The sequence below is a fragment of the Aquarana catesbeiana genome, linkage group LG01 (genome assembly GCF_042186555.1).
Source record: "Aquarana catesbeiana isolate 2022-GZ linkage group LG01, ASM4218655v1, whole genome shotgun sequence".
Taxonomy (NCBI): Eukaryota; Metazoa; Chordata; class Amphibia; order Anura; family Ranidae; genus Aquarana; species Aquarana catesbeiana.
The window spans coordinates 58,901,990-59,360,934 of record NC_133324.1 but is presented as its reverse complement, the minus strand read 5'-3'; the positions used below and the strand labels follow the sequence as shown (position 1 = coordinate 59,360,934).

General features: G+C 43.5%; 2 protein-coding genes, 1 non-coding gene and 1 pseudogene across 4 annotated transcripts; 2 read left to right on the top strand and 2 right to left on the bottom strand.

Annotated features, from left to right (window-relative positions):
• Nucleotides 1-7,659: 7,659 nt before the first annotated feature.
• Nucleotides 7,660-366,870, bottom strand: LOXHD1 (lipoxygenase homology PLAT domains 1). Of its 2 annotated transcripts, none has more exons than XM_073619032.1 (47): nt 366,580-366,870; nt 335,553-335,724; nt 334,636-334,791; nt 331,802-331,953; nt 322,035-322,160; nt 319,265-319,423; nt 315,802-316,000; nt 241,507-241,621; nt 213,624-213,704; nt 210,283-210,467; nt 204,298-204,396; nt 197,526-197,674; nt 192,474-192,597; nt 186,687-186,937; nt 184,811-184,946; nt 177,693-177,853; nt 173,360-173,446; nt 171,398-171,533; nt 161,556-161,710; nt 149,965-150,125; nt 147,929-148,005; nt 147,562-147,758; nt 147,047-147,239; nt 145,228-145,388; nt 142,599-142,911; nt 139,093-139,244; nt 132,322-132,455; nt 125,702-125,850; nt 123,101-123,205; nt 118,440-118,568; nt 116,496-116,660; nt 112,265-112,446; nt 93,030-93,146; nt 90,847-91,009; nt 69,809-69,963; nt 65,199-65,408; nt 61,095-61,233; nt 57,723-57,931; nt 56,808-56,993; nt 53,638-53,765; nt 50,898-51,015; nt 42,705-42,882; nt 42,232-42,417; nt 30,819-30,989; nt 14,003-14,141; nt 11,264-11,425; nt 7,660-8,436 (listed from the first exon to the last, which is right to left on the bottom strand). In XM_073619032.1, the coding sequence occupies exons 2-47, from the start codon at nt 335,695-335,697 to the stop codon at nt 7,956-7,958; spliced, it is 7,476 nt and encodes a 2,491-aa protein (XP_073475133.1). In that variant the 5' UTR covers nt 335,698-335,724; nt 366,580-366,870; the 3' UTR covers nt 7,660-7,955. The 2 variants fall into 2 exon arrangements, with proteins under 2 accessions (XP_073475133.1, XP_073475143.1); XM_073619042.1 differs by lacking the exon at nt 366,580-366,870 and adding an exon at nt 353,010-353,164.
• Nucleotides 136,305-136,407, top strand: LOC141125005 (U6 spliceosomal RNA). Its single transcript, XR_012241314.1, has one exon. It is a non-coding gene; the product is annotated as a U6 spliceosomal RNA (small nuclear RNA).
• Nucleotides 193,407-193,511, top strand: LOC141124335 (U2 spliceosomal RNA; annotated as a pseudogene).
• A 24,793-nt stretch (nt 366,871-391,663) lies between the features above and the next one.
• LOC141131579 (nucleoside diphosphate kinase homolog 5-like) lies at nt 391,664-415,040 on the bottom strand. Its single transcript, XM_073619019.1, has 6 exons — nt 414,918-415,040; nt 412,724-412,879; nt 407,612-407,817; nt 397,563-397,663; nt 395,537-395,655; nt 391,664-391,858 (listed from the first exon to the last, which is right to left on the bottom strand). The coding sequence occupies exons 2-6, from the start codon at nt 412,874-412,876 to the stop codon at nt 391,790-391,792; spliced, it is 648 nt and encodes a 215-aa protein (XP_073475120.1). The 5' UTR covers nt 412,877-412,879; nt 414,918-415,040; the 3' UTR covers nt 391,664-391,789.
• Nucleotides 415,041-458,945: the final 43,905 nt, after the last annotated feature.

The window sequence follows — 458,945 nt, the reverse complement described above, 5'->3', positions numbered from 1 at the left end:
CCCGGTCCTTAAGTGGTTAAGGTTAGGAAAAAAGAGGGGGGAAAATGCATTGGATTGTATCAAAAACACATAAAAAACACACTGGAACGCACCAAAAACGTACATGCAGAAAAGCATCTGGAATGCATCTGGACTGTGTTTCTGTGGTGGGAAATGTCCCTTGAACAAAAAATGTAATAAAAAAAGACAACAATTGAGAGAAATTGAAAAAAATTTGATTAAAATTTTTTTTTTTTTTTACATACTGTCACCAGTCAGTGTCCCTGATCACCACTACGCCAGTTATATGATAACGCTGGTGACAATATGTTAAAAAAAAAAAAAAAAAAAAAACTGAAAAATAATTTTTTTAATAATTTCTTCATTTTCCCAAAAAATTTTGACAAAAAAAATTACAACTTCAAAAAACTTGCCATGCTTGTTACTAAAAGGCCGTTGCAGCTGAAACGCATCTACCTCTGCTGTACTTTTATCTTTGTGGAGATACAATAAATTTGGACTGATTTAAAGAGCATGTATGGAGTTGCGGATTTCCTTTATCTATTCCGCTTATTACTAAATACCTTGGACTGTCTACTTTCCAAAAAGGGGTCCTTTGGGAGATATTTCTACTGTCCTGTCATTTTCGGCCTTAGGAAATAAGATATATCGTCAGTACATCAGGATTGATCAATTTTCAGATATACATCGGGTAAAATAAGTATTGAACACGTCACCATTTTTCTAGGTAAATATGTTTCTAAAGGTGCTGTTGACATGAAATTGTCACCACATGTCGGACACAACCCATGAGGTCCATACATACAAAGAAACCAAAACAAATGAGTTCAGAAATGAAGTTATGTGTAATAAAATGGAATGACGCAGGGAAAAAGTATTGAACACATGAAGAAAGGGAGGTGCAAAAAAAGCAAGGCAAGCCAAGACACCAGCTGAATTCTATCAGTAATTAGAAAGCAATCCTGCCCCTTGTCTGTGCAAATTAATATCAGCTGGTTCAGTCTCAACTGATGGCCTATAGAAAGGTTTCTCATCCCAAGATGTCACACAAGAAAAGCAGAGGGCTCTCTTAAGACCTTTGCAACCTTAGTTTTGCTAAATATACTGATGGTATTGGTTGCAGTAGGATTTCTAAACTTCTGAATGTTCCAGTGAGCACTGTTGGGGCCAAAATCCGGAAGTGGAAAGAACATCATCTAACCATAAACTGGCGACCAGGTGCTCTTTGCAAGATTTTTGACAGATTTAATTTTTCTGGTCCTTCTATTCCCCCTGTGGTCGCGTGTCACATTTGGTCTCTTTGGCGCAGATATTTGTCTGGAGAGGTGCGGTAACATTGGGATCTGCTATGGGAGACACAGAAGGCTTGTACTTCCAACAGGACAGCATCCCCTGAAGAAGCCCGACATATGGGCGAAACATGTTGGGAATCCACCTTACAGTGCTGTCTTGTCATTACTGTTGTTATTGCACTCACCAATTTTTATTGATATTTTTTATTTTGCTATTCAAAATAAAAAATACATTTTTTTTTAAATAATATAGTTGATGTATTCTTTTGCACCTTAAAAACCCCTATTACCTCTCTTGCTTTTCTGACAGAGGAGTGAAAAGAATTATCAAAAGAGTTGTCCAAGAGCCAAGGACCAAATGGTGATGTGTTCAATACTTATTTTACCCGCTGTATATATATATATATATATATATATATATATATATATATATTTATATACGTTGAAAAGACTAAACTAATTGCATGCTTTATGGGTGACGTTAAATGGTATAATTCCCAATTCAGCTGATTCTCTCTTACTCTTGTGTATGGCCTGCCTTCAGCAAGACTGCAGACAATTAGGTGCTCATCTCTTTCCAGCGGGGAATTGGTGGACGTTCCAGGCGTGATCCTGTGCCAATTACATGGCCGATCAATACTTTTAACAAAATGAGAAGCCGGAGGGAAAAGATGATTGTACTGTGTAATAGACACATGCACAACAACTGTATTGAACTCCGAAAATTACTAGTATAATTATTTATAAGGAACCTGGATAATTCCGCAATGCAGCACGAGGGGAGGGGGGGAATGGGACAACAAACACAGCTGAATATCATTAATAAACACTGACTTTTCGGAAAGTGGCTTCTCTTTTTAAAGCACTGGCAGGCCTACAATACAATGCTAATTATTTTTTATGTAATCTACATCTATGGAGAGACAGAATACAATAGACATCAGAATGGTGAGATGCATGGTAACAGGCTGACTTCTTTCTTAGGTTTTATGGACAAATTGTTGCTCCAGACTCTCACCAGTGCTGGCCACATACGCTATATTACCAACAGTATTGGGACGCCTGCCTATACACGCACATGAACTTTTATGGCATCCCAGTCTTCGTCCTTAGGGTTCGATATTGTGTTGGCCCACCCTTTGCAACTCTTCTGGGAAGGCTGTCCACAAGGTTTAGGAGTGTGTCTATGGGAATGTTTGACCATTCTTCCAGAGGCGCATTTGTGAGGTCAGGCACTGATGTGGACAAGAAGGCCTGGCTCATAGTCTCTGCTCTAATTCATCCCAAAGGTGTTCTATCAGGTTGAAGTCAGGACTCTGTGCAGGCCAGTCAAGTTTCTCCACCCCAAACTTGTCCATGTCCTTATGACACTTGCTTTGTGCACTGGTCCAAATCATGCGCTGATGAGGCAGCACTGGTGGGCACTGATAGGCTGTACTGATGGGCACGGATAGGCACAGTTAAGGCGGCACTGATAGGCACAGTTAAGGCAGCACTGATGGGGACAGAGGCTGTCAGCGCGAGGAGAAAAAATAGACGATTACTGGCTCTGTTGACATCACATGATCAGCTGTCATTGGCTGAAAGCTGATCACGTGGTAAGGGGTCGGGATCGACCCCTTACTCCGATCTGTGAACAGGCGAGTCTCATAGACTCGCTGATCACAGAGCGCGCCGCGTGCGCCCTGCAGGGGGCGCACAGGCCGCTCATGCACAGGACGACGTCAATAGACGTCGTCCCGGCAAAGCAGGTCTGCGCTGTAGCCGTCATTCAGCTATAGCGCGGATCCCAAGTGGTTAAACTTCCCTCCTAAAATTGGGGTGCGTGTTATACGCCTGTACGTGTTATACACTGATACACATTTACACTACATATAGTGCCTAATATTATGGAGGCATTTACTCCAAACTACAAATAGCGGTGTCAGGCTTGTCTGACAGACCTGCTGATAGCACACATCATCTCCTATCTTCGCATAACAGTAGCACATAAAAGTATAAAAAGGAACTTAAACAAATTGAGGGCTCTGTGTTTTACACTGTTAGGATGCCAACTGTCCCAGATTTGCCGGAACAGTACCGCATCTACTGTATGTGATCTGTCCCAAAGATGCGGTGTCCTGGGTTGCGTCCTGAGGTCAAATCATTACCCTTATTTGAGTTACTTAAAAAGGGTATCATTGAGGGGACCGCTGCCACAAGTGAGCTGTTCCCACATAATTAGGGGCTTGGCAGGACTGCCAACAAAATGCTCATGATCTTCGTGGGGCCACATAGAAGAGTACCCCTAGCAACCTCTGTAGGAACCACAGAATTTCATGGGATTCTAGTTACATAGGGCTGGCCTAGGTGCTTGGTATCATGGTCAAAGCTGAAGGAAAGGAGGAGCCAGTCTGGAAAAAGATACTGCCCTTTAATAAAGATCACATGACCAAATGTCTAGGCTTCTGGTTAGAGTATTCCAATACTCCAATTAGACTACATTGCCAAGTGCCACAGGTCATTCTTGAAACAGAAAGAATCCTCGTGTCTCCCTTTCATCACAAATTAGCTCTTCATTTTAGGATATTGGGAGAAACCTTTCTAACCATTTTTTTATGCCCCAGGGTCGAACTACTGGTTTACATTACATATAGTGCCTAATATGATAGAGGCATTTACTCCAAACTACATATAGCAGTTTCAGGCTTTTCTGACAGACCTGCTGATAGCACGCATCATCTCCTGAGTGCGTATAATATTATCACATAAAGGTATAAAAGGAATTTAAACAAATAGAGGGCTCTGTTTTCTACACAAGATGCCAACCATCCCAGATTTGCCAGGACAGTCCCGCATCTATGTGCTCTGTCCCAAAGATGCTATGCCCTGGGTTGCATCCCGAGGTCAAAGCATCATCCTTATTTGAGTTACCTAAAAAGGGTATCATTGAGGGGACAGTTGCCACAAGTGGGTTGTTCCTACATAATTAGGAGCTGGGCCACCAAGAAAGAGTGCAAGACTGCCAACAAAGTGGTCATCACCTTGGTAGGACCACGTAGACCACGTAGAAGGAGGGTGTCATATGTGCGGCATGTGGCTGAAGGTGACAGTGTCCCAGGGACTGGCATGAAGATGTTGGCAAGTATGTATTGTAATAGTTACTTCAGAGCTGGAAGGCACAGGTGTTATCAGCATGAGTTCAGCAAGTTAAAAGGACAGCAACATTCAGTCCTGTGAAAGTCTCTCACCTCTGACTCTCAGTTTCAAGATCATCACCATCATTAGTCAAAACTACTAAAAACTAAGGGGAAAATGTTAACAGTTAAAATAATTTACGACTAATTATTTAATTGCATGTTTAAAGAGTAACTCTACTTTTGTTGAGAAAAAAAAAAAACATCCTGGGTGATCTAAGTAGATTACAAGGATTTTAACAAACTTTGTTGCAGAGTCCTACCTTTTGGACTTCTGAAGAAGTCCCTGTGTGTTTGTCAGTGTCCATGTGGTATGTGAATCCAATGGGAGTGGTTTCATAATTATCAATCAGCTGCTGCACCTGCAGGGCTCTAACGATGAAAATTTAAGGATCTGCATCCATTTAGATGTGATATCCTAATGGAAGTAGCTCACCAAAAATGATGGTTTTGTTGCAGGGGATGCCTGATATCTGACTTGTATCTTAGTGCAGACTTCTGGGAAAATTAGTGAGCCAATCACGCAAGCAGGGAATTATGTTTCTGGGAGGCGTTCTGTACACATTCTGTGTACAGAACACCTCCAGGTAGCCATATTGCTTTGCATTTTACAGAAAATTACAGAACTGCAGATTGAAAAGGAAAGGTAATTTTTAACTACTTCAATACCAGGCACTTTTACCCCCTTCCTGCCCAGGACAATTTTCAGCTTTCAGCGCTGTTGCACTTTGAATGACAATTGCATGGTCATGCAACACCATACTCAAACTAATATTTTCCTCAATTTGTTCACACAAATAGAGCTTTCTTTTGGTGGTATTTAATCACCACTGGGTTTTTTATTTTTTGCTAACTAAATGAAAAAAGACTGAAAATTCAGGAAAAGAAAAGCGAGTTTTTCTTTGTTTCTGTTATAACGTTTTGCAAATAACTGTTCTTCATAAATTTAGCCCAAAATGTATTCTGCTACATTTCTTTGGTGAAAATAACCGAAATTAGTGTATATTATTAGGTGTATAGCAAAGTTATATATCTAAAAATTGACCAATCCTGATGTACTGACCACCTATCTCATTCCTTGAGACTCGAAAACGCCAGGACAGTACAAATACCCCCCAAATGACCCCTTTTTTTTAAAGTAGACAGTCCAAGGTATTTAGTAAGAAACATGGTGGGTTTTTTGAAGTTGTAATTTTTATCATAATTTTTTTTTAAATTAATAAATAAATAAAAAAAATTCACATTGGTTTTTTTATAGCATCTCACAAAAGTGAGTACACCCCTCACGTTTTTGTTAATATTTTATTATATCTTTTTATGTGACAACACTGAAGAAATGACACTTTGCTACAATGTAAAGTAGTGAGTGTACAGCTTGTATAACAGTGTAAATTTGCTGTCCCCTCAAAATAACTCAACACACAGCCATTCATGTCTAAACTGCTGGCAACAAAAGTGAGTACACCCCTAAGTGAAAATGTCCAAATTGGGCCCAAAGTGGCAATATTTGTCCAATAATAAGTCCCCTTCCACTCCTCCATGATGACATCACGGAGCTGGTGGATGTTAGAGACCTTGCGCTCCTCCACCTTCCGTTTTAGGATGCCCCACAGGTGCTCAACAGGGTTTAGGTCTGGAGACATGCTTGGCCAGTCCATCACCTTTACCTTCAGCTTCTTTAGCAAGGCAGTGGTCGTCTTGGAGGTGTTTTTGGAGTTATTATCATGTTGAAATACTGCCCTGTGGCCCAGTCTCTGAAGGGAGGGGATCATGCTCTGCTTCAGTATGTCACAGTACATGTTGGCATTCATGGTTCCCTCAATGAACTGTACCTCTCCAGTGCCGGCAGGACTCATGCAGCTCCAGACCATGACACTTCCACCACCATGCTTGACTGTAGGCAAGACACACTTGTCTTTGTACTCCTCACCTGGTTGCCGCCACACACGCTTGTCACCATCTGAACCAAATAAGTTTATCTTGTTCTCATCAGACCACAGGACATGGTTCCAGTAATCCATGTCCTTAGTTTGCTTCAGCAAACTGTTTGCGGGCTTTCTTGTGCATCATCTTTAGAAGAGGCTTCCTTCTGGGACCACAGCCATGCAGACTTTTGTGACATACTGTACATACCCTCAAACTAAACCCGAGAGTATGCACTTTCAGCCCATATCCATTATATAACTATAGCTTGAATATGTTTTGGTAAATACATGAAAAAAACTAAAATTGTATCACATGAAAAGATATAATAAAATATTTACAAAAATGTGAGGGGTATACTCACTTTTGTGAGCTACTGTATATATACTGTCACCAGTGCAGTGCAGCTTCACCATATAGCTGGTGTGGTGGTGATCAGGGACACTGACTGGTAACAGTACGAAAAAAAATAAATGTTATAATTTGTTTTTAATTACTACAGTTTTTTCTTTTTTTACATATTATGTTTGCTTATAGCAGTGAATTACATTGCTATAAGCAAGCAAGCATTTTACTGAATGAAACTGATTCATTCAGTTTGTTTTGTTGTGAGTAGCTGTGATTGGTCAAAGCTAATCACATGGGACAGATGAGCTGTGATTGGCCCTGCCTGTACCATATGATCAAATTGACCAATCACAGCTAGCAACACAATTGTACACAATGGATGTCATGAAAGAAAGCCATTCATTGTACACAACTGTCCTGTGACTTGTTGTGATTGGTCACGATGGTCACATGGTACCGGCAGCGAGCCGGTACTCTGATCAGCCATCAACTGTGTCCCGTGGACACAGCCAGTGACAGATCGCGCAGCTGCGCAGCCCCACGAGCGGTGCTTTCTGACGGGAGGTCATATGATCTTAAAGCCACCGCCCGGCTGTCACTGTGCTATAGGTCGGAACGGAAGGTGGTAATAACATTCAATTACAATATGACTTGAGTTGCAATTGTACATGCTATATTATTTTTTTTATTCACTATTTTTTTACCACGAAAGTGGAGTTACCTTTTAAGTCCAGTGGTGACTTGTCCTTTTTACACTAGGCTTTTACTATATCACGCAATTTTTATTATTTGTTTATAGATTCTTTAGAAATCAATATGGGACCAAAAGCATTTGTAAGGCAGAACCCAAGGAAGATTAAATAAATAAATAAAAAATATCACAATTATATATCAGTTTATTAAACATTATATCATGAATGTTTTACCCAATGGAGAAAAAATATATTTGTTCAGTTTTCCTGAGCTCTATGGTAACGTAAGTGCTGGATTATGGCCTTTATCTGGGGTGACAAAATGGCTGACAGGTCGCTACCAGGAAGTACTGAAATACAGTGAAAGGTTATGATACGACTGTTCTTCAAAAGTCATAAAAGGAGTTCCTGTACAGGTTGTGTTTAACGTCTTAGTATATAAAAAAAAAAGTACGTTGTATAAAATACATGTAAAATTTGTCTATGAAAGGCATGGCAAGATGGCGCAGATAATTTAGGTTGGTCTAGTATCTTGGGTAGAGATCTCTCACTATCTCACCGTCCCCTCTCTTTTTGTCCAGCCACTTGCCACATGGAAAAATGGTAGTCACTCCGGTGGCGGAATTGGTGACCTCGACCCTCTCCAGCAGCCAGCCGGGGCTGAGTCCACTATTATCATGTTCTACACGAACTTTCTTCATCTCGCCCAGGTCTAACGTCTCGATATAAAAACGGTTGGTCTTTCCTCGTTCAAAGAGGTTCCTCATCTTCTGTTTTAGGGCGTGCTTGCCCGAGTCTCCATTGGACCCGAACATAATGATGGAGACATTGGCGTCTGTTCCTGATCCCTTTTCGAAACCAGTGACTATGATGACTTCGTATTTCACCGGAACGAGGCTGCGGGCCTTACTGGCAAAGCTCTCGATGGTCTTGGCACACTCAAAGACTTTGTAGTCATCTCTTTTGTTGCGCAGTGGAACCTTGGCATTGCAGTTAAAGATATATCTAGATATGGAAAGCATTGAGTTAGAGCCAGTACTCCTTATAAAGGACCAAACAACAAGCCATAGAAACACAGAGAAGTGATAACAGGAAAAGACCACGTCCATCGAATCTGCCCTTTTTTGGGTTAACATTTGATTTTTGGGGGGGGTTCTTTGCTTTATTACTGTTTTTTGTTTTAAATCTTTTTGTATATACCTATGTTTATCCCAAGCAAGTTTACATTCACTGCTAGAAGCATCCACTACTCTTTAAGTAAAATTATACTTTCTAAGGTTAGTGTTAAACTTGTCTCTTGCTTGATGTCATTACCCAGTCTTTTTGATCTCAGCTTCATAATTAGAAATACTGCCTTCCAGAACTTTAGTCACATTCTTACATAGTAGGTAAGGCTGAATAAAGACAATAGTTCATCTAGTTCAACCTATGAGTGTATATGTGTGTGTGTCTATAATAATTTCCCATACCCCTGTATATGGTGTTCTTTAAGATGCACATCCAAGAGTCTCTTAAAAATATCAATACTTCCTGCTGACACCAATAATTGTGGAAGAGAGTTCCACATCCTTATCACCCTGACAGTAAAAAAACCCCTGCACAGCTTAAGGTTAAACCGCTTCTCCTCCAATCTCATTGTGTGGCCCCATATCCTCTTATACTCTCTGAGACTGAATCCTTTTTTCCTACGCTGGGATCACCATTGAGGTATTTATCAATCGCTATCATGTCCCCTTTCAAGCGTCTCTTCTCCAATAAATTTAGTGCTTGTAGTTGTTCCTCGTAATTGAGGTCTTCAATTCCTCTTATTAATTTCGTTGCCCTTCTTTGGACTCTTTCCAGCTCCAGCACATCCCTTCTGAGGACTGGAGACCAGAACTGGATGGAATACTCCAGATGTGGCCTGACCAGAGTTTTATAAAGTGGCAGGATTATCGTTTTATCTCTGGAGTATATCCCCTTTTTTATGCATTCTAATATTCTGCCGGCTTTGGTAGCTGCAGCTTGACATTGCAAGCTATTGCTCAGTCTGTTATCTACTAGGACCCCCATATCTTTCTCCATCCTTGATTCCCCTAGAGCAGTGGCTCTCAACCCCTCTAGTGCCATGACCCCTTGATAAAATTTCCTAAGTTGTGGGGACCCCTAACAGTAAGATTATTTTCGTAGTGTGGGTTGTCAGCACCCAAGGCAAGACAAGTAATTTGCGCCCCTAACCCATAGACATTCAGTGAGTCCCTTCCACTCGTAAAGTATTAAAACCCCTTATGGTACATTTTAGGATGTACCACTCTTTCTCTTTGTTCTCATTTCTTTCCCTTTTATCTATCTCTATCCTAATTTCTTGTTTTTTCCCCCATCCCTCTCTCTAGCCGTTTTTCTTGTTCTTTCTCTTATTCTTTCTCTCCCTTTTTATTTGTTCCTCCCCCTCTTTTCCTCTCCCTTTATTTTATTCCCTATTTTTATTCCTTCTCTTGCTCCTTGGTGGGGGGGGGGGGGAATGGGATGAGTGGCAGGGCTGGGGGGAGTTCTGATCAGCCAACTTAGGTGTTCTTAATCAAGATCATCCGCTGATCTGAGAACTGTAGTGGGGACTTTTAATGGCAACTCTAATCACAGGTAGTGTTACTCATTGTCTCGTAGCAGTGACACCTATGCCGAAATCAGGAGATAGGTTTTCCTCCAGCCTCTCCCATTTCACATTCCTCACCAGTCAGCTGACCTCTAGTTTCTGCCCCCCAGCCATGCTGTGAACTGAGTGGGCGGCCGCGGGCTCCAGGAACAGCCCAGCTGGGCGGCCACAAAAAGGCTGGGAGAGAGGTGCAGGCTTCAGGAACAGCCCAGGATTCGGTGACCCCTGGCAAATCATCATTCGACCCCTGAGGGGGTCCCGACCCCCAGGTTGAGAACCACTGCCCTAGAGGTTCTCCCCCTAGTGAGTAGTTTGCGTTTATGTTTTTAGTCCCCAAGTGCATTACCCTACATTTCTCCACATTAAACCTCATTTGCCATGTAGTTGCCCAATCCATTAGTTTGTTCAAGTCTTTCTGTAAACTTTCTATATCCTAAATTAAACAGAATTGGTCCCAAGACAGAGCCTCGGGGTACCCCACCCGTCACTCCCGACCAGTCTGAGTATGCGTAATTTATCACCATCCTTTGGACACGTAACCAGTTTTCTATCCAAGAACAAACCTTATGGTCCATGCCTGCCGACCTCAGCTTGTAGATTTAGCGTTTATGGGGAACTGTATTGAATCCCTATACAAAATCCAGATACACCACATCCACAGCCCCATCCCATCTAGATGGCAGCTCACTTCCTGATAGAATGTTAGCAGATTGGTCTGGCGGGAATGACCCTTCGTAAACCCGTGGTGATTACTACCAATGATACTGACTTCTTCTGCAAGGAATTCGATTTTTCATGTCCTCTAGGAGCTTTTATTATAATGGACAAATATGCAGGCAGATTAGTGGTACTTTTTTTAAGGTCCGCTTTAATGGGGGAAAACATGGGGATATATGCAAATATTGTAGAGATGTATTGCATATGCTTTTTTTTTCTGTAAGCTGTCCTTGACATACAATTGAAGGTAACAGGGTGGTGAAAAGGGCAGGAAGGGTAATATTTTCTTTACAGGTCTAGGTAATGCCTCTGCTTTGTAGGTTTGGCATTCAGGTTTAAAATAATACTGGGTGTTACTATAATCCCAAATACATGCATGTTTTATCATAACGGTTGGTAAGATTAGTCTTCCTTATGCTTGATCGGTGTACTAGTTGATGTGATGAACATATCAAGTCCACATTATGAAGAAAATCCACTTACTGGTTTCCAAGTTCCATTTCTGTGACGGTGATATCCTTCACGTGCCAGTGCAAATCTTGCTTGGGAGAAAACTTCTTCCCATCCTTAGGACAATGGCCAACGCATATTGCTGCAATATCACCCACGTTCTTTGATGGAAACTTAAACACATCCGTTGCGTTCCTGAGGAAAAGCGATATATCCTATATTTTATGCTGGAGTATAACTACTGTACAACATTACAAACCATCTGTTCTTCTAATGGACCCATAGCCCAAATGTTTACTTTAACAGAAGTTGCTTTGGCCTTTATGTAAAATACACATAATTCTGATTATCTGTTATTACTTTGGTGTGGTCACTGCATAGTGCCTCCTCTCTTGAATTCTATAATGGATTTATAGCTTCTAACTTTATTCAGTAGCTAAATGCTTGTACAACTTGCCATATCTGTTCAATAGCTCCCTTTTTAGTGGGAATAAAATCAACAAGCCATGGCCTTAATCAACTTAACCATACTCATTTTTAAGCACACTATGGGGGAGATTTACTAAACTTGGAGCACTCAGAACCTGGTGCAGCTGTGCATGGTATCCAATCAGCTTCTAACTGCAGCTTGTTCAATTAGCCACTTGACCTCCAGATGGTTGTACCCCCCCCCCCCCCTTGCTAGGGCATTTGTTGCTATTCAGCGCTGTGCTACTTTCTGGTACAATCTTTTTTATTGAGAAATGCACAGATGCAGATCAACAGGTCACCCACGCAGGGGGATCAGGTGAAAAACATAGAATTACACAGAACATTAATGAATCAACCAAAAACAGGTCTATTTTGTAGAGCAAGTGATCACAGTATGACCCTGCCACACAGGCCGTGGGTCCGCGAAAATGATCAAAGTCTAAAGGCACTGGCACATATCAGGAAAAGGACGAGGGTGAGAACAGGTAGAAGCCCAGATAGAAAGAGAAAGAAAGTGGGAGAGAAAAGAAAAAAAGAAGGGGGGGGGAGTGGAAGGTACAAAGGGAAGAGAAGTGGGGTGGGTAAGATACCTGCAAGCTAGGATCTAGGCCAGATCATTAATTAAAGTGGTTGTAAAGGCTGAAGGTTTTTCATCGAAATGCATTCTACGTATTAAGATAAAAAGCCTTCTGTGTGCAGCAGCCCCCCTTAGCCCTTCTAATACTTACCTGAGTTCTCTCTAGACGCAGCTATGTTTCAAGAGTGTCTCGGATGCCCGGGACCCCCCTCCTCATTGGCTGTGACAGCAGCGCCATTGGCTCCTGCTGCTGTCAATCAAAGTCAGTCAGCCAATGAGGAGAGAAAGGGGACGGGGCAGGGCCAAGGCTCCACGTCTGAAAGGACACATGGAGTTTTGGCTCGGCTTGGATGCCCCCATAGGAAGCTGCTTGCTGTGGGGGCACTCAACAGGAGGGAGGGGCCAGGAGCACAAGCGAGGGACCCTAGAAGAGGAGGATCTGGGCTGCTCTGTGAAAAACCATTGCACAGAGTAGGTAAATATAACATGTTTGCTATTTTTTAACTAAAAAAACCCGAGACTTTACAATCACTTTAAGAAGCACCCAGACTGGTCGGGTGCAATGTGAGGAGGGCGTAAGACCACAAAGGAGACCAAATTTTAAGAAATTTGGCATGGGAGCCATGAAAAATACTCAACATTTTCTCATTAATAAGGTCGGTAATTATGCTCCTCACCACAGCAAACAAAACAGAGGGATTCTTCCAAGCTCTGGCAATGGCTCTCTTTGCGTCGATAAACAGGTAAGTCTCCAGTTTTTGTTGGTACGAAAACAAGCCCGAAATCGGGCAGCACCGCAAAGCCAACTTGGCGTCCTTACCAACGGATATATGGAATAAGGTTTGGAGGAGCCCGAAGACCCTGGACCAGAACCCGGTCAATCAAGGACAAGACCAACAGATGTGAATAATATCTCTCGATGTCCACAGCCCCTGAAGCATCCATCTCTATAACATGAATTCACACTGGCTATATGGGCCGGAACCCAATACCACCTCAAGAGAACTTTGTAGGCAGCCTCCAATGTATCAGTGTTGAAGGAGCACTTTGTGATGTAGGACCAGGCCTTACTCCACTCCTCGGGATCAATGGGCATCACCATATCATGTTACCATCGAGACTTATAGGAGGCGGCAGAGGGATGACTAGGTGTGTTGAGGTTGAAAGAGATCTGCGAGATGGTGAGCACTGTGCTACTTTAACTGGCAATTGCTTGGTCATGCAACACTGTACCCTAATGAAATTTATATAATTTTTTTCACTCAAATAAAACTTTCTTTTGGTGGTATTTAATCACCAGTGGGTTTTTTACTTTTTGCTATATAAATGAAAAACAAAAAAAACTAAAAATTTTGAGAAAAAACAAGTTTTTCTTTGTTTTTTGTTATAATATTTTGCAAACAAAAATTCTTTCTTCAAAAATTTAAATTTAGGCCAAAATGTACTGCTGGCAGTCGGCAAGTGGTTAAGCTTTGACAATAAAACCTGGAAGCTGATTGTTTTCTAGGCAGAGCTGCACCAGATTTTGCACTCTCCAGTTTTAGTAAATCAACCCAATAGGTGCCACTTCCTTATCACCCAATAAACCATTCTACCAGGCTGACATCTCTACAGGCAGTTGTAAGCCCGGCAAAGAATCTTGTCTCATTCCTTTCCGAGAGGCTTCACCTGAGGTATATTTTTCATCATTTCTCCTGGTAGATGCTGCCCATGTCAGTACATACCGAGCAAATCTCCTCTTCTTGGAGTTGTTCTCCAGCAGAAACTCCTTAGATCTTCCCTTCTTCCCTTCTAATACAATCCAGATGTTCTCTTTTGACTCAGCATCATCGCGGTCACTTGTCACTGTCACTATCTCATATGCTGAAAAAGACAATAAGAAAACAATCAGTAATATCCAAGTGTTTGTACAGCGATATGGTCTACAATGACCTATATGTTGCTACTGAAATGCATTCACTAAAATTGACTTGAAAATTTTAAGTGAAATTTCCCAATAGCTGAAAAAAGCTATTGAATTTTCGAAAGCTGCCAACATTGAGGTTGATTAACTAAAACTGGAGAGTGCAAAATCTGGTGCAGATGTGCACGGTAGCCAATCAGCTTCTAACTTCAGCTTGTTCAACTGAGCTTTGACGAAGAAAACCTGGAAGCTGATTGGTTCCTATGCAGAGCTGCACCAGATTTTGCACTCACCAGTTTTGATAAATCAACCCCATTGTTTTCTTCCAGGTGGAACTTCTGTTAAGACATCTTTGCTTTAGGCTACTTTCACACTGAGGCGCTTTAGAGGCGCTATAGCACTAAAAATAGCACCTGCATAGCGCCTGTAAAGAGCCTATCCTCTCTCTCCAGTGTGAAAGCCCGAGTGCACTTTTAACCTTTTTTTGGCCATTAGCGAGGGTTAAAAGAGCCCCACTAGCAGGTGAAAATGGTCGCAAAAATGGCAGTAAAGCTCTGCTAAAAACAGCGGCGCTTTACCGCCGACGTCCCCAATGCCCCAGTGTGAAAGTAGCCTTATAGTTTTGGATAGGATGGGGAATGAGTAGGAACTCTGTCAGGTTCTTATTGTTAGAAAATAGAATATAGCTAAAAAGGCTTACACAGCTACCACCACATGCTTCTATTAATTTGCAATATTGTCCAAAAGGTACCTATCAAACATTAGAACACAATCACCATATATAGTGCAATGAGAGTGTTTGGCTATAATGTGCCACATCCCTAATTACAAATATAAAGGTAAAAAGAACATACTAATATTGTTTGTTTTTTTTAGGCACAACATACAAACTTTCCATAGAATCCTTTAAAAGCATGAATACAAAAATACAGATAAGCGCAACACTTTTTTCCATAAGAGCTCCCACATCACATGTTATTCCACCCCATTTACTTTTCCACTATAAACATGGCGAACCACATCCATTCAGCAAAACTGCATATTGGTGGTACAGGGCTAAACGCATTTCCTGGACATAGTCTACTTCCTCAGGAGCCAAAGCAGGGGTGACAAGAAGTTTCAGGAGCACAACAAGGAGAGAGATGGAACCCTCACACCTAGAAAGACATGTAAAGGGGTCCTTCCGTTAGGGGGTAAGGCCACCCCAGACAGCGCACCACCCAGAGACTTCCACCAACTTAGATATTGTAGTTGACCTTGTATGGTCTATCTATGCCAATATCCTGTGTGGTTAAATCACTTCCGAAAATTCCAAATGGAATTTAAATAGCACTAGGGTCATCAGTTCGAATTCCAACCATGACACTATTTGCCTGGAATTTGTATGTTCTCCCTGTGCCTGTTTGGGTTTCCTCCGGGTGCTCTGGTTTCCTCCCACACTCCAAAGGCATGCTGGTAGGTTGATTGGCTCCTGTCTAAATTGGCCCTAGTATATGTATGGATGTGAGTTCCTTGAGGGCAGGGACTGATGGGAGTGTACAATATATATATATGTAAAGCGCTGTGTAAATTGATGGAACTATATAAGTACCTGTAATAAAATAAAAATAAATACCGCTGTTAAAAGTGTGTAAGTTGTGCCTCAAAAATCTACAAAAATATACAGTGGGTAAAAGAAGTAATAAACATGTCACTATTTTTCTAGGTAAATATATTTCTAAAGGTGCTATTGAGATGAAATGTTCACCACATGTCAATAACAACCCATGTAATCCATACATACAAAGACACCAAAACACATAAGTTCAGAAATGAAGTTATGTGTAAAAAAAATAGAATGACACAGGGAAAAACTATTGAACATGCTAACTGAAATGTATTTAATACTTCGTACAAAATCCTTTGTTGGTAATGACAGCTTCAGCTTCTCCTTTATGGAGAAACTAGTCGTATGCATTGCTCAAGTGTGATTTTGGCCCATTCTTCCACACAAATCTTGAAGGTTCTTGAAGGTTCCGTGGACCTCTTCTATGAACTCTGATCTTTAGTTCTTTCTGTAGATTTTCTATTGGATTCAAGTCAGGAGATTGGCTGGGCCATTTTAGCAGTTTTATTTTCTTTCTTTGAAACCAAACCAGAGTTTCCTTGGCTTTGTGTTTGGAATCGTTGTCTTGCTGAAATGTCCACCCTCGTTTCATCTCATCATTCTGGTAGATGGCAGCAGATTTTTATCAAGAATGTCTTGGTACATTTTTCCATTCATCCTTCCTTCAACGATATGAAGTTTGCCAGTACCATTTGCTGAAAAACAGCCCCACACCATGATGTTCCCACCTCCAAACTTCACTGTTGGTATAGGGGTGTTTTTGGGCTGATGTGCTATTTGACCTCCAAACATGGTTTGTATTATGGCATCCAAAGAGTTAAATTTTGGTCTCATTTGACCAGACTATATTCTCCCCGTATTTCACAGGCTTGACTAAATGTTGTGCAGCAAACCTTAAACAAGCTTCAACATGCTCTTCAGCAATGGAGTCTTGTGTGGTGAGCGTGCATACAGCTCATGGCTGGTGAGTGCATTACTTATTGTTTTCTTTGAAACAATTGCACCTGCTAATTCCAGGTCTTTCTAAAGCTCTCCACAAGTGGTCCTTGGATAACTCTTCTGATAATTCTTTTCACTCCTCGTTCAGAAATCTTGTGAGGAGCACCTGGTCGTGGCCTGTTTATGGTGAAATGATGTTCTTTCCACTTTCGGATTATGGCCCCAACAGTGCTCACTGGAACATTTAGAAGTTTAGAAATCCTTCTATAACCAATGCCATCAGTATGTTTTGCAACAATAAGGTTGCAAAGGGCTCTTTGCTTTTCCCCTTAATGAGATGTTTCTTGCATGACACCTTGGTAATGAGACACCTTTTTATAGGCCATCAGTTGAGACTGAACCAGCTGATATTAATTTGCACTGACAAGGGGCAGGATTGCTTTCTAATTACTCATAGATTTCAGCTGGTGTCTTGGCTTTCCATGCCTTTTTGCACCTCCCTTTCTTCGTGTGTTCAATACTTTTCCTCTGTGTCATAGTTACATAGTTACATAGTAGGTGAGGTTGAAAAAAGACACAAGTCCAACCTATGTGTGTTATTATATGTCAGTATTACATTGTATATCCCTGTATGTTGTGGTCGTTCAGGTGCTTAGCTAATAGTTTTTTGAAATTATCGATGCCCCCGCTGAGACCACCGCCTGTGGAAGGGAATTCCACATCTTTGCTTCTCTTACAGTAAAGAACTTTCTACGTAGTTTAAGGTTAAACCTCTTGTGGGGTCACCAGTACGGTATTTATAAATTGAAATTATATCACCTCTCAAGCGTCTCTTCTCCAGAGAGAACAAGCCCAGCGCTTGCAACCTTTCCTCATAACTAATATCCTCCAGACCTTTTATTAGCTTTGTTGCCCTTCTTTGTACTCGCTCCATTTCCAGTACATCCTTCCTGAGGACTGGTGACTAGAACTGGACAGCATACTCCAGGTGCGACAGGACCAGAGTCTTGTAGAGCCAGAGAATTATCTTTTTATCAATGGAGTTAATCCCCTTTTAAAGCATGCCAATATTCTGTTTGCTTTGTTAGAAGCAGCTTGGCATTGCATGCCATTGCTGAGCCTATCATCTACTAGGACCCCCAGGTCCTTTTCCATCCTAGATTCCCCCAGAGGTTCTCCCCCCAGTGTATAGATTACATTCAAATTTTTGCCACCCAAATACACAATTTTTTTACAAATTTTACATTTTTCTGCATTGAACCTCATTTGCCATGTAGTTGCCCACCCCATTAATTTGTTCAGATCTTTTTGCAAGGTTTCCACATCCTGCGGAGAAGTTATTGCCCTGCTTAGCTTAGTACCGTCCGCAAATACAGAGATTGAACTGTTTATCCCATCCTCCAGATCGTTTATGAACAAAATAAATAGGATTGGTCCCAGCACAGAACCCTGTGGGACCCCACTACCCACCCCTGACCATTCCGAGTACTCCCCATTTATCACCACCCTCTAAACACGCCCTTGTAGCTAGTTTTCAATCCATGTACTCACCCTATGGTCTCTTTGTATGTATGGATTGCATGCGTTGTTACCGGCATGTGGTGAAAATTTTACTTATTTTACCCGCTGTCTATAAAATATAAAAACATCTGCACAGACTTGTTCATAAGATATATGTATAGAGCCCACCCTTTTGGTATCATACAAACAAAAAAGACAAAAGAGTCAACACTTTACCATGTGCGATAATAATTATTCCTTGACTGAACAAATAATCTTTGCTTAGGAGTCATACTTAACCACCTCAATACCGGGTACTTTTACCCCCTTCCTGCCAGGGCCAATTTTCAGCTTTCAGCGCTGTCACACTTTGAATGACAATTGTGCAGTCATGCTACACTGTACTCAAAAACATTTTTTATAATATTCTTTACACAGATAGAGCTTTCTTTTGTTAGTATTTAATTACTGCTAGGTTTTTTATTTTTTGCTAAAAAAACTAAAAAAGACCCAAAAGTTTTTCTTAAGCAGGCCATACACGGTCAAATTTCGAACAAATTTTCTTTTCAAAATCAGAAAGTTCGTTTGTTTTTTTTGTGATCTGATGGTGCCACCATTGATTTTCGAAATTCGGCCGACCAAGCCTTTAATTTCCCCAGATGTTGCTACAGAAAAGAATTTTCGTGGGCGGGAATCTTCTTTTCTCTCCGTAAATTTTCTTTTCTTATTACATTTCTCGCACGATTCTCCCATCATTGATTAGAAAATCGTTCGTTTTTTCTAAAAATTTCCAACATGTCCGATTCCTCAAATTTGATTGCCGCACGAAAATCGACCGTTGTTGCAGCCCACTAACGGTGCGACATTCGTACGAAAATTCTTTCATACGGTTTTCGAAAGAAAATTCTTACGAAATTCGAACTGTAAGGCCAGCATTAGTTTTGGTTAAACAATTTTGTAAATAAGTAATTTTTCTCCTTCATTGATGTGCGCTGAGGAGGCTGCACTGATGGGCACTGATGAGGCGGCACTGATGAGGAGGCACTAATATGAAGCACTGATGAGCACTGATATGCCCCGTACACACGGTCGGACATTGATCGGACATTCCGACAACAAAATCCATGGATTTTTTCCGACGGATGTTGGCTCAAACTTGTCTTGCATACACACGGTCACACAAAGTTGTCGGAAAATCCGATCATTCTGAACGCGGCGACGTAAAACACGTACGTCGGGACTATAAACGGGGCAGTAGCCAATAGCTTTCATCTCTTTATTTATTCTGAGCATGCGTGGCACTTTGTGCGTCGGATTTGTGTACACACGATTGGAAATTCCGACAACGGATTTTGTTGTCGGAAAATTTTATAGCCTGCTCTCAAACTTTGTGTGTCGGAAAATCCGATGGAAAAAGTCCGATGGAGCCCACACACGGTCGGAATTTCCGACAACACGCTCCGATCGCACATTTTCCGTCGGAAAATCCGACCGTGTGTACGGGGCAATAGGCAGCACATATGGGCAATGATAGGTGGCACGGAAGGGCGGCACTGATATGTGGCACTGATATGCAGGCACTGATGGGCATTGAAAGGCAGCACTGATTGGCATCACTGATGGGCACAGATTGGCCTCACTGATGGGCACAGACTGGTGTCACCGATGGGCACAGTCTGGTGTCATTGATGGGCACTGTTGGGCCTGAATTGTAATCAGGGCACTGATGATCAGTGCCCCGATTACCTATATACGTCTCCCCTGTGAGGAGATGCCTCTGATCGGCTCTACTCTCCTCACACTCTGTCAGTGTGAAGCGAGGAGAGCCGATGAACAGCATCTGCTTGTTTACATGTGATCGGCTCTGATTGGACACAGCGATCACATGGCTAAAGAGCCGCGGCTTTTTGTCAAGATGGGGTCGCTCCGTGTTCCAGGGACACAACGTGCCCTCGATCGGCGTGCAGCGCGCCCCCGCGGGCACACGATTGCGGCTAAACTGGGCGCCGTCATATGATGTCATCCCAGAACAAGAGCCGCCCCGCTCTGCCATCATTTGTCTATACGGCGGGCGGGAGGCGGTTAAGAATATATATCCTTATGGATTTGCAACTCTCACAAATTTAGCTCTTCACCATTCTCTGTTTACACAATTGGTATGGTGGAGAGCTTTGTCTTTGAGGATCGCAATATATTCATTTCATATTGCGGACAGCCTTTATGTACATTCATTGTCTGGTGGAAAGCACTTAAGAGGACATGTTGGATTTTCTGTGCTATCATAATGATACAAAATATTTATCCACAGAAGCGTGCTTTGGATGCTTTTGGCATATGATTGCATCTATGTGATACTGTTGAAAAGGTAAATTGAACATCCAGAGTGCCTCTCAGAAGTTTAATATCCACAGAGCAATTTTAACACCTAATAGAAGCCAAAATCAGTTAAGGGAATAAATCCATATTGACAAGCAAATATTCACAGTATAATGTATCTTCAAGTGGCAACAAGATGAGTTATTTAAAGTGTTTGTAAAGGATTTTTTTTATTTTTTTTTAATAACAAACATGTTATACTTACCTGCTCTGTGCAGTAAAATTGCACAGAGCGTCCCCAAACCCCCTCTTCTTGGGTCCCCCGCCGACGCTCTTGGCTCCTCCTCCCTTGCATTAAGAAGCTGATTCAGACAGAGGAACTCAACCCAGCCCCCCCTTTCCTCATCACTGAAGTTGAATGACAGAAGCGGGAGCCATCTGCCCAGGGAGGAGGGACAAGGCCAGGAGAGCCGCAGATCTCATGCACAGCGCTGGATCGCGATGTGGCTCAGGTAAGTGTAAGTATGGGGGGTGGTGTCTGTGACACAGAAGGTTTTTTCTATCTTAAAGTGTTTGTTGACCCCAAAAAAAAAAAAATTGAGATCCTGGTCCCTTAAAGCAGATTACACAGCACGGTGCTGTAAACTGTAAAAAACCTCCCTGAACCTGCCACTTCCTGTATCCCCCCTCTGTGCGCTGACCATGAAAATCAGGGCTGCTGAGCCCTGACCACCGTGGTCAGCGTACGTCCCTCCGTCATCCGCAGCCCTGCTCTGCTCTCATCTCTCCCCCTCACCGCCACCTGTCAGCTCTGTATCTGTGTCTCTGTCTCCGCCCCCCCCCCTCCCCCCCGGCGCTATTAGTATAAATAAAAATGTATAAATGGTCACTGCCAGCCCTGTATTATAGGCAGGCATAGCACACTGTATAAATCTTTTATAAAAACAAGGCTTGTAAATACTGATTTAGTGCGATCTTCAGGCCAGTTACGTGACTCTCGGACGGTTTCCAGGGCTACCGCAGGAGGGGTTGAGCGCCATGTGATCTCCCCGACTGACGTCAGATGGAGATCTCGGCCCCTCCTGCAGTATCCATGTATTGGCGATGTAAAGCGGCCGTGAGTCATGTGAGCAGCCTGAAGATCGTTCTAAAACGGTACAATGCTCGTTTTTATAAAAGACAGATACAGTGAGCTATGCCTGCCTACAATAGAGGGGCTGGCAGTGCTTTACATATACAGGTTACATAGAATGCATTAAAGTATAACTAAAGGCAAAACTTTTTTTTTAGTTAGAGTGGAGAGGGATTAGAACCCCTGTCAGTTTCTATTGCTGTCTGTGCCCCCGTTAAGGAGATTTACCCTCTCTATATGTCCTGTTTACTATTATCACTGAAAGTGAAAGAAAAATCCCACATTTTGGGTTGTCCCCAGAAAAGTAACAGATCTTTTAGTGGAAACTAGTTCTGGGGGTCCTGGCCTGGGGGTCCCCAAGGATTTCCCTTAATTTTCAGGAATTTCCTCTAACTTCCTGTTTGGCTATGGGACAAACTCTCTCTTGCTCTACCCAAAATGATAAAAAAAAGTTTTGCCTATAGTTCTATTTTAAGGTAAAAAAAAACTTGAGGCTTTATAACTACTTTAAAGCATTAGACTTGAGTGGTTGAAACCACTCTCAAAGTGAGAGAAAACAATCCCTCTTGGGTGATCGATGTACCTGAAATAATTTTAACACATTTTCTAGCAGAGTCCTACCTTTTTTATCTATTCTAAAGAAATTGCTGTTATCTTTTCCAGATTGATTCTGAATGGCAAAGTATTAGCTTATTATAACCACCTGATGCACTTTCAGTGTTCTAATGAGAAAAGCTGCAGTGTGTGATTCCCTTTAGAAATAGTGAAGCCTTAAAGTGTTACTAAACCCACAACAGTAAGGCCCGGGTTCACATCTAAGATGCATGCAGCTTGCAGCAGGGGTCCGGTGCGTCCCTGTTCTCCATTTGAGAGACGAATCAGGGCCGAATTTTGTCTGAATTTGGCACTGAAACTGAGCCAAAGATGCACAGGACCCCTGTGCAATCCGCTCCGCAGCCACCCGGAGATATGTGAACCGGCTCCATAGTCATGCGAACTGGATGCGGAGAAACCCGCATCCAGTTCGCACTAGTGTGTACCCACCCTAAAATCAATCTGTATATTCAGTAAAGCATGCTTGTTATACTCACTGTGGAACCTAAGGGGTTAATCCTCTGCATTGTGTAAAAAGGCTGCTTGATCTTATATGCAAAGATCCTCCTCTTCTTCCACTGTCTCCAAAACTGGTCCGGATAAAACAGAGCCTTTGGAGTCAGGCTGCACATGCTCAGTTCGGTGTGTATTGCTAGTGAGTTTTTTTTTTTTCTTGGGAGAGTGCATGTGATCAGCACAGGGCCAATCAGCACTCTCCAGACAGAGGGTCAGGAGCCCTGCAGCCTCATAGGACAGCTCAGTGCAGAAGGAAAACTCCTCCTCCAAGCTTCACCAGTAACTGATAGAAATCACAAGACCGCTATATACTGCTGATGAGAAAAGGTATTTATCAGTTTAGATTTATTAAAATAATTACATTTCCATGTTCTGTGTACTGTGGGAGACCAGATATATGAATGCAGGCTCCTAAGTTTAGTAACACTTTAAGGAGTATCTTACCAAACATGAAATTTCTATTGCAGGGGATGCCTAAACTTATACTTGTATCATATTATAGACCTCTGAGAAATTCGGCCAGCCAATTACACAAGCAGGAAATGACATTTTTGGGGGGTGTTTCATACACCAACGGTGATAAATACCTTTTCTCATCAGCAGTATATAGCGGTCTTGTGATTTCTATCAGTTACTGGTGAAGCTTGGAGGAGGAGTTTTCATTCTGCACTGAGCTGTCCTATGAGGCTGCAGGGCTCCTGACCCTCTGTCTGGAGAGTGCTGATTGGCCCTGTGCTGACTACATGCACTCTCCCAGGAAAGAAAAAACTCTCTAGCAAAACACACCAAACTGAGCATGTGCAGCCTGACTACAAAGGCTCTGTCTTATCCAGACATGTTTTGGTGTCAGTGGAAGAAGAGGAGGATCTGTGCATACAAGATCGAGCAGCCTTTTTATACAATGCAGAGAATAAATCCCTTAGGTTCCACAGTGAGTATAACAAGCATGCTTTACTGCATATACAGACTGATTTTAGGCTGGGTTCACACTAGTGCAAATTGGATGCGGGTTTCTCCAATTTGCATGACAGGAGATTGTGACCGGCTCTCTATGGAGCCAGTTCACAGAATGCCTCCAGGTTGCCATATTGTATTGATTTTTTGAAACATTTTTAGAAAAATGCATCCACTTCAGATTAAAATGCGAATGGGCATTTTATTAACATTAAATAGCAAATTTATTTAAATTTTTTATTGTTATTAAATAGCAAAAAACAATATTTTTAAATGAAAGTAAAGTTCTCCTTTAAGAGTTTATTTCATATGAGCTCAGATTTCGCGGAACATTTATAAAATATAATACATTTGAAAGTACCCTCCAAAAATCCATACGGATATACAGCATATTCTTGGGTTGGACTCATCAAAGATGATTTGCTCTGTCAAGGAAGAATTGTTTTTACACATGGTGAAATGGGATCTGTGGACTCTTCTGTCCCAATATTGAAGATATTTATTGATACAGCGAAAGGGTAGTCACCAGGGGCGTTGCTAGGTCTACAAAAGATCTGGGGCTAGAGCCCATAGCAGCGTAGTGAAGAAAGTCATACGTTTGGGCAGGCATACACATGTATATAATATACGTGTGTGTGTGTATGTATATCCCCAGAGAGCCCTCCTTACCTCCTTACATCAGGGTCCCCAGAGAGCCTCCCCCTTGCATCAGGGTCCCCAGAGAGTCCCCCTTACATTAGGGTCCCGAGAGAGCCTCCCCCTTAAATCAGGGTCCCAAGAGAGCCTCCCCCTTTAATCGGGGTCCCAAGAGAGCCTCCCCCTTAAATTGGGGTCCCAAGAGAGCCTCCCCCTTAAATCAGGGTCCCCAGAGAGCCCCCAACTTACATCAGGGTCCCCAGAGAGCCTTCCCTCCCCTTGGGGACCCCTGCAGAGACTGGAGGCTATGAGCCCCAGATTCGGGGCTACAGCCCCAAAAGCCACCCCCTAGCGACGCCACTGGTAGTCACTATAACTATGCCCACTATTCACTTTACTATGTCCGGTCTGGGCAGATGTGTTTATGCATATGGTGGTTGTAATCTGGTTTTGATATGTGACTTTTAGGCAATATTAATCTTGAAAATCAATAAAAGGTTTTACATATCATAAATGTAAAATGTTACACATTTGTATGTGGTGGTGGCTGTGTAAAGCCTTTTTGATCATATTGTATTTTCCAGCTCATATATGAAGGCGTCCGTTTTCACGGATTTCTACACGGTATCAATATTACAGTTTAGGTTTTTATTGCTATTCATTTTTGAAAACTTCGTTTTCAAATTCAAAAACTATTCGAATTCGATTCGTTTTCCAATTTCCAAAGAGAATAATAAAGGAATAGAATAGAGAAAAAAAATAATTCTATTCTATTCCTTTATTTTCTATTCTATTTTTTTTTTTTGGAAATAGGAAAACTATTCGGATTCGAAAACTTTTAAGGTTCAACATTTTTTTATAATTGGAAAACTATTCGAAATTGATTTGAAAACTTTTTGAATCGGTCCGAATTCGAAAAATTTGAATCGATACGAAAACGAATAAACAAAACGAATTCCGAAAACGAGTTAAATGAATGAAACAAATTTGACTAAACGAATTTATGTAAATAACGAATCGAAACAAAACTAATGTTTTCGTTCTGCACATGTTTACTCAGTTCCTTTTGTGTCACCAGGACAGAAAATAAAAAAGAGCCACAACCTGTGTAGAAAAGCCTGTCTCCTGCCAGCACACTGCAGCAAAGGACTCTTGCTCTCTGTGTTGAAGCAGTGGTTAATTTTCAGAGGTCCAACACACCTCTGTTGATTTAGGGGTCTCCAATTTTTATTATAAAGGATTTATTTAAAGACAACAGTATGTGCAGCGCTTTACAACAACTAGAGGTCTCCAAACAGAGAGAGCATGAGCTTTGCTGATTAGAGAGCTATAGGCTTACCTCAGCAGTGGCAGTGCTGCACCTCTGCAGAGAAACCACTGCTTCCACACAGAGAAAAAGGGGCCCTTCTCCCTAGCATTCTGACAGGCGGCAGGCTTTTCTACTCGAAAGAAACAAACTGTAAGGGCCGTTCATACTAGAATGTAGTGCGGGAAAGTGGCTTCCTGTACCGCATTCCAATCGCAAAGTTAACGACACCCCCAAATGCAGTGCGCTTGCCCCCACCCGATCACATGGTACAAAAGTACCACGTAATCCGGTTGCCGTGCATTTAAAAAAGTAGTGCATGACGTACTTTTGGTGCGGTGCGATTCCAGAATTTCAAAATGAATGAGCTGAAATCGCACTGCTCAGGACGGCATGTGAATCGCACAGGAATTTCACAACGTTCCTGTGCGATTCACATGCAGTTCCTATTGTGAATGGGCCCTAGGAGTTTTGTTTAACCACTTCAAAACGGGGCAATGTTACCCCATTCCTGCAAAGGCCAATTTTCAGATTTCAGCGCTGTCACACTGTGAATGACAATTGCGTGATCATGCAACACTGTACCCAATTGAAATTTTTATCTTTTTTTTTTTTTGAGACAGATAGAGCTTTCTTTTGGTGTCATTTAATCACCACTTGGTTTTTTATTTGTTGCTAAACAAATAAAAAAGAAAATTAAAAAGAAAAAATTTTTTTCTTAATTTCTGTTATAAAATTTTGCAAATGAGTAATTTTTTTTCTTTACCAATGTGCACTGATGAGGCTGCACTCATGGGCACTAATGAGGCTGCACTGATGGGCACTGATGAGGTTGCACTGATGAGGCACTAATGAGGCTGCACTGATGGGCACTGATGAAGCTGCACTGATGGGAACTGATGAGACTGCACTGAAGGGCACTGATGAGGTTGCACTGATGTGCACTGATGAGACTGCACTGATGGGCACTGATGAGGCTGCACTGATGAGGTTGCACTGATGTACGCTAATGAGGCTGTACTGATGGGCACTGATAAGGCTGCACTGATAGGCACTGATGAGGCTACACTGATGGACACTGATGAGGCTGCACTAATGGGCACTGATGAGGTTGCACTGATGTGCGCTAATGAGGCTGTACTGATGGGCACTGATGAGGCTGCACTGATAGGCACTGATGAGGCTACACTGATGGGCACTGATGAGGCTGTACCAGTGTTGCCAACCTACCAGATTGAAATTTACTGGCACAACACCTAAAATTTACTGGCACCGCCACGTTTTTACTGGCACTTCCAAAAGTGTAAAAAATTACAGTTTTAAGTGGGAATTTCAGTGTTTAGGCAACAAACAAGTTACATGTGCAATTAGCAATGTGATTTAAGGTAGATATTAGGTCGAAAAACATATTTCTTATTTTGAGTATCGTAAAGGCGGATTATTGTAACCCATCAGTATTTTGTCAGCTATGTCAAACTGGAGAGATTTCCCCTTAATTTTTGTCCCCAAAGAGAACGAGAGAGAGAGAGAATGCTCCCACATTCAGTTACTGTACATTACTCTCCAGCATTCGGTTACTGTACATTACTGTCCACCATTCGGTTACTGTACATTACTCTCCAGCATTTGGTTACTGTACAATACTGCCCACCATTCAGTTACTGTACAATACTGCCCACCATTCGGTTACTGTACAATACTGCCCACCATTCGGTTACTGTACATTACTGTCCACCATTCGGTTACTATACATTACTCTCCAGCATTCGGTTACTGTACATTACTCTCCACCATTCGGTTACTGTACATTACTGTCCACCATTCGGTTACTGTACAATACTGCCCACCATTCGGTTACTGTACAATACTGCCCACCATTCGGTTACTGTACATTACTGTCCACCATTCGGTTACTATACATTACTCTCCAGCATTCGGTTACTGTACATTACTGTCCACCATTCGGTTACTATACATTACTCTCCACCATTCGGTTACTGTACATTACTGTCCACCATTCGGTTACTATACATTACTCTCCACCATTCGGTTACTGTACATTACTGTCCACCATTCGGTTACTGTACAATACTGCCCACCATTCGGTTACTGTACAATACTGCCCACCATTCGGTTACTGTACATTACTGTCCACCATTCGGTTACTATACATTACTCTCCAGCATTCGGTTACTGTACATTACTGTCCACCATTCGGTTACTGTACATTACTGTCCACCATTCGGTTACTATACATTACTCTCCAGCATTCGGTTACTGTACAATACTGCCCACCATTCGGTTACTGTACATTACTGTCCACCATTCGGTTACTATACATTACTCTCCAGCATTCGGTTACTGTACATTACTGTCCACCATTCGGTTACTATACATTACTCTCCACCATTCGGTTACTGTACATTACTGTCCACCATTCGGTTACTGTACATTACTGCCCACCATTCGGTTACTGTACATTACTGTCCACCATTCGGTTACTATACATTACTCTCCAGCATTCGGTTACTGTACATTACTGTCCACCATTCGGTTACTATACATTACTCTCCACCATTCGGTTACTGTACATTACTGTCCACCATTCGGTTACTATACATTACTCTCCACCATTCGGTTACTGTACATTACTGTCCACCATTCGGTTACTGTACAATACTGCCCACCATTCGGTTACTGTACAATACTGCCCACCATTCGGTTACTATACATTACTCTCCAGCATTCGGTTACTATACATTACTGTCCACCATTCGGTTACTATACATTACTCTCCACCATTCGGTTACTATACATTACTCTCCAGCATTCGGTTACTGTACATTACTGTCCACCATTCGGTTACTATACATTACTCTCCACCATTCGGTTACTATACATTACTCTCCAGCATTCGGTTACTGTACATTACTGTCCACCATTCGGTTACTATACATTACTCTCCAGCATTCGGTTACTGTACATTACTGTCCACCATTCGGTTACTATACATTACTCTCCACCATTCGGTTACTGTACATTACTGTCCACCATTCGGTTACTATACATTACTCTCCACCATTCGGTTACTGTACATTACTGTCCACCATTCGGTTACTATACATTACTCTCCACCATTCGGTTACTGTACATTACTGTCCACCATTCGGTTACTGTACAATACTGCCCACCATTCGGTTACTATACATTACTCTCCAGCATTCGGTTACTGTACATTACTCTCCACCATTCGGTTACTGTACATTACTGCCCATTTGGTTACTGTACATTACTGCCCATTTGGTTACTGTACATTACTGCCCAGCACTATTTGGTTACCATACATTACTGCTCATCATTTGGTTGCTAGGGGTTACTGCACAATGATTACCTGCAACTCCGTGTCCCCCTCTGAAAACTGCTAAATCCTGCTGCTGCTTTATAAATCACCACCCCCACTGCTGGTAGAAGGGTGAGGAAGAATGCACACAGCCCTGTCTGTGTGTCCTTGATCTCCGTGCTCGTTCTGCTGACCGGAGAAGGGGGAGGAGGGGCGGGGGGAGGACATCACAGAGAGCCTGCTCTGGCTCACTGCTTGTCACAGACACAGACTCACAGCTGCTCCGGTCCTGACAGAGGAGAAGCAGGCTCTCTAGAACATGCAGCCCACAGCCGTGCCTCTCCTCTGTCACAGTGTGGCCAGGAGAACAAGCGAGGGTGATGCCATTGCCTGGGCTGGTAATATGAAGTGCAGGGAGCAGAGCAGACTCCCACCCGCCTCAATACAGCACAGCCACACTTTCGGCTGGCCGCATCTTCTTGTCAAATGTGGCGGGCTGCAGGAGGAGGGCTGGTTACAGTGATGCTGATTGGCTGAGAGGCGGTAGTGGGCGGAGCAATTCTCCGAGGTGCAGATCGGATTGTCTCGGCAGCTGGCTCTCGGGCATCTCCGGGAATTGCGCATGCGCAGTTCCAAGCTGAGCTGGTCACAGCCATTTTTACTGGCACTTTTCCCGTGCTACGGACAATTACGGGCGGTAAAAAAATGCCCTGTTTTTACGGGCTGCCCGTAAAAATACGGGCGGTTGGCAACACTGGGCTGTACTGATGAGGCTGCACTGATGTGCACTGATGAGGTTGCACTGATGGGCACTGATGAGGCTGCACTGATGGGCACTGATGAGGCTGCACTGATGGGCACTGATGAGGCTGTACTGATGAGGCTGCACTGATGGGCACTGATGAGGTTGCACTGATGGGCACTGATAAGCTGCACTGATAGGTGGCACTGATAACCTGCACTGATGAGCACTGATAGGCTGCACTGATAAGCTGAACTGATGGGCTACTGAAGATCAGTGCCCCGATTATCCGTGTAAACAATGTACTCACTGCGCCTTGTCAGACTTGCTGGTTATCGGCTCTCCTTTTCTCACACAGAGACAGCGTGTGAGGAAAGGAATGCCAATAACTGGCAAGTCCTTTACCATGTGACCAGGTGTGATTGGACACGGCTGATCATATGGTAAAAGGCTGCTGTGATTGGCCCTTTTACTGTGATCTGTGACACAGCGGTCACAGGAGGTCCATGGACGTCCTCCCAGAACTTTGAGAGCCGCGTTGTAGCCTTCTTTTGGCTATAGTGCGGTCGGGACGCAGTTAAATGGACCTGAAATGTATTTAGCTGATTTAAACCAAATATTCAGTTAACTTTAATGACTTGGATCATTTATGTTGATCCCCCTGTTGTCGTATTTTAAACCCCCATATTGAGGTACTTGGGGGTTGATTTACTAAAGGCAAATCGACTGTGCACTTTGGAAGTGCAATTACGCTCATGTTTCCCAGAGCTTAGCGAATGTGGTGAAGCTTCACTTTGTACAGAATATCCAATCGGGTGCAAGGAAAATTGTAAAAAATTGCATTTTGCGTGTACATGATTGGATAGTGAAAATTTAGCAGAGCTTCACCGCATTTATTAAGCTCTGGAGAAAATGAGTGTAACCGTACCTCCAAAGTGCACAGTCTATTTGTCTTTAGTAAACCAACCCCACTGTGTCTCGTGCATCAAACAACATGCATAAGGAAAAAAAAAAAACTTTACAGAATGCCATGATAAAAACAATCGCTCAACTTACACGTGCGCTCCTTGAGGTCCAGGATGTCGTTGTTGGCACAGGCGAGCTCTCTGATGATCTGCTTGTCATCGCGGTTCTTAGCCAGCCAGCGATCGCACTGGAAGCGGAACGTCTTGTTCATCAACTCGTCTCTTACATCTATGTACTCCAAATGCCACCCGGGACCGACCCCTGGAACACAACCAAAGCCAATGTCATCCAATCATCACTCCCATCGACTGTTACATATCTTAGGAGGCTTATCCAATAAAGCTGTGCAAAGAAAAAGGAGTAAGCACATATCAACCCAAAAAAGACGACAACTTACCAAAGTCGGCTCCGTTGTGACATTGAGATCTGGGGCCTACTGAACTCTGCCCTATAGAACTGTCTGTGGGAGACTGACAAATTGGATCTCCTGAACATGCTGTCACCTCGAAGAAAATGAAATCATGCAAAAGGATAATTTTCCCTTTTTTTATTGGGAGTTAAGTTGGCCTTGCCCAGGGCCATCTTTAATATTGATTGGACCCTGGGCAAACATTTTCTAGGGCCCTACCGAATCCACTTATCAGCTATTTGTGGGCAGTGCAGGCTCAAGGGGCAGCTGCTTTGGGTCCCACAACAATGACTGGGCCCGGGGCAGCTGCCCCTTTTGCCCTGTGTTAACCAATTCATACCCTGCCCATAGTAATATGACGTCTTCAGGAGGGATTTCCCATCCTGGGCGGGCGTCATATGACGTCCTGGGCTTCCCGGCCATCTAGGGGGTGCTCGCGCACCGGCGCGTCACTCGGGAGCCGGTGCGTGTGCTCGGCGGCCGCGATGTCCGCCGGGCACCTGCGATTGCCGGTAACAGAGCCAGGACGTGGATCTGTGTGTGCAAACACACAGATCCACGTCCTGTCAGGGGAGAGGAGACCGATTGTGTGTTCCCAGTACAGAGGAACACTGATCGGTCTCTTCCCCTTGTGAGTGCCTTCCCCCCACAGTTAGAATCACTCCCTAGATAACGCATTTAACCCCTTGATCACCCCCTAGTGTTAATCTCTTACCTGCCAGTGACATTTCTTCAGTAATCAGTGCATTTTTATAGCACTGATTGCTGTATAAATGTGAATGGTCCCAAAATAGTGTCAAAGTGTCCGATGTGTCCGCCGCAATGTCACAGTCACGATAAAAATCGCAGATCGCCGCCATTACTAGTAAAAAAAATTTAAAAACAAAAATGCCATAAATCTATCCCCTATTTTGTAGACGCTATAACTTTTACACAAACCAATCAATACACGCTTATTGCGATTTTTTTTACCAAAGATAAGTAGAACATTATATATCGGCCTAAACTGAGGACATTTTTTTTTTTAAATTTAGGATATTTATTATAGCAAAAAGTAAAAAATATTGTGTTTTTTTCAAACTTGTCACTCTTCTTTTGTTTATAGCACAAAAAATAAAAACCACAAAGGTGATGAAATACCACCAAAAGAAAGCTCTATTTTTGGGGGGAAAAAAAAGATACAAATTTCGTTTGGGTGCAGTGTTGCATGACTGTGCAATTGTCATTCAAAATGCGACAGCACTGAAAATTGGCCTGGGCAGGAAGGGGGTGAAAATGTCCGGTATTGAAGTGGTTAAAGACGGCCCTGGCCATGGCCATTATATTTCTTTTTTGGTAAGATTTGACATAAATGCGTTTGCTTCGCTTTGTTGGGGTGGTCATAAGCGAACTAGTGCACAGGCTGGCATACCTCCAACTTTCTGAGATGGGAAGGAGGGACACCTATTAGCAAACCTATGTAGGCATTGGACACACCCCCTGCCATGCCCCCCTTAAAGGAGTAGTGTACAAAACAAATGATTGGTTAAACCCAGGAGTGTGCTTTTGAACTACTTCTTTTCCTTTATACTGGCTTTTGCATTTTACAAATACAGCAATTTAGAAATTGGATGAAAAGTTTAGCACTGGGAAACCCTTTTTTGATAAATAAGTAGTGCATTTTCTATACAACTATATAGATCAGCTGCAAAGAAGCTGCTTGCAGGACTTTTTTTGATGCCCTGCCAGTGCAGCGCCCCAGTGTGAAAGCACTCGGGGCTTTCACATTGGGATTGCAGATGAGGCTTCTTTCAGGCGATTTACAGGCGCTTTTTTTAACGCTAAAGCGCCTGAAAAACGCCCCAGTGTGAAAGGGGTCTTAACCTCCCTGGCGGTATGATTATTTCAGATTTTAGAATTATTTTGCACAGAAATTTGGCGTTTTATACTATAGGCCTGTAATTCTTAGGAATAATTCACTTAAATCTGTCCAAACAAGAGTCTAGTAGACATCCCGGGTATGATAAAGTTTGAAAAACGAAATCAAGAATTATATTATAAAAAATAACTATAAATAAATATAACAAATAATAATATAATAATAATAATAAAAATTATTCAATAATGTAATCAAATCAAAAACACTGAAATTTGCTCAGTTGCAGAATTGTCGCTATCTATACTTTTAGTGTTTGATGATGAATTTCCCCACAAATCACTATCACTCAATTCTACAAGTGATTCTAACTTATTATCGCTGTTTTCTAGCTGGTCTAAAGCCACTTTTGATGTAAAGGGACACTTTTTGGTTGCTATGGACAATCTCAAGTTTCCAGGCAGAAAGAATAGTATTTATAATATAAAACTGCATGCAGGACACTGGACAGACCACTAGGGACAAAGGGGATGTGTAATTATTTCATACAGTACTGTAATCTGTAATATTACAGTATACTGTATCTGTACTGTGTGTTTTACTTTTTGAATCTGGCGCGGAACTCCGTCCCCGTGCGTCGCAACGCTGGCAGGGAACGGAGCTCGGCACTGTGATTCGAGCGAGACACGGCGGCTTGCAGATCACAGCGGGGAGACACTACAAGGATCCTGCGATGCAATCCCGATTCTGGCTCTGGGACACCCCGAGCCACACCCGGGAATACCGCCAGGGGTCTTAAGGCAGTGTAGCCCACTATCCAATTCTGGCTGCCCTTATGATACTCTAGATCAGGGATCGATCTCCAAACTACGGCCCTCCTCACAGGGACGCGTAGTTCCCGTCGTGGAACTACGCGTCCCATGAGGCATTGTAAGACTCTGACATTCACAGACATGACTAGGCATGATGGGAATTGTGGTTCCTGAACAACTGGAGGGCCGTAGTTTGGAGACCCCTGCGCTAGTTACAGTTTAAGCTGTTTGGTAAAACCTGGGCCCTGTTACTCGCAATTGTCCTGTATTTTAGGTGTATTAATACCATTATTGTTCATTTCACCCCTTACCTCTGTCTGCTGTTACATATTTTATTTTATGACAATATATTTAGTTTGTTTTACCAATTGGTTCCGGTGTTTGCATTCTATGAAATAACATAATAGCTGGGTACCAATGTCACGGTCGCTGATTTCTCTGTTTTTGTATACTCAGCCTGGTGTGTCAGAGGGGCTGAGGTCTTTGAGAAGGTTGAGGCTGGCAAGCAACAGAGGACCCACCTTAACCAGAGCTACATGCGGTAGAGCGGAGAGGCTTGGGTCTGATGGGAGAGTGTTGGCTAGAAGACGTTGCAACTCTCTCCAAACGCTCTGCTACCCGGCCAAGTTCTTCCTTTGTTAGCTCCTGCATGCTGCAAACCCCCGGAGCCATGCACCTGTTCTTCACTCTAGGTTGGGATCGGCAGAATCCCAACCCTTTCTTTCCTTCCAGTCACAGTGCTTTTCAGAGGGCATTTGACAGGCAGTGAGGAGGTGTTTTATCGCCTCCTCACTGCCTATTTTTTAACCCTATAATGCTGCACTATACAAATGCGTGCTTTGCATGCGGTTGTGGCACGGCTCCACTGATTTCAACAGGCAAGCTTGAGAGCCCGGTCTGGCTGTTATTTTACAGTTCGGGGGGGGGGGCGCTGCTTAGCCACCTGTTTATATCACCTCTAGGCCACCCATCTGAAAGAGACCTATTATTTGAGCACCCGTACCTATTATTCCTAGTGCCAGATGTTCGTTTTCTGCATGTTTAGGAAGTTATAGACCTTCCCAGGTCCAAAATAATATTGAGCAGAATTAAGTTCAGTCCTCCACAACAGTCCCAATGTCTCATGTGACCTCTTAGGAAAATGAATTGCCCATCCCTGGCACAGAGCAATGGCCCTAGGGACCCAAAGCAAGTTTGGCTCCACTTAAAAACCTTCCTTTTCCACTCATAAGCTTACAAGGCAGCTACCTCCACTGTAAATCCTCGTACACAAAACCGTGTACCGTGTACCTTGGCCAACAAAACCGTGGAATTTTGTCCGAAGGGTGTTGGCCCAAACTTGTCTTGCATACACACGGCCACACAATTGTCAGCCAACAATTACGAACGTAGTACTAGACGTACTACGTGTTTTTTAGCTCTTTAGCGCCACCCTTTGGGCTCCTTCTGCTAATTACGTGTTAGAAGTTTGGTGAGTGTTGATTCGCGCTTTTCTTTTCGGGCTTTTCATTTCGCACTTTTCATTTCGTGCTTTTCATTTCATACTTTTCATTTCATGCTTTTCAGTTCATTTCTGAACGGCCGTTCGTCAACCAGCCATGTTGCGGAATCGGAGGAGATAACGTGTTATTTATTATTGGCCTTGGAGCTATTGCTTTGACGTTATTTTTTTTGATTGAATAATAATAATTTGATTTGGTATATTTTCTATATTTTTGGATGCATAGAATGCACTTTTTGGTTAAGTTCTGTTGGCAGATAACATGTCTAATTTTATTTGTTTTCTTTTTTTAATGCACAATAAAAAAAATTGTGTAGAATAATACTTGGCTATGTGTTTTACTTCAAATGACATTTTGGGAGTAGGCAGTTACATTTTAAAAAATACAATGTAAAATTAACAAGGGACACCAACATAGTTGTATCTTTGATCTTAAAAACTACGGGATAATAGTGAATGAATGAGTGACTTGTATAGCGCTACCTATGCGAACTGAATCGCCTCAGGGCGCTTTTTGTTGCCGGTGTCCATCTGCAGTATAGCGCGGTCCTTTGCCCCATGGGGTCCTGACACGCTTACAAACACATACACATACAACATACACATATTTGGCCAATTTATTGACAGGATCTAATTAACCTACCAGCATGTCTTTGGAGTGTGGGAGGAAACCGGAGTACCCGGAGGAAACCCGCACAGGCACAGGGAGAACATGCAAACTCCAGGCAGATGGTGTTGTGATCGGGATTTGAACCAGCGACCCTATTGCTGCTAGGTGAAAGTGCTAACCACTACACCACTGCGCTGACATGGTGTTGTGGTAACGTGCCCAAATAAAAAAAAATAAATAAAATTCTTGATATCACTAGAAAAAAAAAGCCTTTGAAAAATTTGTTTGCAATAACTCCATCGGTATCACCAGCAAAGCAGCTTCATTATTATCCCATTAAAGAAGAAGAGAATTGTGCGCTGCATTTGGACATTTCATAATTTGCCACGTCAGGAATGTTAATCTTCCATTATGAACGCTAGTTTACAAGACCGACCGCTTCTGGCTCGTACTTGCTTCCGAGCATGCGCGTTTGTACTTTGGACTTTTGTCCGATGGACTTGTGTACACACAATCGGAAAATCTACAACAGACATTTGTCCGCGGAAAATTTGAAAACCTGCCATCCAACATTTGTTGGCGGAAAGTCCGACAACAATTGTGCGATGGAGCGTACACACGGTCGGATTTACTGCCAACAGCCTGTCATCGAACATTTCACGTCCGAAAGTCTGATCGTGTGTACGCTGGTTAAATCTGATTTTAACCTTCATCTGGTAGATGAAAGCTCAATAAAAGAGTTTACAGAATTACACTATCATAATAAAAGGGTCTGTTAAAGGAATATATGAGTTATGGTACTTATGAGCCAAGCCTTATAAGACAAGTAATCATCCTTAATCTTTCATAGCTTTTACAAATCCCCTACTCCGTTCCCCGCGGTATAAATATGGTTCCTATGAAAGTAATCTAGAATGTCAGATTTTTGCACAACAGTTCTAGTATATTTAACTCACCCCAGCTTGTTAACTTCTATTTCCTATTTGTTTTTTAGTAGCCCAGTAACATAATGCAGACAGAAGTGTATTAAACCATATGGGGATCTACTAGGAAATAAACTAAGATAATGTGAAAAGAAAATTATAATAATTGATGCATCCCAGCTGACATACATTTCTGAGATGCAAACCCCGTACATGACAAGTCTCCTCTCTTATGAAATGTCCATTGGCTATTAATTTCAAGCATCTACTGTATGTCTTAGTGGATGGCTTCGGGGAAATGTAATGAAATTAGTGGTAGGATTTTTATAGATATTAAGCAATCTTTAATACTAAGCATTTTCCCGGGAATGGTCTACAAGTTTTGTCTTCCTTATTAAGATGCAGCTGAAATGATCTGAATACGGAACAGTGCTTTTTGGTTCACTTTATTTAATAAATGGATCTTTATTTGTTTATGTAAAATCATAATTTTAGAACTAAATATTTGGAACATGGCGCTTTTCTAACTGTGGTCAGAGAGAATTTTTTTATTTTTTAAATAGACCTCTTAGCAGTAGCTGCCCACTTGTAGACTGTCTCTCTCTAACTGAAACTCCATACAGAGCATATGGAACTGTAGGCAGAAAGGGGGGATTTTGTACTCTGACTTGTGCAGCTGTGTGTGTATTATGAATAAAGATGAACAGCAGGGAACCAAATGACACACTCTGTGTACAGAAAATAACTGCACAAACCATTAAATCAACAGATCTCTAGATGAATATGATATTTAAGAGAAGCCCGGAGCAAAAAAAAAATAAATTAAAAAAAAATAGCGGGGGGCTGGCATGACTGGGGAAACAGGGTACATTAAAAATAAGAGGGCTCACTCGATTGGGAGAGCCTGGGGGGAGGAGGGGACAGAGTCAATAAAAGGAGCTGGCCCCTTCCTAGTGTCACCACAGCGGTGGTTTAGCTGGAAGTTGGTTAAAGGGTGCACTGCGGTCAGTGGGGTTGTCTCCAAGCCAGCATTTCGGCTAGAGGCCTATTATCATATTTGAAAGGTACCGCAGTGCAGTATTAAACATATGGTATTTTGGGGTTCCTGCAAAGACCAACGCTAGTATTGACTGATGGGTTTTTTGGTAATAGATGTTTTACGGTTATGTTAATTTAAATTTAATTTGTTAAAAAAAGAGGCTGCTATAGTAAATATCTAATCCAACTTGGTGTGGTCTCGTTTAATGGGTAATGGTAAGGGGTTTGGAGTATGGGGCTGGTTCGGCAGTGATGGAAGGATGGTACATCTGTTAAACAATGGTCATGAAATAATTCATATCTACCAGAATAAAAAATAAATATTAAAATAAAAATAAAATGTTGATTATTTTTAATAGTGAATATAATAAATCAATAGAAAAAAAAATACAAAACATTTGTTCTATTTAAAAGAAACCTGCAGTCACTAGTAAACCTGGTGGGTCTTTCAGGATTTCCAGGATTCCTAGAACCTCTGTTATTCACAGTTTCCCTGCTGTGTTTTCCAGGATTACCTGGATTCCCAGTACCTCCAGTACGCACAGGATCAATGCCAGGTCTTCCAGGATTCCTAGGACTTCCACAGTTCCCAGAAATTATGTTGGGCCTGTCCTCTGACTAGATGATTAGTTTAGCACCAGACTTTGAAGTGGCCGATACTGTGTCTTATCGCCAGCTACCTGAGAGCTAAAGCTTACTTACTTGCCAGCTGCCTGTTTGTTGCTGACCCAGAATGACCTGACTACTCTCTTGCTTACAGTCCACCAAGACCCCTGCTTGGACCTCACTACCTTCTTACTTGCTGCCCACCAAGACCTCTGACTGACCTGACTACTATCTCACTTGCTGCTTAACTAGACCCCTGCCCAGATCTGGCATCTTTTGTGTCCTGACACCCTGTGAACTGTCTCTGCATTGTAGCCTCCCCATTACAGCCTTCCCTTGGTGGAGCAATCCTGAGGACCACAACCTGGTGCTAGTTTACAGCAAAGGAAACCAATGCTCATAAGGGCCTCCAGCTCATCATGACACCATTGCTGCCAAATGCTGATGCCAAAGCAGAACAGGAAGGACCCAGGGATGTTAAATAACTGACTAGAAGACAGCTGGATTTAATATTCATAAAATAAGGGGGTTAATGCCTGATTTAAAGAAAGTGGGTAGAGCCATACAGACCATTCCTTTATGCGTCTACATCCAAGTTGGCCTCAGTTTGTTTCCTTCACCCACTTCACCATAATCTGGTTAAACTTTCTCATTGCCCCAACCCCCAAGCCTCCACAGAATTCTGGTTTCCATACTGATGATGCACTGATGGTGGCTAACTAACAAGAAACAGCAATATGCAGTTTGGAATACTTGGGTCTATAGCAGGGCTCTTCAAACATTTTAAACAAAGGGCCAGGTTACTGTCCTTCAGTTTTTAGGGGGGCCGGACTGTGGCCATTGGGAGTACAAAATGTCCCAGCATTAGTGGGAGGAAACAATCCCCCATCATTGGTGTTATTGGGAGGTGTTGTGTCCCATCATTGTTGACATTGGAAGGAACTGTGCCCCGTCATTGGAGGGAATTGTGCCTCATAATTGGTGTCATTGGGCCCCATTGTTGGTGTCATTGGAAGGAACTGTGCCCATTGTTGATGTAATTGGTAGGAATTGTGCCCTTCATTGGTGTCAGTGAGTGAAAAATTGCCCCAAGGGCTACATAAAAGCAAGCAAGGGGCCACATCTGACCCTAGGCTGCAGTTTTGAGACCACTGGTCTATAATATTAGGTTCTCTCTGTGGTGTGAACCAGCAGTTCTGGATGCACAGTTAGCTCCTGGGTCACAAAGGAAAAATGTTCAAGGCACATCCCATTACCTTTTAAAACTAACAGGCTAGTTATTTTTTATTTGGATTCATGATGGGAGTAATGATAATGTCTACTTTAAGAAGACTTGGTTCTGCTTTTCAAGAATGCTGCAGCTCGTCAACAAAAACCTTTCCTCTTCACATTTAACCGGGATCTCTCTACTGATGTCCACTGGGGGTTGGGAAGAACAAAGTTTAATAACAGTCAATCTTAGCTCAGGCTATTGGAATACTTTATGTCTCTAATGACAGATGTCAGCTTCTATTCTTGTAGAGAATTCCTTAGATATACATAGGATCTTCCAAGGGAAAAGCTATGTGTTCTCCAGACTGGTCCCCTGTGGTGAGACTGCCGGAGGATAAAGACTCTGTCCGCTTCACACAATGGTAATTGTTTTTCTGACAAATCGGCCGTCAGCTGGATTGAGTCAGTGGTGCAGAAGATGTTGAGGATGGGCAATGGACAGCCCTAAGGTTCCAGAGAAAAGGTAGCTGCCCACTAATAGGCCCTTACACAACTCAGACTCTACCAGATGAAACAGAGGCAATTACTTACATAAAGAGGCTTCATTCAGAGAAGTGGTTGAAATATAGATTAGGTCTTCATAAAGCAGATTTGACAAGCCTCACTAATTAGGAAGAGGAAGGTTATAAAAGAAAAGGAAAGTATTTGTTCCCAAAAAGACTCCCTATCGCACAGTGTGAGTTCTTCTGTCGGCTACATCTGAAGGTCCATGGACAATGCTCCTAGCAAGATGTGTCTTCCGTGTAATCCATCTATTTAATAGGGACACTAGATATTGTACCCTTTTTTATTTCAACAAGATCAACCTACTATTAAGAATATTATCAATGTGTACAGCTTTCTTGTTCCCAAAGTATTGTTTCTACATGAATATATACAATTTCTATACATATTTTTACCAGGGTCAGATTAAGAACATCATGGGCCTGGTGCTGAGGATCTTGGTGGGACTTTTTTTATAATAAATAAATAAATAAATAAATAAATAAATAAAAATGTAAACAATTTTTTGTTACAACAAATTAAATTAAATAGAGAGAGGGAGAATGAGAGAAATAGAGATAGAGAGAGATAGAGAGAGAGAGAGAGAGAGAGAGAGAGAGAGAGAGAGAGAGAGAGAGAGAAAGGGAATGAGAGAGGGGTGATGGGTAAGGGAGGGAGGGCGGATGAGAGAGAGAGAGGATGTGCATGAGCATGCGTGGGAGTGCGTGGGAGTGACATCAACTAGCCCGGCCAAGGCAAGTGACCGAAGGCACAGGACTCAGAAGGTAGACCGGGTGGAGATGGAAGCGCCCGGGACCCGCCGGATTGATCACAGCAAATTGCTGGAGGGCTCAGTCTGACAGGTAAGTATACCCCAATGTGCTAATATGCTGTGCATACTTGTACATTATAGCATAACCTACCTCAGGGCCTCTAAAAAATGGTAATGTTAGTGAAGTTTACTACCACTTTAAAATCACAGGATGCCAGGAGCCTCTCATGGGGCCCCCTACTGACCTGGTGGCCCTTGGGCAGTGACCAAATGCATAGTTGCCAACATTTCAAAAATATTTTAAGGTACACTCTTTTTACCAGTGGTATATATAGAGTAGCTGACATCCCCTATGTTACTCTATACATCACAATAATAATCACAAAATTAAATGAGTACTAATAATGGACAGAACAAAATGAAGATTGAGAAGATTTACTTTAGTTAAACTAACAAAAGTTTGCCCATTCTAGAGCTGGTAACATAATGGACATATTCATGGATTCTTCAATTCTTCAGTTCCTACCCCTCCCTCATATCCTGGACTCTTCCAAGTCCTTGTCCCGCTATATGCAGGGAGTGTCCTTTTTTTTTTTAAGCAGATAAAATAAAAAAATGGAGTTCTTCTAAATGTTTGAATTTTTTTTGATGGAAACCATCATCAGTAATCGTGATGCATCGTGATGCATCGCGGAATCGAATAATTGACCAGATAATCGTAATCAAATCGAATCGTGAGACCAGTGAGGATGCACACCTCTACTCTCGGCCCCCTATTACGTTCAGGTGCTCCAGTTTCGGTTCCTGATGATACTAACCTTCCAGTTCCCCATCACACCAGCGGATTTGCATAGCCACCACCCCAACCCCTGGTCAGGTTAGTGGCACAGCACTTCCACTTGATCTGAGCCAAAAGGCCGAGACGCGCACTGACCATACTGCTGTAATGCGTGTACTGACATCCGGGAGGAAACTAACCATCCGCATTGTGACTGGTCCAGCTCACCTTTGTGTGAGAAGCTCAGAGTGTGCAGTAAAATCAGAATAAGCATTTCAGCACAGGAGAGGAGCCTGTACAATTGTGCAAGGATGGAATTCAGCTTTCAGAATCTTGAATTCACCTTGGTGTTTTGCAACCTTAATAAATGCTCTCTACCTGCAACCTTATGTATTCCAATGGCTGACATTCATGCCCCTCAGTAATAATCCCCACACTACTCACCAGAGTTGTCATGCCACACGCGCACTTTGCAGAGGTCGCCCAGGCTTAGCATATCTGGAAAGCGGAAAGAGTCCATCTGATTTTTCTCAAACTTGTTGTTGTTATTCGACTGCTTCATCGCAAGTGTCCCGCTGTCACCGTTCTCTCCAAAGATGGTCATGAAAACGTTGGCATCAGTACCACCACCTGTTATAAAAAATAAAAAAGAACAAAAAAAAACAAAAAAACAAGTCTTCATCTTCCTTTTAAATAATAAACCAAAAACATTTACTGGAATGAAAGCAGGATTGCTAGTTACAAAAGGCTGACACTGTATATTTTGCCCTTTATTCAGTACAGGGACTATCCATTTCAACAGTTTGGCAAATTTAGAAATTTGGCCAATTTTCATACATAAGGTCTGTGAGGTTCCAGCTAACGCTGAGCACATATCTTGCCTCTTTTACACCAGAAGCAGACAATCATAAACATACCTGTGACGTCGCTAGTCTTCACTTGTATGATGTATGTGGTGGTATCAACCATCTCTTCCTCATCTACTACAGCCGCCAACTCGCAGGACAGTTGCCTCTTCTCACCTTTGGTCTTTGAGAGCCAGTCGCCATAGGTGAACGTTGTCTCTTCTTCATTACTCATGTTTTTCAGTATAATCTGCCCAGACCACATGACATATGTCAGAGGGTTATTGTCACATTGGGAGAAGATCCACCAGGTAATGAGTATCTTTTAAAAAGCACCTGTAATTTATCAGGATGCCTAGCAATGCAAAGGGGAGGTAGACATTGTACTTGGTTCTTCCAATGAGCAGAACTCTAAAACTTTTTTTAGGTGTATCTGAACCCAAAACAAAATATCTATTGCGATAAATATGAAGTACTTGTGTGTTGCTATGGAACTCACAACCAACCAAAATGAATACAGTAAAACCTTGGATTGTGAGCATAATTCGTTCCAGAAACATGCTTGTAATCCCAAGCACTTGTATATCAAAGCAAATTTCCCCATAAGAAATAATGGAAACTCTGATTCATTCCACGACTATTTATTCATAGGTCCTTCAGTTTATAGTACATATAAAAAGATTATAGCAATGTGATGGGTTGTGTAACCATAAAATGTCCATCCACAAATGGAAGCCTCCACAAGGGGATTAGAAGCAAAATCCAGCAGGAGCTCCAGAATATAAAAGAGAAGAGAGGCCCCTTCTAAGTGTAGCAAAATGGTTACATTTAATGAAGGTATAACATTTAGCAACTCACATGGTTGATGATTAAAAAAGGCACATCTAAGTATGCAGGGATCTGGGGTAAAGCGGTCCACATAGACCATCCTCCTCACCTCTGGCTCTCAGCGCTGTCAGTTTGCAATTGTGACTGGGAAGACTACCCTTCAGTAGAGCGATCTGAAAGCGAGGCTTGAAGTAACAACAGATAAAGATAATGATAACTTCAAGCGCATATACAGTATACAATATTCAGGATTAATCGGATTGGCCAGGCATATAGTCCATGGCTAAAGAGTTAGCAGCCCAGGGGTTAATGAGGGTCTGGCAGTTAGAAGCATATGGATATGGGATTACATGTTTAAAAAGGGTTTGGCAGTCCAGGGGTTAAAAAGGTGTAGCAGTTCACAATGTGTGAAGTAGGTTGATGAAGCAATGGATCTAGAAGGCGGCTGCTATCCCCAGAGATGCTGGCTCTGTGATATGTAAAAGAGGGTAAAGAAGGGAAGCGCCACCTGAGTGCAGTATTAGTGAATACTTTTAATGACACAAAGTTTAAAAACACTTACAAAAGACATAAATAAAAAGGGCTCATCTGTAGATGGATGATCCTGGTAGGTTCCTGGTGGGGATGATCCTGGTGAGTTCAGGCCTATTGAAGGAGCAGCTGCTCCGAGCGCGTAGCCTATCCACAGACTCCCTCACAGCTAGTATCCTCCCTCCATGCGAGCCCTCCCCTTGGAATGTACCCGGAAGCCGGAAGCTGCTGAACAGCCCGTGATGTCACGCACACCTTCTGTGCGCTCCATGCCGGCCCCAGCCTCCCCCTGATGGCCACAGGACGAACCATCTGCTGAAAAGCTTCTCTAACAGCCTTACATCGCTGATACAACACCCAGACTGGAGCTCGAGGAACTCACCAGGATCATCCCCACCAGGAACCTACCACCTTACCCTCTGAAAGCGAGGCTTGAACCGCTCATTGAGCGCAGCATGGAAGGGACAACGTCAATGGCGGTGCAGAGGACGGTCTATGTGGACAGCTTTACCCCAGAAGCCTGCATACATTGATGTGCCTATTTTAATCATCAACCATGCGAGTTTCAAAATGTTGGACCTTCATTAAATGCAGGGGCGTAACTAGAAATCACAGAGCCCCATAGCAAAATGTTATATGGCCCCCCCCCCCACAAAAAAATGGCGGGGCCTAAATTAAATAGTGGGCATGGCTTAAAGGGCGTGGCTCAAAGGGGGTGTGGTTCTAGTCTGAGCTGAATGAGGGATGGAGGAAGGAAGGAAGGAAGGAAGGAAGGAAGGAAGGAAGGAAAGAAAGAAAGAAAGAAAGAAAGAAAGAAAGAAAGAAAGAAAGAAAGAAAGAAAGAAAGAAAGAAAGAAAGAAAGAAAGAAAGGAAAGAAAGAAAGGAGAGAGAAGGGATGGAGGGACAACAGGCTCAGATCCTACACCACAATAGCAATATATGTACTCCAGAAAGTTTAACAATCAACAGATAAAAATACTCCAAACACCTGGTGTTAGCGCTTCAATCATCCTCACCTGGCCCAATGCAGAGTAACCAGTGCCCAATGTGGCCTATCTATTCCCAATGCAGCGTGGCCTGCCCGTGCCCAATACAGCCTCACCTGTGCCCAATACTGCCTCACCTGTGCCCACTTGTGCCCAATGCAGTGTGGCCTGTGCCCAATGCAGCATTGTCCAGTGCCCAATACAGCCTCACCTGTGCCCAATGCAGTCTCACCTGTGCCCAATGCAGTGTGGCCTGTGCCAATTCAGCGTGTCCAGTGCCCAATGCAGCATGTCCAGTGCCCAATGCAGCATAACCTGTGCCCAATGCAGCGTGTCCAGTGCCCAATGCAGCGTGACCTGCCCGTGCCCAGTGCAGCGTGTCCAGTGCCCAATGCAGCCTCACCTGTGCCCAATGTGGCCTGCCTGTTCCCAATGCTGCGCGGCCTGCCCATGCCCAATACAGCCTCACCTGTGCCCAATGCAGCGTGACCCGTGCCCAGTACAGCCTCACCTGTGCCCACCTGTGTCCAATGCAGCCTCACCTGTGCCCAATACTGCCTCACCTGTGCCCAATGCAGCGTGACCTGTGCCCAATACAGCCTCACCTGTGCCCACCTGTGCCCAATGCAGCCTCACCTATGCCCAATAATGCCTCACCTGTGCCCACCTGTGTCCAATGCAGCCTTGCCTGTGCCCACCTGTGCCCAATGCAGCATGACCCGTGCACAATGCAGCCTCACCTGTGCAGAGGAAGAGGCGAGCCAGTGGCGGAACTACCGGGGAGGATGAGGAATGCATACTGCAGCCCTCAAATGGCTGTTGGCGAGCGTGAGGCTTCCTCAGAGTGGAGGGGGGGAGGCGAGCACCGCCCGCACGGTCCCCCAGCCAGGGGAAGTGAGGAGAGGAAGAGGCAAGCTGTCCGTACGAGCAGAGAGCTGTAATAGCTTTCATTTGAATTTCCTGTGTTCCCGGGGCTCACCGTCACATAGTCCCACCTCTTGGCCCGGCGCCTTTGATGACGTCACATGTCCCGCATTGGACCGGTGTTCTGTCTATCAAAGGCGCTGGGCCAAGAGGTGGGACTATGTGACGGTGAGCCCCGGGAACACAGGAAATTCTAATGAAAGCTATTACAGCGGACTGTCTCGCTCTCTGCTCGTAGACAGCTTGCCTCTTCCTCTCCTCACTTCCCCTGGCTGGGGAACCGTGCGGGTGGTGCTCGCCCCCCACAGTATGCATTCCTCATCCTCCCCATGGGCCCCCCTGGCTGCGGGCCCCATACCGCCTGCATGGGTCGCTATGGTGGTAGTTCCGCCACTGATTAAATGTACCCATATTGCTACACTTAGAGGCACCTCTCTTCTCTTTTATACTCAGTTGTGACATGATGCTACTTGTATATCAAGACATCGCTTGTATATCAAGTCAAAATTTATTTGAAAATTTTGCTTATCTTGCACAACGCTCTCAAACCAAGTTACTTTCAAACCAAGGTTTTACTGTATACAAAATAAATACCAAAAAATAATATTTCACCCTAAAAATACACATGAAAAAGCTGCAACCATTAGCAAGTGACCTCAACACTTTAAAACAAATAATGATAATAAAAGAATGGTCCCCTAATTCAAGGAGATATGCAGCAAAAAAAATAAAATGCAGTAATATGCGATAATGTTGTGAAACAATAATAAAGTGTGCTAATTCAAAAAGGTATGCAGCAAAAAAAAAAAATAGACAAATATCCAAAAATGACTATCCCTAATTTAAAAAAAAAAAGCAGTTACAAAGTTAGATAGTAGGTGAGGTTGAAAAAAGACACAAGTCCATCCTATGTGTGTGATTATGTGTCAGTATTACATTATATATCCCTGTATGTTGCGGTCGTTCAGGTGATTATCTAATAGTTTCTTGAAACTATCGATGCTCCCCGCTGAGACCACCGCCTGTGGAAGGGAATTCCACATGCTTACAGTAAAGAACCCTCTATGTAGTTTAAGGTTAAACCTCTTTTCTTCTAATTTTAATGAGTCGTCACGAGTCTTGTTAAACTCCCTTCTGCGAAAAAGTTTTCTCCCTATTGTGGGGTCACCAGTACGGTATTTATAAATTGAAATCATATCCCCTCTCAAGCATCTCTTCTCCAGAGAGAATAAGTTCAGTGCTCGCAACCTTTCCTCATAACTAAGATCCTCCAGACCCTTTATTAGCTTTGCTGCCCTTCTTTGTACTCGCTCCATTTCCAGTACATCCTTCCTGAGGACTGGTGCCCAGAACTGGACAGCATACTCCAGGTGCGGCCGGACCAGAGTCTTGTAGAGCTGGAGAATTATTTTATCTCTGGAGTTAATCCCCTTTTTAATGCATGCCAATATTCTGTTTGCTTTGTTAGCAGCAGATTGGCATTGCATGCTATTGCTGAGCCTATCATCTACTAGGACCCCCAGGTCCTTTTCCATCCTATATAGCAGTAATATGCGATAATATGTGAAACAGTGATAAAGTGAGCTAATTCAAGAAGCTATGCAGCAAAAATAGACAAATATGCATAAATCCTTGATTAAAAAAAAAAAAAAAAAAGATAATATATGGAACAGTGTTTCACATATTATAATATTAATATCGCATATTATCGCATATTACTGCTTTTTTCAAATGTATTGTTTCACAACATTATCGCACATTATCACATATTACTGCATTTTTGTCTTTTTTTGCTGCATAGCTCCTTGAATGTGGTGTCTTAGTTCTTTTAATCTTTTTCCACTAATTCTGGCAGTTCTGGGAACACCACACTTTCTTTTCTTAGATGACAATTCTTCTTCACAATGAATGAGAGTTGTATCTATGGAGGAAGACTTGGTGGTCACCCAGGCTGCTCCCTTTATTTGAACTACAAAGAGGTCTTCCTCTCTTCCAGTGGAGTCGCTACAGGCCCCCTCGGTTATTCCTTGACCCCCCCCCCTCGTGTGCCCTCTCGCTAAATTAGGGCAGTGGCAGAACTACCAGGGTCACAGCGAACTCTCCCAAGTCCTGGCCCCTGCCTACTCCACTCCTCCTCTCTGCTAGATGCAGGGCAGAGAGAGCAGGATTGCCTTCCTCGGACTCGTAGACTGGCACAGCACAGATGAAGATCATCACTGTGGAGGGTAGGGCAAGCAAAATCGAGGCTGCTTTTAGCTTTATGATGTCTGATTAATGTACCGGCCCTGCCCTCTAGAGACACATGATCTGTCCGCAGTCTGATTATCTCTTGTGCCATGTTCACAGTCTCTGGTTATCTTGTGTGCCATGTCTACAGTCTCTGATTGTCTCTTGTGCTATGTCTGCCGTCTCTGATTGTCTCTTGTGCCATGTCTGCAGTCTGATTGACTCTTGTGCCACGTTCACAGTCTCCGGGCATCTCGTGTGCCACGCCTGCTGTCTCTGATCGTCTTGTGCCATGTCTGCAGTCTCTGACTGTCTCTTGTGCCACGTCCGCAAAAGCTTGTCTTTTACAGTGAGGGAAAAAAGTATTTGATCCCCTGCTGATTTTATACGTTTGCCCACTGACAAAGAAATGATAAGTCTATAATTTTAATGGTAAGTTTATTTTAACAGTGAGAGACAGAATAACAACAAAAATATCCAGAAAAACGCATTTCAAAAAAGTTATAAATTGATTTGCATTTTAATGAGTGAAATAGGTATCTGACCCCTTCGCAAAACATGACTTGTACTTGGTGGTAATACCCTTGTTGGCTATCACAGAGGTCAGACAGTTCTTGCAGTTGGCCACCAGGTCTGCACACATCGCAAGAGGGATTTTGTCCCACTCCTTTTTGCAGATCCTCTCCAAGTCATTAAGGTTTTGAGGCTGACGTTTAGTAACTCGAACTTTCAGCTCCCTCCACATATTTTCAATGGGATTAAGGTCTGGAGCCTGGCTAGGCTACTCAAGGACCTTAATGTGCTTCTTCTTGAGCCACTCCTTTGTTGCCTTGGCCGTGTGTTTTGGGTCATTGTCATGCTGGACCCATCCACGACCCATTTTTAATGCCCTGGCTGAGGAAAGGAGGTTCTCACCCAAGATTTTATGGTACATGGCCCCGTCTATTGTCCCTTTGATGCAGTGAAGTTGTCCTGTCCACTTAGCATCAAACCAGCCCAAAGCATAATGTTTCCACCTCCATGTTTGATAGTGGGGATGGTGCTCTTGGGGTCATAGGCAGCATTCCTCCTCCTGCAAACAGGGCGGGTTGAGTTGATGCCAAAGAGCTTGATTTTGGTCTCATCTGACCACAACACTTTCACCCAGTTCTCCTCTGAATCATTCAGATGTTCATTAGCAATCTTCAGACGATCCTGTACATGTGCTTTTTTGAGCAGAGGGACCTTACGGCGCTACAGGATTTCAGTCCTTCAAGGCGTAGTGTGTTACCAATTGTTTTCTTGGTGACTATGGTCCCAGCTGCCTTGAGATCATTACCAAGATTCTCCCGTGCAGTTCTGGGCTGATTCCTCACTGTTAATGATCATTGAAACTCCCCGAGGTGAGATTCTGCATGGAGCACCAGACCGAGAGAGATTGGCAGTTATTTTGTGTGCCTGGCTATGGTCTTGTAGCCCATTCCAGCCTTTTGTAGGTCTACAATCTTGTCCCTGACATCCTTGGACAGCTCTTTGGTCTTGGCCATGGTGGAGAGATTGGAATCTGATTGATTGCTTCTGTGTACAGGTGTTTTTTATACAGGTAACAAGCTGAGATTAGGAGCACTTCCTTTAAGAGAGTGCTCCTAATCTCAGCTCTTTACCTGTAAAGAAGACACCTGGGAGCCAGAAATTATGCTGATTGATAAGGGATCAAATACTTATTTCACTCAATAAAATGCAAATCAATTTTTAACTTTTTTGAAATGTGTTTTTCTGGAAATTTTTGTTGTTATTCTGTCTTTCACTGTTAAAATAGACCTACCATTAAAATTATAGACTGATTATTTCTATGTCAGTGAGCAAACGTACAAAATCAGCAGGAGATCAAATACTTTTTTTTCCCTCAATGTAAGTGTTAGGTTAGTATATTAAAAAGGTATCATTGCATACTGCATTAATCTCATATTTTCTAGTCTTATTTATATGTACTTATTTAGTTTTTTTCTGTTTTATGATTAAGCGGTGAAAATTATTAGTGCCCCACCTAGCTTTGACTGTGATATCCTATGTGCGCCCCCCTATGTATTGTTCCTAGAGTCTTTTCATTGTTATTACAGGGCGGGAGGTAAATTAGAGGTTTACAGAAGATAGCATGTAGGGAGATAAGACTGCTTGCATTCCTAATTCAGGCCACAGTAAGTGACAAGGACACAGCACCTCTGGCAAGATCATTTTTTTTTTTTACTGTACTTGATGTTGTAAGCTTGAAAAATGAAAACGTATACAGTCACCATATCTAAGGGATGGTAAGCGGGCAAAACATTACAATTTTTATTCTTGGGTTTAGACATCCTTTAAGTTTTGGACTGGGGAAGGTTTTGAACAAGGGCAACAAGTGAGGGGAAATCTCCCCAATGGGAATTCAGCTGGTAATTACAACCAGAAGCTTACAATCCATCCCCAATGGTACCCCACACCAGCTTATTTTTCACTTCCCTGCTCCCGCCCAACACCTTCAGTCTTCTGTACTTTTGGGTATGAGGAAGCATGTGCTCACCCCCCTGCTCCCACACAACAGTGCCTGTGCTTGTTTAATGGCTGTTCATGCACCAGCGCGGTCACATGGAGTCAGGGAGATTCCCTGTGTAAGCTCTGATTGGGATCAACTTGGATCTTCAACAAGGCATCTTGTTCCCGGAGAAGCGAAGAGAAGGAAAGTATAAACTGTGGCAAGGGTCTGTTCACTTTAACGTAAACGCAGGCAGCATTAAAACGCTTATTTGTTACCTTATCAAGATACCACTCAGGACGGCTCCCTTTCCCATCTATCCAGACCCTCATCTTCTTGAAGGGTGCAATATCAGCAATTTCCATTACAAACGTGTCTTTCTGACCTCTCTCAAACCTGAAAGTGACATGGGCAATGAAGTTTAAAGAAAACCTACCATCTATTTGCATATAAATAAACAATTATATTGTGCAAATGGCAAAAACAGTTAATGCAAATGAGCAAGTTAATGCATAGGATAGTGTCAGGGATCCTGTGCAGCAAATGCTCATTCTTATGCGCATGAGCAGGAACTGAGCATAGAAGCCTAACAAGGCAAGGACTAGAATGCGCACGCGGGTGAGCAATGGCGCATACGTGCGGACATGTAGGCGTGCGCACGCACTCAAAGGGCCACCCCTCAGTGTCCATCAGTGCCACCCCTCAGTGTCCATCAGTGCCACCCATCAGTGTCCATCAGTGCCACCTACCAGTGCCCATTCGTGCCCATCAGTGACCACCTACCAGTGCCCACCCGTGCCACCTATCAATTCCACCCATAAGTACCCATCAGTGCAACCTTACAGTGCCCATCAGTGCCGCCTATGAGTGCCCATCAGTGCCGCCTATCAATAATATTAAGAGGGAGAAGAATGAGGGAAAATGTGGGACTTTATATGAGGTATAGGGGTGCCGCTCAGGTTTTTGCAAATGGCAAAAACAGTTAATGCAAATGAGCAAGTTAATGCATAGGATAGTGTCAGGGATCCTGTGCAGCAAATGCTCATTTTTATGCGCATGAGCAGGAACTGAGCATAGAAGCCTAACAAGGCAAGGACTAGAATGCGCACGCGGGTGAGCAATGGCGCATACGTGCGGACATGTAGGCGTGCGCACGCACTCAAAGGGCCACCCCTCAGTGTCCATCAGTGCCACCCCTCAGTGTCCATCAGTGCCACCCATCAGTGTCCATCAGTGCCACCTACCAGTGCCCATTCATGCCCATCAGTGACCACCTACCAGTGCCCACCCGTGCCACCTATCAATTCCACCCATAAGTACCCATCAGTGCAACCTTACAGTGCCCATCAGTGCCGCCTATGAGTGCCCATCAGTGCCGCCTATCAATGCTGCATACCAGTGCCACCTATCAGTGCCCATCAGTGCTGCCTATCAGTGCCCATCAGTGCCGCCTATGTGTTGTCACATGAAAAGATATAATAAAATATTTACAAAAATGTGAGGGGTGTACTCACTTTTGTGAGATACTGTATATGGACCTAACCGTACAACGATGTGGTGTTTGCAGTGAACATGCAGTGTTACACATATGAGTAAGTATGTTAATTCATTTAATTGTAAGGCACTTATTCATTTTAAAGCGCAGCAGGTTGTTGATACTACAATTATTCACATATAGTCTAGACAGTCAAATTATACACTTGCTCAGTATGCATCTATCATGTTCCTAGGAAATAGTAAATTAGAGAGTTTGTGCTTTGCTCCTTTTTGTAATATGTCTTTTTTAAAGCAGAGTGATGATTTTATCAATGTGCTGCTGCTCATTCATTGTCCAGCCTGGGGTGGGTCCTGGACCAGGCAGTGTCACTTATCTGCAGTACAGTGTGCTTGAAGGCCCAAGACCCATCTCACATGTTTTTTTTTTTGTCTTTCTATAGTCCTGTACTCCCCTGTATGTTATGATTTGTAAATTATTTTTGCATGGGAATGCCTCCAGCTAGAAAATGCCACCTGAAGGGCATTAAATGCTTTCTGCCCCTACACTGCAGTGCTCTGTACTGATATAGCCGACTAACTGCCACACCGTTCAGCACATGCATAGCTCCCCACTGTCCCTGATTTTGAGGGACTGTCCCTGATTTGGAGCAATGTCCCTCTGTCCCTCATTCCTCCTCATTTGTCCCTCATTTTGGTCTGATCTATATAGATGTATATAAAATGCACTTTTTATCTATTAAAAAGTGTTTTCCAGCACTGAAACTTTCATCTGATTTCTAAATTCCTGCATTTGTAAATTCCCAAAGCCAATATAAAGAAATAGTAGTGGGAAAAAAAAAAGAACTTGTGGGCTTAACCAATCTTGTTTTTTGTACAATTCTCCTTTAAGGGGGCGTGGCAAGGGGTATGACCTATGCCTGCATACTTTTGCTGATAGGTGTCCCTCATTCCCATCTCAAAAAGTTGAGAGGTATGCACATGTCTGACCAGTTCTGTTACCGTGTCTTCATCATTAGCACAGTTATTCTTCCTGGCTTAACTTCATCAGCTCTGCATAGCTTCTAGTAGCAATGGTGGCATCCTGTCTGGCACTGCCCATGCACTACAATAGCCTGGGTGTGGTGTTGAGCCAGGAAAAGTCACAAGTATATCCTTCTGATACATCAGCAGACAAATAACAAGGACAAAATCCCCCTTCCCAATAGTCTTCTCGATTTCTTTGTAGCTTTTCAACCTGCAGCTGCTTCAACAGTCACATGCTGAGAGGTATTGCTATATTATACCAATCCAGCAAGGAGATAAACATGCCAGGATAGTGCTAGGAAGCCCAGCTTCCATAAAATAGGCACAATATATGCTGGACCATGGCCTGTTAGAGAAAGTCAATTCAATTATTTTCTGGGTTTTACAACCTACATACAGATGAACCCAGACACATTTTGGTCACCCACCACCTCCAATTATATATTTGTTATCTTCTGGGATTTAGCAGCTTTGTTGAAATTAAGTTAAGTCATATACCTGTCTCCACATTTTGGCAACAGCATGTCATCGGTGCTCCCACTGGCCCCGTAACATATCATGTAAATATTGGCATCGGTACCTCCATTGGGAACATCACCAGTGACCACTGTGACTTCATGGAGAACCTAGAAGATTCAAAAGGCAACACTTCTGTATTAGAATAAATTCACTTACAGTATTCCTTGCATATATATACATTTTTTTGCAAATACGGAAAAATCTAATGTTCTCAGGTAATATGCTCTGCAAGTCGAATGTGTGAATGGGGAGAATACCACATTATGTCCACTAGGTGGCACGGATGGTACAAGACTCCAGAAGGAACGCTCAGAATGCGTTGCTTGGCCTTTAGTAGATACCATTTCGGGGACAAATGCAGTCGACTGTTGGCTCATTCACTCCACCCTCATTCTTCTCAGACTTTTATACCTAGTATTAGAACCCCTTCAGGTGACTGGACCTTGATTCGTTCTCGGCTGCATGAGACCTTTTGAAACTGTTTCTCAGCTTTGTACTATTTTCTCCTTCTAGTTCAAAAGTTCCTTCCTCTTCATTTGCAGACTACTATAACAGCAGACAACTATATCCAGGATACTGCCTTACTGACAATGGACGCCAACATTAGGGACATGTTGGACAGCCCTTGCTCCAAGGAGGAGCTCCTTGCTGCTATTACAGCTACGCCTGCCCCTAAATGTCCTGTCCCAAATGGCTTTTCCCCGAAGTTTTACAAGACCTTCAGGGATGTTTTAGCCCCTTTCTTACTGCAAGTTTTCAACTCTATATCTGTGGACATCTCCTTTCCTGCTCAAACTCTCAAGGCATATATCTCTTTGCTCCCCAAACCGGACAAAGACTTGCATCTTTGCTCCAGATATCATCCTATCTCCTTAATTGGTGTGGACATAAAAATATATGCCAAAATGATTGTCTCACGCCTCAAGCCTCTCCTATCCGACCTGATACATACTGACCAAGTTGGATTTGTGCAAGGACAGGAGGCCCGAAACAATACCCTGAAAAATCTACTGATAATGGGCAATGCTCAGTCTGCTGGTCTCCCTGTTTGCCTGTCTATGCCGTTATACAGGGTGAGTTGGCTGTTTCTGACCCAAACGTTGTCCCAACTTGGTATGGGCCCCGTGATGCAACAGCGGATAATAGCTCCTTATACCAAATCGTAGAATAAATGGCGCTCTATCCTCTGGATTCTCAATCGCTAATGTTACCCAACAAAGGAGTCCTTTATCCCTGCTTCTTTATTTCTTGGTCATGGAGCATTTGGCCGCTGCCTTAGGTAATAATCCCTCTATCACAGGGGTTCCTATTGGCACGCAAGAGGTGAAACTAGCAGATGATTTGCTGTTATATGTCACCAACCTGCATATAACCCTGCCTTCTATTTTGCAGTAATTTTAATGCCACAGTGAATTTAGCAATTTTAAAGTTAATACCACCAAATCTAAAATTCTGAACGTTTATTTGCCCTCCTCTGCGGTGCACTGTAATAGGGACAACATCTTCTTTAAATTTTGTTCTGCCTCTCTGAGAGTGGTAGTAATAGGTTTATTTTTAACTATCTATGTATGCCTATAATAAGGCTTACCTATTGGTACAGTAAAAGTCCCCTAAACGTGCACCGTTTAGGAGATATTTACTTTAGCAGCAGCTTGTGATGTCACCGGTGCATGCACTCTGAAGTAACGGCATACCCATGATGATTCTTCAGAACTCTGTGCTGTGGCTCCTGTGCGCTTGCACAGAAGTAACGTAATCGTGGCTCGGCCATTCATACGGCCGAAGCCCACAAACCCAGAAGGAAGACTGGGTGAAGATGGAAGTGCCATGACCCGTGACAATGCGCCACTGGAGGGGTTTGTTTTCAGGTAAGTTTGTCATAATGTGCTTCAATGCGCTGAATACTAGCACATTATGACTTAAACTGCCTGGGAGTCCATTTTTTTTTTTTTTTGGTGCAGTTTACTACTGCTTTAAATATCTCAGTATCAGAATTCCTTCTGACTCGTCTTTGCTCTATTCTGAGAATTATACACCTCTTCTCCAACGTACCTTGCAGGACCTGAAGAGGTATGACCGTGCCTCTTACTGTTGGTTTGGCAGGATCTGCAGCTGCTCTCGCCCCTGCCTTGCTAATAGGCTGACATCGGCGGCTGGTCGGGAGACATGACAGAATTCACACAGGCTGCTAACTATCCTGCGGTCTGTGACAGGGCTCACCTCCTGCTGAGCCATGAGAGACTACATAGGCCGCAGGGGAGGCAGAGATTAAAATGGGCACTGTGCAGGGAAGACTGTGATTGGAGGGGGGAGGGGGGGTTGGGTGCATGACTGCAGGGAGGACTGTGATGTGGGAGAGCATGACTGCAGGGAGGACTGTGATGTGATGGGGGCATGACTGCCTGGAGGACTGTGATGGGAGTATGACTGCAGGGAGGACTCTGATGGGAGCCTGACTGCAGGGAGGACTGTGATGGGAGCCTAACTACAGGGAGGATTGTGATGGGGAGCCATGAATGCAGGGAAGACTGTGATGTGATGGGGCCATGACTGCAGGGAGGACTGTGATGTGATGGGGGCATGACTGCAGGAAAGACTGTGATGGGGGGTCATGACTGCAGGGAAGACTGTGATGGGGAGCCATGACTGCAGGGAGGACTTTGATGGGGGCAATGACTGCAAGGGGCACTGTGATGTGGAGGTGGGGCAGTAACTGCAAGGGGCACTGCTATATAAAGTGGGACCCTTTATATCACAGTGCTCCTTTACAGTGCAGTGCAGGGGTTATGAGACTCTGTGAACCACCCCTCTTCCCCATACGCCCCCCCCCCCCCCCAGACCCTGAAAAAATTCAGCAGAAGTGGTCCCTGATGCCAAAAAGGTTGGGCACCATTGCCATAGAGCACCTGTGGAGAGATCTCAAAACAGCAGTTAGAAAGATCTGAAAGACCTAAAAACAGTTGGCGAAAGAAGAGTGGTCCAAAATTCCAGTAGAGAGATGTAAGAAACTCATTGATGGTTACAGGAAGCAGTTGATTTCAGTTATTTTTTCCAAGGGATGTACTACCAAATAGGTCTTATAAAACATACAGTATATGGACAAATTGCTAATGAGAAAAGCAAATATAGCTTGTGTGGTTTCTTGGTACCTTTTGGCCAATGGTGATGGCGGTTGCATCCAACATATTAAAGACGCGAGTACTGAGACCGTCTCCTCTGTCTTTGGCAAACCAACATTTACAAGTAAAGGTGTACATGACCCCTTTGGTAGGCACATTGAGTTGTATTTCTTCCACCAGCCAGCAGCTCTCTGGAGTAGCCCCATCATGGCCTAGCTGTAAAGAGAAGTGCAACAAACATGAAACTGCAGCTATGTAAAGAAAATACCCCCCCCCAATCTTTTATTGGAAGAATTTTAGCAAGTTGCACTGCAAATTCTTGCATGCTCTGTTCTGGCGATATAAAAGAGAAACCTTTAAACCTACGGATTATTGTTTTTTTTTTTTTTGGAGGCACATTGAGGTTCCAATGGCCCCAAGGAGCGTTGGAAATAACCACATCGCTGACCAGAAATCTGAAACTTTCTGAAGTGGGTCCAATGATGACGATTCTCTGGGCACTGCAGCTCTTGAAAATTGTTAAGACCCATAGCACAGGTGACTAGACAGGTAACTAAAATATCACTTTGTTATATTTTAATCAAGTGGCATTGTTTCTAAACAAAGACACACTTTAAGTTTCAGGGCCATTAGGAGTATAGTGTAAAAACACTTGAGTGCTCACATTTCTGCCCTTTTTTAGGCTTTTTGGATGGGTCAGGTACAAGGGAATGAGTTCTGGCATCAGCTGGGGTTCCAAGTTCATCAAAAGATGAAAAGATTAGTGTGTTACCGCAATGTATGGCTCAATAAGTGAAGTACAAAGTGGGTAGGTTGTGCACCCTGTGTGCATCTCAAGGGTTAGTTTTAAATTGTGGGCAGAGTATACCTTAGGCCCAAAGACATTGCTCTTTTTTTAGAAACAGTTAAGGGAAGGAAAGATAAATAATAATCAGGATCTCTCACCTCCATCCTCTTAATCTCTCCCACATCTAAACCTACGACTGAGAACTTCTCGACGGACCCTGGAGCAAAGCTTTTCTTTCCCTTGGGGAGGTCCAGCCAGAGCCTGTCTGTCCTTATCTTCTGAGGGCCCATAATGATGATGTAGGCTCGGGCTTCGGTGCCACCATCACGCTCCTGGCCTGTGGTGATGGTGATGTGATAGGGAATCACTGGAACAAGAGTCACAATGTTATTAAAGAATAGCTCCAGATATATATATATATATATATATATATATATATATACTGTATTGCATTTTTTTCTTTTTTTCATACATTTTACCATATTACATGAATTAATAGGACATCCAAGTAGCTCAGGCCTAAACAACTGCATCCTGCCATCCTCTATACTCAGTATTTATCAAGGGCTCCAGTGGAGCAATGGAGCAGTGCAGAAGAGCAGCAAAGGTGAATATCAGCTGAATGGGCAGAAAACCTATTGTTTTGAATCAGAGAGGCTCTGTCTACTAGACATTCAGTGAGTTTTTTTTTAAATAGTAATAACCCAATTATTTACATCAAAGTAAATCTGTCACAAACTTGGGCAATTTAAACTGAGCATATGCGGAAAAAGTGCAAAGACTTTGCGGTCTTCAGTGAAAACCACATGTCAAAATGATTTGCAGACAACTAAATATGAGTTTTCTTGCAAAAGTTAGACTTGGCACCACTCCCCCCCACCCACCCCTCCCCGAGTCTCCCTATTGGTCCATTAATGTGATGGATTAATCACTCAATTGCCCAAATTTGTCTTCATTTTACTTTAAGTCTTAGATTACAAGCGTTTCAGCATCTATGAGAATAGTGCGTACAGTGAGCTATTGCAAAGCATTGGTGACGTTTTTGGCAATCTTTGAGAAGCTTTGTTAAAGCCTTTAAAGACTTCTTCAGGTCCAGTTTGGGAATGTTTATCATAAATCATAAAAGAAGTGCTGATTGTAACTGAGGCCTGCTAGCAACTTATTAACAGAGAAAAAGGCTGTGGGAACCCAACTATTGGTTGGACCCAATGCTCAACCTAAAAAAAGGGTGGGTGTCACCACATACAGCAAATATTCACAACAATACAAAAGAAAATTTGTGGGAAAAGACACCACATTGGAGCTACTAAGCGACTTAAATGGATTATATCATTTGAGTCACTCAGTAGCTCCATGCCCACTAGCAACTTGTTTAAAGCGACAACACTCTCATTAAGATCTGTGTTTTACATTTGCAGACTGAAGTTGAAGGGTACTTTAAGGCCCGGTTCACAATGGGTACTTTAAGGCCCGGTTCACATGCGCTACGACTTTGAGAGCACATGTTGCATGACATTTGAAAATCAATGGTTCCCTCTGTCAGCCTTCTGACTTTTGAAAAGGTTCCTGCACTACTTTGGTCCGACTTGGGTGCGATTTCACCCCGTAGAAAATAATGAAAGTCGCATCCAAGTTGGATCTTCATATTAACTGATGCGACTTGTGACATGCGATGTGTACCCGCTCCTGTAGCCCCTCCTGTTGTGTTTTGTGGTGTGGGCAATGTTAGCAATGCAAAATTTATTAAAAAAAAAAAAAAACGGCGTGGGCCCCCCCCCCCCCCAAATCCATACCAGATCCTTTATCCGAGCTTGCAGCCCGGCAGGTCAGGAAAGGTGGAGGATGAGTGAGTGCCCCCATTCCCCCCCTCTTGAACCATACCAGCCCACATACCCTCAACATGGGGGGGGTGCTTTGGGGCAGGGGGGGCTCTGTGGGCAGGGGGTTTATCAGCATCTGGAAGCCCCTAGATCCCGCCCCCCCTATATATAGTACCCTTACCCATTCACCCCAAAAAAAACAGGAGGTAGTTTTTGACAAGACCTTTATTATAAATTAATAATGTTACCCTTGGTAGCTCCAACATCAATCATGTCGTCTGCCGCCACTGACAACCCGATAATAAAAATAAAACACTCCTCCCCCGACTAAGGCTCCTGCTGTTCTGGCAGCTCCGGTGTCTGACAGTTCTTATATAACTATGGAGCATGGCCATCAGGTGATGTCACCCCCGCCCCCTTGTGGCATCATTGCCCCGAGCAGGATAGGTCCATGACATCACAAGGGGACAGGGTCTCTGGGTGACGTCAACTGATGGCCTTGCCTCATAGTTATATAAGAACTGTCAGACACCAGAGCGGCTAGAACGGTGGGAGCCTTCGTTGGGGAAGGAGCATTTTTTATTTATCGGGTCGGAGGTGAGGGCGGCAGTCATCATGATTGATGTTGGAGCTACCACGGGTGACATTATTAATTTATAATACATTTATAATAAAGGACTTAATAACTGCCTCTAGTTTTTTTTAGATCAAATATTTCTTTATTGAATTTTACATATTAGAAACATGGTGTACAAATGTCACATAAAGTCAGTTGTTCTGACTGGAGTTCAATGAACAGGTAGTAAGACGACACAGGTCTGTCATTACATTGGTTAAACATGAGCAAGCATAACAAAAACAAGCTTTAAGTGCTAACAATGTTGACTCCAGACAGGGGGGAGGGGCCTCCTGTATTTTTTACACTTTTTTTAGGGTGAATGGGTAGGGATACTATGTACCTCATACTCATTCACATGGGGGGCCGTGATCTGGGGGCCGCCTTGTTAAAGGGGGCTTCCAGATGCCGATAAGCCCCTGCCTGCAGACCCCCACAACTAAAGCACAGGGTTGTGGGGATGAGGCCCTTACCCCCATCAACATGGGGACAAGGTGCTTTGGGGTGGGGAGCAGAGCTCCCCCTGCCACAAAGCAGAACCCTCATGTTGAGGGCATGTGGCCTGGTATGGTTCAAGAGGGGGGGGGCTCTCGTTCGTCCCTCCCCCCCTTTCCAGATCTGCCGGGCTACATGCTTGTATAAAGGGTCTGGTATGGATTTTGGGGGGGGGGCCCACGCTGTTTGGATTTTGGTGGGGACCCCACGTTGTTTTTTTTAATTGTTATTTTGGCGTGGGTTTTCCCCTCAAGATCCATACCAGACCCAAAGGTATTGTTTTGATTGGTCAAAGGACAAGTCGCACTCATCTCAAAGTCAGATCAAAAATGGATTCCAGTTCATTAAAGTCGCATGGAAGTCAGATCAGTGTGAACTGGACCTAAAGGCTTTAACAAAGCTTGATTAATTACAGAGGATAATTCCCACACATGCTTTGCAGCTTTCCTGAACAACACAGCTCTGTGTGTGAAAAAAGTGTCCTATACTTTAGATTTACTGTCCTTTACTATATAAACCAATCATATCCATTGCTATATTTATTTTAGTGTATGGGGATGTTCTATTGGGCATTCAATAATATATAGGAATTAACTTACATTGCCCATCTTGTATGGAGCCATCTACACTGCTTTTATTCTTCAAGTTGGCATTGTTGTCCTGACTTTTGAGACTTAAAGCGGAGCCCCAAAAGCTTTTTGATGAGCTGCCCAAGCTTTGTCGCTCTCCGTCATAATCCTGAAAAAAAAAGACAGTTTGAGCTCCAGTGGGCCGAGGATACATATCATCTGTTTCATTATAACAGCAATAATCACCTCAAACCATGAACACTGTTGGTTCTGTTGCGGACAGTGACACATAAACATTTCTGCATTACGGCTCTCCACATTCTGGAACCTTCCTAAAACTTTTATTTAGCTTTCATGCAAATGCAGAGTCTGAACCTTCAACCAACTCACAGGTTTTTTTATTCTTCCTCCAAAATCACAACTTTTTTAATCCTCCAGGACTTTTCTCCGGCGGCTCCCTTTTATCTGACACTGCCTTCTACGTGCCATCAGGCATTCACCAACCCTCCAAGTATTTAAGCGCACCCTCAAAAGCCACCATTTCAGAAACATGTATTTCTCTAACTTTGTAATTCAACCTGATTTTTCCTGACATTTCTCATCAGTCATTGTTATCAGTAACACATCTACCACTGCCAAATCCCCCTTGGCTCTTGTGTCAAAAATTTTATCTTTTAGAGAGTAAGTTCTTCTCATCAAGATTTTATATTCCTAATGTTTTGTGCATTTAATAAGGTTACGGAAATATCTCCTTTATGCCTTACTTTATAAAATTCTGCAGACGTTGTTGCAGCTACAGTTGTGGGAAAAAAGTATTTGACCCCTTTCTGATTTTTTCTTTTTTTGCATATTTCTCACACTTAAATAACTCAGATCATTAAACTCATTTTATTATTACACCAAGATAACCAGAGTAAATACAAAATTCAGTTTTTAAATGATGGTTTCATTTATTAAGGCAAAAAAGCTGTCCAAACCTGTCTGACTTTATGTGAAAAAGTAATTGCCCCCTAAAGCTAATAACTGGTTATGCCACCCTTGGCGGCAACAACTTCAATCAAGCGTTTGTGATAACTGGCAATGAGTCTTTCCCATTGCTGTGGAGCAATTTTGGCCCACTCTGCTTTGCAGAATTGTTTTAATTCAGCCACATTGGAGTGTTTTCCAGTATGAACGGACTGTCTAAGGTCATGATACAGAATCTCAATTGGATTTAAGTCCGGGCTTTGACTAGGCCACTCCAAACCCTACATTTTGCTTTGTTTGAATCATTTGGAGGCCTTGCTGTGTTTCGGATCATTATCCTGCTGCATAACCCAAGTGCACTTGAGGTCACGAACTGATGGCCGGATTTTCTGGTAGAGCTCAGAATTCATGGTTCCATCAATTATGGTAAGTCGTCCAGGTCCTGAAGCTGCAAAGCAGCCCCAGACCATCACGCTACCACCACCATGTCTGACTGTTGGTATGATGTTCTTGTTATAAAATGCAGTATTCTTTTTATGCAAGATGTAACAGAACGCACACCTTTCCAAAAGTTAAATTTTTCATCAGTCCACAGAATATTTGTCTCAAAGTCTTGGGGATAATAAAAAGATATTTTTTGGTAAATGTGAGCTGAGCCTTTGTGTTCTTTTTGATCAGCAGTGGCACTGGCCTTGGAACTCTCCTATGGATGTCATTTTTGCCCAGTCTCTTTCTAATTGTTGAATCATGAACATTGATCTTAACTGAGTCAAGTGAGGCCTGCAGTTCTTTAGATGTTGTTCTGGGTTCTTTTATGACCTCCTGAATGAGTCATCGTGATGCTCTTGGAGTCATTTTTGTAGGCCGGCCACTCCTGAGAAGGTTCACCACTGTTCCTAGTTACCTCCATTTGTGGATAATGGCTCTCCCTGTGGTTCACTGGAGTTCCAAAGCCTTAGAAATGGCTTTGAAACCTTTCCTAGACCGATACATGTACATTACTTTGTTTCAAATCTGTTCTTGATTTATTTTAGATTGTGGCATGATGTGTGGCTTTTTGTGATCTGTTAGCGTGCTTCACTTTGTCAGACAGCTTCTGTTTATGTGATTTCTTGATTCAACAGGTCTGGCAGTAATCAGGCCTGGGTGTGGCAAGTGAAATTTAACTCAGCTTTCCAAAAAATTGTGGTTAATTACAGTTCACTCATGATTCAGCATGGGAGGGGGCAATTACTTTTTCACATAGGGCCAGGCAGGTTTGAACAGTTTTTTTCCCTTAATAAATGAAAAAATAATTTAAAAACTGCATCTTTGATTAACTGGGGTTATCTTTGTGTAATATTAAAATTTGTTTGATGATCTGAATCATTTAAGTGTGAGAAATATGCAAAAAAATAAAAAAATTAGGCAAATACTTTTTCACACAACTGTATTTTGGCTGCGAAGAGAGGATAGGGCCTCCTTACAGGTATATGTGACTGGCTTTTGTACTAGTAGCGATTCCTCTGTGGTCATAGAAATAAATCTCAGCATTTGAATAAGGAACGCTGAGTGGATCTCCTAGCAAGCTCCTTTGACCAATGGTATTGATGAGGCTGTAGAGAGGGTTGAGTGTTCATGTTCTCCTACACAGAATGGGTAGAGTACAGGAGGTGTGATCCCCATGACCTTGAGGCTTAAACTTTATAAACAAAGGGCCAGTTTACTGTCCTTCAGACTTTAGGGCGGCCAGTGAGAGCAAAAAATGCCCCAGCATCAGTGGAAGTAAACAATGCCTCAACCTTGGTGGTCAGAGAGAGTAAAAAATGACAGAGGGTCTGTGGTCAGAAGGAGGAGGCAGGGGCGTTGCTAGGTCTACAAAAGATCTGGGGCTAGAGCCCATAGCAGCGTAGTAAAGAAAGTCATACGCATGGGCAGGCATACACATGTATATACAGTAATATACGTGTGTGTGTGTGTGTGTGTGTGTGTGTGTGTGTGTATATATATATATATATATATATATATATATATATATATATATATATATATATATATATATATATATATATCCCCAGAGAGCCCCCCCACTTACATCAGGGTCCCCAGAGAGCCCACTTACATCAGGGTCCCCAGAGAGCCTCTTCCTTACATCAGAGTCCTCAGAGAGCCTCCCCCTTTTATCAGGGTACCCAGAGGGCCCCCCATTTACATCAGGGTTCCCAGAGAGCCCCCCTTACATTAGGGTCCCCAGAGAGCCTCCCCTCCCCATTGGGGACCCCTGCAGAGACTTGGGGCTATTGGCCCCAGATTCGGGGCTATAGCCCCATAAGCCACCCCCTAGCAACGCCCCTGGGAGGAGGTATGATGCCTCATCACCGGTATTAGAGGAATAGCGCCCCGTCGTTGGTATCAGTAGGAGGAATGGTATCCAAACTTTGGTGTCAGTGGGAGGGATAGTGTTCTATCGTTTATAAAAGTGAAAGGAATTATGATCCATTGTTGGTGTCAGTGGAAGGAATAGTGGCTCATCATTGGTGTCAGTGGGAGGAATAGCACACAAAATGCTATTTGGCCCACGGGCCACAATTTGGAGACCACTGTCTCACAATGAGAATCATTGTATTAGCAATTTGATTAATGCCACTAACCAAGGGATCCTGTTGGCCAGGCCCAGATGGAACACAAACTAATAATTTAATTTAAGTACCCAGCTGATCCCCTCAAAGACTGTTATCTAATGTTGCACATACCCTTATGTTGCAGTGCCTCTAGCCCCCCTGCCAGCTTTAAGTTGGCCATATTTGAAGCAAATGTTGGCTGGTTCCTGATGAGCCATAGATGTCCCAGCCGAAACCCTCTCACCCATCATCCATCAATCTGGTGCAGGTGGTGGCTGCCACAACACAATAGTCAGCAAGGGAAATTTCTCCATCCACACTGTTTAGAATGCTACAGCCTGTGGCCTGAATGAAAAAAATCCATTGAAGAGTTTGTAATATGTACTCCTCCCCGATATGAACTCTCCATTGGGGAAATTTTGACAAGCAGCTGGTGACACTGACAAGCTGCACAGCTGATATCCCGGCATTGGGAACAGGTAAGTATAAAGACTAGAGGAGCGGGGCACTTCAATATAAGTATAAATGCATTACATAAGTACAGTTTAGCAATGTATGATCAAATAACCTTTTCATAAAAATTCCTCTCGATCTTCTTGTCTTCTTTCTTGGTGGAAAGCCATCGCTCACAAAGGAACATATACGTCTCCTCTGTCACCTCATTCAGGATTTCCACTCTCTCCAAGTACCAATCTGGGTTCAGCATGCTGTTATCATGTCGGATCTTAATCTTGTAAATGGTACCCAGATCCACAGCCTCAATGTAAAATTTATCCACCTGTAAAATAGTTTCAGAATCAAAATTAAAGATCATTGGAAGTCTGTAAAACTGTATGCGATAATGGAGTCAAGTGAAGAATGTAGGGTATTTTAGAAGACTAATATTAAGCCTTGCCCTTATACAACTTCAAGTGAATCTGTGCTTTTTTTCACTTGAAATATTACTAAACGCAGGAGCCTGCATTCACTATATCTGGTCTTCTACAGTACACAGAACATGGAAATGCAATTATTTTCATGAATATAAACTGCTAAATACCTTTTCACACCAGCAGTATACAGCAGTCTTGTGACTTCTATCAGTGTCTGGCCGAAGACTGATTAAAGCTTGTTAGGAGGAGTTTTCATTCTCCTCTGACTGTCCTATGAGGCTACATGACCCCTGACCCTCCGTCTGGACAGTGCTGATTGGCCCTGTGCTGATCACATCCACCCTCCTAAAAAAAAACTCTTTAGCAATACACACCAAACTGAGCATGTGCAGACCGATTCCAAAGGCTCTGTACTATCAGCAGATGGATTGGGGAAAGTAAAAGAAGGGGAGGATCAGAGAAGGTAGGCACAAACAGCTTTTTTTACACAATGGGGAGAATTAACCCTTAAGGTTCCACAGTAAGTATAACAAGCATGCTTTACTGGATATAGAGACTAATTTTACTGTTGTGGGTTAAGTAACACTTTAACTGCCCCCCTCCTGTGTTTCACATACCAGGTACTTCCAGGTATGGGGGATCATGTAAGTCAATCCCCATCCTCCCATGTGACAGCACTGAAAATCTGGTAATGTCATATGGGGACAGGAAGAAACTTCTTGGCCTTGTGTAAGCTCACAGTTGGAGCTTACAGATGGCTTCCTCTTTTCACTCGATGTGGCTGAAAAGATCAAAGGTAGAGCGAAGAGAAGTTGCACAGCTGGGGAGAAGAGAAGTTACGTGAACGTTTTACTTTGCCCTACACAAGCAAGATGCAGGTAGCCCCTAATCCCCAACTACCATGTCAACGTAGCTGTTCCTCATTTGTAACTTCAACTACAAGGAAGAGTATGGTGGCATTCACATTGATGTTTTCAGATCCTGAATAAAAGTTCGGCTTATCACTAACTTTTTCACAGTATGACCTGCTAGTGAAGCAGAAAAACAGTATGAAGGAACAAAGGTCCAACAATGGCCTTACAGAAAACAGGTTCCAAAACGCAATAAAACAACTGTCATGCCCCTTACAGGCATATTTATTATACTATTGTATAGATGCCTACTTTTAATTGTGTGGAACAGTGAAGTCTTTTAGGAAGGTTGGTGGATGATGAGTCAGCCAAGCTACTTACCTTCAATCAACAAAGGCTAGCTTTAGAAAACATAATACCAGAATAGTCCTCTTTTTTTCTACATTTTTTATCAAATTTTAGCTCCAGTGGCTACTCCCACCCTCTCTCTAGTGCTGTCCCCTGCATATCACTTTGCCGCCGATCCAGCGCCAGGTCTTTTCCAGGTTGAATAATACCCAGCCTCATTCAACCCACTTACTGTTTGCCCAGGAAGTCATGACTCATGAGATTCTTCCCTGGACTTACTGGAGAATGCTGCAGAGACCAGTGCCACGTACTGGCATGGTGCTGCACTTCGTAGCAATTAGGACCTGCAAACCACTGAAGGAAGAAGAAGGTGAAGAGAACCTGGGACATCACACTTGACCGAAGACACTTAGAAAAAATGTATGAAGAAAGATTTCATTTTTTTTTCCAGACTGCAGGGTCTTCCAATTGGGAGAAATGGCAAATAAGGAAAGCCTGGTGGGCCTGAAGTTGGACTATAATGATAACTGATATCACCCAATGAGTCTGACCATTCATCAATTTAATTCTAAAACAAACCCATGAGCCATTGTAAACATTTAGAACTAAGTGTCCTGCTTTAGGTACCAGGTACCAGGTTTGCAGATGATACCAAGCTAAGCAGGGCAATAACTTCTACGCAGGATGTGGAAACCTTGCAAAAAGATCTGAACAAATTAATGTGGGGTGGGCAACAACATGGCAAATGAGGTTCAATGTAGAAAAATGTAAAATAATGCATTTGGGTGGCAAAAATATGAATGCAATATATACACTAGGGGGGAGAACCTCTGGGGGAATCAAGGATGGAAAAGGGCCTGGGGGTCCTAGTAGATGATAGGCTCAGCAATGGCATGCAATGCCAAGCTGCTGCTAACAAAGCAAACAGAATATTGGCATTAAAAAGGGGATTAATTCCAGAGATAAAACGATAATTTTCCCGCTCTATAAGATTCTGTTCCGGCCGCACCTAGAGTATGCTGTCCAGTTCTGGGCACCAGTCCTCAGGAAGGATGTACTGGAAATGGAGCGAGTACAAAGAAGGGCAACTAAGCTAATAAAGGTTCTGGAGGATCTTAGTTATGAAGAAAGGTTGCGAGCACTGAACTTATTCTCTCTGAAGAAGAGACGCTTGAGAGGGGATATGATTTCAATTTACAAATACCATACTGGTGACCCCACAATAGGGATAAAACTTTTTCACGGAAGGGAGTTTAACAAGACTCGTAGACACTCATTACAATTAGAAGAAAAGAGGTTTAACCTTAAACTACGTAGAGGGTTCTTTACTGTAAGAACGGCAAGGATGTGGAATTCCCTTCCACAGGCGGTGGTCTCAGCGGGGAGCATCAATAGCTTCAAGAAACTATTAGATAAGCACCTGAACGACCGCAACATAAAGGGATATACAATGTAATACTGACATAATCACACACATAGGTTGGACTTGATGGACTTGTGTCTTTTTTTCGACCTCACCTACTATGTGACTATGTACCACAAAGTACCTACTACTTGGATTCCACTATAACAGGGTGTAGTAAAGGAAAAACACTGTTCAGCAAATTCAAAGCTGCATATTTTATGATCAAATAAGGCTGCCCCTCTATATACATATACACTATATTACCAAAAGTATTGGAATGCCTGCCTTTAGACACACATGAACTTTAATGGCATCCCAGCCTTAGTCCGTAGGGTTTAATATTGAGTTGGCCCACCCTTTGCAGCTATAACAGCTTCAACTCTTCTGGGAAGGCCGTCCACAAGGTCAGTGTCTATGAAAATGTTTGACCATTCTTCCAGAAGTGCATTTGTGAGGTCAGGCACTGACGTTGCATGAGAAGGCCTGGCTCGCAGTCTCTGCACTAACTCATCCCAAAGGTGTTCTATTGGGTTGAGGTGAGAACTCTGTGCAAGCCAAGTCAAGTTCCTCCACCCCAAACTCATTTATCCATGTCTTTATGGACCTTGCTTTGTGCACTGGTCCAAATCATTTGGTGGAGGGGGGACTATGGTGTGGGGTTGTTTTTCAGAGGTTGGGCTTGGCCCCTTAGTTCCAGTGAAGGGAACTCTTAAGGCGTCAGCATATCAAGACATTTTGGAGAATTTCATGCTCCCAACTTTGTGGGAACAGTTTTGGGATGGCCCCTTCCTGTTCCAACAAGACTGCACCAGTGCACAAACAAGGTCCATAAAGACATGGATGAGCGAGTTTGGGGTGGAGGAAAATGACCTTAACCCGATAGAACACCTTTGGGATGAATTAGAGCGGAGACTGACAGCCAGTCCTTTTTGCACACATCAGTGCCTGACATTCCCATAGACACACTCCTAAACCTTGTGGACAGCCTTCCCAGAAGAGTTGAAGCTGTTATAGCCACAAAGGTTGGGCCAACTCAATATTGAACCCTACGGACTAAGACCGGGAAGCCATTAAAGTTCATGTGCGTGTAAATTCAGGTGTCCCAATACTTTTGGTAATAGGGTGTATAGTTATGAAATATACAGTGATAGACTGTGCTCTGTCACTTTGTAAAGATGCAGATAGTGACAGGTATAGAGCCTGGTTAAGTATGCAAAGGGTCTATGAAAAGTAGTGAGACCAAAGCTGAGCATACAGTTATGAGTTATGAAATACGAAGTCTGAACATTGGTTCTTTGAGTTGTTCAGCAGAACATTCTTTTTTTATCATTGAGTCAATTTCGTTTGATTGACTTCTGCCGAAAGGACATGTTGGAATATTTTTCCTCGATTAGCTGTCACAACCAATCAACTTCAGCTACTGATCAGTGTATTCTTACAGCAACGAGTGCCGCGCCTAGGATACCTCCATCTATCTCTTTTGTGTGGATGGAGGAATCTGTTAGTTTTTTTTTTTTCATTCAGTCTGCTGACAGAACAAAAAATAAATAAATAACTGTGTATGCCTTCTTTTCTTCGATTGCTGAGGCATGCCCAATTTCCATCTAATCTCTTGGAGTAGCTTTAAAGCCATGAAGGCCACATTGCACAAAATCTCTTAAAAATGCAAGGCACAGATTTTTATAAGTGAAGAGATTCCCACCTGCCCTCTCTCAAACTTGTTCTTGTTGGTCTCTGATTTGCTGAGTTTGCGCTCTCCAGTGTCGCCAAGGTCCCCGTAGATGGTGAGGAACACATTTGCATCCGTTCCAGCGCCATATATATCTCCGGTGTACACAGACACGCTATAGCTGTGCGCTGAAAGACAGAAACACCAATGAGAGATAGAGCTTGTGCAGGATGGTGTGACATGACAATCTGAGTCTAGCCAATGGAATATAATTTTTACTAAAAATAAGACAAATATGGCAGTACAAACCCACAACCTTTCCACTTCCAGAACAGTTTTCTGCATTTTTTTTGCACAAGTATTAAAATGCATATTTTAGGGATTAGTTAAAACTATGGCTGAAACAACTAATCGATTAATCGGCTAGCCGATTAGTTGGCCTGCATACAGAATTAATTTTTTGTTTACATATCAGGAAATACAGTCCAGCACACATACAGCTCAGTACACCATCCATACATGTCAGTAAGTGGCTGAGAACTTGTGAATGTGTGAGAAACAATGCCTCATGGGACATATAGTCCTGGGCAGGACATGAGTGGGTCTAAAGGCAGAAGTTTTTTTTACCTTGCTTTAGGGGCACGCTATACTATAATTTGCAGCTTGCTATTGGGGCACTCTGAAGGCAGGAGGAGCCAGAAGCATCGGTGGGGGACCCCAGAAGAGAAGAATCGGGGCTGCTCTGTGCAAAACCATGACACAGAGCAGGTAAGGATAACATGTTTGTTTAAAAAAAAAAAAATACTTTAAAGACTGTGCAGGGAAGATCAGCATCTGAACCCAGAGAAGGTGGAGGCTGATAGACTGGAGGTAATAGAAGGCATTACAATTACATTTAAAGTAAACTTTTACATGGAGGCAAGCCACATTACGTGGGAGCAGGGCACATTATGTGGGAGCAGGGCACATTACAGGGGGAGCAGAGCACATTACGTAGGAGCAGAGCACATTATGTGGGAGCAGGGCACATTACAGGGGGAGCAGGGCACATTACAGGGGGAACAGGGCACATTACAGGGGGAGTAGGGCACATTACAGGGGGAGTAGGGCACATTACAGGGGGAGCGGGGCACATTATGTGGGAGCAGGGCACATTACAGGGGGAGCAGGACACATTACAGGGGGAGCAGGGCACATTACAGCGGGAGCAGGGCACATTACAGGGGGAGCAGGGTACATTACGTGGGAGCAGGACACATTACGTGGGAGCAGGGAACATTACGTGGGAGCAGGACACATTACAGTGGGAGCAGGGCAAATTACAGGCGGAGCAAGGCACATTACGTGGGAGCAGGACACATTACAGGGGGAGCAGGGAACATTACAGGGGGAGCAGGGCACATTACGTGGGAGCAGGACACATTACAGGGGGAGCAGGGTACATTACAGGGGGAGCAGGGCACATTACGTGGGAGCAGGGCATATTACAGGGAGAGCAGGGCACATTATGTGGGAGCAGGGCACATTAAGTGGGGAGCAGGGCACATTACGTGGGAGCAGGGCACATTACGTGGGAGCAGGGCACATTACAGGGGGAGCAGGGCACATTACAGCGGGAGCAGGGCACATTACAGGGGGAGCAGGGTACATTACAGCAGAAGGGCACATTACAGCGGGAGCAGGGTACATTACAGGAGGAGCAGGGCACATTACGTGGGAGCAGGGCATATTACAGGGGGAGCAGGGCACATTACAGCGGGAGCAGGGCACATTACAGCGGGAGCAGGGCACATTACAGGGGGAGCAGGGTACATTACAGGGGGAGCAAAGCACATTACAACGGGAGCAGGGCACATTACAGCGGGACCAGGGTACATTACAGCAGAAGAGCACATTACAGCGGGAGCAGGGCACATTACAGGAGGAGCAGGGCACATTACGTGGGAGCAGGGCACATTACAGGGGGAGCAGGGCACATTACAGGGGGAGCAGGGCACATTACAGCGGGAGCAGGGCACATTATAGCGGGAGCAGGGCACATTACAGGGGGAGCAGGGTACATTACAGGGGGAGCAGGGTACATTACAGGGGGAGCAGGGCACATTACGGCGGGAGCAGGGTACATTACATGCGCCCCAGTGTGAAAGGGGTCTAAATAAAAAATGTGATCTCTGAGTCTGATGATATTTACCAGATTCAACCTCCAATAGTATATACAGTATATCTCTTCTGTCTGTTATTCTCAGAGTGGATTAGAGATTTTGCTCCCTAAGCATATAGTTGGTTATTTATATTTACCACTGCATATAGATTTTTAAGAATACATTTTTTAAACTTTATATATTAAATTATACACCACACTTTTTTTAAGGTTATTATCCGATTAATCAATGAATCAAAACAATAATCGGCCAATTAATCAATTATGAAAATAATCGTTAGTTGCAGCCCTAGTTAAAACCCCCAAGCATGATATATTTTTATAAAAGCAAGACCCTGAAAAATACATTGGTAGTAGTTGTAATATTATATGCCCCACAATATTAGAGCAACTGTTTATCAAGCCAATATTTTTAGTAAAACATGCATATATAAAATTCATTTTAGTGGGCACAATACCAAAATCACCAAAATCATTTTGGTAAAATATAAACGGCAAAGTTGCGTCGAGTAAATAGATACCAAACATGTCAAGACTTGCACGTGCCCATAAAATGGCAACAAACTATGGTACCTAAATTGTCTACATGTCCTTACTTGACTTACTAGTCATCAATTAATGCCCATTTAACCATAAGTAAGTCCATTTGATATAAGCCTATAGGCAACTAATGCAGTACTGAGAGTATTACCAATGTGTTCCTTGGGAGTGGAGAAATAAGCCTGATCTGTCTGGTATTTACATCTTTGCATACAGGTCTATGCCAGACTCCATGACCGTATAGGCGCAATGGGCTTAGGTCCCAATTAACGTAACACAAAGGGATCAAATTCCTCACCACCCTTGCCCTTTACCCCATTAAATAAGACACTTACAACCATTAGGTTGGAAAGGGCAAGGCCACAGCTTTAATAAATTCCAAAACATAACATGTGAACATATTTAACCAGTGCCAGTCACAGTCGTACTGTGAGCACTTAACCAAAAGAGGGAAGTGGGGCCTGTCTTTACCATAAGTGCTGGGCAGACAGCCTACTTCCAATTTTCCATCAAGGGCATAGCCAGTGGTGTATTTAGGTTTTGTGCTGCCCTAGGCCTGACTAAACTTATGCATTCCCCCCTAATTTAAATACGACCCACACCTTGCTGCCAGGGCCACACCCCTTCCTGTTTAAGACCCACCCTATCATCTGTAAACCACACCCCTTCCTCTTTAGGCTCATTTGGAACCTTTCAGGAGGGAGGGGGGAACAGGTACCTGTTTTTGACAGGTACCCTTTCCCACTCCCTGGAGACTGTGCTGCCCCCTCTGAAGTTCGGCCCCCCTCCTCCTTCCTCCACTGGGGCATTCAGAAAGTGCAACGCGCTTCGCACACGTGCAGTAGTGAACCGTCCGGTTTCTCTTACCATGAATGATGGTGGCAATACCAGAGGGCCAATCCGAAAATCGACTGAGGTGTCGACATTGCAGGATCCCTGGACAGGTAAGTGTCCTAATATTAAAAGTCAGCAGCTACAGTATTTGTAGCTGCTGAGTTTTAATGTTTTCACGGGGTGGGGGCGGGACTTCTCTTTAATGAGTTTGCATTGATTTCAGCATTGATGGAGCACTTTATTGCAATATCATGATCTGCATATTAATGCGCTTTCACTAAATGTGGACTGTTTAAAGGGTTTGCATTGATTTTAGTATGCATGGAGCACTTTACACATGCCAGTGGAGGCTGGTGCTCAAAATTTTTTTGGGGGGGGGGCAAACAAACTAAAAAATTTAGAAAAAAAAGACATCAATTGCAGCCTCACTGTGCCCCAACAAACGCAGCCACTGTTCCATCAAACGCAGCCACTGTGCCCACCAAATGCAGCCACTGTGCCATCAAACTCAGCCACTGTGCCCACCAAACGCAGCCACTGTGCCCATCAAACGCAGACACTGTGCCCCATCAAACGCAGCCACTGTGCCCCCCAAATGCAGCCACTGTGCCCACAAAACGCAGCCACTGTGCCCACCAGACGCAGCCACTGTGCCCACCAGACGCAGCCACTGTGCCCACCAAACGCAGCCACTGTGCCCATCAATTGCAGCCACTGTGCCCATCAAACGCAGCCACTGTGCCATCAAATGCAGCCACTGTGTCCCATCAAACGCAGCCACTGTGCCCACCAAACGCAGCCACTGTGCCCATCAATTGCAGCCACTGTCCCCATCAATTGTAGCCACTGTGCCCTCAAACGCAGCCACTGTGCCCATCAAATGCCAACACTGTTCCCATAACACTGATATAATTTATTAAATGACTTTACCTGCTGTCCTGGGGGGTTCCCTTGTGCTTCTCTCCTCCTGACGTCACTGCCAGACCTCGCCCCAGTGCCGAGTAGAAGCAGTGCGGAGGAGGGTAGGCGGAGCATAAGGCTCCACCTCCGCCAGTCACCGGCCGCTTATAGGGTCGTGAGTCACACGCCGCCCCCCCCCCGCATGAGAGAAAGTCCCCCCACCCGATTCCCGGCTCCCGCCCCCCGCACACATGCAGCCCACGGCGGCCGCCTTGCTGTAGCGGGTGGCGCTGCTGTGTATGGGCGTACTTGGCAGAGGCTTAGGCTTAGCAGACTTGGCTTAGCAGCGCCGCTACAGCAAGGCGGCCGCCGTGGGCTGCATGTGTGTGGGGGGATGCCGCGGGAGCCGGGAATCGGGTGGGGGGACTTTCTCTCATGCGGGGGCGGATTTTTTTGCCGCCCCCCTGCAAAGTGCCGCCCTAGGCCTAGGCCTTGTAGGCCTAGGCCAAAACACAGCCCTGGGCATAGCCCATTACAGCAACTTTAACTGCTGGCAAGGTCAAGAAAACTGCAGCAAGCTGTGACATACCATAACAGAGGAAAAGGGGCGGGCAGCTCTTCCAACAACTCTTCCGAAAGACCCAGAATTCCCTGGGGCACACGACTTCCTGAGCTCAGGCCCATCCCATCCCACATGTCCCAACCAATCGTTCCCCTTGTCATGTACCTAGCCATGCCCCCATCAGTCAAGGCTCTCTTTCCCTAGGGAGGGGCTCAAGAGGTGTTCACCTTCATTGCTTATCATTATTGTATATGAATGGCTTTGCTGCTTTCCCCTTGCCAAATCTTTTCTGCTTTTTTGAATAATCATGCACATTGGACTTTTTCTGCAACAATGTTTATGCCAGATACCAACCTTTACTAAAAACAACTAACCATTTATTGCATTCATTATTGGGAATTGATTTGGCAATGACGGCGTCTAGTTGCTGCGACTATTTTTGATGTGGAATATGCTAACTGACATATCAGTATGGAAGTCACATGGCTTCCTCAAATTTAATCTAAAACCGTGCTCTAAATACAGTATATTGTCAAAAGTTTTGGGATGCCTGCCTTTACACGCACATGAACAGTCCCAGTCTTAGTTTGTAGGGTTCAAATTTTGAGTTGGCCCACCCTTTGCAGCTATAACAGCTTCAACTCTTCTGGGAAGGCTGTCCACAAGGATTAGGAGTGTGTCTATGGGAATGTTTGACCGTTCTTCCAGAAGTGCATTTGTGAAATCAGGCACTGATGTTGGTCAAGAAGGCCTGGCTCGCAGTCTCTGCTCTAATTCATCCCAAAGGTGTTCTATTGGGTTGAGGTCAGGACCCAAACTCGCTCATCAGTCAGTATCTGGTGTGACCACCATTTGCCTTACGCAGTGCAGCACATCTCCTCCACATAGAGTTGATCAGGTTCTCGATTGTGGCCTGTGGCATGTTGGTCCATTCCTCTTTAATGGCTGTGCGAAGTTGCTGGATATTGGCAGGAACTGGAACACGCTGTCGTATACGCTGATCCAGAGCATCCCAAACATGATCAATGGGTGACATGTCCGGTGAGTATGCTGGCCTTGCAAGAACTGGGATGTTTTCAGCTTCCAGGAATTGTGTACAGATCCTTGCCACATGGGGTCGTGCATTATCATGCTGCAACATGAGGTGATGGTGGTGGATGAATGGCACAACAATGGGCCTCAGGATCTTGTCACAGTATCTCTGTGCATTCAAAATGCCATCAATAAAATGCACCTGTGTTCGTTGTCCATAGCATATGCCTGTCCATACCATAACCCCACCGCCACCATGGGCCACTCCATCCACAATGTTGACATCAGCAAATCGCTCACCCACACAATGCCATACACGCTGTCTGCCATCTGCCCGGTACAGTGAAAACCAGGATTCATCCATGAAGAACACCTCTCCAAAGTGCCAGACGCCATTGAATGTGAGCATTTGTCTACTCAAGTCGGTTACAAAGACGAACTGCAGTCAAGTCGGTCAAGACCCCGATGAGGACGACGAGCAGGCAGATGAACTTCCCTGAGATGGTTTCTGACAGTTTGTGCAGGAATTCTTTGGTTTTACAAACCGATTGTTGCAGCAGCTGTCCGGGTGGCTGGTCTCAGACGATCTTGGAGGTGAAGATGCTGGATGTGGAGGTCCTGGGCTGGTGTGGTTACACATGGTCTGCGGTTGTGAGGCCAGTTGGATGTACTGCCAAATTCTCTGAAACGCCTTTGGAGACGGCTTATGGTAGAGAAATGAACATTTCATTCAAGAGCAACAGCTCTGGTGGACATTCCTCCAGGCAGCATGCCAATTGCACGCTCCCTCAAAACTTGCGACATCTGTGGCATTGTCCTGTGTGATAAAACTGCACATTTTAGAGTGGCCTTTTATTGTGACCAGCCTAAGGCACACCTGTGCAATAATCATGCTGTCTAATCGGCATCTTGATATGCCACACCTGTGAGGTGGATGGATTATCTCTGCAAAGGAGAAGTGCTCACTAAGACAGATTTAGACAGATTAGTGAACAATATTTGTGTACATAGAAAAAGTCGTAGATCTTTGCGTTCAGCTCATGATAAATAGGGGCAAACACAAAGGTGTTGGGTTTATAATTTTGCTCAGTTTATTTTTAATAAAACAGTTTTGATTATTTTGTGTTTGAGTGAACTTTGGTATTTTGAATTTGGGGTAGGATTTGATGCTCTTTGTGGTGTCCAGATCCATGACTCTTCCTGTTTGTGTATAATTAACCATGAATGATGACCTAGAATTATTGCTCTTACTCCGGTGTGTGTGTGTGTGGTGATACCCGCTGAAATCCACCAGACCCAGAAGAGGGGAAAAAAAAGCCTAGGGGGGTCAATACATTCTGGTGTTAATGGAAATGATCAAGTGGCTTTACTGGTGCCTGAATCACTTCTGGCAGAAAGTCAACAGTCAGCTGAAGATGTATAAACTCCTCCTACCGTGGCTCTGCCAATGTAAGCCTTATGCCAGAGTCAGTGAAAGAGTTAAAAAAAACTTTGAATTAGATTTCCCCCCTCTTCTTTCTCTTTATGGAGCTAGCTTTGTGCACAGGGGCACAGTCATGCATTCTTCGCCGGAAATACCCAAACCCAAATACCCAAATCTGGAGTGGAGGACACAAACTTTTGGCATTATAGGTAGAGGTAGATGTGATGATATATTGCCTATACACAGGCCCGGATTTACTCCCTTTGCCGACCCCAAGGCCGGGTCCTTCAATGCCGCTCCCCCACCCCCAACACACACACACACACACCACCATTCTCGTCCTTTATCCATGGCTGCTACAATAGATCAATTAAAAACATATCTCCACTATATACTCCCCCCTCTATCATCTCTATATACACCCCTCTATCGTCTCTATATACTCCCCCCTCTATCGTCTCTATATACTCCCCCCTCTATCATCTCTATATACACCCCTCTATCGTCTCTATATACTCCCCCCTCTATCGTCTCTATATACTCCCCCCTCTATCGTCTCTATATACTCCCCCCTCTATCGTCTCTATATACACCCCTCTATCACCTCTATATACACCCCTCTATCGTCTCTATATACACCCCTCTATCGTCTCTATATACACCCCTCTATCGTCTCTATATACACCCCTCTATCGTCTCTATATACACCCCCCTCTATATACAGGTATACAGGCAGGCTAGGACGGTATACAGGCAGGCCAGGACGGTATACAGGCAGGCTAGGACGGTATACAGGCAGGCTAGAACAGTATACAGGCAGGCTAGGATGATATACAGGCAGGCTAGAACAGTATACAGGCAGGCTAGGACGATATACAGGCAGGCTAGGATGATATACAGGCAGGCTAGGACGATATACAGGCAGGCTAGAACAGTATACAGGCAGGCTAGGACGATATACAGGCAGGCTAGGACGATATACAGGCAGGCTAGAACAGTATACAGGCAGGCTAGGACGGTATATAGGCAGGCTAGAACAGTATACAGGCAGGCTAGGATGATATACAGGCAGGCTAGAACAGTATACAGGCAGGCTAGGACGATATACAGGCAGGCTAGGATGATATACAGGCAGGCTAGGACGATATACAGGCAGGCTAGAACAGTATACAGGCAGGCTAGGACGATATACAGGCAGGCTAGGACGATATACAGGCAGGCTAGAACAGTATACAGGCAGGCTAGGACGGTATATAGGCAGGCTAGAACAGTATACAGGCAGGCTAGGACGGTATACAGGCAGGCTAGGACGGTATACAGGCAGGCCAGGACGGTATACAGGCAGGCTAGGACGGTATACAGGCAGGCTAGAACAGTATACAGGCAGGCTAGGATGATATACAGGCAGGCTAGAACAGTATACAGGCAGGCTAGGACGATATACAGGCAGGCTAGGATGATATACAGGCAGGCTAGGACGATATACAGGCAGGCTAGAACAGTATACAGGCAGGCTAGGACGATATACAGGCAGGCTAGGACGATATACAGGCAGGCTAGAACGGTATACAGGCAGGCTAGGACGGTATATAGGCAGGCTAGAACAGTATACAGGCAGGCTAGGACGGTATACAGGCAGGCTAGGACGATATACAGGCAGGCTAGGACGATATACAGGCAGGCTAGAACAGTATACAGGCAGGCTAGAACAGTATACAGGCAGGCTAGGACGGTATACAGGCAGGCTAGGACGGTATACAGGCAGGCTAGGATGATATACAGGCAGGCTAGAACAGTATACAGGCAGGCTAGGACGGTATACAGGCAGGCTAGGACGGTATACAGGCAGGCTAGGACGGTATACAGGCAGGCTAGGACGATATACAGGCAGGCTAGAACAGTATACAGGCAGGCTAGGACTATATAAAGGCAGGCTAGGACGATATACAGGCAGGCTAGAACAGTATACAGGCAGGCTAGGACGGTATATAGGCAGGCTAGAACAGTATACAGGCAGGCTAGGACGGTATGCAGGCAGGCTAGGACGGTATACAGGCAGGCTAGGATGATATACAGGCAGGCTAGAACAGTATACAGGCAGGCTAGGACGATATACAGGCAGGCTAGGATGATATACAGGCAGGCTAGAACAGTATACAGGCAGGCTAGGACGATATACAGGCAGGCTAGGACAATATACAGGCAGGCTAGAACAGTATACAGGCAGGCTAGGACGGTATATAGGCAGGCTAGAACAGTATACAGGCAGGCTAGGACGGTATATAGGCAGGCTAGGACGGTATATAGGCAGGCTAGAACAGTATACAGGCAGGCTAGGACGGTATATAGGCAGGCTAGGACGGTATACAGGCAGGCTAGAACAGTATACAGGCAGGCTAGGACGGTATACAGGCAGGCTAGAACAGTATACAGGCAGGCTAGGACAGTATATAGGCAGGCTAGAACAGTATACAGGCAGGCTAGGACGGTATACAGGCAGGCTAGGACGGTATACAGGCAGGCTAGGACGATATACAGGCAGGCTAGGATGATATACAGGCAGGCTAGAACAGTATACAGGCAGGCTAGGACGATATACAGGCAGGCTAGGACAATATACAGGCAGGCTAGAACAGTATACAGGCAGGCTAGGACGGTATATAGGCAGGCTAGAACAGTATACAGGCAGGCTAGGACGGTATATAGGCAGGCTAGGACGGTATATAGGCAGGCTAGAACAGTATACAGGCAGGCTAGGACGGTATATAGGCAGGCTAGGACGGTATACAGGCAGGCTAGAACAGTATACAGGCAGGCTAGGACGGTATACAGGCAGGCTAGGACGATATACAGGCAGGCTAGGACGATATACAGGCAGGCTAGAACAGTATACAGGCAGGCTAGAACAGTATACAGGCAGGCTAGGACGGTATATAGGCAGGCTAGAACAGTATACAGGCAGGCTAGAACAGTATACAGGCAGGCTAGGACGGTATACAGGCAGGCTAGGCCGATATAAAGGCAGGCTAGGACGATATACAGGCAGGCTAGGACGGTATAGAGGCAGGCTAGGACGGTATAGAGGCAGGCTAGGACGGTATACAGGCAGGCTAGGACGATATACAGGCAGGCTAGGACGGTATACAGGCAGGCTAGGACGGTATACAGGCAGGCTAGGACGATATACAGGCAGGCTAGGACGGTATACAGGCAGGCTAGGACGGTATACAGGCAGGCTAGGACGGTATACAGGTAGGATCGGACGATATACAGGCAGGCTAGGACGGTATACAGGCAGGCCAGGACGGTATACAGGCAGGCTAGGACGGTATACAGGCAGGCTAGGACGGTATACAGGCAGGCTAGGACGATATACATGCAGGCTAGGATGATATACAGGCAGGCTAGAACAGTATACAGGCAAGCTAGGACGATATACAGGCAGGCTAGAACAGTATACAGGCAGGCTAGGATGGTATACAGGCAGGCTAGGATGGTATACAGGCAGGCTAGGACGATATACAGGTAGGCTAGGACGATATACAGGCAGGCTAGAACAGTATACAGGCAGGCTAGGACGATATACAGGCAGGCTAGAACAGTATACAGGCAGGCTAGGACGATATACAGGCAGGCTAGGACGATATACAGGCAGGCTAGGATGGTATACAGGCAGGCTAGGACGATATACAGGCAGGCTAGGACGATATACAGGCAGGCTAGGCTCTAGCCTAGGGGAGAGAGAGAGAGAGAGAGAAGGTGATGATCATGAGGAAGAGAGGGGGAGGAAGAAGGTGCATAGAACAAAGGGGTGGGAACAGAGAGGGGGCTTATTCTGGGGGTCTCACTCATCAATTATGCTCTCCCTCTCAGGCTGGTCTCCCACAGGGCTGTGGCAGCTATTGTTTGAAAACAGAACTCCTCTCACAGCACAGTACAGTGCATTGCATGCATGTGGCTGGAGTGTGGGCGGGCACAAATGGGAGGCGGAGTATTGGATTGGACAAGCAGTGCAGTGAGGGAGGGGTTAGGAGGAGACAGAACACAGCCCGACTCCTGCACAAGCTAGCTGGCTTTCCAAGCTCTCACTGTGTCACTGTGACAGGATGCCAGAGGCTGTGGAGCGCCTGAGCTAAAGGGGAATAGTTATCCTTGATCTCCACTCCATACAAGTCTTGTATGGGGGAGAATACGCTCCTCTCACAGCTGCCCACACAGACTCCGCCTCCTGCTCTCCTTTCTAGTCAGAACAGCTTGTTTATCCTCATACAGAGCTCCGAATAATGTTAGTGCAGGGGGGGCGGCTGCAAAAGCCAAAAAGTCGCCGCAGGAGTGGCGCCGCCCCTGCACCACTGCCGCCCCGAGGCCTGGCCTCGGTGGCCTTGTGGGAAATCTGGCCCTGCCTATACAGTGGAACCTCGGATTGCGAGTACTGTATTTTTAAAACTCGTAACTCGGTTTGCGAGTGTTGTCTCGCAAAACAAGCATGAATCAGGCCAAAGTGGTGTGCAGTACCGCTTTTGGCCTGAGGTGGAGGGGGGCGCCGGAGCCAAGCAGAGCCGAAAGTCGCCGTTCGGAAATGCACGGAGAGCCCTGAGGACACTTCGGCTGACCTTGGCAAATCTCGGGTAGGAAGTCTTTCCGTGGTTTGCCGAGGTCAGCCGAAGTGTCCCTCGGGCCTTTTTGGCCTTTTCCGAGGCTCTCCGGCGCCCCCCCACCTCTGGCCGCATGCGGTATTGCATCCCATTGAAGTCAATGCGGAACAAATTCTTTTCGTTTCCGTTGACTTCAATGGGAAAACTCGTTTTGATATGCAAGTACATTGGATTACGAGCATACTCCTGGAACGGATTATGTTTGTAATCTGAGGTTCCACTGTATTGCATACACTCATTGGACACTTTATTAGGTACACTTGCTAGTACCGGGTTGGACCCCCTTTTTGCCTTCACTGCCTTCATTCTTCATGGTAAAGATTCAACAAGGTGTTCAGAAACATTTTGGTCCATAGTGACATGATAACATCACACAATTGCTGCAGATTTGTCAGCTGCACATCCACGATGCGATTCTCCTGTTCCACCACATCCCAAAGGTGCTCTATTGGATGAGATGTGGTGAGTGTGGAGACCATTGGAGTACAGGGACCTCATTGTCCAGTGGTGAGATGATTTGAGCTTTGTGACATGGTGCATTATCCTGCTGGAAGGAGCCATCAGAAGATGGGGACACTGTAGTCATAAAGGGATGGACATGGTCAGCAACAATACACAGGTAGGTTGTGGTGTTTAAATGATGATCAGATGGTACTAAGGGGCCCAAAGTGTGCCAAGAAAATATCCCCCCACACCATTACACCACCACCAGCCTGAAGCTTTGATACAAGGCAGGATGGATCCATGATTTCATGTTTACACCAAATTCTGACCCGATCAACTGAATGTCGCAGCTGAAATTGAGACTCATCAGACCAGGCAACGTTTTTCCAATCTTCTATTGTCCAATGTTGGTGATCCTGTGCCAATTGTAGCCTCAGTTTTCTGTTATTAGCTGACAGGAGTGGCACCCGGTGTGGTCTTCTGCTGCTGTAGCCCGTCTGCTTCAAGGTTTGATGTGTTGTGCGTTCAGAGATGGTATTCTGCATACCTTGGTTGTAACAAGTGTTTATTTGAGATACTGTTGCATTTCTATCATCTGGAACCAGTCTGCCCATTCTTCTCTGACCTCTGGCATTTTCCTCCACACGAATGCCGCTCACTGGATATTTTCTCTTTTTTTCGGAAAATTCTCTGTAAATTCTAGAGATGGTTGTGTGTGAAAATCCCAGTAGATCAGCAGTTTTTGAAATACTCAGACCAGCCCATCCCGCACCAGCAACCATGCCATGTTCAAAGTCACTTAAATCCCCCTTTCTTCCCCATTCTGATGCTCGGACTGAACTTCAGCAAGTCGTCTTTACCACGTCTAAATGCCTAAATGCATTGAGTTTCTGCCATGTGATTGGCTGATTAGCAATTTGTGTTACCAAGTGGCCGGTGAGTGTATGTACACAAGTACTATACAACCCCTTCAATTTATTTTCTGCGTAGAGATCAAATCAGAAGCGGCACTGTTCAGGACTGTTGTGTGCAGCAATGCCAACTGGCAGCAGACAGGCGCAGACTGAATAGTCACAAAGGTTAACAAGGCTGAATGTGGCCCATTAGCATTGCTTTTGTTGCCTGGGATGTCTGGGAGCCGACAGACACCCCACCATAAATCAGCCCCCCCTGACCCCCCCCCATCTCCCGGCGGGTGACAAGTCTAGAGTAGGGCAGGTGGGGACAAAGCCAAAGTGCGGATCTTGTCAATTCCTGCAGCCCCCCCCCCCCCCCGTGACAGCCGCACCACATTTGAATTATAAAGCCGCAACCAACGCAATAAAAAGCTCCCGTCTTCCAGTGAGAGTATAATTTACAGTCCCGTTCCTCCTGACACGCTGTACGATTGAGATGTATGAGCTCTCAGGCTGCCCTTATTATCGACTCTGATCGCAATTTATTCTCAAACACGGGGGGTTCAAGTCGTATGGCCTCTGTTGCTATTCAGATGCAACGAGGCGTACAACTGTCCAGCGCTATTATAGATAACATTCATGCGTAAAAGTGAAATTAAAAAAATAAAAAAAGTTAAAGAGTTCCAAAATATGTTTTCAAGCGGCTATAATGGTCACTGACTGCTTGTTACATCTCATATCTGGAAGGATGGAGCTTGGTCCTAGCAGTGCTCTGAATTCAATAAGGCTGCTTCTTTCTGGAACATTGCAACATTTTTCTATCCTCTGATTAGTTCTGTGGAGCAGGGGCGGACCGACAACTCATGGGGCCCCCGGGCAATCAGAGATTATGGGGCCACACAGTATACAATCACACAGTATACACAGAGATTTTTCTACCCTGTTTCCCCGAAAATAAGACCTAGCGTGATTGTCGGTGATGGCTGCAATATAAGCCCTACCCCCCAAATAAGCCCTAGTTAAAGTCCTTGTAGGTCTTATTTTCAGGGTAGGGCTTATTTTCGGGGAAACAGCGTAGGGCTTATTTGGGGGGTAGGGCTTATATTGCAGCCATCACCGACAATCACGCTAGGTCTTATTTTCGGGGGAAACAGGGTATCGGCTGAGAAGGTACTGGAGAGGTGGGGCAGCTATAATCTCGGGATTTTTAGACCAAAAGGATGTCGGTAAGGGACATTTCAGAGACAGATGTAAAAAAAAACCCACAGATTTTCACATACTGTCCCTGGTTTTACTGAGACTGGCAATCCTGATGGGGCCCCCTAGTGGCCCGGGGCCCTCGGGCAGTGCCCGAGAGCCCGAATGGTCAGTCCGCCCCTGCTGTGGAGTTGACTTGCTAAAACTGAGTGCAAACTCTGGTGCAGCTGTGCATGGTAGCCAATCAGCTTCTAACTTCTGCTTGTTCAATTAACCGTTTGCCGACCAGCCACCGTCATTATACCATACCTCCCAAAATTTTGAGATGCTAATGAGAGACACCTACTAACAAATGTATGTAGGCATAGGACACGCCCCCTGCCACACCCCCTTAAAGGAGAATTAACCCATTAAAAAAGGTTAAATAAATCCACAAGGGACTTTTTTTTACCACTACTATTCCTTTATATTGGCTTAAAGCGGAGTTCCCACTGTGAATTTTTTTTTTTTTTTTTAGGAGCCATATCTTTTTTAATAAGGATTATTTAGAGCACTCACGTTTCTTTGCTGAATCAGCCCTCGATTGGCGATTTCGTAGAGGAATATAATTTATATTCCTCTTTCCAGGTGCTTGTGGGCGCGTGAAGCCCACAAGCACTATCTTCCGGGCTCTGGTGCAGCTGAGCGACCAGCATGCACTGCCCCCGTTCTCGCGCATGCGCCGTATGTACGGCACAGCGCCGTACACCTCAGATGTTGCCATCAGAATGGGCGGCGGCCAGCGGAAGTGCCCGCCCCTGTTGTGATGGCAAAGAAGCCCTAGGCGCTGCTCAGTGTCTCCTGGGAAATGATGACAGACATCTCCCAGGAGCACTAGCGAGCACGGGCGCCGAGGGAAATTACGTCAGGCGCCTTGGAGAGGAAGAGGCAGATTACAAGGGACCCCCTAGCAACAGACCTGAAAAGGTGAATAAAAAAAAAAAAAAAAATTTCCACAGGTTGTTATTTAGATTTAATGCAGCAGAATAATGTAAAAAAAACAAAACTCCGGAACTCCGCTTTAAATTTACAAATGCAGCAATTTAGAAATTGGATGAAAGGTTTGGCACTGGAAAACACTTTTTGAAAGATAGAAAGTGCATTTTATATACAACTATATAGATCAGACCAAAATGAGGAACAAATGAGGGGGGAAGAGGGACAGAGGGACATTGCTCCAAATCAGGGACAGTTGGGAGCTATGATTATACTGCAGCTGGTTGGGACGGCTGAGTGAATCGCTTTAAGCGCAATAAGGGGCGCGTACGCACCGCAGGAGCCGATGCGCATGACCAGCGGCATGCGATGGCCGCCGGCCACCCGCGATCGCTCCACAGAGGGCCAGAACGGGGATCTGTCAATGTAAACAAACAGATCCCCATTCTGACAGGGGAGGAAAGAGAGATCCGCTGTTCCTACTGATCAGGAACAGCGATCTCTCTGTACTCCCAGTCAGCCCCCCCCCCCTCCAGTTAGAAACACCTCCCTAGGGAACACGTAAAGTGGAGTTCTGCTTAAAAAAAAAAAATTAAAAGTTAGCAGCTACAAATACTGCAGCTGCTGACTTTTAATAATCGGACACTTACCTGTCCCAGGGTCCAGTGATGCGGGGGGACGAAGCCCCGCTCGTCTTCCCCTCCTCTCTGCGGCGCCGGCATTGTAACTGTGGGCGCCCGGCTCTGACTTCACAGCCGGGCACCCACTGTGCATGCACGAGCCGCGCCCCGTGCCGTTACTGGCCGGGCAATCATCTGGGACCTGTGACGTGTTCCAGATGATTGCCGAGAGGGAGGGGGGAGAGGTGATCTCCCTTCCAGTGCCGCTGTGCGCCGGGAGGAAGTGGGAGCTGGGACCCTCTAAAAAGTGGGTATCCCCCCCCCCCAAAAAAAATGACATGCCAAATGTGGCATGTCAGGGGGTCACCTCCCTTAAAGTGGATGTTCCATTTTGGGGTGGAACTGCGCTTTAACCCCTTGATTGCCCCCTAGTGTTAACCCCTTCCCTGCCAGTGACATTTATACAGTAATCAGTGGCTATTTTTTTTAGCTCTGATCGCTGTATAAATGTCACTAGACCCCAAAAAAGTGTCAAAAGTGTCCGATCTGTCCGCTGCAATGTCGCAAGCCCGCTAAAAATCGCAGATCGCCACCATCAATAGTAAAAAATAAATAACTAATAAAAATGCCATAAATATAGCCCCTTTTTTGTAGACGCTATAACTTTTGCGCAAACCAATCAATATATGCTTATTGCGATTTTTTAAACAAAAATATGTAGAAGATTACCTATTGGCCTAAACTGATGAAGTAATTTGTTTTTTCTACATTTTTTTGGGATATTTATTATAGCAAAAAGTAAAAAAATATATATTTTTTTTGTTTATAGCGCAAAAAAGTGAAAACCGCAGAGGTGATCAAATACCACCAAATGGAAGCTCTATTTGTGGGAAAAAAAGGACGTCAATTTTGTTTGGGTACAGCATCATACAACCGCGCAATTGTCAGTTAAAGCAACGCAGTGCTGTATCGCAAAACATGGCCTGGTCATTAAGGGGGCAAATACTTTACGGTCCTTAAGCGGTTAAGCTTTGACATTAAGCCCTCGTTTAGATTGAAAACGGCTTTGAAATTGCGCAACTTCATCTGAAGCTGCACAATTTCAAAGCCGCATGTCCATGCGAATTCGGATGCAACTTGAAAGACACCTGTGTGGCTTCATGCAAAGATGTCTATTGAAGACGCACCCAAAATAGGGTGCGTCTTCAGGTACCAATTTTGCAAATCGCAATAGGCTGCGACTTGTCATGCGATTTCACCTGTCCAATCGCATGACAAATTGCTTCAATGTGAACAAGGGCTAAAACCTGGAAGCTGATAAGCTATCATGCACAGCTGCACCAGATTATGTACTCTCCAGCTTTGGTAAATCCACCCCCTGGTGCAAGGGGTGTAGGGAAATGTTAGCATAGTATAAATACACAAGGTATGTGTTTGTGGGTGGGGCAGTGACACACAGGGGTTGAATTATTAAAGCCGGGTACACATGGGCCGAATGTCAGGAGACATGGCCGATTCTGTACAACCATCCTGCTGGAAAATTTCCTCTAGAAAGCTAAAAACTGAAGTGCTGATCTGTGTGTTCTGATAACAGGAAAGTCTCCCTGCTGACAGAATACAATGACACAGCAGGGAGGATTCCCCAATCTGCATTGATTGTAGAATCTGGTCAGTTTTTTTGTCAACCTGCTGGTTGAATGAAAAAAATTGACCCATCTATGGCTATGCACTAGTAGAATTTTGTTTGTTTGTTTTCAGAACATTTGTTTGGATTTTCTAATAATTAGTGGGTTCAAATCAACATTCGTTTTATTACCCCAAAGATGAGAAAAAGCAGGATTGAATTTTTTACTTGAACAAACAAATTTCTAATAGTGAATGTGGTTTTCATTCAGGAAAGTCCATTCATTCCAAAATCGACCGTTAGAAGCAAGCAAAATGTTAATGTACTTTCAAAAATTTGTCAAGTCATCGAATGTACTAATCAGGATTTTCGTACTAAGGTTCATACAAACGTTCTTGGAAATCTACTGCAGTGGTCACCAACCTTACGGACCTCACAGACAACTACACTTACAATTTTGAATCCAGCTGGGACTCTCTGCCCCCCTCCCCCTGGATCACACTGCTGCCTTATACGCACAATGCTCTGGCTCTCTGCCTCCCTCCCCCCGAGATCACACTGCTGCCTTATACACACAATGCTCCAGCTCTCTGCCCCCCTCTCCCTGGATCACACTGCTGCCTTATACACACAATGCTCCAGCTCTCTGCCCCCCTCTCCCTGGATCACACTGCTGCCTTATACACACAATGCTCCGGCTCTCTGCCCCCCTCTCCCTGGATCATACTGCTGCCTTATACACACAATGCTCCGGCTCTCTGCTTCCCTCCCCCTGAGATCACACTGCTGCCTTATACACACAATGCTCTGGCTCTCTGCCTCCCTCCCCCCCGAGATCACACTGCTGCCTTATACACACAATGCTCCAGCTCTCTGCCCCCCTCTCCCTGGATCACACTGCTGCCTATACACACAATGCTCCGGCTCTCTGCCCCCTCTTTTCCTGGATCACACTGCTGCCTTATACACACAATGCTCCGGCTCTCTGCCCCCAGTCTCCCTGGATCACACTGCTGCCTTATACACACAATGCTCCGGCTCTCTGCCCCCCTCTCCCTGGATCACATTGCTGTTCTATACACACGATGCTCCGGCTCTCTGTAACCCTCTCCCTGGATCACACTGCTGCCTTATACACACAATGCTCCGGACCTCTGGCCACCTCCCCCTGGATCACACTGCTACCTTATGCACACAATTCTCTGGCTCTCTGTCCCTCCCCCTCTCTCTGGATCACACTGCTACCTTATGCACACAATGCTCCGGCTCTCTGCCCCCCTCTCCCTGGATCACACTGCTACCTTATACATACAATGCTCCGGCTCTCTGCCCCCCTCCCCCTGAATCACACTGCTGCCTTATACACACAATGCTCCGGCTCTCTGTCCCCCTCTCTCTGGATCACACTGCTACCTGATACACACAATGCCCTGGCTCTCTGTCCCCTTCTCCCTGGATCACACTGCTGCCTTATACACACAATGCTCTGGCTCTCTGGCCCCCGTCCCCCTGGATCACACTGCTACCTTATACACACAATGCTCTGGCTCTCTGTCCCCCCCAATCACACTGCTGCCTTATACACACAATGCTCTGGTTCTCTGCCTCCCTCTCCCTGGATCACACTGCTGCCTTATACACACAATGCTCCGGCTCTCTGCTTCCCTCCCCAGAGATCACACTGCTGCCTTATACACACAATGCTCTGGCTCTCTGCCCCCTCCCCCTGGATCACACTGCTGCCTTATACACACAATGCTCCGCCTCTCTGTCCGCTCTTTTCCTGGATCACACTGCTGCCTTATACACACAATGCTCCGGCTCTCTGCCCCCAGTCTCCCTGGATCACACTGCTGCATTATACACACAATGCTCCGGCTCTCTGCCCCCCTCTCCCTGGATCACACTGCTGCTCTATACACACGATGCTCCGGCTCTCTGGCCCCCTCCCCCTGGATCACACTGCTGCCTTATACACACAATGCTCCGGCTCTCTGTAACCCTCTCCCTGGATCACACTGCTGCCTTATACACACAATGCTCCGGCTTTCTGGCCACCTCCCCCTGGATCACACTGCTACCTTATGTACACAATTCTCTGGCTCTCTGTCCCCCTCTCTCTGGATCACACTGCTGCCTTATACACACAATGCTCCGGCTCTCTGCCCCCCCTCTCCCTGGATCACACTGCTACCTTATACATACAATGCTCCGGCTCTCTGCCCCCCTCTCCCTGGATCACACTGCTGCCTTATACACACAATGCTCCGGCTCTATGTCCCCCTCTCTCTGGATCACACTGCTACCTTATACACACAATGCTCCGGCTCTCTGTCCCCCTCTCCCTGGATCACACTGCTGCCTTATAGACACAAAGCTCCGGCTCTCTGTCCCCCTCTCTCTGGATCACACTGCTACCTTATACACACAATGCTCCGGCTCTCTGTCCCCCTCTCCCTGGATCACACTGCTGCCTTATACACACAATGCTCCGGCTCTCTGTCCCCCTCTCCCTGGATCACACTGCTACCTTATATACACAATGCTTCGGCTCTTTGCCCCCCTCTCCTTGGATCACACTGTTGCTTTATACACACAAGGCTCCGGTTCTCTGCCCCCCTCCCCCTGGATCACACTGCTGCCTTATACACACAATGCTCCGGCTCTCTGTCCTCCTCTCCCTGGATCACACTGCTAGATCATATACACAATGCTTCGGCTCTCTGCCCCCCCCCCGAATCACACTGCTGCCTTATACACACAATGCTCTGGTTCTCTGCCCCCCTCCCCCTGGATCACACTGCTGCCTTATACACACAATGCTCCGGCTCTCTGTCCTCCTCTCCCTGGATCGCACTGCTAGATCATATACACAATGCTCCGGCTCTCTGCCCCCCCCCCCGGATCACACTGCTGCCTTATACACACAATGCTCTGGTTCTCTGCCTCCCTCTCCCTGGATCACACTGCTGCCTTATACACACAATGCTCCGACTCTCTGCCCCTCTCCCTGGATCACACTGCTGCCTTATACACACAATGCTCCGGCTCTCTGCCCCCCTCCCCTGGATCACACTGCTGTCTTATACACACAATGCTCCAATTCTCGACCCTCCTCCCCCTGGATCACACCCTCTCCTATACTGTATATCTAAAATAAATAGTAGAATGACTAGATTCCCTATTATGATAAATTCCAAAGTCTTACTTTCCAGAGGGTCTTCCACTTCCATTTCAATCTGTTTCAGAGTGCCATCCCTTGTGAGTTTCTCGGTAAAGATGTCTGATGGTGTGAGCTCCCTCATCGTCTCTCCGTCGTCTTCGGACTTTGCCAGCCAGCGCTCGCATGGAAAGGTGACAGTCTGTGAACCCTGCATTACGTTTCCAGAAATAAAGAGTTAGCCAACGTTTACTGCTTATTCTTGTAGAGGCCGAATACAAATAACAAACCATAGAAGTCAATTTTCTAAGTTATATATCTTGTGCTATAGAGTTTTATCATGGCTGAAATACTAAATACACATATTGGATATGTGGTTTAAATGATTTGTTAGTACCTTTAGTAATACCTGGGTAAAAACAAACAAAACAATGGGGTTGATTTACTAAAACTGGAGAGTGCAAAATCTGGTGCAGCTGTGCATGCCGTAGAAACCAATCACCTTCCAGTTTTTTTGTCAAAGCTTAACTGAACAAGTTGAAGCTAAAAGCTGATTGGTTACCATGCACAGCTACACCAGATTTTGCACTCTCCAGTTTTAGTAAATAAACTGCACTGTGGAGAAGTGAAAAACTAGGTAGGATGTGATTTTAGAGGTGCTATTTGAGTCCACAAACCAAGATAATATAAAATTGTGATTTTTTTTTTTTGTACAAAGGTTAAGAGAAACTACATATATATGACAGAAATTTGGACCGTAGATTGCTATATTATAAAAAATATAAAAATTATCGTATGGGTTTATGTGCTGGTATGTACGACCCCCAGGTCGGGTCTGTTACAATAATAAAAAATCTTCTAATTGGAATTTCATATTTACTCATATTCTATATCTGACTGTCATTATGATGTAAAAATATGAACTTATGTAATCACTAAATCATCGGCACTCCTCGGCCATGTAATTAGGATTAAAGTTATATTAGATTCGCCCATTCAGGGGTATATCAATTTTTTTATTAATTTTTAGTAGTTTATATTAATAAGGACATAGGAAACTTTTTAAGCCTGTCATTATCCCATATGGAGGTTTATTCATTGGAATATCACTAGTAAAATGGCCGCGGTGGGGCTTCTAGAAAACGGCCGCCATTGTGTATTGGCATAAACATCTAGTTCTTATGAAGGACGATTCACTAGAATATTACTAGCAAATGGCCATGACGGTATTCTATAAAAATGCCTGCCACTATGTAAAAGCATAGACACTGATTTTTGGCCTCTTGTTGTTTTCCCAGCAAAATCACAAGTAAAATGGCCGCAGGGGACCATGAGAAAATGGCCGCCGCATCTGTCAGTTTTCATGGGGGGGGGGAATTCCCAGAGAGCTGCAAAGCTCCCCCTCCATCCTTGGCCTTTGACTCCATCTGGGTGCAACTTCTGGGAGCCTTGGTTTGTGATGTTGATTTTGACATGTTACATAAATTGATTTGTGTATGTATTTGTACTAATTATGATTATTTTTTTAGTTATGTTATTCGCACCTAAATACTTCCTGAAGAAGTCATTTTGGCGAAACATGTAGAAGATGATAGTGTGTTTGGAATCAAACATAACATAGTAAGCTATGGTGGAAATTTCTATATATATGTAATTTGTCTATATGTATTTGGTTTCTAACCTTTGTACAAATAAAATATCACGGTTTTATATTATCTTGGTTTGTGGACTCAAATAGCACCTCTAAAATCCCATCCTACCTAGTTTTTCACTTCTACTGTCATTCTGGGATGTGGTGCAACTACAACTTATTTTTCGAATCCACTGTGCAGAAATTGACTATATGGGGTAGATTTACTAAAGGCAAATAGACTGTGCACTTTGCAAGTGCAGTTATACTAATTTTCCTTAGTAAATGTACATGCGGTAAAGCTTCACTTGGAAAAGAATAATACCCAATAGCGTGCAAGGAAAAAAAATAAAATACATTTTGCTCGCACATGATTGGATGCTGGAAATCAGAAGAGAATTACCACATTTACTAAGCTCTAGGGGAAAAGAGTGCAACTGCACTTGCAAAGTGCACAGCCTATTTGCCTTTAGTAAACGTACACACGTACACCTACACAGGTTTGTTTTCATAATTATGCTTCAGTAAAATAAGCATCGGTTTCCCTCAATAATTGTGATGGAAAATTTCCCTGCCTGTGTGTAAGTGGTTTTAGAATCACCTTTCCATTGGGTAACAGGCGCCGTATCTCTACTCTGTCAAGATGCCAACCGGAGTTGATGCCTTTTCCATCGTGTCCGATGCGTATCTTTTCAATCACATCCCCGATGTCCTCCAGCTGTAAAAAGGACAGAAAGAGTCAGTGTTTTAGAGGTATGGGCATGTACATATATCAAAAAGAGTTTGGTTTTCTGGTTCAAGAAAAGCAGCCACGGAATGTGACTGATGTAATAGAGGACTTTGTCCTATTGTGGGTAATCAATTACGTGAAGATTGTATTGATCAGGATACGCTAGGTGATTTGTGCGCAGCACATGCTGTGATAACTAACCACTGAAGGTCAGGTTCAGGGCTAAAATGGTTTGAGGTCCACTCCTTTGGTCTCCATGACTGTACTCTTCACTGGTTCTCATCCTACCTATCTTATAGCACCTCCTCTCCTCTTCCTTTCTCCTTCAGGGTCCTCCCAAGGTTCTGTTCTTGGACCCCTCCTATTCTCCATCTACACCTCCTCCCTGGGAGACCTGAAATCCAATGAATGAAAGGGGGCGAGCGAAGGACAATTAGAATGTGGAGGAAAGTGTCAGATGATGCTGTATGTCCTCCAGAAAATGAGGAGGGCTCTACCCTACTTGCTGCAGATGCTAATGCACACTGTAATGCCCCGTACACACAGTCGAATTTTCCGATGGAAAATGTTCGATGGGAGCTTTTTGTCGGAAATTCCGACCGTGTGTAGGCTCCACCAGACATTTTCCATCAGAATTTCCGTCACACAAATTTGAGAGCTGGTTCTCAAATTTTCTGACAAAAAAAATCCGTTGTCGTAAATTCCGATCGTGTGTACACAATTCTGACGCACAAAGTTCCACGCATGCTCGGAATCAAGCAGAAGAGCCGCACTGGCTATTGAACTTCATTTTTCTCGGCTCGTCGTATGTGTTGTACGTCACCGCGTTCTTGACATTCGCAATTTCCGACCAACTTTGTGTGACCGTGTGTATGCAAGACAAGTTTGAGCCAACATCCGTCAGAAAAAAACATGGATTTTGTTGTCGGAATTTGCGATCTTGTGTACGGGGCATAGGAAGCTCAAAGTGTGCAGGGAAATCAGAGTAAGCCATTTCAGTACAGAAGAGTAGGCGGTACAACTGTGTAAGACTGACGCTAATACTGGGAGTTTAGCTTTAACCTGCAAAGAGTCTAGACAAGCTTGTCTTGTGCCGATGTAAAAATCCACTTGCCAACTGCAATACGTATATACAGTATACATTGCGGCTTGCAAGTGGTTTACCAGAGTTAAAGCTGAAGTTATCAGGCATAACCCCGCTAGTTTTTTTTTCAGCTGGTGGCTAGATTTCTCATGAAAGCGATCCAAGCCGTTCATGAGCCGCTGGAATGCTTTCAGAAGCAGCTGGAGGGGTCCCCCCCCCCCTCCCGCCGCTTGCTGGTGTTTCTCAGGCTTACCATTTTCATTGGCGCGCCCGAGAAATGATCCGATGGTGCGGCCAGCTGGTCACAGAAGCAAAGAGAGACAAAATCATCTCTGCCTCTATGGCCTTGGAGGACCAAAGCAACGTCATGGCGTCACTTTTAGTCTAGGCTGGAAGTAAACACTTTTTTTTGTTTTTTTTTTGTTTAAAGCAAAAGATCAAACTTTTTTTATTTTTTGCTTTTAAAGGTAAAGAAGAGATTTGGGGTCTTTTTGACCCCAGATTTCTCCATAAAAGGAACCTGTCATCTGTATTTCTATTACAAGGGATGTTTTATATTCCTTGTAATGGGAATAAAAGTGATAATAAAATAAAATAAAATTAAAAAACTGTGAAAAATAAAAAGTAAAATAAATAAGAAAAAAAATGTAACGCTCTCCCATCCCTCCGTGCTCACGTGCAGAAGCAAATGCATACGTAAGTTGCGCGTGCATATGATACATGTGAAGTATCGCCCTGAATGTTAGAGCGAGAGCAATAATTCTAGCGCTAGATCTCCTCTATAACTCTAAACTGGCAACCTGTAAAAATGTTTAAAGCGTGGCCTTATTCACAGCAGAAGACGACCAGCGGGTGCCGGGAAATGAATGACCGTCGGCACCTTTCGATCGTCGGGAGAGAGGCTGGACGGAGCTTTGCCTATGTAAACAATGCAGAGCTCTGTCCTGACAGGGGGGATGTGATGGAAAATCCATCACATCCCTTAGTGAAAGCAACACACTGTACAGACATAAACACTGGCTAGGCACACATTTAACCCTTTGATCGACTTAGATGTTTAACACCTTCCTAGCCAGTGTCATTAAATACAGTGACGGTGCATATATTTAGCACTGATCATTGTATTCGTGTCAATGGTTCCCGCAAAGTGTCAGTTAGTGTCAGATTGTCCACCGCCATTACTAGTATAAAAAAATAGATAAATAAAAATTCCAGTATATATACCATCGTTTTTAGACGCTATAACTTTTGCGCAAACCAATCAATATAAGCTTATGCAGCAATCTGACACCAACTGACGCTGGGGGGGGAGCTGACTAACTGACTAACTGCAACTGACATCACCAGTGCCATTATTACAGTGATCAGTGCTAAAAAATATACACTGTCACTGTACTAAGGACACTGGCTGGGAAGGGGAAAACATCTAGGGTGATCAAGGGGTTAAACATGTGCTTAACTATGTGTATTGCGTGATGCTTTTTACTAATGGTCTCTCAGTTTCTCATCCCTACAAAGGGATGAGAAACTGAGAGATCGCTCCCTCTTTACAAAGCTCTGTGTTGTTTACCAACACAGAGCTCTGAGCTTTGATTGTATACAGCCGATCAGCAGGTCTTGGTCTTGAGTCATTGGACTGGCTCCTGCTGTGTGCAATCACAGAAGGAGCAGGCCAGGGGGCACACATGCAAGCACCCTAAACCCGGAAGTAGGCAGCGAAGTACCAGTACGTCACCTTGTCTAAAGCGGCAGCCCATCTGCAGGCATTAAGTGGTTATAAGATAATACACTATATGAGTTTCTTTCGGGTTTCACATTTGATAAGTTGGAGATATTTGGGAAGCAAAGGTGAATAAAGGAGAAGGCACACACAGTTGGTGATTTTGACAGTTTACTGGACCCATTTGGCATAAGTGGATTGGAAATCTGGTAAGAGGTTTAAAAAGTCATCTGCAGGATAATACTCAATTTTTATAATTGTTCCGGAAGCTATGGACATTCTCATTCAATATGATGCTGTTCAGTTGCCAACATGGCAGAAATAATTGTGGGTACAGTCCATAAGTCGGGTTGTAGGTCAAACCAAGTTAGGGGTCGGCTATGGGTCTTCACAGACAAACTTTGCCCTGTGTTCTGTCACTCATGGAATCTGAAGCTACATTACATTGCTGGCACAATAATCCCTGACAATCACCTTCAGCACACACTAAATAATTCACACACAGGCCTGTTTTTCTATTATGTTCATTCAGTGCTCAGATACTTAACATCATGTAATGAGAGCAAAAGAACTCTCTACAATACAGCTTCCCCCTAGCTTAGCACACATGTTATATAGGGATTAGTAACGTGATACAATCCAATTCTATATCTTTACAAAGGACATTCCCCAGTGTCCTGAAAGATTTAAAGAGCAACTGCAGCCAAAAAAAAAGTATACAGATAGCAAGGTTGCATCGGTACTGATACCAGTACCGGTGCCAATACTAAGCATTTGCATGAGAATCAAGAGAAGAGGGCAGAAATGAGCCTTGATCGGACTTTAGAGGCACATAAGACGATATAGATAGAGACGTATCGATAGTGCCATCTGGGTTTATACTTAAAGTGACATTCAAAAAGGCAATGCTGGTCTCCATAGTGAACTTGAGATTGTAATCATTGATGCCTAGCATCGACATAAATTGATGCAGAGCATCAGTGGATCCTGCCCATAACATGAATACATTGTCAATGTATCTAAGCCAGCATAATACATCGGTGAGTAGATCAGTATATTCCTCGCATGAAAAGAGGTCACGTTCCCCCCCAGGTACAGGTTGGCATAGGAGGACACACAGCAAGTGCCCATAGCCACACCTTGTACCTGGAGGAAGTGGGAACCATCAAAGGAGAAAACATTCTTAGTTAGAATGTGCGATAGAAGCTGTAAAATGAATATAATAAGCTTATCAGACGCGTGCTCTCTTTCATTCAGGAATCTGGCTATTACTTCTAGACCTCGTTGATGGGGAATGCAAAAATACAGGGCCTCAATATCGATGGTAACCAGTAAGCACCCTTCCGGCACATGTAGACCATCCAAATTTTTAAAAAGAACTGGGGTATCCGTGATATATGATGGTAGGGTAACCACATGCAGATGAAGATATTCGTGTACAAATCTACTAGCTCTTTCAGTTTTGGATCCCACCCCCGAGATTATTGGTAGTTTTTATCTGCATGGATTTTCATGCTGACAAGGTAGTTCTACCCTCTATATGCAGTCAAGATGCTGGCCATGTCTTATGTTTTTATGTGATTATTATTATTAGCAAACTTATGTAGGTGTTTTATTTTAGAAAGCGAGACCTGTTTCTTTAAACAACCCCAGAGTGTGTCCTGACAAAGCAAAACAGTGAAACGTGTTGACGCACAGGGGCTCACCGCGTCCACATGGTGCCATTATTCACCAGCGCCATATTTATCATGTTTTCAACCCTATTCACATGTTTTTAATTTTTACTGTTTTTTGCTCTGTTAGCACAATAAATATATATATATATATATATATATATATATATATATATATATTTTTTTTTTTTTTTGTACTAATAAAGTTTATGTTTTTTTACCTTATACCATCTTAAGTGCCTCTAAAGTCCGACCAAGGGCTAATTTCTGTCCTCTTCTCTTAGTTCTATTGCTAGTTTATGGATGTGGCAATAGCAGTGCTTTTTGCTCTATTTATTAGGCATTTGAATGTGTATAGGTACTTGTGAAAATGCTCCGATACTGAAACCGATAACTTCTGGCTTGGTTCTTTCAGCTGTCAGCAGAATTCTCCCACTAACAGCTGAAATGTAAAGAAAAGAATGCCGGCAATTATTGGCTTTTAAGGAGCGGGGCTGCCACAATTCTGCTGACATTTCAGCTGTCAGCGGGATTCCCCTCCCTGCCTCCTCATTGCCTCCTTCTCCCCTCCCGACAGCTGTCACTTCTGCCTATTACAGTGGCGGCTGGTTCTCAATATTTTAGGGGGCGGCAAACAAAACTTCCCCCCCTCACTCGCCCTGCCGTCAACCCCCCTGCTATTTTTGGCAGCAATTGGCGCCAAGCTATGGCGTTCTTCCCCGCTGCGCATGCACATATAATGATGTCATCATGTCTAGCGTGTTACAATGATGCCTTAGCTCAGCTCCCATAGTGTAACAGGGAAGCAGGAAGATGGCCACCAATAGCCACTGCGCATGGAAGCATCCAGCACATCATAACCAGCAATAAATAAAAAAAACAAGGGGAGAAAGTAATAGTAATGACCAAAAAGGGGAACAATAGTGTCAAACAGAATAAAAAATACAGGATCCAGCTCTCCATTTAGAGTCTCAGCTGCGTGACGTTCACAATATAGATAAACTGACATTATAACAAGGTAGGTATTCCATATACAATATATCACCTCAAATCACCAATATAGAAAACAAATAAAGAAGAAAAACTAAAAAATTAAAATCATTCATGTCCAGCAGAAGAGGAAATTCCTATTAATGCTGTTATGAGAAAGGTTTATAACTCACAGCATCATTAAAGCTGTGTTCGGCTTGGGGAAATTTTTTTTTTAAGTCTGCAGCTACAAATACTATATAGACACTTACCTGTCCAGGCAGCCCACGATATCGGCACCCCAGCAGATTTTCAGATTGACTGTCTGGTGCTGCCCCTGCCATTCTTCATAAGGGAAACTGGCAGGGAAAGAGCGCTGCACTTCCTAATTGGCTGGGCGGCGGAGAAAGGAGGAGGGAGGACGACGATGCAGCTCTGTCTCTCGGAAGTGGGGAAGGGTACCTGTCAAAAACAGATACCCTCCTGTGCCACATTTGGCACCCTTCAGGGGGGAGGAATCAGATAAGCGGAGGTTCCACTTTTGGGTGGAACTCCACTTTAAGGGCAGGGGACTTGGTAGCTAAATCTACCTGGCCTCCCTTTGCAAGATAAGGCGGTCCCATTAACCGCCACGTATGTTTTGTTGCACCCTTTCAAGCACACAAAATTTAACAGAGCGAGAATTCTTATTATGTTTCCAGGTTCCATGTCTCCCAATGGGTGACATTATGTCACCACTTTTTATGGCCAAAATGTGGTCGTATATACGTTGCCAAAAATGGCGTTTCATCTTTCCTACATAGTAGCTGCCACATTCACATAGCATTAAAAAAAAAAGTAATGACAACAGTCTGATAATTGACAAAATGTCTAGCTTGATGGATTCCTCCATAAGGCAACTCATGTCTTTTCCCTGGTAATATAAACTGACAGTAAGAGCAGTTACCACATCTGTAGGTACCAAAATATTTGCATCCAGCATGTCACCCCATTCAATCAAAGTGTCACACACGCCAGAATGAGGGGAATATTTCTTTTTTTTTTTTTGGCTTTCGTATTTATTACTGCATTTTGTGGTTTTCCAGAGTTCTCCATTAAAAGGAAATCACAGTGTAATTTCTTTTTTTTTTTAACAATAGATTTTTATTGAAGGGATTTTCTTAACAATACAGATTGACATTGTCACGATAATAATTGTGACTAACTTCTTTGCAATAGTTCTTAAGAATATTCTTATACAAATACAGTAATTGATAGTCTGTACCAGCCTACCCCTATTGGGTTCAAACTGTAGGCATGGATAGGCCATCAATTGCGTTAATTAGTTGAATACAGAAAATTGTAAGGAAAACAAAAAAACAAAAAACAAAATATACATACACATACATACATACATATATATATACACATACATACATACATATATATATATATATATATATATATATATATATACATACACGTACATTTAAATTAACTGAACATAACTTGTTGCATAGGTTAATAAAGTGGGTCCAGGATGATATACTACATCTGAGGTGTGTTTATATATGACTTCAGTGTACTTCCAACTTGTCATAAGATTATATATTACATTGTTTTAAGTAATTGGATGCTTTGGGATGGGATATCCAAGTACTCCATTTCTTTCTAAATGTAATGGTGGAATAGTTTTTATAAGCCAGCATTAATTCGTATTGGGCCTGTGTGTTGATTCTGGCTATAACTGTCGATAAATTGGGTGCATTACTGGATTTCCAGAGGCTGGATATAGTGAGTCTTGCTGCTATTAGTGTGTGGAATACAATTGTTCTGAATTCTTTAGGATATATATCTAAATTAATACCTAGCAAGGCTGTGGCAGGATTTAGTTTATTTAGGATGCCCGTAAGGTCTGCAATGAAGGAAGTTATTGAATTCCAGAAGCTTTGCAAACTTTTACAGTTCAATAGAATGTGTAAAAGGTTACCCGTCTGATCATTGCATCTCCAGCATAAATTAGATGTAGAGGGATATATTTTCGATAATCTATATGGGGTCAGGTACCACCTATTGAGTATTTTTTGTGCATTGTCCCAGTGCCCGATACAAGCTGACGATTTGCTAGATATACGAATGGCTTTTTTCCATTGTTCCCAGGTAAATTTTTGTTCTAGATCTCTCTCCCATTTAATCATGTGTGTGTTTTTATTGTCAAATGGATGAGTCGATAATAGATCATAAAAAAGAGAAACTCCTTTTATTGATAGTTGATTTTGACGTGTGAAAAATTGCCATATAGTTAAAGGGATTTCTACAGGGTTAGTCGGGTTGAAATCTTTTAGTTTGGTATGTTTCCTCAATTTATTTAGAGTGATCTCTTTATAATGCAAGGGTAAATTTACGTAAAGATGATAACCTTCTTTAACCCATTCGTCAGAATTTAGACGTATTTTACAATAATTGATTGCTCCTGTCGGAATCATTAACTTGATTTTATTTTGGATATTTTTAGTTTTTGAAAGTATATGTTTCCAAGCTATTAATGTGGTTCTGATACTGAGTAGTTTAGGTATAATAATCTTTGGTAGTATAGCGTAAGCTATTGCTAGGGCATACAGGTCGTGTCTTTTTGTGACTTGTTTCTCTATGTTTAGCCATAGTTTGTCTTCCGTGTTGTTAAACCAATATCTCATCTGATCTAATAAGGTTGCATAATAGTAGCTTTTGATGTCAGGTAGGTTAGAATGAGGGGAATATTTCTAGCACCAGACCTCCTTAGTAACACTAAATTGATGACCTATAGGGGGATTTTAATGCGTCGCCTATGGAAAGTATAGGGTATTGAAGTTTGTCACCATTTCGCTGTTTGACATGTAGGGTATCTATTCACTCGGTGCAACCTCAGCTTTTATATTTTACCAAAAATGTTGCTTGGCAACATAGAGAGGGGCTCATTACTCAGGATGAGACGTTCCCACCCCTCCAGGTACAAATTAGTGTAGGATGGGGCACAGCATGTCCAAATTTCTACACCCTAGAGGTAGTGGAAACCGTCAAACACAAAATAATTGTTCCTAAGAATGAAATCAAGAAGTAGGGACAGCACAAATTTGTTGTAGTTCCTCTGGCTGGTGCTCCTCTCCTGGAGAAACATGTTCACCGTGAATATGCTTTTTCTCACAAAGGCGTGCTCAGGGGGTGTGCTAGGTGTGCCTAGGTACACCCTAATCACCACATGCAGTGTCGATTTCCCCTACTGCCTTGGCTTTCCATAATGTTGCCCCCCCCCCCACCCTACAGTGCTGCTGGCTTCCCTTCTCTCCCCCTAGGCTGCTGCGGGGGATGTTTCAGGATGGAGAGCAGGGGAAGGGGCTAGTAAATATTACATTTACAAGCCCCATTATTTTACTGAATTAACATAGTGAACACACTTGCTCATTGTGTCCATTCATAACTGAAGAATAGTAAACTGTGCTTAGAATGCTTCAGTTTGTGAATGAACATGAAGCCACTCAACACAGAGCACTTCCCATTCATTTACTGCCCTGTACAGCTGAGGCTGCAGAGAAGGGCATGTGTGTTTGAGCTTTGGGGTGCACACCTGGCTGCACACACATATGCTTTCTCATGAAGAATAATACTATAGCGCTTCTATGTCCATAGCTACCAGACAGATATAGGAGGGAACATGTATGTTATCAATCATCTGAAGTAGGTGAATTGTGTCTTTTGTAGAAAACTTTAATGATATTACATGTGGTTGAAGTTGTTGTGGTTGATGGTTCTCCCCGGTGGCATGGTGGAATTTTTATGGCTCTTGGGCAATGAATAAAATGTGGGTATCTGTGGCCGATCTACCTTTAGGAGTCTCTAGGCAGTTTTGGTAATGGTACCTAAGTTGTATGCTTCATCAGTAATGTGGCAGTATTCCTGTTTAGCTTGAAGCAATCTACTTTGGAGAACTTTTTTATACCATGCGGAATTATTAAGTTTTCATAGACACATAAAAGTATATTGATCTGTTGACATTATCACTATATTGTCCCGAGGGTTTTACAACATTGTTTTGTCTACATTTAAGATCTTCTAGGACCTTTCTCTGAGTTTGAGTCAGGTTGTATTGTGTTCCATCTTTGTTGGATAGAGCCCGAATGTCCTGTGTAGTTTGTTAGACAAATGCTAGAACATTGTGGTTTAAAGATAAAGATGGAAATGTATTCAATTTGTGTTTGAATTCAATTAATAAAGGGAAGCCTGAGGGATCAGAGGATATATCATCATTGGTCTCCAATTGTTTTTCTAAGACCCATCTATCTATGTTATCTGCAGGTTCAGAGGTGTCACTCTCTTCCAAAAGTTCAATTATTTGTTGAAGGGCTTTAGTCATGTTTTTTATCCTGGGAACAGTCAAAGTCATTGATCGAATCTTGACGTATTTGTTTTTTATTGTGAATTACCTTAAGAATTGATTTCCTGGCAAACAGATGAGTAGGTAGGTTTAAACAACAAAAACAGACTTCATATGTACATGGAATGACCTCAGCTTCTCAATATTCTTTAACCAATCCCACGTGGAGTCAGACAGATGCCAAAACCGGTAATCCTTCTAATTTCACATTATGTCACATAGGTAAGGAACACACATCAAGATGTCCCTAGTAACTGAATGCTTGTATCATTATCACAAGTCCAATCACAGGCTACTATAATTACCGCACAGCCTGGTCCCCTTAATGTACCTCTTGAGGGAGCAACAGCACCAAGATCACATAAATTTTTTTTTTTTTTTTAAATCCGACACCATAAAGCAACAAAACAGTACAAACCAACATGACAGGATTCCTTAAAAATTATTGATCTATCCTCAACATGTCTTTCTCCAGAAGAAGTGGAGGTGTTATCATTAGGCTTAGGATTTTTTCCTGAAAGGGATTGTGACTCTTTCAAAACCATCAAAGATATTCATCTGTTTGCCGGGAAATTAATTCTTAAGGTAATTCACAATAAAAAAGCAAATACGTCAGGATTGGATCAATGACTTTGGCTGGTTCACAGTATAAAAGACAAGACTTTAAGGCCCTTCAACAACAAATTGAACTTTTGGAAGAGAGTGACACCTCTGAATCTGTAGGTGACATAGAAAATGGGACAAAGAAGAACAGTTGGGGACAAATGATGATATATCCTCTGATCCCTCAGGCTTCCCTTTATTAAATGAATTCAAACGCAAATCAAATACATTTTCGTATTTAACTTTAAATGGCAATGTTCTAGCATCTGTCCAACAAACTACACAGGAGATTAGGGCTCTAGCCAACAAAGATGGAACACAGTACAGTCTGACTCAAACTCAGAGAAAGGCACTAGAAGATCTTAAACATGGAAAAACATTGTGTTAAAACCCTCGGACAAAGGGGGCAATATGGTGATAATGTCAACAAATCAATATACTTTTATGTGTCTATGAATATTTATTAATTCAGCATGCTATAAAAAAGTTCCCCAACATTGCTTAAAGCTAAACAGCAAAACTACCAGATTATTGATGAAGCATACAAATTAGGTACCATCCCCAAAACCACCTGGGGATTCCTAAAGGTAGATTGGCCACGGACAACCACATTTTATACTCTATCCATAAAAATTCCACCATGCCACTGGGGAGACCCATCATCTCTGGTCGTGTACTTGTGGACACTCACCCTCGACTACATGTAACATCATTACCATCTTTTACTAAAGACACAATTCATCTACTTCAGATAATTGATAACATACATCTTCTCACTGATATCTGGCTGATAGCTATAGACGTAGAAGCGCTATACAGTACTATTCCACATGAGAAAGGCATATCCACAGTGAACATGTTTCTCCAGGAGAGGACTACCAGCCAGAGAAACTAAAACAAATTTGTACTGTCCCTACTTGATTTAATTCTTAGGAATAATTATTTTGTGTTTGACAGTTTTCACTACCTCCAGGTACAGGGTGTAGCGATGAGGACATGCTGTGCCCCATTCTATGCCAATTTGTACCTGGGGGGTGGGAACGTCTCATCCTGAGTGATGAGTTCCTCTCTATGTACCTGTGCCACATTCTATTGTGGCATAGGTACATAGATGATGTCCTCATGCTCTGGGATGGACCTAAGGAACTGTTGCAAACATTTGTACAACTCCTTAACAGAAATGTTTTCAATTTAACATTTACTATGACATGTGACCAGAAACACATTTCTTTTTTTGAAATTAAAATTTTTGTGAAACCTGATTCAACCTTGGGTACAACCCTGTTTCGCAAACCTACGGCAGGGAACACCATATTTAAAGCCAATAGTGGGCATCCATCTAGTTTGTTCAAATCGATACCCTATGGGCAGTATTTGCGATTCAATTGCTCATCACAAGATGATTTCCAAATGCAGTTGAATTAATTAAGACAAAGATTACTGGCTCCTGAATATTCTAAAAAAAAAAATTAAAAAGCTTATCAACATGCCAATGGTCACAAAAGGAAAAAAAATGATCTTCCCCAATAAAACCCCAATCAGGAACCCAGTCGAACCAATACAACCAAATTGATTCTTTGAATATTAGTAAATACTGGTAGTTACTTCAAGTTGACCCTCAAGTATCTGAATGCATAAAAGATCATGCTGAGATTGTATATCGAAGGAATAATTCCATTCGAGATCATCTTGTACATAGTCACTTTGATTGAATGGGAAGACTTGATGGATGCAAATATTTTGGTACCTACAAATGCGGTAAATGCTATGTCAGTTTATATTACCAGGGAGAAGACATGAGTTGCCAAATGGAGAAATTCATCAAGCTAGACATTTTGCCAATTGTCAGACTGTTGGTATTATATAGTTAATGCTCTGTGAATGTAGCAGTTACTATGCAGGAAAGACAGAACGTAATTTTTGGCAATGTATATACGACCACATTTTGGCCATAAAAAGTGGTGACATATTCTCACCCACTGGGAGACATGGAACCTGGAAACATAATAATAAGTGTTCAATCGGATTGAAGGAAGTTCAATAGAGTCAGCTATCCACTATATTGCAATAAATATAGCTGCAAGAGATATATGAATACATTATATACTATGGGATAAGTAAAGGATAGATCAACAATGTACATATAGATATGATTATCTTAAATAACATATGGTAATATAGATGGAATGGGGGGTTAAAGATTATCTCTCAAAATGTAAGACAATGCAAATCCCCCACCCCCTTAAAGCCCTCATGACCCATAGATAGAGCAGATATTGTAAAAAATCTATGCGATTTGTTAGGATACATTTAAAACCTTCATACCTATGATCATTAACATGGATAGACTTGCATTGTCCCACATTTTGAGACATAATCTTTAACCCCCTTTTCCATCTATATTACCATATGTTATTTAGGACCCTTCCTTAATATAACCATCTGTTTGGGGAGTAGGGGTGGAGTTGGGAATCCATGGATCGGCTAATCATATCTATATGTATATTGATTGATCTATTCTTTACTTAATCCATAGTATATCATGTATTCATATATTTCTTGCAGCTATATTCATTGCAATATAGTGGATAGTTGACTTTATCGAACTTCCATCAATCCTATTGAACACTTTGAATTTTTTGCATCTGTTCTCTCAGTGAGGGTGTCAATTGTTGGTCGTACTACTTATGATCAGTGTTCTGATCTACAAAAGGTAGGATACACTTTTGTAAATGTAACAAATGTAATATGCATATTAACACCTGAACCAGCGGTGTTGACATAGTATTTTATCATTTCAGACATTTTGTTACTCTATATCTTCCTGAAGAAGCGGGCTCTGACCTGTGAAACACCAATTTAGTAACAAACAACTACCAATGTCATGGATTATGATATGAACCAAAATTACTACTTGATGTTTGTACGACGCAGCTTATGATGACCATGATGAGTAATTTCCGACTTATTTTTACTAGGTTTTAATATTTGTACTAATAAAATTTTATATTTTTATATACATGTGGAATTGTGATAGCATTAAAGTCCTAGAATTTTTTGGTTATAGTGGTTTGTTTAGATATTCAGTATTAAGGATGTGGTGTCGGAAAATCTATGTCCTATACTCATAAGGTCTCCAGGGAAGACTGCAGAGAAGAGGATCTCAGCAGGATAACGCTGGATCCTCTGTGTGGGTGAGTATCTGAAGTGTGGACAGCTCAGCATCAGGTAAGCAGGGGAACAAAAAATAAATAAAAATAATGGGGTGAAATTCTTCTTTAAGGATCGGATCTAATCCGCAAAGAAATTTTCATCAGTGTGTACTAGGATTCACAGGGTGGGCAAAGCCCCACTGCAAAAGGCAATTTTTTTTTCTTGCCTCGAGTTGGGCTTTAATTGTCATTATCACCTGAATGAGTAGGCAGTTGACACAGGAAGCTGTAAAGCCAAAACTGGAAGTGCTGGGGTAATCCTGTTGGATGGTAGGATAGGTGAAGGGGTGACACCACCTTGATAATACTTTACAAATGGCTACCGGTAAGGATTTATTGCAATCCATTCACCTTTTGCGAAAGAATTAATATGGATGCAGCGTCATTTTAAAACTGAACTAGCATAACAGAACAGGTAGTGCGGCCAACATAAACAAATGTGGATTGTATTGTACAGGACACCAGGGATGGGTCCCCGGATGGGAAATATGTGTCCCCATTATTTGGGTTGTGCTTCCTTGGTTGGGTGCTCAAGGATTCTCACCCATTCAGGGTGGAAAGTTCTGGAGAGATCTGGGCAGTTTTTCCAGGATTATTAAGTCCTCATTTGGGGCTCAGAATTCAGAGACTCTGAGAGATTTTTTGGGTGTGACCTGAATATGGATACTGTAGGCCTGAAGGGGTTAACCTGCCTGCAGGAAATGGCTGAAAAGAGCAGGCAACAGTCAGCAGGTGTTCAAGGGGTGTGAGGCAGAACAGGACATGCTTGTGAAAGGAGCTGTGTACTGTGAGACCCTGTTGGACTGTGTTGACTTTGGAGGGGACTTCAGACGCTGGTAAGAGACAAGGTTTTGCTGGCAGTGAGCTGAAAGTTTGAGTTATAGCAGAGGTGGATGGACTTTTTGTTTGTTTTCGAAGCTGGAGGAAGCTGTTTCATTTATCTTTTGAAAAAAAATGACCCCTTACTTTTACAAACTCAGCTGGCTGGTGATCCTGGGCTCCCCAAGATTTACAGTATGGAGAGAAAATCCAATGCAATCCAAAACTCACATATTTGTTTTTCTCAGTTAAATGACATATCAGCTTCTTATATCTCTCTGAGACGTCAATAGTGATATATCCCCAACAGATATCACAATTCTGCTTAAAAACCATGATCACTACAAAGCCATACTAAGGCATCATGCTTTCTCAATGGATTTACTTCATTATGTAGACTAATAAATAATGGAACAACTCTCTAGTGACACTATAGATTACACACATTCCCAGGATCTCGTACGCTATACCTCCCTCCCTGGGAAATTATACTTTAAATCTTAGCCATTCATATAGTTAATGTAGCCGGGATGTGTAAACTAGTCCATTGGAAGTCCAAAGACATTCTTTCAATGCAGGAATAGTTTAGAAGATTAGACAGAATGACAGACACGGAGGAACTCATCCATATAACATAGGATAGACTTATCAAACACACCCTTAATTGGTCCTTTTGGATGCACTATAAATCAATGACAGAATGCAAAAGAATGTCCATCTCCACTTAAGGGGCCTGCCACACATTTAACTAGTCCCTCACAAAAGAAATCAAACACTGTTAAAGTTCATATACAGTCAGGTCCATAAATATTGGGACATCGACACAATTCTAATCTTTTTGGCTCTATACACCACCACAATGGATTTGAAATGAACAAGATGTGCTTTAACTGCAGACTATCAGCTTTAATTTGAGGGTATTTACATCCAAATCAGGTGAACGGTGTAGGAATTACAACCGTTTGTATATGTGCCTCCCAGTTTTTAAGGGACCAAAAGTAATGGGACAGATTAACAATCATCCATCAAACTTTCGCTTTTTAATACTTGGTTGCAAATCCTTTGCAGTCAATTACAGCCTGAAGTCTGGAACGCATAGACATCACCAGATGCTTGGTTTCATCCCTGGTGATGCTCTGCCAGGCCTCTACTGCAACTGTCTTCAGTTCCTGCTTGTTCTTGGGGCATTTTGCCTTCAGTTTTGTCTTCAGCAAGTGAAATGCATGCTCAATCTGATTCAGGTCAGGTGATTGACTTGGCCATTGCATAACATTGCACTTCTTTCCCTTAAAAAACTCTTTGGTTGCTTTCGCAGTATGCTTTGGGCCATTGTCCAGCTGCACTGTGAAGCGCCGTCCAATGAGTTCAGAAGCATTTTGCTGAATATGAGCAGATAATATTACCCGAAACACTTCAGAATTCATCCTGCTGTGTTTGTCAGCAGTCACATCATCAATAAATATAAGAGAACCAGTTCCATTGGCAGCCATACATGCCCACGCCATGACACTACCACCACCATGCTTTACTGATGAGGTGGCATGCTTTGGATCATGAGCAGTTCCTTTCCTTCTCCATACTCTTCTCTTCCCATCACTCTGGTATAAGTTGATCTTGGTCTCATCTGTCCATAGGATGTTGTTCCAGAACTGTGAAGACTTTTTTAGATGTTGTTTGGCAAACTCTAATCTGGCCTTCCTGTTTTTGAGGCTCACCAATGGTTTACATCTTGTGGTGAACCCTCTGTATTCACTCGAAGTCTTCTCTTGATTGTTGACTTTGACACACATACACCTACCTCCTGGAGAGTGTTCTTGATCTGGCCAACTGTTATGAAGGGTGTTTTCTTCACCAGGGAAAGAATTCAAAGAATTCTTCGGTCATCCACCACAGTTGTTTTCCGTGGTCTTCCGGGTCGTTTGGTGTTGCTGAGCTCACCGGTGCATTCTTTCTTTTTAAGGATGTTCCAAACAGTTGATTTGGCCACACCTAATGTTTTTGCTATCTCTATGATGGGTTTGTTTTGTTTTTTCAGCCTAATGATGGCTTGCTTCACTGATAGTGACAGCTCTTTGGATCTCATATTGAGAGTTGACAGCAACAGATTCCAAATGCAAATAGCACACTTGAAATGAACTCTGGACCTTTTATCTGCTCCTTGTAAATGGGATAATGAGGGAATAACACACACCTGGCCATGGAACAGCTGAGCAGCCAATTGTCCCATTACTTTTGGTCCCTTAAAAAGTGGGAGGCACATATACAAACTGTTGTAATTCCTACACCGTTCACCTGATTTGGATGTAAAAACCCTCAAATTAAAGCGGAAAGTCTGCAGTTAAAGCACATCTTGTTCGTTTCATTTTAAATCCATTGTGGTGGCTTATAGAGCCAAAAAGATTAGAATTGTGTCGATGTCCCAATATTTATGGACCTGACTGTATATATGGCAACGGAGGCTTTAACGTGGGGGGGTGGGGGGTTGGGGTTCTCGTCTGCCTAGGCTAGCCCCCCCCCCCCCCTCAATACCAGTCTTTCTCCTTTTCCCATTCTACCTCCTCCATAGTCCATACCTCCTCTTTCTTGACCCGCCTACTCAACCCCTTCTTCTACTAACCTTTCCCCACAACCCCTTTGTTTTTTTATGGGAGCTTGATTTTTCTTGTAATGCCTCCTTTCTGGAAGGGTCAGGAAACCAATTATAATCTTCAGGTTACCTCTAGTGATCAGCTAGCTCATGCCCATTGAGTGAAACTTTCACAATGCCAATGAAGAAGTCAGTCTAATGATTGTTTCCTCACCTACATGAAGAGTTTGAGCAGTGTTGTGATGAAATAATAAAGCAGTGTTAGAGCCATGGGCAGGGCGTTGGCTTAGTGGTTAGGATATATGCCATGCAGCACTAGGGTCCTTGGCAGAAATCCCTACCAGGACGCTACCTGCATGGAGCTTGTATGTTCTACATCTGCTTGTGTGGGTTTCTGCCTACATGCCAAAGACATGCTGTATGTAAATTGGCCCTAATATGTGTATGGCAGTGGCATTAGCTCCTTGGGAGCGGGGACTGAAGTGAATGAACAATATCTAAAGCTCTGTGTACATTGTTGGTGCTATATAATTAGCTGTGATAAGAATACTGGACACCTATCATGTCTTGACCACTTCCTGGTCACAACTCTTTTTACCTATGATGTTGATGCTATATCAATACCTGTAATAATAGGAGTCCTGGGTCCTTCCCATGTCTTGATCTCTTCATGGTTACAGGTATTGTAACCTATGGTGTCTATGCAATATCCATAATAAAAATATCACTGGACCCTTTCCATGTCTTGACCTCTTCATGGTCACAAGTATTTTTACCTATGATGTCGGTGCTATATCCATAATAAAAAATAGTACTGGACCCTTTCCATGTCTTGACCTCTTCATGGTCATAAATATTTTTACCTATGATGTCGGTGCTATATCCGTAATAAAAGGAGTACTGGACCCTTCCCATGTCTTGACCTATTCATTGCCACAAGTATTTTTACCTATGATTGCGGTGCGATATCCTAATAAAAAGAGTACTGGATCTTTCCCATGTCTTGACCTCTTCATGGTCACAAGTATTTTTACCTATAATGCCGGTGTTCTATCAGATTACCGCTACCCATCAGATTGTGTAACGGAAGGTACCTTTCCGACCAAAAATTACTTACTGCGCATGCGCTATGCTATCTAACATGCTTTCCACTGCACTATGTGTTCCAAACACTTCATGATCTGACGGGTAGCGGTAATCTGATAGAACACCCATGCGGACATCTTACTACACACAGCTACGTCTTGCATTTCAGAGTAATTTTAGCAATAAAGTGAGCGTATATAAATAAATATTGTATATTGACATCTGGGATGCTGTTTTGATGTTAAATTTTGAAATAAGCTGGACAGTAGCAGTAGGAAGGTGGTGGAGGCCATGTTGGTACACCCCGCACTGCTCAGTGCTAAACCTTTAGGCTTTCAAAATTCAAAGTAATTTTTGGTCGGAACGTCACTTCCGTTACACAATCTGATGGGTAGCGGTAATCTTCATGGTCACAAGTATTTTTACCTATGATGTTGGTGCTATATCCATAAACAAAAAGAGTAGCTGGACCCTTCCCATGTCTTCACCTCTTCATGTTCACACCAATTTTTACCCTATGATGTCAGCGCTATATCTGTAATAAAAAGAGTACTGGACCCTTCCCATGTCTTGACCTCTTCATGGTCACAACACTTGCATATCAAAAGATACATGTAAAGTGTGGCTGTACATACTGTATGTACAAAAAAAATTTAAGAAAACTAATTGTGGAACAAAATACTGAGACATTATCTGCAAGAGTGACATCTTTTTTTACGACAAAGCACATACAAACTGCAAATCTAGCCACTGCAGACACTGAGGGTTATAATAAACAAATTATCCAATACATTTGTGCAAACCTAAATCTGACATACAACTGTTATATGGAATTGGGTTTTATATATGGACAGAAGCCTTTTTTTTTTAAAAAAAGGCGATCCTTTGTGCAAACAGAACCCGCTGTGTACATGCTTGTATGAAAAATGACTGAGCTTCAGCTTCAATATTTAGAAAGCTTACCTCGACTATGAACTGGTCTACAGAGTTCCTCTCGAAGTACATTCTTCGCTCGCGCTTGTTTACACAGAGGGACTTCTGCGACGTACAGACTCCGTCCCTACCGTACAGAACGATGAACACATCGGAATCTGTCCCTGCTCCAAAGATGTCACTGGTGTAAACGGTAATCTCATAGGGCACAACTAGGGAGAGACGGGTCATAACATTGAGTAAATATATGCACATACAGTACAAGATGGATAAAGTAATGTATCTTTTAGTGGCATGTTTCACTTTTTTTTTTAGGTTTTTACTTCTGAAAGTGTACCTGATCCCAAAAAACCCGAAGATTTGCTTCCTTATACCTAAACGGTAATCAGAAATACTTTGTTGCCCCCTCAAAAATAGCAGTGCATTTCCAGGTATGTGAATGTGCCTAGGCACCCCTGTGCCTACAGCCTCATAGCTGTATATCTGCAGTGTGAAATTGTCTAAGGCATTGCTGCCCTCGACTGGCAGTCTCAGGAGATTTGGGGTCAAAACTATGCTGATCACTGTTCTCCTTGCTGGAGGTTCTGACATGAGGAATCAAAGCCCTGCCTCTACCAAGATGGCTGCCTCCACACAGAGACACAGTTCAGAATAAGGCATTGTAAGTTGGTAATAGGGAAAAGATCAGCTGCAAGGAGACCACAGGCACTACTGACTAGTCCTTTGGCCTCTACTTTTTCTGGTACAGCTTTCAGAGTTCAATTCCTCTTTAAAGTATAATTATAGCCAAAAAAGTTTTTTTGCGTTTTTGAAAAAAGTAGGAAAGATTACAACCTACAAGTTTTTACTGCTGTCTGTGTCCTGGATGGGTAGATTTGCTCTCTATTTGTCCTGATGATCAATACCTCATAGACAGAAAGTGATAGGACATTTTACAGTTGTCCCCAGAACAGGAAGTAAGGGAAAATCTTCCAATAGGGACAACTGTTGCAGTGACAACTGTTCTAAGATGGTAGTTTCCCTCACTCTGTACAGATTTCCTCTCACTACCTTTTGTAGCTCAAGGACAGGAAGTGATATTGTCCCAAGAGAATACAGATAGCAAAAAAAATCAAAAAACCTTTCATGACATCTACACTATCCTGCAACTGTGATAGGATATACTTTATGTGCCCAGCTGAATTCTATTTAAGCATCCATACAGCTGAAATCGCTACTAAAGTCTTTTTAATTCTGTGCAGCCAGTCTGGAGATCAAGGTAGACATGTGCAGAATGGAAAAATGTGTTTCATTTTGTTTCGGATAGATTTTTTATGGTACCAATTTTGTTTAGTTGATTCATTTTGGAATTCGTTTAGTTTTTGTTTAATCTTTTCATTTCCTAACGAATTCCAAATTTTCAGGAACGATTCGACTTTCGGATCAGTCGAAAAATGATCGGCTGATTCGAATTCTGTGTGAAGAATAGCTGGTTGTTATGGAGCAGACTGGGAAGCCAGCCGCCGAGTCCTTAACAACAGATGATCACTATTCTCCATGCTGGAGGCTCTGACATGAGGAATCAAGGCCCTGCCTCTACCAAGATGGCTGCCTCCACACAGAGACACAGTCCAGAACAAGGCATGGTATAAGCAACCAATGACGCATCAGAATTTTAACGAAATTCATTACTATTTCATTTGGAGATTCGGATACATCTGAATCTCCAAATAATCAAAAATTTTAAACAAATTGCACATGCCTACATCCAGGCAACCCAGCCAGACATTTCAGGCAGATCAACCTCTACTGCAGCAGTGCAGCTTGGTCAAAACACACTCCCAGCCTTCTGATTGGACAATGAAGGAAGAGCAGAGCACTGACGAGTCAACACTATCCTCCCTTCTCTCTCTCTCTCTCTATGTTAACATGTTCCTTGTCAGCCCATGTGCTTGCAGCAGAGCCTGATTTTAATACAGTGCTGCCCTTACATAGTTACATAGTAGGCGAGGTCGAAAAAAGACACAAGTCCATCAAGTCCAACCTTCTCACTCCTAGTCTGAGTGCTGCTGTACAGGGGATTTCAGGAATCAGATAAGACAGATTTAGGTACATCCGCTATTTGCATTTAACAACAAATGTTACAGTTATTTTTTTTTTATATCTGTCTGGAATTTAGCTTCATTCTGAATAATGCACTGTAGCCACCATGCTTGTGGGTAGGACACATCCTTATGTTACATAATTCCACAGTCATTCCCACTTGGAACTATAGAGGACGAGGACTGGGATATAAGGAAGCCAAGACTTATTTTTTCCCCATCTTTCAGGGCAATTCAGGAAAAGAAAAGGATGCTGGTAATAGTGCATATTTGGTGTATAGGGCCTGCCTTCGGTATTTAAAAAAATAAATAAATAAATAATAAGAAATGTAAAATACTGTTGATTTTGATGATATCCTAGTCACGTTCCTCTATTTTTATGGCAGACCATGTGACCAGTGCCTTAACATTAGGCATTTGGTCTCTACAGTAGGGGAAGAAACTGTATTTTGGCAGAGCTAAACCTCATTCCTCCAAGGCTTGGCATTGGTTATCACTGAAGAGGAAAATATTGCTTACAATATAAAGCTCAACTTTGAGCTAACTTTAAGCCCCTCTGGAGGTGTAAAATAAATCAGCATAGTCTACATTACTCACATTCTATCCAGCACTGTCCCTTGTACTAATAGCTATCCACCACTAGATGTCCTCACTATTCAGAGTTGAATGACAGCCATTCAACCCAGAAGACAGAGGACATCCTGTGAGTGCAGTGTGTCATGGACCCACCCCTGAGGGGCTTCATCACAACACCCTGCATTCATACACAGTGCATGATGCAATGCATCATCAAGGACCACCTGGGATTGGGAGAAGATTCAAAGAAGGGGAATTTATTTATTTTTTAAGGAACTTATATGGAAAATGCAGGTAACTTTGAGACCCCTTTCACACTGGGGCGCTTTTCAGGCATTTCTGCGCAATAAATAGCGCCTGTTAAGCGCCTCTCAAGCCACCCTAGTGTGAAAGCCAGAGTGCTTTCACACTGGGATGGTGCACTTGCAGGATGGAAAAAAAGTCCTGCAAACAGCATCTTTGGGGCGGTGCAGGAGCGGTGTGTACACCACTCCTAAACTGCCCCTGGCATTGAAATTATTGGGCAGAGCTTCGGCCGCTAGCAGGGGTTAAAAGTGCTCCGCAAGCGGCCGAAAAGCTAGCGGCGCTTTAGCGCTATGGCCCCCCCGTCCCAGTGTAGAAAATAGCCTAAGAGCAGTGGTGATCATTTTTTCTTATTATTTTATGCATTAAATGCCTTGTTTTGTACCAGATTTAATCTTTAGCAATCCCTTGGACAGTTATCATACCATTTTACTACCTCCCAGAACTGAGATCATATTCCAGACACTGAGCTCCATTCACAAAGTGGCATCTAGCACTTTAAGAAATGTGGTACAATAACGCTCAACGTTTTTCAAAAAAATTTTTGGCATTCACAAAAAAAACGCTACAAAAATACCTCATGTGCTATTTTATGAAGTGATGCTGTACTTTAGTAGTGAAAGCTTGCAGTATTTTAACAACCGATGAGTCATCAGTGCTGAAAAAGTAAAAAAAAGGCAGGCACTGTTTTTGAAAAGTCCTTTATTTAAAAAAAGAATGTCCCCCGGTGTAGATCCATCATCAATTATGATGACCGCAGCCACCGCTGACCCCACCCCCCCCAAAAAGAAGAGGAGGTCTGCATCCGATGCTGGCTCCCTCTGTCTGACAGCTCCATTGCCTCCTGCCAATAAATAAACTAAGGGGCGGGTCCAACCAGTGACATCACTAGGTGGATCCTCCCCTTTTGATGTCATCGACCCAGCATGGTTGGCCTGGTATGGATTGGGGGGAGGGCTCATGGCATTTTTTTCATGATTTTTTAAAATACTTTTCTTTACATTCAGCTGTCAGCAGGAAACCCCGCTGACAGCTCATGACTTATCAGTTGTTAAGGACATGGCATCCGCCCACTCCCTTACTTCTGTGAACGAAGTTTGATGCCCGTTCATTCGGAATTTACCGAGCCTTTTCAGTGTTTTGCGGTAAATACTGCAAAACGGTATTGTGATTTGACAGTTTTAGGATGGCATGCAATATTTTGGCAAAATGTGTCTGGACACCTAAATACGGCAGGGAGATGTTTTTGTGAATGGAGCCCACTGTTTCCCATGTGATACGTGCATTTCCTATATACATACATGGAGTGTACTGTTCGGTCTGAAGCTCAGAAGGGAAGAGATATCTTTCGATGTCGCCATCATCTTCAGTTTTATCCAGCCAGCGTCCACATGGGAATTTGACCCTGTGTCCAAGAGACGGTGCATCAATTTCCACCCAGTCAAGGAACCACCCGGCAGAGGGCCCTGGAAAATGACACACAAGCACAAATATAAGAACTCTCATTTCTATATTTCGCCATCGGTGAGCTTCTTAAGCTCTGACACGCCCTCTGGGATTCCTGCAGATCTAGACACCATATCCATAAAGCTCTATATCTGGTTGTTCGCGATACCATAGTTGGGTTGTCATCCTGTGTTTGAGTTCTCTACATGTGTTCTCTACATGTGTATATATTATACTTTTATATGTACACTTGAACATTGGCAGTGTTGAAATACAGTATCCAGTTGATCGGTGAGTTATCCTCGCTCCATCTCCAACGATGCTCATTCCTTGTCCATGGTTTTCTATACTCAAACTGTTATTATGCTTTATTATAGATTGTCATTTGTCTTGATTTCTCCTGCAAAAAACTTCCCTGATGAAGGGATTAACACTGAGATCCTGAAACGTGTCAGACGAAACAAAAGGAGACCAACAGTTTTAATTACATCAACTGTATTGTTTATACTTTTTTTTTTAATGCTATATATGGTGATTTATGCACCTACTAGCCTTTTTTAAACCAATTCAATACATTTTGTTATTTCGTTATATATCTTTATACTCTCTAAATCTCTTTATATAGTTGCCCTAAAAGTCCCTACTCTTCCTGGGGGGCACTTTATCTTCTTTCAGTTATCATATATGGGATGTTGGCAACAACCTGGTCTGGTTGGTCTGGTGAATCCCCTTCCAAACTCATTTCTATGTGAAGTCATCCAAGCCAAACAAATAATTCAGATGGCCCCTCACTTCCTGTTCTGTCTGAGACCCATCACATAAGCAGAAGGTGGGCACACAGATAATGGTCACCAACCCAACTATAGAGAGTGGATCTCCCCAGTGGGGATACAGACAGATATTTTAACAAAACTGGAAAAGTCTCTAACCCTTCCCTACTCTGTGTCTTCAGTCTTGCAAAATTGTATAGGCCCCTCTCCTGTACTGAAATTGCTTACTTTGATTTCACTGCATACTATGAGCTTCTCACAAATTTTGTTTGAATTTACATTAGAATGTTGATAACCGAAATATAAGTAAATTAAATTACATTTAAAACTTCACACCTAGTTTTTGTTAAAGCTAAACTTCAGGCACAAACTTTTTTTTTTCAATAATGTATTTTTATTTAGGACAATCATGTGCAAACGAATGTGAAAAAAGGGCAAGTTTACAGGTAATAGACCCCATGGGTTGGGTGTACAATAGAAGTAAGCAACCTGGAGGCATTCTGTACACAGATGGTATACAGCACGCCCCCAGATATGTAGATTGCTTGTTTGATTGGCTTACCGATTTTCCCAGAAGTCTGCACTAACATACAAGTCCTCATTTTGGGTGAGATACTCCATAGATCACCCAGGGGGGATTTTTTTTTCTCAACAAAACAAAAGTTGCTATTTAAATAGTAGTCACCTTATATTCAAAATCAAATGCTCTAGAAACTGAGCAGATGAGAAAATTGATACTAAATAAAAGGTCATAGAATTTATATAATGGGTATGCATTTATTCTTATAAACACCCTCAAAGATGAAATGGACCTTGAAACGACTGTTAACCTCAGCTTCACCTGTACAGAACACTACTGTCAGGAGTATAAAACTATCAGTCATTTTATATGACGCCCAAAGCTGGTTCAGAAGAACTTGTGGTGTTACTTCCTTCTGGAAATGTAATCTCACTGCTCTTCGTTCTCTGCTGTTCTGCATACAATATTACATACATTATAGATAATACAGTACAGGTTCTCTTCCTCACCTTTGTTGTCATGGCCGATTTTGATTTTTTTGAGGGGTCCGATATCCACAGCCTCAACGGTGAAAACGTCAGTCTGCCCCCTCTCAAACTTGTTCTTGTTGGTTTTGGATGCCTTGAGGTTCATTAAACCTGAGGAGAGGGTGAAGGGAGAGGATCACACTGACTAAAGAGAAGAATCAGAGCGACAAATATAGGGTGAGGTTCAGATATTCGTCCAAACGCTACACATTTTACCCAATGACCTCACCCAGGAGACCCCACTTCTTTGTTTTCTTTTAGTGGCAAGGCTCTAGGAATCTGTCATTAGATGGGCACAATCGGTAGGATGGATCCTGTCTGTCAGTTGGGGGGGGGTATTCTTTTGGCGGGTGTTGTTCATCGTGATTGACGAAGATCTCCTTTCGGCATGACGTGATTGACAATTAATGTACATTATGGGACTTTTCTGGGGTTTATTTGGGTTTCACTTTGTAAAAAAGGACTTGTCAAAAACTCTGTAAGTGTCCTTATTTACTGTTTACACTCTTTACCCCTTACTCATTCACATGGGGGGGCAGTATCTGGGGTCCCCGTGTTGTTAAAGGGGGCTTTCGGATTCCAACAAGCCCTTTGCATGCAGACCCTCACAACCAACAGGCCAGGGTTGTGGGGAAGAGGCCCTTGTAATACTCAACATGAAGACAAAGTCCTTTGCAAGATGGCGTCACAGATGCAAAGGTACCCCCTACCAAAAGTTGAGGCTTACGCTCACCCCCCTCATTTTTCAAGCCTGCCAGATTACATTACAATCTGATAAAGGTTTGGTATAGATTTTTTGGGAGAGAGTATGCTCTTTTCTTGTTTTTTTTCCATAGGTCTCCCCCTTAAACGCATACCAGTTTTGAAGGGTATAGTAATGAATTGGGGGGGGGGCACCCCACTGTTTTTTGTTTTGTGTTTTTGAGGTCTGCTATGTATTTTTATGGGGACTCCAGACTCTGTTTTTGTGTGGAGAACCCCCCTTACCAGCTATATCAGGTCCTTATCTAGGATAAGGGTTTGATATAGATAAAGGGAATTCCCAGCCACGTTGTTTACAAACAGATGTAAGCACCCAGGAGCAGGTGTCAATTTGCCGGTAAAAAATGTACACTTTGTAAACTGCGATCACAGAGCGTGCCGCCCGTTCTCCCTGGTGGCAGTGCGATCACAGAAGGATGTCCATGTACGCCCTCCCAGCAAAGTAAGCCCACGCTGTAGCCGAAAGACAACTACAGTGCGGGCAGGAAGTGGTTAACATTCAGCTCTCATTGGACTTCAATAGGGTTCGGATTCGCCACCTGAACTTTACTTACATTCGCCAAACCCGCCTCAAACTAAACCCAGGTATGTTCGGCTCATTCCTAGTAACAAATAAGTTATGGTTCAGGTATGTAAAACATAGCTTACACCAAAAGGAAATAGAGCCCGAAAGGTATTTTATGCGTTGAATAATAATATAAGAATTTTTGCTGGCACCTTTTGTTTACAAGTAACAATCAGTATTTTTTGGCTAAAAAATGTCTTTAAACCTCCAAGCGTTATTAATTTATTTTTTTAAAGTGGAGGCCCTTGAGAATAAATTGGTGGGTTTTCCTATATTTTATGTCACATGGTATTTGCACACGCAATTTTTTGGGAAAAGATATATTTTTTTTAATCTTAATGCAAAAAGACAGAATACATAAAGCAATTTTTTCGTAAAACATAAAAGATGATCCTACACCAAGTAAATAGATACTAAACCTGTCATGCTTTACAAGCGCAAAAGCAGCCCCAAACGGTGTAAATTTTACTATCCATAGACGACGCTTTAAAAGCCTTTACAGATTACCACTTTAGATTCACAGAGGAAGTCTTGTGCTAGAATTACTGCCCATGATCTGACATTCGCGGTGATGGGGATACATTGGGCGGGAATGCTGATTCATTGTGGAGTGGGATGGATGATTCTGGGCGGGGATACATTGTGGAGAGGGATGGATGATTCTGGGCGGGGATACATTGTGGAGAGGGATGGATGATTCTGGGCGGGCATACATTGTGGAGAGGGATGGATGATTCTGGGCGGGGATACATTGTGGAGAGGGATGGATGATTCTGGGCGGGGATACATTGTGGAGAGGGATGGATGATTCTGGGCGGGGATACATTGTGGAGAGGGATGGATGATTCTGGGCGGGCATACATTGTGGAGAGGGATGGATGATTCTGGCGGGGATACATTGTGGAGAGGGATGGATGATTCTGGGCGGGGATACATTGTGGAGAGGGATGGATGATTCTGGGCGGGGATACATTGTGGAGAGGGATGGATGATTCTGGGCGGGGATACATTGTGGAGAAGGATGGATGATTCTGGGTGGGGATACATTGTGGAGAGGGATGGATGATTCTGGGCGGGGATACATTGTGGAGAGGGATGGATGATTCTGGGCGGGGATACATTGTGGAGAGGGATGGATGATTCTGGGCGGGGATACATTGTGGAGAGGGATGGATGATTCTGGGTGGGGATACATTGTGGAGAAGGATGGATGATTCTGGGCGGGGATACATTGTGGAGAAGGATGGATGATTCTGGGCGGGGATACATTGTGGAGAGGGATGGATGATTCTGGGCGAGGATACATTGTGGAGAGGGATTGATGATTCTGGGCGGGGATACATTGTGGAGAGGGATGGATGATTCTGGGCGGGGATACATTGTGGAGAGAGATGGATGATTCTGGGCGGGGATACATTTTGGAGAGGGATGGATGATTCTGGGCGGGGATACATTGTGGAGAGGGATGGATGATTCTGGGCGGGGATACATTGTGGAGAGGGATGGATGATTCTGGGCGGGGATACATTGTGGAGAGGGATGGATGATTCTGGGCGGGGATATATTGTGGAGAGGGATGGATGATTCTGGGCGGGGATACATTGTGGAGAAGGATGGATGATTCTGGGCGGGGATTGTATTGCCTGTAGCCCCCTGATGGCGGCCCTGCTTCTGGGTTACCGTAATGGAGACCCAATCAAAGCCAATCCCAAAGAAGGGTGTCCGACCGGCTGGCGGGCGTGACGGCTGGTAGCTTGGATCTCCCAGTGGGATGGGAGAGCCCAAGCAAGCCTCGGAAGGCAGCAGGAAGGGGTGGGCGGTGTCCCCTCCTGCTGCTTGTAATAGCAATCGAGCGGCTAGTTAGCTGGTTCATTTGCTATTACAAGAGAGCTGACCTGCCGGCTCTAAAATCGGTAAAACCAATTAAAAGGAAAAAAGGTTACAACCTTCCCACATATCAGTGCTGCCCGGTGCTTAGACCTCGAGGCTGCCAACACCTCCAACGTACCAAAATGAGGAACGGGATGGTCGTCACTCAGGATGACATCCAAAAATAGCATTCTATTGTTTTTCTTTTTTTTTATGTCTACTATAAATTATTCGGAGCATGAGCTCTGAAGCATCTGCATATGCTATATTCTTTGTTCTTACTTTCAAAATTGTAATACAAATATCAAGAACAAAAATAGTATTCCTTTAATAAAGTAAACATGTACAATGCTGTAAAAACAGCCTACGTGTTTTGGACGTTAGTCCTTAGTCATGGCCATGACTAAGGACTAAAATCCAAAATGCGTAGGCTGCTTTCACAGCACTGTACATGTTTACTCAATAAAGGAATACTATTTTTTGGATGTCATCCTGTCAGGGCTTGGCTGTCGGCTAATTGCCAGCTCCCATCTCTCTCCACAGTCACCCAGCTGTTGTTGATTCTGCTCGTCAGTCCTGCCTACTTAAAGCCGTCCAGCTCATTTGATCTCTGCCTTCGCCTTGGTCAGATCACAAGAAACCATCTCCTGCGTTCCTGTTTAAAAACTGGCTTTGCTGACATCCCTTCTGGCTCCTTATCCTGCTTGCTGTTCCTCTACTTGGATCTCTGACTTCTGGCCTGGCTGATTACCCGATCTGGTTACTGAACTCTGGCTTGGCTGACTACCCGATCCAGTTACTGGACTCGATGCTTTGACTACGCTTACTCTATTTACCTTTTTATTTTTATTAATAAACAAGTGTGATTTTACTGTACTTCTGTCTCGGCCTGATTCTTGGTGTCTGACACATCCTGAGTGCCGACCATCCCGTTCCTTATTCTACAACCACTTGAAGAACGATGCTGTACCAGGTATGTGGTACTGCAAGTAGTTATGGTTCAGGTATGTAAAACATACATCAGCACATTTATTATATATATTCATGGTAGGGTAGCATAGTTTTCACATTTAGCTTTCTAGGGCCAACTTTAGTTATCAGCTAATAAGATCATCAGTTATGAACTCCGGGAGGAGATCAGAGAGCTCCCGGAGAGCCTTACAGCTTGACACTGCTAACATTTCTGCTCTGGCGGGGAGAGGATACAAGTGAATAACAGCACATGCACCTGTCTCTAATAGGCTGCCCTATAGTACCTGTAAAATTTTAAATTTATTATAAATTATTATTATAAATGATAAATTATTATAAAAATCGGATTATTATAAATGCCCATATCTGACCGCTTAATTTTATCTTCTTCATAAAGACGCATTGTTGGATATTTCTGTAATTTTATCCACCCACTCTTAGTAAATACAACAATATTATAATCCGAGACTCTCACCAGTATCATCTTTCTCTCCATACAATATAATAAACACATTGGCATCGGTCCCAGCGTTCTTCTTGTCCCCCGTCTTCACTCTCACTGTGTATGTTGTAGATTTGGCTGCAAAGTGAAATAAATGAAATCACATCACATTATTTTGCTGCACACGGGTTCATGTTTTTGTGAGTCACAGATTCTAGGAGAACTTTTTTTGCAAGGGCAAACTCAGCAGGTTGTCTGTTTAAAAGCACAACTGAATTTCTGATACATTATACGAACAAAGACTGAGGTTGGTATTTATATCATTGCATGAAACTGGTTAAGACTGTTATTAATAAATTACTTTGTTGGTTCTTTTTATACTTTATGTTGCTTACCCTAACTTGATTAAAGAGAAACTATCACTTTGCCCAGATGGCTCTAAAATTCCTAGTGTGGGCTGGGGTTGGACGCTAAGGGGAATGGTGACGTCACTCCGTTGGTCATGTGACAGTATGTGGGTCAAATGATTGGCTGATAGACAACACTGTCAAAGGGGAGGAGATTAAATGCTCCCCCCCCATACCCAGAAGTGCCAGGTATTGAAGTGCTGGCAAGGTTAGTCTTTGCATGACGCACAGGAGTTGATTTACTAAAACTGGAGAGCATAAAATCTGGTGCAGCTGTGCATGGTAGCCAATCAGCTTCTAACTTTAGCTTGTTCAGTTAGGCAGTTTTGTGCGCTTTGTGATCCGATGGTGCCACCATTGATTTTGAAATTCAACCAACCAAGCCTTCAATTTCACCTCCTGTTGCCACAGAAAAGAATTTTCGTAGCTGGGCATCTTCCTTTCTTTCCCGGGAATTTTCTTTTCTTGCACTCATGTACATTTCTTTACATTTCTCGCATGATTCTCCAATCATTGACTAGAAAATCGTTTGTTTTTAAAAAAAATTTCCAACATTCCCGATAACTCAAATTCGATGGCCGCATGAAAATCGGCTGTTGCTGCAGCCCACTAATGGTGCGAAATTCGAACTAAAATTCTTAGATAAGGTTTTCAAAAGAAAATTCTTTCGAAATTCAACCCATGTATGGCCGGCCTTAAGCTTTGAAAATAAAACCTGGAATTTGATCGGTTACTATGCCCAGCTGCACCAGATTCTGTGTGCACCAATTTTAGCAAATCTCCCCCAGAGCGTCTTTTTAAAGTAAACCTTACAATAATATGCAAGCTCCATTTGAAGAGGTAATAAACGTACCTTCAATTGGATTTCTGCACTGGGGAGGGTTAAATCACCATGCTTCCGTCAAGATCCTTAGGTGTGGTGAGTATCTCAAATCTTGTTGATTTAGGCATATTTTATGGTAGGAGCAATGATATACATTGTCAAAAGTATTGGGACACCTGCCTTTACACGCACATAAACTTTAATGGCGTCTCAGTCTTATGCCCCGTACACACGGTCGGACATTGATCGGACATTCCGACAACAAAATCCTAGGATTTTTTCCGACGGATGTTGGCTCAAACTTGTCTTGCATACACACGGTCACACAAAGTTGTCGGAAAATCCGATCATTCTGAACACGGTGACGTAAAACACGTACGTCGGGACTATAAACAGGGCAGTAGCCAATAGCTTTCATCTCTTTATTTATTCTGAGCATGCGTGGCACTTTGTGCGTCGGATTTGTGTAACACGATCGGAAATTCCGACAACGGATTTTGTTGTCGGAAAATTTTATATCCTGCTCTCCAACTTTGTGTGTCGGAAAATCCGATGGAAAATGTGTGATGGAGCCTACACACGGTTGGAATTCCCGACAACAAGGTCCTATCACACATTTTCCGTCAGAAAATCCGACCGTGTGTACGGGGCATAAGTCCGTAGGGTTCAATATTGAGTTGGCCCACCCTTTGCAGCTATAACAACTGCAACTCTTCAGGGAAGGCTGTCCACAAGATTTAGCAGTGTGTCTATGGGAATGTTTGACCATTCTTCCACAAGCGTATTTGTGAGGTCAGGCACTGATGTTGGATGAGAAGGCCTGGCTTGCAGTCTCCTTTCCAAGTCATCCCAAAGGTGTTCTCTTTTGGGTCGAGGTCAGGATTCTGTGCAGGCCGGTCAAGTACGTCAATACGTGACCTAGCACAACACATCTACACTGGGATGCTAAAGCCAAGTCCTGGAGGAGTGAGCTGTTTACCTTCCATGCATTTTTAAAGATGCTTTTTAAAGTGTAACCACACCTTTGGTGCAGTTACACTGATATTGTACTGTTCCAAGCCCCAAACCCCACTGCAAGTCTCTGATCCAGCAATATTTCATTGGAATACAATGTACAAACTCTCCATATGACTAAATGGACAGTGTACTATACATGTGTGGGCCCGGGTCAGAAGATTGTGACAAGTGTTGGCTTTATAGGTGATATCTCACTGGCATATAGGACTCACAGCTGAGCATAGGACTTCCAAGGAGGCTGGCAGCAGGGGACAATACAATATAGACAGTGAGCAGTTTCACTTTAACTAGGGCTCACTTGCTGAAACATACTGGGGACTCGGCACTACGGCATATGTCTGGCCACTCTCCATTGCACCGTAGGTAAAATGACAAGCATGCACAAACCTTTTTGCTCCAAGCCCAGCGTAGCAAGGGATTGCTCTTCGCCATCTTCATCCTTCTTCATAAAGGCTTCATTTACCGGCACCAACATTCGAGATATCTGCCCATCATCTTCATCCACGGCCAACCACCTCTGACATGGGAAAAAGTATCTGTAGGGAATGCAATATATTGGTGATGACAACCCACTGCTGTACAAAAAGTGCAAACATTCACATCTCAGAAATCTAATTGAAATGCCAAACCATTCCTATGTTTTAGTTCCTTAGCCTATGGCAGACATATTTAGCTATTATATATGCAGACTCTAATTCTAGCTTTTGCAGTGCTACACAATGGCTGCACTTTACTGCTTCTTTTCACATGCAGGTCTATAGGTTACTAAAAACAATGGGCTCCCTGTAGCTGATATCCTATATGGACAAAAGTTTGTTAACATCCGACCATTATACCTATATGAGCTTGTTAGATATAGCATTTCAAACCTATGGGCATTAATATGAAGTTGGCCACCTACAGCTGTAGCGCTAACCCCGCAGCAGCCGCTTGGTAGATCGGGTTCTCTGTTTTTTTGCCTGGACTTTGTAAGCAACCTTGGCCCCTCTGACACACCAAGTTACAGCGGAGTTCCCCCGATTTTTTTTTTTTTTAAAGTCAGCAGCTACAAATATTGCAGCTGCTGACTTTTAAAATATGGACACTTACCTGTCCAGGGTGCCCGCGATGTCTGAATCTGTCCCTTGGCTCTCGGGTGGGGGCGCCGCCATCTTCGGTAAGGGAATCAGGAAGTGAAGCCTTGGGGCTTGACAGCCTGGGTTCCTACTGCGCATGCGCGAGTCGCGCTGCGCGTCCTCACTGGTCCTTGCTGTCTTCTGGGACCTGTGTGTCTCCCAGAAGACAGCAGGGGGGGGCAGAGAAGGGGCTGGACATGGCGGAGATCGCAGCGGAGCCTGCGGTGATCTATGCCCGGAAGTGGGAGCAAATACCTGCATTAGACAGGTATCTGCTCCCCCTCCCCCCTGAAAGTTGCCAAATGTGACACCGGAGGAGGGAGGAATCCAAAAAGCGTAAGTTCCATTTTTTGGTCGAACTCCTTTTTAAGCAAATGGATACTGTAATGCTGTTGGGAGCACTAATATAAATATCCTGCACACCACTTTACAGTAGTTTGGTATCAAAAAGCAAACACAAAACTAGTTTGTGGTAAAAGAACCCAATATATCATCCCAGGTTGAAGTAAATTGCTGTATGTACATAAATGACCATGTAGAGGTCAATTAGGTCAATCACAGTTCACTAGACAATATAATCACTAGGTTATAGCAGTTTGGAATAGAGTTCTCTGCAGCTAGATTAGAATAAACCTGGTAATCCACACAATCGGCAATAAGCAAAGGCATAGGTAACAGTAATAGCAATGGTGATCAATGCTACAATAACCTCTGTTTAACCAGTAGGCTATAACCGTTCTAGAGTGCACCCTGTTTGGATGTATAAGTTGAAACGTAAGGTTCCCTAAAGAGGTACCGATTACTACGAACAATAGGCAAAGATCTTGTGAAGCAGCTATCTGAGTGGGCAGTCCTTAGCATTAGTTCTTCAGCCGGCTAGCATTGGGGCCCAATCTTTATGTTGGTGCACATAAGTACAGTCCCAATAAAGTCTGCAGTAAATAGGGCTGCTAGTTGGATGACCAGTCCCTATGTGCTTAGTCTTTGCTAGCAGCGACAGGTTAATGGCAGAAATGCCACCTCACCAGTCCCAGCAGTACATCAGCTTTGGTCCCTCTGTTCAGATATCAGCTCACTTCTGGATCTGCCTGGAGTGACTCCCATCCTCAGCACACAGGATAATAGCACAGGCTTTTAGCAGGTTGGTATGCACTTAGGAGAAACTATGTGCATACTCCGCTCCCCTCAAAGCAAGAGAAACACATCCAGTCTTCAGCCTAGGAAAATGAAGTCCTTTTTCCTCCTCACAAAGTCTCTTTGTGGAAATGCAGTCCACCAGTCTATTAACTGTCACACTTCCATGGTTCACTGCCAACATTCAAGTCTCTTGAGCTCCTTCTGTTTGTCAGCTCCCCCTATTAGGTGGAGGTGGGTTTTGGTAACCCATTCAGCTTGAAGTCCAGTGGAGACACAGGAAGCACTGCAGCACAGTTTCCTAAACCACTCTCTCTAGCCATGCATCTGGCTACACAACCTACACTCCACTGGGAAGAATTTCTACAAGATTTTGGAGTGTGTCTGTAAGAATTTGTGTCCATTCAGTCATCAGAGAATTTGTGAGGTCAGGTATTGATGTTGGATGAGAAGACCTGCCTCACAATCGGCATTCCAATGAATTCTAAAGGTGTTCCATGCATGCCACTCTAGTTCCTCCACACCAAACCCCTTAATCCATGTCTTTATGGAGCTGGCTGTGTGTATAGCGACACAGTCAGGTTGGAGCAGAATAGCGTCTTCACCAAACTGTTACCCCAAGGTTGCATGTGCGCAAATGTCTTGCTCTGCTCTAGAATTAACAGTAGCTTTCACGGGAAACCCCTTAAAGTGGATGTAAACCCAATTCATGAAATTTGAGCTGGGCACATATATCTGTATTGTTTTCTTCTCTCTCTCTCCAAAACACTAAGTCCTGTGTGTTTCTTCTCTCCCGTATCTCTGTTATCAGCCTGATAACTTCTGACAAGTTCTCTGACACAGGAGATAAAAGCAGCCTGAAGTTTGTGTCGTGGGAGGTTGCTGTAAATAGATTAGCAAAGAGCTGCTCGATTCAGAGCACTGCTCTGCACACTACTTCCTTCCTTTGCCAATATGGAGTTGGGGTGTGTGCCTTTCCTCCAATCAGCTGTCTTGGCTGTATGCCAATAATCCACTCCAAGTGCTGAACAGGAAGAGAAAATCTGTAACACGATGTGAACTTTCTAAAGAATATAAAAAGCTGAAGACAACAGATATACATGTAAAACTTATGTAGGGAGATTTGTTTCATCTCTATGTATCATCTGAGGCTGTTCACTTTACTGGGTATAGGAGAGGGTTTACATCCACTTTAACGTAATCATTTGGAGGGGTCTCCACTTACTTTTGAGTAATAGGTAGTTGTGATGGTCAGGTGTCCACAAATTTTGAGCCATATAGTTTATCTTATCTCAGCAGTTGTTACGCAGTTAGCTAGAGTTATTTAAAGGGGTTGTAAACCCTCAGGGTTTTTCACCTTAATGCATTCTACCCTGTTTCCCCGAAAGTAAGACCTAGCGTGATTGTCGGTGATGGCTGCAATATAAGAACTACCCCCCAAATTTGCCCTAGTTAAAGTCCTTGTAGGTCTTATTTTCGGGGTAGGGCTTATTTTCGGGGAAACAGGGTAGGTCTTATTTGGGGGGTAGGACTTATAATGCAGCCATCACTGACAATCACACTAGATCTTATTTTTGACGAAATAGGGTATGCATTAAGGTGAAAAACCTTTTGTGCTGCTGCAGCCCCCCAGAGCCCCCCTTTTACTTACCCGAGCCCGTTCCTTCAGCGACGGGGACAAGCACACCAGTTCCAGTGTCGGGTCCTCATTGGATAGATTGATAGCACAAGAAGTCATTGGCTCCCGCTGCTGTCAATCAAATCCAGTGACACGGCGGGGGGGGGCTCGAGTCCTACTGTCTGTGTTAATGGATTTTGCACGAGGGCCCCCAGGGAGAGCGGCTCTCTAAGGGGGCACCGGAGAAGAGGAGAAGCCCGGAGTGCCGTGGGGAGACCCCAGAAGATGAGGATCGGGGCCACTCTGTGCAAAATCACTGCACAGAGGAAGTAAGTATAGACATGTTTGTTTTGTTTTGTTTTTTTAATGAACCTTTACAATCACTTTAAGCAGCTAATACACCCTGCCTCTGGTGGCTAATCTTTACATTTAATACAATAGCAGAATATGGGAATTAAACATTTGAATGTCACAACAAAAATTACTTTAAAGAGGAACTGTAGTCTGCTCACATAATTTTTAATAAAAGCATCTTGCCATTCTGAAGTTTCCCTCCAAACACTTTGCATATTATTTTATATATTCTGTGATTCTGTACTTGCCAATATGCTGCAGAAATCTCCATCCGCTGAGTCTGGCTGCATCCATTTTAACTGTGGGCAGCTGAAGCTGCTGCCTGTTCACTTCCTGGATTTACCTCCAGCTCTGCAGCTTTTATTGGCCCTCTTATGACTCACCCCCCCTCCCTTCCTGGAAAGCTCTCACGAGAGTGAGAGAGAGAGCTGTGCATGATGTCATAAGCCTAGGCTAATGACCAGACAAGAGTCAGGAAGTGGGCTGTATAAGGTATTTACTGGCAGAAATTTTTTTTTACTATCCAAAGTTAAAACAACAAGGGCAGGAGATGATTGATGACTGATGGTCCGCTTTAAAGTGGTTCCAAAGCCTCAAGATTTTTTACCTTAATGCATTCCATGCATTAAAGTAAAAAAACATCTGTGGTCCAAGAGCCCCCCAGCCCCCTGTTATACTTACCTGAGCCTGATCCGATCCAGCGATGTGCTCTTGTGGCTGCCTCCCTCCTCATTTGGCAGATTAAAAGCAGCAGCAGCAGCAATTGGCCCCCGCTGCTGTCCATCAAATGCTGTGACAAGGGGGGGGGGGGGGGCGCAGTGTCGCCCGGTCTGTGTCAACAGATTCAGACAGGGTGGCTAGGGAGTGAGCATGCCTGGGTGCCCCAGAGAAAAGTGTCTTTCCCTTGGGGCCCTTGCCGAAGAGGAGGGGCCTGGAGCGCCGGTGGGGGGACTGCAGAAAAAGGAGGGTTAGGCCTGTGCTGTGAAAAACCATTGCACAGAACAGGTAAGTATGACATGTTTATTATTTTAATTTAAAAAAAACAAAGGTTTAATATTTCACTTTTAGCCAGTTACTGCTACAGGGCGGCTCTCCTGTGCAAGATCATGTGTATATATATATATATATATATATATATATATATATATATATATATATATATATATATATATATATACACATGATTCTGCACCTTTGCCTGCAGGAGGCACGTGCTGTTGGCGGGTCAATTCTGTTGTGATTATTTACAGAAGAAGCCAATCTGCAGGTGCCGGGCAATGGATGTCTGGCGATTGTCAGGCAGAGACACAGAATGGGGCTCTGTCTATGTAAAAAAGGCAGAGCTCCGTTTTGACAGGGGGAAAGGAATGGATTTTGTGTCCCTGCAAAGGAATAAAATCCATCTCTTCCCCTAGTAAAAGCACCTAACACAGTACACAAAAACACTGGCTACGCACGCAGTTAACCCTTTGATCGCCCTAGATGTTTAACCCCTTCCCAGTCAGTGTCATTAGTACAGTGACAGTGCATATTTTTAGCACTGATCACAGTGTTAGTGTCCTTGCTTCCGAGCATGCGTGTTTGTACTTTGGACTTTTGTCCGACAGACTTGTGCACACACGCTCGGAAAATCCGACAACAGACATTTGTTTGAGGAAAATGTTTAAACCTGCCATCCGACATTTGTCCGCGGAAAATCCGAAAATTGTCCAATGGAGCATACACATGGTCTGATTTTCCGCCAACAGCCTGTCATCACACATTTCCCGTCAGAAAAACCAATCGTGTGTATGAGGCTTTACAATTCATGAAAGCAGATAAGATGCAGCTGACATCTAACGGTGGTGACACCCTCCGACTCATGCAAGCCATCTCTTACTTGGAAAACAAAGTCCAAGAAGTGGACCAGACCAATGAACAGAGTGCAGAAACAGGCCTCTATCAACCTCTAGCCCTAATTCTAACCCCTAACCTAATCCTAACCTCTAATATTAACCCCTAACCCTATTAAGTCTTAAACCTAACCCCCAACCTAACAAAATAAATAAATAAATAATGAGCAAATAAATAAACAAAGTAAATAAATAATATACCCCTAACCATAACCTTTAACCCCTAGCCCTAACCTTTAACCCCTTACAAAAAAAGTAAAAAATAAATAATAATAAATAAAAGCAAATGAAAAAGCTGAAAAACATAGAAATAAATTATGAAACGGATGATATTATTCTCTATTCTATTGGCTTAACAAAAGATGATAAAGCCCAAAAGTGCTTTAAAAGTGCTGTACAGAAGCACTCAAAAACGCCCATACAACGCCCGAAAAAAGAAAACAGTCAAAAAACCGACGCTCAGGTGTCAATGTGGCCTTTATCTTGGAGTTAATGCTGGCCCAATGACCACAACCTATGCTGTGGCTATTTCGCTAATGGGCACTGTTTCATTTTTTTTAATCAGGCAACTAAGGGGTGGGGATTCTGCCAATTTGGGTCCTCCTTGGTTTACACAATATATGAGTCCTGAGGAAGGGGGAAACCTCTGAACCTTTAAAACGTGTTGGCTGTTATATATTTTCTTGCTGAACATTTAAAGTTTTTGGACTCTCAGGTGATTTGTCTGGCTCTCTTTTTGGCCTGTGCAGACAGAGCTTCCAAACTTGAGGTGTATAGAGGAACCCTGTTTGTGTTTAATGAAGCCATAGTCCCAAATAAATCTGTTGAATTTTCTTCAATCATAATTAATTGATGAGCACCTCAGTTAAACATATTCCAGTGTACATCTCTTACTTGGTTTCATCTTTCATATCCATTATTTCAACGCGGTCCAGGAACCATGCGGCGTTCCCTCCTTTATTATCATGGCGAATCCTAAGCTTTTTGAGCTCTCCCATATCAACAGCATTTATAGAGAAAATATCCTCCTGTGAAGTAGTTGATAAAGATAATGAGATGGACACATCAGAGAATGGTTTGAAACATTTTAATAAGAGAAACAAAAACATTACAGAGCGTTGTAATTAAATTTTTTTAATTTTAAATGTATTTCTTTAAAATTAGAATTGAAATTGCATCCAGTTTAGACACACATAGCTATATGGCTGTTTACATCAGTAACCAATTTAGATGATATCTCATGCTTCAAAATATGTAACATGCACATGAGCAGTTTGATTAGCCCAAGTATCCTTGGGTTCTTCCAGGAAGGATGGTTCTCCTGCAGAAAGACCAAAGACAACCAGGCTTTTTAGAATAACGTTCATGGTGTCCACTTAATTTTATTTGATGAGAAATGTTTTTTTTTTTTTTTTTTTTTACCCACAAAAAGAGAGCCCCAGAACCATCAATAAATATGGTTATCAAGCTGATAAAATAAATTCCAAAAACATTTTGAAGTCAAAGTAATATAATTTAAAGGGGGCCACCTTAGTGAATAAAATAATGCCAATACAAATCTGCCCTCCAAAAATACTATTCTTTCCTCCACACTGCCAAGCAAACCTATTTTACAACTCTTATTAATACCTTCTCATCCAATCCCCGTAAACTCTTCTCTACCTTCAACTCTCTACTTTGTCCTCCACCGCCTCCCCCCACTGATTTACTCACTGCCCAGGAAATCGCTAATCACTTCAAAAACAAGATTGATATAATCCGTGATGAAATCTCCACTCTACAGGTATCTCCCCCAGCTAAGACCCCATGTCAACAGATACAACTGACACTACCTCTATTCAAATCTACTACTCCAGACGAAGTTGCTAAACTCCTTTCTATCGCCCACCTAACTACCTGTCCCCTGGACCCTGTTCCCTCTCAAATGCTACGGTCACCCTCTGACCCCATCCTACACTCTCTAACCCACATCTTCAATCTCTCCCTCACCTCTGGCGTCTTCCCCGATGCTCTAAAACATGCACTGGTCACTCCCATACTCAAAAAACCATCCTTGGACCCTACCAATCTTAACAACCTACGCCCTATCTCCTTGCTCCCCTTTTCCTCTAAACTCCTTGAACGCCTGGTTTACAACCAACTGAGTGACCACCTCATTAAAAACAACCTTCTTGATCCCCTTCAATCTGGATTTCGCCCTCAACACTCCACAGAAACTGCTCTTTTAAAACTCACAAATGACCTACTAACTGCAAAAACCAACAGACACTATTCTGTACTCCTACTTCTGGATCTTTCAGCTGCCTTTGACACGGTTGACCACCCCCTCCTCCTCAAAAAACTTCACTCCATCGGTCTCCGTGACTGTGCTCTTCAGTGGCTCTCATCCTACCTATCCCAACGCACCTTCAGTGTCACTTACAATTCTACTTCCTCCACTCCTCTTCCCTTCTCTGTCGGGGTCCCCCAAGGTTCTGTTCTTGGACCTCTTTTATTTTCAATCTACACCTCTTCCCTGGGTCAGCTGATAGCCTCTCATGGCTTTCAATATCATTTCTATGCTGATGACACACAAATCTATCTCTCCACCCCTCAACTCACTCCATCAGTCTCCTCACGCATCACTACCTTACTAACCGACATATCTGTATGGATGTCACACCACTTCCTCAAACTCAACTTGTCCAAAACCGGGTTTATAATATTTCCTCCCCCACGTGCCTCTTCCCCTGACTTCTCTGTGAAGAGCAATGGCAAAACCATCCACCCGTCCCCACATGTCAGGGTGCTAGGTGTTATCCTAGATTCTGAACTCTCCTTTCAGCCCCACATCCAATCACTTTCCAAAGCTTGCCGCCTCAACCTCCGCAACATCTCTAAACTACGTCCCTTTCTAACCAGTGAAACTACAAAGCTCCTGATTCACTCCCTGGTTATCTCTCGCCTCGACTACTGCAACTCCCTCCTCATTGGCTTACCTTTAAATAGACTATCCCCCCTTCAGTCCATCATGAATGCTGCTGCCAGACTCATCCACCTTACAAACCGATCAGTGTCTGCTACCCCTCTCTGCCAATCCCTCCATTGGCTGCCACTCGCCCAACGAATTAAATTCAAAATACTAACAATAAGTTACAAAGCCATCCACAACTGTGCCCCCAGCTACATCACTAACCTAGTCTCAAAATACCAACCTAAACGCCATCTCCGTTCCTCCCAAGATCTCCTGCTCTCTAGCTCCCTCATCACCTCCTCCCATATCCGCCTCCAGGACTTCTCCCGAGCCTCGCCCATCCTCTGGAATTCCCTACCCCAATCTGTCAGACTGTCTCCAAATTTATCCACTTTTAGGCGATCCCTGAAGACTTTCCTCTTCAAAGAAGCCTATCCTGCCTCCATCTAACAACTGCATTATTTTCTCCATTAGCTCATCCCCCACAGCTATTACCCTTTTGTATAACTTGACCCTCCCTCCTAGATTGTAAGCTCTAACGAGCAGGGCCCTCTGATTCCTCCTGTATTGAATTGTATTGTACTTGTACTGTCTGCCCTAATGTTGTTGTAAAGCGCTGCGTAAACTGTCGGCGCTATATAAATCCTGTATAATAATAATAATAATAATAATAATGCCCTGTACACACAGTCAGACATTGATCGGACATTCCGACAACAAATTCCATGGATTTTTTCTGACAGATGTTGGCTCAAACTTGTCTTGCATACACACGGTCACACAAATCTTGTCGGAAAATCCGATCGTTCTGAACGCGGTGACGTAAAACACGTACGTCGGGACTATAAACGGGGCAGTAGCCAATAGCTTTCGTCTCTTAATTTATTCTGAGCATGCGTGGCACTTTGTGCGTCGGATTTATGTACACACGATCAGAATTTCCAATAACGGATTTTGTTGTCAGAAAATTTTATAGCAAGCTCTCAAACTTTGTGTGTCGGAAATTCCTATGGAAAATGTGTGATGGAGCCCACACACGGTCGGAATTTCCGACAACAAGGTCCTATCACACATTTTCCATCGAAAAATCCTATCATGTGTACAGGGCATAACACTTACTTGTGGTTCCAACTGGTGCTTGTGTTGGTCTTAGGATAGCAGTTTTCTGCCTCAGGACCATGGGTCCTTGGCCCATTTGGCTCTAAATTGAGCCTCCTTCTGGTGATCAGCCCCATCCGCTTTATTTCCACCCTGAAATCCCAAAGCCGCCACTGGGCACTGAGACCACAGAGGTCAAAATGCCAGGAGGGAGCATCACTTGAATTGTAGAGCACTTGAGGCTTGCGTACTACCTGGACTTGGGATTCTCGGTGGCGCAATACGCAGCGTGCACTGCTCTCAAAAACTTTTAGAGGTTAGTGACAGGATGAGAGAGCAAAGAGATGATTTCTACACTGTGGTGATGCTCCTTCACTGTCTGATCACTAGGCTGGTAGTGGGTCTGTTACTGAGCTGATCTATTTAAAGTATAACTAAAGGCAAAACTTTTTTTTTTCATTTTGGATAGAGTACGGGAGGGTTATAACCCCTGTCAAATATTTTTTTGTTTGCCATCTGTGTCCCATTGGGGAGATTTCCCTTCACTTCCTGTCACATGGTCATACCAGGGAGTTAGACGTAATCCCTGCAAATTAAGGAAATCCCTTGGGGTCCGCCAGGTCACAAGAACCAGTGTCCACATTGGAAGTTTTTCCTTCTATTACTTTTTTAGGAAGAACCCAAAAGTTGGGATTTTCTTTTACTTTCACTTTCAGTGATAATGGCAAACAGGGAAAATAGAGAGGATGAATCTCCCTAATGGGGGCACAGACAGCAATAAAAACTGACAAGTGTTCTAATCCATCCCCACCCAGTTTTACTTTACCTGCTTTGGCAGTACATATACTGAAATTAGAACGCTACAGAGAAGATTAGCATGGCCCCTGCACAAGGATGATGCACAAATGTGTGAAGCATTCCATATTTATACTTTACCTGCAGTAGAAATGATATGAGGTCAGCAGTAAGGATGGGCTCAGGGGTTCGAAACCTAGTCCCAACCTACCTGAGCAATCCTGCCAGGAAGCCATCACTGCACACCTCCAATCACAGGCAGTAAGACATTTCCCGGGTCACAGCTGCACATACACACGCTGCTCATGATTGGCGGTGTGCAGTGATGGCTTCCTGATGGGATTGCTCAGGTGGGTTTGGACTAGGATCTGAACACACCTGCGCCCATCCATAGTCAGCAGCTGTGCTGTCTGGATCATAACACTACCTCAACATAATTGCATATCCTATGGCAAGAAAACAATTCCCAAATATGTATTTTATTGTGTATTTAGCTGTTTTCTTGAAATTGAAAGCAGAACTACACTGCATCTGAGCACCAGAAACCAAAAATGCTAATTAATTCATAATATTCAAAAGTAAACCCCACTATTCAAATCTCCATACTTTATTTTGCTGAGAAATCACTTTGAAAAACACCCCCTAGCATTTCTGGCCATGGTAATCTTGAGTAAGGGCAAATGATGCATTTTGCATTTCTGAAATCCATCTGTCCTTATCTCAGGCATGCAGATAGGGGGCTGTGCTTAGCTAAGAAAAACCCTCCTCCCCTCCTGAAATGAATAACATAATTTGCCTAGACCTAGAAAGCAGGAAGTAACTGAAGAAATGTAAGAAAAAGTCTAAAACAAGTAAATATGATGTACTTTCTATCTATTACTACCCTGTTTCCCCGAAAATAAGACCTAGCGTGATTGTTGGTGATGGCTGCAATATAAGCCCTAACCCCCCAAATAAGCCCTAGTTAAAGTCCTTGTAGGTCTTCTTTTCAGGGTAGGGCTTATTTTCGGGGAAACAGGGTAGGGCTTATTTGAGGGGTAGGGCTTATGTTGCAGCCATCACCGACAATCACGCTAGGTCTTATTTTCGGGGAAACAGGGTATCTATTTAATAATGCTAGCAGCATAAGGATTAAAAATAATCAATGTTGATTGAGAACGTGGAGTCCCACTTTAACTTAATTACTCACAATTGTCTCTAAAGATGGCCACACACACATATAGAAACAACTGCTAAATACAGCAATCTTTCCATATTGTATCAGATATCAATAAGGGATTTTTAGATTCTTCAAACACCCATCTGCTTGGAAGAGTTATGTTCGGGAGAATTCCAGAAGTCCTGCCATCTTTTATAGCTAGTTGGTCCGTGTTCGTATACCAATGAATGATCCTTACTAAAAGAAGCTGCAAATTTATATTGCACAGAGGCAAATTTAGAACTGCAGTGAAATCTATTCCTGTTATAGCAGACTGACTAATCGGGATGGGCTGAAAGACCCCCAGTTCGGTTCTCACCAGAACTTTCGAACTTTGCGAAAGTTCGGAACCGAATAACGAACCCCATTGAAGTCTATGGGACCCGAACGTGAAAATTCAAAAGTGCCCATTTTGGATGCTTATATGCAAGTAACTGGGCATACAATGGTTATGGGGGTCCTGGTACTGCCCTTAGGAACATGAATCAATGAAAAAATAAGTTTATAAAAAACGTCATTTATAAATAAGCAGTGATTTATTGATGCTTAAAGTGAAAGTGACTCACTGGGCCTACATTAGGTAGGGGCCTGGAGCTGCAGCTCCAATAGCCCCTATGTTAATCTGGCCCTGCTGCTGAGAGTGGCATCAGGATATGATGCCAACACCATTCTTTGTTCACACAAAGGCCTCTACCTTAATATAGGCCCAGCCCAGTGAGTCACTAATGCTGCCCAGCCCTGCTCTGCGTGCAGTGTACACATGATTTATATGTAAATAGCAGCTGCATTGATATGTAAATTGCATGTGCATTCATAGGCATGTCATACTCCCCTGTGTCAAGGCTGAGCTCAGCCCTTCCTTCTCTGAGCTGGCCGCTCAGCTGTCGGCTAATTGCCAGCTCCTTTCTCTCCACAGTTACTCAGCTGTTGATGATATCCTGCTCGTCAGTCCTGCCTACTTAAGCCGTCCAATCCTGAGGATCTCTGCCTTCGCCTTAGTCAACAATCACAGAGACCCTCTCCTGCATTCCTGTTAAAAGACTTGCTTGGCTGACATCCATTCTCGCTCCAGATCCTGCTTGCTGTTTTACTACGCTCATCTCCGGCTCACTGACGTTTGGCTTGTCTGACTATCCTTTCCGGTTCCTGAACTTTGGCTATGTTTTGATTACGTTTGTTCTATTTACTTTTATTATTAAACAAGTGGGATTTAACTGTACTTCTGTCTCGGCCTCATTTCATGGTTTCTGATACCCTGCTACTCAAAGGCACCCTTTCTCTTACCCCTGTCTCTCTCTCTTTCTCTCTCTTACCCACTCTCTCTCTCGCTTACCCCCCTCTCTCTCTTTTACTCCCCCTCTCTTTCACCACCCCCTTCTTTCTCTCTCTCACCCCTCCCCCAATTTAATTAAATATGTTTTAACAAAAAATTGTTTGTATTTTCCATAAGGCCCACCCAAGTCCTCAGCACCAGGCCCATGATGCTCTTGATCCAGCCCTGCTCAGCAGTATTGAAGACCAGCTACCACCACCATTGCAGGAAAAGGAGGGTTTTCTTTATTTTATGTTAAGTTTACATGAGTTCTGCTTTAAACCGTACCATTTCACACATAAATAATACCTGTGATTTCTCAAACTTGTTGAGGTGGTTGGATTTTCTCAGCTGGCGTTCACCAGTGTCTCCAATTTCTCCATAAATCGTAATGAACACATTGGCATCAGTGCCAGCTCCCCAGACACTGCCGGTGAATACATGAACCTCATAGGTGTTCTCTGGAAAAGATCCAACTTAATATTAGTCCAACGTCAACAGGCAGATGAAGAGCATCAGTAATTTGTGAGACCGGAGAAAAAAAAGCAGATCCTCATCGTGTTAGCAGTAAACATATTGTATATACCTGTCCTAGTAACTTTTAAAAATGCTCAGGGAATTAAGGGGAAGGCAGACCATAATGAATAGGTTTTAGGTCCACAAATTATCTTGTATAACCCCCAGCTTCACTTAGAACCCATCGTATGTATGTGAGTCGCTCAGGCTGCTAGGAAGTGTAGTCCTGTGCCTGCTGCTAAGAGTTCTGGCTGGGAAGGAGCCCACCCATGCTCCAGACAATGAGAATTAAGAGCAGAGAATCCTGGGAGCCGCACATCAGAACAAGACCCGCTGTGTGTAGACAAGTGGCAGTCTCAGCCTGGACCCTCACCAGGCCATGCCCACATTGTGTTTCACTCCACCCACTAGAGCTTACTCATGAGTCCCCCATAAGTAAACTCCAGTGGGCGGAGTGAAACGCGTTGGGTTGTGGCCTGGCGGGGGTCTAGGCTGAGACTGCCACTTGTCTACACACAGCAGATCTTGTTCTGATGTGCGGCTCCCGGGGTCCTCTGCTCTTATCTTCCCACCTTGATTTGCTGAAAAGAAACCTGTACAGAAGAATGCATGTGAATAGTGAATGTGTAGTGAAATGTGAATAGAAAAAAAGTTCATAGGTGAAATCCTTAGAATCCTAAATCATATAAATGTGATTAGCCTGATTCCATTCCACACTAGTGTCCGGTACTGTGAGTTACACCAAAAGTGTGCCAAAACTCCTATACAGTGTATACGATCTCCAGGAGATCAGCAGCGCATAAGGAATAATCAACTCCACAAGCCTCAATCAGCATGGATCTCCTAGCACCATCACAGTTAATCGACAGGTAAACTAACAATATATTATATCAAAATGGCACGCTATCCCTTTAGAGGTGAACAAATAAAAAATATATTAAAACAGCAAACATATACTGCATGTTTGGTCCCCTGACAATGTATATTACGGCGGTACGCGTTGGGCGGAGGTAGTGGTGATGTCATCACAATTGCTGGCTGAGTGCAGCAGTGATATAAGCGGATGTCTCTTCTATTTGAGAGTACCTGTCTGTAAATTTATTAAACTTTTCCTTGCAGTATTACTCAAATGTTGCCTCTGTTTGCCTCCTTATTCTTATGATGTAGGGTTTATTTACTAATGTTGGAGAGTGCAAAATCAGGCAGGCTTCTGTATAGAAACCAATCAGCTTCTAACCTCAGCTTGTTCAATTAAGCTTTGGCAATAAAACCTGGAAGCTAATTGGTTTTGCACTCTCCAGCTTTAGTAAATAAATCCCACTGAATAGATCTAGCCATTTAAAAGCACATCTTATAAAGTGATTTTTGAAATCTCCTGAGAAAGTGTCCTGGTTGTCATGCAATAAGAGTGCTTTGGACTTCCAATGATATAGAGGTCTCTTTGTCCAGTAAGATGTGGGGAAGAGCAGCTGGCAGTTTGATACTGAAATACACCCTAGAACAGCACGTTCATGTTGGACTTTTCAATTATTAATTTATGGACTTATTTTACGCAATTTGTTTCACTTTTTGATATACAATTTGCACATTTATATATCTTGCACTTATTCACTTATATGTTTTTCCACTTTGTGCTGGTCTATCACATAAAATCCCAATAAAATACATTTACGTTTTTGGTTGTAACATGACAAAATGTGGAAAATGTCAAGAGGTATGAATACTTTTTCAAGGCACCGTATGTTGATATGGAAAATTCAAACAATATCTGTACATTTATAATTAAAAATTAAAGAATCACCTAAAATCTTAAATGGTTATTAATACAAATCATTCATTTTAACCTATATCTCTTAGATTTTTATTTTTTCTAATACCGGAGGTAGGGATCAAAAATTAAAGAGTCTGCAAAAGACTTGAGACTGGGGCGGAGGTTCACCTTCCAGCAGGACAACGACCCTAAACATACAGCCAAAGCTACTATGGAATAGTTTAGATCAAAGCATATTCATGTGTTAGAATGGCCCAGTCACAGTCTAGACCTAAATCCAATTGAGAATCTGTGGCAAGACTTGAAAATTTGAAAAAAAAAAAACTATTGTTTGTGTAGCTGTGCTGGCCCTTTAAATCAAACAGTGTGTTATTATGCTAATGGTTTTCCATCAAAAACACATTTATACACATAAAATTGACATATGTAGTATCAAAAATAAAGTCCAAGTGAATTAATCCTCCGAGCTGAACAAATGGTGACTTCCAAAACAATTGTGCTGTGATTGTCATCAGGAAGCTTCCTGATGACGCATTATTTATGCAAAACGCGTTGAGACTGGTTGTGCGATGCTGACGTCATTTCCTGCCGAATGTACCGCACTGAAAAAGAGGCTGGAACAGCACGCTGGCTCCTAGTAGCATACAGCCATTACTGGCTAATACTGGAAAGCTGGAGAGACTCGGTGTCGGTCTAAGGCACACATACATGTGAGTGCAAATCTTTTATATGACCTTTTAATCTATTAAAGCACGGAATTTTGTATTATTTATTTGTATAAATATGTTTTTGATGGAAAACCATTAGTATAATAACACACTGATTTAAAGGGCCAGCACAGCTACACAAACAATAGTTTTTTTTCACATTTTTTCACTGGTCTAATGGTGAATATTAGCTGCAGCATAGCCTGCATTACAAAATACAAAAATTTGGAATTTGTTTTGCGCCGGTGGCACACATTATATTAAGACTTGAAAATTGCTGTTCACAGACACTCTCCATACAATCTGACAGAGCTTGAGCTATTTTGCAAAGAATGGGCAAAAATATCAATCTCTAGATGTGCAAAGCTGATAGAAACATCCCCAAAAAGACTTGCAGCTGTAATTGCAGCAAGTGTGCACGCCACACTTTTCACATATTTATTTGTAAACAATTTTGAAAAACATTAATCATTTTCCTTCCACCTCACAATCATGTGCCACTTTGGGTTGGTCCATCACATAAAATCCCAATAAAATACATTTACCGGTACCTTTTTGGTTGTAACATGACAAGTGGAACATTCCAAGGGGTGTGAATACTTTTTCAAGGCACTGTATATTACCTTATACTTCTGTATACTGTGAATCTTCTCACTCATCATATAAAACCGCAACAGCTATTATTTTTTTTTATGTCAATAATCAATAAAAATGTATGAAAAAAAATGATAATGCAGTCCTAGAAAAAGCATAACACATTCTAAAATATTAGCAATAAAAGCAATTGTATAAATCTGTATGGAGTGATTACTGTAATGTACCTTCCAAGTCAGTTGTGTTTTGAGGAACAAGTTCCACCACCAGCTCTCCATCGCCTTCCCCACGAGCCAGCCACCGGTTACACTCGAACTTGTATGACTGCACTACTTCCTTCGGTTGCAGCTCCACTTCCTCTTTATCAGGCTTCTTCTTCTTGTTTGTCTTCTTCTTCTTATCAGGGGGTTTTTCAACGGGTACCATTTTTACCTCAACCCTCCGGACCTCAACTGATTCTAAAAACCAGCCATCTCCAAACCCTTTACCGTCATGACCAATCCTGAGCTTGAGGATTTTACCAACATCAAGAGCTTCGATCTACAGTATCAGAAAAAAAAAAAGACTAAAGATGATGCAAATGTATGTAGTATTAAATCTGTGAAGGTTCTCATTCATTCAGGTCATGGTATACCTAAAAGTAATTTGTTACATTCAACTGGACTTGTTTTGTAAAGATGAAGACATTTCGTAGCTTCTCCAAGCCACTTCTTCATTACACATGACTGTCAGGAAGATACTCCACACAGGTAGCATAGACATCTTCATCCAATCATCCAATCACCATGAAATGTGTAGATGTTGAATGTCTAAGAAAAGGATGAAGGTATGAAAAAGGCCATCTACATCTAACTGGAACAACCATACCTGAACAGAGGGGGGAACCTTCAACACCTAAATTCCAGATATTAAAATGTCATTTTAACACCACCTCTGTCAATTGATAACAATTCACACTTTTAAACATTTAAATTGAGAAACAGACACCTATGCAGACTTCTGTACACCAAGGATGGTATAATCTAAGAAGAACAATGTGGTTCCACAACTTTCACACCTTCCATCCTGTTCTTGGACAATCAACATTTGCACATTCCATGCTCATTGGATTAAGGTCTGTGCTACCTGTGTGGATACAAATGCTGAGGTATCTTCCTGATACTCAGAACTGAAAAAATAGCTCTGAGAAGCTACGAAACATCTTTAACTTTACAGAACAGTCAATAGATTGACTTGTGTACAACCAGCTAACCCATACACGGATGGAAATTCTACTACTACTAGCTATGTAGTATTAAGTAAAAACAATGGTGAAGTTGAATGGCTGCCATTGTTTAGTTTTGGGTAGAATTCAGAATGCTTAGAACTCCAGTCAAATTTTCTTTCTTGTTTGCGGTCTCTGTCCCCATTGGGAGATTGTCCTTCATTTATCATCTTAGAGACACAACTAGAAGTGATTAGAAGTCTCTCCAAAGTGACTGTAACAGGAGTTCCAATTGGATGATTTCCCCTCATCTCCTGTTTCAGTGGTAACTGTAAAATGTTGAATTTTTGCATTATTTTAAGAGCAAGGTATAGTCTTTCCAATGTGTTTTTTCTTTATGTAGAAGATCGTCCCTATGTAAATAAGCTCTTCAATGTGTGTTAATATACCTAAAAATATGGATTTTGTGTATGGATTGTAATCAATATGTACATTGGGGCATATGCATTTGCTAAGTACTCTACCTACTCAGGCTCTGCTTTCAGCTTTGCAGTGCTACACAATGGTTGTGTTAACTGCTTCCTGTCAAAATTTGAGGCTAGGAGATAGTCGACTTATTCAAAACAAAAGAAAATTTAGCTGATATCTTACCTCAGCAGCTGTAGAGAAACAGTGATTTCAGCTTGAAGGTTTGTTCCTTCTAGGGGCTAATCTACCAATCTCTATATTAGAGCAACTCCAAAGCTACATTAGACATCCCTGAACAAGCTATAGCTTTAAGAGGAGACCATATATACTCACTTTTCTGCCCCAGCTCTAAACACCCCTCCAATCCTAGGAAGTTTTCATATGAAGTCTGCAGAGATTCTGACACTTGAGTGTCAATCTCCTTGAGTCAATTTTCTGGGTTCCCCAAAGCTCTCCCTGGTTCCTCATGCCAACCTCCATGTGGTGACATAATGGTTAATCATGGGTGAACCAGTGAGAGCTGAGGGGGACCATAGTAATTGATACTTGATACTGGAAGTGATGGACTTCAGGAAGTGGCTGCCTGAGTAGCTGGATACTTAAGTATTTTGCTGCTCCTTCTCTAAAGCTGGGAGGTTCTCCATGATGCAGGGAGTGGTCCTGATATGATGACATTAGCTCTGCTCTGCATTAGTGCAGATAGCTGTGGCAACATCCACTCAAGAGCCAGGACCGAGACACCCTGCACTCAAAGAATGTCCCCAATCTTCTGGGTTGAATGATGCTGGGACATCTAGTGGCATAAAGACATTACTGCATGGGACAGTGCTGGAGAGATGGTGAATATTGTAGCCATCTCTGCTTTTTAGGTCACACACCATAGGGCACTATTTAAAAAAATAAAGTTGCCCGAAGTTGTGGTTTAAACACCTTTTCTTGTAATTAGCAAGCAATTATTACATAACTTCTAACTTTTTATACCATATGTAAATATAATTATGCCATTTCTTGGGTTACAATGAGCAAGTTAACAAAAAATTGCTAAATTTTGCAAGCAATATCAATGATAACTGGTAGAATAGTTGTCCTCATTTAGCTGTTGATATTCTGCAGCATCTCAAATAACTTTAAGCTGTTTACATGTACAAATTAAGCTTTCAAAACTTTTTAAAGCATCAACAAACCTTAAATATATCCTCTGCTCCTCTCTCAAAGTCATTCGATCGACTACGTAAGGTGGTTTCCTCCGTCTTCCCGCGGTCCCCATAAAGCTGCATAAAAACGTTGGCATTGGTACCAGCACCGCGCACATTCCCCGTGGTGACTGTGACTTCATAATTAATCACTGTATAGAAATGTAAACAGGATCTCAACTGTACAACTTCACTTGAAACACAGGCTTACCAACCCTTGCACAGAGGTCAATGAATTTACTGTGCCCAGACCAAAATTAGCAGGATCAGTACATGTTCATGAGGTCGATTATAACTCTAAAACTTATTTGTCTATCTAAATTTTTTTTTTTTCAGGGCATACAAGTATTTCATTTAGTTAACTGGTATAAAAAAAAAAAACCTGCTTTGTTTATTATAGGATGACAAAGGGACAAAAATGAAAAAAAAAAAATATAGTATACAAACTGTACACTGATTTGGGTTCCTGAGGATTTGAGATTTTCAGTCCTGGGAATTGTATGTGTAGATTCGGCTGGGATAGTTTTTTTAAACCATAATCCCCTGCATGTCATTGGGAGTACAAAAGGGCCAATAAGGGGGCTTTTCAATGAATCATCCCCCTCGCTATTAAAGGAGGTCACAGAGCAACCATAGGGGTTGATTTACTAAAGGGAAAAAGATTGTGCACTTTGTAAGTGCAGTTGCTCCAGAGCTTAGTAAATGGGCAGAAACTCTCATCCAATCACGTGCAAGCAAAAATGCTAATTTTTTTATCTACCTTGCACGTGATTAGGTTCTCTTTGCAAAGTGAAGCCTTACCTCATTTACTAAACTCTGGAGCAATTGCACTTACAGAGGGCAACTGCACTTTTTGGTGACCCCGCCCCCTTGTGACGTCGTCGATCCCACGTGGCCGGAGGGTTTTTTTGTTGTTGTTTTTTCCTTTTTTTCGGGTCCAGCGGGCATCATGATTGATGATGGATCTACACCGGGGAACATTTTTAATAAAGGACTTGTCAAAAACTCGTGTTGTGTTTTTACTCACTTTTTACACTTTTTTGGTGAACGGATACCATACTCATTCACATGGGGGGGTGGGATCTGGGGGCCCCTGGGATCTGGGGGCCCCCTTGTGAAAGAGGGCTTCCAGATTCCGATAAGCCCCCTGCCTGTAGGCCCCCACAACAACCGCCCAGGGTTGTGGGGAAGAGGCCCTTTTCCCCATCAACATTGAGACAAGGTGCTTTGGGGCTCTGCCCCCCCCTCCCCAAAGCACCCCCTCTATGTTGAGGGCATGTGGCCTGGTATGGTTTGGGGGGGAGCCCTCACTCGGCAAGGTCCATAAAGACCTAAAGCAAGGCCCATAAAGACATGCATTAGTGAGTTTGGGATGGAGGAACTTGACTGGCCTACACAGAGTCCTGACCCCAACCCGAAAGAATACCTTTCTAATGAATTAGAACATGACTGCGAGCCAGGCCTTCTTATCCATTCTCATCCAACATCAGTGTCTGACCTCACAAATGCGCTTCTGTAAGAATGGTCAAACATTCCCATAGGCATACTCCTAAACCTTGTGAACAGCCTTCCCAGAAGAGTTGACGCTGTTATAGCTGCAAAGGGTGGGCCATCTCAACTTTGAACCCTATGGACTAAGACTGGGATGCCATTAAAGTTCATGTGCGTGTAAAGGCAGGCGCCCCAATACTTTTGGCAATATAGTGTACTTTTTGATAATACCAATTACAGTAGGGAGGTCATCCGGCCCTATCAACATTTTGCCACTGTGCCCCGTGATCTGTTGTTACGCCCCTGGGTTTAATCTTACATTTTTCAATATCGATGACTTCACTGGCGTAGACTTCCACCTCCACTTTGCCATCACATTCATCCCTGCAGAGCCAGCGGTTGACTGGGAACATATACTGTTTGCCATGTGCCGGGACCAGCACCACAACGTTGCCCAAAAACCACCCAGCTCGAATTCCCACATTATCATGGCCAATCAGGAGCTTGTTGATCTAATGTGAATAAAAAAATGGAGGGTTATCAGGCTTTTCTGTAGACCATTACAAATTTATTAGGAGGACAAAAAAAGGAAATAGAAACAATTTACACATATGATGATGATTTACCAATCCAGTGTCCATGTCTATTTTAATTATAAATTTAATTTCAAATACCTCTAAACACAATAGCACACCATGCCTGCTTGACTTCTGTACAACCAGCCTGACCATAGATGGATCAAAATTTGGCTAGTCCCTGCCAAACCAGTTGAATTTAGATCCATCTATGGCCGGCCTAACTTGGTTCATTTTTTAACACAATTTGACAATGTACCTTCCCAATATCTATGGTGTTGATGGTGAAGTTGTCCACCCGTCCCCTTTCGAAGTTGTCATCCACGTCATTGTCAGAAACAAGCAGGAACTGTTTGATGGTGTCTCCCTTCTCACCGTACAGCTTGACAAACACTCGGGAGTCAGAGCTGGCGCCGCTAACATCTCCTGTCTTAATCTGGAAGTGATAACTGATACCTATAAGAGACGGGACATGCGGCATTAAAAACAATCAAAAACATGATAGAAAGTGCAAAATGAAATATACTGTATATACACTGACATTTAGGAGCCTCAGTGGACCCCGATCTCAAGGTGACAGCTCCTATATCCTGACAGGTTCAAGTAAACAAAGACAGGAAACTTACTTCTCAGATTCTGCGAGTCCCCGATTGGAACTAACTCTCGAATGATAAAACCATCATCTTCATTCCTATCGAACCACCTGTACAGATGATACAGAGAGCACCCATCATTGCTGGATATTTAGTGCCAACTGAGATCATGGCATTTCTAGTGCCAAGTACTATTTTCAGGTTGGGTTATTTGAGACAACTTACTGTATGTAGGAGACTTCAATACGTTAATGACTTAAAGTAACACTAAATTCTGGTTTAAAAAAAAAAAGAAAATTCTATTTAGGTATGTTTTTTAAACTCAGAAAAGTCCCTTTTATTACTCGCAGCCTCCCCCAAATCTCCAAATTCCCTAATTCTCTCAAAAAATGTTTACTGTTGTGATCTGACTTCCTGTTAGAGAATGGCTGCATTGGCTATCTATGGCCCCACTGTATGTGGGAATGTGGTCACCTTCTTAGGCTCGCTCCCAAGATGGACTGTGGACCATGGGATTTGTAGTATGCATAAAGCAATGTACATGACCAAAATGAATGTGCATTGGGCCGGGGAAAGTCACAGCCAGACCTGGAGATGACATTTTATACCAAATGGACATTTGCTGATCTCCCTTCTCTGTACCCAGCGGCACCCAGCATGCCTGTTGGAAGGCAACATGATTTAATATCATATTTCTGGAGTTTCTTTCTGGTTGATACAACCAAGCCTTTGCTTTTATGGGGGCGGTCTGGAATGTCTTTGTAGCATATCTGAAAGAAGAGATCAGGCCTCCATCAAGGCTCCGAACCATCTGTTGTTTTAACGCAAACTTGAAAGGGACCATAGCTGACAAGATGATTGTTGAATGTCCTGCTACAGAAGATCAAAACATCAAAGGCATTGATGATTGACCAGGATACATAGACATGGACAATGCTGCCCCTAGAGGCCAATACAGCAGGATGGACAGTAATATATTTAATTGAGGAGGACTGCCCCATGAATATGTGATTTATCAAAAGTCTAGATGGGATGACAATGGGGTTGGGTCTGGATGGTGTATGATTGAAGTATAAAAAGAAAGAACAAGTCAGAGAGCCTTTCTCTCTACCCTTATCGCTCTTGGCTTGTGCCTGAGCCACATGGCTCTCTCCACCATTTTGTGCCTCATGGCTATCTTTCTACCATTTTAAGCCCAGCCGAGGAGACCGTGTGATAAGTATCTTTGATGTTCTTGTATTTTATGTTCTGGTGTTATATGCTTTGTAATATCTTTCTTAAGTATTTTCATGTTAGCGTTTTAAGCGTTTTAAAAACCTTGTATTATAGTGATATCAACAGTAACATGTGATCAGAGTTTTAATAGACTAGCTAACTAGGGGAATAGACAAGTTAATATATATATGCAATAAATAGAGGGAATCCGTAACCACTCTCAAATAATATTTATTGTACCAATTACTTCAATGCCCATTCTTGGGTCCGCTGATGAGAGCACAGAATTTCGGAAAACATGGTGGAGATCGAGCGATCAACTTCTGTACAACTGCCCTGTTGGACAAAAGCCACTCGATGAGCACTGCAGGCCATAGACTACAGGGTTGATCTGTGTATTCTAATGGCGGGGGGGTCTCCCTGCTGTCAAAATACAATGACACAGCAGGGAGGATTCCCTCATCCACCTTGAATGTGTGGATGGAGAAATGGGGTTCATTCAACCCACTGATTGAATAAAAAAAAAAAATCTGACTTGTCTATGGCCAGCCTGATTGGACAGAATGCTGTTTTCGGCTTGAAGTCAATATGAGTCAGCTCTGATTCTCTGAGCACAATAGAAGAAATCTCTTGGTGACTTATGCTGTATGTGATTTGATCTCAGCAGTCGCTCAGAAAGGATGCTGACTGCACTGTGTGGCAGACAGACAGCCAGCAGAGGAAGAATCTTGAAGACATGACTTTGCAAGTGCGCAAACAAATATTACTTTTCAAAGTTAGAAGTTTGAAGTATTGAATGTATAGTTATGAAGATATGTGTTTTCTGAAATAATTTTCCTAATCTGGGTTCATACCTGTCACAGGGGAATTCTATGTTTTCAGAATCGGGTTTTCCCTCTTCTTTCACCAGAACCTTGTCAAGGTACCATCCGCAGCCTCCTCCTTTCCCATCATGCCCTATGCGCACCCTCCTCACTTGCTGTAGAGTCACAGCTTCTATGATAAATTCATCAGCCTGAAGGAAGGAAGGAAGAAGTGTGGTGAGGACAAAGAAACCTGCTCAGTGGGAGGATCTGCTTTCCGTATCATCACTTGAGCAACCTCCACGTTGTCATACTAAAAGGAGAACAATCTACATCCTTCTATCTATGTGGAGTCTCAGATGTCTGGATCAACCAAGCATTTAAAAGCGTATCTAAGCCCCCAAGAAATTAATATATTGCAGCTTACTAATAAATAAATGTGATGGCTGTGTTATGCCGCGTACACACGAGCGGAATGTCCCTCAGAAAACGTCCGATGGGAGCTTCTCATCGTATATTTCGACCGTGTGTATGCCCCATCGGACTTTTTCAGTCGAAAATTCAGACGGACTTAGATAGAGAACATGTTCTAAATTTTTCCGACGGAACTAATTACTATCGGGAAACCCGCTCGTCTGTATGCTGTTCCGATGTACCAAAAACGACTTATGCTCTGAAGCAAGTACGAGACGGAAGCTATTGGCTACTGGCTACTGAACTTCCTTTTTTTAGTCCCGTCGTACGTGCTGTACGTCACTGCGTTCTGGACGGTTGGACTTTGGTGTGATCATGTGAAGGCAAGACCCCTTGAGCGGAATTCCGTCGGAAAAACCTTCAGAGTTTATTCCGACGGCAAAACCGGTCGTGTGTACAGGGCATAAGGTTTCTATTTTCAAAGATTTTTTTACTATTTTTTCACCCAGTAATCCTTCACATAAAACACTTCATGGCTACACTTATTTCTTCACTCTATCTATAGAAGGAGCCATGGCTGGGCTTCAAACATGCATTTCTTCATTTCCATTATATACTAGATTAATGGGATTAGTAGTTTACACAATAAAGATAAGGGATTTTTTTTTATGTTATTGTTTCTTTGTTTTTGTTTTTTTTATTAAAGAGGAAGTAAACTTCCATCAGTAAAATGTACCTATAGGTAAGCCTGTAATAAGGCTCACCTATAGGTAATTTAACTCTTTCATGCCTAAGCCTATTTCTGACATTTGTCACATAGTAGGTAAGGTTGAATAAAGACAATAGTTACATAGTTACGTAGTAGGTGAGGTTGAAAAAAGACACAAGTCCATCAAGTCCAACCTATGTGTGTGCTTTATGTGTCAGTATTACATTACATATCCCTGTATGTTGCGGTCATTCAGGTGATTATCTAATAGTTTCTTGAAGCTATCAATGCTCCCCGCTGAGACCACCGCCTGTGGAAGGGAATTCCACATCCTTGCCGCTCTTACAGTAAAGAACCCTCTACGTAGTTTAAGGTTAAACCTCTTTTCTTCTAATTGTAATGAGTGGCCACGAGTCTTATTAAACTCTCTTCTGCGAAAAAGTTTTATCCCTATTGTGGGGTCACCAGTATGGTATATGTAAATTGAAATCATATCCCCTCTCAAGCGTCTCTTCTCCAGAGAGAATAAGTTCAGCGCTCGCAACCTTTCCTCATAACTAAGATCCTCCAGACCCTTTATTAGCTTTGTTGCCCTTCTTTGTACTTGCTCCATTTCCAGTACATCCTTCCTGAGGACTGGTGCCCAGAACTGGACAGCATACTCCAGGTGCAGCCGGACCAGAGTCTTGTAGAGCGGGAGAATTATCGTTTTATCTCTGGAGTTGATCCCCCTTTTAATGCATGCCATTTCAATCTGTGAGTGTACGTATGTCAGTGTCTATAATCATTTCCCATATCCCTGTATACTTTGTTCTTTAAGATGCACGTCCAAGTCTTTTAAAAATATCAGTACTCCCCACTGACACCACCAATTGTGGAAGAGAGTTCCACATTTTTATTGCCCTGACAGTGAAAAATCCCCTGCGCAGCTTAACCACTTAACCGCCCGCCGCAGTTTTACATCGCTACTTTGAAGAGGGATATCGTTGTTATGGCAGCAGCTAGCTGCCATAACCCCGGTATCCACTTCTTTAGCGGGTGGTCCGCTTCAAGACAAAAGTGGTCTCTGCGGCAGATTCACCGTAAGATCACTTTTATCGGTGGCGAGGGGGGCCACCCCTCCCACCACACTTCGATGCCCTCTGCCGCTTACCGGATCTGTCGGTAGCGGCGGAGGCGATCGGGTCCGCTCTCCTGATTGCTATGGAGATGAGTGAGGGGGAAGATGGCCCCCCACCCATCTCCATATCATTGCAGGGTGGAAGCGACGTCAAAACGTCACTTCCGCCCATAGCTCTTAAACTGCCATTTTTTTATTTTTTTTTACATTTTTTTTTATTGCACTTTAGTGTAAATATGAGATCTGAAGTCTTTTTGACCTCATATTTGAGAGGTCCTGTCATGCTTTTTTTCTATTACAAAGGATGTTTACATTCCTTGTAATATGAATAAAAGTGACACAATTTTTTTTTTAAACAATAATGTGTAAAAAGAAAAAAGAAAAGGTAAAATAAATAAGAAAAAAAAAATTTTAAAACGCGCCCCGTCCTGCCGAGCTCGCGTGCAGAAGCGAACGCACACGTGAGTAGCGCCCGCATATGAAAACGGTTTTCAAGCCACACATGTGAGGTATCGTCGCGATCAGGGGAGCGAGAGCAATAATTCTAGCCCTAGACCTCCTCTGTAGCTCAAAACATGCAACCTGTAGAATTTTTTAAATGTCGCCTATGGAGATTTTTAAGGGTAAAAGTTTGTCGCCATTCCACGAGCGGGCACAATTTTGAAGCGTGACATGTTGGGTTTCAATCTACTCGGCGTAACATTATCTTTCACAATATAAAAAAAAAATTGGGCTAACTTTACTGTTGTCTTATTTTTTAATTAAAAAAAGTGTATTTTTTCCAGAAAAAAGTGCGCTAGTAAGACCGCTGTGCAAATACGGTGTGACAGAAAGTATTGCAACGACCGCCATTTTATTCTCTAGGGTGTTAGAAAAAATATATATATAATGTTTGGGGGTTCTAGGTAACTTTCTAAAAAAAAAACTGTTTTTAACTTGTAAACAACAAATCTCAGAAAGAGGCTCGGTCCTTAAGTGGTTAAAGCGGAGTTCCACCCAAAAATGGAACTTCCGCTTTTCCGGTTCCTCCCCCCCTCCAGTGTCACATTTGACACCTTTCAGGGGTGAGGCGGGAGCAGATACCTGTATAATACAGGTATTTACTCCCACTTCCGGGGATAGATGGCCGCAGATTCCGCGGCGATCTACGCCATGTCCGGCCCCTCTTCCATTCCTCCCGCTGTCTTCTGGGAGACACACAGGTCCTAGACGACAGCAGGGACCAGTGAGATCGCGCAGCGTGACTCGCGCATGCGCAGTAGGGAACCAGACTGTGAAGCAGCAAGGCTTCACTTCCTGATTCCCTTACTGAAGATGCTGTCGACTCCAACCGGGAGCAGAGGAATGGATCGGCTTCGGGTGAGGACATCGCTGGCGCCCTGGACAGGTAAGTGTTGAAAGATAAAAAGTGCATTTTATATACAACTATATAGAACAGACCAAAATGAGGGACACATGAGTGGGAACAAGGGACAGAGGGACATTGCTCAAAATCAGGGACAGTCCCTCGAAATCAGGGACAGTTGGGAGCTATGAAGTCCCCCTATTAATTTAGTTGCCCTTCTTTGGACTGTTTCCAGCTCCAGCACATCCCTTCTGAGGATTGGTGACCAGGAATGGACGGAATACTCCAGATATGGCCTGATTAGAGTTTTATTAAGTGGTAGGATTATCGTTTTATCTCTGGAGTATATCCCCTTTTTTATGCATTCTAATATTCTGCCAGATTTGGTAGCTGCAGCTTGACATTGCATGGTATTGCTCAGTCTGTCATCTACTAGGACCTCCAGATCTTTCTCCATCCTTGACTCCCCCAGAGGATCTCCCCCTAATGAGTAGTTTGCGTTTATGTTCTTAGCTCCCAAGTGCATTACCCTACATTTCTCCACAATAAACCTCATTTGCCATGTAGTTGCTCACCCCATTATTTTGTTCAGGTCCTTCTGTAAAATTCCTATATCCTGCTGGGAAGTTATTGCCCCGCTTATTTTTTAGATTGAGCTATGTATCCCTTCCTCTATGTCATTTATGAATAAATTAAACAGAATTGGTCCCAAGACAGAACTTTGTGGTCCCCCACTTACCACTCCAGACCAGTCTGAGTATACGTTATTTATCACGACCCTTTGGACGTGCCCCTGTAACCAGTTTTCTATCCAAGAACAAACCTTATGGTCCATGCCTGCAGACCTCAGCTTGTAGCTATCCAATAAAAAAAATGTAAAAAATCAAATGTCTTCATCAATTTAGGCCAATATGTATTCTGCTACATATTTTTGGTAATAAAAAAAATCCCAATAAACGTATATTGATTGGTCTGCGCAAAAGTTATAGTGTCTACAAACTATGGGATATTTTTATTTATTTATTTCATACTAGTAATGGCGGTGATCAGCGACTTATAGCGGGACTGCGATATTGTAGCGGACAGTCGGGACACCAAGTGAAACTTTTGACACTTTTTGGGAACCAGTGACACTAATACAGTGATCAGTGCTAAAAAATATGTACTGTCACTGTATTAATGACACTGGCAGGGATGGGGTTCACATCAGGGGTGATCAAAGGGTTAACTGTGAGCCTTACCAGTGCTATACTACTGTGGGGGAGGTGCTTGTACTAAGGGAAGGCATGGATCAGTGGACCGGCTTAGCAGAGACACAGTATCCATGTCTCCTAGAGTAACAGAACGGTGATCTGCCTTGTTCACATAGGCAGACCACCATTCTGCCTGTGTACCAAAGCATTGACAGGTGCCGGCGGACATCGGGTCTGCCGTACCCGCCAATCAGCTCCCGCTGTGCCGGCAGCGTGGGCCCCAAACCCGGAAGTGCAGGATCACGTACTGGGTATGTGATCCTGCGCAGGAGAGCCGCCGAATATCTACAGTATACAGTAAGCAAGCGGTTAACCACTTGCCGAGGGTAGGAGGTCCATGGACGTCTTCGGTTTGCAGTGGTTATACCTGGATGATGCCTGCACCTGCAGACATCATCCCGATATGAAAATTTTCAGTCGGCGATTCAATGTACTGCAGAAGTGATTCGAGTGGCTGAACTTTTGCGGGTGGTGAATGGAGCCTTTCTTGGGCTCTGCCGTCCAATTGCGGCGCCTGGCGGCGACGGCTGCACAGCATAAAGAGTGAGGAACTACCGTTGGTCCTCCCTCTCTGTGACCCCAGAAACCGTAAGCGACGAGTATGACGTCACTTCCTGTTCTGCGTCTCTGCTTACGGGGATGTTACTGGCCAGGGAAGCAGCTGATCAGAATGATCTGTGTTTGATCGGCTGCACTGGAGGCCAGAGGAGAGATTTGGGGTCTAATTGGATGCTGTTCATCGCTTGTCATAGCAATAAAGTTAAAACAAAAAAAAAAAACACAAAAAAAAAAATAGAGACATTGTAAAAAAAAGTTTTGACTAAAATAAATACCGGTAATAATAATAAAAATTTTAAGCACCCCGTCCCCCCGTGCTTATGCACAAATGCGCAAACCTAACGCATTTGTTATTCCTGCAAGCATATGCAAACGGAGATCACACCACTCAGGTATTGTCGTGAACGTCAGAGTGAGAGCAATAATTCCAGCACCAGACCTCTTGTGCATCGTTAAACTGGTAACCTGTAAGCCCGGGTTCACACCTATGTGAATTAGATGCGGCTTACACCGCATCTAACTCGCAGGACATTTTAAAATACATTCATATGAATGCATCTGGTTCACATATGTGCGTTGCATTCGCACTGCGCATTGCACAAAAAAGTGTGCCTTTTCTGGGCATTGCGGTGCGAATTACGAGCCCCTTATCTTCTATGGGAACGCATCTGCTTCGCAGATGCATTGCGTTCTGAACATGGATTTTCTACTTCTCCTCACTACACCTCCCCCTCCCCCCCCCCCTCCCTCCCCCTCTCCCTGCTCACTGATCCTGAGCTAAAACGCAGTGATTCCTTTGAACAGGAGATTTTTATCTCCCCAGTGAAACCTGAGCTTCAATTCGCACCGCACATGCGTGAAACCGGGCTTAAGGTGTTTAAAGCATCGCCTATTCATTGAAGTGTATTTTTTCCCAAAAAACTGCGCCTGAAAAACCGCTGCGCAAATACTGTGTAACATAAAAAATTGCAACACCCATCATTTTAATCTATAGGGCCTCTGCTAAAAAAACATATATAATGTTTGGGGTTTCTAAGCAATTTTCTAGCAAAAAAGGTAGCTTTTTACATGTAGGAGCGGAGTGTCAGAATGGGCCCAGTTGGCAAGTGGTTAAAGTGGTTGTAAAGGCAGAAGCAAAACAATAAAAAGACTTCGCGCTTCAAATCTATCACATATAAATGAATACTGACATAAATGTGACGAAATATGTGCAGCTGAAACAGCTGTGAAAAACGTGAATATAAACTGTGAATGTGCTCAAACAATAATAAAGAAAATAATCCAAGTGTGCTAGTGCAAATGTTCTCTTCATAGATAAAAGTTCATAGTATTGTGTGACTGTAGCTGGGATCAAATCTGTGGGAAGGTGATGGTGATGATCTTTCTATGGAGGAATCCGGTAAACCCGGGCGCTCTAGACTCTCACCTTAAGAGAAGCAAATGCGAGCGTCAAATGTTTGCTTTGGTGGATCCTGTATGGTGTGGCTGCTCGGTAATCCAGCTAGGGCTTCTCTGATGGTTGGATTATCCTCCCGGTATAGAAATACCTGTCAGATAGAGGAGGGGTTGCCCAGTTTGCTGGTCAACAGGCCCACCCCAACCTATGTGGTAGTAGGTCTAGGAACCACAAGAAAAACCATATGGACAACGTCATCTGTGAAGAAACGGCGTAGGGAGGAGCGGCGTGCTGACGTCACCAAAACAACGCGAGGTCCCGGAAGCAACGGGCGAATATCGTGAGTCGGCCGGTTTGAGTTACTTTGTGATGCTCTTAAACCCAAGATAATCTTGTGGGCAACCCCTCCTCTATCTGACAGGTATTTCTATACCGGGAGGATAATCCAACCATCAGACCGGTCACCACTGCTCTCTCTCTCTCTCCTTGTGCAGGGTGACTGGTCTGGTCTCCGCCCCTTCTGTAGTTTTCTGCAGGCAGCCTGTAGTGGGTGGGGCCTGCTGGGCCCCTCCCACAGCTCTGCTCTCTGCACAGGCTATGTACAGAACAGTGATGATGTCACCACTACTTTATTATGGCAAAATCTGTGTTTGCAAAGGCATTTGTTGCACACGTAGTGGATTTATATCCTCTCTGGCTATTAAGGAATAGACTTAAATGAAAGTTTTCTACTTAGAATTCAGCTTTAACCCCTTGCCGATTGTACACAATACATATACGGCAGCAAGGCAGCTTCCCTGTGCAAAATCACATATAGGTATGTGATTTTGCACCTCCGGTTTTGAGTGCGCCGCTGGCGAGCCGCTCCTGCTGTGATTGGACACAGCAGGAGCACACGATGTCCGCCAGGACTCGCCGATCATTTCCGAGAGACGCAGAACGGCAGTCTGCCTATGTAAAAAAGACAGATCGCTGTTCTGTGACAAGGGAAGGTAGAGATCCTGTGTTTCTAAGCAGAAACAGATCTCTGTCTTTCCACAGTTAAAGCACCCCCCCTCCACCACACACCCACAATTAGCAAGCACTCCCTAGGAACATCTAATACACTGGGGGGAGAGCCTCTGGGGGAATCTAGGATGGAAAAGGACCTGGGGGTCCTAGTAGATGATGCCAAGCTGCTGCTAACAAAGCAAAAAGAATATTGGCACGCATTAAAAAGGGGATCAACTCCAGAGATAAAACGATAATTCTTCTACTCTACAAGACTCTGGTCCGGCCGCACCTGGAGTATGCTGTCCAGTTCTGGGCACCAGTCCTCAGGAAGGATGTACTGGAAATGGAGCAAGTACAAAGAAGGGCAACAAAGCTAATAAAGGGTCTGTCTGTTATTAGTTATGAGGAAAGGTTGTGAGCACTGAACTTATTCTCTCTGGAAAAGAGACGTTTGAGAGGGGATATGATTTCAATATACAAATACCGTACTGGTGACCCTACAATAGAAATAAAACTTTTTCGCAGAAGAGAGTTTAACAAGACACGTGGCCACTCATTAAAATTAGAAGAAAAGAGGTTTAACCTTAAACTACATAGAGGGTTCTTTACTGTAAGAGCGGCAAGGATGTGGAATTCCCTTCCACAGGCGGTGGTCTCAGTGGGGAGCATCGATAGCTTCAATAAAATATTAGATAAGCACCTGAATGACTGCAACATACAGGGATATATAATGTAATACTGACATATAATCACACACATAGGTTGGACTTGATGGACTTGTGTCTTTTTTCAACCTCACCTACTATCTAACTATATGTAACACATTTAACCCTTTGATCACCGCTGATGTCAACTCCTTCCCTGCCAGTGTCATTAGTACAGTGACTGTGCATATTTTTTTAGCACTGATCACTGTATTGGTTTCACTGGTCCCCAAAAAAGTGTCACTTAGTGTCCGATTTGTCCGCCGCAATGTCGCAGTCCTGCTATAAGTCGCTGATCGCCGCCATTACTAGTAAAAAAAATATTGTTTTTTTTTTTTTTCAAAATTGGCGGGATCAGGGGTGATCAAATACCACCAAAAAAGAAAACTCTATTTGTGGGGAAAAAAGGACATTCATTTTATTTGGGTACAACGTCACACGACCACGCAATTGTCAGTAACGCAGTGCTGTATCGCAAAACAAAAATGGCCTGGTCATAAACCTTTCCGGAGTGGAAGTGGTTAAAGTGTCATTTTTTTTTTTTTTTGCAAAGATATATGGTGCACCTACGCTTTCATACTGGAAATACTTGGTAAATAGTAAGTATAGAGATACTTATATGAATAGGGGCTGTCCTAGTAAATATGATAAAGTGTGTGCAAGGTGGCTGGACAAACCTTATACAGCATCGAATGCCCATGAGGGTCATTGTTTATAATAGATATGCTCCCATATGAGAAATGTCGGGGGTCATTGGGGAAAGTAGGAATTAATAGTTATATGTCTAAATGTTTATTTAAAAAATTGTTTGCTTCCTTTTTTTTTTTTTTCTTTTTTGTGGATTAATAATTGATATACTGGATTTTGAAATTGTATTATTATATTTTTGGTTCAGTGTGTATGATGTCTTGTGTCTTGGTTTGTTTGTTTGTTTGTTACAAAAATTAATAAAAATATTTATATAAAAAAGAAAAAAATATATATATGGTGCACACACACAGTAGATTTATAACCTTTGTGGAAACTGAGTAAAATATTTGAATTAAAATGTTTGTGCTTGTAATTTAGCTTTAAGAAAGTCATCCAAGAAAGCATAAGGAAACTTTAAAACATTACATTTTAAAATATTTTTTTTAAATCAACTATTTTAACAAAAGTGAAGGTTTGCTTTAATACAACATAACTTGTTAGCTTTTAGTTTTATAAGAATTTATTGTCGGTTTTCCCGTGATTCGTTGTGCCCCCCCCCACTCTACAATTATCCCATCTGCCGACATCTTGCTCCTTTTTCTCTGAGTTATTTATTCAGTCCATTGATTAGGGCTTAAGCTTCGCAGCTTTCGATGATGTAATTGCTGGAAGAGCCGACTATTTTTAAACTAATTTATTCAGTAACCTATTTCAGGAAGAACCATTAATGAATCAGTTAAAGAAGCTGCAAATGGAACGAAGAAATGGATCCGTCCTTTCCATTTCAAAATGTGTTATTAGCCAAGACATCATTTTTCTATATTTATTTTCGACTTTTCACGGGGACCTGGAATAGCATTTTTAATTTATTTCGTAATGTAATATCAATACCGTTTTCTAAAACTTTTCCAAATAATCAAATTCCGCTGCCTTGGTAACAGTATTTCACGTCCAGAATTGGCTCACTGCCTTTCCCAGAGGTCTGCTCAGAACTTGCAGTAAAGCTTCAGCAATCCCCTGCAATGTTACTGCAGAGAATCTTTAAGCTGTGATGATATTGTGGATAAAATTCTACAGGTATTTGAGAATGCAGGTTTTCTTTTTTTTTTTTTTTACAAAACTATTTCTCTTTTCCAACACTGCCTGCTATGATCTTGTAATCATATGAGGGAGACCCTCCCAGTGAGGGAAAGTAAGTGCATTGGCCACTCTGGGTATCTATAGAGCAGAAGCAAGTAAGAAGCTGCAGGGAAGTTTGCTGCAATTCTTGCAAGGTATACAAGTGTAATTAAGAGAGAATCAAAGCATCATGGGAGGTATATTTTAGAAGATCCTTGGGGCTATGTTTTTTAATCTCGCCATAACGCACTTCCAAATTATGCAGCTTCTTTATCTACAAGCATGTTGCTTCTTTACCTAAACTTTCATATTTCCTTGAGTAGAGAAGGAGATGTTTTCTTCTAGTTACTTGTATAGGAAGGAATGATAGATAGATAGATAGATAGATAGATAGATAGATAGATAGATAGATAGATAGATAGATAGATAGATAGATAGATAGATAGATAGATAGATAGATGATTTAAGACACGTTAGTGAATTAGGGTCACGTTACAATCTTTGTACAATGCACTTTAGGTTTACCAAAACTTTGGACTATGAGCACCTACCCAATCTTACTGGGGGGAAGGGGGAAGCTAAGCTATGTACTACATATTTTTTTGGGATCTAAAGGAGATTGTACAATCAGATTGTAAAGTGTGTGGTGAGGTTTAGGATGATATATTGCTCATAAAACAGTTTAATAAGTGCCATATATTCTGATTACTGACATATCTGTATTACTGTATCGAGCAGGGTTGCCAACCGTCAGTAAATTTACTGACAGTTTGTAAAAATCAGTGACTTTTACAACTGTCCGTAAATATCAGGGGCTGATAATTTGTCACGCTGTGTTGATTTTTATGAGGGTAAACCAGGCACATTACTTGTTATGTGTATTGTCAGTGTTTCCATATCATGTTTATACTGTTTGAATATCGATTGTCTTAGTTTTTAATAGGAGTTCTGTAATTTTTCAGTAAAAAATGTGCCCCATCAGTAAATTTTACATGTTTTGTCAGAAAAAAATGCCGTAAGAGGTTGGCAATCCTGGTATCGAGCAGTCGTCATGACCTGCTGTTCTCCATTACTGGACTTACCTCTAATTAGTGGTTTAACTAATATTCACCAGTCCATAAAAAGAGACACATTCCAAAAATGTCACTGTAGCATAAAGCAAAACAGTAACAAGAACACCTAACCCACCATAGAATGTAACTGCCCAACCACAAGAGCCCCTATTTTCACCTTCTTTCCCATATGGAATTCCCGAAGGCTGCTCAGATATGATCCCAACTATATCAATGGCAGTCATTTGGGAGGATCCCAGTCCCAAATCTCAGTAAGTGTTGTACTTACATTGCCCTTTTCAAACTTGTTCATGTTGTTCTTGCAGTCAATGAGGAAGCGTTCTCCAGTGTCCCCGAGGTCTCCGAATAGGCAGAGGAAGACGTTGGCATCGGTTCCACTACCGCTCACGTTGCCGGTACAGACAGTCACTCGATACTTCACCACTGTGTGAGTAAGCGGGTAAGACTGATAAGGATCTTCTAACTCAGTCCACTACATGCCCTGGTGGGGAGACCTTACTGCCCCATACAAAACACCACATGAGATACATTATTCAGTAATAACAGCTGGTGAACTCCCCATGCATTATTTATGCCAAGATTTACTTTCACTTCTGATAATCTAGAAGGTTATCGGTTACCTGCACTTGACTGTCGGTGGAGGGAAATAGTGGAGTCACTCCGGGCTGACCCCGTAATGTCATATCCTTCAATTTCTAAGAACTCAATATCACAAAACCTCAGGCAGTCTGCTTACATATTAAAGTAGATCTAGACCGGTCATCCATAACATTAAGATCACTGACAGGTAAAGTGAATAATATTGATTGTCTCGTTACAATGGTATCTGAGAGTCAGTGAAATATATTAGGGAGCAAGTAAATAATATGTCCATGAAGTTGACCGGTCAGGGTGCCCATGCAGAACTGTGCCCACAGCCAATAGAAGCTACAATGGGCAGAATTGGACCACGGAGCAATGGAAGAAGGTGGTCTGGTTTGATGAATCACATTTCTTCTTTACATCATGTGGATGGCCACGTACGCTGCTTACCTGGGGAAGAGATGGCACCAGGAAGCATTTTGGGAAGAAGGCAAGGCGACGGGGGCAGTGTGATGGTTTGGGTAATGTTCTGCTGGGAAGACTTGACTCCTGCCATTTGTGTGGATGTTACTTTGACACGTACCACCTACAGTCAGGTCCATAAATATTGGGACATCGACACAATTCTAATCTTTTTGGCTCTATAAGCCATCACAATAGATTTGAAATGAAACGAACAAGATGTGCTTTAACTGCAGACTTTCAGCTTTAATTTGAGGGTATTTACATCCAAATCAGGGGAACAGTGTAGGAATTACAACAGTTTGTATATGTGCCTCCCACTTTTTAAGGGACCAAAAGTAATGGGACAATTGGCTGCTCAGCTGTTCCATGGCCAGATGTGTGTTATTCCCTCATTATCCCATTTACAAGGAGCAGATAAAAGGTCCAGAGTTCATTTCAAGTGTGCTATTTGCATTTGGAATCTGTTGCTGTCAACTCTCAATATGAGATCCAAAGAGCTGTCACTATCAGTGAAGCAAGCCATCATTAGGCTGAAAAAACAAAACAAACCCATCAGAGAGATAGCAAAAACATTAGGTGTGGCCAAATCAACTGTTTGGAACATCCTTAAAAAGAAAGAACGCACCAGTGAGCTCAGCAACACCAAAAGACCCGGAAGACCACGGAAAACAACTGTGGTGGATGACCGAAGAATTCTTTGAATTCTTTCCCTGGTGAAGAAAACACCCTTCATAACAGTTGGCCAGATCAAGAACACTCTCCAGGAGGTAGGTGTATGTGTGTCAAAGTCAACAATCAAGAGAAGACTTCACCAGAGTGAATACAGAGGGTTCACCACAAGATGTAAACCATTGGTGAGCCTCAAAAACAGGAAGGCCAGATTAGAGTTTGCCAAACAACATCTAAAAAAGTCTTCACAGTTCTGGAACAACATCCTATGGACAGATGAGACCAAGATCAACTTGTACCAAAGTGATGGGAAGAGAAGAGTATGGAGAAGGAAAGGAACTGCTCATGATCCAAAGCATGCCACCTCATCAGTAAAGCATGGTGGTGGTAGTGTCATGGCGTTGGCATGTATGGCTGCCAATGGAACTGGTTCTCTTGTATTTATTGATGATGTGAGTGCTGACAAACGCAGCAGGATGAGTTCTGAAATGTTTCGGGCAATATTATCTGCTCATATTCAGCAAAATGCTTCAGAACTCATTGGACGGCGCTTCAGAGTGCAGATGGACAATGACCCGAAGCATACTGCAAAAGAAACCCAAGAGTTTTTTAAGGGAAAGAAGTGCAATGTTATGTAATGGCCAAGTCAATCACCTGACCTGAATCAGATTGAGCATGCATTTCACTTGCTGAAGACAAAACTGAAGGGAAAATGCCCCAAGAACAAGCAGGAACTGAAGACAGTTGCAGTAGAGGCCTGGCAGAGCATCACCAGGGATGAAACCCAGCGTCTGGTGATGTCTATGCGTTCCAGACTTCAGGCTGTAATTGACTGCAAAGGATTTGCCACCAAGTATTAAAAAGCGAAAGTTTTATGGATGATTGTTAATCTGTCCCATTACTTTTGGTCCCTTAAAAACTGGGAGGCACATATACAAACAGTTGTAATTCCTACACCGTTCACCTGATTTGGATGTAAATACCCTTAAATTAAAGCTGAAAGTCTGCAGTTAAAGCACATCTTGTTCCTTTCATTTCAAATCCATTGTGGTGGTGTATAGAGCCAAAAAGATTAGAATTGTGTCCAAGTCCCAATGTTTATGGACCTGACTGTACATAAAAATTGTTACTGACCAAGTACACCCCATTATGAAAACGGAACTCCCTGATGGCAGGGGCCTCTTTCAGCAGGATAACGCACCCTGTCATACTGCAAAAATGGTCCGAGGATGGTTTGAGGAACACAACTCCAAAATTCTCCTGATCTCAACCTATCGAGCATTTGAAGGATGTGCTGGAAAAACAAGTCCGATCCATGGAGACTCCACCTCTCAACCTATAGGACTTAAATGATCAGCTACTGACAGCTTGGTGTCAGATAGGTCTAGTGGAGACCATGCCTCAGTGGGTTAGGGCTGTTTTGGTGGCAAAGCCAGGACCTACTTAATATTAGGTGGGTCATCATAATGTTATGGCTGATTGATGAAAATCCAATTTCAAATATTATTTTCAATCTTCCAAACCTGCTGCTTTAAGTAAAATAATACTGCACTGAAGATCCTTGGTCAGACACTTCCTAGGACAGGATGACAACTGTTTCCCGAATGTGCTTCAAAGGAGAAGGCTTGGAGGCTTACAGGTAGCCATGTTGCACACATGGCACAGGCATGATCCACCATTGTCACTCTAAGCAAGCCAGCCCTGAGCAATCAAGTGCATGTAGACAAGAAGAAGCTGAACATGCTATAAGAGATCAGTAGCACTGAGATGCAACAAGAATGAAAAAGAACAATTTAAATGAGTGTTTTAAAAGGAAAAAGGGCAATTATTTAATCCCTTTAATCCCTAAAAGTGCTTTAATCCCTTTTCCAATTTATATGTGCGGAGGCAAAAAGGTTGGGCTTTAATGCCCACACACTGCACATATGCGCCACTGGGCGGGCAATGTTTATGTGCTAAGAGTGCACTCACTGCACACCACCACGACAAAGACTGACCTGTCAAAGACAGCTCTCAGTCCAAGGTAAAGATCAGTAGCCAGCGGGACCAACTTCCGATCATGTAAACACTGTGACAATGGTCCTTTCCAAGTTCCAAACTATTTAAATCAGGGGTCTCAAACTGGCGGCCCTCCAGCTGTTGCGAAACTACAAGTCCCATCATGCCTCTGCCTGTGGGAGTCATGCTTGTAACTGTCAGCTTTGCAATGCCTCATGGGATATGTAGTTTTGCAACAGCTAGAGGGCCACTAGTTTGAGACCCCTCATTTAAAGGGATGTCAGGTCAGCCACGAAGGGGTTAAAGCCTAAGTTTTTTTATTTTTTTATTTAAATTAGCACAAAGGACGGTACTTACATTTAAAAACAAGTGTCCCTTAAAATCTTCCTGTAGACGCACATCAGAACGATCCCACCAATCTGTGGTGTGTGGCCACCTCAGCCTGAGCTCCAACCAGGCCACACCTCCAACGCGTTTTGCTCCACCCCTCAGAGCTTAATCATGGGGGTTGGTGATCACAAGCAAAAGGGGGCGCATCATCGGCTGTCACACATAATTAAAAAAAGGGTATCAGGCATATGCCAACCTGATTGTAAAAGCTATGAAGTTCTATGGTTAAATACAGAAAATTAGCTACCACAGAGCTTTTACAGCCGATGATGCATACCCCCCCCCCCGCTTGTGATCTCCATACCCATGATTAAGCTCTAAGAGGCGGAGTGCAACGCGTTGGTGGCATGGACTGGTTGAAGTACAGGCTGAGGTTGCCACACACCACACATTAGAGGGATCATTCTGATGTGCAGCTACAGGGAGATTTTCTTCTATACTAAGCGATGGTAGGAGCCAGGACAAGCTTCCTCCCAAGCCAGAACTCACAGCAGTGGATACCGAGGACTTGCACCCCTTCCTAAGCCCGAGTGGCCCACATACCGAACCTTCTGGATTAATACAATCTCTGGACCTATCATAGGCATCATCAAGAGCACCGACAATGCTGTCCTTTCCACCCCTCCTTCATTCATAGAAGCTGTACTATAGCTTCCAGCAGTAGTCTTCTGGGTTAAAACAGTCTCTGGATCTGTCGTAGGCGTTAGTCAAAAAGTGCAAACTATGCCTGTCCTTTCCACCCATCTCTTCCATTCACAGAAGCTGGACTACAGCTTCCATCAATGAAACGCACTCTATGAATGGAGAACAGCTTCATGAATGAAAGGTCCGCCTCCTCCTTTTGTAGAGCACTTTTCATTGATGGAAGCTATACTGTAGCTTCTATAAATGGTGGAGGATAGCAGAACCAGGGAGCATAGTCAGAATACCGTTGGAGGGGTTTGTGATAGAAAGGGGGGGGAGAGGACAGAAGATTTCAATAAAGTCAGGGAGGATAGCAGAATCTGGGTTCATAGTCAGAATACTGTTGGGGGGTTTGAGATAGAAGTTGGGGGGGGTAGCAGAGGACAGAAGATTTCAGTTAAGTAAGCACCCACCAGCACAAGGGACACCCCTCCTTCATTCATATAAGCTGTACTATAGCTTCCAGCAGTAATCTTTCAGGTTCATACAGTCGCTGGACCTGTTGTAGGCACTCGTCAAAAACTATGCCTGCCCTTTCCATCCCTCTCTTTCATTCACAGAAGCTGGACTACAGCTTCCATCAATGAAAAGCTCTCTATGAATGAAGGACAGGTCAATGAATGAAAGGTCCACCTCCTTCTTTTGTAGAGCGCTTTTCATTGGTGGAAGCTATAATGTAGCTTCTATAAATGGTGGAGGATAGCAGAATCAGAGGGCATAAGCAGATTATGGGGGTATGGGATAGAAGGGGGGGGGAGATTTCAATTAAGTCCGGGATACCCCCTGAATGGTGGAGGATAGCAGAATCAGGGTGCATAGTCAAAATACTGTTGGCAGGGCGGGGGGGTTTGGGATAGAAGTAGTGGGGGGTCAGAGGACAGAAGATTTCAATTAAGCCAGGGACACCTCTATGAGTGGTGGAGGATAGCAGAATCAGGGTGGGAAAAAAGTGGGGGGAGCAGAGGACACAAGATTTCAATTAAGCAAGCAGCCACCAGCACAAGGGACACCCTTCCTTCATTTATAGAAGCTGTACTATAGCCTCCAGCGGTAATCTTCCCGTATTAATACAGTTGCTGGACCTGTCGTAAGCACTCAGCAAAAGTGCCGACTATGCCTGCCCTTTCCACCCCTCTCTTCCATTCACAGAAGCTGGACTACAGCTTCTATCAATGAAAAGCACTCTGAATGGAGGACAGGTTGATTAATGAAAGGTCTGCCTCCTCCATTTGTAGAGTGCTTTTCATTGATGGAAGCTATCACGTACTGTAGCTTCTATAAATGGATAGCAGAATCAGGGGGCAGTCAGATTACTTCTGGGGGGGGGCAGAGGACACAAGATTTTAATTAAGTCATCAGTCACCAGCATAAGGGACACTTCTCATTGAATGTAAGTACTGTCCCTTGCACTGATTTTTTTTTTTAATTTAACGAAACGTAGGTTTTAATAAAGCCATGAATAAAAAGTGATAGAACGCCTTGCTCCTGTAACTGTGCCCGCAGTACTGAAAATCTAGGATTCAAGACCTAACATTTTCGTACCTAATGACCTGTACACACGAGCAGAAAAAGTCAGACAGAAGCTTTTCGACGTCTACTCCAATCGTGTGTAGGCCTTATCGGACTTCTTTTTCCGAAAATCCTGACGGACCTAGAAATAGAACATGCTCTAAATATTTCCGACGGAACCAATTCCTATCGGGAAAACCGATCGTCTGTATGCTGTTCCGACGGACAAAAACGGCGCATGCTCTGAAGCAAGTACGAGACTGAAGCTATTGGCTACTGGCTATTGAACTTCCTTTTTCTAGTCCCGTCGTACGTGCTGTACGTCACCGCGTTCTGGACGGTCAGACTTTGGTGGGACTTTGGATTGACAGTGTGTAGGCAAGACCGCTTGAATGGAATTCCATCGGAGTTCCGTCTGAGAAATCTTCGGAGTTTATTCCGACGGCTAAACCGGTCGTGTGTACGCGGCATAAGGCTATCTATGCTTTGCTTGATAACTATGAATCCACAACAGTCTGCAACAGTCTGGTTTCCAAAAGGTTGAAGGTATGGCTAGTTTCCACTGTGAAACACAGACAGCTCTATTTTTAGATACAAAGACCTTTTATATTGACCTGCATAGTGAGAAGCCAGGAACTACACTTTTAGCCGTCAGTAGTCTGCAATCTAGGGGGGGTACTCATGAAAATGTTAATTATCCTTCATGCTGAGAACTAAGAGTGCACTTTCTAGTTTTCTGATCCACCTGTCTGTGACGACTCCAGATCTTCCCCTAGTGATTGGTAAACTATCAGTGTGGTTCATGACCATGTGATCACCATGACAGCCAATCTTGTTGATCACATGTAGGCTGAGGCTACAGAGCCTACAGATGGCAGTGCACATCTGATTAATATTGTAATTATAAGATACATTTACAATATTAAAAAGAATACATTTAAAAAAAAAATCCACTTTTTTTTCACTGGTCAGCATATGATAAAACACTTGACATAATGTATTAAATCAAAGCCTTGAACGTCCTTAAAATGATTGTAAAGTCTAGTTTTTTTCCTATAAAACAAACAAACATGTTATACTTACCTTCTCTGTTGCCGTGGATTTGCATAGAGCAGTCCAGATCCTCCTCTTCTCAGGTCCCTCTTCTGTGCTCCTGGCCCCTAACCTTCTGTTGAGTGCTCTCACAGCAAGCAGCATGCTGTAGGGGCACCCGAGCTGAGTCACAGCTCCCTGTGTCCATTCAGACTTGGAGCCCCGACTCAATTGGCTAGCTGACTTTGATTGACAGCAGTGGAAGTGAATAACGTCGTTGCTGTGTCTTAGCCAATCAGGAAGGGGAATTTCGGACGGCTGAGACACTCGTGGACATCGCTGGACAGAGAGGGACCTCAGGTAAGTGTTAGGGGAGAATGCATTAAGATAAAAAACCTTCTGCCTTTAGAACCCCTTTAAAAAACATTACTTAGGTAGGCAAATGTCGTAGGTGGACCAATACACACCCCAACGTGATTACAAAAACATTGCCACCACCCTCACTTATAGCTGGCTATCGCAGTAAGAGGCATTGGAAGGCCACAAACAGATAACAACAAAACCTGGGGAATGCCCAGGAAAAAACTCCAAGCCTATTTACCACCAGCTCGCAGACAACCAATGAACCTGTCTAACAGTACGCGTTAAAAACAGGAGTTCAGTCCGCACGCATTTACAAACGCATGCGTAAGCCATAGTGCCTCCACTGTGGGGACACCCAAATTTTTAGTTTTAGGACCACAGGGGTCCTTGTCTGTCAAAGCCTCTAAAGGAGGAAGTGGGGGGGGGGGGGGGTGGCCAAGATGCACTGTGTGTGTCTATGGGCACACACAGCCTGGCTCGGGAGCACCCCTCTTGCTATAGGGGCATCCGCAAGAGGGGTGGACAGCACTCATAGGGGGAATCCAGAAGAGGAGGTAAGGGGCTGCTCTGTGCAATATTGTTGCAAAGAGCAGGTGAGTATAACATCTTTTTTTTATTTTAACATATAAAACAGAGCCTTTTAATATCACTTTAATAATAGCATGCAATGCCAAGCTGCAGTTTCTAAAGCTAGCAAAATACTCTCTTTTTAAGAGAGGTATGGGCTCCAGAGAGAAACATCTTTTTACCCCTGTACCAGTCATTAGTAAAACCTCATCTGGACTATGCAGTTCAGTTCTGGGCACCAGTTCTCAAAAAGGATATCGGGGAACTGGAGAAAGTGCAGAGAAGGGCAACCAAACTGATAAGAGGCAATGAGGAGCTCAACTATGAGGAAAGAATAGAGGAACTGAATGTATTCTCTCTTGAGAAGAGGAGATTATGGGGGGATATGATCACCATGTATAAATACATAAGGGGTCCATATAGTGAACTTGGTGTTGAGTTACTCACTGTACGGTCAACACAGAGGACAAGGGGGCACTCTTTATGTCTGGAGGACATGAGATTTAACCTTCACATACAGAATGTGGAATGGACACCCTCAAGTGCTGGTTCTGGCCAGCTCAGCAGATTGTATTAAAATAGAATTGGATGCATTTCTAAATGGACAAAATGTAACTGGATACTAAAATGTATAGGTAATAGCACCAGGAGTAGTTGATCCATGGAATATCCTTTGCCTCCTGGGGGATGAGGACAGATTTTTTTTCCCCCTGCTGGAGCAAATTGGACCGTGCTTCTTCAGGGTTTCTGCCTTCCTCTTGATCAACTGTGGGTATAGGGCTGTGTATATGGAGGTTTTTTAGAGATGGACTTGTGACTTTTTTCAACCTAACTATGTAACTACCGTATTTATCAGCGTATAACACGCACTTTTCCCCCTGAAAATAGGGGGCAAATCACAGTAGGTACAATAGTGTACCTCGGAGGGGAAGGAGGGGGACGAACGCTGCCGGAATTCACCAAGCCGCCATCTCCTGTATAATCGGCCCTCACTCGGCTCTGACGTCACACACACAGTCCCGCCTCCGCCACCGGCATTGAACCAGCATTCTGTCAATCACAAGAGCTGGTCCAATGCCAATGGCGGAGGCAGGACTGTGTATGTGACTGCCGACTGAACCCGAGTAAACATGAGACGGCTTGGTGATTTCCTGCATGAGAGATGGTGAGGCTGCATATGGGCATCAGGCTGCCTTCATGGGAGATGGGCGCAGATCAGGCTGCATTGAGGCTGCAGATGGGCACAGATCAGGCTGCATTGATGGGCACTAACCATTTAAAAAAAAAAAAAAATTGCCTCTTAAATTGAAGGTGCGTGTTATACACGCATACGATAAATACGGTATATAGTTCTTTAGTTAATAGATGCATACTGATGCCGCTGGGTTTAGCAATCTGTGCTTCATAGACCCCCGAAAGGGATCAGAAAATCCCTTTCTTCGGCACACCTGAAAATGCTAGGCAAAGCCCTCTCTCCTGTTTTAAAACCAGTGGCTAGGGCTCGCTAGGGGGGGTGCGAACCACACCTGGGTGACACCACCCACCAGAGGGGTGACATCATCATGTAACACTGTGGCTGACTAGCGGGGGGGTGGTTGACAGAGCACTGTGGGAGGCTAGCTGGGGGCAGTTGCGGGGTGGACAGAGCACTGTGGCAGGCTGGGGGGAGCATGTTTTACCGCACCTGGTGACACCAACCCTTGTGATGCCACTGCTTAGAACCTAAAAAAACCTCTCCACGTTGGGCCTAGGTGTGAAAGTTTGGTTGCTGTATCTGATGAATAGCCCACCTTACATTCAGCTCATGGTTTTATCACTTTCCATAAAGTGTTTTGGAGGTTGCAGCCTCACCTGGTAAAACCTCAAGCACCAGTGGTCCCTCTGCCGGAAGCTCCCGTACAATCTCCCCATCATCTTCGTTCAGGTCCAACCAACGGCCACATTTAAAGGTGTATTTCTCTTTGGTCAGGGTCTTCAGCAAAGTCAACTGTTTTAAAAGGAACAGGGTCAGGCAGGAGTTGACAAAGACCAGATAATAAGGTAATAAGGATTATCCACATTGATTAACATGATCGGTTATCATCAATATTTATTTTTTTTCGTTATCTGCTTCATTAGTTATAAGCTATAATAGCTTAAAAGTGAGTACACCCCTCACATTTTTGTAAATATTTTATTCTATCTTTTCATGTGACAACACTGAAGAAATTACACTTTGCTACAATGTAAAGTAGTGAGTGTACAGCTTGTATAACAGTGTAAATTTGCTGTCCCCTCAAAATAACTTAACACACAACCATTAATGTCTAAACTGCTGGCAACAAAAGTGAGTACACCTCTAAGTGAAAATGTCCAAATTGGGCTCAAAGTGTCAATATTTTGTGTGGCCACCATTATTTTCCAGCACTGCCTTCACCTTCTTGGGCATGGAGTTCACCAGAGCTTCACAGGTTGTCACTGGAGTCCTCTTCCACTCCTCCATGAGGACATCACAGAGCTGGTGGATGTTAGAGACCTTGTGCTCCTCCACCTTCCCTTTGAGGATGCCCCACAGATGCTCAATAGGGTTTAGGTCTGGAGACATGCTTGGCCAGTCCATCACCTTAACCCTCAGCTTCTTTAGCAAGGCAGTGGTCGTCTTGGAGGTGTGTTTGGGGTTGTTATCATGTTGGAATACTGCCCTGCGGCCCAGTCTCCGAAATGAGGGGATCATGCTCTGCTTCAGTATGTCACAGTACATATTGGCATTCATGGTTCCCTCAATGAACTGTAGCTCCCCAGTGCTGGCAGCACTCATGTCATGCAGCCCCAGACCATGAGACTCCCACCACCATGCTTGACTGTAGGCAAGACACACTTGTCTTTGTACTCCTCACCTGGTTGTCGCCACACACGATTGACACCATCTGAACCAAATAAGTTTATCTTGGTCTCATCAGACCACAGGACATTGTATCAGTAATCCATGTCCTTAGTCTGCTTGTCTTCAGCAAACTGTTTGTGGGCTTTCTTGTGCATCATCTTTAGAAGAGGCTTCCTTCTGGGATGACAGTCATGCAGACCAATTTGATGCAGTGTGCGGCGTATGGTCTGAGCACCGACAGGCTGACCCCCCACCCCTTCAACCTCTGCAGCAATGCTGGCAGCACTCATACATCTATTTCCCAAAGACAACCTCTGGATATGACGCTGAGCACGTGCACTCAACTTCTTTGGTCAACCATGGCGAGGCCTGTTCTGAGTGGAACCTGTCCTGTTAAACCGCTGTAAAGTCTTGCCCACCGTGCTGCAGCTCAGTTTCAGTGTCTTGGCAATCTTCTTATAGCCTAGGCCATCTTTATGTAGAGCAAACAATTCTTCTTTTCAGATCCTCAGAGAGTTCTTTGCCATGAGGTGCCATGTTGAACTTCCAGTGACCAGTATGAGAGCGTGAGAGCGATAACCCCAAATTTAACACACCTGCTCCCCATTCACACCTGAGACCTTGTAACACTAATTGGGCCCAATTTGGACATTTTCACTTAGGGGTGTACTCACTTTTGTTGCCAGAGGTTTAGACATGAATGGCTGTGTGTTGAGTTATTTTGAGGGGACAGCAAATTTACACTGTTATACAAGCTGTACACTCACTACTTTACATTGTAGCAAAGTATCATTTCTTCAGTGTTGTCACATGAAAAGATAGAATAAAATATTTACAAAAATGTGAGGGGTGTACTCACTTTTATGAGATACTGTATATATATAAAGACACACATTGTATTTATACATACACAAAAATAAAAAAATAATCAGATATATAACCACTCTCACCTTATTTAGATGCCAACCACTAAAAGCATTCCTCTTCTCATGCCATATCCTGACCTTATATAGGGGCCCGAGATCTGGAAGTTCAATCTGCAGAAGACAATATAATCTGTGACATCCAATCAACAATATAGACTACAGCACAGAAAACCAGAAGGTGGAAATGCTCTGAATAGTTTTACCCTCGGTGGAAATTAATAATGTATAGATCTCATTCTAGGCTTTTTAAGACTACTGTGGAGGTATTGTTAATAAAGCATTCCAAATGATTGAGTTATTGACACCTAACCTTCTGAGACCATTACAAACTAAGGATTAACTCTCATGTTTCTAAAGGGCCTTCAGAAAAAATAACTGTAGTCCCCAATGTAGATGGTGCTCAACCGCAGCAGCATTGCAGTTGGAGATGAAGTCACGAGGAACATGGTTCCTCTATGGTTTTCTGGGTCACTGGGGAAGCTGCCTGATTGGATGCTGCCACCCCATGTGACTCCAGCAGCCATCTTCAGTCAGGCAGAGTCTATTTAAAGGGGGTGTAAAGTCTCCAGGTAATGCACCTTAATGCATTCTATGATGAAAAACCAGCTATGTTTTGACTACGTTTGATCTTTTTACTTTTATTATTAAACAAGTGTGATTTAACTGTACTTCTGTCTTGGTCTGATTTCATGGTTTCTGACAGTAGGCGAAGGCCATGAATTCAGAAGATACAGTCAATCCACTTGTTGGTTTCTGACAACTGGACGCAGCAGCGGGACTCATGAGCACTCCCGCATGGGTGCCCCCATGGAAAGCGGCTCTCCGTGAGGGCACCCGATGAAGGGGAGGAGCCAGGAGCGCCGCCAGGACACCCCAGAAGAAGAGGATCGGGGCTTCTCTGTGCAAAACCCTTGCACAGAGCAGGTAGGTATAACATGTTTGTTATTTAAAAAAGAAAACAACCTTTACAATCACTTAAAGATCCTGGCTCCCAGACTTGGCGTGCATTTATGAGTGGGTAGAGTAGGGACAGGTACCCGTCTGTTAGGGACAGATATAGTGGCAGGGAAAGGTTCCTGATGAGTAGGGAAAGCGTAGTCTTTGCAACTTCTCTGGACATCTTCTCGCTTGGGCACCTGACAGCCAGGCCACATTCTTCCACTCCTAACAGGCGCTGTCAGTTCAGCTGAAACCTGCTTTCTACACACTGTTGAGACCCATGAGTATTCCCGGTTGAGCTGTCTTCCTACTGGATTTATTGTGAACCGTCTTTTGCATAACTTCAATAAAAGTTCTTTACATCGCACTTGGATTGAGTGTGTTATTGCCGCTGCACCATGATGCAGCTCACTTACATTCATGTCATAAAGTGAAGGGATCTAAACTTTCCTTATTTTATGCAAAACAAATAAAAAAAACTAGAAGGTATCTTCATGTCTCATATTCCCACCACACATCCCAAAAAGAAAGAGTTTATCTCTCATTTTAGGATAGTTGGAGTAGACATGAAAAATCTCTACATGCCCCTTGGCCAACTATATATCCAAAACCAATGGTTTAAAGCACAGATCAGTGGCGGCTGGTGGTAAACAGTGCACCATTTGTTTTGTTTTGTTATTTACATAATTTAGTTTCTGTTCTATTCTATTGTTTTTTTTTTACATTTGTCAGGGCTGGGCTCTCTTCCCTTCCTTCTCAGCTCTCAGGTTGCTCAGCTGTCGGTTAATTGCCAGCACTCATCGTTCCACAGTGGCTCACCTAGTGATCATTTCCTGCTCGTCACTCCAGCCTACAGCCAGCCCCTTCTGGCTATTTAAACTGCCTGGTTCATTTCTCCTGTGCCTTCGCCTTGGTCAAACATATCAAGAGACTCTTTGCTGTGTTCCTGTTGAAGACTTGCCTGGCCGATGTCCCTTCTGGTTCCAGATCCTGTCTCCTGCCTCCGACTACGCTGATCTCTGGCTTCCTGATTTACTGGCTTGTTCTGACTTCCCACTTTGGCTACTGTACCCTGGCTATTTTTTGACTATGTTTTCTATTTGTACTATTTTTTACCATTATATTAAATGGTGTGATTTTAACTGCATTTTGTGTCTCTGTATGATTCATGGTTCCTGACACTATTCTACTCTATTCTTTTCTATTCTAATCCTTTCTTTTCTATTATAATTTAAACTAATTCCATTCTAATCTGAATTAATTCTATTCAAAATTCGAATTTTAGAAGGTGTTTATATTCTATATTAGTCTATTCTATAGTTTTCTCTATTCTGTTCTATTTTCTCTTTTTTTCTGTTCTTTTATTTTCTATTTTATTTTGTTCTGTTTTACTCTATTCTTTTCTTTTATTTTCTACTCTATTCCTTTATTTTCTATAAATTTTTTTCTTTTATATATTAAATTATATTAAATAAATATATTAAATAAATCTAAATTAGAAAATGTTTTGAATTTGATTTAAATTCGAATTTTGTCCAAAATTCAATTTAGTTATTTCGGATTCAATTAAATTTGTTACTACAGGTACTCCTCACTTAACGAACCAGGTTCTGTTCCAATGACCAGGTCATTAAACGAACTGGTCTTAAAAACGTGGAGCCACAAATAATCAATATTTTAAGCATTCTTAAAGTGATACTAGAGGATCGTTTAAAAAAAAAATAACAAATATGTCATACTTACCTCCGCTGTGTTGCTCGTTTTGCACAGAATGGCCCCGAACCTGGTCCTCTGGGGTCCCCCGCCGGCTCTCGCGGCTCCTCTCCACATCTGATAACCCCCTGGGAGAAGCGCTCTCCCGGGGTGTTACCTTGCAGGCACCCTTCCGAGTCCAGCATTCGGCGTCCATAGAGGCCGAATGCAGGACTTGGCCCTGCCCCCCGGAGCCTGCCTCATTGGATCTGATTGACAGCAGCGGGAGCCAATGGCTGCGCTGCTATCAATCTATCCAATCAAGAGCCGAGAACCCTGGGCAGAGAGAGAGAGCGTGTCCCCGTGGGACAAGTTCGAGGGTTCAGGTAAGTAGAACGGGGGGGCTGGGGGGGTTGGTCACTGACAGGTGTTTTTTCACCTTGAAGCATAGGATGCATTAAGGTGAAAAAACACAAACCTTTACAACCCCTTTAACTACCGTACTGTACTGTATTGTGGAAAAAAAAGGTCTAAAACACAAAACCACAGCTCAATAACGTTGTTTTAGTTTGCATAAGTACAGAACACAAACGAAAATTCTGTACTGTACAATACACTGATGTATAGCGCATCGTTCGGGTGGGGAATGCTGGTCGTTAAACAGGTAAGTCATTAAACGAGGAGTACATGCATTGTAATTAGGGGTGCAACGGATCAAAAAACTCACGGTTCGGATCGTTCCTCGGATCAGTAGTCACGGTTCGGATCATTTCCGGATCAAAAAAAAAAATCTCCCCCACTGTAATATCCACAATGACATGACGCCGGTTTGTTACAAGTGATCGCTCCGTCATCTGACGGAGCGATCACGTGCTAAACGGCCGCCGGGTGTACCAAGATGGCCGCCGCTCCGGAGCTAGGCCGAAGCCGCGGCCTTTCCTATGGCCGAGGCCACAGAGCGCTCCGCGGATCGCGGGTGTCCCGTACGGATCAACCTCCGCGGATTGGATCACGGATCGATGACGATCCGTTGCACCCCTAATTGTAATTGTACTATTGTAATAACTAAAAATTTTGACTCGGAATGAGACGAACCGCACGTCTACCATTTAGTAAATCAGACAGTTAGGCAAACACTAGGACAGACAGATGGAGGGCTTTTTGATTCATTTTAGCCAACCTCTACATAACCTTTAGAGCCCATTCACACAGGGGCAACTTTGGATCCGACTTCAAGTCGCCCCAAGTCGCCTCAAGTCACGCTACACGAAAAAAATCAATGTAAGTGAATGGATCTGTCTTAATGCACACTACTGCAGTCGCTCTGACTTCAGAAAAGGTTCCTGTACTACTTCAATCCGACTTGAAGGCAACTTGTACCCATTGATTTCAATGGAAGTTGCCTCCAAGTCTGATCACTGTTCTTACTGAGGCAACTTTACAGGAAGCAGAAAAGAAACAAAGTAATTTCCTCCACTAAACAGCCAGCCCCCTCCTTCTCACACACAGCTGATAAGCTCTGATTGGCCACTTGTAAAGTTCCCTGTCCTGGAGGCGACTTCAAGTTGTGTTGTAAGTTGCCCCAAGTCGTGCTGTGATTCATACTCAAGTCGTGTCCAAGTTGCCTCCCAAAGTCGTGCTGGAAGTCGTGTTGCCCCTGTGTGAATGGGCTCTAAGGTTATACTTTCTTGAAGAAGCTAAAAGAGAGGTGACTGGAGCCTCTTACCATAAACTTGTCTGTCTGTCCCGTTTCAAAATTATCTGAATTGTTGTCCAGCCTCAATTCATCTGACTTTCCCTTCTGTCCGAAGATCTGCAGAAGGATATTGGCATCTGTTCCAGCATTTTTAACGTCACTTGTCCATATCCAAAGGGACCATGGGTGTTCTGAAAAAAAAAAAGGATGGGATAATAATGTTGCATTAATAGTTTAAGAGCAAGAAAAACTGTTCTAAAAAGCCTTGCAAGCCTATCCATGATAACAGAAGGTTGGGTTATTCCACCCTTGCCGCCATAACATCAACATGCATTGCTCAGGAGACTTATGCCGCGTACACACGTGTGGACTTTACGGCGGACTTAGCCTGGCGGACGGGATTTCGTCGGACAATTCGATCATGTGTGGCCTCCAGCGGACTTTGTTTGCTCAAAAGTTGGACGGACTTAGATTTGAAACATGTTTTAAATCTATCCGTCGAACTCGAGTCCGGTCGAAGAGTCCGCTCGTCTGTATGCTAGTTCGACGGACAAAAAGCCACGCTAGGGCAGCTATTGGCTACTGGCTATGAACTTCCTTGTTTTAGTCCGGTCGTACGTCATCACGTACGAATTCGACAGACTTTGGTGGATTGTGTGTAGGCAAGTCCGTTCATTCAGAAAGTACGCCGAAAAGTCCGCCGGGCAAAGTCTGCCGTAAAGTCCAACCGTGTGTACGCGGCATTAAAGGGGGTTGTAAACCTTTGTGGTTTTTCCCCAATACATTCTATGCATTAAGGTGAAAAACCTCTTGTAGTGCACCAGCCCCCCCCCCAGAGCCCCTGTTTTACTTACCTGAACCCGTTTTTTTCCACAACGTGGGCGAGCACACCATCTCCAGGCAGTGTCTCAGCTCCTGATTGAATAGATTGATAGCAGTCATTGGCTCCCGCTGCTGTCAATCAAATCCACAGCGGTCGGGGGGGAGGGGGGCGAATCCTGCTGTCTGTCTCAATAGACGCAGCAGCAGGACGCGGGAGAGCGCTTTTATGACGGAGCACTCGAGAAGAGGAAGAGCCACGAGCACCACTTAGGAACCCCAGAAGAGGAGGGTCTCTGTCTTATTGGGGAGATTTACCTTCACTTCCTGTCCCATAGCCAAACAGGAAGTGAGAGGAAATTGGTGCAAATGAAGGGAATACCTTGGGACCCCCCCCAGGTCACCAAAACTATTGTCCCCATTGGAAGATTTCCCCTCTATTACTTTTCTGGGGGCAATTCAAAATGTGGGTTTTTCTTTTACTTTCACTTTTCAATGCTAATGGTAAACAGGACAAATAGAGAGGGCGAATCTCCTTAACCACTTCAGCCCCGGAAGGTTTTACCCCCTTAATGACCACAGCATTTTTCGCGATTCGGCACTGCGTCGCTTTAACTAATTGCGCGGTCGTGCAACTTTATACCCAAAAAACATTTACATCCTTTTTTCCTCACAAATACAGCTTTCTTTTGGTGGTATTTGATCACCTCTGCGGTTTTTATTTTTTGCGCTATAAACAAAAAAAGAGCAACAATTTTGAAAAAAAAACAATATTTTTTACTTTTTGCTATAATAAATAACCCCCATTTATTTTTTTAAAAACACATTTTTTTCATCAGTTTAGGCCGATATGTATTCTACATATTTTTGGTTAAAAAAAATTGCAATAAGCGTATATTGATTGGTTTGCGCAAAAGTTATTGCGTCTACAAAATAGGGAATAGATTTATGGCATTTTTATTATTATTTTTTTTTTTTACTTGTAATGGTGGCGATCTGCGATTTTTATCAGGACTGCGACATTGCGGAGGACAGATCGGACACTTTTGACACTTTTTTGGAACCATTGACATTTATACAGCGATCAGAGCTAAATATAGCCACTGATTACTGTATAAATGTCACTGGCGGGAAAGGGGTTAACACTGGGGGGTGATCAAGGGGTTAAATGTGTTCCCTATGAGTGTTTCTAAATGTGGGGGGGATGGGCTTACTGCGACCACTGGGAACAGTAGATCTCTGTCATGTCACCTGTCAGAACGAGGAAATGCCTTGTTTACATAGACATTTCCCCGTTCTGCCTGTGTACAAGGCAATCGTGGGCCACCGGAGGACATCGAGTCCTCCCGACCCGCAGGCACGCTCCCACAGCGCGCAGCGGGAGTGAGCGCGCGCCGGCGCTCGTCCACCCGCAACTGAGCCTGCGTGAGCCGCTGTACACCATTGACAGCGGCTGGTCTTAACGTGGTTAACGGGAATGCAGACAGCAAGAAAAACTGACAGGTGTTCTAATCCATCTTCCCTCTATCCAAAACTAAAAAAAAAAAAAATTTGCCTTTACTTTAAGAATTTAAGTTTACATTTTGGAGCTGTTAAAGAGGAACTGCAGTCTGTTCACATCATTTGTAATAAAAACATCTTTGCCATTCTAAGGCTTCCCTCCAACCACTTTGCTTATTATTTTATATATACTGTGATTCTGTACTTGCCAAATATGATGCAGAAATCTCCCTCCACTGAGTCTGGCTGCAGCCATTTTAACTGTGGGCAGCTGAAGCTGCTGCCTGTTCACTTCCTGGACTTACACAGACACACGCCTCCAGCTCTGCAGCTCTCATTGGCCCTCTTATGACTTATCCCTCCCTGGCAAACGCTCACAAGAGTGAGAGAGAGCTGTGCACGATGTCATAATCCTAGGCTTTTTACCAGATAAGAAACAGGAAGTGGGCTGTATAAGGTATTTACTGGGCGGATAAAAAAATGTACTATCCAAAGTTAAAACAACAACAAGGGCAGAAGATTTAATAGATGGAAAGTTGAAAAAATGACTGAAGTTCTGCTTTAAGAATATTACTTCTCCTGGATATAGGACAGACTGTGTATGCTACTCCAATTTTAATGAGCTCTATGTAATTGCATACCTCCCAACATTCTGAGATGGGAATGAGAGACGCCTATTAGCAAACTAATTTAGGTATAGGGCACGCCTCCTGCCACACCCCTTAAAGGAGAATTAACCCCCAAAAAAAGTTTAATTAAATCCACAAGGGCATTTTTTTTTACCACTACTATTCCTTTATATTGGCTTTTAAAATTTATAAATGCAGCAATTTAGAATTTGGATGAAAGGTTTAGCGCTGGGAAACACTTTTTGAAAGATAAAAAGTGCATTTTTTTATACAACTATAGAGATCAGATCAAAATGAGGGACAAATGAGGAGGAAAGAGGGACAGAGGGGCATTGCTCCAAATCAGGGACAGTCCCTCGAAATCAGGGACAGTTGTTAGTTACAGAGTGTATTGCACTATAACTTGGCTTGAGTATAGTTTTATGCCTGTACACTGATGTGTTATTATCAATAACATTTTTAAACAAGAAGAATTTAAGTTTATGTACAAATCCAACCATGAATATCCCTTCCAGCAGGTGTATAGTTGCTATACATCTGACTATTATCTGAGGTCTACCATATGGCTGTATGCTACCCAAGCTGCAGAGAGCCTTGCGATACACTATTTGCTAGACATGTGCACAACAAAAAAATGAGTTTCGTTTCGTTTAGTTTCTTTACGTTTCCGTTGATGCGTAGCGATTCGTAATTTCGTAAGACGCTGGTTTTCATATTCGGACTCGTTCGTATTTTCGTAACATTTTTATTTTCGTTGATACGAAATATTCGTAATTCCGTCTAATTTTCTTTGATTCGAAATTTGTAATTTTGTTCGATAATAATTTTCGTTCATTCGGTACACTACTCATAATTCAGTAATTGTTAAGCCGCGTACACACGGTTGGACTTTTCGGCTACAAAAGTCTGACAGCCTGTCCGACAGACTTTTGACAGACTTTTGGCGGACTTGCGGCAGACTTTCTAACGAACGGACTTGCCTACATACGATCACACAAAAGTCAGACGGATTCGTACGTGATGACGTACACCGGACTAAAATAAGGAAGTTGATAGCCAGTAGCCAATAGCTGCCCTAGCGTGGGTTTTTGTCCGTCGGACTAGCATACAGACGAGCGGATTTCTGGGTCCGGTGGAGTTACGACCTAAAGATTTGAAGCATGTTCCAAATCTAAAGTCCGTCAGATTTGTGGCTGGAAAAGTCAGTTAAAAGTCCGGGGAAGTCCGGGGAAGCCCACACACGATCGGATTGTCAGCCGGCTTTGGTCCGTCGGTGTCCGTCGTAGACGAAAAGTCTGACTGTGTGTACGCGGCATTACTTTTGTGAGATTGCCTTTTTCGTTGATTCGTACTTTCGCAGGAAATAAAGAATAATAATCCTAGGCTTGCTTTTCTAATAAGTCCTGTACTTACTCCATTCCACTCCCTCAGTCATGAGACCTGACTCCGTCTCCTCCTCAACTGAATCTAAAAAGATTCAGGAATGCAGTGCGACTCCGTCACAAAAGGGATAAGCTGATTGGCTAAAGATATTAAGTAAGATACATCACTCACTAATACACCGTCTATTCGAAAGAACGATTCCAGAACGCAAAATTACGAACATACGAATAAAAATACGAACATGCGAAACTACGAACATACATATTAAGATACACTAATGCCCCGTACACACGGTCGGACATTGATCGGACATTCCGACAACAAAGTCCATGGATTTTTTCAGACGGATATTGGCTCAAACTTGTCTTGCATACACACGGTCACACAAAGTTATCGGAAAATCCGATCGCTCTGAACGCGGTGACGTAAAACACGTACGTCGGGACTATAAACGGGGCAGTAGCCAATAGCTTTCGTCTCTTAATTTATTCTGAGCATGCGTGGCACTTTGTGCGTCGGATTTATGTACACACGATCAGAATTTCCAATAACGGATTTTGTTGTCAGAAAATTTTATAGCAAGCTCTCAAACTTTGTGTGTCGGAAATTCCTATGGAAAATGTGTGATGGAGCCCACACACGGTCGGAATTTCCGACAACAAGGTCCTATCACACATTTTCCGTCGGAAAATTCGACCGTGTGTACGGGGCATTACACTGTCCATTCAAAAGAACGATTCGAGAACACAAAGAAACAAAATTACAAACACACGAATGAAAATACGAACATACAAAATTACGAACAAAGGATTGAAAATACGAAATGCAAAACAGTCGTTATAGATGTCATTTTCTTTCTTTTACTGTTTCGGAGTTTCGTATTTTCGTAAGTTTGTCCGTTCGTAAGTTCGTATTTTCTCGTGTTCGTTATTTTGCTTATTCGTAATTTTCGTCATTTTCGTATTTTGGTTCTTTCAGCTATTCGGATGTTCAAATTGATCCGAATATACAAATACTAACAAATTTGTACAAAAATCTATTCGTTACGAACCGAATCGCACATGTCTACTATTTGCCCGCTTCTGGTAAGAAGGCCAGAAAAGGTAAAAATAAAGCACAAAGTTAAATCCCAATTCAAGGCAAAACTATTTTTACGTTTTGGATGGAATGTGGAAAGGTCCCAGTCTTTGCAAAGATTTTATCTATTAGTTTGTTTGTGTGTGGTCACCTGGACAGGAAGTGGAGTACAAACAGGCACCAATAAGGCTGATGCTGGAAAACGGACATTTAGGAGCAGTTGGGTGTTTTTTTTTTAGCTGCTCCTGAACTCTCCTCTCTGTTATCTTATCAGTACATGTACACAGGGTTGTTTATAGTTGTTTCAAGGCAGTTGAGTTTAGAAGCATTTTTTGGAAAGCAAAAAAATGCGTTCAGGACTGACGTTCAGAGGCATTTAAAACGTCAAATGCCTGTAACAGCGTGTAAACGTGGTAACTCACGTTTAGCCGCGTTTCGTTTACAGGCGTTTTTAACCACTTAAGCCTCAGAAGGATTTGCCCCCCTAAATTACCAGGCCATTTGTTTTTTTTTTTTGCGATACGGCACTGCGTCGCTTTAACTGATATTTGCGCGGTCGTGCGACGCTGTACCCAAACAAAATTGACGCCCTTTTTTTTCCCAACAAATAGAGCTTTCTTTTGGTGGTATTTGATCACCTCTGCGGTTTTTAATTTTTTGCGCTATAAACAAAAAAAGAGCGACAATTTTGGGAAAAAAAAAGGAATATTTTTTACTTTTTGCTATACTAAATATCCCCCCCCCCCCAAAAAAAATATAATTAAACAAATTTATTCCTCAGTTTAGGCAGATATGTATTTTTCTACAAATTTTTGCTAAAAAAAATCCCTATAAGCATATATTGATTGGTTTGCGCAAAAGTTATAACGTCTTCAAAATAGGGGTTCGATTTATGGCATTTTTATTATAATTTATTTTTTTTATTACTAGTAATGGCGATGATCTGTAATTTTTAGCGGGACTATGACATTGCAGGGGACAGATCGGACACTTTTTTGGGACCAGTGACATTTATACAGCGAACAGAACTAAAAATAGCCACTGATTACTGTATAAATGTCACTGGCAGGGAAGGGGTTAACACTAGGGGGCGATCAAGGGGTTAAATGTGTGTCCTAGGGAGTGATTCTAACTGTGGGGGAGACGGAACTGCCTGGGGGAGGAGCCCAATCTCTGTTCATACTTAGTATGAACAACAGATCTGTCTCCTCTCTCCTGACAGAACGGAGATCTGTCTGTTTACATTGTATGTACGTTCTGTATTTCTCAGGAGCGATTGCAGGTGCCCGGACATCGCGACCGCCGGGCACGTGCATCGGCTCCGTTGTCGTAGCACCCCCTAGTGGTCTTAAAATGGCCGAAGTACAGCTACGGCGATTCAGGAGAGGTTTTAAAACGTCCCTTGGACATTAAGCCTAAAACGTTTTTTTTTTTTCTAGTAGTATGGGAAAAGCCAGAATCTCTGACACTGAGCAATGTCTGACAATGTCCCCGTAGTTTCTCCCTCATTTCCAATGTGTTCACTAGAACAGGAAACAACAGGAGATCTCCTCATTAGGGACACAGACATACAATCTTTTTCCCACTCTTACAGAAAAATAATGTCCCACTTTAATACAAATTGTAAAGGTTGTGCTGGACTCATTCTTCATCCTGGTGCTCCACTCTTCTATAGTGAGGAGCTCACAGTGTGCAGTCAATTAAGAGGTTTAAAGGCTTTAAAGGCAATTGTTTTCTTACTCTTTTGTCTTTTCTGGCGCAGAGAAACCATTTCATAGAGTTCCCGTTCTATTAAACCATCTCCTTCATCGATGTCCAGCCATCTGCCACACGGGAAGGTCTGTTCGATGCCGGTGAAAGGGCAGTAGACCACCACCTGAGTGAGAAAATAGAATCAGTTATATGGAGGCTGTGTCAAGTCTACAACTGGGCACAATCTAGTCTACAGATTGTACTGCTGCATTGGATGACCCCGAGACCCGGTTCACACTGGTGCGACATACGCTCTCTGACTTTGGGAGCACATGTCACATGACGTGTATAAATCAATGGTTCCCTATGAGAGCCGTCTTAACTGGGCCGACACGAGGCGGTCCGACTTTGAAAAAGGTTCCTGCTCTCCTGCTACCACTACTTTGGTCTGACTTGGGCACAATTTCAGCCCATTGATTTGAATGTAAGTCGCATCCAAGTTGGGTCATCATCTTAACTGATGCGACTTGTGCTGTGAGGATCTTGAGGGCCCATCATGCCCCAGGCGGTGACATCGCAGGTGGATTGGGTCAACGGATGACGTCACCAGATGGCCATGCCCTATTGCTATATAAGAAATGGCAGACAGCGGGAGCCGACACAACAGCAGGAGATAACGTTAAGAGAAGACGTCAGCGGAGGGAGAAGAACCAGAGGGAGAAGCAGAGGAAGAAAACATCAGCGGAGGGAGAAGAATCGGCAGAAGAACCAGAGGAAGAAGACATCAGCGGAGGGAGAAGAACCAGAGGAAGAACCAAAGGAACAAGACATCAGCGGAGGGAGAAGAACTGGCAGAAGAACCAGAGGAGGAAGACATCAACGGAGGGAGAAGAACCAGAGGAAGAAGCAGAGGAAGAAGACATCAGCAGAGGGAGAAGAATCGGCATAAGAACCAGAGGAAGAAGACATCAGCGGAGGGAGAAAAAACAGAGGGAAAAGACATCACCGTATGTACCCCATAATCATTCACATGGGGAGGCAGGATCTGGGGGCCACCTTGTTAAAGGGGACTTCCAGATTCTGATAAGCCCCCTGCCCGCAGACCCCCACAACCACTTCCCAGGGTTGTCGGGAAGAGGCCCTTGGGGACAAGGTGCTTTGGGGTGCCCCAAAGTATTCCCCCCCCATGTTGAGGTCCTGTGAGCTGGTATGTCCAGGAGGGGGGGATGCTCGCTCGCCCCCCCCTTTTCCTGACCAGCCGACCTGTTTGATCAGATAAGGGCATGGTATGGATTTTGGAGGGGACCTCACGCCATTTTTTTTTTTTTTGGCGTGGGGTTCCCCCATCAAGACTCATACCAGACTCAAGGGGCATTGAAGTCGCATGGAAGTTGGAAATGACGTTGTAGAGCAAAGTTGGACCGGAAGTCGTTCAAATTCCTTGTCAGAGAAGTGTGATCCCGGCCTAAAGAAGAAAACTGGTCAAAGGGAGAGCCATATGGAAGACAGCATTAGTTAAATATCCGCTCAACCGTGCATTTTTGCCGCACCCCAAAAGTAAGTCTAAACCAAGCCTTTGGCTGTGATCTGAGCTGCCCAATGACAGCTCAGATCACAACCATTCATGGCGGCACTGGGCGCCCGAGTGTTTTTTTCAAAGCGCCGTTTATAAAAAGCATGCCCACCTCTCTGCCATGGTAGTGAATAAAATACAATTTAAAAAAAAAAAATCTCCACCCGCTTGTCGAAAAGGAGAATACAGCATATTAATATACTATAATTCATATTTACCTAAAATGTGTGCAAAGAAAATAAAAATAAAATATAATTCGATATGTACAAAACCACAACACGGTCCCTTTAAAAACACCACTAATAATATGGAACAAAGAAGTGGTATTTATAAAAAAAAATGTCTGCTGACCTTCTCGCAGTACCATCCAGCGCCAACCCCATTCCCGTCATGCCCGATGGTCACCCGGCTGAGGGGGCTGAGTAAAGCAGCGATCTCTATGTTGAAGACGTCGATCTTCCGTCGTTCAAACTCTCCTCCCTCAAGAAAGATCTTGCCGCTGTTTTTTAACCCTTTCGATCCATGAAGAATGATGTGGACCTTCGAGTCTGTCCCGGCTCCTCTGATGTCTCCGGTCATTACAGAGACATTGTAGACAATGCCTGGGGAGTGCAAAACATTGAATTAGACTTACTACGCCAATTTTTTTAAAACGACAGTATGCAGAATTGCCAATTTTGGTGATCTGAAAATTTTTTAAGTGCGAAGGAGGGTTTTGGGATCCTTTAGACCCCCGATCTCTCCATACAGAGAAATTACTGTCACAAGGGATGTTTACAATCCTTGTGACAGCAATAAAAGTGATGAGATTTTTTTTTTTAAAGGGACAATGTAAAAAAAAAAGGATAAAATAAATAAGAAAAAAAAAAAATATTTTTTTAAGCGCCCCCATCCCCGTGTGCTCGCGCAAATGTAAACGTTGTTCAAATCACACATATGAGGTATCGCCGCAATTGTCAGAGTGAGAGCAATAATTCTAGTACAAGACCTCCTCTGTAACTCTAACCTGGTAACCGTTAAAATTTTGTAAAGCGTCGCCTACGGAGATTTTTAGGTACCGTAGTTTGTCGCCATTCCACGAGTGTGTGCAGTTTCAAAGAATGACATGTTAGGTATCTATTTACGCTGCGTAACCTCATCTTTCACATTATGCAAAAAAAATTTGGCTAACTTTACTGTTTCGTTTTTTTTTTTAATTCATGAAAGTGTCTTTTTTCCCAAAAAAATGCATTTAAAAGACCGCTGCACAAATACCGTGTGACATAAAATATTGCAGCAATCACCACTTTATTCTCTAGGGTCTTAGAGAATATATATATATATATATATATATATATATATATATATATATATATATATATTTTTTTTTTTTGTTTTTTTTTGTTTTTTTTTTTTGTTTGGGGGTTCTAAGTCATTTTCTAGTAAAAAATACTGATTTTAACTTGCAAGTAACAAATGTCAGAAATAAGCTTAGGCAGGAAAGGGTTAAAAGCTTATTTAGCAGTTTTTCTGGAGTTCAGTTTTAATTGGGGGAGCTGTTATATCTCCAGGCACAGATTCTCTTTGGAGCTAAATGCCAAGCAAATAATTAATGTCACAGATGTGTGGCAGTGCAAGGAGCATGGTGATAGAAGGAGAGAGCAGAGTGTACTGTGGGGCAGAGCTGTATAAATCTCAAAACTGGGTGGAAAGGAACACAAATCCTTTGGTAGGTAAAAAAAAGACCCCCATACTTATTTTGTGTGTGTAATTTAGTTGTTTTGCCAGGAGTTAAGCTTTTTACAGGTTAGAAAAAGCTTAAACAGATTCAGCCACTCGAAGAGCATAATGTTGGACACTATAGAATAAAGAGACATGCTGAATACAAAGAGTAAGCATATTATTCATGACAGTATTAAAGAAAGCATTGAGCTACTCAGGCTAAACAAATAAATTACTGTGAATAATAATTAAAAAAAAAAAAACCCATAATAATAATAATAATAATAATATATAAATATATATATATATATATATATATATATATATATATATATATATATATATATATATATATATATATATATATATAAATATATATATGTATATATATACATACATACACACACATACTACACACATACATACACTATAAATAATAAATAAATACATTACTCAGTCTAAATAAATTGGATAAACATATCTAATTTTGCAAAGAACACGGTACTAAAGAATATATTTTTTGGTGTATTTTCTGTTATAGACAACAGCTAATGGATGTGATCCTCTTAAAATCGATTAAAAGACACAGCATCTACAAGAAGTCACTATTTCATATCAGTGAGACACTGAATATATACTATTTACTATCTGTACATCAGCCACTAGATGGAGCTCTTAAGCGTTATTTTTGTTTGGCATTGATCACCATGGATAACATTGTTTTATGTCTTTTAACTAGAGAATCAGGTTATGTTAGAGTGATATATATCTTATGGCACATAGGTTATGCCTTTAATAACCTATTAGAGTTCTCATTTGTTTACCTAGTTTAATATACAAATTTTATATTCAAAATGATACATAATCATTACTTCATCAAAAAAAGACACGTTATTGCAGCTATGTAATCATGAATTCATCTCAAAATGTATTTTATACAGTAAATGCAAGCAACGTAAGTCCCTGGATTTAACCTGGTATCAGACTCTGGTCTAGTGTACAGTGTACAGCAGAGCTCAGACTGGCAGAGGGAGAAGCAGCACAATGAGCCAATCAGGTATGTGGCAGTGCAAGGAATATGCTGATAGGAGGAGAGAGCAGAGTGACAGAGTATACTGTGTGGTCGAGCTGTATAAATCTCAAAACTGGGTGAAAAGAAACACAGATCCTTTGGTAGGTAAAAACGTTTCCCATACTTATTTTGTGTGTGTGTAATTTAGCTGTTTAAGGCTAATTTAACACTGAGGCGCTTGACAGGCGCTACAGCGCTTAAAAAAATAGCGCCTGTAAAGAGCCTCTCCTGTTTCTCCAGTGTGAAAGCCCTAATGTTTTCACACTGGAGCGGTGTGCTTGCAGGACGGTAAAAAAAGTTCTACAAGCAGCATCTTTGCAGCGCTGTATAAGCGCTGTATACACACCTATGCATTTTTTGTGCTTTTTGCATTTTGCAGATTTGCACCACAGAACGTGTTCCATAGGAAACCATGGTAAATGGACTCTAGTGCAAATCTGCAAAATGCAAAAAGCACTAAAACTGCATAGGTGTGAATCCAGCCTTAAAGCGCCTCTGCCCATTGAAATCAATGGGGCAGCGCCGCAAAACCGCTGGCAAAGTGCCGCTGCAGCGCCGCTTCGCGGGTGGTTTTAAACCCATTTTTCAGCCGCTAGCGGGGGTTAAAAGCGCCCCACTAATGGCTGAATAGCACAGGTAAAATGACGGTAAAGCGCCGCTAAAAATAGCGACGCTTTACCGCCGATGCCCGCCCGCCCCAGTGTGAAAGTAGCCTTACGGGTAAACCGTTGCTGGTGGGGCTCTGTAATATAGTTTTTTATAATCAAAAAAATTAATTATCATCAGCTCATCAATTTATAAAAATGTACCCATTATGGGGATCATGTTTTTAAACCCGTAACATCATTTTTTAACTTATCGATTACTCTAAGGAACACAAGAACAAATTCCATATTTTTTGTTTTTATATGTTTATGAAGAAAGTATAGTTATTTTATATTCTTCGGATATGCATTTTTTTTTTTTAATCAACTATGCTTTAAAATAAAACTGAATCAGAATTGCCTCATTGTGGTTTGCAAAATGTTTTGAATCCAATCCTTGCAACTATGTGACTGGTGGTGCCAGACTTACAGTAGATGGCACTTAGGAAAGTATTCTTTTTCTAATGATAGTTAGCTCCATCTGGTGGCCATAATGTACCTGACCTTGGCTTGGTATCAAGAGATCCCCAAATTTTCCACTTCTTATTATTATTAGGTGATTGAACAGTACTGACTGGCATATTCAAGGCTTTGGATATCTTTTTAGATCCTTTTCCATCTTTGTAAAGTTTCATTAACTTGTTACGCAGGTATTTTGACTGTTCTTTTCTACCTCCTCATGGCTCCGTGTCTAGCCTGCTTAGTGCATCCATGTGAGAGCTAACAAACCGATTGACTATTTATACACAGACACTAATTGTGATTTAAAAAGCCATAAATGTGGGAAATTAACCCTTAATTGCCATTTTAACCTGTGTGTGCCACCTTCTGTGTCTGTACTAAGGCCAAACATTCCAGGGTATGTAAACTTTTCATCAGGGTCATGTGGGTGATTTCTGTTATCATTATGATTTAAAAAGGATCCACAAAATTATGTGATAATAAATGGCTTCATGTGATTGCTATCCTCAAATAAAATACAGGTTTTTGGCATGATCAGTCAAACTTTCAATATTAATGCCAAAATTTCACAATTTCTGCCAGGGTATGCAAACTTTTGAGCACAACTGTATACACACAATACAAAAACTTTTGTTTTACTCATGGTTAGTGTTTGGCTGAAGCCATTTATTATCAAACAACTCTGTTTACTCTTTTTAAATCATAATGACAACAGAAACCCAAATGACCCTGATCAAAAGTTTACATACCCTGGTGATGTTGGCCTGATAACATGCACACAAGTTGACACAAAGGGATTTGAATGGCTATTAAAGGTAACCATCCTCACCTGTGATCTGTTTGCTTGTAATTATTGTGTGTGTATAAAAGGTCAATGAGTTTCTGGACTCCTGACAGACCCTTGTATCTTTCATCCAGTGCTGCACTGACGTTTCTGGATTCTGAGTCATGGGGAAAGCAAAAGAATTGCCAAAGGATCTGCAGGAAAAGGTAGTTGAACTGTACAAAACAGGAAAGGGATAGTAAAAGATATCCAAGGAATTGAGAATGCCAATCAGCAGTGTTCAAACTCTAATCAAGAAGTGGAAAATGAGGGGTCCTGTTGAAACCAAACCACGGTCAGGTAGATCAACTAGAATTTCAGCCACAACTGCCAGGAAAATTGTTCGGGATGCAAAGAAAAACCCACAAATATCTTCAGGTGAAATACAGGACTCTCTGAAAACATGTGGTGTGGCTGTTTCAAGATGTACAATAAGGAGGCACTTGAAGAAAGATGGGCTGCATGGTCGAGTCGCCAGAAGAAAGGCATTACTATGTAAATGCCACAAAGTATCCCGCTTACAATACACCAAACATCACAGAGACAAGCCTCAAACCTTCTGGACAAAGTCATTTGGAGAGATGAGACCAAAATGTAGCTTTTCAGCCACAACCATAAACGCTACATTTGGAGAGGAGTCAACCAGGCCTATGATGAAAGGTAAACCATTCCTACTGTGAAACACGGAGGTGGATCCCTGATGTTTTGGGGATGTGTGAGCTACAAAGGCACAGGAAATTTGGTCAAAATTGATGGCAAGATGAATGCAGTTATCAAAAAATACTGGAGGAACATTTGCATTCATCAGCCAGGAAGCAGCGCATGGGACGTACTTGGACATTCCAACATGACAATAATCCAAAACACAAGGCCAACTGTACCTGTCATTGGCTACAGCAGAATAAAGTGAGGGTTCTGGAGTGGCCATCTCAGTCTCCTGACCTCAATATCATTGAGCCACTCTGGGGAGATCTCAAACGTGCAGTTCATGCAAGAAAGCCCAAGAATTTACAGGAACTGGAGGCTTTTTTCTAAGAGGAATGGGCAGCTTTACCACCTGAGAAGATAAAGAGCCTCATCCACAAATACCACAAAAGACTTTAAGCCGTCATTGATGTTAAAGGGGGCAATACACGGTATTAAGAACTGGGGTATCTAAACTTTTGATCAGGGTCATTTGGGTAGTTTCTGTTGTCATTGTGATTTAAAAAGAGTAACCACAGTTGACTGATAATAAATGCCTTCAGCCAAACACTAACCATGAGTGAAAGCAATTTTTTTTTGTGCTGTCATTCATATTCTCCGAAAAATGGCCAAGAAATCATAAATTCTGCCAGGGTATGTAAACTTATGAGCACAACTATATATATATATATATATATATATATATATATATATATATATACACAAAAGACAAACCAAAACATTTTCCTTACCTGTGGCTTCACTTCCTCCAACCAGAAGATCTCTCTGAATTTTTCCATCATCTTCATCAACAGCGAACCAGCGAGAACACGGGAATTCGTAGATCGATTTGTTGCCAATGTCCTCAATAATAACCTGAAATACCAAAAGTTTTCAAATGTAGTTTAAGGCTAAGTTCTGGCTGTTCTGGATAGACAAAGGTGAGCAAATACCTTCCTAAGAATGACGGGTTTGGGAAATATCTGCCTGTCTATAAACAAGTAGTATAGAAGAGTAAGTGAAAGCAGAAAAACAGACAAGTGGTCCATCAAGGTTGCCCTACTTTCTTATATCTATATCTATAGATATAGATATAGATATAGCTATATATATATATATATATATATATTTATTTTTTTATTATTATGTTTTTATTGTGATATTGAGGGATGTTTAGCTTACTGGTGTCGTTTTCAGTGAGTCCATGTCATACTGAACTGTGGTAAAGGGCTTGGCGGCCCACTCTAATACAAAAAAGAAAAGAAAAGCTCAAACTAAGTTGCCCCCGCAGGAGATTTTCATCTAGCAAAATAGATAACAGAAAAATGCAGAGCCACCTGGATCTCTTGTCAGCTGCACCACTGCTCTTGGCACTGGTCCCTCAGACCCTATCTCCAGCTCTCCTGGGTCATTCAACATTGTTGACTGCAGCAACTTGCTGCACCGGCTCATTCCTTGCCTCTCGGTAGGTGTTTTCCTGACACCTGAAGCTCCCTCACTCCCCTGAGACATAAGGATTCCCTGAGCAATCTGGGCTTGTCTGGTTGCCTCAGTTTCCTCAGTCTCCCAGGCTCTCCCTCAGTCATCCAGACTCTCTCAGCTGTCCCGACTTCCTCAGTCCTCTGTGCAATTAACCTCTCCTACATGGAGTGCAGTCGATCAGGTGGAGCACCTCTGTCTCCCACATCGCTTCTCGGCCTTTTGGCTAAGATCAAGTGTAGTATCTGTTCTTATCAGTTTCCAGAGGAGGCGCTGTGTCACTCTCGTTGGGGAGGGCCAGCAAATCCAATGGTGTCATAGTACCTGGAAAGGCGATACTCAGCAGGGACTACGCCGAGTTGCCCGAAAGTATACTGGGGACCGGCCAATGGTTGAGTCTGAGCCGTCTGGAAGGGTGCTCCTGGTGGGGATGGGTGCTGCATTTTGGTCTGGCTGAAGGGTCGGGTCCCTGGCCTTCTGGCCTGGATTGTGGTAGCTCTAGCTGCTGACAGTTATTTGGGTAGGAGAAAGCTTACTCCCCTTTTGGCAGGGGGGGGAGTGGCTAGTATCCATTTACCCAAATGTGAAACTGGAAGGGGTGATGGGAGTGACGGTGGAGCCTTCGGGGCAAGGGCTCTCACCAAGCTTCCTGAACCTCATGCCTTTTCTGTCTGCGGTGGGGGCTGTCGTGGTCTAGGCTGTGGGCCAGGGTAGGTCTTGAAAGCCTATGGAGTAGTGCCCCTGGAGTGGCAGTCCAGGGGTGCCTTAAGATCACTGTGTGTGGCAGACACTTTGATTTTGGGCACCACGGTCACTGCACCATAACACAGCTTTTTTTTGCACCTGCCTCTTGGGCCGGGCCTTTTGGCTAGGACCAGAGGAATTTTTTATTCCTGGCCGGAGGGCCTGGTCATTGTGTTACACAATGGCCACTTCTTTCACTCTCCTCTCCACTATCCCTTCCCCCACTTTTTTCTTTTTTTGATTGAAATCCTGTGTTGTCACGTCTTGTTTTACACGTTTGTCCCACTGTGTGTTGTGATGAGTAAGGATGCGGGTCCTCGGGCCAGCCCTGAAAGTCTTGGGAAGGGGTGGACATGGCCTTTTGGCTTAGTTCGCCCTCTCTCATGGGGTCTCCCTTCGGGGGAGCCCCACCTAGTACTTGGGTGGGTCCTGTCTTGGCAGGCCCTCCAGAGAACGGGGTCTGTCTGGTTTCGGCCAGACGGACCATTGTAAGTACCTTTGTCCCCGCAGGAGCCTAACGCCCCGGGGGATCAGGGAATTGGCACGTCTTGTGTACCCGTGGCACTTTTTTGTGAGCACTCTTTATGTGTGTGCACATTTTTTATGCACCGGGTGAAGTTTTTGGGGTGTGTTTTGCACGCCATAGGCTTTCAAAAAAAAAAAAAAAAAAAAAAAAAAAAAAAAACCTCTGTCTCCCACAAGTTGATTATTGTTAAGACTGTTTCAGGCCTCCCTTCAGCCACTTGCAAAGTGGTCTGAAGGAATGTTTCTTCAAAGGGACTAACCAACAGTCACAAAGATCTGGCATGGATGGTAATCCAGGGGGGGGGTTGCCGCTCTGGACATTCATGCATGCCAGAAACCTGTGCAGATACAGGCACTGCCCATTTTGCATCATCCAGGAGGAAAATGCTTTTCATTGTTTTCTGGGAGTGCCCCTTTGCATAGGGCCTGTTGAGGGCCTTGGAACCTGAACTTAAGGACTTTGTGCCACAGACTGCCATCACACACTTGAGTGTGTTGAATGGACTCTTCTCTGGAACTCATTCTCAGGAGGACATTAACAGTGCCTTGTGGGTGCTGTGTTGCTTTAAGGGTGCTTTATTGTGTGCCAGAAAGCGCCTCATCCACCAGCGGGAGAGAATGTCCATTGAGGACTGTCGCAGACTGGTTCACAGTCTGCTCAGAGACTATAACTTGATGGACTTTTAGGAGGAGGAGTAGGGTTGCCACCTCATCCCTTTAAAACCGAACACATATGAATTACACAGGTTCTGAGGCTGATTAAGGTGGTAATGAAACTCACTTGGTGCCTTATATGCTTTAAATTAGCCTCAGAACCTGTGTAATTCATATGTGTTCAGGTTTAAAGGGATGAGGTGGCAACCCCAAGAAGGAGGTCTGCAGATTTCCCCTTCCCCCAACTCTCCCCTGTGTGACTTTGTCCTTTCAGCTAGCTGCTGCCATAACCCCGGTATTTAGCGTCAAAGTACCGACGTACGGTTACGGGGATTTGTGTGAAGTGGTTAAAAACATTTTAAAAGATGCAAATGGCCAATTATGGTGAAATATGTTTTTGTATAGAACCAAATGGATTTAATAACTTAATTGGTCTTAATGGACTCCTGTAAACATGTGCAATTAGTTTCGTTCCAAATTCGTTTCTTAAAGAATTTAGACAAATTTGTTAATTCAGAAATATCCGAATTAATGAAAACCCGAATAATGAATAAATTAGAATATTCAAAAATCCGTAAATTTTAAAATTTTTGTAAATTAGATAATTCGTAAATTCTGAAAATTTGAAAACTCAAAATTCGGAAATTTGAAATAATAACTAATAATAACCTAACTATTACTAACCAGTAAATTATAGGTATTGGAATTTCCTTTCAAATTTGGCTGTTAGTGAAGGTAACGAATACGAATTTATCGGAAGTTACGAATCCGAAATAAGGAATGCCGTATCTAAATGAATGGAACGGAACAAATTAATAATAATAAATAACAATAATAATAATAAAAACGTTTTATTATTATTTATTATTAGTTTGTTCCATTCCATTTGTTTAGACGCGGCATTCGTTATTTCGGATAATTCGTATCTTCGGATAAATTCGTATTCATTACCTTCACTAACAGCCAAATTTGAAAGGAAATTCCAATACCTATAATTTAAAAGTTAGTTATTATTAGCTTTTCTTTCTTATTTTCCGATTTTCGAATTTTCAAATTTACGAACTTACGAATTTTAGAACTTACAAATTTGAAATGTGAAAATCCGAAAATAAGAAAGATTATATAAGAAAGACATGTCGTATATGCAACTTATTGTATGCACATATTTTATACCAATAAATTTGTATATTTTTTTCTACATATTTGCTGACTAGTTGCCTTTAAAGTTCCTTAGTATCTCTTTGGGGGATACTTTCCTATATAATATTGATTAAATTGGGATGTTGGCAACTTATGGGTCTTGGATCTCTATAAATGAAAATAAGAAAGAAAATCCGAAAATTCGAAAGAATAACGAACTAACTAGCTAATAATAACTAACTTTACAAATATGCAAATTTTAGAATTCTATGAATTTACGAATTGCGATCATAACGAATGACCTGAAAAACAAAAAAAAACTAAAACGAATGAAACGAAAAGGAAAACAAACACATTTTTCAGCAGTGCACAGGTCTAGACTCTTGCAGTGTTAATTTTAGTATTAGGACTAAAATGGAATTTTAGTTTTAGTCCCATTTTAGTCTTCTGCAATTGTTTTAGTTTTAGTCGTAGTTAGTCGACTAAAATCTCCAGTACATTTCATTAATTGCAATTTAGTTTTAGTCATAGTCTTTTGACTAAAGTGGCATTTTAGTTTTAGTCTCATTTTAGTCTTTTGACTAAAATGGCTTTTAGTTTTAGTCGTATTTTAGTCATCTCAATTGTTTTAGTCGTATTTTAGTCGACTAAAATAGTATTCATTTAGTCGACTAAAATGTTTTAGTCATTTTAGTCAACTAAAATGTTTTAGTTGTTTTAGTCGACTAAATTAACACTGGACTCTTGTATTTGCGTCTTTTAGGGCACTTTCGCACTGATCTGCTGCAAAAATATGCATTTTTTTCCCGCGAATTTAAAGCATTTGTAGTGCGGTTTTTAAAGGACACGTGACTTAAAAACCGCACCAAAAAGACATCACAGGCGCTTTTACTGCATCTTCCATTGCTTTCAATGGGAAGGTGCATTTTTTTGGTGGGGGTTTTTCCCCCCCAAACATGCGCCAAAGATGCTGCAAGCATCGCTCCAGTGTGCATACATTCATTCATTTTAAATGGAAGCATTTTCCTTGATTTTTTCAGGCGCCTTTTTTAACGCAAAAAAAAAAACTCTGTGTGAAAGGGCCCTTAAAATGTTTTTTAAGGTTTAATTGTGTTAATGAAAATGTTAATTTTATACATTGGTTTGGATTCATGTATTGGCATCCCGCTTTTTTCCATTTTGGGTATTTGCCTAATATGGGACGGTGGTGCCCTTGGTTTTTCCCATTACCAAACTTTTCTGTAAAATACCCATCAGATTACCTTCTCCAGAAACCACCCAGCTGACCCTCCCTTGTTGTTGTGGCCGATGGTGATTTTCCGAAGTTTTCCCAAGTTTGGTGCATCGATGGTGAACTTGTCTTCCGATCCTTTCTCAAAGTTGTTCTTGTCGTTGTCCAGCCTCCTTTCCCCTGATTGGAGAAAACATACATGAAGATAACTGCTGACCACGTTGCGTTTTGTGAGGCGCATGTCAATTTTTTTTAGAGAGCAAGGGATGAAAATGCACGCAAAACGCATCTAAAATGCATATGTGGTACATTTCATTTTAACACAACACATTAAAAATGTGGTAAAAACATAATATGCATTTCACATTCCGTGTTTTTAGTGCACCACTGTGAATAGGCCACAAAGCACCATTCACACCAATGTGTTTTTTTTTCATGTTTTTTTTTTTTTAACATGGGTTTCACATCAATGCATTTTTGTGCCTCTGCATTATTGGAAAGGGTCAGGGAAATTTTTTAATCGCAAAATGATGCTTTTTTTTTGTGTTTTTGGTTCAATAGACTTCAATGGAGAAGCTGTAGAAAAGCATGTAGTGCATTTTTACCGCGATTTTGCCACGATTTTCAATCTGCCCAACAACACATTTGCCCAAAAAAAAGCATAAAAGTGCAAATCGTGGCATAATCGGGTTAAAATCGCTGTAAAAAAATGCAAAAAGCACAGCAAAACGCAATACAGAAACGCTCCAAAGGAAACTGCATAAGTGTGAATATAGCCTAAGCCTAAGAGCCTAAATGACTGAAAACTTTCTGCACCCAGGGACGCTCATCTGTCCCTTGGGAACGATTCACATCTATGGGGCAAGGGCCTCTTCCTGACAACCCTGGCCGGTGGTTGTTGGGGTCTGTGGGTGGGGGGCTTATCGGAATCTGAAAGCCCCCTTTAACAAGGCGGCCCCCAGATCCCGGCCATATGAATGTGTATCGGGCATATTGTACCCCTACCCATTCACTAAAAAAAGCTGTGAAATGTAAAAAAAAAAACAAGAGACATTTTGACAAGTCCTTTATTTAAAAAAAAAAGCTCTGTCTTCTTTCTCGCTACCGGTTACCCGCTAAAAATGAAAAAGTACGCTCTTGTCCTGATGCTGTCTTCCTCTGTTGTGACGTCCCCCCCCGCTGTCTGACATCTCTTATGTAGCCATGGAGCGTGCCCATTCGATGATATCACCGGGAGAGCCCGCCCCCTTGTGACGTCACAAGGGGCGGGCTCTCCAGGTGACATCAAATCCATACCAGAGTGAAGGGCCTGGTATGGACTGAGGGGGGGGACCCATGCTTTTTTTTTTTTTTTCGTGATTTTTTTTTAGCCGACAAATTTTTTTTTACAGCTGATGACTCAAAAAAAAGACACAAATCACAAAACGTAAATCGCAGGAAAATCGTAGTAAAATCATGGTAAAAACACATTTTTATGTACTTGCATTGAAGACTATTACATGCAAAATGCTGCATTCCGCAGGAAAAAAGTCCCCGACCCTTTCCAAAAACGCAGAGGCACAAAAATGTATTGATGTGAATGTGCTCCATAGGAACCCATGTTTAAAAAATTCCCTGCATTTCTGCAAAATACAAAAAGCATCAAAAAATGCATTAGTGTGAATCAAGCCTTAGACCTGGTTCACACCTATGCAGGTTGCAGTTTGTATATTCCAGGTACATTTTGCGTTTTTCAATACACGTTTTTGATCCCCTTTGTCCTTTCCATAAAATGCACAGATGTGAATGTGACCCATAGGAACCCATGTTAAATGGACTGTAGTGTGTGTCTGCAAAACTGAAAAAGCACTAAAAAATGCATAGGTGTCAACTAGGCCTTAGGCTGGATTCACATCTATGCAGTTTTAGTGCTTTTTGCATTTTGCAGATTTGCACTTCAGAATGTGTTCAATAGGAAACCATGGTAAATGGACTGTAGTGCAAATCTGCAAAATGCAAAAAGCACTAAAACTGCATAGGTGTGAATCCAGCCTAAGATCTGGTGTGAGGCTCGATTCACATCTATGCATGTTGCTCTTGAACGTTTCTGCAGTGTTTTTTGTGGTGCTTGCTGCGTTTTTGAGCAACGTTTTTGCAGCATTTTTTGCGGCATCTTTGCCGCGTTTTGCATTTTTTTTTTACAGTTTTTTTTAGACTTTATACGGTCTAAAAAAAAAAAAAAAACAACGCCATAAAACGCGTCAAAAACGCCGCAAAAACGCTGTACTTGCGGTTTTGATGCTGGTCCATTGAATTCTATTACATGTAAAATGCTGCATTTTGCATGAAAAAAAGTCCCTGATCCTTTCCAAAAATGCAGAGGTACAAAAATGCATTGATGTGAACATGTTCCATAGGAACCCATGTTAAAAAATTCCCATGCATTTCTGCAAAATGCAAAATGCATCAAAAAACGCATTAGTGTGAATGGAGCCTAAGAAGGAAGGGCTTGGGTTTCTAGAGCACTGGGCTGACTTCTCATTGGGGTGCAACCTATATGCTAAAGATGATTTGCACCTGAATGGAAAGGGGTCTGCTGTGCTGGGGGAGAGGTTTATGGGAAGGTTGGAGGAGTATTTAAACTAGGATTGAGGGGGAGAGAGAACTAGAATTCAATCGGGCAGACAGGTCAGTTAAGAGTCAGACATTTATGGAGGGTGGAATGGGGATAGATGGGGGAGGGTTATGGCAGGTGACAAGAAAGTTCCCATGTTGCAAACAACCATTGGAAATTATAGTGCTGTTTGTACTACTAAAAAAGATTTTCAAAACACCAGAGCAAAATGTAGTAATGCATTAAAGTGTTTTTTTCCCAATGCCAGAAGTCTGCCAAGCAAAATAGGTGCATTGGAAGCTCTGCTGCACGAGGAGAGCTATGATCTAATTGGTATTGCTGAAACTTGGCTTCATTCCTCACATGACTGGGCTATTAATATTCCTGGCTATGCTATCTTTCGGAGAGACAGGGTAAAAAGGAAAGGTGGCAGGGTCTGTCTCTATGTGAGAAGTGATCTCAAAGTGAGTGTGAAAGAGGACCTAGTTGATGGAGAGTGTGATGAGTCTGAAGCATTATGGGTGGAACTGCATATAAATGGACGTAGTTCAAAGTTAATCATTGGAGTTTGTTATAGACCACCCGATGTTATTGAGGAGGTGGAGACTGAGCTCTTTGCACAGATGGAAAGGGCTGCAAGGGCTAGGACGGTGATAATAATGGGGAATTTTAACTACTCAGAAAGTGACTGGAGTAATGGCACTGCTGGGACAGTTAAATGACAAAAATGTATAGACCTATTACAAGACAATTTTATGGTCTGGTTTATTGAGGCCCAAACTAGGAATGATGCTCTGCTGGTTCTGGTAATCTCAAACCATGCAGAGCTTATTACTAATGTTCATATAAAGGAACATCTGGGTAGCAGTGACCATAACATGATTTCATTTGATGTTAGCTGTAAGCAAAAAACACATACGGGAAAGATAAAAACACTTAACTTTAAGAGAGCAAATTTTCCAATAATGAGGGCTGCTCCCCAGGATTTAGACTGGGAGGAAATATTGGCATAGATGAACACAGAGCAGAAATGGGAATTCTTCAGAAAGACTGTTTGTGAACTCACTGCAAAGTATATTCCCATGGGCAATAAGTTTAAAAGGCTAAAAAATAAAACCTATATGGCTCACGGCCAAAGTTAAAAAAGCTATAAACGATAAGAAAAGAGCTTTAAAAAAATATAAAAATGAAGGAACACTATTGTCATTTAAATGTTACAAAGAATATAACAGAATATGTAAAAAGGAAATCAAGGACGCAAAAATTCAAAACGAACGACAGATTGCAAAAGATAGTAGGGCAAACCCCAAAAAATTCTTCGAATATATTAATAGTAAAAAGGTCAGGTCTGAGCATGTAGGCCCTTTACAAAATAATCTAGAGTGGGTGACTGGGGACAAAGAGAAGGCAAATTTACTTAATACTTTCTTCAGCTCTGTGTATACAAAGAAGCATGGGGGAGCTCATGGCCATAATGGGGGTGGTAGTGACACAGCCCCAAATGATCCACAATGGCTCAAAAGTGATCTTGTCCAGAAATATTTAGACAGAATAAAGGTGGATAAAGAGCCTAAAATAATTGAGCTCTGTTATTTCAAAGCCATTGTATCTAATTTTTAGGGACTCATTAATGATTGGAATAGTACCGCTGGATTGACGAAGGGCCAATGTGGTGCCCATATTTAAAAAGGGAACAAAGTCTTTACCAAGTAACTATAGACCTGTTAGTTTAACTTCTATAGTCGGGAAGATACTGGAGAGTTTTTAAAAAAAGACCACATAGACGAGTTCTTGCTGGAAAAAAATATTTTAAGCAACAGACAGCATGGATTCATGAAAGACAGAAGTTGTCAAAGAAATGATTTCTTTTTATAAAAAGGTAAGTGAAACCTTGGACAGAGGGGTGGCTGTGGACGTGGATTTTGCAAAAGCGTTTGACACAGTTCCCCACACACGGCTCATGTGTAAGGTAAAGTCTACAGGCTTGGAAATATCAGTTTGTAAATGGATAGAAAACTGCTAAAAGACAGAATTCAGAGAGTAGTGGTTAATGATTCTTACTCTGAATGGTCTAAGGTTATCAGTGGTGTACCCCAAAGTTCAGTGCTGGGACCCTAACTTTTTTATATCTTTATAAATGATATAGGGTCTGGGATTAAAAGTACCTTTTCAGTCTTTGCAGATAACACTAAGCTATGAAATGGAATAACGTCTTTACATGATGTCTCCAATTTACAAGCCAACCTCAATGCACTGTCTAATTGGGCAACTAAGTGGCAAATGAGGTTTAATGTTGATAAATGTAAAGTTATGCACTTGGGGGTTAAGCATATGCATGCATCATATATACTAGTGGGAGTACAACTGGGGGGGTACAAAAGGGGGAATCCATAGTGGAGAAGGATCTGGGGGTTTTGGTAGATCATAAGCTCAATAATAACATGCAATGCCAAGCTGTGGGTTCCAATGTGAGCAAAGTCCTTTCTTGTATAAGAGAGGTATGGACTCCAGAGAGAGAGAGATATCATTTTGCCCCCTGTACAAATCATTAGTAAGACCTCATCTGGAATATGCAGTTCAGTTTTGGGCACCAGTTCTCAAAAAGGATATCGGGGAACTGGAGAAAGTGCAGAGAAGGGCAACCAAACTGATAAGAGGCATGGAGGAGCTCAACTATGAGGAAAGATTAGAGGAACTGAATTTATTCTCTCTTGAGAAGAGGAGATTAAGGGGGAATATGATCACCATGTATAAATATATAAGGGGTCCATATAGTGAAATTGGTGTTGAGTTATTCACTTTACGGTCAACACAGAGCCGCAAGGGGGCACTCTTTATGTCTAGAGGAAAAGAGATTTCATCTCCAGCTCAGTAGATTGCTTTAAGAAAGGCCTGGATTCTTTCCTAAATGTACATAATATAACTGGGTACTGACATTTATAGGTAAAGTTGATCCAGGGAAAATTTAATTGCCTCTCGGGGGGTCAGGAAGGAATTTTTTTCCCTGCTTTAGCAAATTGGATCATGCTTTGCTGGGGTTTTTCGCCTTCCTCTGGATCAACTGTGGGTATAGGATTGTGTATATGGGATTGTTTGATATTATTTTTTATTTATTTTTATGGTTGAACTAGATGGACTTGTGTCTTTTTTCAACCTGACTATCTATGCAACTATGTAACATATAACACCTCAGTTGTTCATTTACCTGGGAGAAGCTGCAGCACTTGTCAGCCTTCCTGGCCGCAGCTGATCCCAAAACTCAGCAATACCCACTGAAAATATGCACTCATTTTTGGCAGCGTGCGGCCTTGCTGTGAATGAGGCCTTGCAATTATTAGACAGAAATGGGCCTTCTGTGCCCCGCCACTGCCACACTGCGCCCCCCCCCTCTCAAATTTCCCCTCGTAGCACAAATCCCCTCCAATCATCCCTACTGGCACAAATCCCCCCCAAAAATGTCCCCTCCTAGCACAAGTCCCCTTTCTCCCCCTCCCAACACAAATCCCCCCAAATCACCTTTCTTAGCACCCCCCAAATTCTCCTCCTAGAACAATTCTTACCCCCTGCTGCCCCCCAAATTCCACTACCCAACACATAATCCCCCCCCAATCTCCTTGTGGTCCCCCCATCTCTCATACTATATCACCTCTTCTAGCACAAACACCCCAAATCCATACTCCTAGCACACATCCTCTTCCCGCACCCCCTCCCAACACAAATCCCCTCAAATCACTTTCCAAGCACACCCCCCCCCTAAATGTCCCCTTGTACCCCCTGCTGCCCCCCAAATTCCTCCTCCCAACACAAATCCCCTACCCGCCCCATTTTCTTGTGGCACCACACCCCCTCTCTCATGATAACACATTGCCCAGGGCAGCCACCCCTCCTGCTTGCCCACCCCTTGTCCTGGCCCTGGAAAGTGCTAGATGTTGCTGGATGTCCCCCTCCAGCTAGGAAATGAGGTGGGCTTTGCCTTGCTGCCGCTTCTGTGAGAAGCTCACAGTGTGCAGTAAGCAGTTTCAGTACAGGAGAGGAGCCGGTACAACTGTGCAAGACTGAAGGGAAGGCCAGAGTTTTGAGTTTCCAGGCAGTCTCCAGCAGAGATAATTCTGCCATGTCCCTCCATACACTGATTGTTCCCAATGAGATGGAAAAAACGTTTATTTGCCCCACCCACTGATCAAAGCATGAAACCCAAATGAATCAGCACCTGTGTCACCATTTTCCCCGAATATGTTCAGGAAGACGTCCGCGTCTGTCCCGCTTCCGTTGGCAGATCCGGTAAACACTCTGGCAATATATTTATTCACTGAAAGAGAAAAAAAAATCTGGGTTATTATGATGCTGTATCTATATTCACCTTAAAGCAGAGCTCCAGCCCCCCACCCCCAAAAAATTTAGGAGGAACTGCAGTCTGCTCATATAATTTGTAACAAAAACATCTTTGCTATTCTGAAGCTTCCCTCCAACCACTTTGCATATTATTATGTGATTCTGCACTTGCCAAATATGCTGCAGAAATCTCCCGACCCTGAGTCTGGCTGCAGCCATTTTAACTGTGGGCAGTTGAAGCCGCTGCCTGTTCACTTCCTGGATTTACACAGACACACAGAGGCACACCTCCAGCTCTGCAGCTCTCATTGACCCTCTTATGACTCATCCCCCCTTCCTTCCTGGCAAACTCGAGAGAGAGCTGTGGATGATATCATAAGCCTAGGCTTTTTACCAGACAAGAAACAGGAAGTGGGCTCTATAAGGTATTTACAGAAAAAAATGTTTAACTATCCAAAGTTAAAATAACAAGGGCAGAAGATTTAATAGATAGAAAGATGAAAAAATGACTGAAGTTCCGCTTTAAGTTCTGTAGCTGCTGCCTTTTACTATTAGGGCACTTACCTGTCCAGGGATCCCGCGGTGTCCTCACCGCAGCCAATTCTTGAATCGGCTCTCAGGGGATAGTGCCGCCATCTTGGGCAAGAAGCCGGTTTCCTACTGCGTATGCATGAATCGTGCTGTGCTTTCTCAATGGGCCGGCTGTGGCAAAGGCCAAACTTCCAGCTGTGTTCGCCACGGCAAACTCAGCAGGAAGTGGCAGCGGGTACCTGTCAAAACCAGGTACCCGCTCCCCCACACAAGGTGCCAAATGTGGCACCTGAGGGGGCGGGGGGGAGGCACACAAGCCGAGCTTCCCCTTTTGGGTGACGTGTCCGCATTAAAGCGGCTCTTCACTGCATCACCACAAACCAAGAATGATATTTAATTCGTTTTTAATATTCAAAGCAAAATCCCTCCATCCGTCCATGTCTCCATGCTTTATTTAGCTGAGAAATCACTCCCCTAGCATTTCTGGCTGTGGCCATCTTGAGTAAGGGCAGATGATTCATGTAGCATTTACTTCCTGGAATCCATCTGCCCTTAGCTCAGGCATGCATGTAGGAGAGTGTGCTTAGCTGAGAAAACCCCTCCTCCTCTCCTAAAGACTCCTGGGTTGTACGACATCATTTGCCTAGGCAAGAAATCAGGACGTTATTGAAGAAATGTAAGAAAAAAGCGGAAAGTACATCACATTTACTTGTCTGTTTACTAATGCTAGCAGCATGATGTTGATTGCAGTGGCGGCTGTTGCTCCATTTTTTTGGGGGGGGGGGGCAAAAAAAACACCAGCCACCCCCCCTCCCCGGGTTGCCACCTGTCCAGAATTCACCCGGACAGTCTAGGTTTTGAATCATTTGTCTGGGTTTCAGCCCACCTGAAACCCGGACACATTATTCAGACAGGGCTGTGGCTCCTCAAGTAGCCAAGATGATCACATTAAAATATGTGGGCGACTGTCCGTGGGCGGGTTCGGCATCACTGAGGGATGGGACGGGATGATGTCAGCAAGAGCAAATTTGCGCCGGTGCACTATGTGCGCTGCATTACTACTATCCTTGGGCCACGCAAAGGTTTTTTATAATACTATAGTGAATACTAAGAGAAAAAAAATTGGCCTGCACCGCTAAAGTGTTCGGGTCTGGCTTGAAGAAAGGGTGGCAACCCTACCCCCCCCGGTCGGTCATTCAAACCCCTGACCCCCCATTCGCATTTGTTTGGTCCGTCCATCAGTCAAAATCACCTCCCCACCCGTGTCTCGGTCGATTGGCAAACCCTGCACTTACCCCATCTAAGGCGCGGGCCTGCGTCTCCTCCTCGGTGTTTCCTGCTCGGCGGCTTCCCCCTGCACCTCCTCCTCGGCGGCCAATACGGTAGTTTCTCCTCTCGGTCAATCGGGTTTCAGGATCCACTTCCTGATTGGCCAGGAGGAGAATCGGGAAGACAATAGCGAATATTAATTTGCTATTGTCACACAACTGGGTGGGCTCAGGGCGCAGAGCCCCGAGCCCACCCTTTTTTTAAGCCAATTAGAGACTCTGGCTCGAATCACGTGCTTCAAAAAAAAAAAAAAACCCCATTAAAATTCATGTGGCCGGTGCCCTGCATGTGGATTAGGGGGCTGGACGCATGGATTAGGGGGGCGGTGCCCCTGTCCCCCCAATGGATGGGCCACCACTGGTTGATCGGGAGAGTGAAGTGTCACTTTAAAGTGGTTGTAACAAAGCATATCCCTCTATAGTGTGTACTGGTCTCTATTCAGTGCACTAAGTGTCATTTCTGTCTGCTGCCTCCTTCCTCTGCTATCTGCATCAGTCACTTCTTGCTTAATAAGTTTTTATTGCAAAGTGAAATCAAGGACAAAGAATCAAACAATGTAGCTCTCCTAGCAGAGAGATACAAAACAGGTCATACGAAAACTGTACGGTGAGAACTATGATATCCAAAAGTGGTACATGACTGGGGTATTGCCCAAGTACCGGCTGCCATGCCACTTACCAATTTTCCCCCCTTTCCTTTTTCTTCCACCTTACATATATTTAAATAATTTAGACCAGACCTACTTTTTGGGATCTAAATGGCCATAGCAGCCATTTATTACAAAAAACAACCATGAAGAACACTTCATTACATAATATAAGAGGTACTTAAACGAAAACATACCATAACATATCAGACTGAGTGTACCTGCCTGCTTTTCTATGTCTTAGGATTTTTGAAGGCACACTTCACTGACCAACTAGCTGTATCCAGTACAGTATTTGTAAATTGAAATCATATCCCCACTCAAGCGTCTCTTCTCCAGAGAGAATAAGTTCAGAGCTCACAACCTTTCCTCATAACTAAGATCCTCCAGACCCTTTATTAGCTTTGTTGCCCTTCTTTGTACTCGCTCCATTTCCAGTACATCCCTCCTGAGGACTGGTGCCCAGAACTGGACAGCAGGTGCAGCCGGACCAGAGTCTTGTAGAGTGGGAGAATTATCGTTTTATCTCTGGAGTTGATCCCCTTTTTAATACATGCCAATATTCTGTTTGCTTTATTAGCAGCAGCTTGGCATTGCATGCCATTGCTGAGCCTATCATCCACTAGGACCCCCAGGTCCTTTTCCATCCTAGATTCCCCCAGAGGTTCTCCCCCCCCAGTCTATAGATTGCATTCATATTTTTGCCACCCAAATGCATTATTTTACATTTTTCTACATTGAACCTCATTTGCCATGTAGTCGCCCACCCCATTAATTTGTTCAGGTCTTTTTGCAAGATTTCCACATCCTGCGGAGAAGTTATTGCCCTGCTTAGCTTAGTATCGTCTGCAAATACAGAGATTGAACTGTTTATCCCATCCTCCAGATCGTTTATGAACAAATTAAATAGGATTGGTCCCAGCACAGAACCCTGGGGAACCCCACTACCCACCCCTGACCATTCTGAGTACTCCCCACTTCAATGTGGTAAGACCTATTCATTTTTCCCCTTTATAAATTTATAAAGAAAAAAGTAGGAAATAAAAAATAGAGAAGAGGTGGTGGAGAAGGTAAAAGAGGGGCGGGATAAGTTAACCACAAGTCACTTCTGACAAGTTTTCGAGAGTTTAGGGCATGCACTACTTTATTAAAACTCACAAAAAACGGATCACATGGTACTACTGTGCCATGCGATCCAGTGCAGGTAAAGGCACTGCATTTGTGAACTGCATTTGGGGTGTCTTTAAGTTAACACTGATACCAGATCAACACTATATCCAGATCACAAGTGAGGTGCATTTTGAATGCAGTGTAGGAAATGCACACATAACATGGGTTTCGCGCACCGCATGTGAACCGGCCCTTAAGAGGACCTTACCCAAAAAATTGAAGTGCAGTTGATCCGCTTCCTTAACCCAGCCCCAAAGGCTGAATTCACACTGACTGATAAAATGCTGAGAAATGGATGTACATTTCCATCCATTTTATGTGCATTTTAAGGCACGTTGACTTGCGCTGATCTGCATTTTATTGTACTTGTAAAATCCAGGTCAACGCATAGACACATAAAAAAAAAAACACTTGCTTTTTAAGTGTCCTGTTCACACTACAATGCTGTATTGATCTGCAGTGCGTTAAAATGCATACATGTTGCATTTTAACACAACCCAACACAGGTTAACGCAGTGTTGTAGTGTGAACAGGACACATAAAAACAATTGTTTTATGTGTTTGTGAGTCACCCTCATTTTAACAAGTGCATTAAAATGCAGATCAACGTGTGTTAAAACATGCTTAAAATGGATAGAAAAGTAGATCCATTTTTCCTGCATTTTATCGCAAATCAGTGTCAATTCAGGCCTGATTCATTTTCAACTTTTTTTTTAGGAAGTAGGTACCTTTATTTGACAGGTACTCGCTCCCGCTTCCTCAATCCTTGGCTAGGCAAGGATGATGTCAGCTGGGCCCTTCCTTCCACTGCCAGCAGCCTCCTGGCCACATTAAAGTCCCAGGAGGCCATAGGATCAGTCTCATGACCTTGTGCATGCTCAGTGGGGAGCAGGCTGTGAGATATCAGTCACATCCATGATGATGGCGCAGGGAATCCAAAGCCCCAGCAAAGAATCAGCTCCGGAGAAGACAACGCTGGACTCCATGGGCTGGTAAGTACCTGTTTTTTTAAAAAGCCAGCACACTATTTCATTTATAACACAAGTGAAGTTCATCCTAAAGCAATGACAAAGTTATCAATGAATAAACATTCATAGTGAACATGTAAAAGTTGTTCTGGTCCGTAAGGGCTTCAGATATAGTTTTCAAGACATTGTAGTTCCTCAATATCTGGATTGTTATTGGTAGTCAAAACACAAAATATCTGGTTCATAAGGGCTTCAGATATGGTTTTCAAGAAATTGTAGTTTCTCAATATCTGGAATGCGGTTGGTAGTCCAAATACAAAAGATCTGGTTCAAAGAGCTACAGATATGTTTTTCAAGAAATTGTAGTTCCCAAGTATCTGGAACTCAGTTGGTAGTCTAAACATAAAAGATCTGGTTCAAAGGGCTACTGACATAGTTTTCAGGATATTATAGTTCCCCAACATTTGGAATGCCATTGGTAGTCTATACACAAAAGATCTGGTCCATAAGGGCTTTAGATATCGTTTTAAAGAAATTGTAGTTCCTATATATCCGGAATGCCGTTGGTAGTCTAAACGCGAAAGATCTGGTTCAAAGGGCTACAGATATAGTTTTCAAGAAACTGTAGTTCCCCAATGTCTGGAATGCCGTTGGTAGTCTAAATATGAAAGATCTGGTTCAAAGAGCCACAGATATATTTTTTAAGAAATTGTAGTTCCCTAATATCTGGAACGCAGTTGATAGTCTAAACACAAAAGATCTTGTTCAAAGGGCTACGGAAATAGTTTTCAGAAAATTATAGTTCCCCAAATATCTGGAACGTAGTTGATAGTCTAAACACAAAAGATCTGGCTCAAAGGGCTACAAATATAGTTTTCAAGAAATTTTAGTTCCCCGATACCTGGAACATCGTTGGTAGTCTAAACACGAAAGATCTCATCCATAAGTGCTTCAGATATAGTTTGAAAGAAATTGTAGTTCCTCAATATTTGGAATGCCATTGGTAGTCTAAATGCGAAACATCTGGTTCAAAGAGCCACAGATATATTTTTCAAGAAATTGTAGTTCCTCAATATCTGCAATGCTGTTGGTAGTCTAAACACGAAAGATCTGGTCCATAAGGGCTTCAGATATAGTTTTCAAGAAATTGTAGTACCCCTATATCTGGAACACCATTGGTAGTCTAGACACAAGAGAGCTGGAGGGTCTCGTGACTTACCCTTAGGCACGTCCATAGGATTGAGGCTCCCCAGAAGGTCTCTGACATACAGGCCATCTCCATCCTCCTTACTCAGCCAGTTATTACAGGGGAAGTAGAATCTCAGATGAGGTCTGTTCATGTCTGTAACTATCGCACGGTCCAGGTACCAGCCAGCATTCAGGCCTGTGTTATCATGCTCAATCCTAGAAAGAAACAAAATAACAAATTCCTCTTTCCTATCTTCCTCACAGCTGTCCGTTTTTTAGGTCTGCAGTGTATATTTCTTTAAAAACTCTCCTACCTAAAGTGAGACTAACATCGCAGTAGTAACTTCACCAAACCCCACTCCAAATCTCCTGAGACTTAATAGTCAGAGGCAGTAGTGCCTCAGATCTCACACTGCAGTATACTGAATTCACACTGACTTGCGATAAAATATACTTCCATATCTACAGCCTCACGCAGATATAGACAGCCTCACGTAGGCATAGGAGTGCCTAGGCGCTCTAACACACCAATAAGTGCACTGCTAATTTTCAGGACGCTGGATAAAGGGTAGCTTTTCCAGGGTACTTAGGCACAATGAACATCTCAAAATGTTCCCAGCAACATAACAAATCTTCGCTTTTTGAGTTCATTTACACTTGGGACTTCCTCGGTTATGCCTTCTTTGCTCATGTGCAAGGGAAAACCCTGCACAGCTGTGCATGTGTGGAATCGAGCGCAATTTAATTTTTACTTAGGCCCTGGCTCTGCCTTCCTCTCATTATAGTCGCCATCCTTGAAGCATATGCAGATGTGCCACAGAACTCGGCCCAGCCTTCAGGATCTGACAGAGGCCTGACACACATCTGTGCATGCACCAAGTTTCCCCATGCACATGTATACAAACAGAGAGCTAGGACATCCTTAGTTGCACCATTTTCACGCATGCACAAGGGAAAACCCCCTTGCATCTGTGCATGCGTGGAATCGAGCGCATTGTCATTCTCGTTTGTGCTGCCCTGCGGCACAAAAAAAGTTTTTTAACCAATTGTGGTTATGGGAGGGTATTGCAGGCAGTTGCAAAGAATTTGTTTTTTGGGGTGAAGATCTACTACTTTAAGGCTTCTTTTACATGGGTGCCCCCAATTCTGTCTCAATTGCAGACCCTAGACTGATCCTCTGCTGAGTCAGATCAGCACTGGAACATATATCACATCAATGTCTGTTCCGTTTTTGAATAAGTAACCCATGTAATCCCTATGGGCAGCGGGATATAAGCAGATGTGTGTCTGCCTACAGTGCCCCTTGAAATTTTCCACATTTTGTCATGTTACAACCAAAAACGTAAACATATTTTATTGGTATTTTATGCGATAGACCAACATAAAGGGGCACATAATTGTGAAGTGAAAGGAAAATGATAAATGCTTTACAATTTTTTCTACAAATAAATATCTGAAAAGTGTGCCGTGCATTTGTATTCAGCCCCCTTTACTCTGATACCCCTAACTAAAATCTAGTGGAGCCAATTGCCTTCAGAAGTCACCTAATTAGTAAATAGAGTCCACCTGTGTGTAATTTAATCACAGTATAAATACAGCTGCTTTGTGAAGCCCTCAGAGGTTTGTTAGAGAACCTTATTGAACAGCATCATGAAGGCCAAGGAACACACCAGACAGGTCAGGGATAAAGTTGTGGAGAAGTTTAAAGCAGTGTTATGTTTTAAAAGAATACCCCAAGCTTTGAACAGTTCACGGAGCACTGTTCAATCCATCATCCAAAAATGGAAAGAGTATGGCACAACTGCAAAGCTACCAAGACATGGCCGTCCACCTAATCTGACAGGCCGGGCAAGGAGAGCATTCATCAGAGAAACAGACAAGAGGCCCATGGTAACTCTGGAGGAGCTACAGAGATCCACAGCTCAGGTGGGAGAATCTGTCTACAGGACAACTATTAGTCGTGGACTCAACAAATCTAGCCATGTGGGGGACACAGCAAACATGTGGAAGAAGGTGCTCTTGTCAGATGAGACCAACTTTGAACTTATTGACCTAAAAGCAAAATGCTATGTATGGCAGAAAACTAACACTGCACATCACCCTGAACACACCATCCCCACCGTGAAACATGGTGGTGGCAGCATCATGTTGTGAGGATAATCTTCTTCAGCAGGGACAGAGAAGCAGGTCAGAGTCTAAGGCCTCATTCACATGAGGCGGACTCCGTTTCTACGGAGCCCGCCTAGGTCTGCCGCTCAGCGGGAGATCAGTCCGTTGATCGCCGCTGAGCCGGCAGATGACAGGTCCCTCTCTGCTCACTGAGCGGGGAGGGGCTTGTCAGGCGCTGCTGCTGCCTATGGAGGGATCGGATGAAAACGGACAGCAGGACAACGACCCTAAACATTCAGCCAGAGCTACAATGGAATGGTTTAGATCAAAGCATATTCATGTGTTAGAATGGCCCAGTCAAAGTCCAGACCTAAATTCAATTGAGAATCTGTGGCAAGACTTGACAAAAGCTGTTCACAGACGTTCTCCATCCAAGTTGACAGAGCTTGCGCTATTTTTCAAAGAAGAATGGGCAAAAATGTCACTATATAGATGTGCAAAGCTGGTGGGGACATCCCCAGAAAAGACTTGCAGCTGTAAATGTAGCGAAAGGTGGTTCTACAAAGTATTGACTCAGGGGGGCTGAATACAAATGCAAGCCACACTTTTCACATATTTATTTGTACAAAATGTTGAAAAACATTTATAATTTTCCTTCCACTTCACAATTATGTGCCACTTTGTGTTGGTCCATCACATAAAATCCCAATAAAATACATTTACAGTTTTGGTTGTAACATGACAAAATGTGGAAAATGTCAAGGGGTATGAATACTTTTTCAAGGCACTGTGTATCCAGTCAGGTCTACAAAAGTGGACATGGATGCAATCTTCTTGCATTCATTCTGACAAACCTGAACGAACCCCTTAGGTAAACAGAACATAGGGATACATTACAGTTTGTTTTTGATCTATCTAATCATGAGTCAAACAGTCCAATGGAAAGCCAGTATAAAGACACCTAACAATGGTCAGCATTGGCCAAAAAATATTTTAACAATACAAAGAACACATTGATGAAAATATAGCTTGTACTAGGCATTAGAACTCACTTAATCTAAGTCAGACCAATATATAATGACAGCCCAATAACACGGATATCATCATCCTGCTTCATTGGGGGCTCCACTAATGATTCCACCACCCATAACCAGGTAGGAGGGTTATTTTGGAGGGGCTGTTAATAGGATGTCCGGTACTTCTCTAAAATATTGGCTAAGTCCACTGCAGTTTGACACAGGTACTGTAAGAGCGGATTCCTACCTTATCTTCTTGAGGGGCCCAACATTATTGGTTTTAACCCGAAACACGTCGGTTTTTGTCCTCTCGAATGCCGTTCTACTCCTAAAACATACATAGGTCAAAAAGTTAGGGCAAAGTGTTGGCAATAAACCTCAACAGCAACACAAACGCTTACAACACAAAAAACTAAAACCAAAAAAAGAAAGCACTTTGGTTAGTGATAAGTCCATAGGTCACTCTCATGCCAGGAAGGTGGAGAAAAAAACTGGACAACCATCTTTGGAAGAAATGCAATGATTAAACAATATGGAGGGCACGGCGAGGAGATAATACATTGCTTCCAAATGTGTTTCTCGTCATCGAAACACCTTAAAAAACAAAAAACAAAAAAAAACGGCTGAGGATTACAGACACTCCAAAATCGTCTCAGACTCCACAACAGGTGGAATCTCTTTAATGACGCGCAAGCTTATTTACCGGCTCAGTCCTCCCAAAACTGATATTTTATAACTGGGCTCACCCACTGTCGTCTTATACCTTATAGTCGGCGAGTTCCCAACTCTGCCTACTTTCTAACCATTACTCAACCAATCTGAGATGGATATTCTATAGAATATAAAAAGCCAGTGGATGACTAAAGAGAACCTGTCACTAGGCAAAACACCTGTCTCAGAAGCTTTTGAGAGCTGCAGGTCAGCGAAGTTGCTGCTCCAGAACTAGTTTGCAGACTCACAGTCAATGGCATCCTTCCATCAATGGCTTCTTTAATAGGTATGTTGCACTGAGACGGATTGAGCTTTGGTACCCAACAATGGATTCAATATCAGTATCAGGTGGAGTGACCCTTTAAAAAGGCGGTGCAAAGAGCAATAGCAATATACAAAATAAGCCACGGCAACCAATCAGGCTTTCGTTTATGGAAGTCAGTATAATGGAGGAAACATTTTGATTGGTTGCAACAGATGACCGCACTTTGCATATCACTCTTTTTTTTCATGAAATAAGCCTGCAGAAGAACATTTTTGAAAACTGGTGAAAAGAAAAAGTTAATAATCTCCCTAGTAACCAATCAGCGACTAGGACAGTGACTGCTAATATTTTCCTAAAGTGATGTCAACCTTCTTCCAATTCACCAGTGTACAGAAATGGCATTATATAGAAGAACTGTGGGTATTTCTTAAAGCGGGTTTGCATTTTGATTATTGGATGCTGATCTATTCTTACAAGTATACCTAGCGAGCTGTGTACTCCGGGCCATCCCTGCACTGGAGGTTGTACCTATCAAATGCCTATAACATTCATGCAGACAAGACATATTTTGGGTTCTAGGGCTGTGAAGTTGAATGTGTTGATTTAGTCTGCCAGTGATGTCATCACCCCAGCGTCAGCAGGAAACAGGCTTTTGCATGGTCAGCAATTTTTTGCATAAATATGGCCCATACATCACTGCCACCTTCCTCACACAAGGGGTCATAGAGACCAATACTGGTTTTCATTTAAAGGAAACCTGTGCACTGATGAAGTATTGGACCTGTCTGCCATTACTAACCTCCCATTCTGAAAATACATGTGTCCTGGCTGTCATGCTAATTCAGTGGCCTCCATATGTCTTACTGTGTATGCAGATTAGGATTTCAGATTTGGCCTTGACTTTCTAATATGAATTCTTGATCTGGGTCAATGACTCAGAAAGTACTGAAGCCAGAGAAAGCCATAAACTAGCATTTCCAGAAGGAGATCAGCAATGGTAGCCCATATTTCTACTTGAAGCGTGTACTGCAAAAAATATGGAAGCTACCATGACATATACTGTATATATATATATATATATTGTTTATATACACACAGGTGCATTTCATAAAATTTGAATATCATCAAAAAGTTAATTTATTTCAGTAATTCAATTTAAAGTGGAGTTCCACCCAAAAATGGAACTTCCACTTTCTGGACTCCTCCCCCCTCCAGTGTCACATTTGGCACCTTTCAGGGGGGAGGAGGGAGCAGATGTCTGTCTAATACAGGTATTTGCTCCCACTTCCTGGCATAGATCACCGCGGCGCTTACGGTGACCTACGCCACTTCCGGCGCCTACACTTTCCTCCACCGCTGTATTCTGTGAGACACAGAACACAGCAGGGACCTAGAGAGGACGCGCATCGCGACTCGCGCATGCGCAGTAGGGAACCAGGAAGTGAAGCCGCACGGCTTCACTTCCTGATTCCCTTACTGAGGATGGCGGCGGCAGCAGCCGAGAACCGAAGGACGGATCAGCTTTGGCTGCCGACATCGCGGGCGCCCTGGACAGGTAAGTGTCCATATATTAAAAGTCAGCAGCTGCAGTATTTGTAGCTGCTGGCTTTTAATATATTTTTTTTCAGCGAACCTCCGCTTTAAAAAGTGAAACTCACATATTTTATATAGATGATTTACACACAGAGTGATATATTCAAGCATTCTTTCTTTTGATTTTACAGCTAGTGAAAACACAAAATTCTGTAGCTCGGAAAATTTGAATATTACAAAACACCAATAAAAAATCACTGTGCTTGATTGGCCAGCAAGTTCACCTGACCTAAACCCCATAGAGAATCTGTGTTGTACTGTCAAGAGAAAGATGAGAGACAATGCAGACCCAACAATGCAGAAGACTGAAGGCCGCTATCAAATCAACCTGGGCTTCCATAACACATCAGCAGTGCCACAGGCTGATCACCTCCATGCCACGCCGTATTGATGCAGTAATTCATGCAAAAGGAGCCCCGACCAAGTATTGAGTGGATACTCAACTGTACATGGACATACTTTTCAGTAAGCCAACATTTCTGTATTAAAAATTATTTTTTTATTAATCTTCTGTAATATTCAAATTTTCTGAGATACTGAATTTTGGGTTTTCACTAGCTGTAAGCCATAATCATCACAATTAAAAGAAAGAAATGCTTGAAATATGTCACTCTGTGTAACGCATCCATATAAAATGTATGAGTTTCACTTTTTGAATTGAATAACTGAAATAAATTAACTTTTTGATGATATTCTAATTTTATGAGCTGCACCTTTATATATACAGTATGTGTGTGTGTGTGTATATATATATATATATATTATTTATATCCGCCTGTATTGATGTTCGTTCAGCAACCAAATGAAGGTCAATAAAGACGGTTTTGCTGCAAGAAGATTAAGATACTCTACCTGGAGATACAGGCACAATGCTAAATGCCTGGCTGTCATGGTATTCCAATGGCTTTAATACATTCTTAGATACTATTGCTCAACAAATAAGCATGTTAGAAAAATCGTAATGACTTTAGCGGCAATTTGCCAATTTTTTTCTGGGTTAATGACTGTAAAAGTACTGAAGCCATTGGATGAGCATGGCAGCAAGACAAGAAGTATTTTCAGCAGGGAAGGTCAAAAATGGCAGCCTCCATGCTAAATTAGTATAGCCCTTTGAAACCAAGAGTCTATTTTGTATTTCTTCCACAAGGTGGCAATGTGATCACATTTCAGTATCACTAGCTCACTAAGAATTCCGTAGATGACATAAGAAGAACTGTGCGTGTATCTGTGTATAGGTTTATATATTATATTATATTATATTATATTATATTATATTATATTATATTATAATATATTATATTATATTTTTTTATATATATATATATATAGATAGATATATATATCTATCTATATCTATATATAGATAGATATATATACAGTATCTCACAAAAGTAAGTACACCCTTACATTTTTGTAAATATTTTATTATATCTTTTCATGTGACAACACTGAAGAAATGACACTTTGTTACAATGTAAAGTAGTGAGAGTACAGCTTGTATAACAGTGTAAATTTGCTGTCCCCTCAAAATAACTCAACACACAGCCATTAATGTCTACACTGCTGGCAACCAAAGTGAGTACACCCCTAAGTGAAAATCTCCAATTTGGGCCCAATTAGCCAATTTCCCTCCCCAGTGTCATGTGACTCATTAGTGTTACAAGGTCTCAGGTGTGAATGGGGAGCAGGTGTGTTAAATTTGGTGTTATCGCTCTCACTCTCTCATACTGGTCACTGGAAGTTCAACTTGGCACCTCATGGCAAAGAACTCTCTGAGGATCTGAAAAAAAGAATTGTTGCTCTACATAAAGATGGCCTAGGCTATAAGAAGATTGCCAAGACCCTGAAACTGAGCTGCAGCACTGTGGCCAAGACCATACAGCGGTTTAACAGGACAGGTTCCACTCAGAACAGGCCTCGCCATGGTCGACCAAAGAAGTTGGGTGCACATGCTCAGCATCATATGCAGAGGTTGTCTTTGGGAAATAGACGTATGAGTGCTGCCAGCATTGCTGCAGAGGTTGAAGGGGTGGGGGGGTCAGCCTGTCAGTGCTCAGACCATACGCCACACACTGCATCAAATTGGTCTGCATGGCTGTCATCCCAGAAGGAAGCCTCTTCTAAAGATGATGCACAAGAAAGCCTGCAAACAGTTTGCTATAGACAAGCAGACTAAGGACATGGATTACTGGAACCATGTCCTGTGGTCTGATGAGACCAAGATAAACTTATTTGGTTCAGATGGTGTCAAGCGTGTGTGGTGGCAACCAGGTGAGGAGTACAAAGACAAGTGTGTCTTGCCTACAGTCAAGCATTGTGGTGGGAGTGTCATGGTCTGGGGCTGCATAAGAGGTGCTGCTGGCACTGGGGAGCTACAGTTTATTAAGGGAACCATGAATGCCAAAATGTACTGTGACATACTGAAGCAGAGCATGATCCCCTCCCTTCAGAGACTGGGCCGCAGGGCAGTATTCCAATATGATAATGACCCCAAACACATCTCCAATATGACCACTGCCTTGCTAAAGAAGCTGAGGGTAAAGGTGATGGACTGGCCAAGCATGTCTCCAGACTTAAAGCCTTAAACATAAGGTGGAGGAGCGCAAGGTCTCCAACATCCACCAGCTCTGTGATGTCCTCATGGAGGAGTGGAAGATGACTCCAGTGGCAACCTGTGAAGTTCTGGTGAACTCCATGCCCAAGAGGGTTAAGGCAGTGCTGGAGAATAATGGTGGCCACATAAAATATTGACACTTTGGGCCCAATTTGGACATTTTCACTTAGGGGTGTACTCACTTTTGTTGCCAGTGGTTTAGACATTAATGGCTGTGTGTTGAGTTATTTTGAGGGGACAGCAAATTTACACTGTTATACAAGCTGTACACTCACTACTTTACATTGTAGCAAAGTGTCATTACGTCACATGAAAATAAATAAAATAAAATATTTACAAAAATGTGAGGGGTTTACTCACTTTTGTGAGATACTGTATATATATCTATATATATATCTATATATAGATATATAGATATAAATATGCATAAATATATATAGAGGTTGGAAACAATGCAAAACTAAAATGTCAGGTTTTGGTGGGGATGGCCTTTAATCGTACAACGGGAGAGCTGTTAAAAAATACCCACATTACCCATATAATATTTTATATTGTTTTACAGTAAATAAATTATCTCAATAGAAAAATAAGATGAAAAAAAACATTTCTTCAGCAATTTTGCTATAAATACATAATCATAACTATCAGTATTTCATTTTCAATTCTGTCTTCTTTTTAATCGTTTGTCCAAAATATCACACCAGGGTGATAATACCAACTGCTTAATCAATTTAAAAAAGGAAAAGAAGAATAATCTGCAGGGTGGAGGGCAGGAGATTGTTGGGGTGATGAAGAGACAGGAGAGACTTCTACCCCAGCTGCTCCCCTACCACCACAGCACCCAAGAGGGGAAGCCTCTCCTGCCTCAGGTGGACCCTATTACACTGCACAGTATTAGCAGTCGTGCATGTTTCAGGCACCGGGAGCTAGAGCCAGTTAGGCAGGAGTTACAGGAAGGACTGAGACAGTGTGTAAATTGCGAGGATGATGTCACCATTCTGGCTGTGCATTGTGGCAGGGCGAGTAAATCAAAAGAGTCATTAAATTATTATATTTCAACATCTAACAATAACTGTGCATTTAGCAATTTGCCTGCAGTTCAGCTTTGAGGGATCCTTCACACCTGTGCATGAAATAACGTGTTTTCATGCATTGAGGCCTGCTGTGTAAAGGATTTATTTTTGGATGGACTAGCAGCAGATCTTAATGCACACACAAAAAAAAAATGCCAGCACCAACCTGGGCTACACACCACTACAAACGGCATGTGCCTTGTGGTGCTCTGTAGTGCTGGTGCATTGTGTTGCAGTGCTTTATATTTAGAATTACACTGCAATATAATTCACATAGCACCATGTAATGCAATAACGTGAAAAAAAAAACACGTCTTACAATGGATCTAGCAGGTTTTAAGTATATATAGAGTCAAAACAATTTTAAAAACGTAAGTTTTTTTTTTTTTTATGTTATCTGAAGTCCATTAAGAAGATTACTTTTATGGTTGGGGGTTAGTGTTAGACTTGGTGTTAGAAGGGTTAGGGCTGGAAGGGTTTGGGGTTAGAAGGGTTAGGATTAGATTTAGAAAGATTAGGGTTAGAGTAAGACCATTAGGGGTTAGAGTTAAAGAGTTAGAAGGGTTGGGGGTTAAAATGTTTGGGTTTGAATAGTTAGTTAGAAGGGCTAGGGTTAGGTGGGTTGGTGATTAGGGGGTTAGGTGGGTTGGTGATTAGGGGGTTAGGGATAGAAGGGTTAGAGTTGGAGGGCTAGGGTTAGTGATGAGAGTTAAAAGGGTTAAAAGGGTTAGTGGGTTAGCGTTAGAAGGGTTAGGGTTAGAGTAAGACCATTAGGGGTTAGAGGGTTAGCGTTAAAGGGTTAGAATTAGAAGTGTTGGTGGTTAGAAGGTTAGGGTTTGAATGGTTAGAGTTAAAAGGGCAAAGGTTGGGTGGGTGGAGGTTAGAGGGTTAGAGTTGGAGAGCTAGGGTTAGAGATAAGAGTGTTGAGGGTTAGAGGGTCAGCATTAGAAGGCTTAGATTTAAAGGGTTAGAGTTAGAAGGGTTAGACTTAGAGGGTTAGGGATATAGTTAGGGTTAGAGTTAGTGAGTTTGGGTTAGAAGGGTTAGGGTTAGATTTAGAAAGGTTAGGGTTAGAGTAAGACCATTAGGGGTTAGAGGGTTAGAGTTAAAGGGTTAGAGTTAAAGAGTTAGAAGGGTTGGTGGTTAGAAGGATAGGGTTTGAATGGTTAGAGTTAGAAGGGCTAGGGTTAGGTGGGTTGGAGGTTAGAGTTAAAGGGTTAGAGTTGGAGAACTAGGGTTAGAGATAAGAGTGTTGAGGGTTAGAGGGTCAGAGATAGAAGGATTAGATTTAAAGGCTTAGAGTTAGAAGGGTTAGACTTAGAGGGTTAGGGGTATAGTTAGGGTTAGAGTTAGTGGGTTAGGGTTAGAGTTAGAAAGGCTAGGGGTTGTGGGATTAGGGTTAAAAATGTAGGGTTCGGGTTAGTACTGGAGAGCCATGGGATTTTTTTAGATAGACTTAACCTTTCTTTAACTTAAATGTTATAGCAAAATTGCTGAGGGGAAAATCATATTTTTTCCATCCTATTTTGTCAAAACCCTTCAAATACATGAAATGTGCACTCTTGTTCATACAGAATCTCTTTTTGATAAATTATAATGAACCATAATTTATGACAGTAAAACTGCTGCTGAACTACAACACCCATCATCCCTTTTGTTATGGGATAACTGGACTATTAAAACACATAAGGCTCAAGTCACAACACTTGATAAGGGATAAGGATCTTTTTTTTCAGCCATCGTCTATCACCTGAGGCCAGTCACTCCACCGGGTGTATGTAAGGGTTTACAACCACTTTAACTTTGTGAACTGAGCCTATGATTGTAATACATAAAGAGATAGCAAAAGGCTTTATATATATAATCTCTTACCTTTACCTTCACCTTCCTTGTGCTTCAACATTGGTCATCACAGAACCAGGGAGCTGAAAATACTGTATTACTTTGTTTACATTAGGCCTGTCTGAATGAGCTCTGTAGCTGCAGACAAGGACTGAGCACAGCAATGAAGACATTTTCTCCACATTCCATTAATATTAAGTGTTGGTACATGATGAAAGGAAACCAGACAGGGGAGAAGCATCATACCCCTAAAATCGAGTAGTACTGCTGAGAGGGGACCTCAGGCCACCTGACCTCGGAAGGAGCAATTTCTTATCCATATTAAGGAAACAGCTGTCAAGACAATTTCAGCTTCAGTTTGCAATATACAGTGGGCCTATAACCTTGACAAAGTACGGTGATTGCAAATAAAATGGCAACTGGAAATTTTACACCCTAGAGCAGGGGTCTCCAAACTACGGCCCTCCAGTTGTTCAGGAACTACAATTCCCATCATGCCTATTCATGTCTGTGAATGTCAGAGTTTTTCAATACCTCATGGGACGTGTAGTTCCGCAACATCTGGAGGGCCATAGTCTGGAGATCCTTGCCCTACAGTAAAGTGCAGTTAAAGCTGAGAACATGCTGGTTATTGTTTCATTTGCTCTCCATACCTGTTTGTTTTAATGTCTATGTGGCAATGCACTCATGTAATCACTAGAGAGCGTTAACAGCTAAAAGCAGTCAGCTCCTGGATGAGTTTAGATGTATACAGTAGAGTAGAGAGCACAAGTCTGCAGACCAGGACTGAAAACAAAGAAGGTATTAGGGATCCCTCTATATCAGGGGTCTCCAAACTTTCTAAAGAAAGGGCCAGTTTATTGTTCTTCAGACTTTAGGGGGGCCGGAGTATGCCCAGCAGGAGTGGACATTTTCCTGGCATCAGTGGGAGTAAACATCACCACATTTGGTATTAGGGGGAGGAATAGTGTTCCATCAATAGTATCATAGGAAGGAACAGTACCCCATTATGGGTGTCAGTGAGAGAAATGATGCCCTATTGTTGGTTTCAGACTGCAGAATAGTGTCTCATATCAGTGAAAAGAATAGTGCCCCATTATTGGTGTCAGTGAGAGAAATGATGCCCCATTGTTAGTGTCAGGTGGCAAAATAGTGTCTCATATCAGTGGGAGGAATAGTGCCCCATTTTTTGTGTCAGTGGGAGAAATGATGCCCTATTGTTGGCATCAGATGGCAAAATAGTGTCATGTATCCGTGAGCGGAATAGTGCCCCATTATTGGTGTCAGTGGGAAAAATGATGCCCCATTGTTGGTGTCAGATGGCAGAATAGTGTCTCGTATCAGTGAGCGGAATAGTGCCCCATTATTAGTGTCAGTGGGAGAAATGATGCCCCATTGTTGATGTCAGATGGCAGAATAGTGTCTCGTATCTGTGGGAGAAATAGTGCCCCATTTCCCAGGGAATCTGAGAGGGACTGGGAATAATTAAAAAATAGGTAACTGAACACCAAACAGATCCATGCAATTTCTTTATTGATGCTTAAAACGGGACATAACATGTACAACAAGAGCCGAGATCTGTTTGGTGTGATGTCACCTATCCTAGTTTTGAACTGGCTCTCAGTGATGAGCTGGATGAGTATTGTTTTGCAAAGGGCAAGTGTGGACCAACCTGGAACAACACTTTTTTCATTGTTTAAGGGGGCTGGACATACCTTTACCTAGGAAGAAATGTCCTACTTTTAGCAGTCTGTGATCTCCAATGATTAGATGAGTGCACTACAGTACGGAGGTTGTCCTTTATGCTTAGACATGAGGTAGTGGTGGACAAGGTCACCAAAGACCCCAACTACTGCTGCCTACGTACTTATTCATTATGGAGATAGATAGATAGATAGATAGATAGATAGATAGATAGATAGATAGATAGATAGATAGATAGATAACTCCGGTATCCTCTTCTTCAGTGAGCAGTCCGGTTTCAGATAAAAGTGGTCTTTGCGGTGGATTTGCCTCAAGATCATTTTTTTGGCGGAGGGAGAGAGGCCCCCACCGCTCTACGGTGCCCTCCACCACTTACCGGAGCAATCGGTAGTGGCGGAGGCGATCGGATGCTCTCACTGGTTTGGTATGGTCCATACCGTTGCAGGGCAGAAGCGACGTCAAAACGTCACTTTTGCCCATAGCTCTTAAAGAGACTTTTTTTTTTTTTTTTTAAATGACGTTTTTATTTTTATTTTTTATTGCATTTCAGTGTAAATATGAGATCTGAGGTCTTTTTGACCCCAGATCTCATATTTAAGAGGTCCTGTCATGCTTTTCTTTCTATTACAAGGAATAGACTTCAAAATAGGATGGGCTCGTGGCACAGAGCATTGCGCTATGAGCCCACCCAAGTGTTACAACAGATTGGTCGATTGGCCGAAAAGAGAAGACTCCAGATTGGCCGTCAAGGAGGAGGGAGGAAACAGAAGCCGCCGTAATGACCCGTGAAGAGCAGGGGAACGGGAGGCCGCCGCCGTGATGATTTGTGAAGAGCAGGGGAACGGGAGGCCGCCTCCGTGATGACCCATGAAGAGCAGGGGAATGGGAGGCCGCCTCTGTGATGACCCGTGAAGAGCAGCGGAATGGGAGGCCGCCTCTGTGATGACCCGTGGAAAGCAGGGGAATGGGAGGCCGCCTCTGTGATGACCCGTGGAGAGCAGGGGAATGGGAGGCCGCCGCAGTGATGACCCGTGGAGAGCAGGGGAATGGGAGGCCGCCGCAGTGATGACCCGTGGAGAGCAGGGGAATGGGAGGCCACTGCCAAGCAGGGGAAGCAACCAGTGAAGCGATGGGGTAAGTGCTATCGACTGACGGGGGGGTGTCGTGTCATACTGTTTGCTGCCCTTCCTGCTTGACCCCTCTTCTAGTGCACATGGGCTCTAGCTACCAGTGGGCCCTTGTGCAGCTATAAATACTGCTCATATTAGTTCATTGCCCATAATATGAACCTATTATATCAGCTTTCAAAACAGCCTCTGATTGGCTACCACAGTGATCAGTCACTGTGATGCCCACCCCTGTGTTTCTCTCTATGTGAATGGAGAGGTAAGATACATTGTATCTTTGTCTCTCCTTGCAGAGAGAGAAAAAAAGTGTGTAAAAAAATTAATAAATAAATAAAAAAATTAAACAATAGAAGAAAAAATACCTTAGATCAAGGTTTGATCAAGGTCAATGCCAGGGTAAGTGTTTAGGTCAAGTAAGGGTCAAAGGTCAAGGTCAGTATATTTTAGGCAGGGTTTTCCTTTTAAATTAGTATCAGTGTCACTGTGTTTTAGGTAGGAAAAAAAATCAAAATAAGTACTCTTGTTTCTGGGCTGTACTACGTGTACAAACAACAACTAACATCCACATATGTGGTATCACTGTGATTGTCAGGAGCCGGAGAATTCATTGTGGGTTGTTCTTTGGTGCTAGGTTATGGTAGTAATAAGAAATATACAGTTACATTTAAAAAAATGTTTTTTTTTTTTTTGTTTTTTTTTTACTATTTTGGGCCAGTTTTCCTTTGATAATAGAAAAAAATCGGAGATATCGATAACCATTTACTACCAAATGAAAGCCCAATTTGTCCTGAAAAAAAGCAAGATATAATCCACCTGGATTTACAAAGTAAATTTGTAATATGTACGGTTTTATTAGAAAAAAAGGGGGGGCCAAGAATGTACGGTTTTACCAACACATGCCAAAGTTGCAAAATTGTGCTTAGGCATTAAGATTTGTTTTACCCTTAGGTGCGAAAGGGGTTAAAAAAGATAAATTGAAAAATACTGCTGATATTAATTTCAACAATAATTTTAAAGTGCCAAAATTGCAATAATGAAAAAATTAATTAAAAAATAAAACGTGATAAACTGACAAAAAAAAAAAAAAAATAAATAAAATATATACATATATATATATATATATATATATATATATATATATATATATATATATATATTGCAAAAAATGTATATAGAGTCCTTTGATTGCTGTGATGATAAAATCTGTGTTAAGTGTCACATTCCACAGACAAAATAAAAATGATAAATAAACTTATAAAAATTATATATATATGGTGCCACAGACGTGAATCATAAAGTGCTATAGTGCATATAACAGGGATGTCCTAATCAAACACAGATTTTATCATCACAGCAATCAAAGGACTCTATATACATTTTTTTTGCAATATATTATATATATATATATATATATATATATATATATATATATTTTTTTTTTTTGTCAGTTTATCACATTTTATTTTTTTATTATTTAAAATAATAAAAAAATAAAACGTGATAAATTGACAAAAAAAAAAAAAATGAATATTAAATAAATGAAATTATTTATTTTTTACATTATTTCAATGTTGGCACTTTGAAATTATTGTTGGAATTAATATCAGGAGATAGCGCAGCATAGTAATTTTCAATTTATATTGTTTTCACACAGCTTTATAAAAGGTGATCAGTGCTAGCAGCTGTCAATCATTACTAGGCATCAAATATTTTTATTCTAATATATTTTTTATATATATTTTTTTATATCTCTTATTTACTTTCACAACAGGTAGCTCGCAAGATCCTCATAGTTTGGGTTAAAAGAGATGCTCTTTTTTTCTGTCTAATTTCTGGTCATTGTGTGCTTTCTCTTCTAATACTGACAGAATGTGGAGCAGACGTGTTGTTTTTTCTAGTCCCTGTCTGCACTTACAGTGTAGACGCAGACAGGCCTAATGTAAACAAAGTGATGTTTACAGTGCTCGAGTGCTGCGATAACAGATGCCAAAGAGCACATATAAGAATGGGTAGAGGTAAAAGTTATGTACTATCCCTGGATATAATAAAAAAAAATAATGTGTTCTAAAAGTACAGGTAAATATGGTAAGTTGGAAATGGTGGCGGCTGTAGATCAGCAGCAGCTCCTGCAAAAAAACAAAACAAGAAAAACAACAAGATTAGAAGTACAAAGATCTGCATTCATTTGTCATGTATTTGACTACCAGTATTACAGAACACTTCTACTGGCAGCTGGAAGCTGAGAGCAGAGGTGGCTGGACGGGGGCCGAAACCATGTGGGCAACGGATGAAAGCAACCAATCAGATGCTTCCTAGCATTTTCTAATATGCACAAAAAAAGAAAAAGCTAGAATCTCATTGGTTGCTGTAGGCATCTCTTGGGGGTTTCAACCCCAACATACGTTAATTCCTGATCGGAGGTGCAGACTGGTAGCCTGTTTTCTGGTGCTGTGTAAAAGAAAGTCAGTGCATGCTTACAGTATACAACATCAACATATAACCTGAAAATACATGAAATTTCAGATGTTTTTCGCCATACAAGAAACAAGACGTGATAGAGCCCAGAAAAAGCAACAAAAAGTCCGGAGAAGTGACTTGTATTACATTTAGAAATATATAGGACTTCTCCCGAGCCTCTCCCATCCTTTGGAATTCCCTACCCCAATCTGTCCGACCAACTCCACTTTTTAGGCGATCCCTGAAAATGTTTCTCTTCAGAGAAACCTATCCTTCCTCCACCTAACAACTGTACTTTTATTTTCTCCATCAGCTCATCCCCCACAATTATTACCTTCTGTATCACTTGACCCTGCCTCTTAGATTGTAAGCTCTAATGAGCAGGGCCCCCTGATTCCTCTTGTATTGAATTGTATTGTAATTGTACTGTCTGCCTCCATGTTTTAAAGCGTTGCGCAAACTGTTGAGGCTTTATTTAATGCTGTATAATAATAATAATAATATAATAAAATACAGGATACAGCACATTCAGGCTGCAATTTTATTCAACTGTTTCAACAAATTTGATGGCTTTGTTCAGTCAAGCATTCCAAGTATGCTAAAGTGGCTTCTCAAGCACTATTATCACATTATAATTAGACATGTGCACTGCCAAAAAATGTGTTTGTTTTCTCTTTTTTCCCTTTTTTTATTTTTTTATTTTGGGGGGGTCATTCGTTATGATCGCAATTCGTAAAATCGAAAATTCGTAGATTCGTAAATTTGAAAATCCGAAAATAAGAAAATCCGAAAATTCGAAAGATTAACTAACTAACTAATAACAACTAACTATTAAATTATAGGTATTGGAATTTCCTTTCAAATTTGTCTGTTAGTGAACGTGACGAATATGAATTTATCCAAAGTTACGAATTATTCGAAATAACGAATGCTGCATGTAAACAAATGGAATGGAACTAATCAATAATAAAAATAATGTTAATAATAATAATAACAATGATAAAAAGGTTTTATTATTATTATTGTTATTTATTATTATTCATTCATTACATTACATAAGTTTAGATACGGCATTCGTTATTTTGAAGAATTCGTAACTTCGGATACATTAGTATTTGCTACGTTCACTAACAGACAAATTTGAAAGGTTATCCCAATACCTAGAATTTAATAGTTAGTGATAGTTAAGTTATTATTAGTTAGTTTATTAGTTAGTTATTTCAGATTATCAAATTTTCTGGTTTTCGGATTTTCGAATTTCCGAATTTGTCGAAATTCTTAAAAAAAACGAATTCGGAATGAAACGAATTGCACATGTCTAATTATAATTTAGCTAGAGAAGCCACTTTAGCATATTGTACGTTTTCTTGAAGCTCGATGGATCGGCCCAGTGAGCCATAAGAAAATACCCACAGTAAAATAAAAGACTGGTGGTCAAAGCGAATATTCCGGTTTTTGGTGGATGCTATATTCCCTCACCGAGGGGGTCTATTTATCAAACATTTGTGCAAGTTGAATAAAATGTTCCTGTATTTTTCTAAGAGATTAATGCCGGTATCGTCAGCGCCATCTAGGGGCCAAAATTGCATATAGTTTCCTCACTGTGGTATTTCAGAAAACTATATTGCATTTTGGCCCCTAGATGGAGCTGATGATACAGGGATTAGCCTCTTAGAAAAAAAATATGGGGACGTTTCTTTCAACTTGCATGAATGCTTCTGACATTTTTTTTATCCTTCGTGGTGCATTATCAGGGCTGTCTTAAAGTATGGGACGCCTGCCTTTACATACACATGAACCTTTAATGGCATCCCAGTCTTAGTCCATAGGGTTCAATATTGAGTTGGTCCACCCTTTGCAGCTATAACAGCTTCAACTCTTCTTATGGACCTTGCTTTGTGCACTGGTGCTCAGTCATGTTGGAGCAGGAAGGGGTCATCCCCAAACAGTTCTCACAAAGTTGGGAGTATGAAATTGCCCAAAATGTCTTGGTATGCTGATGCCTTAAGAGTTCCCTTCACTGGAACTAAGGGGCCAAGCCCAACCCCTGAAAAACAACCCTACACCATAATCCCCCCTCCACCAAATGATTTGGAGGGGTGGCTCAATACTTTTGACAATATAGTGTGGATGAACGAGTTTAGGGTGGAGGAACTTGACTGGCCTGCACAAGTTCCTTCACCCCAAACTCACTCATCCATGTCTTTATGGACTTTGCTTTGTGCACTGGTCCAAATCATTTGGTGGAGGGGGGATTATGGTGTGGGGTTGTTTTTCAGGGGTTGGGCTTGGCCCCTTAGTTCCAGTAAAGGAAACTCTTATTGCGTCAGCATACCAAGACATTTTGGACAATTTCATGCTCACAACTTTGTGGGAACAGTTTGGGGATGGCCCCTTCCTGTTCTAACATGACTGCGCATCAGTGCACAAAGCAAGGTCCATAAAGACATGGATGAGCAAGTTTGGGGTGGAGGAACTTGACTAGCCAGCACAGAGTCCTGACCTCAACCCGATAGAACACCTTTGGGATGAATTAGAATGGAGACTGCAAAGCCAGGCCTTCTCATCCAAAATCAGTGCCTGACCTCACAAATGCACTTCTGGAAGAATGGTCAAACATTCCCATAGACACACTCCTAAACCTTGTGGACAGCCTTCCCAGAAGAGTTGAAGCTGTTATAGTTGTAAAGCAGGGATATGCAAATAGTGGACCTCCAGCTGTTGCAGAACTACAAGTCCCATGAGGCATAGCAAGACTCTGACAGCCACAAGCATAACACCCAGAGGCAGAGGCATGATGGGACTTGTAGTTTTGCAAGAGCTGGAGGTCCGCTAATTGCATATCCCTGCTGTAAAGGGTGGGCCAACTCAATATTGAACCCTACGGACTAAGGCTGGGATGCCATTAAAGTTCATATGCGTGTAAAGGCAGGTGTCCCAATACTTTTGGTAATATAGTGTACAGCAGGGGCATTGCCGCACACTATGGTAATGCACATTAAAATGCGTTGTTGTGCTAAGACAGCCCTGCCAATGCACCACAAAGGATAAAAAAAGGGACATGACCCTTTTTGTAAAGTGCATTGTGGTGCAGTGCGGTGCGTTGGGCTCTACTGTACAATGTGTTGGGGTGACGTTCACAATTATTAGCACTGCGACACACTGCACATAGAGAAGGTGCATTGTGGTTTCAGCGCACATCACCCCAACGCACAGGTGTGATTGGCCCCCACACGCATCCACCAAACACTTTTTTGCTCCTTTTCGCCTTTTATTTCACAATGATGCCTTCAATCGAGCGCAGAGCCTTCTCAAATATTCTCACTCTCATATTTTCACATCTAATGCATGAAGCAGCTCTCGAGTCGCTCTTTCGCCACCAAGTGGATAACGGCGGGTGGGGATGTGGGGGGACCACAAAAATATTAAAATCTCGTAATATAAATAGATTTGGAAGGAGTGGAGCTTATCAGGTCCGCAGAACCTGCCAAGGCCTCTTAATCCCCGGACCGACCAATCGAAGCGGCGGAATTAATGGAGATTTCTCATGCGAGGCGATAAGCGAAAACCGCCCATTGTCCCTGTTTATCCAAGCAAAGCCCTCCAATTGAGGAGACATTTAGGGCGTATGGCAAAAAAAAAAAAGGATAAAAAGACCATTGAAATCTCATGTATTTTCATTACCACATCACTGTGTACACAGGGCAAGTCTCTTCAGTGCTCCTAACACATAGAACTGGGCTGTTACCTCTTGTCTGTGCTGTAATGAGGATAAAACATTATATACAACAACAACAACAACGTACCAAATAAAACAAAATATGTCATCATTTATAAATCTTCTACACATTTAAAAAAGATAACAATGTGAAATACTCTCATTTCAGCTCAAGCACTCTTAATACAATAAAAAAAAATAAAAAACAATTAGAAAACAATGTAATATATACTGTATATATTAGCAGATGAAAGCAGGAGGAACCACAATATATAATGTATAACTAGACCCCATTCACACCTGAGCCATCTGAAGTGCATTTCCATAAAAGTGCTTCAACCTCATCTTCTTTTTTTTTTTTTTTTTTTTTTTTATTCTATATTTTATTTTATTTTTTCCAACAATTTTTATATATATATATATACCGGTATATATATATATATATATATATATATATATATATATATATAAAAACAAACATACTTTAGTTGCATGCGTATCACAGAGTATATCTTAACATACCGTATATACTTGAGTATAAGCCGACCCGAAAATAAGCCGAGGCCCCTAATTTTACCACAAAAAACTGGGAAAACGTATTGACTCGATTATAAGCCTAGGGTGAGAAATGTGCAGCTACTGTAAGTGGAAAAGAGGGTCAACAATGCCCATTTGCAGCCTCACTGTGCCCATTTGCATGCCTCACTGTGCCCATTTGCAGCCATAGGTCCCCCAAACTTCAAACTGGGTAGTTAAGGGTTCCTAGATGCCCCCCTAGCTGCAGCCAAAATTTGGGGTCTCTGGACCCAAAGGGTCCCGAAATGACATTGCTGCAGATGTACAGTTGACTGAATTTGGGGCCCCGTATCTCGGGGCCACTTGGTGCTAGGAACCCCAGCTTTGGATATGTTGTAGTGCTAGTTCAATTGGGTCTGCACAACAAATTTGGGGTTCCTAGCACCAAGTGGCCCCAAGTTATGGGGCCCCAAAATCGGTTTGGAAAATTTCATTTTCTGCTGCAGAAAAGTGCTTGACTCGAGTATAAGCCGAGGGGGCATTTTCAGCACAAAAAAATGTGCTGAAAAACTCGGCTTATACTCGAGTATATACGGTAAATCAATTCTATTTACATCCGATATTAAGGAGAAAAAAAAAGATGTCCTCCCCTCTCTCTAATTTGTCCATTCTACTGTTCATAAAAAAGAAAAAAAAAATGTCCCCCCTTCACGTCTCACTTATGCATGGGTAGAGTTTTCCAGGACAGAAAATAAGGACAAGGGGATGGAAGAAAGAAAAAAAAAAGGGGAGGATTAGATTTTCTCTTCCCCCTCCCCCGAGAGCTCCCCCTCCACAAGCGCACAGCCATATTCCCTGGTACATACAAAAAGGGACCATGCTTTCCACTTTAAATTAACTTTTAAATGCGGCAAAGGCCTGTATCCCAGCCCTATGGAAGCGGGAGGCACCCCCCTCGATCTAGATGTGGTTTAAAAAAAATAGCCAATATATATGCTATGGAAAAAAGGTATTGCAATTACCCAATGTAAAGAGGAGAAATGTAATCAACCTTCAATATATAAAGCCTCGTACACACTACTAGTTTTTTTTTTTGTTACACACAGCAGGGCTGAACGAAAAAGAAATTGACAGCCCAGGAGGAGCCGCTGTACTAATAACTATGCAATGTTAGTACAGAGATCTCCCCCTGCTGTTCTATTGTGTTCTGATAAGGGGTATGGTCCCCCAGCCAGAACCCAGCGGTCGGGAGCCAGTGTCATCAGACCTTTTTCAGTTATGACTCTTCGCAGTAGCGGCTGGTGGTATATTTGGGGGGGCGGCAGCCAAAGCCACCCCCCCTGCCTGTGCCATAGATGGGGTAAATTTGGGGCTTGTAACCATCCATCGACACCACCAGGGGGTGTGTGTGTGTGGTGCAGGTGAAACGACTGGGGGGGGGAGGGTGGCTGTGGGTGCCCCCCCCCAAAAAAAAATATACCACCAGCCGCTTCTGTGAAGGGTCATAACTGATAAAGGTCTGATGACTGGCTCCCGACTGCTGTGTTCTGGTGGGGGGACCATCCCCCTGTCAGAACACAATAGAACAGCAGGGGGAGATCTCTGTACTAACATCGCATGCCTGCCTTCATTTTGCTAAGCGCTACTAATAATAATAATAATAATAATAATAATAGTGAGATTAGGCTCTAATCACGTGCTTCAAAAAAAAAACAATTGGAATCCATGTGTTCGGCGCCCTGCATGTAGATTAGGGGCCAGACGCAAGGATAGGAGGGCGGCTCTGCATTACGGTCGGCCACTGACTTTTCAACAGAAGCCGGCCGGCTTCTGTCGGACCGACTGCAGTCCACACGGACCATTGAACCGGCCGATGCAGCCCGGTTGTGGTTGTAAGTGGTTGCAAAGTCTCAAGGTTTTACACCTTAATGCATTAAGGTGAAAAACCTTCCGTTCTGCAGCTGCCCCCCAAACCCCCTTTTTTCTTACCTAAGCCCAATCCGATCTGGCAATGTGCACGAGCACAGCGGCTCCAGCCGCTGCCGCTTTCCTCATTGGATAGACTGATAGCAGCAGGAGCCATTGGTTGTCAATCAAATCCTGTGACACGGGAGTGTGTCAATGGAGGCAGCAGCAGGACTCGGGAGCGAGCCCACACGGGTGCCCCCATGGAACGCAGCTTTCCGTGGGGCCACTCCATGAAGGGGAGGAGCCAGAAGCGCCGGGGAGGGCGACCCCAGAAAAGGAGGATCGGGGCTGCTCTGTGCAAAACCCTTGCACAGAGCAGGTAAGTATAACATGTTTGTTATTTTCATTTTTAAAATATAAAAATGTACAAACACTTTAAAGTGATTGTAAATGATCACCTTGTAAAACAACCCATTCATTTTAAAATAGAAATGAAAGGCAAAACACTTTTGTATAGATATAAAAAAAACCATTATAAATACCGTATTTTAATAAGTGATCACATTCCCTCCGTTCTCAGCTGCATAAGAGCTGGGGGGAGGAGAAGCAGCAGCACACGGGGCTTCCCAGTGAATGGCTGTGCAGTGGGGGGGGGGGGTGTCAGGACAAGTTTGATCATTGGATGAGAGTACACTGAGTTTCCAGCATAGCTATAGAACTGACCACGGTGTGTTCTCCTGCTTAGAGTGGTCAGTTTTTAATAGGAAAGCAGAAGGATTGACTGGAACACCAGGGATTTCACATAAAGGAAGCAATACAAAGAGAACAGGATACTTTCTCATACAAGTACATGGTACAGCAGGCGCATATCAGGAATATGAAGTGTTGGGGTAACAAACTCTTGAGCTCATGTTATACAATGGTGCCCATTCACATCTGAGCATCGTGTTGCTTGAAGATTGCCACTCAAAGCTCAAATAAGTACAATACTGTGTAAAAGTTTACCCACTTCAATACTGGCCAAATCTCACATATATGTCACAAAAAAATCTACTTTTTTTGCTAGAAAATTATTTAGAACCCCCAAACATTATATATATTTTTTAGCAGAGGCCCTAGAGAATAAAATGATGAGGGTTGCAATTTGTTACGTCATACGGTATTTGCGCAGCGTTTTTTCAAACACATTTTTTTTTTTTTTTTTAAATACACTATAAATAATTTTATTGTACAAAAGCACAATATAATGCCCAATTTATTTGTAAAATATGATATGATGTTACGTTGAGTAAAGTGATAACTAACATGTCACGCTTTAAAATTGTGTCCGCCCGTAGAATGGCACCAAACTACGGTACTTAAAATTCTCCATAGGCGAATCTTTAAACACCATTACAGGTTAGCCGTTTAGAGTTACACAGGAGGTCTGGTGCTATAATTATTGCTCTCACTCTGACGTTCGCGGCGATACCTCACATGTGTGGTGCGATTACCGTCTACATATACGCGCGGGACTTACGTATGTGTTCGTATTTGCACGTAAGAACGGGGGAACGGGGGAGTATTAAATCTTAAAAAAAAAGTTTTATTTATTTTATCCCAAACTTTTTTTTTTACACTGTCTCTTTCATTTATTTTTGTATTACCTTAATTAACTTTATTGCTATCACAAAGGATGAACAACATCCCTTGTGGCAGCATGGGCCATGAGAGGTCTTCTTTATGGATAGATCTGGGGTCTATCTCTCCTCTGGCCTCCAATGCAGCCGATTAGACACAGATCGGTCTGATCGGCTGCTTTCCTGGCCGCCAACAGGCAGGTAAATACAGAGCCGAAACCAGAGGGGTCCTTGTTGCCTCATGTAGTGCTGCCGTTGTCACCGGTCGTATTGCTCCCAGGTTCCTCAATCAGATGACAGAGCCCAGGAGAGGCAGGGGCAGGAGTGGGGGGGGACCCCTTCCACCAGCAGCAGAAGGGATCGAGTGGCTGTTCGTTCAATCAGATCACTACTGCCATACAGGGAAATGCAGGCAGTATCCTGGTATAACCACTTTAACCTAAGGAGGTCCATGGATGTCCTAGGGTAATGAAGTGGTTAAGGCAGGTAAAAATGCTGTAAATCAGGGTTCTCCAAACTTTCTAAACAAAGGGCCACTTTACTGTCTCTAAAGCCTCATACACACGATCGGACTTTGTACAAACTTTATCGTGGATTTTTGTACAAAGGGCGTTGGCCGTAAACTAATTAAGCATACACACGGCAGGACTTTTACGGCAACAAACACGAACGTAGTGACGTTTCAACATACTGACGACACTTCAAAAAGACGACGTTCAATTCTCCGGCGCCACCCTTTGGTCAACTTCTGTATTGTTGTCTGATCTTTTGCATTGGTTCTGAGCATGCGTGTTTGTAGTTTGTACAAAAGTCTGATGGTTTTTTGTACACACGATCGGACTTTGCTCCATCTGACTTTTGTTGCCGGAAAGTTTGTCCATTCGACGCAGCCAACAAAAGTCCGATGAAAACCGGAAAAGTTTGTCCGATGGAGTGTACACACGGTCAGATGTTGCCTTAAAACAGCTAATTTGCATGTTTGTTGTCAAAAAGTCAGATCGTGTGTACGGGCCTTTAGGCTTTAAGGGGAACAGACTAGGACCAATGGGAGTAAAAAATGTCCTGCCATCCAGTTTAAGTAAACAATGCCCTATCGTTGGTTTCGGTGGGAGGACTATTGATCCATCATTGGTATCAAATCAATGAAAGACATTATGCCCCATCATTAGTTTCAGTGGAAGGAATAGGTCCCAGTCGTTGGTATCAATAGAAGGAATTCTGAACCATTGGTGGTGTCAGTGGGAGGAACAGTGACCCATCGTTGATATCAATGGAAGGTATTTTGCCCCATTGTTGGTGTCACTGGGAGGAATAGTGCCCAGTTGTTGGTATCAATGGAAGGAATTATGCCCTATCGTTGGTATCAGTGGGAGGAATAGATCCCAGTCGTTGGTATCAATGGAAGGAATTCTGGACCATCATTGGTGTCAGTGGGAGGAACAGTGACCCATCGTTGATATCAATGGAAGGAATTATGCTCCATTGTTTGTATCAATGGAAGAAAGTATGCCCCATCATTGGTGTCAAGGGAAGGAATTGTTGAAGTCAGTGGAGGAATAGTGCCCCATCATTGGTGTCAATGGAGGGAATTCTGCCCCATCATTCGTGTCAGTGGGAGGAATAGTGGCTCATCGTTGGTGTCAATAGAAGGAATTGTCGGTGCCAGTGGGAGGAATTGTGCCCCACTGTTGGTTTCAGCATGTGACAGAATACAACTTTGGAAATGATGTAATGTATTGTATCTCATTGTAATGTATTCTTTGGTTTCCAAGCATGTGTGGTCCTGGTCACGCAATTTTTTTTCGTATAAATTCCATACTAATTACACGAAAATTGTTCATTCTGTTATCGTACAGGAAAAATGTTAGTGCTTGTCCCTTCGGATAAATTCAAATGAACTGTCTTGATCGGCACTTGAAAGCTGTGTATGAACGATCAGATTATCAGACGATCGCTCCGAAAGCCGTATTGTTCATCCTATTTTCTCACTGTGTATACGAGGTTTTAGCCCCGAAAACAGAATCAGTTCTTCAATTCTTCTAGGTACACTTGCACACAGTTTTTGAAGGAACTCGGCGGATAGGTTGTTCTAAACATCACATAACCACAGATCTTCTGCACCCCTGTTCCTATGTTTTCACGTTTAGGACATGGGAACAAGGCTAAGCGATTCAACTATGCATAAAAAAGGGAACTGGGTTGCAAAAAAATGGCAGCAGGTGCTCTGGACTGATGAGTCAAAATGTAAAATATTTGGCTGTAGCAGGTGGCAGTTTGTTGGCGAAGGGCTGGAGAGCGGTACAATAATGAAGCATGGTGGAGGTTCCTTGCGTGTTTGGGGGTGCATTTCTGCAAATGGAGTTGGAGATTTGGTCAGGATCAATGGTATCCTCACTGCTGAGAAATACAGGCAGATACTTACCCATCATGCCATACCATCAGGGAGGCATGTGATTGGCCCCAAATTTATTCTGCAGTAGGACAATGACCCCAAACATACAGCCAATGTTATTAAGAACTATCTTCAGTGTAAAGAAGAACAAGGAGTCCTGGAAGTGATGGTTTGGCCCCCACAGAGCCCCAATCTCACCATCATGGAGTCTGCCTGGGATGACATGAAGAGACAGAAGGATTTGAGGCAGCCTACATCCACAGAAGATCTGTGGTTAGTTCTCCAAGATGTTTGGAACAACCGACCTGTCGAGTTACTTCAAAAACTGTGTGCAAGTGTACCTAGAGGAATTAATGCTGTTTTGAAGGCAAAGGGTGGTCACACCAAATATTGATTTGGTTTTCTCTTCTGTTCATTTACTTTCCATTTTGTTCACTGATCGAAATAAACTAGTAACACTTCTATTTCTGAAAGGATTCTTCATTTTACAGCATTTTTTTCACACTTGCCTAAAACATTTGCACAGTACTGTACGTGAGCTTCTTTGGAGCAGAGCCACGTGTTTTTTGACTCCTTTAGCACTCGAATCATGTGTAACACATTTTGTTTGCACAGTTTTTTGCCTATCCTCCTCCTAGTAATTATCTTTCCATTGGCTAGAACAAAAGCCCTCAAAAGCCTGATAATGCTCAAAAAAATGTGCATGCAAAGGTGCATAAAAAATCGCTCAAAAAACACTTGAGTAAGATCAAGCTCAAGTGTAAACCTAGCCTATGTGCTTCTTTAGGGCAAATTATCATGTTTTTGGTCTCTACAGAAGTACGTGGAAAATGTCTGAAAACACATTTTTTTGGATAGTTTCTTGCCCCTCTGTCTCCTGAGAACTAGCTTTCCATTGGCTAGAATAACCCCTTAAGCCTGAAGAGCCCAGAAGCTGTTCATACAAAGGTGCATAAAAAATGCTAAAAAAATACTTGAGGAAGATCAGGCTCAAGTTTGAACTTGGCCTATATGCTTTTTTTGGAGCAGAATCACATATTTATAGCCCCTATTAGAGCACCTGCAGTCAAATGTCGTTTCTTGCACAATGTTGTGTCCATCCTTCCTCTAATAACTAGCTTTCCATTGACAAAAACAAACACCCTCAAGCCTGAAAACACTCAAAAGATGTGTGTACAAAAGTGAATAAAAAATGCTCAAAAAACACTTGAGGAAGATCAAGCACAAGTGTCAACCTAGCCTATGTGCTTCTTTGGCATGTTTTTGGTCCATATGGGAGTGCCTAAAAAAATACCTGAAAACACATTTTATGGAACCTGATCACATGACCCTTGATGACGCCTGACATGCTGACGAAACGTGTTGGGTTACGCAATACGTGATATGTCACTTCCGCCATCATGTTGGAAAGCAGGTGGAACTCAGCTTGGCGTGCTGGCTCCATTTTATGTGCTTTTTTACTGGAATTAATTTTTACGAATAAATGGCTACAAGTTACGCTGTGAGGAGTTCTTCTTTTTTCCTTATGAATCCTGTCTGGTTACATCGCTGGTGAAAGGCGTCTGCATTGGTGGATACATTTTGATTCATCTTGATTTACCTTTCTGCTCAACTGACACCTGTCATGGGTATCTGATCAATCTGGTGAGTAGGATGTTTGCCTAAAACTGGTGTTAGACGGCACTTTCTATTTCCTGTCACTGAATTTATTCATCACTGTGCACTTGATTAAAGAATCGTCGGTAGTGGCTTATGGACTTTATTATTGAAAATTTACATTCATATTTGAATACTTTTTGATTGTATTATACTTTTTTGTGTTTGTTTTAATTGTTTATACACAGCGCGGTATGAAATAAATTATTCATTTAATATTAATTTTCATTTTAATAATCTTAAATGTAAACCTAAACCCAATCACTAAAATCTAACATAAACTTACCAGTGTGTCGGCACTTAACATGCCGACACATAGCGCAGAAATGGTCAGGCATTGAATGGATTTTTATTTTAGGGAAGCTGAGCTACGTATGGCTTGGATAATAGTGGGTTAGTAGATCTAAACCCAATCACTAATCAAATTAAAGCTTTAACATGTTAATGTAGTTTAAAAAATTGTTTTCGTTCTTTTTAAAGCTGAACTCTAACCAAAAATTAGATATCTAACCAAAGCCCCCACAAGAGATCCTAAAAAATTGTAAAAAATAAAAAAACTGCTGACACCAGTGGTGGAACTACCAGGGCTCCAAAAGAAGGGCCCTGGGCTCGGGGCTGCTCAGTTTAAAATGCCTGTGCCTATTTTTTGTCCTGCTTACAGACAGCTAAAACGATAACTGGGAGTGCATCAGACCCCCAATTCATAGATTTGAGGCAAAGGTATGTTTAGATTGGACCACTTTTCTACCCATCTGGCTATTCCACCAAACTGAATTCCATGAGACTCTACAATTAAAAACATTACATTCCAAAACTCCATTTGAATCATTATGCATAGACCAAATTCCAACCTTGTCATTCACTATCCCTACTCTACTCTTCCTTAATAACTCAGACCCCTCAACTAGATTTACAATTCGTGCATAAATGAGAGCAAGATCTCAAAACAACATTCACATAGGCTCAAAACGAAGATATCATTCTTTTTGTACGCAAAGCCCCCTTAGCCATTAAATACCATGGATAAAAATTACTGACATGATGGTACAGGACCCCCAAGCAAGAGCACCAGAAATATCCTCGGGTCTCACAATGTGTTGGCATTGCCAAAAAGCAAAGGGCTCACCTCTTCACATCTTTTGGGACTGTTCTTGACTACAGGATTTCTGGAATTCAGTTAAACAACATGAAGCAACTCTGACGGGAGTATCTCACAAAATCAAACCTTCAGTGTATCTACCACACGATACACCCCAAAAAATACAAAAACTCTCTTCTTGAAAACACCACCTGACAGCAGCTAAGACATCTATACCTGCACCATGGGAACAAATTTACCTTTGGGAACAAATTTACCTTTACCTTTAGGGCCATGTTTTGGGTGGAATGGCCCTAAAGGTAAAATCCTCCCCCATTTACCTCACACTCACCCCCTCCCAGACACTGCAGTTCACATTGGGAGGGGGGGGTTTAGCAGCAGAGGCAATAATGTCAACCCAGAAAACAGTGGTAGGATAGGTGTGCCCAGGTGATGGTTGACAAGCATCAGGCTGAATATATGAGGGGAACTTATGGGGTTCTGTTTGATTGAACCTGTTCTAACTCAACATGCCCGGAATAACAGTCCTATTTTTTCAAAACAGACATGAAACTATATCAGAGTGCATGTAAAGATATGGAATGTAAAGAACTAGTGCTTTAGATGAGGGTACCTGCCCCCACCTTCCACACCCCCTGCAGATATAGGGGGGTCTACCGTTGGTTTGAAGATCAACTCTGGGTTGGGCAGCTGCCATGTATTCATCCTTCCTGTGTTCATGACCCCCCCCCGTTTTTTTTGTCCCACCGAAAATTTGCATACATAGCTTTTTCTCCTTCTTCCTCCTCTTCATTCCGCCAGTAGTGAGTTGTCCAGAGTGTTGCAGAGAACAGCACTTACGTTACCACCTTGGGTGCCAAGCTCTGTAACATTGTACTGTAAGCCCAGGCTGGAGTGATGAAGCAGCCCAGGAGGTGTGCCTATGATGTCCTGGGCTCCAAGGAAATGGGCTGAAAGATGATGGATGTCATTCAACCTAGAAGAGGACTGATGGGTCCCGGCAGAGGGGAAGAGTGCAGATTGTGGTGCTGGAGCCTGGAACTTATAAATAAAGCTATAAAAAAATGTTTTCCCTCCTTTGAAGCACCCCAGAGGGTGTGACTATGATGCCACGAGCTTGCAGGGAATAGGTTGAATAACTTTGGGTGTTATTCAACCTGGCAAAGGACTGATGAGCCACGGCAGAGGAGAAGGACATGGAGGGCAGTCCTGGAGCATAGTGGGTAAACCTAAAAAACATTTTTTCTTCCAAATGGAAAGGGGGGAAATGAAAGAACAAAAATGTAGCTGAATGGAGCTAACATAAAGGTTGTAAGAGCAAAGTGGGGATGGATAGTAGATGCTGTGCTGGGTTATTACAATGAGGAAGGCTTAATTATATCTGGCAATATGTCATCTAAAAAAATCATTATTATACCACAGTACACAAGGAGTCCTACGATACCCATACTGGATTGCATTTCTATCATTGATCCCTGTAGGCAAGCAACCTTTGGTGCCAAAAAAAACATCCGTCTCCTAGATTTAGCGTTTCATCTTTTCCTGACTGAACAGAAACTTACAATATTGGGCCAGTCTGTAAAAAAACCTTAAATGAGATGGCTGTATTTCTGCTTATCATGTACACAAGTTTGGTAAACCTGCGCGGCATGTACTGTATATCTAAAAAAACACAGAAATAAGTCACAGAATGAATACAGAAAGATGCCATGTGATGTTATACTGTTGGTTGAATAACATTCTAAATGCCCTCACTGTATTTTTTCACAAATTGGTGGCACTGTACGAATCAACCCCAGATCCCGAAACATACATTGTGTGATCCATTGTACTTACTTGCTGGTGAGATGGATCTTGGGTGTAATTCCAAACTCCCCAAAGAGGGTGACAAAGACATTGGCATCTGTGCCGGCTCCTCGTACATCTCCAGTTATGGTGACCACTTCATAAACTATTGAGAGGAAAAAGAAAATAGCATCCATTGAGTTGTTATGAATAATACCAAACATCCTCTTCATTAAAGTGCACCTAAACTCAGACGGCCCTATGGATGCTAGGAGTCGGCCATATTGGTGAAGGTGCAGGTCAAAGTTGGGTAGTGCTTACTGTTCCTAGACTTCACCCCTGGCTAATGATTGCACAGTGCTCCAAATTTGTTTGATCAATCTCCACTATTTGAATTAAAAAATGGATATATAGTAAAGAGTGGTGAGAGTGCCATCATTCCAGACTTATATAGAAAAAAAGAGGACCCTCCAGAATGTAGGGGACTATTGTAGGCACAGCAGACAGTATGGACACCTGGGCAAAAATAGTATAAAACAGTATTTTAGTACATATCAGAAAAGGTTAAACGAGTACAATCATAAAATAAATAGTGGCTTGTAAATAATGCATCAGCAACACAATGATATTGGTTGCCAAAGACCTTGACCATGTAAAACACAATTTTGAGACATCCATGGTTTTACATGATCAAGGTCCTTGGCAACCAATATCAAAAGCTATTTTATTGCAATAGAGACCTACTGTACCGTGGATTTTCTGCAATAAATGCTTCTGATCTGCCTGCTAGCAAACTTGTTCAGGTTGTATACTGCGCTGTGCTTGCCTTGGTTCCAGGAGGAATCTTTTTCAATATGTATATATGTATACAACATCCCAGCTGTGCTCGCCTTAGTTTCAGGAGGAATCAACTCCAATATGTATATAACATCCCAGCCTGGCCAAGTTAAGATAGACAAAAACAAGAAAACTGGAAGAAGATGTTGGTGTCAACAAAGGAGCTCACAAATGTCATATTGTTGGAACAGAGGTAGGTACTCCTCAGTTTAGTTCCACTATAAGATGTAAATAGATGACGGCAGAGCTTAAAAGGGAAAGAAATTTAGTTTTTTTAAATGGGTCGGTCTACACCATGGGTGCTCAACCTGTGGCCTGGAAGCGCTGCGCAAACTGTTGGCGCTATATAAATCCTGTATAATAATTATAACTACAAGTCCCATGAGGCATTGCAAGTCACTGACCATTACAAGCATGATTTCCAAAGCCAGAGGCATGATGGGACTTGTAGTTCTGCAACAGCTGGAGGGCCACAGGTTGAGCACCCATGGTCTACACAATACACTGTGAGTGAACAAGAGAAAGGCCACCAAATCTCGTCCTACTACCACTGTGCTCTGTATACTACAAACGTCCTAGTGCTAGCTGCCACTTTAAAAATGAAATTATGAAATCTGGGTCATCTCTAAGATCAAAAACACAAAAAGATGAAGAGTGGCGCTACCCCCCTACAGTGGGGCTTGAGGTAGGTGACCACACCCCCTCTAATATAATAAAAAGATCCTAAATCACAGTAGTTGAAAGTGGATTACCAATATTCAATAATAGTAGTCACACAAAAACATCAATTGCTTAATGTGATAGTAATTCCTAATGTGATAAAAATAACCTATAAGTGTTAAACATAATATAGCATTACCTTAACAAAAAGTGACATGTAAATTATTACAAGTGACACCCCGTGAACAGTGAAAAAAAACGGTATTGTGATACCAGAAACATAGACCAATTAGTCATAAAAATAGGAAAAAATACAAGATACACAGATCATGTGCAAAATATACGATGGAAAAATATAGAATAAAACATGTGAAAATAAAAATATATAATAAAAAGTAAGTCCACATCTGTTTAGAATGCTGTTGCACCGTGTACACCACACCTCAATGCCGTGATTCCACTCCCTTGTGAATTGCTCACTCACCAGCTGATAAGGCCTCACACTCTCGTGTTTGGCCGGCAAAACACCTCAACCCACTATCATGGGGGTTATCATGTGGCCACCGATATCCACTGTTACGTGTGCCGAACACTTTTCCTTGAGAAAATGACTCCACATATAAGGGAAGAAATGCTCCAAATAGCGTGATACCGTTTTTTAAAACATTTAATCAAAACTAAAACCCACACATATGCACTCACATGGTAACTAAAATCAACTCGGCACTTCACAGCAAATTGAACTGTATCACAGCAAAGTATAACATAGCACGCAGTAACACTAGCAGGGACGGCCACAGCGGACCCAGGGAGTGTGGACGCCGGCGATCGTCTCACCCGTTCACCGCTCACGTTCTCAGCTGGTCCCCGCTCCGTCTCCCGTCAAATCTCCCTCTATCAGACTTCTACGATTGCCGCGTAGCCACGCCCCGACATGTTTCGTCATACGGACTTAATCATGGGGTTGGCTACTCGGCAAGGCAATCACAGCATTATGCAAATTTCGATGTACACTGGGCGGGCGTCAATCACTTGGCGTCTACACACTTCCTGTGTCCCCATGTGCAGAATACATATGCAAAACTCCTCCAAGATAGAATATACAGGTAAACAATATTCACTAGGATCCAAAGCCGGACACAATTTCAGGTGGCTTTATCAATAGCGATGTAAACAAAGCTCCCATCCACATAATAGTGTTTTTAAACCAATTTTTTAATTTTTTAATGAACAGGTTCAAACCTATAAAATCATGGTCTATGAGTGATATGTCTAGACACAAAATTTTTTTTTTTTTTTTTTATATAATTGAACCAAAAATAAAAATAAATAAATAAGAGAAGAGAAAATAAACATAATAAAAATAAAAATAAAAATGGAAATAAAAATAAAAATACAAAAACTTAAATAAAAAATAAATAATAAAAATAAAAATACAAATAAAAATAAAAAATACAAATAAAAATACAAAATAAAAATAAATATAAAAATAAAAATAAATATAAAAGTAAAAATAAAAATAACTGTGAAAATAGACATGCCACTCATAGACCAACCTATCAAAGTATACTATACTCTTGCTCAATCCTTAGACAATACAACGCCCCCCTAAAGGTGAACTGGAACCTGTATTGCACTCAGGAATTGCTAATAAAGCAATTCGGGTCCAGTTCGATATTCATTCCCCTAGGGAATAAACTTTTGAGCAGATAAATCCATCGGGTTTCTCTCTGAGAGAGATCCCTGTCCCTATTGGAACCTCTCCAAGATTGATGCACCACATCTATGCCGCAAAATTGCAGCAAGCTGGAGTCCTGATTGTGTTTCTCCTTGAAATGGAGAGAATGGTGTCGAAAACCATTTTTTATATTGGCTAAGTGCTCAGCAATTCTTACCCTCAGTAGTCTCTTGGTGCGCCCCACATAGAACAAACCACATGGGCACCACAGGAGATAGACTACAAAGGAGGAATTGCACGTAATGAATTCACTGATGTTAAATGTTTCCTCGTCTACATTGGTGATTTGAGTAGTACCTCTATTCCTCACCCGCACCGTTCTACAACAAATGCACTTTCTACATGCAAAAAACCCTTTAAGGTCAATCTTTAGCGTATGCTGGTTAGGTTGATCGAGAATTTTCTTGACCACCCTATGGGCAAAATTTGGTGCCCGTCTATAGATAAATCTGGGGTGATTGGACAGAATCTCCCCCAAATGTCTATCTCTACACAGGATGTGCCAGTGTTTTTTAAAAATTTTCTCGACATCTCTGTACTGGTGATGAAAATTTGAAATGAATCCCAGTTGATGCTGGTTAGTTGGTACCCCAGTCTCCTTGTCCTTCAAACACTATTCCCTAGGGATATTTGCTACCTCCTGGATTATATTTGCTATAGTGCTATTCTCATATCCTTTTTGGAGGAATCTCTCCTTCAATAGGTTGGCTTGAGAGGTATAAGTGTTCAAGTCCGAGCAATTCCGTCGGACCCTTAACATCTGTCCCTTTGGTATATTTTTTATCCAGGCGGGGTGGTGTCCACTCCTGATGGACAGAGAACTATTCCGATCTGTGATCTTAAAGAAGACTTTGGTGTTCAGAATGTTATTGGTTTTAGTGATAGTTACATCAAGAAAATTTACTGTGGTATCACTGATAACATAATTCAATCGAATGTTGTTGGAGTTGTTGTTCAGTCACGACACGAATTCCACTGCCGATTCCCTCGACCCCTCCCAGATGAATAGTAGGTCGTCTATGAACGGTAAAATAGCAGTTGGGGTGGTCTGCCATTGAATACTCGTCTATCCTCCCATTCTGCTGGAAAAAGATTAGCAAGGCTGGGAGCATACTTAGCTCCCATCGCTACGCCAACCTAATTTACATGTCACTTTTTGTTAAGGTAATGCTATATTATGTTTAACACTTTTAGGTTATTTTTATCACATTAGGAATTACTATCACATTAAGCAATTGATGTTTTTGTGTGACTACTATTATTGAATATTGGTAATCCACTTTCAACTACTGTGATTTAGGATCTTTTTATTATATTAGAGGGGGTGTGGTCACCTACCTCAAGCCCCACTGTAGGGGGGTAGCGCCACTCTTCATCTTTTTGTATTTTTGACCTTAGAGATGACCCAGATTTTATCTACACAATACACTGCTCAGTGTTTGGAAACTTTGGAAATTTAAACCCCAGAAGGTATCTTCTATCTTTCTCCTGGACTGGAATGTTTATTGATTTTACATTATGGATAAGGTAACTGGAAGAGACAAACACACAAAGGTGTGCAGGATCCCCCAAAACTCCCAGGTGATTAGAAACAGAGTATGGAATTATGGTAGGAAGATCCCATTATGGGAACATTCAAAACGTATAAGATGCCAAGGTCTGACTCAGCCCACCAGGCTCCATCTGTAAAGACAATATTGCCTAATAGTGGATTGGCAAGTTAAGTTTCCAACAGCAAGGAAAGGAGCTGAACCTCTGTCAGGTTTTTGAGGCTGTCTGTGGCCCCATGGAGGAATTGTCCTTAGTTCTCATGTGGTGGGAATATTCCCAATGGGGACTCAAAGAGTAATAAAAAGACTTTCACACTCCATTATGAAATCTATTAAAGTAAATGGTGGATGGTACTTGCCTACCACACCAGGTAAAAAAGCGTGGGTGCTCTCAGGAGAGGGTATACATTACAACAAAGCATGTCTGGGTAGCTCAGTGGTATTGCATTTTTGAGTGAGTTGTGCCAGTCTGAACTTGTGATTTAAGGGCGTTCTGGCGTTTTCAGCAAAAATGATGAGGCACTTGGATCTCCCATCAGCAGCCCCACTGCTTTTGGCATTGTTTCCTCAAGCCCAGCTCTCTGGCTCTCCTGGTTCATTCAGCCTGGCCTCTGCTTAGGGGATCTCCTGTCTTTCTTGCCCTTCCAAAGTGTATAAAATCTCTCCCCTGGACTCACAAATTGCCTCAGCTCTCTCAGTCTTCAGACTTGCTTTGCTGTCCCAGCTCTACCAGTCCTACAGGTAAGGAATCTCTCCAACACGGTGTCTTGTCTCCCAAGTTGATCACCTCTCCTGTTTGGAGTACACACCTATCTCCAAACAAGGGCACACACCTATCTCCCAACAGAAGGCCCCCCCGAGCAATGGCCAGCTTCTGGCTTATAACAAGTATGCAGACGTGCACTCACATGGCCTGCAGGTCTCTGGCAAGACATGGACACAGGATTGAAAGTAGAACTATAGGCAAAACTTTTTATTTATTTTTTTATTTTGGATAGAGCAAGGGAGGGTTATAACCCCTGTCAGATTTTTTTTTCACCATCTCTGTCCCATTGCTGAGATTTCCCTTCACTTCTTGTTCCATAGCAAAACAGGAAGTGAGAGGAAATCCCAGTAAATTAAGGGAATTCCTTGGAGACCCCCAAGTCACCGGAACTAGTGTCCTCATTGGAAGATTTCCCCTTATTTTTCTGGGGATCACCCAAAATTTGGGATTTTCTTTTACTTTCACTTTCAATGATAACGGTAAACAGAACAAATAGAGAGGGTTACTCTTCTTAACGGGGACACAGACAGCAATAAAAACTGACCTGCGTTATAATCCCTTTGCACTCTATTCAAAACAAAAAAAACGTTTTTCCTTTAGTTATAAGTTTTCGTCCCACCAAAGACACTTTGAAGCTTTCAAACTCCAGGCCTTGAATTACAATCCCCAGAGAACACTGACAAGCTAGCCTTCTCCACTGTGAAACAATACTCTAGATCTTCACGCTCTACCTTAAAGCGGTTGTAAACCCCACTTTGTTATTTTTATTCATAGGCTTACCTTTAGGTAAATTGAATATCTCCTAAACGTGCACCAATTAGGAGATGTTCACCCTGCATGCAGCCGCTGATGTCAGCGGCACATGCTCTCTGAAGGTCCAGCATACCTTGCCGGACCTTCAGAACTTTTTGCAGGAATCGACGGCTCCCGCCACTGCATGCGTGAGAGTGATGTCATCGCGGCTCCGGGCCACTCACAGCACCGGAGAACGCGATCCTGGAAGAAAGGACAGGGGAAGATGTCAGCCCTCTCAGCAGTGACCGGGCACCACTGGAAGGGCTTCCTTCTAAGGTGAGTATTTCATAATGTGCTAGTATGCATCACATTATGCCATTGTCTTGCAGGGTTTATTTTTGTCTTCAGCTGCCTATCCTCACACTGTGGAAGGCCTAGTGCTCTCACACTATATTTATAGGATTGCTGCACTTGAAGTTTCTTTATTGAACCGAAGGTTCAAACATGAATTACATGAATAACATGATGTGGAAATAGGTTTCCGTTTTGGACTCACAAGTTTTTGCCCTTCTTTAGATCAAACACACATCTAAAGTTCCAACTGCACACATGACTGTTTCGATACCTTTACTTTACACATTTGGAATCAATTATGTCATCAATATGTGCACACACACACATAATGTATATACCAGCCTTTCAACCAGGATTTCACGGATTCTCAAGAGGTTGCAGGAAGTTCCTTGAGCTAAGAGCAACGGTGGATTTTGATCTCCCACCTACACTGACCGTCAATGTAAAGGGGGAAATTTTCTACTGACGTCCAAAGTGAAGGGCCATTATTACCCTTTTTTGTTTTTTTTTTCCATATTTTTTATATAGAGCAAAGGGGGGTCGTAAAATAACCCATTCTGTCAAAATTCTCTTGGTACAGCACATTCTTTATTACTTTGTATATTCCTATAGAGGCAATTTACTACTGTAATTACACTAATATACCATAAACAATATAAAGAAAGACCAGCTAAGGTATATAAAATTGTTGGACATGGCGGGACTTTAAGTGAGGTCATGGACACGGTGAAGGAAACTAGAATGAATATACATGTTTATTGAAAGATGGCCATCTTTCAGAGACGCCACATTGCATTACAGCGCTCTTTTGGACCAAGTGAGGCACCACCAGTTTGGGCTGTCCATCTTGGCGCTCTATTTTCTTTTTACCACTTTTTTACCATCACTTGGGCACCTTTGTCTTGGGGGAGGCTTGTGTGAGCCCGCCTCGCCAGCACTGACTCCAACATACCTCAGCTCCCAGGACGTATGCACATGTTTGGTCCTGGTCCTGCATCAACCACACTCCCCAATGTATGGACTTCATATGTCCCCTGAACACCTGCCCCTGATGAGTGTCCTTCACAAGAAATGCGTCGGTCACATGGGATCCAGACATATGTCTACAACACACTTTCTATCCAGAACATCTTTCATTACTCCATCAACATGTTTACTGTTTTTACCTGTATTCCCTCCACCGGTGCTGCTGTATTTTACATGTATATATATGAAATGTTTGTATGTATTATCCATCAATGAGACCACAATGTGACGCCAAGTTGATATGTTCTTGTCGTTTATTGCACATGCACATACATATGTGTTTGCAATTCACCATGAAATGATGTTTACTACAATGTCTTTCTTTATGTGATTTCTTTTTTGACTGAGTTTTTATGCATCTCATTTTTTCAATAAACATGAATATTCATTCTAGTTTCCTTCACCGTGTCCATGACCTCACTTAAAGTCCTGCCATGTCCAACAATTTTTCCGCAACAGGGATGGAGGCACATTTCAATATGTGCCTCATTTAAAGTCCCAAATCCCCCCTCTTTTAGCTAAGGTATATAGTTCCAGATATAGTAAAATAATTACTGTGTGATAAATTTTCTAACTTGTCATGATGTACACTGCATTACCAGAATAAGTGCAAACAATATCATTGGATTGAGTTTGCATGCTCTCCCTGTACTAGCAAGGGTTTCCTTCTACACTCCAAAGAAATGCTAATAGGTTAGTAGGCTCCTATCTAAATTGTCGCTAGTATCTGCATACAAATTGGCTATGTACATATGTTATCACAATCTGCATGCTAGTGCTAAATCAAGTAATTAGGGAAGGTTGAGGAAAAACCTGGCGACCTACCTTATAAAATATTTGCCAAGAAAGTTCTAGGGAAAATGCTTTTGCGCATATGAGACATGGAGGTTGATTTACTAAGACTGAAGAACACAAAATCTGGTGCAGCTCTGCAATAAAACCAGTCAGCTTCCAGGTTTTTTTTTATATGCTTAACCACTTGCTGACCGCCGCAAGCCGATATATGTTGGCACAATGGCAGCGGTGGGCAAATGAGCATACCTGTACGTCCCCTTTAAGTGGCGGGGCTAGCGAGCGCGCGTGCGCCCGCCGCGTACAGGGTGACCATGCCCGCAGGACCCAATGTCTGCTGGTCTCCCAGCGATCGTGTCACGGAGCCGCAGAATGGGGCAGTGCCTATGTAAACAAGGCATTTCCCCGTTCTGCCTTATGTCATGACAGGGATCTACTGCTGCATGTGAGTTGAAGCCCATCCCCCCCACAGTTAGAATCACTCCCTAGGACACACTTAACCCCTTCATCGCCCCCTAGCGTTTAACCCCTTCACTGCCAGTGTCATTTACACAGTAATCAATGCATTTTTCTAGCACTGATTGCTGTATAAATGACAATGGTTCCAAAATAGTGTCAAAAGTGTCCGATGTGTCCGCCATAATGTCGCAGTCACGATAAAAATGACAGATCACCGCCATTACTAGTAAAAAAAAAGAATAATAAAAATGCCATAAAACTATCCCCTATTTTGTAAACGCTATAACTTTTGCGCAAACCAATCAATATACGCTTATTGCGATTTTTTTTTAACAAAACTATGTAGAAGAATACATATCGGCCTAAACTGAGGAAAAAATGTGTTTTTTTAATATATTTTTGGGGGATATTTATTATAGCAAAAAGTAAAAAATATTGCTTTTTTTTCAAAATTGTCGCTATTTTTTTGTTTATAGCGCAAAGAATAAAAATCGCAGAGGTGATCAAATACCACCAAAAGAAAGCTCTATTTGTGGGAAAAAAGGATGTCAATTTTGTTTGGGTGCAACATCGCACGACCGCGCAATTGTCAGTTAAAGCGACGCAGTGCCGAATCTCAAAAAGTGCTCTGGTCAGGAAGAGGGTAAAATCTTCCGGGGCTGAAGCGGTTAATTGAACAAGCTGAAATTGGAAGCTGATTGGCTACCATGTACAGCTGCACTTGATTTTGCCCTCTCCAGTTTTAGTAAATCAACCCTATGGATCTAGCCCAAAAAAAACGCTGAGATGGCTATATACAATGTATACTTACTTTATGTACACTTAAATATTCTGTAAACTCTTAATTAAATATTACTATTTCCTGTTTATATCTTCTGAGAATATTACAATTTTTTGTGAACTAATTGTATTTTATTGTATGATTCTATTTTCATTATTATTATTATTTTTACTGCTTAAGGGTTTGTTAAAGCAAGCAGTCAATGTACTCATTTTAGGCTGGGTTCACACCTATGCGAATTAGATGTGGATTTCCCCGTATCCAATTCGTATAGCAGGAGAATGTGACCGGCTCTCTATGGAGGGCGGCTGCGAAGAGCACTGCACAGAAACGCTGTGCGTTTTTAGCTCTGTTTCAGAGCCAAATTCAGGCAAAGATTCAGCTCTGATTCGTCCCTGAACCGGAGAATGGGGACGCACAGCGTTCCTGTGTGATCCGCAGCCGGTTCCAGTGTGAACCGAGCCTTAACGTGCTGTTATGATCAGTTTATTTAGCATAGAAAGTAAAAGTAGCTGAACCCCTACCCTTCACCCTTTAACTTCTGACGCAAAGCCTAACCTTGACCCTTTACTTCTTGACACCCGTGGAAACGCATATGTGCAGCAGCAAAGTGGGTGGGACTTTACACCGCACAAATGTGTCCATGGGCAGCAGATATTTCTCATTATGCACTCCCAGCACAGGGACCGAGCTGCCAAAGTCAGCTTTTGGTATCTAGTAATGAACGGGACCCAGCGGGACCATCTCCCGAGCATGTGACCACTGTGACAGCCAATCGGTGGTAAAGACACTGTTAAAGGGACACTAGAGCTGGGCGGGAAGGGGTTTTATAAATTGGACATGCCATGCGATTTTATTCATGGCAATTTTCCAGCATAATCATTTACAATTGTTGTTTCTCTTATAGTATATATTACTTCATGCGGCACTTCCAAAAAACTCCTGAGGAAGCTCTTCTGAGCGAAACATGTAGAGTAAGAAGTGGTTGTATATGTCAACAGAAATGATACAAGATTCTTGTGAATGTTTAGTGCGATTTTAAAAGAATTGTTTAAATAAAATTTATATTTTTTCTAAATTGATTGTTTATTCTACTCTCTGGTACCTTAAAAGTCCCGCCTGCCCCTTCCTCCTCCTTTTTTTTGTAAGTTAACCACTTCAGCCCCGGAAGGTTTTACCCCCTTCACAACCAGGCCATTTTTTGCGATACGGCACTGCATTATTTTAACAGACAATTGCGTGGTCCTGCGATGCTGAACACCAATAGAATTGATGTCCTTTTCCCCCCACAAATAGAGCTTTCTTTAGGTGGTATTTTATCACTTCTGCTGTGTTTTTTTTTGCAATATAAACCGACAATTTTGAAAAAAAAAAAACAATATTTTTTAATTTCTGCTATAATACGGTGCATATCCAATAAAAAAATTGAAAAAAAACTGAATTTCTTCAACAATTTAGGCCAATATGTATTCAGCTATATATTTTTGGTAAAAAAAAAAAAAAAATCCCAATAAGCGTATATTGATTGGTTTGCGCAAAAGTTATAGCATCCACAGACTATGGGATAGATTTAGGGACTTTTAAAATATTTTTTATTAGCAATGGCGGTGTCACGTCACATTCGGCTATCCATCACATTTTGCTACCTGCTGGAGTGCGCATGCGCGACGCTGCCATATGCGTTCCAACATTGTTGTAAGACCACTTTGCCACAGGGCCCCTCGCGGGCTCGCTTCGCTCGCCTCAATTCGGGCACAGCCTCGCTTCGCTCAGCATAATTATAATCTAACTCTATGTTCACTTGGATGGTGGGGCTTGAATCTGGACTCAGGGGTGTGGCCACAAAATTCTGCACAAGCTCAGATCGCCACAGTGTTGGAACGCATATGGGGGCGTTGCGCATGCGCAGTCCAGCGGGTAGCCAAATGTAATGGGGCACCATATGTGACGCTACAGCGGTGATCAGTGCTAAAAGAAAATGCACTGTCACTGTATAAATTACACTGGCAGGGAAGGGGTTAACACCAGGGGTGAGCAAAGGGTTAGGTGTGTCCTTAGGGGGTGCTTGCTAACTGTGTGGGGAATGGTCTGATTGGGGAAACATAGAGATCCGTGACCCTGCTTAGTAGGAACAACAGATCTCTATTTTCTCCCCTGTCAGAACGGCGATCTGCTTTGTTTACATCGTTCTGCCTCTCTGGGGAACGATCGCGGGTGGCCAGTGGACATCGCGTCCGCCGGACCTGCTGATTGTCTCCCCCTCTGTACACAGAGACTACTGCACGGAGAGATGTACAGGTACATCGCTTCCGGAAGGCGGTCCGAAAGCGGTTAAAGTGTAAGTTTACCTTTACAGATATAATTTTCCACCCAACTATTTCAATTGAAGGATGTGGGGTGAGAAGGGCCACCTATAAAGCAAATTTCCACCCGTTCATCCGAAATTTGCACAGAGTGTGGCTAGCTTAAGGTCTCTTTCACGCGGTTGATCTGATCAGGTCCACTTGTCAGTTTTTTCAGGCGGACCTGATTGGATGGTCCATGTATCCCTATGGACCAGCTGGTGTAAACGGACTTGTGTCCGTTTATACTCGCCTACCTCCAATCTGATTTGGTCCGCAAAAAAAAAAAAAACACAAGCTGATCTGCCCCATTCCATCTAGGCGGATCAGACCGAAGGGCAGTCGTGTGTGAACAGACAGCCGGTCTGGCCACAAATAGAGCAGAGTGGGCTGTGTCTGCATCCGTTCTGCATAAACTGAGCAGACATGTGGAATCTGTCATCTGCCCGCTCTGCTCTTCTCAGCAAGGACAGATATGCTGCAGAGCAAAGCAGATTTTGCCCTGTGTGAAAGAGGCCTTAGTGCCCATATTACTTGGGGGAAAAAGTATTTGATCCCCTGCCGATTTTGTACATTTGCCCACTGACAAAGAAATCAGTCTATAATTTTAATGGTAGGTTTATTTTAACAGTGAGAGACAGAATAACAACAAAAATATCCAGAAAAACGCATTTCAAAAAAGTTATAAGTGTATTTGCATTTAAATGAATGAAATAAGTATTTGACCCCTTCACAAAACATGTCTTAATACCTGGGGGCAAATCCCTTGTTGGCAATCACAGAGGTCAGACATTTCTTGTAGTTGGCCACCATGTTTGCACACATCTCAGGAGGGATTTTGCCTCACTCCTCTCTGCAGATCCTCTCCAAATCATTAAGATTTCGAGGCTGACGTTTGGTAACTCGAACCTTCAGCTCCCTCCACATATTTTCTATGGGATTAAGGTCTGGAGACTGGCTAGGCCACTCCAGGTCCTTAATATGCTTCTTCTTGTGCCACTACTTTGTTGGCTTGGCTGTGTGTTTTGGGTCATTGCCATGTTGGAATACCCATCCACCACCAATTTTCAATGCCCTGGCTGAGGGAGAGAGGTTATCACCCAAGATTTGACAGTACATGGCCCCGTCCATCGCCTCTTTGATGCCCCCCTAATGTTTCCACCTCCATGTTTGATAGTGGGGATGGTGCTCTTGGGGTCATAGGCAGCATTCCTCCTCCTCCAAACACGGCGAGTTGAGTTGATGCCAAAAAGCTTGATTTTGGTCTCATCTGACCACAACACTTTCACTCAGTTCTCCTCTGAATCATTCAGATGTTCATTAGAAAACTTCAGACGATCCTGTACATGTGCTTTCTTGAGCAGGGGGACCTTGCATCCGCTGCAGGATTTCAGTCCTTTACAACGTAGTGTGTTACCAATTGTTTTCTTGGTGACTATGGTCCCAGCTACCTTGAGATCATTACTAAGATTCTCCCGTGCAGTTCTGGGCTGATTCCTCAATGTTATCATGATCGCTGAAACTCTATGAGATGAGATCTTGCATGGAGCCCCAGAGTGAGGGAGATTGATAGTTATTTTGTTTCTTCCATTTGCAAATAATCGCACCAACTGTTGTCACCCTCTCACCAAGCTGTTTGGTGATGGTCTTGTAGCTTATTCCAGCCTTGTGTAGGTCTACAATCTTGTCCCAGACATCCTTGGACAGCTCTTTGGTCTTGGCCATGGTGGAGAGATTGGAATCTGATTGATTGATTGCTTCTGTGGACAGATGTCTTTTATACAGGTAACAAGCTGAGATTAGGAGCACTCCCTTTAAGGGAGTGCTCCTAATCTCAGCTCGTTATCTGTATAGCAGACACCTGGGAGCCAGAAATCTTGCTGATTGATAGGGGATCAAATACTTATTTCACTCATTAAAATGCAAATCAATTCCTAACATTTTTTAAATGTGTGTTTCTGGATATTTTTGTTGTTATTTTGTCTCTCACTGTTAAAATAAACCTACCATTAAAATTACTGATCATTTCTTTGTCAGTGGGCAAACGTACAAAATCAGCAGGGGATCAAATACTTGTTTTCCCTCACTGTATATAAATAATCAATAATGCTTACGCCTGAGTGCGATATATGGCTTAACAGTAATTGTGGGTATATATATATATATATATATATATATATATATATATATATATATATATATATATAAGAGGGTTCTTCAAAAAGCTTCCGTACCTTTCTTAACTCTATTAAATATAAAAAAGTGTGGAAACTTTTTGAAGACCCCTTGTAGATAGATAGATAGATAGATAGATAGATAGATAGATAGATAGATAGATAGATAGATAGATAGATAGATAGAATATATACTGTATATATATTTATATATAGTATACATATTTTTTATCACAGAAAAGTTTGTGACTTTCAATCGGCATTCTAATTTATCCCATTGGTGTTCAGTAAAGTCAGAACTCTTGAGTTCCTCCACACCACACTCATCAAACCACGTCTTGATGGAGCTGGCTTTGTACACAGCTTTTGAGATATTTTAGCCAATTCTGCACTTCCAGCCTCAGTCTGGTGAAGACCCTTTTTCTGTTTCCGCTTGACTGTGCGGAAACAGAAAAAGGGTCTTCATCAAACTAAGGCTGGAAGTGCAGAATTGGCTAAAATATCTCCGAAGCTGTAGCATTCCTTCACTGGAGACACCTGAATTCAGTTTCTAGAGGGGTTATCTACATACGTTTGTCCATACTGTAGGTTGGATTTGTCGAATATCCACAAACCTTTGCCCATACAGTATATCATACTTATTGACCTACACCTACAACCCAACAGTTAGCAACATGGGGATCCTAACTATTATAAGTTAAAAATAACCACAAAAACAATGAAAAGTTTTAACTTGTGTCTCAAACTAAAAGAATCAAAACTGTAGCTATGATATACACCTATTCGCACAAACCACGTAATCGCCCTTTACGTAATGGTTCCCTAAAAATGACATACTGTAGAACTACCAATAAAGACATTTGCAGGACCCTATTTAAAATAAACAGCAACACATCAAGTTACTTATGTATATGCAAATATTTCCATTCCTATAATTAAAATTATATTTAGCCATTGATTAACCACCATTAAGTTAGAAATAGATGTACGTGGGCTTACCTACATAGTTTGTGGAAACCCAACCATCAAACCTACACCAAAAATATGTGCACCTCTCCAAATTATAGACTTTAGGTCTTTCCAGTGATGGTTACTTTAATAGTACAGCACAATTTAGACAATTGTGAGCTTCCAACATTTTGGTAACCACTTGGGGAAGCTTATTTTCCATTACAGAAAGATTGTGCTTCTGTGCACAAAGCCAGCTCCATAAAGATGTGGCTTAATGAGTTTGGTGTGGGGAAGCTTGAGTCACCAGTAAAAGATCTCTGACCTCAACCCTACTGAACACTTTTAGAATAAGTTGGAACTTTGATTGTGAGACAGATCTTCTCATTCAATATCATTACCCGACCTCACAAATGCTCTTTTGGCTGAATGAGCACAAATTCCCACACTCCAAAACCTAGAGGTTATAGCTACAAAGGGAGGCCAACTCCATATTAACGCCCATAGATTTGGAATGGAAAATGCTACACACTCACAAAGGAGTGATGGTCATGTGGTCAAAATCTTTTGACCATATAGTGCATAAAGCCCCTTTTTTTTTTTAATGATTCTGGCTTCCATTAACCACTTGCTTACCGCATAACATACGGCGGCAGAGTGGCTCCCCTGTGCTGGACCATGTACCTAGTATGGGTAGGAGTGGGGGGGGGGGCGTTCTAGGATTATACACAGTACAAGCCGATCAGCAGGTGCTGGCCTATGGATGACCGTCGGCACCCACTGATTGGCAAGGAGGAAGACAGGACAGAGCTCTGTCTATGCAAACAATACAGAGCTTTGTCCTGTCAGTAGGGATGTGGCGGTTTTTGTCAGGGAATAAATTTCCCTGACGGGGAATAAAAACTGGCACACTCTTTAGTAAAAGCAGCACACAGTACACACACAAACACTGGTTAGGCACACATTTAACCCTTTGATTGCTCTAGATGTTTACACCTTCCCAGGCAGTGTCATTAGTACAGTGACAGTGTATATTTTTAGCACTGATCACTGTATTAGTGTCACTGGTTCTCTCAAAGTGTCAGTTAGTGTCAGACTGGCCACCATACTATCACAGTCCAGCTATAAGTCGCTGATCTCCGCCAATACTAGTTAAAAAATAAATAAACAAATAAAAATTCCAGTATACTGTATATCCCATAGTTTGTAGACGCTATAACGTTCGTGTAAACCAATCAATATAGGCTTATTAGGATTTTTTTTTTACCAAAAATATGTAGCAGAATACATATTGGCTTAAATTTATGAAGAAATTCGATTTTTTAAAAAAAATGTATTGGATATGTTTTACAGCAGAAAGTAAAAAATATTGTTTGATTTTTCAAAAATTTGCAAAGTCTTTTTTCGTTTATAGTGAAAAAAAACAGTGGTGATCAAATACCATCACAAGAAAGCTCTATTTGTGGGAAACAAATGACATAAATCTTGTTTGTGTACAGCGTTGCCCAATCACACAATTATCAGTAAAAAGTAACGTAGTGCCAAAAAGCAAAAAAAAATGGCCTGCTTATTTAAGGGGGTAAATCTTCCGGGGTGGAAAAGTGGTTAATAAACACATGCTAAAAGTGAATCTACCCTAACAAGCAGTGAATATAAAATAAAATAAGTGAATATGAGATAGAAGAAGCTCCACAGAAGTAATGATGTAATCATGTACAACTTAGATGGTTTAAAATTGTATATTCTTTTTTATAACTGTGTGTAAGATGTTATTCAATGTGACTAGTTGGACTAGCTGTTTCACAAGGCTTCCGTTTTGCAGCTTTATATACCTAGGACCTTATTAACAAATCTGAAAAAGAGGTTGATCTTGTCTCCCATGTCAGCCAGTCAGAGAACTGTTTCCATTCCTAGCTTGCACCACCACAATAGCACGTGGTATCTCATTGGTTACAAGACGCTGTTGCCTCTTTTTCTCTGCATTTGAAACCATGGAGGTTGATTTACTAAAGGCAAATAGGCGGTTTATTTTACAAGGGGATTTTTACTTTAAAAGGGAATTTTTCCTTTAGTTTAGGGAATGTGGTTAATATTCACTTTGCAAAGAATAATTAATCACGTGTAAGAAAATTTAAAAACAAAAACACTATTTTTGCTTGCACATGATTGGAAGATGGAAATCAGCAAGGCACCTCTTTCACTAAGCTAAGGGGAAAAAAAAAATACTTTGCAAAGCAAACAGCCTATTTACCATTGCTAAATTGACCCGTATATGTTAGACTCAGCACACATCAGTCATACCTTTTTTCTTGTAGTAATCCTCCTCTTCTTCATTAGATGACTCGGATTTGTACTGACGTAACTCCAGTTCATACTGTTCAAGGTAATTCAACTTTTTTGGCTTTTTGGCTTTGTCGGACTTCCTTTTTTTGTCTGAATCCTTGCTGGACTTTTTGGATTTTTTCTTCTTCGAACCTCCGTCCTCTTCATCTGAGTTTTCCTCTTCGTCGTCCTCCTTTTTCTTTTTCTTCTTCTTCTTATCGCCATCCTTCGACTTGGACTTTTTCTTTTTCTTGTCTACGACTTCATCTTCCTCATCATCCTCCTCCTCCTCAACTCTCTTCTTTTTTTTATGCTTCTCTTTCATGTCATTATTATTGGTCTCTGTTATAGATTCAATGTCATGTTCTATAAAGTCTTCTTGTTCTTCCTCCTCTAGAAATTCTACATCTTCTACTGCCACATCCTCTTCCACCTCTTCAAGCTCTTCATAGACTGGAGGAGTCTCTTTTAACTTTGATTTAGGTTCCTTGATTGATGCCTTCGCTTTCCTCTTTGACTTTCTGAAGAGGTTTTTTACTGGCTCTGGCTCCTCTTCATTCTCCGATATTGCCTCTACATCTTCTATCTCCTCAAGCTCTTCTACCTCATCAAACTCTTCCACCTCATCAAGCTCTTCATAGACTGGAAGAGCTTCCTTTACCTTTGATTTAGGTTCCTTGACTGATACTTTACTTTTCTTCTTAGGCTTTCTCACAGGGTCTTTTACTGGCTCTGGCTCTTCTTCGTCCTCCGATACAGCCTCTACATCTTCTATCTCCTCAAGCTCTTCTACCTCTTCAAGCTCTTCGTATATTGGTGAAGCTTTCTTTAACTTTGATTTAGGTTCCTTGACTGATACCTTACTTTTCTTCTTGGACTCTTTCACAGGGTCTTTTACTGGTTTGGGCTTTTCTTCACCCTCCGATACAGGCTCAGTCGACTTTGATGAACTTTTCTTTTTGACGTGGCTTTCTTTACTGCCGCTAGACTTCTTCTTGCCCTTTGAGTTAACTAACCTTTCTTTCACGTCCTCATCATCTTCGCCCTCTTCTATTTCTTCTTGGCTCCGGGCTTTATTCTTTCTTGGTGCCATCACTTATTCATTTACTTTAAAACGTGACTTTTTGCCCTCGCGTCCGGCTCAAGTATTGATGTGGCCGGAGATATGAAAAATTGGCCAATCAGGTGCAGGTCCCTTAATTAAACGGATCTGAGAAGGGGTGCATGGTTAAGCCTCTGATGTTGCGTTTTGCTGTTACGGAAGGACTATCTACCTGTCTCTATTACTTCGTCCTGCCAGGAGTGAACTCATGAAAAATTACTTACTCTTTCGTGTGTCATGTGACCGGCAGAGAAAGCAACATGAAAAGAGAGATACACCAGGCTAGCTTATCTTACTGCACTGAGTTCCCTCTCCATTATTCATAGTTTAGGATCGCTTTACAGATAGAGATGGCTCAGTTGTACCTTCAATATAGACCAATGAGTCCACCTATCATTAAGTGATTGATGAGGGGAAGACTGCATAAAAAGGACAAAGGGTTCAGGCTTTAGAAAACCCCTGTAAAACCTAAACAGTGCTTTAGTCTCTTGCAGCTCGGGCCTAAGAGGTTTTTTCTATTCCGCTATTGTGACTTGTCTTGTCATATTGCTGTGACAGTAATTATTTAGCGTGTTGCCAATATGTAACACTGGTGGTGTATTAACAGACTCGCTAATTTAGAATCGGTCATCCTGTGATCAAATTCCTCAACAACAAAGGGAAGTCCCAGTGTGTGCACAACGCACCTGGACAATAATTAGTACCGGCAGCAACCAGTTATGTAAGAAGAGGATGGTTAAATGAATAGGAGCAAAACCTGGTAGACCACATAGTAAATTTAGGGATGACAAAAGGTGAACATTGGAGAAGCAGCTCACCACCATAAGAACTCATTAAGATTTGCGGTTGGGGGGGCTCAACCCCATTTTTTTTTGGCCCTCTTCACAGCAGACAGGGGTGTTGACGTTAACCCCCTGTCACAGTTCGTAGGGCAGTATCAATGCCAAATGCGACCCATTGGGTCAGCACCCAACCGCCCCGCAACTGCATGCACTGTGCAGGCTTTTAGGGGTTGAAACAGGCAGAGAGGAGGCGACATATCACCTCCTTACCGCCTGTCAGGCACCTCTGAAAAGCAATCTGACCAAGCTTTTAGAGGAGGGGTAAACGTAGCCTAAGCCCAGGTTCACATTGAGGGCGGGTTTGAAATCGTGTCTATTCAAATTGCCCCCTGAAGTCGCCAAAAGTAGTACAGGAACAATAATCGGTGCGGCGCTGCAAATTCGGATGGTGCCGTTGCCGGCAATAGCCGCCGATTTGACATGGGATTTTTCTTGTCCAATCGCATGTCAAACAGCCCGATGTGAACATGGGCTAAAGATTCATTCAGATGGGCGCTGACACATGTCCTTCATGTTGACCCGCTGCCTGCTGTGTGTGAATTTACCTCGGAACTGCATGCAGGCAGCCCATGGAAGTGGATGCAAAAGCGGCGGCTGCATGGACACAGACGCATGTCAAAATTTGACGGCGGGTGCAAGGATCTGTTGTAACTTCAATGTAGTCCAATGAGTCTACCTATCATTAACCTCTTGGCACCTCCAAGAGGTTTAGGATGCCAGGAGGCGGGGCGGGGTTTGTGATCATGTGAATAATGTGATTGGCTGTCATGGCGGTCACATAATTGGAAAGCTCCCATTTGCAAGCAGCGATCGGGAACTTTCCATTAGCCACCTGGAACTCTGCCAGGAGCACGCAGGGCGTGCTCTCTCGGCACAGCTCTATTTGCCCCAATTCACGCAAATATGCAGGTGCTTAGCGCCAAGGCTCACCTGCCAAGAGGCCGCATATTTGCGTATGGCCGGCGCCAAGGGGTTAAGTGATTGATGTGTAGCAAGATTCCAGGCCTCCTTTAGTCTAGTGAGAACCTCCAGAGTCAAGAGCTGCTGACATCCTTCTGTATAGAGTGGGTTGTAAGGCATAGTGGGTGTAATGCAAGATAGATTCATGGGTGCCAGACACTTCTTGAATGCAAAGAGATTTTATTTCTCTTGAACAGAACTTTGGGAGAGAGGGTTAGGCCAGGACACCCTTAGGTAGTTGCAATGTTAATTTGGCAGACTCCGAGACTTCTACAGGTAGACAGTCATGCAGGGAAAGGCATCCAGCAAGACACCAAATCTGCATGTGTAGGAATGCTGTCTCCTATGGCAACAGTCTAAGAACAGTTCTTAACACAAGATGTAACAAACTTCTTTACTTTCTCTACAGTCACTTCTTGTAGGTTTTCAACCCACTGAGCTCCCAGTCTCTCTCACTAGACTTGCTGATTTACTGCCACCAAAACCCTTGAGCTCTTTCAATCTTCACTTTAGTATCTTCATCAAGCATCACCGCCGCTTCTCTGCTGGGTCCCTAGCTTGGCACTTCAGACAATTCTCAAGCTTCACCCCACTGTCCTGCTCAGTCCCTGGCTTGACACACAAGGCTGCTTTGCAACAGTCACCTCCGCTGGCTGCGTCCCTGGCTTGATACCTGCTGAAGTTTCTCGATTCTTCACCATCCACGGTTGGTGAGAGTACTGCTCTGGTACTTGCCTAAGCTACTCACTGTGGTCCTTGGTAAAGGTGGTTGGTCCCTTATTGGCAACAACTTCCCCTCTACCTCCGACCACGACAGGTTCTCCAGCCGGCAGAAGGTCACTTCTGGTTGGACTGCAAGCTGCAATCCCATCCCTATGTTGCTCTCTTGCTTCTGGATAGGCCCTCAGGCAGCCTAGCAGCCAGATGTGCCCAGGATAGGCCCAAACTCCGGGTTAGCAGCCCAGGCAATACAACACACGTCCACCCAGACAGCCGTCCAGGTGGCACAGAACACAGATCACCTGACTCCACCCAAATATATAGGTTCTCCCAGTAGGCCAAGGGATTTAAGAAAGCCCCTGCCCATTGCCTGAGATACCCCATATACTCCTAACCTGTCCTTGCTTTGCCCTTTCTTATTTAATGTCACCAGGTACCCGGCCACCTAGCGGCAGAAGAGAGAAGTGCAGCAATTCCAGACTTAGGGTGAACTCAGTCGATCCCTAACAATGAGCCAAGGTAACTACCAGCTTTCTTTTCTTTTCATTTTAAAGTTTAACGGAACAAGCTGAAGTTAGAAGCTGATTGCCTACCATGCAGAGCTGCACCAGATTTTGTACTCTCCAGTTTTAGTAAATTAACTCCTATGTGCAAACTTATGGTTTTCAATAATTATATTACATTTTTAGCAGTTCTCAGGGCAACAATTCAAGTAGAGCAAAGATCAATACAAATGGTATCTAAACATAAAGGTGCATATTTCAAAAACAATTATAGGCAAATGAAGCCAACAAAGTTATGACACGATAGAACTATTTGTCCTATAGATATGCACCTCTCTGATGTAGAAATTATAGGTGGAGTGAAAGGCACAAAAGCATAGCTCCCAACTGTCCCTGATTTCGAGGAACTGTCCCTGATTTGGAGAAATGTCCCTCTGTCCCTCTTTCCTCCTCATCTGTCCCTCATTTTGGTCTGATCTCTATAGATGTATATAAAATGCACTTTTTATCTATCAAAAAGTGTTTTCCAGTGCTAAACCTTAGATTGTTGTGTTTGTACATTTCAAAAGCCAATCTAAAAAAATAGAAGTGTTAAAATCATGCACTTGTGGATTTAACTAATAATTATTTTAGTATAACTCTCCCTTAAGGGGGCGTGGCAGGGGGTGTGTCCTATGGCTACATACTTTTGCTAATTGGTGTCCCTCATTCCCATCTCAAAAAGTTGGGAGGTATGCATCACTTCCGTTTTACCGAAGCCTTAAAGGCACCACATTTCAAAAAAATGACAGGATTCAAAACTGACAAACTTGGCGTTTTGAATGCTTTTAAGTGCAAAGGAGGGATATGGGGTCTTATAGGCCCCGGATCCCTCCATAAAGAGTACCTGTCACTGACTGTTGCTGTCACAAGGGATGTTTACAGTGATCAAAAGTAAATAAATTTAAAGGGACAGTGTAAAAAAAAAGAGAAAAAAGACAAATTTAAAGCGCCCCATCCCTCCCCAGAAGTGAACGGACACGTAAGTTGCGCCCGCAAATGTAAACGACATTCAAACCACACATGTGAGGTATCCCTGCGATTGTTAGATCGAGAGCAATACTTCTAGCACTGGAGTCCCTCTGTAACTCTAAACTGGCAACTGTTAAAAAATTTTTAAAGCATCGTCTTTGGAGATTTTTAAGTACCGTAGTTTGTCACCATTCCACGAGTGTGCGCAATTTCAAAGCTTGACATGTTAGGTATCTATTTACTTGGCGTAACATCATCTTTCACATTATACAAAAAAAGTTGTCTAACTTTACTGTTTTTGTTTTTTTTTTTTTTATTCATAAAAGTGTATTTCTTCCAAAAAAATTTCACTTGAAAGACTGCTGTGAAAAAACCATGTAACATAAAATATTGCGATCGACATTTTATTCTCTAGGGTCTCTGCTAAAAAAAATATGTATATATATCTATATCTATAGATGTATCTATAGATATATCTATCTATCTATCTATCTATCTATCTATCTATCTATCTATCTATCTATCTATCTATCTATCTATCTATCTATATTTATATATATATATATATATATATATATATATATATATATATATAGATATATATAGATCTATATATATATAGATATATATATATCTATATATATATAGATATATATATATCTATATATATATATATCTATATATATCTAGATATATATATATATAGATATCTATATATATCTATATATATATAGATATATATATATATGGATAGATATAGATATATCTATAGATATATATTTATATATCTATATAGGGGTATATATATCTATAGATATAGATAGATCTATATCTATAGATATATATAATATTTGGGGGTTCTAAGTAATTTTCTAGCACAAAATACAGATTTTAACTTGTAAGCAACAAGTGTCAGAAAAAGGCTTAGTCTCCAAGGGGTTAAAGCAGTATGAAACCCAAAAATGTACTATATTGAAGCTCAGTCCTTATTTGTGGTGGCTGCATTAATGTTTTTAACCTTTTTTTCCCCATCATTTTCACCTGGTGATCCGGCCAGAAACACACTTCCTGTCTTTAGTCAGCTCTGGCTTAACTGGCTGAATCACCAGGTGAAAATGAAGGGGGGGGGGGGGGGAGCTCAGAAAAGAAAACAAATGCAGCCACCACATCTAAGAATTGGTAAGAATCCATATATTCCATATCACTTAAAGTGGTTGTAAACCTCAGACATGAAATATGAACAAAGCATATCCCTCTATAGTGTGTACTTGTCTCAATCCAGAGCACTAAGTGTCATTTCTGTCTGCTGCCTCCTTCCTCTGCTATGTGTATCACCCACTTCTGACAAGTGTTCCTGACACCAAGAGGTAAAAAGGTGACAGGGGAGGGAGCTCCAACACACAGCCTATGATTGACAGCCTCAGCTCCGTTCTTGTGTGCTGTGCGAAGGTGGGTGTTTCCCTTTCTCTTTCCCTTCAATCAGCTCTCACTGAGCTCTGCAGAGTGGGACTTCAGCTCCCCGCCCCCCCCCCCCTGCTTTCTGAAAGCTCAGACAAGCTGTAGAAACTCTGGTAATCCCTACAATACGAAAATGGGTAGCGGAAGAGAACTATACTATGTGCATGGATGAGTTGGTAGCTATAGCTAACGAAAACGACTCCAAGTTTAGGGAAGTATGGAATATATGGATTCTCCCCTGATATTGCCTTTTATGAGATTAATAGATACAGCTATCCCGTGTTCAAAAGTCATGTCTGGTTGACATCCACAGTCAAACACCACAGGATAACAGATAGGGATATCATTTCTTTTTTTTTTTCTTTTGGAAGCTATCCCTGGTCGATAACCCCCCCCCCCCTTTTGTTGAACGCTACCTTGGCCCCCCACCTTTTTTTCTAGCTTTTGTTTGTTTTTGGTCTCCCTTATTTGCTGGAAAAAATGGCCTTGATAGTAAACACTTTTTCCGCGTACACACGATCGGACTTCTCGTTGGAAAAAGATATGACGGCTTTTCCGACGGGATTCCGCTCAAGTTTGCCTTGCATACACGCGGTCGCTGAACTTACAACCGTCAACAACGCGGTGACATACAACACTACGACGAGGTGAGAAAATGAAGTTCAATGCTTCTGAGCATGCGTCGAATTGTTTCCGAGCATGCGTAGGAATTTTGCGCATTGGAATTGCCACAGACGATCGTATTTTCGGATAGGAACTTTTCCCGACCGAAAAATTGAGAACCTGCTAACAATCTTTTGCTGGCTGGAATTCGGACAGCAAAAGTCCAATGGAGCGTACACACGGTCGCATTTTCCGATGAAAAACTCTCATCGGTCTTTTGCGAGCCGAAATTCCGATCGTATGTATGCAGCATTAGTCATTGTACTACGGTCCAACTTTGTGTTTTGCAGTTGCTGAAGGATAAGATTGGACTGTACGTTGTCACTACTAATTATTGGTAGTTACATCTTACCCAATCAATTGTTACTACTAATGTCATAGTGCCACATCTTTCAATTAAATTTAATCATGCAAAAAAAAAAATCTGGACTTTGAACAGCTGTAGAGAAGAGAACACTGCAGAGAAACGGGTACAACTTATGTTGGAGGATTTGTTTCATCTCTGTGTGTCACCTGAGGCCAGTCACTTCACTGGGTATATGAAGGGTTTACAACCACTTTAAAGAACAACTCTTTGTAAGGTGATGGGAGTGACATCCTTCCCCATAGATCAAAGTGGCCTCTTCTTATTAGGGTAGAACATAATGACGCCCAGGTTGCTGGAGGTGGCAGTTACTTATTTAATGAAACAGTTGCTCATTGATTGCACACAACGGGAGCCTGCCAGCAAGTCCTGGCCAGTGATTCACGGCCGGGACCTGCTGATCGGCTGTGTCCAATCACAGCCCCGAGCTCTGTGCTGGTAAACAACACAGAGCTCTTGTACAGAGGGAGCGATCTGCCAGTTTCTCATCCCTGCAAAGGGGGGGGGGGGTGAGAAACTGAGAGATCATTAGTGAAGATCAGCACACATTACACACATTGTTAGGCACACTTTTAACCCTTTGCTCGCCCTAGATGTTAACCCCTTTGCAGCCAGTGTCATTAGTACATTAGCACTGATCACTGTATTAGTGCCACTGGTGATGTCAATGGCAGTCAGTTAGTGTCGGACTGACTGCCGCAGTATCGCAGTCCCGTTATAAGTCCCATTAGTAGTATAACATTTTTTTTTAATTTTAGTATATATACACCATAGTTTATATAACTTTCATGCCAACCAATCAATACAAACAATACACTTATTGGGATTTTTTTTTAATCAAAAAACCTGTAGCAGATTACATATTGGCCAAAATTTATGAAGACTTTTTTTTTTTATAGGATATGTTTTATGGCAGAAAGTAAAAACTATTGATTTTTTTTCCTCAAAATGTTCCGCCTTTTTTCATTTATATATGGCAAAACATTAAAAAAAAAATAATAAAGAGTGGTGATCACATAACATTAAAAAAAAAAGCTTTATTTGTGTGAAAAAAAAAATGATATAAATTTTGTTTGGGTAAAGCGTTGCATGACCGCGCAATGACCAGTTAAAGCAGTGCAGTGCCGAACAGCATAAAACGGCCTGGTCATGAATGGGGTAAAAACTGCCGGAGCTGAAGTGGATATATAGACTCCTGAATGTAAAAAAAAATTGCTAAATATTAATTGTTTTCCAGTAAAGGGATATAATCAGTAGCACAATAACTTAGTGGTTAGCACTTCCGCCTTGAAGCACTGAGGTCCTCAGTTTAAAGAGGAAGTAAACGTCCATCTTTTATCTATAGGTGAGCTTATAATAAGGCTTACCTATGGTAAAGGTAGTGTAAATATCTCCTAAACGTGTACCATTTAGGAGATATTTACATTACATGCAGCCGGTGACATCACTGGGGCATGCGCACTGAAGGAACGGCCACCCGTGCTGTTCCTTCAGATCCCCGTGACATCATCATGGCTCCAGCCATTCACAGAGCCGGAGTCCGCGAACCCATAAGCAGGACGGGTGAAGATGGGAGCCCCTACAGTGCTGACTTCTCGGCGTGGGGGAGGGACGTTCGCTTTAAGGTAGCACATAATGTGCTAGTATGTGATGCATACTAGCACATTATTCCTTTACCTTGCAGGTTCCCAAAAGAAAAAAAATGGCCAGCAGTTTACAACCGCTTGAAAATCCCATCCAGGACAGTATAGAGTTTGCACGTTCTTCCTGTGCTTGTATTGGTTTTTTTCTCCCACTCCAAAATCTTAGATTGTAAGCTCCTTGCAGTCAGGGACTGATATGAAGGTATATTTTGTACAGTAAATTTTCGGTACTTTTTAAAACTTATATATTTATATATATATTTATAAACTTATATATACTTATATAATAAAATAAATTATTCTAGCTTTTCATGACCCCCCCCCACTGTTCACACCGATTTGAGACACATGGAGGAGTATGAAGGATTTTAGGTGATGATGAGAGTTATGGAGGATTTTAGGGGATGATGAGAGTTATGGAGGATTTTAGGGGATGATGAGAGTTATGGAGGATTTTAGGAGATGATGAGAGTTATGGAGGATTTTAGGGGATGATGAGAGTTATGGAGGATTTTAGGAGATGATGAGAGTTATGGAGGATTTTAGGGGATGATGAGAGTTATGGAGGATTTTAGGGGATGATGAGAGTTATGGAGGATTTTAGGAGATGATGAGAGTTATGGAGGATTTTAGGGGATGATGAGAGTTATGGAGGATTTTAGGAGATGATGAGAGTTATGGAGGATTTTAGGGGATGATGAGAGTTATGGAGGATTTTAGGGGATGATGAGAGTTATGGAGGATTTTAGGAGATGATGAGAGTTATGGAGGATTTTAGGAGATGATGAGAGTTATGGAGGATTTTAGGGGATGATGAGAGTTATGGAGGATTTTAGGAGATGATGAGAGTTATGGAGGATTTTAGGGGATGATGAGAGTTATGGAGGATTTTAGGAGATGATGAGAGTTATGGAGGATTTTAGGGGATGATGAGAGTTATGGAGGATTTTAGGGGATGATGAGAGTTATGGAGGATTTTAGGGGATGATGAGAGTTATGGAGGATTTTAGGAGATGATGAGAGTTATGGAGGATTTTAGGGGATGATGAGAGTTATGGAGGATTTTAGGGGATGATGAGAGTTATGGAGGATTTTCGGTGATGAGAGTTTTGGGTGATTTTAGGTGATAATGAGAGTTATGGAGGATTTTAGGTGATGATGAGAGTTATGGAAGATTTTAGTTGATGATGAGAGTTATGGAGGATTTTAGGAGATGATGAGAGTTATGGAGGATTTACCTATGAAAAACCCGTGAAATCGGCTAGCTGATTTTGGCTTTACATGTCCTTAGTCAGAGGTCATCTAAAGTCTGGCAGTTCCTGCCCCCGTCAAGTGCCTGACCCCCACGTCAAACGCTGTCGTTGAATCTTGAGAGTCATATCGGTGTCATATAACGGAGCATGGTGGTTGTATACATTTCCCTCACCCAAGGCCTTCTGCTATTTGACACAAGCAGTTGGCAAGGCAGCCAATATCAGACTTCAGGCAACGACTGACCTTCACCACTCGTGTTGAATGTCAGACAAAAGAGGTGAAGCTAAAAAGAAAGAGGGGGGGGTAATAATAAGTCTTTTCTAGACAAGTCCATGCAATGCTAATAATACAAGTATAACCTGTCAGAAATGGGCCTATGCACAGATTGGAGCCTTCATAGCCACGCACTGCAGTAACACATGGGAGAATACGTTCTCTATCCAAACTGCTCACCTCCAACTCCCACCACCTACAGTCACATTCAGATGGAGAGGGATAGGCTAGACCAAGTAGCAGATATATGCAGGATCTTCTATAGGTAGGGGACAATTTACATTTTAAGTTTAATCTGCTTATAGGTTACCTCTCCTGGTTTCAACTTTCATCTGCTAATGAAATGTTTAAATGGGTCTATGTGCTTCTCTATGCAATGCAGGCAGAGCAAGGCTGGTGGGAGGAGCCAGCAGGGTGCTGTTCATAGCTTCCAGAAACCATCACAGCGCCCTGCTCCTCAAGAGCCCTCACTCCCGATGCAAGCAGTGGGCTGTCCCTTTGGGAGGAGTTATACAAATGTCAAATTGCCTTGATGGGTGGACAGGACCAGGTTCTTTTTCCTTGTTTCCTGTGCCAGTCTACCACCTCTGCTTGCAAGTACTGCGCATGCAGGAGATGAAATGCCCGATAATATGTGCATCATCTTGTGCATGCACCAAAGGACATTGTATTCATCTGTACAGACAAATTAGCTTGATGTCCTGCAGCACATTCACGTTATAATACCGCGAGATATCATGAGATCTCACCATTTAGGAGTAAGATCTCCCTGAAAGCACTGGTGACATAGCCTTCCCAGGACGCATCTGCGAGGCCAGGGCTACCAGGGCTTCTTCACCAGTGCCTACAAAGAGCCAGGAAGTTGAACACACATGGAAGTAAGTAAGAATATTTAGGTTCTGGCAGGACTTTTTTTTTCTCAGAGAATAGGTGCAGGAACTCCTCCTTCCAGAGTCATCCCTTGTCTCGGCCCCCCTACCCACCTTCGAGCACCGTCCCTTGGTTCCAACCCCTACCCACCTCCCAGTACAGCCCCCTTTTAGAGAATGCAGAACCAAGTATCATTTGTGTTATGAAGTTGAAAACTATGTGAGTAGTGTGAAGGCGTACACACGATCGGATTGTTGGACAACAAAACCGTGGAATTTTGTCCGAAGGGCGTTGGCTCAAACTTGTCTTGCATACACACGGCCACACAAATGTTGGCCAACAAATACGAACGTAGTGACGTACTACGTAGTTTTTCAGCTCTGTAGCGCCACCTTTTTGGCTCCTTCTGCTAATTCCGTGTTAGTAGAAGTTTGGTGAGTGTTGATTCGCGCTTTTCATTTAGCGATTTTCTTTTCGCGTTTTTCAGTTAGCGTTTTTCAGTTTGTTTCTGAGCGGCCCTTCGTCAACCAGCCATGTTGCGGAATCGGAGGAGATAACGTGTTATTTATTATTGGCCTTGGAGTTATTGCTCTGACATTATTTTTTGGTTGAATAATAATGATTTGATTTGTTATATTTTCTATATTTTTGGATGCATTTTTTGGTTAAGTTCTATTGGCAGATAACATGTCTAATTTTATTTGTTTTCTTTTTTAATGCACAATAAAAAAATTGTGTAGAATAATACTTGGCTATGTGTTTTACTTCAAATGACAGTTTGGGAGTCGGCAGTTACATTTTATAAAATACAATGTAAAATTGACAAGGGACACCAACATAGTTGTATCTTTGATCTTATAAACTACGGGATAATGGTGTTGTGGTAACTTGCCCCAAAAAAACAAAAAAAAAAACCAAATAATATTATTCTTGATATCACTAGAAAAAAAAAAAGCCTTTGAAAATTCGTTTGCAATAACTCCATCAGTATCACCAGCAAAGCAGCTTCATTATTATCCCATTAAAGAAGAATAGAATTGTGCGCTGCATTTCGACATTTCATAATTTGCCACGTCACGAATGTTGATTCTCCATTACGAACACTAGTTTACAAGACCGACCACTTCTGGCTCGTCCTTGCTTCCGAGCATGCGTGTTTGTACTTTGGACTTTTGTCTGACGGACTTGTGTACACACGCTCGGAAAATCCAACAACACACATTTGTCAGCTGAAAATTTGAAAACCTGCCATCCAACATTTGTTGGCGGAAAGTCCGACAATAACTGTCCGATGGAGCGTACAAACGGTCGGATTTTCCGCTAACAACCTGTCATCGAACATTTCCCATCAGAAAGTCCGATCGCTTGTATGCGGCTTAAGGCTGCTTTGATACTGATGTGTTTTTGTTGCATTTTTACCGCGCTACCGCAGTCCCTTTAAATACTATGGGACTCTTCATACTGCTGCGGTGCATTTTGAAAAGCCCTGCAAAACCGCACCAAAAAACGCAGGTCCCCATTGAAATTAACAGAAAATGCTGCAAAATTGCCGCAAAAATGCACCTGTGTTGCGTTTTTGGGGCGTTTTTTGAGCCACATGTCCAAGTTTCACAGGTGCATATGCTGGGTAACGGGCACCCAGAAAACACACCGGAAATGCATTAAAACGCTGCAAAAATATGTGCATTATTTCAATGGAGTAATGTGAAAGCAGCTTAATGTGAGTAATAACATGAACACCTAAATCCTGAATCAATTGTTACTTTTCTCTAAGGCTCCATCCACACTTGTGTGACTTGTCATGCAACTTTGGACACATTGGGGTTGATTTACTAAAGAGAGTACAAAATGTGGTGCAGTTGTGCATGGTAGCCAATCAGCTTCTAACTTTAGCTTGTTCAATTAAGCTTTGACAAAAAAAACTGAAAGCTGATTGGTTTCTATGCAGAGCTGCACCAGATTTTGCACTCTCCAGTTTTAGTAAATCAATCCCATAAAGTTGCATGACAAGTCGCAGCCCACGTGTTTCAATGGAAGCTGCTCAAATCTACGTGACATAAAGCCACAGCAACTTTAAAAAAGTCCCTGCACTACTTTGATGTGACTTTCATGCGACTTGAGTGCCATAGGCTGTAATGTAAACTCTCAAAAGTTGCATGAAAGTCACATCTTAATGTTACCAATGTGACAGTTGTGCAACAGTCAAAGTCAACGTTAACAGACAAAGTCGAATCCAAGTTGCACCCATCCAAAGTTGCATCAAAGTTGCAATAGAAATCGCACGGCTTTGGAGTCGCACACGTGTGAGTTGAGCCTAAAGCTAGTCATTATCTAGAAGAATTTAATTTAAAAACGGTGTTGTTTCAGAAGTGTTCTTTGGATTTTCGAATCCTTAGTGGCGGTGAAATGGAGGATGATTTTCAACTGCAGCAATGAGGAAATTCTAAAGAGTGGGATGGAACATTTTTCTCACATTCACAAATTTCGGACACTGAATGTGGTTTTCGTTTAGGAACTGACATTCATTCCAAACGTGCGGCATCTTCTCCCCCACGCTCCAGGTGGAGGGGCATTAGAGTGTGGGGTTGTTCTTCAGGGGTTGGGTTTGGCCCCTTTAGTTCCAGTGAAGTGAACTCTTAAGGCATCAGCATACCAAGACATATTGGACAATTTCATGCTCCCAACTTTGAGGGAACAGTTTGGAGATGACAACTTCCTGTTCCAACATGACAAGGTCCATAAAGACATGGATGAGCGAGTTTGAGGTGGAGGGACTTGACTGGCCTGCACAGAGTCCTGACCTCAACCCGATAGAACATCTTTGGGATGAATTAGAGTGGAGATTGCAAGCCAGGCCTTCTCGTCCACATCAGTTCCTGACCTCACAAATGCACTTCTGGAAGAATGGTCAAACATTCCCATAGACACACTCCTAAACCTTGTGGACGGCCTTCCCAGAAGAGTTGAAGCTGTTATAGCTGCAAAGGGTGCAAACTTAATATTGAACGCTACGGACTAAGCCTGGGATGCCATCAGTGGCGGCTGGTGTTTTTTTTGTGGGGGGGGGGTAAATAACCCCCCCCCGAGCGGCTGGCAGTACCTTCCCCCCTGCTGTCTGCCGGTCGGTCCGGCACTTACCCCAACTAGGCGGGTGGCGGGCAGTGGCTCCGTGTGCTCTCCTCCATCGTGCAGCTCCTCCCCTCCTCCTAGGCGTCCAATAGGATTGCCTGTCCTTTTAGCCTGCCTGTCTCAAAACCTGCAAAACCTGCTTCCTGATTGGCCGGGAGGAGGATCAATGTTACGATATCCAATATTCATTCGCTGTTGTAACACATCTGGGTGGGCTCCGTTCGCATTCTTTGTGCACCAAGTCCACCCTATTTTGAAGCCTATTAGAAACTCTGGCTCTAATCAGGTGCTTAAAAAACAAACAAACGTCATTGTAATATATACATCTGGCGTCCTGCAAGGGGCCAGACACATGGATAGGGGGAGGAGGCGATGGATGGGGGTGGTGGCGCCCGTACGCTCTTAATGGACGGGCCCCCCTGGATGCCATTAAAGTTCATGTGCGTGTAAAGCAGGTGTCCCAATACTTTTGACAATATAGTGTAGTTCTCAGGGTCATTCCTGATGTCACAACCGGTTCAGGGGCGGCCCGTCGATTAGGGGCGCCCGGGTGCAGCCACCTCTCTCGTCGCCACCTCCTATATGCAATGGATAGATTCATGCGTAGCATAAATCTATCCAAGACTGCCGCGGCCGCCCCCTATTTCGCCCCCCGGGTTTTTTCTTTGAAGCACCTGATTAGAGCCAGAGGCTCTAATAGGCTTCAAAATAAGGTGGGGTCAGGTCGCAGAGGATGCATCCGGAGCCCACCCAGGTGTGTTGCAACAGCGAAAGAACATTCACTGTTGCAACACTGATTCTCCTTCCCAGCCAATCAGGAAGCAGGATGAAACCCCTTTCCCGATTGGACAATACGTCAGGCAATCCTATTGGACGCCTAGCGCCGGGAGGAGCAGAGAGGAGACACAGCGTGGAAGATGCTCCAGGAGAGGACACCGGAGCAGCTTTCCCCGAGCCCGCCACGCTGGAAGATGGCCGCATCAGCTCCGACCGCTGCTCTCAGTGCCCACACCCAGGGTGAGAGGGGGGAGGTAAAGAAAGAGGGAGAGGGGGATAGGGAGAAGGGGAGAGAGGGGGGAAGAGGACAGAGAGGAGAGAGGGGGGAGAGAGGGGGGAGAGATGGAGAGGAGAGAAAGATAGAGGGGAAAGAGAGAGGAGAGAGAGAGAGAGAGAGAGAGAGAGAGAGAGAGAGAGAGAGAGAGAGAGAAAGGGGGGGGAAAGGGGGGAGAGAGAGAGAAAGAGAGAGAGAGAGAGAGAGAGAGAGAGAGGGACAGGAGGGAGAGACAGAGAGGAGAGGGAGGGGAGAGAGAAAGAGAGGGGGGAGGGGAGAGAGAGAAAGGGGAGAGAGAGGGGGAAGAGAGAGAGGGGGAGGGGGGAGAGAGAGGAGAGGGAGGGGAGAGAGAGAAAGAGGGAGAGGGGAGAGAGAGGGGGGAGGGAGAGAGAGAGAGGGGGGAAGAGGGGGGGGGAGAGGGAGAGGAGGGGAGAGACAGAGACGAGAGTGAGGGGGGAGAGAGAGAGGGGTGGGAAAGAGGGAGAGAGAGATTGGGAGGGGGGAGAGAGAGGGGAGGGGGGAGAGAGAGAGAGAGGAGGGAGAGACAGAGAGGAGAGAGAGGGGAGAGAGAGAGGGGGGGAGAGGGTGGGAAAGAGGGAGAGGAGGGGAGAGACAGACGAGAGTGAGGGGGGAGAGAGAGAGATGGGTGGGAGAGATTGGGAGGGGGGAGAGAGAGAGAGGAGGGAGGAGAGAGAGAGAGGGAGGGGAGAGAAAGAGAGAGAGAGGGGGCAGAGGGAGGGGGAGAGGGTGGGAAAGAGGGAGAGGAGGAGAGAGACAGAGAGGAGAGTGAGGGGGGAGAGAGAGAGATGGGATCCATAGTTAAAGCACACTGCTCTCTTTTCCCTCACAGAATGGCTGAAATAGTTAATAATACTTGTTTTTCATGCATTGTGGGCATTTGGGAGGGTCTCCTGAAGTTATCTTAAAAAACGATTCTAAACACAAATACCCCTAAACATGCATAAACGTGGTATGTAAAAGCGGCAAAACGGACGTTTTTAAACGTCGGTTACTGGCTGTCAAGTTTCCAGTATTCAGAAGAGGTTTTCACACGTCTTGTGTACATGAAGCCTTAAAGTGTAGTTTTTCCTGCACTTAGAAGCGCCTTCTTTCTGCTTTATTTGCTTTACATATCTAGGAAATTTGGAGGTTAGGTTTGGGGAAGTTAGGTTGTAACTGTCTATGATGTGCTAAGTTGCTAGGAAGTTAGAGCGAGGCGTGCATTGAACAGTCCAATGTATATAAATACTTCATTCACCATCCCGATGACGTTATCTGCTCCCAGGGTTTTCCCTCTGAAACCCAAGACGACATCTCAGCACAACAAGCTCAATGCGCTGACATGAAACGGAAAAGGCGCGCCCCCCCCCCCCTCTCCTTGTCTCTATAAATAACAGTCACCGCCACATCGCGCCCCGGTTCACATGTGTACTGCCTACGCTATTTTCTGGGCAGATGGCTGATAACAAAAGGAGGTATTGGAGCATAGAGGAAAACTGGGAAATGGACCAAGATTCTGGTGGGAAACGGTAGTTAAACTTGTCAAGTGTATTTATATGAGCTTATTATCTTCTTATTGTTGATGATAACAGGTGTGCAGTGCCTACTCAGCAAATTCTGCCAAGGTCTACCGAATGGCGGGATACAGTCAGCTGACTGAACACAATGGCAACTGATTCCAGCACCTGCACCGCGCAACCAGCCGCCCCCAGCCCATTCATTGTGATTACCTGCCACTTAAAGGACATGAATCTAAGAACACTCACTTTGTGTGAAGGAGCCACTAATACAATTTACTAACGAGCAGCCATGTCTGCGGATTCCACACCGCATCCAAATCGCACCCCGTTCATGCGAACCACTGAAGGTGTGTATGTTAAGTTTACGACACCCTGAAATCAGTACACAAAACGCAGTGGAATTTGGAGAACCGGATCAGGTGGGTGTGGGCCGATTTTGGTGCGGACAAAAAAGGGTCCTGCAGGACTTTGGTGCGGATTCATTGCGATTTGAGCCATACAGAATGATGGCTCAAATCGCACTGCTGAGGAATCGCATGCAATTTGAACAGGAATGTGGTGCGCTTCCTGTTCAAGAATTGCATGCAGTTCCCACATCGCATAGTGTAAACAGGAAATAAAGACATGAAAAAAACCTCCATAGGCAAAGCTTTAAAAATGTTACAGGTTACCTGTTTAGAGTTACAGAGGAGGTCTAGTGCTAGAATTATTGTTCTCGCTATAACGGCGATACCTCACATGTGTGGTGTGAACATCATTACATATGCATAGGGATAGGAGCGCTTGAAATTTTTTTTTTTATTCATTTTATTTTTTAGTTTTTCACTGTCCCTTTAATTTTTTTTTTTGATTCCTTGTATTAGAAATAACGGATAACAGGTCCTCTTTATGTAGAGATCTGGGGTCTATAAGACGCTCTGCTGATTTTATCATCCAATCATGTGCAAGCTAAAATGCTGCTTTTTCTTTTCCTTGCATGTCCCCCTCGGATCTACAGCGACGGCCCTTCCAAGTGTACTTTCAGTGCAATTTCAAGTGGATTTGCCTTCGTAAATAACCCCACAGTCTTTGATTTCAGAAGAATGTTTACAGTTCAAATTCAAATAGAATTTGATGTAAAATTAGATTCAAATTTCAGTTGGAATTTAGTCTCTTAATTTGGAGTATTAGGTAAACTTTGTTTTATAATGTAATTCAGGTATTTGAATATATCCGAATCTCCGGATAACGAAAAATTGAACTGAATATTAATTTGGAACGAAACTAACTGCACATGTCTACTAATTAGCCGCTCGGATCACTTTTATGAGAAAGCCAGCTGAAAAAAAAAATACCGGGGTTATGGCTGATAGCTTCAATTAAACTACTTGCAAGCCGCAACTGTTAAAGCCCAACTCCGGACAAATAAAAAATTATTATTACGTCTAGAGGAACAATAATACAGAGATATACCTTCCCGTTCCTCCCTCCAACTGCTGCACCCTCTTGCTTCATCAATGTCATCAAGACCAGAGAAGGGTCTATGGCAGAGGTATTTAATTCAAATTCAAGGAGGTCCGGCCACATCTCAAGTTTATGCAGTCAGAGTGCCCCTTTACATCAGGTCTCCACATCAGAGTGCCCCTTTACATCAGGTGTCCCCATCAGAGTGGCCCTTTACATCAGGTGTCCCCATCAGAGTGGCCCTTTACATCAGGTGTCCCCATCAGAGTGGCCCTTTACATCAGGTGTCCCCATCAGAGTGCCCCTTTACATCAGGTCTCCACATCAGAGTGCCCATTTACATCAGGTGTCCCCATCAGAGTGGCCCTTTACATCAGGTGTCCCCATCAGAGTGCCCCTTTACATCAGGTCTCCACATCAGAGTGCCCATTTACATCAGGTGTCCCCATCAGAGTGGCCCTTTACATCAGGTGTCCCCATCAGAGTGCCCCTTTACATCAGGTCTCCACATCAGAGTGCCCATTTACATCAGGTGTCCCCATCAGAGTGGCCCTTTACATCAGGTGTCCCCATCAGAGTGGCCCTTTACATCAGGTGTCCCCATCAGAGTGCCCCTTTACATCAGGTCTCCACATCAGAGTGCCCATTTACATCAGGTGTCCCCATCAGAGTGGCCCTTTACATCAGGTGTCCCCATCAGAGTGCCCCTTTACATCAGGTCTCCACATCAGAGTGCCCATTTACATCAGGTGTCCCCATCAGAGTGCCCCTTTACATCAGGTGTCCCCATCAGAGTGCCCCTTTACATCAGGTCTCCACATCAGAGTGCCCCTTTACATCAGGTCTCCACATCAGAGTGCCCATTTACATCAGGTGTCCCCATCAGAGTGGCCCTTTACATCAGGTGTCCCCATCAGAGTGGCCCTTTACATCAGGTGTCCCCATCAGAGTGCCCCTTTACATCAGGTCTCCACATCAGAGTGCCCCTTTACATCAGGTCTCCACATCAGAGTGCCCCTTTACATCAGGTCTCCACATCAGAGTGCCCCTTTACATCAGGTGTCCCCATCAGAGTGCCCCTTTACATCAGGTCTCCACATCAGAGTGCCCCTTTACATCAGGTCTCCACATCAGAGTGCCCCTTTACATCAGGTCTCCACATCAGAGTGCCCCTTTACATCAGGTGTTCCCATCAGAGTGCCCCTTTACATCAGGTCTCCACATCAGAGTGCCCCTTTACATAAGGTCTGCACATCAGAGTGCCCCTTTACATCAGATCTCCCCATCAGAGTGCCCCTTTACATCAGGTCTCCCCATCAGAGTGCCCCTTTACATCAGGTCTGCACATCAGAGTGCCCCTTTACATGAGGTCTCCACATCAGAGTGCCCCTTTACATCAGGTCTCCACATCAGAGTGCCCCTTTACATCAGGTCTCCACATCAGAGTGCCCCTTTACATCAGGTGTTCCCATCAGAGTGCCCCTTTACATCAGGTCTCCACATCAGAGTGCCCCTTTACATAAGGTCTGCACATCAGAGTGCCCCTTTACATCAGGTCTCCCCATCAGAGTGCCCCTTTACATCAGGTCTCCCCATCAGAGTGCCCCTTTACATCAGGTCTCCACATCAGAGTGCCCCTTTACATCAGGTGTTCCCATCAGAGTGCCCCTTTACATCAGGTCTCCACATCAGAGTGCCCCTTTACATCAGGTGTTCCCATCAGAGTGCCCCTTTACATCAGGTCTCCCCATCAGAGTGCCCCTTTACATAAGGTCTGCACATCAGAGTGCCCCTTTACATCAGGTCTCCCCATCAGAGTGCCCCTTTACATCAGGTCTCCTCATCAGAGTGCCCCTTTACATCAGGTCTGCACATCAGAGTGCCCCTTTACATGAGGTCTCCACATCAGAGTGCCCCTTTACATCAGGTCTCCACATCAGAGTGCCCCTTTACATCAGGTCTCCACATCAGAGTGCCCCTTTACATCAGGTGTTCCCATCAGAGTGCCCCTTTACATCAGGTCTCCACATCAGAGTGCCCCTTTACATAAGGTCTGCACATCAGAGTGCCCCTTTACATCAGGTCTCCCCATCAGAGTGCCCCTTTACATCAGGTCTGCACATCAGAGTGCCCCTTTACATCAGGTCTCCCCATCAGAGTGCCCCTTTACATCAGGTCTGCACATCAGAGTGCCCCTTTACATGAGGTCTCCACATCAGAGTGCCCCTTTACATCAGGTCTCCACATCAGAGTGCCCCTTTACATCAGGTCTCCACATCAGAGTGCCCCTTTACATCAGGTCTCCACATCAGAGTGCCCCTTTACATCAGGTGTTCCCATCAGAGTGCCCCTTTACATCAGGTGTTCCCATCAGAGTGCCCCTTTACATCAGGTCTCCACATCAGAGTGTCCCTTTACATAAGGTCTGCACATCAGAGTGCCCCTTTACATCAGGTCTCCCCATCAGAGTGCCCCTTTACATCAGGTCTGCACATCAGAGTGCCCCTTTACATGAGGTCTCCACATCAGAGTGCCCCTTTACATCAGGTCTGCACATCAGAGTGCCCCCTTACATCAGGTCTCCCCATCAGAGTGCCCCTTTACATCAGGTCTGCACATCAGAGTGCCCCTTTACATCAGGTCTCCACATCAGAGTGCCCCTTTACATCAGGTCTCCACATGAGAGTGCCCCTTTACATCAGATGTCCACATTACAGTCCCCTCTTACAATATATCAGGCGACTCCATCAGTGGCAGGAGCTGGGCAGAGAAGCTTGCTGTAGGGGGAGGGGCACACACGTGACATCACTGGTTACTAGGATGCTGGCCGTCCTAGCAACCGATGACTGTTGTGTGTCAGGGATCCGGCTGCAGACTGGTGGGCTGGCGGTCTGGACTGGAGTTTCACTCAGTCTGTATCCGGACCACAGTCCACCATTTATTGAAGGTTGGTCTATAGACCTCCTACAGACGTGAGGATGCTGAGGGACCCCCCGTCTGCTGGGGGTAGTGAAGGATCAGATAAGTAATGCTGTTTCTCCTCTCCCATGGACAAAATGAGCTATTAAACCTTGCAGTGTGTGTGTGGGGGGGGGGGGGGGGGGGGTGCAGCCCCACTGCAAAGGATACATTTTTATCTGGTCAGAATTGGGCTTTAAGGCAGACAGTGTGCACATCTAGCTCACAACTGATAATGAGATCTGCCAACACAGTGCACACATGGATAATTATGTAACTCCCCAGCCCCCTCACTAACTTTACATTGAAGGGGAAAGCCAAGTAGGGTCGGTTCACACTGGGGCGACTTGGGATCCGACTTGTACGCCCTCAAGTCGCCCCAAGTCGCCCCAAGTCGCTAAATTAGCAAGTAAAAAGGTAAGCTGCAATTTTTCATTTTTTGTTAGTTATGTGATTGGGAACATAACAAATATGAAAATCAGCTGTTCTTATCCCAATTTGGCTGCAAAAGCAGAAATGCACTTTTAATTATCCTCTATCCAATTTTCCAGATGCACTGCACAGGGACAAGTCACAGCATTTAAAGTAAGTTTAGCCCCATTGTGACCCGGGTACAGGAGCCGAGATCCAGGAACCTCACCTTATCTATGAATCCAATACCTGGCTGTGGCTGAACGGTTTGCATCGGTCTCCCTCTGCTGGCCGTTCTGCAGAGCGTTGCTGACACTCATTGCAGTGCTTCCTGTTTTTAACCACTTGCTTACTGGGCACCTAACCCCCCCCCCCCCCCCCCTCCTGCCCAGACCAATTTTCAGCTTTTCGCGCTGTTGCACATTGAATGACAATTGCGCGGTCATACAACACTGTACCCAAATGACATTTTTATCATTTTTTTCCAACAAATAGAGCTTTCTTTTGGTGGTATTTGATCACCTCTGGGGTTTTTTATTTTTTGTTAAAAAAATTAAAAATGACCGAATTAAAAAAAAAAAATACAAAACTGTTTTATATTTTGTTAATAAATTTTGCAAACTGGTAATTTTTCTCCTTCATTGATGTACACTGATGAGGCTACACTGATGGGCACTGATAGGCTGCATTGAAGGGCACTGATAAGGCAGCACTGATGGGCACTAATAGGCGGCACTGGTGGGCACTGATAGGTGGCACTGATGGGTGGCACTGATGTGCGGCACTGAAGGACATTGATAGGTGGCACTGAAGGGCATTAATAGGTGGCACTGATAGCTGGCACTGATGGGTGGCAGTGATGGCCACTGATCGGCACTGGTAGGTGACACTGATAGGCAACACTGCTAGGTGGCACTGACTGTCACCACTGGTGGACACTGAAAGGTGTCACTTGTGGGCACTGATAGGTGGCACTGATTGCTGGCACTTACGTACTGTGGGCACTGATTCGTGGCACTAGCAGGCGGTACTGGTGGGCACATATGAGGCGGCTCAGCCTCTTCCTCTTCGGGACCGATGTCCCATCAAACAGAAGCCGGTGATCTGCTTTTTTTCTCCTCACGCTGTCAGCTCCTCACTGATTACCCCGATCTTCTGTTTACATCACGTGATTTGCTGTCATTGGCTGACAGCTGATCACGTGGTAAGGGGCCGGGATCGACCCCTTACTCAGATCTGTGATCACCCGATTCTCATTGACTCGGATGATCACAGTGCGCGCCGCGCCCTGCAAGGGGGGCGTGGCGAGCCTGCAAAGGGGAGGACGTCTATTGACGGCAAAGTAGATCCGCGCTGTGGCCATTATTCGGCTATAGCGCGGATCTGAAGCAGTTAAACTATCATTATTCCCTTTTGCATTCCCACAGACTTGTATAAAGGGAGAAGAGCACAAAAGCGATAAATCTGAAAAATGTTCTTCAATGCACGCCAACAAAGTGCAAATGGTGTGAACTGAAGCCATAGGACAAAATGAAATTGCATTGAATGTGTCTTGGGCAATAGCCACAGAGGACAGAAATCTACCAAATATCTTTAAAACCCAGATATTACCTTGTAAATGTAGTGGTGACATCATCACTGCGCAGTACATAGTACAGAGTGCAGAGCTGTGGGAGGGGCCCAGCAGGCCACATCCACTACAGGCTGCCTGCAGAAAGCTACAGGAGGGGGCGGAGACGAGACCAGTCACCCTGCACAAGGAGAGAGAGCAGCAGTGACCGGTCTTTATCATTTATTACATGGAGTTTAATTGGATTACTGCACAGATCTGGAAGAAATAGACAAAGCACTTCAAGACTCAAGGAAGAATACACAATGATGATACAATGAAGAACGCATTTAGCCAAAAATTGATAAATAATGCTTAAAATGTGCTAAAATGCAATATTATAATACTGGTTGAGACACCACTTTAGTATGTCTTAAAGTCCAACTTTGGGTTCCTCCTCTTCACATTGATGCCTCCATCAGCAGTATGTTATGATTTTTTTTAAAGGGCTCTGACCCCCCCCCCCCCGCACACTAAGTCTGTCCTCAGTCTTCCGGGTTAAAAGAGAAGAAGTATGGGTTTGGGGTTTTTGCAGATTCATACTTACCTAGGTGGATGCAGCATCAATTTGATGCTCCATTTGTCCTCCAGCAAATTTAAGACTGAGAACTGAGCGATCAAACACCACCGATCACTCGGTTCTCAGGGCTCCCTGAGCAGAGAGCTGTCAGTCACTGATCTCTGCTCCTGCCCCCCTCCCTCGCTCATTGGAGCACTGGGCTGTGGAGGGGGCAGGAGCGGCCGGTGAGCCACTGAGAGCCTGAGCCGGTTTGCCGGTCCAGGCATGTGGGCGGATCCTGACTCCATGGTCACGATCTTGCCCAAACCTGGACCAGCTCTGTGATGCCTGCAGACTGCGACTTCAGCCCGCTGTCTGCTGAAAACGGGTCACAGGAGTGCAAAACAAACTGCACTCCTGTGATCCACAGGAGAAGTACAGCTAAACAAGTTTTGGCTGCACTTCTCCTTTAAGTGATAATGGGGCATCATTCAACGCAGAAGATTGAGGACATCTTGTGGTGGAAAACAAGTACTGCAACGGACAGCAATGCAAGAACTGTATACAGTATTGCAGTGAGTACACATTTTGTGTTATTATTGCCTTTATATTGATGTTGATTGTTTTAATTGTAATGGCTTAAATCTCTAACCATAAGTCATTGAAGCCTAGATGCCCAGACCAAATTTTAGCTATGTCGGAAAGCAACAGCTAATTTGATAATATCTCTTAAAAGTGTAACTCCACTTTTATTGAGAAAAAAACATTCCCCCCTGGGTGATCTATGTACACTGCAAGGATTATAACATTTGTTGGAGATTCCTATCTTTTGTTATTCTGAAGAAATCCCTGTGTGTGTTTGTCTGTGCCTCTGTGCTCAGTGGGTCTAATGGGAGGGGTTTCATAATTATCAGTCAGCTGAGGCAGCTGAAGAGCACTAATGAGGAAATCTGCTGGGCCTGCATTCCTTTAGATGTGATTTCCTATTAGAATTATCTCACCAAAAATTAAATTTTTGCTGCAGGGGATGCCTGAAATCTGACATGTATCTTAGGCAGACTTCTGGGAAAATTGGTGAGCCAATCACACAAGCAGGAAATGATGTTTCTGGGGAGTGGTCAGCACACATTCTGTGTACAGAACAACTCCATTTAGCCATATTGCATTGCATTTACAGAAAATTACAGTGGCTGCAGATTGAAAAGGGAAGGTCATTTTTAATAACATCCAATTACAATATGACTTGTATCACAATTGTACACGCTATATTATTTTTTCTTTGTTTGCTATTTTTTTCCCCCACTAAAGTGGAGTTACCCTTTAACTAATCTACCTAACTACAGCAGTTACACTGATTTTTACAGGTTGGAGGAACAAAGGAGTGAAGAAAATGTAAGCATGTGCAGCTGCCAGGGCTGGCATAAAAGTGGACCTGTTAGGTCACTAGGTTAAGTATGTAACAACATGATTCCACCAACGCTTAGCCTAGGTTCACATTTGTGCATCATGCCCATTTGCACACATATGTCACACTTATAGTGGAGGGGGTTCCTGTACTGATGGTAAGGGAGGGTGTCTGTAGTGGAGAGGGGAGATCTGTATGGGTGGGGAAGTGGGGAGTCTTCCCTACTGTGGTGGTGGGGGTCTTTACTGAAAAGGGGCTGGGAGGGGTATGCACTGTGGGGATGGTCTGTACAGGGGTGTTTGTACTGAGATGGAGCTGGGGGGGGGGGTTGGCTGTGCTAAGGGAGGTTTAAGGCTGTGGAGGGAAATCTGTACTGGGAGGAATTTGAGGCTGTCTGGGGAGATTTGTACTAGGAGGATATGGGCTTGTGGCAAAGGGGGGATTTGTACTGGGAGGAGGGGGTGATTTTTGGTTGTGCTTTGCACACTGGCCTGTGAGGTACATATTTCTAACCTCTGCAGCCCCCTCATCCCTGTACTCTTTGTGTCATGCACTCCTGACCACTTTACTCTATATGATAACCATTCCTGAGCCCTGCACTCTGTGTATTTTGCACTCCTGGCCTCTGTACTCTGTGCAATAACCACTCCGATAACAGCACTCTATGCGTTATACACCTCTTACCCCTGAATTCTGTGTGTAACGCACGTCTGACCCCTGTGTTACACACCTCTGACTGATGTATTCTGTGCATTACACACTCCTGACCACTATATTCTGTGCGTTACAAACTCCTGACCACTATATTCTGTGCGTTGCACACCTCTGACCCCTGTATTCTGTGCGTTGCACACCTCTGACCCCTGTATTTTGTGCGTTACACACCTCCGAACCCTGAATTCTGTGTGTTACACACTTTTGACCCCTGTATTCTGTGTTACATGCACTCTTGACCCCTGTATTCTGTGCATTACACACCTTTGACCCTTGTATTCTGTGCATTACACACCTTTGACCCTTGTATTTTGTGCATTACACACCTGAATTCTTTGCACTACCCTCTCCAGTCCCCTGAATTCTGTGCATTTTGCATTCCTGACCACTATATTCTGTGCGGTACACACCTCCGAACCCTGAATTCTGTGTGTTACACACTCCTGACCCTTGTATTCTGTGTCATGCGTACCCCGGACCCCTGTATTCTGTGCGTTGCACACCTCCAAACCCTGAATTCTGTGTGTTACACACTCTTGACCTCTGTATTCTGTTCTATACATACTCTTGACCTCTGTATTCTGTGCATTACAAACCTTTGACCCCTGTATTCTGTGCATTACACACCTCTGACCCCTGAATTATTTGCGCTACGCAGTCCTGACCCCAAATTTTATGTGTTACACACCTTTGACCTCTGTATTCTGTGTGTTACTCACTCCTGACCCCTGTAACCTGAGCACTTTGCACTCCATGCACAATAGGTTGTACATTTCATACTGCTGACCACTGCACTCTGTATGCTGAGCTTTATATGACACACTTCCAGGGCTGGTGCAAGGATTTTTGACACCCTAGGCCTAGGTTAAACCTCATTTTGCCGTCCCTTTTGGTTCCGCCCCGACACCACCCCCTTTGCCCTGCCTATGTATACGGTGGAGGTGGCGGAGTTGGAGATTTTTTATTTTAGGGTAGCATATAGACAGGCTAGGGTAGTAAATAGACAGACTAGGGTAGTAAATAGACAGACTAGGGTAGTATGTAGACAGGCTAGGGTAGTATATGGACAGGCTAGGGTAGTATATAGAAAAGCAAGGGTAGTAAATAGACAGGCTAGGATAGTATATTGATAGGCTAGGGTAGTATATAAACAGGCTATGGTAGTAAATGGATAGGCTAGGGTACTATATAGATAGGCTAGGGTAGTATATGGATAGGCTAGGGTAGTATATAGATAGGCTAGGGTAGTATATAGATAGGCTAGAGTAGTATATGGACAGGTTAGGGTATTATATAGACAGGCTAGAGTAGTATATGGACAGGTTAGGGTATTATATAGAAAGGCTAGTGTAGTATATAGACAGGCTAGGGTAGTATATAGACAGACTAGGGTAGTATATTGATTTTTAGTTTGAGCATTACAGGGCTTATGTATATGGATTTTTGACACCCTAGGCCTAGGTGAAACCTCATTTTGCCGCCCCTTTTGGTTCTGCCCCTGACTCCACCCCCTTTGCCCTGCCTATGTATACGGTGGAGGTGGCGGAGTGGAGATTTTTGCGGCACCTCTCCACCTATTTCTTCAGCTGTGGTCCGCAGGCTTCACCTGTGCCTCTGGACCCGATCTGAAGACAAATAGTGGTGGCACCGGCTCGCTTCCTTATGCCAGCAGTGGTCCACAAGTATATGGACAGGTTAGGGTAGTATATAGACAAGCTAAGGTAGTATATGGAGAGGCTAGGGTAGTATATAGATAGGCTAGGGTAGTATATAGATAGGCTAGGGTAGCATATAGACAGGTTAGGGTAGTAAATAGACAGACTAGGGTAGTAAATAGACAGGCTAGGGTAGTATATGGACAGGCTAGGGTAGTATATAGACAAGCAAGGGTAGTAAATAGACAGGCTAGGGTAGTATATAAACAGGCTATGGTAGTAAATGGATAGGCTAGGGTACTATATAGATAGGCTAGGGTAGTATATGGACAGGTTAGGGTAGTATATAGACAGGCTAGGGTAGTATACAGACAGGCTAGGATAGTATATTGACAGACTAGGTTAGTAAATAGACAGGCTAGGGTAGTATATAGGCATGCTAGAGTAGTATATGGACAAACTAGGGTAGTATATAGAGAGGCTAGGGTGGTATATGGACAGGCTAGGGTAGTAAATAGACAGGCTAGGGTAGTAAATAGACAGGCTAGGGTAGTAAATTGACAGGCTAGGGTAGTATATGGACAGGCTAGGGTAGTATATAGATAGGCTAGGGTAGTATATGGACAGGCTAGGGTAGTATATAGATAGGCAAGGGTAGTATATAGATAGGCTAGAGTAGTATATGGACTGGTTAGAGTATTATATGGACAGGCTAGAGTAGTATATGGACAGGTTAGGGTATTATATAGAAAGGCTAGTGTAGTATATAGACAGGCTAGGGTAGTATATAGACAGACTAGGGTAGTATATTGATTTTTAGTTTGAGCATTACAGGTTAGCAACATTTGGGCTTATGTATATGGATTTTTGACACCCTAGGCCTAGGTGAAACCTCATTTTGCCGCCCCTTTTGGTTCTGCCCCTGACTCCACCCCCTTTGCCCTGCCTATGTATACGGTGGAGGTGGCGGAGTGGAGATTTTTGCGGCACCTCTCCACCTATTTCTTCAGCTGTGGTCCGCAGGCTTCACCTGTGCCTCTGGACCCAATCTGAAGACAAATAGTGGTGGCACCGGCTCGCTTCCTTATGCCAGCAGTGGTCCACAAGTATATGGACAGGCTAGGGTAGTATATAGACAAGCTAAGGTAGTATATGGAGAGGCTAGGGTAGTATATAGATAGGCTAGGGTAGCATATAGACAGGTTAGGGTAGTAAATAGACAGGCTAGGGTAGTAAATAGACAGACTAGGGTAGTAAATAGACAGGCTAGGGTAGTATATGGACAGGCTAGGGTAGTATATAGACAAGCAAGGGTAGTAAATAGACAGGCTAGGATAGTATATTGATATGCTAGGAAAGTATATGGACAGGCTAGGGTAGTATATGGACAGGCTAGGGTACTAAATAGGCAGGCTAGGGTAGTATATAAACAGGCTATGGTAGTAAATGGATAGGCTAGGGTACTATATAGATAGGCTAGAGTAGTATATGGACAGGTTAGGGTATTATATAGACAGGCTAGAGTAGTATATGGACAGGTTAGGGTACTATATAGACAGGCTAGTGTAGTAAATAGACAGGCTAGGGTAGTATATAGGCATGCTAGAGTAGTATATGGACAAACTAGGGTAGTATATAGAGAGGCTAGGGTGGTATATGGACAGGCTAGGGTAGTAAATAGACAGGCTAGGGTAGTAAATTGACAGGCTAGGGTAGTATATGGACAGGCTAGGGTAGTATATAGATAGGCTAAGGTAGTATATGGACAGGCTAGGGTAGTATATAGATAGGCAAGGGTAGTATATAGATAGGCTAGAGTAGTATATGGACAGGTTAGGGTATTATATAGACAGGCTAGAGTAGTATATGGACAGGTTAGGGTATTATATAGAAAGGCTAGTGTAGTATATAGACAGGCTAGGGTAGTATATAGGCAGACTAGGGTAGTATATTGATTTTTAGTTTGAGCATTACAGGTAAGCAACATTTGGGCTTATGTATATGGATTTTTGACACCCTAGGCCTAAGTGACTCCACCCCCTTTGCCTTGCCTAGGTATACGGTGGAGGTGGCGGAGTGGAGATTTTTGCGGCACCTCTCCACCTATTTCTTCAGCTGTGGTCCGCAGGCTTCACCTGTGCCTCTGGACCCGATCTGAAGACAAATAGTGGTGGCACCGGCTCGCTTCCTTATGCCAGCAGTGGTCCACAAGTATATGGACAGGCTAGGGTAGTATATAGACAAGCTAAGGTAGTATATGGAGAGGCTGGGGTAGTATATAGATAGGCTAGGGTAGCATATAGACAGGTTAGGGTAGTAAATAGACAGGCTAGGGTAGTAAATAGACACACTAGGGTAGTATGTAGACAGGCTAGGGTAGTATATGGACAGGCTAGGGTAGTATATAGACAAGCAAGGGTAGTAAATAGACAGGCTAGGATAGTATATTGATAGGCTAGGAAAGTATATGGACAGGCTAGGGTAGTATATGGACAGACTAGGGTAGTAAATAGACAGGCTAGGGTACTATATAGATAGGCTAGGGTAGTATATGGACAGGTTAGGGTAGTATATAGACAGGCTAGGGTAGTATACGGACAGGTAAGGATAGTATATGGACAGACTAGGGTAGTAAATAGACAGGCTATGGTAGTATATAGGCACGCTAGCGTAGTATATGGACAAACTAGGGTAGTATATAGAGAGGCTAGGGTAGTAAATAGACAGGCTAGGGTAGTAAATAGACAGGCTAGGGTAGTAAATTGACAGGCTAGGATAGTATATGGACAGGCTAGCGTAGTATATAGATAGGTTAGGGTAGTATATGGACATGCTAGGGTAGTATATAGATAGGCAAGGGTAGTATATAGATAGGCTAGAGTAGTATATGGACAGGTTAGGGTATTATATAGACAGGCTAGAGTAGTATATGGACAGGTTAGGGTACTATATAGACAGGCTAGTGTAGTATATAGACAGGCTAGGGTAGTATATAGACAGACTAGGATAGTATATTGATTTTTAGTTTGAGCATTACAGGTTAGCAACATTTGGACTTATGTATAAATTAAATGATCTTAGCAACCAGACAGCAGATCAGCAGCCACTACTAAAATATAATGGATTCCCTCTGTACTCTCTCATATATCCTGCTGCTACAGAACTAACTTACCAGGTAACCTCCCTGGTGGTCTCGCTCTCTCTCAGTCTGCAGAGCTTCGCCTCACGCATGCACCTCGCTGCCAGCGAGGCGCCCCTGACTGATGTGCGCTCTAGGCCGGCGCCTACCATGCCTATAGGTAGCGCATACTTCTGACCACTGCACAGTAAGTATTTTACAAGCACTTTGAGCACTGGAGCACTTTTATTATTGGAGCACAGAGCACTTTTATATGCACATGGGTGGACTTTGTTTTTTGTTTTTTTTCATACATTTCTTTTTCACATATTAAGTTGTTTCACCATTTTGCTATTTTTTTTTGTGTGTTGTATTAATTAATAGTAATTTTAATTTTTTTTTATTTATATTCTGAAAACAGTGATTGCTAAGGAAAATAACAACGGCAAGAAATTAGACAGAATAATAATTCTGGTCACTAGATGGTGCAGTCTAACTGTTTAGCAGTAGACGTCTTTCCCTGCTTTAGCAGCAGGCAATGAGTTTTTCCACGCACATACTGGAAAATAATGCTGGTGAGATTCTACCTTGCAATTCAACCTTGTATGCCCCTCAAAGGGTTGTGGGTGAAGAGACTGATTCAGTGTTAAAGTGATACTAAACACACACTGTTTAAGTTACATTGTCCCTTCTATTTCTGTATATGGATGATGGCACTGTAATCATTTTAATTAAAAAAAAAAAATCAAAGTACTTTTTTCCTAATCGATATACAGCTGTCACATGACCCAGCTTTCTCCCAGCCTGTCTACAGGAAAAGATAAGAAGGAGGAGATTCTAGCCCTCTGCTGCTGGTCACATGCTCTAAATAAAAAAATAAATAAATAATATCGATAAACTGTTTTAAATTGGCATACAAATATATATTTGAAATCAAATCTTTATTATTTTGAGGAAATAACATGGTGTGGGTGGATTTCTGCCAGTCACAGGCTGCATCGCGCCCCACCAGCCTGTGTCTCAGGACAGGGAGGTGAAGCCTCTAATAATCTACATGTAATATCATACCCCTATTGTTTTTAGCTGGTTAGTGGGCATGGAGGAGGAGGGAGGGCGTGGGCTGTCATTTACCACTGTGTATACGCCCACATGTGTGATTCTATAGTCACATGGGCTGCTCAGATGTGATATGGAGGAACTAATGCAGCCACCACACCCAATGATTGGTAAGCTACATATGTAAAATTTTTGTTTTTGGGGTAAACTAGTTCTAAAGGCTCAAGGTTTTTTTTTTTTTTTTTTTTTACCTTCATGCATTATATTTGCTCAGAATGCTAATTTTTAGTCCTGTGAGCCTCCAGGTAATTGGCCAAATCTGGTCTCCAAAATAGTGTATCTTTGCAAATGATCAGCTGCTAACGTTACACATGTCTCATAACCATGCAACCATTTGGTTTAATGCATTATATGTGTTCAGCTGAGGAGTTCTATTCCTGGGTGTGGTTCATTCTTTGCATTAAGGTAAAAAACAATCTGGGAGCAGCCCCCCCCCCTAATACTTACCTAAGCCCCATCCCAATCCAGCAAAGTGCACGAGAGCCTTGGCTCTCCCTGGTCTCTGCCTTCTCATTGGCTGAGACAGCAGGGGGTGACCATTGGCTCCTGCTACTGTCAATCCTAGACAGTGAGCAAATGAGGAGAGAGTAAATTGACATACGAAGCAGCGGCTCTGGAGCGAGCCTGTTCCGGTGCCCCCCCCCCATTGCAATCTGCTTCCAGTGGGGGCACTCAGCAGGAGGGAGGGGCCAGAAAAGCCGATGGGGGACCCGAGTGGAGGAAAAACCTGGCTGCTCTGTGCAAAACCACTGCAAAGAGCAGGTAAGTATAACATTTCTGTTATTTAAAAAATAAATAAAAACACAAGCCTTTAACCACTTCCCACCCGCCATATAGCAATATGACATGCGCAGAGTGGTTCAGTTATCCTGACTAAAGGCCATATGACGCCCAGCAGGATAAGGCGCGCAGCGCGGCGATCGTTGGTGTGGTGTGTCACCACCACAACTCTGATCTAAGTAAAGAGCCTCTAACTGCGGCAGGTCGGCACGATCCCGCGAACCGTCTTAGCTGTACGTCGGTCCCTTCAAGTGGGATAGCAGGCGTGCGCTGAACTGCGCATGGCCGGCGGTCGCGATGACCGCCAGACACGCGCGATCGTGGGCACGAGAGCCAGAACAGAGACGTGTGTGTAAACACACACATCCCTGTTCTGTGAGGAGAGGAGAGGCAGATTGTGAGTTCCTACTAGCTAGGAACAACGATCTGTCATTTCCTCCAGTCACTCCCATCCCCCCTACAGTTAGAACACACACTAGGGAACAAAGTTAACCCCTTGATCGCCCCCTAGTGTTAACCCCTTCCCTGCCAGTGACATTTACACAGTAATCAGGGCATTTTTATAGCACTGATTGCTGTATAATTGTCAATGGTCCTGAAAATGTGTCAAAAGTGTCCGATCTGTCCGCCATAATGTCGCAGTCCTGATAAAAATCGATGATCGCCGCCATTACTAGTAAACAAAACAAAAACAAATTATAATAAAACTGCCATAAATCTTTCCCCTATTTTGTAGATGCTATAACTTCTGCGTAAACCAATCAATATATGCTTATTGCGATTTTTATTAACAAAAATATGTAGAAGAATACATATTGGCCTAAACTAAGAAAAAAATGTGCTGTTTTAAAAAAAAATTAGGAATATTTATTATAGCAAAAAGTACAAAATATTGTGTTTTTTTTCAAAATTGTCGCTCGTTTTTGTTTATAGCGCAAGAAAAAAAAAAATTAAAGAGATGATCAAATACCATCAAAAGAAAGCTCTATTTGTGGGGAAAAAAGGACGTCAAGTTTGTTTGGGTACAACGTCGCACAACCGCGCAGTTATCAGTTAAATCGACGCAGTGCCAAATCGCAAAAATTAGCCTGGTCATTGAGCAGCCAAATCTTCCAGGGCTGAAGTGGTTAAGGTTCAAACTTTATGTCATTATTATAATAATAATACACTTTATTTTTATATAGTGCCTTTAAAGGTAGCACCAACAATTTGCCCTCTTTGAAGCTTAGAAAGCTGTGACATGACTCCGTATTACTAGCAGCACACGCAGTGAATGATGAACGTGAGGCTTCCCACCTGTTAGCTAGGCGTCTCATCACACAGCGGAAGCAAAACCATGTTCCATCACATCCGCTTTCAACACCAAACATGTAGAGTTTCCATTATTTTGTCCAAGCCCTGTATTTCTCGAATTTGGCTGAGGAGCTCAGCAGTTTGTGGGAGTCTGTGGAAGTCTTCTCTCTACCTTGCAGAAGAAAGGTTCGCTTTTATCTGTGTTGTCACTCAATGGAAGAGGTCCCCGGCTGTTCTCTGACCAGAGTCAACTGTGGGATTCCTCATGTCTGAGAGGCTTCTGCTGCCATCTTGGACACAGAGTGACAGGTTTGGAGGGATTTCTGATGATAGACTCTTTCTATACCTTGCTCACATGTAGATGTCTGGGTGATCTTGATACTGCAGCAACCTTTTTAGCAGTTTAGGTGCTTTAGGGAAATTGTGTTTAGCTAAAGTTATTATTACAATACAGGATTCATATAGCGCCAACAGTTTGCGCTGCACTTAAGACCCCTTTCACACTGGGGCGGTTTGCAGGCGTTATTGCGCTAAAAATACCGCCTGCAAACTGCCCCAAAACAGCCTCCGCTGTTTTTTCAGTGTGAAAGCCCGAGGGCTTTCACACTGAAGCGGTGCGCTGGCAGGAGAAGAAAAAATCTCCTGCAAGCCGCATCTTTGGAGTGGTGAAGGAGCGGTGTATTCACCACTCCTTCTCCTCTCCTGCCCATTGAAATCAATGGGACAGCGCGGCTATACTGCGGCTATAGCAGCGCTATACGAGTGTTTTTAACCCTTTTTCGGCCGCCAGCGGGGGGTTAAAACCGCACCGCTAGCGGGCGAATACCGTGGTAAAACAGCGCGAAAAATAGCGCTGTTTTACCGCCGACGCCCCCTACCACCCCAGTGTGAAAGCAGCCTTACAATAAAAAGGGAGACAATACACCAACAGTACAATTCAAAACAAGAGGGTTCTGAGGGCCCTGCTCCTGCGAGCTTACAATCTAAGAGAGAGGGGCTGGTGAAACAAAAGGTAGTAACTGTGAGGGGTGAAATGATGAGGGCAGCAGAAGATTTGGTTGTTAGCTGGAGGCAGGATAGGCCTCCCTGAAGAGATGAGTTTTCAGGGATCGCCTAAAAGTGGACAGAGTAGGAGATAACCAGACAGATTGGGTAGTGAGTTCCAGAGGATGGGAGAGGCACTGGAGAAGTCCTGGAGATGAGCATGGGAGGAGGAGACAAGGGAGCTATAGAGCAGAAGGTCTTGGGAGGAGTGGAGAAGATGGTTCCGGTGATATTTGGAGATAAGATTGGTGGTGTAGCTCGGGCAGAATTGTAAATGGCTTTGTATGTTATTGTTAGTGTTTTGAATTGTATTAGTTCGGCAATGGGATACCAGTGGAGGGATTGGCAGAGAGGAGTGGTGGACACTGAACAGTTGGTAAGGTGTATGAGTCTGGCAGAGGCATTCATGATAGACTGAAGAGGGAACAGCTTGCGGAGAGGTAGGCCAATCAGGAGGCAGTTAAAATAGTCAAGGCGAGAGATAAGAAGGGAGTGAAGAAGTTGCTTAGTGGTGTAATGGTTAGAAAGGGGCGTATTTTAGAGATGTTACGGGGGGTGAAGTCTGCACGATTTGGACAATGATTGGTTTTAGGGCTGAAAGGACAGGTCAGAGTCTAGATTACACCTAGTACCCTGGCATGAGGGGAGGGACTGATGGTTGTATTATTGATCTTGGGAAGTCGGGGGGGGACAAGGGCTGGAGGAAAGATTATGAGCTCAGTTTTATAAAGATTGAGTTTGAGGAAGTGGTGTGACATCCATGCTAATATGTCAGTTAGTATTTATTTATTTATTTATTTATTTCAGGTACTTATATAGCGCCGTCAATTTACGCAGCGCTTTTACATATACATTGTACATTCACATCAGTCCCTACCCTCAAGGAGCTTACAATCTAAGGGCCCTAACTCACATTCATACATACTATGGACAATTTAGACAGGATCCAATTAACCTATCAGCATGTCTTTGGAGTGTGGGAGGAAACCGGAGTACCCGGAGGAAACCCACGCAGACACAGGGAGAACATGCAAACTCCAGGCAGGTAGTGTCGTGGTTGGGATTCGAACCAGCGACCCTTCTTACTGCTAGGCGAGAGTGCTACCCACTGCGCCACTGTGCCGCCCACTGAAGTAAGTTAGTAATGTGAGTAAGTTAGTAATGTGTAGTAAGTTAGTAATGTGAGAGGAGAGGAGTGAGGTGGGGAGTAGTGGGATAGATTTGTGTGTGGTCAGCTTAGAGGTGGTACTGGAAGCAATGGGAGTTTAACAGACCAAGGGAGGAGGTGTAAATGAAGAAGAGAACGGGTCTGAGGACAGGACCTTGGGGTACCCCTACAGAAAGAGGAAGGGGAGCGGAGGAAACAGAGCTATAGGTCACAATGAAGGAGCACTGTGATAGGTAGGTGGAGAGAGTTGAAGGCCAAGAGAGTGGAGTTTTTTGAGGAGGCGGGGATGGTCAGCAGTATCAAAGGCTGCAGAGAGGTTGAGTAGTATGAGTATGGATTAGTGGCCATTGGTTTTAGCACTTAGTAGGTCGTTAGTGAGTTTCAGTAGGGCAGTTGCAGTAGAGTGTAGCAAGCCAAAGCCGGATTGTAAGGGGTCAAGAAGATTGTTGTGGGGTTGTAGACTAATGCCGCGTACACACAACCAGTTTAGCCGTCGTAATAAACTCCAACGGTTTCTCCGACGTAACTCCGACGGAATTCCATTCCAGCGGTCTTGCCTACACACGGTCAACCCAAAGTCCAACCAAAGTCCGACTGTCCAGAACCCGGTGATGTACAACACTTACAACGGGACTAGAAAAAGGAAGTTCAATAGCCAGTAGCCAATAAATTCCGTCTCGTACTTGCTTCTGAGCATGCATCTTTTTTGGTCCGTCGGAGCAGCATACAGACGAGCGGTTTTCCCGATAGGAATTGGGTCCGTCGGAAAGATTTAGAACATGTTCTATTTCTAGGTCCGTCAGATTTTTCGAAAAAAAAAAAGTCCGATGAGGCATACACACGATCGGAATAGACGATGAAAAGCTTCTGATGGACTTTTTCTATCGGACAGTCCGCTCATGTGTACGTGGCATAAGCGTTTGAAAAGTTTTGACGCAAACAGGATCAAGGAGATGGGTCTTAAGTTGTTCAGGCTGGTGGGGCCCAGTGCGGGCTTTTAGGTATGGGGGTGATTAGGGCATGTTTAAGAGGGGAGGGAAAGATGCCAGTAGTGAGGGAGAGATTGAATATGCGAGTGAGGGAGCATGAAATAGAAGAGGGTGACCATAGTAGATGTAAGGGAACAGGATCCTGGGGACAGATGGTAAAGCGGGCTTCTGAGAAAACTTTAGAGAACTCTAAAGTAGTACCGGTAGTAGCAAGGTCAGAAGAGGAGAGTGTGCAAATCAGCTTCAATGGGCTTAATTGACTAAAGACTATCTCATGAGTTGTTTGAATCAGGTGACACATGTTATCCAATTATTTCATGAGATGCTGAAAATGTCAATTCACAATCACCTTATGAGTTATTTACTTCACAAACCAAAAATAAAGAGATAAATAACTCATAAAACAGTATTAAATCAATTCACTGGGGGAATAAATAAATGCATGAGTTAAATAAGTAGTGGTCCAGGCATGAGTTATTTAAGGAATGTAAAATTATAATAGCCAATTTGGTCTCTGTTGTTTCTCAACAATAATGCATAGAAGCCTATGCATTAAAAAACAGAATCATCTGGGCTGTTTTACCTGAAGTATAACTAAAGGCAATTTTTTTCTTTTGTTTTGGATAAATTGAAGATGGATTAGACCCCCTGTCAGGTTTTATTTTTGTATGTGTCCCTGTTAGGAAGATTAACCGTCTCTTTGTCCTGTTTATCATTACCATTGAAAATGAAAGTAAATCCCATATTTTGGGTTGTCCCCAGAAAAGTAATAGAGGGGAAATCTTCCAGTGGGGACACTGGTTCTGGTGACCTGGGGGTCCCCAAGGGATTCTTTTAATTTGTAGGGATTTCCTGTCACTTCCTGCTCTGGCTATGGGACAGAAGTGACTGGAAATCTCCCCAATGACAAAGTTGTCTTTTTTATTGGTGGAAGAAGGGTATTTGTGTGTGATTTTTGATACTATTTTCATCCAATATTTGACATTTATAAAGATATCTTGTATTTCTTTACTTACTTTAACTTCCTTGTGTTTGATATCCCACATGTGTCTTGTGAAAGCAGCTTCCCTTTGCCTGGTATTCCAATCGCCTTTTTTCTTTTGTATTAAAACATATGCTGCATATGCCTATGGTTTAAACCATGTTACCACTTTATTTGTACTAAAAACTGACAGGGGATTTAATCCTTCTTCATTGTATCCATTCCACTGGATATTACATCATGAGATAAAATACCGAAAGGTTTCATGAGTAAAATACCTCACATTGTGTTGAACTAACTCATGCATTATTTTAGTAGCGTTTTTTTTGTGAACTGCAAAAAAATGTTTGAGTGCACTGGCCCAAATCATTTGGTGGGTGGGGGATTATGGTGTGGGGTTGTTTTTCAGGGGTTGAGCTTTATCCCTTAGTACCAGTGAGGCAGGGACGTGCGGTGAGGTCAGTGGCTGGTGAGGCACTGGCTAGTATCAGAGCCAGATACATACACCGCGATCGTTAGAGCAAGAACAATAATTCTAGCACTAGACCTCCTCTATAACTCTAAACAGGTAACCTGTAAAAAAAGTAAAGCGTCGCCTATGGAGATTTTTAAGTACTGAAGTTTGTGCGCAATTTTAAAGCGTGACATGTTAGGTATCTATTTGCTCGACGTAACATCATCTTTCACATTATTCTTTTTTTTTTTTTTATTCATGAAACAGTTGTTTTTCCCAAAAAACGCATTTGAAACATTGCCAAATACCATGTAACATAAAAAGTTGCAACGACCACCATTTTATTCCCTAGGGTGTCTGCTAAAACAATATATATAATGTTTCTGAGTAATTTTCTAGCAAAGAAATGATGATTATTACACGTAGGAGAGAAGTGTCAGAATTGAGAAGAAAAATATGGGAGGGCTGGGCAGGAAGGAAGCATGTGTCTTTAAAGCGGAGTTCCACACAAAAATGGAACTTCCGCTTTTCGGAACCCTCCCCCCCTCCAGGGTCACATTTGGCACCTTTCAGGGGGGAGGGGGGTGCAGATACCTGTCTAATAGGGCGTACACACGGTCGGACTTTGTTCGGACATTCCGACAACAAAATCCTAGGATTTTTTCCGAAGGATGTTGGCTCAAACTTGTCTTGCATACACACGGTCACACAAAGTTGTCGGAAAATCCGATCGTTCTAAACGCGGTGACGTAAAACACGTACGTGGGGACTATAAACGGGGCAGTGGCCAATAGCTTTCATCTCTTTATTTATTCTGAGCATGCGTGGCACTTTGTCCGTCGGATTTGTGTACACACGATCGGAATTTCCGACAACGGATTTTGTTGTCGGAAAATTTTATCTCCTGCTCTCCAACTTTGTGTGTCGGAAAATCCGATAGAAAATGTCTGATGGAGCCCACACACGGTCGGAATTTCCGACAACACGCTCCGATCGGACATTTTCCATCGGAAAATCCGACCGTGTGTACGGGGCATAAGACAGGTATTTGCACCCACTTCCGGCATAGACTCCCATGGGAGTCTATGCCTCTTCCTGTCTTCCTGTCAGTCCGTGCTGTCTCCTGGGAAACACACAGCTCCCAGGAGATAGCGGGGACCAGTTACGATGTGCAGCGCGACTCACGCATGCGCAGTAGGGAACCGGGAAGTGAAGCCACAACGCTTCACTTCCTGATTCCCTCACCTAGGATGGCGGCGGCAGCTGCCAAGAACCGAGCGGGTTCTTGGCGTCGCCTGCCGACATCGCTGGACCCTGGGACAGGTAAGTGGCCATGTATTAAAAGTCAGCAGCTGCAGTATTTGTAGCTGCTGGCTTTTAATATTTTTTTTTTTTGGCGGTTTAGGTGGACCCCCGCTTTAAGACACATGCCCCCTTCTATGACACTGCAATGAGAGGAGAGCCTCACTGCAGTATTTTTATTGGAGCAATGGTACTTTACCATTGGTCTAAGGCTCCAAGCTGAGAGTGTGCCAGCAGTATTTAAACTGGCAGTTCTGCATGTAGCTCCTGACAGGCTGTGCAAGGAGCCCTGTATCTCTGGAACCATAGGTGGCAATTTTGACCAGTGGTTGGGTAGGACTTTGGCTACCTACCCCCCCCCCCCCCCCCCAAATTTGTGGTCTCTATGACACCAGGTTGCCGAGCTACCTCACTCGAAGCTCGAATGTTTTTCTTTTTTTTTTAGTTAGGCCTCACCTGCCTCCCCTGACTGCACGTCCCTGCAGTGAAGGGAGCTCTTAAGGCATCAGCATACCAAGACATTTTGGACAATTTCATGCTCCCAACTTTGTGGGAACAGTTTGGGGATGGCCCCTTCCTGTTCCAACATGACTGCGCACCAGTGCACAAAGCAAGGTCCATAAAGACATGGATGAGCGAGTTTGGGGTGGAGGAACTTGACTGGCCTACACAGAGTCCTGACCTCAACCAAACAGCTTTGGGTTGAATTGAGGCCTTCTCCTCCATCAGTGCCCGGCTTCACAAATGCGCTTATTGAAGAATGGTCAAACATTCCCATAGACACACTCCTAAACCTTGTGGACAGCCTTCCCAGAAGAGTTGAAGCTGTTATAGCTGCAGAGGGTGGGCCAACTCAATATTGAACCCTACGGACTAAGAATGGGGTGCCATTAAAGTTCATGTGTATATAAAGGCAGGCGTCCCAATACTTTTGGTAATATAGTATATATGTGAATATGATCACCCAAAAGCAGAACTGTGGGCAGTTAGAAAAGTTTCAATTCATTTGTTAAAAAATGATTTAATGTATTTTTAAAAAATGCCCCTAATTTTGTTTAATCTGGCGTGCTGGCATTATTTGGCTACTCTGGATCCACTGTGGAGATTTCCCCACACTTCCTGTCCCTGTGACTCCAGAAAAGGAAATTTGAGTCTAAAGTGTCACTAGAACAGGGAGACACATACCACAACCTGAACCAGGACGCATACAACATACATAGGTTTGAACTCTCCCCCTTCCCATTAAAACAAGGTTGCTACTTTGTCTCTTTTGGACAACGTTTCTATGGCTTCCTGTTTTTGTGACACCCTAGACAGGAAGGGAGCAGAAATCTCTCCAGTGGGGACACAGCAATAAAAACCTGACCGCTAAAACTTAGATTAAAGCTTTGCTTGATGCTGGGTTTTAAAATGTAGCGTGCTTAGAGAAAATATATTATAGCTTTTCCTCAGACTGTATGTATGTCAAAAACTCTTTCCTGGAAACATGGCCGGAAGTGAGAGAAAATCTCTACAAAATGAGGGGAAATCCCCCTTTCACACAGTTTTCACTGGAACAGATGTCCCCAGGGAAAGCTTTCCGCTTACTCCCTTGTTCCACTGACAACTGTAACATTTTGGATTTCACATCATTTTTTGTGGTGGTGACAATGGCAAATAGATAGGTGAATCCCCCCCAGTTGGGACAAAAATAATAATTAAAAAAACATGGTAGTGGCTCTAATTCTATACTGCCCTATTCAAAAATTACAAAAATTGACAGTACTTATGTGAACTGAAAAGGGATTGAATGCTATGGTCTACCTCCCACCAAAGCCTTTATAGAAAAAGCCTGTTCCTGCTCTCAGAAGGGAAAACCACTCAAAGGCAACAACACATCTCCTACCGGTCTCCCGACTTTGGTGTCTCTTCTTCCACCACATCACAGGAGTCAGTAACGTACGTCCTATTGTCAGTTGATCAGGTGTCAGGGATATTGTCAGATCACATTGATTGAAGGCAGCCCATGACTTATAAAGTCTCGTGCGCATAGGTTTCTAGGTACGACAGTCCATAGAGCCAACGAGGAGAAAGGTCCCCAAGCTCTCACGTATGGTATTTAGCCACGCTGCCTTGCTAAACGAGAAGCCTCTCAAGTTTAATGAGTTCTTTAAAAAAATATGAAGCTTGAAGGGAGCGATGGAACCCTCGGGAGAGCGTGACGGGTGGAAGGATACGAAGAGACCAACGTGACTTAGAAATGACTTTCTATTGCCCGATTTCAATCAATTGACATATTTCCACTCCTACTACGGCGGCGTCTCCCTTTCCCATCTGAAAGGGTTACGTTACCTTTTGTTTACACATCTTAACAAAACGACGAAGCTCGGCTAAGGTTCCTTGCAAGTATTAAATTCTTTTCCAGAGACACTGCCATTAGGAGGCCACTGGTGATTTTAAAGTACTGTAGATCTAAACTCTAACTGGATGACATTTGGTTTGCTAAAGCACCGTGCATCATAAAAGGTTCTCATGTTTTCTTTTTATTTTGTTTTCACTGTTTTTCATACTTTATTACATCTCAGTGTTGCTGGTTAGGCCATATTGAGTCAATATGCTGGTAGGTTAATTGGATCCTGTCTAAATTGTCCCTAGTATGTATGAATGTGAGTTAGGGACCTTAGATTGTAAGCTCCTTGAGGGTAGGGACTGATGTGAATGTACAATGAATATGTAAAGCGCTGCGTAAATTGACAGCGCTATATAAGTACCTGAAATAAATAAATAAATAAATAAATGATATTGGCCAGATATGGCCATGTGGGCACATTGGGTCAGTGATGTGATAAGCATCACATTTTTATTTATTTAATACAAATCCGGATCCTATCACCATGTGGCATCCTTACTGATTTTTAGATTTTAACCACTTTAATACTGGGCACTTTTTTTTGTTTTTTTTGTTTACAAACTATATTTATTGAGTACAAAAAGGTGGTACAAAAAGCTTTTGTCATATGCCATAAAAAGTACAATACAGGTAGTTTACACATAGTTTACACATAAGGACTATCAAAATATATTGTGTGAGTTGATATATATATATATATATATATATTTTTTTTTTGGTAAGTCAACAAGTTGACATTAATCTTTACGATTGTTATATATATACATATCTTATATTGTTCTTAGGACTCCGATACCTGGTAATGTCCTTCAGGGTTGAAAAAGATTGGAAAGGTTAAGCCATGGGTCCCATTTTTTATTATAAAAATTATTAGTATTCTGTAGTGTGTGGAATATTTTTTCCATAAGATTAATATTGTTGATTCTGGTTTTCAAATGTGGCACTTTTATTGTATTGAATGAGGTGATCTCTTAAAGCGGAGTTCCACCCAAAAGTGGAACTTCCGCTCATCGGATTCCTCCCCCCTCCGGTGTCACAGTTGGCACCTTTCAGGGGGGAGGGGGGAGCAGATACCTGTCTAAGACAGGTATCTGCACCCACTTCTGGGAATAGACTCCCATGGGAGCCACGCCCCCTCCCGCACTCCCCCGCTGTCTCCTGGGAAAGACACAGGTCCCAGGAGATAGCGGGGACCATTGAGAAAGCGCAGCGTGACTCGCGCATGCGCAGTAGGGAATCGGGAAGGGAAGCCGCAACGCTTCACTTCCTGATTCCCTCACTGAGAATGGAGATGGCAGCACCCGAGGATCGAGGGACGGTTCGGTCTCGGGTGCCGACATCGCTGGACCCCGGGACAGGTGAGTGACCTTATTTTAAAAGTCAGCAGCTGCTGACATCTAAAATTTTTTTTTTCGCGGGACACCCGCTTTAAGGAAACCAGTATTTTTAATGGGAAGTCCCACACATCTTCTCAATCTTCGGAGTCCAACTCCGGAACATCCCGGGCCCCATTGCTGATGGAGCCTGGACCGTTCAGGGGAAGAGACCCGAAGGAGATGTGCATATAGCACTGAGGTGGGTTTTTCGGTACAATCAAATCACAATATCCGCTCTAGGTCGGATTGCACCATCTGCCCCTCCCCTGGCGGGAACTGAGCCCTGAAAGCATGGGACAACTGTAGATATCTAAATTTAAGTGAGAGCGTGGCGTTGTGATGAGACATTAAGTGATCAAAGGAGAATATCGTTAGATCTGCGGTGATGTCTGAAAGAGCCTTGATATGGTACCTGGCCTATATCACAGGGTCTGGGATCTCGAGAAAGTGCTACAGGTTGGGATTGTTCCAGAGTGGGGCGTTTGGGGATACAGCGGTCAGAGGATACTTTTCACAGATCAGACCTTCCCTCCAGGCCCTAAGGGTGGTACGCATGGAAGGGGGTTAGGTCGTATGGAGCTTTTGGACCCCGCAAAAGGAGGTTCGACAATGCCTCTGCAGATCGCAACACCGTAGCCTCAGTGGCCCAAGCCGAGTTGGAGCTATCTGGAACAAGCCACCAAAATGCAGTGACCAATTGAGCCGCTATGAAGTATTTGTGACAATCCAGGAATGCTAAGCCCCCCTGCGAACAAGGGCGCATTAGGGTGGTTAATTTAAAGCGGGGGGACGTGGACCCCAAAGAAAGGAGGAGAACATTTTGTTTAGTTGGGAAAAGAATGACTTGGGGATCCATTGAGGGGAGTTACGAAACAAGTATGTGAACTTGGGAAGTATTTTCATCTTGATGAGGTTAACACGGCCCAGTAGGGACAGGGGGAGGTTCTCCCATGCTTTCAGTTTGGCTTTGACTGAGTTGATTACTGGAAACAAGTTCATTGGAATGAAGTCAGTCACGTTCCCTGAGATACACACCCCCAAGTAGGTAAACTCGTCTACCCATTGCAGCTGAAGAGAAGCCGAGGCCCCTTTTTTAGCATCAGCATCAATGGCCAGCAGCTGAGACTTACCCCAATTTACCTTGAGCCCCGTCACTACAGAGAATTCTTTCAGGACTGACAATGCCCCTTGCAGGGAGGGGCCAGCATCATTCAGGAAGAGGAGGAGGTCATCTTCATACAAGGCCACCCTCTCCTCCAGCCAACCCAGCCGTAGACCTTTAATGTGTGGCGAGACATGTAATGCCACCGGTTCCATGGCAATGGCAAAAAGTGCCGGAGAGAGAGGGCAGCCCTGTCGTGTACCCCTAGAAAGTTTAAAAATACTAGACAGACGACCCCCTAAGCGAATGGCAGCCGTAGGCGAATGATATATAACCAATAACCAATGAATGAATACCAGGGGAAACCCCATTCTCCGCAGAATCTCCCACAGGAAAGGCCATTCAATCGAGTCCAAGGCCTTCTCAATGTCAAGAGAGGCAACCACTCTAGAACCCTGATTGTCTTGTCGTGCATGGAGGTTAGTAAACAACCTACGAAGATTGATGTCTGTAGATTTATGGGACATGAACCTGATCTGATCTGAGTCAATGAGAGAGGGGAGTAATGGATTAAGTCTAGTGATAAGAAGTTTAGTTAGGATTTTGAGGTCAGTATTAAGGAGTGTTATAGGTCTATAAGAGGCACATAATTTGGGGTCTTTGCCCGCTTTAGGGATGAGGATAACATGTGCGTGTGCCATGGAAGGTGGAAGAGAGCCCTGTTCCAGACAATGTGTAAATAGGGCGGCCAGTCGGGGGGCCAACGTATTACCATGTGCTACATAGAAATCAGTCGGGAGACCATCTGGGCCAGGAGCTTTGCCAGTGGATAGGGAGTCAATTACAACTTGAACCTCTTCTGCGGTGATTGGAGTAACTAGATGGGCTCTCTCGGAGTCGGAGGCGCTGTCACACTTTAAATGACAATTGCGCGGCCATGCAACACTGTACCCATGAGAAATTTTTATCATTTTTTTTCACACAAATAGCTTTCTTTTGGCGGCATTTAATCACCACTATTTTTTTCTTTTATTTTTTGCTAAATAAATTTTAAAAAGACGGAACATTTTGTTCGTTTCTGTTATAAAATTTTACAAATAAATAATCTTTCTTCATAAATTTTGGTCAAAATGTTTTCTGCTACATTCCTTTAGTGAAAATAACCCAAATCAGTCTTTATTATTTAGTCTGTAGGAAAGTAATAGAGTCCACAAACTATAGTATATACAGTATCTCACAAAAGTGAGTACACCCCTCACATTTTTGTAAATATTTTATTATATCTTTTCATGTGATAACACTGAAGAAATGACACTTTGCTACAATGTAAAGTAGTGAGTGTACAGCTTGTATAACAGTGTAAATTTGCTGTCCCCTCAAAATAACTCAACACACAGCCATTAATGTCTAAACCACTGGCAACAAAAGTAAGTACACCCCTAATGCCACGTACACGCGACCTTTTTTGCCGTCCGAATAAACTCCGAAGGTTTCTCCGACGGAATTCCGCTCAAGTGGTCTTGCCTACACGGGGTCACACCAAAGTTCGACTGTCCAGAACGCGGTGACGTACAACACGTACGACGGGACAAGAAAAAGGAAGTTCAATAGCCAGTAGCCAATAGCTTCCGTCTCGTACTTGCTTCAGAGCATGGTTCTTTTTAGGTCCTTCGGAACAGTATACAGACGAGCGGTTTTCCCGGTAGGAATTGGTTCCGTCGGAAATATTAAGAACATGTTCCATTTCTAGGTCCGTCAGAATTTTCCAATGAGGCATACACACGATCGGAATAGACGATGAAAAGCTTCTGTCAGACTTTTTCTGTCGGACATTCCGCTCGTGTGTGCGCGACATTAGTGAAAATGTCCAAATTGGGCCCAAAGTGTCAATATTTTGTGTGGCCAAAATTATTATCCAGCACTGCCTTAACCCTTTTGGGCATGGAGTTCACCAGAGCTTCACAGGTTACCACTGAAGTCCTCTTCCACTTCTCCATGATGGCATCACAGAGCTGGTGGATGTTAGAGATGTTGCGCTCGTCCACCTTCCATTTGAGGATGCCCCACAGATGCTCAATAGGGTTTAAGTCTGGAGACATGCTTGGCCAGTCCATCACCTTTACCCTCAGCTTCTTTAGTAAGGCAGTGGTCGTCTTGGAGGTGTGTTTGGGGTCCATATCATGTTGGAATACTGCCCTGGGGCCCAGTCTCCGAAGGGAGGGGATCATGCTCTGCTTCAGTATGTCACAGTACATGTTGGCATTCATGGTTCCCTCAATGAACTGAAGCTCTCCAGTGCCGGCAGCACTCATGCAGCCCCAGACCATGACACTCCCACCACCATGCTTGACTGTAGGCAAAACACACTTGTGTTTGTACTCCTCACCTGGTTTGCTGCCACACACACTTGACACCATCTGAACCAAATAAGTTTATCTTGGTCTCATCAGACCACAGGACATGGTATCATTAATCTATGTCCTTAGTCTGCTTGTTTTCACTAAACTGTTTGCAGGCTTTCTTGTGCATCATCTTTAGAAGAGGCTTCCTTCTAGGACGACAGCCATGTAGACCAATTTGATGCAGTGCGCGGCGTATGGTCTGAACACTGACAGGCTGACCCCCCACCCCTTCAACCTCTGCAGCAATGCTGGCAGCACTCATACGTCTATTTCCCAAAGACAACCTCTGGATATGACGCTGAACACGTGCACTCAACTTCTTTGATCGACCATAGCGAGGCCTGTTCTGAGTAGAACCTGTCCTGTTAAACCGCTGTATGGTCTTGGCCACCGTGCTGCAGCTCAGTTTCTGGGTCTTGGTAATCTTCTTATAGCCTAGGCCATCTTTATGCAGAGCAACAATTCTTTTTTTCAGATCCTCAGAGAGTTCTTTGCCATGAGGTGCCATGTTGAACTTCCAGTGACCAGTATGAGAGAGTGAGAGCGATAACACCAAATTTAACACACCTGCTCCCTATTCACACCTGAGACCTTGTAACACTAATGAGTTACATGACATCGGGGAGGGAAAATGGCTAATTGGGCCCAATTTGGACATTTTCACTTAGAGTTGTACTCACTTTGGTTTCCAGTGGTTTAGACATTAATTGCTGTGTGTTGAGTTATTTTGAGGGGACAACAAATTTACACTGTTATACAAGCTGTACACTCACTACTTTACATTGTAGCAAAGTGTCATTTCTTCAGTGTTGTCACATGAAAAGATATAATAAAATATTTACGAAAATGTGAGGGGGATGTACTCACTTTTGTGAGATACTGTATAATAAAAACAAATTCACACTACATATGTGTTCCTCCTCCCTATCCACAGATATTATGTTCCCAGATTTGAAATACAGCACAGGAAAAATCTGCTACCAAGAGAGACCCGGAGAAGAGTAATGTGTCAGAGACTTCAGCTTTTCTGGCTGGTAATGTGATCTGCAGCTTGGAACCTTGCTGTTAGCCGTGTAACAACAGCGCTCATGTTACAGGTGCAACACAGATGTAGATTAGAGCACAGCACAGATAACAGTGCTGCTCACCATACACACCTATGTAATGATACATAATAGTACAGCCATCTGCATTATGTCAGGAGCTGTGCTCCACATATCTATTGTCAGGAACTCGCTTGATGACCACTTATTCAGCCGGGCAGTTGTCCACATTGTGATTGGCTGTCTTAAGCAGATCATACACTCTACAATCAGATTGTGCAATCTCTGCACAATCTTCTTAATTTTTTTTTTTTTTTTACGCCAGCAATTGCAGTTTACAGCTTTCAATGCTGCTGGCTCCTGCTTCCTTAACCACTATAATACAGGGCACTTATACACCTTCCTGCCCAAGCCAATTTTCAGCTTTCAGCGCTGTCGCAGTTTGAATGACAATTGCGCGGTCATGCTACACTGTACCCAAACTAAATGTTTATCATTTTGTTCCCACAAATAAAGTTTTCTTTTGGTGGTATTTGATCACCTCTGGGATTTTTTATTTTCTGCTAAACAAATAAAAAAAGACCGAAAATTTTGAAAAAAAAAATGTTTTTTTTTTGTTTCTGTTACAAAACTTTGTAAATAAGTAAGTTTTCACCTTCACTGATGGGGCTGCACTGACAGACACTGATAAGGCAGCACTGATGGGCACCAATGAGGTCGCACTGATGAGGTGGCACTAATGGCCACTGATGATGGGCACTACTATGCGGCACTGATGGGGCACTGATAGGCAGCACTGATGGTTACTGATAGGTGGCACTGATATGCAGCACTGATGGGTACACATAAGTGGCACTGATGGGCACTGAAAGGCAGCACGGATGGGTGGCATGAATGGGCACTGATAGGCAGCACGGATAGGTACTGATAGGCAGCACGGATGGGCATGGATGGGCACTATAATGCCTGCCAATCAGGGATGCCCATTGTGGGCACTGATTGGCATCCATTGCGGGCACTGATTGGCATTCCTGGTGATCTAGGGTGGCATACCTGGTGGTGACTAGTGGTGGCATCCCTGGTGGTGACTAGTGGTGGCATCCCTGGTGGTCCAGTGTGGGCATCCTCGGGGGGGGGGGGCTGCGCTGATAATCGATCAGCACAGATCCCCCCTGACAAAGGAGCAGACGATCGTCTCTCCTCTACCTACGTCTTACAGATGCGAGTGAGGGCTCTTCCTGTTTACATCGTGATCAGCTGTGATTGGACACGGCTGATCACGTGGTAAAGAGTCTCCGTCAGAGGCTCTTTACCTAGATCGGAGTTGCGGTGTGTCAGACTGACACACCGCAACAACAATCGCCGCGAAGTGCGTCCCGGGGGCGCGCAGCGGCTTGATATCCTGGCGACATCAAATGACGCTCGGTCAGGATATTGAAACCACTTTGCCGCCGTCATTTTGCTATAAAGCGGGCGGCAAGGGTGACTAAATAGGATGCTGCAAGAGAAAAGAGCCACCTTGAAGCAGGACACCTGGGGCAGTGGTCATGGCACCAGCCTAAACTGGAACATAGGCAAGGAGTAAAAGAAGAAGTTGCTTACTTATTCAATAATTAAATCACCTGCTGTAAGTGCGTAAAAGAAGAGGGTTAATATCACTTTAAAGAGGTTGTAAACCTCCGAAAAAAAATAAAAATAAAAACCTGAAAGACAAAAGGCATAATGCATACTAGCTCATTATGAAATACTTACCTTGGAACAATGCCCTGCAGTGTCACCCGCACTCCGCTCCCACGACTGACATCACCGGAGTTACTTCCGGGTTCACGGGCTCTGGCGCAGTGATTGGCCGGAGACACAATTACATCACTCCTGCGCATGTGCGCAGGACAAATCCATCCCCACCATCAGAGTCTCGGCACAGGTCCTGAAAAAACGGCACCAGCAGGTCGTTTCTTCAGTGCACATGCGCCGATGACGTCGGCAGCAGTGGATATAGTAAATACCTCCTAAACTGTGCAAGTTTAGGAGATATTTACAGTACCTACAGGTAAGCGTTATTATAGAGTTTAGAACCACTTTAAGCCCCAATTACTCCAGCCTTAGCCCGTGAATTGCTGGATGCCATGATTGAAGCCATCCCAGGGACTGCACTGTGGGAGCATTTGCAGCACAAATCCATCCCCACCATCAGAGGCTCTCATAAAGACCGGTTACTTTCAAAACCTGCACCTTGTTGTAAGCCATTTGTCATCCTGCTATTGTCCCTGGCCATTATAGCTATTCTGCATTCACCCAGGACCATTTTAATTAACCGCTTACCGACCAGTCATTGTACTGTGGCAGGTCAGCACGATCCCGCGAGCCGTCGTAGCTGTACGTTGGCTCCTTTAAGCGGGATAGCAGGCGCGCGCTGCACTGCGGGGGTTCCAATGCTCGTGGCTGACGGTCCCAATGACCGCCGGCCACAAGCGATTGCGGGCACAAGAGGCAAAACAGGGACGTGTGTGTGTATGTGTGTGTGTAAACACAAAAATCCCTGTTCTGTTCTGTGAGGAGTAACAGATGGTGAGTTCCTAATAGCTAGGAAACACGATCTGTCATTTCCTCTAGGTCTGTCCCCTCCCCCTACAGTTAGAAACACACACAGGGAACACAATTAACCCCTTGATCGCCCCCTAGTGTTAACCCCTTCCCTGCCAGTGACATTTATACAGTAATCAGTGCATTTTTATAGCACTGATAGCTGTATAAATGCCAGTGCTCCCTCAAATGTGTCAAAAGTGTCCGATGTGTCCATAATGTCGCAGTCCCAATAAAAATCGCAGATTGCCGCCATTACTAGTAAAAAAATAATAATAATAAAAATGCCATAAATCTATCCCCTATTTTGTAGACGCTATAACTTTTGCGCAAACCAATCAATATACGCTTATTGCGGGTTTTTTTTTTAACCAAAAATATGTAGAAGAACACATATTGACCTAGACTGAGAAAAAATTAGCTTTTTTAAAAAAAAAATAGGGCTATATATAATAATAATAATAATAATAATAAAAATAATATAGCAAAAAATACAAAATAGTGTTTTTTTTCAAAATTGTCGGTCTTTTTTTGTTTATAGCGCAAAAACTAAAAACCGCAGAGATGATCAAATACCACTAAAAGAAAGCTCTATTTGTGGGAAATAAAAGTAATTTTGTTTGCGTGCAACGTCACATGACTGAGCAATTGTCAGTTAAAGCGACGCAGTGCCGAATCGCAAAAAATGGCTCGGTCATTCAGCAGCCAAATCTTCTGGGGCTAAAGTGGTTAAAATGGATGTAAACCCCCACATATACCCAGTGAAGTGAACAGCCTCAGATGTAACTCAGAGATTAAACAAATCTCCCTACATAAGTTTTACATGTATATCTGCTGTCTTCAGCTTTATATAATGTTTAGAAAGTGCACATCGTGTTATATATTTTCACTTCCTCATTCAGCAGTAGCAGTGTAGTGTTGGATTACACTGGGAGACAGCTGATTGGAGGAAAGGCACACACCCCCTCTCCAGATAGGCAGAGACTTTCAGAGCTGTGCTGTGAGTAGAGCAGCATCCTGCTAATCTACTTATAGCACCTACCCTGACACAAAATTCAGGCTGGTTTTATCACATGTGTCAAAGAACTTTTCAGAAGTTATCATGCTGATAACAGAAGATTGGAGCAGGAGAGAGCCATGGGACTTAGTGCTTTGAAGAGAGATAAGAAAACACTGCAGATATATGTGCCCAGCTCAAATTTCATGAATCGACTTTACATGCACTTTAAGCGGATGTCCTCTGGATGCCCCTGTTTTTTTTTCACAATTCAAAATATAATGGTGGCTGCACACGTGCAATATCTACAAAACCATTCAATCGATCATTTATTGAGACAAAACCAGAGACAATCAGTCTATGATCTTAGAGAGCTCTCAGCCACGGCAGAATTTTGCTGATCGCTTCACATAACTCATACAAATATCTACATGTGTGCTGGACAATTCTTGGATGTGCCGGGGAATTGATTTTTTTCACAGATCAATAAAATGATTGCTTACATTTATATACAGTGGAACCTTGGATTACGAGCATAATCCGTTCCAGGAGAATGCTTGTAATCCAAAGCACTCGCATATCAAAGCGAGTATTCTCCATAGAAGTCAATGGAAACCAAGATAATTAGTTCTGCATTGACTTCTATTACATGCAATACCGCATGTGGCCAGAGGTGGAGGGGGCGCCGGAGAGCATCGGAAATACTCGGGGACAGCTCGGCTGAACTCGGAAAGGCTCGGAAACACTCAGGAACAGAGTATTACTCGTAAACCAAGGTTCCACTGTACTGATATGCCATATTTTCAGCTGGTGTTTTCTGTTGATCTCAAAGTGTGGAAAAATATTGTGTGTAGAAATGTTCAATATTTGATTTTTTAAATCATTTGCACCTACATTGATCACAAATTGCTACGTGTATGGCCACTTATAGGGTGAGGAGAACTGATCTCTTCCCATACTGACCCATGTATATGCATGGATGCCACTGGAAGGAACATCAGACTTTAGGTCCCTTTGAGAATGAATACAGCATAAGCACACTCACTGTATGCATACAATCCCTAAAAAACATTTAGTACAAACAAAAAACAAATATTTTTGGGAAAGTGTATTTTGGGGGTCCGATCACACCTATGCGTTGCAGTAATGCATGCTACCACAACACACAACAATGTTACGTATTGTTTGTGGAACCCCAATGCACTTTACAGCTGCTGCTGGTAATGCTCAGCAGCACACCACAATGCACATACCTTACAATGAACATGCATTGTGGTGTGCTACAGTGTGATGGCAATTAGGTGCATGCATAGCTGTGTGCAGGGGGTGTGCTACGTGTGCCTGGGCACACCCTAATCACTCTGTGCGGTGCTGAATCCCCCTACTGCCCGGACTTCCCCCCGTGTTGCCCCCCACCTCCACATTGCTGCTGGTTCCCCTCCTCTCCCCCCCCCCCCCCCGGCTGCTGCGGGAGATGTTTTAGGATTGAGAGTGGCGAAAGGGGCTAATGAATATGTCATTTACCGGCTCCTTCCTTTTTTAAATGAACACAGTGAACACACTCGCTCACTGTGTTCAATCATAACTGAAGTATAGTAAACTTTATTTACTATGCTTCAGTTTGTGAATGAACAGGAAGCTGCTCAGCGCAGAGCACTTCCCTTTCATTCACTATTCAGTGCAGCTACAGAGAAAGGCATGTGTGTGTGTTTGAGGTTTGGGGTGCACACCTAAATGCAATAGGCTGCGCACACCAATGGCTGCATCCCAACCATGACACTACCTGCCTGGAGTTTGCATGTTCTCCCAGTGCCTGCGTGGGTTTCCTCCGGGTACTCCGGTTTCCTCCCACACTCCAAAGACATGCTGGGAGGTTAATTGGCTTCTGTCTAAATTGTCCCTAGTATGTATGAATGTGAGTTAGGGACCTTAGATTGTAAGCTCCAGGGTATAGGGACTGATGTGAATGTACAATGTATATGTAAAAGCGCTGCATAAATTGACGGCGCTATATAAGTACCTGAAATAAATAAATAAAAATAAAATGTCTGTTTATTTTTCCTATGTGGGCGTAGGCACTCTATTCAAAATGAATGAACTGCCCTAATTAAATAGATGGTAAAGATCAATCATTATCATTTTTATTTTACAGTTCTGTTCAGTAGCGGCCCGTCCATAGAGGACGCACGGGCGCTGCCCCCCCTATCCATGCATCCGGCCCTCTGATCTACATATCAGGGCGATGGGTGCATGCATTCCAATGGAGGGGGTGTGGATTTTTAAAGCACATGATAAGAGCCAGAGGCTCTAACAGGCTTCAAAATAGGGTGGGCTGGGGGCGCAGAGCATTGCGTCTGGAGCCCACCCAGGTGTGTTCCAACAGCGAATGAATATTCGCTGTTGAAACACTGATCCTCCTCCCAGCCAATCGGGAAGCTGGTCTGATAACCGTCACCCGATTGGCTGAAAGGACAGGCGATCCTATTAGATGCCTAGGAGGAGGGGAGGAGACGCACGGTGGAAGCGAGGAGGAGAAGACTGATGCCCGTCGCAGCCCGATGTCCGCTGATGCCCCGATCCCCACCGATGCCCGATATGCCCGCCGCCTAGATGGGGTAAGTGCCGGTGGACCAACAGACAGCAAGGGGGGGGTGGGTGGGGGGTTTGAGGTTCATCAGGGGGGTGGCTGTTCGCTGCCCCCCCCCCAACAAAAAAACACCAGCCACCACTTCTGCAATGTTAGGCAACGCGCTGCACTTTGCTGACTGGCAATGCATTGTGATTCAGTGCAATGTGCTGTGATAAAACGCAGCATGGTAAATGGGACACAAAGGAAACAATTGTTTCTTGCATGTCCCTGTGGTGACAGACGTTTTACCATGCTGTAAAACGTCTGCCACTGCATATAGTGTCAATTGGCCCTAAAGCCTCGTACACACCAGTCGTTTTTTTTCGTTTAACCCATCAGGGCTGGACGAAAAAAAAACTGACAGCTCAGGAGGTACCGATGTATTAATTAACTATCTGATGTTAGTACAGCAATCTACCCTGCTATGCTATTGTGTTCTGACAGGGGGAAGGCCCCCTCACCAGAACACTCGAGTTAGCTATTGGCTGAGAGCGCTGATCGGGAGCCAGTGGGTAGCCCTTTTTTTTTCGGTCATGCCCCTTCGACAGAAGCCAGCTGAACGGCCGGCTTCCGTTGAACCAACTCCAGTACACGCGGGCCCGAATGTCAGCCGGTTTCTATTGAAATGGCTAATGCCACCCGACATTCAGCCCGTGTGTACTAGGCTTAAGTCTCTGACTTGGAACAAAGTTTGCAGCATAATGCCTCCTACACACGATCGGACTTTCCGCCAACAAAACCGTGGAATTTTGTCCGAAGGGCGTTGGCTCAAACTTGTCTTACATACACACGGCCACACAATTGTTGGCCAACAATTACGATCGTAGTGACGTACTACATGTTTTTTTTTTTTAGCTCTTTAGCACCACCCTTTGGGCTCCTTCTGCTAATTTTTTGTTAGTAGAAGTTTGGCGAGTGTTGATTTGCGCTTTTCTTTTCCCGTTTTTCATTTAGCGCTTTTCATTTCATGCTTTTCAGTTTGTTTCTGAACGGCCGTTCATCAACCAGCCATGTTGCAGAATCGGAGGAGATAACGTGTTATTTATTATTGGTCTTGGAGTTATTGCTTTGACATTATTTTTTGGGTTGAATAATAATGATTTGATTTGGTATATTTTCTATATTTTTGGATGCATAGAATGCACTTTTTGGTTAAGTTCTATTGGCAGATAACAAGTCTAATTTTATTTGTTTTCTTTTTTTAATGCACAATAAAAAAAATTGTGGAGAATAATACTTGGCTATGTGTTTTACTTCAAATGATAGTTTGGGAGTAGACAGTTACATTTTAAAAAATACAATATAAAATTAACAAGGGACACCAATATAGTTGTATCTTTGATCTTAAAAACTACGGGATAATGGTGTTGTGGTAACTTGCCTAAATAAAAAAACAAAAACAAAAAGCATAATAATATTATTCACTAGAAAAAAAAAAGCCTTTGAAAATTCGTTTGCAATAACTCCATCAGTATCACCAGCAAAGCAGCTTCATTATTATCCCATTAAAGAAGAAGAGAATTGTGCGCTGCATTTGGAGATTTCATAATTTGCCGCGTCACGAATGTTAATTCTCTATTACGAACGCTAGTTTACAAGACCGACCGCTTCTGGCTCCTCCTTGCTTCCGAGCATGCGTGTTTGTACTTTGGACTTTTGTCCGACGGACTTGTGTACACACGATCGGAAAGTCCGACAAAACACATTTGTTGGCAGGAAAATTTGAAAACCTGCCATCCAACATTTGTTGGTGGAAAGTCCGACAACAATTGTCCGATGGAGCGTACACACGGTTGGATTTACAACAGCCTGTCATCGAACATTTTCCCGTCGGCAAGTCCGATCGTGTGTACGAGGCTTAAGAGTTTTGTCTGGACTCTGGCTTTGCTCCAGGTCTGTGCAGGCCAGGCACTTAGCATTTTGAGAAATAGGCCAGCAATGGCAGCTTAGGAACTTTTCCCAGTACAGATTCCCTTTAGTTTACTGAAGTGTATGTTTTGGATCCAGGTATATTAGATGTGCAGGCGCCGTCTCTTACCAGTATGGTCGCCCACTTTTCCATCCAGCTGGTGCTGAGAAGTTTTACTGCTGGGCGTTAAGGTTCGGCTGAGCTGGCAGTCGGCATGGTACAGGGAGAACCACCGCTGGCATGGAAACTGCCATGACTTGTCTCGGTGTGTGTTGGTGACGGTGATATCGTTCACATACCAGGCATGTTGTTGTTCCAAGCCGTCATGCTGTGTTAAAAAAAAAAAAAAACAAGAGTGGACTTTATGTTTAAACTTTTTCTTACATTTTTGGCTTTGGTGCCCCTGTGCCCGCCCCCAGGCATAGTTGATGGGCGCTCCCCGATTCACCACAGCGATGTGAGCACCTTACATAATAACCATTGGTAACAAGTGGTAACATTATTGTTTATATATAATATGTCATGTCATTGACTGTTGCATTTTCTTACATATAGTGCTGCCCTACTACTAGCATTGAGGGTCCTGAGGAAGCCTTTAAGATGGCGAAACGTTGACCAGACTACCAGAAATGTACAGAACTCTATATGTACACCTGTATCTTACTGTAAAGTTAATTTTACTTTGGTGCCCCTGTGCCCGCCCCCAGGCATAGTTGATGGGCACTCCCCGATTCACCACAGCGATGTGAGCACCTTACATAATAACCATTGGTAACAAGTGGTAACATTATTGTTTATATATAATATGTTATGTCATTGACTGTTGCATTTTCTTACATATAGTGCTGCCCTACTACTAGCATTGAGGGTCCTGAGGAAGCCTTTAAATTGGCGAAACGTTGACCAGACTACCAGAAATGTACAGAACTCTATATGTACACCTGTATCTTACTGTAAAGTTAATTTACTTATTATTTCCGGTAGCTATAGCGGGGCATACGATTGGTACTGTGTCCACATTTGGACCTTGCGGAGGCAGCTCATGTTTACACTTTTTATATGTCATTTTTAATCAATTTTGAATAAACATATATTTTATGCGTTGTATTTTTTGTGGACTCCCATACTGAGCCCTTAAAGTCCGATCCAAATGGGCAGAGCTTGAACTATTCCAGCTCGCAATCTCTTTCTTCTTATGTATAAATATGGATGTGGCTTTATGAAGTCAAACTTGCTTTTTTTTAACAATCTTTTTATTAACCACTTCAGCCCCGGAAGATTTGGCTGCTCTATGACCTGGCCATTTTTTGCGATACGGCACTGCGTCGCTTTAACTCACAACTGCGACGTTGCACCCAAAAAAAATTGACGTCCCTTTTTTTTCCCACAAATAGAGCTTTCTTTTGGTGGTATTTGATCATCTCTGCGTTTTTTTATTTTTTTGCACTATAAACAAAAGAAGAGTGACAATTTTGAAAAAAAAAACACAATATTTTGCATTTTGTGCTGTAATAAACAGCTCCAATTTTTTAAAAAAAAAATAATTTTTTCCTCAGTTTAGGCCAATATGTATTCTTCTACATATTTTTGGCAATAAAAAAAATCGCAAAAAGCGTATATTGATTGGTTTGCGCAAAAGTTATAGCGTCTACAAAATAGGGCATGGATTAATGGCATTTTTATTATTGTTATTTTTTTTTACTAGTAATGGCGGCGATTTGCAATTTTTATCGAGACTGCGACATTGTGGCGGACGCATCGGATACTTTTGACACATTTTTGGGTCGATTGACAATTATACAGCGATCAGTTCTATAAAAATGCATTGATTACTGTATAACTGTCACTGGCAGGGAAGGGGTTAACACTAGGGGGCGATCAAGGGGTTAACTGTGTTCCCTAGTGTGTGTTCTAACTGTAGGGGGAGGGGACTGACTATAGGAGATGACAGATCGCGGTTCCCAGCTCGTAGGAACTCACGATCTGTCTCTCCTCTCCTCACAGAACAGGGATTTGTGTGTTTACACACACACGTCCTTGTTCTGCCTCTCGCGTCCGCGATCGATTGTGGCTGGTGATCATCGCGTCTGCCGGTCACGAGCATCGGCACCCCTGCTGTGCAGTGGGCGCGCGTGTGCGCCTGCTATCCCGCTTATCCCGACGTATAGCTACCGCACTATGGACCAAAATTAGGTGAAACGAAAAAAAAAAAATTTTAAGCTGCTGCCCCCACTGGGACTACTAGCAGAGTCAATGATTAGTATAGGGTTTTTGAAAGTGGGTATGGCGCTGCTTGTTTTGCTGTGTGCCCCTTTAAATGCGCCTAAAATGCATATGTGAAGTGACAGAAACTAAAGTGATATGTTGTGCAAATTATGCACTGATATTATTATTATTATTATTATACAGGATTTATATAGCGCAAACAGTTTACACAGCGCTTTACAATAAAAGGGGGACAGTACAATTTACAATACAGTTCAATACAGAAGGAAGGACCTTGCTCATGGAGCTTACAATCTAAAGGCTGCGGGCGGGGAGGATCTGGTGGAGGGGACTCAAGTACAATTCTTAGGTGGAGGTGGGATAGGCTTCCTGGAAATTCTGGCTGGAATTTCCTTTCAAATTTGGCTGTTAGTGAATAAAAAAAATAATGAAAAAATAATGTATCCAAAGTTACGAATTATCCAATATAACGAATGCCGCATCTAAACATATGGAATGGAACGAATTGATAATAAATAATAATAAGTTTTTATTATTATTGTTATTTATTATTATTAATTTGTTCCATTCCATTTGTTTAGATGCAACATTAATTTAATTTACATTCGTAAATTTGAAATTCGAAAATCCGAAAACTCGAAAATCTGAAATAATAACTAATAATAACTTAACCCAATTCAGAATTTTTGAATTTCCGAATTGTAGAATTTCTGAATTTTCAAATTTCCGAATAATCGAATAACATTCCAAAATCCGAAATCATTCTGAATTGGGTTAAGTTATTATTAGTTATTATTTCAGATTTTCGAGTTTTCGGATTTTCGAATTTCAAATTTACGAATGTACACATTTTTTCGAATTTACGAATTTATGAATTTACGAATTGTCATCATAACGAATGACCCGAAAAACGAAAGAAAAAAAAAAGAATGAAACGATAAACAAAAATGAACAAATTTTTCAGCAGTGCACATGTCTAATGGATACATTCATTTCTTCTCCCAGGAAAACACGTGCATGTAGCGGGAACTCACGCTCCTGCTCGCATTTTTTTTTTGTTCCTTTTTCACATGTTCACTTGAAAGGGCTCTGCCCTACGCCCCCCAAAAGAAGCACCTGTACTTTTTTTGGTGCCTTTTTTTACTACGCTTTTTAATGCGTTTGTGGCCCATTTGGTACCTGTGCTTGGGGTGCCATTAACATTCAATGACAGCGGAAGCCTTTCGCGCGTTTGCGGTGCATTTCCAAAGTGTTCAGCACAGCGTGCATTTTCTGTGTGGTTTGCCGCATGATCAAAAACGCGGAGATGCGGACGAGGCCTTAGACCCGGGTCAGTTGAACGTTTTCCTCCTGTAAGTACACCTACCTCCAGAGTTATGCTTTTAATGTCCCCGATCTCCGGCCCATAGACTTTGAAGGTGTGAGTTGAACCTTTGCTGAATTTAAATTCTGAGTCTGGAGTGGATTTTTTATACAACTGGGTCTTGTTCACCTTCCCTTTGCTTCCTTTCATCTGTATGTAGACCTGGGCAAATGAAAGAATAAAACACGACTTCAAATATGACATTTTTTGTATGGTAGTACATGCATGCTAATGTGTCAGTGTAACACTCCCATCTTTGTTCAGGTGCCATCTTTGTTCAGGCATCATTTATAAACACCATCGGCTTCCTGGACTGAGACAATATAAAAAGAAAAAGAAGAACAAGGTCTCTTTTCCGCCATCACTCTTCTACTTCTATGTTTCTAAATTGACAGCGGTGATGGAGGCGACTTGTAATTTGGTGCAACTGCACAGAGATCAAAAAATAATTTGGTAGTCTTCAAAAATATATATATTCATTTTTTTGGATTTTTTTTTTGCCATATCTCATTATATAAAAATATATATGTCCATCAAGGTGAATAGAGCTAAAATTATTCACCAGGGAGAAGGGGGCTCTGTAGACACCTCTGCCCCAGCCCTCCCTAAGGGGAACTTAGTTTAAAAAAAAAAAGAAATTGACTTATCAAACCCCCCCCCCCCGTGCCCAAAAATACTTGGACAGGGTGATGTCTATTAGACATGTGGACTGATGAAAAATGTGTTTGTTTTCGTCTCATTCGTTTTTTTTTTGTTTTTTTTTCGGAAATTCGAATATTCAGAAATTTGAAAAATCAGAAATTCGAAAAATTCTGAATTCGGAAATGCAAAAATTCAGAAATTCGAAAATTTGTAAATTCAAAATTAAAAAATCCGGAAATTAGAAAATCTGGACATTTGAAAATTTGTTCATTTTCCTTTCATTCGTTTTTTTGGGGTTTTTTTTGGAAACCCAAAAATTCAGAAATTCAAAAATTCGGAATTGGGAAATTTGGAAATTTGAATATTCAAAATTTCAAAAATCCAGAAATTTAAAAATCTGGAAATTTTTTAATTTGTTCATTTTCGTTTCATTTGTTTTTTGTTTGGAAACCCGAAAATTCAGAAATTCAAAAATTCGGAATTGGGAAATTCGGAAATTTGAATATTCAAAATTTTAAAAATCCGGAAACTCGAAAATCTGGAAATTAAAAAATTTGAAAATTTGTTCATTTTCGTTTCGTTTTTTTTTTTTTTTGAAATTCGAAAATTCGTAAATTCAAAAATTCTGAATTGGGAAATTTGAAAATTCAGAAATTCGAAAAATTCAGAAATCCGAAAATTCAGAAAGTCCGAAAATAAGAAAGAAAATCCAAAAATCTGAAAAAATAACTAACAAATAATAACATAACTATTACTAAACTATTCAATTGTAGGTATTGGAATTTCCTTTCAAATTTAGCTGTTCGTGAATGTAACGAATACGAATTTATCTGAAGTTACGAATTATCCGAAATAACAAATGCTGCATCTAAATAAATGGAATGGAACAAATTAATAATAAATAATAATAATAAAAAGTAACTTATCGACTCCCCCCCACCACCACCCCCCGTCCCGAAAAATACTTGGGCAAGGTGAAAAAGCTGAAAAATGTGTTAGTTTACGTTTCATTTGCTTTTTGTTTTTTTCGGAAATTCGAATATTTGGAAATTTGAAAATTCAGAAATTCTAAAATTCAGAATTTGGAAATTCTAAAATTCAGAAATTCTAAAATTCGGTAATTTGGAAAATCGACATTTCAAAAATCCAGAAATTCGAAAATCTGGAAATTCTAAAATTTGTTCAATTTCATTTCATTCGTTTTTTTGGAAATTCGAAAAATTCAGGAATGTGAAAATTCTGAATTGGGAAATTCGGGAATTTTAAAATTCAGAAATTCGAAAATTCGGAAATACGAAAATCCAAAAATGAGAAAGAAAATACGAAAATCTGCCAAGCCGAAAATGCGAAAATCTGAAATAATAACTAACAAATAATAACTTAACTATTACTAAGTTATTAAATTATAGGTATTGGAATTTCCTTTCAAATTTGGCTGTTCGTGAATGTAACGAATACAAATTTATCTGAAGTTACGAATTATCTGAAAGAACAAATGCCGCATCTAAACAAATGGAATGGAACTAAAAATAAATAATAATAATAATAAAAAGTAATTTGTTACGTTCCATTCATTTAGATACGGCATTCGTTATTTCGGATAATTTGTAATTTCGGATAAATTAGTATTCGTTACGTTCACTAACAGCCACATTTGAAAGGAAATTACAATACCTATAATTTAACAGTAATTAGTAATAGTTAGTGAACAGTAGTTAGTAATAGTTAAGTTATTATTTGTTAGTTATTTTTTCAAATTTTCGGGTTTTTCTAATTTTCAGATTCTCATTCTTATTTTCGGATTTTCGTTCTTTTGAATTTTTGGATTTTTCTTCTTATTTTTGGATTTTTAGAATTTCTGGATTTTCGAATTCTCGAATTTCCAAATTTTCCGATTTTCGCATTCCTATTTTCTTAATTTTCGAATAGATTTGAATTTTCGACTATTCAGAAAAATTTGTTAAACGCGTTTTCGTTAATTTGGATATTTCTGAATTAACAAATTTGTTGAAATTTGCTAAAAAAAAAGAATTTGGAAGGAAACTAATTGCACATGTCTAATATCTACCACTCTGGGTTTGTGCGTGTGTTCCCAACATCAACCCCCCACTGATGTGTCTTTCCGGCTCACCCTTGCGCTGGTTCCGCATCGCTTCTTCTCTCCCGTCTTCACCGTTACTTTGTAGAGGACCTTATTGGTTGAAGCAGAACGAGGGCGGAGCCCAGCTCTGCTGGCGGGAGCGCTGTTTGCACGCTTCTACAAAACAAATTCAACATTTAGGAAATCAATATTTCAAAACTGCTTCAGTTGAGGCGACTGCAGCCAGTTGTGGAAAACATTTAATATTTTTAGATTTTAAAAAAGACATAACAAGAATGAAACATATGGTTATGGAAATGCCAGCTGCCTGGCTGTCACAACGATCCTCTGGCAGACTTTCTGGGGCTGATTTACTAAAGCTGGAGAGTGCAAAATCTGGTGCAGCTGTGCATGGTAGCCAATCAGCTTCTAACTTCAGCTTGTTCAATTAAGCTTTGACATAAAAAAAAAATATCTGGAAGCTGATTGGTTTCTATTGCACCAGATTTTGGACTCTCCAGTTTTAGTAAAATTGTCAGTTAACCACTTCGGCCCCCGAGGATTTTACCCCCTTCCTGACCAGAGCACTTTTTGCGATTCGGCACTGCGTCGCTTTAACTGACAATTGCGCGGTCGTGCGACGTGGCTCCCAAACAAAATTGACGTCCTTTTTTTCCCACAAATAGAGCTTTCTTTTGGTGGTATTTGATCATCTCTGCGTTTTTTTTTTTTTTTTTTGCGCTATAAACAAAAAAAGAGCGACAATTTTGAAAAAAAAGCAATATTTTTTTCTTTTTTGCTATAATAAATACAGTGGGGACGGAAAGTATTCAGACGCCCTAAATTTTTCACTCTTTGTTATATTGCAGCCCTTTGCTAAAATCATTTACGTTCATTTTTTTTCCTCATTAATGTACACACAGCACCCCATATTGACAAAAAACACAGAATTGTTGACATTTTTGCAGATTTAATAAAAAAGAAAAACTGAAATATCACATGGTACTAAGTATTCAGACCCTTTGCTGTGACACTCATATATTTAACTCAGGTGCTGTCCATTTCTTCTGATCATCCTTGAGATGGTTCTACACCTTCATTTGAGTCCAGCTGTGTTTGATTATACTGATTGGACTTGATTAGGAAAGCCACACACCTGTCTATATAAGACCTTACAGCTCACAGTGCATGTCAGAGCAAATGAGAATCATGAGGTCAAAGGAACTGCCTGAAGAGCTCAGAGACAGAATTGTGGCAAGGCACAGATCTGGCCAAGGTTACAAAAAAAATTCTGCTGCATTTAAGGTTCCTAAGAACACAGTGGCCTCCATAATCCTTAAATGGAAGACGTTTGGGACGTTTCCATTTAAGGACGTTTGATGAGTTTATTTGTTTTTGTTTTTTGCACGGTGGCGAGCGCTGTAATTTATTATTATATAGGTAGATAAATAATACAGTTTTTCTGAAACGGATGGTTCCTATGGAATGGATCAGAATGATATTTTCCCCAGTTAAAAGAAAATTTCCCCGGCTAACCAGAGATTTTTAAATAAATATATATGCTAGGCTTCCCAAAGTCATACACTATACCAGTGTAAAAAGAAACATATAAAAAACCTCCAATAGTGAAAAAAAAAAAAAAAACGTCTTTCCTAATAGTGAAAAGTGACACTAGTGCAATAAATGAACACATTAAAATAATAAAAGATGTGTATATAAAAGCATAAACAATGATGATAATAGATATAAAGTGCTACTGGGCAAAAAGGTGCAATTCCCACTTTTATGATCCTGTATAGATTATCAGTGACCCACTAATGCATAAAAAAAACTGCTCCAGTGCATATTCATAGCATCCAGTATTATATAGTATATCAATATTGCATTGCTGGGTTGTTCACAGAAGTGCTCCTGTACAAGTGTATGGTATCCAAAAAGAGTCTATCCAGATGTAATAAAGTTCATGCAATTATAAAGTTCATGCGATTATAAAACTGCTAAGTGCAATAAAGTTCATGCGATTCTAAAATCCAGAACATGCCGTGGTGTTCCTCACTCTGGTGCTCCCCTTAGGTATTTAATGCTCACCTCAGAACGTGAGACCTTGCAACTAAGCGCAGTCAAAACACGCATATGAACCACCTAAAACAATGGTAAATAGCGGACTGGTATTGGAACGTGCCGTCCTGTCCCCGTCCCCTACGCGTCTCGATACAGGGGTTTCTTAAGAAGATACGGGGGTTTACGAAGATAGGGAAACCCCTGTATCGAGACGCGTAGGGGACGGGGACAGGACGGCACGTTTGTACAGGTGATCTGACAGAGAGGAACAACATACCATCCCGATACCAGTCCGCTATTTACCATTGTTTTACCTGATATAGAGCGCTGCACTGGTTCACCTAATCTAAGTGAGTACCCCAGTTGGGGGTCTTTTTTGCTTTCTGTTTATTAACCCATTAAAACTCTATTACACTATCAAGTCTTTATTTTATATACTCACTGAGGTACCATACTGACGAGTCCAGGATTCCGGTGTAACTACAAGAGCCCAGAGGTGGCTCATATGCGTGATTTGACTGCGCTTAGTTGCAAGGTCGCACGCTCTGAGGTGAGCATTAATTACCTAAGGGGAGCACCAGAGTGAGGAACACCACGGCATGTTCTGGATTTTAGAATCGCATAAACTTTATTGCATTTAGCAATTTTATAATCGCATGGACTTTATTACACCTGGATAGACTCTTTTTGGATACCATACACTTGTACAGGAGCACTTCTTTGAACAACCCAGCAATGCAATATTGATATACTATATAATACTGGATGCTATGCACATGCACAGCACTTTTTTTATGCATTATTGGGTCACTAATAATCTATACAGGATCATAAAAGTGGGAATTGCACCTCTTTGCACAGTAGCACTTTATATCTATTATCATCATTGTTTATGCTTTTATATACACATCTTTTATTTTTAAGATATGTGTAATATTTATATTTATTTTTAATATATGTTTTCATTTATTGCACTAGTGTCACTTTTCACTGTTAGGAAAGACGTTTTTTTTTTCACTATTTTTTTTATATGTTTCTTTTTACACTGGTATAGTGTATGACTTTGGAAAGCGCAGCGTATATATTTATTTAAAAGTCTCTGGTTAGCGGGGGAAATTTTCTTTTAATCTCTTTTAATATCTTCTGATCCATTCCACAGGAACCATCCGTTTCAGAAAAACTGTATTATTTATCTACCTATATAATAATAAATTACAGCGCTCGCAACCGTGCAAAAAACAAAAACAAATAAACTCATCAAAATAATGTGCAAATACATCCCAAAAATATATATAAGACATTTTTTTTCACTATTGGAGGTTTTTTATATTTTTTTTTTACACTGGTATAGTGTATGACTTTGGAAAGCGCAGCGTATATATTTATTTATCCACATTTGCATGATATATGAGGCATGTTTAACGCTTGCAGCTGATTTTTGATAATTAAGGCATTTTGGATTAGTGGAGGCTCACAGAACTCTTTATATTTTAACCACAGACTTTTATTCTTCTTTATTGTAGGTCAAAGCTGCAGAGGTGTGTTAGCGGTCCCGTTTGATGGACATGTGTCTTTTTTCAACCTAATTAACTATGTAAGTGAGTAGGTCAGAACTGCTCCTCTGGGTACTCATTTCAGGTCAGTGACACAGAAAGCACCAGAAATTCGGTTCAGCGCTTACAGATCACGGCTGTGTTGGAAGATAATAGAATAAAAGTACAACGCGGCAATATGGGGCATACTGACATTCAGGCAGCTTTTAGGGACTCCTCTTCCAGCAAATTTATAAGATGTGGATAATTTTATGGGACATTATGGGTGACCCCGTAGACCAGATGGTAGACTCAAAAGTATGTATTCATCAAAGTGTCATCATTTTATTAAATTAATAAAATAAAGGGTATTAAAACGTAGTTATCCTTATAAACAAATAATGATTCCATAAAAACAAACAAGAAATGAAAGGTTCAGGCCCAACGCTGAACTCCAGGCAGATATAAAAGACACAAATAAATAGAACTGTGTAGTCATTAATGCATCAGTAAATTTATTTTTTAAATGCAAGCAGTATAAGTAACTGAATATGTGAATATGACCTGGTATGAACCTCTTACAGTAGAGTGACAAGATGTCTCTGGTTTCCAGGGACAGTCCCTGATTTGAGGAGATCCCCCACCCGAAGAAGTGTCCCTGGACGTGTCCCTGTTTTTAAAAATTAATCCCTGGCCTTTAAGACAGAGAAATTCCTTTTCCCTGTAGCCTCAGTTGCACTGAATACGAATGAACAGGAGACAGAGGCTCTTGGCCATTCATAAACTTAAGCATAGTAAACACAGTTTACTATGCTCAGTTATGAATGGCCACAGGAGCGATCCGTACCGATCGCTCACTGTGTTCAATTCAGAAAAAGAAGGGGGCGGTAAACGACATATATACAGGTTTCTTCCCCCACTCACTATCCACCTGTGTGCCCACAGCAGAAGGCAGAAGAAGGAAGACGGACAGCAGCGCTGTGAGGTGTAGGGGGATCAGTTGTAGGCAGCACAGGGAGGAGGATCGGTGCGGTAGGATAGAACAATTACGGAACAATGGACTATGTCTGTGTCTTTCCCTCCAGCAGCTAAAAGCCAGCAGGAGAGAGAGGGGGAGAAACCGCTTTCAGCTGCTGGAGGGAGAGACAGAGACACAGTGCACTGTTCTGTAATTGTCACCCTGTCCCACCGCACCAATCCCCTTGCTGTCCGGCCCCCCTGTGTGCCCCTATTAGTGGCCCTGATGGAGGTGGTTGAGATGCATATGGGAGAGCTGTGGATGGGGACTAGGTGCAAAGGTGAGAGCTGTGGATGAAGTGGGAGGTGTTACAGAGCTGAGAGCTGTGGATGGGGGGAGGATGCAGAAATAAGAGCTGTGGCTGGGGACTAGGTGCATACATGAGAGCTGTGGATGAAGGGGGAGATGTTACAGAGGTGACAGCTGTGGATGGAGGGGGTTGGCATGCAGATGTGAGAGCTGTGGATGGGGATAGGGGCTAGGTGCAGAGGTGAGAGTTGTGGATGGGGATGGGGACTAGGTGCAGAGGTGAGAGCTGTGGATGGGAGAGGGGGACTAGCTGCAGAGGTGAGAGCTGTGGACGGGGACTAGGTGCAGAGGTGAGAGCTGTGGATGGGAGAGGGGGAGTAGCTGCAGAGGTGAGAGCTGTGGATGGGAGAGGGGGACTAGCTGCAGAGGTGAGAGCTGTGGACGGGGACTAGGTGCAGAGGTGAGAGCTGTGGATGGGAGAGGGGGAGTAGCTGCAGAGGTGAGAGCTGTGTACGGGGACTAGGAGCAGAGGTGAGAGCTGTGGACGGGAACTAGGTGCAGAGGTGAGAGCTGTGGACCGGGACTAGGTGCAGAGGTGAGAGCTGTGGACCGGGACTAGGTGCAGAGATGAGAGCTGTGGACGGGGACTAGGTGCAGAGGTGAGAGCTGTGGATGGGAGAGGGGGAGTAGCTGCAGAGGTGAGAGCTGTGTACGAGGACTAGGTGCAGAGGTGAGAGCTGTGTACGGGGACTAGGTTCAGAGGTGAGAGCTGTGGATGGGGACTAGGTGCAGAGGTGAGAGCTGTGGATGGGGACTAGGTGCAGAGGCGAGAGCTGTGGATAGGGATAGGAATAGGGTTGCCACTTTTTCTATAAGCCAAACCTGAACACTTTAGCAACCTGGGACACCTTTGGGTGTCCCAAGGACAGTAGTAATCCGGTGGGCATAGCATGCTGCAGCAAGCAGTGGGTGTAGCCAAATTGCTCTTGCTGACATCATCGCTCTGCCCCCCCCAGTGATTCCGAACCTGCCCCCAGACAGCCGCCTGCAGCTCCACAGTGGCAACAGATTTGTGTGTGACTGTCTTGGTTACTTGGGGAGCCAAAGCCCAGTCTAAATAATGTGTCCGGGTTTCAGTCCGCCTGAAACCTGGACACATGATTCAAAACCCGAACTGTCCGGGTGAATCCCGGACAGGTGGCAACCCTAGATGGGGACTAGGTGCAGAGGTGAGAGCTGTGGATGGGGATGGGGACTAGGTGCAGAGGTGAGAGCTGTGGATGGGGATGGGGACTAGGTGCAGAGGTGAGAGCTGTGGATGGGAGAGGGGGACTAGCTGCAGAGGTGAGAGCTGTGGACTGGGACTAGGTGCAGAGGTGAGAGCTGTGGATGGGAGAGGGGGAGTAGCTGCAGAGGTGAGAGCTGTGGATGGGAGAGGGGGACTAGCTGCAGAGGTGAGAGCTGTGGACGGGGACTAGGTGCAGAGGTGAGAGCTGTGGATGGGAGAGGGGGACTAGCTGCAGAGGTGAGAGCTGTGGACGGGGACTAGGTGCAGAGGTGAGAGCTGTGGATGGGGACTAGGTGCAGAGGTGAGAGCTGTGGATGGGGACTAGGTGCAGAGGCGAGAGCTGTGGATAGGGATAGGAATAGGGTTGCCACTTTTTCTATAAGCCAAACCTGAACACTTTAGCAACCTGGGACACCTTTGGGTGTCCCAAGGACAGTAGTAATCCGGTGGGCATAGCATGCTGCAGCAAGCAGTGGGTGTAGCCAAATTGCTCTTGCTGACATCATCGCTCTGCCCCCCCCAGTGATTCCGAACCTGCCCCCAGACAGCCGCCTGCAGCTCCACAGTGGCAACAGATTTGTGTGTGACTGTCTTGGTTACTTGGGGAGCCAAAGCCCAGTCTAAATAATGTGTCCGGGTTTCAGTCCGCCTGAAACCTGGACACATGATTCAAAACCCGAACTGTCCGGGTGAATCCCGGACAGGTGGCAACCCTAGATGGGGACTAGGTGCAGAGGTGAGAGCTGTGGATGGGGATGGGGACTAGGTGCAGAGGTGAGAGCTGTGGATGGGGATGGGGACTAGGTGCAGAGGTGAGAGCTGTGGATGGGAGAGGGAGACTAGGTGCAGAGGTGAGAGCTGTGGATGGAGATGGGGACCAGGTGCAGAGGTGAGAGCTGTGGATGGGAGAGGGGGACTAGGTGCAGAGGTGAGAGCTGTGGACGGGGACTAGGTGCAGAGGTGAGAGCTGTGGATGGGGACTAGGTGCAGAGGTGAGAGCTGTGGATAGGGATCGGGACCAGGTGCAGAGGTGAGAGCTGTGGATGGGAGAGGGGGACTAGGTGCAGAGGTGAGAGCTGTGGACGGGGACTAGGTGCAGAGGTGAGAGCTGTGGACCGGGATTAGGTGCAGAGGTGAGAGCTGTGGATAGGGATCGGGACCAGGTGCAGAGGTGAGAGCTGTGGATGGGAGACGGGGACTAGGTGCAGAGGTGAGAGCTGTGGATGGGGACTAGGTGCATAGGTAAGAGCTGTGGATAGGGATAGGAATAGGGTTGCCACTTTTTCTATAAGCCAAACCTGAACACCTTAGCAGCCTGGGACACCTTTGGGTGTCCCAAGGACAGTAGTAATCCGGTGGGCATAGCATGCTGCAGCAAGCAGTGGGTGTAGCCAAATTGCTCTTGCTGACATCATCGCTCTGCCCCCCCCAGTGATTCCGAACCTGCCCCCAGACAGCCGCCTGCAGCTCCACAGTGGCAACAGATTTGTGTGTGACTGTCTTGGTTACTTGGGGAGCCAAAGCCCAGTCTAAATAATGTGTCCGGGTTTCAGTCCGTCTGAAACCTGGACACATGATTCAAAACCCGAACTGTCCGGGTGAATCCCGGACAGGTGGCAACCCTAGATGGGGACTAGGTGCAGAGGTGAGAGCTGTGGATGGGGATGGGGACTAGGTGCAGAGGTGAGAGCTGTGGATGGGAGAGGGGGACTAGCTGCAGAGGTGAGAGCTGTGGATGGAGATGGGGACCAGGTGCAGAGGTGAGAGCTGTGGATAGGGATCGGGACCAGGTGCAGAGGTGAGAGCTGTGGATGGGAGAGGGGGACTAGCTGCAGAGGTGAGAGCTGTGTACGGGGACTAGGTGCAGAGGTGAGAGCTGTGGATGGGGACTAGGTGCAGAGGTGAGAGCTGTGGATAGGGATAGGAATAGGGTTGCCACTTTTTCTATAAGCCAAACCTGAACACTTTAGCAGCCTGGGACACCTTTGGGTGTCCCAAGGACAGTAGTAATCCGGTGGGCATAGCATGCTGCAGCAAGCAGTGGGTGTAGCCAAATTGCTCTTGCTGACATCATCGCTCTGCCCCCCCCCCCCCCCCCCCCCAGTGATTCCGAACCTGCCCCCAGACAGCCACCTGCAGCTCCACAGTGGCAACAGATTTGTGTGTGACTGTCTTGGTGCAGAGGTGAGAGCTGTGGATGGGAGAGGGGGACTAGGTGCAGAGGTGAGAGCTGTGGATGGGGATGGGGTCTAAGTGCAGAGGTGAGAGCTGTGGATGGGGATGGGGACTAGGTGCAGAGGTGAGAGCTGTGGATGGGGATGGGGAATAGGTGCAGAGGTGAGAGCTGTGGATGGGAGAGGGGGACTAGGTGCTGAGGTGAGAGCTGTGGATGGGAAAGGGGGACTAGGTACAGAGGTGAGAGCTGTGGATGGGAGAGGGGGACTAGGTGCAGAGGTGAGAGCTGTGGATGGGGATGAGGAATAGGTGCTGAGGTGAGAGCTGTGGATGGGAGAGGGGGACTAGGTGCCGAGGTGAGAGCTGTGGATGGTAGAGGGGGATTAGGTACAGAGGTGAGAGCTGTGGATGGGAGAGGGGGATGCAGAGGTGAGAGCTGTGGATGTAGAAGTTCAAATATGGTGGGGAATGGGGGCCCAGAGATGAGATGTGGATGGGGGGGCATCTGTAAGTGGTGGGAGAAGGGTGCAGAGGTAAGCAATAAATACATATTTGGGGAGGGTTGCTTGAGGAAGGGTTTTTTTTTTTTGCTGAAATGTATTTTTGCCTGGGGAGAAGGAGGGAAATTTATTGGGATACAGCACAGAATACAGAGTTCAGTGGTCAAAGTGTGTAATGTATGGCATGGAATACAGAGTACAGTATGTACTTTATGTTCCATACTCCTTACTGCCCTGTGTTACATACTAAGGGCCACTCTGCTGTACTCCTGATGCTGCACTCTGTATGATGAGGTGTACTTTGCATATTCCTAAGCCCTGCACTCTGTTGTGCTGCAAATTACATACACTTGACCACTGCACTTTGTGCGCTGGGCTGTAAGTTACATACTCCTGATGTAACATAATGCTGACCACTCTGCTTGTGCATAAAAGAGCATAAAGAGTTCAGTAGTCAGGAGTAGGTAATGCATGGCACAGCTTAAACTATCAAAAAGCCCAACGTAAAGAGCAGAGGTCAGGATAACATAGTGTGTAGTGCAGTAAACAGGTGTGGTTCTCAGGAGTATGTAATGTACAACACAGCAAACAAATCGCAGCAGACAAGATTAAGCAACATGCAGTGTACATTACATACTCCTTCCTGGCCATACTCTGTATGCTGTGCTGTGAAGTATATACCTTTTACTGTTGTAGGCTCAGGCAAAGTGTTAGCGCTCTGTCTTTATTCTGTGTGCAGAAATACATATGTAATGAAAGAGTTTACATTTTTAAAAATGATTGATTCATTTTAGTGGGGGGGGGCCTTACAAGTGACAAACGCCGCAAAGAAGCTGAAGTATCATTTGCCTTTTGCTGTGTCTTGCTTAAAATGATTGGGGTTCCATTAACAATTAATGGTATTGCAAATGCGACTGATTTGTGAAAGAGCGCAAAATCCCCCGATTTTGAACACGTTCATGTGCTAGTGTAAAAGAAAAAAAAAGAATTCTTACCAGAGTGGAAGGGCTGGAGTCAGTCTGCAGCCCAAACTTCTTGGCATAGTAGTCATACAAGTGAGGGTCGTTCATGGGGCTATAAGACGGCAGGGTGTCCATGTGCCCGTTTTTATACCGATAACCCCCAGGGTGGGCACTCATGGTCCGAGCTGGTAACATAGAACAGCATTAAGAATAAAAAAAAAAAGCAAAAAAAAACATTACACATAATAATGAACAACTAGAATCCATCTGTGAACTTAATATAAGGGATTTTTTTAGGGGCTGGGTTATGTTAGCATCAGCGGTTAAGATGTTTTGATTTACGTGTATCTAAACCCAAGAACGAAAATGTAATATATTGCAGCTCACAAGCCCCTAGTTGTGGTGGTTTGCGTTTTTTTTTGGCATCCTTTCCTTTTCTGATTTTCTGATTTTTTTTTTTCTCACCTGGCGATGCCACTTTCTATCCTAGGGTGTCTTAGAGTGCAACAAATAGCCAAAATAAGCAATAAATTTAACAGTAATATTGTTACATAATATTGAGTGAATGAGCCTCTGTGCATCAACGTGTTTCGCCTTTCCGCTTCCTCAGGACACACAAAGGAGGAAGAAATAGGTTTTACTACACAAATAGATAAAATATCCAATTATTTTATGCACAAAAATCAAGCATGTAATATTAGCACTTCATGTAAAAAGAGTAGCATCCATTATTATATACCATATACATATTTCCCAGCTCTAGTGTAAGTCTATGTGTATATTTGGATGTATATCTCTATCTCCCTAGAGAGAGACTAGTTATGGGTTATTTTAATATTGTAGCGTGGGTATACCAGCCGTGGGGTGTTGATTAGTCGGCCTTTCTTTTGCTCCGGTCACCGCCCAGGTAGACTACTGCATGTGCGTTTCATCATCCAGGCGAGGTGGATGTGCTATCTTTATGGATACAACTCTTTTTACATGAAGTGTTAATAGTACATGCTTGATATTCGTGCATAATATAATTGGATATTTTATCTATTTGTGTAGTTAGACCTATTTCTTCCCCTTTTTTGTGTGTCCTGAGGAAGCGGACCAGCCTAACATGTTGACGCACAGGGGTTCATTCACTCAATAGTACGTAACAATATTACTGCGAAATTCATGGCTTATTTTGGCCATTTGTTGCATCTACATGTATATGCATTTAATTGATACATTTTAATGTGTCTTTTTTATACTTTGTTTACAAATAAAATGATGGATTTTATGAAAATAATGCGTTCTATTTCGCCTCTAAAGTCTGGCCAAGTGTTTTTCTTCCTTTTTTGAGTTATAGTTAAGGATGTGGCATTGGAGTGATTGTGTTACTGTTTTCAGACTATGAAACACCTGCCCCTCCTCTCCCCAACTTAGGAAGGGGGTGTTCTGTAGTCCATAAAGATAACTTGGAGCAAAGTTAACTAATATCAGTCAGCAGCGGCAGAAAACACCAGACATTTGTACAGTGAATGCACAAATCAGACATGCAACCTGGTGGTTAAGCTAGGAGGGGTATATTTCTGTTCATTTTTATATTTTTATATACAGTGGCTTGAAAAAGTATTCATACCCCTTGAAATTTTCTACACTTTGTCATGTTACAACCAAAAACATTGAATGTATTTTATTGGGATTTTATGTGATAGACCAACACAAAGTGGCACATAATTGTGAAGTGGAAGCAAAATGATTAATGGTTTTCAATTTTTTTGTTTACAAATAAATATGTGAAAAGTGTGGCGTGCATTTGTATTCAGCCCCCTTCACTCTGATATCCCTAACTAAAATCTAGTGGAACCAATTGCCTTCAGAAGTCACCTAATTGGTAAATAGAGGCCACCTGTATGCAATTCAATCTCAGTATAAATACAGCTGTTCTGCGAACCCACTCAGAGGTTTGTTAGTGAACAAACAGCGTTATGAAGGCCAAGGAACACACCAGACAGGTCAGGGATAAAGTTTTGGAGAAGTTTAAAGCAGAGTTAGGTTATAAAAAAATATTCCAAGCTTTGAACATCTCACGGAGCACTGTTCAATCCATCATCTGAAAATGGAAAGAGTATGGCACAACTGCAAACCTACCAAGACATGGCCGTCCACTATTCAAGGGGTATGAATAATTTTTCAAGACACTGTGTGTGTGTGTGTATATATATATATATATATATATATATATATATATATATATATATATATATATATTATTTTATTTTTTTGACTTTTTCTGATTTCACAATTTTTTCATGGAGGTCTGAACTGGTCAGTGGATTTCAGGTCCAGATGCTCCATGTTGCTGTGCAGCAACAGATCATTTCTAACAGTGATCAATTGCTGACCCTTATGGAGTTGACCATTTCAGCTTCTGTGCTTTGTGCTGGACCCCAGCTGTCGCTGCTAGAGAAGAAAAAGAGAAAGAGAGAAGAGAAGAAGAGAGAGAGAGAGAGAGAAGAAAGAGAAAAGGAGAGAGAGAGAAGAAAGAGAAAAGGAGAGAGGGAGAGAGAGAGAGAGAGAGAGAGAGAGAGAGAGAGAGAGAGAGAGAAGAACGAAAGAGAAAAGAAGAAAGAGAGAGAGAGAAGAAAGAAAGAGAAAAGGAGAAAGAGAGAGAGAGAAAGAAAGAAAGAAAGAAAGAAAGAAAGAAAGAAAGAAAGAAAGAAAGAAAGAAAGAAAGAAAGATCTGATTTTTATACCTAAACAGGGTTATGGTGCAATACACTTTCTCAATACTAGAAGGGAGAATTCATAAACCGTCTCATGGTATTCTGAGATTGGTTTTGTGTGTCTTCCTGCAGTAAATGGACAGATTTCAGGTTGGTACCGGACATTACCTGCAAATGGCGCTTTTTTACTCAGTACGGATTGCACTGGCCGGTGATTCAGGGTAGATTTGTATCTCCGCAATGAGTTGTTGAATTCCCCTGTCTTCCGTGAATCATTCCACACCGGCTTACCACGGGGAGGGGAGGCGTCTCTGAACTGAAACCCTGAAAACAGACACATTGCATGCATTTGGTTGTGTGAACCCAGCGCAATTCATTAATTCAATCTTAATTTTTTTAAGTATAACAATATATATATATATTTTTTTTTTTTTTTTTTTTGACATTGTACATTAGGGGTGGAATATCTGTCAAGTTTTATTGCTGTTTCTGGAGCCATTGTGGAGAAAAGCAACACTTTTAGGAAGAAAAATGCTGACTTCGACCCTAAGAACAGCACCCCCACAGTCAAGCACGGAGGTGGAAACATGATGCTTTGGGGCTGTTTCTAAAGGTACAGGCCAACCTTGCTGCATAGAGGGGCCAATGGATGGGGCCATGTATTGTAAAATCTTGAAGGTGAGAACCTTCTTCCCTCAGCCAGAACACGGGTGGGTGGTGGTGAAGATGGGTGGTGGATGGGTCTTCCAGCACGACAATGACCCAAAACATACCGCCAAGGCAACAAAGGAATGGCTCAAGAAGAAGCACATTGAGGTCATGGAGTGGCCTAGCACTAGAAAATGTATGGAGGGAGCCGAAACTTCGAATTGCCACGAGAAGTATTTAGAGAAGATCTGTAAAGAAGAGTGGACCAAAATCCCTGTAACTGAAAAGTGCACCCCTCACCCAGGAGACTTCAGCAGTATAGGTTGCAGGCCCTTCCTTTTTCACCCCTTTCCCCTTCTTCATAAGTGGCCAAGGCAACTGCCTCTTCTACCAACCCCTCAGACCAGCCCTGCTGCTTTGGTTGCATCAAGACTTACCTGTAGCGGGTCGGATGCGTGGTACAGTTGCAGCGGGGTAGACATCTCTTGGCCGAGCTGCTGCTATAGAATCGGACACATTGTTAGGCTGCAGGATGCCAGTGACGGATGGCGAGGAGTTATAATACTGCATCTGGGTGGGCATTTTGTCTTTACTGGTTTAAACACCGTCCTGTAAAAAACAATCAACGTAATTAATTTTCGAAATGATTGCAATGGAAAAGACGTACTGTGTTGCCTATTTTGCCAGTGTTTGTGTGACACCCAAAAAGAGGGCAAGTATGCTAATTTTACTGACTCCTGTGCATCCATGGTGTTAACCAAGTGCAGTACATACACTATATTACCAAAAGTATTGAGACGCCTGCCTTTACACACACATGAACTTTAATGGCATCCCAGTCTTAGTCCGTAGGGTTCAATATTGAGTTGGCCCACCCTTTACAGCTATAACAGCTTCAACTCTTCTGTGAAGGCCGTCCACAAGGTTTAGGAGTGTGTCTATGGGAATTTTTGACTATTCTTCCAGGTACCATACCACATGACTGGTTGCTTGTAGCTTGTTCCTTTACTTAGTTACCCATAGCATTCTTTGGAATACGTCAGAACCAGCATGCACCCCTTGAATAAGATGGATACAGCGCGGTCATCCAATTCTGAGAGGGCATCCATGGATGTCCTCCTAGAACCACACCCTCCATGTGCCCGCTGGGGAGCGCATCCAGTGCACTTCGTGATCAGGGTAAAGGACCAATCACAGCTCATCACATGTAAACTAGCCAGGTAATCAGCATTCCTTTCCTCACGCACTGTCACAGCGCGAGGAGAGGAGACCCGCTATCCGGCAAGTGTGACAGGGGACATTTACACACTGATTATCGGTGCACTGATCATCAGTGCAGCCCCAACAGTGCAAATCAGTGCCCATCAATCCTGCCTATCAGGGCCCATCAATGCAGCCTATCAGTGCCATCTATCAGTGCCACCTATCAGTGCCTCCATATTGGTGCCACCTATCAGTGCCCATCAGTGCTACCTGTCAGTGCCTACCAGTGCCACCTATCAGTGCCCATCGGTGCCACCTATCAGTGTCCATCAGTGACACATATCAGTGCAGCCTCATAAGTGCCTCCTCATCAGTGCCCATCAGTGCTGCCTCATCAGTGCTACCTGTCAGTGCCACCTATCAGTGCCCATCGGTGCCACCTATCAGTGCCACATATCAGTGCAGCCTCATAAGTGCCTCCTCATCCGTGCCCACCAGTACCACCTCATCAGTCCCCATCAGTGCTGCCTCATCAGTGCCGCCTTATCAGAGCCCATCAGTGCCTCCTCATTAGTGACAATCAGTGCTTTCTCATCAGTACCCATCAGTGCTGCCTCATCAATGCCGCCTCATCAGATCCCATCAGTGCAGCCTATCAGTGCCCATCAGTACAGCCTCATCAGATCCCATCAGTGCAGCCTATTAGTTCCCAACAGTGCAGCCTCATCAGCACACATCAGTGAAGGAGAAAAATGACTTATACAGTAAAACCTTGGATGGCGAGCATAATTTGTTCCGGAAGCATGCTTGTAATCCAAAGCCTTTGTATATCAAAGCGAATTTCCCCATAAAATTGTAATACCAAAAGAAAGCTCCATCTGTCTAAAAAAAAAATGATAAAAATGTCATATGGGTACAGTGTGGCATGATCGTGCAATTGTCATTCAAAGTGCAACAGCACTGACAGCTGAATTGGGCAGGAAGGGGGGGAAAGTGCCCAGTACTGAAGTGGTTAAGGAGCAATAAACGGTGTGATAATTTTTGTATACTATCTGCGAAACAAAAAATATTTCAAGAAGCGATCATCTAAAAACATGATGAAGTCTTTAGGAAGTGAACAAGAAGAAATGAGTTTGGTGAAGCCGATGATGAGCCGGTAATGATGCAGTAATGGATATACCGCGCAGGGTGTGCTTTAGTGACCTGTGACCTGTGTATACAGATCACACACAAGTATGTGGCCCGTTAATACCTTTACTAGCACAGCAGTCATCTGTGTTGGTGTTTGACAGTTTCCAGGTGAACTCTCTATTCTCACAGTCAACAGATCTGGATTCCTGGTCCAACCCCATGTAAACACAGGGACTCCGCATTACAACAAAATATTATGCCCTGGGCAAACACAACAATGACACGCTTTGTAACAGAAGCAGCTGAATCTGTATCCTGCAAGGGATCCCCAACATGCAATGATTCAATCGACTGTTTGTCCGAAATCTGTCCGGATTAAAGCTGAAGTTTAACCTGTTTATATTTTGCCTTGCCCTATGTCCCCCCCCCCATCAACATGCTAATTAAATTATAAAATTAAACTTTTCCATTTTCATTAAATACCTTATTTTAGTGACATTGTCACTGGGTCTCTGTGCTTTTCTATACAATTCAGGCAGATTGTGGCTGGGGGAGGGGTCAGCAGGGTGCTTCCTGAAAACATCATAGCACCCGGCCTCAGTACTCCCACACAGCACAATACAAAGCCCGTACTATCTGCTCCTTATACCGTTATCAGCTATAGATGATTGGACAGTGCACTCCACAGGCCTTACTTTTATGTTTCTCTATATGAATCACATTAGATGATGATTAATGATTATGATATATAATAGGGCATCAGCTATCTGCATTCCAGTATGCGGATGTCCCTAATGCTCTCTTAGACCCCTTTCACACCAAGGGCGTTTTGCAGGCGCTATAGCGTTAAAAATAGCACCAGAAATCCGCCCTCAAACAGCTGCAGCATTGTCTCCAGCCGAGGGCTTTCACACCGGAGCGCTGCGCTGGCAGGACGGGATAAAAGTCCTGCCAGCAGCTTCTTCCGAGCGGTGAAGGAGCCGTGTGTTTACCGCTCCTCCACCGCTGCTCCCCATTGAAATCAATGGGGCAGCGCTGGGATACCGCCGGCAAAACGCCGCTATTGCGGCTCATTGCGGGCGGTTCTAACCCTTTCTAGCGGGGGGAAAAGCTCCCCGCTAGCGGCCAAAATTCGCCGATAATCCGAACGGTAAAACACCGCTAAAATAGTGGCGTTTTACCGCCGACGCTATGGGCGGCCCGGTGTGAAAGGGCTCTTATAGCTGTGATCTCTAGCATTCTTCTATAATGTGTCTCAAGTCTACGACTGTCTCTTGAACCATGTTACCAGTCTCCAACATCGCCTGCATCATCTTTACAGTGTCACAGAGTCTCCTGCAGCAAGCTTGCAATCTCTGACCATCTCTTGTGTCATGTCCACAGTCCCAAACCATCTCTTGTATCATGCCTGCAGGGTCTAACCATCTCTTGTATCATGCCTGCAGTCTCTGACCATCCTCTGTATAATGCCTGCAGTTTCTGACCATCTCCTGTACTATGTCTGCAGTCTCTGACCATCTCTTGTATCATGCCTGCGGTCTCTGACCATCTCTTGTATCATGTCTGCAGTCTCTGACCATCCTCTGTATAATGCCTGCAGTTTCTGACCATCTCCTGTACTATGTCTGCAGTCTCTGACCATCTCCTGTACTATGTCTGCAGTCTCTGACCATCTCCTGTACTATGTCTGCAGTCTCTGATCATCTCCTGTACCATGTCTGCAGTCTCTGACCATCCTCTGTACCATATCTGCAGTCTCTGACCATCTCCTGTACTATGTCTGCAGTCTCTGACCATCTCCAGTCTCTGACCATCTCTTGAATCAAGCCTGCAGTCTATGATCATCTCTTGTTTCATGTCCATAGTCTTTTACCATCTCCTGTACCATGTCTGCACTCTCTGACCATGTCTTGTATCATGTCTGCATCCTCTGACCATCTCTTGTACCATGTCTGCAGTAGGGCTGGGGAAAAAATCAATTTAAATCTTGAATCGAGTTGAGAGGTCAAATCGATTCAAAATTTAAACAAATCGATTTTTTTAGATTTTTTTTTTTCACCGTGCCGGTCCTGAGGCGCTGCGGGCATGAGTTTTTAGGCGAGGCCGCGGCTTCGGCATAGTCCGCGGCTTCAGCCGGATGCCGCGGACTAGGCCGAAGCCGCAGCCTCGCCTAAAAGCTCATGGCCGCAGCGCCTTTGGACCGGCGCGGTGTCCAAAGAAAAAAAAAAACTCGATTCGAATCGTGAATTGAGTTTTTTTTTTAGAGAATCGAAGATTTTTTTTTTTTAAGAAAATCTCCCAGCCCTAGTCTGCAGTCTCTGATCATCTCTTGTACCATGTCTGCAGTCTCTGACCATCTCCTGTATCATGCCTGCCGTCCCTAACTATCTCTTGTTTCATGTACACAGTCTCTTACCATCTCTTGTACCATGTCTGCAACCTTCTCTTATATCATGTCTGCAGTCTCTGACCATCTCTTGTACCATGTCTGCAGTCTGCAACCTTCTCTTATATCATGTCTGCAGTCTCTGACTATTTCCTGTACCATGTTTGCAGTCCTTGGCCATCTAGTTTATCATGGCCGAAGTAGTCCCTATTCATCTTTTGTATCATGTCTGCAGTCTCTGACCAGCTCCTTTAACGTGTGTGCATTCTCTAACCATCTCTTGTATCATGTCTGCAGTCCCCAAAACGTTCTTTCTTTTTCATGCTCACAGTCATTTATCTCTTATATGATGTCTGCAGTCCCTAACCATCTCTTGTATCATGTCTTCAGTCTCTGACCATCTCTTATATTACATGCGCAGTCATTGACCATCTCTTGTATTACATGCACAGTCTCTGACCATCCTCTGTACCATATCTGCAGTCTCTGACCATTTCCAGTCTCTGACCATCTCCTGTATCAAGCCTGCAGTCTCTGACCATCTCTTGTTTCATGTCCACAGTCTCTTACCATCTCCTGTACCATGTCTTCAACCTTCTCTTATATCATGTCTGCAGTCTCTGACTATTTCCTGTGCCAAGTTTGCAGTCCCTGACCATCTATTGTATCATGGCCGCAGTCCCTAACCATCTTTGGTATCATGTCTGCAGTCTTTGAGCAGCTCCTGTAACATGTTTGCATTCTCTAACCTTCTCTTGTATCATGTCAGCAGTCCCCAAACGTTCTCTTTTTTTCATGCTCACAGTCACTTATCTCTTATATGATGTCTGCAGTCCCTAACCATCTCTTGTATCATGTCTTCAGTTTCTGACCATCTTTTGTATTACATGCGCAGTCTCTGACTATCTCTGGTATCATGTCTTCAGTCTCTGACCATCTTTTGTATCATATCTTCAGTCTCTGACCATCTTTTGTATTACATGCGCAGTCTCTGACCATCTCTTGTATCATGTCTTCAGTCTCTGACCATCTCTTGTATCATGTCTTCAATCTCTGACCATCTTTTGTATTACATGTCTGCAGTCTCTGACCATCTCTTGTATCATGTCTTCAGTCTCTGACCATCTCTTGTATCATGTCTTCAGTCTCTGACCATCTCTTGTATCATGTCTTCAGTCTCTGACCATCTCTTGTATCATATCTTCAGTCTCTGACCATCTCTTGTATTACATGCGCAGTCTCTGACTATCTCTTGTATCATGTCTTCAGTCTCTGACCATCTTTTGTATTACATGCGCAATCTCTGACCATCTCTTGTATCATGTCTTTAGTCTCTAAGCATCTCTTGTATCATATCTTCAGTCTCTGACCATCTTTAGTATTACATGCGCAGTCTCTGACAATCTCTTGTATCATGTCTTCAATCTCTGACCATCTTTTGTATTACATGTCTGCAGTCTCTGACCATCTCTTGTATCATGTCTTCAGTCTCTGACCATCTCTTGTATCATGTCTCCAGTCTCTGACCATCTCTTGTATCATGTCTCCAGTCTCTGACCATCTCTTGTATCATGTCTTCAGTCTCTGACCATCTCTTGTATCATGTCTTCAGTCTCTGACCATCTCTTGTATCATATCTTCAGTCTCTGACCATCTTTTGTATTACATGCACAGTCTCTGACCATCTCTTGTATCATGTCTTCAGTCTCTGACTATCTCTTGTATTATGTGCGCAGTCTCTGACCATCTCTTGTATTACATGCGCAGTCTCTGACCATCTCTTGTGTTACATGCGCAGTCTCTGACCATATCTTGACACAAATTGTGCCCCATTGTTGGTACCATTGGGAGGAATTGTGCCCCATTATTGGTATCATTGGGAGGATAAGTGCCCCATCATGCAATTGTCATTGCACCACATCATTGGTGTCATTGGGAGGAATTGTGCCGCATCATTTGTGTCATTGCACCCCATCGTTGGTATCATTGGGAGGAACAGTTCCTCATTGTTGATCTCTCTGGTAGGAATTGTGCCCCATCGCTGGTGTCATTGGGAGGAATTGTGCCCCTTTGTTGGTGTCAGTGAAGGAAATCGTGCCCCAAGGGCCGGATAAAAGCAAGCAAAGGGCCGCAGTTTGGAGACCACTACTGTAGAGCGTGGAAGGGTAAAACTGTTTGGGTTCCTATTGCCGTCCATGTCCAAAAGGAGATCTCTCAAACAGGGACACAGAAAGCAATGAAAAGCTGACAGGGGCTATAACCCATTCCCGACTTTATCCAAAGACTTCACATTAAGCAGTAGGCTCATTGAGGAGCATACAGTATGAGAAGGGGGTAGAAAGCAGCTGCCACCCTGAATGTTGGAGTGGCTTATTAGTATTATATATACTCTCATAGCCAAAAAGAGTTGAAATGAAGTCTAGGTGTAGGTAATCCCTACAGGATCAGGCAACTGCACAAAGCACACAGTGCCCAAGAGAACCTGTCACCAGCTTTAAAAAAAAAAACAGCTGGTAAAAGCACAGAAAAAAATCAAGTATTTAAATGCTTACTTGCAGTGTTTTTTCCTTGCCATAAATTATTTTTTAATCCCTTGCAAAGTACATTTGAACTTGTGGCTATTCCAGGAAAAGTCCATTCTCTAGCACAGCCCTCTACTACCTTGCATGTCATAGCCCTCTCCTCTTCTGGGAGTGTCTAATTACTCTCTGTGCTGGCCCAGCTCCTTCACTCCTCGCTTCACCCCCCCCCCTACATAACTTTTGATGTAGCTGCTGTGGAAGGAGCGAAGGGGAATACTATAGAGAAGGCTTTTTCAATGTTCTTTACCCCACAGGAATCCTTGAAATCATTTTAAGTCTCAGGGGAACCCCTGCTAAAGTTATTTCATTGGGGGTCAGTGGGAATATTGCCTGTCACATCGTGTGTGTGCGTGGGTCAGTAGGAATAATATCCACCCTCAAAGTGATGGTCAGAATGCCCCCCTACAGACAGCAAAAAAAAAAGATCAATGGTGTCATGCCACTGATTCTGCCAATTGGCGTTGGCTGCAGGTCTATGCATGGGCCATCGGATAGGAGGTCGATCACACGCAACTCAAGCAACCCCTAGCAACTGGAGGAGCCCTGATTAAGAATGGCTACTAGAAAGTGTCACTTAAAGTGTTACTAAACCCAGGACTCTGCATTCACTCTGGTCTCCCACAGTACACAGAACATGGAAATGCAATTATTTTGGTAAATATAAATTGTTAAATACCTTTTCTCATTAGCCTTATATAGCAGTCTTGTGACTTCTATTAGTGTCTGGTTCAAGCTTGTAGGAGGAGTTTTCATTCTTCTCTGACTGTCTTATGAGGCTGCATGATCCCCGACCCTCTGTCTGGACAGTGCTGATTGGCCCTGTGCTGATCACATGCACTCTCCCAAGAAAAAAAAAACTCTCTAGCAATACACACCAAACATGTGTATGTACAGGCTCTGTTCTATCAGTAGACGGATTGGGGACAGTTGAAGAAGGGGAGCATCAGAGAAGACAGGATCAAACAGCCTTTTTACACAATGCAGAGGCTTAACCCCTTAGGTTCCACAGTGAGTATATACTAAAAAGGTGTAGCGCTAAAATAATAAATAAACAATAAAGTCCATCATTCATAAAAAACTGAAAAACGAATCCAAATCTTCATCCAAAGATTGATAGAGCGGAAAAGATAGCCACCACCAACACCACCAACACCCAAATCAACTGACCCTTGCCATCAGTGTGTAGGGTACACACAGAGTAAGCATGGATGAATGGCCCCAACGATCCCTCTGCAACGATCGATAACCTCAGATGGCAATAAGGCCTAATAATCTCTCAATGAACAAATCACTTATATTTCCCCAGACAGCTCCAGCATCCACATATGTATATGGAAAAAATATAAAAGCTCATTGTGCAGACATCCAATAGGAAGATGTATTGTTTAAAGGAAGGGCTGGTAAACTCACATGTATTTAAAATGACCGCCAAGCATATAGAAACATAACGGTTTTTCCAACCGAAAAGATGGCCGCCGTGTCTCCAATCAGCGTCCCGTGTCACACGTCCTTAGCTCCACCCAGTGAGTATAACAAGCATGATTTACTGCATATACAGACTGATTTTACTGTTGTGGGTTTAGTAACACTTTGTTATCTTGTAATTTGTTGCACTATGTGCCTTAATTCACGCTGTACTGTTTAATGTTACATTATATTTTGTAGAATTGTACTGTATTCCTATGCAAACCTTCTCTCCTTTTGGAGATAAATAAAAACTCTTCTGTTAAATAAAAAAAAAGCAACAGCTCTGAGTCTGCTGGCTCTGTTGGCATCATATGGTGATGGTGGCACCTAGCAGCAGTTTCGGGGCTTTAGGGAGGATTTTACAGGTAAATACCATGAGTACAATATGGTAAATGCACATATAACCTTATGGGAAGATTGTTCTTGAAATGAATGGTCTGGTGACAGGGTCCCCCACTATTTATGGTGGTGCTATATTCAAAGGCCATTAGGCATTTTAAAGTTTGCATGGGCATCCAACAAACCCAGAAAATTGGCTTGCATTTCATATCTGTTTCATGGGCGTCCACAGAACTTTTTTCAGGGGGGGCATCGTTTTAAGGTCACCCATGCTCCTCCCCTTTTTGACAACGTCATGAATGGGAGGGCTTAATCATTATCACATAAAGCGCAGGCATGTGTCCATCATATGCAGCCTCACTGTGCCCATCATATGCAGCCTCACTGTGCCCATCATATGCAGCCTCACTGTGCCTATCAAATGCAGCCTCACTGTGCCTATCAAATGCGGCCTCACTGTGCCTATCAAATGCGGCCTCTACAGTACGGATGGTGTACAGTATGTGTATATAGAGGGGGTGGATGTTATTATCATATACAGGAAGGAAGGTGGGTCTATATATAGCTGTATACAGGACAGATGATGTATATCTGCAATCAGTGATGATGGAGGAAGGTCTCTATATACAGGAAGGAAGGTGGGTTCATACAGCTATATATACACCCACCTTCCTTCCATCGGATGATCGGGGGTGAGGGAGGGACGAAGGGACGATCAGAGAGCAGCAGCCAGCAGTCACTCAGCAGACTCACAAAAAAGTCTGCGGTGGCCACGGCGGACCCTTGCTGATTCCGGGGGGGGGCACTTGCCCCCCCTTGCCCCTACCTGATGATGCCTTTGATCTGTTTGAGATCCAGTTGGCATACATTCCAGATGAGTTTCTCATTGACTTGCATGAAGCAATTAAACCAAAGTGGGGTGCATGACGAAAGCGACAAAAAAAACGCAAGCGTATACAGATAGGTAAGAAACAATTCAAAATCGAAATACTATATACGCAGTATAATGATACACAAACTGATGTTATAGGTAAAACACAAACACCTGTGTACATAGAGAGGTTCAAGAGAATGTGAAATTCCATTGTCTACAACAGAAAAGATCACAATTCATAACCTCACCTAGCAGGAGGAAACACTAAGGGGCCCTTTCACACTGGTGCGTTTTTGCTGCGCTTTTACCTTGCAAAAAAAAAAGAAAATGCAGGAAAAATGTTTCCCTTTAAATCCTATGGAACTCTTCACACCACTGAGCTGTGGGTGCGGTGCGTTATGAAAAGTTTTGCTCCTGCTTGAAGCATCTTTGATGCCCTTTTTCAAAACGGCTCCAAAAACACAGGTGCCCATTGAAATGAATAGAAAACGCACCAAAATGCGGCACAAAATGAGTCAGAAATGCACTTGTGTTGCATTTTTTGAGTCACACGTCCAAGTTTCACAGATGCGTGCTGGTTAATAGGCATCCAGAAAACGCACAGGAAAGGTATCAAAAACAAGGCAAAAACACATATGTGTTTTTGATGCATTTTTTTTCAACGGTGTAGTGTGAAAGCAGCCTAAAACATTAGAAAGTATTTTTTTACTAGAAAGAGTAGCTGATGTTTGGAACAGACTTCCAGCGGAGGTAGAGAGTCAGCCTACAGTAAGTGAATTTAAAGGCCCAATCCAGGCAAGAAACAAAAATTACCTTCGCAATGGGGAAGGGGGGGGCATATTAAGCCAAGGGGTAGAAGAATAAACTGTAATAGGGCGTACACACGGTCGGACTTTGTTCGGACATTCCGACAACAAAATCCATGGATTTTTTCCGACGGATGTTGGCTCAAACTTGTCTTGCATACACACGGTCACACAAAGTTGTCGGAAAATCCGATCATTCTGAACGCGGTGACGTAAAACACGTACGTCGGGACTATAAACGGGGCAGTGGCCAATAGCTTTCATCTCTTTATTTATTCTGAGCATGCGTGGCACTTTGTCCGTCGGATTTGTGTACACACGATCGGAATTTCCGACAACGGATTTTGTTGTTGGAAAATTTTATCTCCTGCTCTCCAACTTTGTGTGTCGGAAAATCCGATGGCACTTTGTCCGTCGGATTTGTGTACACACGATCGGAATTTCCGACAACGGATTTTGTTGTTGGAAAATTTTATCTCCTGCTCTCCAACTTTGTGTGTCGGAAAATCCGATGGAAAATATCCCATGGAGCCCACACATGGTCGGAATTTCCGACAACACGCTCCGATCGGACATTTTCCATCGGAAAATCCGACCGTGTGTACGGGGCATAATACTTCCCAGGTTCCTCGCTCTTGCTTCCTTGCAACCAGTACCATGAAGGCGTTCCAGCCAGGGGCATGCTAGGTGGCAAAAAAAACAGGGGCTTCAGCCCGAAGTCCAAGCCCAGCACCGGGGGGGGTGAGGGGGGGTAGTACCTACCTGATGCGCGCTGACCTACTTGACACTGATACACACTGACCTACCACCTAACATACTCTGACCTACCTGACACACACTGACCTACCACCTGACATACACTGACCTACACGACATACCCTGACCTACACGACATACACTGACCTACCTGACTAGACTTCAGGTGTCCTCCTGCAGCTCAGTGGCACGCCCATCACACAGTAGACTCCAGGCAGCCAGGTGACGGCCATGATGAGGAGAGGAGAGCCGCCCTCCCGAGCGTCGAGTGGGGTCGGGATCTTCTGACAGTGGCGCGGCGGCCACATTGTAATTCCCGCCTTCTGAAGCCTGCAGCGCCTATGATGGATGTCACACGTCCCGCGGTCCCGGCATGGGACCCGGACCAGTGGGACGTCCTTCAGCGCAGATACAGAGGGCCCAACCACAACCCAGTGTACCGAAGAGAAGAGAGTCGGATGGCAGGAGACCATGGAATAAGAACCATGGAATAAGGACCATGGAATAAGAACCATGGAATAAGGACCATGGAATAAGGACCATGAAATAAGGACCATGGAATAAGGACCATGGAATAAGGACCATGGAATAAGGACCATGGAATAAAGACTAGACATGTGCACAGCCAAAAAATTCGTTCATTTTCGTTTTCGTTTTATTAGTTTATTATTTTTTTTTTTTTCGTTTTTCGAGTCATTCCTTATGATCGCGATTCGTAATATCGTTCATGCGTAGATTCGTAAATGCGTTCATTCACTTATTCGTAAATTCGAACATTCGTTCATTCGTACATTCGTTCACTCGTACATTCGTACATTTTTACATTTGTACATTTGTAAATTCGTACATTCGTAAAATCGTACATTTGTAAATTAGAAAATTCGGAAATTTGTAAATTCGAAGTTTGAAAATCCAAAAACCCGAAAATTCAAAAATCTGAAATAGTAACTAACTATTAAATTTTAGGTATTGTAATTTCCTTTCAAATTTGACTGTCAGTGAACGTAACAAATAAGAAAATATCCGAAGTTACGAATTATCCGAAAAGAATGCTGCATCTAAACAAATGCAACGGAACAAATTAATAATAAATAATAATAATAAAACGTTGTTATTATTATTATTGTTATTTATTATTATTAATTCATTACGTTCCATTCCGTTTTTCGGATCATTCATAACTTCGGATAAATTTGTATGTGTTACGTTCACTAACAGCCAAATTTGAAAGGAAATTACAATACCTCTATTTTAAAAGTTACTAGTAATTACTAATAGTTAAGTTATTATTAGTTACTGTATTTATCGGTGTATAACACGCACTTTTTTCCCCTTAAAATCAGGGGAAAATCGTGGGTGCGTGTTATACGTCGATCCCCGCTATTTTGTGATCTATCGGAGCGATCGCCGCTGACATTCACATATCGTGTATTTTTAAATATGGCGCCGCGGAGTTCGGAGGGACTCGGCGGCGCTCATTCAGCTGAACGAGCGCCGCAGAGAACACAGTGACTGGGCGGAGCCGAGATACACATAGCCGAGGGTTCTCGGCTCTTCTCGGCACCGTTCACAGTCCCGCCCAGTCCCGCCATTGGACCTGTGTTATGTCCATCATAGGGACTGGGCGTGACTGTGAACGGCGCCGAGAAGAGCCGAGAACCCTCGGCTATGTGTATCTCGGCTCCGCCCAGTCACTGTGTTCAGCTGAACGAGCGCCGCCGAGTCCCTCCGAACTCCGCGGCGCCATATTTAAAAATACAAACTAAACTTGTGTATGTCGGCGGCGATCATAAAATGTACAGTGGGGACAAGGCTGCACTGACCACTGACCACTGCACTGACCACTGACCACTGGGGACAAGGCTGCACTTGGGGAAGGCTGAACTGGGGCAAAGCTGCACTGACAATTCTGCACTGGGGCAAAGCTGCACTGACAAGGCTGCACTGGGGCAAAGCTGCACTGACAAGGCTTCACTGGACACTGGGGCAAGGCTGCACTGACAAGGCTGCAGATGGACACGATAACGCTGCATTGATGGGCATTTAAATGTAAGATTTTTTTCCTTAAACTTCCCTCCTAAAAGTTTTTTTCCTTAAAATTCCCTCCTAAACTTGGGGTGCGTGTTATACGCCGCCACGTGTTATACGCCGATAAATACGGTAACTATTATTTCAGATTTCCAAATTTTCGAATTTACAAATTTACGAATTCACTAATTTACTAATGTATGAATATACGAATGCCCGAATTTACGAATGTCCAATTTTATCGAATTTACGAATATTCGGAAAAAATTCGTTAAACGGGTTTTCGTTAATTCAGATATTACCGAATTAACTAATTTGTCAAAACTCGTTAAAAAACGAATTCGGAACGAAACTAATTGCACATGCCTAATAAGGACCATGGAATAAGGACCATGGAATAAGGACCATGGAATAAGGTACGTATTGCAGCCTTCTCCTCTTCCCCCTAACTTAATAAGGCATTTAACCCTTGCAGTGAGGGTAAGGGCTGTTAATCCCTAAGTTTAACTTTAACTGATTTAGGACCACCCACCGCACTTATACTACGACACTGTGCACTGGATCATGTACATATGCGCGATTTGTTATGTTAGGGTAGGGGGGTGGGGCACTGCGCACCCAACGCCCTCCCCCGGCTGTGCTGTCATTTGCTACAGCACAAGCCGAGCAGCGGGTCCCGGCCAATAATTTATGGCTGAAATCCGCTGATCGGCTGAGCCTTGTGGTAAACAACACAGGGCTCCCTCCAGACAGCAGCAATGTGCGTTTTTCTTTCCCCCTGCAAAGCAGGGAGTAAAAACCGGCACATTGCTTAGTAAAACAGCACATAGTAAACATTACCAGGCACACAGTTAACCTAGGGTTGCCACCTTTTCTTTAAGTCAAACATGAACACTTTAGCGGCGCAAAGGAATTTTTGATAGTGTAATATAATATAATATAATATAATATAATATAATATAATATAATATAATATATTTTCTAATCATATGAAGATGATCACAAGAGTCCACAGAGTTCCCCTTTTCATCTGAATCCTCAGAGTTTCCTCTTACATCTGAACCCTACACTGTAAGGGGGGGACTCTACAGACTCTGATGTAAGGGGTGCTCTGAGAACCCTGATTTACCTTAGTGTACACACTCAGAGGCAGGAGAGAGAAGGGGGAAGGGGGGACTTCAGTCACAGACAGGGATGGATGGTGAGCTCACTCACCCAATGGCAATCAGAACCTCTCATCCAGATGTATCTGTGGCTGCTGGGCTTCAAATTTCCCAGGAGAGCAGGTCAAGCTTCTCTCCTCTCCCGTCTGGGGGGGTGTTAGTGTTGGCTTTGGGCAGTGTGAAAGAGAGTGTAACAGACATTCTCGGCTTAGACAACTGCAGCCAGCAAGCCTACTGGGAAGCCATAGTCTGGTCTGAATAATGTGTCCGGGTATCAGGCTGTCTGAAACCCCAACGCACGATTCAAGACCCAAACTGTCATGGTGAATCCTGGACAGGTGGCAACCCTAAGTTAACCCCTTATTTGCCCCTAAATGTTAACCCCTTCCCAGCCAGTGTCATTAGTATAGTGACAGTGTATAGTATTAGCACTGATCACTGTATTAGTGTTACAGGTATCATCAGTGGCAGTTAGTTCTCCCCCAGCATCAGGAAGTGTCAGATTGGCCTCCGCACTATCACAGTCCCATTATAAGTCGCTGATATCCGCCATTACTAGTATAAAAAAATTAAATAAAAATCAAGTATCTACAGGTATACCATCATTTGTAGATGGTATAACTTTCACGCAAACCAATCAATATGCACTTATTGTGATTTTTTTCTTACTGAAGACATGTAACAGAATACATGTTGGACTAAATGTATAAAGAAACTCATTTTTTTTATAATCTTTATTGGATATGTTTTATAAGAGAATGTAAAAAATATTGTTTTTGTTTTTTTTTTATCAAATTCCTTTTTGCTTATAGCGCAAAAAATGAAAAACCCATTGATGATCAAATACCACCAAAAGAAAGCGCTATTTGTGGAAAAGTGTTGCATGACCGCACAATTGCCAGTTAAAGTAGCACAGTTCTAAATAGCAAAACAATTGCCTGGCCATGAAAGGGGTAAAATCTTCTGGAGCTGAAGTGGTTAAACATGCTTGGAAAGAATATAGATCTATACTCAGATGACAAGGTAACAAAGGAAACAAAAAGAAGATAAAAAAAAAGTAAAACAAAAATAAATGAAAAAAAAAGGAGCAGTCATGATGAACTACTTGGTAAAGCCTCGTACACATGATCAGATTGTTGGCCAATAAAACCGTGGAATTTTGTCCGAAGGGCATTGGCCCAAACTTGTCTTGCATACACATGGCCACACAATTGTTGGCCAACAATTACGAACATAGTGACGTACTAGACGTTTTTCAGCTCTTTAGCGCCACCCTTTGGGCTCCTTCCGCTAATTTCGAGTAAGTAGAAGTTTGGTGAGTGTTGATTCCTGCTTTTCATTTCGCACTTTTCAGTTCGTTTCTGAACAGCCATTCATCAACCAGCCATGTTGTGGAATCGGAGGAGATAGCGTGTTATTTATTATTGGCCTTGGAGTTATTGCTTTGACATTATTTTTATGGTTGAATAATAATGATTTGATTTGTTATATTTTCTATATTTTTGGATGCATAGAATGCACTTTTTGGTTAAAGCGGAGCGCCGCTGAAATTTTTTTTTTTAAAAGTCAGCAGCTACAAATACTGCAGCTGCTGACTTTTAAAACATGGACACTTACCTGTCCAGGGCGCCCGCGATGTCGGCACCCGAGGCCGAACGGTTTCTCTGTCCTCGGGTGCTGCCGCCTCCATCTTCGGTAAGGGAATCAGGAAGTGAAGCCGTGCGGCTTCACTTCCCGGTTCCCTACTGCGCATGCGTGAGTCGCGCAGCGCAATACGGATGGTCCCTGCTGTCTCTGGGACCCGTGTGTTTCCCAGCAGGAAGTGGCGTAAATAACCACAGATTCTGTGGCTATCTATGCCGGAAGTGGGTACAGATACCTGTAATATACAGGTATCTGTACCCCCCTCCCCCCTGAAAGGTGCCAACTGTGTCACCAGAGGGGGGGAGGAATCTGATGAGTGGAAGTTCCACTTTTGGGTGGAACTCCACTTTAAGTTCTATTGGCAGATAACATGTCTAATTGTATTTGTTTTCTTTTTTTTAATGCACAATAAAAGAATTGTGTACAATAATACTTGGCTTATTGGATGTACCTATGTTTCTGTTATACATTTGTACCAAACTATGACCTTTTGCAACAATAAAAATTGTTTGTAAACAAAAAGAATACAACTTGTCTATGTGTTTTACTTCAAATGACAGTTTGGGAGTAGGCGGTTACATTTTAAAAAATACAATGTAAAATTGACAAGGGACACCAACATAGTCGAATCTTTGATCTTAAAAACTACGGGATAATGGTGTTGTGGTAACTTGCCCAAATAAAAAAAAAAAAAAGCATAATAATATTATTCTTGATATCACTAGAAAAAAAAAAGCCTTTAAAAATTAGTTTGCAATAACTCCATCAATATCATCAGCAAAGCAGCTTCATTATTATTATTATCCCATTAAAGAAGAAGAGAATTGTGCGCTGCATTTCGAGATTTCATAATTCTCCGCGTCGCAAATGTTAATTCTGCATTACGAACGCTACTTTACAAGACCGATCGCTTCTGGCTCCTCCTTGCTTCCCGAGCATGCGTGTTTGTACTTTGGACACACGCTCGGAAAATCCAACAACAGACATTTGTCCACGGAAAATTTGAAAACCTGCCATCCAACATTTGTCCGCGGAAAGTCCGACAACAATTGTCCGATGGAGCGTACACTCGGTCGGATTTACCGCCAACAGCCTGTCATTGGACATTTCCGTCGGAAAGTCCGATCGTGTGTACGAGGCTTTAGTGCAGTTGCTCCAGAACTTAGTAAAGGAGGTAAAGCTATCCCTTTGCAAAGAATACCCAATCACGTGCAAGGAAATTTTTTTTAAAAACTTCATTTTTGCTTGTACATGATTGGATGATGGAAGTCAGCAGAGCGTCTGCTCATTTACTAAACTCTGGGGGACCTGCACTTGCAGATTGCACAGTCTATTTGCCTTTAGTAAATCAACCCCCCCCCTACGTTTCAATTCTGGTGCCTATTCATCCCAACAGCAGCCTGGATTATCATGCATCTTTTATGAGTTACTCATCACCATCTGAAAGATTGGTAACCCTGTCTGCAGTCTGACTGTCCCATTATTACCATGAATGATATAAGTATGAAGACTCACGGCATTGAGGGTCCTGGATGGAGGACCTCCAGTCTGTACCATGTCCAGATCACAGCCTCTCACCGAAGGTAATCTCAGCCTTATATATCTTAGAAAGAAACTCCAAGAAAGTTCCAGTGCCTCCCTCCAAAACAATTGTCAGCTCTCGCTTTGTCACTCCCTAGAGACAGAGATACACATTCTCCCTAATGACAGCAACGGGCAAACATCCACCTGCCAGCTATTACTACGGGGACCTGTCTGTGTCACCAAACACGCCGCAATTCGAGGCATGCTTTCATCAGACACTCAACAATAAAAAGGAAAAAAAAAGTAGTTTGTGATACAACATAATAATAAAGTAATCTGAATACTGTACCCTCTATCGATACTGGAATTGTATTGTTTATTGTTTTTGCTTGTCTGCAAAAAAAAAACTTTAACCGCTTGCCGACGAGCCGCCGTCAATATACTGCGGCAGGTCAGCACGATCCCGCGAACCGTGGTAGCTGTACGTCGACCCTTTAAATGCCACTGCACGGCGGGGGGGGGGTGCGATGTGCGCGGTCGCGATGACCGCTGGCCACCCACGATCACTGGCACGAGAGCGAGAACGATCCTTGTTCTGTGAGGGGAGGCGAGACAGATCGTCTGTTCCTATTAGCTAGGGACAATGATCTGTCTCCTCCTCTAGTCAGTTCCAGCCCCCCACAGTTAGAAACACACACAAGGGAACACAGTTATCCCCTGTGATCGCAATCTAGTGTTAACCCCTTCCCCGCCAGTGACATTTACACAGTAATCGGTGCATTTTTAAAGAATTGATCGCTGTATAAATGTCACTGGTCCCAAAAGTGTGTCAAAAGTGTCCGATCTGTCCGCCGCAATGTCGCAGTACCGCTAAAAATCACTGATCACCTCCAGTACTAGTATTATTCAGGGAAGCCTATCCCACACCCACCTAACAACTGTCCCCAAGCCACCCCCCATTGAATCATTTCCCCGCATCTATTACCTTTTGTACCACCACCCCCTCCCTTTAGAATGTAAGCTCTACGAGCAAGGCCCTCCTGTCCCTTCTGTATTGAACTGTACTGTAATTGTGCTGTCCCCCCCTCTACATTGTAAAGCGCTGCATAAACTGTTGGTGCTATAAAAATCGTTAATAATAAAAATAATAAATACTAGTAAAAAAATAATAATAATAAAAATGCCATAAATCTATCCCATGGTTTGTAGACTCTATAACTTTTGCGCACACCAATCAATATACGCTTATTGCAATTTCTTTTATCAAAAATATGTAGAAGAATATATATTGGCCAAAACTGATGAAGAAATTCGATTTTTAAAAACATTTTGGGGGGTATTTATTACAGCAAAAAGTAAAAAATATTGTTTTTTTTCTTTTTTTTTTTTTAAATTGTTGCTCTTTTTTTGTTTATAGCGCAAAAAATAAAAACCGCAGAGGTGATCAAATACCACCAAAATAAAGCTCTATTTGTGGGGAAAAAAGGACGTAAATTTTGCTTGGGTACAGCGTCACATGACCGCGCAATTGTCAGTTAAAGCGACGCAGTGCTGTATCGCAAAAAATGGCCTGGTCGTTAACCAGGCAAATCTGGTCTGTAAGTGGGGAAAAAAAAAACTTTAAATGATAAAATAAAAAAAATGTAAAAAAAATAGAGTAAATCCCACAAGTAGCTCTATTGACCATCCCACCTGGATCCTATGCTATAATCTCAAAGAGTTGTTTTTTTTTTTTTCTTCATTTCTGCAATGGGCACAATAATCCCCAGGCGTGGCAGTGCCAGGACAAGGTTATCTACAGCACAGGGTGCACCGCCCCCCCAAGATGCCTGAGCATTATATGTCAGCAAAAATCCCCCAAGTGCTCAAAACTGAGCACTAATATGCATGATTACCTAAGCATAAATTCACCCTAATCCCAGTACCTAAGCATAAATTCACCCTAATCCCAGTACAAATCTGCCATCGGCTGAACTGCCCACTCCAAGTACAAATCTCTGCCCCCCGATCCCCCAAATCCACCCAGCACAACACCCCCCCCCCAAAAAAGAAAATCACCTTTCTTAGCACAATTCCTCTACTCCTAAAATTTACCCTCCGAGTCCACATCCTCTCTCCCCCCCCTCCAAATTCCCCCTCCTAGCACAAATACCCCACAATCATCCCTACCAGCGCAATCCCACCCCCCCCCACCCCCCAAAAAAAAATTTCCCCTCCTATCACAATTAATCCCCCTCTATCATACCACGCCTTCAAGCAAAAGACCCCCCAATCCACAAATCCTCCTCCCCCATTCTTCCTCCCAACACAGATCCCCCTAAATCACGATGCCTAGCACACCCCCAAATTTCTCCTCCTAGAGCAATTTTTACCCTGTGCTGCCCCCCAAATTCCCCCTTCCAACACAAATCCCTGACCCCCAATCTCCTCACGGCACCCTCCCACCTCACATGATACCCCAGTGCCCAGGGCAGCCGTCCCTCTTGCCCACCACTTGTCTCGGCCCTGGGCGCTTAAGGTCCACCGACATTCCTTTAAGCCAAAGATTGGGTCACCAGGGGTTTGCCTCCTGAAGATGGAAAACCCGCTAGCCCACCTCCATAATACTCAAGACCACTTCAATGCAGCATGGAGCCCCTGGGTTTATGGGCATGCTGTCATTAAAATCCCTCACCTTCTCCTGACTTTGGTAGGTCCCACACACTCACTACCTAGACACTACTTTATAGAAGTTCATTCTGCAGATGCTGAGAGGAAAAATGAGATGCGAATGCTGACAACTTCTTCTTGTACAGTAAGTAGTTAGAAGATGTAGGTTGTTTCATGTCAGGTCCCCTAACCACATGAGCCCAAAGGCTGCTGCCTACTCTGCCCTCCCTAGAATTATGCCCTATTCCCCAATGCAGCTGTATGTAGGAAGGCGTCGCTGTGTTTTGATCAGGGTTACCACTTGAACAGGTGGCAAAGCAGGGGGGTGAATGATCCTTGGACGGCTCGCTCACATCCACATTAGCATCCAGAAGTAAACACAGCTATTAAATGATCGCTGCTTGTAGGTGGGGTGCAGCGTAGTGCGGCGGCAATAATTCACACAGCCAGCTGCGATAGAAAACTTGTATCGATGTAATTCAACGACAGTTCACAACAACCCAGAGGGACGTCTGCTCAACTGGGTGCACTCAGGGATTTCAACAATGAGCAGAGACCAGGTATCAGCCGGGTTGACAGCCTCTGTTAACCGCTTCAGCCCCGGAAGATTTTACCCCCTTCCCGACCAGAGCACTTTTTTGCGATACGGCACTGCGTCGTTTTAACTGACAATTGCGCGGTCGTGCAACGTTGCACCCAAACAAAATTGACGTCCTTTTTTTTCCCACAAATAGAGCTTTCTTTTGGTGGTATTTGATCACCTCTGCGGTTTTTATTTTTTGTGTTATAAACAAAAAAAGAGCAACCATTTTGAAAAAAAAAACAATATTTTTTACTTTTTGCTATAATAAATATCCCCCCCAAAAAATCATTTTTTCCTCAGTTTAGGCCGATATGTATTCTTCTACATATTTTTGGTTAAAAAAAAAAAATCGCAAAAAAAGCGTATATTGATTGGTTTGTGCAAAAGTTATAGCGTCTACAAAATAGGGGATAATTTTATGGCATTTAAATTATTATTTATTTATTTATTTTTTAGTAGTAATGGCGGCGATCTGCGATTTTTATTGTGACTGCGACATTATGGCGGACACATCGGACACTTTTTACACTATTTCGGGACCATTGTCATTTATACAGAGATCAGTGCTATAAAAATGCACTGATTACTGTGTAAATGACACTGGCAGGGAAGGGGTTAAACACTAGGGGGCGCTCAAGGGGTTAAGTGTGTCCTAGGGAGTGATTCGAACTGTGGTTAACTCGATGACAGGGAGCAGTGATCTCTGTCACGTCACGAGGAAATTCCTTGTTTACATAGGCATATCGTCGTTCTGCGGCTCCGTGACACGATCACCGGGAGACCGGCGGACATCAAGTCCAGCGGGCACGGTCACGCTGTACGCGGCACGCAGCTGCTAGCCCCGCCTCTTAATGTGGACGTACAGGTACGCCCATTTGCCCACCGCTACCATTTTGCCGACGTATATCGGCGTGCGGCGGTCGGCAAGTGGTTAAGAGAGCAAGATTGCGGCCTGGCCATCTCGGCCCCAAGCGGGATGAAGTTGAAAGGAGTTGCAACCCTACACTTTCCCTCCTCGTCAGGATCCTTGCCCTACCGCTAGTACTGTCCCTAACAGGCAGGGGTACCTTTCCTTAGAGCCCTTTCACACTCAGGCGGTTTGCAGGCGCTATTGCGCTAATAATAGCGCCTGCAAACCGACCCGAAAGTGCCGCTGTCTTAATTCCAGTGTGAAAGCCCCGAGGCTTTCTAGCAGGACGGGAAAAAAAGTCCTGCTAGCAGCATCTTCGGAGTGGTGAAGGAGCGGAGTGTATACCACTCCTTCACCGCTCCTGCCCATTGAAATCAATGGGACGGCGCGGCTATTCCGCCGGCAAAGCGCCTCTGCAGAGGCGCTTTGCGGTGGTATTTAACCCTTTTTCGGCCGCTAGCGGGGGTAAAACCGCCCCGCTAGCGGGCGAATAGCAACGGTAAAACGCCGCTAATAATAGCGGCGTTTTACCGCTGACGCCGCCCCCGCCTCAGTGAGAAAGGTTCCTTACACTGCTGACTCACATAAAGCGTGCCTAACCTGGGAGCCAGGGCCTTAAATAGGCTCTGACTGACCCTAGATGGCTTCCAGAGTCACATGGGACAGCAGCATCCAATTTGGTGCCTCCCCAGTGACCCAGGAAACCATAGAGGAACTGAGTTCCTCTTGACTTCCTCTCCAGCTGCAGTGCCGCTGCAGAGGAACGCCACCTGCAGTGCAGAAAATAGATTGCACCTACCTACATGATTACCTCTGGAACTAAGGGAACACTGCAGAGGATTGTCCTCTGCTGTGGGTTTCTGGCAGCCATTTTTTTGGGGGGGGGAGGGGACCTATGTCAGATTGGCATGGAACTCTCTCAATATTTGGACGGCCATATAGGACTTTATATAGCCCCTTCTGAGTCATTTAGAAATGCTATGCAGTGTGAGGAGTACCAAGAAAGGGAGAGATACCTACTGGTTAGAGAGAAGCAGGATTAGCACAGGGAAAGTTCCTGAAGGGTCACCTTAGGGTTGGCCCTGTCACCCCTAGAAAGCTATTTGCTTTGGGGAAGTGTAAGTGAGCGTCATTGTACCCTGCATTGCCAGCACAGCATCCAAACTGGGTAGGTACTGTTCTACTCTGAGAGAACCTGTTTATGGAGACCATCCTCATACATACTGCCACAAGTACAGTCTGCCTACGTGTACCTCTTTGTTACGGAACTGTAATGCCTCGTACACACAGTCGGATTTTCCGACGGGAAATGTTCGATGGGAGCTTGTTGTCGGAAATTCCGACCGTGTGCAGGCTGCAGGCTCCATCGGACATTTTCCGTCGGAATTTCCGACAAACAAAATCCGTTGTCGGAAATTCCGATCGTGTGTACACAATTCCGACGCACAAAGTTCCACGAATGCTCGGAATCAAGCCGGAGAGCCGCACTGGCTATTGAACTTCAATTTTTCTCGGCTCGTCATACGTCAACGCGTTCTTGACGTTCGGAATTTCCGACAAGATTTGTGTTGCCTTTATTGAATAAAAGTCATATAAGCTACATGCCGCAGCAGAAAAATGCAGGAAATCTGACGCGTTTCACATTGTGGTCAGTGCTTAATCATAGCTTTTGTGTGACCGTGTATGCAAAGCAAGTTTGAGCCAACATCCGTCGGAAAAAAAAAAAAAAGATGGATTTCGTTGTCGGAATGTGCGATCGTGTGTACGCGGCATTAGTGTGCCTTATTGCCCATACGTATACTTTGTGACTACTACCGCATTTTTGTACTGTTTACATTTTATTGTCAAAAGGCAGACACATGAACTTTAATGGTTACTCAGTCCGTAGGGTTCAATATTGTTTTAGCCCACCCTTTGCAGTTACAACAGTTTCAACTCTTCTAGGAAGGCTGTCCACAAGGTTCCAGAAGCGTAGTTGTGAGATCAGGCACTGATGTTGGACGAGAAGGCCTAGCATGCAGTCTCCGATCTAATTCAACCCAGTGGTGTTCTATCGGGTTGAGGTCAGGACTCTGCGCAGACCAGTCAAGTTCCTCCACCCCAAACTCGCTCATCCATGTCTTTATGGACCTTGCTTTGTACACTGTTCCAAATCATTTGGTGGAGGGGGGATTATGGCGTGGGGTTGGTTTTCAGGGGTTGTGCTTGGCCCCGTAGTTCCATTGAAGGGAACTCTTAAGGCGTTAGCATACCAAGACATTTTGGACAATTTCATGCTCCCAACTTTGTGAGACCTTGCTTTGTGCACTGGTGCGCAGTCATGTTGGAACAGGAGGTTGCCATCCCCAAACTGTTCCCACAAAGTTGGGAGCATAAAATTGTCCAAAATGTATTGGTATGCTTACGCCTTCCCTTCACTGGAACTAAGGGGCCAAGCCCAACCCCTGAAAAACAACCGCCCACCATAATCCCCCCTCCACCAAATGATTTGGACCAGTGTACAAAGCAAGGTCCATAAAGACCTGGATGAGCGATTTTGGGGTGGAGGAACTTGAGTGGCCTGCCCTCAACCCGATAGAACACCTTTGGGATGAATTAGAGCGGAGACTGCGAGCCAGGCCTTGTGGTCCAAAATCAGTGCCTGACCTCACAAATGCGCTTCTGGAAGAATGGTCAAACATTCCCATAGACACACTCCTAAACCTTGTGGACGGCCTTCCCAGAAGAGTTGAAGCTGTTATAGCTGCAAAGGGTGGGCCAACTCAATATTAAACCCTACGGACTGGGATGCCATTAAAGTTCATGTGCGTGTAAATACATTTGACAATATAGTGCATTATTCATTACATAAAGCAGAAATCCCTAGAATCAGTTCTCTCAATCCAAGAATCCAAATCAGTACGATAATTTAACTCCGAAAAACTTGACAGGTTCTTACAGAAGAGTTTTGGCACCAAAAAGTTGGGCCCCAAAATTTGTAGCATCTAAAACTTTTACAGTGCTGCATTTATTATTCACTCATTGTGCCTGAAAAATTAAAGTCAGCCCCCAGGCAGACGTCAATCTTTTATATATGAAAAATACTCCTCTGCACTCAAGCAGACACGCGTCCAATGGTGTGATCGTAATGCTTCGCTCGATGCAGGCCTCCTCAGATAGGGAAATCTTCAACAAACTGTAGGGACACGTAGGAATGCGCAAACGCCTAGTGCTTTACCACCATTACATTTTATTGAATAGAAATACTGTATGTCAGTGTACTTACAAAGGTTCGTTTTCGATATGGAGACCAGCATGCAACAAAAAAACGGACGGTCATTCATCCGATAATCTCATCATGTGTACCAGGCTTTAGTGGTGCCACATTCTTCTCATAGAGGAGTGTTTCTGGCGCTGCAAGGGTTAACTGCCTGGGCTGTAGGGCTGAAGGATCTCACTGCTCACCCTCCCCTTCCCCATTCACAAAACTCCTTGTATTATTTTCCCAGAATGCAACACATTCTGTAAATGGAGAGGAGGGATCCTGTCATTCATCCACCCCTACTCTAAATGACTAGCGTTGTCACCCTAGGGCAGGAAGTGTTTTGGGACTACAGACTAACCCCCCCCCTCTCCTCATGTCAATAGCATGGGGGTGTTCTGCAGGTCACAAAAGAGAAATGAAAAATGATACCATTGTTTGCGATTTCAGTTCCGTACACAAAAAATAATAAGGGCGCGGGGTGTTTAGCTTGTATTTTATGTATGCAGGATATTGTTCTAAGCCTGAAAATCTACAACAAACGCAGTCACCACATTTACGTGTCATACATACTGGGTGCTGAAACCCTGACGGAAGACACAAGCACACCGTTCAGCTCCACTGCCAACAACAATATGCTGTGGCTGGACAGGGCACCGAGTACTACTAACCAGGGGCGTAACTACCACCATAGCGACCAATGCGGGCGCTATGGGGCCCGCAGCCAAGTGGAGCCCAGTGAGGATGAGAGCACCGCCGGCACAGTCTCCCAGCCAGGGGAAGAGAGAGGAGAGGAAGAGGTAAGCTGTGACCTGTGCCCAATGCAGCGTGACCTGTGCCCAATACAGCGTTGCCTGTGCCCAATACAGCCTGGTCTGCCTGTGCCCCATACAGCCTCACCTGTGCAGAGGAAGAGGCAAGCCACCCAGGTCAGCAGAGAGCTGAATTGCCCGATGTAATAGCTTTCATTAGAACTTCCAGTGTTCCCGGGGCTCACGTCACATAGCTCCACCTCTTGGCCCGGCGCCTTTGATAGACAGAACGCCAATCAAATGCGGGACTTGTGACGTCATCAAAGGCGTCAGGCCAAGAGGTGGGGCTATGTGACGATGAGCCCCGGGAAGACGGGAAATTCAAATGAAAGCTATTACAGCGGGCAATCCCGCTCCTGCTGATCCGGGTGGCAGAGGCGGCTCTAGGCTTTGTGAGGCCTTAGGCAAACCTTAGACATGAGGCCTCACTCACTCCCATAACTGAAAAAAATATTTGAGCGATAGAAATTACTGCAGAGCAGACCGCAGACATGATACAAGAGCTGGTCAGAGACTGCAGACATGATACAAGAGATGGTCAGAGGCTGCAGACATGATACAAGAGATGGTCTGAGGCTGCAGACATGATACAAGAGATGGTCAGAGACTGCAGACATGAAACAAGAGATGGACAGAGGCTGCAGACATGAAACAAGAGATGGTCAGAGGCTGCAGACATGAAGCAAGAGATGGCCAGAGGCTGCAGACATGATACAACACGGTAACGCCACATTGCTGCAGCAGCCACTCAACACTAGGGCCAAGGACAATCCCTCCACAGACAGAGTGCAGACAGATAATCCCTGTATACACCCCTCTGTCCACTACTAAAAGCAGGAGAAGCTGACATATTCGCTTTTGGCGCCCTGCAGTGCATCCTGGGAGGTGTAGTCTCTGCAGAGCGCAGGCACTGGAGGGCCAAGTCTAGTGTGTGGTGTGGAGAACTACAATTCCTGCCCTGCAATGTGGTTCCGGCTTTGGGTGAAGGCTAGGATGGCGGTAGAGCCTGCTATTGCCTGCAGCTGATGAGATGTTCTCCGTGTGAGGGGAGATGTTACAGCTGGTTGTAACCTCCATGGCTTTACCCAAGTGTGTGCCGGCCCGCTCACCCCACCAGCCTGGGGACACCAGGGCCATCTTTATTATTGATTGGACCCTGGGCAAACATTTTCCTGCCCCCACGCCAGCAATTTCGCTCTCCATCCCAACATCCCAAAAAACACACACAGAATTATCTAAAAAAAAAACATGTTAATAATGTAAACATAAAGATCTGGTTCACACTCACTTATTGCTTCAGGCTCACTGATTGGTTACTAGAGGCTACTGCACATAATTACCGCTTACCCATTGGTTGCTTTAGGTTACTGCACATCATTACTGCTCACTGATTGGTTGCTATAGGTTACTGCTTATCATTATCACTCTCGGATTGGTTGCTAGAGGTTATTGCACATTATTAATGCTCACTGATTGTTTGATAGGGGCTACAGCACATAATTACCGCTCACTGGGAGGCAGAGCAGTATTGCGGTGTGTGATGCAATTGTTGGGGTACTGTTGGTTGGATGACAGGATACAGTTTAGGGTGATGGTGGTAGCATTGGGATGAGAGGCTGAGATATCTCCCCTATAATGATAGGGGGTAGGGTTATAGGATGCCAGAGGTGGGGTACAGGGAGGATGTGGATAATAATGACAGGAGGCAGGGTTGTAAGATGCCAGAGGTGGGATACAGGGTGATGATGACAGGGGGTGGGGTGGTAGGATGTCAGAGATGGGGTACAGGGGAATGAAGATGAGAGGGGATGGAGTGGTAGGAAGCTGGCAGAGGGGTACAGGGGGTGAAGATGACAGGGGGTGGAGTGGTAGGAAGCTGGCAGAAGGGTACAGGGGGGTGTAGATGACAGGGGGTGGAGTGGTAGGAAGCTGGCAGAGGGGTGCAGAGGGGATGAAGATGACAGGGGGTGGTAGGAACCTGGCAGAGGGGTGCAAGAGGGATGAAAATGACAGGGGGTGGGGTGGTAGGAAGCTGACAGAGGAGTGCAGGGGAATGAAGATTACAGGGGGTGGGGATGTAGGAAGCTGGCAGAGGGGATGAAGATGACGGGGTGGGGTGGTAGGAACCTGGCAGAGGGGTGCAGGTCGATTAAGATGACAGGGGGTGGGGTGGTAGGAAGTTGGCAGAGGAGTGCAGGGGGGTGAAGATGACAGGGAGTGGGGATGAAGGAAGCTGGCAGAGGGATGAAGGTGACAGGGGTGGGGTGGTAGGAAGCTGGCAGAGGGGTGCAGAGGGGATAAAGATGACAAGGGGTGGGGTGGTAGGAAGCTGGCAAAGGGGTACATGGGGTGAAGATGACAGGGAGTGGGGATGTAGGAAGCTGGCAGAGGGAATAAAGATGACACGGGGGTGGTAGGAAGCTGGCAGAGGGGTACAGAGGGGATGAAGATGACAGGAGGTGGGGTAGAAGGAAGCTGGCAGAGGGGTGCAGGGGGGATGAAGATGACAGGGGGTGGGATGTAGGAAACTGGCATGTAGGAAACTGGCATAGGTGTGCAGGTGGGATGATAAGAAGTATGATGATAGGATGCCAGGAACAGGATAATGATGATGACAGGGGTCAGTAGGTGGCATCATATGCTGGACGGCAAACATATCATCAGTGCACTGCTCTGTGTCTGAGTGAGGTCACAGGTGGCTGGCAGCAGTGATTTTCGGGGCGCCAGTTATGGAATGCTGTTAGTGTCCGGCAGGAGTGTTGTGTAGTACCTTGAGACCTGGATGATCGGCAGGCACCAGCTAAATTACGGATTTGATCATGGAGCTGCTCATTCACTGCGGGCATTATCGGAGCTCTGTCTGCAAGTGCACATGGTAGGAGAAGGAGATCCTCAGAGCGCGGCAGAAGGGGAGGAGCCAGAGGAGGGGACTACATGCAGCCACTCGTGATCCTGGGCTCTCAAGCAGTGCTCAAGTGACCGGGGAAAACCTAGTTCTGCGTACTGCAGGCTTTTTCCCCGCATTAAAGGCTCTGAGGGCGCTGACCAGGGGACATTCACTTCCACACACGGTAGGCAAATTAGGTGGCTGCGAGGCCCCTGGGAGTGGGAGGCCTTAGGCAACCGCCTAATTTGCCTAATTAGAGAGCCGCCTCTGCCGGGTGGCTTGCCTCTTCCTCTGCACAGGCAGACCAGGCTGTATTGGGCACAGGCAATGCTGTATTGGGCACAGGTCACGCTGCATTGGGCACAGGTCACGCTGTATGGGGCACAGGTCACGCTGTATGGGGCACAGGTCACGCTGCATTGGGCACAGGTCACGCTGCATTGGGCACAGGTCACATTGTATGGGGCACAGGTCACGCTGTATGGGGCACAGGTCACGCTGCATTGGGCACAGGTCACGCTGCATTGGGCACAGGTCGCACTGCATTGTGCACAGGTCACGCTATATGTGGCACAGGTCACGCTGCATTGACACTAGGGCAGCTGTGGGGGGGGCTGTTTGCAGGGGGGCCCCATACAACATTTTGCTATGGGGCCCTGCTATTTCTAGTTACGCCCCTGCTACTAACATTTAGGGTAGTATGCATCTAGGGACGAATGGCCCGAATGCAGAGGTCTTACAGGTCTTTACAGACATTTGTTCCTGAATGTATACCAGGGGTCCTCAAACTTTTTAAACAGGGGGCCAGTTCACTGTCCCTCAAACTGTTGGGAGGGCGGATCAATGCTGCATCACCAGTGCCCATCAGCGCAGCCTCACCAGTGCCCATCAATACAGCCTCACCAGTGCCCATCAATACAGCCTCACCAGTGCCCATCAATACAGCCTCACCAGTGCCCATCAATGCAGCCTTACCAGTGGCCATTAGCGCAGCCTCACCAGTGCCCATCAATACAGCCTCACCAGTGCCCATCAATGCAACCTTACCCGTGGCCATTAGTGCAGCCTCACCAGTGCCCATCAATACAGCCTCACCTGTGCCCATCAATGCCGCCTCACCAGTGGCCATTAGCGCAGCCTCACCAGTGCCCATCAATGCAGCCTCACCAGTGCTCATCAATGCCGCCTCACCAGTGCCCATCAATGCCGCCTCACCAGTGGCCATTAGCGCAGCCTCATTAATGCCCATCAATGTAGCCTCACCAGTGCCCATCAATGCCGCCCCACCAGTGCCCATCAATGCAGCCCCACCAGTGCACATCAATGCAGCCCCACCAGTGCACATCAATGCAGCTCCACCAGTGCACATCAATGCAGCCTCACCAGTGCACATCAATGCAGCCTCATCAGTGCACATTAATGCAGCCCCACCAGTGCACATCAATGCAGCCCCACCAGTGCCCATCAATGCGGCCTAATCAGTGCTCATGAGCGCAGCCTAACCAATGCCCATCAGTGCAGCCTGGTAAGTGCCCATGAGTGCAGCCTCACCAGTGCACATCAATGCACCCTCACCAGTGCACATCAATGCAGCCTGATCAGTGCCCATCAGCGCAGCCTCTCCAGTGCACAGGGATTAGAGAGAGGAGTGCCGCCGGATCATACAGAGCTACTTGTAAAGGTAGCCCGTGAGGGTCAGTTTTAACTTCCGGGGACTTACCGCTGTCAACAGGCACACGGAAGACAGCCGCGAGGGGCACTAAGAACTTAGATCTATCATAGGAATCTGGGGATTGCTTACATACTGATAAGCACAATATCTACTGGGAGATGGTAAATGAGGGCACATGAGGAGGGCAGAGGGGGGCACTGCAACTTAATGTCCTTACCTGAACTTTACTGTCACAAGAATAGTGGAGCGTGAATTCCACTTTAAAGGATAAATTCAACATTTTTGCACTTAGAAGACGGCACTATTTTTTGAAGTTTATGAATTGATTTATTTTTTTATTACTATTTACTGTTAATATAACATATTACCGTTTTGAATTCCAGCTTAATTTGCACAGAGTGAGTTTGAGATTTTGTATAATCAGGTCATCCTTGCATAGGGCACTATAATGTTGTAAGAGAGTGCTGGGTTCAACACATTGCGAATAAGGCATTATTTTTTTCCACTGACACCAATAAAGGGGCACTATTCCTCCCACTGACACCAATAAAGGGGCACTATTCCTTCTACTGACACCAATAAAGGGGCACTATTCCTTCTACTGACACCAATAAAGGGGCACTATTCCTCCCACTGACACCAATAAAGGGGCACTATTCCTTCTACTGACACCAATAAAGGGGCACTATTCCTTCTACTGACACCAGTTTTTTACCTTTATACTCTATTTAAACCCCCCAAAAAAATGGCTACTCACATGTCAAAAAAAAAAAAAAAAAGTACAGTAGAAGAGAAGTTGAAACTTACCTGCTCCCTAGTCATTGAGGAATACAGGGAATCTGTCCACAGCGACACCTAGCGCTGATCCTGAGGAACTGCAGGCAGCGATTGGAAGACTTTGACAGCTGATCTCCCGCTGTGCCGCCGCCCGATCAGAGCGATGAGGCAGGAGGGAGATCAATGTGCTCTATATAGATCTGTCTTGATAGGGGGAGCAGTGTGTGGGGTGAGCTCTGCTCTCCTCCTGGGATCGGCGGCCGATATTGGGCTCTGCTTATTGCGGCTACACATGAGCCGGGCGGGGGGGTTGCTAAGGACGCACATGGCGGGCGGGGGGGGGGTTGCTAAGGACGCATATGGAGGGGCGGGGAATCCAGCCCAGGGGAGGAGCCTGGAGAAGGAGAGGTGACACCCTGTGCACTGCAATCCATAGACTTGTCTCTATAGGGGGGGTTGAAGAAGATCTGTGGGTGACTTTTTTTTATCACTGTAAGCCCAATTTTTTTTTTATATTGTGAAAGATAATTCTACGCCAAGTAAATTAATACCCAACATGTCACGCTCTAACGATCGCGGCGATACCTCACATGTGGGGTTTGAACACCGTTTTCATATGGGGGGCGATACTCACGTATGCATTCGCTTCTGCACGCTTTTTTTATTCTTACACTTTTTTACTTATTTTTACAAGTAGCGCGGCGGGAGGGGGGCCCTCTCCAGCCGCTGATAAAAGTGATCTCGCGGCGAATCCGCCGCAGAGACCACTTTTATCAGAAAGAGGACCGCCCGCTGAAGAAGAAGATACTGGGGTTATGGCAGCTAGCTGCTACCATAACAACGATATTCCTCTTCAAAATAGCGATGTAAAACTACGGCGGGCGGTCCGTAAGTGGTTAAGGGGCTTGACAGGGGGTGTGTCTTATGCCTACATACATTTTCTCATAGGTGTCCCTCGTCTTATCTCAGAAAGTTGGGAGGTATGATATATATATATATATATATATATATATATATATATATACACACAGGGGCGTAACTAGAAATTACAGGGCCCCATAGCAAAATGTTGTATGCCCCCCCCCCCCCCAAAAAAAAATGACCAATGAATGTTGGCTCTTCAATCATCATGGCACCATGGTTGGTATGGTGTCAGGATGATCGAAACACATTATTTCTATTATTACATTGTTATATACAATGAAAGTTCAACTCATCATAATGCAGAATCAGTGGGAGCCCTGAGCATGTCACTTGCCAACCTCACCTGCCACGAGTTGCAGATTATCACTTGCCACACATTGCAAATTGTCCACTTGCCACGTCACCTGCCACAAGTTGCGGATTGTCACCTGCCACAAGTTGCAAATTGTCACTTGCCACGTCACCTGCCCACATTGTGGATTGTCCACTTGCCACAAGTTGCGGATTGTCACTTGCCACGTCACCTGTCACACGTTGCAAATTGTCCACTTGCCACGTCACCTGCCACACACTGTGGATTGTCCACTTGCCACGTCACCTGCCACACGTTGCAAATTATCCACTTGCCACGTCACCTGCCACACATTGCGGATTGTCCACTTGCCACAAGTTGCGGATTGTCACTTGCCACGTCACCTGCCACACGTTGCAAATTGCCCACTTGCCATGTCACCTGCCACACATTGCGGATTGTCCACTCGCCACATTACCTGCCACACGTTGCAAATTATTCACTTGCCACGTCACCTGCCACACATTGCGGATTGTCCACTTGCCACAAGTTGCGGATTGTCACTTGCCACGTCACCTGCCACACGTTGCAAATTGCCCACTTGCCACGTCACCTGCCACACATTGCGGATTGTCCACTTGCCACGTCACCTGCCACACGTTGCAAATTATCCACTTGCCACGTCACCTGCCACACATTGCGGATTGCCCACTTGCCACAAGTTGCGGATTGTCACTCGCCACGTCACCTGCCACACGTTGCAAATTATCCACTTGCCACGTCACCTGCCACACATTGCGGATTGTCACTTGCCACGTCACCTGTCACACGTTGCAAATTGTCCACTTGCCACGTCACCTGCCACACACTGTGGATTGTCCACTTGCCACGTCACCTGCCACACGTTGCAAATTATCCACTTGCCACGTCACCTGCCACACATTGCGGATTGTCCACTTGCCACAAGTTGCGGATTGTCACTTGCCACGTCACCTGCCACACGTTGCAAATTGCCCACTTGCCACGTCACCTGCCACACATTGCGGATTGTCCACTTGCCACGTCACCTGCCACACGTTGCAAATTATCCACTTGCCACGTCACCTGCCACACATTGCGGATTGTCCACTTGCCAGAAGTTGCGGATTGTCACTTGCCACGTCACCTGTGACACGTTGCAAATTGTCCACTTGCCACGTCACCTGCCACACACTGTGGATTGTCCACTTGCCAGGTCACCTGCCACACGTTGCAAATTATCCACTTGCCACGTCACCTGCCACACATTGCGGATTGTCCACTTGCCACAAGTTGCGGATTGTCACTTGCCACGTCACCTGCCACACGTTGCAAATTGCCCACTTGCCACGTCACCTGCCACACATTGCGGATTGTCCACTTGCCACGTCACCTGCCACACGTTGCAAATTATCCACTTGCCACGTCACCTGCCACACATTGCGGATTGCCCACTTGCCACAAGTTGCGGATTGTCACTTGCCACGTCACCTGCCACACGTTGCAAATTGCCCACTTGCCACACATTGTGGATTGTCCACTTGCCACAAGTTGCAGATTGTCACTTTCCTGCTAAGGTGGGGAATGGGGATTGACACTTCCTGTTTCCCAGTCTGAGTCAGGCAGCAGAGAGATGATGTATATGTTTATTTACATATACATTTTCATAGGAATATATTTATATTTGTAGTGTTTTTTTTTTGTATGGTGGGTGTGTGTATATATGTATATACATACACACGCATTCTAAAATAATTTTACGGAATATATTTATGTATAGCTGAACAGAATGTATAGTGCGGTGAGTAGAGATCACTCCACTTCCTAATATAGATGGATATCAATGTGTCTTTTTTTTTGTAGTAATCTAATGAATGCTGGATGCACTATATAAGTTTGCTTTCTGCCACTCATACTCCAGATCAATTGATTTTTAATAATAAAATTTCCCATCTATTTTTATATTAGTTATCAGACATGTATAGAGGCACCTTGGTTTGCACAGCCGTCCGTCTACCGATCGACTTTTCCTGCAGCCACCCTGTTGGATAAATACAGCTTGATCAGTGCTGTGTGTGTTCTATCGAATGGTGCCCTCTGTCGAAAAAAGTGCGCAGAGCGGAAGGGCACTCCAGCTGATGTGACGTCACCATAGCGCTGTGCGCACATTGGTAGGGGGCTATTTTTCAACAAGAGATACCCTTTCACGGCCACAATTGAAAGCGATGCAAAGAGCGCAGGGACACCACCGTAGTTGTCAGATTGAGCCTCGCTGTTGCAGGGCAGGTTTTGTCTGTGTTGCAACACAGACAAAACCCGACCTTGAGCTCAGTGTAAACCCGCGCCGCAATAGAGACACGCAATATGACAAATACGGTCTCCCTCCGCTGTTTGCATAGCATTCAATTGTGCCCGTCAAATGGTATCTCCCCCCCCCCGTCGAGAAAAGCCTCCTACGATGTGCGCATGGCGCTATGGTGACGTCATGCCAGCTGCTCGGGAAATCAGCTGGAGTGCCCTTTCTGTTCTGCGCATGCGCGGGCAGTTTTCGACGGAGGGCACAAATCGTCAGAACACCGGTTGTAGCTGACGGCGCTGATCAGTGTGTTCTGACAGCGGAGAATTCTCCCAATAGAAAGGCTCAGCAGGAGGGAATCTCACATCCAACCTTTGTGGATGAGGAATCAGATTCTATATATTTTTTTTTTTATCTCCAGTGTAATATATTTAGGCCTCATTCGCACAGATGTACACGTGTGAGGGCGTTGTTGTACAGAGTAGGGCTGAAACAACTAATCTATTAATCGACAATAAAATTAATCGATTACTATTTTCATAATCTATTAATGGGCCAGTAACGTAATGGGGTTAAAAAAAACGAAAATGACCCCTTTACAGTACAAAAAGAGCGAATAATCGCAACTGTAAATATTACTTTCACTGTTCTACAGTTTAAAAATGAACCCCTTACAGTAGTGATCATCTGCTTTTTTTTTTTTTTTTTTTTTTTTTGTACTCTAAAAGGCTAATTTTAGTTTTTTTTTAACCCCATTATGTTACTAAACGTCTTAGATCTGGTTCACATCTATGTGTTTTTTGCAGAAACGCACAACACTTCATTTACATGGTTTCCTATGGGACACGCTCACATCTATGCTATTTTCAGCCGCTGCGTATTTGGAAAGGGTCAGGGACTCTTTTTTTTTTTTTTAACGCAAAACGATGCTTTTTTGGTTCAATAAACTGCAATGGAGAAGCTGCAGAAAAGCATGTCATGCGTTTTTGCAGCCATTTGTGTTTTTGTTTAATTTGCCCAAAACAACAAATTGGCCAAAAAAAAATATGAAAAAATTGCAAATCTCAGCAAAATCACAAAACGCTCTGCAGAAACAGATCAAAAGCAAACTGCATAGGTGTGTACCGAGCCTTATGCTGGTCACACGGATCAATTTTCAGAAGAAAAATCTTTGTACATTCGCTGAATGAAAGAATTTTGTTTGAAATTTTCACTTGTTTTTAACATTCTGTTTTTAAAACGAATGTAATTTCTGAACGAAAAACCACATCCACTGTCTGAAAATTCCTTTGACTAAGAAGTTTCCTATTATTTCCAAATCTTCCCGTCGCTGTAGTTGAAAATGAACGTCGATTTGATCCCACTAACCATTAGAAAATCGAAGGAACATTCTTAAAATTACTTTTTTTTTTTTTAAGACATTTGTTTGTTTTTTAACCACTTCAGCCCCGGAAGAATTTACCCCCTTCCTGACCAGAGCACTTTTTGCGATTCGGCACTGCGTCGATTTAACTGACAATTGTGCGGTCGTGCGGCGTGGCTCCCAAACAAAATTGACGTCCTTTTTTTTTCCCCACAAATAGAGCTTTCTTTTGGTGGTATTTAATCACCTCTGCGGTTTTTATTTTTTGCGCTATAAACAAAAAAATAGCGACAATTTTGAAAAAAAATGCATTGTTTTTTACTTTTTGCTATAATAAATATCCCCACTTTTTTTCCCCCTCAGTTTAGGTATACGTATTCTACATATTTTTGGTAAAAAAAAATCGCAATAAGCGTTTATTGACTGGTTTGCGCAAAAGTTATAGCGTCTACAAAATAGGGGATAGTTTTATGGCATTTTTATTGATTTTTTTTTTTTTTTACTAGTAATGGCGGCGATCAGCGATTTTTATCTTGAGCGCGACATTATAGCGGACACATCGGACAGTTTTGACATATTTTTGGGACCATTGGCATTAATACAGCGATCGATGCTAAAAAATTGCATTTTTTACTGTAAAAATATGACTGGCAGTTGAGGGGGTTAACCACTGGGTGGCGCTGTAGGGGTTAAGTGTGTCCTAGGGAGTGATTCTAACTGTGGGGGGGAGGGGCTATGTGTGACACATCACTGATCGCAGCTCCCGATCATAGGGAGCAGAGATCAGTGACAGTGTCACTAGGCAGAACGGGGAGATGCTTGTTTACATTAGCATCTCCCCTTTCTTCCTCACCGTGAGACGATCGCAGGTATCCCCGCGGACATTGGGTCCGCGGGACCTGCGGTCACGGAGCTCCCGGCGGTACAGGTACGTTAATCTGCCTGTGCGTGCCTTTCTGTCGCAGTATATCTGCGTGAGGCAGTCGGGAAGCGGTTAAATAAAAAAATTTGATCTCTGAGTCTGATGATATTTACCAGATTCACCCTTTAATAGTATATACAGTACAGGCATACCCCACTTTTACGTACACAATGGGGGTTTATTTACTAAAGCTGGAAAGTGCAAAATGAAGCTCACTTCTGCATAGAAACCAATGAGCTTCTAACCCTAGCTTGTTCAATTAAGCTTTGGTAATAAAACCTGGAAGCTCATTGGTTTCTATGCAGAAGTGAGCCTGATTTTGCACTTTCCAGCTTTAGTAAATAAAACCCCCATTGTGTACGTAAAAGTGGGGTATGCCTGTATATATCTCCTCTAATAGTATATACAGTATATATCCTCTGATAGTATATACAGTATATCTCTTCTGATAGAATATACAGTATATCTCTTCTGATAGTATATACAGCAGGGGTCTTCAAACTACGGCCCTCCAGTTGTTCAGGAACTACAATTCCCATCATGCCTAGTCATGTCAGTGAATGTCAGAGTCTTACAATGCCTCATGGGAAGTGTAGTTCTGCAACAGCTGGAGGGCCGTAGTTTGAAGATCCCTGATATACAGTATATCTCTTCTGATAGTATATACAGTGTATCTCTTCTAATAGTATATACAATATATCTCTTCTGATAGTATATACAGTGTATCTCTTCTAATAGTATATACAATATATCTCTTCTGATAGTATATACAGTGTATCTCTTCTAATAGTATATACAGTATATCTCTTCTGATAGTATATACAGTGTATCTCTTCTAATAGTATATACAGTATATCTCTTCTGTCTGTTATTCTCAGAGTGGATTAGATATTTTGCTCCCTAACCATATAGTTGGTTATTTATATTTTACCACTGCATAGAGATATTTAAGAATAAATTGCCTTTTTTTTTTGACTTTACATATTAAACTAAATTATACATCACACTTTTTTTTTTAAGGTTATTAATCGAAACAATAATCGTTAGTTGCAGCCCTAGTACAGAGTGTTCCACCCATTCTGTGTAGGCAATTCCATTCATATTTATTGGAACGCAGACACAGCCGCTGCTTCCAATCTGATAGCCCTGCGGGGACCATAGATTACATTGTCTGCCTTTAGCACCTGCATGTCTGTCAGCTTGGGAGTAGTGGTGTCTGCAGCCGCTGCATCCAAGTTGACATGAATGGGACTACCTGCACAGGCATGCATGGGACTCCTGGGCATAGGCTTCAAGCAGAGGTCCGCCCACCGCTGCAAAAATGAAAAGCCAGTAGCTACACATACTGCAGCTGCTGACTTTTAATATTAGGACACTTGCCTGTCCTGGAGTCCAGCGATGGTGGCGCTGCAGCTGATGTTTCCACCAGCTGTCGGGTGCTGCCGCCACCATTGCAGGTAAGGGAACCCGGCAGTGTAGCCTTACCGCTTCACGCCAGGAACACTACTGCTCATGCAGGAGGGTATGATTTCCTTCTGGCCCGGCGGCGGGGGGGAGAGGAGGAGGAGGAGGGAGCCGAGCGGTGACGTCATGTGCCGCGGCCCGGACTCCCGGAAGTGGGAACAGGATATGGTGTCAAAGACAGGTATCCGCTCTCCCCACCCCCTGAAAGGTGCCAAATGTGGCACCGGAGGGGGGTAGGAGACAAACCTTTAAGTACGCCTGTGTGGACAATTCCCGGGGTGCATTGACCTTTTTGCATAATGAACAGAGGGCGTCTCCTACATTCTGTCATTACTCATCTAATCAACATGGGACAAGTCCGGTCATTCAGTTTCCTCTGTAGTATGTTGATCCAACAGAGGGTCTTCAGACCCTGTATGTGTGTATAGCCATTTACAGTATCTCACAAAAGTGAGTACACCCCTCACATTTTTGTAAATATTTTATTATATCCTTTCATGTGACAACACTGAAGAAATGACACTTTGCTACAATGTAAAGTAGTGAGTGTACAGCTTGTATAACAGTGTAAATTTGCTGTCCACTCAAAATAACTCAACACACAGCCATTATTGTCTAAACCGCTGGCAACAAAAGTGAATACACCCCTAAGTGAAAATGTCCAAAATTGGGCCCAAAGTATCAATATTTTGTGTGCGCACCATTATTTTCCAGCACTGCCTTAACCCTCTTGGGCATGGAGTTCACCAGAGCTTCACAGGTTGCCACTGGAGTCCTCTTCTACTCCTTCATGATGACCTCACAGAGCTGGTGGATGTTAGAGACCTTACGCTCTTCCACCTTCTGTTTGAGAATGCCCCACAGATGCTCAATAGGGTTTAGATCTGGAGACATGCTTGGCCAGTCCATCACCTTTACCCTCAGCTTCTTTAGCAAGGCAGTGGTTATCTTGGAGGTGTGTTTGCGGTCGTTATGTAGGAATACTGCCCTGCGGCCCAGTCTCCGAAGGGAGGGGATCATGCTCTGCTTTAGTATGTCACAGTACATGTTGGCATTCATGGTTCCCTCAATGAACTGTAGCTCCCAAAGTGGCGGCAGCACTCATGCAGCCCCAGACCATGACACTCCCACCACCATGCTTGACTGTAGGCAAGTAGGGATGAGCCGAACACCCCCCGGTTCGGTTCGCACCAGAACCTGCGAACGGACCGAAAGTTTGCACGAACGTTAGAACCCCATTGACGTCTATGGGACTCGAACGTTCGAAATCAAAAGTGCTCACTTTAAAGGCTAATTTGCATGGTATTGTCCTAAAAAGGGTTTGGGGACCCGGGTCCTACCCCAGGGGAAATGTATCAATGCAAAAAAAACTTTTAAAATCGGCCGTTTTTTCGGGAGCAGTGATTTTAATGATGCTTAAAGTAAAAAAATAAAAGTGAAATATTCCTTTAAATATCATACCTGGGGGGTGTCTATAGTATGCCTGTAAAGTGACGCGTGTTTCCCGTGTTTAGAACAGTCCCTGCACCAAATGTCATTTTTAAAGGAAAAAATCTCATTTAAAACTGCTTGCGGGTTTAATGTAATGTCGGGTCCTGGCAATATGGATACCCTCCAGTCCATTACCAGGCCCTTTGGGTCTTGTATGGATATTAAGGGGAACCCCGCACCCAAATTAAAATAAGGAAAGGTGTGGGGACACCAGTAATTTTCTTCAGGTAGCTGTATATACTGTAACAAGACAAGCCTGCCTGTCAGTAAGAAGATAACAGGAACGGATCTAGCTGAACACTGTGAGCAGGACGCACGGCACTAACTTGTAGGTTTAGCTGAACACTGTGAGCAGGACGCACTGCACTAACTGTAAATAGTCTAGCTGCCTGACTGTGGTACTAATAGGATCAAAAGAACACCAGTAATTTTCTTCAGGTAGCTGTATATACTGTAACAAGACAAGCCTGCCTGTCAGTAGGTAGATAACAGGAACGGATCTAGCTGAACTGAATACAGTGTATATATATATATATATATATATATATATATATATATATGCAACACCTGGGATGCATATAAATACACAATACACTGTAAGTGCAGCTAACTGACTGACTGTTCTGCCTAATCTATCTAACTCAAATCAAATGTCACTGTCTGTCTCTCTCTCTCTCTCTCAATGAACGCCGGAACACACACTACACAGGGCCGCCGTGCAGGCGGCCTTATATAGTGTGGGGCGTGTACTAAATCCCCTGAGCCATAATTGGCCAAAGCCTCCTTGGCTTTGGCCAGTTACAGCTCTCTGTTCAGGGGGCGCTGTGATTGGCCAAGCATGCGGGTCATAGTGCATGCTTGGCCAATCATCAGCCAGTAATGCACTGCGATGCCGCAGTGAATTATGGGCCGTGACACGCCACACGAATTTGGCGCGAACGGCCCATATCGTTCGCAATTCGGCGAACGGGCGAACAGACGATGTTCGAGTCGAACATGGGTTCGACTCGAACACGAAGCTCATCCCTATAGGCAAGACACACTTGTCTTTGTACTCCTCACCTGGTTGCCGCCACACACGCTTGACACCATCTGAACCAAATAAGTTTATCTTGTACTCATCAGACCACAGGACGTGGTTCCAGTAATCCATGTCCTTAGTCTGCTTGTCTTCGGCAAATGGTTTGCAAGGCTTTCTTGTGCATCATCTTTAGAAGAGACTTCCTTCTGGGAGGACAGCCATGCAGACCAATTTGATGCAGTGTGCGGCGTATGGTCTGAGCACCGACAGGCTGACACCCCCCCCCCCCCCTTCAACCTCTGCAGCAATGCTGGCAGCACTCATATGTCTATTTCCCAAAGACAACCTCTGGATATGACGCTGAGCACGTGCACCCAACTTTGGTTGACCATGGCGAGTCCTGTTCTGAGTGGAATCTGTCCTGTTATACCTCTGTATGGTCTTGGCCACCGTGCTGCAGCTCAGTTTCAGGGTCTTGGCAATCTTCTTATAGCCTAGGCCATCTTTATGTAGAGCAACAATTCTTTTTTTCAGATCCTCAGAGAGTTCCTTGTCATGAGGTGCCATGTTGAACTTCCAGTGACCAGTATGAGAGAGTGAGAGCGATAACACCAAATTTAACAGACCTGCTCCCCATTCACACCTGAGACCTTGTAACACTAATGAGTCACATGACACCAGGGAGGGAAAATGAATAATTGGGCCCAATTTGAACATTTTCACTTAGGGGTGTACTCATTTTTGTTGCCAGCGGTTTAGACATTATGGGCTGTGTGTTGAGTTATTTTGAGGGGACAGCAAATTTACACTGTTATACAAGCTGTACACTCACTACTTTACATTGTAGCAAAGTGTCATTTCTTCAGTGTTGTCACATGAAAAGATATAATAAAATATTTACAAAAATGTGAGGGGTGTACTCACTTTTGTGAGATACTGTATGTATGTGTGTGTGTGTGTATATGTGTGTATATATATATATATATATATATATATATATTATTCACCAGGTACTTTATTAGGTACACCTGTTCAATTGCTTGGCCGATTAGAAATTTGTGTTACCAATTGGCCAATCACTTGGCAGCAACTCAATGCATTTAGGCATCTAGACGTGGTGAAGGCGACTTGCTGAAGTCCAAATCGAGCATCAGAATGGAGAACAAAGGGGATTTTTTCCATGTCCCTGTTGCTGATTTCCTACCATCAACTATGCTATCCATCTTCTTCTGAGCTCAGTAGTTCCTCTGTAATAGCCTGCTGATTTCGAAGTGAAACTGTTACTGCCCTGTGATTTCCTGTTTGTAAGACTGGTGGCTGCTGTTCCTCCTGTACCCCCAGCCAGTGGTCTTGGCACATCCCATTTTGTAGTTCTTTTCAGCAAGCACTTGTACTTCCATTCCTGCTTGCTGTAGTGGGCAGAGGCATGTCGCAGACCCCATACTGCCCATGGAGGTGATGTCGCCCCTTCCCTCCTCCTCTACTCCCTGGCAGCATGCCAGTCACCACCCCCACAACGCCGCTGTGCGCCCGTCAGTTATCTGTCACTGCTACACGGGGATCATTAGGAGACACCGGCTGGCCGGATGATAGAGTGGGGATCTCCCGCTATGACAGATCTTGTATGTGAGATGCCAGTATCTGTAAAGTCCCGCCTCCTGGACCGGCTTTGACAGCACACTGGTCCAATGGCGGTCCAGGGGGCGGGACTTTAAGCATACTGTGGTTTTACATGTAAGATCTGTCACAGTGGGAGATCCCTGCCCTGTCATCCGATCCCTGCTGCACTGATGACTCTGACTCCACACAGAAAATCACTTCATTACTGATAACTTACACTAAACATTTATTTGCCTTGAATGCAATCCCCGTCCCATATTTCTGCCACTGAAAAGGTGTTTGTCTGTCTTTTGCAAAAGTTCCCTAGAAAGTCCATTAGAAACAAGTCCAGGCCTGTAACACCTTTAAAGAGGAGCTCCACCCAAAAGTGGAACTTCTGCTTATCTATCACATTTGGCACCATTTGGGTGGGGGGGGAGCAGGTACCTTTTTTTAAGAGGGGCCCAGTCCCAACTTCCATTGGATCTCCCTCCTGCAAGGTACGTCAGATGTCAGTAGCCCTACTGTTGATCCGATGAAGTGTGAGCGGTTATTACTTTGAACTTGTTTGGGACAGCTTTAAGCAACGACAAGTTTTCTGGAGCAGTTGAAGTGTTGCAGCTTGACCTGCACGTTTGCAAGGATGAGCAAGCAAAAGTCCTGGCAACAATACCTCAGTCCATTGTTTGTTTCCCTGGGGGCAGGGGACCGATGAAGTCAGTTTGCCAAATCTCTGCAGGCCTTTCACCCCTCGTAATCGTCCAAGTGGAGTACTTTTGCAATGACTATTGTTGTACTTCTCCACATGCTGTACAGTTCCCTATTACAGTCTTTATGTCCATGGGTATAGGCCAGTGTTGGCGAACCTTGGCACTCCAGATGTTTTGGAACTACATTTCCCATGATGCTCCACCACACTGCAGAGTGCATGAGCATCATGGGAAATGTAGTTCCAAAACATCTGGGGTGCCAAGGTTCGCCATCACTGGTATAGGCAATCCTCTCTGCTGTGCCCAGATTACTTTTTAATACCTTTATAAATGATATCGGGTCTTGGATTAAAAGTACCATTTCAGTCTTTGCAGATGACATCAAGCTATGCAGTGGAATAACGTCCTTACAGGATGTCTCCAACTTACAAGCCGACTTCAATGCACTGTCTAATTGGGCAACTGTGAGGTTTAACCACTTGAGCCCCAGAAAGATTTACCCCCCTAATGACAGGCCATTTTTTTGCAATACGGCACTGCTTTACCTTAACCACTTGCCACCCGCCATATAGCAAAATGACGGCAGCAAAGTGGTTGTGATATCCTGACAGGACGTCATATGACGTGCCCAGGATAACACAGCTGGCGCGCGCCCGAGGGGGTGCCCAGCACGGCGATCGTAGGTGCTGTGTGTCAGCCTGACACACCACAACTACGATCGTCGTATGAAACCACTAACAGAGGCTACTTACCACGTGATCAGCTGTGACCAATCACAGCTGATCATTGCATGAACCAGGAAGTGCAGGTAAACGTCTTTCCTCGGTTCACGCTGATGGGGAGAGCAATCGGCGGCTCTCCCTGTCAGAGCGGGGGGTCTGTGCTGATAATCAGCACATTGATTATCAGCACAGCCCCCATCAAAAGGTGCCCAACACCTGCCAGCCAGTCCCCATAATAAATGCCTGTCAGTACCCAAAAAAGTGTCAATCAGTGCCCCATCAGTAATGCCTGTCAGTGCCCCATCGAAGTGACACTCAGTAATGGCTGTCAGTAGCTCCTCATCAGTGCTGCCTATCCAGTGCCAGCTATCAGTGCCGTCAGTGCCACCTATCAGTGCCCATCCATTTTTTAATTTTTTTTTAATTGTCAGTCTTTTTTTGTTTATAGCGCAAAAATTAAAAGCCCCAGAGGTGATAAAATTCCACCAAAAGAAAGCTCTATTTGTGGGAAGAAAATGATAAAAATTTAGTTTGAATGAGTGCGACAGCCCTGAAAGCTGAAAATTGTCCTGGGCAGGAAGGGGGGAAAGTGCCTGGTATGGAAGTGGTTAACTGACAGGTCGTCAAAAATATATCAAAAAATGAATGTATTCATCAGTTTAGGCCAATATGTATTCTTCTACATATTTTTGGTAAAAAAAAAATCGCAATAAGCGTATATTGATTTGTTTGCGCAAAAGTTATAGCGTTTACAAAATAGGGGATAGATTTATGGACTTTTAAATATTTTTTTTCTTTTGGTTTTTACTGGTAATGGTGGCGAGCTGCGATTTTTTTTTTTTTTTTGTGGGATTGCGGTGGACAAATCTGACCCTAAGTGACACTTTTTGGGGACCAGTGACCCCAATACAGTGATCAGTGCTAAAAATAAAAATGCACTGATTACTGTATTAATGAGACTGACAGGGAAGGCGTTAACTACAGGGGCAATCGAAGGGTTAACTGTGTGGGGGGAAGTGCTGACAGGAACAACACAGAGATCGCTGTTCCTGATCACTAGGAACAACAGATCTCCATGTTGTCCCCTGTCAGAATGGGGATCTGCCTTGTTTACATAGGCAGGTTCCCGTCCTGCCTCTCTGTACCGTGATTGCGGGTGGCCTGCGGACATCGGGTCCGTCAGGCACGTGCATTGGCTCCTCCTCCGTGCAGCGGGTTTGTGTGCGCCCACACTATCTATTGCATGAAACGACTTACAGGTACATCGTTTCAGGCAATAGAGCCGCCCTGCCACAGTATGTATGCGGCGGGCGGTCTTTAAGTGGTTTAATATTGGTAAATGTAAAGTTCTGCACTTGGGAGCTAAGAACATACATATGCATGCATTGCACAAACTAAGGGTTTTGACAGGTTCTCTATGGAGCTGGTTCGCACATCTCCGCTGTGAATTTGCACAGGAGCCCTGTGCGTCTTTTGGTCCATTTCAGGTCCAAATTCGGGCTGAAATCGGACTTGAAACGGTGAACGGGGACGCACTGGACCCCTGCTGGGAGACCCATGCGAAGATAGTGTGAACCCAGCCTTAGTGTTCTAATGATCATGTATGGGCATGCAAGTTTGTCCTTTTAAACGTTCTGGCCATGTTTGGGGATAGTAGGATCTGACAAATATGTATGCAATAAACTTCTGGTCTGAGTTAAGGGCAAAGTTTGACTCAGGCAGAGCTCTAATTTCCAGTTCTTAGAGTCCTATTGCTTTCTAGGAGCTAAATTCTTACCACTTCCTGTGAAAGAGATAGCAGGGAGCTGTAGGGAGGGTAGGAGGAGCCAGGCTGTGATGATGATGACAGCAAAGATAGGGTCACTGACTTGCCAGCCATCACTCACCTAGACAAGGTCCATCCTCCTTGGCAGCTAGCTGCAGCTGCAGGGTTGTGTGATGATAGCCGTCTGCTGTTTGCTGTACTGACACTACATGGCGCTGTCTGCTGCTCAGAGGGAAGATGCTGCTGTGTGCTGGATCAAGGTTGGGGCAGCCCCAGTAGGGCAGGGTTGTCTGTACCCTTTTTAACGGTTGCCCTGGGTCTGGACAGCTTTTGGGAATTCTGTTCCTTTTTTGAATGACAGGAATGACTGAAACAGACATTTAATTGTACTTGTTAGGTGCTTCGTCTTCTCCTTGTGGCCTAGGCTCTTGGAGATGGCTCAGTGGAGGTCCTCGCCGGCGGTTAATCAATAACACATACACACACTAGGTATGCTGAAATGATTACAATGGTTTATTGAATGCTTTGCTGTTTTATGCTGTCTTTACAAGACTCTGCCCCAATTTGGGGGCCAATCAAAATGATACACATAAATGTTCATTAGCATATTATTCGGTAATTTCTTAATCTTGTGATTTTGGTAATGTCTTCATCTTGTGATCTTAAATATTAAAATGTTGACCCCTTTAGTTCAAGTTAATAGGTCATTGATTCCTTACTTTCTGTCATCGTCTTTTGACCAACCACAACTTCCTAAAAAAAACTAATTTTAGCTGCTGTTGGCCTTCTCATACCCAGCAACAGTGTACAGAGATAAAAACCACAGACAGATGTTTCCTAAGATGAAAGCATCAGACAGGGATAGACAGACAGGGTGAGATAATTCAGTCATTAAGTAATACTTGTCATAAGATTCAGTCTGTCATATTCACTAAAATATACCAAGATATTTCTCTAATCATATACCAAGATATTTCTCTAATCATAAAGCAAAAAACCTGAACATATATCCTCAGGGTAAAATCAATAATCAATCATAATGCAATGTATTATGGAATCTCCTTACAATCCTCCCTTTGACCATTCGATATCATCGAAATGGTCATTCAACCAAGTAGGTATGAATACTATCAGAATCAGACATGTCCAGAAGCATAATGTTTTTCCTGACACAAAGGTGGAAATCATTTTGTCAGGTACTGTGTGCAAAGTTCTGTTACACGTTTCTTCTTGTTGGTGGGGGATTGGTCTCGTCGTCCAGAGAGATTTGTGTTATGCCTTCTTGAATGTCCTTCAAATCTGGTCGCTGTTCCTGGTCAGAGGAGTCTTGGGGTGCTGGAGGAGGGTCAGGGGTCTGGGGTTGCTGTGGACACTTCTTTAACCGGCTGGCGTGGATCCAGGTGTTTCCTAGATCGGTCAGTACAGCAGTTCTGGAAACCTTCTCTATTTTCCAAGGTCCAGAGAAAATGGGTCCAACCTTCTTTTTGTGTGCCAGTTGTTTCACCAGTACTTTGTCTCCTGGGATGAAGGGATGAGTAGGTTCTGTTGAAAGAGGAGAAAAGGTGACAGAGACTTGTTCGTTCATATCTTGTAGCATACTTACCAGATTTTTCACGTACATTTCCTGTTGAGAATAGATGTTAATGTCAGTGTTTTGATCTAAGAGGGGCAGCTCTATGTTTGCAGGAACTCCCATCAAAATCTCAAAGGGCGAGAGTTTTGTTCTAGCATGTGGTGTTGTTCTGATCTGAAATAGGACAGAAGGAAGGTAATCCAACCATCCTTTCATGGTGCCCCCCGTAGCCTTTTTTAACTTGTCTTTAATATTCCTGTTCATTCTTTCCACTACCCCTGCACTTTGTGGGTGGTAAGGGATGTGCAGTTTCCACTGTAAGCCTAGTAGCTTAGCTAAAGTCTGTGTAACAGAGGAGCTGAAGGCAGGCCCTCTGTCTGACCATATGGCCGTTGGTATTCCGAACCTACAAACCCAATGGTTCAGTATGCATTTGGCAGCAATTTTAGCAGTCTCACCTGTACATGGAATACCTTCAACCCAACCTGACCATTTGCATACGATCACGCAAAGGTATTTCAAATTGCCTTTTTGTTTGGGCATGTGTGTGAAATCTATTTGCAAATCTGTCAGGGGACCCAGGGGTGAGGGCAGGTGGCCATGTAATCCATGATTTTTCCCTTGGACATTGTTTTGTGCACAGGTCAGACAACTGCTGGTGAGGAGTTTTGCCTGTTTACTTAAGTTGTTCGTACAGAAAAACTTTGTGTATATGTTTGTTAGGGCGGTGGTACCTATATGTCCTGGACCATGGAGATAGGAAAGTATGAGAACACTGCTTGATTCTGGTATGCCCAATATCTTCCCCTCTTTTGACCAAAGACCTTCTTGGTCCTTGGTCAAGCCATCCTTGACCCAAAAAGAAACATCCTCCTCTGTAGCTAATCCCTGTATTTGTGCCACAATGGTTTTAAAGTTGGGTGATGTAAAATGTTCTTTGAAGAACATTGTTGTGGGGGCTGGCTGACCAATGTATAGGGCAGCGGCTTTTTTTGCTTCTCTGTCTGCCAGAGCGTTTCCTTTGGAAACTCTGCTGTTATCCGATGAATGTGCCTTTACTTTGATGACCGCTATCCTCTTTGGGAGAAGAATCGCTTGCAGGAGTGCTTTAATTTGTGTAGAGTTAGCGATTGGCTTGTTGTCAGCGGTTTTAAATCCTCTATTCGCCCAGATTACGCCATAGTCGTGCGTTACGCCAAAAGCGTACCTACTATCTGTGTAGATGTTTACCTCCTCATCAGAGAAAAGTATGCAAGCTCTTGTGAGTGCCTCCAATTCTGCTACCTGTGCTGAGGAGGGTGGTAAGGCTTTTGCTTCCAACACCACATCAGGGAGTTGGACAATGGCGTACCCTGTCAGGAATGTTGCATCAGAGGGGCGAGTACAACTGCCGTCTATGAAGACGTCCTGTACCCCTGGTAGGGGAATGTCAGTGAGATCTGGGCGAGGGCTGGTTATTGCTGCAACCTGTTCAACACAATTGTGCTTCTGATCAGGGTCTCGCGGTAACCTGAGCAAAGAGTGCAAAAGACGGACAGTGGGATTACTTGGTGGTGCGTGTTTGAGAGTGAGGTTATCAGTATTCAGAAGTGTGATCTCATACCCACTAAGCCTTTGTGCTGTCATATGCTGTGTGTTCATGTTCTGTAGAAGGTGAGTTACTGAATGAGTAGTGTAGAGAGTCAGTTCATGGCCTAATACTGATTTGTTAGCCTCCTGAACTGCCATAGCACAAGCAGCAAGGTTTTGTAGACAGGATGGCATCCCCTGTACTTGGGTAGGCAACTTTTTTGAGAGATAGGAGACTGGTCGGTACCCGGTTCCGTGTTGCTGTGTCAAAACCGCAGCAAATGAATTTCCCGATACCACACAGTATAATTGAAAGGGCTTGCCATATTCTACCAATCCCAGGGCGGGGGCCTGAGTCAGACTTTTTAACAAGGCCTGAAAAGCACAGAGCCTTTCTGTTGTCCAATCTACTGTCTTTGGGGCGGTGGACAAGGTAGCCTCCCTCAGAATGCCATCATAATATGAACAATCTGGGATCCATTGGCGGCAATATACGATTGCGCCCAAGAATGAGAGCAAAGTTGCTTTGTCTCTTGGAGGACTGAGAGCCTGCAGGGCTGCGGCACGTTTGGGGGATACCAGCCTGGTTCCCTCCTTCAGAATGCATCCCAGGTATTCTACCTGACTTTGACACCATTGTATCTTCTTCCGCGATGCTAGGTGGCCAGACCTGGCCAGGTGATGTAACAGAGATGTGGAATCGACCGCACAATCTTCAGCAGATCGACTGCACAGGAGCAAGTCGTCCACATACTGTATTAGTACCGACCCGCGCTCAGCAGTCCATGACTTAATTGTCTCATTAAGGACCATGGAGAAGGCTGCTGGACTGTCCACATACCCCTGAGGTAATCTTGACCAGGTCAACTGCTTTCCCCTCCCCCATGAGAATGAAAACATGGGCAATACCCCATCATCGATCGGGATGCTAAAAAATGCATTCGCCAGGTCTACTACTGTGTAGCAAAGGGAATCAGCAGGTATTTTCAAAAAGATGAAAGAAATATCTGCTACCAAAGGTGGCAGAGGTATAACCTGCTTGTTCACGGCCCTTAGGTCCTGTACAAGCCTCCATTCCCCATTTGCCTTTTTCACAGGGTAGATTGGTGTATTCCAGGGGCTTATAATGTGTTTCAGAATCCCTTTTGCTATGTAATCATTGATTAATGGTGTGATGCCTTCAATTTTTTCAAGTGGCAGGGGGTACTGCTTGTGATATTGTACTACAGCGTCTGGACGCATTTGTGGTGTGTAGGGTGTACAGTTGATAAAACCCACACTCCCTTTGTTGTCTGCCCATATAGCATGTGTTTCTAGAGTGGGTGGTAATGATGCAAAGAGTCCCCTGAAAGTGTGTCTCTTTGGAGCATGTAAATCACAAAACGGTGAGCTGGCAGTGAGGGAGCCCCCTCTGTCAAATTTAATGGTGATATTCAGTTTTGAGAGTAGGTCCCTCCCCATTAAAGATACTGGACAATCCACAAGGACAGCAAAACTCTGGGTACACAGTTCCTGCCCTTCTGGAGTGGCCACGGGCAATGGTGGAGTGATGGGGTGGGTAATTGATGTCCCATTTATACCAATAGAGTTTCCCTCAGTGCAGTGCGGTGTGTCATATATGGCATCATTCAAACTACTGAATGTAGCCCCTGAATCCAACAATAGACATATCAGGTGATTGTCTACCCGCAATAGTACCTGCGGAAGACTTTTCCATGATGGATTGTAACACACAAGGCTGAGGGACGGGACGTACTCTTGGCATCCCTATTGTGGCGTCCGCCGAGCGGATGGCCACTGCATCGGAATGCGTGGGGGTGGTCTGTTAGGCTGAGGCTGGTATTGGGGTTGTGGTTGGGGTGGTTGGGGTTGTGGTGGGTGAGGATACCTGATATCCTGAAGGCGACGGGGGCCGGTGTTAAGATTCCTACCTCTCCCTCTCTGGGCGTTCGTTCTAATTCTGTAGGGACATTGGGACTTCCAGTGCCCCAGTTCCCCACAGTTAAAGCACCCCTGGTCTGGTGGGTAACCCTGATTTGGGGGATAAGATTGCATTGGTGGATAAGGTTGCATTGTCATTATGTGGGTGGGCGGAGTCCCACCAGTTGGCAGAGTCTGGGTTGGTGTCAGGGAGGGAAAAATGCCACCCTTCTGCTCAAATACCCCTGATGTTTCTCGTGACCTAGCATCCTTCATAAATTCATCGGGGGGTTGTTCTGCCCACTTTGGATTAGTGAATTTAAGCAACTGTGTCACCTTTGTATCTCCACCAGCCATAATGGTGGTGGTGAACAACTGGGGGTTGGCGTTATCTACTGCTTTCCACAGACCATATACCCGGGTACAAAATTCATAGAACTTTTCCTTCGGTCCCTGTTTTGCTAGGACAAGTTCCTGAAGTGCAGATGAACCCTTGTATATAGCAGACCAATGATTCCCCATACCTTTCCAAAAAGACACCCAATCTTTATCTTCTTCTATGTGGGCTGTCCATAAGGCATCTACGGGATGCCCTTCTGGGCTGTCAGGGTCAACTATACTAAGGATCCCTGCTATATCTTCTTTATCCAGGCTTGTCCCTGCACTGTATTTTGCAAGGAAAGCTCCAGCCTCCCTAGGGCTTTTCTTTGGGCTGGGGCATAACTCCTTTATTTTTGACAGTGTGCCTAGGGGTAGGGGAATATGCACTACCGTCTCCCCTATATGCATAAGTGGTGCTTTAAAGGTGGCACCTAGACTTTCCTGTTCCATGTCTATTTCTCTTTCCTCAGTAGAGGATTCACCCTGCTCCCTTTCCTCCTGTGGGGGTTTCTGGCTTATGGCCGGTTTTGTTTGGCTTCTGAGTGTGGTGGATGGCTGTGAAATTATCTTTTCCTTGGCCTCCTTAATCCTTCTTGCCTCTTTCTCTAGTTTCCTCTCGTACGCCTCTAAATCTTCCCTTTTCCTTTGTATCCTTTCTTCCTCTTCCTGCTGTCTTTTATTAAATTCTTTCTGTTTCTCCTCCCATTCCTTTTCCCTGGGGCTTAACTTCCTGACTCCTTCCTCTTCTCCCTTTTCCAGGGACATTCCATCCCTTTCTTCCTTAGTTATCGCAGAATACTCTCTCATTTCACCTTCCCTCTTATCTAGCTCTCTTTTGTAATGTTCTAGCTCTTCCTCCCTCCTAGACATTTTCTCCTCTAATTCCTCCTTTCTCTTCTTAAACTCTTTTAACTTCTCTTCTAATTCCCTTTCCTTCGGATCCAACCTCCTAATCCTCTCTTCTTCCCTCCTACGTATACCTTCTGCCCGGACTTCCTCTTCCCTGTTTCTACTTTCGTTTTCCCATCGTGTAACTTGTGCCTGATCAGCTGCCCCATATACCATGGTAGCCAATACTGCTGGATCCAGAGATGGATACAGCTGAAGACATGGACCCAATGTTCCATCCTCCTGTTTAACCATCACATAAGGGGGGGGTGCTTCGGGTTGCTGTGATAGGGCGGGTGAATTTACAGGTTTTGGTGTGGTGGCTTTAGTTACATACTCTGTTTTATATTTGGCCTAGTGGTAAGCAGGATCCACGTCCTGTCAACACTAAGGAACAGTAAACCAAAGGTGCAATGTGGGCAGGCGGGCGCTATCTCACTACAGTCAGGCTCCTGTCTTAGGTCGTTCATTTAGTACATATATGTGTAATACAATATCTTAACAAAAAAATCCTCTAAATTAATACAGTACTTTACATTCAGTTGTCATACACATATATCATACACTTATCTCTAATTCTCTAATACTCTATACACTCTAAATACTTACGGTGGTACCTAAAAGAAAAACAAGCAAATATATATACAGTAGCAAAATAAAGTTACATTATATGAACATGTTATAATAAGTATAATAAGTGCACTTTTCAATATTTTCCCCAAAAATTGGGCGTCCACTTAGCCACTCCTTATACTACGGGCGTATTCTATACTTCCCGAGTTTTAAACACACATATATCTATATATATCTACTTAATACTGTCAGACCAACCTAGTCAGACTATAAAAAACCAAAAAACCTGCGAGCCCTTTAACCCTCCAAGGGGCCAGCCCTAGCCCGTTGCGAAGGCACAGTTATGTAAGTGGGTGGACATACAAGGTTATTTGAACAAGGCAAGCATCAACACCAGTTACCAAAAATAGGTAAAAAGGAGGTGACTTACCTGTTCAAAACACCCCACTTCTGGTACCAAAACTGTTAGGTGCTTCGTCTTCTCCTTGTGGCCTAGGCTCTTGGAGATGGCTCAGTGGAGGTCCTCGCCGGCGGTTAATCAATAACACATACACACACTAGGTATGCTGAAATGATTACAATGGTTTATTGAATGCTTTGCTGTTTTATGCTGTCTTTACAAGACTCTGCCCCAATTTGGGGGCCAATCAAAATGATACACATAAATGTTCATTAGCATATTATTCGGTAATTTCTTAATCTTGTGATTTTGGTAATGTCTTCATCTTGTGATCTTAAATATTAAAATGTTGACCCCTTTAGTTCAAGTTAATAGGTCATTGATTCCTTACTTTCTGTCATCGTCTTTTGACCAACCACAACTTCCTAAAAAAAACTAATTTTAGCTGCTGTTGGCCTTCTCATACCCAGCAACAGTGTACAGAGATAAAAACCACAGACAGATGTTTCCTAAGATGAAAGCATCAGACAGGGATAGACAGACAGGGTGAGATAATTCAGTCATTAAGTAATACTTGTCATAAGATTCAGTCTGTCATATTCACTAAAATATACCAAGATATTTCTCTAATCATATACCAAGATATTTCTCTAATCATAAAGCAAAAAACCTGAACATATATCCTCAGGGTAAAATCAATAATCAATCATAATGCAATGTATTATGGAATCTCCTTACAGTACTTACCTACTGTATGTACTGACTTCATATTTGGACATACGCCATTACCTGTATGCATAAGAATTCATCATCATTTTTGGATCTACATGTGAATGGTGGGATTCGGAAACCTCCTTACATTCCACCCCACTTGATTTTATAATGTCTCATGATGTTATATCATTTATGAAGTGGACATATATTGGTAAAACTAGTTCCCAGAGTCACCATTTTCTTACGGCCTTGTGGGAGGGATGGAGTCACAAACTATGTGTTTAGGGAATCCATCCACTGGATCCTCCATGAGATACAGTGGGGAGAAGTACTAAAACTGGTGTAGCTGTGCATAGTAACTTCAGCTTGTTCAATTAAGCTTTTGACAATAAAACCTGAAAGCTGATTAGTTACTTTGCACAGCTGCACCAGTTTTAATAAATGTATACCATTGGTGTTGGAGATCGCCTTTATTACAACGCAAGGTCTCAGAATGAGGGAGCAACTATATTAAATAGTGTAGGTCAGGGGTAGGCAACCTTAACCACTTGCCACCCAGGCCAATTCTGACATTTCTCTCCCACATGTACAAATCATTGTTTTCTTTTTTGCTAGAAAAATACATAGAACCCCCAAACATTATATACCGGTATGTTTTTTTTTTTTTAGCAAAGACCCTAGAGAATACAATGGCGGTCATTGCAACTCTTTATCTTGCACGGTATTTGCGCAGCAATTTTTCAAAAGCCTTTTTTTGGGAAAAAAAAAAAGTTTTGTGCTTTAAAAATCAAAACAGTAAAGTTAGCCCAATTTTTTTTGCATAATGTAAAAGATGAAGTTACGCCGAGTAAATGGATACCTAACATGTCAAAAGTGCATGCATTGCTTGTGGAATGGCGCCAAACTTCGGTACTTTAAAAATCCCCATAGGCGATGTTTTACATTTTTTTTTACTGGTTACATGTTTTGAGTTACAGAGGATGTCTAGTGCTAGAATTATTGCTCTCGCTCTAACATTCATGGCGATACCTCACATGTGTGGTTTGAACACCGTTTTCATATGTGGGCGGGACTTGCATATGCATTCGCTTCTGTGTGCGAGCACACGAGCACAGGGGCACTTTCAATTTTTTTTATTTTATTCTTTTAGTTTGACGCTTTAAAAAAAAAAAAAAGAAAAATTTGTTTGATCACTTTTATTCCTATTACAAGAAATGTAAACATCCCTTGTAATAGGAATATGGCACGATCGGTCCTCCTTTACAGTGAGATATGGGGTCAATAAGACCCCCACATCTCACCTCTAGGCTGGGAAGTTTGAAATAAAAGCAAAAAAACAAAAAAGGATCTCGGCTTCCCAGCCGAGGCGGCTCTGTTTATTTGAATGCAGAGGCTGGGCGTGACGTCATAACATCGCGCCCGGCCTCCGAACGACTATAGAGACTCCGGCGACCATCTGGCTCTGACTCAAAGTCAAGGATGTCAAATGACGGCCGGTTTGCGGGAAGTGGTTTTAAAGAGGTGGAGATCTACCCGAACAACATGGGGGAAGTCAAAAGATCACCGGGCACAGTGTTGCCTAGTGTCACCTCCTCACACCTGATTTAAATGTCTAATTGCCAGACTACCGTGTCGCAATCACTTACATTGCACTGCCATCATGGGTTTAAATCAGGTAGTGAGGAGGCAACATATCGCCTCTTTACCACCTTTCAAACAAGCTCGGATCGCTTTTCAGAGGAGCAGCAGTGCCTGCTACACTTGTGAATGAGCCCTTCGGGTTCGATAACACCTAAAGTTGGGGGTGGTGGTAAAACACTGCGGTTGAGTTTACAGCTCCAATTCCTACCTGCTTTAGCTGTTAAAGGCAGCAGCCAACGGAGTACACATGCCGCAGCAAGAATAAATCCCCCTATTGCTTTTGGAGGGTGCTACCACCTGCAAATCACGACCCATTCAAGAAAATGGGGCCACTCTGCAATCTCCCCGCAACTACATGCTTCTGCGGGGTCCAAGGGGTTAATGCAGGTGGTGAGAAAGCAACTCAATGATACCTGCTTTAACCCCTTATTTTTTTATACTGCACAAGGTTGCAGAGTAGCCTCAATCACTTGAATGGTTAATGCTTGGCAGGTGCTACACCCACCAACCATGACAAGATTTGTGCACAGCACTACAGAGGAGGCATCGGACTTATGAGGCTCTTGGCTCCCTCCTACAGCTCCAACTTTATAAGTAGTCTCTCTGCATTGCACTCTGTTTGATGCTCTGGGATGGCGGGTCAGCAAGCCCAGACTGCGATCTACTAGTCACCTGTCCCGATCTACAGGTTGTTGACACCCGGTGTAGGTGATTTTGATAGCTGGTGTATATTGTATCTTTGTAGAAAACACATTACTTGTCATCTGATAGTGGTCCCTCATAATTTTAAAATAAAGAGCAATAAAATCCAGTTCAACACAACCTTCAGGAGTAAAAAAAAACTTACAATAAATGCAGCAAAATTAGATTGTTTAAACTTTTTTGTCAAATTCTTTATTTTTTTTCTATTAAAGTTTTGCAATAGTAAACATGAAACATAAAAAAAAGTAAAAAGAGAAACTCCCCTCCACAAGGCAGACTAACAGCCTGATGTTTAAATGGACTTTTCTTGGATGTCTGGTCTATTGGGGTTGTGTGTCAGAAGCCAGTCCGCCAGCCAGGTCTGTAATAAAATGATAGGTAATTTGACAACTTCTTTACATGCAACACAAAAATACATTTACATTAAGTGCAAAATAATATGTTCATCCTGCTTTAAAAAAGAGCGCCAAGCAAATCTTGCAAAGTTTTTCTCGTTTTGGTAAAAATATATACAAGTTAAAGGAGAAGTATGGCAAAAGCTCTTTCGGCCATACTTCGAAGGTGGATCGCAGCATTTCACTTGGTTCTGAACTCCTGTGACCCAGATTCAACTACTGTAAAGCCTGCTGTTGGCTGATGTCATGGAGCCAGTCCAGGCTCTGGAAGAATCCCGACCATATTATTAGGATTGACCCAGATGCCTTCCCCGCAGTTTGCTCAGCCTCTCAGCGCACTACTTCCGCCCCCTCCCCAATGAGCACTGAAGGGGCAGAGAGCCGGTAACTGACAGTCACTGCTCTCTGCTCTGGTAAGAATGAGAACTAAGTGATCAGAGGTCATGTCATTGCACAGTCTTAAAGCCCCATACACACTATTGGATTTTCTGCAGATTTCTGTCTTCAGATTTACCAAAACCATGTAGTGCAAGGGCCTGCCTGATTGCATACAAATTGAAACTCTTAAGGTTTGACCTCAAATGGTTTTGGTAAATCTGAAGACAAAAATCTGCAGAAAATCTAAAGGTGTGTATGGGGCCTTAGAGTCAGCCGGGGGACAGCTGCTGCATCCACATACACTATATTACCAAAAGTATTGGGACACCTGCATTTACACGCACATGAAATTTCATGGAATCCCAGTCTTATGCCGCGTACACACGATAGGATTTTCCGATGGAAAATGTGTGATAGGAAATTCCGACCGTGTGTGGGCTCCATCACACATTTTCCATAGGAATTTCCGACACACAAAGTTTGAGAGCAGGCTATAAAATTTTCTGACAACAAAATCCGTTGTCGGAAATTCTGATCGTGTGTAGACAAATCCGACGCACAAAGTGCCACGCATGCTCAGAATAAATTAAGAAATGAAAGCTATTGGCCACTGCCCCGTTTATAGTCCCGATGTACGTGTTTTACGTCACCACGTTTAGAAGGATCGGATTTTCCGACAACTTTGTGTGACCGTGTGTATGCAAGACAAGTTCGAGCCAACATCCGTCAGAAAAAAATCCATGGATTTTGTTGTCGGAATGTCTGATCAATGTCCGACCGTGTGTACGGGGCATAAGTCCGTAGTGTTCAATATTGAGTTGGCCCACACTTTGCAGCTTTATCAGCTTCGACTCTTCTGGGAAGGCCGTCCACAAGGTTTAGGAGTGTGTCTATGGGAATGTTTGACCATTCTTCCAGAAGCGCATTTGTGATGTCAGGTACTGATGATGGACAAGAAGGCCTGGCTTGCAGTCTCCGCTCTAATTCATCCCAAAGGTGTTCTATTAGGTTGAGGTCAGGACTCTGTGCAGCCCAGTCAAGTTCCTACACCCCAAACTTCCTACACCCCAAACCCCAAAGGCGTCAGCATACCAAGACATTTTGAACAATTTCATGCTCCCAACTTTGTGGGAACAGTTTGGGGATGGCTTCTTCCTGTTCCAACATGACTGCGTACCAGTGCACAAATCAAGGTTCTGTCACAGAACTAGCAGCTTGCCAACCAGAGTCAACTGCTGATTCTATTTGAGGGTCATTTATTAACCGCTTGCCGACCAGCCGCCGTCATTATACTGTGGTAGGTCGGCACAAACCCGCGAGCAGTCGTAGCTGTACGTCGGCTTATAAAAGCCGGATAGCAGGCACGCGCCGCCACACTGCGGGGGTGCCGATGCGTGTTGTCTGCGGTCACGGGCACGAGAGCCAGAACAGGGATGTATGTGTGTGTAAACACACACACATCCCTGTTCTGAGAGGAGAGGCAGATCTTGAGTTCCTACTAGCTAGGAAAGTGATATGTCATCTCCTATAGTCAGTCCCCTCCCCCCACAGTTAGAACACACACTAGGGAACACGGTTAATCCCTTGATTGCACCCTAGTGTTAACCCCATCCCTGCCAGTGACATTTACACAGTAACCAGTGCATTTTTATAGCACTGATCGCTGTATAATTGTCAATGGTCCTAAAAATGTGTCAAAAGTGTCCGATGTGTCCGCCATAATGTCGCAGTCCCGATATAAATCACAGATCGCCACCATTACTAGTGAAAAAAAAATGATGATAATAAAAATGCCATAAATCTATCCCCATTTTGTAGACGCTATAACTTTTGCGCAAACCAATCAATATACGCTTATTGCGATTTTTATTACCAAAAATATGTAGAAGAATATATATCGGCCTAAACTGAGGAAAAAATTATCTTTTTTTAAAAAAAAGAGGGATATTTATTATAGCAAAAAGTACAAAATATTGTGTATCCCTCTTTTTTTTGTTTATAGCGCAAAAAAAAAAAAACGCAGAGAGGATCAAATACCAGCAAAAGAAATCTCTATTTGTGGGGGAAAAAAAAGGACGTCAATTATGTTTGGGCACAGCGTCGCACGACCGCGCAATTGTCAGTTAAAGTGAGGCAGTGCCGTATCGCAAAAAATGGCCTGGTGAATACACCGCTCCTATAGCGCCCCTGTCCATTGAAATCAATGGGCAGCGCCGCTTTACTGCCGGCAAACCGCTGCTGCAGCAGCGTTTTGCGGGTGATTTTAACCCTTTTCGGTCGCTAGTGGCCGAATAGTGCTGCTAAAACTACAGTAAAGCGGTGCTAAAAATAACGCCGCTTTACCGTCGACGCCCAGGCGCTTTCAGCATAAAAGGGCTCTAAAATAGGCATTGCCGGGGGGGGGGGGGGGGGATGAGGGGTTTGGAGTCAGTGGCCATTAAAGCCTACCCTATGTTAAAAAAAAAAAGTATACTTGCCTTTTTTAGCCTTCTCCAGTCGGGTCGTGTCATTTCCCAGCTCCTGCTCCCCTGTGTCAGCGAGTGCTCAACAACAGCTAGGAACACCTGACATCACTCATAGGCTCCCAGCCATTGTCAGCGCTCCCTCCTCCTCCTCCCTGCAACCAGACGCTCACTGACACAGGTGAGCGTAACTGGACCAGAGTGAGCTAAAGAAAAGTAAGTACACCGTTTTTTTTTTTTTTTGTTTTCGTTTTTGTTTAAACAAGGAAGGCAAGATGGGTAGCAGGAGAGCGGTGGGGACATTTTTAAGAATAGTTGTGGTTACATTCTCCCTGTGTCTGTGTGGGTTTCCTCCGGGTACTCCGGTTTCCTCCCACATTCCAAAGACATGCTGGTAGGTTAACTGGCTCCTTTCTAAAATTGGCCCTAGTATATGAATGTGAGTTGGGGGACCTTGGATTGTGGGCTCCTTGAGGGTAGGGACCGATGTGAGTGTGCAATGTATGTGCGGAGTGCTATGTAAATTGATGGATCTATATGGGTACCTTAAATAATATATAATAGAGAAGCATCTTAATGAGACACGATGTATAGGGATAAGCACAATTGTAGACACTCAGGTTGAACTGGATGGACTGGTGTCTTTATTCAACCTTAATAACTATATAACTATGCTCACCCCTAGGCAAAATGGGCAGTTGACCCCTGCAGTGTGGGTACAGCCACATTGCATGCAGGAAAAAAAATTGCCTGGAGTTCAGATTTAAGAAATAAGAAAAGATTGTGTGCGCAAACTTTACGTACCAGGGGATCGGCTGGCTTTTGCTTGCAGAGCTCTGTGAGTCCAGTTAGCAGAGTTGGGTTCACAAAAAGGCTCAGATAATCTCTTGCAGCGCTTCCCGCAGGCACAGGTTCAATGGTCTCTGAAAAGTGAAAGTCAGCATCACCAACACAGAAAGGTAGTACAGTAAGTTCCCTTATACTGTACATTTTCACATAAAAAAAGTATGAATTTCATATGCATTTTTTGAAAAAAATGTGTCACAAAACCCGGGCTGTACAATCTGAGTTCTTTGCTAAATATAGTCGGTGTAAGTAAGCCACGTAATAAAATGATCTGTAGATTCACTACTACCAGGGCCAGTGCTTATTTTGTGCCCTAGGCAAGACTAACACCGACACTGTTGTTGGTATCAAACAACCTACATAGACTACTGGAGCATTGTATGGAGAGATTGTCTAGTGGCCTTCATTCACATTTTTGTTCACTTTGCTGAAGACTAATTCTGATTGTTTTTTAACCAAACATTCATACTCGCCTAGGTGAATGCTTCATTTGTCTATTAGAGGTATAGCACACTGTATATGTTGTATCAGTGGAAATACTGAATATCAGCTGTCTTCGGGTCGGTCTCATCACTCGTGGACGATTTTCAGCTCTGATAGATATCTTCTGTGGGAGGGACCGTGATCTCCTTCTGACGTCAGAGGGTGATCATGTGGCCGCTCGTCTCCTCCGCAGAAGACACCCATCAGAGCTGGAAAGCAGGCGCGAGTCACGTGACCGGCCTGAAAACAGCTGATATTCAGTATTTATGGCACTCGTTTATAAATAAAACATACACAGTGTGCTATGCCAGCCTCTAATAGAGAGGCTGGCAGTGACAAAATGTATATTTTAATTTTAAAATAATAGCCGTGGGGGGGGGGGCAGCCGGAGACAGACAGAGAGGGCACTGACAGGGAGGAAGGGGGGAGAGGAGAGCAGGCAGCCTATCACAGAGGGAGGCACTTTGACCACAGTGATCAGGGTGGAGCTGCCCTGGTTATCGTGGTCTGTTTAAAAAGGCCATACAGGAAGTGGTAGATTTAGGGGGTTTTTTTTAAACAGTTTAGAAGGGGGACAGATTACATAGCACAAGCGCTGTGCTGTGTAATCTGCTGTAAGGGACTAGAATCGACTCTTTTTTTTTTTTTTTTTTGGGTTAACAAACGCTTTAAAGTCAGGATCGAACCAGAGCCTGGACTGGCTGAGTGATATCAGACTTTAGCCAGCTGTCAGGTGAAAACAGGTCACAGCAGTGCAGAATGAAGTGTAAATAAACGTTGGCTGTAATTTATTTAATCCTTTAATCTTACATGCTTACCAACTGGAAAATAGACTGAGCTCAATCCAACATGGGCCATGCAGTGTAATGCCCCGTACACACGGTCGGACTTTGTTCGGACATTCCGACAACAAAATCCTAGGATTTGTTCTGACGGATGTTGGCTCAAACTTGTCTTGCATACACACGGTCACACAAAGTTGTCGGAAAATCCGATCGTTCTAAACGCGGTGACGTAAAACATGTATGTCGGGACTGTAAATGGGGCAGTGGCCAATAGCTTTCATCTCTTTATTTATTCTGAGCATGCGTGGCACTTTGTCCGTCGGATTTGTGTACACACGATCGGAATTTCCGACAACAGATTTTGTTGTCGGAAAATTTTATATCCTGCTCTCAAACTTTGTGTGTCGGAAAATCCGATGGAAAATGTGTGATGGAGCCTACACACGGTCGGAATTTCCGAAACAAGGTCCTATCACACATTTTCCGTTGGAAAATCCTACCGTGTGTACGGGGCATTACAGCTATAGGTTAGCCACCTTCACTGGACTCACCTTACGGAGGGGACTAACCCAAAAAAAGTTATGTGATACCTCTGCACTCGTGTCACAATGCAAGGTGTAGTCCTCCAGATGGTGTCTCTATGGACTTTTTAGGGGTGCCGCTTGGCTTCAAACATCTGACCTATACATTGGTGTGGTACACATCGCTGCACCTACCATCTGGAAACATGAAGCGGATCTCTCGTTCGGCTGAAGTGAAGCAGTAGCTGCCATGAACAGCGTTGCGTAGATCATCAGTTCCGTAGATGGCCCGCAGACTGGATAGAGATAGAAATTTTAGTTTGAATGATCATCGCAGTTTTTCAGGAAAACAATAATGGGGCTGTTATGGTAATGAGGAAGAGACTAAGAAGGTATACATAACCTATGAAATAAATTCTTAGATTGCGATAATGCATTTCACAGAGGATCCACTTATAAAATAGATGTAAACCCTACCTGGATGACATTGAGTTTGCTAAAGGACTGTTTATTGTAAGCAATGGTCTTTTTTTACTACTTGTTTTCACCTTATTTTCATCCTTTGTTACACCTCGGTGCTTCTGATCTCCTGTGGCCTCTTCCAGCCACTGCCTGTCTACATGCACTTGCTCCAGTGTCAGCTGCACCTCATTCTGGACCAGATTCTTAAAGTGGGAGTAAACTCCCTTGGTTGATTTTTACCTATAGGTAGGTCTATAATAAGGCTTACCTATAGGTACAGTAAATAATTCCTAAACATGACCTGTTTAGGCGATATTTACTTGTGAATGCGCTGGTGAAGTCATCAGCGCACGCGCTCTGAAATAATGGCATACCCGTGCCGTTCCTTCAGAGCCCTGTGCCATGAACAGCGGCTTGTCCAATCAAAGGATCAGAGCTCACCAACCCGGAAGGAAGACCAGGTGTCAATGGAAGCCCTGTCAGCAGTGGCATCGCGCCGCTGAAGGGCTTCCTTTCAAAGGGGTTGTAAACCCTCATATTTTTTCACCTTAATGCATCATATGTCCCTCTCTGCATGCGGTCCTGGCTCTTGATTGGATAGATTGATAGCGGCGCAGCCATTGGCTCCCGCTGCTGTCAATCAAATCCAATGACGCGAGTGCCGAGGGGGGCAGGGCTGAGTCCGGCATTCGTGTCTATGGACGCAAATGCTGGACTCGGGAGCCCGTCCGCAAAGTGATCCCCCCCCGGGAGAGTGCTTCTCCTAGGGGGTTATCTGAAGTGGGGAGGAGGCGCGAGAGCCACCGAGGGACCCTAGAAGTCGAGGATCGGGGCCACTCTGTGCAAAATGAACTGCACAGTGGAGGTAAGTATGACATGTTATTTGAAAAAAAAAAAAAAAACGAGTTTCACATAATGCTAGTACTAGTATGCGATGCCTTGCAGAAGGAGAATGCTTTTTTTTTTTTTTTTTTCTTCACCAAGTTTACCGCTTTAATAGTAACACAGGTGAACCACACCTGTGCATTGCTTGTAGTCTCCAGCAGGGGGACATGTGACAGGATGACAATCTAGCAGTACAATTGGAAAACACTTTAAAGCGGACTTCCACCCATATTTTCATCATTGCTTTAATCACTACAATCCCACAAGTTGAACAACATTTGGTGTTTTTTTTTTCCAAGCTCTGTATACCTTGTTGCTGGATTCTTCTATTTTCTTCCTCTTTTGGCGCCGCGGCGAGGTACGTCGCTGTTCCTGGGAGATGTGTGTCATCACCCCTAGGAGTCACTGAGCATTGCCGCCTGTTAGCATTGCGTTATTTTCAAACAGGAAATGACACAATGCCAGGCGGTGCTAAGCGCCATTGTCTAGCTTACATTTGGTCGCCATAACAACGGGGCGGGACCTTCTTATGACAACGCCGTTGTGATGGCAACCAGAGACACAATCGGGCGCTGTGCTTTTTGTGTTCTGCGCATGTGCGAGATCCAGAAGTGCATGCTGAGTAACCAGCAGCGCTGATTGCAGAATAAAACACTTGCTCACAATTGGGAGTGTGCTGCAGGCAGAATATAAAGGTTAGTTTTCTCCAAAAATATGCTATAATAAAGCATCCTGTCATATATTTATCATTTGTAACATTAGGTTAGATCAACAGGTGTCTTTAAAAAAAAAAAAAAAGAATTACGGCTGGAACTCCGCTTTAAAGTGGATGTAAACCCGAAATTTATTTATTTATTTTTTTTATATTATACTGTAGAGTATAAGATTTCCTATCATTTGAGCCCAGTCTTGCCACACAGAGTTAATCCATCTCCGAGCAATCCTTTTATTGTTCAGTGAGATAAATCTTGACAAACTGAGAAAAACTTTGTCAAATCCTCCCCCTTGCTGTGAGTGACAGGTGATTTACATATCTCGTGCATTAGCCTAAGACACATGCATTATTTTTTAATTCCCTCCCACTCCTTTCTTCAGCAGCTCTGCAAGGATTGGCTGTTCCACACCTCACCATGATTTGGCATGCTGAAGTCATGTGGTTACTTTCCTGTCTTTTCACTGGATGTTAGAGATCATAGCAGAATATGCAGTTTTTCAGGTCTAATAACAGACAGAGGGGAGACATTTGACAGGTAAAGATACATGCAGGAGGCATGTATATCCTTATAGATAACCCCTATGGCAGGAGTTTAGAAAGGATGACATTGGGTTTACATCCACTTTAAGGCGTGGTTCACACTTATGCAGGGTGCAGTTTGCAATTTTCAATAGACGTTTTTGATCTATTGAAGTCTATGGAACCGAAAACCAGAAAAAAAAGTCCCTGGCCCTTTCCAAAAAATGCACAGATGTGAACGTGACCCATAGGAAACCATGTTAGATGGACTGTAGTGTGTTTCTGCAAAACTGAAAACGCACTAAAAAATGCATAGGTGTGAACCAGGCCTTACAGGGGGCGAATGTTTCGTCCTTGTCATCCAATTCAGCTTCCACATTGCCACCCTATCAAATGGGTTTCTGATGGAGGCTACAAGTGGCCACTTCAACATGGATTACACAGGTATGGTCAGAGGCGTATCTAGTGAAAATGGCGCCTATGGCAAGCACTGAAACTGCGCCCCTGTCAAAAAAAAAAAAAAAACAGCTAACAAAACTACAAGTCAAGCTCTTTAATCTTTCTATTAACAAATTATGGATTAGTACTAAATAAACTGCCCAAATGGATCAGTTCGCCCCTGGTCATTAAACATTCTACATTCAGTGAAAGTTCATGTACTGCAAAGTTTGCACTGCATGAACTTTCACTGGATGTGGACTGTTTAAGGAGCTTGTTGCCCAAATCACTTTATTAAACTTTATGATATCTATTTATTTAATCCATATTGAGCACTATTTTATTGTGTGTATATGCCAAGCAGAAGCAGCCAATCAAATATGGTGCTCAATATGGATTAAATTAATATGCATAGCCATAAATATCAGAAATAAAAGTGTAATAAAGTGATTTGTGCAACAACAGGTACTACTTTTAAATAGACTGCGAATGTGACTACAGGAGATGACCAGACTGCGAATGTGACTACAGCTGATGACCAGACTGCGAATACAGGAGATGACCAGACTGTGAATGTGACTATAATGCCCCGTACACACGGTCGGATTTTCCGATGGAAAATGTCCGATCGGAGCGTGTTGTCGGATTTTCCGACACACAAAGTTGGAGAGCAGGAGATAAAATTTTCCGACAACAAAATCCGTTGTCGGAAATTCCGATCGTGTGTACACAAATCCGACGGACAAAGTGCCACGCATTTTCAGAATAAATAAAGAGATGAAAGCTATTGGCCACTGCCCCGTTTATAGTCCCGACGTACGTGTTTTACATCACCGCGTTCAGAACGATCGGATTTTCCGACAACTTTGTGCGACCGTGTGTAGACAAAACAAGTTTGAGCCAACATCTGTCGGAAAAAATCCTAGGATTTTGTTGTCGGAATGTCCGAACAAAGTCCGACCGTGTGTACGCCCTATAAGAGATGACCAGACTGCGAATGTGACTACAGGAGATGACTAGACTGCGAATGCGACTATAAGAGATGACCAGACTGCGAATGTGACTACAAGAGATGACTAGACTACGAATACAGGAGATGACCAGACTGCGAATGCGACATACTACAGGAGATGACCAGACTGCGAATGTGACATACTACACGAGATGACCAGATTGCGAATGTGACATATTACAGGAGATGACCAGATTGCGAATGTGACTATAAGAGATGACCAGACTGCGAATGTGACTACAGGAGATGACCAGACTGCGAATGCGACTATAAGAGATGACCAGACTGCGAATGTGACTACAGCAGATGACCAGACTGCGAATGCGACTACAGCAGATGACCAGACTGCGAATGCGACATACTATAGCAGATGACCAGACTGCGAATGCGACTACAGAAGATGACCAGACTGCGAATGCGACATACTACAGGAGATGACCAGACTGCGAATGCGACTACAGGAGATGACCAGACTGCGAATGCGACTACAGGAGATGACCAGACTGCGAATGCGACTACAGAAGATGACCAGACTGCGAATGCAACTACAGGAGATGACCAGACTGCGAATGCGACATACTATAGCAGATGACCAGACTGCGAATGCGACATACTACAGGAGATGACCAAGTCAGTTTTAAAATTTAAGCTTTCAGCAATGCACAGCTATACAGGGGAATAAAGAACATTGTCTGGGAGGGTTTAGTAACAGTGAGCCTATAGGTAGAAAGACCTACCTGACCAGCCGGGCTCACCTCTCAGAGGTCCGAGGGCGGAGCTTTCCATGATAGGGGTGGGGCTTATGGCAGTAGGGGGCGGGGCTTACTGTGGTAGGGGGCGGGAATATTCGTGGTCCAGGAGAGGCGATGTCAGTGCTCCGAGCACATACAGAGTACATGGGGCGGGGCAGGGCAGGGTCAGAGCGTCAGTGGAGCTCCCTGCCCCGCCCCTCCCTGCTGACAGAGCCTCCCTCAGCCTAAACCGAGCCCAACAGCCATCTGATAGAACACCAGCGCCGTGATCCTGCAGGCTGGCCGCGGCGCCGGGGGCTATATTAGTCTGGGAGGACAGATGGGGGTTTTTTATTCATGCAGAGGGCGGCTTTTTGCCGCCCCTTCCCCCCATGGCACTTGCCATGGCTGCCATACCTTAGATACGCCACTGGGTATGGTTCACTGTTGCCACCATCCGGAAACCTGCTCTGAGTAATGCCATGGAGTCATCGCTGTAATGCATGTGGACTTGAAGTGGTGGCAAGGAGGCTGCAAGAGATCAGCAGCACTGAAAGTAAAAAGCATGGAATAAATGGGGAAAACAAGGATATTCTAAAAGAAAAAAAGATTGGAAATTGTTTGATATACAGTACTTTAGCAAACTAAATGTCATCCACTTAAGGTTTACATATATTTTAATTAGCTTTTTCGAGCGCTACAAAAATAAAGATTCCACACCTACACAATATTGAGGTTTGTGAATTAAACCTTTTAATGAGAAAATGAAAGTGTAATAAAATGACAAGACAATAACTCGGCCTTCGCTTATACATACTAATCTGAAGAGCATCACATAGCAGTATCAGCAAGAATGTACTGAGCGTAAAACTCGGCACCAATCTATACTGTATGAGAATACAAAACATTCAAATGCAATATTCTATGTTTAGCTGACAACAAAAGGAAAAAAAATATTAAAACATTGTTTAGACCATAAAGAAAGAAAATACGTACATTCACCACTATACATTCCCTTAAACCCTTTTGTTGCCAATGATGTAAGCCTTATATTGGCATCCGCACAAAATTCTAAACACACTTCCAGCTGCTAAAGTGTTTGTGTTTACACCTGTCACATCGACTGTCAGATCAAAATGATCTAATCTCTTCCACATACTCCCAAAAGTGATTGCCCTCCGCCATGCATCCCAGGCTCCACTATACCACCTGCAGGCCCAAGACTGCCATTGTGGGTGTTGCTGGACAGAGCAGGACTTCAATGGCTGATCTCCCTTCCAGTAACAACACAGAAGTGACATGTATTATATCACTTTCAGGTTCAGCACTAGCATTCCCTGGTTGCTGTTGCCTGTGAAGAAGCTAATGAAGTATGATCTATGCTTCATTAGCTTGGTGAAAAGGTGGCATTAGGAGTCTAAGACCCCTTTCACACTGGGGCGCTTTGCAGGAGCACATCGCTAAAAATAGCGCCTGCAAAGTGAAAGAGCCGCTGCTGTGTCTCCAATGTGAAAGCCCCGAGGGCCTTCACACTGGAGCGGTGCGCTGATAGGACGGTAAAAACAGTCCTGCTAGCAGCATCTTTGGAACGGTGAAGGAGCGGTGTATACACCGCTCCTGCCCATTGAAATCAATGGGGCAGCACGGCTATACCGCCGGCATAGCGCTGCTGCAGCAGCACTTTGTGGTAGTTTTAACCCTTGGCCGCTAGCAGGGGGGTAAAACCGCCCCACTAGCGACCGAATACCGCCGCTAAAATTAGCACCGTTTTACCGCTGACCCCGCCCCAGTGTGAAAGGGGCCTAATAGACCCTTGATGTCTCCTTAACCAGTTCCATATCGGGCTTATTCTGGATCTCCTCTCCTACATGTAAAAATCATCTTTTTTTTTTTTTTTGCTAGAAAATTACTCACAACCCCCAAACATTATATGTTTTTTAGCAGACACCCTAGGGAATAAAATGGCGGTCGTTTCAACTTTTTATGTGACATGGTATTTGCACAACAATTTTTCAAACAAGTTTTTTTTGGAAAAGAAAACAGTTTAATGAATTTAAAAAATAACAAAACAGTAAAGTTAGCCAATTTTTTTTTTGTATAATGTGAAAGATGATGTTAAGCCGAGTAAAAAGATACCTAACATGTCACGCTTTAAAATTGTGCACACTTGTGGAATGGCGCCAAACTTTGGTACTTAAAAATCTCCATAGGCGACGCTTAATTTTTTTTTTTTACAGGTTACCAGTTTAAAGTTACAGAGGAGGTCCAGTGCTAGAATTGTTGCTCTCACTCTAACGCACGCGGCAATACCTCACATGTGTGATTTGAACGGTGTTTACATATACAGGCCTGACTTGCGTGTTCATTCGCTTCTGTGCGAGAGCACACGGGGATGGGGCGCTTTAAATTTTTAAATTTTTTTTTTATTTTACTTTCTTTTTTTATTTTTACACTTTCTCTTTACATTTTTTTTTTTTATCGCTTTTATTCCTATTACAAGGAATGTAAACATTCTTTGTAATAGGAATGGTGCATGACAGGTCCTCTTTATGGAGAGATGTGGGGTCTATAAGATTGAGACTAAAAAAAAAAAAATGACCAATCTCTTTCTTTCCAGCCGAGATCTAGGCTTTGTTTACTTCTGCCGGCCGGACGTGACGTCATTACGTAGCGCCCGGTCCTCTGACAGTCATAGAGATCACTGGGGACCATCTGGTCAACGGAAATCTCTATGATCATCGTATGGCGGTGGATTCTTTCTCCGGGTTGCCGATAGCACAGGCGACCCTGGAGAAGCACCGGAGGGTGGCGGGAGGGTGTCCACTTTCCACTGCCTGTAAGAACGATCAAGAGGCTGAACTGCCACTATGATTGATCTTATGGGAATCGCTGGCTCTAAAAGATGATATTTGAATGATGCCTGCAGCTGCAGGCTCCATTCAGATATCCCCACTGAAAGTCAAAGAGGTCATATGATGTCCTTGGGCTGGAAGTGTTAAAGAGAACCTGTTACTAGCAATATGCCATCACAAAGGGGGCTATCAATCAGATCATCCCATATGTAGAATGTATGTATGAGAAGAAAAAAAATTGTCCCCGCAAATTTCATAAAATAGGATAACCTACCCTGGCCCAGAATACCACAAACTACTACAATCACAGCTACACTATGGGGAGATTTACTAAAACTGGAGCAGTCAGAAGCGAATTGGCTACCATGCACAGATGCACCAGATTCTAACTTCAGCTTGTTCAATTCAGCTTTGACAATAAAACCTGGAAGCTGATTGGTTTAGATGCAGAGCCGCACCAGATTTTTCACTCTTCAGTTTTAGCAAATCAACCCAATATGTTTACCTTTCTGTATCATTACATATAATACATGCATGTAATAAATACTCAAAAGAGACTGTCAATGTTTTTATTGCATATCTGTATGCAGATAGTTCTATGTATTCATTGTTACCATTTTATACTCATGTTCTTCTATACATGTGTACAACTGTCTGACCTCAATAAACAGTTGAAAAAAAAAACAGAAAAAAACTTGAGGACCCATCCAGGGGACCAGTGCAGGCCCAAGACAAAAAAAAAAAAATACGGCCCCCACATTCATTATTTTATATCATGATAACTAAAATTAAATTACATCTTTGAGGCACTGTAGGAGTGGTGAATACACCGCTCCTAAAGCGCCCCTGCCCATTTAAATAAATTGCCTCCGAACCGCCGGCAAAGCGCCGCTGCACTATACTGACCACTACACTACACTGACCACTGTACTGTCCACTATACTATACTGTCCACTACACTACACTGACCACTATACTACACTGACCACTGTACTATTCACTATACTATACTGTCCACTACACTACACTGACCACTGTACTGTCCACTATACTGTCCACTACACTACACTGACCACTATACTGTCCACTACACTACACTGACCACTATACTGTCCACTATACTATACTGTCCACTACACTACACTGACCACTATACTGTCCACTACACTACACTGACCACTGTACTGTCCACTATACTATACTTTCCACTACACTACACTGACCACTATACTGTCCACTACACTGAGAACTACACTGACCACTACACTAACCACTATACTTTCCACTACACTACACTGACCACTATACTGTCCGCTACACTGAGAACTACACTGACCACTACACTAACCACTATACTGTACACTACACTGACCACAATACTGTCCACTACACTACACTGACCACTATACTGTCCATTACACTACACTGTACACTACACTGACCACTATACTGTCCACTACACTACACTGACCGCTGTACTGTCCACTATACTGAGTGAGAACTACACTGACCACTATACTATCCACTACACTAACCACTATACTATACTGTCCACTACACTGACCACTATACTAACCACTGTACTATACTGTCCACTACACTGACCACTATACTATACTGTCCACTACACTGACCACTATACTAATCACTATACTATCCACTACACTAACCACTATACTATACTGTCCACTACACTGACCACTATACTAACCACTATAGTATACTGTCCAGTACACTGTCCACCATACTACACTACACTGTCCACCATACTACACTACACTAACCACTATACTGTCCTGCCTACAGTATTCTCTCTCTCTCTCTCTGGCACACTGTGATTGGGCATATGGGGGGTCATGTGCAGAGGCGGGACTTCAGGTGCGATCGCGGACAGGCCAGCTCTACGCCTCACATGACCCCCATATGCCCAATCACAGGGTGCCGGACACTGAACATGGCGGCCGGAGCACGGAGGAGGCAGCCAGTAGTGACACATACTGGCATGAAATTTCGCCCCCCTAAATGATGCGCCCGGGGACACGGCACCGCCTGGCTGTCGCCCCGTTAAATGCTGCCTGGAGCCATGGTCCCATGGTAGGGCCGGCCCTGCAGGGGGCCCCTCTATGTATTTTAATATTCTTTTGATATTTTTATTTTTTTTTAATACTAAACTTTTTTATTTTTTAGACGACTTCAAGTGAATCACATTCAAAGTCCTTTTCAGATCTTATGCAGGACTGTATTCATCAGCAGCACTGATGTAATAATATGTGCATGGTACCATAGCAGCACTCAGGTAGCAATTTCATGACACCATGCTTTCATAGTTCGTCCTGGTGTCATTCAACCTGGTAGGCATCTAGGGGGCATCTTATCTCAGGAATGAAGTACTGTGGGGGACAGTCCCAGTTTAAAGGGGAGTATTGCAGCAAAAACAGCATTTTTGTGGTAATTACCTTTGTGAAAAATTTGTATTATTAAAATAAAATAAAAAAATTAAAAAAAAGAGCTTTAAATGCTTTGTGAATGTCTCCTTTATGCATCTCTCTGCAGACCGACACTCACACCGTGAGAATGAAGGTGACTATATACATTAGCAGACATGGTATACATCCATATGGTGTCCTTACCTGTCTGGGTGAGTTTCTTTAGCTTTCAGGCTATTTGAAGGCCCCATCAGTTCCTTCCAGGTGACGATGGCGTTATGTCTGGCCAGTTCCAGGGCAATGATTGGTCCTGAGCTCATGTACGCTGTCAGGCTGGGGAAGAACATCTTACCATATTGTTCTGAATAAAAGTCGCTACATTGCTCAGGGCTCAGATGGACTTTTCTTTTCTGTTAAAACAAAACATATTATTTCAAATTAAAGTGTTAGTTCACCTTTTCCAAAAAACTGCCTATGCAGGTAAGGGGTGTCTGTAGAGAAAAACAAATTGTGCAGCTCTGACCAAAATTGGATAATACCCTTGCTATAGATGTAGGCCAGTTATGTACCTCCTGGAGCCGACTGGAAAATTCCCAGGATGTCGCTAAGTGAGGCCTACTTGTTACTGCTCACCTTCAAAACCCCTCACATGCTTTTTCTCTACTCTGATGCAGTAGCTCTCAGCGTTTGTGTGCTTACTCCTGTGATGGAGGAGGTGAGCAGTAATGAATAGGCCTCACTTAGCAACATCCTAGGAGTATTCCATTCGGGCTCCAGGAGGTACATAAATAACCTACACCTATAGCAAGAACATTATTCAACCTTAAAACAAACTGCTGCCTTGACTAATCTACAGATGTGCCTATGTTTTTTTGTTTTTTTGTTTTTTTTTTTGTAAAAGTGAACTAACCGTTTACTTCCTTAGTACAATATTAAATTTGTACTTATTTAGGCTCGATTCACACCTATGCATGTTGCTTTTGAGCGTTTCTGCAGTGTTTTTTGCGGTGCTTGCCGCGTTTTTGATCAAGCGTTTTTGCCGCGTTTTGCGTTTTTTTTTTTAGTTTTTTTTATACTGTATACAGTGTTAAAAAAAATGAAAGGAAAAAAAAACGCAAAACGCGTCAAAAACGCGGTACTTGCATTTTTGGATGCGGGTCCATTGAATTCTATTACATGCAAAACGCTGCATATTGCATGAAAAAAGTCCCCGACCCTTTCCAAAAACGCAGAGGCACAAAAATGCATTGATGTGAACATGTTCCATAGGAACTTATGTTAAAAAATTCCCATGCATTTCTGCAAAATGCATCAAAAAACGCATTAGTGTGAATGGAGCCTTAAAGCAAAATTGCAGGAATTATCCACATGCTGACCGCAATACATACAGTATCTCACTAAGGTAAGTACACCCCTCACATTTTTGTAAATATTTTATTCTATCTTTTCCTGTGAGAACACTGAAGAAATGACACTTTGCTACAATGTAAAGTAGTGAGTGTACAGCTTGTATAACAGTGTAAATTTGCTGTCCCCTCAAAATAACTCAACACACAGCCATTAATGTCTAAACCGCTGGCAACAAAAGTAAGTACACCACTACGTAAAAATTTCCAAATTGGGTCCAAAGTATCAATATTTTGTGTGGCCACCATTATTTTCCAGCACTGCCTTACCCTCTTGGGCATGGAGTTCCCCAGAGCTTCACAGGTTGCCACTGGAATCCTCTTCCACTCCTCCATGACGACATTACGGAGCTGGTGGATGTTAGAGACCTTGCGCTCCTCCACCTTCCGTTTGAGGATGTCCCACAGATGCTCAATAGAGTTTAGGTCTGGAGACATGCTTGGCCAGTCCATCACCTTTTCCCCTTAGCTTCTTTAGCAAGGCAGTGGTTGTCTTGGAGGTGTGTTTGGGGTTGTTATGTTGGAATACTGCCCTGTGGCCCAGTCTCGGAAGGGAGGGGATCATGCTCTGCTTCAGTATGTCACAATACATGTTGGCATTCATGGTTCCCTCAATGAACTGTAGCTCCCCAGTGCCGACAGCACTCATGCAGCCCCAGACCATGAGACTCCCACCACCATGCCTGACTGTAGGCAAGACACACTTGTCTTTGTACTCCTCACCTGGTTGCCGCAACACACGCTTGTCACCATCTGAACCAAGTAAGTTTATCTTGGTCTCATCAGACCACAGGACGTGGTTCCAGTAATCCATGTCCTTAGTCTGCTTGTCTTCAGCATACTGTTTGCAGGCTTTCTTGTGCATCATCTTTAGAAGAGGCTTCCTTCTGGGATGACAGCCATGCAGACCAATTTGATGCAGTGTGCGGCCCCCCCACTCCTTCAAACTCTGCAGCAATGCTGGCAGCACTCATACGTCTTCTTCCCAAAGACAACCTCTGGATATGACGCTGAGCACGTGCACTCAACCTTATTGGTTGACCATGGCGAAGCCTGTTCTGAGTGGAACCTGCCCTGTTAAATCACTGTATGGTCTTGGCCTCCATGCTGCAGCTCAGTTTCAGGGTCTTGGCAATCTTCTTATAGCCTAGGCCATCTTTATGTAGAGCAACAATTCTTTTTTCAGATCCTCAGAGAGTTCTTTGCCATGAGGTGCCATGTTGAACTTCCAGTGGCCAGTATGAGAGAGTGAGAGCTAAACTCGCATGATTTTAAACCCGCCTCCAATGTGAACGTACCCTAAAACTTGTAAATAAGTGCCAGAAAAGGCCTGGTCTTCTTTATTACCAACTTATATTAGTCCAGCTCATCACCCCATTCTGAATACAGAGCTGGTGAGAGTATGTGCTACCAGCCATTGGCATGTGCATGCAGAAGATCCCAGAACAGCACCTCCTAATGGACAGATCCCTGCCTGCAGGTGCACACAGCAATTAACACACTTTTTGTCAATCAAGGGATGCAGGTACATTTCCAGGACAACTACTGTCTACGTCAAATGACGGAAAGTGATCACTTGTAAACAAACCGGCGTCACATCCGGTTCCTCTCTCCCCTCTCTGTACTGATCGGTACAGTGTGAGCGGAGAGAGGAGAGATCAGGTGCTGCAGCGCTGTGGGCTGGATGTATAGTGCTCACAGTGCTGATATGTGACAATTCCTACTCTCATCCAGCCATCCGTACATCCATGCTCAGCCATCCTCAGCAATACTCATCCATCCATCAATCCTCAGCCATCCTTACTCATCCATGCTCAGCAGTACTCATTCATCCATCCATTCTCAGCAATACTCAGCCATCCATCCTCAGCAATACTCATCTATCCATCCATGCTTAGCAATACTCATCCATCCATGCTTAGCAATACTCATCCATCCATCCATGCTTAGCAATACTCATCTATCCATCCATCCATGCTTAGCAATACTCATCCATCCATCCATGCTTAGCAATACTCATTTATACTCAGCAATACTCATCCATCCATCCATGCTTAGCAATACTCATCCATACTCATCCATCCATGCTTAGCAATACTCATCCATACTCAGCAGCAATACTCATCCATCCATCCATGCTCAGCAATACTCATCCATCCAACCTCAGCCATACCCAGCCATACCCACCCAGCCATACTTAGCCATACTTGACCCAGCCATCCCATCCATACTCAGCCATATCCAGCCATCCCATCCAAACCCACCCTGTCATACTCAGCCATCCCATCCATACTCAGCCATACCCAGCCATCCACATTCATGGCTCAACCATGCTTAGCCATCCCCATCGATGGCTCATCCATGCCACTACAATTCCTTTAAAGTGTAATAGGTAGTCAAATTAGATTTGACATTTATGCCCCTAGAATGCCTGATGGTGCTCCCTGCATGTTGGGCCTCTGTATGTTTCCAGGCTGTGTAAAAGTCTCACACCTGTGGTATTGCCGTACTCAAGAGGAGTAGCAGACAATGTTTTGGGGTGTCATTTTTGCCATGTACATGCTATGTGTTAGAAATATTGTATAAATGGACAACTTTGTGTAAAAAAAAAAAAAAAAAAATGCGTTTTCATTTTCTTTCCACATTTTCCAAAAACTTGTAGAAAAAAATGACATGTTCAAAAGACTCGGATATGCCTCATAGATTATACGTTGAGGTGTTTTCTTTCCATAATGGGGTCATTTTTGGGGCGTTTTTTTTGTCCTGGTGCTCCAGGGCCTTGAAAAGTGCAAGAGGTAGTCAAGAAATTATATGTGTAATTTATGCTCCTAGAACGCCTGAAGGTGCTCCCTGCATGTTGGGCCTCTGTATGTGGCCACGGTGTGTAAAAGTCTCACACATGTGGTATCACCATACTCAGGAGGAGTAGAAGAATGTATTTTGGGGTGTAATTTGTGGTATGCATATGCTGTGTGTGAGAAATAACCTGCTCATATAACAATTTTATGAAAAAAAAAAAATCTTGATTTTGCAAAGAATTGTGGGAAAAAATTACAACTTAAAAAAAACTTACCATGCCTCTTACTAAATACCTTGGAATGTCTACTTTCCAAAAAGGGGTCATTTGGGGGGTATTTGCACTGTCCTGGCTTGTTAGGGTCTCAAGAAATGAGCTAGGCCGTCAGTACTTCAGGTGTGATCAATTTTTAGCCCGGGTTCACACCTATGCAAATTAGATGTGCGTTTCTGCACATCTAATTCGCATAGCAGGAGAATGTGACTGGCTCCCTATAGAGCCGGTTCACATATCTCCGGGGAGGCTGCGGAGCGCACTGCACAAAAACGCTGTGCGTCTTTGGCTCCGTTTCAGGGCCGAATTCAGGCATAGAATTGGCCCTGATTCGTCCCTGAAACGGGGAACAGGGACGCACAGCGCTCCTGTGCGATCCGCAGCCCGGTATAGTGTGAACCCGGGATCAGTGATTGGCACCATAGCTTGTAGACTCTATAACTTTCACAGAGACCAAATCATATACACCGATTTGGATTATTTTTACCAAAGATATGTAGAAGAATAAAATGTGGCCAAAATTTATGAAGAAAAATTACTATTTTTTCAAAATTTTATAACAGAAACAAAGAAAATGTATTTTTTTTTTTTTTACAGAATTTTTGGTCTTTTTTCATTTATAGAACAAAAAATAAAAAACCCAGCGATTAAAAACCACCAAAAGAAAGCTCTATTTGTGTGAAAAAGAGGACAAAAAATTCATATAGGTACAGTGTCGCATGACTGAGTAATTGTCATTCAAAGTGTGAGAGCACCGAAAGCTGAAAATTGGTCTGGTTAGGAAGGGAGTTTAAGTGTCCGGTGGTCAAGTGGTTAACAATCGTCAGGAGTACTACTGACCCGAACAATGTGGAAGCCGCTTCTGCAGATGATGTCTTCGATCTCTTCTGCTTTGTGAAGCACATCTGGCTTAACGAGAGCTAAGGTCCTCTCCACATATATGCTGGGCGGCTCCATGGACAGTCCGGGCGATGGCTGGGAAGAGGCACTCATTACCTTTTATAGAGGAATAAACACAAAGATTACAGCTTAAAGTGATTACTGCTCACCATGTAGAACTGTCTCCTGACCCTGAGGAACCACGCTGGGAACTGGAGACCAGGAAGGCCAACAGAGACCACAGAAACATAAAGTCACAATGCAGCAAGAACCCCGATGATTAGCAATAAAAAAAAAAAAAAAAAAAAGGGAGTTTTACAGCAACCACTTTTCTGCCAGCCCCCCCCATTTTATCCACATTAAAACACACATTTTAAGGCCTGAAGATTAGTTAAACCCCCAAAAGCTGAAAGCAAGGATCTTGGAGAATAAAATGGTGGCAGTTACAGTTTTTTATGTCCCGTTATATTAGCGCAGATTTATCAAATGCAAAATGTCAACACAAACACAATATATCACCGAAGGGGGGGGGGGCAGGACTGGCTGCCAATCATGTGACCACAAATCGCAAAGGTCACATGATCAGGCCTTCCCGCCCCCCCCCCAGGTGTCTGTTGAAGGGATACCAGGGCTGGGTGGGAAGGGGTTAAAGTAGAACTAAAGGCAAAACTTTTTCATTTCGGATAGAGTCCGGCTCCATTCACACCTGGGCATTCTGGAATCACAGCAAAACACGGAAGGTGTTTGCGATGCCATTACTTCTTAATGGCCATGTTGCCGCGTGATAAAGTGCGCTACAATCGCGGAAAACTGACTCGCGAGAAGCCGTCCCCCCCCCCCCAAAAAAAATCCTGCTCCTCATTGAGCGACAAGCTACATGCGGTGCGAGTTTACTGTGATTGCAGAGCGTAATGGAATCGCAAACGCATCCCTCGTTTTGTCACGATTCTGCAATCGTGGGACTAATTCCCCGATTCTGCCAGCAATTCCAGAACGCCTAGGAGTGAATGGAGCCTAAGCGAGAGATATAACCCCTGTCTGGGTTTTTTTTGCCATCTGTGTCCCAGTGTGGAGATTTCCCTTCACTTCCCATCCCATAATCAAAACAGGAAGTGAGAGGAAATCCCTCCAAAGGGAGGGAAACCCGAAACTAGTGTCCCCATTGGAAGATTTCCCCTCTATTCCTGTTCTGGTGACAACCCAAAATGTGTGATTCTTTCACTTTCACTCTTCTCAGTCAGAACAAATAATGAATCTCCCTAACGGGGACACAAACAGCAATAAAAAACAGACAGGGGTTCTAATGCCTCTTTGTCCAAAACGTAAAAAGTTTTTGCTTTTTAGTTATACTTTAAATTTTGGATTGTGTAGGAAAGTGTTAAAAGCCCTGTAAGGTTTTTTATTGCAGTCTGTGTCCCCACATGATAGAAAATCTCTCCCTGATGGGAAATCCCCCCCCCCCCCCCAATGGGAACACAGAAAAAATAAACACATTTGTAGTAGAGAGGGAAACAGAACTTCTGAAGATTTTTTTTTTTTTTTTTTTATGTTCTTCCTGCCTTCCTATCCGGGGACAACCGCACTCTCCATTTCTTGTACAGGTGTCACTGGGACAGGAAGCGAGGGAGAATCACTGCAATGGGGGTCACAGACTGAAACAGTAAGGTGAGAGAAGATGAAAACTCCTGACAATGTTTTTATTGCTGCCTGTGCCCTCCTGTCCTGGTGACAACCACACTCCCTAATTCTTGTACGGGTGTCACCGGGGCAGGAAGAGAGAGAATCATCCCAATGGGGGGGGGGGGGTCACAAACTGAAATAGTAAAAGGAGGAAGGGTTAAATATGCCTGACAATATTTAATGCATGCCTGTGCCTTCCTGTCCTGGTGACAATGAGCCCCCCCCAATTCCCTCTATGGGTGTCACCAGGGCAGGAAGTGAGGGAGAATCACTGCAATGGGGGTCACAGATGTGGCAGCATGTATAATGTGTTCCCACTTTAGACACAAAAACAGAAACATTTTTGTCTGGAACATGAGAGTAATGAGTAATTGTAATATAATGAGATATATTGTAATGTGATGGCCCTTTATCTGGCTCATCACTGACCCGGTACAATGATATAGATAGGAGCTCCTCCTCGGTCTATACATACAGCGGTCACTGTCCCGGCTCCGGACTCTCCTGCAGCTTCTCTGGATACTACAACTCCGGGCAGAGATGTGTTTACATGTCTTGTTGCTAGGAGACCGACCCGGCTTCCTTTACGGTGTTTCGTCAGATTAAGCGACCCGTCAGAATGTGTAGCGGAAGTGACGTTCCGTCGCCGCCATCTTGCTACACCCCGCACTCCTCCATAGTAAGGATATACTGAGAAGGGGGAAAGCGGACATCTTGTTACACCCACCGGAGTTTTTTTTTCATTTTTCACTTATTTTTAACAGTAAAGTGGGTTTATATAGCGAAATACAGTGCTTACAACTCAATCTGACTGGTTAGATGTTGAATGTTAAAAGCAGCGATCTTCTGTCAGATTAGCAAACCTATGGGATGAGCAGGCTTACCGCTGCTTTTAAAATTCAGCATCTAACCAGCAGGAGTTCTAAGTACTGTATTTCACTATAGAAACTCACTTTACTGTTAAAAATAAATGTAGAATGCAAAACTTTGGTGGGTGTATCAAAATGTCCGCTTTCCCCCTTCTCAGTGTATCCTTACTATGGAGGCGTGCGGGGTGTAGCAAGATGGCGGCGACGGTACGTCCTTTCCGTTATACATTCTGACGGGTCGCTATATCTGATGAAACATCTTCAACAAGCGAGGCTCAACCAGCGGCCAACGTGGGCAGAGCGCCCCCTGCTGTGTGGAAGGATGAATGTCGTGCTCTGGGCGTACTGGACGAGGAGCCTAACCACGCCCAAGTTGTCGAAAAGTTGCGCCCACCACTCAAGAACTCCTCTTTTTTTGGTCACGCCCACACGCTAAGGCCGTTTCCAGGCACTGAAAGATCCGCCCCCATGGCTCCGAGGGGTGACGTCAGAGCCGAGCTACAGCCTGTCAGCTGCGGACGGGCGATGGAGGTGTCACGTGACGTCACTGACACCTACCTACTGCTCACTGACACCTACCACCTCCTCCTCACTGCACACTGACACCTACCTCCACCTCCTCCTCACTGCACACTGACACCTACCTCCTCCTCCTCACTGACACCTACCTCCTCTTCCTCACTGACACCTACCTCCTCCTCACTGACACCTACCTCCTCTTCCTCACTGACACCTACCTCCTCCTCCTCACTGACACCTACCTCCTCTTCCTCACTGACACCTACCACCTCTTCCTCACTGACACCTACCTCCTCCTCCTCACTGACACCTACCTCCTCTTCCTCACTGACACCTACCTCCTCCTCCTCACTGACACCTACCTCCTCCTCCTCACTGACACCTACCTCCTCCTCCTCACTGACATCTACCACCTCCTCCTCACTGACACCTACCTCCTCCTTCTCACTGACACCTACCACCTCCTCCTCACTGACACCTACCTCCTCCTCACTGACACCTACCACCACCACCTCCTCCTCACTGCACACTGACACCCACCTCCTCCTCCATCTCACTGACACCTACTTACCTACTCACTGCACACTGACACCTACCTCCTCCTACTCCTCACTGACACCGACCTCCTCCTCCTCACTGACACCTACCTCCTCCTCCTCACTGACACCTACCACCTCCTCACTGCTCACTGACACCTACCTCCTCCTCCTCCTCACTGCACACTAACACCTACCTCCTCCTCACTGACACCTACCTCCTCCTCCTCACTGACACCTACCTCCTCCTCCTCCTCCTCACTGACACCTACCTCCTCCTCCTCACTGACACCTACCTCCTCCTCCTCACTGACACCTACCTCCTCACTGCACACTGACACCTACCTCCTCCTCCTCCTCCTCCTCACTGACACCTACCTCCTCCTCCTCACTGACACCTACCTCCTCCTCCTCACTGACACACTGACACCTACCTCCTCCTCCTCACTGACACCTACCTCCTCCTCCTCACTGACACCTACCTCCTCCTCCTCACTGACACCTACCTCCTCCTCCTCACTGACACCTACCTCCTCCTCCTCCTCACTGACACCTATAAAATAAGATAAAAAACACACTGACACCATCTACTCCAAACCCCCCCCCCCCAAAAAAAAGAAAGGATTGTAAAAAAACATAAAACAAAACAAAAAATAAAATTGTAAAAAATAAAAAACTACTGACACAGTCCACACGTCATCAGTGATGAATATTAGTGCTGCTGTCACATGACATGAAAAATTTTATTTGTGTGAAAAAATGATAAAAATTTCATATGAGAACAGTGTTGCATGACTGCGCAATTGTCATTCAAAGTGTGAGAGCGCTGAAAGCTGGCCTGGGCAGGAAGGGGTAAAAGTGCCCAGTAGACAAGCGGTTAAAGGAGAATTATACATTCAGATTATAACATGTATAACCAGCTTTGAAGAACAAGGAATACTCGAATATTTCTGCCAATAGTCTCTTAGAGTATTGGAGCGTCCTTATAGTAGAACTATAGGCAGGCTGAATGTCTCACAGACATCAATAATAACCTGACAGGGGATCCAACCCTTCCAAACACTAAACAGGAAAAAGTATTTCTTTTGCTCTTCTGCAGGCGGTATTAGTGTAAAGTAGTAGTAATTCTGAATAGTAAGTAGTATAGAAGGATTATGCGTGTCCCGCTGCCTAGACTGACCAGGGGTGGTCCGAAGAAAGCTGAGTGGAAAAAAGACGAGTGGAAGGCTCGTGATCTAACGCATGAATCAAAGTGATATAGTTCATTCATGAACAAAGTAGATGAGTACAAAGAAATTACTACGAATTCATAAAAACTGGGTTACAAGATTTCATTTAAAAATTAAATATGCCCATACAAGGGCAAATACTCAAGGTAGGCTAACGCGTTTCGAGGTTTTCCCTCTTCATCAGAGTCTTGGAGAGAAAAAGAAAGTCTGTAGGATGTGGTAGATACACATGAAGAGGAATAGCTGATTATATGTATCACATAGTGGGTGATGTATTCTCCTTTACTCTAGAGCACAGGTGTCAAACACAAGGCCCACGGGCCGAATCCGGCTCTCCAGGCCATTTCATGTGGCCCTCGCACCTCTCCAGCTGCAGGAGAGCTCCAGCCCTCCTCTGGTCCTCCTCCAGACCCCTACTTTCTGCTTTCAAGTAATGCATCCAGCTTCTTCCCAGCAGCAGCATAAGGAAGGGGGGTGCACTGGTATGTTAGGGAGAGTAGGGGACTCAACTTCTGATGGTGGGGTGGCTCTTGACATCTAATATAAGGGGATGGGATGCACTGGACATCTAATCTTACAGATAGAACCGGCCCCTTTGAGGACAATCATGGTGCTGATGTGACCCACAATGAAATTGAGTTTGACACCCCTACTCTAGAGGTATCCACATCACAACACTCTAGATGAGATAAATACCAAATGTATGTATGTATGTATAATTAAGGTTCTAGTAGAAGGCACATGTATACAAAGTGTTTAAATTATACATTGTAATTACAGACAAGAGACGTATAAAAAAAAAATGTTAAAACATTAGAACATTGAGTCATTGAGGTATTGAAGCATTAAAGGGGTTGTAAAGGTAAAACATTTTTCAGCTTAATGCATTCTATGCATTAAGGTGATAAAACTTTTGACAATACTTTTCAAGTACTCGCCGATACCGATTACCGATATGTTTATTTTTAATGTCACGTGACAGTGGTTTTTTTTTTTGGTTTTTTTTTGTGTTTTTTACAATGCTTTTTTTTCTTGGGGGAGGGGGGTGGACGGTGTCTGTGTGTGTTTGTTTGTTTTTTAATTTTTATTATTTTTTACAATCTTTTTTTTTTTTTTATTATTATTATTATTATTGCAATAGTTTGTGTGTTTTTTTTTTTATCAGCCCTGTTGGGGGGCTTTGGTGAGATATCAGGGGTCTTAACAGACCCCTGATATTTCCCCCTTGAGACAGAGAAAGAGACCGAGGATAGAGATTTCCCAGTCCCTTTCTCTGTAGCCTCAGCTGCAGTGAAAATGAATGGAGAGAAGACAGCGGCTCCTCTCCATTCATAAACTGAGACATCGTAATCACAGGAGGTTACAATGTTTCAGTTATGTGAATGGACAGAGTCAGCAGAACAGAGGGGGACAGCAGACCGGAGAGGGACAGCAGAGACAGCAGACCGGAGAGGGACAGCAGAGACAGCAGACCGGAGAGGGACAGCAGAGACAGCAGACCGGAGAGGGACAGCAGAGACAGCAGACCGGAGAGGGACAGCAGAGACAGCAGACCGGAGAGGGACAGCAGAGACAGCAGACTGGAGAGGGACAGCAGACTGGAGAGGGACAGCAGAGACAGCAGACTGGAGAGGGACAGCAGAGACAGCAGACCGGAGAGGGACAGCAGAGACAGCAGACCGGAGAGGGACAGCAGAGACAGCAGACTGGAGAGGGACAGCAGACTGGAGAGGGACAGCAGAGACAGCAGACTGGAGAGGGACAGCAGAGACAGCAGACCGGAGAGGGACAGCAGAGACAGCAGACCGGAGAGGGACAGCAGAGACAGCAGACCGGAGAGGGACAGCAGAGACAGCAGACCGGAGAGGGACAGCAGAGACAGCAGACTGGAGAGGGACAGCAGACTGGAGAGGGACAGCAGAGACAGCAGACTGGAGAGGGACAGCAGAACGGAGAGGGACAGCAGAGACAGCAGACTGGAGAGGGACAGCAGAACGGAGAGGGACAGCAGAGACAGCAGACCGGAGGGGGCATGGAGGATGTGGTGACAGCCAGTGGTGATCGTGTGTGGGGGGAGTTACAAGCACCGATCACCGCTGTATAGATTTCACTAAAGCAGCTGAAAGCCGCTGGGGGAGAAGCTTGTAACTCCCCCACACACCAATCACTGCTGACTGTCCAGGTATTGGGTGAAGCATCGGGAGCATTTGCCCGAGTACAAGTACTTGGGCAAATGCTCAGTATCGGTGCCGATACCAATATCTGGACAACTCAAATATATATATATATATATATATATATATATATATATATATATATATTTTTTTTTTTTTTTTTGTACTGCTCTAATACTTTTTGAGTATTTTTTTTAGTGACACTTACAAAATAATATTTTTTAGCTCCTTATGGTTTTTAATGCTTCAATGGCTCAATGTTCTAATGTTTTAAAATTTTCTACACGTCTCTTGTCTGTAATTATAATGTATCATTTCAACACTTTGTATACATGTGCCTTCTACTAGAACCTTAATTATACATACATACATTTTGGTATTTATTTTATCTAGAGCGTTGTGATGTGGATACTTGTAGAGTAAAGGAGAATACATCACCCACTATGGGATACATCTCCTAATCAGCCATTCCTCTTCATGTGTATCTACCACATCCTACAGACTTTCTTTTTCTCTCCAAGGCCCTGATGAAGAGGGAAAACTTCGAAACGCGTTAGCCTACCTTGAGCATTAATTAATTTTTAATGAATATCTTGTAATACAATTTTTTTTGAATTCGTAGCAAATTCTTTGTACTCATCTACTCTGTTTATGAATAAACCATATCACTTTGATTCATGCGTTGGATTACGCGCCTTCCACCCTCTTTTTACCACTTACCTTCCAAACACTATCCAGAACTCCAAGGAACATTTTGGCCTCATTCTTACAAGTCCCCTGAGTTTGGTTTATTTAGGCCCCTTTCACACGGGGCGGATCCGTCCAAGCGGAATCTACCTGCTCCGTGGGGGATGTCTCCGCTGAGGAGGGGGATGACAGGTCCTGTCCGTTCCGCTGTGCAAATCGGTCAAGGATGGAGCTCTCCTCTATGGGGCAGTCGGATGGAAACAGACTGCATCTCCGTTTCCATCCGATTGTCATCCGATCCGACCTGCTGGATGGATGCCGAATGTATCGCCATGCGTCTGTTTTCAGCAGATTTTGTCGGATCGGATGGCAGGTGGGTGTTGGCTGACATCAGCCTCCCCATAGAGGACAATGGGTGGCCGGATTCGGCCCGCAGGCCTTGTGTTTGACACATGTGGTGGCCCTTTCCTGCCCAGCCTGACTGTCCCTGGCCCACCTATTTAGTTCTTTCAGTCATGGAAGTTCAGCATCATGGGTGGGTGTTACTTTAGGTCATGGGTGCTCAACCTATGACCCTCCAGCTTCTGCGAAACTACAAATCCCATGAGGCATTGCAAAGCTGACCGATCCAAGACTCCCAAAGCCAGAAGCATGATGGGACTTGTAGTTCCGCAACATCTGGAATGCCACATGTTGAGCACCCCATGCTTTAGGTGGTTTACATGCAAGTAAAGCCTGACTAGGAACTTCCATTCCTCTGACTGACATCCACCCCTTGTTATATTTTTATAACTCATCCCAAGAGCCAGTCCACTGCTTGCATCAGGGCTGAGGAATCTTGAGAACCGAGGCAGGGTGCTGTTATGTTTTCAGCTATATACAGCACCCTGTCAGCCCCTTCCACTAGCTATGATCTGCTTGAATTGCATAGAGAAGCACGAAGACCTAGTGATGTCACTTGGTCTAAAATAAGCTATGTTAAAGAGGGAAGGTTTAATTTAATTTGAAATGTTGGAGGGGTGGGGGCAAAATATAGGCAGATTACACTTGTGGATTTGAAAAAATTACCCCTCCAAGTTTGAAGTTGAAAAAATGACCCCTCCAATGGGGTCCCCCCCCATGTTGCATGAGATAAATGCTTGTTTTGTCTTGGAGGAACATAGGAATCCACTATTATCGCCTTATTCCTCGATCTCATTGTTTCCTACCAGCTGCACAAATGGTCCCCTTAAAGGGGTTGTAAAGGTTCGCGGTTTTTCACCTTAATGCACTCTATGCATTAAGGTGAAAAAACATCCAACAATACCGAAACCCCCCCCCCCCCCCCCCCGGTTTACTTACCTGAGCCCCTAAACTTGCTGCGCTCGCCCCCGATGTCCTTCGCCGGACAGCCTGGCCGTTGATTGGCTAGAGTGAATTGATTGAAAGCAGCAAAGCCATTGGCTCGTGCTGCTGCCAATGACGCGGTGTGCCGGGGGGGGGCGGGGCAGAGTGATACAGTGAGCGGCTATAGCCGCCGGCTGTATCACGTGAGCGCGCCCGCAAGAACGAACCACCATACAAGCGAGCTCGCATGAAGGTGGTTAGTTCTTGCGGGGAGGAGCTGAGACAGCCGCCGAGGGACCTCAGAAGCTCAGATTCAGGGCCACGAGCTGCACAGTGGAGGTAAGTATAACATGTTTGTTATTTAAAAAAAAAAAAAAAAATTGCCTTTACAACCCCTTTTAAACTGCTTCTCTTCACTGCTCCAATAGTTGCCGCCCTCTGACATCATCACATACAATACAGGACCAGCTGTCCAGCATTGTAAGTGAGAACGCCAAGGGGCCTGTCCACAACTTGGAGCATCACAGAGAAAGGAGTGGCAGCTCTTAGGAAAGCGATGGAGAAGATACATATAGGGGGAGATTTACTAATACTGGTGCAGACAAAATCTGGTGCAGCTGCTTATGGTAGCTAATCAGCTTTTAACTTCAGCTTCTTCAGTAAGAGCCCATTCACACAGGGACGACTTGTCAGGCGACCTAGTCGCCTGACAAGTCGCCTCCCGTTCTGTGCTATGGAACCGTTCTAAGGGGAGCGACGCAAGTCGCTCCGACTTAGAAAAAGGTTCCTGTACGACTTCGGGGGCGACTTGGGGCGACTTGCATAGACTTCTATACAGAAGTCGTTTTGCAAGTCGCCCGGGCAGTCGTGTGCAGGTCGCCTCGGTGAGGCGACCTGCAAGTCGTGTTGCCCCTGTGTGAATGGGGTCTTAGGATTTGACAAAGCCTGGAAGCTGATTGGTTACTATGCAGAGCTGCACCAACTTCTGTCTGCATCAGTTTTAGTAAATCTCCCCCATGGCTTGTTTTTTTTTTTCTCTGTTCCCCCTAAACAAAACTAGGCTGGGGGAGCCCCACTGCAAGGAACATTATTTTTTATTTCTGGAGTTCAACTTTAAAGAAAAAAGAAAAAAAAAACACGCAGAGGTGTTCCTTATCTTTATGTGAATTGATTTTGCAGTATATACTGTATGTTCATATTTATCCAGAACACATGTATCAAACACAAGGCCCCGTGGCAAAATCTGTCCCTCCAGGCCATTTTATGTGCCTCTCCTGCAGTGGTGGCATCCTCCTCCTCTTGGCCCCCACCTTGTCCCAGCAGTTGGGAGCAGAGAGGACAGAACTCTTCCACCAGATCCTGCACTTCTCCGTGCAGCTGCAGCACCCCCTCGTCTCAGCAGACTGGCAGTTGACTCCAGCCCTCTTTTGGTCCTCCTCCAGACCATGCACTGTCTGCTTCCCAGCTACTTCCTGGCGGCAGCAGCACAAGGTGGGGTGGGGGGTGGGGGTGGGGTGGGGGGTGCACTGTTATGTACAGTAAGGGGTTTTGGTTGACTCTTGACTTCTGATGGTGTGAGTACTCTGGGCATCCAGCATCTAGTTTTACAGATACAATTGGCCCTTTGAGGGCAGCCATAATGCTGTTTTGGTTCGTGATCAAAATTGAGTTTGACACCCCTGATCTATAATGATGTGCATGTACACTATGATGTTAAGTATTGGGACGTCTGCCTTTACACGCACATGACCTTTAATGGCATCCCAGTCTTAGTCTGTAGGGTTCAATATTGAGTTGGCCCACCCTTTGCAGCTATAACAGCTTCAACTCTTCTGGGAAGGCTGTCCACAAGGTTTAGGAGTGTGTCTATGGGAATGTTTGACCATTCTTCCAGATGCTCATTTGTGAGGTCAGGCACTGATGTTGGACGAGAAGGCCTGGCTTGCAGTCTCCACTCTAGTTCATCCCAAAGTTCTATCGGTTTGAGGTCAGGACTCTGTGCAGGCCAGACAAGTTCCTCCACCCCAAACTCGCTCATCCATGTCTTTATGGACCTTGCTTTGTGCACTGGTCCAAATCATTTGGTGGAGGGGGGATTATGGTGTGGGGTTGTTTTTCAGGGGTTAGGTTTGGCCCCTTAATTCCAGTGAAGGGAACTCTTAACGTGTCAGCATACCAAGATATTTTGGACAATTTCATGCTCCCAACTTTGTGGGAACAGTTTGGGGATGGCCCCTTCCTGTTCCAACATGACTGTGCACCAGTGTACAAAGCAAGGTCCATAAAGACATGGATGAGCGAGTTTTGGGTGGAAGAACGTGACTGGCCTGCACAGAGTCCTGACCTCAACCCGATGGAACACCTTTGGGATGAATTAGAGCGGAGACTGCGAGCCAGGCCGTCTCGTCCAACATCAATGCCTGACCTCACAAATGCACTTCTGGAAGAATGGTCAAACATTCCCATAGACACACTCCTAAACCTTGTGGACAGCCTTCCCAGAAGAGTTGAAGCTGTTATAGCTGCAAAGGGTGGGCCAACTCAATATTGAACCCTACAGACTAAGACTAAGTTCATTAAAGTTCATGTGTGTGAAGGCAGGCGTCCCTATACTTTTGGTACTATAGTACTGTATATGTAGTTACATTTAAAGGGCCTGTTCATAAGGAAGGTAAACAGGGGGGAGGGCTTGGAAGGTGTTTTTCAGAGCCTGCCATGCATCACCCCCCCCCCCCCCCCCACCAACCTCCAGTTATGATAGTTTAGCAATGCATGTGCTGTGCTAACCTGTACTAAGGTATTTATTTCAGTGCCATAAATGTCCCCCCCCCCCCCACCAGAAGTGTGATGGCATGTCCTGGACAGGATGTCTTGGCCCCCAAAGGACCTTTACATATAGTAGGTGAGGTTGAAAAAAGACACAAGTCCATCAAGCCCAACCTATGTGTGTGATTATATGTCAGTATTACATTGTATATCCCTGTATGTTGTGGTCGTTGAGGTGCTCATCTATTCTTGAAGCTATCAATGCTCCCCGCTGAGACCACCACCTGTGGAAGGGAATTCCACATCCTTGCTGCTCTTACAGTAAAGAACCCTCTATGTAGTTTAAGGTTAAACCTCTTTTCTTCTAATTTTAATGAGTGGCCACGAGTCTTGCTAAACTCCCTTTTGCGGAAAAGTTTTATCCCTATTGTGGGGTCACCAGTACAGTATTTGTAAATTGAAATCATATCCCCTCTCAAGCGTCTCTTCTCCAGAGAGAATAAGTTCAGTGCTCGCAACCTTTCCTCATAACTAATATCCTCCAGACCCTTTATTAGCTTTGTTGCCCTTCTTTGTACTCGCTCCATTTCCAGTACATCCTTCCTGAGGACTGGTGCCCAGAACTGGACAGCATACTCCAGGTGCGGCCGGACCAGAGTCTTGTAGAGTGGGAGAATTATCGTTTTATCTCTGGAGTTGATCCCCTTTTTAATGCCAATATTCTGTTTGCTTTGTTAGCATTGCATGCCATTGCTGAGCCTATCATCTACTAGGACCCCCAGGTCCTTTTCCATCCTAGATTCCCCCAGAGGTTCTCCCCCCAGTGTATAGATTGCATTCATATTTTTGCCACCCAAATGCATTATTTTACATTTTTCTACATTGAACCTCCTTTGCCATGTAGTCGCCCACCCCATTAATTTGTTCAGGTCTTTTGCAAGGTTTCCACATTCTGTGGAGAAGTTATTGCCCTGCTTAGCTTAGTATTGTCCACAAATACAGAGATTGAACTCTTTATCCCATCCTCCAGATCGTTTATGAACAAATTAAATAGGATTGATCCCAGCACAGAACCCTGGGGAAAACCATGACTACCTGGAATGGGTCCCACCTCGCTGTTGTGGTGCTTATGTCTGATGTGTTGCTGTCATTGGAATGAAGATTACCAAGCTTTTAAAACTTTACAAAAATCAAAGTGATATTGTTCATCTATGACTTGCTCGGCTGGCAGTCGTCAGAGATGGCCTACAGACATACGATTGGATTGTGTAAACATTGTCTGTATATGGAGGCATCTTAGAGTAGTTCTAAAGTCTTACTTTTTTCACCTTAATGCATTATGTATAAAAAAAACTTTCTGTTGAAGAGGGTTTCCCTCCCCCTTGTACTTACCTGAGCCCGATCTCAATCCAGTGAAAGGAAAAGATGATTAATGCGCTACCCAAAAGAAACAAAAAACAGCTGCTACAAACCATGTGACAAAAAGGGGAACAAATGTGAAATAAATTGTAGCGCTAAAAACACATATATTAGTGGTAAATGTAAAGTTCAAAGTGCATATATGCGTAGTGTCCCAAGAAAAAAACACATATATAATCCAAGGGAACAAAAGTCCACAGTGGAAAAGAATAATCCGTGTGAATAATCTTGTCTGCTTCCCAACTGTCAGCTTGTATATCATCAACTTAAGCGAATAGATGAAATACGCTTACCAGAGAAGTTGGATTCTACTGCCATAAGCATAGAATCAATGGAGCTTAGTGCCACCCAGAGCGAAGTTGTGGAGTGTTGGAGGCAAGGGTAGAGCCTCTGCAGGACTGGGACATCTCCTCTTTATCCACCAAAGCAGAGCCAAAGATGAGTTCCAAAAAAAACGAAGTGGTTCCTCAGTTCTCCAGTATATGTGGAAAAAAGAAGGAATGCTCCCACATAGTGTAATTCTGGGTATTTTTATTCATAAAAAAAAAACACAATACATATAAAAAAGTGATCACAGAATGAAATAAAAAGCAGTGTATAGGGTCTGTAAAAAGCCGCCCTACGCGTTTCGGTCCAATGACCTTCAACAGGGGCATATGGGACCCTCATGACACTGCCTAAATTTATAAAATACTATATACCATCTAAAGTAATCAAGACCAATAGGCTGTTAGCAGACGAACAACAATGGATATCATTGGACCTAGGGAACATCACCTGTTAGGGTATACCACACCCCCTGAATATGTCCAATCGATTGAGCTTATGGCGTAAAATTTATATTGTTATAGCCAATGTACATGTAAGATTTCTCCATGTCTGTATCTGTGCTTATGGCTGCCGAATGGGCGTCCTCGTGTAGAAAGCCCAGGAACGCAGCCGAACGTGAGCGTGTGACGTCAATGATTAAAGGTGTGCAGATCGTGCAGAGAGGTTGCCTAGCAACCATGCACGCTATTGCCCAAAAAGCCCGCGAGCCTGAGGGGCGTGTCTGAGCAGCCGTCACATGACGCTGAAGAGCCGGAAGCTTGTGGACCGTGCAGGAGGGTTGCCTGGCAACCATAGGTGTGCGTAGCCTATTGCATTAGGGTGTGCACCCCAAAACTCAAACACACGTTTGTGTTTGAGGTATGGTGGCAGAAGAACGAAGGGACACTTCTCAATTCAATGTAAGTGGCAGCCCTGACCCCTGCAGCCAGAACTACGAAAGCACTATCGAATTCTGTGGCTCTGAGCTGCTGTATCCCTCCACAAATTAAAGTAAAAGTCCCCTGTCTTACATATACCACACTGATTATTTTGGACAAGGTATTAAAAAAATCTTTAGACACTCAAACATGGACTGTGAATTTGGGGGTGCTGAAAGAGAACCTGCACACAGAACCATATGCTTATGGGCACCAGTGATTAGGGTGTGCCCAGGCACACCTGGCACACCCCCTGCGCACGCCTATGCTGGCAACCCTACACGCTACCGCCCAAAAGCCCGCGAACACACAAAACGTGTCCACGCGGCCATCACGTGATCTTGAATTGTCCCTCATGTGATGACTGATGTCATCCACACCTGGACAATCGAGATAGGTTGCCGGGCAGCGGCATCACAGGGCCAGGAGGGGCTGTAAACCCGAGGGGTGTGTCAGCACGGTCATCACATGACCTTAAAATTATCCCTCATGTGATGACAGACATAGACACCCGAGACTAGTTGCCAGGCAACAAAGACGCTATGTCGGGAAGGTCTGCAGTAATGCAAACGAACCCGCACTACAGTCACCCAATCTAAAAGGGATCTCTCCTGTAACCGCTGACGTGAATCAATATTAGAAAATACGCCAGTAGGCTGGGAAAGGTGGATGGCATTATGAAATGGGCACCCTGACCAAATAATCATAATCATTGGAAATACAAAAAGAGAACATATAAAATGAAAATCAAAACTGAAAATAGAACTTAAAATATAAAATGAAACCATATTTGCTAAATATATAGAATGAACTCTCAAGTGATGATGAAGGAAAAAGACGAAGATGTAAATGAGTAAAATAAGGGTGCTTAAGGCCGGACCTATACCCAGCCCGACTCATTGAACCCCAAATATGTGTCGTGACTCCAAGGTCCACGAGTAGTGGCTCCTCCCGGCTCTCTCCATCCTCACTGGACATATTGATAGCAAATTTGAAAGCAAATTTTATATATATATATATATATATATATATATATATATATATATATATATATATATATATATAAAATTATATTTGGAAGCTTTACAATCACTAAATAAATATAAGTAACGGAGTCCAAGTTTAAAGCTGAGCTCTGGAATATGCAAATATTGTCTAAATACATTTCTTATAAGTATTCTTCCTTGAATCTTGATGTGCTTTGTGTATTTCTTCCAGATCTGTGCAGTAATCCAGTGTGAGACTTTCTTCCTGTAATAAAGACCGCTCACTGCTGCTCTCTCTTCTTGTGCAGGGTGACAGGTCTTGTCTTCGCCCCCTCTTGTAGTTTTCTGCAGGCAGCTTGTGGTAGGTGGGGCTTGCCATGGCCCCTCCCACAGCCTGGCTCTCTGTACAGGCTACGTACAGCATAGTGATGTCACTGCTACTTTTACAAAATTAATATCTGGTTTTGTGCACATAGGCATAGGCATATAACACACACTTTTTTCCCCTGAAAATCGTGGGTGCATGTTATAGGCCGATCCCCCCCCCCCCCCCAATTGTGTGTGATCGGAGCGATCGCGGCAATCGCCGCGATCGCCGCCGACATACACAGCCGTGTGTAAATTCAAATATGGCGCCGAGACTGCAGGGACTCAACGGAGCCAAGATACACATACCCTAGAGTCCTCGGCTTTTCTCGGCGCTGCTTACAGTCCCGCCCATAGGGTGGGACTGGGCGGGACTGTAAGCAGCGCCGAGAAAAGCCGAGGACTCTCGGGTATGTGTATCTCGGCTCCGCCGAGTACCTGCAGTCTCAGCGCCATGTATGTCGGCAGGGATCGCGGCGATCCCACAAAGCTGCACTGGGGCAAGGCTGCACTGGGGCAAAGCTGCACTGACAAGGCTGCAATAGACACTGGAGCAAGGCTGCACTGACACTGACAAGGCTGCAGATGGACACCGATAACGCTGCATTGATGGGCATTTTAATGTAAGTTTTTCTTCCTTAAACTTTACTCCTAAAAGTTTTTTTCCTTAAAATTCCCTCCTAAACTTGGGGTGCGTGTTATACGCCGGCGCGTGTTATACGCCGATAAATACGGTATATCCTTTGTGACTATTGAGGATTACATTTTATGAGGTTTGTTTTTTTATTTTTTTGCCTTTTAATTCAACTTCATGGTGGAAATTAATCGTTTAAGCAATGCATGTAAAAGATGTCCACTTAGTAGTGCAGCATAATGGTTGTGCCTGACTGAACTCCTTATCTCACTGTCAGTCCACCAGTCAGCAGACAGGGCGATTGAAAATCAAATATTGTCTGAATTTTTGCCTCTGCTTCAAGCTAATTGAGGACCCTCCAAGCAGTGTTGCTCAAGGAAGGGATGTTTGGTTTTTTTTTTTTTTTGTTTTTTCCCTCCAAAATAATGTGATTCTGTATACTCTGCCATGTTGTATGAATTCATGTGAAGAGTGAATTTTATTTCCTGGTAAAGTTAATTCCTTTAGCACACGCAGATGGATGCCATCTGGGCCTGGTGCATCATTACATTTTTGACTAAATTTATAATCCACACAGCAAAACATAAAGATAAAATACAAATATGGGAGCCTTTTTCCTCTTAAAGAATTTGTATTTCTGTTCATCCAGTTCTAAGATTTACATTTAAAGCGGAGTTCCACCCAAAAGTGGAGCTTCCACTGATCTGCTCCCAGGTTTGGCACCTTTCATGGGGGAACGGGTACCCTTCCCCGCTTCCAGGAGGCAGTGCCATCCCTCGGATGTTTGGCCCCCCCCGCCAAGTAGAAAGCGCAGCGCACTTCACGCACGCGCATTAGGGGACCGGCTGTGTAGACGAAAAACTTCACTGCCGATTTCCCTTACCAGGAATGGTGGCGGCAGCACCGGGGAGTTGATCAGAAAATCGGCTGTGCCGTTAATTGTTAACAACACACCAAACACAGAAGCAAACACACATTTTGGCATGTGAAAAAACGAATAGCAAATGCTGCAAAATGCACAGTTAAAAAACACGCAACCCACAAAACGCCAACATGTCCCATAAGCCACTTATAGCACAGCTCATTTAAATCAGCAGGCTGCCCTATGCGTGTCACAGGAAAAACGAGACACAAAACATTCGCTGCCACTATGCTAGATGTGAATGGGGCCTGTAAGTGAAACAATGAGGCTTCATTCACTACTGTGCATTTCCTTGCATTTCAGAAATGCGCTGCACCAAAAATCGCAGTAACAAAACGCACCAAGCTCCGTTTCTAAAAAAAAATTCAGAAGCTTCTTTGGGGGGGATTGCTGTGTGTAGGGCAGCACATTCAGGTGGATGGGCTGCCCTATGTGTGATGAGTGAGAATGCTCCAAAACACCTCCCCCACCTCTCTAAAAAAATAAAAATAAAAAAATAAATAAAAAAAAAAACACATGGGAATGCCAGTTCCCGCTATGCAGCGATGTGAACAGGGCTTGACCACTGAGTGTTTCTGTCCACTCCCTCCTATGTACTTCTATAAAGATGGCCATACACTATACAATCTGATTGTGTATTTAGTGAGAAGAGTGATCACTGATTGCATTAAATTTAAAAAACGTGCAGCTGGGAGTGGGGGGGTGGATGATGCAATGAGATCAAACCTACAGTCTGTAAGGACGTAAGACAGAAGCAATAGATACGTTTGGAATCATGGATGGAGGACAGTAAGGTGCGTGTCTGTAGATTTTATGGAAAGCGTTGATATTTTTGCAAAAAAAAAAAAAGTACATGAATGCTGTATTGGTACATAGGGGAGCTGGAATTTAGAAAAAAAAAGGTGAACTTTGCCTTTAAATCTGTTCTAATATATTCTGTATTGCTGTCACCTTTTTAGGTTTTTTGTTCTGTAATTTGGAATTACCGGTTTTTCCAAGTACCACTTAATGATATTTATAGACAACCTGGATACACCTTTATTAATTGGCCATCGGTAATTACATAAATATTGCCTGGTACATGTATTTTTAATCCATTGACTGAGTTGGCAGAAAAATTTGTGTATGTTAAATTATTGGAATAGTCTACATTATGTAGAACTTGAGTGCGGTCTGACCTAAAATAAGGATTTCTCTTGTGGATACAAGTTAGGACACACATGTATTTTTCTTTATGTATACATGTGATCCCCCTCTCCCCTGAAGCCCCTGCACCAAAAAAAACATCAAAAACGTCAAAAAACAAAAATAAGGATATTCTTTATTGTTGTTCTGAAACGTGTATGCACGAAAAGTAACCTACACACAGTGTTAATTTTGACATCAAATTTAGATTTAGTGTTAGTTATAAGTCATTTGGCTAAAATACCATTTAAGTTTTTTAGTCGGATTTTAGTCAACTAAAATCGAATGGGTTTAGTTAAATTTTTAATGCCTTATTTAAGCATTTCTTTAGAATTGCCAAACCTTATATACTTCCGGAGTAAAAATTTAATATTTTATTATTTATGGTCCTAAGGGTTGAACAGACACAGATTTAGCCATTGTGATATAGAACGTCTTTATAAATAAAACCAAGTTTCATAAATGAACAAAAATATTGCTTTTTGACCAGCAGAAGTACAACTTAAAGCGGGGTTCCACCCAAAATTTTGAACAATATCTGTATGTATTCTCTTACTTGCCTAGATGCTGACATGCCGTTTAAAAAAATGTAAATCGCCGTGATTACCTTTTATTTTTCTATTCTTCTTTGCACTTCCTGGTTCTCCTCCTGTGGGAGTAGGCGTGTTTCTAGCCTCTCCCAGACTCCTGGGAGCTAGTCTCAGGCTTCCCAGGATGCCACTGAGCATGTGCGGGAACGAGCGGTGAATGCTGGGAGCACAGCATTCACCACATCCAGGAAATAAATGCTTGTGGGCTTCAAATGCCCACAATGAAGATGGAAACCGCCTGCAGTGAATAATATAAGTTATTCTTTCCAACGAAATCTGACACAGGCGGACATATTACACACAATATGTGAGTATGTAATGCTGAGAAGAAAAGTTTGTGAATGAACTCAAAAAAAAAAAAAAACGATAGATAGGTGGACCCCCGCTTTAAAAATATAAAAAAACAACCCCAAAAAACTAAACTCTATTAGCTGTAATGCTATTTGCACATATTACCTAAATATAATACCAATATTAAAAGAGAACATTTTTACTCAATTTTTTTTTCTTTTAGCAGCTTAGTAAATGCCCCCTACATATTCTTAAGTGGTAGTGCAGTGTTAATTTTGATGTCAAATTTCAATTTAGTTTTAGTCATAGTCCTTTGACTAAAATGCCTTTTTTAGTTTTAGTCGTATTTTAGTCATCTCAAATGTTTTTAGTTTTAGTCGACTAAAATAGTATTAATTTCGTCGACGAAATTAACACTGCTTGCCTACACAACAGGTAAAAAAGAAAAAAGCAAAAAGCAAAACCTGCGCTACCAAGTAAAAATTGGTGTAACTGCAGCTGCAACAAATACCACAAATATCAATGAGGTGAAAGGATAAAATTAAAGAGAAAAATCGTGCGCTTGCATTAGATACTTAAATCTATATTCATATGTAATTATCATAAACAGATAAAATATTCAAAATTAATTCTAAAAAGAAAAATTCCAAGTTAGGAAATCACTTTGCTGCACAACAAGTGGCGACATATAAATTAAATACTGATATTAGCCATCCCATACGTATAAATACAGAAAGCTTATGTGCAAAAAAGGTTATTTCACCCAAGTGCAAAAATTATAAATGTGAGATTTCAAAGATGCGATATAAGTCGCAAAAACGCATGTCCAAAGTTCATAAGTTGCATTCCATTGTGTGCATACAGGAACAGGGGGACGTGAAGAGACTTCCAACCACCAGTGGATCCAAGGGTTGATAACAGATGTATCCTTACCAGACGTGTTGGACCTCCTTTATAGCAAGGTCTTAGAAGCATGCAGATTTAGCCCTCTGCAGGGACAGGGGATGACAGCTCACCACGCGACCGGAGATGGTTCCAGCACTTCCGCATTGATGTAAACACTCCTTTGTTTGTAAACTCGTGGATAGAGAAGGGGAGAAAAAACTCCAATAGTGTAGTAGGTAAAAAAAGGATTTTATTGCCTCAGATAACTGAGGATGTACAGGATGGGGAGGAATGGGGTTCAAACTTGTTGTCATCAGACAGAGGAAATATTTTCCAATGGGGACACCTGTTCCAGTGACAACTGTAAATCTCCTACAGAGAAACTGACCGAAAATAAATAAATCAATCAAAAAAAGCTGAATGTTTTGCTTCCAGTAACAAGAATCACCTGCACCGTAACCACCAGAGATGCAGGCAGCAATAAAAAACTGAGAGGCAGTGTAATCGCTGTATTGTATTTTACATTTATTACTCTAAAAGACCCATTTTTTTACCTGAGAAGTTGGGGTCATATGACATGCCATATCCCAATTCCATTTTTTTCCTAGACCACAATATGGAGGCGTCCTTCTTCGCTTACCCATGTTGCTCCTTGGTGATATGGATATTCATCATTGGCTGAAAAAAGTCCATTGGTGGGGGTTCTCACAGGGTCCTGAGGCCTTCAAGTGGCAAAGGCAGGCTTAGAGCAGTGGTCTCCTTTACTTGAAGAGTCATTGTGGAGAGTCATGCAGCATTGGGTAAGTACAAAAGGGTTTTTTTTCTTTGTGAATGGGTAGGAGCAGGTGGAGTTAAAGGATATGTAAAGGTTGTTTTTAAAAAAACAAATGTTATACTTCCCTCCTCTGTGCAGTTGGTTTTGCACAGAGTGGCCCGATCCTCCTCTTCTGTGGTGCCTCAGTGGCGCTCCTGGCTCCTCCTCTTCTCGAGTGCCCTGTTGTAGAGCCACTCTCCCTCGGGGCACTCGTGCGGGCGCGCTCCTGTGTCTTGCTGCTGCATCGATTGACACAGGACTTGTCCCCACCCCCTGGCTCCTGCATCAATGGATTTCATTGACAGCAGCAGGAGCCAATGGCTTTCTTGTATTGAGAGGTATGGACTCCAGAGAGCGAGAGATCATTTTGCCCCCCTGTACAAATCATTAGCAAGACCCCATCTGGAATATGCAGTTCAGTTTTGGGCACCAGTTCTCAAAAAGGATATCGGGGAACTGGAGAAAGTGCAGAGAAGGGCAACCAAACTGATAAGAGGCATGGAGGAGCTCAGCTATGAGGAAAGATTTAGAGGAACAGAATTTTTTTACTCTTGAGAGGAGGCGATTAAGGTGGGATAGCATGTACAAATATATAAGGGGTCCATATAGTGAACTTGGTGTTGAGTTATTCACTTTACGGTCATCACAGAGGACAAGGGGGCACTCTTTACGTCTAGAGGAAAAAGAGATTTCATCTCCAAATACAGAAAGGTTACTTCACAGTAAGAGCTGTGAAAATGTGGAATAGACTCCCTCCAGAGGTGGTTCTGGCCAGCTCAGTAGATGCTTTAAGAAAGGCCTGGATTCTTTCCTAACTGTACAGAATATAACTGGGTACTGACATTTATAGGTAAAGTTGATCCAGGGAAAATCCCATTGCCTCTCTGGGATCAGGAAGGATTTTTATTCCCTGCTGTAGCAAATTGGATCATGCTTTTCTGGGTTTTTGTTTTTGTTTTTTTTTTCCGCCTTCCTCTGTATCAACTGTGGGTATATGGGATTGTATGATATTTTTTATTTTATTTATTTTTTATGGTTGAACTGGATGGAATTGTGTCTTTTTTCAACCTGCCTAACTATGTAACTATCACAGGGAGTTTTCCACCTTAATGCGTAGAATGCATTAAGGTAAAAAAACCTTGAGGGTTTAAAACCCCTTTTAAGGGGGGGTTGGGTTTTTTAAGTACAGTAATCCATAGAAACGACACTGGTTAGATTTAGCAGACTGGCCATTATTGTCATTGAACGATTGCTTTGTTTCACGGCTCTTTGCTATCTGGGTGTGTCATCCTCTGAAGTCTGCGTACAAGGTGAACATCTAAACTGATGCAAACTCCCTGCGTGTAAATGAAGGCCTGTTAGGTTGTGGCATCTGTAAGACCGGCTGATAATCGCCCCCTGGACAACCTACTTTTTTGAAAAATCCTTCTTTATTTATTTTTATTATGACATTTTTAGCATTTATTATATTATGTGTTTGCTGTTGGCTTGGAGAGCAGAATCCATAATTGTAGGTGGCATAGACAGGGTTCAGTCACCTCTTCAGGGTCTTTACTGCTGTCTTGGAGCCCCCTCCTTCAAAGTATAAGTAAACAAAGCGGAGTTCCAGTCATAGTTTTTTTTTTTTTTTTACATGATTCTGCTGCATTAAATCTAAATAACAACCTTTGGCAAAATTATTATTATTTTTTTTTTTACTCACCTTTTCAGGTCTTTTGCTAAGGGGTCCCTCGTAATCTGCCTCTTCCTCTCCAAGGCGCCTGATGTCATTTCCCTCGGTGCTAGTGCTCCTGGAAGATGGCTGTCATCATTTCCCAGGAGTCACTGGGCAGCGCCGAGGGCTTCGTTGCACACAATGGGGGCGGGCACTTTCGTGGACGCCGCCTGTTGTGATGGCAACGTCTGAAGTGTACGGCGCTACGCCGTTCATACGGCGAATGCGCGAGAACGGGGGCGGTGCATGCTGGTCACTCAGCTGCACCAGAGCCGGAAGATAGTGCTTGTGGGCTTCACATGCCCACAAGCACTATGGAAACTGCCTGTAAAGAGCAATATAAATTAAATTCCTCTACAAAATCGGCCATCGAGGGCCGATTCAGCAAAGAAACGTGAGTGCTCTAAAAATGCTTTTTAAATAAAGATATGGATCCTAAAAAAAAAAACAGTGAGAACTCCGCTTTAAATGCCGGTTCACACTGATGCAAATTTGATGCATTACCAATAACCTAGATTCGCATGTGCTCCAAAAACACATTGGGGGTTATTTACAAAAGGCAAATCCCACTTTGCACTACAAGTGCAAAGTGCACTTGAAATTACACTAAAAGTATACTTGGAAGTGCAATCGCTGTAAATCTGAGGGGTAGATCTGAAATGAGGGGAAGCTCTTCTGATTTTATCATCCAATCATGTGCAAGCTTAAATGCTGTTTTTTATTTTCCTTGCATGTCCCCCTCGGATCTACAGCGACTGCACTTCCAAGTGCACTTTGCACTTGTAATTTGCACTTGTAGTGCAAAGTGGATTTTCCTTTTAGTAAATAACCCCGGTTGTGTTCAATGATGGTTGTTCACATCTATGCATTGCGCATGCGATGCAGCAACAAAAAGGGTCCTGCACTGAAATCACATCTTGTGTTCAGATGTGTGCAAATACTGCTTTTTTTTGTGTGTAGATTTTTACTTATTTCTCCTCTCCGCACTTCCTTTTTCCTGTCTAATGTGCCAAAACGCTTTCAATTCGCATTACATTTGCACTGTCTTTGGCACAAATCGCAACACAAAATCGCACTGAGCTCCAGCAAAAATCTGCATGAGAATCGCACTCATTCGCATCGCATCAGCGTGAACCCAGACTCAAAATGAACTGCTCTTATTTGCTCCCTTTTAAAGCATAACTGGGAAAACTGCGAGCAAGCCGCTCTTTATTACATTAGAGATGTTAGGTCTCTTCTGCAATAACAGCCACTTACCTGCCAGCTCGCAGTTCTCTATTAAATGTACGCTGAGCTGTGCATGTGCAGCTCAGTGTGCATTCCTGGCACACTCTCACATTCACTTGTTCATTATTCTTGATACACAGACATACCCCTCCCTCTTTTTTACCCTCTCTATCCCTGCAATAAAGGGAATACCCTTGAATGTTTGTCAGCCAATCATGAGAGCTGTTGAACCAAGAATCTGAAATTCCCACAAAATCGAAATCCTCCTCGTACAACAGTATCTCTAGTTCACCCATCTTGTCCGCCAGACTCCTGGCATTGGTGAACATGCCACGTAGTTTAGACTGGTCGCATATTATCCTCTTGTTTGGGTGTTCCAAGATTGAAAATAGGACTTGTAAACTTGTAAACGTAAACATCCCTTGTAATAGAAAAAAGGATGACAGGTCCTCTTTATGGAGAGATCTGGGGTCAAAAAGACCCCAAATCTCTCATTTACCTTTTTAAAAGCAAAAAAAAAAAAAAAAAATACACTTTATTGCTGCTTTCTGTCTAGGGGGGGGGATAGAAAAAAGTTTATGTCTAGGGGGATGGGGTACAGTGGTTCTATTTACCTGCTACTCTGCTCCCCAAGCAGATGGCGCTCACCTACACTCACCTCCACCGCAGGGTGATGGGCTCTGCATTGGTCTTGATGATGTCAGTGGCGTTGAACCGCTGGAGTACAAGGGAAAAGAGGCTGCAGGAGTAGACGATAAGGTAAGGGAAATTGCTGTACCCGGTCCCCCCCTAGACATAAGCCACCGGTTAACCCTAGTAGTGCGGGTGCAGCCCCACTCCAAGGAAAGACTTTTAACTTTTTCCATAGTTCAACTTTAATATCTGTATATAGTGCATATACGAACTCTGGTGAGAGCATGTCTTTTCCGTCCCAAAGTGTCCCTTTCTGGCAGCCCATGTTTCCTCCTTATATCCTCTTCCAGAGCTAAAACCTCCACTGCCCTGTGTGTGTGTGTCAGATGTCTGCGTCCCCCCCACACGTGCTGTAGTTCCATCCTCTGACTCCTACGTCACTACAAGACTCTGCTGTGAATTAGTGGATGGAGGATGGAACCACTGTGTGCAGCGGGGAGAGACCAACATCTGAAACTCCCAGAACTGGTGAATTTTTATTTTTTTTTAAGGCAGTAACCTATCACGGTTCCATCAAAAAGTAAAAGGGGGCTTAAAGAGCTCAAGGGTCAGCAGTAAAAAAACGCAGTGCAGAGGTGACCAGTAACTAATGCAGATTGCAGGGGTCAGTAGTAATCAACGCAGAGTTCAGAGGTCAGTAGTAACCCAGAGGTCAGGAGTATGTAATTCAGAGTGTAGAGGTAAGCAGTAAATAACCAGTCAGTAGTATGTAACGCAAAGTTCAGAGGTCAGTAGTATGTAACGCAGAGTTCAGAGGTCAGTAGTATGTAACACGGAGTGTGGAGGTCAGTAGTATGTAATTCAGAGTGTGGAGGTCAGCAGTAAATAATGCAGGGCGCTTTCCTTTAGGATAGGGGTAGCCAGCCCCAGAGAGGTAAAGGTCTACATAAATATCATGGACGAGATCAGAACTCACAAGGATGTATCACACTTTTTTTTAAGGCGATAACTTATCAAGGCAGTACACAGGTGTACAGAGGTGACCAGTAAATAATGCAGATTGCAGGGGTCAGTAGTAATCAGTGCAGAGTTCAGAGGTCAGAAGTAACGCAGAGGTCAGGATTATGTATTTCAGAGTGTAGAGGTCAGCAGTAAATAACGCAGAGGTCAGTAGTTTGTAACGCAGAGTTTAGAGGTCAGTAGTAGGTAATTTAGAGTGTGGAGGTCAGCAGTAAATAACGCAGAGGTCAGTAGTATGTAACACAGAGTTTAGAGGTCAGTAGTAGGTCATTCAGAGTGTGGAGGTCAGCAGTAAATAACACAGAGTGCAAAGGTGACCAGTAAATAATGCAGATTGCAGGGGTCAGCAGTAATCAAGGCATAGTTTAGAGGTGAGGAGGTCATGTATGTAATTTAGAGTGTAGAGGTCAGCAGTAAATAACGCAGAGGTCAGTAGTATGTAACGCAGAGTTTAGAGGTCAGTAGTAGGTCATTCAGAGTGTGGAGGTCAGCAGTAAATAACACAGAGTGCAGGGGTGATCGGTAAATAATGCAGATTGCAGGGGTCAGTAGTAATCAAGGCATAGTTCAGAGGTGAGGAGGTCATGTATGTAATTCAGAGTGTAGAGGTCAGCAGTAAATAACGCAGAGGCCACAGGTCAGTAGTATATAACAGAGTTCAGAGGTCAGTAGTATGTAATGCAGAATTCAGAGGTCAGTAGTATGTAATGCAGAGTTCAGGGGTCAGTAGTATGTGATGCAGAGGTTAGTAGTATGTAACGCAGAGGTCGGTAGTATGTAATGCAGAGTTCAGAGGTCAGTAAGTAATGCAGGTTTCAGAGGTCAGTAGTATGTAATGCAGGTTTCAGAAGCCAGAAGTATGTGACGAAGAGTTCAGAGGTCAGTAGTATGTAACGCAGAGGTCAGTAGTATGAAATGCAGAGTTCAGAGGTCAGTAGTATGTAATGCAGGTTTCAGAGTCCAGTAGTATGTGATACAGAGTTCAGTAGTATTTAACACAAAGGCCAGTAGCAAGTAATGCAGAGTTCAGAGGTCAGTAGTAAATAAGTCAGAGTAAGAAGTAAATAATGCAGTCAGAGGTCAGTAGTATGTAATGCACAGGTCAGTAGTATGTAACGCAGAGTTCAGAGGTCAGTAGTATGTAGCACAGAGTCTAGCGGTCAGCAGTAAATAATTCTGAGCCAGAGGTTAATAGTATGTAACATAAAGTTCAGTGGTTGGTAGTAAGAAGCAGAGCTCAGAGGTCCGTAATGTGTAATGTAGAGTGAAGGGGTCAGGAGTAACTAATGCAGAGGTCAGGAATAAGTAACATAGAGTGAAGAAGTCACAAGTAAGTAACACAGAGTGCACAGGTCAGTAATATGTAATGCTAAGTGCAGAGGTCATGAGTATGTAACGCAAGTACAGGAGTCAGGAGTAAGTAACGTAGAGTAAAGAGGTCACGCGTAAGTAACACATAGTGCGGAGGTCAGTAATATGTAACACTAAGTGCAGAGGCCATGAGTAAGTGAAGCAGAGTGCAGGAGTCAGTAGTAAGCAATGCACACGTCAGAACCAAGGAGCAGCCTAGGACTTCCCACAGCTCTGCAATGCCTGTTGCCGCTCTGATCTGAGGTCTGAGAGGGGGTGGGTAAGGTCAGGAGCTGGCAGTACAGGAGGGTCGCGATCTACCTGTCTAATGCCTGCAATTAATGGGTAGATCACAATTTACTGGTTTCTGATTCTGTTTTAGGCTTTACCCCTTACTCTAAAAGGGACGCTTTAAAAACAATGAGCAGGAACAAGTTTTTTTTTTTTTTTTTCACATGTTGATAAGATTATTAATGCTAAGGTGATCACATCCAAAAACAAAAAAACAAACAAAACATGCATGCCCAATAAAACAAACTGAAAACACACAAAAAAATCTAAGACAAACTTTGTATTGAACATTTTATGTTTTTATTTTAATCCTTTCTTAGTTCAACAGAATCACACATACAAGTCCCTTCTAAACACAGTGACGGTAGAGGATTACCCTGATCACAGTCTGCATTGTATGGCTTACATCAATATAGGCTCATCTCAGAACAAGGACTTCAACAGCAGTCTCAGGCTGTACAGTCAGGAAAGAAATACATAAAGCGGACATCGGATGGAGGAACCCCGGGTTCACCAATTTATTTGACACCCATCATGCCAGACGGCATGGCTAGAAATCTTAGCTGTGATTTTGCAATCCTTCCTATTTCAGCACACGTAGTCGACCAAGTCGGTGTGTTTTATGCACTTGTTATGTTATTAATCCGCCAACCTTTTCTCCCTCAAAGTGTGCCCCTTTGAAGATCCACCCTTGCAGGTCGCCCATCCCGCATTCCCTGACTGGCCATCCTCATGGTTCATTTGCCATATCCCATCCTGTGACTTGCTGCTTCATTCACCTGTAGGCAAACAAGCACCAGACAATAAAGACTGCACCATGAGATGGCTTTCAAGAGAATACTCCAATCTGTTTCAAGAGGCAACCTAAGTAGTTCAGGCCAACTGTGCTTAATAGTCAGGGCATGTATGTCCTGCACCCTGAATCTAACAGCAATAGATACATGTCGGAAGGTGGGGTTACATGAGCACTGCTTTGTGTTCATAGGTGTGGTTCTTCTATGGTTTAGTGGAGTTCTTTTTGTTCAAGGATTATCCAGTTTGGACCAGTTTACCTATGTATATACCGTACCTGGCTGACGCTCATGGAAGCTGGAAATTACTGTAGTAGACACCGCTACTACACTGATCTCCCCTTGTGTTCTGCCTCCAGTAGGATATCTATTAAGTTGCTTGCCTGCAATATCAGATTTGACCACAAGATGGAGCCAGTGGTAAATTTACTGTTTTTGCAGAAACTGGAAACTGTTCGCCTTTAACAAAAGTTCCCATCAATCTTCAGTCTAAGGAAGAGAAACAGGTGCATCCTGGGAACTCAGACTCCATCTTTGAGACTGAAAGAACGAACCAGCTATCAGAGCACATGTTGGACCAAAACTTGCATCCCCTAAACACAGCATCTCTGGCGAGAGTTACTTATCACCATCTACAGCCTAGCTTATTCATTGTATTTCTGTATACTTTATATACTGAATATATGTATCTGTATTTGTTTTTTGCTCAATAGTTTTACCCCGCCCTGTTTGTGAATAAAGCTTCAAAATGACACTCAGTCTGACTTATTGCAGAATAGAAGGGTTTAGCTGCATGTCGAGCTACACACAGGGAAACGTTTAGCGGGGACAGAACACCTTGCTTCCGGTTCCCATGCTGAGAGGCCGGCCTCATGCATTCTGAATACAGGAGGTCGGCTGCTCAGCATGGGTGCTATTCAGAGAATGCTTAGCATTTCCTGAATGAATGCAAAGCGTTTGATTTGGATGAGGTGGAGAGCATGAGGCACTGCCCTGCTTCTCCACCTCATCCAATCAGAGAATGCTTTGCATTCATTCAGAAAATGCAAAGCGAAGTAAACAAACAAACAAGGGCAGATTTACTAAAATTGGTGCATTCAGAATCTGGTGCAGCTGTGCATGGTAGCCAATCAGCTTCTAAAGGAAACTTGTTGTATTAAGCTTTAAAACCTGAAAGGTGATCTGTTTCTATGCAGAGCTGCACCAGATTTTGCACTTTTAGTAAATAATTCCCACAGAGTCCAAAATAAGCCAAAGGTAATATGTTGTAGAAGGTTCAACACATTACAACCAGGCCAAGCAATTAGGCACAACCACCCGGGGGCCACTTCGGAACCGTACTAGGGTTCTGTAGCCTTGAAAGATGTCGACAGCGTCTGCAGTGAGGAGCAGAATGGGGCCTGGCCAGTCCACACCCAAAAGGGAAGCTTCCTGGAGAGTAGTCCCTGCACTGTCCCTACTCCTCCAGAACCTTACCCTATTTCTAAGCATTGTCCCTGACAGAAGGGGATCCTGTCCCTACACTAGCCATTCGCATAAAGCAAACCCGAGACAAGGAATCTTAAATAGACTCTGCCTGACCCAAGGTGGCCAAAGTCACCTGGGGGGCGCCAGCGTCCAATCGCACCGCAGAAAGTTGTAGAGGAATCAACTTCCTCACAACTTCCTGTCCCCTTTTGTATTGTCGCTTTTGTTGAGTACCACCTACAGTGAGGGATACAGACTGCACCTGCCTACAAGTGGCGATCACTGCAGTAGAAGTGACAGCTTTAGTATATTCCAGCTTCTTCTAGCGGCATCGCCCAGGTATGTCATATACATAGTTACATTGGTCTGAGTAACATTGGTTTGAACAGCATTATAAATCCCCTTGGCAGGTAAAAACAATTTACCCTGTATGCATAGTCAAGGCTGTATTTAGCTTGTCTGGATTTAGTTACACTTCTTCAAAGACATTTTTACCCTATCGGCTGCTGTAAGATCCTCCAACCTTCAGTTTGCTTGGTAGTCCAAAGCTGGACATACACTATACAATCTGTTTGTTCACCCTCATTTAGATTTGTTATAATTACATTATATGGGGCCATATCTAAACAATCCATTCAATTAGCATAAAATCAGACGGGTCCTCGCGCTACATAGCTGATGGTAGAGGTAAATAAAATTGCACAATCAGGTTGTATGGTCACCCATACCTTACCCATACCTATGTAGGCGTTTCATAAGAATTGGCGGTGTGGTTGCGCAGCTGAGTAACGTCACCATACACATTATAGACTGACCATACATGTGAGGACCTAATCTATCCAATCGATTTGTATCCAATCAGGCAGGCCCTTGCACTACATAGTTGTTGGTCGCTCTAGAGAAGCTTCTACAATCAGAATGTGACGTCTGTGGTGAGCCTTGCATATATGCAATAGAAACATCGCCAGTGTAGTAACATGTGACAGGGAGGCTAGGTTCACACCATACAGGTGCAATCGTGCATTTCTGCGTGTTGTGTGTAGGGAAAGTGTGTATCCCAACACGCACAAGGTGTGAACCTAGCCTACGGATGATTGGACCTGCAATGTAGCTTGCACTGGATTTGGACTGACAGCTATGTAACCAGTCTAGCTGGCTGGTAGGTACTACATGGTCTGTAGCACACAGGGAACCACTAGGGGGTAGTAGAGAGGTGTAGCAGTGCTGTCCTCTCAACCAAAATTTAGATTACCCAACCAGAAAATGCCCGCTATTAGACATAAATGCTTCTGTGCACCTCTTTAAGTTAGGTTCACTAATTACTGGTTCCTGACTTTCCTTGACTTTGTGCCGAAACCCTAGAAGCTGCCATGGCACGCTCACTGGACACCCATCCATGTCTTTATGGACCTTGCTTTGTGCTCTGGACCAAATCATTTGGTGGAGGGAGGATTATGGTGTGGAGTTGTTTTTCAGGGGTTGGGCTTGGCCCCTTGGTTCCAATGAAGGGAACTCTTAAGGTGTCAGCATACCAAGATCTTTTGGACAATTTCATATTCCCAACTTTTTGGGAACAGTTTGGGGATGGCCCCTTCCTCTTCCAACATGAGTGTGCACCAGAGCACAAAGAAAGGTCCATAAAGACACGGATGAGCGAGTTTGGGGTGGAGGAACTTGACTGGCCTGCAAAGTCCTGACCTCAACCCGATAGAACACCTTTGGGATGGATTGGAGTGGAGACTGCGAGTTAGGCCTTCTTGTCCACATCAGTGCCTGACTTTACAAATGCGCTTCTGGAAGAATGGTCAAAGATTCCCATAGACACACTCCTAAACCTTGTGGATGGCCTTCCCAGAAGAGTTGAAGCTGTTATAGCTGCAAAAGGTGGGCCGACTCAATATTGAACCCTACGGACTAAGACCGGGATGCCATTAAAGGTTCATGTGCGTGTAAAGGCAGGTGTCTCAATACTTTTGGTAATATAGTGTCTGGGGAGCCAGAGCCTCTATATAAACCGATTTCCCTGTAATTCTATTACCCTGAATTTATCAACAACTACACAGCGTATAACTTCTTCACTTACCCACACTGGACATCATTCACACAACCAGGACAGCTAGCAAAGCTTATTCACATGATTTCACAGCTTGATCAAAATACCTCCAAGAGCCAGTGACCATGTCATGCATATATTCATAAATGGCATTCTATTGTATATATTTTTTATTCCAAAAATAAAATCAGCATTTTTTATGTCATCTGACTGAACTGAAAAGTTTTTCGCCGGAACAGATGAGCACCCCTCCTCATCTCCCAAGAGAACCACAGCTAGCAAAAGAGACCATAACGATTTAATACAAAAATAAACTTCTGAAAATAGTATACTAACGAAAAATACTGTAAATTCAAAAAAAGACACATATACCAGAAGAGATCACAGCAATGTGGATTGGCTTAGTTTGTGAAATAGAACACAGTACTTCATGAAAGTTCCCCCATCATTACCCCTAATATAGGAAGAGTAAAGCCCAGACACTGTGAGCAAAGGGCAGTAAGCCAGAGAAGCCAATTAGATTTCACTTTGTCAGAAGGTCACATAATGCTGAAAAATCTCTCTGCAATCTACAATTGGCTGCGACCATTTCTGTGGACAATGAACACATTTCAGCTTCAAGGACGTCATTAGGCCAGAAGAGATCACAGCAATGTGGATTGGCTTAGTTTGCGAAGTAGAACACAGTGCTTTGCGAAAGTTCCCCCATTATTACCCCTAATATAGGAAGGGCAAAGCCCAGTCGCTAGGAGCAAACGGCAGTAAGCCAGAGCAGCCAATTAGATTTCACTTTGCTGGAAGGCCCAGCCCACGAGGTACATTTTTAGTGACATATTGCTGAAAAATCTCTCTGAAACCTGCAATTGGTTGGTTGCAACCATTTCTGTGGACAATAGACGCATTTCATCTTCAAGGACGTCATTAGACCAGAAGAGGTCACAACAATGTGGTTTGGGTTAATTTGCGAAGTAGAACACAGTGCTTTGCGAAGGTTCCCCCATCATTACCCCTAATATAGGAAGAGTAAAGCCCAGTTGCTAGGAGAAAAGGGCAGTAAGCCAGAGCAGCCAATTAGATTTCACTTTGCCGGAAGGCCCAGCCCACGAGGTACATGTTTAGTCACATAATGCTGAAAAATCTCTCTAAAACCTGCAATTGGTTGCAACCATTTCTGTAGACAATGGATGAATTTCATCTTTAAGGTCGTCATTAGCTCATTAAACATTTTGTCCATTAAAGCTTATATTTTGTCTTCAGTAGTGCCTTCCCTTTCATCAACATGCTAATCAAAATAACATAGAAGGAGAGAAATTGGGACTTTTACAGCGCACACATATACAAAATTTAGAAAAATAGAAAATATTTATTGAATTAAAAATACATATGTGAAAAAAGGGTAAAACCACAGTACATCAGTAACAAATATCAACAGAAGTAAATTGTCTCTCCACATGTTTCGCCGTTCGCCTTCTTCTTCTTCTGTTACAATAAACTCTGTGTGTATAGACTGATCCCTATAATAGAAAAGTATACAAATCAAAAAACACAATATAGAAAAAAGAACATACAAAAACAAACAGCAAACAACAATCCATAGAGATTTTAGTATCATAGTATCTATGAATTGTTGTTTGCTGCTTTGTTTTTGTATGTTATTTTTTATGTTTATTGTAACAGAATCTCCTGAAGAAGCCGTGAACAGCGAAACATGTAGAGCGAAATTTACTTCTGTTGATATTTGTTACTGATGTACTGTGATTTTACCCCTTTTTCACATATGTATTTTTAATTCAATAAATATTTTTTATTTTTCTAAAGTTTGTATATGTGTGCACTTTAAAAGTCCCAATTTCTCTCCTTCTATCTTATTCAATAAGGGATGTGGCGCCTAAATTGAGTCTTTCCAACAGACTAGCTCTAAAACTATACTTCTCATGCTAATCAAAATCTTTCTGTTTTCAATACATACCTTATTTTAGACCCAGGTACATCATCACTGGTTCTCTATGCTTCTCTATACCAGTGGTCACCAACCTTTCGGACCTCACGGACCATTAAACTCACAATTTTGAATCCCGCAGACCACTTTTACATGCCTTATACACTCGATGCTCTGATTCTCTGCCCCACTCCCCCTGGATCACACGTCTGCCTTATACACACAATGCTCCGGCTCTCTGCCCCCCTCCCCCTGGATCACACTGCTGCCTTATACACACAATGCTCCGGCTCTCTGCCCCCCTCCCCCTGGATCACACTGCTGCCTTATACACACAATGCTCCGGCTCTCTGCCCCCCTCCCCCTGGATCACACTGCTGCCTTATACACACAATGCTCTGATTCTCTGCTCCCCTCCCCCTGGATCACACTGCTGCCTTATACACACAATGCTCTGATTCTCTGCTCCCCTCTCCTGGATCACACGGCTGCCTTATACACACAATGCTTCAGCTCTCTGCCCCCCACTGCTGCCTTACACAGACACATCATTGGATCTCACAACCTTATCCAGCCATGTGCTCGAGCTCCGTGCTTCTTCCCACAGTCTGTGATCATCACTTCCATTGGAAGTCCCCTCTTTCTTCACCTCCTGCTCTCTGCACTACTCCCGGAACCTCCCTCTGAGTTCACAGGAGGTGGAACTACAGAGGAAGCATGTAGCTGCAGGCCCCTCCCACCAGCCATGATCTGCCTGCATTGTTTAGAGAAGCACAGAGACTTAATGATGAGGTAACTGGGTCCAAAATAAGGTATGTAATGAAAACAGATTTTATTTATTAATTTCATTAGGATGTTGATGAGGGAGCAAAGGAAGGAACCAGCGAAGGCAAAATATAAGCAGATAAAGCTTTGAACTCTGCAGAGAACATGAAACTCACATCTAAAGGGATCCTGGTTCTGCAGAATTCCATACAGCTCTGGGATTGATCATGTGACTATGCAGAATAGTATTTAAAAATGGAAGCACCTGCTGCACCATCATGGCCTGCCCTCAGTATCTACAGCAGCTTTTCTCAACCTTTTTACCCCAGAGGAACCCTTGAAATAATTTTTAAATCTCAGGGAAACCCTGCCAAGATTAGTACATTGGGGGTCATTAGAAAAATGGCCCTTACTGTGGTGATCAGTGGGAGGAATACTCCTTATATTGGTGGCCAGTGGGAAGAATGCTCCTTACATTGATGGCCCGTGGGAAGATTGCCCCTTACATTGATGTACAGTAGGAAGAATACTCCTTACATTGGTGGCCAGTAGGAAGAATGTCCCTTACACATTGGTGATCAGTGGGAAGAATGCTCTTTACAATGATTGCCAGTAGGAAGAATGATCCTTATATTGGTGTCCAATGGGAAGATTGTCCCTTACATTGGTGGTCAGTGGGAAGAATACTCATTATATTGGTGGCCAGTGGGAAGAATGCTCCTTACATTGGTGGTAACTAGGAAAATACCCGTTACATGGGTGGTAATTAGGAAAATGCCCCTTACATTGGTGGTCAGTGGGAAGAATGCTCATTAGATTGGTGGTCATTATGAAAATGCCCCTTATATTGGTGGAAGATTAGATAATTTGCCCCTTACATTGGTGGTCAGTGGGAACAATACTCCTTAGATCGGTGGTCATTAGGAAAATACCCCTTACATTGGTGGCCAGTAGGAAGAATACTCCCCTTACAATGGTGGTTAGAATGCCACCCTTACAGATAGATTTAAAGATTGGTTCCATGCTTCTGCCTCTGCCAATTGATGATAGACCTGGATTTATGAAGGAACCATCAGATGGTTGGTCAATTAGCCTCCGCTGAAGGAACCCCCAGCAAGATTTGGAGGAACACTATGGCTGGTTACATGGAACCCTGGTTGAGAATGGTGGATCTACAGAATGGAAGCAAGCTAAAAGTTTTCCCAAATTCTTTGTGGTGTATGTAGCTGTGCAGGGGTGTAGGACTCAAACCCGAAGCTTTGCAATAATAATGCACTTCAAAGACCATGCAGATGACCACACCAACCCATTACAGATTGAATTTCAGCACATTGGACTGGCTGCTATGGCTGACTGCTGCTGTTTGCATCAGTAGACTGTTTATTGCTTTTTGCATGTTCTTTACTAAGTCTAATTTATGATTTTCTCTTTATTCACTGTTTATGGTTTTTTTTTTTCTTTATTTTCTGCTTTTAGTGACAAGGGGAAGGAGCTTTTATTTATTAGTACATTACCCAAGTACTAAAAATACAGCCCAGATCTGAAATGTAGAGGCTACAAATAATCGTGGCCAATGGCACGAGGATCACTTTTAAAGCCAGCCTATCGTCATCCCGACACCTCGTTCTGGCATGAACCCGCCCTTAAAAAGGGTCCTTTCAAATGGACCGCCAGGAGACCGTAAATCAGTCTGCCCACCTAAATTCTACAGTTGCCGCCAGACGGGGCTGTACACATGCTATGCCCCCATTGCTGTGCTTCGCAGCCACGGCACTTTTAACTTGGCTTGCAGAATCAAATTCTGAGGGGTATTTCAAAACATTATCCCCCTTGGAGATAAAAAAAAGCCCCCCCCCCCACAAACAATCTGCCTTTCAGCAGATATCAGGATCGCCACCTCAATGCTTGGCAGCAGCAGCCCTCTGAAAAGCGATCAACATGCTCGACACTGCTGGCCATGTGAAAGAGCCATAAAGGAAACCTGCCATGAGAGAAATACCCAAGAACCCCTCCCCCATTTATTTCCTCTGAAAATGCTAGTTGCCTGACCGATCCTTTGCCTTACTTATTTTGTGAATCGTTTGGCATGGCAGAGAAGAAAGTTTGACTTTGCTCTGATTTTGCTGACTCTATACTTGTCCCGATCAGTGATTCAGGAAGAATTGAAGTAACAGTATCAGCATTATATAATGGGATCTTCAGGGGCAAGGCTTAGCAATGTAAAGGGGTGGGGCTTAATCCGACTTTGGCAGAAGGTGAGGCTCCACATACAGCCTTGTCCCAAGGGACATGTACTTGCAGGCACCACTAAGGTTCCTGAACTTCATTACTGCTGTGAAACATTTTACACTGGGTCAGGTTGACTTAACCTGACATATACTTGTGGGCTTTGCAAACATATAAAGCCACAACCTAATTTGCATAGCAGGCACCTCCCCTGCAGTACCAGGACAAGGCCCTTAACCACCCAAGGCAAAAAAGCCAACGTGCAACCCACCAAGAGCTTCTCAAGCAGCTTAGGTGTGCACATCCTGCCCTTTTTGTGCTCCCTCCTGCTGAAGTGCCCAAGGCAGCTGCCTTATCAGCCTATACCAACTTATGTGGCTCTGCTTCCCTGTAAATCATTGGGTGGGGGGGATACTAGAAATCACAGTCCGCTGATTAATAACCAAACGCCGTAACTGCCAGCTCTGGCACCTCACAGTTGGTCTATCATTTTGACGGTCAACCTCTCTTACCAATAAGGAGGCACATGAAGTAAGAAGGCCAAAAAGTAGGGGAGCCGGACAAAATTTGCATACCTAGTTTCTTGGGGCTCCCAGGATGCACTGCAAGAAATCATATATATACCCGCAGTGCAAAATAAACAGCAGATACATACCCTATATTACCAAAAGTATTGGGACGCCTGCCTTTACACGCACATGAACTTCAATGACATCCCAAACTTGGTCCATAGGTTTCAATATTGAGTTGGCCCACCCTCTGCAGCTATAACAGCTTCAACTCTTCTAGGAAGGATGTCCACAAGGTTTAGGAGTGTGTCTATGGGAATGTTTGACCATTCTTCTAGAAGTGCATTTGTGAGGTCAGGCACTGATTTTGGACGAGAAGGCCTGGCTCGCAGTCTCCGCTCTAATTCATCCCAAAGGTGTTCTATCGGGTTGAGGTCAGGACTCTGTGCAGGCCAGTCAAAATCCTTCACCCCAAACTCGCTCATCCATGTCTTTATGGACCTTGCTTTGTGCACTGGTCCAAATCATTTGGTGGAGGGGGGATTATGGTGTGGGGTTGTTTTTCAGGGGTTGGGCCTGACCCCTTAGTTCCAGTGAAGGGAACTCTTAAGGCGTCAGCATTTCAAGACATTTTGGACAATTTCATACTCCCAACTTTATGGGAACAGTTTGGGGATGACCCCTTCCTGTTCCAACATGACTACGCACCAGTGCACAAAGCAAAGTCCACAAACCCCACACCATAATCCGCCCTCCACCTAATGATTTGGACCAGTGAATAAAGCAAGGTCCATAAAGACATAAATGAGCGAGTTCGGGGTGGAGTAACTTGACTGGCCTGCATAGAGTCCTGACCTCAACCCAACAGAACACCTTTGGGATAAATTAGAGTGGAGACTGTGAGCCAGGCCTTCTCGTCCAAAATCAGTGCCTGACCTCATAAATGCGCTTCTGGAGGAATGGTCAAACATTCCCATAGACACACTCCTAAACCTTGTGGACAGCCTTCCCAGAAGAGTTGAAGCTGTTATAGCTGCAAAGGGTGGGCCAACTCAATACTGAACCCTACAGACTAAGACCCCATACACACTATTCGATTTTCTGCAGATTTTTGTCTTCAGATTTACCAAAACCATATAATACAAGTTCAAACCTTAACAGTTTTAATTTGTATGCAATCAGGCAGGCCCTTGCCCTGCATGGTTGTATGGGGTCTAAGACTGGGATGCCATTAGTGCGTGTAAAGGCAGGTGTCCCAATACTTTTGGTATTATAGTGTATGTTTTTTATACTCACAGGTTTGCATCCACCAGCAAGTAAAGCGACCTATAAAAAAAAAAAAAAAAAAAACAGACCCCTTCTCTTACATGCCAGTAGTCATAGTTTCTCAAAATTACCCGTACTTGTACATGGATACACAAATTCACTATCTGCACATGGTACATTGGCATAGATGCAGCGTTTTTCCCATTTGAGGCTCCTTGTTGATACTTTTTAGTGAAATTTCCCCCAATGCAGGAAGGTGAAAGAATCAGCTTTGTAGACAGTTTCAATGACATGCTGGGGGGGTTGATTTACTAAAACTGGAAAGTGTAAAATCCGTAAAATCTGGCGCAGCTCTGCGTAGAAACCAATCAGCTTCCAGGATTTTAGTCAAAGCTTAACTGAACAAGCTGAAGTTAGAAGCTGATTGGCTGCCATGCAGAGCTGCACCAGATTTTGCACCCTCCAGTTTTAGTAAATCCACCCCACTGTGCTTTGTCAATCCTGCACAGAGGTGTCCTCCGCCTCCAATGAGAGCGGTGCCAGCATTGCCCATAGCCAGGAAAGCGGGGTGGGGAAGGTCTGCACTTCTCTGCATTGATTTGAGTTTGTTATCTGTGCGCCTGTTGCCGATTTTTACGCTTGCTCTGCATGCAGTTTAAAAGGTAACTATAGTTAGTATTGCAAAGTGGTTTTCTGATGGAACGTTCACACTGTTCACATGCTTGGTGTATCATATTTCCCTTTTTACTGTATTATGGTCTATAGATACTCCCATTTAATGGCATATAGAATATGGCTGTTCCCATGTACATATATAGCAATAGACTACACGTTTTTTGTTTTTTTTACATTAACACGCATGAATATTTACATTTGATCAGTTTCACATGAGTAGTTAAAAAAAAAAAAAAAAAACATTAAACAGACTAAAATGTCTTTCAAGTGCAAATCTTAGATGCGCCTGTTTGCTTGTAGAATTTTTTTTAACAGGTTTTAATCGCATTTTTTCACATGCATTTTAAAAACGCATGTATTACTGCGGTCAGACTGCAGCATGAAAAAAAAACACTCTGCACTGGTGCACAGTGGTGTTGAGCAGTTTCCATGTGAAGGGGTAAGCCTTAAAGCAGCGGTCTCCAAACTTTCTAAATAAAGGGCCAGCTCCTTGTCCTTTAGACTTTACAGGGGCCAGACTATGGCTAGTGGGGGTAGAAAATGTCCCAGTGTCAGGGGGGAGTAAACATAGTGCCCCATCACTGGGAGGAATTATGCCCCTTTGTTGATGTCAGTGGAAGGAATAGTGCCCCATCATTGGTGTCACTGGGAGGAATTATGCCCCATTGTTGGTGTCAGTGGAAGGAATAGTGCCCCATCATTGGTGTCACTGGGAGGAATTACGCTCCACTGTTGGTGTCATTGGCAGGAATAGTGCCCCATCACTGGATTCATTGGAAGGAATTTTGCCCCCATTGTTGGTGTCAGTGGAAGGAATAGTGTCCCATCACTGGTGTCACAGGGAGGAATTATGCCCCATTGTTGGTGTCGGTGAAAGGAATAGTGGCCTATCATTAGAGTAAATGGGAGGAATTTTGCTCCATTGTTGTTGTCATTGGAAGGAATAGTGTCCCATCATTGGTGTCACTGGGAGGAATTACGTTCCACTGTTGGTGTTGGTGAAAGGAATAGTGGCCTATCATTAGAGTACATGGGAGGAATTTTGCCCCAATGTTTTTGCCATTGGAAGGAATAGTGTCCCATCATTGGTGTCACTGGGAGGAATTACGCTCCACTGTTTGTGTCATTGGCAGGAATAGTGCCCCATCATTGGAATCATTGGGAGGAATTTTGCCCCATCATTGGTGTCAGTGGGAGGAATAGTGCCCCACCCATCATTGGAGCACAGGTGTGTCAGGAGGAGGCTGTCTCTCTGGAGCTACTGCAGGTGATCCGTGTGAGAGGGGACTGGTGAGGAACTCTCTCCCAGCTCTCCTGGCTCCTTTCTGGGGAAGCCATGGAGGCCAGCAGGGCCTCTCCTGCTGGAAGCTCTCAGCCATCTCCTGGGCCATCAGGTAACATACCTGCCCCTATACAACCCATGGTTGGTGATCTCTCTGCCCCTGGTGAAGATGAAGGTTCCGGGGCCATCCGGGAGCGAGTGGTGGCCGGGATTAAGGTCCTGAATAGGGAAAGAGACAAGCTCTACAAGCTCAGAGCGGAGGTGAAGCGCCTGAGAAGGCAGCGTGAGGGCTTACATAGCCAGAGACGTGGATCCATGGATCCGGAGATCCAACTGGCCAAGGTTCGGGTGGAACACCAGGAGACCATTGTGGCCATGATGGAAGGCAGAGATGGGCCATTTAAAGAAAAGTTTTGTAATGAGAAAAGATTTGCGAGGATGACAAAGATGGAGGTGGAGGAGGAGTTCCCCAGTTCTGACCCCCTGCCCCCTCAGGTAGAGGTAAGCAGCCCCATGCCTTCCCAGGACTCAGGAGGCATGCTCAGGGCCATCCAGGTAATGGAGTCTCCTATGCGGGGGGATCAGCTGGCATTTAATGATGAGGACATAACAGACAATGTGCCTGACAAGGTAAAGCCTGTCAAGTCCCTTATTGTGGATAAAACAATTTTTGTGCCATTCAACACTGTGACTGATACAGACAATGTGCCCAGTGAGAGTCAGGCTGCTAGTCCTATCTGTAGCAATGCTGTGCCTGCTGATGCTGCAGTACAGCAAAGTTTGCTTTTAAAAAATGACATTCCAGCAGATGAACTACAAGATTCAGCAGAGCCTATTAACCCCCTTTTGGCTGAAGCTGTTTGCCCCACAGCTGGTGAGGACTCTACAGCACAGCTTCAGGAGAGAGCTGGTATTACATCAGAAACTGTGACTATTCCTGATGAGAATGTGAAGTTTTGTGTGACTGATAAAAATCATCCCAGTACCAGTGTGATGAACAATGGTCCCAGTTCAAGTGTGGACAGTCCTACCAACTCTGTTCAAGCAGTGAATAATAATAGTAATGTACAGACTGCTGTGACATCAGTGTGGGGCCTTGGCCCTGAAAAACGTACCTTTGCTCAGGTGGTACGCTCTGCTCCTGGTAGCTCTGCTCCCAAGCGGGGTTTTCCCCTACAGGCTTCCACTTTGAGCACCCCAGGATCTGGTCTTGGGTCTCTGGCTTCTGCTGGGGGTCCCAGACGTAATGTTGTTATTCTGAAATGGGAAGGTGGTGCGATCCCTCCAGCACGGCGTGCAGTGGTGGATTTGATTTTGGAGATGGGTTTTGGGGCAAATGATCTGTATGCCTTTATACATGTAGCTGGGACACGGGATTATACAGTTAGCTTCACCAGGCCAGAGGGTCTTGACCTGTTCTGGGAGAGATATGAGGCTCGGTGCAGGTCAAGACCTGAATGGGAAGGTCTGGCCCCAGTTGCAGTTTCTCAGAGGTCTACAGTTAAAAAAATCACAATTATCCTCACTAATGAGAGTGTCCCTGCCCGGGATCTAGAGGTTTGGTTAAGGAACTATGGGGAGGTTTTGACCAAGCCCAATAAAATCCTTGATGAGCGTAACATCTGGACTGGGGGTTGGTCAGTTACAGTCAGGTTGGCCAGGGATGGGAATGTTGTCCGTCACCTGCCCTCCTCAGCTTTTATAGGGAGGGATAGGATGACTGTTTTTTACCCTGGTCAGCCGAAGCTGTGTCACCGCTGTGGAGAAAAGGGGCATTTGAGTTCCTCCTGTTCAGCCTTGATATGTTCAGTGTGTCGGGGTCAGGGTCATATGGCTAAGGACTGCACCGAAATGATCAGGTGCAACCTGTGCCTGCGCCTTGGCCACCCCTACAGCAGATGTCCTGAAGCCTGGCACAATATGGAGAAGGAGGTAATTGATGACATGTCAAGGCTGGACAGGATGGAGGGTGAGGCCCCTGGTGTACCATCCTCCTCTGCGGTGACTGACTCCCCTGGTCCTGCTCAGGATCCCTCTCCAGTTCCTGTGGCCACCCCTCATGTGTCTGTAAGTATTCCTTCTGTATCTGTATCTGTCTCCCCCCAGCCTACTGTACCCTCTCCTCTTGTGTCAGAACCTTCCAAGTCTGTGCCCCCTGAGTCAGTTACCCCCCAGGAGTCTACCCCTCCTAAGTCTGATTCAAAGGGAGCACCCCCCCCACCAGCAGTAGTAGTGGGTACTAAAAAGGTTGCTTCTTCCTCTGTGAAGAAGTCTTCTGTAAAGACTTCACAGAAAAAAGTAATAGATGAGGGCATCTCTGAAGCTGACCTGCAGTACCTGGAGGAGAGAAGGAAGGTTGGGAAGCGGAAGAAGCAGGTGGTGAGGACGGAACAGGCTCCAGTGCCTGTCTCCAACCGTTATAGGTCCTCTAATTGGGATATCTCTTCATCTGGAGCTTCTTCGGAGCGAAGTTCTGATTCCGAAATGGAGTTTGAGGCGGCCTCAAGAAAGAGAGAGGCTTCTGGTGATGAGCAGCAGAGGGGAGCTAAGAAGCAAACCACCCAATAACCCAAATGGTGGTTCCCCCTCCGTTAAAAGTGGTGACAATAAATGTCGCCAGCATTAAGTCAGTAAGAGCTCGTTCTATGGCCTTCTTTTTGTTCAGCCAATTAGATGCTGAAATTTTATTTTTGCAAGAGACTAGGCTCACCTCCTTGGCAGATATTCATATGGCCAAGAGAGAGTGGAGGTATGGTCCATCTTACTGGTCTCTTGCGGCCGAGCCTTACGGCGGTGTGGCGGTGTTGTTTAAAACCGGCATGGTAACTGTCCGGCGGGTTATTGAGGTGGAGATTGGGAGATGTATGGTCTTAGACGTCCTTGTGGGAGGGCAGGACCTGCGCCTAATTAATGTTTATGGACCGCACACAAAGTGGGACAGGAAATGCCTTTTTACAAGGATCAAGCCATTTCTTTTTACATCCTGGCAAGTGGTCTTTGGAGGTGACTTTAATACAGTAACTAGGCCCAAGGACAGGAAGGACTTCAAGGACAGGCTGGGATATGATAGCGTTTTTTTAAATAGTATGGTTAGGGATGCTGGTCTTGTGGATGTGCACATTAAGCACCTCCCGGATGACACTGGGTTCACCTTTCATCGAGGTAATAGTCAGAGTAGAATAGATAGGTTTTTTTTGAAGGAGACCTCTGCTTTCTCACCCCCAGTGGTGCAGGCAGTAGAGTTCTCTGATCACTGTATGCTATCTGTGGTCCTGAATGCTTCAGACGCCCCTCAGAGGGGCAAGGGCATCTGGAGATTGAATTCGACTCTACTCAAGGAAGAACATGTTAGACAATCCTTTGAGGAATTCTTTCAGGCACAGGTGACCATCCTGGACTTTTGTAGCAGCAAGGCTGAGTGGTGGGAGCTGACCAAAAAGAGGATTGCTGGATTCTTCAGGGGCCTAGCCAATAGAAAGCAGTTTAATAAATACATGACCTACCAACGTTTACGGAGGAAGCTGGATATTCTTGTCTCGAGAGGAGGAGATCCTGGGGCAATCTCCGAAGTGAAACTCCTTCTCAGGAAGTGTCAATATGACCGGCATGCCTCTTTGGTTCTGGAGAGGGACTATGGGAAGTACCACTCGCCTGACCCTTACCAGAACTGCAAACAAGGTGTAGCTGTTAAAACGGTCGTTGGCCTTAAGGACAGTACAGGTTCCTTGACAAAGTCCAGGTCAGGGATTCTGGAGGTCGTGAGGTCCTTTTATGCTGACCTTCTTGGGAGGAAAGAGCTTGACCGTGACAAGATGGAAAGCTTTTTGGACTCTACTCCAGGTCTAAATGATGAAGATGTCCCATTGATGAATTTGACAGAGGAGATCACAGTTGAAGAGGTGATAAGGGCAATTGAACAGCTTGCCATCAAAAAGTCACCTGGACCGGATGGCTTGACAGCTGAGTTTTACAAAGCTTTTAAGTCTATTCTGGCCCCACATTTGGTAGAGGTTTTTAACAGTTGCCTTGCTGAGGGGGTACTTCCCTCTTCCATGAGGCACTCAGCTGTGATTCTTCTTTCAAAGGGTAAAGATCCTTCGATGGTTGAGAATTGGCGCCCCATCAGCCTTCTTAATGTCGATAGAAAGATACTGGCAAAGATCATTTTCTGGCGCCTATCGTCAGTAGCAGAGTCTTTGCTTTCTCGCCATCAGCACTGTTCGGTCCAGGGTAGGTGCACCTTCACAGCAGTTTTAGCTGTCCGGGAGGCCTTGGAGCGGTGCAGGGCTGCAGGCTGGGGAAAGTATTTGCTGACATTGGATCAGGCAAAGGCTTTTGATCGTGTCAACCATGAGTACCTGTGGTTGCTCCTTAGTAAGTACGGTCTGCCGGGTGGTTTTGTCGATTGGTTAAAAGTCTTGTATGAGGGGGCAGAGAGCTTTCCTCTTGTTAATGGTTGGGTTGGGCAGTCCTTTGGGGTTGGCTCCGGGGTGCGCCAGGGTTGTCCCCTGAGTCCCCTGCTCTATGTGTTTGCAATCGACCCCTTCATCAGGAGGCTAGAGAGCGGCATGTTGTGTGGGGTGCCAGTGGGGCTTCCGGGTGAGCCGCCTTTGAGGGTTGTTGCCTATGCGGACGATGTGTCGGTGATTGTCACTGGGGCGGATGAAGCAGAGGAGGTGGTCTCTCTGACATCACGGTATTCTGAAGCATCAGGCTCCAAGATCAATCAGGAAAAGAGTGAAGTTTTCTGGATTGGAAAGGAAGGTGAGGGGTTTGATCTCCCGGACACCTTTCCAGTGCCCCAGGAAAGAATTAAGATTTTAGGCATTGAATTTGGACCTGGCGATTATGGCCTCAAAAACTGGGAAGGCAGACTGGAAATTGCCAATACTAAGGTGGTCAGCTGGAAGAGATGGAAGTTATCTATGAGGGAAAGGGTTGATCTAATTAAGACTTACCTGATTCCGATCTTCTTGTATGTCAGCTTTGTCTGCATCTTGCCAGTGTCTCTCTATGCTAGGGTCAGTAGTGTGTTCTTCCAGATGTTGTGGGGGAACAGACTGAACCCCATCAAGAGGAATGTCACCTATCTATCCAGGAGGGAGGGTGGCTTAGGTATGGTCAACCCAGTTCTTTTCTTTTCACTGCTTTTTCTCAAGTTTAATATTGGTAATATGCTTGCAGTGGAACCTCCTGGATGGGCAGGCATATTTAGATCTTGGTTTAGGCCTTTTCTACGACTTTGGGAAGAAGGTGGCCAAGTGAAGAATCTCAGGGGTCATCGTGGTCAGCTACCAGCCTATGTCGCTCCATGCCTGAAGTTACTACGGCAGTGGCGATTGTTGGCTGAAGATCTCAGATCGGTTCCGAGGAAAGTCCTTATGAGTCGAGTCTTGAGCGAAGTCTTTCATGACCCACTGGCCTTAAGGGATTGCCCAGGCCCAGTTTTGAGGGCAGGGTTAAGACTTATTAATTTGGACAGAGTACCCCCTAAATTCAGGGATCTGGCCTGGTTGTGCTTCCATGGGAGACTCTATGTTAGGGGCAATTTGAAATTCCGCAGTGGGGTGGATCGTAGCTGTCCTCGGGAGGAGTGTGCAGGTGAGGAGGAGACTATGGACCATTTTCTGCTTCATTGCCCTTTTAACATAGAGGTGTACAAACAGGTGGGGCGGGCCCTCGGTGTCCCTTTCCTCTCCAGGCTGGGTTATGCTGAGTGGGTGTACGGAGCATTCAATACTGGTGGGGTTTTTTGTTTAGATACACTTTTTCTAGTTAGCCTAATAGTCCGTTATTTCACTTGGAACGCACGGTGTCAGGTCTGCATTCGGCGTAAAATCCTTCCTGTTC

Bases quoted from the DNA above. Each gene is read 5' to 3' on its own strand.
- LOC141131579 (XM_073619019.1), bottom strand. From the start codon at position 412,876: ATGAGTGCCTCTTCCCAGCCATCGCCCGGACTGTCCATGGAGCCGCCC. The intron at 407,818-412,723 runs GTCAGTAGTACT...TTGTTTTAACAG, and splicing joins GCGGCTTCCACATTGTTCGG to AAAAGAAAAGTCCATCTGAG. The intron at 397,664-407,611 runs GTAAGGACACCA...ATCTCTATCCAG, and splicing joins AAAGAAACTCACCCAGACAG to TCTGCGGGCCATCTACGGAA.
- LOXHD1 (XM_073619032.1), bottom strand. From the start codon at position 335,697: ATGCCCACCCAGATGCAGTATTATAACTCCTCGCCATCCGTCACTGGC. The intron at 241,622-315,801 runs GTAAGAGACGGC...TCCTCTCAATAG, and splicing joins AAAAGTGGGCGACCATACTG to TTTATGAAGTGGTCACCATA. The intron at 53,766-56,807 runs GTACCAAGAAAC...TGAATCTTCTAG, and splicing joins CCATCACCATTGGCCAAAAG to GTTCTCCATGAAGTCACAGT.